Source organism: Carcharhinus amblyrhynchos, chromosome 11 (assembly GCF_965287045.1).
Source record: "Carcharhinus amblyrhynchos chromosome 11, sCarAmb.v2.hapA, whole genome shotgun sequence".
In the NCBI taxonomy this organism is placed as follows: Eukaryota; Metazoa; Chordata; class Chondrichthyes; order Carcharhiniformes; family Carcharhinidae; genus Carcharhinus; species Carcharhinus amblyrhynchos.
This window is the reverse complement of record NC_137334.1, coordinates 80,214,723-80,791,438: the sequence shown is the minus strand read 5'-3', so window position 1 is coordinate 80,791,438 and position 576,716 is coordinate 80,214,723. Positions and strand designations below refer to the sequence as shown.

The 576,716-nt window shown below is 42.0% G+C and overlaps 4 protein-coding genes, 3 non-coding genes and 1 pseudogene across 23 annotated transcripts; 3 read left to right on the top strand and 5 right to left on the bottom strand.

The window, feature by feature from the left end:
• Positions 1–104,791: 104,791 nt before the first annotated feature.
• On the bottom strand, positions 104,792–153,071 carry tfcp2l1 (transcription factor CP2-like 1). Of its 2 annotated transcripts, XM_080199473.1 has the most exons (15): positions 152,959–153,071; positions 144,507–144,658; positions 142,066–142,142; positions 140,133–140,238; positions 138,546–138,652; positions 136,639–136,791; positions 134,294–134,404; positions 129,345–129,433; positions 127,533–127,581; positions 125,654–125,747; positions 124,605–124,695; positions 122,365–122,471; positions 115,249–115,391; positions 107,310–107,361; positions 104,792–106,056 (listed from the first exon to the last, which is right to left on the bottom strand). In XM_080199473.1, the coding sequence occupies exons 1-15, from the start codon at positions 153,048–153,050 to the stop codon at positions 106,019–106,021; spliced, it is 1,461 nt and encodes a 486-aa protein (XP_080055599.1). In that variant the 5' UTR covers positions 153,051–153,071; the 3' UTR covers positions 104,792–106,018. The 2 variants fall into 2 exon arrangements, with proteins under 2 accessions (XP_080055599.1, XP_080055600.1); XM_080199474.1 differs by lacking the exon at positions 115,249–115,391.
• A 7,649-nt stretch (positions 153,072–160,720) lies between these two features.
• On the bottom strand, positions 160,721–418,830 carry clasp1a (cytoplasmic linker associated protein 1a). Of its 16 annotated transcripts, none has more exons than XM_080199457.1 (43): positions 418,740–418,830; positions 416,513–416,978; positions 351,875–351,953; positions 349,771–349,874; positions 349,293–349,384; positions 349,093–349,168; positions 347,613–347,710; positions 321,305–321,375; positions 284,137–284,283; positions 274,745–274,815; positions 272,509–272,601; positions 271,515–271,660; positions 269,025–269,160; positions 265,528–265,598; positions 262,427–262,486; positions 261,840–261,917; positions 258,267–258,434; positions 257,437–257,486; positions 255,019–255,195; positions 252,741–252,764; positions 244,350–244,457; positions 243,118–243,144; positions 242,222–242,389; positions 239,289–239,396; positions 232,418–232,459; positions 231,760–231,822; positions 228,058–228,161; positions 226,604–226,627; positions 224,139–224,383; positions 223,022–223,085; positions 218,993–219,156; positions 217,457–217,535; positions 216,194–216,337; positions 208,323–208,418; positions 204,657–204,800; positions 203,137–203,243; positions 192,844–192,994; positions 191,457–191,730; positions 179,448–179,638; positions 177,362–177,490; positions 170,822–171,028; positions 169,222–169,338; positions 160,721–165,790 (listed from the first exon to the last, which is right to left on the bottom strand). In XM_080199457.1, the coding sequence occupies exons 2-43, from the start codon at positions 416,705–416,707 to the stop codon at positions 165,704–165,706; spliced, it is 4,779 nt and encodes a 1,592-aa protein (XP_080055583.1). In that variant the 5' UTR covers positions 416,708–416,978; positions 418,740–418,830; the 3' UTR covers positions 160,721–165,703. The 16 variants fall into 16 exon arrangements, with proteins under 16 accessions (XP_080055583.1, XP_080055582.1, XP_080055584.1 ...); XM_080199456.1 differs by lacking the exon at positions 252,741–252,764 and adding an exon at positions 251,699–251,719 and having other exon boundaries at positions 232,418–232,462; XM_080199458.1 differs by lacking the exon at positions 252,741–252,764 and having other exon boundaries at positions 232,418–232,462.
• On the bottom strand, positions 190,622–190,814 carry LOC145350425 (U2 spliceosomal RNA). The gene has a single exon (XR_013888203.1). It is a non-coding gene; the product is annotated as a U2 spliceosomal RNA (small nuclear RNA).
• Positions 347,240–347,438, top strand: LOC145350412 (U2 spliceosomal RNA). The gene has a single exon (XR_013888194.1). It is a non-coding gene; the product is annotated as a U2 spliceosomal RNA (small nuclear RNA).
• Positions 353,340–353,466, top strand: LOC145350396 (U4atac minor spliceosomal RNA). Its single transcript, XR_013888184.1, has one exon. It is a non-coding gene; the product is annotated as a U4atac minor spliceosomal RNA (small nuclear RNA).
• Positions 418,831–447,717: 28,887 nt separating the features above from the next.
• On the bottom strand, positions 447,718–464,232 carry nifk (nucleolar protein interacting with the FHA domain of MKI67). Its single transcript, XM_080199455.1, has 6 exons — positions 463,989–464,232; positions 458,775–458,894; positions 455,246–455,354; positions 450,794–451,005; positions 449,815–449,880; positions 447,718–448,199 (listed from the first exon to the last, which is right to left on the bottom strand). Exons 1-6 carry the CDS (start codon positions 464,124–464,126, stop codon positions 447,981–447,983), a joined length of 864 nt encoding a protein of 287 aa, XP_080055581.1. The 5' UTR covers positions 464,127–464,232; the 3' UTR covers positions 447,718–447,980.
• On the top strand, positions 464,125–574,117 carry LOC145350218 (high affinity cGMP-specific 3',5'-cyclic phosphodiesterase 9A). The gene is made up of 14 exons (XM_080199280.1): positions 464,125–464,369; positions 483,677–483,774; positions 526,756–526,917; positions 528,440–528,588; positions 531,787–531,929; positions 533,931–533,990; positions 539,637–539,814; positions 543,947–544,069; positions 547,549–547,641; positions 549,925–549,992; positions 552,775–552,877; positions 561,215–561,319; positions 566,096–566,242; positions 573,938–574,117. The coding sequence occupies exons 1-14, from the start codon at positions 464,125–464,127 to the stop codon at positions 574,115–574,117; spliced, it is 1,854 nt and encodes a 617-aa protein (XP_080055406.1).
• On the bottom strand, positions 506,695–506,795 carry LOC145350442 (U2 spliceosomal RNA; annotated as a pseudogene).
• Positions 574,118–576,716: the final 2,599 nt, after the last annotated feature.

The following is a 576,716-nucleotide window of genomic DNA, read 5'->3' as shown; positions in this document are numbered from 1 at the left end:
GGGGCAATTCAGCACGGCCAATCAACCCAACCCGCGTGTCTTTGAATCACCCCTGACTGAAGTGAGAAGATGCCAAAGGGAAAATGTAGAGAGAAGAAATATGGAAAAGTGAAATCCACACCACCTTAGATATTTGTGAAGGGGTGATCTCAGCCTCTTTTCCTTTTGGCTGCCTGCTGCGATATATTGAAACAAGTTGTGTGGTTCAATCAATTGGCAAATACAAAGCCCCTCGAGATGATGTCAGGCCTTGCTGCTTCCACTGTGGAATCCCAGCAAGATTAAGCAGAAAAACCTTTCTCTCATTTCCTTCACACTGGAAGACTCCCAGTGCACATTCTTAACAGGAACTGAGCTGAAAAAGAATTAGAATCAGAGGGCTCAGATTTCACGGATTGTCAATTGTCGGAATTGTACATGTACATAAGGGGAGGGGAATCGAGCGTAGGTGTCTCTGTTGGGGGGGGAGGGGAAGGCAGGCAGGGTTGGGGATGGTTCCAGTGTACTCACTGCCATACTGAATGCGAATGGGTGAAATAATAAAGAAGCAATGGCTCCTCCTGAAGTCTTCTTACTCATCGCCTCTATCTGTTCACTATCGCAGGAGCAAGTACGAGCAGGTTCCTAAGGAGACTATCCATTACGTGCACAACATATTCCTGCATCAGCAATAGATTTCCCTAGCTGATAAGGGGAGCACCAGAAGGAGGCAAGATATTTAATCTTGAAGATAACTACATTACTGATGATTTTGTATCTCTCAGAGGCCACTGATAATCTCGGTGACACAGCATACCAAGGGAAGGCTCTTCATTGAAATGCAGCAATAGGCCGTTCCATCCTGAGGAGAATTAGGCAGTGCAACTGGATTACACCTTCTTTTTTACATGAAGAACTTTTTTACTTTGTAAACTCATGGAAATGTTGACATTTGTCAGTCATAACCAGCCAGCAAAATGTTAATGGTTTCCAAGTGGTGTTCTCACTGTCACGTCTGCGTGATCAGGGTACGGGAATAACTATTTCCAAACAGGGCAGATTCAGACCAGTTCAGACTAGAACTCTGGAATAACGTAGTCATCTTACTCAAAGCTAAGAAGAAAGTACTGCAGATTAGGCAGGAGTAAGCAGGAGCAAGTCAGAGGTTTGGAATTCTGCAGCAAGCATCTCACCTCCTGACCCCCAAAGTCTGCCCACTAGCCTCAAAACACAAGTTGGTGTTGCGATGGGATACTTCCCACTTGCCTAGATGCCTCCAACAACACTCAAGGACTATGACACCATTCAGGACAAAGCAGCCCGTTCAGAGTGTGCACTCCATCCACCGCCTTAATCATTCACTTCCTCCACCACTGGCACGCGGTGGTCACAGTATGTGCCATCTACAAGACAGATGGCAGAGACTTGCCAAAGCTCCTTCTTAGATGGCACCTTTCATATCTGTGACCTCCACTGCCTAGAAGGACAAGGGCAGCACACACCTGGAAGCAGCTTCACCAGGCAGCTTTTCTCCAAGTCACTCGCCATCCTGACTTGGGAATTATATCACCATTCCTTCACTGTCATTGGGTCAAAATCCTAAAACTCACTTAACAGTAGCGCTGTCACTGTACATAAACTACACAAATTACAAGAAGTCTGCTCACCACCCAAGGATATATAGAAATGGGCAATCAATGCTGGCCTTGCCAGAGGTGCCAAGATGCCATGAATGAATAACAAAAAACTCTTAATCATTCCTTTTAATATTACTTATTGAGTTATTCTTTATAGTGTCCCTTATTTTTCAAAACTGAATCTTTATTCTCAGATGAAAACTTTGTTTTTTTATTATTTAGAACTGAAGATTATTCATTAAAACTGGACATGCTAGCTGTATTTAACTGGTCACTATACTCCTCAGGGTAGAATAAAGCTCTACTCATCTATTGTAAAGACCGCAGTTTGTACAGTGAAAGCTGAGCAGACAACTGTTATCATGGTATCTTTATGATCATAGTCTGTCTCACATCAGTCCATGAAATATGTTAAACATAGCAGCAACACATTTCTGATCATCCGTGTTGCGCAATGACAGAGAAAGCTTTGTGTTTCTTTCTCACATTTTTTCCATCAAAGAAAAAAATGAGAGGGAGATTCAGCTTTGTGCTTCATTTCTGACCTATATATGACTTACTGACTGTCCTGAACTTTTCACTCCTGTGATTCATGGCAAATTGATTGTCTCTGATGCACGCACGTTTTAAAAATATTTAATCTGATGACTAATAAGCTACTAATAACAGCAAAGGACAGGGAACATGTGAAAGAGCAGGGGAATGGGATTGGAGTAGGTTGCTTCAGATGTGACCCAGCTTAATACTGGGTGTATGGGCCACATGGTGTCCTTTTGTGCACTGTTATGCTGCAATTCGAAGAACAATCAAAGTAGCATTGGTGTAGAAGGTCAGTCAGCCACTTTGTCCATAGCCTCTCTGAGGCAACACCTAAAAAAAAAACAGCTTGGCTGAAATCATTTGGAATTAAAATGCCAGAAAACAGAAATTTAGGCTATTTATTTAACCCTTGCAGCAGACCAACCCATCTGAATTTATTATTTTGTACAGTCTCTGCACAAATAATGAATACATTGAATGTTCTGAAGTTAACGTTCACAATTTACAATTTGCACCCAAATAAATCTCATGGCGTCCAGTAACGAACAGGCCCATCAACTCAACAATTTTAGCAATTTTTTTATGAAAGTGCCATTGGCTCAAGTTTTCTTCATGGCTGCCAGATTTCTGAGACCTTATCCCACCCTGCCCTGTAAAATGGGTTTGACGCCATCCTCCATCTTATTTGGTGCTTCATTTATTACAGTCCCCCTCAAAAGTCCAGCCTTTAATTTAAACGGGTGGAAAATCAGGTCAGTGTTACGGACATGAATTAATCTCCTCAGTGCCCGGATAATCCAACTGCGCCATGCAGAAGAACAGGGAAGTCTCTACCCTTGGATCACACTCCTGTTTTATTTTGCCAAGTCACACCATTACAGGGAAAAGAAACAGTGGGAAAGTGCTTGTTTAATATTTATTTTAATAAGTCTGTGCTGTATTACAATGATATAAAGGTTAATTATAAGTTTATAATGCATATCTTGTTACACAATAACTCTTGTTTATTGGATATTGAGTGTAGCAGTTAAGCAAAGTAGGTAATCCACAAAATATTGCAGATGCTGGAAATCTAAAATGAAAACAGAAAGGTATGGAAAAACTCGACAGGTTTTGGCAGCAACTCTGGCGAGAGAAACAGAGACTGGTGCAAGGTAGAAGCATTAACTCTGTTTCTCCTGCCACAGCTTCTGCCAGATCTGCTGAGTTTTTACAGCATTTTAATTTTTAAAAATAGGTGTTTCAACAAGAGAATTGAAAATAAGAATTATGGGAGGTTTGCTTCCGGGCCAAGTATCTGGGTTTAGACTTGCAAAGCTGTACTTCTCCTAAATGCAGACTGGTTATTTAATTAAACAAAGATTATCATTATCACGAAAAGGTGTAATATATAGATGAAACATTATCATCGACTTGTGAGTCAAATGTTTTTGGTTCTTGGGTAAGTTAAGTTTAAGTTTATTTATTAGTGTCACTAGTAGGTTTACATTAACACTGCAACGAAGTTACCGTGAAAATCCCCTAGTTGCCACACTCTGGCGCTTGTTTGGGTACACTGAGGGAGAATTTAGCATGGCCAATGCACCTAACCCGCACATTTTTGGACTGTGAGAGGAAAGCGAGGTACCCGGTGAAAACCCATGCAGACTCTCCACAGACCTCAGCTGGGAATAGTAACAGTAACTTTACTGAAGTGTTAATGTTAGCCTACTTGTGACAGTAATAAATGAACTCTAAACCTTATTGTGTTTTTCTGAACTCTGTCACACCAGTAATCTCCATTATTCACCCATGGTGGCCTTGTTTGCAATTGCTTGTAGCTTACAAATTCTGGAACATCCTCCCTAAACCTCTCTACCTCTCTTTATTCCATCATGATGCTTCTAAACGTTTCCCTCTTTATCCAAGCTTTTGCTTATCCTATCCTAATGTCCCTTTTTGAGTCTAACTTTGTCCTGATAAAACTTCGGGGAAGCGCCTTGAATTGTTTTGCTATGTTAAAGGTGCTATGAAAATGCAAGTTTGTGCTATTGTATTTGACCATCGGCAGCTTCAGAGTCACCAGTCGATCACATTTAGAATTTCTGTCGGGTCTCATCACAGTGGCCAGTGGTAACCACCAATGTTTCTTTGCTTTCCTTGGCTTCAATATACTTGAGGTACATGACATAAAGTTACGTGGGAAGCGGGAACTCTATTGACTTGGAGTTGATCGCTTTACACATGGGAAGGTTCTAAGCGATGGATGGTTGTGGAATTTACATGGAAGCAGAAGCCTGGAACTTCGAGATAACCGCTGAAAACTTTGGAAATGCACAGCTGGGTCAAGCCCTTCGCAAAAATGCTAACACGCAATTAGAGGTTCGTGCTCCAACGATGGTTCCCACCCCAAGGTTGACCTATCTCTTTTTGTTGTTGACTGCCTGACCTACTGTTAAAAGTCCCACCATTTTCTGTTTACATTGCTTGCAATTTATAGCCTCTCTCAACATTGCAGGATGGGGTTAATCAAGAAATTCCATTTGCCTGACAGCATCTCAATAACTGTACACTAGACAGCTTTTTAATTTCCTGAGCGTCAGACAAGGTTGTTGTATGGGTAAGCAGGGATGTCAATAGTTTCTTTTCTGTCTCTCTCTTCTTTCATGTGTGGACCCAACAGCTGTGGAAATCAGCGCAGGGTAGTTTTATTCCCAGCACACATGCACACACAGGACTTACGGATGCATCTGTGCAATTCCGTAATGTGGACGCAATTTCAGTAATAACTTGCCAAAGGAAATTGGATAAAATGCTTGCAGTTGGGTGTCAGAGGGGGTTGGGGGTGGGGGGAACAGCAAGGTTACAGGAAAGAGCAAGGGGTGTGAGCCAAATTGGATAGGTCTTTCAAAGGGCCAACATAGCAACAATGGGTTGATTGGCCTCAATCTGTGCTGTGCTTCTCCACAAATTCTGTGATTGTAGCTGGCTGCATGTTCCATAATGGCTTGAGCACAAATGTTAACTTGGAGCGTAGTGTTGAAAGCCACACAGACACGGGGGGAAGGTGCAGACTCCACACAGACAGTCACCCAAGCGGAGAATCAAACACATAGAATCCATAGATTCGCTGCAGTACAGAAGGAGGCCATTCAGCCCATCGAGCCCATACCGACCACAATCCCACCCAGAGCCTATTCCCATAACCCCACACATTTACCCTGATAATTCCCCTGATAGTAGGGTCAATTTAGCATGGCCAGTCAACCTAACCTGCACATCTTTGGACCATGGGAGGAAACCGGAGCACCCGGAGAATACCCACGCAGACACCGGGAGAATGTGCAAACCCCACATAGACAGTGACCCGAGGCCGGAATTGAACCCAGGTCTCTGGCACTGTGAGTTGGCAGTGCTAACCACTATGAGGGAAGTTTGCTGTTTATAACTTAACGGCCACTTTTCCTACATTACAGTAGTTCAGACATACTTCATTGGCTGGAGGTCATGAAAGGCGCCAGATGAATGCAATTTTTTTTGTGACTTGAGCAATGACGGTGGAAATGTACATGGGGACAAAAGTGTATATGTGGAGATGGGTGTTATAAAAGTTACCCAGTATGCTGTGTTTTTTATATACATTGAGTGGCAATCAGTAGACACTGCAGCCGAAACAAAAAGTTGCAGGGAAACAAGTGAGTCGTTTGAAAAGCTCATCAGTGCCACCTAGAGGGGAAGAATATTTGTTCAGGCTGATCGGCATTGATTAAACAGCATTTCAAAAGCATTTCTGTAAAGTTCCCTTTATATGTAGGATAGCCAAAATAACATATTTGGGAGCTTATGAACAGTTCCTGCCACCAATCCAATTAATACATTCAAAGATAGCGTGGAAATCAGACAGACATAGACACTGAATTTTTGAATTACAAAACATACTAAACCCTTCCTGTTCCCCTGCCAAATGTTTATTTAACAGACAGAAAGTAGCCCAGTATTTCATTTCCACTAAACATTATAACTTGGGCACATAATCCCCATCTCGGAATGATTTAATATGTTGTGATATACCCGCATTCCCATCTCTGATGATGCACACTTACACTGACTTTAAGATAATAATGAAGGCAGGCTCAGGCAATTCAGCCGCTCGAGTCTGCGCCGTTATTTAATAAGATTGTGGCTGATCTGATTGTGGCCTCGACCCCACTTTCCTGTCTGCCATCCCCCCAATAATCCTGGGCTCCCTTGCTGACCAAAAACCTGTCTAAGCTTGAATACATCCAATAAGCCAACCTCCACCCCACCCCACTCCGCCCCACGAGAGATTGTGGCCAGGATTCTCCCAAAACAAAACCAACTGACCAATGGGCGGGAAGCCAGGGGGAATTTCCCACCTGTTTTTAGGCGTACTTACCTGAATGAATCTCTGACACTCTGCGCTTCAGAAGGATTCACACTGAAAAGTGGGGGTGCCTCATCCTGCTCTAGTGTAGCGCTGCACAGACCACCCCCCCGCCCATCGATCCCACTCGCACAACACATTCACCAATCCCCCATTGCCCACCATACTTGTAATGTCCTCAAAGAATTCCACTAAATTAGTTAAACACGACATGCCCTTCATGAATCCATGCTCTGTCTTCCCAATGGGACAATTTCTATCCAGATGTTTCACTTTTTCTTCCTTGATGATAGATTCAAGCTTTTTCTCCACTACAGAATCTATGCTAACTGGTCTATAGTTACCCCCCTTCTGTCTACTTCCTTTTTTAAACAATGGCATCACATTTGCTGTTTTCCAATCTGCCAGAACTACCCCAGAGGCCAGCGAACTTTGATAAATTACCATGAGTTCATTTGCTATTTCCCCTGCCATCCCTTTTAGTACCCTGGGATGCATTCCATCAGGGCCAGGAGACTTGTCTACCTTTAGCCCCATTAGCTTACCCAACACTGCTTCTTTAGTGATAATGATAGTTTCTAAGTCCTCACCTGCCATCGCCTTCTTGTCATCAATTTTTGGCATGTTATTTGCATCTTCCACTGTGAAGACCGACACAAAATACTTGTTCAATGCCTCAGCTATTTCCTCATTGCCCATTCTTAAATACCCCTTCTCATCCTCTAAAGGACCAATGTTTATTTTAGCCACTCTTTTTCTTTTTATATATTTGCAGAAACATTTGCTATCTGTTTTTATATTCTGAGCTAGTTTACTCTCATAATCTGCCTTACTTTTCTTTATAGCTTTTCCACGGCTTTCCGTTGACCTTTAAAGATTTCCAAATTCTCTATTTTCCCACTAGTCTTTGCCACTTTGAATGCATTTAATTCTATTTGATGCCCTCCTTTATTTCCTTAGATATCTATGGCTGATTATCCCTTTTTCTACAATCCTTCTTTATCACTCGTATATACTTTAGCTGAGCACTGCGAAAAATCACTTTAAAAGTCCTCCACTGTTCCTCAATTGTCCCACCGTAAAGGTTTTGCTCCCAGTCTACCTTAGCCAACTCCTCTCTCATCCCGTTGTAGTCTCCTTTGTTTCAGCACAAGACACTGATATTGGATGAAATATGCAAGTCTCCTGTAAGAGGATGTGAACAATCTCCGATTGGTATTCCAGGATCCAGTGCAGATTGAAAATCTGGAGTTGTGTTCCACCACCGTTAGTTTATCACATTTTTAGCTCGGCTTTGTGAAATCACTGAAATTGTTTTGAGGCTTCATCACTGGTGCAGGGATTTGGGAAGAGAGTCAGGCTACATGTCAAATGTACAATGAATACATCCAACCCGTCTCCTCCCTCTCCCTCCCCTCCCCTCCTCTCTCCTTCCCCTCCCTTTCCCTCCTTCTTTACCTCTCCTCACATCTTACCTCCTTGTTTACAGAGACAACAGAACCATTAACTTAAAGTAAAACAATATTTTATTGATTGTTGTGTTAAAGAGAAAAGTATATTTTATTGCAAGAAATTTGAAAAGATGAGGCAATTAAACAAAATGTCATAGTTCAGCTACCAAAGTAAAATGTTTAGTTAAATATGAACATGATATAGAATAATAGAACATCTACAGTGCAGAAAGAGGCCATTCGACCCATTGAGTCTGCACCGACAACAATCCCACCCACTCCCTATTCCTGTAACTCCATGCACTTTCCCCTCCAATCCCTTGAACCAACTTATCCTGGGATACTAAAGAGTAATTTAGCATGGTCAATGCGCCTAACCTGGCATCTTTGGACTGTGGGAAGAAACCAAAGCACTTGAAGGAAACCCACGCAGACACAGGGAGAACGTGCAAACTCCACACAGACGGTGATCCAAGCCGGGAATTGAAGCTGGGTCCCTAGCACTGTGAGGCAACGGGGCTAACCACTGTGCCACTATCTCACTCCAAAGTTATCGGAAGTATCAAAGGGACCAAACATTATTTTTGTTAGTAAATGTTCTCCATTAACTTTTACAAAATGCTTTATTGAAATATTAAAACAAAACATTTAAATATGAAGTTATACAAATGTTTTTTTGAAAACATCAAAACACAACTGCTAAATGTGAGGTAATTATAAATGAAATAAACAAGGCTGGAGAATACTAATGATAAACACATGTTGGTTTAGATTTTCCATGGCCCAAAACATGAACTCTTTTTTGTTCAACTTCATGCAATAAGGAATCCAAATCACCATCCCAGAATTTCTGACCTCTCTTCTCCCCAATTACATTTTCAGTTTCTGTATTCTAAATTAAATAGTACAAACACTTGTAAGCACGCCAAACATAAAGTTATATAGTAACATCATGCCAATTTAAATAGTAGTTTCACAGATTTAAAACAAATAACAAAAGCCATGTTCACATATTATATAGTACTCATCTACAGTCATAAAAGTTAAATTATATCTTTCACTTTAAATGAGCCGATAAAAAGTAAAAGATTAACGGGTTAAAAAGAATTACAAAACAGAAATGAAAAAATAATCAATGTAACTTTACAATAACGGGGAATCCTTTTGATCTCTGCCTTCACTTTAAAACTGCTGTTTGAAAGCTGGACCCCGAAGGGTGTTCCCAGTCTGGCCCTGTCATAAGGGGGCAATGGCTAGAGTCCGCCTGCACCGAGCTGGGACCTGCAGACACTGTCCCACTGAAGGCTGAAAACTGCTGCTTCCATCAGGAGTTGGATCACGATTTTTCAACTCAAATGGTGGCACAGTGGTCAGCACTGCTGACTCACAGCGTCAGGGTCCCGGGTTTCATTCCCAGCTTGGGTCACTGTCTGTGTGGAGCCTGCACATTCTCCCCGTGTCTGCGTGGGTTTCCTCCAGGTGCTCAGGTTTCCTCCCACAATCTGAAGGAAGTGCTGGTTAGGTGCAGTGGTCCTGCTAAATTCTCCCTCAGTGTACCCGAACAGGCACTGGAGTGTGTCAACTAGGGAATTTTCACAGTAACTTCACTGCAGAGTTAATGTAAGCCTATTTCTAACTAATAAATAAACTTTAAGTGCATAGAGTTATAGAGGTTTACAGCATGGTAACAGGCCCGTCGGCCCAACTGTCCAAACCAACATTTTTTTCCACTAAGCTAATCCCAATTGCTTGTGTTTGGTCCATATCTCTCAATGCCCATTTTACTCATCTAACTGTCTAAATGCTTTTTAAAAGACAAAATTGTACCTCCCTCTACTACTACCTCTGGAAGCTCGTTCTAGACACACATCACCTTCTGTGTGAAAAAATTGCTCCCTGGACCTTTTTGAATCTCTCCCCTCTCAACTTAAACCTATGCCCTCTAGTTTTAGACTCCCCTACCTTTGGGAAAAGATAAAATTCAACATCAAAAATTCAACTATTTTTGGCAGCCGCTCATCAGAAAGAGCCTATGTTTTCATAATCCTTTTATCTAGTGATGGTGATTATTTTAAGTTCCTCCCTGCCTTTTGCCCCCTACATGTCTACTGTTCTCAGGACTTTTTTCAGCCTTTTACTCTGAAAATACATACAAAATACTTGTTCAAAGTCTCTGCCATTTCCTTATTTCCCATCATTAATTGTCCAGTCTGACCCTCTAAGGGGCGAATGCTTTTAGCCATTCTTTTCATCTGATAAACACATAGAAGGTTATATGTCTGCTTTATGTCTTCTTCTCATAATCCAATTTGTCACTCTTTATTACTCTTTTAGACAGCCTTTGCTGCTTTCTAAAATATTCCCAAACTTCATTGTACATAATTTCTCTCAATTCTGAGTGTCTTTAGAGAAGGAAACCTGTTATCCTTACTTGGTCTGGCCTACATGTGAATCCAGATCCACAGCAATGTTGCTGACTCTTAATTGCCCTCTGAAATGGCCTAACAGCGATTCAGTCAAAGGGCAATTAAGGATGGGCAGAGAGAGAGAGAGAGACAGAGTTTCAACTTGATTGGTTGGATTCAAAGCATTTACTGATGAATGGGTGATTAAGAACAAAAGAACATAAGAAATAGGAGCAGGAGTAGGCCATCTAGCCCTTCGAGCCTGCCCCGCCATTCAATAAGATCATGGCTGATCTGTCGTGGCTCAGTTCCACATTCTCACCCTCTCCCCATAACCCTTAATCCCCTCGCTTATCAAAAACTCATCAACCCACGTCTTAAAAATATTTAGCGAGGCAGCCTCCACCACCTCAACGGGCAGAGAATTCCAGAGATTCACCACCCTTTGAGTGAAGAAGTTCCTCCTTAACTCCGTTCTAAACCGACCCCCCTTTATCTTGAGGCTGTGCCCCCTAGTCCTACTGTCCTTTCTGAGTGGGAAGAGTCTCTCCACCTCTATCCTATCCATCCCATTCATCATCTTATATGTCTCAATGAGATCTCCCCTCATTCTTCTAAACTCTAATGAGTACAAGCCTAGTTTATTCAGCCTCTCCTCATAGCTCAACCCCCTCAACTCCGGCATCAGCCTAGTAAATCTCCTCTGCACTCCCTCCAAGGCCAAAATATCCTTGCGTAGGTGCGGCGACCAAAAAAGTTGGGAAATTGATGGAATCTGTCTTAGTTGTATGTGATATGTTCAACCACAGTTTGTCAATTCCCTCTTATCAACATTAAATGTTAGAGTATAAGATAGATACTGTAAATTGTTTTATCTTCCAATAAGCATCCACAGCCCTCTGGGTTAGAGAATTCCAAAGATTCATCACCCTCTGAGCGAAGAAATTCCTCCTCATGTCAATCTTAAATGGCCTTCCCTTATTCTGAGACTCAGCACCCTGCCCAGTCCCCGGGTTCTAGACTCACCAGTAAGAAGTCTTACAACACCAGGTTAAAGTCCAACAGGTTTATTTGGTAGCAAATGCCACTAGCTTTCAGAGCACTGCTCCTTTGTCAGGTCAGTGGGAGTTCTTTTCACAAACAGGGCATATAAAGATACAAACTCAGTTTACAGAATAATGGTTGGAATGTGAGTCTTTACAACTAATCAAGTCTTAAAGGCACAGACAATGTGAGCGGAGAGAGCATTAAGCACAGGTTAAAGAGATGGGTCTGGAGACAATCTTTAACCTGTACTTCATGCTCGCTCCACTCACATTGCCTGTACCTTTAAGACTTGACTAGCTGTAAAGGCTCGCATTCCAATCATTATTCTGTAAATTGAGTTTGTGTCCTTATATGCCCTGCTTGTGATCAGAACTCCCACTCGCCTGACAAAGGAGCAGTGCTCCGAAAGCTAGTGGTGTTTGCTATCAAATAAACCTGTTGCACTTTAACCTGGTGTTGTAAGACTTCTTATTGTGTTTACCCCAGTCCAACGCCGGCATCTTCACATCTAGACTCACCAGCCAGGGAAACATCCTATCTACACCTACCCTGTCAAGTAAGGAGTTTAAGTTTCAATGAGATCACCTCTCATTGCTTGAAATTCTCAAGTTACAGGCTCATTTTCCTCAATCTCTCCTCATAAAACAACCCCACTACTTCTGGGGTTAGCCTGGCGAACCTCTGCTGCACTCCCTCTACGTCAAGTATGTCCCGATAAGAAGATCAAAATTATTCACAATGCCCCTGGTGCAATCTTGCCAAGGCGCTATACAAATGCAGCAAGACACCTTTACTCCTGTACTCAAATCCCCTTTGTGATGAAGACCAACATACCATTCACCTTCCTAATTTCATGCTGCACCTACAGGCTAGCTTTTAGGGACTCACAAACAAGGACATTCTGGTTCTTTTGGACACTGGCATTTCCCAACCTCTTGCCATTTAAGAAGTATGCTGCCTTTGTGCTCCTGCTACTAAAGTAGATAACTTCGTACTGATTCACATTACATTCCATCAGCCTTGTTCTTATCCACTTACTTAGCCCAACCAAATCCTCTTTAAGCTTCCTTGCATCCTCCTCACAATTTACACTCCCAGCTAATTCACCAAAAGGATCTTTTGCTGTGGCGTCATTTATTAACCTTGTCTCATTACACATCCCCGGGTCTAAAATAGCCTATTCCCCGGTCGGTTCCAGAATGTACTGTTTAAAGAAACTGTCCCAAGCACACACTATGAATTCATCCTTCAAACATAATTTCATTGAAAATATGGAAATGAAACAGTAAACAATCCCCATTTGCTAAGACATTATTATCAACAAGGATTTGCTAAAATATATGAAATATTAGTGAATGTGGATTGTGTTGGATGGTAAGCTTTTCTCTGCTATATGTTTCGTGTCTTCCCCATAGCGGGAGCCCAGCTGCAAAAGACTTTTTCATTTTAAATTTGAAAAAATTGAAGACTGGCGTCTCAGCGTTAAAGCATCCTTTCCTTCAGGTAGCTGCCCTGGTATCCCACTGCCTCCCACTGGCCCTCCACTCGCCCAATGTGGTGAGTGTTATATCTGTGCATATGTTGTATGTTGGGGTTTGGGGTGGAGACAGCCCCTTTAAGTGTGCAGGTCAGGTGACCCCTGGGTAATTAGCTCCTCCCAGCTTGGGACGCTGTTAGACCCGAGTGTGAATCAGCATACAGCTTGAATAACAAACTCCCACTGTTCAATGTACCAAATCTACTTTGAGATTCTTTATGCAGCCTCAGTCCATAGAAACATAGAATCCCTACTGTGGAGAAGGAGGCCATTCAGCCCATCGAGTCTGAACTGACCACAATCCCATCAAGGCCCTATCCCAATAACCCCATGTATTTACCCTATTCGTCCCCCTGACACTGAGGGACAATTTAGCATGGCCAAGCATTAAGGACCCCGCGCACTCTGAACATTCTCTCTTCCACCTTCTTCCATCTGGAAAAAGATACAAAAGTCTGAGGTCATGTACCAACTGACTCGAGAGCAGCTTCTTCCCTGCCGCCATCGGACTTTTGAATGGACCTATCTTGCATTAAGTTGATCTTTCTCCCCACCCTACCTATGACTCAGTGGTTGGTAAGCTGATGGAGAAGATCCTGAGGGACAGGATTTATGAACATTTAGAGAGGTTCAGTATGCTCAGAAGTAGTCAGCATGGCTTTGTCAAAGGCAGATCGTGCCTTATGATCCTGGTTGAGTTCTTTGAAAATGTGACTAAACACATTGACAAAGGAAGAGCGGTAGATGCGGTTTATATGGACTTCAGCAAGGTGTTCGATAAGATCCCCCACGCAAGACTTCTTGAGAAAGTGAAAGGGCATCGGGTCTGAGGGGCTGTTGCCTTGTGGATCCAGAACTGGCTTGCCCACAGAAGGCAGAGAGTGGTTGTAGATGGGTCTTTTTCTGCATGGAGGTCGGTCACCAGTGGAATGCCCAGGGATCTGTTCTGGGACCCTTGCTGTTTGTAATTTTCATAAATGACTTGGATGAGGGAGTGGAGGGATGGTTTGGTAAGTTTGCCGATGACGCAAAGGTTAGTGGTGCTGTGGATAGTTTGGAGGGATGTCAGAAGTTGCAGCGTGACATAGATAGGATGCAAGACTGGGCGGAGAAGTGGCAGATGAACTTCAATGCGGATAAATGTGTAGTGGTCCATTTTGGCAGGTCAAATGTGATGAAGGAGTGTAATATCAAGGGTAAGGCTCTTAACAGTGTAAAGGATCAGAAAGACTTTGGGGTCTGGGTCCATAGGACTCTTAAATTGGCCGCGCAGGTAGAGGATGTGGTTAAGAAGGCGTATGGTGTACTAGCCTTCATCAATCGAGGGATTGAGTTTAGGAGTCGGGAGATAATGCTGCAGCTTTATAAGATCCTAATCAGACCCCACTTGGAGTACTGTGCTCAGTTCTGGTCACCTCATCACAGGAGGGATGTGGAAGCTATTGAAAGGGTGCAGAGGAGATTTACAAGGATGTTGCCTTGTTTGGGTGGCACGCCTTATGAGGGAGCTTGGTCTTTTCTCCTTGGAGAGACAAAGGATGAGAGGTGACCTGAGAGAGATGTATAAGATGTTGAGATGTATAGATCGGGTGGATTCTCAGAGGCTTTTTCCCAGGGCTGAAATGGTTGCTATGAGAGGACATAGGTTTAAGGTGCTGGGGAGTAGGTACAGAGGAGATGTCAGGGGTAATTTTTTCACTCAGAGGGTGGTGGGTGAGTGGAATCGGCTGCTGTCAGTGGTGGTGGAGGCAAATTCGATAGGGTCTTTTAAAAGACTTCTGGATGGGTACATGGGACTTAATAGGATTGAGGGTTATAGGTAAGCCTAGTAAGTAGGGATATGATCGGTGCAACTTGTGGGCCAAAGGGCCTGTTTGTGCTGTAGTTTTTCTATCTTTTATGTTCTATGACTGTAACACTACATTCTGCACTCATTTGTTTCCTTCTCTATGAACAGCATGCTTTGTCGGCATATCACTTTCTCTATGAACAGCATGCTTTGTTTGTATATCATGCAAGAAACAATACTTTTCATCGTATGCTAATACACGTGACAACAATAAATCAAGTCAAATCTTTGAACTACGGGAGGAAATCAGAGCATCCAGAGGAAACACATGCAGACACAGGGAGAACGTGCAAACCCCACAAAGGCAGTCCCTGGCGCCATGAGGCAGCAGTGCTAACCACTGTGCGACCGAGCCATCCCAATAGGGGCGTACTTAACAGTGGGGTGGCCTGCGCTTACCCTGTCCCACATAAAAAAATGCCACATTTTGATTTGGCCCCTATTTAGGTCCAAGATGTATAGACGTATGACTAATAGAAGCATTTAAATGAAACAATCTGTGCTTGTTTCTGAAAGCAGGCTGTTCCAGCACTTGGCTAGCCTCACGACAATCTCACTCAATATTATTACCAAGCAAGCCCTTTCGCAATTTGGTTTGAGGGGCATATACATTATTTATTATAGTTTCCTTTGTTCTTTACATAAAGGTTAGTTGCTTGTTTGTGTTTTTAAGCTGCCAATTCACTTCTTGCCTTTTTTTTTGGCCCATTTTCAGACAATTCTTTCTGCAACTCGATTCTGACTTCTGAGAATTTTTTTTTTTGCTGATGCTTCAGGCTGCTTTCTAAAAACTGTTCCACTGCAGTCATGGGTGGTCTGATTGGGCTGCCTTTGGGGCTGGAGGACAAGCAGCCAAGAAGACAGGAGAGAACAGGAGCAGCTGGAAGAGATAGGAGGAGGAAAGTACTGCACAGGATGCCGAACTCACAGCAAGTGTTTGGGGAAGGCTTCCCTTACCTCAGCCTCACTAAGCATTCCACAGTATACTTTGTCACCAAACTATACAACTCGTTGTGACCTCAACTGGAACTTTGAACCATGACCCGCCCACCACTACCTGTGGCCACCCAAAGGTCACTGTTTGGGTTTTGAAATCACATGTGTCTTTCCACTGCCATGTGGCTGTCTCTCTCTCTAGAGGCAGACATCTCTAGGTAGTTCAATAAAGGCTTACAATGATGAAGTGTTGAAGGAAACACAGCTGTCCCTAACCTTGAAATGCGATGTCAAGGAGTGGAAATAAAGTGGATTTTTGAATCCTGCAAAGAAGAAACTGAGGACCCAGGCACAAAGCAAAGTTCAAATCTGGTGAAGTAAATACTGGAGTGAAGGAATATTATCAAACTTTCCAGTCCCAGCTCCTGTAGAGATGCAAGGCAGGAGATATGTGGCAAAATTGGTAGCTTTTCCACTTGCAATGGCAAAACTATGAAGTTGCAACCGATCTACTTAACAAGTGTGAACCAATAAGCATAGCCATAGATAACACAACTGAGGGGAGACCGCTACAAAGTGTACACCACTCTGAATCTAACCAACAAACAAAGAAAGACGAGAGGTTTTCAAAGCCTTGAACAAATGCTTTGAACCCCTAGTGAATATCACATATGACTGCCACGTATTCAATATTAGAGCTCAAGGAGCTCAACCACAGATCACAAACCATAGTTGCAGTAACAACTTGCAAAATCATGTGAATTCAAACTGTTAAAAGATGACCCAACTAAAGATAGTTAATCGTTGGCATGTAAGACCCTTAGGTGAGAGCAAGTCTGCAGAAAGATAAGAGGCTGGCACTCAAAGTGATAGACGTGTGTTGAAATGTGGATGTTGTAAAATGTCAGCTGAAGCATGTATATTGTAGAGCAGATCAGGAGATACATTATGCTGAGAGGCAGGCTAGGCTGAAAGAGTAGAGCATTCACAGACAAAAGGCAGGGACGCAAATATTGGGAGGATGTCTTCAAAGGACCAGTGGGTTGCCAGTCTGGAGGGACTTAACCCCGTTGAAATTCCAAAGCCCCTGTCTCGCCGAACCTTCCTTTTTCAGGCTGGGTGGGACAGGAGCAGTGGAGCACGCTCACAGCTACACTGATGCAGAGTAACCACAGTGCAGAGAGGAAAGACAGCAGATAGTGTAAAGGAAGTTTTTAAAGAGGGAAGATAAGTTTGAAAGGTAATTAGGCATGGGCAGACCAGGCGAGGGGGTCAGGGTGTCAGACCAGGGAAGAGGTGGAGATTGGAGGGTGTCAGACCGGGGGAAGGAATGTTGGGTTAGGCTGGCCAAGTCGAGATGGTATGGGGTACTTTCGTTGATCTTTCTTAACTATCTCAATTTACCTTTGATTATTTATTTAAATATGTCTGGCATACTGCCAATTATGACATATATCAAACACTCTACACGCCTCCTCATCCCTATTTGACACGCCTCCTCCCACACCAAAAGCACGCCTGGTGGGAGCCAGTGGCGGGGGAGCGGGGAGGTGGGGGGAGTGAATTAGTTGCGTGGGGGTATTGTGGCGGGGGTCTCTGGGTTTAATGGTTGGATAGTTATTCTGAAATAGAAGTTTTTTTCCTTCTGACTTCTTCAGAGTAGCTATCAGAGTAAAACTGGCAGAACTATCCAGAGTTAACGATTTAAATTGCCTTAAATTGTCAGGTGAAAGGTACACAGCCCAATGCGATTGTCCAGGGGAAGTTAGCCTTTCTGGACAATGGTAAACCCTTACCTGGGATCCCCCAGTGCATCATTGGGGTAGCCCCAAATACAAGATAGAAAAGTCTTCAGGTAACAACTCATGATTGCTGTGATCTCTTGGAAGTTGCTTCATGATTGCCAGAGGGATATTTACCTCTCCAAATTCACCTTGGATTTATCTTTCTGCTGTTTTTTCCCTCTTGCAAGGGATTACATGATGAGGAGCTGGATTTTACCTGCTCCCACCAGGTGTGCTTTTGGTGTGGGGGGAGGCATGTAAAATAAGAGTGGGGGGGGGTGCGTGGGGCATTGGGCATGTCCCAAAATTGGCAGCACGCCTACCATATTTAAATAAATAATCATGGGTAAATTGAGCTGGTTAAGAAAGATCAATGAAGTTACAAGCAATTTCCAGTGAGTGCCCATGATGGCCAAACCTTTAGATAAGCCTCAATCACAGCTGGGTAATAACAGCTGGCTCCTCAGATTTAAAGTTTACAAACCCAGAATGACCTACCACCACCACCACTGCCCTTGAGAAGGTGGTGGGGAGCTGTCTTCAGTAACCACTGCAGTCGTGTGGTGTAGGCACACCTACAGTGCTGTTAGAGAGGGAGTTCCAGGATTTTGGCCCAATGACAATCCCGGAACAGCAATATAGTTCCAAGTCAGGTTAGTAATGATTAGATTCATACAATACCAAAGGAGGCCTTTCGGTCCATTGAGTCTGCACTGACCACAATCCCACCCAGACCCTATTCCCATAATCCCTTGCATTTGCCCTAGCTAGTCCCCCTGACACCGAGGGAGAATTTAGCGTGGCCAATACACCTGACCAGCACATCTTTGGACTGTGGGAGGAAACTGGAGCACCCGGAGGAAACCCACACAGACACGGGGAGAACATGCAGACTCCACACAGTGACCCAAGCCAGGAATTGAACCCAGGTCCCAGCACTGTGAGGCAGCAGTGCTAACCACTGTGCCACCGAGCCATCCAATTTGGAGGAGAAATTCCGAGTGGTGGTATACCAATGCTGTATATGTGGTGTCAGTCACTGTACGGCAGAACTGAGTCACCTGACTCAAGGGACCAATGAGAACCAAGAGTGTGTGATCACACCAGAGAGGGACCTCTCTCAGGCAGAATCTTCTGGAATCATGTTGTAAACATGTAGAACAGGGTTCTGCCCCAGCGCAGCCTTCTGAAATCTCCTGTCTCAAGTACTCTTATTAATAAATACCTTTTGTTTCTAACGAACACTTGACAATGCCACAACAGCCACAGCATAACATTTATCCTTCTAGATGGTAGCAGTCAGGGGTTTGATAGATACTGTCTCAGGAGTCTCCTGCAAGTGTTAAGATCCAGGTCAGAAACTCCAAGGCATCTTGTGCAGTTAACCCAGATCCTAAGTTTTACACTTGATTTTGACATTGGTGAACATAACGTGTTTCACTCACGGTATGATTCAAGTATCAAACAAAGTTTATTTAAGAACACAGTTAGAATACAACAAAAAGAATTAGCATTACTTTTACCAATTAGAAGTCTTAAACAAGACACAGTATAATTCTTAACAGCTAGCTAAAACTGTTGTTCCAATTTAAAACATTACCCCATAGACACAAACCCATCTTCAGAATTAGTTAGCCCTAAAACAAGCATGCTCACATGATACTAGATTTCCAGCGTTTTAACACTTATGGATAGAAATCCAAACAGCAGTTTTCTGAGAAGGGTATATCAACAAGACAGCCAAACAGAGAAGTGAACCTCGTCTCCAGCAGCTTCCAGTCTTCAGATTCCAGAGATAGAAAAGGCTACCTCTCTCTCTCTCTCTCTGCAGCTCCCAAAACAGCAAGACAGCTTTTTTTAAATCTCCAATTACAGAGATGGGGAAAAAAGACACTGCCCCCTCTCTCTCAATTCGAAACAGCATCAGAAACCAGCAACTAAGCTGGATTTCTCTGTGAATGCCGAGCTGTCCCCAATCACATGACCTGACCTGCCAATTATTCCAATCAAGCTCTACTTTGCAATCCCAGGGGAACACTAAAACTACAGAACACAGCATGACTTCAGATTAAAGCAAACATTGTATCAATTATACTTCTTCAGTAACAATAGAGGACACCAGCTGCAAACAAAATGACTCCAATAAAATGCCAGGGATGGATAGAAACATCCTGCAGAGAAACATAATTAAAATACATTTCTTAAGGGCACAGTATTGTCCCACATGAATCTTGCAGATTGTACATACTGATGCCATTGTGTGTCAGAGAGGAGGGAGTGAATATTTGTGCATGGGGGTGGGGTGGAGTGTGGTGTTGTCAATGAAATGGCTGCTTTGGCCTGGATGGTATTGAGTGCACTCATCCAGACAAACAGAGAGTATTCCGTCGCATGTGCCATGTAGATGGTGGACAGGCTTCAGGGGAATCAGGAGGTGAGTCACTCACCATAGGATTCCTAGCCTTTGACCTGCTGTTGTAGCCACAGCATTTATACGGCTAGTCCAGTTCAGTTTCTGGTTAATAGTAACCCCCAGGATGTTGACACTCTGAGATTCAGTGATAGTAATGCCACTGAATGTTAAAGGGCGATAGTTAGATTCTCTCTTGTTGGGGGTGGTCATTAACTGGCAATCGTGTGGCGTGAATGTTACTTGCCACTTGTCAGTCCAAGCCTGGATAGAGTCATGGTTAGGGGAATAACTCTCCATTAGTTAGAGCCATAACGAACACAAAGGAAAATGGCTGTGCCTGCTGGCAGACAATCATCTCAGCCCCAGGACATTGCTGCAGGAGTGCTTCGAAGTAGTGTCTTCAATTTTATCCATCTTCAGATCCTACATCAAAGATTTTCCATCCAGCACAACACCAGTTGTGGGAATATTTGCTAATAGTTGCATTGTGTTCTGTTTCATTCCCAATTAACTAGATAATGAAGCAGGCTGCTGCACTCTCCTGCAGCAAGATCTGGATAACATTCAGTCATGAGCTGGCAACTAACATTCATGCCACATGCCCCAAGCAATGACCGTCTCTAACAAAAGACAGTCCAACTACTTAAGCTGAATCTTATTTCTGAGTCCCCACCATTAACGTTCTATGGATCACCATTGCCCAGGACTAAATTGACAAACCACATAAGTACTTGTTACAAGGGCAGATCAGAGGCTGGAGATGCTGTGGTGAGTGACTCATCATCTAATCCCTAAGAACATGGGTGGGTGATGCAACATGCTGTGAGATGCTGGAGGCATGGCAGACCTTCAGGAATGAACGCCAATGTGTCTTGAAATGCAGACTGGCAGAGTTACATGGAAAGAGGTTTACATGTTTTGCCATGTGAACTAAAAACTAAGCAAACAATTGTTCCACTGCTGAGTTTGAGAGATGACTGCGATCTGGCCTAGCCCCAACACCATCATGGCCTCTGGCTCAGAGGGAATCAATTACCATCAGTATGGAGGTAGTCTGCACCTGTTTGTGCGCAACATGTGAAGCCTTATTCCTGTGAACAAAATATTCATGTGGTGGAATTTGGCATATTGGAGACAGTGGAGTTGATTTTTCTCTGTAGTTGTCATTGGCCTTATTGTTAAATTTCATTGGACAGCTTCCAGCATCAATTATATTGCATATAGGCAGTTCATTGTTTAAAGGGGCAGGAAAAGCAGGCGGCCTACCAGCCAAGAGAATATCATTGCACTTTCGATATGTGAAAACAATGTTGATGGCCATGGAACCCTGATTTTCAAATACTGCCATAGGGGCACTTATTGAATATCAATGCCAGGAGGGTGAGCTCCTGTTACCTGCAGAAAGCAGGTGGATGCCACACCAGGTTAGTCAGTAGACCTGTGCAGATAGCAGCTCAGTTAATGGGTTGAGTGCTCCAATGGCCAGTTAGTTCATTGAGAGTTGTCAACACATTGATTTGGTTGCATTGCATTTTGGTTGTTGAGCATATTTTCTTTTGACAATTATTCAAGGCTTAGTGCTGATCCCTAAGCAACAGCTCTCTTATTGTCTGTATATGGTTCAGGATGGGAGAAGTCTATATATTATCTAGCTCCATTACTGTGCAGCTCATTCCATTGACTTAATTTACTCACCAAAATGGCCGACTGTTAACCTTCTCCCCTTGTCCCCAAAATAGAAGAGTTCTTAACCAGCTTTCAATAAATTCAGAACAATTGTTTGTTTAAAACAAAACTTCTTTTAACAAGTTGGAAGTATTGTTTAACACAAGATTGCAAATGAGAAGTTGAATTATCTATTTCTTCCTAATGAATTCTCCCAACGCACACACATACACACGCGCACACACACACACACACACACACACACACACACAACAAAACAGTACAGCACAGTAACAGACCCTTCGGCTCATCACACTTGCACCAATCACATTGTCCTATCTAGACCAACTGCCTGTATCCCTCTGTTTCCTGCCTGTTCATGTGTCTATCCAGATAAGTCTTCAATGTTGCTAATGTGTCTGCCTCAACTACCTCACTTGGCAGTACATTCTATACCTCCACCACCCTCTGTGTAAAAAAACTTACCCCATACAGCTCAACCGAAACTTATTTCTGCCCTGGGAAAAAGCTTCCAACTGTTCACCTTATCTTTGCCCCTCTTAATTTTATAAACTTCTACCAGGTCGCCTCTCTTTCATAGCTATTGCCCTCCATACCAGGCAACATCCTGGTAGATCTTTTCTGTACTCCCTCCAAAGCCTCCACATCCTCCTGCTAGTGTGGTGACCAGATTGGACACAATATTCCAAATGTGGCCTAACCAACATTTTATACAACTGTAACATAATTTGCCAACTTTTATACTGGATATGCTGGCCAATTAAAGCAAGGATGTCATATGCTTTCTTTACCACCTTTTGCTGCCAGTTTTAAAGACCTGTGGACCTGTCCTTCCAGAACTCTCTGTGTGTCTGTTCCTGACGAATCTGCCATTTATTTTACAGCTCCCACCTGAATTGGATTTACCAAACTGCATCATCTTGCATTTGTCCAGATTAAATTCCATCTGCCATTTCTCTGCCCAATTTTCTAGCCTATCTATATCCTGCTATATTCTCTGACAATTCCCCATTATCCACAACTCTAGCAATCTTAGTATCATTTGCAAACTTGCTGATCAGACCAGCTACATTTTTCATTTATATATTTTACAAACAGCAGAGTTCTTAGCACTGGTCCCTGTGAAACACCACTAGTTATAGACCTCCATTCAGAAAAACGATACCTACCGCTGCCCTCTGTCTTCTATGGCCAAGCCATCTAGCGAGTTCACCCTTGATCCCATATGATTTAACCTTTTGCACCCTCCTGCCATGAAAGACCATGTCAAATGCTTTACTAAAGTCCATGTAGACAACATCCGCCATGCTGTATGTTGCTAGTAAGACCATTCAGTTCTAAATGTGTATAGAGCCTATCCCTAAAAAATCTTCTCCAATAATTTCACCATCACTGACATCAAGCTCACTGGCCTTCAATTACCAAGGTTATCCTTGCTACCCTTCTTAAATAACGGACAACATTGGCTATCCTCCAATCCTCTGGGACCTCACCTGTGGTCAACAAGGAAATAAAGATTTCTGTTAGAGGCCCAGCAATTTCATCTCTTGCCTCCCTAAGCAATCTCAACACACACACACACACACACACACACACACACTCAGACAAACAAAGGACAGAGTGTCTCTGCAGCGATGGACTTCAGAGGATGGACAGCATAAATAAAGAATAAAGTTCACTGAATCTCAATGGTGTTGACCTGGAGTTCTCCAAGTGAAGATCTAGGCATTCTCACCAACTGGTCTCAGTATTGCAGGTCCAAATGTGGACCAGTTACACTTAGATGAGGGTTCACTGGCTACAAGTTGATAGACACACACAATTTTCGGCAAGGTACAGATACAGAGAGAGAAACAGTTAGGGGAGCCTTCCTTCCTCAACAAAGATTGACTTCAAAAACAGCAGATTCAGTTTTTCTTCCTCTCTCCAGTGTGATTTCCAGTATGGAATTTTTCCATTGTGGCAAAACTGGATGTTTCCAGAGATTCTGCAAATCAAACAGATTTAATTGAAGTCACAAACCAGCAAATATTTATGACAAACATTCCTTCCAAGGAGTGGAAAATCCAGAAAACAACAACCCTGCAGCATTCCATGGGGAAGCAGACAGCCTTATTTCAGTCTATTGGTTAGTTACAGTCCAAATTATGGCATTGATACTTCTTTCAAAATTGATATTGGCAATGCTGTTGACATAGTAGCAAATGACCTCACCTAGCGTCAGCCAATAAGCCTTCATCCATCAGACATTAAGTCACAATATCTGGGTGACAAGTCCTTCCAATCTAAGGCAGGATTATTCTCCTGTTAGCTACAAGGAGTAACAGATCATTGATTCTCTCAATGCTATTCACAATTAACACTCATAAGAACATAAGAACTAGGAGCAGGAGTAGGCCATCTGGCCCCTCGAGCTTGCTCCGCCATTCAATAAGATCATGGCTGATCATTTTGTGGACTCAACATCCTTACTGAATGGTGATGTTGGCACGAATCTAGGAATCCTGGAAAGAAAACTCATTGATGGTCATTTGAATGAGTAACTAAGTGGGATTTTCCAGACACGCTCGCCCCAAGACTGAAAAATTCCTCCTGAGGTCAACAGACCTTGCTATGGTCCATCCCTCTCCCGTTCCAATTCCCATGGTGGACAGAATAGGAAAATTCACCCCTCTGTCTTTCTTGCAGCAATCTTCAAACTTGTATTTCAAGGCAGTGCAAGTTCAGCCTTCAGAGGCTGAAGGAGTTTATACAGTCAACAGCAAGTTCCTTTCTTTCACGAAACACTACCCACTAAACCCAGGCAGCGATTGAAGTTATGAATCGCTCAGTACTTCGCGAAGCAAAGCCAGAGGTGGAAGATACAGAAGGCACAGCAGCAGTTGGTGACCATTCTCATGAATACCTGCTGGACCTGAATTGACTTTTCCCAGAGAAAGATGAGAAAGAATCTCCTTAAAGATTTTTTTAAGTTTATTAATTAGTATCACAAGTAGGCTTACTTTAACACTGCAATGAAGTTAATGTGAAAATCCCCTAGTCACCACTCCCCAGTGCCTGCATGGGTACACTGAGAGAGAATTTAGCACAGCCAATGCATCTAACCAGCACATCTTTCTGACTGTGGGAGGAAACTGTGTACAGTTTTGGTCTCCTTACTTGAGAAAGGATATACTGGCACTGGAGGGAGTGCAGAGGAGATTCACGAGGTTGATTCCGGAGTTGAGAGGGTTGGCTTATGAGGAGAGACAGAGTAGACTGGGGCTATGCGCATTGGAATTCAGAAGAATGAGAGGAAATCTTATAGAAACATATAAGATTATGAAGAGAATAGATAAGATAAAAGCAGGAAGTTCTTTCCACTGGCGGGTGAAATAGAACTAGGTGGCATAGCCTCAAAATAAGGGGAAGCAGATTTAGGACTGAGTTGAGGAGGAACTTCTTCATACAAAGGGTTATGAATCTATGGAAATCCCTGCCCAGTGAAGCAGTTGAGGCTACCTCATTGAATGTTTTTAAGGCAAGGATAGATAAATTTTTGAACAGTAAAGGAATTAAAGGTTATGGTGAGCGGGTGACTAAGTGGATCTGAGTCCACAAAAAAATCAGCCATAATCTTATTGAATGCCAGAGCAGACTCAAGGGGCCAGGTGGCCTATTCCTGCTCCTAGTTCTTATGTAAACCAGAGCACCTGGAGGAAACCCATGCAGACACAGCGAGAATGTGCAAACTCTGCATAGACAGTGACCCAAGCCAGGAATCGAACCTGGGCCCCTGATTCTATGAGGCAGCAGTGCTAACCATTGTGTCACTGTGCAGTACTCAATGATCTCATAGAGGCTGAGGTCCCAGAGAATGATTCACCTTTCCTATTGATGGATACACCATATGAAATCTTTTCCCCCAGTTGTGCTTTTGTGGCTGAGTAACATTCAGATTTTAACTTTACTGAATCTACCAATGTTCCACCTACTTTATCCCCAGTTGTCCACAAAGAGCCTTCCACAGAGAATTTTCTGCTTGAATTCAAGTTAAGCTTCAACGGAGAATCAAAAAGCTTCCCAGCGTGAAAATTTTTAGGCACCCAGACAACAGTGAAAGACTTCTCTTCAGAGCTGGAGATCAGCACTGAAATTGTGGCAGAATCCTTCGCACTTCGGAAATCATACAGTGTACAAGAGGGCCTTTGGCCCATTGAGTCTGCACTGACACATTAGAAACATCTGAACTCCCACCTAATCCCATCTGCCAGCACCTGGCCCATAGCCCTGACTAAAGCTGCAGAACCCTGTTGCGCAAACTTGTTTCCCAGTTAAATTAATTTTCATTTTGTGGTTTACATTCACCTCAATGCAGAAGATGGTGCAGACTCTTCTCCATATTCTCAGCGATTCTTCCCCTTGCCCAGAGTGGAACAACCTCATACGGAGAGAAGTGTGGCTCTCTTGCCACTGACTACAGAAAGTAAAGTCATCTTATCTTCTTTTCCTGACAATCTTACAGGAAGTTGGTTGTTTTTTTTTTCCTTTGTTGCCTAAGTTCATTGAAAAGTCATCAATGTCTTTATATGGCAGGCACATTTTTAGAAGTGGTACTAATAAACATGTTTTAAGCAGATACCCTGTATGTCTACAGTCTGTCTAAGAACAAAGTCCCAAGTCTAGAATGCAAAACAGAAGGACCCAATCTCAGAAGTGAGAGACAGAAAAATTGCCAAATATAATTGTACCAAGGCAACTGGCAAGAGAACAGAGAACTGCATGATGTGCTGACACGCCAACTACAGATCAAGGGCGTGGAAGCTCTTACAGTTTTTTAAAAATATTCATTCAGAGGATGTGAGTGCCGCTGGCTGGACCTGCATTAGTTGGCCAACCCTTGCCCTTGAACCCAGTGTCTCACTCGGCCATTTTGGAGGGCATTTAAGAAGCAACCACATTTTGTGGATCTAGAGTCATATGTAGGCCAGACTGGGTATGTTTCCTTCCCTAAAGGATATTAACGTATCAAACTCAACATGATCCCTCAGGATGTGAAGTTAATTTGGATGAAAATGGGAAGGGAGGTAGATGGATACCAGCTCCAGTTTCAGCAACAGATCCAAGCCCCATTCAGGTCTGAGTCCTAGGGATCACAAGTTGATAACATTTGGGTTTTTGTGACAATCAACAATGGTTCTGTGGTCATCATTAGCTCTTTTAATTCCAGATTTTGATTGATTCAAGTTTTGGCATCTGCCTTGGAAGCATTCGAAGCCAGGTCCCCGGAGCATTACCCTGGATTATTAGTCCAATGAGAATATCACTATGCGAGTGCCTCCCCGATTCATGGAGACAGTGGTCGTGTTTGGAGGGCTCTCAATGATACCCTGTACTTGGCTGAACCCTACTATGTGTACAAACGTATGATGTCTGACAACACCAGGTTTTAAGTCCAACCAATTTATTTGATAGTAAACTCACAAGCTTTCAGGGTTTGCCCCTTCGTCAGGTGAATGGAGAGTTCTGGCCTCAGACAGAGCATATAACAGCACAGACAGTTTATATGCTGCTATATGCTCTGTCTGAGGCCAGAACTCTCCATTCACCTGACGAAGGGGCAAACCCCGAAAGCTTGTGAGTTTACTATCAAATAAATTGGTTGGACTTAAACCTGGTGTTGTCAGACTTCTTACTGTGTTTACCCCAGCCCAATGCCGGCATCTCCACATCACGTGTATGAACCCTAGAGCCTTATCCCATGGTTCCCTGTTGTCCACAAACGGCATTATGAACTTGTTACCAGTTTAATATAAACATCGGCCAGAATTGTACCATCCCGTCCACCACGGGATTGGGTGTGGAATTTTCAGTTTCAGGATGAGTGAGCCTGTAAACTCCTGCCCATAATCTGCAGATCGAATGATGTTTCTGATACTCCTTGGTGCGACCTGGCAGAAGCCAGAGTGTAAGAAGTTAATGGCCGTAGTAAATTTAACAGCAACAGGCAGAGCTGTGCTGCTGCTCCTCTTCCTCCCAGCAACAATATTCCCATTTTCAGAAATGGCCAATGTCTCTCTTCCCTCCACTTCTCGGCCTATTTAAAGTAAGTTAGCTACTATGGGCAAGAGCACAGCAATTCCATAACGAGTAAAATCCGCAGTGTCACAGCAAAATGTTTGTCAAATCATTTACTCGCTTGTGACAAGCAAGTGTCCATTTGAGTAGCACTGGAACTGGTCACTTCACCCCGTGTGCCACCTCACAATTTGTGGAATGTTTAGGGTGTAAAACACTAGCATTCAGATGTCCATTTTAATATACCAAGCTGACACACTCTGGTTTCAGGGCAAGTAAATGAATGCCCACCCAAGAATCACAATGGACGAGATGCTGCAATTTATGCTTTTCTACAATGTTTATCTGCCTAACACCCATTCATGCTAAAAAATGGGAAGGTAGGCAGATGGATATCAGCTCCAGTATCAGCAAGGGGCCTGAGCCCCATTCAGATCCGCGTCCAAGGTAGCGCGAGTTGATAGCAAACTTGGTGGTCCTAGCCATCTAAATTTATGTGCAATATTGAAGCATGTTCCTCTGTCAGCAACGAAACAGACCCTAGAGCAAGAGGGACATGCACATGCATGTGTCGTCCAGGTGGGTGGTTGGATTTATCCTTTGCATGTTGCTTCAGCAATCGTAACAGATTGCTGAACTAACTTGCCAAATAAGTTAGTTCCAGCGCCGAGGTCAGAGCTAATGAAATTAGTGAATATTAGAGCACTCTGCATTCAGTGCTGATCAACAAGACACAAGGGAAAAAGGGCAGATCTACAATAGTGAAAAATAATACAGGTAAAGACTTTTCTATTACAGATTTGAAGAAAGAATGAGAGACATACTTGCTCAATGAATAGTGTCAATTTGTCAGGGACAGGTTCCAAGAGAATTTGTGATGGACTCCAAGCTTCTAACATGCCCCATCATTGCAGACCGTGCAATCAATAAGGCTCACAGACTTCTAAACTATATTGCCAAGTTTATATTGGTGGGGGAGACAGTGGCCTAGTGGTAATCATAGAATCACTACCGTGCAGAAAGAGATCATTCAGCCCATCAAGTCTGCACCAACAGCAATCCCACACCCAATATTTACCCTGCCAATCCCCTTGGCACTAAGGGCAATTTAGCAAAGCCAATCAACCTAACCCGCACATCTTTGGGCAGTGGGAGGAAACTGGAGCACCTGGAGGAAACCCAAACAGACAGGGGGAGAACATGCAAACTCCATAGAGACAGTGACCCAAGGTCAGAATTGAACCTGGGTCCTTGGAACTGTGAGGCAACAGTGCCAACCACTCTGCCACCTTAAGTGCAGATGGAGGCCATTCAGTCATGTTATTAGACTAATAATTCAGATGCCCAAGCTAATGCTCTGGGGATATGGGTTCAAATCCCAGCTTGGCAGCCGGAGGAATTTAAATTCAATTAATAAAATGTGAAATGAAAAGCGAGTTACAGTAATAGTGAAGCTATCAACTGTTGCAATAACTCCACCTGGTTCTTCACCGTTAGTGAAGAAAATCTGCTGCCCTTACCTGGTCTGGACTGTTGCTGTGGAGCAGAAGTCTTAGCTGATCTCTGAAGTGGCCACGCAAGCTTCTCAGCTGAGGTGCAACTGAGGATGCGTAATAATGACTGGCCTTGCAACACTCGCATCGAATAAAGAAAATCAAACACTAGCTGAAACAAGTAACATGAGGAGGAACTAATGAGTTCCCTGTCAATGTGTTTTCAAAGCAAAAGGTTCAGGGGATAATCTCAACTCCCCCGGATATAAATGGTGCAATAATTAAAACAATGGGCCTCAATGTACTGAGGTTTCTCCTCAATAACAACTCCACGGTCAGGGAACATAGCTCTTCATTAGTTCGACTAACTCCACGCTCCGAACGTTGACCACCCACACAGGGTGATTCCCAACAGCTCACCACACACTTGAGGTCACTCGAGCCATTCCCTTAACGAGGCTATTCCCCAACACATATAACAATGGCCCTCAAGAATAGATAGGCACAGTTGAAAGAACGGAAAAAGTCAGAAGCAAAGAAATGGAAAATCTGCTAATAAAATCAGATGAAGTGAAGTGAGCAAAAAGGCTGGTGTGAGGCATAAACACCTGTAAACTGGGAAGAGTGCAGAAACGATTTACAAGAATGATACCAGGACGTGACGCAGAGATGCCACTCAACCGATCAATGGACAGTTCTCCGAAAGTACATTCTATCAAATGAACATGTTGTTCTTTAACCTGATGTTGTGACACTTCTTACTGGGACTTGATGGTTTGAGTTATAAGGAGATGCTGGAAAGGCTGGAACATTTTTTTCCCTGGAGCGTAAGGGACTTAGGGGTGATTTTACACATGTCTATAAAATAATGAGGAGCATAGATCAGCTAGATATTCAACATCTTTTCCCAAAGGTAGGGGAGTTTAAAACTAGAGAGCATAGGTTTAAGACGATAGGGGACAGATACAAAAGGGTCCAGAAGGGCAATTTGTTTGCACAGAGGGTGGTGAGTGTCAGGAATGAGCTACCTGAGGCAATAATTGAGCCAGGTGCAATGTTGTCTTTTAAAAAGCATTTAGACAATTATGTGGGTAAGGTGGGTATGGAGAGATATGGGCCAAACGCAGGCAACTGGGACTAGCTTAGTTGTTCAAAAAAGGGCGGCATGGACAAATTAGGCTGAATGGCCTGTTTCAGTATTGTAAACTTCTATGACTCTTTGATTCTATGACTGTAAATGCTTTGTAAAACTGCAGCCTAAACATCACTTGGCAATGTTCAGCCCTGCTCCCTGCAGGACATTGCTGGCTTTGAGTGTCACTTCACTCATCCGGAGAGGGCCCTACACCACCGGGGAACATCTCAGTTTCCAGCCAGTCTAGGAATGCCACGAAAGTGTCTCAGAACCTATCTTTACTGAGAGCTGCCTCCATCGAAGATGCCCACCAGCCCCCTTGGTAAGAAGAAGGATGTTCTCCCCAGTCAACCTGAAGGTGCTGTGGACAGGTCCTAACCCTGGACCATGGGCTCAGCCTGGCATAGGGCCATTGGCAGATTGGCACAGCCGCTCTCACTGCCACACTGGGCAGACTCAGGGCCTGGGAGTTACAAACCTCTCAGTCAGGGAGAAATCCACCCCAACAAACATGGGTGAACTTGTTTAGCAGACAGAGACTGACACGAAAATAACTCACAACATTCTTTTTTCAACGAGTGCTGCATTCTGTTAGTTTATTCTCTCACTTCTGTTAGCTGAGCACTCACTCCCTTTTAGTGTTACAACAGATTGGCACTCAGAGTGTAGCATCATGACAAGGGCTTAGTCACAAAAGCATGTTCAATCATTAACGCCCACTATCTATGTAGATTATTTGAAAATAGCTCTGCCCCTCGCTGCCACACTGCCCACATCAGTTGGGTCATCAGAAGTCACCAATGTAATGAAACAACTTTAATGAGTCCCAATTTCAGCAAAGGTTGACATGACAACTTGATAAAATTCAAAACCAGATGCAACCCAAAATGGCGGCGTGTGTCAGTAAAATGCATAGGCTGCAATTTTCCTTAACCCCGTACAGTATGTTCTGGCTACAGGCTATTTAGATAGAAGTACATTCAGCCATTTCGATTCCTGCAGTTAAATAGCTCACAAATCTGTGAAGAATGGCTAATTGTCTGTGGAGTTGAGGCGCGTAACTGGCAGTGGGTCCAATATAAGCGACCGCCTTTAGGAGAGGAGATATAAGGGTGGAAGTCATTGGGGATAAAGACAGATTTATGAAATGCTTTGACCTTCACAAAGTTCAGTTTATTGTCTTTGCTTATGATTGGTGGTCTTGAATTAGTATTTTTATATTACATTTCAATATCTTTTCTGCTATAAACCTCAAACACAGGTTTCTCATTCCCGGAATAATACCATTGACCTTATTAAACAGGCCTATTTTCTGGCCTATGGTGTTGGAAACCCCCCTGGGCAAATAGACCGTATCTTTCCCACACCTCTCAGCCCTCACCGATTTCCAGATTTTTTTTTACATTTCCAATCATGGATCATTGGAGCAGGATTTTGGGTGGAGACCCCAACATTGGTGTTAAACATGGGGTCACAAACCTCACAGTGTGGGGAAACCACAGTCTGGCTGTGATTTGCTTGAGTTGGCCGATTAGCAGGTAGACAACGAGCTTGTCTTCCAGCTTTGGGTGATCAGCGAGCTGCTCTGCTCTGGAAACTGGCAGGCCAAGAGGAGGCCCTCCAGCAGTGAAGAAGCAGCAGCCCTTAGTTCAATTAAAAGAGAGAGCGGGTGCGTCAATTTTGATGCCAGTTGGCTGGGAGGAGGGAAACTGGCTTGGTGGTATTATCACGAAACTATTAATCCAGAAACTCAGCTAATGTTCTGGCAATCCGGGTTGGAATCCCACCATGGCAGATGGTAGAATGCAATAAAAAATATCTGGAATTAAGAATCAACAAGAGGCTTACAAGAGGTTGCTGGAGGTCAGTCATCTTTGTTCCAATACATCAATGCATAAATTCCTCAGGATTGTGTCCTAGGCCCAACCATCTTCAGCAGCTTCATCAATGACCTTTTTTGCAATTATAACGCTGAGTGGATGCTCGCTAGTGATTGCGAAACATTCAACACCATTCACGACTCCTCAGATTCTGAAGCAGTCCATGTCCAAATGCAGTAAGACCTGGACAATATCCAGGCTTGGGCACGACAGAAGTGCCAGGCAATGGCTATCTCCAACAAGAGAGAATCTAACTATTGCCATTTGACAGTCAATGGCATTACCAACACTGAATCATCCATTATCTACACCCGGGAAATTAATATTGACCAGAGACTGAACTGGGTCAGCCATACAAATACTGTGCCTATAAGAGCATGGCCCCAAGGCTAGGAATATGATGGTGAGTAACTCACCTCCTGACTCCCTAACCCCGTCCACCATCTACAAAACACAAGTGTGGAATGTGACACAATAGTCTTTCCTTTCTTGGGTGAGTGCTGGTTTAATAACGCTCAAAAAGCACAACCCTATCCAGGACAATGCATGCCATTTGATTGGAACCCAATCCAGAAAGATTCAGTCTTTCCACCACCAGCACATCTACAAGATGCACTGCAGCAAATCCTCAGACAGCACCTTCCAAACCCATGGCCACTACCATCTAGAAGTCAAGGGCAACACACAAATGCAAACTTGTATTTAGCCTGCCAATCCCCTTGGCACTAAGGGGCAATTTAGCACGGCCAATCAACCTAACCGGCACACCTTTGGACTGTGGAAGGAAACTGGAGCACTCGGAGGAAACCCACACAGACAAAGGGAGCATGTGCAAACTCCATACAGACAGTGACCCAAGGCTGGAATTGAACCCAGGTCCCTGACGCTGTCAAGCAGCAGTGCTAACCACTGTGCCACTGTGCGGGTATTGGAGGCAGCATTACATCTTGCAATAATTTTCTCCCAGGCTGTCTGTACAGTACTTCTCTGAGGACTTAGACACCCGTGTAGTAAGGTCTATACTAGTGCATCAGGCAATTCAACAATTCATCTCCAATGTTCCAGTTTCACTACCAAACACTTCAATCACATCAGCATGCTAACTACAAGCCTGTTCCTGGTGCTGGTCCGCTTTGGAATGTTGTTGAAAACCTATAGCCTCCTCCAGCAACACTTGAAAACTCACTTATGCATGTAGGTCCATTCACAGGGGCAGCATGGCCATACAGTGGTTAGCGCTGCTGCCTCACAGCTCCAGGGATCTGGGCTCAATTCTGGCCTTGGGTGACTGTGCAGAGTTTGCACTTTCTCCCTGTGTCTGCGTGAGTTTCCTCCGGGTGCTCTGGTTTCCTCCCACAGTCCAAAGATGTTAGGTGGATTGGCCATGATAAATTGTCCTTTACTGTCCCAGGGTGTGTAGGTTAGCTGGATTAGCCATGGTAAACATGTGGGGTTGTGGGAATGGGGCAGGAGAGAGGGCCTGAATAAAGCACTCTGTCAAAGAGTCAGTGCAGACTCAATGGACCAAATGGCTTCTTTCGCACTGTAGGGATTCTATGACACTGCAAGTGAACCTATGAAATTAACTTGAGGACAAAAGACAGAAACAAGTATGCAGGCATATGTGTGCTGCTGGACTTTTCTCTTTCCACATTGTGTGGAAAGGGAACAGACTGGGAATAGAGGGATACAAACGAATGGTCTAGTTGGGCCAATGAGCGGCGCAGGCTTGGAGGGCCGAAGGGCCTGTTTCCTGTGCTGTATTGTTCTGTGCTCTTTGTCCTTTGTGTCCCTACATCATTAATGCCCCAGTCAAGTGTTTATTTCTTCTCATTTTCTCAGCATTTATTAACACTGAAGGCAATTTTTGTTGTCAGTTTTCTTAGCTTGGCAAGTCTATGATTGTGCAGGTTAATTGGGACATCTAAATCAATGTTATTTCTGGGTTCTTACCTGATCCACAGCCTCCCTGCGATCTTGTCAACATTGTCAGCTCCTAGAATGGATTAATTTTCAATAATTGACAGAACAAAGATCTATACAGCACAGGAACAGGCCCTTCAACCCTCCAAACTTACGCCGATGATGATCCCTGCCTAAACTAAAACCATACACACTTAAGGAGTCTGTATCCTTCCATTCCCATCCTATTCATGTATTTATCGAGATGCCCCTTAAATGTGTCTATTGTACTTGCTCGCACCACCTCCCTGGGCAATGAGTTCCAGACATTCACCACCCTCTGTGTGAAAAACTTGCCTCACACATCTCCCCACGCACTTTTCCCCACGCACTTTAAACATATATCCCCAAGTGCTTAAATTTTTTATCCTAGGAAAGAACGTCAGACTACCCACTCTGTCCATGCCACTCACAATCTTCTAAACCTCTATCAGATCGCCAGATAAGCCATATTTGTGCAGGTACCAATATCGACCTCTGGCATCACATTATCAGTAATAAGTGTCACAACACCAGGTGAAGGACCCACTCATCTGGTGAAGAAACAGTGTTCCGAAAGCTAGTGGCGTTTACTACCAAATAAACCTGTTGGACTTTAACCTGGTGTTGTGAAACTTCTTACCGTGTTTACCCCAGTCCAACGCCAGCATCTCCACCTCACCACATTATCAGACCAAACAACTGACTGCATTGTTATGAGCCTTGAGTGGTATCATGGATAGCCCAGGCAGCAACATACCTGCTTCTTCATAGACACCAGGATTTGTCTTTAATTGTGCATGTTGTTCAGTCATCCAAAGGGTCTGCTACAAGTGTCCGCCTAATTGAGCAGCACTTCACAATGTAAGTAGGGTTGCAGTTTGTCCTTGAGACAAAATAGTACATGGACTCCTGTGGCTTCAACCACCCGGGGAACAGAAAAAGATCACCAAGGCCAAATAATGAGCACGTTTCCTGCCAAATATATATCTCTAATCCCCTGCTATTTCTGCACTAATTGAAAAGATGGAATTTAAATATTATTACAAAAATTACATACATCTCCTCTTACTAACCTTCCGAGGTATGTTGCTTCTGAGGATGTATCAATTAAGCTCCAGCCTCCACATGCGCTTTTCACAAATTTTTGTTTCTGTTTTTTAAAAAGACATGTTATTCTCAAAGAAAAATCATCAGAGAATAATTTTCTCATAGCTTATGCCAACGGTTTAAAAGTGCAGATAATATAAACTTCATTTGCACAAAGCATCAACTTAGTGTGTCATCTAAGAACATAAGAACATAATAAGAACATAAGAAATAGGAGCAGGAGTAGGCCATCTGGCCCTTGGAGCCTGCCCCGCCATTCAATAAGATCATGGCTGATCTGTCGTGGCTCAGTTCCACTTTCCGGCCCTCTCCCCATAACCCTTAATCCCCTCTCTTATCAAAAACCCATCAACCCGCTTCTTGAAAATATTTAGCGAGGCAGCCTCCACCACTTCAACGGGTGGAGAATTCCAGAGATTCACCACCCTTTGAGTGAAGAAGTTCCTCCTCAACTCCGTTCTAAAACGCCCCCCCTTTATCTTGAGGCTGTGCCCCCTAGTCCTACTGTCTTTTTTGAGCGGGAAGAGTCTCTCCACCTCTATCCTATCCATCCCATTCATCATCTTATACGTCTCAATGAGATCTCCCCTCATTCTTCTAAACTCCAATGAGTACAAGGCTAGTTTATTCAGCCTCTCCTCATAGCTCAACCCCCTCAACTCCGGTATCAGCCTAGTAAACCTCCTCTGCACTCCCTCCAAGGCCAAAATATCTTTGCGCAGGTGCGGCACCCAAAACTGCACACAGTACTCCAGCTGCGGCCTCACCAATGCCCTATACAGCTGCAGCAAGACCTCCCTACTTTTATATTCAATCCCCTTCGCTATGAAGGCCAGCATCCCATTCACCTTCCTGACCACCTGCTGCACCTGCAAGCTGGGTTTTTGCGACTCATGCACAAGGACCCCGAGGTCCCTCTGCACCGTCTATTGTTAGTTCATCCTCCGCAAGGCTTCCCGGAAACCTGAGATCATCCAAAACTCTGGGTGGGATTTTCTGTACTCTTCCCCCACCATCCCTCCCTACACCCTCTGCCCACCGCCCCACCTGTTAGAATGCAACCGGTGGCAATCTTGCATTGGATGTACTGTGACCAATGATAGCAAGCTGTAAAGGTCAGCTGACCCAGTAAACCATGGAATCCATTACAGGATGATGTAATAGTCAGCTGACTAGCTGATTCGCTATAAATGAGAACCTCTTTGGAATTGTGGGGAGCTTGGAGTGGCCCAGGGCAAAGCCTCAAATCTGGAGTAATGAAGTTACCTTATTAAGCCCTTTCTTTAATTTATGAGTTGGAGTAAGTTTTATTATATTTTTATTGTCTGCATTTGAAGAGTTCCTTCTGAAGAAACACCATCCCCACCCCGTCCCCACCTCTGGAGTATTTTTCTGACAGTGTAGACAGACTGCCATTGGCTGCTGGTGGGATCTATCAGCCCTGCCAATGTCTACGACATTTTCCTTGGCTTTCTGGCCCCGCTGCTGGGAATCCCACCACAGGGAGGTTGGGGGAGAAGGGGGTGGTCTGTCTTTAGCAAGACTGGAAGATCCGGCTGGTGGGAGAGGCCAGAGAATCCCACTCTCTGTTGCCAGTTCCCTACCTGTTCATCCATCACCCCATGTGCCGGCTGGCCTACCTTAGCTCCCGGACAACAAGTTGAGAACGATCAGAGAAATCTTTTAAAGAGCTGGCACAGGCGGAATGGGCAGAATGGCCTCCTTCTGCACTGTATGATTCTATAACTCCTGATGAACAGAAGGTTAAAAGCACTTAATAACAGATTCGTCAAAATTCCCTTACAGAGGAAGAAAGTGGAGCACAGCAAAAGCTTGCTGATACAAACACTGTACTCAGTGATATGTGAAAAGAGTGCTGTGTCATATGGGCTGATTGTCAATTAACATGCACTGACTGTAAGCAAGAGTAGGCTTCTGAGCATTGGGACACACTTCTTGGCTGGGAGTTGCTGCACTGCACCAGGCAACAACTGGCCACCAGCTGCCACTCCAGGCCTGAATGTGTTGTTCCATGTCAAAAATTGATCTCGTCACATCCACAGTAGAAAAGGTCCATTGCCAAGAAGCTGGGCTTTCAATTAACCAGGAAACGGCGCTTCAAAGACAACTTTCCATCAAATGAATATTTATTTCAAAAAGTCTTACACAAAAGGACGGAACATAGAAGTGAGGAGGTACAGGAAAAAGATGGGCGTTTATATAGTGCGGGCAGCATGGTGGCACAGTGGTTAGCACTGCTGCCTCATAGCGCCAGGCTTGGGTCACTGTCTGTGAGGAGTTTGTACATTCTCCCCATGCCTGCATGGGTTTCCCTCGTGTGCTCCAAATTCCCCCCACAGTCCGTAAAACATGCGGGTTAGGAGCATAGGCCATGCTAAATTGCTCCTTAGTGTCAGAGGGACTAGCCTGGGTAAATGCAAGGGGTTGTGGGGAAAAGGGCCTGAGTAGGATTGCGGTCAGTGTAGACTCGATGGGCTGAGTAGCCTCCTTCTGCACTACAGGGATTCTTTGATTCTATGCTCCTTTCACGATCACAAGATGTTTCAAAGCAATTTACAGCCGATTAAGTAGTCCTTTATAAGTGTGCTCACTATTGTTAATGGAGGAAATGAGCTGCCAAACTGTTCCCGACAAACTCTCACAAACAGCAATGCAATAATGACCAGAGAATCTGTGATGTTGGCTACACGCTTCAGGGTAATTCAGAAAGAGTGGAACTAAAACCAATCCATTGCAATGAAAAAGGTGCAGGGATTTTAAAAGAAGGGAGGAGGAAATCACAAGGCAGGTGGCACAGTGGCACGGTTAGTAGCACTGCTGCTTGACGGCGCCAGGGGCCTGGGTTCAATTCCAGCCCCGGGTCACTGTCTGTGCGGAGTTTGCACATTCTCCCCATGTCTGCATGGGTTTCCCCTGGGTGCTCCAGTTTTCTCCCACAGTCCAAAGATGTGCTGGTTAGGTGGATTGATCATGATAAATTGACTCTGAGTATCCCAGGTTCTGTGGGTAAGGTGAATTAGGAGATTGGTAGAGGCTGGGCATCCTGGGTAAGGTGCTGGGTCGATGCAGGCATGATGGACCAAATTGCCTGCTTTTGCACCGTATGGAGTCTACTATAAGTTAAATGATTAGAACATTTGTTAAATGTAGAATTACGTATGGTTGTTAATGTGGTAGGGTTTTCTTGATGCTCGAATCCCTTTCTTACTGTGGCATTAGTCTGTGTCTATTTCTTAGTTAGGACAAAGAGCAGTTCAGAACGGGAACAGGCCCTTTGGCCCACCAAGCTGAATTGTGTTGTCCTATCTAGGCCTGTATCCCTCTATTCTCCACCTGTCCATGTGTCTATCCAGATAAGGCTTAAATGTTGCTAACATGTCTGCATCAACCAGGCATCACTTGGCAGTGCATTCCAGGCCCCCCATCACCCTCTGTGTAAAAAACGTCCCCCGCACATCTCCACTGAACCTTCCCCCCCCCTTACCTTGAACTTGTGCCCCCTTGTAATTGTCATTTCTGCCCTGGGAATATTTATTTATTTATTAGTGGCACAGGTAGGCTCACATTAACACTGCAATGGAGTTCCTGTGAAAATCCCACACTCCGGCGCCTGTTCGGGTACGCTGAGGGAAGGTTTAGCAAGGCCAAGCCACCCGACCAGCACGTCTTTCAGACCGTGGGAAGGAATGGGTGTTCTTTCACAGTATCTGGGCTGAACCCGGAGAGTAGGATCTCCCTGAAACTGAAGCGGCAGTCTAAAAGGTCGCTATAAAGCTCTGATGAAGCATTTGGGCAGGCACTCACAACACTTGAGCGAGACTCTTTCTGAAACATCCGAAATCAAAATGAATAGTGTCAAGTTGAAAGGGTCGCTGTGAGACAATCCCCAGCGCCAGGCAGGCAGGGGCGAGAGGATGCCGTCCTGCTTTCTAACAGCCTACACCTCTCACTTTTATCTGGGAATAACTGCCAGGAGACGGTGTGAAGGCAGAGTCGCTGTGTCAGATCTCTGGTGGATCTGTTCCACCCAGGAATGACCTTTTATTCTTCCCCCCCGTCTGTTATGGCGCACTGCTCCCATCATGCACAGAGCATGTCACTTCCCCTGAGCTAGCGTTTGCTTCTGCCATCTGCCATGATTTATCGAAAATGTGTAGTGATTTATGGGCCAATCATCTCACAATGAAGCCAGTTTCTTTTATTCACCTGGCCTCTGCCCTCTCCCTGTATAGTCCCAGGCAGGTTTAGAAAATATGTATTAATCATTCACTAAAACAATATTTAACAGTGTTTGACTGGTTGCTGGGGAATTTTGACCTTTACCGAACTAATTTTCAGCAGAAATACATGCTAATTATAATATAAAACAAATTGGCTGTTTGCTTAAAATGACAAGTAGCCACCAGAGAGGGAATCTGAGCGGGTCATTCTCCACTAAAGTGGCCCGCTACTGTCCATCTTACTGCTTCGGAAAATTAAATGATCACACCGACGTTTTGCCTTCACTCTGATTTTGAAACGCCGCAGGTCGGCAATCCAATATTCGTTCGAAGTTGTCACGCCGACATCATTCTTTCCACAGGAGAAATCAGGTCACGGGTCAGCAGATTTTGTGGGTTCCATGTGGACTGAACCTTGATCATAGAATCATAGAATCCCCCACAGCCTGAAAAATGTGCAGAAGGAGGCCATTCGGTCCATCGAGTCTGCACCGAACGCAATCCCGCCCAGGCCCTATCCCCATAACCCCATGTCTTTACCCTAGCTAGCCCCCCGACACTAACGGACAACTTAGCATAGCCAATTCACCACAATCTTTGGATTATGGGGGGAAACCGGAGCACCCGGAAGAAACCCATGCAGACACGGGGAGAATGTGCAAACTCCACACAGATAGTGACCCAAGCCAGGAGTCAATCCCTGGCACTGTGAGTCAGCAGTGCTAATTACTGTGCCATCATGCTGCAATCCAATATTTGGATTGGACAGGCCAGCCAATTAGTGCCCACCAACGTTCCATGAATCACAATTGAGAAAAATGATCATTTAATTATTTTAGAATAATTTTAGTTGATGAGTCCATGTCTGGCCAGAAAGCCCCAGAAAAGCCTGGTAAATGTTGCCCAGAGCACCAAGGAAGCTTGATAAACTTAGCCGAAACACCAAGAAACCTTCAACTCTCACAAGCCTGCGAAGGAAATTTAAAACCTTTTATCCAGCGGGTCTCACTGGCTTTCCATCTTCTATGCAGCGATCTTTACCATCACTGCGATAACGTAATAAAAGTAAAATAACGCAGGTGCTGAAAATCTGAAATAAAAACACAAAGTTCTGGAGAAACCCAACATTATCTGTGAAGAAAGAGAAGCAGAGGTGATGTTTCGCGTTCAACATCACTCCTTTTGGGAGCTGGAGTTCTGAAAAAGTCGAAGCTTAAAGTTTATTTATCAGTGTCACAAGTAAGGTTTGCATTAACACTGCAACAAAGTTACTGTGAAAATCCCCTAGTTGCCACACTCCGGTGCCTGTTCGGATACACTGAGGGAGAATTTAGCATGGCTAATGCACCTACCCAGCATGTCTTTTGGAGGAAACACGCACAGACCCGGGGAGAAAGCCCAGACTCCAGACAGACAGTGACCTAAGCTGGGAATTGAACCCGGGTTTCTGGCACTGTGAGGCAGCAGTGCTAACCACTGTGCCATAATTCATATTTGTTCAAAACGCTAATTCTGCTTGTTTCAGAGGGACCGGAGAGGAGATTCACCAGGATGCTGCCTGGGATAGATCATTTAAGTTATGAAGAGAGGTTGGATAGGCTTGGGCTGTTTTCGTTGGGACAGGGAAGACTGAGGGGTGACCTCTTCAAAATGTACTGGATTATGAGGGGCATGGACGGAATGGATAAAGAGCAGCTGTTCCCCTTAGCTGAAGTGTCGCTCACAAGGAGACGTAGGTTCAAGATGATGGGCAGGAAGTTTAGGGGGAATGTGAGGCAAACCCTTTTTACCCAGGCAGTGGTAGAGATGAGTTGCCTCACATCCTTTAAAAAAACACCTGGATTAGCACTTGGCAAGTCATAACATTCAAAGCTATGGTTTAAGTGCTGTTGAATGGGATTAGTTGGGAAGTCAGGTGTTTCTCACATGTCGGTGCAGTCTCAATGGGCCAAATGGCCTCACCTGTACTGTATGATTCTATGACTCTGTGAGTAGCTACCAGACTTGCTAAGTTTTTCCATCAATTTTGGTTCATAATTCACCACCTCACTGTCTCAATTCCCTGAAAGATTTTAAAGACCTCACATTGTGCATTACATACTTGAGGAATGAGCTCCTACCCTCTCGTGCATGTTTGTGGAATAGGCCTTTGATGTATCACTCCTGTGGTTATTGAGTTACAATCTGGTTAAGAACAAATAACCTTTTGTTTAAAGTATACAAAGTCTGAAGTCCCAGTTACCCACTCAGGGAATAAAGCCAGAAGATTCCATTGTTTTACACAAACAAAATAAATATTGCTGTACAACTTCAGAACAGTAAAACAATCGACAATATTTATTTTAATACACTCTAACATTTTAAATTTACATGGGGTAAATATGATTTAACAGGCAAACTGTTGGCCGCAGAACACTGTACTTTAAATGGCAGATGCAACCAAGACAGATTCCATGGATTTCTCATAACCCACCCAGATGTTAGTGACAACTGTAAGTCACAATCTCTCATTAAAATGTTGTCTCCCTCTAGAAGGATTTCAACTCCTCACATTTGAAGATTTAACCCCTGAATTCCCTCAAAATCCATTCAGACTCGGATTGCCCACCTCCCGACAGTTCAATCTCTTCTCCTGAGACTGCAGTCCTTCCAGCTCTATTCAAACACATACTTCTAGCTCTATTTCAGACATTTAGCTTCACAAAGCTGGCAGTGCCCCTGGGTTTCTCTGAAATCCAGTCTGGAAGTACAGAGCTATAAATCATTCCCAGGGCTCCTCTGAATCCTGACTGCCTGGCATGAAACCATGACCTTCTGCCCCCTTCTCAGCTCCTAGGTCTGACTCTGACTCTGTCTCTTAACTGAAGCATCTTAACTAGAACTAGAAGCATCTTTTATTATCCAGCTTCTTCTTCTGCTGCAGGACACTTGGATAAATTGAAAGCAATGAAACTTGTTAAGTTCTACCCATTTCCATAACTTCTTTGGGGTTAACTGAATGTTCTTAAACTAATTTAACTCTAAGTTCCAAATTGAAACATCTCTGTGGACTAGTACTTCTTTGCAAGCAGTGTCTCCAATTTCCATCTAAGTAAGTTCACCTTCTGTTTTATGGTTCCATCTCTTTCACTCTAAATCTCTTAACCAAAGATGCAGAACTTTCAGAACTGCCAATTTTTTTCAGTGCTCTGGCAATCGCTAAAGAGCCTTCACAGCCACAATCTTTACAGAACTAAACACAAGCTCTAAAATATTATTATGAACCATGGACCAGACATTTGTTTTGTTACTGGGGAAAAGCAAACAATTTCAATACATTAGAATCTCTTCAGTACAGAAAGAGGCCATTCGGCCCATCAAGTTTGCACGAACCACAACCCCACCCAGGCACTACCCCCATATCCCTACATATTTACCTACTAATCCCTCTTACCTATGCATCTCAGGACACTAAGGGCAATTTTAGCATAGCCAATCAAGCTAACCCACACATCTTTGGACTGTGAGAGGAAACCGGAGCATCCGGAGGAAACCCACACAGACACGAGGAGAATGTGCAAACTCCACACAGACAGTGACCCAAGCCAGGAATCGAACCCAAACTCCTGGAGCTGTGAAGCAGCAGTGCTAACCACTGGGCAACCGTGCCGGCCAAGGCACATGAAGGCATTGTAAAGGAACACAGGAATCAAAAATGGGAATTCACCTTGAGAAAGCAGAAGATGATCAGACCGCATAAGAAATTAATAAGTATCAATCAGGTCACCCCCTCATTCTTCAAAACTCTTGGGAATACAAACTCAGTCTCCTCAATCTCTCCTCATAAAACAAACCCACTGTCCCAGGGATTAACCTGGTGAGCTCCCATTACAGGGGAGGCAATGGCCTAGTGGTATTATCGCTAGGCTATAACCCAGAAGCTCATCTAATGTTCTGGGAGACCCAGGTTTGAATCCTGCCATGGTCGATGGTGGAATTTGAATTGAATAAAAAAAATTTGGAATTAAGAATCTACTGATGACTGTGAAACCATTTCAGAAAAACCCATTTGATCCACTAATATCCTTGAGGGAAGGAAATCTGCCTTGCCTGGTCTGGCCTACACGTGACTTCAGAGCCGCAGCAATGTGATTGACTCTCAACTGCCCTCTGAAATGGCCTAGGAAGCCACTCAGTTGTTCAAGAAGGCAGTTCACCACCATCTCTCGAGGGCCACCAGTGATGGGCAATAAATGATGGCCAACCAGCGATACCCATGTCCCACGAATGAGTAGAAAGCAGTCCCTGGACAATACTCCAGATGAGATCTCACCAAGGCTCTAAATAACTGCAGCAAGATATCTTTACTCCTGTACTCAAATCCCTTCACGATAAAAGCCAATGTGTTATTTGCCTTCCTAATTGTTTGCTGCACCTGCAGACTAGCTTTTAGAGACTATGAACAAGGACACATAGGTCATCTTCACAACTTACTTTCCCAGAGCTCTGTCTCTACCCATCGTGTCTCTCCCACAGCTCTGTCTTTATTCGCTCTGTCACTCCTCACTCTGTATCTCCCGTAGCTCTGTATCTTCCACAGTTCTGTCTCTCCCACAGTTCTGTCTCTCCCCACTCTGTATCTCCTTGCCCTGTATGGCACAATGGTTAACACTGCTGCCTCACAGCGCCAGGGATCTGGGTTACGTCTGTGCGGAATGTTCTCCTTGTGTCTGCATGGATTTCCTCTGGGTTATCTTGTTTCCTCCCACAAGTCCAAAAGAAGTGCTGTTAGGTGCACTGGCTGTTCTAAAGTCTCCCTCAGTGTACCAAACAGGCGCCAGAGTGGGGCGACTAGGGGATTTTCACAGTAACTTCATTGCAGTGTTAACGTAAGCCAATTTGTGCCTTTTCTGGGGGCGAGCAATGAGATTATTCATCCGTCCAAATGAGTACCAAACTGCTCTGATTAGGATTAACTTTGTGATGTTGACCTCTGCTGCTAGAAGCTGGATGGAGAAGTTTAATACAATGAATGCAGATTGGAGTCGATTTTTCTGCCATCCCAGCATTGAGAATTAGCAGGAAAGTCACTGCCCAGAACACTTAACGGACGCGTTGCTGTTAATACAGTTTGCCCACTATATTGATCGTTGGTTAGTATAAAGGGCAGTTTTGCTTTGGAAACTAATTAATTTATGCTTGTATGTAAGCAGTCAAAATATTTGCAGCATATTGAAACGGAAAGAGTGTATGAAGCAGCTGCTCTTATGGTTGGGGTTTGCCTGAAATATGCAGAGCTTAAATCAATACATACAGAGAACTCAGTAATTAAGGCAATCCTACCTTAATGAGGCTGAAGGGTTGATTGAAGCTGCTTTAAGACCCAACTTTCTTCAGAATAACTGCAGCATTTAAAATAATTTAAGCACTGCCTTTGCAAATGACAACTGGAGGATGGCTATCACTTGTTGGCCAGTGAAAATGGCTGGCTTTAATAACCACGAGGGGTAGAGTTCCTGCTTTGGGCGCAGTTGGTGATTGCAGTGACTGCAGTCTGGAACAATATCCTTGGCAACTCTACAGTCTTGTAGTTGCTGCATTCCAGCATCAGTCAGGAGAGCTTGAGGCTCAGAAATCCCTGAGTGAAGTTTAAGTGCCAGGAATGACAACTTCGCTTCTGGGGATCCGCTTTGGGCCTGTTGTCAGGAGGGTTCAAATATGTTGGCGCAAACCTAACAGCAGCCGTCCCCAGGTGTCAGAACATCTGGGATTAAGGGCGGCTGCAAAAAGAGACGCAGGTCCGACTCTGCCACTCTTCAGCGAGACAGTTTTCTGTCCCAAAAACCTCCCCCTATTCCCACCCCCACGCCCTACACGCCACCACCCACCGCGCCCCGCCTCCACCATTTCCCAACCCTTGCAGCTATGACATGATTAGCTGTCAAGTCAAAAGTCTGGAAACCAAGTCCCATAAAGACAGCTGACAGAGAGTTGGAGACTTTCTTCAATCGCGGCTTGATTTTAATCTTGATCTCTAGGTGGGCAGCACGGCGGCACAATGGTTAGCACTGCTGCCTTACAGCGTCAGGAACCTGGGTTTGATCCCCAGCTTGGATCACTGTCTGTGCAGAGTTTGCACATTCTCCCTGTGTCTGTGTGGGTTTCCTCCGGTTTCCTCCCGCAGTACAGAAGTGTGTGAGTTAGGTTGATTGGTGATGCTAAACTAACCCTTATTGTCAGGGGATTAGCAGGGTAAATGCGTGGGATTATGGAAATGGGGCCTGGGTGGGGTAGTGGTTGGTACAGACTCAATGGGCCGAATGGCCTCCTTCTGTACTGTCAGGATTCTATTCTATGATCTCAAACACTTCCAGCTATTGCTTAAATCCTATTTACCCTTGCTCCAGACACATCTTTTCTTTCCTAAGTTGTCCCTTTTGTCTCCGTCATCATTTTTTTTTTGCCACTTGATCTCTTCTGCCTTCCACCTATTACAGCTCTTCCCTTTTTTTCTCTTTTCTCCCCTCCCCCCTTTTTCCCTGCCTCTCTATCCAACCTTATCCAGTTCTGGTGAAACATCATCAAGCTGAAACATTTTCTCAGTTTGTCTCTCCACAGATGCCACCTGACCTGCTGAGTATTTCCAGCTATTTCTGGAAATGTCTGCAAAGTCAGGGAAAGGAACTGCAGCTGAATTTTATGGCCCCACCAGGGAGGGGGTGGGACTGGAAAAGGTGGCAAGCCATTCTAAAGTCCATTGATTTCGGCAGGAATGGAAAATCGTACTGGCAGAAACTTCCACCCAAGAGTTCCAAACAAACAGGGATAAATTCCTTCCGAGGAATTGTCATAATTCGATCCAACAGTAACTTGGTCATTTCTTATGCCAGAGAAACTTTTGGGTGGAGCTACAGGTGTCAGGGTTCTCAAATTCACAGAATGATATAACCTACGGAGCAGAAGGAGGTGATTTGTCCCACTGAGCCTGCACCGACGTCAATCCCACCCAGCTCCTATCCCTGTAACCCCATATACTTACCCTTCTAATCCCCATGACATTAAAGGGCAATTTAGCATGGCCCATCAACCTAATCCGCACATCTTTGGACTGCGGGAGGAAGCCAGAACACCCGGAGGAAATCCAGACAGACAGGGGGAGAACGTGTAGACTCCGCACAGACAGTCACCCGAGGACGGAATTGAACCCAGGTCCCTGGCGCTGGGAGGCAGCAGTGCTAACCACTGTGCCACCCCTAAATTTATCAATTTATGAAATTCTGGAAAAAGAAATGAATTGTTATCAACATCCCGCAAATTATTGAGAAACGACAATTCATGTTGAGTGAAATGTATTTCCTGGATATCAGGATGTAGTTTTAAACTATCCAGTGTGTGGGGAAAAGAAAGAGATACTGCCTCTTTAAATGTAAAGAACCATTCCACCAGCTACACGGAGAGGAAGATGTAAGTGCTTCCCCAGATGTCCAGACATATGGTCCAATCTCTGACTGCTGGCTACCACTTACATTCAGTGTCCTCTCAGAGCCCACCGGGGGCCGGTGTTAGCAGACAGCCTCTCCAGTTCTGCTTCATTAATCAAATCATTCTTTTACCCAAACCACTTAGCACTCAGTTAAGGATGCTGCTGCCAGGACAGCTTCCAGTGGAGGCTTCAACGAGTAGTTTGAACCTGAACTTGAAACTTGCTTAAAGAACAAATTCTCCTGTGTCTTAAAATCCAGTGACACAGCTGTGTATGTGTGTGTGTGCGATTTTAATCCTCGGTGTAAAACGGAATCCAACTTAACAGGTTGTTTGGAAATATCATACAGCTGTTTCAGTAATAAACCTCCATTTAAAACAGCCAGGTGTGCAATAAAGCTTTTATCCAGGAGATAGTGGTACAATTATGGAGGACAAGGCGACAAAAAAAAAATGATGGCGCAATTAGAGTGCAAATCAAGTGGGGGAATCGGATAGATGTTGGAATACTGTCATTCCACCTTGAGTTGTGGGAATTCCAACGCAGCCAAGATACAGAGAATGACATTCGCATTTTCCCCCAGAAGATCTTTGTAACTGTTACAAGGAACGAGTTCTTCCAATCCCAAATCCGTTCTCAAAGAATAACAAGCACCAAAGGCAGCCTGCCCGGAAATCAGGGAGACTATTTTTGGACCGTAAGCAATTTTTCAATTAACCTTATGCCAAGCCGGCCAAGCTTTGAAGCTTCTGGAGTCACACACTTCCCTGATGTTTGGTGGGGGAACTCGCTGTTGAGTGGCACTTCGCCGCATTGGACAGGAAGGGCCCCAAGTTCCAGACTTGGAGGTTAGAACATAGAACATTACAGCGCAGAACAGGCCCTTCGACCCACGATGTTGCGCCGACCAGTTACAAAACAATGACCCTCTAACCTAAACCAAACCCTTTCCATCCATAAACCTATCCACGGATCTCTTAAACGCCCCCAAACTAGGCGCATCTACAACTGCAGCAGGCAGGGCATTCCAATCCCTCACCACCCTCTGGGTAAAGAACCTACCCCTGACATCCATCCTATATCTAACACCCCTTAATTTAAAGCTATGCCCCCTCATGCTAGCTTTCTCCATCCGAGGAAAAAGGCTATCACTGTCCACCCTATCCAAACCTCTGATCATCTTATATGTTTCAATAAGGTCCCCTCGTAGCCGCCTTCTTTCTAACGAAAACAACCTCAAATCCCTCAGTCTCTCCTCATAGGACCTCCCCTCCATACCAGGCAACATCCTGGTTGTCTGAGAAACAATCTTAAAATAATTATCGGGCTTGACGGCATTCCTTGTGACAGACTATTCCAGTTTAACAGACCCAAGGAGGACAACGGGACACGAGTTTTAACAATGTAAATAGATTGGATGCTTGGCTGATATTTCCCAAGAGAAGGACGAGCTTTCTGAAATACATTTCTACCCGATATAGTCAGTACCGACTCTGTCCTCAAGAGGGAGCTGGATTCTTGACCGGCAGCGCAATCACATCATGTCGAAGATAAATGTCTGTGTCATTGGGTTCATGTGATCTCTTGCTTTGGTTTTGATTGCCTCAACTTGGAGCAAGAAGGTCATGTGACAAGCCAGTTAACCCTTTGAGTGTTTAAGAACTGGTTTCTCTGCAGACCAGAGAAGAAGCAAATGAACTGGTGATGGAGTGACACCCTGAGACCCACCTCCCCAGTCAGTCAACAACCCCCCTCCATCCAACAGGCAAGTTTTGAGCCCAGTCTTCTGATTTTAACGATCACTGGTGCCACAGGCAGAGATTTCTTTAAAGAACTCAATCCAGCTGTTTTTGCCTCCAGAACGGAAATATTGTCTGCCAACATCCTTAAATCTTTTCGATGCTGAACGCAGAAGAGCCAACAAGTTCAACTGAAAGCAACCAAGCTTCAAGAGCTGTATAACCTTTGTGTCTTGGTGTGCATGAGCTGTATAACCTTTAATATTACTGGATTTTAAATAGTTTCATCTAGTGTGCATGTATGTGCATGAGCATGTGTCCATACCTGTCTGCGCCTGTGTGCGTGTGTCTGTCTGTCTGCATATGTATCTGTGTGTGTGTCTGCATATGTATCTGTGTGTGTGTGTGTGTCTGCCTGTCTGTCTGCATATGTATCTGTGTGTGAGTCTGCATATGTATCTGTGTGTGTGTGTGTGTCTGCCTGTCTGTCTGCATATGTATCTGTGTGTGAGTCTGCATATGTATCTGTGTGTGTGTGTGTGTCTGCCTGTCTGTCTGCATATGTATCTGTGTGTGAGTCTGCATATGTATCTGTGTGTGTGTGTGTGTCTGCCTGTCTGTCTGCATATGTATCTGTGTGTGAGTCTGCATATGTATCTGTGTGTGTGTGTGTGTGTCTGTGTCTGTGTACATATGTGCCTGTGTGTGTGTGCAATGCCGTTAGGGAGGGAATTCCAGGATTTTGACCTAGCAACTGCATGGGAATGGCGATGTATTTCCAAGTAAGAAGTCCAACACCAGCATCTCCACATCATGATGTATTTCCAAGTCAGGGTGGTGTGTCTGTGTGGCTATGTGTCTGTGTGTGTGTGTGCGTATGTCTGTGTGGATATGTGTCTGTGCCTATCTGTGTGCAAACCTCAATTGCTAGGTCTCTGAAAATGCTAATGCAATTTTAAAATTTTAATTTCTTTATCCATTTCTTTACAGCTACGACATGGGTCAGTACACAGATAAGCATATTTGTTTGAAAGCTTGAAAGTAAATTTCCTCTATCTGTAATGTTCTTTTCCTAATATTTGATGCAAAATGGTTAAACATTTCCAGTTTTATCTGCATACTCTTCTCCATTCCCACCCCGCCCCCAACACTCCATGCAAGGTCACTGACAGGTTCATCCCTTGCAAACGTCACAGCAGGAAAATATTGCAATAGTTTGATCCATTGGCTCCAGTGATAGGTCCAAGTCTACTGTTTGTCTGTTATAACCACCCCAGTGAACTGGTTTTCATCCAATCAACCTACAAACTTGATGTCATGAATGTCTGACCTATGCCAAATAATAATTTTTAATCCCTTGGTTGGAAATACAAATGGAAAGTTTGAATGGACTTAAAAAAAAGGGACTTGAGCTCACAGCCCAGGATGGCTAACCCCAATTGTCATTTCTATACCCCATTGGAGTGGAGTCAGTCTGTCTGCAATCCATCAAGGGCTATGTCTTTAGGGGAGTCTGAACGACTCCATTTTCCTGTCTCTTGAGAAAGGCATATGTGAATATTGAACTGTTGGAGATGGGCCATTAGGAATCATAGCTTGGGCCCTGGTTGAGTTAGCTTTCACACATGAGCTAATAAAGTCGCTGGTGGAATACATGGACAATATCTTTTTTTTAAATCCCTCGGCAGTTGAGGAAGGAAGGTCACATGACAAACCACTCTTAAGCTGCTTGAGATACATGTATTCTCAGCAGAACTGAGATTAAGCAGCTTTGGGAGAGGATGAAATTGAGGTCTCTCCTGCCTCTCCAACTCTCCAACCACCTGCTAAGCTTCCGATCTTGTTCTTCTGACTGATTATCCAGTGATACCTGGCAGTAGCATCTCACAACTTCCTTTCTGTTTGAACAATTCACCCAAAAACATTACAACCCTAATATGTTATAAACTACAATCCAAATATATTATAAACTACTATCAAATACATTATAATTTCACAAAGATAAATTATTAAAACAATAAGCTTATATAAACGCAATGTCAGCAGCAAATATACCTTCCTTAATACAGCAGCAATGAGAATGGAGTCTATTGTAAGTTTTTTTAAATTCATTTGTGGGATATGGGCGTCACTGGTGGGCCAGCATTTACTGCCCATCCGTACTTGCCCTTGAGAAGGTGGTGGTGAGCTGTTGCCTTGAATCGCTGCAGTCCATCTGCTGTGAGTTGACCCGCAATGCCGTTAGGGAGGGAATTCCAGGATTTTGACCTAGCGACTGCGAAGGAATGGAGATGTATTTCCAAGTAAGAAGTCCAACGCCGGCATCTCCACATCATGATGTATTTTGAAGTCAAGGTAGTGAGTAGCTTGGAGGGGAACCTGCTGGTGTTCCCATGTGCCTGCTGCTCTTGTCCTTCTAGATGGAAGTAGACATGGGATTGGAAGGTGTTGTCTCAGGACCTTTGGTGAATAGTTGCAGCGTCCCTTCCAGGATTTTATCTTCTAGGATCATGCCTTCTGAGGTCACGTTTCTGGTGTTTTACTGTCTGGGGTTTTCCTACTAGGACACACGAGTCCCAACCATAATAATAGTTTACAAGTCCCAACTGGGACAACATTTTTGACACAAGTTCCAACGGGGACAATAGTTCCGGAGAACAATCAACTCAGTCATCAGTATCTTCAAATCAGAAACCATCATCTTCAGTCCAAAGCCAGTTGAGTCCAACCTACAGATGGGATACTTCTTTTCTTTTATGGGTGTGGACTCTAGTTTGGACAATTTATTCTTCCCCACTCTGTAATCTGTATTTGCATGTGGGTTTGTGAACTTCAAGTGGGTGTGTGGTTGTGTCTGCAAACATTGGTTTAAGTAAAATTAAGCGAAACGCTTTCTTTGCTAAACCGAAGAAAATTTCTTCCTACTGGTTATTTTATGATCACAGAGCACAAACATTTAAGTACTCATTGAATTGGCAAGCATATTCTTGTCAAACGAAAAAGCCTGTTGTAGTGGAGACAGAAAAGAGGTAAGTGATTTGACCTCTCCTCACATGGTCATATAGATGCTTTCGAAACCCTTGAGGATTTAAATTCAGAGGATTCTCAGGAAAACAAGTCAATGGTATAAATTAAAATATGTAGAAAATGATGTAATAATAAAAGATAAACTTAATCTTATGTGAAACCACCAAGATCAAGTTCTTAAACCACTGAACATGATGTGAATTCCCCTGAAAACCTTTGCCAAAATATTAATTATCATTCCCTATCAAAATAATTGTAACAGGCAACCCATTCTAAATACACTGGGATGGAATTTACTGCACAAATCTCGCCAGCAACTTCTACCGCAGACATAGGGGCTTGTAACCTGGACTACCATGTGCAGTTTTCATCTCCTTACCTAATGGAGAACATCTTTTCCCTAGGATCGTAGAAGGTTTACAGCACAGAAAGTGGCCACTTGGCCCATCATGTCTGTGCCAGCCAAAAAGCGAACCATCCAGCCTACTCCCACTTTCCAGTGTTTGATCTATAGTCCTGCAGGTCACGGCACTTGAGGTGCACACCCAGACATCTTTTAAATAAATTGAGGGCTTCTGCATCTTTTACCCTTTCAAGAGTGAGCTCCAGACACCTACAACCCTGCAGATGAGAAATAATTTCCTCATCTCCCCTCTTAATCATCTTAATTACTTTAAGTCTATGCTCCCTAGTGACTGATCCCTCTGCTAAAGTAAATGGGCCTTTCACATTCAGTCTATTCAGGCCCCTCACAATTCTGTACAATCTCAATCAAATTATTGGGTGGCACGGTAGCACAGTGGTTAGCACTGCTGCTTCACAGCTCCAGGGTCCTGGGTTCGATTTCCGGCTCGGGTCACCGTCTGTGTGGAGTTTGCACATTCTCCTCGTGTCTGCGTGGGTTTCCTCCGGGTACTCTGGTTTCTTCCCGCAGTCCAAAGATGTGCGGGTTAGGTTGATTGGCCATGCTAAAATTGCCCCTTAGTGTCCAGGGATGCGTAGGTTAGAGGGATTAGTGGGTATAATATGTAGGGATATGGGGGTAGGGCCTAGGTGGAATTGTGTTCGGTGCAGACTCAATGGGCCGAAGGGCCTCTCCCTGCACTGTAGGGTTCCATGATTCTAAATCTCCTCTCGGCCTCTTCTGTTCCAAGGGGATCAACTCCAATCTTTCCTCACGGCTGCACGTTTTGAGTCCCAAGAACAACCTTGTAAGTCTCCTTTATGTTCTTTCTAATGCAATCACATCCTTTCTGTAATGAGGTGACTAGGGCTGCATTCAGTTCTCATATTGTAGCCTTTCTCTCTTATATTCTATGTCTTGGCCAACGAAGGGAAGATTCCATACGCCCATTTAACTACCTTATTGACCAGCCCTGCTATCTTCAGGGATCTGTGGACATTCATTCCAAGGTCCCTCACTTCCTCTACGCCCCTCAGTGTCCTCCCATTTACTGTGTAATTCTTTGCCTTGTTTGACGTCCCCCAAATACATCATCTCACACTTCTCCAAGTTGAATTCTATTTGCCAATTTTTATCCTCCTTACCAAACCATTGATATCTTCCTGCAGTTTACAGTAATCCTCCTCGCCATCAACCATGCGACCAATTCTCAAACTTCTTGAACATTCTTCCTCCTAGATTTGGGTCTAAATCATTAATATACGCCACAGAAAGCACCGGACCCAGTACTGACCATTGGAAACTGTCCTCCAGTCACAAAAACACCCGTCAATAATTACCTTTTGTTTCCCGCCATTGAGCCAATTTTGTATCCAGCTCACTACAATCCCCTGGATCCCAAGGGCTTTGGCTGTTTTTTAGCCAGAAGACTTTTTAACTAGAGGAAGTGCAACATAGATTTGATAGGCTGGATCCTGGAATAAGACCAAGGCCGCTAAATATTTGGGCAGTAAGGGAATGACAGGATAGGGAGAAATTAGCCATGGTCTTGTGGAATGGTAGATCATGTTTGGGGCCAACACCAGCTCTTATTTCTTACATTCTTATGCCCTGTGCATTGCAAATCATGGCAGGTTTCTGGTAGGTTGGTGCTGCTCATTCATTAACTTTGCAAAATGGCATCTCACTCTAAACCTCCCAGCAATTTTTATGAAGTCATTGCATTTGTACATTAATTGCCTATTAAACTTGCCACAGAAATTTAAGTCTAGTAATTAGCAACATAAACATCCTTTTAACAATGTGATAATTGTTAATGACTGCTTCCCTTGCCCATAAAGTTAACCATTCTAAGTGTGCAGTCTCATTCCTTTTTGAGTTGTTACAGGTGATTTTCAAAACGATAAATTTTAAATTTCAAACTTATTCCCCCCCACTTCTTCTCCCTGCCTCTTTATTTCTCTAACCCTTAATCAAATCTCTTTTTCCCCCCCACCCTTTTTAATTTCTCTTTCTGCATTTGATTTGACACTCTGCGCTGGAGAGTTCATTTGACAATGCATTACAGGAATATATAGAAAAATGAGGTAGTTACAGTGCAGAAGGAGGCCACTCTGCCAGTCATTTCAGTGCTGGCCCTCTGCGAGAGCAGTTCAGTTAGTCCCACTCACTTACCTTTGCCCCATAATACTGTAACCATTTTTCTCTTTGGACAATTACCCTATTCCTTTCTGAAACCCGCAACTGAATCTGCCTCCAACGTGCTCTTAACTGGTGTATTCCAGATCCAAATCACCTATTGAATTCTAAATTTTTCCTCAAACTCAATGGACCAAATGGCCTACTGCTGTTCCTTTGTTTTATGGTCTCAACAGATGCATGGGAACACCACCACCTACAAGTTCCCCTCCAAGCCACTCACCATCCTGACTTGGATATATATTGCCATTCCTTTGCAGTCACTGGGTTAAAATCCTAGAATTCCCTCTCTAACAGCGTTGTGAATCAAGCCACATCACATGGACTGCAGCAATTCAACAACTGACCAATAAAAAGTAAAGTTTATTTTTTATGTAAGGCTTACATTAACACTGCAATGAAGTTACTGTGAAATTCCCACACTACGGCACCTGTTCAGGTCAATGAGCACGTCTTTCAGACTGTGGGAGGAAACCACAGCACCTGAAGGAAACCCATGCAGACACGGGGAGAACATGCAAACTCCACACAGACAGTGACCCAAGCTAGGAATTGAATCTGGGTCCCAGGCGCTGTGAGGCAGCAGTGCTAACCACTGTGCCACCATCTTCTCAAAGACAGCTAGGGATGGGCAATAAATGCTGGCCAGCTAGCGAAGCCCATGTCCAAAAATGAATCAAAAGAATGTCGCCTTTTGGCTTTTTGCTATTCACCTAAAATCCGTGTCCTCTGGTTCTTGACACTTCCACCAATAGGAACAGTTTCTTCCTATCTACCCTGACCAGACCTCCTGATTTTAAATGTCTCTCACAAATCTCATCTCAACCCCTTATTTAAGAAATCAGCCCCAGCTTTTCCAATTCATCCACATCCCACAATCTTTCCGGGAGCAGAGACAGGCAGACCTACAAGAGACACTCTGTACCCGGGCAGTTGATAAATACAGAGTCTGGCTCAGGGCCTTCACTTACCTTCTGGGAGAGGAGGCAGCCAGACCTGCGAGAGACATCCTGTACTGGGGCAGCAGACTGAGTTTGAAAAATAAATTCGGGGTGACATCACAGGAAAATGGTAAAATCATTGATTCATGAGAAGCTGCTGTTAAAAGTTGTGTTGAAATCATGTGAACTAGAAAAATGTTTCATTTTTTGGCTGTGATTTTGATTTGATTTATTATTGTCACATGTATTAATATACAGTGAAATGTATTGTTTCTTGCGTGCTGTGCAAAGCATACCATTCATAGAGAAGAAAAGAAGAAAGTGCAGAATGTAGTGTTACAGTCATAGCTAAGGTGTAGAGAAAAATCAGCTTAATGCAAGGTAAGTCCATTCAACAGTCTGACAGCAGCAGGGAAGAAGTTGTTCTTGAATCGGTTGGTACGTGACCTCAGAATTTTGTATCTTTTTCCCGATGGAAGAAAGTGGAAGATAGGATGTCCGGGATGCATGGGATCCTTAATTATGCTGGTGCTTTGCCAAGGCAGCAGGAAGTACAGACAGAGTCAATGGATGGGAGGCTGGTTTGCATAATGGATTGGGCTACATTCATGACCCTTTGTAGTTTTTTGTGGTCTTGGGCAGAGCAGGAGCCATACCAAGTTGTGATATAACCAGAGAGAATGCTTTCTATGGTACATCTATAAAAGTTGGTGACAGCCAAAGCTGACATGCCAGATTTCCTTAGTCTATAGTGTTGGCATGGGGGAATGGACCGGTTGTTGGTGATCTGGACACCTAAAAACTTGATGCTCTCAACCCTTTCCACTTCATCCCTATTAATGTAGACAGGGGAATGTTCTCCTTTACTCTTCCTGAAGTCGATGACAATCTCCTTTGTTTTGTTGACTTTGAGGGAGAGATTATTGTTGCAGCACCAGTTCACCAGATTCTCTATCTCATTCCTTACTCTGTCTCATCATTGTTTGAGATCCAGCCCAGTACGGTGGTGTCATCAGCAAACTTGAAAATCGAATTGGAGGGGAATTTGGCCACACAGTCTTAGGTGTTTAAAGAAGATAATGGGGGTTTGTGGGGCACCAGTGTTGAGGATAATTGTACCTATCCTTACTGATTGTGGTCTGTGAGTTAGGAAGTTCAGGATCCAGTTGCAGATGGAGGTGCCAAGACCCAGACCACGGAGTTTGGCGATGAGTTTTGTGGGAATAATAGTATTGAAGGCTGAGCTGTAGTCAATAAGTTGGAGTATGACATAGGTGTCTTTGTTATCTATGTGTTCCAGGGTTGAGTGCAGGGCCAGGGAGATGGCATCTGCTGTGGACCTGTTGCGATGATAGGCAAACTGTAGTGGATCCAGGTGATCCAGGAGGCTGAAACTGATTCATGCCATGACCAGCCTTTCAAAGCACTTTGTAATGATGTATGGAGTTATGAAGGAGTAGCTGAATTTCATAACAGAACACTAACCAGAACTAGGAAAGTAAAGTTAAATCAAGTTAATGTGAAATAATACAGTAAACAAAGATAAAGTTAGAGAGCAGAGTCAGGGAGATAAAAGAGTGCAAGAAAGAGTGAGACTGGAAGCGGAGCAGGGAGGATAAAAGGGCAAGACTGAGAGAGAGCCAGGAGGATGAAAGAGTGCGGGAAAGACGGCAGATTTTTGGAAATCCTGAGGCAACCCAGAGCAAGTGGAAACAGCAGACTGTGTGAGTACGGTAGGGTAAACATTTACTATCTGCAAGAGTTTGGTTTCCTCCCACAGTCCAAAGATGTGCAGGTTAGGTGGATTGGTCATGGTAAATTGTCTCTTAATATCCAAGGGTTAGGTGGATTGGTCATGGTAAATTGTCTCTTAATGTCCAAAGGTTAGGTGGATTGGTCATGGTAAATGTGTGAGGTTAACAGGATTGGGCCAAGGGGAGAATCTGGGTGAGATGCTGTTTCAGAGACACAAACAGGACTGGACAAAGTAGATGCAGGGAGATTGTTCCTGATGGCAAGGGAATCCAGAACCAGGGATCATGGAGTCAAAAAGGCATAGAGGTTTACAGCATGGAAACAGGCCCTTCGGTCCAACTTGTCCACACTGCCCTTTTTTTAACCACTAAACTAGTCCTAATTGCCTGCAGTTGGCCCATATCCCTCTATACACACCTTACCTATATAACTGTCTAATTGCTTTTTAAAGGACAAAATAGTACCCAGCTCTACTACTACCTCTGGCAGCTCATTCCAGACACTCAGTCTAAGGATGCATAGAAACATAGAAAGCAGGAGCAGGAGGAGACCATTTGGCCTTTTGAGCCTGCTCTGACATTCACTATGATCATCGCTGTTCATCCCACTCAATAGCCTGATCCCTCCTTCCCCCCATATCCTTTGATCCCCTTCACTCCAAGAACGATATCTAACTTCATTCTGAAAAGATACACTGTTTTGGCCTCAAATACTTACTGTAATAGTAAATTTCATTGGCTGGATGAAGAAATTTCTCCTCATCTCTGTCCTAAATAGTCTACTTTGTAGAACAGATTGTGACCCCTAGTCTAGACACCCTACCATCAGGAAGTGGGACATGAGGACACCCAGGTCTCATTGCACATTTTCCTTTTCATTTGTGGCTATTCAGATAGTAATCTGGGCTTCCCATGATTGCTACCAAGGTGGATAAGCTCACATTTATCCAAATTAAACTGTATCTGCCATTCACTTGCCCACTCACTCAACTTGGCAAGACACACTGAAGGATCTCTGCATCTTCCTCACAACTCACCCTCCCAACTCATCAGCAAATTAGGAATAATCCATTTAGGATTCAGATGGGGAGAAATTTGTTCATGCAGAGAGTGGTGAACCTGTGGAATTATCTACCACCGGAAGCAAATGGGGCCAAAACATTATGGGGACAACTCTCGCAGCCTGCTGCACCGGAAGATATCAAAAGGGGTTGTTTTACGGACTTCCCGCTGGGCATTACGGCCTCCGCAAGTCTCCGCGACTAAGATTTCCAGCCGGACATTGGCCTGGAGCTGAGTGCAATTTGGAAATCTTCATTTGCATTTCATTCATGGGCCCAGAACTGAATCTGGGACCTGCTAGCATCTCCCTACCCCCGTCTGGGGTGGTTCCCTCCAGCAGTGTTTACGACTGCTCCCTCTAACAGGGAACAGGCGCCAGAGCCCGTTGAAGAGAAGCGAAGCCATTGAGGTGCCCCCAGGAGGTCGGAATAAGGGGGCAGTTCCCCTTGGGCACCTTGGCACTGCTCACTGGGCATCAGGCACTGCCAAGGGGACATGGCCAATTGAGGGGGGCAATCAGTGATTTGGAGGACACCTGCTACCACTCGGCAATTGGGATCGCTAACAGGGGGAGAGAGGAGATCTTCGGGGCTGGTCATCTGGTTACGTGGGCGGGGAGGGGTGGAGGGGATTTGGGGGATCAGGGCTGTCCGGGGACAGGGATTGGGACTGTTCGGGGATGGGTATCGGGGCTGGCTGGGTGGGTGGGGGGGGGTCAGGGAAATTGGGGCTGGCCAGGGCCAGGGAACATAGGGGCTAGCCCGGTTTTGGGAGGGCAGTGATCGGGAGGTGGGGGAGGGGGTCGGAAGGCCAGTGACGGGGCTTACGAGACTGGCCAGCAATTGAATTGGACAGCAATGTGAGGCCAATTCGCATGCGCCAATCTCCACACTGATAGATCGGCGCATGCGCAGTGGCACGCTCAGCGCAATGCTGCCGGCTTCTCCAATGGGAATCGGCCCTGCCCCCATATTTCCAGAGTGAATCACTCTGAGCGATTCTGATACGCAATGTCGGAGGTTCATTCTGGAAATCGCGCTGATTTATTCCCAATATTTTGGGAGAATCCCGGCCTGTATGTTTTCAAGAAGGAATTAGATATAGCTCTTGGGGCTAAAGGGATCAAAGATTTAGGCGGAAAGCGGAAACAGGTTACTGAGTTGGAGGATCAGTCATGATCATGATGAATGGTGCAGCAAGCCTGAAAGACCAATTGACTTACTCCTGCTCCAATTTTCTATGTTTCTATCCTGGAATGATTTTCATAAATCTTTTCTGCACCCTTTCTAATGCCTTCACAACCTTCCAAAATGTGGTGCCCAGAATGAATAACTGTCATGTCATTTCAAGGACACTTTACAGTGTTAACTATATGGCCAAACATTTCTTGGTGAGGTTAATGGGTAATTAATGTGAAAATCCAGAAAGTGCTTTAAAAAAAATGGGTAGGCTCTGGACAAAGTGCTGCCTGGACAAGATAAATAGTAAAATATTCTGGAGTTCTGGAGATTTCCAGCTCATGTTGTACGTCTCATCCCTTGAACTTGCTAGCTGATTTGTGCATTTGTAACTGCATGCGTTATGAATATGTTCTTGCTTATTCAAGTAGATTTGGCCCATTGTAAATTATCTTTTATGCTAAAAATCCATTTTAATGAATACTTGGATCATCCAAAATCAGATGTTAGCCTTGGAGGTTATACCACATGAGATAAAAAGCAAGTCAGTACCACTTAGATGACGTAATGTACACTAATGTGGCAGGGTGAGGCATCAGCTATTTCTTACCATTGTATTATCAGCGTTCACTGCGTTTTGGTGTTTGTTAGCACCCCTGGAGTTTAAAAAAATGTTATTATTTCCTGCCAACTCATAAAGTAGGGGTGTGACCAGATCTATTTTCCATTTGGCATTCCTTCTGCAAATCCCCTGGACAGGAATTTAGGTTGAAAAAGAGGCAATTTGCATCCCCGTGATGAGATGGTTTTATTGTTGGCTGCAGAGCGAGTGATGGCTTTCAGCTCCACGATTGGATGGCTCGTCAGAAAAACCTTTTGTTTTGTTTTTAATAAGAGACGAGTTCTGCATCTAGGGTGGCACAGTAGCACATTGGTTAGCTTTGCTGCCCCACAGCGCCAGGAACCCGGATTCGATTCCCAGATTGGGTCACTGCCTCTGTGTAATTTGCACATTCTCCCCCTCTGGGTGCTCCAGTTTCTTCCCACATTCCAAAAATGTGCAGGTTAGGTGAATTGGCCATGCTAAATTGTCCCTCAGTGTCAGGGGAATGAGCTTGGGTAAATTCATAGAGTTATGGGGATAGGGCCTGGGTGGGATTGTGGTCAGTGTGCACTCGATGGGCTGAATGGCCTTCCTCTGCACTGTAGGATTCTATGAATCTATCTATCTTCTAACAATATGGAAATCTGCAATGCTGACAACAGTGGTGAACGTCTGAAGCACTCAGATTTCAGCATGCAATGCATTGTGCTGTAAATACCATCCAGCGGCAATACAGTGCTTAGCAGTGCTGCCTTACAGTGCCAGAAACCTGGGTTCAATTCCAGCCTTGGATGACTGTCTATTTCTGCGTGGGTTTCCTCCGGATGCTCCGATTTCCTCCCACACTCCAAAGGTGTGCAGGTTAGGTGGGTTGGCCGTGCTAAATTGTCCTTTAGTGTCCTAAAACACGTAGATTAGTGAGGTAAATATGTGGGGTTAAGGCAGGGGAGAGGGCCTGGGTAGGATACTCTGTCAGAGTGTCGGTGCGGACCCGATGGGCCGAATGGTCTCTTTCCACACTGTAGGGATTCTACGATGACGTTGTTCTCTGATAATTTTGATCTATTGAGTGGAACTGCAATCGTATTAAAATATTAATAAAATGATTAGATTTCAACCCACGATTCATAGCAAATATCGAAGCAATGGTGCGAGGCTTCTGTTCCTCTGAATCTCGCTTTAAAAGTAAATGATTACGAATGGTGAGGGAATGTTGGGAGAAAAAATAGACCAATCATCTTGCTTGATCAATATTGTACCATAAAAGGAGTGAGAAATGGAGTGCTGTTAAAGTTGGAAAAAATCCTTTTTAAGGTCATCGAAACCACTAAACAATCATAGAATCCCCATAGTGCAGAATGAAGCCATTCAGCCCATCAAGTCTGCACTGACTATCTGACAGCATCCCACTTTATCTCTGTAATCCACATAGCTACCCTGCTCACCTCCCTCATCCACATATCTTTTTTTTATTTATTAGTAACAAGTAGGCTTACATTCACACTGCAATGAAATTACAGTGAAAATCCCCTAGTCGCCACACTCTAGCACCTGTTCAGGTAACTTAGTACCTGAGGGATAACTTATGTATAGGGATAACTCCTTATGAGGGATAATTTAGTATAGCCAATGCACCTAACCTGCACATCTTTGGACAGTGGGAGGAAACCGGAGCACCCGGAGGAAACCCACGCAGACACAGGGGGAATGTGCAAACTCCACATAGACAGTGACCAACTCGGGAATCGAACCTGGGTCCCTGGTGCTGTGAGGCAGTGCTAAAGGGCAATTTAGCATTTAGTCAAGGTCGGTGCTGCCCTCGTGTATTTCTGTGTGAGTCCGGACAGTGGGTGTGCTGCATTTATCCAACACCGGTTCATGACCTCTTTCCAGGAAAGGTGACAGGGCGATGATTAAAAATGTGATTATTTTCTCCTCCTCACTGCCACTGCCAGCCCAGTGTTGCATCCATTCCCATAGCCCAGGGACAGAAAGTCAACTAAAAGTGGCCGGGTGACTGTGTCAATACTTATCAGCTGGGAAAGAGGGGGACCAAATCTGGGTGCAACTTGAGTGGCTGTGTACAATGAGCCATCCTTCCATCCAGCCCATTGCAAATGAACAATAGTGAGCCCACTTGTAACTCAAGAGAGGCAAACGGAGCTGAATTTATGTGTTGTTGAACTAACATTGAAATACTGCAATTCAGCACTTTTCAGTGCAGTTCATCATCCTGACTTCAGCCATTAGGCAACATCTCAATACCCCAGTGATCAGCAAGAAACTATTTTAACTTCAGACATCCTTAACACAATTCACTTCCACAGTACTTTACAGATACCTACTAGGTGTCCTCAAAATGTGACATGTGAACCAAAATTCTGTTTCGTGGGATCACAGAATCATAGAAACCCTACAGTGCAGAAAGAGGCCATTCAGTCCATCGAGGCCCTATCCCCATAATCCCACATATTTATCATTAATCCCTCTAACCTACACATCCCAGGACACTAAGGGGAAATTTAGTATGGCCAATGCATCTAACCAGCACATTTTTGGACAGTGGGTGGAAACCAGAGCGCCTGGAGGAAACCCACACAGACACAGGGAGAACGTGCAAATGCCACACAGACAGTGACCCAAGCCAGGAATCGAACACGGGTCTGTGGCATTGTGAGGCAACAGTACTAACCATTGTGCCACCGTTCAGCAGATTACAATCTAATTCCTTCATCACATTTGGAATGTTAACATTATCTAGAAGGAAATGGGAGCAGAGGTAAAGCGAAGTGGAGGTGAAAGAACAGATATGATTTTCATGGAACTGGGGAGACTCTGATTGTGGCCGGGACCTGATTCTAGGATTCCTAACCCCATCACCGACAGCAATTTTCACCAGTGCGGGTTAAGGGTATGTGCTGGTGTAGGCTGCAAGCCCAGAACCATTCAAAGGGTGGGCAATATATGCTGGCCCAGCCAGCAATGTCCACACCCTGTGAAATAACTGAAAAACAAAAACCCAGCACTTCTGACCTGACTGGCTGCTAAACCCCTGCAATTTTTGTGGAGTCAGTGTCAAGTGTCAAATCATTCCTGGTTCACAGTCTCTCAGTGATGTTGTGAACAGTAGACTGCACAAGGGAACCATTTGAAAGATACGTTCAAAAAATCTTATCATACACACCATCCCAAGCTACCCATCCCTCAAGGCTCTTCATACTTTCCATGTCAACCTATGGCACATCCATGCCCATTCACCCATGATGCAGTCTGTACAGGAGCAATGAACACTACAGCATCAATACAGTTTGTGAAAAGGCTTTGAAAATAAATATTCATTCATAACTTTTTGCTTTCTTTTAAAAGAAATCCTTAAACGATAGCACTATGAAATTATCAATAATTTAATGTATCAAAAGCTAAAACTGCAAGCACTGTAAATATCTTCAACTTGTGTGCAAATAAACATTGTGGAATTGACAGCATAGATCAGAGAGCAAGAGCTGTCAATCAAGCAACTGTTTCTCTGGTGCGCAGCTGTTCCAACAGACTAATGGATGTCTGGACATAACAACGCACTGTGCTGTAGTGTTCTATCTTCTATGTTCTATGGACTCTTAATGGAGTCTCATTGTGCATTCATGGCTACTTGAGGCCACGCTCCCAAGGACCTTCACAGTTTTTCTGAACTGTGGTGGTCAGAAATGGATGTAAGCCTCGAGCTGTGACCTAACCAAGCTTTATAAAGGTTCAGCATAACCTTTGTGCTTTCATACTCAATAATTCTATTTACAAAGTCCAAGATCCCATATGTTTTGCTGCTGAACAAGTCTTAACATAAGAACATAAGAACATAAGAAATAGGAGCAGGAGTAGGCCATCTAGCCCTTCGAGCCTGCCCCGCCATTCAATAAGATCATGGCTGATCTGTTGTGGCTCAGTTCCACTTTCCCGCCCTCTCCCCATAACCCTTAATCCCCTCTCTTATCAAGAACCCATCAACCCGCTTCTTAAAAATATTTAGCGAGGCAGCCTCCACCACTTCAACGGGCAGAGAATTCCAGAGATTCACCACCCTTTGAGTGAAGAAGTTCCTCCTCAACTCCGTTCTAAACCGCCTCCCCTTTATCTTGAGGCTGTGCCCCCTAGTCCTACTGTCTTTTTTGAGCAGGAAGAGTCTCTCCACCTCTATCCTATCCATCCCATTCATCATCTTATACGTCTCAATGAGATCTCCCCTCATTCTTCTAAACTCTAACGAGTACAAGCCTAGTTTATTCAGCCTCTCCTCATAGCTCAATCCCCTCAACTCCGGTATCAGCCTAGTAAACCTCCTCTGCACTCCCTCCAGGGCCAAAATATCCTTGCGCAGGTGCGGCGCCCAAAACTGCACACAGTACTCCAGCTGCGGCCTCACCAATGCCCTATACAGCTGCAGCAAGACCTCCCTACTTTTATATTCAATCCCCCTCGCTATGAAGGCCAGCATCCCATTCGCCTTCCTGACCACCTGCTGCACCTGCAAGCTGGGTTTGAGCTTGCCTGATTGGCCCTGGTAAGTAGAAAACTCCAGCCATCCCTGCAAGGGCACCTCATGTTTCCTTTACTGCCTCAGTAGCATTGCTGCCAAAGTTACACTGCCCTTGTTGCACTGATTGGGCCAGCAGAGTGAAAAATCTGCCCACTATCCTTAACTGGCCACTTCACCCAAATGCCAGCTCTTAATTGCCATCTCTTGGCAACAACCCAAGGGAAGTCCGATCTCCTGCCCGAGCATGCTGGCTACCTAGAAATCACCTTGTCATCTGGACGTCTACCCAACGAAGGTTGGGTTTCGCCACTTAGCACCCTGACTTGTAAACATGTCGCCACCATTCCTTCACTGGGTTAAAATCCTGGGACTCCCTCCCTAACAGCCCTATGGATGTACCTACATCACATGGACTGCAGCGGTTCAAGAAGGCAGCTCACCACCGCCTCCTCATGGACAATTAGAGATGCATCACAAACGTTAGCCCAGCCAGCCACACCACCATCCTGTGAAAGAATTTTAAAAAGTAATTACAACACAGAATGAGGCCAGAGGGCACAATAAGCTCAAATCATTTTGGCAGTGCGGAAGTGCGGGCTGATAACAGCGCAGTATGAGCAAGTGGCATCTGGAACTTTAATGAACAGTGGGAGCCACATTCTGTCTCCTTAAATGGATGAGAATTAAGGATTGAGAAAGAAGCAGAGGGAGATAGAGAAGGATTGTGGATTAGAATCAGACACGGTGCAACATGAGAAATAAAGAGAGGGAAAGAAAACTTGGCTTAAGGAGAAAAAGGGAGAGGAAACACAGAAAGAAAAGTAAATACTTTAAATTGATTTTTTTTAATGAAGTCTCGAGGATAAATAGATGAATGAGATGAAATAGTTTAAGTCTCTCCCTTTCTGGGTGAGGGGGATTAACTGGCATTGCATTGACAATTGCGATATTCAAAGATACTTTGTCATCACCAGCCCTGGGAGTGAAGTTTTATAGCCCCCTGGTGGCGGGAGCAGGACTGGAAAATACGGAAATCCCTTCCAAATCCAATTGACTCCAGGGGAAGCGGAAAGTTCTACCAGAGGGAGGGACGGTAATTATTCCGCCCGGTGTGCTGTTGGAGCAAATTCAGTAAGTACGGAAAAATAACGGGGAGCTGAAGGGCGAGACATCGAGGTTGTGCGAAACAAAATTTGCAGCAGCGTTAATTAACCAGCAAGTTCTGGAAATTCATAACTCACAACCTGTCGCTGCACCGAACGGGCATCCTGATATAAATAACTGTGTGCACTCTTAATAATCCACCAAGAAATGGTCCAGTGAATCGATGCTGGGTGTTTCTTACCTGCAGCTGAAAGTGAGAATCGCCTTAAAATTTTTAGAGTCCCCACCTAATCAACAGTTAAACTTCGAGTGACCTGTATTTACATTTGCTTAATAAAAATCTGCCTTAAAGTGAGACACATCTACCAAAGCAGTGTGCCGCCGTGTCACCATGGGCAGCACAGTGGTTAGCACTGCTGCCTCACAACACTAGGGACTTGAGTTCAATTCCTGGCTTGTGTGGAGTTTGCACATTCTCCCTGTGTCTGCGTGGGTTTCCTCCGGGTGTTCCAGGTTCTTCCCACAGTCCAGAGTTGTGCAGGATAGGTGGATTGGCCGTGCTGCATTGCTCCTTAGTATCAAGGGAATGAGGTAGGGTAAATATATGGGGTTACGGGGATAGGTTGGGATTGTGGTTAGTGCAGACTTGATGGGCAGAATGGCCTCCTTCTGCACTGTAGGATTCTTATGATCCTATAATATTGAGTGCATGGCATGGTACAAAACATCTTATTTACAACATATACTGCCGTGCCATCGCAGAACCCAAGAGCAGCAACAATAGAATCATAGAAACTTGCAACGCAGAAGGAGGACATTTGGCCTATCATATTTGTACTAGCTCTTTGAAAGACCCATCACAGTTCACCCAACATCTCCCTTTTTTGTCTTTTACCCTGTGAATTCTTCATTATCAACTGCTGCCCAGTTCGTTTTTAATAATTACTTATGGAATTAGTTTCTAGAACCTTCTCACATAGAATGTTTCAGATCCTGAAAACTCCCTGACTGATAAAGTTTCGCCTCATAGACCCTTTAGATCTTTAGCCAATCAGCTGTGATCTCTCTGGCTTTGAAACGTATAGACTTTTCCTATTGACTCCGTCAAACCCCTCCTCATAATCTTGAGTAACCTCCCAAATCATATCTCCCCCACGCCTTTCCTCACCTTACCTCTCACCCCCAAACTCTTGGGGACCTCCGTTGAGGTCCTCTCCCAAGAAATTTAGTACTATTTTTCCAACCTTTCTTTACAGTTGGAGTCCTTCATGCCAACAAACATCCTGGTAAACCTGCTGTATGGGTTTTGCCTCTGTCCTGAAGTGTGGCGTCCAGAATTGTTCACAAGTTTATAAGTTTATTTATTAGTGTCCCAAGTAGGCTTACATTAACACTGCAATGAAGTTACTGCAAAAATCCCCTAGTCCGCCACACTCCAGCATTTGTTTGGGTACACTGAGGGAGAATTTAGCACGGCCAGTGCACCTAACCAGCACGTCTTTCAGACTGAGAGAGGAAACCCATGCAGACACAGGGAGAATGTGCAGACTCCTCACAGACAGTGAACCAAGCCAGGAATTGAACCCGGGTTCCTGGCACTGTGAGGCAGTGATGCTAACTGCAGTGCCACCATGCTGCCCCACTGTGCCACCGTGTCAGCCCAACACTCCAGCTGAGACCTAAGCAATGATTCATAAAGCTCTAGTTTGATCTTGACGCTTCTACATACAATGCTTCCATTTAGAAACCCAGTACCTTGTGTGTTCTTTCAACCACTTATGAGCTCACCCTGCCACCTTGTGTAGAACAATACCACAGTCTATGTGCTTATTTACAATTTTCCAGGTATCTATAAGGATATCTAAAAACCCATCAACCCGCGTCTTAAAAATATTTAGCAAGGTAGCCTCTGCCCGTTGAAGTGGTGGAGGCTACCTCGCTAAATATTTTTAAGATGCGGGTTGATGGGTTTTTGATAAGTGAGGGGATTAAGGGTTATGGGGAGAGGGCGGGAATGTGGAACTGAGACACGACAGATCAGCCATGATCTTATTGAATGGCGGGGCAGGCTCGAAGGGCCAGATGGCCTACTCCTGCTCCTATTTCTTATGTTCTTATGTTCTTATATATATTTTATTGAATTCAAATTCCACCATCTGCTGTGGTGGGATTATTTGTCTACAGATAATTGGAGCGAAGAAAATTGAAGCTGCTCAAGAGGGCAAAATTAGAAGAGTGCAGATATCTCAGAGAAGATGGCAGAACCTTGGAGGGATCAGAAAACATGGATGAGAATTTTAAATTCAGGGCCTTGCTTGACCAGAAGCTAGTGTAGGCCTGCAAGCATGGGGGGTCAGTGAGAGCTAAATGGGACTTGTTGGGAGTAAGGACATGAGGAGCAGAGTTTGGAGTCAAGTCTAGAGTTAACAAATGGATGAATGAACATTTCAGCAGCACGTGAGAGCAGGGGGAAAGTCAGCAATGATATAGATTTGAACTCCCCCGTAGTTCGCTAGAGGAATTTTCTATTCATCAGGCATTGGATGTCGGACAAGCAGTCCGGAGATTCCAAAACGGCGGAGAGGTGGCGATGCGGTAGATCTGGGTGAGAACTTGCACTGTCTCTGGATGACGTACTTTCAGGTGAGTGAAATCAATCCTGTTACTTACCTGGCAGAAAGCTAACTGGAACTTGTCTTTCCAAACAGACAGTGAGACGCACCCCCAACATCAATGGGGTCTTTCTTGTCATGTGGGTGCCAGTGACCAGATTGCAATTTTAACTGGTGGGCTAGCTGAGCTGAGAAACCAATCTTGCTTTCCCTTGAGAGGCCACTAGGAGCAGGCATTTCTTTTCTGGGTCCCACAAGGAAACACCCCTTGTGATAGATTCCCTTTCCTGAATGCTAGTGAGGCTTGATCCTCTGGAAATAAGAGCAGGAAAAACCCTGAAATCTCATTTTTTGCCACTAGGTGGAGATAGATGACTTCCTTTGAAAAGAATTGTTGCTTTCAATTTAAACTTGAACTTCAATTTGGCTCAAGTATTGCCCATCTTACAAAGGGAGGCCAATAAAAGCGGCAATCATCTTGACCCTTTAAAGTGTCAAAAGCAGAAATCCCCTAGTCGCTACGTTCCAGCGCTTGTTCGGGTACACTGAGGGAAAATTTAGCATGGCCATTGCAGCTAACCAGCATGTCTTTCGGACTGTGGGAGGAAACCGGAGCACCCGGAGGAAACCTACGCAGACACAGGGAGAACTGCAGACTCCACACAAACTGTCACCCAAGCCAGGAATCAAATCCATGTCTCTGGCGCTGTGAGGCAGCAGTGCTAACCACTGTGCTGCCACACAATTGACTGGAATTTTAGCTTGCTGGTGTCATATCTCGGTCAGTGCATGTGCCACATGGGTAGGTGGCCACCCCTTTTTATCACTTTTCTCACACAAAGATGAACATAAGAACATAAGAACATAAGAAATAGGAGCAGGAGTTGGCCATCTAGCCCTTCGAGCCTGCCCCGCCATTCAATAAGATCATGGCTGATCTGTTGTGGCTCAGTTCCACTTTTCCGCCCTCTCCCCATAACCCTTAATCCCCTCTCTTATCAAGAACCCATCAACCCGCGTCTTAAAAATATTTAGCGAGGCAGCCTCCACCACTTCAACGGGCAGAGAATTCCAGAGATTCACCACCCTTTGAGTGAAGAAGTTCCTCCTCAACTCCGCTCTAAACCGCCCCCCTTTTATCTTGAGGCTGTGCCCCCTAGTCCTACTGTCTTTTTTGAGCGGGAAGAGTCTTTCCACCTCTATCCTATCCATCCCATTCATCATCTTATACGTCTCAATGAGATCTCCCCTCATTCTTCTAAACTCTAACGAGTACAAGCCCAGTTTATTCAGCCTCTCCTCATAGCTCAACCCCCTCAACTCCGGTATCAGCCTAGTAAACCTCCTCTGCACTCCCTCCAAGGCCAAAATATCTTTGCGCAGGTGCGGCGCCCAAAACTGCACACAGTACTCCAGCTGCGGCCTTACCAATGCCCTATACAGCTGCAGCAAGACCTCCCTACTTTTATATTCAATCCCCCTCGCTATGAAGGCCAGCATCCCATTCACCTTCCTGACCACCTGCTGCACCTGCAAGCTGGGTTTTTGCGACTCATGCACAAGGACCCCGAGGTCCCTCTGCACCGTCGCCTGCTGCAGTTTTTCGCCCCGTAAGTAATAGTCCTTCCTACCATTCTTCCTACCAAAGTGGACCACCTCACACTTGCCAACATTAAATTCCATTTGCCATTTCCTGGCCCATTTGCCCAGCCTATCTAGATCCTTCTGCAGACTCTCCACACCCTCTGCACAATTTGCCGTTCCCCCAATCTTGGTGTCATCAGCAAATTTTGACACCCTACACTCGGTTCCCTCCTCCAGATCATCTATATAAAGGATGGGATGAAAGGGGGCTGGAGCACTGTCTACATGAGTTAGGAGTTCACATTAATGTTTGCTGTTGCTTTAGTCTTGAGATTTCAGACCTTCTCCTCTGCTTTCTTCTGACACATTTGCTTTGCTAGCCTTGTTCTGGGGACTCTTTTTGTTTGGCCAACTCTGTTGGAACAGTTGCAGCCTTCAATGCGCGGAGCAATGCCATCTGTATTTCGCAGAATAGGATGGTGTACTCCACAGGGGGGCACATCTTCTGAGGAGGAAGAGAGGGGCCAAAGGGAGAGGAGGCCAGGGGTGTTAGACAGCCTCCATCAAAGAGAGCTGTGGGAAGGGGAGGCACAGGCACAGGAGGTGCAGGACCAGTAGGGAGAGCAAGGCGGATGGCACTGCAGTAGATGTCACTATCTGCTGCCAGAGTGTACAGGCAGTGATCCAGCTACCTCAACGTGTCCAAGGTCCAGTGCCACTGCCTCTCCAGGGATGCTATTATATCATTAGACAGCATGATTGAGCCAGAAATCACCTCCAGCTGAGTGGGTAGACACCCATTGCCATTGGCTTTGAAAGTCATAGCAGCTCTCAGTTGTCATGCAACTGGATCTTTCCAGGAGTCAGTGGGGGACCTATTGTGTGGAGTATCCCAATCAGCTGTCCATAACCACGTCAAGCTTGTAACTGACACTATGTTCAGACAAGTCCAGACATTCATTCATTACTGGATGGACCAAGGCAGTCAGGCTAAAAGTCTGAGGTCACGTACCAACCAACTCAAGAACAGCTTCTTCCCTGCTGCTGTCAGATTTCTGAATGGATTTACCTTACATTAAGTTGATCTTTCTCTACACCCTAGCTATGACTGTAACACTACATTCTGTACTCTCCCATTTTCTTCTCTATGAATGGTATGCTTTGCACAAAAAAAACAGTATTTTTCACTGTATGTTAATACATATGATAATAATAAATCAAATCAAATCAGATCAATGGGGCTTTGTAACATTTGCTGGCTTTCCCTGCATGGAGGGTACCATTGATTCACCTGGACATCAAGGCTGCAGTGGGTCACCTGGGTGCATCTGTGAACAGGAAGGGTTACCAACCCATGAAAGTGCTGATAGGAGTTTAAAGTTGACTTATTAGTATCACAAATAGGCTTATATTAACACCAATGAGATTACTGTGAAAATCCCCTAACTGTCACAATCCAGCATCTGTTTGGGTACACTGAGGGAGAATTTAGCATGGCCAATGCACTTAACCAGCACGTCTTTCAGACTGTAGGAGGAAACCAGAGCACCCGGAGGAAATCCACACAGATGTGGGGGGGGACCTGCAGACTCCACACCAACAGTAACCCAAGGCCGGGAATCGAACCCAGCTCTGTGGAGCTGTGAGATAGCAGTGCTAACCACTGCACCACCATGCCACCCCACAGGTTCTTCAAGTCTGTGCGAGGTACCCTGGCACTTCCCATAATGTGCACATTCTGCAAAACTCTCAGGTGCCAAAGCCATCTGTGGCTCCAGCTCAGTTGACAGTTGGTTGCTTAGTGACAAAGGATGTCCATTAATAATGCGGCTCATCAGCACCCTAGGACAGAGGCTGGAGACTGGTACGATCATGGTCACGCCTCCGTAAGGGTGGTGGTTGGGAGGATGTTGAAGATGAGGTTCCGATGATGTGACCATTCTGGGAGGGGGTCCCTATAATATTCTCCAATTCAAATGTCTCTTACTGTCCCGGTCTGCTGCACTCTGCCCAATATAACACTAACAAGGGGACCCACTCAAGAATGAGGATTCCGAGGCAGTTCCATATGCCTCAGAGGAAGCCTCAACAGATGGATTGAATGAGGAACCCAGGAAGGCAGAGGGTGAGGGTGAGGAAGCAGATGTGATGAACCTTCAGGAAGATAAGGACAGCAGGAAGGCCTTGATTCAATGCTCCTTCAGCTAAGCTGCCAAGACTAGCCTTCCATCGTTGGACAAGGGCACCACCTCCTTCACACACATTTCTGACGATACAATGCCACAACCCCAGTGTTGACCAATGGCACAAGTATAAATGCAGTTTGTAAATCTGAATCTTACACCCCTAAGCATTATGAAGAAATGGCCACCCTCCAAGACATCTCCACACCGTGCCATTCCAAATTGCTACTCACCCTTGCCCAGCAAAGATCAATAAACATTTTGCAGCACCCCATCCAGGTGTGATGGACAACATCATGCCCTCTGACACCAGGCTGCCACCTCTGACCAGGCCTTCTTTGACTGATATGGTGACCTCCTCCTGTCACCTGAGAATGTCCCACCTGGCACTCAGTACCTCCACCAATGTACGGAGGCACTTATCTGAAAAGTGGGCAACCGCCTCACTCATGCCCCCTGCCAGCAGCACTGCGCCAATGCCCAGTTGCATTTCACATTGGCCATTCCACATGAAATTGTGCCCGGGTTCCGATCGTGGTCAGATTTGGGAATGTGGGCCGGAGTTCTCCCATCCTGCCTGCCACTGGAATTAGAGTCATTCAGTCAGAATCCCACAGATGGTAGCTTCGCACCATTGCCTCCTCAACCAAGCACATACATCAAATGTTTGAGCCTGAGCAGGATTGCTATTGCAACAACACTTTTTGTCATCGGTAGGGTAAAACTAACCTGTTTCACGATGATCTAAACCCAGCTCATGTTAGTGGGTGAACAATCCAATGCTTGGTGACTTCTGCTTCACAATGATAGGAAGAGCTGATGTCGAAGGATCAAATAGCGATGTCGCAATGACTGCCACAAGCCAGTTATCCCTGTGGTAACTTTTCTGATACCTCTTGCTTCAAACTCAGAAGAATGGGCGCGTCACAGACGATATAAAACACCATTGATGGTCAGGTGGGAATTTCCAGCTTTTAGACCAGCACAGCTGGAGAATTCTGCCCCACACCCAAGCCCACCGATTCTGTGCGCACAACATGCGCACAATTCAGGCCACTGCCTCCGAGATTGCTAGCTGACAGCAACCAACAAAAACATGGGTGATCAAAAAGAAGAAGTTACTTAAAATGTGGAAATATTTGGAGCTGAGGATGTGAGGAATTATACTATACTCACAAATCCCATCAGGGAAATTTTCAAGAGATTCACAATTCCCCAGAGTCTGCATCCCACTATTAATTCCCATTTTGAGTTAGGTTTTGTAGGAATGGATTTACAAATGCATTAGGCCCGTGTGGTGTGATACCAGATCAATAGAGAGCTGACTATTCCTTTGATTAATCCACATGTCTAGGGAATGTCTACATCTATTTACCCAGCCCTCCAGCTGTTTCCTCTAATGATCAGGCATGTTGTGGATTGGCACTCACTTGCTGATGAGTTGAAATTGCCACAAACCCTGTTATAATTAAGACTTTTTGTTCTCTTAAGAATCGGATCAATGGATTTTTTTTTTCAACAAAACCTGCTTTTTTGACTCATGCTGATTGTGCCGTAATGAGCAGGGTGGTGTGACCATGAGTTTACTTATTAGTGTCACAGTGCTGTTACATTAACACTGCAATGAAGTTTCTATGAAAATCCCCTAGACACCACACTCCGGCGCCTGTGCAGGTACAACAAGGGAGAATTTAGCATGGCCAACGCACCTAACCAGCACGTCTTTCGGACACTGGGAGGAAACCCATGCAGACACGGGGAGAACGTGCAGACTCTGCACCGACAATCACCCAAGCGGGAATCCAACCCGGGTCCCTGGTGTGTGAGGCAGCAGCGCAGACTCCTTCTGCACTGCAGGGATTCTAAGCAGATTTGATCATAAGTTTCTAAAGGAAATAGAATCAATATTTGAAGGAGAACAAGTCACAGAGCGACAAGTCGCAGGGGATGGTGGGATGAAGCAGAGCAGTGGGGTGAGTTGGATAATTCTTTGAAAGAGGCAAGACAGACCAAACGGCCCCCTTCTGTATTGTAATAATCTGTGATTCTATGGGTGGAGTGGGTTTAGGTAGAAAATAAAGAAATAAGTCACACAGCATTCAGTTTATCGAAGGAAAAGATGGAAGTTTGGGAAGCTTAATTATAATCTGAGACTTGAGGGATTTTTTTTACTGTCACATTGTGGGAGTTAGACCACAAGACATATGAGCAGAATTAGGCCACTCGGCTCATCGAGCCTGCTCTGTCATTCGATCACGACTGATATTTTTGTCATCCCCATCCTCCTGCCTTTTCCCTATAACCCCTGATCCCCTTATTAATCAAGAACCTATCTATCTCCATCTTAAAGACACTCAATGATGTGGCCTCCACAGTCTTCTGCGGCAAAGAGTTCCACAGATTCACCACTCTGGCTGAAGAAATTTCTCCTCATCTCTGTTTTAAAGGATTGTCCCTTTATCCTGAAGTTATGCCCTTGAGTTCTACGTGGAAATATCTTCTCCACGTCCACTCTATCCAGACCTCGCAGTATCCTGTAAGTTTCAATAAGATCCCCCCTCATCCTTCTAAACTCCAGTGAGTACAGACCTAGAGTTTTCAACTGTTCCTCGTACGACAAGTTGCTTTTGGAAATCATAGTTTCATGAGACATTTAGACCAGTACAGTCCCCACGTCATGGCTCATTAATGCTCGTTTAATTGGCATACAAATGGGAAAAGAGTTGAAGATGAATTTCCGTGAGAGTAAGTAAGCTTTCCCCAAGGGGCATGGCGCTTTCCTTTCCAAGTATTTGTGCAATAATTAACTCAGAGATTAGTCATTTTTTTTAACATCTGACAATTATTTTCCACTCTGTTGAACAAATCATTAAATCCCATCAGGTATACTGATCCATGTTTTAATAAGGTTCTAATAATTGTATTACAGATACAGTGAATAGAAGTTAATGGTGACCATTCTCTCGTAATTCAAGTTACTCAGAACCGTCAGTGGTGGTGGAGGCGAACTCGCTGGGGTCTTTTAAAAGACTTCTGGATGAGTAAATGGAATTTAATGGGATTGGGGGTTATAGATAGGTCTATAGATTGGTAGGTGTTGATGTGATTGGCGCAACTCGTGGGCCGAAGGGCCTGTTTGTGCTGTAGTGTTCTATGTTCTATGTTAACCACAGAGAGTGAACCTGTAAATCTTTGGCAGAATGGAGCATGGCATGGTACATGACAATGATGGAACGTTCCTTAGCACCAGTCCAGAACTTAAACATTAATCGGTTGGGACAGGAGTGTGTTTTTGCTGAAGGGCTGGAAACTCAGCTGGCTTTTGTGGGTTACTAGTCCATCAGACAGCTGCTGGTTTTCCCAGGTTGTGCTTGCTTAGATTGAGGGCATCTCAACATAACTGCTAAGAGGCATCCATCTGCCTGCGGTGTCTTCCATCAATACCCGAGCAGCTGTATCTTGGTAGGCCACGGGTTACCAGACCACATAGCGCGTCATTCCACAAGTCAGGATTTAGGTCCACTGCAACGTTTCTCACTGTTCCATTTTAAAGTGGGAATACTCAGCAGGAGAGGGCATTGCAGAGGCGAGAAGTATCAATATTAGGAAATTATTTAAACTTCATTTCAGAGATTTGAACGTGTAATCTGGGTTGATATTTAAGTATCGTGCTCAGGAACTGCTACATTGTTGTCAATGCTGTCTTTCAGCTGAGATGCTATTCCGAAGCCCTGTCTACCTGAACGGATTGTTGTGCAAGTACTCAGAGAAATATTTCAAGGTTTCATTGGTGTCTCAGCCAATTTGAAGTTGCCTCCAGCTGTGACAAGCACTAAGTACTTTTCACTTTCTCTTTTGTGTAAAGATTGCAGTTAGGAACAAGGGGGTGCAAGGGATGCTTTCAAGCATAAAGGGAAAAGTAAATAAACACAGCTGACAGGAGGCTGAGTAGAAAACCATTAAGCTGCCTGGAGGACTCAGATGTCACCTCCTTCGGTGAGGATGGTGAAGGGAATGGAGATGACAAAGGTCATCTGAGGCCATTACAGGAGTACGACGTGGTGGACGGGCCTGTGTCAAACCGATAAGTGTCAAATTTCAGGCTGAGTAAACTGCTAAGACATTTCATTTCTTTTTTGCGTTTCTCTCCCTTGCTGGCTGGAAGCCCCCATGTCCTGTCTATGTAGAGTCTGCACGTTCTCCCCATGTCTGCATGGGTTTCCTTCGAGTGCTTCGGTTTCCACCCACGCTCTGAAAGGCGACCTGGTTAGATGTATTGGCCATGCTAAATTCTCCCTCAGTGTACCCACACAGGCGCAGGAGTGTGCTGACTAGAGCATTTTCACAGTAACTTCATTGCAGTGTTAATGTAAGCCTACTTGTGACTAATAAATAAAATTTACTTATTTTTATTCATTTATGGGACATGGGCATTGCTGACTGGCCAGCATTTATTGCCCATCCCTAATTGCCCGAGGGGAGTTGCGAGTCAACCGCATTGCTGTGGCTCTGGAGTCACATGTAGGCCAGACCAGGTAAGGACAACAGATTTCCTTCCCTAAAGGACATTAATGAATCAGATGGGTTTCTCCAACAATGGGCAATGGTTTCATGGCCATCAGTAGATTCTTAATTCCAGATATTTTTTATTGAATTCAAATTCCTCCACCAGAAGAGTAGCTGAGTTTCTGGGTTAATAGTCTAGCAATAATACCACTAGGCCATCACCTCCCCTTTTTATTTTGTTAAAGTTTATTACACTTTGCTCCAATGTACCTTGGTTGGTGATAGTTGATTTAAATTGCACCGCTTAACCCTGATGGCGGTTTGATCCTTTGCACGTGCCAAGAAAGCACAATGCAGAGTCCGGCTGCTAAATGCATGCAAAACCACCATACGGTACTCCATTCTCCATTCTCATTGGGATTATGTCCTTGCCCTCACAAGTTCCATGTGCATGGAAATTTGGAAGCAAAATTGAATTTGAACTCGGTAGAGATGCACTCATGTCACCCTCACAGCTTCTCCCAAGGGGTGGGGGGGGGAAGAGAGCTCTTTCAGCCAGAGCCATGGTTACATGGGAAGGAGCATCATGAGAACACCATTTGGCCCTGTCAGATCTCTCCACCACTTAGTTTGAACAAGAAAGGTCGTCTTCCTGTACCGCACTAATGGATTCCCCTGCAAATGAACAGGCACAGACTTTGGACGCTATTTTACGACCTTGCTTGGACGAGTCTCGCCTGCCCCGATTCCGGGCTGGGGGTGAGGCAGTAAAATTCCGCAATGGCTCTAAAGGCCTCCTCCTGGCACTATACTACTCTATAATTGTATGTTTAGGGGGTCTGACTCTGACTTTGCGCAAAAGTTTGATTTTAAAATTTATTTTCCCCAATTCTCTGTCTTGAACAGTTCCCTCTGTTGGGACAGCAGTTTCTCCGAGACTGCAAGTGAGAAAGTGAGGCAGAAGATCAGCCATGGATTGTACTGATTGGGAGAGCAGGCTTGAGGGGCTGTGCAGGCCACTCAAACCTGCTTCATCGTGTTTGTATTTCAAATACCCCAGGTGTCGGGCCTACTCCACGCCTGAGCTCAGAAAGCCTGGCTAGAATTTTCCTTGGCCCAAGTGGAGGTGGGAGAGCTGGGGAAGCAAGTAAGGAGCTGGATGGGGACGGGGGAAGGTCTTCTGGGCAGGCCAGGATATAGATCGGCTGCTCGCTCCTGAATTCTGGGACGGATTCTCCAGCCACGCTTGCCTGAAAATCGGAGATTCCCACCCGACTTAAATGGACCTCTACATGGGTCACCTCCCCCCACCTGCTAGAATTCCAGTGGCGGGAGAGATGGGAGAATTCTGGCCTCCAACTCCGAACTGGAAAGGAAATCTTCGGAAATCTTCAGAAATCTGCCTTGGTCCCTGAAAAAGGACAAGTGATTGGCTAATTTCAACTAGTTTCTGCCCAAGGATGAATAAATTACTTGCTTTTCGTGGCACTTGTCCTTGCAGCTTAATGCCCAGTGAACAGAACACCGTTTTAATGCTTCTGCTGCCTTTGCATGCTAATACTGTGTGCCCCAAGGCCTTGTTACTTATCCAATGCCACAAAGTGCCATTGCATGCCACAGAATCAATAGATATGAACTCATTTAGAATCAGTTAGCAGAATGTTGTTTTGCATCAGTTCAGTGGAAGGGCTTTCAGGAGGGCACAGTGCAACATGTGCGCCAAGGGCAGTTATTTTCCCTAGGGATTCAAAATTAAATCCTTGTTCCCATTAACCATCCCCCTCTGTTCTCAGCTGTATGATGTGAACTGAGGGTGGGAGCGCGTAGAAAGCTGCGGATGCTGCAATTGCCGGGTACTTGGTGAAGGGACGTTCCAAAGGTGCATGGGGTGGGTGGATTGGCTGTGCTAAATTATTCCTTAGTGTCAGGGAGATTAGCAGGCGAAATACATGGGGTTGCGGGACTGGGATCTGGGTGGGATTGTTGTCAGTGCAGGCTTGATGGACCGAATGGCCTCCTTCTGTACTGTTGGGCTTCTATGATTCGATGATCTATTCTATCATCTAAAAACAGCAGTCAGGATTTATCATAGAATCCTACAGTGCCAAAGGAGGCCATTCGGCCTATCACAATCCCACCCAGACCCCATCCCCACAATCCCATGCGTTTACCCTAGCTAGTCCTGTGACACTAAGGGGCAATTTAGCATGGCCAGTACACCTAACCCACACATCTTTGGACTGTGGGGGGAAATTGGAGCACCCAGAGGAAACCCATGCAGACCAGGGGAGAACATGCAAATTCCACACAGGCAGTGACCCAAGCTGGCAGTCGAACCCAGTCCCTGGCGCTATGAGGCAACAATGCTAACCACTGTGCCACCCCTCATTCCTGATCATTCCAGACCTCTGTTGTTCAGTTTTTCATGGGATGTGGGTGTTGCTAACAAAGCCTATATTTGTTGCCCATTCCCAATTGCCCTTGAACTGACAGCTTGGCTAGGCCATTTCAAAGAATATCTAACAGTCAACCACTTTGCTGTGGTTCTGGAGTCACATGTAGGCCAGACCAGGTAAGAATGGAAGATTTCCTTCCCTGAAGGACACAGGTGAACCAGATGGGTTTTTCCGACAGTCAACAATGGTTTCATGGTCACTAACTTTCAATTCCTGATTTATTAAATTCATCCACCAGCTGCCATGTTGGGATTTGAACCCATGACCCAGGGCATTACCCTGCTTCTCTAGATTACTAGTGAGATTACCACTGTGCCATCATCCCTCTGACTATTCCTGATGGGAATACAGTGAGGTTATTCATAAAGGTCTGCCTTCTCGTCTTTCCTTGCCCCTCACCTGAAATGTGGTGATCCTCAGGTTAAATCACCACCAGTCAGCTCTTTCTCTCTCAAAGGAGAGAACAGCCTGTGGTCATCTAGGACTTACTGTAACTCCCGAGAATTGCAGACACAACAGGTTATTTTTCCAACAGTAAAATCCAGGTCTGACTCCTAGCACGCTTGTCTTATATTTCTTCCATCATCATTTTGGGGCAGGTATCAACCCTCTTAAATTAAACACAACCTAGAAAAAATCCATAATACCATTTTTCAAAGCTTTATTGTCATCTGAGTTTTAAACATTGGTAATCCAAAGGGAAAAGATTATTAATGATGTTGTTGTACATTACAGGTGAAGGTGACCTTCTCCACACACAGTCTATTCCTGTTACTTCACTATATTTATCTGAATTAATCAGTCACAGATTGATGGTCCTACAGTGGCACTTCCACTGTAGACCCATCATCCCACCTCCTTCACCCCCAACCACTGATAATCTGGTAGTCAAGTTGGGGGGCGAATGGATGGCTGTTAGCAGGAGCGGAAGGAAAATAGGATGTAAAACCATAATGAATAAGTCACATTTCATTGAGCATTAGTATTTTGATAGCAAGTCGGGCAAAATGAAATTCCAGGTTCTTAAAAGCATTAATCTAGGGCAAGTAGGCAGTAAAAAAATAAAATGACTGGGTCAAGGTTACTGAAGGACAGATATACCAGGTTATCAAAATGTCCAAAGAAATGCAGCAATGCTTTGATAAGATCAGGTGGAAGAGTCTTCAGGGCGATGTTCATGGAGTAAGGACAAGATGAAGTTCTGACAGCAAATAATTACTTGAGAGAATGCTGAAAGTGTGGTAGACAGTTTTCCGACATTTAAGGGGAAGCTGATAATTTTGTTTAGACCAAAAAGTGATTGTAAGCTCCAAAAGGTGGAGGGTCATGGTATAGTTAACATTACAATTGGCCACATAGGTTCCAGTAATTCCGATAATCAGGTCTTCTTTATTTTGACTGTTGCTGAAGTAAAATAACTGCATTTTTCAAACCAGGAAAGCAATACAATTCACCAGACCGTGAGCAATTATATTCGATGTTATAAAATACATCCCGCCGCAAGGAAGTAAGTGGCCAGCTATATATGTCCAGGGAGCTTGGGCTATACAGAAGTGAATCAATATAACTTATGAGTTGGAAAATTGACCCTTAGTGTCGGGGGACTAGCAGGGGTAGATATGTGGGGTTACGGGGATAAGATCTGGATGGGATTGTGGTTGGTACAGACTCGATGGGCCAAATGGCCTCCTTCTGCCTATAGGGATTTTATGATTCTGTTGACTCCTTGGCTGTTGTCCGTGGCTTTTTTTTTACTGATCGGATTGATTTGATTGACAAACCAATTACTCATTTTTTAAAAAAAAGCAAAATATTACGGGTGCTGGAAATCAGAAAACAAAATGGAAAAGGCTGGAAAAGCTCAGCAGGCCTGATGGCAGCTGTAGAGAGAGAAAGAGAGTTAAGAGCCGGAATCCTCTGGCTGTCCACGTCAGCGGTATTCTCCAGTCCTGCCAATAGCACATCCTCTCCCGTGGGTTTTGCAGCAGAGTGGGGTGCCATCAGTGGGAAATCTCATTGACGTGGGTGGGACTCAGAGAATTGCGCTGCTAGCAAACAGCACACCATCGTCCACCTCTGGGAAACATGCGGCTGGAAGGCCGGAGAATCTTGCGCCCGTGTGACTCTCCTTCAGAGTCAATTATTCTAATTATTCTCTCGCTGGAAAAGTGTTGACAGCTGGGTGTGATTTCCATTAACCTTGCTATTTTGCAGTGGTACCTGTGTTTGAATTGGCTGTAATTCTGTTTTATGCATTGAGTTATTTGGAAAAGATTTAAGCAGATTATACAACAAAGTCAGTCGTGCTGTGAGGTGGTTTTGAAGTGAGCAGGCAGCTAAGTGAGTGCAAAGAATTTGACCTAAATAGGAGTTTGACATTGAATTACAATTGGCTCAAAAATAGATGTTTTGATACTTGAGTAATTTACAAGACTGGGCAGTATGGCAGCGCAGTTGTTAGCACTGCCACCTCACAGTGCTAGGGACCTGGGTTCAATCCTATCTTTGGGTCACTGTCTGTGTGGAGTCTGTATGTTCTCCCAGTGTCTGCATGCATTTCCTCCGGGTGTTCCAGTTTTTCCCACAGTCTGAAAGACAAGCTGGTTAGGTGCATTGGCCATGTTAAATTCTCCCTCAGTGTATCCGAACAGGAGCTGGAGTGTGGCAGCTAGGGGATTTTCACAGTAACTTCATTACAGTGTTAATGTAAGCCCACTTGTGACACTGATAAACAAACTTTTAATTTAACCCCTTCTTTACCAGGTTTTTTCTCTTTTCTCACATTTTTCCAAATCGCAAAACTAAACAGTTAAGAACCGGTGTTCTAATTTTCCCCTTTGGGATTTGAGAATGTCCACGTGTTGAACACCAGTGAGGTTCATAACACAGTGACTTCAGTTGGAAAGAACTCATTGGTTTTAACAAGGTTTGCAGTGTCCTGGGGTCATGAAGGGCACTATTTGAATGCAAGCTACTTATAATTTTCTGGTTCGTCATCTTTCGTTTGAAAGAAATTAATCCAGTGAAGGAAATCTTTTAAAACAGAAAGAAGGTGAACCAATCACATTTTTAAAAATATATATTTAATCTCCATTGTTCTTCTCTCAGTAACTCTGAATAGGTAGAACACATAGGAATTGAAGAGATTTTGGCTAGAATTCTCCAATGTCATATCTGATGGCCCAGCTTCTGCTGCCAGCCAGAATGGAGAATTTGGCACCAAGCCAAAACTCCATTTGCAGTAACCGGGCCAGAGAATCCCAACTGCGGAAAAAGTCAGAGAATCCCCATCTTTAGGTACTTCATTCTCTGGAACATGAAAACAATCTTCACCAGAGGTATGTCTTTCATGGCAATGTGATTAAAGGCATCTTTTTGGTCCCAGGGGACAATGTTCTCTGGTGCATTCTCCATGACACTGCCTCGACCAGAGTTAACTTGCCAACCAATCAGCACTCTCTTCTCCCACACTATCAATTGTTGCTCCCCTTGAAATTTGGTATTCTTGCATCTGTCCTGGTGAGAGCAAGATGAAAAGCTTTAACATCGTGCGCAGGGTTTTACGGCTGCACTCGTCCCAAAACCGTAAAATCTCCCCCAATGTCGGCACAGTAGCACAGTGGTTAGCACTGCTGCTTCACGACTCCAGGGACCTGGGCTCAATTCCTGGTTTGGGTCACTGTCTGTGTGGAGTTTGCACATTCTCCTTGTGTGTGTGTGTGTTTCCTCCGGGCGCTCCGGTTTCCTCCCACAGTCCAAAGATGTGCGGGTTTGGTTGATTGGCCATGCTAATAATTGCCCCTTAGAGTCGTGAGACGTGTAGGTCAGAGGGATTAGTAGGTAAATATGTAGGGATGTGGGGGTAGGGCCTGGGTGGTTTATGGTCGTTGCAGACTCGATGGGCTGAATGGCCTCCTTCTGCACTCTAGGGTTTCTATGATTCTATGAATGTCTACCAATCTTTCCATGGTCTACCCCTTTCCCTCTGTGATGGGTGGGGATGGTAGAATTCTGGCCCATGTCTCTTTTTCAGTAATACTCAAGTCCTGTACTGCCAAGCAGGTAAGTAAATCATAGAATGCCTACTGTGCAGCAGGAGGCCATTCAGCCCATCGAGCTTGCACCAGACCCTATGCCTGTAACCCCAGGTATTTATCCTGCCAACCCTCCTGACACTGAGGGGCAGTTTAGCACGGCCAATCAATCTAATCCGCACATCTTTGGAATGTGGTACACAACCGGGGCACCCAGAGGAAACCCACGCAGACACAGGGAGAATGTACAAAATCCACTCGATTACCCGAGGCTAGAATTGAACCCAGGTCTCTGTTGCCGTAAGTCAGCAGTGCGAAACACTGTGCCACCCTGCTGCCCATAAATGTATCACTCAGTAAGGACAAGCTGACCCCTTCAGTCTGCAAAAACTAACTGAAGTTAAGTAAACACTGGTTGGATTTATTCAAAGGTCAATGACTATTTGTCAGCAACTAATGTTCTAACTTTGGTTGTGGTTAATGTCAAATTGAAGTCTAGTCAGTTTCTCGCCATTTCTATTCTGGGTAGAGTTTGGTGTACATTCCAAAATACCTTCTTTGCTTCTTTATATTTAATTTTTTAATAACTACAACAGAAATTTGCAGTGTGATTTCTGGAATTTCCCCAGGGATCGATCAGCTTCTCTAACTTCCTCTGTGACAGAGGAACAGTGGAAGACCATAAGACGAAGGGGGTAGAAGAAGACCATTCGGCCCATTGAGTTTGCTGCTGCATTTAATGAGATCGTGACTGATCTGACATGATAATCCTCAGCTCCACTTTCTCCACATAACTCTTCATTTCCTATCTGATTAAAAACCTTGAACAAAAAATGCTGGAAAATCTCAGCAGGTCTGACAGCATCTGTGGGGAGAGAATAGAGCCAATGTTTTGAATTTAGATGACCCTTCGTCAGAGTATCAGAGCAAAACATTGGCTCTATTCCCTCCCCACAGATGCTGTTAGACCTGTTAAGATTTGCCAGCACTTTTTGTTGTCGTTTCCAATTCCAGCGTCCACCGTATTCTGCCAATAACTGATTAAAAAACTGCCTGTCTCAGCCTTGAACATAATTAACAAACCAGTCTCTATAGTTTTTTGCGGTGAAGAATTCCACAGATTCACTACACTCTGAGAGAAGAAATTCCTCCTTATTTCTGTCTTATCTCCATTGTCAGCCTGTGGAATGTGTTACCACAGAAAATAGTTGAGACCAAAACATTGGATGTTTTCAAGAAGGAATTGGCTCTAACACTGGGGGTGAAGAAGATCAGAGGAAATGGGGGAAGGCAGGATCAGGCTATTGAGTTGGATGATCAGCCTTTCCTTGCTTGCTCCAAAAACCAAATTCCAATTGAATCCAATACACGGTCCCCATAAGAAAGACAAACAAGAACCAAGCTGACAAGATGAGGCATTACACCCCATCTTGGGCTTGATCTAATTCATTATCTCAGCCAGAAGGCTGAGAGTCTAACTGGAAGAATAAGAAAATGCATCTGACTCTTAGTGCTGTTTCTTGCAGACTGAACAGAAGTCATAGGACTAATGCATCACCTTTTGCCAAGGTAGTAGTGACTAACAGCAGTCTAAGATGCACTCCTTTAAAGCTGTATATGCATCAGATCGCAATAAAGGGATTGCTAAAGGATTACCTATGAGATTTGAAAGGGAAAGGTCCTGTTACCTGCCTGAAGGTGTCTATATAATTGTTGGATTGAGTTGGGGAGTAAAATAGTTCATGCTGCCTTTTAAGGAATTAATTAATTCATAAGGTTATTATCCCTTGCTCATGTCCAAAAAAGTCACAACTAGTAAGTTTGAAACAAACCATGGCCTCTCATGCTTTTGTGGGCCCCTTAATTAAAAGAACGGAAAGGTAAGTTGGCACTTGCATGCCGTTAGGCATAGAACCATAGAATCCCTACAGTGCAGAAGGAGGCCAGTCGGCCCATTGAGTCTGCACCGACAACAAGCCCACCCAGGCCCTATCCCCCTAATCTTACATATTTACCCTGCTAATCCCCCCGACACTAAGTGGCAATTTGGCATGGCCAATCAACCTAACTCGCACAACTTTGGACTGTGGGGGAAAACTGGAGCACCCGGAGGAAAGCCATGCAGACCCATGGAGAATGTGCAAACTCCACACATACTGTCACCCGAGGCCAGAATCGAGCCTATGTCCCTGGCATAGTGAAGCAGCAGTGCTGAATGAAATTGGTTCCCAGTTAACTCTCCTGGTTATGTGAAAGTTAAATAAGTATGCAATCTTTCGCAACCTCAGGACATCCAAAAGTGCTTGACAGTTAATGAATTGCTTACTGAAGTGTGGTCACTGTTGTAGTATGGGAAATACAGCTGCCAATTTTGCAAACAGCCAGAACTCTCAAACAGCGATGAGCAGATAATCTGTGTTGCAGTGATGTTGGCTGAGGCATAAATGATGACCCCAGACCTCTGGAGAGAACTCCTCATTCTTTTTTAAATATTCTTGTTCAATTATTTATGCCAGGACAATAGTAAGGGTGAATCTCCAACAAATTCTCCCACTGAATGGTAAAATGTGAGTTTGCAACACTAATCTCTGCATGACTGGCTACTCGTTCCAAATCTGCCACGACGTCGAGGTCACCATGTCCCGATCACACACCTCCTGGTTTCTGACTGTAAGGCAAAACTGATTATGGTCAAAAAGAGCGCAACTGAGATGGAGTTAGAGGTAATGTGTCACGGCCCGTGAACTAATGAGCAACATTTTTCTGATGATGAAGGATAACCTACTCCAGGTAATTTAAATTAAGTTTACACTCCACACTGTGAATAACTTAAGTAGCATGAGTAAGAAATTTAGTGCAGAGTTATCAGAAATAACTGAAATAAGAATATACTGTAGTGGAGGAAAGCTATCTGACAAATGTATTTTCCTTGGATTTAAAGGAATATTTCACAATGGTTTTGATTTGATTTGACTTATTGTTATCATGTGTATTGTAAATGTGGACAGAGTCAACGGATGGGAGGTTGGGTTTGCGTGATGGATTGGGCTTCGTTCAAAACCCTTTGTAGTTTCTTGCAGTCTTGGTCAGTGCAGGAGTCATTCCAAGTTGTGATACAACTGGATATTCTGGAGGGTTTGAAAATAGATACGTCCCCTGGTCCGGATGGGATTTACCCCAGGATTCTCTGGGAGGCAAGAGAAGTGATTGCAGAGCCTCTGGCTCTGATCTTCCGGTCGCCGTTGGTCTCTGGTATAGTACCGGAAGATTGGAGGTTAGCGAATGTTGTCCCATTGTTTAAGAAGGGGAACAGAGACTTCCCCGGGAATTATAGACCGGTGAGTCTCACTTCTGTTGTGGGCAAGGTTTTAGAAAAAATTATTAGGGATAGGATTTATAGTTATTTGGAGAGTAATGAACTGATTGGAGATAGTCAGCATGGTTTTGTGGCGGGTAGGTCATGCCTTACTAACCTTATTGAGTTTTTTGAGAAAGTGACCAAAGAGGTGGATGGGGGTAAGGCAGTGGACGTGGTGTATATGGATTTTAGTAAGGCGTTTGATAAGGTTCACCATGATAGGCTTCTGCAGAAAATGCAGATGTATGGGATTGGGGGAGATCTAGGGAATTGGATCAGGAATTGGCTAGCGGATAGGAGACAGAGGGTGGTGGTTGATGGTAAATATTCATCATGGAGTTCGGTTACGAGTGGTGTGCCTCAGGGATCTGTTTTGGGGCCACTGCTGTTTGTAATTTTTATTAATGATCTGGATGAGGGTATAGTTGGGTGGATTAGTAAATTTGCTGATGACACCAAAGTCGGAGGTGTGGTAGATAGTGAGGAAGGGTGTCATAGTTTGCAGGAAGACTTAGACAGGTTGCAGAGCTGGGCCGAGAGGTGGCGGATGGAGTTTAATGTGGAGAAGTGTGAGGTAATTCACTTTGGTAGGAATAACAGATGTGTCGAGTATAGGGCTAACGGGAGGACTTTGAATAGTGTGGATGAGCGGAGGGATCTAGGTGTATGTGTACATAGATCCCTGAAAGTTGGGAATCAAGTAGATAAGGTTGTTAAGAAGGCATACAGTGTCTTGGCGTTTATTGGTAGGGGGATTGAATTTAGGAGTCGCAGCGTTATGTTGCAACTGTACACAACTCTGGTGCGGCCGCACTTGGAGTACTGTGTGCAGTTCTGGTCCCCACATTACAGGAAGGATGTGGAGGCTTTGGAGAGGGTGCAGAGGAGGTTTACCAGGATGTTGCCTGGTATGGAGGGGAGGTCCTATGAGGAGAGACTGAGGGATTTGGGGTTGTTTTCGCTAGAAAGAAGGCGGCTAAGAGGGGATCTTATTGAAACATATAAGATGATTAGAGGTTTAGATAGGGTGGATAGTGATAGCCTTTTTCCTCTGATGGAGAAATCTAGCACGAGGGGGCATGGCTTTAAATTAAGGGGGGGTAGTTATAGGACGGATGTCAGGGTTAGGTTCTTTACCCAGAGGGTGGTGAGGGATTGGAATGCCCTGCCTGCTACAGTTGTAAATGCGCCTAGTTTGGGGGCGTTTAAGAGATCCGTGGATAGGTTTATGGACGAAAAGGGATTGGTTTAGGTTAGTGGGTCATTGTTTTGTAACTGGTCGGCGCAACATCGTGGGCCGAAGGGCCTGTTCTGCACTGTAATGTTCTATGTTCTATGTTTTTTGTAACTGGAAAGGATGCTTTCCATGGTTCATCTGTAAAAATTGGTGAGAATTGTAATGGACATGCTGAATTTCCTTAACCTCCTGAGAAACTGGAGGCACTGGTGGGTTTTCTTAACTATGTGTGTATTGGGATGCAGTAAAAAGTATGGTTTCTTGTGCACTATACAGACAAAGCATACTGTTCATAGAGAAGGAAAAGAGAGGGTGCGAAATATAGTGTTACAGTCAGAGTTAGGGTGTAGAGAAAGTTCAACTTAATATATGGTAGACCCATTCCAAAGTCTGATGACAGCAGGTAAGAAGCTGTTCTTGAGTTGATTGGTACATGACCTCAGACTTTTGTATCTTTTTCCTAATGGAAGAAAGTAGAAGAGAATATGTCTGGTGTGCAAGGGTTCTTCGATTATGCGGCTGCTTTTCCAAGGCAGCGGGAAATGTAAACTGTGTCAATGTTTGGGAGGCTGGTTTGTGTGATAGAGTGAGCTTTGTTCACAACCCTTTGTAGTTTCTTGGGGTCTTGGTTAGAGCAAGAGCCATACCAAGTTGAGATACAACCAGAAAGAATGTTTTCTTGGGTCCATCTGTAAAAATTGGTGAAAATCATCATGGACATGCTGAATTTCTTTAGCCTCCTGAGAAAGTGGAGGTGTTGACATTCTCTCTTCCACCTTGTTCTTCCATTAGGAAAAAGATACAAAAGTCTGAGATCACGTACCAATCGACTCGAGAGCAACGTCTTCCTTGCTGCCATCAGACTTTTGAATGGGTCTTTCATGTATTGAATTGAACTTTCTCGACATTCTACCTATGACTGTAACACTATATTTACTGTAGCGTCAGGATGGAGGAACCAGGACAATTTGTTAGTGATCTGGACACCTAGAAACTTGAAGCTCTTGACCATTATCACGTCGTAGATGTAGACTATGGCATGTCCTCCACTACGCTTCCTGAAGTCAATGACAATCACCTCTGTGGATTTTCTTCAGGTACTCCGGTCAAGAGACAGTAGGTAGATTCTCTATTGTTGGACATGATCATTGGCTGGCATTTGTGTGGCATGAATGTTACTTGGCTCAGTCGATCAGTCAGGCAGCCCCTGGCAAGGAAGTCTTTGCTTAGGAGTGAAGTGGGAGGCTCTTACATCAGGAATGGCGCTCACTGCCAGTGTTCCCTCCATGTGGCACACGATGCCCAATCAGGGGTCCTCCCACTCCACCCCGAGCCCATAAGCCTGAAAAGTTCACTCTGTTTCTCTCGCTGTAGGCTCTGCCTGGTCTGCTGAGTATTTCCAGCATTTTCTGCTTTTGTTTTAAATTTCCAGCATTTCCAGTATTTTATGTAAACAAAAGGACATTCATATACATTAAATGTGTTTGCGAAAAGTGGCGACTTTCAGACGATGATCGTAGCAGAGGGCTGTTGCATACGCGTTCATAACAATAAGATTGAGCACCAAATTGTAGATCCTTCCAACTTAGGCCAGTGCCAGGTAAGATGCCTGTTCAACTATGTGATGGAATGAAAATTGGAGCTTCTGCTATCACTAGCCACAGTAACATTGTATGTAGTGTACTGGCACTGGAGGGGGTGCAGAGGAGATTCACTAGGTTGACTTTGGAGTTGAGAGGGTTGGCTTATGAGGAGAGACTGAGTAGACTGGGGCTAAACTCATTGGAATTCAGAAGAATGAGGGGAGATCTTATAGAAACATATAAGATTATGAAGGGAATGGATAAGATAGAAGCAGGGAAGTTGTTTCCACTGGTGGGTGAAACTAGAACTAGGGGGCGTAGCCTCAGAATAAGGGGGAGCAGATTTAGGACTGAGTTGAGGAGGAGCGTCTTCATACAAAGGGTTGTGAATCTGTGGAACTCCCTGCCCCGTGAAGCAGTTGAGGCTACCTCATTGAATGTTTTTAAGATAAGGATAGATAAATTTTAAACAATAAAGGAATTAAGGGTTATGGTGAGCGGTTGGGAAAGTGGAGCTGAGTCCATGAAAAGATCAGCCATGATCTTATTGAATGGCGGAGCAGGCTCGAGGGGCCAGATGGCCGACTCCTGCTTCTAGTCCTTACATTGCCACAGCAACTGGGATTCATTGGGGGCACTGGTTGGCTCACTTGAATGGACGGCTAGTTTGGATTAGATTGGTACCAACAGCACAGGATTCAGGACCTGCCTCCTTGCCTGACCTACGGTGAAGATCACAGCACTGTGGGTCAGTCCTGCCTTCGAGCACAGAACTGAAGAAGAAGATTGCATTACATATTAACCGAGAGATTTATAACTAAACAACATACATCTCCAAAGCAGGTTTCTCAGACTGGAATGATCACATTACCTATTAACACTGAGATTGAATATTAAACAAAATGTGCATAGTTGGGATAATTGTGTTCTGGTCTGAATGAAAGGCGGTGGGAGTTATTTTGATGAAAGGGTGAAAATAGCTGTAACTGTGCTTACAAAACAAATCCATTCTCCGTCCTCAACTGAGGCTAATTGTGGATTACTACGATTTGAATCTGACTAGAGGAACTCAAACAGACATCTGATGGTTTAGCACATTGATTAGAATTAGGATAGATGTTGGGGAACAACGGCACGGTAGCACAGTTGTTAGCACTGCTACTGCACAGCTCCAGGGTCCCGGGTTCAATTCCCGGCTCGGGTCACTGTCTGTGTGGAGTTTGCACATTCTCCTCGTGTCTGCGTGGGTTTCTTCCGGGTGCTCCGGTTTCCTCCCACAGTCCAAAGATGTGCGGGTTAGGTTGATTGGCCATGCTAAGAAATTGCCTCTTAGTGTCCTGGGATGCGTAGGTTAGCGGGATTAGTGTAGAGGATTAATGTAGGGATATGGGGGTAGGGCCTGGGTGGGATTGTGTTCGGTGCAGACTCAATGGGCCGAAGGGCCTCTTTCTGCGCTGTAGGGATTCTATGATACAACTTTCATGCAGATGTGTCTACTGAAGGTGTGGAGCACACAGGCTAATATACAATGGCAGGTCTCAAATCAGCTCTGATCAAATGATTGATTGATTTGATTTATTGTCACATGTGCTGGGATACACGCAGACACGAGGAGAATGTGCAAACTCCACACAGACAGTGACCCGAGCCGGGAATTGAACCCGGGACCCTGGAGCTGTGCAGTAGCAGTGCTAACAACTGTGCTACCGTGCCGTTGTTCCCCAACATCTATCCTAATTCTAATCAATGTGCTAAACCATCAGATGTCTGTTTGAGTTCCTCCAGCCAGATTCAAATCATAGTAATCCACAATTAGCCTCAGTTGAGGACGGAGACTGGATTTGTTTTGTAAGCACAGTTACAGCTAGTATAGTTTATTGTGTGATATTCAGGTAAAACCTACTGTTCACAAAGTACATAGGGGGGCATAGGGATAGGGGGCAGAATATAGTGTTGCAGTTACAGATAGGGTATGATAAGACCTTTCAAAAGTCTGATGGCAGCAGGGAAGAAACTGTTCTTGAGTTGATTGATACATGACCTCAGACTTTTTCCCACTGGAAGAGAGTATGCCTGGAGTGCATGGGTTCCTTGATTATGCTGACTGTTTTTCCGAGGCAGCAGGAAATGTAAGCCGGGTCAATGTTTGGGAGACTGGTTCGTGTGATAGAGTGGGCTTTGTTCACAACTCTTTGTAGTTTCTTGTGGTCTTGGTTGGAGCAGATGCCATACCAAGCTGTGATGCAACCAGAAAGAATGCTTTCTATGATGCATCTGTAAAAATTAGTCAGAATTGTAGTGGATGTGCTGAATTTCCTTAGCCTCCTGAGAAAGTGCAGGCGTTGGAGAGCCTTCTTAACTATAATGTCAGCATGGAGAAACCAGGACAGTTTGTTAGTGATCTCAGACTTTTCTGTATTTTTCATGATAGAAGAAGGTGGAAGAGAGTATGTATGGGGTTCATGGGGTCCTTGATAATGTTAGCTGCTTTTCCGAGGCAACAATACATGTAGACAACAATGGATGGGAGGGTTCACAGGTTCTCCGACAAAGGATTGGAAGTCCTGGTTCATGAAGTCCTGTAGAGGAGAGATATCCTGTGGATAGGGAGTGGGAATCCATGTCGCTCTCCTGTCCTTATCTGCTGCTGCTCCTCTTCCCATTGCCCCAACCGTCTATGGTGGGATTTACCATGTTGCAATGTTGGAGAATTACCATGTTGCAAAATACTGCAGCAAGTTAAGGAAACCAGCAAAAAGTCAATTAAAATAATAAAAAAAAAGTAGAATGAGAGAGTGAGCAAATTGGAAATATTAAAACAGAATGAAAGAGATTTGAAAAAATACAAAGAGGAAGACAATAGCTAACGTAATCTTTGGCTCCTTAGAAGCAGAGATAGGGAGATATTAACACAGGAATTAGACAAATATATTTTTGCCTGTCTTCACAGCAGAAGACGCAACTTACGTACTAGAAATAGACGGGGAACTATGGGCTAAAGAGGGTGAGGAAATTAATATAAGCAGAGGAAAAGTATTGAAGAAACTTAAGGGATTAAAATTTGGCAAATTGGTGTGTATTTTATATAGAAGATGCATTGCAGCAACTTGCCAAGCTTCCTTCAGCAACACCTTCTGTTGTCCAGGGTATTTCTAATACCCTGCGGACTCACTCAACCAGCACTGTGTATAATGGATTTCACTCAAAACACCTCTGCATACATCAGGCAGAAAGGACTACGCACATAAACTAATGGTAAATAATCAAGTCGCAACTTTATTCCAAACAGTAAAAGACTTCAGTTTTACAACTTTAACAATTCTCTTCTATCCTGTTAATCAATTGTTTAGAAATTTGTATATTACCGCGGATCCTCGTGATTCTGTCAATACATTGAACTCTCAAGTCTGTCTCTCTCTCTCTGGTCTGAAGACGAGCTGCTCTTGTCACTGCCGTGTCCTGATGTGCTTCTGAGGAAACTAGAAAGATGGTTTTCTTTTGAATGCTGCTGGCATAGGTTGCTTATACCTGTCTGGCTACCTTCCGGAATCTTCCGAGGATTTGGTCTATCAGTGTTTAGATCTGATTAGTTTCGTATCATTGTTGATGGGTTTCAATGGTGGACCCTTTGTGTGCTACATACCGAGAAGTCTAGTTTCAGCTTCTAATATGCTTTTGTTTTCCTGATACATGTCTGTTCCGTGTATATATTGGTGATTTGTTTCTCAGGAAATGTATAACTGTCAACGTGTCCTGGTGCATCTTTGGCTTTCAATTGTCTAAACTTAAATTTTCCAAAGGGCCTGTCTCCAGGCAGACTATTTTGATTGAGGTATTCCCAGCATACCTTGCTTTTAGGCCAATTTCTATGTCCATTTTTATCTCATCTCGCTGTGCTCATATTTCTGGCCTGATGGTTGTCTGCAGTTGGTTCCCTTTCAATGATTCTATTTTACTCAAGCAGTCACAGGCTGCTACACTTCCAAACCCATGGCACCTACCATCTAGAACAACAAGGGAAGTAGATACCTGGGAATACCACCACATGGAGGTTCTCCTCCTGATTTGGATATATATCGCTGTTGCTTCACTGTCACTGGGTCAAAACCCTGGAGCTAACTTCCTAACAGCACTGTGGATGTATCTACACTCCATTATAGCAATCGGAGAGACATAAAGCGCAGAAAAGGGCCCTTCAGCCCATTGAGTCTGCACCGACATTGGGCAGGATTTTACGTCCTTGCTTGGGCGAGACCGGAAATTCCCACCCAAGGTCAACAGAGATTTCCATTGTTGTGCTTTCGCCCACGTTAACTTCAGCTACTAGCGACACTAAAGGTGTGCAATTTCCATTTTTCTGCACTTGGCCCACATCATTGAATGTTATGAAATTTCCTCCTCTACCGGTCAGTGTATTCCAGCTTCCCCCACCCTCTGAATGAAAACATTTTTTTAAATCTTTTCTGAATCTCTTTCCCCTTACCCTAAAACTCTGTCCCCTCGTGATTGTCCCTTAAGGAGCGTTTCCTACTCACCCTGGCCATACCCTTCATGGACTGCAGTGGTTCAAAAAGGCGGCTTATCATCGCATTCTCTAGGGCAATTAGGGATGGGCAATAAATGGTGACCTTACCGGCAATGCTGATTTCTTATTAAAGAATTTGTAACAAGAGGAGGAGGCGATGACCTAGTGGTATTATCGTTAGACTATTAATCCAGAAACTCAGCTGATGTTCTAGGGGATCCGGGTTTGAATCTCGCCATGGCAGATGGTAGAATTTGAATTTAGTAAAAAAAATCATCTCTGGAATTAAGAACCTACTGGTGACCATGAAGCCATTGTCAATCATCAAAAAAACTCATCGGGTTCACTCATGCCCTTTAGGGAAGGAAATCTGCCATCCTTACCTGCTCTAACTGGACACGTGACTCCAGAGCCATAGCAACGTGATTGACCCTCAACTTCCCTCGGGCAACTAGGGATGGGCAATAAATGCTGGCCAGCGACACCCATGTCCCATGAATAAATAAAAATAGCCAATGAATCCTGAGAGAAGTTCCGGAATAACTGGTGCTCACATGTCAGTGAACTTTAACAACCTTTCTGAGAAATCCTCCTATGTGTCTCAAAGTTCCTCCGCAAACTCACAGCAAGAGTGAATGGTGAAAGCTCAGTGACACTATGGCACAGTGGTTAGCATTCCTATTTATTGACTACAGCTCGGACTTTAACACCATTATTCCCACAAGCCCGTCTCCAAACTCCGTGATCTGGACCTCGGCACCTCCCTCTGCGACTGGATTCTGAACTTCCTAACTCTCGGACCACAATCAGTAAGGATAGATGACAACGCCTCCTCCTCGATCATCCTCAACACCGGTGCCCCAAAAGGCTGTGTTCTCAGCCCCCTACTATACTCTTACACACCTATTACTGTGCAGCCAAATTCCCCTCCAATTCAATTTTCAAGTTTGCTGGTAACACCACTGTAGTGGGTCAGATCTCAAACAATGACAAGACAGAGTACAGGAATGAGATAAAGAATCTGGTGAACTGGTGTGGAAACAATAATCTCTCCCTCAATGTCAACAAAACAAAGGAAATTGTCTTTGACTTCAGGAAGCATAAAGGAGAACATGCCCCTCTCTAATCAACTGGAACTAAGTAGAAATGATCGAGAACTTCAAGTTTCTAGGTGTCCAGATCACCAACAAAATGTCTTGGTCCCCTCATGTCAACACTATAGCTAAGAAAGCCCACCAACACCTCTGCTTTCTCAGAAGACTAAAGAAATTTGGCATGTCAGCTATGACTGCCACCAACTTCTACAGATGCACCATAGAAAGCATTCTTTCTGGTTGTATCACAGCTTGAAATGGCTCCTGCTCTATCCAAGACTGCAAGGAATTACAGAAGGTCATGAATGTAGCTCCCATCCATCACACAAACCAGCCTCCCATCCATTGACTCTGTCTACACTTCCTGCTGCCTCAGCAAAGCAGCCAGGATAATTAAGGACCCTATGAACCCCAGAAGTTCTCTCCTCCACCTTCTTCCTTCAGGAAAAAGATACAGAAATCTGAGGTCACATACCAGCTGACTCAAGAACAGTTTCTTCCCTGTTGCCATCAGACTTTGGAATGGACTTACCTTGCATTAAGTTGATCTTTCTGTACACCTTAGCTATGACTGTAACACTACACTCTTGTACTCTCTCCTTTCCTTCTCTGTGAACGGCATTCTTTGTCTGTATGGCACGCAAGAAACAATACGTTTCACTGTATACTAATACATGTGACAATAATAAATCAAATCAAATCAGTGCTGCCTCACAGCGCCAGGGTAATGGGTTCGATTCCCAGCTTGGGTCACTGTCTGTGCAGAGTCTGCACATTCTCTCCATATCTATGTGGGTTTCCTCCCACAGGCTGAAACTCTTGGTTGGAGATTCATTTTCTTGGTCATTTTCTTAGTGATTAAGAAATGTACCATCTCCATTTGTGCTGCATCACCACCTGCTTTTGATGGTGTCCCTTGCACTCGGGAATATTTAAATACTTAGGCGATTTTGGTTTCCGTGGTGTCTTGCTCGGTGACACCACCTTGGATACATTCAATGACTGGTTTGTAGTTTTCATTGGCAGTAGACCACTGGTATTAGCTGAAGCAGACATTGACCCAGAAGGACTATTGTTCTCCTTTGCTTTCTGTCCTGCAATATGTAGGTTAGAGGGATTAGTCAGGTAAATGTATGGGGCTACAGGGAAAGGGCCTGGGGTGGGATTGTTGTCAGTGCAGACTCAGTGGGTCAAACCGCCTCTTTCTGCTCTGTAGGAATGCTATGTTTTTTTTATATCTGTTGTAGCATGCAAAACACTCACCTTCCTTTGCAATGCAGCGACATAAGGCTGGTTTGTTTGCTGTAAATGTTACAGGCCACTGTCAAACTTTGGAAGATTGGCTTTATCTGTGTTACCTCATATAATTGATCCATTTACCTGATCATCAGCACATGGCTGTTTATGGGACTTTGCTGTGAATGTTTCCTACATTTCAACAATTACATTTCAACAATAACACTTCAAAAGTGCATTATCTGTTGTTGAGGGATCCTGTGTGTGGTTTGTTTCATTTACGCAAAGACTTCATTTTAAGATATTGCTGCCTATGCAATTATGTTTAAATGTTAAGCTTAAAAAATTAACTAACACTTAACTACATTTTAAGACTCAGATGGCATGCTGGGTTAGCTAATTGACTGCATTTTTGAAAAGTACAATGCCAGCAAAACAGGTTTTTCATCTGCAAGGCTGGTTTCTCCAAAGTCAGAGACAGCATGTGCCAAACAATTTCGATAACAAGATTACGAATCACATATATTGTAGTTTCAGCTGTATGTTTTCAGTTCAATTCAGTTTTCTTTTTGAGTTAACAAAGAACAACGCAGCACGGGAAACAGGCCCTTCGGCCCAACAAGTCCGCGCTGCCGTTTTGACATTATGAGCCCCCTCTCCACCCATGACCCTTGTCTATGCTTATGGCATTCCACATTGAGGGAAGACTAATTTAGGGACAATTTGTTACACCAATCAGCCTATCTTTGGGGTGCGGGAGGAAACCGGAGCACCTGGAGAAAACCCACATAAGCATGGGGAGAATGCACAAACTCCCACAGACACTGGCCCAAATCCATGTATCTGCACAGGAAACAGTGATAGTCACTGAGTCGTCGTGTTGCCCAGCATCTGGCCCAGTTTAAGCGTACACCAACGACATGAAGTACTAGGCTATTCTCGAAACAACCAGGAGCAGCCCTCATACGACTGATCACGTATGTGCCCCTTGTTGGTTCTGTTTTGATAGTACAGGATTGGCAGAAAAAGCCAGTCTCTCTCTCTCTCTCCCTCTCCAGTTTTTCTCTTTCTTTTTACTTTTGTAATGATTTAACTTCAAATTCTGTTCAACAAAAGAAATTCATCATACCTGTGCTGTCTTTGTCTATTCTAAGGAATGAATAGACCCTACATCATAAAACATTTAGGTTGTTGTGAAAGGCATTAACTAAATGTGATTTCTTTCTTTTCCCCGCATAAATTCCAAAAGCAGAAGTCAATGTCCGCTTAAAAAAAAATAAAAGCACCACAGAAATATTGTTATAAAAAGTAATTTATTTATGTTTAGTTGACTAGAGTACAGCCCTGCAGGTACAGAACACATTCCATTTCAGGGCTGTAGTGTACAATAGCCAGTGCAAAAATTGCTTCTATGTAAAAGAAAAAGAATATTTTTCACCATTAGACCTCCCACTCATTAGAACCAACTTTGCTCATTTTATCCTCGGCAGTCCTGCGAGTTTATGTATTGATGTTTATGCTCAGCCAGTGACTAAAAGAACTCATAAAACCGGTCAAAGATTTTTTTTTAAAACAGTGTTAAGCTTCCCATTATTCAGACAGTATACAATGCACTACATTTCAGACACATAAAATAATACCACAGAGTTACAGAAAACATTACACCAATTCAAAAATAAACTCTAATTGAAAAATATGCTGGAAATCTGAAATGAAAACAGGAAATGCTAGAAATATTCAGCAGGTCCTGGCAATCCCTGGAGAGTGAAGGAGAGTTGGTGTTTCAGATGGATGACCTTCTGGTCATCGGTTTTGTGCAAGGGGTGGGGCAAATACGAAGGGAAGGTCCGTGATAGCTACATGGAAGATAACGGAGATTGAATGACAGAAGAGCTAGCCTTTCAGGATCAAAAAGGAATGGTGATGGGGCAAGAATAGAAACAAAAGATGTGCCTTGCATTGATGTTCCGTTGTCTAAAAGCAAAATTAAGAGAAAAAATTGAAACATGCTAACAGTAGGCAACAAAAGAGATTATGATTTGAAAATGTTGAAATCAGTGTTCAGGCCTTCCAGAGTCAATACTGAATTCAACAATTTCAAACCATAATCTCTGCCTTCGTTCCCTTTTCTTCTCTTTGCTTGTTAGGCTTTTTTCTTATTTGTTGCTTTCAGATAGCGACATGCCAGCCCTAGGACATCTTCTGTTTCTTTGATTCGCTTCTTGCCTCATTACCAATCCCTTTTAGCCCTCCTGGAGGACTAACTCTCTTTGTCTTCCATCTTCCCTTTGTCCACGTCCATACTCACCCTTTGCTCAGGATCTGTTACAATCGAAAGGTCATCCACCTGAAACACCAAGGCTGGAATTTTCCAGCCATTCAGGCCCTGCCACCGCTGCAAGTGAGGATGGAGAATTTGGTGCTCAGCCAAATCTTTGTTCACTGCGGTGGGACTGGAAAATCCCACTGGCGTGAACGGCTAGAAAATACCACCAAAACTCTGTTTCTCTCTCCACAATGCTGCCAGGACCTGCTGAATATTTCCAGCATTACCTGCTTTATTTTCAAAAAGAGATCCAGATCAATCGGATACAAAGGTGAAAATTAGCCTGAAATCACATTACATTCAATTCTTTCGATACAAAAGTTATGCCTCAAACTACAGCCATGCAGTGTTCGAAAATGCAGTGTTAATGACGACACACATTCATGGGTGAACAAAAATGCAAGTAAATGAAGTAAATCCTATGGCTTTACAGTCAATAGACCATTTACTGCAGAACAGTGTGTGATTCATTGTCAAGTGGGGCTTTGAAGTCCTTCAGTAGATTTGTGTTGGTTTCTCTGAACCTAATATTTATCATTCATATATAATATTTAAATTCTCATTGGTCAAATCTTCCATGCATGGACAAAGTTAATTTTCTCATCTCTCCAGGCAGGGGTCAGTAATCACAGCTCTGTCCCAATAGGCAAGTATATTCTAAAAAGGAATCTGCCATACCATCAAAATGGCTGAATTATAACCACTGAAGAGAACTGGTTTGTGTCGATCTCCAAACTCAAAGAGCTCTGCTACATCTACCAAACACAATAACCTGGTCTTGTGAGACTTCTTAAAGTCCAACAGGTTTATTTGGTAACAAAAGCCACTAGCTTTCGGGCCTCTGACCCTTCGTCAGGTGAGTGGAGAGTTCTGATCACAAACAGGGGATGTAAAGACACACACTCAGTTTACAGAATACTGATTAGAATGTGAGTTTTTACAGCTAATCAAGTCTTAAAGGTGCAGACAATGTGAGTGGAGATAGCATTAAGCATAGGTTAAAAAGATATGTATTGTCTCTAGACAGGACAGTGACAGGACAGTAAGTGAGATTTTGCAAGCCCATGGGGGTTACAAATAGTATCTAAAATCTCAGTTGAGGCCGTCCTCGTGTGTGGAACTTGACTATCAGTTTCTGCTCAGCGACTGTGCTGTCGTGTGTCGTGAAGGCTGCCTTGGAGAACACTTACCCGAAGATCAGAGGCTGAATGCCCATGACCGCTGAAGTGTTCGCCAATAGGAAGAGAACACTCTTGCCTGGTGATTGTCGAGCGGTGTTCATTCATCCATTGTTGTAGCGTCTGCATGGTCTCCCCAGTGTACCATGCCTCGGACATCCTTTCCTGCAGCGTACCAGGTAGACAATGTTGGCCGAATTGCAAGAGTATGTACCGTGTACCTGGCAGATGGTGTTCTCATGTGAGATGATGGCATCCGTGTCGATGATCCAGCATGTCTTGCAGAGGTTGCTGTGACAGGGTTGTGTGGTGTCGTTGTCACTGTTCTCCTGAAGGCTGCAGCCAGTGGTCTATTTGAGATTGTGTAGTTGTTTGAAGGCAAGAAATGGGGGTGTGGGGCTGGCCTTGGCGAGATGTTCGTCTTCATCAATGACATGTTGAAGACTCCACTCCGGGGAAGTACTGGATGACGAAGGGCACTCTGTCCAGTGTATCCCGTGTTTGTCTTCTGAAGAGTTTGGTGCTATTTTTGTCTGTGGCACATCAGAACTGCCAATCGATGAGTCAAGCGCCATATCCTGTTCTTATGAGGGCATCTTTCAGTGTCTGGCGGTGTCTATTGCAATCCTCCTCATCTGAGCAGATTCTGTGTATACAGAAGGCTTGTCTGTAGGGGATGGTTTCTTTAACGTGTTTAGGGGGGAAGCTGGAAAAGTGGAGCGTCGTGAGGTTATCTGTGGCCTTGCAGTACAGTGAGGTACTGAGGTGACCGTCCTTAATGGAGATGTATGTGTCCAAGAATGCAACCGATTCTGGAGAATAGTCCATGGTGAGTCTGATGGTGGGGTGGAACTTGTTGATGTCATCATATAGCTGTTTCAGTAATTGTTCACCATGAGTCCAAAGGAAGAAAATGTCATTGATGTATCTAGTGTATAGCATCGGTTGAAGGGCCTGTGCAGTGAAGAAGTCTTGTTTGAGCCTGTTCATGAGGATGCACAGGCTTGAACAAGACATTATGCACAGGCTGAAACAAGACTTCTTCACCGCACAGGATCTTCAACCAATGCTATATACTAGATACATCAATGACATTTTCTTCCTTTGGACTCATGGTGAACAATCACTGAAACAACTATATGATGATATCAACAAGTTCCATCCCACCATCAGACTCAGTGTGGACTACTCTCCAGAACTGGTTGCACTCTTGGACACGCATCTCCATTAGGTATGGTCACCTCAGCACCTCACTGTACCGCAAGCCCACAGATAACGTCACAATGCTCCACTTCTCCAGCTTCCATCCTAAACACATTAAAGAAACCATCCCCTACGAACAGGCCCTCCATATACACAAGATCTGCTCAGATGAGGAGGATCACAATAGACACTGCGAGATACTGAAAGATGCCCTCATAAGAACAAGATATGGCACTTGACTCATCGATCGATAGATCTGCGCGCCACAGCCAAAAATTGCACCAAACTCCTCAGAAGACAAACATGGGACACAGTGGACAGAGTACCCTTTGTCGTCCAGTACTTCCCCAGAGCAGAGAAGCTACGACATCTTCTCCAGAGTCTTCAACACGTCATTGATGAAGACGAACATCTCGCCAAGCCCATCCACACTTTCCCACTTCTTGCCTTCAAACAACCACACAACCTCAAATAGACCATTGGCCGTAGCAAACTACCCAGCCTTCAGGAGAATAATGACCACGACACCACACAACCCTGCCACAGCAACCTCTGCACAACATGCTGGATCATCGACACGGATGCCATCATCTCACGTGAGAACACCATCCACCAGGTATACAGTACATACTCTTGCAACTCGGCCAACGTTGTCTACCTGATACGTTGCAGGAAAGGATGTCCCGAGGCATGGTACGTTGGGGAGACCATGCAGACGCTACGACAACAGATGAATGAACACCGCTCGACAATCACCAGTCAAGAGTGTTCTCTTCCTATTGGTGAACACTTCAGCGGTCACGGGCATTCGGCCTCAGATCTTCGGGTAAGCGTTCTCCAAGGCAGCCTTCACGACACATGACAGCGCAGAGTCACTGAGCAGAAACCGATAGCCAAGTTCCGCCCACATGAGGACGGCCTCAACCGGGATCTTAGGTTCTTTGGGTAAGTAAGTTCGCTGATGACACTAAGGTCGGTGGTGTTGTGGATGGTTTGGAAGGATGGAAAAAGTTGCAGCAGGACATAAATAGGATGCAGGACTGGGCGGAGAAGTGGCAGATGGACTTCAACGCGGATAAATGTGTAGTCGTCCATTTTGGCAGAACCAACGGGATGAACGAGTACACTATCAAGGGCAGAAGTCTGAGTAGTGTTGAAGAGCAGAAGGATCTAGGGGTCCGGGTCCACAGGACTCTTAAATCGGCCTCGCAGGTGGAGGAGGTGGTCAAGAAGGCGTATGGTGTACTGGCCTTCATTAATCGAGGGATTGAGTTTAGGAGTCGGGAGGTAATGCTGCAACTTTATAAGACCCTTGCCAGGCCTCATTTAGAGTATTGTGCGCAGTTCTGGTCGCCTCACTATAGGAAAGATGTAGAAGCTATTGAGAGGGTACAGAGGAGATTTACAAGGATGTTGCCTGGACTGGGAGGCATGCCTTATGAAGTTAGGTTGAGGGAGCTGGGACTCTTTTCCCTGGAGAGACGAAAGTTGAGAGGCGACCTGATAGAAGTTTACAAAATGTTGAGAGGAATAGATAGGGTGGATTCTCAGAGGCTATTTCCCCAGGTTGAAATGGTTGCTACGAGAGGACACAGATTTAAGGTGCAAGGAGGGAAGTTCAGAAGTGATGTTAGGGGTAAGTTTTTCACTCAGAGGGTGGTGAGTGAATGGAATCGGCTGCCGTCAGTGGTGGTGGAGGCGAACTCGCTGGGGTCTTTTAAAAGACTTCTGGATGAGTATATGGGGTTTAATGAGATTGAGGGTTATAGATAGGTCTGTAGGTTGGTAGGTGTTGATGTGATCGGCGCAACTCGTGGGCCGAAGGGCCTGTTTTGCTGTAGTGTTCTATGTTCTATGTTCACGTCACACAATTTGTAACCCCCCCATGACTTGCCTGGGCTTGCAAAACCTCACTTACTGTCCTGTCTGGAGATTACACATATCTCTTACTTGATTAGCTGTAAAAAAAACTCACATTCTAATCAGTATTCTGTAAACTGAGTGTGTGTCTTTACATCCCCTGATTGTGATCAGAACTCTCCACTCACCTGACAAAGGGTCAGAGGCCCGAAAGCTAGTGGCTTTTGTTACCAAATAAACCTGTTGGACTTTAACCTGGTGTTGTGAGATTTCTTATTGTGTTTACCCCAGTCCAACGCCAGTATCTCCACATCACATCTGCTGAACCCAATCCTTAAATCAGCAAGTTCAACATTCTACCTTTTAGCAAGATTTTATGGCCTTGCTGGTCACAAAACTGTAAAAATCTGCCTGAGATCAGCGGACTTTTCCATGTTGCGCTCTCTGATTGCTATGGTGAGCAGGCTGGTAACGTTCCAGCCTTTATGTCAAACCGGGTAATGTTGCAAAGTAGTTCTGAGAAAGTAAGGGTTATGAAGCTCCAGAAGTCAGGGAAATTCAGGTGATTTGGAGCCTAATTTATGTCTTCATTTCATTTGTGTGGGAGACCAGACTGATCAGAAGCTTCAGAGATTCAACTTAGCCCATCTAAAGGTTGGTAACCAAGCAAATGCAGTCAAGGCAGTCAGCAAGGGCAGCCTGGTGGCACAGTGGTTAGCAGTGCTGCCTCACAACGCCAGAGGCCCGGGTTCAATTCCAGCCTCGGGTTAGTGCCTGTGGGGAGTTTACATTTTCCCCCCATGTCTGAGTGGGTTTCCTCCACATGCTCCAGTTTCCTCCAAAGATGTGCAGGTTAGGTGGATTGGCCGTGCTAAATTGACCCTAATGGCAGGGGGATTAGCACGGTAAATGTGTGAGATTACAGGAATAGAGCCTGGATGGGATTGTGGTCGGTACAGACTCGGTGGGCCGAATGGCCTCCTTCTGTACTGTAGGGATTTTATGATTTTAGTTTAGAAAGCTGCCCCACATTCAATTTGTCAGTTTTACTCCTATAACAAAGTGCCTTGGAATGAAAGAAAGGATTGGCCTCCTCAATTTTCCCAATTCTCCTGTCCAGCTTTTCTACATCACAAGTCCATCGTTGTAGTCAGATGAACATGCGAATTAGGAGCAGGAGAGTAGGCCACTCAGCCCCTCCAACCTGTTCTGTCGTTCAACAAGGTCACGGTTGATCTGACCATAACCTGAACCCTGTATTCCTGCCCATCCCCTGATAACCCCTTCACCCTCTTGTTAATCAACATTGGCACACCTCTGCTCACCTGCCAGAAGCCCCAGACAAGACATGTGAGCACATCACCTGGCTGATGTCTCACTTCAAGGAACGATGAGTTGGAGACGGCTAGAGGGTACGGAAGTATAACTGAATTGGAGGACTAGTGTGTGGTCATCCCTCTGTGCATTGCAATTTTTAAAAATACATGTTTCTATTCATCTTAATGACTGCAGCAGAATTTCCAGCTAAGGCTGTGGGCTCAATATGTGCCAGCTTATTAGGCCTATTTCTTTTGAACAAAAATGCAAAAACAATGTCCCTTCCCACCACCCCCCCACGTACACAGAAGTGATTTACCAATTGAATAGCATTTGTGTAAACATTAACATTTTGGAGTTAAAACACACTGTAAAAGCTGTTCATAAAGTACAATTAATTAAGAAAGTCACCATCCTATGGAGTGAAAATATCTACGACATCTAGCAAGTCCTAGATAGTCACTAATGCCCCAGTTGCAGTCAATAGCCTGTCTTTGCATAATGCATAACGTCACGCATCTGTTTGTTAGCGCGTGCAAAAAAATCCAAATTGGAACTAGCTTCAAACATCGAGCAGAAAATAGGCCAGGAATGGGCACGCATTAATCAGGCTTATTTACTTATTTACCCTCCCCCCTCCTCTAATAGCGGTGTAGATGTACCTCCGCCACAAGTGCTCCAGCTATTCAAGAAGGCTTGCTGCCACCTTCTTAAGGGCAATGAGGAATGGGCAATAAATGCTAACTTTGCCAGCTACGTTCATGACCCATGAAAACATTTTGAAAAAACAGTCATATTTTTCCAACCTTTAAAATATTGTCCCCTTTCTTTCCCATCATTAAAAATATAGAGCGGAATTGTACAGCTCTGTCTTGGCATGGGGTTGGGGTTGGGGCGGGCTGGGGTGGGGGGAAGATACGGCGAGCCAAAGGTCCATTGACTTCATCAGGACAGATAATTCCCACCAGCAGTTGTGGGGGGGGGGGGGGGGGGGGGGTCATAAAATGTTGTCCATGTGGGTCACAAAATTTGCCCATAGGCTACATATTTTTATTTTATTTTTAAGTGATTCCTTTTATTGAGTAGAAAAATCTAATGGAGGACAAACCTAAAAATGCTCTTGAACATGAACTCATCAGATTTATTAAGGAGAATAATACATTCTTCATCCATTTGAAAATTGATGTGGGCAAAAGTTTGCAGCCTAACTGTTTCTCCTATTCTCGCCACTTCATTCCCCACTGCAACACCATGCGTAGAAAATGGATTATGAATTGTTAGACAGCGACCATTTGCTTCAATCTGGAAAATATTCATGAGCGCAGGCTTCAGAAAAGGACAAGGATTGTCAGGAATATCTTGATGAATGGGTGCTGGAACAGGCAGATGTGCCCGGAGTAAGGAAATATTGGACATTTGCTCAACCCCTTAAACCAAGGCACAGTCTGGATATCCTAGAACACAGTACTTCAGAGTTAGATAGGAGCTACTACCACAAGCTAATCTTGCAGTGCTACATTCACAGTATGCAACTTTTAGACATTTACGATCCTTTCAAACAATCAAAAGTACAAATGCAAACAAAAATGGGAATTAGATGGGAATAGAGGGATATGGTCCCCGGAAGAGTGGGGGGTTTTAGTTCAGATGGGCAGCGTGCTCAGTGCAGGCTTGGAGGGCCGAAGGGCCTGTTCCTGTGCTGTAATTTTCTTTGTTCAAAGTAGTTAATTAACAGGGCTACTGAATAAGCCAAATTCCATTTCAATTGCACGGGAAGTTAGCAGTTAGTTTTTGGAATGACTTCAACGGTTTTTATTTTGCCTGAATGTCATTAAATAAGAAATAGTAACAAATGCAAGGAAAAGGTGAGCATTAAGCAGCTCCCCAGAGCACCTCTAAAAGAGCCAAGGAAAATGGTATTGCATTTGGTGCAGAATAAAGCAAAGCATGTTTCTATGTTTGCCTTGTCTAGACCACAATAGCTCCTACTCAGCAATTGGGCAAAAAGAAATGAAGGCAATAGGATTCCTCCCTCCTGTGTCCCCAAAAATAATATTCACTCTGGTAAAGAAAAGGTTCTCTGAGGAACTTTAGAAAAAGGTTGCTCATCTTCTGCCTGGTTTGCAGATAGTTGTCCGCATCCAATAGCAATGTTCAAACAAGATGCAAACAAGCAATCTTCTGCCTTGTGGTCGGGGAACCAGGTCCAACTTTTCATCATTTTAAGATTATGTTGTACCCATCGTTTCTCTCAGCTGCAAAGAATATGAAGGGATTTTAAGTTTCAATCACATTGAAGAAGGAGACCTTAGATTGTCAGGAAGGAGTACATTCGACGATCCTTCAATATCTGAGTGGGAGGACGGGGTGTGGGAGGAATGTCACTTGACTGCTAATCCAGAGGCCAAGCTAATAGTTAAGTTATAGTTTATTTGTTAGTCACAAGGCTTACATGAACACTGCAATGAAGTTACCAGCTCAGGTATACTTCATTAAGAGATTGAAGAGGAAGGATGCTCTCTGGGTCAACAGCATCAAAATCAAACAGAGATTTTCCAGCCCCTCCATCCCCGCAACCCATGGTGGGTTTTCCAGGAGTGGAGGTGGGTCGCCATTGACCACATGTTTCCCCAGCAGCGTGGCCAGCATGCAATGCAAGATGATCCCACCAGTGGCCAATGGCGAGCCACTTCCAACGCTGGAAGACCCAACACCAGTGGGGGAGGGGAATCCTGGCCCTACTCTACCATTTCACCTCATTGGCACACAGAGGAAATCTTCCCACCTCATTGGTGAAGCAAACAGAAAGTAAGAACACTCCATCATCCACCAAAGAACACATATCGGGATCTGAGCACTGCAAAGTAGGTCTCTGGAACTTTCTAATAGAGATGGATTACCCTAAATTAGCACACAGAAAATAATGAACCAGTTATAATGGAAACTAAACTCTTTGATGTCTTTGAACCAAAGAGCTTTGCGTAGAGCCCTTGTTTATAGTTGACAAACACTGGACAAACCAATGTCATTGCAGGAGAATATTGTCACTGTTCACAGAATGTGGGCATCACTGGTCAGGCCAGCTTTCATTGCCCACGAGAACTGACTGTGAACCAGCTTCTGAAATATAATGGTGTGGCTTTCAGAAGGCAATTCAGTAACAACCACATTGCTGTGGCTCCAGACAATCACAAAGGTCAGACCAGGGAAGGACAGTGGATGTTCTGCTGTACCAGGTGGGCTGTTGGTCACCATATACTAGCTTTTTATTCCAGATTTATTGAATTTATTGAACTGAACTGCTAAGGGAAGGTTCGAACTCGTGTGTCCAGATTATTAGTTCAAGGCTGTCCCTGCATCATATCCATTATGTTACCATGCCCAAACCTGCTTCAATTTGGTGTTGCAAGAGTCAACATTTCCAAGAACATGCCCAAGCACTAAAAGGATCAATAATGTTCTATGCAAGGATCAGTTGTCAATCCATAAAACAGTGAGTAAATCTTACCTTTCAAGGTGCAGATGATAAAGCAAGCCTCATCGTGGAAATTTTTAACCATCTAGAAACAAAAACAGCACATTAGTCTGGGTTATAAAGGGCAACACTCCCATTAGTTCTTCAATGATATGTATGTTTGCCAATAACAGCATTTCAATTAAGGAAACAATCAATATACTGACAATATAATTGCCTTTGTAATGATTCTTATTCAAGCTGTATTCCTGAGCCAGATTTGACATTGTGTTGGTTCTAGATCAGTAACGGTGGCAAAACTACTGCTGGGATCTGACACAAGTATATTTTTAATACATGGACTGAATCTGCAGATTAGCTAGATCTCCACGTTAAATGGTTCAGAGAAGGGATGCCAGGTAAAATCACAAAATATACACATATATTTTATCCATTTGTGGGACATGGGCATCACCGGCTGGCCAGCATGTATTGCCCATCCCTAGTTGCCCAAGGGCAGTTGAGTGTCAACCACATTGCTGTAGCTCTGGAGTTACACATAGGTCAGACCAGATAAGAATGGCAGATTTCCTTCCCTAAAGGACATTAGTGAATGAGTTGGGTTTTTCAGACAATCGACAATGATTTCACGCTCATCAGTAGACTCTTAATTCTAGATGGGTTTTGTTGAATTCAAATTCCACCGTCTGCCATGGCGAGATTTGAACCCGGTCCCCAGAGCATTAGCTGAATTTCTGGATTAATAGTCTAGCAATAACACCACTAGGCCAGCACCTCTTCACAGGCAAGTTACATAGTACATTTTTGAAATCGAAAGCCTTGCTTTGTGTTGGAAGTTGAATGGGAATAAAAAGATCCCTGCACACATCAACAAGCTAGACACAGGCTAATTACACAAGAGTGAAACTTACCTGCAACTTTCCACTAGTTCTAGTGAGGAAAAGTCCTGGTTGGTGCAGTGAAGAGCCATAAAGAGTAGAAGCCGTTTATGCAGAGTTACCTGCTCTTAACTGGGCAAGAGATGGGTCCCAGTGCTCTTTGAGCTGGGCAGGAGGGAAGGGATTAATGAAGAGAAGAGAGAGAGATAGAGAGAAAAAAAAAATAGCCAGTATTCCCACTTTTACCACTAATCATAAGTCCTTCTGGAACGAATGCCTGTGGATACCATGACAGAGCAGGATTTCCCAGCCTTACTCGCCCCCAAAAACTGAAGAATCCCGCCCGAGGTAAACGGATCTTTCCATGGTCCACCCCTTGCCCGCTCTGATTCCCGTGGCAGATGTGACGGTAAAATTCCAGCCAATGGAAATGAAGAGTTGTCAAATAGATTCAAATTAGCCCCATGCTGCGGATTGAAAGTACTATTTTCAAACCAGTAACTTTAGCCAATGGATTTTTCTCGTGGTCTTTCAACAAGATACATAAATATTTAATTTCACAATTTTCCTCCTTTCCCAGTACAGTCTGACTTGCTGTGCCTGTGTATTAGGATACAAGGGCCGGAATTTTACCGGCACACCCACCCCTTGCAGAATGGCATTATTCGTTGGCCTTGGATGAGACCTTACAAACCACAGACGAAGCAGTAAAATTCCAGCATGGTAGTTGATCCAGTGAAATTTGTACTGCTGACTTGTAATTTACACTGGGTTGGGGGAAGCGAGGGGACGGACGGTGGGCTGGGGTGCGGTGTTGGTTGCATGAGAGGGGGTTAGGAATGGGGGGAGGGGATGAAGGGAAATGCCTGTCTGGGTTTAAAGGACTGCAGCAGCCCTTTAAATGGGCCAGAGTACATTCAGTGGGAAGAGGGTGCAGATGAAATTTTACAATGCCACCCTTGGAAAGGCAGTGATCATCACATGCTAAACGTGGACCTATCTGAAGGCCAGAGGAAGCAGTTGCCATTCATAACAAAATGGCAGGTTCCAGGATGTTCTGGCCATGTGTGGTTCAAGACCAGGAATCCCCAGCCAAAGTCAACGCACCTTGGGTAGGCCCAGCACAGTAACTCTTACAGAGAAGTCAAGGGCATGTGCAAGATGTGGGTTCATCTTCTCTACATCTTGCTATTGCAACTCCTGCCGCTTCTCTTTAACTCAGTCCAAAGCACTCTCTAGCCTCACTGTGTCTCCAAATCAATCGCAGCAAGATGAAATAGAGGTGAGGAAAGAAGAATCATGTCCCCTTTAAATGATGGGCCTTTTATACCACACATGCCAGATTCACTCTAAGCCCAATGACGCTTGTTCAAGGATGAGACACTGCACTGGAATCAGAGAGCGTAGAGGCATAAGCAATGGAAAAGTCTGACAAGCTCTCAAGAGGTCTGCCCTTCAACGCCAAAGGGTGTAATGAAATGCAACACCGTCTCTATGCCACTGTTGCAGCAGTCCCTTTGGCTCAATTTACCAAAATTCACTGGACTCTGGGATGGTTCCCGCAGATTGGAAAACACCAAATGTGACGCCACTGTTTAAAAAAGGAGATAGACAAAAGGCAGGTAATTATAGGCCAGTCAGCTTAACTTCTATAGTAGGAAAAATGCTTGAATCTATCATCAAGGAAGAAATTTTGAGACACCTGGATATAAATTGTCCCATTGATAAGACGCAGCATGGGTTCATGAAGGGCAGGCCATGTTTGACTAATTTGGTGGAATTCTTTGAGAACATTACATGTGCAGTGGACAATGGGGAACCTGTGGATGTGGTATATCTAGATTTCCAGAAGGCATTTGACAAGATGCCACACCAAAGACTGCTACATAAGGTAAAGGTGCACAATGTTACAGGTAGTGTATTAGCATGGATAGAGGATTGGTTAACTAACAGAAAGCAAGGAGTGAGGGTAAATGGGTGTTTTTCTGGTTGGCGATCAGTAACTAATGGTGTGCCTCAGGGATCAGTGTTGGGACCGCAATTGTTTATGATTTACATAGATGATTTGGAGTCGGGGACCAAGTGTAGTGTGTCAAAATTCGTAGACAACACTAAGGTGGGTGGAAGAGTAAAATGTACAGAGGACGCTGAAAGTCTGCAAAGGGATATAGACAATCCCTTTGGTAAATGTGAGGTCATCCATTTTGGTAGGAATAACAGGAAAATGGGCTCTTATTTAAATGGCAAAAAATTGCAACATGCTGCTGTGCAGAGGGACCTGGGTGTCCTTGTGCAGGAATCTCAAGGCGTTGGTTTGCAGGTACAGCAGGTAATTAAGAAGGCAAATGGAATTTTGTCCTTCATTGCTAGAAGGGTGGAGTTCAAAAACAGTGAGATTATGTTGCAGCTATATAAGGTGCTGGTGAGGCCACACCTGGAGTATTGTGTATAGTTTTGGTCTCCTTACTTGAGGAAGGACATACTGGCACTGGAGGGGAAGATTCGCTAGTTTGATTCCAGAGTTGAGAGGGTTGGCTTATGAGGAGAGATTGAGTAGACTGGGGCTATATTCATTGGAATTCAGAAGGATGAGGGGAGATCTTATCGAAACATACAAGATTATAAAGGGAATAGATAAGATAGAAGCAGGGAAGTTGTTTCCACTGGCGGGTGAAACTAGAACTAGGGGACATAGCCTCAAAATAAGGGGAAGCAGATTTAGGACTGAGTTGAAGAGAAACTTCATCACACAAAAGGTTGTGAATCTGTGGAAGCCCCTGCCCAGTGATGCAGTTGAAGCTATCTCATTGAATGTTTTTAAGGCAAGGATAGATAGATTTTTGAACAGTAAAGGAATTAAGGGTTATGGTGAGCAGGCGGTTGAGTGAAGTTGAGTCCACAAAAAGATCAGCAATGATCTTACTGAATGGTGGAGCAGGCTACAGGGGCCAGATGACCTACTCCTGCTCTTAGTTCTTATGTTCTCAACAAGTTGTTACATTTGGCACATCTTCATCAATCACAAGGACCAGTCAGTACCCCCACAATAAAAGCAAATAACAAAGGTAAAAGACCAAAGAACAGTACAGCAAAGGATCAGGCCCTTCAGCCCGCCAAGCCAGCGCCCACACATGATACCTTTCTAAACTAAACACCTTTCACCTCTGTGTGGTCTCCATCCCTCTATTCCCTGCTTCTTCATGTATCTGTCAGATGCCACTTAAATGTTGCTACTGCATCCGCTTCTACCACGTCCTCAGGCAGGACATTCCACAGGTGCGTAAAAACTATGTCTCTTGCATCTCCTTTAAACTTTCCCCCTTTTACCTTAAACCTAGTAATTGACATTTAAGTAACAAAAAAGTTTTGAAGTTCTTGAGGGGTGGACCAGAGAGTGCTGTTTTCTGATGTCCAAACTGTTGGGGCTAAGACAGTATGGGCAAAAAGATTGACATATTAGACTCCTGCAATTAAAGACATCATGATAGTTGGTGTAACAACAAATCTTCATTTATGAGGTGGATATTCAATGAAAGAAATCCATTGCTATTAAGAACCTAAATGGTGTTCACAATTACCATCTCTGTAGTATATGGCCCTCTGAAAATACTGCTGTGAATCATTCTGAAATTAATGGGGAATACAATTGTCACAGAATGATTGGGAATTTTTATGTAATGTAGATCATTTCGGCCGATCATTTCAACACTATGCCCACCAGCACATCCAACAGAAATTCCAATGGATGCAAACAGGGTAGAGAGTTTTGGCGGAACTGAGTCCAGTCCCAAAATCCTATGAACCACAAGTAAATAAATCTACAAGCAGCCTTAGATTGAACAAAAGGTGTAGGAAATCTCACAGACAACTAATCTCAATAAGCAAACTTGTGAATGCAGGTTCCACATTAGTGCAACTGCAGCTAAGTGTTGGAACAAGATATCATTGCTGCTTAATTTGTCTACTTCCTGTACCCAGCCCCGTATCTAGCGGGAGGTTCTGATAGTCAGAAATTACTGGAGAACCAGTTCCTATCCAAAATACACACCCAGTTTCCACAGAAGTCCTGAGAAAGGTCTGTGCATTATTCATCATTGGTTAACTGCAGAGCTCTTACTAGGCAACACAACAATACAGCAAGGAAACTACATCCATTAAGTCAACTATCTGAATGCCATCAAGAGCAAACTGCAAGCCACTTCCACAGGTTAGGAAAAGGAAAAATCTATATATAAAATTTGAACTTTTAGGTAATCAATGCTATGTAATCATTTCAAGGTTACAATTGTTGCATGCAAATATGATTCGTGCTTAAAGGATTTTGCTTTTGGGATTTGGGTAGATGCAATGAAATTTTCAAACTCTGTATAAAGATTCACCTCCATACAGACAGTGACCTGAGGCCGGAATGGAACCCAAGTCCCTTGCGCTGCGAGGCAGCAGTGTTAACCACTATACTGCCATGCTGCACGTATTGTTAAACAAAACCTCAAATTTGGGTTCTGCTCTTGGTCTAAAAACATTGGTAGAATTCGCCAGGTATTGACTGCCTCACACAAAATGTATCATTAGGAATCAAATATATTCTAATGCATAGGCACGGTTTCAAAGTTTTGCCTCACATTATGGGGGAGGCCTATACAGCAAGTGTTCCAGCTGTTTCTACATTGGTGCAAAAGGTTCACCCCATTCAAATGTTAAAAAAAATAAAAATCCATTTAGTTGTCTAGTTGCCTTGGGCAGAGGGTTGGGACTGGGGAATCCCAGTTTTAAGTAACTAAAACTTAGGTCTTGTAAGTCAGACAGCAAGGTCCTGCTATAGAGATCAGTAGCGAGCAATGTTGTTCCTATCCTCCAAAGAAATCCCGGCAGGTCTGCTACCGTTTGTCGGGAGTTGACACCACAAATATGGGTCTTAATGCGGCAGTTTACACCCATACATAAATTCACAGTTGTATTCATTTGTGAAAAAGATTAAGGTTGGTTAATGGGAGATGAGTTGGGCTAAACAGCAATAAATCTAAACTCAATCCATATGGTGTGATATTGTCCACGTACAGCATGCAGTTATTGCCTAAAAGCTCAGCTTATTTCTCTATTTTGAATCAGGCTGGTTGAGGCATGAAATAAATTCATCCTTAGCATTTCTCATTACTCTTTCTATTGCCTTAACTGAGTTTGTGTAAGATTGGAACCAAGAACTGAGCAATAGATAAGTCCATATACAACTGGTGTATCTTATTTTTGAAAACACACATTAGGATATACTTTGCAAATCCAAATTCAAGTGCTTTGAAAGCTTAGTCATGGCCCAAATCAATTCCAGCCTCCCAGATTACATGAATCCACCACAGTTTGCCTACCACTGCAACAGGTCCACAGCAGACGCCATTTCCCTGGCCTGCACTCAACCCTGGATAATAAGGACACCTATGTCAGACTCCTATTTATTGACTATAGCTCAGCCTTCAACACTATTATTCCCATGAAACTCATCTGCAAACTCCGTGGCCTGGACCTCGGCACCTCCCTCTGCGACTGGATCCTGAACTTCCTAACTCACAGACCTCAATCAGTAAGGGTAGGCAACAACACCTCCTCCATGATCATCCTCAACACCAGTGCTCCACAAGGGCTGTGTCCATCATGCAAACCAGCCTCCCATCCATTGACTCTGTCTACACTTCCTGCTGCCTTGGCAAAGCAGCCAGCATAATTAAGGACCCCAATCACTCTGGACATTTTCTCTTCCACCTTCTTCCTTCAGAAAAAAGATACAAAAGTCTAAGGTCATGTACCAACCAATTCAAGAACAGCTTCTTCCCTGCTGCTGTCAGATTTTTGAATGGTCTTACCTCGCATTAAGTTCTCTACACCCTAGCTATGACTGTAACATTACACTCTGCACTCTGTCATTTCCTTCTCAATGAATGATATATTTTGTGTGTGTAGCGCACAAGAAACAATACTTTTCACTGTATATTAACGTGTAAGAATAATAAATCACATCAAATCAAAATCTAAGCGATGGAATTTTCTTCAACTCCATGAGAAACACGAAACAGTGCTTCCAATCCAAACCGGTAAAGCATTTCACCGCGGTGACCAGTTAACAGGTTCCATTAATGTACTGTTTTCTACCACATGTAGTTTAACACCACAATGGACTTTTTTCACAACATAATAAATCCCTCATGAATGGCTAGATATAAGGAATAGATGGGTGTAAATTACTGTATTCTATAAAGAACTCAGATTTCCTCCATAAATATATCAAACTGTCAAACCAAAGTATTCACCTCAATAAATCCCTGTTAATACTTGAAGCATATTTCATCCAATTTCACAATCATGTGACTTACAAGATGTTGTGAAAAGTAAGTTTATATTGAGGTTCTGGAAATTTCCATTTGATAATCTAGTAGGCCTCATCTTAATTCCACTATGAATCAAAGGTCACGAGACAAGTTTTTTTCAATCGTTGGAACGTGTGGTTGAAGAATCACCTCATATAGAACATCACTATCATTATGAGGAAGAAGACACAAGGCTACTGAAGCAAATGATTAGATGATGCAAAGTTTGAATTTTTAAAAATCCTGCAAATTAGACACGGAACGAAAGGTGAGAGCAAATTCCACAAGGTTCAGCCCACAAGTAGGAGGGAAGAAGGGAAAGCAGGAGGGGAGGGAGGAAGGGAAAGAAGAGGAGGAGAGGAAGGGAGAAAAGCAGATGGGGAGGGAGGAAAGCATGAGGGGAGGAACGAAGGAAAGCAGGGAGGAATGGAGGAAGGAAGAAAGGAATTATAGAATAACTAAAGAACAAAGGAAGAGAAGGCAAAAGGAAAGAAAAAAGTATGCAAAGAACACGTTCTTCCAATCTCCTACTCAGAGGTGCAAATGCTAGAAGAAATATATTGGTCAGTGAAGAGCTAAAGCATGGAATTCACAAACTCCCGTCCAAATTGATTCCATTCAGGAGCATTCAAACCCCAAAAGAAGATTCCAGAAAAAGCAAAACTGTTGCAAAGGAAAGGTCAAAAATCGACCATCATCTCAGCTGCCATCTGCGCATGGACCTCTCTTGGATCTCACCTCATCACTGACAAGCACGTGGATCCCACTGGGTCCCTGTCTGTAGATCTGGTTAATCTGCTGCGGAGAAATGCTGTACAGATTTGCTATTTTCTCAGTTAATTCTATCGCTGTCAGCTCTTCCAAAAAGATTGCATGGTATACTGGAGGAAACCGGGAAAAAGAATTTCATCACATAAAAAAAACAGTTCAAATAAGAAACACATTAAATACTTGGAAATGTTTTCTCCTCTGCGCCCACTTCTCCCGATAATGCTGACTCATGTTGACGCAGGACACCGTGCTTGTGGGGAGACCTCCATGGAAGAGGGCCATTCGGCCCACCATGCCTATGCCAGGTCTCAGCAAGTGTAGATCAGCTAGCCGTACTCCCCACCCTCACCCCTGCACGTCAGATCTGCAGATCTGTTCCCCTTTCAGATAATTATCCAATTCCCTTCTGAAAGATTCCATTGAATCTGGCTCCACCACTCTCTCAGGCAGTGCTTTCCAGATCATAACCACTTGCTGTGTAAAAATGGTTCTCTGCATTACTGTTGGTGGTTCTGCCATTCATCTTAAATTGATGTCCTCTGGTTCACACCCCTTTTACCCCTGGTAAAAGTTCCGCCTCTACCTAATCTGACTTGACTTCTGATTTTAAACACCTCCATCGAATTTCCTTTCCATCTCCTCTTCTCCAAGAAGAGCAACCCCACCTTCTTCAATCTTCTTCCCTCATCCCCAAAATCATTCTCAGAAATCACATCCCTCCCAAAAGGTGGTGCCCGGAATCGGACACAGTACTCCAGCTGAGTCTGAACCAGTGTGTTATAAAAGGTTCATCTAAACTTCCTTGCCATTGTACTCGATGCCTCTATTTATGAAGCTCTGGATCTTGTTTGCCTTTAGGACCACTTTTTGGACTGGATTCAATTCCTGGATTGGGTTACTTTCGCAACCTGCCTGCCACCTCCAACAGTTTTTGTACATATATCCCCAGGTGTCTCTGTTTTTGTACACATTCTACCGAAATGTATCATTTCACACTTCACCTGCTGCACATCTATCCATACCATCAGCCCGAGGCCCTCGAATATTTCAAAGTAAATTCCTCTAATTGAATGAACCATCCTATTGCTTATACCATATACCATGGTGGCACAGTAGTTAGCACTGCTCCCTCATAGCCTCCTGCTTGGGTCACCCTCTGTGTGCGGATTCTCCATGTTTTCCCCATGTCTGCGTGCATTTCCTCCGGTTTCCTCCCACAGTCTGAAAGATGGCCATGCTAAATTCTCCCTCAGGTGTACCCGAACAGGCACCAGAGTGTGGCAGCTAGGGGACTTTCACAGTAACTTCATTGTAGTATTAATGTAAGCCCACTTGTGACACCAATGAATAAATTTAAACTTACCGACATCTTATACAGTATAGAACAGTGCATTCAGCCCATCATATCTGTATCATCCCTTTGAAAGCTAACCAATTAGTCCGAATGCCTTGCTCTTTCCCCATAGCTTTTTCAAATATATATCAAATTCCCTTCTGAAAATTACTATTGAGTCAGTTTCCATCACCCAGTTTAGTAGTGCATTCCAAGTTAGAACAGCTCACTGAACAATAAGATCTCTTTATTACCTTCCTTGAAGCAGCTTTTCCATACTTGCTCTATCAGGATTCTTCATAGCTTTGAAGCTTCTATTAAATTTCCCTTTAACCTTCTCTGCTCTAAGGAGGACAATCCCAGCCTCCTGTATTTTTCAATAGAGCTGAAGCTGTGATTTCAGGCTAGCAAATCTCCTCTGCTTCCATCAGCAAGACCTTAACATCTCCCTAAGGTTTTTAGAATCATAGAACCTCACTGGTGCAAAAGGAGGCTATTCAGGCCCTATTCCCATTATCCTGTTTATTTACCTTACTAATCTCCCTGACATTAGGGGTCAATTTAGCATGGCCAATCCACCAAATCTGCACATCTTTGGGCTGTGGGAGGAAACCGGAGCAATCAGAGGAAACCTACATAGACACAGAGAGAACATGCAAACTCCACACAGTTTGGTACCTAGAACTGGATACAATATTCCACCTGCGCCCTATTCACTGATTCATTAAAAAAATTAGCATTACTCCCTCGCTTTGTGGATTCCATAATGTTGTACTTTTTAAGTATCCTTCGCCTGCTGTTGTACCAGCTGAAGAATATTGTGTGTGTTTGAACCCCTCCCCTGGTCTCTCTGTTCTTCCATCCCGATTTAATTTGCACTCACCTTGAAATGGTACCATTTACTTCATGCTGCCTATCCTCATTCTCTCTTTCAAAATGCATCACTTTGCAATTCACTTCATTAAATCTCATCTGCATCTGGATGTCCATTTCAATGGTCTGTCTACAATCTTCCTGAAGTCTGCTATGAATGATACTCCTCACTGGTCACGACATTTCTGAGTTTAGTGCCATCTGCGAATTTTGAAATGATGCCTTTTCTATCCAATCCAGACCGTATATGCAGTGGTTGCAGTAAACTCCTGGGAGTCACCACTGTGTATGCCCCTCAAGTCTGAGAGATAATCATTTACCACTATTCTAATTCTGACACTTGGGCAATTTTGTATCCACGCTACCATTACCTCTTTAACCTCAAACTTCAAACTTGTCCCAAACAAACCTGTTATATGGCACCTTATCAAATATCATCTGAAAATCTAGACATCCATCATAGAGTCGTAGAGGTTAACAGCATGGAAACCGACTCCTTAGCCCAATTTGTCCATGCCGCCTTCTTTTTAACCACTAAGCTAGTCCCAATTGCCTGCATTTGGCCCATATCTCTCTATACCCATCTTACCCATGTAACTGTCTGAATGCTTTTTAAAAGACAAAATTGTACCTACCTCTACTACTGCCTCTGGCAGCTCATTCCAGACACTCACCACCCTCTGTGTGAAAAAGTTGCCCCTCTGGATGCTTTGTATCTCTCCCTCCTCACCTCAAACCTATGCCCTCTAGTTTTAGACGCCCCTACCTTTGGGAAACAATATTAACTATGTAGCTGATCTGTGCCCCTTATTATTTTATAGACTTCTATAAGATCACCCCAAAGCCTCCTACGTTCCAGAGAAATAAAGTCCCAGTCTATCGAGCCTCTCTTTATAACTCAAACCATCAAGTCCCGGTAGCATCCCAGTAAACCTTTTCTTCACTCTTGCTACTTTAATAATATCCTTATATGGATATTATCCATCAAATATACTAACCTCATCAATCCTCCCATTTACTTCATAAGTACATACAAACTAGAAGCAGGAATAGGCCATCTGGCCCCTCGAGCTTGCTCCGCCATTCAATAAGATCGTTGCTGGACTCAGCTCCACTCACCACCACACCCACCACCCCACACCATAACCCTTAATTCTTTTGCTGTTCAAAAATTTATCTATCTTTGCCTTAAAAACATTCAGCGAGGTAGCTTCAACTGCTTCACTGGATAGGGAATTCCACAGACTCACAGCCCTTTGAGTGAAGAAGTCCCCCCCTCAACTCAGTCCTAAATCTGCTCCCCCCTTATTTGGAGGCAATGATCCCTAATTCAAGTTTCACCTGCCAGTGGAAACAATGTCCCTGCATCTAATCTATTCCCTCCATAAATGTATATGTTTCCATAAGATCCCCCGTCGTTCTTCTAAATTCCAATGAGTATAGCCCCAGTTTACTCAGTCTCTCCTCACAGGCCAACCCTCTCAACTCAAAGAGCTCAGCTTGCTAGATATGATTTGCCTTTAACCAATCCAAGAATATTTATTAATCTGTGTTTATCTCCAAGTGACAATCAACTTTACCTGGATTATGGACTTCAAAAGGGTTGGATTTTCATGCCTCCATCCACATCAGAACGGAGACATGTAAGATTTGATTGTGGCAGAGGGGTCCTGATTCCAGAATTCTTACCCCTACTGCAGTTGTGTGGGATTTTTAACGATGCATGTTAGAGGTGTGGATAACGAGCCTGCAATATCACCCCAGTGAAAGCCACTGACAGGGTGGGCATTTTAGGGTTGGCCATGAGCCACAGCGTCAGGTCAGGGATGGCAGGACTGAGGTATCAGGAGAGCATGACTAGGTTAGGATTGTTTTTGCTAGAATTCAGGCAAACGAGGGGGAATCTCAGAGATTTATAGAATTCTAACAGGACTAGACAGGGTAGATGCAAGGAGGCAATTCCCAATGTTGGGGAAGTCCAGAACCAGGGGGTCATAGTCTGAGGATTCAGGGTAAACTATTTAGGATGGTGATGAGGAGACATTTCTTCACCCAATAAGTGGTGAGCCTGTGGAATTTATTACCACAGGAAGTAGTTGATGCCAAAACATTGAATGTATTCAAGAGGTGAATATAGCACTTGAGGCAAATGGGATCAAAGGTTATGGGGAAAAAGCAGAATTAGGCTATTGAGTTGGAGGATTAGCCATAATCATGATGAATGGTGGAGCAGGCTCGAAGGGCCAAATGGCCTCCTTCTGCTCCTATCTTCTATGTTGCTATGCTTCTATTTGGTAGGACATGTAGATCGTGGCATCTCGAGATTCATGAACCATGGTGGCAGCCTCAGTTTAGAGTCGGAAAACTTTAGATAGTTGAGTTTAAAAGGTGTTGACCACTTTGTGTGTCATAAAGTAATGGTGTATGGTTAGTATAGTAGAGTAATTAATGATAGGGTTTAATTAGGAACAGGTAAATGATCATTAAATTGACCATCATTGTGAAAATGTTCCATTGCATTTGAATATTTTATCCTGTGGCCCCAATGCCTCAGGAATCTGAAGGCTTCCCTCCTGCACTATTTCTCCAGTCACGTATTAAGCTGCTTGATCTTATTGTTCCCATTTGCACCAGCACACACCACTGGACGTAATTCAGACATCCCACCTTTGAGGTCCTCCTCCTCAGCTCCAGAAACTGAGCTGGAGTTTCCGGATCTCAGGATCTCAACAGCTTTATTCTATTATTCAGTCCAACATAGACTACAACCTCTGACTGCTCCCCACAGAATCTTCTGCACCCATTTAAAGAACAAAGTACAGCACAGGAGTAGACCCTTTGGCTCTCCAAACCTGTGCCGATCATGATGCCCTAACTGAACTAAAGAAAAAAGCCCTGCCCTTGGTCCGTATCCCTCTATCCCCTCCCTAATCATGTACCCATCCAGGTGCCTCTTAAATATTGCTAATGTGCCTGCTTCCACCACCACCTCTGGCAGCGTGTTCTAGGCATCCACACTCTCTGTGTGAAAATATTGCCCCGCACATCTGCCTTAAACTTACCCCTTCTCACCTTGAACCTGTGCTCCCTTGTAACTGACACTTCCACCCTTGGCAAAGGCCTCTGACTATCCATCCTGCCTATGCCTCTTATAATTTTGTAAACCTCTATCAGGTCTCCCTCAGCGTCCGTCTTTCCAGTGAAAACAATCCTAGTTTATTCAACCTTTCCTCATAACCAACAATCTTGAGACCAGGCAACTTTCTGGTGAAACTTCTTTGCACTCTCTCCAAAGCTTGTATGTCCTTCTGGTAGTGTGGTGACCAGAACTGCACGTAATACTCCAAATACGGTCTCAGCAAGGTTTCATTCAGCTGCAATGTGATTTCCCAACTCTTGTACTCAGTGCCCCGGCTGATGAAGGCAAGCATGCCACATGCCTTCTTAATCCTCTTGGCCACCTGTGTTGCCAATTTTAGGGAATTGTGAACCTGCACACCCAGATCACTCTGTCTATTAATGTTCCTAAGGGTTCTGCCATTTACAGTATAATTCACACCTAAATTTGATCCTCCAAAACGCATCACCTCGCATTTGTCTGGATTGAACTCCATCTGCCATTTCTGTGCCCAAGTCTCCAATCTATGTATCCTGTTGTATTTTCTGACAATCCCAGGCACGATCAGCAACTCCACCAGTCTTTGTGACATCCTGTTCCTTACTTCACAACCCTTGATCCTTTTAATGCAATGGATGTTTAATCAGCTCTTATTTAAAAGTGGTGCATTAATACTTTTGCCTGTAGCATATCCCACAAATCGACAGCGAGAAAATGTTTCCAAATCCCTAGTCTTCTTTAAGAAGTGCTGATCTGATGCTTGTCCTCAAACTGCAATTAAAGCCTGAGTTACAGATACTGCTCACACTCACTTTCCATCTTTGACGCCTAAATTTTGTCCCCTTCCCAGTTTTACTAAAGGATTCTTTGAGCCTCTTGTCACAAATCAGAGGCTGAGCCCCGGGCATCATTTCACTCTTCCGAACTCGCCAATCTAAGGTTTTTTTGCTGGAACATTAATGCCCAAAGTAAAAGCATCGGAAAATACTCTATGACCTTACTAAGGTGTTCTACAGAGTTAATAATTCATTTTAACTTGTAACTAAATGTCTTTGAGACACATTCCAGCTGCTTGTTTCTCCATTATGATCAGTAATCACCACCCCCCCTTCCCCCAAATAACTTTGCATTGACTGGATAGCTTCACTATAGTCATTAAACACGATCCTTCCTCCTTGCTAAACGGTCACCCATACATTCTGCACACGTGGCTGCTTTTCTTAAGTATCTTAATTTCACCTATCTACGCTAGAGCGTTTTGGGCCATTCGCTAACCCATTCACTTAATTGGTGACCATCGCTCCGAATGTCTTCAGTATCCTTTTATGTCGTCAATATCCTGTTCGTCAGTTACAGTTTAATACAGCTGAGCAATTTTATGAATATTCTAATCCCAACGAAAGCCTTCAGTGCTGGAGTTGTTCCATCCTGCGACACTACTGAGACTCTCCCTCACGTGAGAAAACAGTTATCGCAGCAGTTGCTGAATCGCTGCCATTGTAGAAACAAACTAACGTCCGCAAAACGTGCATAGATGGGTCCATTCTCTTCTCTTTCACATGCTTGGGAACTAAAGTAAATCCCTAAATCTCGAAAGCAAGACCATTTGGCTTTGCTGTGCTGTCACGCAATGGAGCTGGGGGAGTGCAGTTCGGGGAAGAAAAGTTTATTATTATATGAAATATCTAACCTCCTTCTGGGTCTATCAGGCTCTCACATAGGTTCATTCCTCCTTAAGCACAACCGTAACAGAACTCACCACATGAACTGCCAATCACTCCAATTCTTTCTTGTTTGTGTTGATGTGTCTCCTGATTCTGTCCAGGCTCCTGACACACATAAACAGCCAGCTTTGGGTGCACATTTCTGTGGGTATGAGTACCAGAAGTATCATTGTTAATTTCACTATTCTAAAACCAAAGTTAACTTCATATTGCAATATTAAGGATAGATAACAACAATAGGCATATCTTAACATCTTGAATTTTATTTATTAGCGTCACACATAGGCTGACATTAACACTGCAGTGAAGTTACTGTGAAAATCCCCTAGCTGCCACACTCCGGCACCTGTGCGGGTACACTAAAGGGAGAATTTAGCATGGTCAATGCACCTAACCACCACATCTTTCAGACTGCAGGAGGAAACTGGAGCATCCCAGAGGAAACCCACACAGACACAGGAGAATGTGCACAGACAATGAGCCAAGCCAGGACTTGAACTCGGGTTCCTGGCGCTGTGAGGCAGCAGTGCTCACTTCTGTGCCACTGTGCCACCCTCTATCTAAAAATAGGAAGAATGTTTCACATTTGAATGAACAAGGATGTCAGTGCGTGCAAAATAATTTATGTTAAAGTAGCACTGCACAACATTTTAACTGTTCAAACTCTGCTTTACTTCAACTACAACTGACAAGAAACATGTTGTGGAGCCAGGTCAGACCTGGGAATAGGAAAACACTAGATACTGTGTCATTATCCTCCAGCTCTACATCCTCCACCCCCACGTCCTCCATCCCCACATCCTCCACCCCCGCGTCCCCCACCCCCGCGTCCCCCGCCCCCGCGTCCCCCGCCCCCGCGTCCCCCGCCCCCGCGTCCCCCACCCCCGCGTCCCCCACCCCCGCGTCCCCCACCCCCGCGTCCCCCACCCCCGCGTCCCCCACCCCCGCATCCTCCAACCCCGCATCCTGCCCCCCAGTTGAAGAAAAGGCTTCCTCGATTCAGCATAAGTGCAACATCATAAAATTTAAGAAATCATTCATTTGGCTTAAACTGGCAAATAGATTTCACTTGAAGGGTTTCATCAATTATACTCCATTTCCAGTATCTTGGTGTAATGCCAATGTTCTCTGGCACTCAGCAGTGGTATACAAAGAACAAAGACATGAAGAAAACAACCAATGAAAGACTGAGGGGTGATCTTACCGCCTCATCACGCTGGTCCATTGGAGTGGTGAGCCGGTAAAATTGGGCAAGAGACAAAAAACTGGGTTCGCGCCCAGTTTCCCACCTCTCGTGACATTGTGGGCACCGCTCAGCCAGCAGAATCAGCCTTACACCTGGGAAGGGTGCAAGACTGGTTTAAATATTTATAAGATCATCTCAATATCATTAGTAAGACCCAAACATAACCGTCCAAGCACCAATCAAGGGGGAGGGGGTGGGGGAAGGCAGGGATGTGGATCATTTGGCAGGTGAGGCTTGTGATGTCCAGGAGGTTTGGGAAGTGACATCCCACAGTACACTGGGAGATTGGACACATGCACAATAGCGCCCCTGCAGCTCAGCAGCCGGCTTCCCGGTGTGAATAGGCTCCGACAACTCCCCTTACTGGCAAGAATCGCATTTTACCTTTTTTACTAAGTTCCACGCGATAGCATCTGGAAACTCACCCTAAGAATGGGTGCGATTCTCTCCTCTTTTTAAGCTTGTTCAACAGCTCAAATCTTTTTTGGAAAGATCACCCCTGAATGTTGTGAGAGCATTTGGTAAATGGTGGAAAGTGAGTCCATCCATAATTAGCCATGGGTCCCAAAGGGCCACTGGCATCTCCAGCTGTTAGAGATAAACAAGTGGTTCCACTTTGAAAGGCAACGAACTACATTCAGCATGCTGGACCCACAATTTCTCCTGCTGATCACGGGCATCTTGGAAGGATGCACCTGGGTTATCAACTTGTTTGGCTGGGTTAGGAACCCTCCCTTCCTGGCCTAAAGAACTGGAGTAAGGCTTAGACCTAGGGTTTCTGGCTCAGAGGCAAGAGACACTATCTACTGAGCTACCAGACCTCTGGGAAGTGACAGGGTCTTTGTAATGAAGTTATTGAAAGCAGTGTGTACAAATTGGGACAGAAGAAAGGGGATGGTGATAATGCAATTCAAAGGGAAAGCCGCCTGCAATGAAGGACTCTAGTTCTAAGCTTCAGTGAGACTTGCTTGAATAACAGGGTTTACAAGGGAGAGAGAAGGTTATGGGGCAGTGGTCCACGTAACTCACCTTCCTTTGATTGCATTAAAAAGTCTGATTCCATCTGCGGGGCCACAGATCTGGATCAAGTCTTCTTTAGACATTTTCAACAAGTCTGCACCTGAGGAATTCATTAGAACATGCATGTAAGCATGCAAACAGCCAAGAAGATAAAGGCATGTTATGTGTGGTGGAAGTCTGTCCCTGGAAGTAAAGGCAAGTTCATGTAAGTTTAATTGAATGGACCACACAAAAGTATTGGAATAACTCGGATCTTATGCAACTGTTTAACTTTCAGTAACGTGGACAGCTATTTCAGGAAGCCCATCCATAACGCTGTTGTTTCCATGTAATAGACTTTCCATAAACTTCCATCAGAGTCACACAAGAGCTTCTGTATAGAGCATAGAAGTGTACAGAGTATAGCGTTTTAAAAGATGGGCTCAATATTGTAGCAAAAATCTACATAATAGCAGAATATTTTTCTAAAATTAAAAAACTTAAAATTACAAAAGATATTCTAATGCCTGTTTCAGCTGCGCCATGTGATGATATCTCCCACCCTAATAGATACAGGGAAGACAGAAAGCACATCTATCCATTTCTCTCTTACCCATCCAAATTAATTGTAGAATTAAATCTGGGTTTACGTTGCAAGCAACGAGATGCTGAGTGTTAAAGGTATCGTCGTTTGGCTTATTTTTAATGTATTTTTTTCACGGGATGTAGGTGTCACTGGCTGGACCAGCATTTGTTGTCCATCCCTAATTACCCGTGAAATGAATGACATGTTTGTCCATTCCAGGGTCAACTACATTGTGTGGGATTGGAATCATATGTATTATAGAAGCATCGAATGCCTACAGTGCAGAAGAATGTCATTTGGCCCATTGAGTCTGCACTGACAATAATCCTATCCCCGTTACTCCACATATTTACCCTGCTAATCCACCTAAGATGCATAGGGCCTGGGTGGGATTGTGGTCAGTGCTGACTTGATGGGCCGAATGGCCTCCTGCACTGCAGGTTTCTATGATTCTATGATAATTCTAGATTTGTGAAAATAAAACATAGCTCACCTGAAAAGTTGAAGAATAGCTGGCAGAACGCTGAGAAGCGGTTTCTGTGCAGCCACTGCTGCGCATCCTGGCTGGAGGTTGTGGGCAACAAGTACTGTATTGTAAATAGGATAAGACATCTCCCATTAAAAACAACAACAACCTATATTTATATAGCAGCTTTAACATAAGATATCCCAAGGTGCTTCCAGTGGTTTTATAACCCAAAATACAACACCAAGCCACACAAGGAGATATTGGTCCACATCTTCTAGTGTCCAGATCATCAGAGACTGGACATACCCCACATGATACACCCTCAGAGGTCCCAATGCACTGACTCTGGAAATTTTATGGGAAGTTTAAACTTCCAGTGGGAAATTCCTGTTTCCTGGGATCCACCAAAAGCGTCCCCAACACCCGACTTAGAGCCAGAGACCTTAGACAGTTCCAACTTACTTAGCTGAATAGTTACCCAGGAAATGTTAGACAGGAGTACTGTAGTCTAAGTCTGGGCTAACCCTAGACACTGAGCCCACATTCAGTCACACTGACTCCCCTCCTGGAATACCACTGACTACTGGCGAACACTTACTAGAATAGGGCAGCTAGTGCCACAGGAAGAGGGCTCGGCTTGTCTTTCCCCAGTGGTCTATGAAGAAGCAATTGGATTGAAGGTCTGCTCCACATTTCTCAAGGAGCCAGAATCAGAGTCCCAGCCAGAAGTGCGGAGCTCTGATGCGTTACAATAAAGTAGGAATGCAACGGCAATCTGATGCTACTTGTCCCTCCACAGTGGTTTTAGAAACTTAGAGACCTAGAAGATCAGAGCAGGAGGAGGCCATTTGGCCCTTCGAGCCTGCTTTGCCATTCATCATGGCTGATCGTCCAACTCAATAGCCTAACCCTGCTTTCTCCCCATAACCTTTGATCCCATGCGCCCCAAGTGCACTATCTAGCTGCCTCTTGAATACATTCAATGTTTTGAGCATTAGGCCAGTTAATCAAAAGCTTGCACAAAGAGGTAGGTTTTAAGAAGCGTCTTAAAGCAGGAGAAGCGGAGAGGTGAAGAAAAGGAATTCCAGAGCTTAGGGCCTACAGGCAAATGAAGATTGGATGATTAAGATCAGGGATGATTAGAAGAGGGATGCTTAAGATCATAGAATCCCTACTGTGCAGAAGGAGGCCATTCAGCCCATCAGATCTGTGCTGACCACAATCCCACCCAGGCCCTATTCCCATAACGCTACATATTTACCCTGTTAATCCCGTAATACTAGGGTCAATTTAGCATGGTCAGTCAACCTAACCAGCACATCTTTGGACTGTGGGAGAAAACCAGAACACCCAGAGAAAACCCACGCACACATATGCAAATTCCACACAGACAGTGACTCAAGCTGGGAATCGAACCCGGGTCTCTGGCGCTGTGAGGCAGCAGTGCTAACCGCAATGCTATCATGCCATCCCAAGATGCCAGGATTAGAGGGGCATAGATGTTTCTGAGTATTGTTGGGCTGGCGGAGAATTACAGGGAGGGATGGGGACATGGAAAGATTTAAAAACAAGGGTGAGAATTTTAGAATTAAGGCATTGCTTGACTGGGAGTCAGCATGGGCCATTGAACACAGGGGTGAGAGGTAAAGAGAGCTTGGTGCAGGGTAGGACACAGGCAGACTAGTTTTGCATTGTGGAAGTCAAGTTTCCCTCAGTGTACCCGAACAGGTGCCGGAGTATGGTGATGAGGGGATTTTCACAGCAACTTCATTGCAGTGTTAATGTAAGCCTACTTGTGACACTAATAAATAAACTTTAAACTTAAGTAAATGAATAGCAAATTGGAATGTCCTTTAAAAAAAAGAGAAAAGCAAGGTATTATCATTACTTCATGAGTACTTACATCAGCGCTCAGAGACAGCAACTCCTCTTGGCTTGTTGGTGACCAGTTTCTGAAGTTGCACATAACCAGAAGAAAAGTTTGTGAGTGATGATATAGTGACGTTAATACGCAGTAGACAAGCAAATAATACAAAGAGTGTGACTAAAGAGCTTTAAGACCCAGGATCTAAATGTCCCATGTGTTAATCCAAACTGAAACACAAGAATCCAGGGAATATTTGTAAGAGGCTCAAAGATACGGTCCAATGGAGATCAACCACATTGCTAACACAAATCCATCACTGATTCATTAAATACTAAACTAACTTCTAAGCAGACGTGCTCCCTTGGTGATATAGTGTGGTGCTGAAATATTGGGCCCGTCAAGTTAGGTTTAATTCCCAGTCTGTGCTATAACAGCTGTTCTCAGACAGAATGGCACGAGACTTGTGACAATGCTGGACACAGCATAATTGGATGCTTTGGAGGAGTGAGGCAATTGGTCAGCATCTTAGCTCCTGATCCACTGTCTCCCTCCCTAACAGCGCCGTAGATGTACTTATACCTCGGGGACTGCAACTGTTCAAGAAGGTGGTTCACCACCACTTCCCAAGGGCAATTCGGGATGGGCAATAAATGCTGGCCTAGCCAGCGACACCCACAACCCTTGACTAAATTGAAATAGACTGCAGGTACAAGGTGAGGACACAATCTGACCCGTGGTGCCCTTCATTACATGAAATATCTTGTCTAAAGTCACTGTCTGGATTCTAATGGTCAATGCAGCAATGTTCTGGAACTGCATTTACAGCAAAAAGCTCAGGGTTAAAGGTTTAGGGTTTCTCATTTAAAACTGTCCAGTAAATTGCACCTATGTGTAGTCTACTGATGTTGCCTAAACTATCTTTAGACATAGAAACACCACCACCCCCCCCCCCCCCCCCCCACCAACCCCACCCTCCCCAAACCCACAAGCAGTGTCTTTTGCTCAGTCAGGAAGACAAATTTAGTCTAGACTCTGGGCAGGATTCTCTGGCTGTGCTCGCCCCAAGACCAGAAAATCCCACCCCGAGGTCAATGGACCTTTGCATTGTTCCCCCCACCCTCTCACCCTCCCACACCAACCCCCCCCCACATCCCCCACTCCAGCCCCCCCACAACCCCCACCCCAAACCCCCCACGTCCCCCACCCCCATCTCCCCACCCCTCCACTCCATCCCCCCACACCCCCCTCACCCCACTCCCATCCCTCCACCCCATCCACCCACCCACCTCCCCCCACCAACCCTCCATCCCATCCCCTCACCACCCCACCCCCCCATGCCGCACCCCACCACCCTCCATACAATTCCCGTGACGGGTGGGATAGGGAAATTCCACCCTCTTTCTCTACTCCCACCTGAACCAAAAGACTGCCATCCCGTAACATAATAATTAAGCAAAGCAGGGACCTCAAGTTCAAACCACAGTTACAAAGGCAAAAATTGAAGTGATTCTGAGGCCCTCAAATTTTTGCCAGATGTATACAATGGTTATGCGCACTGACCTGAACAGGTGCCGGAGTGTGGCGACTATGGGAATTTCACAGCAACTTCATTGCAGTATTAATGTAAGCCTTACTTGTGACTAATAAATAAATTTTACTTTTTTTACTTTCTTCCTTGTAGCCGCACACAGCAACTCGTTCACTTTGAGCCAAATTATTGAAATTAGGACATTGATTGCTTAAACAAACAAAGACAAAGTTTGGTTTTCAGTTCTGGCATCCCAAACCTACAGTCGCTCAGGGCCAAGGCAGTGACAAAGGGGATTTTGTAGAGAATGTGGTACATACCCTTCACTGACACTAAGGCTGACAGGCAAGCTGTGGTAACCTATGCAGGGAGAACTACTAACGTATGAGGCATCGGGCCATGGACAGCACTGCAAAGAAGAATGAGGAGTATAGTTCAGTTGGCATCTCTCAACATTCAGCATTGCATTAATATTCTCTTATTAAAATGAAAAAGAAGATGATAGCTGTTCCTCTGGTCGGTCACGTGTAGGAAGTGATGAATAAATGCTGCAGTATTTTTGTGTACCAAGCAAAAGTTCAAAGTTATAAACCATCAAAAAGAATAGCGGAGCTAAGCAATTTAAGGGTTTTTTTTATTCATTCATGGGACATGGGCATCGCTGGCTGGCCAGCGTTTATTGCCCATCCCTTGTTGCCCGAGGGCAGTTGAGAGTCAACCACATTGCCTTGGCTCTGGAATCACATGTAGACCAGATCAGGTAAGGACAGTAGATTTTCTTTCCTAAAGGACATTAGTGAGCCAGATGGGTTTTTCCGACAATGGTTTCATGGTCATCCATAGATTCTTAATTCCAGATATTTTTTATGGAATTCTTTATGGTTTGGGTGGACAAACCAATGTCGGAGGACAGTTTGACAATGACGCAAAACAAATAAACATTGTACAGGATCCCAGAGTTCTGACAGTGTCAGAATATGAATGCAACAGTATCAGGCTAAGTTTATATAAAGATATTAATCCAGCTAAAGCTGAGAATATTGTACCATTTTGGGTGCAGCACTTCAGGAAGGATATTAAGTTTTGGAATAATAAGTGGCAAGTAACATTTGTGCCATGCAGGTGCCAGGCAATAACCACCTCCAACAAGTCAGAATCTAACCATCTCCCCTTGGCATTGAATAGGATGACCATCATTGAATTTCCCCACCATCCAATGGTCCAAAAATGTGCGGATTAGATAGAGTGGCCATGCTAAAATTACCCCTTAGTGTGAGGGAGACTAGCTAGGGTAAATGCATGGGGTGATGGGTATCGGGCCTGGATGGGATTGTAATCAGTGCAGACTCGATGGACCAAATGGCCTCCTTCTGCATTGTAGGATTCTATGATTGTATAACATTCTGGGGGATGGTTATCATTGAGCAAATATTTCATTGGACCAAGCCTGAAGGTTATTCATGTTGGATGCAGACCAACTCAAGATCTGAGGCATGCAAATGGTGCTGAACATTGTGCAACCATCAGCAAACAACCCCATGTCTGACTGTATGGTGGAGGGCAGGTCACTGATAAAACAGCTGAAGATGGTTGGGTCAAGAGCATGACTCTGCTGATCTCCTGGCATGATTTTATTTTATGAATGTTTAATATTTTGTATCCTGATACGGTTTTGTGAATAATAGTCATATTGAGTCATATAAACAGAAGATGATGCACTGTTTGGGCTAATAACTGTCCTATGACCTCTACTCTGTTAAATTCATTGGAAAAATATGGATAATATATCAAACGTATGTTGTTACTATTATCGTTGCTACAATTATTGCTGCTTCATATTTTTTTAAATCATTCTCTGCTCTCCCTAAAGCATTTTAAACTTATAAATCCTTGTGCTAAATATTTGTAGGGTTTCATTGTTCTGTTTAACTCTTAAATTTTAAACGCGCTTATTCCACAATCCAAAGATGTGTAGGTTAGGTGGATTGGCCGTGCTAAATTGTCCTTTAGTGTCAGGGGGACTAGCTAGAATAAATGCATGGGGTTACAGGGATAGAGCCTGAGTGGGATTGTGGTCAGTTCAGACTTGAATGGTCTCCTTCTGCACTGTAGGATCCTATGATTCTATGTCCTGGGGTTGAGATGACTGAGCTCTAACAACCATCTTCCTTTGTGGGAGGCATGACCCAGGGAAGAATTTTCTCCTAATTGATTTCAATGTTCCTTAGGCTGTTTGATGCCACAGTCACAGATACTCATTCACACCTCACCTTGATTTGGTTAACAAGGGGAAATTATTTATGCAGACGGCAAGTTAATAACTAGGGTGCATAAACTTATTGCTATAACATCATAAGAAATAGAAGCAGGAGTAGCCCATTCAGTCCACCAAACCTGCTCCACCACTGATTACTATTGTAACAGATCTCATTGCCCACTGTCCTGGCTGTCCCCCTTAATTCTTGACTCTCCTCGTTGATTCAATCACCCAGCCTCCACTGCTCTCTATGAAAGCAAAGTTCAAATAACAGTCACCCTCCCAGAAAAGAAATTCTTTCCCATCCCCATCTTGAATGGGGTGACCCCTTATCTTAAAACACTTTGGGTCGGATGTTCCTGCCACATTCTCCCCCAAAGCCGAAAAATCCCACCTGAGGTCAATGGACTTTCCCATGGTCCGCCTTCTATTATTTCCATGGTGGAAAAATTCACCCCCCCCCCACCCCACCCCCATTTTAATCTAGTCCTATGTTTCCCCACCAGGAAAACATCTCCACATCTACCCAGCTGAGCCCCTCTGCATTCTTTAGGTTTCAATGAGATCACTTCTCATTCTTTTAAACTCCAATGAGTAAAGGCCCAACTTGTCCAACCTTTCCTCATAAGGAAACCCCTTCATCCCTGGAATCAGCCTTGAAAGAAGGGCAGAGGTCAAGACCAGGTGAGGATGGTAGATTTCCTTCCCTAAAGGGACATGATTGAAAAGCTGGGCTTTTACGACAATCAGTGAACATTTCATGGTCACCATTACTGCAGCCAGCTTTATATTCCAGATTTATTCACCAAATTTAAATTCCACCAGTTGCCCATGGTGGGATCTGAACCTGTGTCCCCAGTGCATTAAGCCTCTGGGTTACTAGTCCAGTGACATTACCACAACACCACCACCACCCCCTAGTTAATTTTTGCTTGTGTTACATTGTGAGGTTAATGTTGATTAGGCCGTTGGGAGTGTGCTGACTGGTCACATGGGAACTTCCCAACATGCATCTGAACAGGCAGACGGCACATCAGCTTAATCTCACCTGGAAGATGATCTGTTATAACACTCCCTCGACACTGCATTGCAGAACAAGCCAAGGTTACTGCATGGTTTACAATATTTGCGTCCGTGCTTCCCAACTACGCTTTGTCTCCCGCTACGCTTTCTCTCCCATTCATGATAATGTTTCGAGCTGGGAAGTGTGGTTTGTCCGGTGCCTGGAACTCCACACTTCTACTTCAGAGGCCACACTTTCAACAACTGAGTCAAGTTGACACTCAGATCAGTACATTAAAATAATTTGTGCACCAGAAATGTATTAGATAGCACCTCGATGGTGCAAGATTGATTTTGAATAAATTTTATTTTCAGGTGTTAATAAAAGTAAAACAAATAAAAAGAAACTTCTAATGCTAAAGCAAGATTTGTTCTTGGAAGTCAAAGCATTGCAGTGAAACACTTTAAGTAAAAGTTTGTTAGGATCAGTGCAAGAGCTAAACATTATAGGTGCTGGAATCTGTATTCGGAACAGAAACTGTTGGACATACTCAAACGGTCTGCCAGTATCTGTGGAGAGACGGGAAAAAAAAAGTCTCATGTTCCAAGGCGATAACCTCAGCTCAGAACAAATGCCACCCCCAACTCAGTTTCTCTCCTCACAGATACTACATGACCTGCTGAATAAACTTTAATGTTTCCTCCCTTCATCCCATTTCCGAGGAAAGGTATTACAAACCAGATGAAGAATTTCACCTCTCTGTGTGTCTGCTGTGTTCTATATAGCGACAAGTATTACTGCTTAAAGATGGGATGGCACGCTGGCACAGTGGTTAGCACTGCTGCTTTACAGCGCCAGGATTTGATTCCCTCTCACTGTCGGCGCAGAATCTGCACATTCTCCCCGTATCTGCGTGGGTTTCCTCCAGGCGCTCTGGTTTCCTCCCACAGTCCAAAGGTGTGTGGGTTAGGTTGATTGGCCATGCTAAATTGACTCTTAGTATCAGGGGAATTAGCAGGGTAAGTATGTGGGATTACAAGGATAGGGTTTGGACATGCTAGTGGTCAGTGCAGACTCGATGGGCTGAATGCCCTCCTTCTGTACTGTAGGGATTCTATTTGAAATGATTACAATATGTGCAATCTCGCCCAGTTTGGCAATTTCGCAAAATTGATTTTTCATTGGAAGACACCAACATCAAATGATTACGAGGTCGTCACCCACGGGTCTACAATAAAGCTATAATTCATTCTTATCCAGGCCAAATACGGGACGGAAGATCTGAGAGAAAGAAAGGACCAACTCCAGCAGCAATTAGCCACTTCCATTGCAGCTCCATCACTTCATCATACATGTGAGGGAAACGTGTATTCTGCTTTACAGGTCTTTACTATTAATCATATTTAAAAGAAAATGCCTCGATGAGTAATTTGATGTTGGTGAGATGGTTTTCCCACAGATTGCTGTCCTTGTTTGTAGAAATAATGCCAAGTTAACTTCCCAGAGAGAAAACAAGTGCACAGATTCAAGAAACATACTTGCCTTTCTGCCAGCACTGAAAACAGCCAGAACAGAGATTATCAATAATCATTGTATCACGTCAACAGCAGAAAAGTGTCAATTTGATTTGAAGTTTAGTACAACGTAAATTTAGTTATAAATTACTCCCCAGTGCAAGAGTGTTGGCAGGATAATCCCTAGGGCAGCACAGTGGCACAGTGGTTAGCACTGCTGCCTCACAGAGCCAGAGACCCAGGTTTGATTTCCAGCTTGGGTCACTATCGGTCCGGAGTCTGCACATTCTCCTCAAGTCTGCAAGGGTTTCCTCCGGGTACTCCGGTTTCCTCCCACAGTCCGAAAGACGTACTGATTAGATGCATTGGCCATGCAAAATTCTCCCTCTGTGTACCTGAACAGGTGTCAGAGTGTGGTGACTAGGGGATTTTCACAGTAACTTCACTGCAATCAGTGTTAACGTCAGCCTACTTGTGACAATAAGAAAACTTTACCTCGGTGAGGATTGTTGTATCGTACGAATGTTGGTATTTTTCTCTTTCTTGGACTGTTCGCTTTTCTATCTTTTCCCGATCAGTTTTCTGCTTCCGATCAGCTCCCTTAGGCTTTAAGAACAGAGACTCGTCACAACCACACTCAATTGTAACAGGAGTCCAGGAGCGAGTCAAACCTCCTGGCTTTACAACACACCAAACAAACATCAGAACAAACAAGAGCTTCCACTCAGCAGAACCATACAAAACGCTCTCCAACCAATTCAGTATTATTCCAGAAACATTATGCTGTAAAGTGTATTCAATGTGGAATTAAACCTGGTTCTGGAGAGAGAGAAAAGGGTAAGGAATGTGATGAGTTAAGATGGATCATAGAGCTGGGTTGACCCAGTGATAGAAACATAGAGTGGAATTCTCCCATCGTTCCTTGGGTTCAATGCCAGGTGGCTGGGGGAAATAGTAAGAGATAGAATTTGGCAGGGATCCAAAAACTCATTTCACACTGACGTGAATTGCCCACGGAGTTGCCCCATGGTGCCTGCCATGGCGAATGGAGGCTGGCATGAAACTGATTTGCCCCCTGCCAATGGGATGCTGATGAAGGCCTGACTGGAATCTTCTCCCTACTCCCGATTTGTCAACAGCTACAGTGGGAAAACACATCATTTCAGAGCACATCTGGAACAACATGGCGTGTAGAAGTCGGGATTCATCCGAATAATGCCTGGGGCTGCTTCTGGATTTCAGGATGGAGGCCACCAGCACCTCTGGACTCCAGAACACCATAGCAGTGGGTAGGGATGGGGGGGAGCATCTATCATATGGGTCTTCCAGATCAGTGTCACCGGGTAGTGGCAGTGTCCAGCCTGAGTGTTCTTGTAGCTCCAGCTTCTTTCTTCAATGGTGGCGCAGTGCTGTTGGGCACCTTTTCAATATGGCACCTGGATATGATGGCGGGATCAAGCCATCATTCTAGCCCAGCCACAGAATTCAACACAAATAATCCAAGTGCGTGATTAATGAGGTCGGGGCAGAGGATATGGCGTGTTTTCCCATTGGCCTCCACAGTGGGAAACACTCCATGTTCCAGACCTGCCACAGGACTTAGACCCAGTTGGGAAAATTCCACACCAAGAAACATAGAAAACAGGAGCAGGAGTGGGCCCATTTGGCCCTTCGAGCCTGCTCCACCATTCAATATGATCATGGCTAATCCTCTGTCTCAACATCATATTTCTGCACTCTCCCCATATCCCTTGATGCCTTTTCTAATACAAATTCTTATGATCTTGAATAACACATATTTAAACTTTTGAAGCAAGTCTTTTTTCCAAGAGATTTAATATGACTGATAGTGCTCATTCTGACAATCTTGGTACAATTCACCAGCCAAGAAGTGAATCAGCTGCTGAGGAATTATGTTTTTTTTGGGGGGTGGGGAGGGGTTGGAACAGAGGGGTCTAGTATCTCATCTCTATTCAGCATGGCAGAGATTGGAGCTTACTATCACTGTGGCTTGGATTCATACTGAGGGGCTGGTTAACCCAGACCGTGAGATGGTTACGAATAATGCCAATAGTGTGGGTTTGGCTTCCATTCTTGCTGAGGTAGACTTGGGGAGGAACTTCTTCACTCAAAGGGTGGTGAATCTCTGGAATTCTCTGCCCGCTGAAGTGGTGGAGGCTGCCTCGCTAAATATTTTTAAGACGCGGGTTGATGGGTTTTTGATAAGAGAGGGGATTAAGGGTTATGGGGAGAGGGCGGGAAAGTGGAACTGAGCCACGACAGATCAGCCATGATCTTATTGAATGGCGGGGCAGGCTCGAAGGGCTAGATGGCCTACTCCTGCTCCTATTTCTTATGTTCTTATTATGTTCTTATATCAGCATTGGCAAATCTGCCCAGTAAGAAGTCTTATGACACCAGGTTAAAGTTCAACAGGTTTATTTGGAATCGCGAGCTTTCAGAGCACTGCTCCTTCATCAGGTGAGTGGAGTACATCAGATGAAGGAGCAGTGCTCCGAAAGCTCGTGATTTCAAATAAACCTGTTGGACTTTAACCTGGTGGCTTTTTACTGTGTCCACCCTAGTCCAAAACCAGCATCTCCACATCAAACCTGCCAAGGAAATGGCTCAGGCTGAAGTATCAGTAGACAGTGGGCCAGGGAGCTGAGCACAGTGCCGCACACACTGAGGCACACCAGCATTGATATGAGCACTGACAGCGCAAACAAATCTTTTGTGAAGAGTTGTTCAAAAATGAGTTTGTCTTCAACTAATCATCAATCGCCTTCAATATTTATCATTAGCCCCCCCATGCCCTCAATAAGTGACTGAGCTCATACCTTGAACACTTTAATCTGACAACTTGCAGAATGTAGGTGCTCTGTATATTCAGCATTCTCATTCTGTCTGAATGTGTCAATCTGAATTCTGAATGGAACTCCCTTCTCCCCACCGTGTTTCTTGGGGGTGAACTCAGTACTGATACAATGAACCTAAAAAAAAAGAACAAAGAAAATTACAGCACAGGAACAGCCCCTTTGACCCTCCAAGCCTGCACTGACCATGCTGCCCAACTGAATGAATTAAAACGCCTACCCTTCCAGGGATCATATCCCTCTATTCCTATCCTATTCATGTATTTGTCCCAATGTCCCTTACAAGTCACCATCGTATCTGCTTCCACTATCTCCCCCGGCAGCGAGTTCCAAGCACCCACCACCCTCTGTGTAAAAAAAAACTTGCCTCATACATCTCCTTTAAACCTTGCCCCTCGCACCCTAAACCTATGCCCCCTAGTAATTAAATCTTCCACCCTGGGAAAAAGCTTCTGACTATCCATTCTGTCCACACCTCTCATAATCTTGTAGGCTTCTATCAGGTCTCCCCTCAACCACTGTCATTCCAGTGAGAAAAACCAAGTTTCTCCAACCTCTTCTCATAGCTAACATCCTCCATACCAGGCAACATCCTGGTAAATCTTTTCTGTACCCTATTCACAGAGTAATCATGAGTGAGGCTACCTCTTAGATGCTGCGTTCAGGTTGTCTACTTTCAGACACTTACTACACTAGCAGAACTCAGGGCAATGTGATGAGAATGAATCTGAAACTCTTGGCCAAGTCATGAGCAGAGTTTCAGAACTAGCCTTTCACTCAAAGAGGAAGAGACAATGGACAGAAGAAATGTTTCTATTTCATCTTGGATGTAGGTATCACTGGCTGGGCAGCATTTATTATCCATCCCTAATTGGACTCAAGAAGGGGGTGGTGAATCACCCTCTTGAACCTCTGCATTCATGTGATGTAGGTACATTCACAGTACAAGGGAGCTCCAGGATTTTAACCCAGTGACAGTGAAGGAATGGCAATAAAGTTCCAAGTCAGGATGGGGTGAAGCTTAAAGGAGAACTTGCAAGTCGTAATACTCCCATCCACCTTCCGTCCTTTGCCTTCTACAGATTCTGTGCTTAGAAGCTGCTGTCTGAGGAACCTTGGTGAGTTCCTGTAGTGCATCGTGTAGGTGGTACACATTGCTGCTACTCTGCATCGGTAGGTGGAAGGGATGAACGATTAAATGGTGGAAGGGATGCCAAACCATTTTCCTGGATGGCATCGACCTTCTTAAGTGTTGCTGGAGCTGCACTCGCCCAGGCAAATGGAGAGGATTCCATCACACTCCTGACTTGTGTTTTGTAGATGGTGGACTGGCTTTGGGGAGACAGGAGGTGAGTTACTCACTGCAGTATTCCCAATCTCTGAACAGCTCTTTAGCCACAGTATTTACAGGGCTGGTCCAGTTCATTTACTGATCAAAGGTAACCCCTAGGATATTGATGGTGGGGGGATACAGCTATGGTAATGCTGTTGAATGTCAAGGAGAGGTGGTTATACTCTCTCTTTTTGGAGATGGTCACTGAAGGTTACTTGCCAGTTATCAGCAGATGCCTGAACATGGTCCAGGTCTCGCTGCAGGCAGATACAGACTGCTTCATTATCTGAGGAGACATGAATGCAACTGAACATGGTCCAGGATTTTATAACAAACAGTACAAGGTGAGATGTTAATTGTGTTAACTAGTGAGCTGAATGGGCCTGTAAGTTCAGAACTCAAAAAGACACAGGCATCAAATTAATAAGCTTAAAGAAAGACAAAAATTCTCAGCTGCTCCTGCTTCTGCTGGCTGCCCACTTTGCACTTTCTTGGAGAATATGATAACAGCAGCGTAGCACCGGGATAGCGACCTTACCTGAACAAAAACAGAAGTCCGCTTGGCAGGATCCCAAAGAAATTCAATTGTGTTTAGCTGTGTCGGATTTGCTCGAGGATCCACGATACCAACTGATAGAGGTAAGTCTGTGAAAAGTTACATTTTATCACCATTTTGAAGAGGATTTTCTTGGCAGTGAGACACAGGATGTGCTTCTTCCTGTCCCACACCATGCTAAATTCAAATTGCACGCACACAAAACATTCATGCAGGGAGCAGCTAAGATTTAGCATGACTAATCCTCAATCAGGTACTAAGGTGGAATAACAATCTCTAAGAAATTTTAACTGCTAATTAGCTACCTGTATCAGGTACATTTCCAAAGTCGTTAACAAAGCCCACTCTTGAAACGTGTACACGTTGGTGTTGTGATATCTTACTAGTTAAACTGTTAATACAGGTATAGTTGAATGGGTTGGCAGTCACAGTTCCAAAGCTCCAAAGATAGGTGTTTGTGTGTGTGCATGTGTGACAAATTTAATTAAACTGAAGACAGTTTGTAAGATTAAAAACATCAGAAGGATGTAGCATGAAAGCAAGTGTTTTGAAGTTGGGATGTGCAAAGCCAAGATGGGACATCGCTGAGCAGCAAGAGTAGACACTTGCATTAGAAAATAAGGGGTTAAATTGAAATTTAGCTGTTATATTTCAAAAGGACAATTTTACAACTGGCAAAAATCATAGACAAGTAAAGGAAAGTATTAAGCTAATTTTTACCAAAAGATGTAACCACAAAACAACACAAAGTAATGTTATATTCTGGTAAGGGGACTCCCAAAGATACCGAAGTGCAATAGATTTAAACATGAAAGGGAACAAATATATTTAAAGAGAGATTTGAAGAATTGTGAAGAGGACCGGGCAGAAGATCCTGAAGTATGCACTGTGCTTAGAGAAAGCTGTGAAAGAAGCACAGTGATCCCTAGCCACCCTCGCAGAGAAAACCGTTTTGTCTGTAAGGTTTTGCTACAACTCTCAGACTTCCATTATCGAGTCACAGTGAGATGCCCTGTGAAATACCTCCTCAAGAACCGAAGTGAATACCTGGTGGTAATTTTACTGGGATCTTTAACAATTCATTGGGATCATTGCTTGAAAAGAGGTGTTTAGCTCTGAGTTGAACTATGTGGAAATATTTTGGGAAATGTTTATAGAATGGCTTTTGAATCATAGAATCCGTACATTATAGAAGGCCATTTGGCCCATCAAATCTGCACCGACCACAATCCCACTGAGGCTCTATCCCCATAATCCCATACATTTACCCTGCTACTCCCCCAATACTAAGGACAATTTACTATGGCCAGTCAATCTCATCCACGCATCTTAACAGTGAAAATATAATCTTGCGTGTAACCATTTTCTTTTCTTTCTGTTAATATTTTAATGTTTAAAATATTCAAAAGCTGTTTTGCAATTCTTGCTCCTGACTTCAGTGCACATGTTTCCTCGTAAGAAAATGCAAATTGTTGTGATAGCTTGTCCAAGTTTCCCTTTTGGGGTTTGGGCAGCCTGGCAAATACCAGCTGCCGTATCGCGAGACAACCTAACAAAGAATCTGCTCACCCATGTCCAGAATGCGGTCTCCCGGCCTACTCCATCTCCAGCCCTCCAGCTGCTGGTGTTCCATGTACTGTAAACGACGATCGTGAAAAACCACACGGATAATGCTCTGCAAGACAATCCACAATTAACCGGCAGAGAATTGAGAAATCCGCAGCATTGCTGTGCACATAAATATCCAACAAAATAGAGAACGCACAGAAACTGCTGTCAGGGGTTTGGAATTATGGGCAGGATTTTTTGGATGGCAGGGTTTCTCGTCGCAGTACTCGAAGGGTCAGTGGGAAACCCATTCCCATTGACCACAGCAGCTCCTCAGCTAATAAATGATCCAAGGAATGTTAATTGACTGGATATGGAGTTTCTGCCCTTCACTGAGGCAGAAATCCCGCCTCCGGGAACTGCTGGCCAATCAGATTGACTGGCAGCTCCCTAGTCCCAGCAGCGCCAGTGGCAGTAGTGGCCAGGACTGGAAGTACAAGCAGGTCACCAGCTTCTAAATCCTGGAGTCCAGGATCCAGCAAGCACACAGTGGAGAAGGGAAGTTGTAGCTCAGAGGGATAGGAAGAGGGTACTGAGTTTCTTGTGGCAGAGGGCACCAGGCATGGGAGCATCCACGGGGACTATGATTTCCCACATGAGTTCCATGAGGGGGTCTCTAATTGATCTCCCTGTGGGGCTCATTGAATTCAAGTTCCTCCGGTAACAAGCCTGCCCATGTGGAACTTGTCACTTAAGCCCTTTATGTAGACATCAGAAAGGGTTTGCAAAACTGTTGTTCCTGTCGGGACTTATGTATGTACGCCACGGATCAGTGGCTTTACTTTGTGTTTCATGATAAATATTGTTCCTTTCCAGTCAGGCTTCCTGAGTGATTACAGAGACCCTCATATAAAGGTGGAGTTAAATCCAGTAAGCAGATTACTGCAGGATACTCACTTGTTAACACTGGGTATGAACTTCCAGATGAAGAATGCTTTGCGATAACAACACATCCACAAGGCGCCCCCTTCCCCACTGCACCAAAGTAGGGTGACCTGGCAGGTTCTTTCCCAGGCTCCGAACCCCTCCCTCCAGCCCTAACACTGAGACTTGCAGAAAGTACCCCTTAAGTGGCCAATAATTGGCTGCCGAAGGGCCCCAGTTGCAACTGGCCGTCGGTCTTGTTCACTTCATGTAAAGTTGCAGACAGGTCGGGTCGGTGGCTGGAAGACTACCCAGGGAATTCTTATGAAGTCGGATAGTCAGATGCTCTTTCCTAAGGTAGAAAAATCACGTACTGGGGAACGTGGGTTTAAGGTGCGTGAGGCGACGTTTAGAGGAAGTGTGCAAGGCAAGTGTTTTTTTTTACACAGAAGGTGATGAATGTCTGGAACGCGCTGTCCAAGGATGTGGTGGGAGCAGGTACAACAGCAGCACTTCAGGGGCAAAGAGATGAATACGTGAATAGGTTGGGAATGGAAGGATACGGACTCTGTAAATGCAAACAGTTTAGTTTAGGTAGGGATTATGTTCGGTGCAGGCTTGGAGGGCCAAAGGGCCTGTTCCCGTGCTGTATTTTTCTTTGGATTCGATAGCCTCCCCATTTGCAAACCCACTGGCAGGAAACAATGAAAATCTGTCCTGTAATCTCAACATTTTTACAAGCACAGATAACTCATATACGTATGTACTTTTTGCTGGAATTCTCCGACTTAAGTTTAATAAAATCACGAACCGGAAACAGAGTGATTTAGAAGTGACATTCCCTGGACCGTTCCTGCATCTCATCGCCATGGTGATCTTGTGCAATGCTTTATCTCTGCCAGGGACAGGGGGTCAGACAGCATGCTTTAGGATCTCTTGACAGTTCACCATCTCCATGGCAACACACACCTGGAGGATCTGCGCTCTCTCCAGATGTGAAATGGATGCCTCTCATCCCGCAAACTCTTACCTTTACATATTTGTCAACTACTTCCTGACCATCTCCCAGTTTTCTGTTGTCAAACATACGGATTTCATAAGATTGACCTAATTGATGAAGAAAAACAAAATGTCGGCAGGTTTAGTTAGAAATGGCGAGATTCAAGTTACACGATAATTCAAATTATTTATAGAATCATCGAATCCCAACAGTGCAGAAGGAGGCCATTCGGCCCACTGACAACAATCCCACCCAGGCTCGATCGCTGCAACCCCACAAATTTATCTTGCTATTTCTCTGACACCCAGCATTAATTTAGCATGGCCAATCAACCTAACCTGCGCATCTTTGGACAGCGGGAGCAAAACGGAGCATCCAGAGGAAACCCACACAGATACAGGAAGAATGTGCAAATTCCAAACAGACCGTGGCCCAAGCCAGGAATCGAACCCGGGTCCTTGGCGCCGTGAGGCAGCAGTGTTAACCTCCGTGCCATCCAACATTTAAACACTAAATTACTTTTCTACGTCACTCAATTCAAATTGCTGCATTATTCAATTTTATTAGCTGCAGAGGCCAAGTGATAAGGATTTATCCAGGTTGCTCATTTGCACTTTTAGATCAGAAATCTTGGATTGGTTTCGACTGTGTGGAACAGATAGGTGGCACTGTGGGTAGCACGGCTACCTCACAGCACGAGGGTCTTGGGTTTGATTTGTGGCTCCGTTCACTGTCTGTGTGGAGTTTGAACATTCTCCCCATGTCTGCATGGGTTTCCTCCAGGTGTTTCGGTTTCCTCCCATAGTCTGGAAGGTGTGCGAGTTCGGTGGATTGGACATGCTAAATTGCCCAATAGTGTCAGGGGGATGAGCGAGGGTAAATGCATGAGATTATGGGGAAAGAGTCTGGATGGGATTGTGGTCATTTCAGACTCAATGGGCCAAATAGTCTCCTTCTGCACTGTAGGGATTCTGTGTGTTCTAGATTTCACATTTATCAATGTTTATTTTGAGGTGGGATTCAGTCAGTCTTCTCCCTCTGTCTCTCAAAACAGTATTTCAGACATTCCAATAGATAGATATATTGTTATCCAAAAATGTCCCCTCATCTGGAGGTTCATATCCAGTGTTAACACGAGCCATCCTGCAGTAATTTGCTTACTGGATTCAGCTCAGCTCTTATGCTGTGTTGTCTAGAGTGCTCTCCAACACTGTAGATATTGCCTCACAGACTCGAAGAGTACAGCACACTTTTTAACTTCACTCACACCAGGCAAAATTATTTTAGATGAAGTATATGTTTTATGTAGGTGCGTACTCAGAAAACATATTTAATCAATTAACTTTTATAAGAATGCATTTGGTTCAAACTGAATGGGTCTTGGAATCAGAAGTTTGAATTCTATAAATAGAGTTTTGTTTTATGTCTCCTTGTTAATTCTATGTTCACTTCTGACAGGACTGGCTACTCCAAAAAATTGTGTTTGTTTTAAAATCTCAAACCTCCAGCTCTTAATCCAGTAGATCAGAATTCAACAGAATTCTGTAAATTTCTTGAATTGGACGCTCTCAGCTAAACTCAATATTACCCCAGTATAGACACAGCCAATTATCAAAAGAAGACAGATACCAGGATGGCAATGGACAACATAGTGACAAATGGGAACATTCCACATAGCTGTTCGAAACATGCAAATTTTCATCATGGCTAGACTAAATCATAAATGGTACACTTGGTTAGGCCGTATTTGGAATACTGCATGCAGTTCTGGTCATCACTCTACTGAAGGACATGAAAGCTTTGGAGAGAGTGCAAAGAAGGTTCATCAAGATGTTGCCTGGCCTCGAGGGTGTTGGCTATGAGGAGAGATTGAATAAACGAGGATTGTTTTCACTGGGGAAGACAGAGGCTGAGGGGAAACCTGATGGAGGTCTACAAATTTATGAGAGGCACAGATCAGGGTGGATAGTCAAAGGCTTTTTCCCAGGGTGGAAGTGTCAATTACAAAAGGAGCACAGGCTCAAGATGAGCCTGGTTTTATCTCAGTCGGGCAGCATGGTCAGTGCAGGCTTGGAGGGCCGAAGGGCCTCTTCCTGTGCTGCAATTTTCTTTGTTCTTTGACCATACTAAATTTTCCCTCAATGTACCTGAACAAGTGCCGGAATGTGGCGACGAGGGGATTTTCACAGTGAATTCATTGCACTGTTAATGTAAGCCTACTCATGACACTAATAAATAAACTTTAAACTTCAAACTATAGGAACAGGGCGATCATGGAGGGAAAACAGATCAGCTCCTCTCCCATTCAATCCTAGGGAATAAGGAACACCGTCACGGAGATATCCGCAAGCTTAGCATTCCTGCAACAACAGAAAAAAAAAACCCAGTGAAAGAGAGTCAGATTCGGAAGGAGAAATGAGGGAATAACGGAGAGGGGAAAATAAACAAAAGGCAACTCTCAACTTTGATACCTTGGTTGAGATAAGTCAGTGTTTCTTCGTGGAGTTTGACAGCAGGAGATGTGGCTGCACAGAGCACATACTGGAACGGCAGCAGCTTGGCACCACTTCCTGGAACGAGGTTTGATTCCTCATGTTTAAGGACTGGAAATGTCAGAACATCACTGAAATGGAACAACAGACATTCATCAGCTGTAGAAAGCTCGATCTAAACTCACGGCGCACAAATCTTTATATTGCGGTCAACAAAAGGAGAAAGGCAAACATCACCAGGATGACAATAAGGACCATTTTACACTTTAGTGTCATCACTGGTACAGTGGGAGTGGACTGATTTCCATTGCTCATGGGCCTCGCTGGCTGGTCAGCATTTATTGCCCATCCCTAGTTGCCCTTTCAGAGGGCAGTTGAGTTTCAACCAAATTGCTGCGTCTCTGGATCTCACATGTAACCACAGTGTGGAGATGCTGGCGTTGGACTGGGGTAACTTTGGGACCATGCCTGCATGCCCTCTCTCCACTCACATTGTCTGTACCTTTAAGACTTGATTACCTGTAAAGACTTGTATTCCAACCATTATCTTGTAAGTTGAGTTGTGTCTGTATATGCCCGGTTTGTGAACACAAGTCCTCACTCAGCTGATGGAGGAGCAGCACTCCGAAAGCTTCTGTTGCCAAATAAACCTGTTGGACTTTAGTCTTGTCTCACATGTAGGCCAGACCAGGTAAGAACAACAGATTTCCTTCTCTAAAGGACATTAATGAACCAGATGGGTTTTTCTGACAATCGACAATGGTTTCATCAGTAGATTCTTAATTCCAGATATTTTTATTGAATTCAAATTCCACTATCTGCCATGGTGGGATTCGAACCCGGGTCCCCAGGACATTAGTTGAGTTTTTGGATTAATAGTCTAGTGATAATCCCACTAGGCCATGATCTCCCCTTGTCAAGACGAACTTAAGGGTTTGCTGAAGGTTGGGTACCTCAAAATGTATTAACTCAGTAATAAATCTCAAATCCAAACACTCATTCACTTAGTATTATTTTGCTAACACTTAAATTCAGCCTTAATTTACTATCACCGCTGAGATGTTGGCCTGATTTTTTTGGCTGTCGGGCATATATATTCAATGGAAGTGGGCATAAAACACGCTTCCACCTATGATCGGGCCCAGGGTGTGATTTCACCTTGGCTGGACAACTATCAGCCAGCCAGTGTGAAACGTACACTCAGAGTGGGATTTTCTGGCTGCTCTTTTCCCAATTCCATCCAAGGTCATCGGATTTCGGCATGGTCCCTATCCCACCTTCTACGATGCCCATGGCGGGTGGCACAGAAAAATACCAGCCTGAATGCCAGACAGGATGGGACGCTGGATGCTGAGGGAAGTGATGATACAGGCTGTCCGAAGCTGACACCTGCCTCAGAGAGTTGCAGTATTGTTCCGATAACCTTTGCACCAAGAAAATGCTGCAAACTCTCACTAGCATGATGCTGCCTCATAGCGCCAGGGATCGGGGTTCGATTCCTGACTTGTGTGACTGTCTGTGTGGAGTTTGTACATTCTCTGCGTGGATCGAAAGATGTGCAGGTTAGGTGGATTGGCTATGCTAAATTTTGCCCCTTAGTTGTGGGTTAGGAGGATTAGTGGAGTAAATACACGGGTTACGGGGCTTGGGCCTGGGTAAGGTGCTCTGTCGGAGGGTCGGTGGAGACTCTGAGCCAAATGGCCTCTTTCTGCATTGTAGGAATTCTATGATTAGCACATTGTTGTTTGTGGGAGCTTACTGGATATAAATTGACTGCTATTTTTCCCACAATAGCGATCGCACTTCAAAAGCATTTAATTGGCATCATGAAAGAAGCTATGTAAATGCAAGTCTTTGTTGTTACCAGTCATCACAGTGTTGAGCCCAGGCTTTAGAAAGTGACCTCTTTGCTGTTTTTCTGAGATCATTCTGCAGTTAAAACTCCCAGTGGGTGGATTGACATCTTGTGATATCACAGCTATTAATGATTCACCTACATTTGCTGAACTATTTCACGGTCAGGGCATTATCCAAACTCTGGAGTCATTGTAAAATCTGAAATTGTGAGCCCTCCACACCCCCCAAGTGTGTAAAACCCTTTTTCTCTTCCTTTGTGATGTCTCATGTGTGAATGCTTTACATTCCACCCGGAATCACTGGGCAGAACTCCAGCACACGGGATGGGAAAGTCCTTCTTCCCAGCTCGGAGAAAAAGTCATCCAGGCTCGAAACATTGGCTCTATTCTCCCTCCATAGAGGCTGTCAGATCTGCTGAGGTTTTCCAGCATTTTCAATTTTTATTGTGGGAAAGTCCTTGAAACTGACCTCCAAAGATGAGTGGGTTAGGTAGGGCGGCCGTGATAAATTGCCCCTTAGTGTCAGGGGAACTAGGAGATGGGGGGTTACAGGGATAGGACCTGGGTTGGATTGTTGTCAGTGCAGGCTCGATGGGCCAAATGATTTCTTCTGCACTACCCTGATCCTGGGGTCAGGATCCCTTGGGACCTAACCCTCTTCTGGCTTTCCCAGGTGCAGGTTGCTTCTCCAGTAAGAAAGCAATTGAGAGCAACTAAGAGCCTTTCTAATCATGGAATCCTTCTTCTGTAGCAAAGCACGTGATCCACACAGTGTCTGCAACCCATCTGGCTGGAGAATGGTGAGTGGACAAGGGAGAAAGACTCACCACAGAGTGAAACTGACCTGTGTGGACAGTATCAAGGTGAAAATGGCAGACCTTGTGGGGAGGCAATGGTCTAGTGGTATTTATCTCTAAACAATTAATCCAGAAACTCAGCTAATGTTCTGGGGACCCGGGTTCGAACCCCACCAAAGCCACTCTGTGAGACACGTCTGGATTTATTGGCTCAGCTGGCCCTCCTTTCCATGTATTATAAAGACCCTTGTCGTGGATCACGCTGAGAGGGGATAAATGTTGTAGATGAACTCCAAAGCTCTGTAAGGACTTTGATGGAGCCACATGTAGACAGTGGTGACATCGCCCTTTAGGTCCACACATTCTTACATTGACTGACTGTTCCCATCATATCGGGATGCCAGGCCCTTCCCACTTCACACCCCACCCTGACCCCACTCCATACCCCCCATTCACCACTGACTCATCCCCGAGCCATCACACAAGCTGCCATTCCCCTGCTCTCCTCCCCTGTGCCCCAGAGTTCAATAAGGAAAACTAAGACCTCAGACACAAATGCACAAAGCCAGAAGTTACACCTTTTTAAACAAATGTGAACCTAGGGCTCCACAGGATTCTCCGCTGACTTGATCATGAAGATCGGATGCATTACAAAAGATTTGAATTTTTTTTATTCGTTTGTGGGACACAGGAATCGCTGGCTGGCCAGCATTTATTGAACTTTCCTAGTTGCCCTTGGAGAGCAAATGAGAGGCAACCACATTGCTGTGGCTCTGGAATCACAAGTAGGCCAGACCAGGTAAGGATGGCAGATTTCCTTCCCTAAAGGACAGTAGTGAATCAGATAGGTTTTCCTGACTATCAATAACGGTGTTATGGTAGATTCTTAATTCCCAATTTTTTTGTTGAATTCAAATCCCACCATCTGCTATGGTGGGATCCAAACCCAAATCCCCAGAGTATTCACGAAGTTTCAGGATTAATAGTCTGGTGATAATACTACTCAGTCATTGTCTCCTCATATTCATGGCAATGCAAACATATTACAAGCAGGGACCAGCCACATACAGCATGAGACCTGACTCTCCGCAAACGCACCACTCAATTAATCTCTAAACTTTAACCTGCCATCAAGAAAATTTGAGCTGCCACCTAATTAAAGTCATTCCCCACGGCGGTTAGGATTATATTCACTGGAGTTTAGAAGAGTGAGAAGCGATCTCACAGAAACTTATAAAATTCTAACAGGGTTAGACAGAGTAGATTCAGAAAGAATGCTCCCAAGGGTGGGGCAATCCAGAACCAGGGGTCACAGTTTGAGGATAAGGGGTAGAAAAGGTTTTAGGACTGAGGTGAGGAGAAATTTCTTCACCCACTGAATGTAGTTGAAGCCAAACCATTGTCTGATTTCGAGAAACAATTAGATATAGATCTTGGGGCTGGAGGAATCAAGGGATATGGGAGGAAGGATTGGGGGGGGGGGGGGGGCGGAAATCAGGATATTGAATTCAACGATCATCCATGATCAAAATGAATGTTGGAGCAGGCTTGAAGAGCTGAACAGCCTGCTTCTAGTTTCCATGTTTCTATCCTGCCCATTGCAAGCTCCATAAAATTACCCGACTCCCCCTCCCCCAATATTTGCTCTGGTGGGTAAAGGCGTAATTACAGGCCGCAATATAAGATAATCACAAAGCAATTCAATTAGGGAATTCAGAAGAAGCCTTTCCTTCTTTATTCTTTCATGTCGGGGGGAGTGCGGAGGGACGGGGGGGGGGAGATTTTTAGGGACAGTCACCCTGATCACCTCCCTGGGTCTAATGTATAAAGGGCAGGACATTTTAATGAGGTTCTCAAATACACCTAAACCTCCAGAAACAAAATTCATTTCTTTTTTCTGTTACTCATAAATCTGGCCACAAATCAGGAAGGAACATTTTGGGAAATCCTTCACTGGTGTGGGTGTATCCCTCTCCACGGCTCACTGCAGTACAATGCAAAGTTGAAGTATTCAATATTTGGAAGGTGCCGCTCAATGCCAAATAAATTCAGAGGAACACGAGGTGGTTAATTATTAATTCCTGCCTTGCAAACATCCAGCTGCCTTATTTCCACGTGTCTTAATGTGTCCAGAGGGTGCAGCATTAAGCTGTCTCTTCAGAAACCTATTCTCCCTACAGCCCTGCTGCATCTGAATCAATCTCAATCCTGGAATTAAATACAAATTGGTTTTCTGTTGTTGCAAAACCTGAAGGAACAGTCTGGGAATGTCTTGTTGCTGCAACCTTTATCATTGAGCTTGGCTGTAATCCTATGAAGTATTATATGTAAGTGTTATTTAGCATTCACAAGGCAATGTCAGGGGGTTCAATGATCCAGGTAAAGTCACATAGTGACAATTAAACAAAAACCAATCACTTCCTATCACTGCAGGAAATTATGACTTTAAACAGGACAAAAATGTAATCTGAGAATGCAACAAACAGAAAGTCTTCTCCAGGGTCTGAGAGCAAAGGCAAATATTGCATAAAATCTCAAGATCATTGAGGGTGAGAAAGGTAATTTGTCTATCTTAACTCACTGTAAGAGAGGTTTAGGATAACCTGGGACTAAAAAGGTTAATAGATCAAGATGGACTAATTTAGTGTGAATATAGTATAAAATAAGTACAAAGTACCTGGGGTTACAAAGGTACATTTTGTAGAGAAATACATATAACTACTGTTAGAGAACTTAAACATGTGTTTTTGGAAAACATACTATATTCCGTATCAAAAGCATATACCTTGGCTAATGACATTCTAGGGCGTGCTGGGATACAGCTGAGTGAGAAAAACCACATTCCTTGAAAACAGTACAGCTACTGAGCAAAACCTCTTATCAGTGTAGGTCCCAGATAATTCGAGCAATCCCAGACAATCAGATGAATAGAGCAATACCACCTCTCGATAAAGAATTGTGAGGAGACAGTGAAAATGAACTTTTGAATTCTATGGACCTACGTATTGGGGTTACTAGGAGACAGTGTGAAAAAACTTTCAGACTTTACGAAATCATGCATTCTCATGCTGCCAGAGAGTAAAATGTTATTGGCCAAGGTAAATGCTCATACTAAAATGATTGGCTAGGGTGAACAGAGTAGAGAGGCAATTGATTTTTGAAAATTTCCTGAATGTACTACTGATAACAATGCAATTTAGGATAATTGGAGCTGCCCCAAATTGTTCTCCTACATGCGTGGAACTAGGCTTGGACAATAAAGCACGTCTTCAGCCAGAATTACTGTCCCTGAGAGTCTTTTATACTAGGTCTCCCAAAAAGCTCATATGCTCAGCCATCTAGCAAAATCTAGCAACCCAGGACACAGTAAAAGGAGATGTAGTCTGAATACAGTGCTACAAAAAATGATCTAATGTAAATTATACTGATCCTAACTTGCATCAAATCTTGTTCAATCATCCCCCCTCAACATGCTGACCCATGCTGGTTCCTGATTAAGCTCTGACGAAGGGTCATCCTGGCTTGAAAACATTGGCTCTATTCTCTCTCCACAGATGCGATCAGACCTGCTGAAATTTTCCAGCCTTTTCTGATTTAATTGCTTGCTTGTGGTGACTGTGGCTTCTGTTGACATGGACCTGAAGTCTGGAATTCCCTCCAGAACCACCCCGTCTCTCTAACTCTCTCTCCTCTCTTAAAATGCCCCTTAAACATCTATCTCTTTGACCAAGCTTTTGTTTCCGTCTAAATGTCTCCTTTAGTAGCTGTCAGATTTTGTTTGATGATGCTTCTGTGAAATACTTTGCAATGTTTTACCACGTTTCACATACTGCACAAACACAGGTTGCTGCAATAGATTTCAGTTGCAAGACAAATGTGACATGCTGAACTCTATCAAGGATAGAACAAGGTTGGCAAACATGCCCTTTTGTGGTGAAATGGATTAGATTGCTGGATCCTGGTTTAGCAGCTTTGTTCCATTATTCTATTATCCATACATCCTTAGCACGTACAAAATGAGATAATTCCGCTGCGCACTGACCACACACTCATCTGAACACATTCCATGGTTTTACTGATTTTTAACCTTATGCTACCATCCATCACTTCAGCTAAGCGTAGCTGATGCAAAAACTGATACTTTCACAAAACTAAATCCTCTTCAGAGTGGCTATAAGCACTGATTTGAACATTACAATTTGTTGGAATAATGACAAGTTCTGACAGAAACCCACTGACCCAAAGTAAGAACGTAAGAACAATAAGGACTAACAGCAGTAGACGACCATCTGGTCCCTCAAGCTTGCTGCATCATTCTTAAAATAGTGCAGATTGGAAGAAGCCAGTTTAATGGCACTCGAGTTAAATGGCATGTTGGATATTGTGTTCAGTTCTGAATGCCGAGAAACAAGAGAGACTTTCAAAGGCAGGAAGCAACGCTGAGAAAAAAAAATCCCTGGAGTTGATCTTCAGCTGATCTGAGGCCATTCGGCCCTGACAGCAGGGTTTACTCCATGCTATCTCATGGAATTTTAAGACAGTTAGGAGTATAGATGTTTTGTACTGCACGTAAACCAATGATGCGTATAAAATCTCATCAATTATTCACGCATATTAGATTGAAACACCTTCAATATACGGTTTAAAGTTTATTTATTAGTGTCACAAATAGGTGAACCGAGTCTGACCTGAGCCTTTGTGCAGCCTACAGTAAACCCCTGTCTTTCTCACCAGCTCCGTTAGAAAAAAGCAGCCTGTTAATATATAATTGCCTAAAAATGTACATTCAATACTTCCCTCAGCCGGTGAGAAAGCACAGAGGGAAGCTCTTGGTCAGTACCTAACAAGAGCAAACACGGGATTTTAAAACAGCCACCCTCCAGGAACAGTTTACGTAGTTAATTTCTTTGACATTGGCGGAAAGCAGAATCGATCAGGTTCCAGCAAATATTTGAACAAGATGTGCTCTGCAGTTGGACAGAGGGTAATTATAGGGTAAAAGCAAATTACTGCAGATGCTGGAACCTGAAACCAAAAGAGAAAACGCTGGAAAATCTCAGCAGGCCTGGCAGCATCTGTAAGGAGAGAAAAGAGCTGATGTTTCGAGTCCAGATGATCCTTTGTCAAAGCTAAAAAGGCACAGAAAGTGGGAGATATTTATACTGCAAGGGGGCGATCCTTTCTCAACTCCCAGTTTTACCACAACCTAAAGTCCTCATTTGATATTTGGACAGCCTAATTTTCAAAATCTGAGGTTTTTATATAAGGACATTGCCTGTTTAATTTTACAAAAGAAAGTAAGCCACAAGGTGGAAACTAACTAAAGACATAGTGACCACTGAAAACAAATTGGTTTCGTAAGAGGCCATTGGGTCCATCGCGTCTGTGCTAATTGAAGGAGCAATCCCATTAATTCCACTCCCTCCTGCTTTGGTTCCAGAACACTTTTTTTCACATCTCAAGTGTTTAACTTTTTAAAAAATGTATTCCTTTTTCGGAGTTACAAAGGCAATGAGCAGAATGGACAAGACAAGCTCTAATCCATCCCTTTGCTTCTCAGGAAAAAAATTCAAACTTTTGGAACCGACAAAACAGACATCCAAGATCCAAAAACAGGTACTTTGTACCTGATTTCAAGTTTAACTGAAATTAATCCACAATTTGCAGGCACAAACACACAATATACATCACACGGATATCCTTTTAAATCAGACTAAGTCCTCCTGGACCGGGAATCAACCCTTCCTCGGGATTTCTTTAACCTGAGCACTCACTTACCGAAGGTAACTGCTTGCCGTGTGCTGCTGCTGCTGTTGCTGTTGGTGCGGGAAGTGGTGGAAATGTTCCGGCTGTTTGTGCCAAAACAGCATTGTGCAGCTGGCTGAGTTTGTCGGCAGGGAAATGTGTGAGAATCCAACCTGACGCTTTGCTAAATCCCCACCCAACTCCGCCTCCCAAACTTCCCCAGCCTCTTTCATTCGCCCGGAGACGCCAAAGGTTCAAGTCACTTTCTGACAGTCCTGACCGCCCTCTTGCAGGTTAGCATCACCTCACACCTTTAGAACATCTCCTCCCGGCGCTGAGACCACCGGCTCCCATCTTTAGGTCATCAGTTCCCAGCACTGAGACCATCACTTCCCATCTTTAGACCACTGGCTGCCGGCACTAAGACCATCACCTGAATATCAAGAAACCTGTACTTTGGGGTACAGTTCTGGACACCAAAGGATATTATTAAAATAGAAAGAGTGCAGACAAGATTTACCAGGATGCCATGATGGCTTGAGTTATAAGGAGAGGCTGGGGATAGACTGGGACTTTTTCCTCTGGAGCGTTGGAGGCTAAAGGGTGACCTTATAAAGGTCTATAAAATAATGAGGGGTGTAGGTCAGCTACATAGTCAATATCCTTTCCCAAAGATAGGGGAGTCTATAACTTCAGGGAATAGGTTTAAGGTGAGGGGAGGGATACAAAATGGTCCAGAGGGGCAATTTTGTTTCACACAGAGGGTGGTGAGTGTCTGGTACAAGCTGCCAGAGGCAGTAGTAGAGACTGGTAAATTTTATCTCTTAAAAAGCGTTTAGACAGTTACATGAGTAAGATGAATGTAGAGGGAAATGGGCCAAATGCAGGCCATTGAGACTAGCTTAGTCGTTATGATAAAGGGGCAATGTGGACAAGTTGGGCTGGAGGGCCTGTTTCCATGCTGTAAACCTCTATCTTCTCCCAGCATCGAGAAAAATACCTGATGTGTCGGCCCACACCCAAATATTCACACCTCCTCCTTCTGTTACCAACTGACACTAAATGCTCTGTTTTTGTCTTTGACAGAGTACTTTACCCAGGTCCACCCGGCTGTCCTATCCCCAGGACTGCACACATTTACCATCCATCTAATCCCCCAAACCTACACATCTTTGGACACTAAGGGGCAATTTTACCATGGTCAGTCCACCTACCCTGCACATTTTTGGACTGTGGGAATAAACCCACGCAGATACAGGGAGACTGACTGTGTGGAGTCTGCACAGTCACCTAAGGCTTGAAGGCAGAAAAAAGCCATAAAGATGGGTACCTGGCATAAAAATAGCTGTCCGGCCCATAAGGGGTTAAGAGGCATTAAACCTGCACTGACTTCCAGCACAGACACTGACTTTCAAACACAGACAATCACTTAAAATTGAAACCACAGGACAGACAGTTAATTGAATTAAAACAGGGAACAAACGCTTCCGGAAGCCAGACACCTTAAAAGAGATAAAGATAGTCCTGGGATAATGGGGGTCTGATAGGGAGATTAAGAGAAACACAAAGGAACCATGTACTACAAGAATAGAATAAATTATGTCATTGATAGAGAGGAAATGTACCCATTCATGGAACAATGTGATATTGAAACAATAATGGCTGTACCTGTCCATAATAATGAGCTAAGAAATGTTGTACCCATTTGACTATAACGATGTGATAATCGTGTCCGGTCCACCTATTGTGTAAAGGGTATAAGAGGTGGACTGCTTCTATTGTTTCATCGAGAGAAGGTAGCTGTGCAGTAGTGTGAGGTGCTGGTGCCTTCTCTCCATGAAGCTTCGTTAAATAAAACTGTATTGCTGTTCCTCTAGTCTGACTCCGAAGTGGTAATTTTTTCCCACAACAGACTGAAATTGAACCCAGGTCTCTGGCGCTGAGGCAGCAAGGCTAACCACTGTGCCGCCCCAGTTTAATTAAAAGGTTACTTAAAAAGGTGCTCACATAATTGGACAATTTTTTAAAAAATCTGAGTGATGGATCATCTACCCAACTTTAAAATCAGCACTGTAAAGCGAAATCCTTAGTCTCCCTATCTCTGCAATATCCTCCTACTTTCCAATTCTCCAAGAAATCCTCATACTCTAATATTGCCTGTCACTAATGGCTGTGCATCAGGTGGCTTGACTCCAAGCACTGATATTCCCTCCCTACACATCATCACCTCTCTACCAAGATTGGTGGAACGGCAAATTGCGCGGAGGGTGGGGAGAGTCTACAGAAGGATCTAGATAGGCTGGGCGAATGGGCCAGGAACTGGCAAATGGAATTTAATGTTGGCAAGTGCGAGGTGGTCCACTTTGGTAGGAATAATGGTAGGAAGGATTATTACTTACGTGGCGAAAAACTGCAGCAGGCGACGGTGCAGAGGGACCTCAGGGTCCTTGTGCATGAGTCGCAAAAACCCAGCTTGCAGGTGCAGCAGGTGGTCAGGAAGGCTAATGGGATGCTGGCCTTCATAGCGAGGGGGATTGAATATAAAAGTAGGGAGGTCTTGCTGCAGCTGTATAGGGCACTGGTGAGGCCGCAACTGGAGTAGTGTGTGCAGTTTTGGGCGCCGTACTTACGCAAGGATATTTTGGCCTTGGAGGGAGTGCAGAGGAGGTTTACTAGGCTGATGCCGGAGTTGAGGGGGTTGAGCTATGAGGAGAGGCTGAATAAACTAGGCTTGTACTCGTTAGAGTTTAGAAGAATGAGGGGAGATCTCATTGAGACATATATGATGATGAATGGGATGGATAGGATAGAGGTGGCGAGACTCTTCCCGCTTAGAAAGGACAGTAGGACTAGGGGGCACAGCCTCAAGATAAAGTGGGGGTGGTTTAGAACGGAGTTGAGGAAGAACTTCTTCACTCAAAGGGTGGTGAATCTCTGGAATTCTCTGCCCGTTGAAGTGGTGGAGGCTGCCTCGCTAAATATTTAAGACGTGGGTTGATGGGTTTTTGATAAGAGAGGGGATTAAGGGTTATGGGGAGAGGGCGGGAATGTGGAACTGAGCCACGACAGATCAGCCATGATCTTATTGAATGGCGGGGCAGGCTCGAAGGGCTAGATGGCCTACTCCTGCTCCTATTTCTTATGTTCTAACCTACAAAGCTTTTGGTCATCTGACCCAACATCTCCCTATGTAGCTCCTGGGAAACTTTGGGCTGTTTTATAGTGTCAAAAGCACTAAATAAATACAAGTTGTTGTTGTTGTTATGGTGAAAATGAGTAAAGAAGGTACAATAGAAAATACTGTTCAAGGTGATACACATGATACCCACTTGGTAACATACACACATCAAGCCTTGAATAGCACACATTGGTTCACATCCACTCCAGCTAACTTTTGTCAATTCCGAGTCCACACTTTATAAAATATTTCATGATCACCAGGTAACCGGAGATATTTTATAGGCTATGGACTAGAAATTTAGGGTTAAGGTGATGCCGGAAGGGCGGGCTCTGAATGAAACTGGCCCAACTAAATTTCAATGAATAATGCAAACACATGCACAAAGTGATCCTCCAATATCTAAAACTTTTTTTTTTGCTCAATATTGCAAGGCAAGTGAGCTGGACATTCCGGTTTCACTGAGCAGGAATGTGGTCTGAAAGATACCCTTATCCACATTAAACCGGTCTCGGAATGAAAACATTTATCAGAGAATTTCTTTCATCAATCGTTCATGGGACCTGAGCAATGCTGGCACAGTCAGCATTCATTGCCCATTACTAATTGTCCTTGAAAAGTTGATAGTCAGTCACCTTCTTGAAACGTCACAGTCCACATAGTGTAGTTACAGCCACAGTACCATCAGGAAGTGAGTTTCAGGATTCCAATCCAGTGACAGTGAAGGAAGGGTGGTTCCAGATCAGAATTAGTGTGTGAATTGGAGGTGAATGTGCTGGAATTGGTCAAAACAACCTTCCGGCAGCATGCTCAACGTGGAGTTATTGTAATTGTAAACTGTAATTGTAAGCGTTGTAAGGCACGACTGATTTCTCCATATTGGATTGAAAAGATCTCTTTTTCACTTTTGTTACATTTGATTTCATTTATTATTGTCACATGTATTGGGATAAAAAGTGAAAAGTATGGTTTCTTCTGCCCTATACAGATCAAAATATTCACAGAATCCTTACAGTGTAGGAGGCCATTCAGCCATTGAATCTGCACCGACCACAGTCACAGCCAGGCCCTGTTCCCATAATATCATAGAATCCCTACAATGCAGAAGGAGGCCATTCGGCCCTTTGAGCCTGCACCAACAACATTCCCACCCTATGCCCCACTCCCACAAAGCCACACATTTATCCTGCTAATCCCTCTAACCTACACAGCCCAGGGCATTAAGGGGCAATTTAGCCAATCGACCTAACCTGCACATCTCTGGACCTGGTCTATTCCCATATCCATTCAATGAATCTATCCAACCTCAACTGGATTATTGAGAACAATCTCTGCCTCAGCACCACCCTGGGAGAGTGAATTGTATAGCTTCACAATTCTCTAAGAAGTTTCTTCTGTCCTTTGTGCCAAACCATGTGCATTTAATCTTGTATCTCTGGCCTCTCACCTATTAGGAAAGTCTATCTATGCTGTGCCAGCCTTTAATGATGTTTAGCAACTCCATCATATTTCCTTAGATAGCATATTACAAGCTCTCAACTTCCAGCATCCTGAAAGGATAAATGCAGCTGATACCTGGGAACACTATCCTGACTTGGAACTAGGTCACTGTTCTTTCCCAGTCGCTGGATCAAAAGCCAGGAACTCCCTCCCTAACAGCACTCTGGGTGTATCTACATGGACTGCAGTGGTTCAAGAAGGCAACTCACCACCATCGTCACAAAGGTAATTACGTATGGGCAATAAATAATCCCACATTTACCTTCTCATGCCCCTGACACTAGGGTCAATTTATCATGGCCAATCAACATAAACCCACACATTTCTGGACTGTGGGAGGAAACCATAGCATCCAGAGGAAACCCACCCAGACTCATAAGAACACAAGAATGAGGAGCAGCAGTAGGCCCTTCGAGCCTGCCCCACCATTCAATAAGATCATGGCTGATCTGAAGTGGATCAGTTCCACTTTCCCACCTGCTCTCCATAACCCTTAATTCCCTTGTCTATCAAATATCTATCTACCCATGACTTAAACATATTCAACAAGGTAGCCTCCACCACTTCAATGGGCAGAGAATTCCAGAGATTCGCCACCCTTTGAGTGAAGAAGTTCCTCCTCAACTCTGTTCTAAACTGCTCCCCACCCCCCCCACCCCGCCCTTATTTTGACGCTGTGCTCGGGAGAACGCACAGACTCCACACAATAGCCTGAGGCTGCAATTGAACCCAGGTCTCTGGCACTGTGAGGCAGCAGTGCTAACCACAGTGCTGCCCCAGAGGCAGATTGCTCAGAGTTCATGAGGGAGAAGGAGAGAGTGAAGAACATAGAGAAAAAAAATATGGCTCAAGTTTCTAAAAACAATGCATTATACTCAGGTACATTCACCGCTTAAGTATTTTGACGTCAGCACTTATACACTGATTTCTGCAATTACGCAGCACTTGCCTTCATCATAAGATATTCAACTGAGTTTTGAAGCCAATTCTACATTACTAAAATGTCTTTTTTTGGTATTCTGAAAAGTTGTTCCTAACAAAAACGTATGTTTACATAGCATTTTTAAATGTATTTGAGGTTGCTATAAAACAAAAATTTGACTGTCACTAACGGAAATAATAGTACAGATGAAGAAATATTTGGCTTTAAAGAGAATCTCAAAGGACAAAAGAGGGGTAGGTTGATGGGGTGTTCAGATTTAAGAGCCACGACATCAGAAGGCACAGCCATCAATAGTGGAGCAATTAAGATCAAGAGGTAGAAATCAGAAGATAACATGGGCTGTCGTGTTGGAAGAGATTACAGAAAAAGGGATGGGTGGGCAAAGCCCACAAAAGGGTTTGAAAACATAGATGGAATTCTTAAATCGAGGCACTGCTCAACTGAAAGCCAATGAAGGTCAGTAAGCACAGAGGATGACACGCAAATAGGTTTTGGTACATGCATGGAAACAGGCAGCAAAGCTGCAGCCTCATGGAAGGTGGAGGGTGGGAAGCCATCCAGAAGAAGTTGTGATAGTCTAAAAGGTAAGGTACTGAAGAAGATTTCAGCAGCAGATGAGCTGAGGGTTGGTTAGAATTGGGCAGCGTTGCTTAGCTGAAAATAGCCAAAGACTTAATGATGATATATGGATACGTTGCTGGGAGTTAATCTTGGAGTGAAATATGACCCCCAGGTTTGTGAATGGTCTTGTTAAAATTTATTGGTCACGAGTAAGGCTTACATTAACATTGCAATTAAGTTACTGTGAAATTCAGCACCTATTCGGGTCAATGCACCTAACTACCATGTCTTTCAGACTGTGGGAGGAAACCCACAGAGATACAGGGAGAACATGCAAACTCTACACAGTGACCCAATCCAGAAATCAAACACTGGTACTGTGAGGCAGCAGTGCTAACCACTGTGCCACACTATGTCTTGTTCAACCAGGTACCAAAGAGGGGTGGATTCCTTGACGAGGAAACAGAATTCATCACAGGGACCAAAGGCAACAGTTTCATTCTTACAATTATTGTATTGGAAGGAATTTCTGCTTATCCAGCACTAGATGATATACAAACCGGCAATTTAGAGACACTGGATGGGTAGAGGTAGAGCTGTGTTTTAGTATTTGTGATAATGCCCTGTTTTCAGATGATGTGCGGGAGGTAGGGGGGGTGATAGAAGGGAGTACATAGTACACAAAGTCTACGTAGGAGTTGGAAAATAAGCCACTGTATGCAATTCATCTCAAATCAGACTCGTGTAGTCCCACCAATCTGGATGAGACTGGGGACTGTTGGGAGGAGGATAGCTGGTTCAATCTTGTCAATGGCTACAAATAAATCAAAAAGGACAAAAAAATAAGACCATGAAAAATAGAAGCAGAATTAGGCCATTCAGTCCATCAAATTTGCTCCACCATTCAATCATGGCTGCTAACTTTTCAATTCCTTTCTTCCACCTTTTCTTCGCAACCTTTGATCCCCTTACCAATGAAGAACCTATCTCTGTCTTAAATATACTCAATGACATGGCCTCCACTGCTGTCTGTGGCAATGAATTCCATAGACTCATCACCTTCTGGCTGAAATTCCTCATCTAAGTTCTAAAGGGGTGTCCCTTTATTCTGAGGCTGTACCCTCAGATTCTAGTCTCACCTACTAATGGAAACATCTTCCCCACATCCATTCTATCCAGGCCATTCAGCATTCTGTAAGTTTCAATGAGATAATAATAGCTTGCCTTTGTCACAACATAGGATCTCATTTGGTGACTTTGATAATGAACCACTGCAGTTATGTGGTATGCACCTAATTTGAAGAATTGAAACTTCCAAGAAAAACATGCATCAATTTGGGAGGAGTCAACCCCTTAAAGGACTTTGAGGAGGAAGGGGCAGTTGGAGATGGGATAGTAACTTGCAAGGGGTCAACTATTATGTTTTTGAGAGGGATGAAGAGGGCAGATTTGAAGGGAGTAGGGTGCGGGAGATGTTATTTGAGGTGAGAGAATTGTTAAAAGTCTTAGCTTCCATCGGAGCCAGGAAGAGGAGTTGAACTGATCAATCGTTTCATGAACGACAGCGGCTAAGGTTGAGGCTTTTCCCCAAAGAAACTGAGTTCTTCAAAATCTTCTTTGAATCTTTATTCTTTATTCCCTGTACAAGTGCCTAAATGAAATATTGATTTCAAGGTGCATTTTTCATGAACAAATAAAAAGACTTAACAGTTATCAAACTCTTCATGTAGGGTTTTATTCTACAGCAAACTTAAAAGTTTTACTTTGTTGCTTTCTTAAGCAAATTCTATCAACAGGTGAAAGTTAACAAAACCCATGTAAGTTATCTGTACAGTTGCCATAATACACACAGATGAAACAAATAATATATAAATACCGATATGGATATTATATGACAAAGCAAGGAAAAAAAAGGTACATGCGCAGTGAATACTCTGCTAGGAACCATTCTGATGATTGATGTGTCTCCAACATTTTCATTTTAAACTAGTTTAGCAAAGTTCTGGTATAGTCTATAAAACTTGGCTTCCATCCCTCATTAAACAGTAAGCTTGATTATATATCAAGGGAAGGGCATTCTTGTGACAGTAATGTACATTACCTATCCACAGTCTCTGTAAGCTGTTAGTATGCTATCATAAAACAGAGGACAAAAAAATTCTTGACTTCTGTTTTGTTTCTGCAGTTAGTTGAAGTTGGAAGGCGAGCACACATAGTGTACCTTTAAAAAAGCCACATGCCTCAAAACAGAACACTACCATAGGACTAAACAAGTAAAAACACTAGGACTGTATTTAATTCCGGTCGTCCATGCCTAGACCATTCGTGCAGCCGATGGATGAACGGCAAAGGAGATACTGCTGCAACATGCAGGCTAACTGCTGAGGTGTAAAAGTTTCAGCAACAACAGTAACGAAAAAAAAACTTTTTGTTCATAACTCAAACATGGCAAATTAGATTGTAATATTTCAGGAAAATAACCATTGTGAACATTAGTTGAGGTTATTCCCATCACATCCAATAGTTCAAGAAATCACAACAGCAGCAATCCTTTCCTTTTCACAGAAACACAAAAGAAATCACACCATTCACTCTGGTACCTGCCTATCGCACAAAACAAACATCAGAGGGAATAAAAGAAGGCCTACTACTATCGCTTGCAGCTGAATGAATTTGGAGGATTGGTAAGCGGGCGTGGGGTGTGTGGAGAGATGGTGCAAGGGAAGCTGAGGTGGGGGAGAACTACATTGTGCACCAACCAAATATCTGTTAAGCAAACAATTCTGTTTCAGGTTATATAATAATTAACCTTAGAACAGCATTATAAACATTGTAATGATGTACATACCTTAAACACAAAAGTTGTGAGGCTAAACCATATCCAACAGGTACTGAAAATGGTTGCCATTTTGAGTTACATTTGATCAGTCTATGGGTCATAAGGGACATCTTATTTTCAAAATCAGAATGTGTCAGTGTTAAATATTGTGTATCTACCTGTCTGCCACCACGTGAATGGGCAATTTCTGCCTTTGCTAAAGTCACATTTTAGAAACATGATTCATTAAATATTAAGCAATCTAAACTTAACAATAAAAAAGTTGCTGGACATATCCAAAGTACTTCAAATTTCCTCCTCCAAATGGGATGTTTTGGTCCCAATATTGCAGGTGTGAATTTAAAAAAACACTTGAATCCAAGTATGAGTGTACATTTGATGCAAAACTTTGTTGCATTGCTAGTGTTTTAAGAGGGTATTTTCAATTTTGTACACCTTTTTTACAATTAGATAAAAGTTGTTCTGAAAGATTAATTGCATTGTAAAGAATAGAATACAAAACTCCACAATTTGAAGGCATAAAGAAATTGAAAACTGAATCATGGAAGCACTTTCTCACCAGCTACAAAGTTACTTAGTATGTCATTTAAATCTGATGTCAGCTACAGTTCTTGGTTCACTTCAAAAGGTGAAAAGAACCATATTCACATTTCAAACTACTGTTTCATAAAATAAAAATGAAAATATGAAGCAATTTTTCATGTATTACAGTACAACCAGGTCTTTAATTTCAAGAAAAATAACTAAAAACGTTTAGATTGTTTCAATCTTGTAATGGTACAGAAATAAAATACAGTACTAAAGAAATTAAAAGAATCATGATGAACACTTTACATCAAAATATCCAACAGTTTTCCAATGTCGATACTCGAGGACGAACCAGTGAATTTATGACTACGTGACTTTGGCCAAACCTAATCAGGAAATAATATATTATAGAAGACCCGAATTTACATTGTTGAGTTTCTGCTGTTGCACTTCCCTTAGCTAACGCTGCTAATACTTATGCCATAATGAACACATGAAAGGCAAGCAATAATATCTGGATCACCCACTTGTAAGTTGAGTCAAGATTTTTTAAAAATCAAAATTATCCTCTACTTACTACAGAGTAAAATATATCAAGTAAAATCACAAGGACAATTATCCCCTAAGAACATCAGGGCAAACGTATGCAACCTTTCGCATATTTACGATTGCTCCCCCAGGTGACCAACTTTAGTCTTTTGCCAGAAGAGTTGGGTGGGCGGATGGGGAAAGAGGAGGCGGAACTCAATGTGTTACAAGCAATTGTTTCTTGGGATTGGAGGGAGCTGGAATTCCGACTAATACCAATGCCAAGAATTTTTAAAACTGAAAACACACTGCACATCTAAGCACCACATCCATTGTCAAAAAATCCTGTGCAAAACCTACAAAGTTTCAGACATGTTGGAGATGTTGCGACACAAATGAAGGTTAGAACATGAAGAATAATGATTATTCCATGAAAGGAAACAATTGTACAATTTATAAAAATAGCAGTGCTCGCATGCAGATTTGAGTACAGCTTTACTGCGAAGCTGTATTATTTCCCTAAAAGCTAGTTCCCTTAAGTCAGAAGTATTTCAGTCATACGGTTGGCTGACTATATTTCCATGTACTCCATAGTATGTTGGCCCATCTTGTCTGGTAGCCATCGAAAAACAAGCAATTAACCGATGGGTCAAATGCTTCTTGCTTACAAGAATGCCAAGGACTTTATTCCCAAGAAGAAATCTGGCTTTTACTCAGTTTAAAAAAAAAAATACGCCAGAATGGATTATAGTCCAGGGGTAGCCATAACATCATGGGCATTTCTTTGTTCCAGGATTTTGAGAGAAAGGATATTTACCTAGAAAATGACGTGGAAATAGGCATGGTCCCTGACGAAGGAAGATTCTTGGTCACTCTGATTCTTCCAATGTTTTTTGCCCCTTTTGTTGCTGTAACAAGGCTGACATTAAGAAATTCTGTCCCTGTTGTAAGAGGATCTACAGCTTTTTAGACAGGGATCCAGTACCAGACCTTTCAGCCTGAGCCATCATTTTTGGTTGGCATCCTTCCTTCAGATTTGCCAGAATTCAGAAGCTGCTGAATTAGATGGCAAGACAGACTGAATGGTGGGAAACAGCAGTACCCGCTCCCTCCCTCCCCACCACCTACCCCCAACCACCCCTGTAACATTCAGAATCTTAAATTCAGAACTAATGTGCGAGACAACTGAAGCAGAAATCTTTCGCAGCAACAGTCCAAAAACAGACATGGAACAGAAAAAAAAAATACAAAAAGAACAGTGCAAAAACTATCAGTGAAAATGGAATAATCAAAATCAAAGGTGGTCACCAGGGAGATACAGATAGGGAAGATTGTTGGTTTTCAGGTCTTTTGAGTGGGTAAGTGCTCCTTACTGCACAGTTCACAAAACATTTGGAGCGTAAGAATAATTGCTGATTGGCGATCTGTACAGAACCTGTGGATTTATTTCCACCACAGCATAATGTAAAATCATGATGTGACAAATCATCTTCGGTGAATCGTAATTCAGGCAGCCAAAGTTGAAATGAAAACCTGAATTGCAATGTCTAACTTGGCATGATCATTTCAGCTTTTCTTCCTGACTTCACTCTAATACATTCAGAGGAATGGTAACATAGGCCTGCTAAATTACACATTAGATCTCAACTTGCATTTAAATATAGAAATACAGCAGTTTGTACATTCCATCACATAAAACCTAATGTTATGAGTTAAATGGGTGTTTCCAAAACTCCAACGATGGTGGGCTCCCAAAGAACTGCAAGTTCAGGTACTGTTCTCAGCTGATCTCAGGTGCCCTATTTAGATAAGTTTTCTCAGTTCTTGCTAAGGCAAGGTTAGGGACACCCATTTCAAAGGCAGAGATACATTACAGGCTTTTTCCTGCATTTCCAAGTAGTAGAAGAGTAATATCCAAGAATGGGGAAGGGAGGAGAGAGAGAGAGAGAGAGAGAGAGAAATGGAACTGATGGAGCAAAACAAAAAATTACAATATCTTAAAGAAAACAGGTCTATAACACAGTAGCTCTTGCATTTTTATCAAACTGCAGTGTTACAGGCTCCCACAAAGCAGGATCATGCCTTTTTAGTTATGCCATGCAAATCTTCAAATGGTAGATGGCACATATCTGACAATGCAATTTAAAAATCAAGTGTGAAAGACTGGCAGTACTTGTAAAAATTTGCTTTCATCTTCTGTAGTTGTAAAAGTCCAGTCCAGTGAGACATCATTTGGCCTGCAATGAGCTTGACAAGTCTAAACAAGTAGCTGCTAAGAAATAGTATGACAAGATCATATCTATTGAAATTTAACAGCAATTTGTTTATGCATAATACTTAAAATTACAACATCATATGGAACAATACTCTGATACCAAGTATGTGGGTCATACACTTTATGTTTAAAGATGTCAATAATCTAACCCAGAATCAGTGCTACTTCACTTGATGTCACCACTGGACAGTCAAAGACTCACTACAGGCCTTCTTTTATCCATATGTCACATGTTAAAACAGGCATCACATTATGATTAAGTAACAGCTGTAAGATTAAAGCTAAGCAACTGCATATATTACTTAAGAACAAACACTGATGTGCAGCAATTTTTCACTCCAAGGGCACGTGGATTTCAAAATTTGAGCAGAAAGGTCTCTGAAGAGGCACGGCTTCATCCGTCTAAAGAAACATGACTGCCATCCGTTAACTATGACTTGACACATCTGACGATGAGCTACTGTTGCTGTTTGTCGTCTGCGCCCTCTTTATATACAAATTTAATAATTTCATCTGCAAGAGAGAGTCAGATATTTTATGTGGCTTCATAAGAAATGCACTGCATGCAAGTATTTAAGTATCAATCATTTAAGTAAATAGTAGTAATCTGGAGACTTGAAACAAATTCTAGGACAACAGCAGGGGGAATTTAAATTCAATTAATAAATCTAGACGAAAGTGCCTGTCTCACAAAAAATAATTAAACTATTTATATTTATTTGTGTGACAAATCAGCTTACATTAACACTGCAATGAAGTTACAGTGAAAGTCTCCTAGTCGCCACACTCTGGTGCTTGTTCAAATACACTGAGGAAGAATTTAGTACATAAACAGCACATCTTTCATACTGTGGGAAACCAGAACACCCGGAGGAAACCTAAGCGGACATGGGGAGCACAGACAGCGACCCAAGCCAGGAACTGAACTCAAGTCCTGGTGCTTTGAGGCAGCAGTTCTAACCACTATGCCACCGTGCTGCCCATGGTATATGGTGTAAGCAACAGGATGGTTCATTCACTTAGAAACAATGAGGAATTTACTTTGAAATATTAGAGGGCCTCAGGTTGGTGGAATGGGTAGATATGCAGCAGGTGAAATTTAACATACAGAAGGGTGAAATGATACATTTCAGTAGGAAGTATACAGGAGCAGAGAGACCTGGGGATATATGCACAAAAACCATTGGTGGTGGCAGGCAGGTTGCGAAAAGTGGTCCAAAAGGCAAACAGGATCCTGAGCTTCATAGAGGCAACAAGTACAAAGGCAAGGAGGTTACGATGAATCTTTTATAACACACTGGCTCACCTACTAATTGTTAGAAGGTAGAACTAATTTATATTCCATCAAAGGATAACACATTGTTACAAGGCAGTAACGTCCCTGATAAATTCTGGCAAGATCCTCAAAAGCAATCCTTCTACATTCTAGATCAGGACTGTCAAGCTCGAAACAAGCAGCTGCTTATTCACTAACATAGCAAGATCTTCCTCATACTTTAGATATATCCTATTCTCCACTCAAAATTGTGATGAAAATAATGTATCTTTAAGACTGGTTTTGCAGTAAGCCGTGCAAGTTTATCCTTTAACTCCAAGCTTAAACTGCAGCAGGCGACGGTGCAGAGGGACCTCAGGGTCCTTGTGCACGAGTCGCAAAAACCCAGCTAGCAGGTGGTCAGGAAGGCGAATGGGATGCTGGCCTTCATAGCGAGGGGGATTGAATATAAAAGTAGGGAGGTCTTGCTGCGGCTGTATAGGGCACTGGTGAGGCCGCAGCCGGAGTACTGTGTGCAGTTTTGGGCGCCGTACTTACGCAAGGATATTTTGGCCTTGGAGGGAGTGCAGAGGAGGTTTACTAGGCTGATGCCGGAGTTGAGGGAGTTGAGCTATGAGGAGAGGCTGAATAAACTAGGCTTGTACTCGTTAGAGTTTAGAAGAATGAGGGGAGATCTCATTGAGACGTATAAGATGATGAATGGGATGGATAGGATAGAGGTGGAGAGACTCTTCCCGCTTAGAAAGGACAGTAGGACTAGGGGGCACAGCCTCAAGATAAAGGGGGGGTGGTTTAGAACGGAGTTGAGGAAGAACTTCTTCACTCAAAGGGTGGTGAATCTCTGGAATTCTCTGCCCGTTGAAGTGGTGGAGGCTACCTTGCTAAATATTTTTAAAACGCGGGTTGATGGGTTTTTGATAAGAGAAGGGATTAAGGGTTATGGGGAGAGGGCGGGAATGAACTGAGCCATGACAGATCAGCCATGATCTTATTGAATGGCGGGGCAGGCTCGAAGGGCCAGATGGCCTACTCCTGCTCCTATTTCTTATGTTCTTATGCACAGAAATTATTCTGGTTTAGAATTACTCACCTATCTTTTGATGAATTTGTAAGCAGAAGCTAAATTGTTACAACAATGGTAATTTCTGCACAGTATAAAGCTCTAAGCATTTAGAATCACACAAAGAATCTGAAGCAGAAGAGGGCAGATTTGTATGCACCCTCACTCCTTATCATAAAGTGGGGTGTGGATCCTGATGTCCCAGTGAATGGGGCGTTGGCAAAACTCAGGCTTTCTGCCAGTAGTGAAGGCGATTGGGATTCACCTAACCCGGGAGGGAACCTGTAAATGTAAACTGGCAGCCCATTCAGCGATTTTCCACCATACAATTGCCTTCCCAGTGGGCAATGTACCAGGTGAGCTTTGGTGCTGGTAATGGATAGTATTGTCGTGGCAATGTTGGACCCTGAGGGAGTGGGGAGGGTGGCTCAAGGAGGTCCAATGGCTATGTGCTCTCTATCACTGCCAGGTTGCAGAGGAAGGGTCTCCCAAGGGCTTGGGTTGGGGTCAAAATGTTGATCTTGGTACTGTCCCATGGGATGGGGGTCCAGTTGCTGGATTGCCCCTTTTCGCCCTGACAGACAACCCCTGGCTCCCTGGCATGGCGATTTCACGCAGCTCTCTGCTCAACATTTTCATTCCTACCTGTCATCTGGTGACTTTAATCTCCATGCCGCCTGGACGCCTGACAGCCTTTTAAATCACAACAACACTCCAGAGTTCCCTCTCTCTCTCTTTCAGAAACTACAGGTGTGAACGGACCCCTTTGAAGTCCTCAGAGAGGAAATGTCACTTTCATTGGCAGAGGGATTCCTTTCTTCACTGCTAGTCATTCAATCCCATTTCTATTTCAGTCTCTGAGACTTCCTAAAAGCTCAGTCTTTGAAATACCTTCCAACCATTTGAAAATCATTGTTTCCATTCAACTTCCCCATTCCCCAAACTTAAACCAGTCTAGGGAGTCCAACTGCAGCACTAACTCTTGCTTCAACTGGAAATCAACTTGGGGAATGCCAGTTCATGAGGTTGCTCACAAAATACTACTTGTGGCCAAATTAGTACAAGATTTTCAATAGGAAATTTTATTGCACTTAGTATTTTTCTGTGTATTTTTCCATTTAAAAAAACCTAAAGCTTTGCAAGTATAATATGCAGTATTATCCTTTTTGTTTATCCTTTCATGGAATGTGGGTGTCATTGGCAAGAACATTTCAGAGGACAGTTAAGAGTCAACCACATTACTGTGGGTCTGGAGTCACATGTAGGCCAGACCAGATAAGGATGGCAGATAGTAAAACAAATTTTTTTTTACGACAATCAATAATAGTTTCTTAGCCACCATTGCTCAAACCAACTTACAATTCCAGATTTTATTAATCTGGTGGGACATGAACCCATGTCCCCAGACATTAGCTCTGGATTATTAGTGCAGTTCATCACCAATTCCCCATAAGACAGATTCCGAGCACATTTCTAGACTTTCCTTGCTTATTTTAATACCAGACTTTCACATTTTTAATATTAAGCCTGTGATCCAAACTTGCAGTCAAAGAAAGGCTAGGAAAAACAACATTGGAGTGTACAAGAATTTGATGCGCATGTACCTACCTTACTTCCTGTGAGCTGAGCAAGGTAAGGTTTCAGCTCTTCTCCAATTACAGAATAAATTGCCACCAAGCAAAACACGCTTGCTTTACGCACACTGCTTTCTGTGTTGTCATACCCCTGTGACAAAATCAACGATTCATAAAACAGTAACTAAAAAGCACTGGAAGCGTACATAATTCTGACCAAATGCATTTCATACAATTATAGAGAATATTATACAACACGAGGCGGCCACTTAGTCCATTGTGCTTCTGTTGGCTTTGGAGAGGAGTGATATTTAGTTCCATACTTCCTGTCAATGACATGCTGTTGAAGTATAGTCATTGTTGTAATGCAAGAACAGTGGCACAGAGCAATGTCCCATAAACGACAGGTGAAACGGCCAGGTAGTCTTTTCTGTGATATTGACTGAGGGACCCAGGGTGCTGGGGACCTGAAATATTAACCCTGTTTTTCTCTCCAGAGTTGCTGGAGATCTGATGAGTTTACGCAGCATTTTCTGTTTTGATTAATGCTGGGGATAAGTCTCCTGTTCTGCTTCAAAGTACTATCATGGAATCTTTTAAGTTCACATGAGACTGCAAACTCAACCTCCTATTGTCTCTTCTGAAAACTAGCGCTGCTGACAATGCAGCACTTCTAGTACTACAGTTGATGTCTGTTTTGATTTTTGTGCTCAAATCCTTAAGTGGTACTTGAATTACAACCTTCTGACTTAAGAGGGGAGAGTTCCACCAATTGAGCCATGGGTGATGCCAAAAATAAATTACTGTGAACGAGCAACACAAAATTTTTGCTTGCTGAAATCTGAGCTAAAATGTCTGTGTATTTGATAACTCAAACTTATGCACATGTCTCTCGCATTTGAGGTGAGCCTAATGGATTAGAGTAATTGATGCTGCTCAAGCATACTGTTAAAAGTTTTAAGAAGACACTGATGAAGTGCAAGTATATGCACAGAAAGAAAGAAACTCCTCGCCAAAATGAACACAGCAAGGGTCTTCAGAAGCACCTCACTGGCTGAGGGGCAATGGACACAAGGGAAGGCCCATGGAATTTCACTGAGACTTGAGGCCATGTTTCCAGTAAAGTTACATCATAATCAACACAATGAAATGTGTTCAGACCACTATGAAAAATGCGAAACAGTACAAATGTAATGCACTCATGTGGCACTGAAGCATTAGAAAATTACGTGGATCATGCCATCACGTCTTATTTGATACAAATCATTGGATATAGTAACGCATATTTGATTTATACTGTGCACCTTAAAATATTCATTAGCTTTTGTTTACTATTTGACATAGGTTAGCTTGAGAGTTGGTAAATTAATCCCAGCCTTGAAGGCAAATCAAATATCTAAAGCTTTCATTGAGGCAAACTTCCTGTTTTATCATTCATGCTGGCTTCTACTCCATCCTTCGCGGTGTTGCCATTCCGGTATGGATTTTCCTGCCCACAGGCTCAATGTCTATTTGCGAAACAAGTGCCCAAAGGAATCAGTACCACTTATTTCCAGTGATGTTATCAGGTTTCTCACTGAAGAGCGAATTAAATAATAGAGGTAAACTATTTTACGTATTTAAGCTGTAAGCACCTGAAGCAATCCTGGGATGATGTCTGGGAGAAGCTGATGAAGAGACTCCTTGGAGATCCTCTCAGTCACCTTTGTTTGCATTTTAATGGCAGCGAGGTTGATGGGGTAGTCAGCTGTCTGGATGATTGGGCAGAGCACTTTGATGCACTGTTCAGGATGAATGGAGCTTGCCAAAGTGGAAGCAGCTTCTTCTGCAGCCCTTACCACCTTAAAGAAGCAATAGACATATTTATTAGTAAATAGCAGAGGCACTTAGAAAAAAAAATACACCCACACTTTCTATGCGTTGTAGGTTTGACAAAGGGTCATCAGGACTCAAAACATCAGCTCTTTTCTCTGGTGAGATTTTCCAGCATTTTCTCTTTTGGCCAAATGACGACCTCCCGTGCTGCAGACTGATATTATCCTTTACAGTTTTACACTACATATTAATTACTTCCTTATCAGAAATCTGATGTCCCATTAGAATATTTCCTGCACCATGAAGATCCAGATCATGTTGAAGGGCCAGGCGCTATAGCACTGCACGGCAGAAGTGGTGAAGTACAACCATCCACTAGTGTCAATGGATCACCTGAGAAGAGGAGATCTGAAATAACAGATTAGTGTGAAATCGCAGTTCAGCTATACCTCAGTAAATGTGGCTTAGTATCAAATTTTGTTTGACTACACTTCTACAAAGGGGTGGATGCAGAAATAAATGCAAGTTGCTGTTGCTGACTTGCATGGTTATATTTATGTATTTGTTGGAGCACAAAGTTACCTCCAAGGCCTTTCTTATCATGCATTTACTAACAAAGCATTTTTTCAGGGTGCCTGGTAATTAGCAGTGCATCTTTCCTTCTGAGGAGGAACCAGGAGGACAGCTGAAACACTTCATGGATGTTCTCAAAACATCACTGAAGAAGTCAAACAGTCTCATGGCAGGCTCTATCTTGTGTCCATCCACAACGGTGAAGGCTCATTCAGAGAAGACACTCAACAGATTGAGACACAATCAGGAATGGGCAGAGGTACAGTCGACATGTGTGCGCGCATGGGGAGCGGCAGGATAGCACAGACCTCCGTACAACCTGTCGACCATCCATGTAACAGATTCTGCAGTTCACACATTGGATTCATTAGCCATTTCAGAACCAGTAGAAGCAAGTCATCCTTGATCCCAGGGAACTGCCTAATCTCCAAGAATCACGGTCAGTCTCAAGATGTTTTTTCCACTTGTAGCACAATAGTTATCCATTCATTTTGACTGGATTTATACCAACATAACTGGAAAACCTAAGCAACTATTGAGTTAATTTAATGTATTACGACCACTGACAAACAATGATTGGGTTTTGGCTGCAATGGGGCCAAAGCCCATAGTTCAGGTCCCCAGATTGTCATTATTACAATCACAGGAGATGCAATAATAATTCATTTCAAAGAGTAGTGTGCAATGCTCGCTTGGAAATGTGTCGGGCAGAGTTCATTAAATATGAGTCATATAATCACAGGCGTTCAGGGAACATTTTTTTTTAAAACAAGGTCATGTGGATGGCAGACAACGAGGACAAACCAGATCAATACTGGTTCAAGGCAGAAATAAACAGTCATGCAAGAATTACATTCAAACATTAAACAACAGATAAACCTATATGTACTGGAAAATTTTAAAAAAAGAGAACTTTTCCTTCGTTGTAAGCTAAAGTCCCATGTAAAAAATAAAAGTTCCCCAGGCGTAATTGCAGATTATAAATATAACCAGTGCTTGGTTGAAAAGAATAAAGCAAAAAACTAAACTTGCTTGTGACCTTCAGATAAACTGATAGACAAAGTCTGCATCTGTTACACAACAATGATAATAAAGCATTAAGTTCACTGGAATGAATGATATGCAGTGTTTTCACGTTTCCCTATCAGCATTTTAATTTCCAGATGGTGACAAAAAGTAATTCTGAAAACTAACAATATTGCAATGTTATATTTGAACCTTAGTGTACTTTGCTTTACTGTACACAAGATTTGACACCACCCGGTTTAGCAGGTTCATCTTTGCGTAGAAATTGAAATGATCATGCTTCATTAACTAATCTGATCATGGGCCCATATGTAATTTATTTTTTTAAATGCATGCAGCTTCCACATCAAAAGAAAAATGCAAGTTGCATTGTCATTTTGGATGCAATCAGATGTTGAAGGACTTCAGGGTAGCGATGGTTTAATTTTAGCCCCATTTCAGAACTATAATAGGCAATACAGTTAGCCTTATAGACGGGACACAGTCTGTCCTTCAGAAGCCAAATTAATTTAGAAGCATAACTATCATAGCACATACCCATACAGATTGACCTGCTTTCTCTAATGGATTATCGTCTGGCAATATATTTGAATAGTAGCTACAGTATTAAACATTGGTCAAGACATTAGATACAGTACAAGACTATCAACTTTAAATATCTAACTTCAATTTACCTTCAAGCAAAATAAAATTCCACAAAACATTTATTGCGATAGTAAAATATCATGTTAATGCCTTTTTAAACATTAAAAAATAAGGAGTAGACCCGTAGTTAGCAGTACGTTTTTTTGTGAATCCTGTAGAATGCAGTCTCAGCAGGACAGACTGAGCTACTTTAAACTAGTTTGGCAGGAGGATGGGAATCAAAGCAAAGGTGAATAAATGAAGGGGAACTAGAGAGTAGGGCTGGTAAGACTCAGAGAAAGAGCTAGCAGGGTGTGGTTGCTTATCACAGAGGATCTGATGGACTGTTTCAATGTGATAAGTGTAACAGGTAAGGCAGAGGAACTTGGATCAGTACTTGGAACGGTGATGTTGTTCTCATTGTATGGAGTTTGCACATTCTCCTCGTGTCTGCGTGCGTTTCCTCCAGGTGCTCTGGTTTCCTCTCACAGTCCAAAGATATGCGGATTAGGTCAATTGGCCATGCTAAGAAATTGCCCCTTAATGTCCAGGGATGCGTAGGTTAGAGGGATTAGTGGGTATAATAAATGGGGGTAGGGCCTGGGAGGGATTGTGTTCGGTGCAGACTCGATGGGCTGAAGGGCCTCTTTCTGCACTGTAGGGTTCTATGAATCTATGATTCATTAGAGGCTTGGTTAAGGGAAGGACAAGACTGGCAGCTTAATGTTCCAGGGTACAGATGTTTCAGGCGAGATGGAGGGGAATGTAAAACAGGTGGGGAAGTTGCACTACTGGTCAAGGAGAATATTGCAGCTGTATCCAGAGCATTTAGGAGGGCTCCCTGAAACAGTATATAGATAGTCCAAATAGGGAAGGGCTGTACTGGACTTGGTATTGGTCGATATTTCAGTGGGGGAGCAGTTCAGGGACAATTCAGTAAGCTTTAAGGTACTGATGGGTAAAGGGAAATGTAGTCCTTAAATGAAGGTGCTAAACTGGGGGAAGGCTAATTACAATAGTATTAGGCAGAAACTGAAGAACGTAGATTGGGGGCAGGTGTTTGAGGGCAAATCAACATCTGGCATGTGGGAGGTTTTCAAGTGCAAATTGATAGGAATTCAGGACCGTCACACTCCTGTAAGGATGAAGGATAAGTGTGGCAAGTTTTGGGAACCCTGGATAACGAGAGATATCGTGACTCTAGTCAAAGAGAAAAAGGGAGCATCTGATAAGGCTAGGAGGCTGGAAATACACAAAGCAAGCATGGAATACAAGTAGAAAGAAACTGAAGCAAGGAGTGAGGAGGACTAAAAGGGGTCACAAAAAGTCATTGGCCAGCAGGATTAAGGAAAATCCCAAAGCTTTTTATACTTATATAAAGGGCAAGAGGGTAGCCAGGGAGAGGATTAGCCCACTCAAGGACAGTTGAGGGAACCTATGCATGGAGCCAGAGGAAATGGGCAAAGTATTAAATGAATACTTGGCGTCAGTGTTCAGAAAAGAGAAGGGTTTGGTGGATGATGAGTCTGGGGAAGGGAGTGTTGATAGCTTGGCTCATGTCGAGATCAAAAAGGTGGTGGTATTGGGGCTCTTGAGAAACATTAGGGAGACAAGTCCCCAGGGCCTTATGGGATATACCCCAGAATATCGAGAGAGGTAAGGGAGGAAATTGCTGGGGCCTGGAAGAGTTCAGAACTCCCACTCACCTGACGAAGGAGCAGCACCCCGAAAGTTAGTGGCATTTGCTACCAAATAAACCTGTTGGACTTTAACCTGGTGTTGAGAGACTTCTTACAGAGGAGGTCCCAGAGGACTGGTGAATAATCAATGTTCTTCCTTTGTTTAAGAAGGGTAGCAAGGATAATCAAGGTAATTAGAGGCTGATGAGCCTTACGTCAGTGGTAAGGAAATTATTAAAGAGGATTGTTTGAAACAGGATTTACTCTCACTTGGAAATAAGTGGATGTATTAGCGAAAGGCAACATGGTTTTGAGAAGGGGAGGTCATGTCTCTAACTTCATAGAATCATAGAATCCTCTGGTGCAGAAAGAGACCATTTGGCCCATCGAGTCTGCACCGACCACAATCCCCCCAGGCTTTATCCTCACATCCCTACATATTTTACCCGCTAATCTCTCTAACCTTCGCAGCTCAGGACACTAAGGGGCAATTTTAGCATGGCCAATCAACCTAACCCGCACATATTTGGACTATGGGAGGAAACCAGAGCACCTGGAGGAAACCCACACAGACATGTGGAGAATGTGCAAACTCCACACATTTCAGTGACTCAAGCCAGGAATCGAACCCAGGTCCCTGGAGCTGTGAAGCAGCAGTGCTAACCACTCTGCGACTGTGACGAAGATCTTGAGAGTAGGGCAATGGATGTTGTCTATATGGACTTCAGTAAGGCCTTTTTACAAGGTCCTTCATAGCAGACTGGTAGAGAAGGTGAATTTGCATGGGATCAGAGGTGTGCTGGTGAAATGGATACAAAACTGGCTGGGTCATAGAAGATAGAGAGTAGTAGTGGAAGGGTGCGTTTCTGAATGGAGGGCTGTGACAAGTAGCCTTCCTCAGGGATCAGTGATGGGACTTTTGCTGTTTGTAACATAAATGATTTGGAGGAAAACATAACTGGTTTGATTAGTAAGTTTGCAGACGACAAAGGTAGGTGAAATTGCGGATAGCAACGAGGACTGTCAAGAGGATACAGCAGGATATGGATCAGTTGGAGACTTGGGCGGAGAGATGGCAGATGGAATTTAATCCGGACAAATGTGAGGTAATGCATTTCAAAAGGTCTAATACAGATGGGAAATACACAGTAAATGGCAGAACCCTTAAGAGCATTGATAGGCAGAGGGATGTGTGTGTACAGGTCATGGCAAGTGGCAACGCAGGTGGAGAAGATAGAGTAGTCAAGAACGCAGACAGCATGCTTGCCTTCATCGGCTGAGGTATTGAGTTTAAAAATTGGCAAGTCATGTTGCAGTTTTATAGAACCTTAGTTAGGCTGCATTTGGAATATAGTTTTCAATTCTGGTCACCACAATACCAGACGGATGTGGAAGCTTTGGAGAAGGTACAGAAAAGATTTACCAGGATGTTGTCTGGTATGGAGGGCATTAGCTAAGAGGAGAGGTTGGAGAAATTTGGTTTGTTCTAATTGGAACGATGGAGGTTAAGGGGCGACTTGATAGAAGTCTACAAGATTATGAGGGGCATGGACAGAGTGGATAGTCAGAAGCTTTTTCTCAGGGTGCAAGAGTCAATTACTAGGGGCACAGGTTTAAGATGCAAGGGACAAGGTTTAAAGGGGATGCACAAGGCAAGTTTTTTTTTATACATAGGTGTTGGGTGCCTGGAACTCTCTGCCGGGGAGGAAGTGGAAGTAGATACGATAGTGACTTTTAAGGGACATCTGGACAAATACACGAATAGGAAGGGAACAAAGAGATATGGTCCCCAGAAGGGTAAGGTCAAATCAGGCAGCATGGTCTGCGCAGGCTTGGAGGGGTGAAGGGCCTGTTCCTGTGCTGTAATTTTCTTTGCTCTATTTGGAGATCAGCAGTCGAATTGGAGTGGCTTAAGAGTTGACATTTTTCATAAGTGAGATGGGTTTACTGGGATTTTGTGACTCTCAATGGTCACTGTCATCCAAATGAGATGCTAGGAAACTTGGATTTGCTTGGTCGCATCCATCACTGAATGTGCTTTGAGGTGTGTTCGACTAGTTTGCCTGTTAAATTCATATTGGAGAGTTGAGAAACAGTGCGTACTGCTGTCACAACACCCCGATGGTGAAGAGGAATGGATGGTCTTCCCTTTTACTTAGGCTGTTACAATACCTCTAGTATCATTTTGCTCAAACTTCTATGACAATATGACCTGAGACAACCAATTCAATTCCCACTGAAAATATATTACATTGAAAAAAGATGCATGAAATGTCATCAATCAGTAATTTCTTAATTTGTCAGATACCAAACGGTACCTCACTAATTGACTGAAATGTGTTTAATTTGCTGAAGGATGTTTAATATCAATTTGAAAAACAAATTAAATGAAAATTAATTGGAAGGAACTTATAGATAAGAATTTAAGTTACTGAGTAATACTGAAACTTAACTCACCTCTTTGTGGGAATCTTTGTGTGCTTCTAGTGTTTTCATTATGGTTAGTTCTGCGTAATTTTTAAACCTTGCTGGTTGATTGCGCAGAATTTCTCGTAGAACTCTTAAGGCTAATGCTCTAATGGAGTGCTGGGGGTGGGGATGAGAGGAATTGATTTGTAAATACATTTATGAATTGTTATATTTTCATATAATTCTTTTCCAGAGAATGAGTCACAATTCAAGTCAACATTTACGGTCACCAACACCACCATGCAACGTTCACAAGAGGTCAAAGAATAATCTTCTGAAACTTGTATCTGGCAGGGATGTCAGGGATTAACACACTTAGGAAATTTTCTCCTTGTGGGCAGTTGTAGTTTTATTACATGTTTGCTAACTGTAAATGCATGAGCACTCAAAAGTAACATTTTCTTTGTAATAGACTACCTGCACATCAAGTCACAAACTGGATTTATAGCTTTCTACACCATGAACAATGTGCATCCCATTCCAAAAAGGGCTTATAACGAGGTCAGATCTAATTATTTCATGCGATACACTAACATTAAGTTTCTGTTTAAGCCACGTTGTGAATGGATTAGCCATCACAATAAATTTAAATCTTATGAAAATGATCCTCAAGGTCAGTGTCACCCCTCTTGTCCTGTTTAATACCCTTCTGACTTGTTTTAATCACTTGCTCTGTGTTTCAAATTGCTTGAATAGGTGCAGAACTGTTAACACTGAAAATGTCAAAATATTCAAAATTTCCATAATCATGCTTCTAATTGATTTTCCTTTTTCCTCACCTGAGGATTCTACTCCTACCCACCCCACTTGGTTGACAGAGTCCATGATCCACTTCATGCACTTCTCCTTTCACCCCTTGTTCTCCCCATGCTAGGGTTCCACTTGTCCTCACCTTCCACCCAACCGACTGCCATATTCAATAGATCATCCTCTGCCATTTCTCCCACTTCCAGCATGATGCTATCTTCCTCTTCCCTTCCCTGTTATCATTTCCAAAAACCTTGTGATACCCTTGTCCATTCCCCAGTCATCGTCAACACCCTCTCCCCTTCACACATGCAAGTGAAGGAATTCCTCCTTCCTTCTTACTATCCCAGGTCCCAAACACACATTCTAGATCAAAGAGCAATTTACTTGCACTTCTTTCAATTTAATATTCTGTATTCATCGCTCAAGATGTAGTCCATTCTGCATCGAGTACACGGAGGAGATCAAATGCAGATTGGGTGGTCATTTTGCAGAATATGACCCCAAGCTTGCAGTAATCTCCCATTTTAACTATCCACATTCCTTCCATTCTGATCTTTGTCCTCTGACTCCTAAACTGTTCCGAAAAAGTTCAACGTAAGCTAGAGGAACCGCACTTCAACTTTCCACAGGGCATTTTCCAGACTCGACATTGAGTTCTACAATTTTAGATGGCAACCTGTGATATTTCCTTTTGATTTGCGAGTTTTGGTCTTTCTCTTGTTTCACTCTGTTTCCTTTCAGGCAACAGATATCCTTGACCCTGCCATTCACACCTTCTCTCAATATGTTTTGTTTTCTTTCCTTGTCCACATTATCTCTCCCTTTGGCATTGCACCATTAACAAAATGGTCATTTAATCACTACTGCCTTCCACTTTGTTAGAAGAGATACCCATACCCCAAGATTTCACTAGCTTAAATCTCTAACTTATCCTAATTCTGATAAAAGTTCATCCATTTGCAACATGCACTTGGTTTCTTTCTCCACAGACATGCTACGTATTTCCAGCATCTTCTATTTTTGTTTTGTAGCATCTGGAGTATTTCACTTCAGTATTTTACGTTATTTGTCTGTAGTCCATCTTGAACTGACCCGAGGTTAAACAACTTGGATGTCCTGGAGAAACATTTTATCCACAAGCTCAAGGGACTCCATATTAAATAAAACAGGTTGGCTGGTTTAGTCCAGCAAACTGGAAGTCTCACTTATTTTGAACAAGCTACACAGTTGTTTTCTGAACTCAATCTGATGTTGTAAAATACCATTTCGCTCCTTAGGAGAAGGCAGGGTTTTCACCCACCATGGGGTGTGAAGAATTACTTACATCCTTGTCCCCTAGAGTTTCTAGAAGCAAAAGCAGAATAGTCTTGAAGTGCTCATCCCACACCCCCAGAGTGTCCTCTCTGGTTATTTTTAAGAGTTCCAGCAGTGCTGCCTTCCTCTCTTCAACTCGCTCATTGTGGTTGGAAAGTTCTTTCAGAAGGTCAGCAACCAAATCTGAATGGTCAATGGGAACTGCAAGGGGCAAAAAAAAAGGAAAAAATATCATTCCTGACATCTGCCAAAAGTGTCCGTGCCATTTGGTCAAAAAAGTTGTAGTACATGAGAATTACATTACTACTGAACTGCACCTTTCGCTTGACTAGCCAGTTAAAGGATATGACACCAGACAGCCGTACTCCCAGCACAGATTTTAGTACAGCATTAATATCCAAGCTTCAATTTTTTTAAGTGTTACAGATTTTTCCAACCAAAATATATAATTCAAGAATTTTTAATAAAATGAAAATACCTTTACCTTACACAGGATTAAAGATAGATAGGCCCCAAGTTTGAAATGTAACTCTAGCAAAATAAATTTTCAACTTTCATCTTCACAGTGATCTCGCAAAAGCACATGGAAGCTTTTCTGCAAGACAATGGCTATCCCGATTGGATCACTGTTTGCTGTGTATTGTGCAAACTTGCAAGTGGGCCAAAAAACACCACTTTTGGTCCTGAAATTAATCTGGAAAGGCAAAGTATCTCAAAAGTTTGAACAGTAGATTAAGCAAGCTGGTTCATGTTGCTCCCATGCAGTGGTTACTCAAGCGGTATTTTCCACTGTCTGGAACTGCCTGCAGTTCAAAACAATATTCTGCCGATCCCACAACTGAGTAATGTCATGTATGAATTTCAGAACTGTTTTGAAGCCAGATATATTGGCCATTATATTCCAGTGATTGGCTGATCCAATCAAATGGCATGTACCTTTGGTTGTTCGCAATAGGCAGAGTACAGATCGTACTCAAGCAGCTCAAGCTTGAAAAATCCAAATCAAAACATTTACTGCTAGATGTAATTTTGCAATTGGGAAGTACTGGCTGAACAATCTTGAGTGTACTAGTATTTGTACTGACAATTTAACATAATCAGTAGAGCTTGTAACATGGCTTGTGACAAGACAGACACATTCATAATCAGAGGCTTATTCTTTACAAATACGTCTCAGCTTTTCACCTTTTTTTAAAAAGGTTCTCCAGGAGCTTGGGGAGCCTATAGTTTCTGTTGCTTTCTCTACAGCAATGCCTTGGCCAGAGTCAATTTGCCCACTAATCAACACCCTTTTCTCCTGTCATATAAATTGCAATAGTTTGAAATTTGGCATGTATCTGTCCTGATGAGTAAAACATGAAAGGTTTCAGCAACTCGTCTCTCTCTCCCACTCATAATATCGAGGGGGGACAGGACTGACACTGGCTGCAGTGCCCCTGACAATTGAATAGCATGCAGACATTCCGCAGTTAAAGCTTACAATAACAGCCACTTGAGTGAAGTAGTGAAATACAACCAGGGACTGTATCTCAAGAATGCAATAACTTCAGGAAGAGAAGGAACAAAGATTGATGGGAGAGGAGTGAGAACGAAAATAATAAATAGTAGAGGAAAGTCGAGGACAAAAATAGCTATTGAAATCTAATCCTCCAGTACCTTAAAAATGACCTCAGCATATCTCTGCAGCTTGAATGACCCAAATATTTTTGTGGCTACTATTCTGCTGGCAAATCATTCCAACTCACAAAATTCTATGTGATATTTATTTTTCATAGTTCCCATTTATTTCCTCCTGGTCTTACTTTAAGAGTTTACTTCAAAATAGTAATCCAAGCTTACTTCTAAAAATTTAAATATTGTACTTTGACAAGGTCTCTCCTTAGTTATTTTTGTTCTAATTGGAAATCTTAAACTTTTCTATTTCTCATAATTCTTCCAGAATACACATTTGGAATAATTAGTTGGGTCAGAAGTGGGGTGTTCGCTGATGCCTAAACAATGTTCAGACTGCCTGTCCATCATCTACAATGCGCAAGTCAAGAATGTAACTGAATACTCTCCATTTACCCGGATAAGTAGAAGTCCAACAATAATCGAGAAGCTTGCCACAACGCAGAACAAAGCAGCCCCGCTTGATTGCTATGCCTTCCACAAATATTCAATTCCCCCCCACCACCAAACAGTGGCAAACATGGTTACCATCTACAAGATGCACTGCAGGAACTCACCAAGGTTCCTTAGGCAGCACCTCCCAAACCCATGACCCCTACCATACAGAAAGACAAGAGTAGCAGATACCGCGGAAAACCACCACCTGGAGGTTCACCTCCAAATCACTCACCATCCTTCTTGAAAATATATCACTATTTCTTCACTATCAGTAGGGCAAAATCCTGGAACTCCCTCCCTAACAGCATTCCTGTGCACCTGCACCTCAGAAACATTTAGCGGTTTCAAGGCAGCAGCTCACCACCACCTTCTCAAAGGCAACGTGGAACGGGCAATAAATATTGGTCTAACCAGCAATAACCACATCCCATAATGAGTTAAAAAAAATAGTCTTGTTGCTTTTCTTGATCCCTCCAGTAGTAACATTTATGGTGCATGCATAGCTGGTCTGTGCTCATGTGACAAAACATGATACAATAAATATGTTTGTGCAATGCCCCATAAAGTACCAACATAATTCATATGGAATTGTATTTTTTGACATTTGATTAGATTTTAAATTAATTCAAAACATCTTCTAGACAGATTAATCTTTCTGCTATTAATCATGTATATTTCTCTAGCTCTCTGCATTTACTTTCAATCACTGTTCATTTATGGCCCGTTTTTCAATTTAGTAACTTTACATTCATTACTGCAGAATTTTAGTTTTATATTTAATTGCTGAACCAATCTGAATTCTTCTGAAAATCTCAGCTGCACCTCGTCTCTAATACTCTCCCCTGTATTAGTCTTGTCAGCATTGATGGATTTACACATTATTTGGGGTAAACAGACCACTTGTATAGGTTACAAACAGTGGTCAAAACATTGGATCAACCAGACCCAGTTAACACCTTCCTCAAGCTAGTACAAATGCTGCACACGTTCCCATCTTAACATAACAGTCCCTCTTCTGGTCCCAAATCTGACACTGCTACAGAATCAGAGTGCAGAATAGGCCTTGGTAAAATTTCATCATATCCTGAATACCTCTGCTCATCCATTGTTCCCTGGGTTTGTTATTCCTTTATGTTACTCTAGAGAGAACATATTGCGTTTATATCCTCCCCATTTCCTTTTTAAACACCCCTATTGCTCTTCTGTAGATTTCCCCAAAAGTAGCTTTTTGCAGTCTACCAAATCCTGCCTTGTTGTACTAATACACTCTTACCCAATTCAAATTTTTTTGGTAACTTGTCTACTTCTTTGTCCATAATAAGCTTAAATTGTATCATGTCATGGTTGCTATAAATGCGATCCCACCACCACCTCAACGGTTCCAGAATTAGGTCCAGCATTGCAACATCTTTCGTTGAGCCCTCTATATATTGATCTAAAAGGTTCTACTGTATACATCTCAAGAAATCCACTCCATCCAAGCCCTTAATACTATGTGTGCACCCCAATTAATATTGGGAAAGTTGAAATCACCAAATATAATTAACTTATTGCTAAACCTGTGGCTTTGATTCAATTCGAGGTTTTTTTTTGTATGGAAATCTACCAATTTCCTCCTTAATATCCAAACAAAACAACATATACTGCAACCCTTAAAAGCAAACATGCTGAGAGACAAAATCTTATAACAAAACTGCCAGCAGTTGTATGATATTTTTCATGGAATGCGGGTGTCATTGGTAAGGCTAGCATTAGTTGTATATCTCTGCTTATCCTTGAACTGAGTGGTTTGCTAGAAGCAGTTAAGGGTTAACCACACTTCCATGGATCTGGAGTCATATGTAGAGCAAATCAGGCAAGGACAGCAGATTTCCTTCCATAAAGGGCATGAGTAAACCAGGTAGATTTTCATGACAAGATCGCTATTATTGAGACTGGCTTTACATTTTAATCTACTGAATGAATTTAAATTCCAATAGATGCCACAATGGGATCTGAACCTTTAGTCTGAGCATCTGGACTACTACTCCAATAGCTTCACCACTACTCCACATCCCCTCCATGTATTTAGAAAGATACTATTTACATAAACAGATATATGTTTCCAGTTTATATATCAGCACAGATTTCCATTATGTTATTTATACTAATCTAAATGTTGTGCAACAACTTTTGCAGGTGTATGGGGAAAAAGGGAGGGGAATGGCACTAAGTTATAATGCTCATTTGGAAAGCTGCAGCTGACACAATGGACTGAATTCTTCACAATAACAATGCTGTGATTTTAGCTTTCACTCTCACTCCAGAGACTTGAACATATAATCTGGACTGACAGCATTGAGCTCACGCTACATTATATTGCCTTCTGGATGTTAAGCAGAGCGCCCGATCCCATCTGCCTCTTGGGTGGACTCAAAAGATCCCACAACATGTTTCAAAGATCAGAAAGGATGTTAACTCATTATTTGGTCAGACATTAACACTTAACAAACAACATTTAAAAATTTAATTGTTCATTCGTCTGTTGCTTGTGGGATTATAAGGTCTGTAAACTGGCTGCTCCATTTCTCACATTACACTGAAGTGCTACCACACAGCACCTCACCTCAGTCAATAACCATACATATGTATGTATGTATACAAATTAGGGAGTGGGAATATGTCATTTGGCTCCTCAATCTTGTTCTCCTACTTGATAAGGTCATAGCTGCTCTGACTGTGGCCTCAATTCTACTTTCCCATCTATCCACTATAACCTTTGGCTCCCTTGTCAATCAAGAATCTAATCTACACAACATTTTAAAGTATTCAATGACCCTGCCTCCACTGCTCTCTGGGAAAAGTCCACTGACTTCTTAATTGGAGACACCTTGCTTTCAAACTGTGTTCTCTAATCCTAGTTTTCCCAATCCATTCAGCATCCACCCTGTCACTATTGTGGGTTAGCAGTCATGTCTTCACTTACCCAAAGCTGCACAGTTTGCACTGACATCAGAATTGAACAAGAAGGTCATACGTTACTCAAGCTCGAAAACGATACAGTCAAATTGGTTACCCTGAACACCTTATTTTACGTGACCCATTTAATGTAGTTAAACTTCTTTGGAAATTCACCCACAGCAATTTGCTTTTAATCTTTGGAAGTTTTACAGGTGCAATATGAATAAAAGCATTTTTGACAATTCTGAATGATCTGAATTCTAGGTCAGGATATTTATTCTGCTACTTGTGTACCCAAACTAGCTGGGTTATCTTTTGGAATGGATCTGGGTTTTTATCCCACATATCTCTCCAGCTAAGTAAATTTAACAGTTAATGACTACTCAAATAGCCTTCCAGACAGGATACCACCTTCAAAAGCAAAGGCCACTTCTCAACTGAGTATCAGAAATCCAATTCCACAGCATCCTGGAGCACACAACCAAGAATAAACCCTTCTGTACTTACAGGATAGTTTTTAAAGTAAGGAAAGTTGTGCTGTGTTTTACTTGCCGATTCTGTAGACATCTTTAGAAGAGCATACCTGGAAAATAAAAATCTGGGACAAGTTTCCTGCTCTGCTCCACCGCACCCCCCCTCCCAAGAAATATGAACAGAAATGCCTCCAAACGAGCACAGGATATTTATTAAGTATAATTACAGGTTATTACACACATTAACCTACCAAGCATCTCACAAGTACTATTGCAATCTATATAAAGCAGCATTTTCCAATCAATGCACTTGCATACCAGACAGTCCTACAGGTTCGTCTGATGAGCTGGAATTCAAGCTTGTGATTGACACAAGACAGAATACCAATTCCACTGGAATTTGTTCATGCAAATTTACAATTTCTATGACTAAAGCAAAAGCAACCCAGGCAGTAATCATGTACTGTTTTAGTTTTGCAAAGGAGAGTGCTACGCATTACCACAAAGTACAATTCCAAAAAGAGGAAACATTCTCCACGCAGCACTGCAACAAGATGCCATCATTCCTAGGTAGTTCTGGTCCTATCATGACACTGAAAGCACTTATTGACTCTGGGCGGAGGTCTGTGCTTGCCACTGATCTCATTCAAAAGAGCATAAGAAATAGGAGCAGGAGTAGGCCATCTAGCCCTTCAAGCCTGCCCCGCCATTCAATAAGATCATTGCTGATCTGAAGTGGATCAGTTCCACCTTCCCGCTTTCTCCCCATAACCCTTAATTCCTCTGTCTATCAGAAACCCATCTACCCGTGACTTAAATATATTCAACGAGGCAGAGAATTCCAGAGATTCACCACCCTTTGAGTGAAGAAGTTCCTCCTCAACTCTGTTCTAAACTGTCCCCCCCCCCCCCTTTATTTTGAGGCTGTGCCCTCTAGTTCTGCTATCTTTTCTAAGCAGGAAGAATCTCTCTACCTCTAACCTATCTAGCTTCATTATCTTCAAGTCTCTATAAGATCCCCCCCTCGCAGCCTTCTAAACTCCAACGAGTACAGACCCAGTCTATTTAGTCTCTCTTCATAGGCCAATCCCCTCATCTCCGGTATCAGCCTAGTGAACCTTCTCTGCACTCCCTCCAAGGCCAATATATCCTTTTGCAAACGCGGGGACCAAAACTGCACATAGTACTCCAGCTGCAGCCTCACCAGTGCCCTGTACAGTTGCAGCAAGACCTCCCTGCTTTTATATTCTATCCCCCTCGCTATAAAGGCCAACATTCCATTCGCCTTCTTGATCACCTGCTGCACCTGCAGACTGGGTTTTTGTGATTCGTGCACAAGGACCCCCAGGTCCCTCTGCACAGTGGCATGCTGCAGCTTTTCACCCTTTAAATAATAATCCCTCCTACTATTATTTCTACCAAAGTGGATAACCTCACATTTGCTAACGTTATACTCCATCTGCCAGGTCCTCGCCCAGTCACTGAGCCTATCCAGATCTCTCTGCAGACTTTCCGCGCCCTCCACGCATTTCGCTTTTCCACTCATCTTCGTGTCATCAGCAAATTTTGTTACCCTACACTCAGCCCCCTCCTCCAGATCGTCTATGTAAATGGTAAACAGTTGAGGCCCCAGCACCGATCCCCGCAGCACTCCACTAGTCACCAACTGCCAACCAGAAAAGCACCCATTGATTCCAACTCTCTGCTTCCTGTTAGACAACCAATCCTCAATCCACATTAACACCTTACCCCCAACTCCATGCACCCTAACCTTTTGCAGCCATCTTTTGTGAGGCACCTTATCAAACGCCTTCTGGAAATCTAAAAACACCACATCCACCAGTTCCCCTCTGTCCACTGCACTAGTCACATCCTCATAGAAATCCAATAAATTCATTAAACACAACTTCCCCTTCATGAATCCGTGCTGCATCTGCTTGATCAAACCATTCTTTTCTAGGTGTCTTGCTATTTCTTCTTTGATAATGGACTCTAGCACATTTCCAACTAAGGATGTTACGCTAACCGGCCTATAATTCCCTACCTTTTGTCTTTTTGGTCCCATGTGGAAGTTACACATTCCATTGAAGGAATGTAGTGTTCATTCTCTGGATGCCTGCAAAAAGTCTCAACAGCACGTGTTGCACCCTAACAATTCACTCAAACTCAATACTGCAATTAATTATTGCTCCAACTGCTCTGATGCAGTCAGTACTTAAATTGCTTTTAAAAAATTAATCTCTAATCTACAAATCTGGGAAAGGGATCAGACATGCAAAGCTTTAGTGAAGCTAACTTGTTGACCTTAAAGCAGGTGTTACCTGAGCTAGACAGATTTAATCTGATGAGACACGATTAACAACGTAACAGCAACTTTAGCCACAAAGGGAACAGTGGGCTCCTGCTAGATAAGGCTCCAATACTGACGTTCCAATGGCTTTAACTGGACATTCAAGATCAACTGTCACCTCCAAGGTCCTTAAAGGTCCTTTCTATGATATCTCTCCAGCCTGCAAACAATAGACTCAATAAGTAATCCAATTAACCTTTATTTAAACCAGAGCTGGATTAAATCCAAGGTGTGGTCATGTAGCTCATGGGTTCAGTTTTTTTAAATTCAGGCCACAAGGTGCCAATTAAATGCAACATTAGCAGATTTTCCAAAAGCTTGATAGTATTTGTTAATTTCATCCATGACCACAACATGCCACAAGTATTCTTCCTAAGAAAGTGAAGAACCATTGTTAAAATTTTATTACATGAGCCTTCAATACATATTAACAACAATGCCATTTCAAAGAATGACCTTAAGACCACCTGATACTAATCAGATCCTCTGTAGATTGTGACCTTGATGTGGAGGAGAGGCTTGTGCAATACCTCGAGCGATACCATCAGGTGCTCCTTGCTCCCAGCGTGGTGGGGAAGGTGCCAGATAAAGTGAGGTCCAAAGTCCTCAAAGGCAGAACATGCAAAAGACAACAATGCACCTCACTGGGTATGAAGGCAGGTGCAGTGACAAGGTGGTACCAATCATCGTGGTTCATTCAACACATCACCAAAATCTGACCACCAACCTATCAAGACCGTGTGGGCAATGATAGTGCCTAAGAACTCCACATCAAACAAAATTGCATGCAGGTTTCTAACAGACTCCATTTACCAAGTCCTGCAGCAATGAAGAATTGATGAAAAAGATGGGGCTGAGCACTTGGGAGCTCTAGTCAGGAATCTGCATGCAGGTGACAGATGCATGGAGATCATTGGACACATGTGAAAGGACAGAGGCGTCTTTGGGCAGCAGCATCTGTGACTGAGCAGTCCTTTTCAGCATATCCTCTACTTAATTGAAATGGAATAGGGGCTAAAGAAGGTGCCCTAAAATTAGGCTATCCTACTTTCTCCTGGCTAAGGAATCACACTCAGTGGGATCATCCATCATAGGGGGGTTTGGAATGCAAGGTTCCAAGTTGCAATATTTAAGATTTTCTTTCTACCTCATGGGATGTCTTTTCCCATGTGTCCAAGACCTGTAGATCAAGAAGCAACTGGTTCAATCCAAGACGACCCATGGCAGAAACATGCAACCTTAGTCATCCTTGAATCGAGGGGCAGGTAACCATAGTGATCACAATTTCTTTTGAAGTGTTTTAGTTCTCCAGAATCCCATTTCTTAGCTAAAAACCGCAAATGCATTCTGGAAGACTTAGAGAGTACTTCAAATAAAATTCCATTCCAAAGTCTCCGAAGAGCTCTGAAGCAAGTTGTCAGCTTTAGCACTATTCTCAATTACTTGCCACAGTTTTAATGAATTCATTGTAAAACTAACTATACCCGGCACCATGCATTGTGCACAGTTCTCCCAATGAACTGATTCATTGCATCTCATCTGCGCACTTCATGGTTTTCCAATACATCCAACGATCCCCACACTATAGCTTATTGGGTCAGTTGCCAACTCAGTGTAACATTCTCTTCAGATCTCAAGTAGCTTTGCACATGGGAACATCAAGGAATCATAAATCAAATCATTCAACACATCAAGGCTGTTTGTTCCACAGATCATGTACAACGTGTTCCATTGTAGATGCCACCAACCTCATTCCTTGATCAGATGTTTTCCTACACACATTTTCATTGTTGTCACAGCTCAGGAATCATCATATTCCACACAACATTTAATCAACTAACAGTACATAACGTCATTAACCCTATCCTGCAACCAAATTTTTGAAAGATTATGATCAACACAGCTTTAGCTACGAGTCATATATCCACTGTTCTGTGGGAAAAAATATTGCAACTTCAAGTCTTGCTCTAGGCATATTATCTGAAGGCCATAAAAGAAATTAAGCTTTCAAAAGGCTTAAATAAGCAAGTAATTGCATCATTACTTGATCGAGCAAATGTTGCAAACAATTAGTGTGCATTTATTAGCACATAGTGCACTCACTCAAAAGTCATTGTAGCACTCAATACATAACAGAATTTATTCATGTATTGAACATTACCAGTGAAGAATTAAATGCACCCAGAGTTCCCACCAACGAACTAACTTGTTAGAAAATGAATAGGGCCACTCAATGCCTCACCTGATTAAAACAGGAGGGAACTGAGCTATACAAACTATGAAACACCAGCTTTGGCCTCACCGGTCTTATCCAGAGCAGCCACAGAGGTGCCCAAGGAAGTGGGAGAGAGAAATTTAGATAGGTTCATGCTTCTGATTGTTGTCCATTGCTGGTAGAATGCAGGTGGATGTCGGGTGACAGCAAGATTGACTCAGTAATAACACACCATTAATCGTCTACCTTCACCCATGAAGAATGGACACTTTGGCAAGGTATGACAGGACACTCTGCACTTGTGGAACTGTATCCTAACATGCTATCAACATTTCAAGGAGCGATGAAAGAAGGGTTAGAAAAATAGCTGGAAAGGAGGGCTAAAAATAGTTTAATTTGTGGACTACTGCAATCTTCTGTACTAGACCCCAGTCCACCAATATTAATATGAAATCATATTTTTGCTTAATTAGAATTACAGAATACTATCTAATGTAATCAGAACTCATCTCACATTAAAGCAAAGGTCTTGGAACAGAATGTTATGCGTGAATCTGCCTTATTTTCAAATTGAAGTGTATAACATCACATTTATACCACTGATTTGGTCATTTATACTTTAGAATTGTTCATTCAGAGCCTGTCAAAACCAAGCAGATTTGTTTCCTGACTACATGCATCTTCTCCAGATGGTCTAAAAGTCCAATTTAAAATCCGCTGCAAAGCACTGTGAGCTAAATCTCTTATCGGGGCAAATATCTGTCCAATCAGTTTATGTTGTGCTTAAACCAGTTCTCTCATAGTATGTCCGTATCCACAAATACAGTTCAAGGTAACCGAATGCGTACTGATGCACCATTAAGTAGACCCCCTGATTGGGAAAGTAACTTTTCACGTGCAATGTACATAACAGCTAGAGGGGAATGCAAATCACTTTCCAAGAGAGGCAAGTCATTCAAATCTAGGAGCAACTTTAACTCTGCAAATCTCTTAATATTATGCTGCTTTTTTTTGTTTATATCCAATTCAGAGTCTCAGTAAGTGAGATATTCCAGATCCAAGCTGACATGACAAGCTCACCACTTCCTGTCTTGGGCTTGATCTACAAGATCCAAACCGATTGGAGCAGGCACTGCGTCTTCTCCAAGGCTCAATCTCATTTGCATCTTAGCCAAAAGATGCCACTTTTAAAAATTGCTTCACATGAAGCCACAACATAACCGTATGACTCCAACCAAGCACAGCACGTCGATACTACACTTGATCTTAGCCAAAAGGCTGAGAAGCAATGCTGCTTTGGCTTAAACGTAAACAATGAAAGCAGAGCTCTGACTGATTGAACATGTTGTGGATATGCCGGCGTTGGACTGGGGTAAACACAGTAAAAAGTCTGACAACATCAGGTTTAAGGCCAACCAATTTATTTGATAGTAAACTCACAAGCTTTCGAGGTTAAGCTCTTCTTCAGGTGAATGGAGAGTTCTGGCCTCAGACAGAGCATATAAAGCACTGTGCTTTATATGAGTTTACTATCAAATAAATCGGGTGGACTTAAACCTGGTGTTGTCAGACTTTTTACTGATTGAACATGAGGCAGGCGCAGGTAAACTATCTTGTACAGGTTATTTTGCTTTACTATTTCAATTACACCCAAACCAACTTCAGGTCCATTTTTTGGCCGATGTTGATCAACATTAATTGAACAGATTACTATTAGCTCAATGACAGAGCACTTTGTAAGATATTGCTCCACTGTTACTTATTTACACTAACAAGTTGTTTGTATGTTATTTCAGAGAAACAGTCATATCATTTTGCGCAAAATGATTGTTAATTGACATTAAATGAATTGCTTATCTGCACCATACCATCTAATCAAGTCATACTACATGAAGCCAAAATTATTTAAGATATATTGTACAAGAAGCTCACCATCACGGAATTGTTCCATATCATCATCAAACATAGCTTCTTTGAGGGCTGTCTTGTCAAACATATTGATTGTATCCGAATAATTATATGGATTGTATTCCCTAGTCCGAGGTCCAGAGAAAGAGCGTGGTGGCGGAGTGTTAAGCAAAGACGTTTTGTTATCAAGAGCAGTTCTTCCTCCTTCCATAGGTTCACCTCCTCCACGAATGTCAGAGGACGGTGATGCAATTCCACCATCCCTTGATACCTTTAACAAATGGTATACAAAGAATTCCTAAAAATCCAAGAGACAATTTAACACTTCATAAAAGTACAGCTCACAAAGAGCAGGATAAGAACCAGATTATCTCAATCTTCCAAAATTTTGCATTTTGGTTTGAGAGTTTTATTTAAAATCAAAACAAGCATATGCATTTTAAAGAGCTTGAAGCTAGGGTTTCAACAACTTGGATGTAAGGGCTTCCAGTGCATTCAGTTTGAAGCAACACTACTTAATTGCAGAATCACGGGATCTTTATTAATTTGCTGCTAGTTTACATCAATGGTTATCTTCAGGAGGTACACAAAATATGCTAAATGGCCATCATAATTATGTGGCATTATACTGAAAAATAACATTCAACATAGAGATAGCATGTTATTTCTTTCAGAGTTGGGAAGCCATTGACATTATCACCTAAAACAAATAGCAGGAACATATCAATTCAAATCTTATGGAGAGAAGTAGTAAATTAGCAATGACTGCCTCTTACAATCACAGTGGAAACACAAGAAATTCTTAGCAGTAGACAAAAGGGCTTAAAAAAAAAATCACTTATAATAAACAAAAAGACCAAAAATTCATCCCAATACACACCAAACCATTTTCTACTATCCTTCACATGCTTTAAAATCTGACAAACCAGATTTCCCAGTATTTAATGGTGCTCAACGTGTACTATTTGTGTCCCGTGTTAATCAGGATGGAATCTTTCATTTATGATTGCATCCATTGCTGCAAAGATTTGCTAACAAAACTTTGCAGCAAATTACTCCATTAGCGTCATGCTTAATAGTCGGCGCTACTGGCAGGGTAAGGTCAGCAAACAGGAAAAAGATAAAGTGATATTAAAAGGGACCATCCATTCTTTATCAAAAAACCTATACGACAGGCCAAGGGTACTGCGTTGATGGAATTCCTGACTTCCCCAGGACACTAAGTGAAAGTATATAAATTTAAAATTAATTTATTACTGTCACAAGAAGGCTTGCCTTAACACTGCAATGAATGTTCCTGTGCCGCGGCAAAAATAAATAGATGTCATTATTCTGCCCCAGTACCCTTATTAAGCCAATTGCATGCATAACCAAGGAGTAACTCATGACAAATTTGGAAGTGGGTACTTACACCATCACAGTCCTTCTTTCCATCCCTTTTAATTGGTTCATTCAAATCTTCTTGACTGCGGAAACTAAAGTTCTGGATGGCTTGTGTGACCCCACGAAGAGAGCTATAAATTTCTTCGGAGTTAAGGTTTTCTGTGTCATAGTCCAACATGCTATAAACAAAATAGCCAGTGAGTAATCCAAAGCACATAGTATATTCTGAGTTTATAACTGAAATACTTCAAATATGGTAACACAGAATCATAGAATGATACAGCACAGAAGGGGACCATTCAGCCCATCGTGCTTGTGCCGGCATGTGACATTGCATTCAATTATTCAAGATAAGAGTAATTGTTGAATTACAGTAAAATGGTTTGCTGCTGATCAGTTACCCCACCGCTAATAAAAATGTTCAGCTGTGATGACGCATTCAAAATTGTGATGGCTCACATTCATGATTAAGTACAAAGCTGTAATTAGTTGAAAGAAAGATGAAGATTAATTTTTTTAAAATGGCAATGAAGTACAGCAAACAAAAGTTATAGCCACTCAAAACATACAACAAACCATGCTGAAGCCCAAAATAAGAGTTGCCTGATGACATAAGGCATTTTGAACAGACGTGGATAGGGGGTTAGTTACCTGGGCGAGTAAGAACGCCGGAAGGTCTTGTGGGTAGGAACTGTGGGGATGGAGTGAGGTTGAGAAGGGGTGGGGGGATGCTTTGACAGCCCATCTGCACTCCAACCCCAGTATCGACTGCAGTCACAGTGTGGTCAGAGAAAGAGAAAGAACGAGAAAGGCAAAAAAGAGAAAGAAAACCATATTCCGAGTGGCTTTTGGTCATGCTTTACTGAAGAAAAATTTCAAAACATTAATAGAAGCAGAATAGCAAACAGAGAACACCTCATCCAAGCAAGCAGCAGCAGATTTACTCCACTCTAGCCAATACCATACAAACATACAAGGGCAACAGAGACTGGCATAACATAAATAACATTTCAGACTGTCAGTGTGCAAGTGCAAGTGAGGTTTTACAAATTTTTTCATCTCATGGGTTTTCGCATCAAACGATTTTCATAGCCTTTATTGCATTCATTTTTTTCTCAAATTATAGAAATCACACTGAATAGTATTACAGAAGGAACCCAGGCATTTTATTTTTTAAAAAACGTATTTCACAAACTCTGCTGCAGTGGTGCAAACTAGCACTAAAGCAAATTTCAGGGAGCATTTTGAGCCAGGATATTTCTTCACTCAAGTTTCAGAAATAGAGACCGTAAGTCTGTCAATCGTGGAAAATGGTTACAGCAGTGAGGGAGGCCATTTAGCTTGTGTTTTCTGTGCTGGCCCCCTGAAGGAGCACTCCCTTACCCTGTAAATCTTCCCTTTTCGTGGGCAAATTAAACAACATCCAGGTCCCCACATTAAATTTCAGCTGCCAATTGTCCACCTAAAGGGATCTGTTCAGCAGCCATGAAGGAGAACTAACAATCACTGTACTCCTGGCCATGGTGGGATTCAACTCCATGCTTAACTACATCCTGAACTTTAACCAAACTTCAGAGAACACTACCCATTCCACCAATCTGTTCAACCAATTGTATACTTGAACCAGGAACCGAACAAATCGCAGCCTGGGCTTGGATAGAAGTGACATTTTGGTACATAACTGTCAGATTGGTCCACTGCCTTGTCTGCAACTGATTACAGATCATTCTCTTGAATCAAAAACAATTTTCAATTATGTTCCTAAACCCTTCTGCCCACCTGTTTTGTCAGATTTATTTTTATTACCTTCCTAAGAAGCCCTTCATTTTTTACTTAAGATTTCAAATGCCCCATCCACACCTTGGGCACCCCACTCAATATTGCACCAACTAATTCATCCCATTGTTTTGCTGTAGAGGACTGCATTCTTCAATACTCCAAGAAAGCAACAAGAATTTGTCCTTAAACATCAATAAATTCCATCCTTTCAGTCTGAAATGCATCCTCTTCCATGTTTAGTGGATGCTGAATCCAGAGTTGTTGGATATACTTTTACTTTTGAAAAAAAATTCTCACATATAACCAACAGCATCTTTTAACTTTTTGACTGACTTCACTATCTTTGAGAGTCCCATCATAAATATTCAAATTCCAGAATTATCTCTGGGAATAGAATTGCTGATTAGTTCAGACACAAAATCCACAAACTACCTCAAACACATTTGTTTTGTGTCCAACCATGTCAACTTTCCTCATTATAACTGGTCAAGATGTACCTTCACATAGGTCAGCACATTTGTATACTCCAGGATCTTATGTGACACAGACGCAGCAGTCTGAGTACACGCACAATCATGAACTAAATGTTTTTGGTGGAAAACTGCAGTAGATGCTGGAACCAAATCAGGTGTGGGGCAATTTGGCCCATTATGCTTCTGCCAGTTTTCTACATGAATCAAGATATAGTCCCAATACCCAGCTCCTTGTGAATTCCTTGCTCTCATGTTCATGGAATAGTCTTTCCCTACACATTATTAGGGCTCTTAATTTTGAAATCTTCTTGCAACTCCCTTAGTCTTCTCTGATCCTGTGGAAACAGCTCCAGTATCTTTAGAGTCTCATAATTATAGCTCCCCATCCCTGACTTCATTCTGGTGAATATGTGCTGTATATATCCTATAGTTTTAAACCTTATCTATAATATATTGCCCAAAATGGTCTGTAGTATTTTACCAATGGCTTAATCAGCTGTGTGAAAAAATTTATTACTCACTTTTGTATTCTATGCCCCTCTTACAAAACTAATGGCCTTTTGTGTGGCCTTATTTGCTTTAAATTACATTGAGGGATGTTGATACTTGAACATCTAAGTATCTCTATTAATCCACATCTTACAGGCTTTTCCATTATGGGCATAATGTCATTACACCTGGTGTCCAATGTTACCAAAACTATGACTTTGATATACCATCAAGGAACTGGTTAATGCTTTGGAAACTAACTTGGAATAGGACCCTTGACTTTTGGATGAATTAAAACCAAGGGGCAAAATAAAATGTTCGATGTTCTCTCAACTCAATACATTGCAAAGTAAATGTCAGAAAATGTTATTTAACACTACATTTGGCAAAATAATGGAAAACAGACCTATTGCAAATTAAGTATTGTTGATCATAAACAATTACTTGGTAGTGCAGAATTTTAATGTTTCTAAAAAGAGAAATTTGCCGAAGCTTTTACCTTGCACTCATTCTATCCTGAAACGATTAAATTATTCGAAGTTTAGTCCCCGATTGCATTTCAGTACATTGCTCAGATGGCTGTTTGATTGGATTAGCTAATCAATGGGTCATATGGCACATGTACCTGGTATTGCACAGGCACTGAAATTCATGCAAGCTGATGCTCAATTATACGGTAGACAAAACACTTTTTGAAATGATGGCAGGATCCTGTTTGTGGAAAATAACATTTGTGTAGCTACTGCATAGTAGCAGCAAGAACTGACTTGCTTAACCTGTTGATCAAACTTTTTGAGATAATTTGCCTGTCCAGGCTAACTTAAGAACATAAGAAACAGGAGCAGGAGTAGGCCAACTAGCCCTTCGAGCCTGCCCCGCCATTCAATAAGATCATGGCTGATCTGTCGTGGCTCAGTTCCACATTCCCGCCCTCTCCCCATAACCCTTAATCCCCTCTCTCATCAAAAACCCATCAACCCGCGTCTTAAAAATATTTAGCGAGGCAGCCTCCACCACTTCAACAGGCAGAGAATTCCAGAGATTCACCACCCTTTGAGTGAAGAAGTTCTTCCTCAACTCTGTTCTAAACCGCCCCCCCTTTATCTTGAGGCTGTGCCCCCTAGTTCTACTATCCTTTCTGAGCGGGAAGAGTCTCTCCACCTCTATCCTATCCATCCCATTCATCATCTTATACGTCTCAATGAGATCTCCCCTCATTCTTCTAAACTCTAACGAATACAAGCCTAATCTATTCAGCCTCTCCTCATTGTTCAACCCCCTCAACTCTGGAATCAGCCTAGTAAACCTCCTCTGCACTCCCTCCAAGGCCAAAATATCCTTGCACAAGTACGGCGCCCAAAACTGCACACAGTACTCCAGCTGCAGCCTCACCAACGCCCCATACAGCCGCAGCAAGACCTCCCTACTTTTATATTCAATCCCCCTCGCGATGAAAGCCAGCATCCCATTCGCCTTCCTGACCACCTGCTGCACCTGCAAGCTGGGTTTTTGCGACTCATGCACAAGGACCCCGAGGTCCCTCTGCACCGTCGCCTGCTGCAGTTTTTCGCCACGTAAGTAATAATCCTTCCTACCATTATTCCTACCAAAGTGGACCACCTCGCACTTACCAACATTAAATTCCATTTGCCATTTCCTGGCCCATTCGCCCAGCCTATCTAGATCCTTCTGTAGACTCTCCCCACCCTCCGCACAATTTGCCTTTCCACCAATTTTGGTGTCATCAGCAAATTTCGACACCCTACACTCGGTTCCCTCCTCCAGATCATCTATATAAATGGTAAATAGCTGAGGCCCCAGCACCGACCCCTGGGGCACTCCACTAGTCACCATCCGCCAATCCGAATAGCACCCATTGACCCCCACTCTCGGCCTCCTATTTGACATGATGTGGGTATGCCGGCGTTGGACTGGCATAAACACAGTAAAAAGTCTGACAACACCAGGTTTTAGTCCAACCTATTTATTTGATAATATACTCACAAGCTTTCGGGTTAGTCCCTTCGTCAGGTGAATGGAGAGTTCACCTGACGAAGGGGCTAACCCGAAAGCTTGTGAGTATATTATCAAATAAATAGGTTGGACTAAAACCTGGTGTTGTCAGACTTTTTACTCCTATTTGACAACCAGTCCTCTATCCATGCTAACACCCTACCCCCAACTCCATGCCCCCTGACCTTCTGTAATAACCTCTTGTGAGGCACCTTGTCAAACGCCTTCTGAAAATCCAGGAAGACCACATCCACCGGCTCTCCTCTATCCACCACCCTCGACACATCCTCATAGAACTCCAGTAAATTTGTCAGACACGACTTCCCTTTTAGGAAACCGTGCTGCGTCTGCTCTATCAAGCAGTTCCCCTCAAAATGCCTCACTATTTCCTCCTTGATGACGGATTCTAACATTTTACCTACAACAGACGTTAAACTAACAGGCCTATAATTCCCCGCCTTTTGCCTGGCACCCTTCTTAAACAACGGCGTAACATTAGCCGTTTTCCAATCTTCCGGCACTTCCCCGGAATCCAGCGACGTCTGGAAAATAACCACCAAGGCATCCACTATCACCTCCGCCATTTCTTTCAGGACCCTCGGATGCATTCCATCCGGTCCTGGGGACTTGTCCACAATCAGCCCCTCCAGTCTGTCGAACTTAAGGTAGACTGACACTTGTCAAGTCTGAAGGTGACCCCATGTGTGATACACTGATCAATGATTTGATCAGAGTAATCAATCTTCCTGTAGGCTGTCCCATAATACCAGGTACTTGGGCCATACGTGCCAGCAATTGACTGATTGAATCAAACAACATGCTCCTTCGGCCGTTTGTGATAGGCAGAGTCTGGATCACACTCAACCAACCCAACTTGGCAAAACCCAAAACAAATTATTCACCATTAGATGTGATTTTGCGATTGGACAGCTAAACAATCCCCAAGTGAGCTATCTCTGGACTAAATGACAACATAAAATACTATGTTAAGCTCGTAACATGGCTCATTTACACTTGCTAGAAGCGACATACATTCACACAGGGGTCCATTACCTGCAAACATGAGATACAGGTTCAAGCCTTGTGCTATTTTGAATTAAGAGTGTGGGGAAACTATAGTTCCTTGTTGCTTTTAGCTTGGCAATATTGCAACAAATCTGAATAAACTTGTCGAGCAATTAACATTCTGTTCTCCTATATAGATTGTTATGTTCATTTGAAATTTGGCATTCGTGCAATTGTCCTCATAAGTGTAAGACAAAAAGCTTTGGTAATACACGTGTCCTTTCAGATTATTGATCATACTTAATTTTGAATTTTTAGACTTCAGAATCATGTGAGAACCAGTAGAATTAACTTGTCCATCTCTTTATGCAAGAGTCATCGATGTTGGAATAAACAATTTAATCTTTGGCCCCTATTTCGCACAATCTGAAGGAGAACATTACTAAGTTGTGTAGGATAAAGAGAGACATTTACATTTGGAGGATACAGAGTGAAATTTTCACATCACTATTATCCCACTTGGATGGGGATCAAATAATTAACGATGTGAAAATATCATTCTGTTCTTCATGTAATAGGATATTATTAGACTTTAAATATTCTAAATCTTTGAAAAATCCAACTATGCAATATAACTAGAGTTCATTTAGAAGAATGGTATGTGCGGAATTCATTTTATGGAGTACAAAATAGTTCTCTGATCCATTCAGCATTTGAAGTTTTATTGTGGTAACACTCTGGTCTAGTCAGAATATTGCTGGTTCAGTCCCACTCCAGGACTTGATCACAATTTGATCAGTCACTAAAATATGTGATGGAGTGCTACATTGTTGGGGATGCTATTTTTCAGCTGGATGCTATCCTGAGGCTTTATTGCCTGTTAAGGCAGATGTAAAAAATTTCATGACAAGGGATTCTCAGTGTCTAGGCCAACATTCACTACTAAACTGTTACCAAAGAAGAATAACTGATCATGATTTTGGATTTATGCCGTGTAAATTGGTTGCACTGACTACTTTTAATCCAGCAGTGAATAAAGCTCAGATAAATATTCATTGGCTGCGAATCATCTTGATTATCTTGCATTTATATCATTTCTTTAACCTTTAAATCATGCCAGAGAATTGGATAATTCTTTAGCTTTTTTTTAAGCGCAGTGGGATGGGAGAATTGCCCCCAAATTCTTCCTTAGTCAACACTCATCTATTTAGCTGCTGTGGCCCTGTAGGGCTAAATGTTTAATAAAGCTCCAGTTCATATGGGCAGAAGTACATTTGGAAATTAATATAGAAGACTACAATAAGTCAGTAAACTCTGTCTATAAAATTTTATACAGTACAAACAAATTCCCAACAAATGAAAGCATTAAACAAATGGGCTGGTAGTGCAGCAGAGTTCTCATAAATAAAACAATCAGCTAAATTCCTGAACTGGGCACCTTTGATTATCCGGCATATTGACATGTTTGGCTACATTACAACTTTGGGTCACTGCATGGCCAAGTCTTGGGAAGGCTTTCCATATTCAAACTTGTCCCTTTTTAGCACTAATGATAAATTTATACTTGTAAGCAGTCCATAACCTGTAAGTGACCCATCCTTGTTTATATCTCCTGAGTACAGGACTGTGCCTCCTAAAGGAATTCTATCTGACAATTTGTAAATCCATTTGAGTTAATTTGAGTGATCATTACCACCTCCATTTTAAAAACAGAAAGGATTAAAAATCATACAAGTTTAAAAATCACATAAGCTGCAGGCTGAACCTCAGTCACACAGGGAAAGCTACATGCAAACAATTACAGTAAGCTCAGATAAAGGTCAAGGATTATCTAATTGAATGATGTGCAGCTGCAGTTCTCATGGGCAAACAGGAACAAGGAACAATGGAAAGGGAGTTGAGTTATCATTGGTCAACGAGACCAATTTCTTGGTGGTATAACATAGTTTTAATTGGACATTGTACCCTTATGTATGCATGATGTAGCCCGAACTCTGATTGGATAGAGATAACTCCTATACATCTATTGGTATATGCTAACTACTTGTAATTGAATCTGAGACTTTAATTGCCTTTGTATCTCTGAATTTTTCACTCTGAATGGACTTTCAGAGTCCTATAGCTGGCTATAGTTTAATAAATCATTTTGACCCCATTGTTACTTTGTTTGGCTATGAGGAATGATGGTTTCTTGTTGTATTTAAAAACTATCATTACAGCCTCTAACAAAAACCATTGATGAAATTCTGCTAAAACAGCTGATAGACTGCTAATCTAATCTATTATATTGCCATATACCTGTATATTTATTACATTTACATGCATAAAACTCAAAGTTCAACCTTGGAGGGACGCAAATATTATTCTGTGAATAATCCCTAGTGCAAATCTGCATTATAATTTGGGGTGTCTCTGTTCGCGATCCCATCAGGATCTCCACACTTCAAGATGATTCAATTGTCAGGATCGGTTCAGCCCTGAACAGAGATTCAAATCTCACAACCAATTCATTACCAAAATCATCCATTTCCGTCCTTACTTCATCATCACAAACTCCTGTTCACAACACTGTCACCTCCATCCAGCCTTCGACCCTCCATCACTGTATTGTCACTGGACTGGTAATCCAGAGACTCAGGGTAATTGCTCTGGATACCTGGCTTCAATAAAAATCTGGGATTAAAAGTCTAAAGACCATAGAACCATTGTTGGTTGTCATTACAAATAAACCTGATTCATAATGTCCTTGTGTGGTCTGGCTTGTATGATAATCCAGACCTGCAGCAAGGTGGTTGATTCTTAAAAAAATCCCTCTGAAGTGGCCTAGCAAGCCTCTCGGTTCAAGGGCAATTGAGAATAGGCAACAAATGTTGGCCAGCCAGACATCCACATCCCATGAATGAATATAAAAATCTGCTGGTGGCTTCCCAAGCATACACAGCTACCAAACGCCCTCAACTATGATGCCTTAAACTGCATCTCATCTCATGTAATTCTCCCCTACTTTACCTAACTTCATCAACTTCCATGCATTGATATCTAGTATCAAAATCGTTAACATTAAACATTAGAGGTAATTAAGATCTGATAAATACTTCAGAAAAATGTGACTAAAGGCCTTTACTGTCCACGTTCTAGCACATATGCATACTTGGGCACTGTTATGAGAAGCCTAACATTTATGTACAAAAATAGACAAGCAACCAATTCACAACAACTACATCCCTTTTATGTACAAAAAAAATCAGACACTTTCACCATACAACGTCAGTTACATTCACCATGAACATAAACCACTGCAGTTATCAGCAGATACATTTTTCATTTATTTACCACTAGTTGCACAAGGTTGAGAGGAACACCACACTTGTGGTAAACCCCTCAATGGCTTACAGTAATTTTTCAGTGACCAATAATAATTTTTAAGATGAAGTGTTCCATTTTGTTATTGGGTTTCTATTAATACAGAGGTTCCTCAAACTAGCAGTATTACATTGCAAACAAGAGTTAATAATGCTAATTTATCCAAGAACCATGCTTTTAAAATGTGAAATAAGCCAGAAATACTTATGTTAATAGCATTAAGACAATAGTGTGTATCAGCATATCTGTTTATGTTTTCCCAAAAACAAACAAACAATACAATGTAATGAAAAAAAAAGCTTGTGTGAGAACAATGAAACAGGAATTAAAATGCCATTTTAGTGAGTGCAGTTTGAAATGGCATAATGGTGTGGCAGTTTCATGCACGCGATGTGTTACGAAAAGAAAGAGTTTGATTGAGGGGAGAGAGATACCCTGTATTATTTTGGTGTATACCTTTGCTGCATGACCTTTTCAGGATGTTTTGGAGCTTGATAAGTTCCTGAAAACATCCAGCTCCAAGGAATCTGTTTAAAGTCATCACATTTCCCATAGAAAAAATGGTTCCTTAAAGTGCATTTTTGTCAAGAAACCTGGATTCTTCATTTTTTAAAAATGTGTTCATTTTATTCAACATTATTGGGTTGCAACAATAGCATTTACGTCATATATCACAGAAATTACATCTCGGGTCCGGCGAAATCTCCAGTATCATAGGATAATATGTTATGAAGTATCTGGACTGAATCATAAAGGAAGAACAAGATATAGGATCTGGTACATGGTAATAGGTTTGCATAAATTAATTCCTTATGTGAAACTTCTAGGGTGTTTTTTTCCCTTCCATTATAAGAGTGGGCAGTAGGAAATGAGAAAAAGATGGGACTTGGACACAAAATTTACTGTCATAAATTATCCTCATGGGATGGATCTTAACATTCGTTGCAGGACACCACATGTAGCTGCTATTCAAAAATTGACAAGGCAAGGGAACAGCAGATGGAATAAAAATGAAATGGAAAAAAAAGGCTTGAAAAAGTTATGACTCCTTATGCATTTTGAAGGTTGTAAAGATAAGGAACTTCCAGCAAATGGATGGGATTTTAATTATTATTTTCATAATAGATTTCACTCAGGAACTTGATATACATCACAAACTTGCTATGGATAAGTAAAAAAAAGAATTAATAATTTATTACCTTGGGGAAAGACCACCTTGCGAGCAATTTGTGGGAGAGGTAAGAGGGCTCGTTCGGCTGCTGGAGTGCCGTGAAGGTGTGCGTCCCATTGTGTTGCTAGGTGAACTCTGCAGCAAGAACAGAAAATAAAATGAGCTGTGAATCATTATAAACTTCCACTGATGTCAGCTAGAATTACTGGAACATGAGCAACACTGTCATACATTACAATTGAATCACTCATGTAATTAATCACAAGAGTCTTCAGATCAAAATATCAGAACCAAACCAAGTAGGAGAGGAAAGTTAGAAATGATGTCAACTGCCAATTTCAATTTTTAGACTGCAACTTTAATCTTGCGATCGCATTAGAGGTTGATTATAAAATGAGCAAAAATGCAGCTTCAAAACATAGAAACAGCAGTCGCTTATTTTGATCATCAACGTGTTCATGGCTGCTCTGTGACCCAATTCCAATCTCTGACCCCCTTAACACTGGTGATAGATTTTTCAGAACTCTATAAATCTCAGATTTAAAATAAATAATTAATCCAACAGCCACTGGGAGAAGGAAGTTCACAACTTTTACCATCCTTGTATGCAAAAATGTATCCTTACTTCACTCCTGAAGGACCTGGTTCTAACCTTAATGCCCCACAGTTCTGGATCCACCCCCCAAGAACAGCAGAAACAGTTGATCTCTATCTGTTCCCCTTAATGTCTTAAAAATTTCAATCAAATCACTTCTTAACCTTCTAAATTCCACCACCTACAACTCTTTGTCCAAGTGCTCCTCATAATTTAATCCTTGGAGTTAAGGTATCATTCCAGTAAATCAGTATTGCACCTCCTCCGAAATAAATATTTTCTTTCTATGGCAGTGCACACGACTGAATATTGTCCAACATATGTAGTTGTGGGTTAAAATACACTCTATTTCTATCATCGTACACAGCATGATTGCAAGGGAAGAGATATGTAGATTGCCGAAACAAATATCTTACTTATATCTAGATATTTGACAGTAAGAAATCTAATAGGATATTAGAATCACAAATTTCTTTTCCACTTCCATTTCTAAATTCTAAGTATCATAATGCAAATTATGGAGGTATTTATTCCAACTGGAAATTGCAATTGTGCTATTTGCCCAGCTCACAAAATAAGACTGCTCTATTTTCTTTTTAATTTGTTCCCATGCTATGCGCAACACAGACAGATTGTGTTCACTTGGTATCCCTAGGTGCCCAGAAGTATTCAAAGTTAACTATGCAGTATGGGATTGCCGTAACATGTATGCCAGGCTAGGTACTGTCAGGACATTAGTGAACCAGGTTGCTTTTTATAACAATATAGCAGTTTTCCTTCATTAGTTACTAAATTAATCAATTGACTTACTGAATTTAATTCCTCAACTTGCCATGTTGGAATTTTAACTCACGGCATCCAAGTTGCTAAACAGTACCATGACCATAATACTTCATAACTGGCTATTTTTAACTATTGAATTATTGCATTAAAAAGCGGTAGAAGCGAAGTACCACACTAGTGTTGCTAGAGTTCTTCAAGTGATTGTGAAGGAGCTTGGTGGCACCATCTTGGAATGTTTTTGGCAAGGCACCAAGTAACATTGTGAACTCAGGAGTATTCAGCTCAAACAGAGAAATCAGCACAACCTGCGCAGCCTGGAGGAAACAGAAAGAAGTACTGGTTAAAAACAAAAGGAAACTACAATGAAAGAATTCTGCTCATTCCTATTAACCCAAGAGCACCATCTAAACAGTCCCATTCGAAATCAGATACCCAATGGGAACCTTGAATAGCCTTTGCTACATTTGAAGATTATTGGCTTCTCTTTACACAGATGCAGCATTATGTTCTGGTCACTGCATCTAGGCTCAGCATTTCAAAATAGACATGATCATATATTATGGACCCTGCATCTGCGCTCTGCATTTCAAAGGGGCATGCAACATTTGCGTTACAAGCCAGAAACTACTGACATCAACTATAGAGCAGACTGCAACATTGCCATTTTTACAGTTTAACCTGTTTAATTTTTTCGTAAAGAGTTCAGCACTCGGGTTTGCACCATACAGCTTAAACTGATATAGCATTACTGAAATCAATCACAATAGACACGTAGTCTGCTGTCATTTTCTGATACAAAGATTGTTCTAAGCAGTTACCATTTTTAAACCTCTATTCCCAGCAGCACAGTGACATTTAGACAGCCAATAATCTTTTTTAAAAAATATAACATTCCTCTTACTAATTTGTATTTCACATTAAACTATCAGAATTTGCTATTTTCTGTGAGCTTTTTTTGTCACAGCGTTTGGTATTGGAAAGGACAAGCAAAAGAAAATGGTAAAACAAATTCATTGAACACTTGCAGAATTTTCAATAGAAATAGCATTCTACAACTTGAACTTGCAGCTTTTCCTTATGCCAAAGAATATCATGGGTGTATAATAAATCCTGGCAGAACATGCTATGCATATACAAATCACAGCCCAGAAGATCATCAGGTGATTTGTGCCTATTTTGGCTTTTAAAAGAGCTATCCAATTAGTCACACCCTTGTGCTTGTTCACCATAGCTTTGTAATTTTTTTCATATAAGGTATTAAACTAATTCCCTTTAGAAATCATTACTGAATAGGAAGCAAAGATAGGGCCCATCAGAGATGTACATGATAACTTATGTGTTCAGAAGAAAATGGGCAGGATTCTCAATGACATTTTGTTTTTACTGAGATGGGTGATTCAGACAAGTGATGTGAAAAGTATTAGACACAATAAGTATAATGGAAGAGGAAAGTACTGGGCATCTTTGAAGATGAATAGTGCACCAGGGGCAAATGGATTGTATCCCAGGCTGTTGAAGGAAACCTGATAGGAAATGGCAGGTACTCTGGATGATTTTCTAATCCTCGCTAAATGCAGGTGAGGTACCAGAGGATTGGAGGTTTGCAAATGTTGCACCATTATTTATAAAGGATGCAAGGGATGGCTCAAAAAACTAGAGGCCTGTCAGTCTGATTTTAGTGATGGGCATATTATTGGAAACAATTGAGAGAGGATAAACTTAGAAAGGAATAACAGCATGGCTTTGTTAGGGGAAATTGCATCTTTCCAACTTTTATTTTTGAGGAAGTAACAAGGAGGATTGATGAGGGTAGTGCAGTGGATATTGTCTACATGGATTTCAGTAAGATATCTGACAAGGTCCCACATGGCAGACCGGTCAGAAAAGTGAGAACTCCTGGGACACAGGAATAAGTGGCAGACTGGATCCAAAATTGGCTCAGTGGTAGGAAACAACAAGTATAATGGTCTATGGGTGTTTTTGTGAATGGAAAACAGTTTCCACTGGTGTTCCACAGAGCTCAGTGCTGGGGCCCTTGCTGTTTATATTAATGATTTAGACTTAAATGTAGGTGGGGTGATGGGGAAATTTGCAGATGGCATAAAAATTGGCCACATAGTTGATAATGAAGAGGATAGCTGTCGATTCCAGAATGATATCAATGGTTTGGTTGAGTGGGTGGAGATGTGGCAAACGGAATTCAATTTGGAAAACTGAGGTAATTCATTTGGGGAGGGAAAGAAAAGCAAGGGAATATTCTATAAATGGGAAGATATTGAGAGGGATTGAGGAAGTGACATACCTTGCAGTTCACGTCCACAGGTCCTTGAAGGTGACAGGACAGGTGGACAAGGTGGTCAAGAAAGCATCTGAAATGCTTTCTTTTATTGGATGAGGTATCAAACACAAAAGCAGGGATGTAATGATGGAACAGTACAAATAGCTGGTTAGGCCATAACTGGAGTTGTGTACATAGCTCTGGTCACTGCAATTGCTTCAGGAGAATGAAGAGACAATTCACAAGAACGGTGCCAGGGCTTGAAAGCTGCAGCTATAAAGAGAGATTGATAGGCTACAGTTGTTCTCCTTACAGCAGAGCAGCCCAATGAGTAACCTAATTGAGATGTACAAAATTATGAGGGGCCTAGACAGGAAAGTCTCATTTCCCCTAGCTGAAGGGTCAATTATCAGAAGGTTTAAGGTGATTATATAAGGATTAGATGAGAGATGAGAAAAAAACCTTTTCACCTAGAGGATGGTGGGTGTCTGGAGTTCATTGCTCAAGTTGGTGGTTGAGGCTGAAATGCTGAACTAATTTAAAAAGGTACCTGGATCTACATCTGAAGTGCTGTAACCTACAAAGCTATAGACCAGGTGCTGGAAAGTGGAATCAAAATAAGCAGTTTTTTTTTCAAAACTTTTTTTTGGCTGGCTGAGTGATTTGTTTCTACAGCGTAACACCCTGAATGGCCAACACTCTCACTTCCCTCCAGAACAACCACTCACCAATATGCTGTGCTTTCTGCCCCTCCTTCAATTTCATATCCATGCAGCCATTTCTTCTCTAACCCCTTGACCTTCAATTTTGTTAACAAGTTTATTAATGGCAGTTCATCGAATGTTGGATGCCTCATCATTCAAGAGAGCAACAACTTTTAAATGTTCAATTAGCTCGTGACCTGTGTACGTCAGGGTAACTATTCCAATTTTAAGTAACCAGAATAATAAATATATGTCGTGCAAGTGCATAAATCTGCTGGGAATGCGCTGGAATAAAAAGTTAATATTCTTGTTAGAATTAATACACAGTGGTGCATCCAATTAACATGGGCAAGGTTATAAGTTCAGATCTACTACACAGTCATATTAGCCCCAAATTCTTTTACATTTAGGTAACAATTAACTACAAGTGGATTTACTACAGGCTTGCTAGCATCAATCCAATTTGCACTGATATCAAAGAATACATTTCAAGTTTCAAATAAACATATATTTAAAGAACTGTGTTAATGTACTTTTAGATACATTAGTTAACAGATGAGCATGCATTCCAACACTACAAGCAGCAGTCCTCATGTCAGGGCCAATGCTGTTTGTTACTTATTAACACTGCAAAGAAAAGGCAAACCTTATTCCCAGAGTCCACCACCTACGTGCTGTATAATTATGGGAAGACAACCGCCATTGGCAATACAGTAGAGTGAACAAACACATGGTTGTTACACAGAAACAGAAATCAGTCAGGCCAAGACCCTTGTGCAGCCAAGTTAAAAAAAAGAGCCAATGATACAGGGAAAAAAAGCAACTTGAGATTAGTAGGTGCAACATTTTTCTACCTGTTTACACTTTTCTTCCAGGCCAATTTCACCAGGCCCAGAGGTACTCGAACAGGACCTGGCCAACACCTCATCACTCAACCAACTATGCACAGTCTGGGTTTGACAGGTGGGAAGGGTATTAGAAAAATTTCAGTACACAATAAACAGCAGTTGCATGATTAACAAACTTATATAAAGCTTACAAGCCACAACAGAAAGTGACTAGTTGTGTTTGCAACAGAGAGATGCTGGCTTTTGCATTAATTAAGACTGTAACCTTACAGAGCTGCCAATTGTGATTTTCTTTGCCCCCTATACATATTAAAAAGCTAATCATTTACTTGATTGTGGGAAAAAATTAAGTTCCTGTCTCAAAAGACAAAAGAATGCCACAATCTTGTTGCCCATCAGTGCAGAACAGCCTAATGCGAGTACAAAATAAATAGTTACGAGCATGCTTTACAACTCTCAGTTGCAACACTCACAGATGGCCTGGATCCTACAATAGCTAAAATTTTGCATTTCTGAAATCGTCTTCTCCGAATCTGGCAAAACGTTATGGGTTCAATATTACACAATGAATGTACCAACAGTAGAATGGCATTATAAGCAATATATCAAACCAAATGATACCTTTTCCTTGAACCTATAAGGAATTTAAAACACATTAAAACTATTGCATTGCTTTGGACAAGAGACTTTGGAATGTTGAATAGAAGTTATGGACTCATAACTCATGGAACATTCAAGTGGTGAACTAAAGACTATGCAAGTGGCATATCCATCTTAAACAAAATGAACATAGCTCATACAAGATGGTTCAAATGGTCTCCTTCTGTGCTGTACCATTCTATTTGTTGAACTTACAGTTCCCAAACACATTTCCACATACTTGGAATGGAACGAAAAGGTACGATATGGGGCACAAATCTGAAACAGCTATACCATGACCTGGGGGTTTTAAACTTCTATTAAATTCTATTATATTTAGACTTCTATTGTATTACGTCAACTGAACAATTGCTACACACATTTTGTTGTCAGATATGGTGTAGCTCACTGATTTGGAGGCTGGAACATGATTGACTTTAGCAACTGCTGTGGCCTTACATTGGGTTAATCTGTGGAATGATAAGCAATTTGCTTTCGTTAAAAAAATGAACACTTTTCCTGTGGCAACTTTCCTTCTGACTGAAAAGAGATTACTGTCGAATAAGCTCTTCGCAGTAAAGAAATACATTAGCAACATGGGTGCTCAAGTTGTAACTCCAGAAATAGGCCATCAGACCATATCATAATCTCTTTTGCTAATAATTTACATATTTTGATTTTTTTGCAGAACATGTCCTAAAGTATTTCCACAGTACAGGTTCACATTTTAAATAAAGCCTTTTGATGAAACAACGCATCCTGAAAGTGTTAAATGCATTTTACGTTGAGAAGCAATTTTTGAAAGTGGCACTTTGAAAAGAATGTCCATAGAATCCTACAGTGCAGGAGGCGGCCATTCAGCCCATCAAGTCTGCACCAACCACAATCCTACCCAGACCCTCTTACACTAGGGTCAAGTTAGTACAAATAATCAACCTGACCTGCAAATCTTTGCACTGTGGATGGGAACCAGGGCACCCGGAGGAAACCCACGCAGACAAGGGAGAATATGCAAACTCCAGGCAGACAGTGACGCGAGGCCAGGATTGAACCCGGATCCCTAGTGCTGTGAGGCAGCAGTGCTAACCACTGTGCCACCGTGCCATCCCAAACAGACACCACCACGGTGATGTCATGAAACTTGACAGGTTCTTGTTGGGGGATTGAACCCTGGTTGCCCGTTTGACAGGTGGGGATACAAACCTCGACATCAATGAGGAAGCTCATTATGGAACAAGGAAGTTCCATAAGCACAACCTCCTCTTTTGGCCGTTTTGAAAAATGTATAGATGGAACGTTACCTTTTGCCAAAAAATGAAAAAAAAACAAAGAATTCCTTCATGCAATATGAATGAGTCACATTTCTGGAAGTTGACGTCCTCTGCTGTCTTTAGATAGAGGAATAATGCAGCACAGTCACTAACTCAACTGACAGATGCATAGTAACTAACTGCACTGATTGCTATGATGAGATAAATTGGACAACATCTAGCATGCACACATGCAGTAAAAACAAACAAACCTGGAAACTACTATCAGAGAGACCCAGCTCCTCACAGGATTGTGCTGTTATTGACTCAATCAAATCAATGTAATAGGGTGAATTTAGTGTACCTGATCACTAGTTCCGCACTAAACAGCTGAAAATGTTAATGCTGGTACATTTAGGAGCCAGGAGATTTTAAACATCATGGTGGGAAGCTGGTCAGGAACAGGTAAACTCAGGCACGAGTCAATCAAGTTGGTGGGCCAAATGGGCACGCTGCAGGAAATCTGGCCAACGGCAGGGAAAGTTTAAAGCTTGCATGTCAATTGACTCTCTCGGCCGTGTTATTATGTTTCAAGTTCCAACTAGCCTCCTTGGATTAAGTTGGCTATACACCAAAATTCCAACCTCAGCTCAGATCATCACAAAAGGATTTTGAGATATACCACAGATGACTCGTGGAGGGTGTTGCACTGAAACAAACACTGGGAGAGTTTTCCCAAAAAAAAAATGACAGTTGGTGTGATCTTATAACTTCGTCCTGTCCAACTTTTGGGGAAGTGAGGTAGCAGGGTCGGGCAGATGGTCCTACTGGCAGGGCTTTAATTCTGTACCTTCCATTCCAAAAATCTTAGTTTCTCTTTTCCCCTTAAAAAAAATTTGAAACCCCCCACCAAATGCTCGAATAAGCCCCTGATCATTCCCATAACCGCTATCTTCATGGCTCAACATGTATCTATTTTCTCTCAAATGTGAAGGATCTTGCAATGCTTTTTGCAATAAAAACACGTAACCGCAACTTGACATTGCTGGAGTAGTGAACCCAAAATGTTAAGAAGGGTGTTATTCAGAAAAAGGTATAGTTCAATAAGTTCATGATATTCAGAATTTAGTGCTGCAGGGACTTGCAGTAAACATGGCTGTGAAATGAGCTGCAGAAAGCAGTGTTCTCAAGCAATTCATAAATCATGTTGCTGTACACCCTCTTCATACAAACTAAAATTACCTGATAAATGTTAAAGTTTGAAAAGTAAGTATTACAGTTAATACTATTTGCATGACACAAATGCTTAAAAGATTTTAAAATGGCAAATGTTACTTGGCCTATATAAACTTAACCCCCACCACTGAAATACAAGTGATTATTTCACTGCAAGTAGTATGTCTGGAAAGAAGAACAGGTTTCCAGTGTCATTGCACAATATCATGGGGCCATTTACAATGACTGAACAAGTCAAAAGTTAATTTTATGACATAGCACTGTGATTTTCCTGATACTGTGTAAGTTACACATTATTGAAGGGCCCATCAGTATTGAGTAAAATGCAGATAAAGGGGCAGGGCTACTGAAACAAATGAGTGTGCTAGCTCAGTGGATGGGGTAGTCAGAAATTCCACTCCTGCAAATTAGCCAGGGCATTTCCTTCCAAAACTGAATAATTGGCCTCAAGCATTGAAGACAAAATTTGGGCATTTTTATAGACGGCCTTTAATTTGAACCTCAGAAAAATGAGCCTTTTTTTATCCACTTAAAACCTGAAACATTTTAAAAGCAATGGATATAAAAATAAAATTTATTTAGAAGGGCATAGTCAATATAATTTTCAGAACAGTGCAACCTATTGTGGGGGGATTGATAAATAGCTTAGCTTACTTTGTTTTACTCATGTCTTATCCAACAGTGCAAAAGATGACAGGCATGACAAAACTGACATACAAATTAATGTACCTCCAGGAATTGGTACAGTTGCAAGATTTTAATATGCATTGAGTATTATATATTAAAGCTCCAGTCAACTTTCCATTATAAATTCCTAGGCCTTGTAAGCTTGTGCTATAATGACATACTGAGATAAACTTATATTGGCAGCCCTGAATAGAAACGTGGACAGAGGAATTTAGAATGCTAATACAAGGACAGAATGCATAATTTTAGTAAGGACTGAGTTACAGCCGCATATCCTGGTCCAATTATCTGCACCTCCTGATTTCTACTCTCACTTTATCTAAAGCCACATTTGGTCTGGATGCCATGGGCAATGTCATGAGATTGCACATGGTATCACAATGCAGGCCAAATGTGGGCATTTGGGACTAACTTAGGGATTAAAAAAGGGGTGGCATGGACAAGTTGGGCCAAAGGACCTGTTTCCATGCTAAACCTCTATGACTCTATGATTGCCGAGTGTACTGGTATATTTGCACATACGTTTTTATGAATATGTCATCAAGTGTTCAGTTACAGTTCTTAAGGAACAGTGTGTTAAGTCACAGTGAATAAGTAAATCTTCCATCGAATACATGTTAAAACTCATACACAAAGCAATCTAACGTAATAAGGGGACTATTAAGTAGAAGGCTTAATTTTTCTCACTTTTAGCACATAATTGTATCAAAATCCTTTTACGCAAATGCTCATGATTTCTCTACTGCAAAGGGAAGGTATACTATGAACCTGCATACTTCTGGGATACAAGGAAATTCTGATTCCCTGGACGAGCCTTAGCTTAAATTCACAATAATAGAGAAGGGAAGTACCATGTCACAGAGGAACAGAAAATTGGACCTTCCTGAAGGGAAATCTGAACCAGATCAAGATAGATTAACTCAATGGCTTCTGTACTAATATGTTAATACTCATTATACCTTTCGCAAAGCGGATCCTTGAATTAAAATGTAAAATTAAAAACTATAATTTTCACAATGGCAGTCATAACATTTTGCAGCATAACAGTGCTTCTTGTTCCATTTCCACTGCATGCCTAAATTTTAAGTTTAAAAATGAATTTTTCAAAATATCCTTATGGATTCCAATTCTATTAATATTCCAGATAGGACATTCCATATCCTAAACAACCTTCTGTGTAAACGAACACTATCATTCATTCCATTTAATCTTTTCATAATTTTACATTTATGCCTGTAGTTAATAGTTTAGCAAAAATCAGTGGAAATAGTTTTTACTTCAGCAATATCTCTTAATTTTGAATATGTCCATCAGATTTCCTCTTAATCTGCTTTGTTTTGATTAAAATAGTTACGACTAGACAAATTTAACCTTCTTATTCCTGAAATTTTAACAAATTTCTTGTATAACACATATGGCATAAGAAATAAGAACATAAGAAATAGGAGCAGAAGTAGGCCATCTAGCCCTTCGAGCCTGCCCCGCCATTCAATAAGATCATGGCTGATCTGTCGCTGCTCAGTTCCACTTTCCCGCTTTCTCCCCATAACCCCCAATCCCCTCTCTTATCAAAAACCCATCAACCCGCGTCTTAAAAATATTTAGCAAGGCAGCCTCCACCACTTCAACGGGCAATGGCTGTGACACGCTTCCTGAAGTAAAACTGAACACAGTTTCCCTGTATTACTTTCCACAGATGTTCCCAGATCTGCTGAGTTTTTCCAGCGTATTCTGTTTTTATTCCATTTTATTTCTAGCGTCAATGTTTTGCTTATATCATAAAATGAGGGGTTAATTTAAAGTAGAATAAACCAGAATGCGAATGCACAAATTGCCCTTTATTTTTTGTAAGTTTAGAAAATGAAATGAAGATTGGATTATTGATACTGAAAGCAGAAATATTAAACAAACATTACTTTTTCATGTTTTAAAGAACTAGGGACTTTCTCCGCAAATAAATTTTTTAGGAGTGGAAAGGTCATTCAGCTGTAATAACGGCTTAGCAAATATTATAAACCTAGTTACACGTCATTAAGGTGGTGTAAGGAGAAAACAACATAAAATGGAAGTTCACATCTGTTTAGTGATGGGTGAAGATTACATAAGAACATAAGAACATAAGAAATAGGAACAGGAGTAGGCCATCTAGCCCTTCGAGCCTGCCCCGCCATTCAATAAGATCATGGCTGATCTGTCGTGGCTCAGTTCCACTTTCCCGCCCTCTCCCCATAACCCTTAATCCCTTCTCTTATCAAAAACCCATCAACCCTCTTCTTAAAAATATTTAGCGAGGCAGCCTCCACCACTTCAACGGGCAGAGAATTCCAGAGATTCACCACCCTTTGAGTGAAGAAGTTCCTCCTCAACTCCGTTCTAAACCGCCTCCCCTTTATCTTGAGGCTGTGCCCCCTAGTCCTACTGTCTTTTGGACTTCAAACATATATTTGTGGAGAATAAGGAAATCACAAACAGCAACTTCTGATTTCGGCACTGCATGCATGCAGACACCATGGGCGGGATTTTCCAGCCACTCTCACCCCAAGGGCCAAAAATCCCACCCGAGTTCAATGGACCTTTGCATGGTCTGTGTCCCACTTGCTGTGATTCCTTAAACAGGCAGGATGGGAAAATTCTGCCCCATATATTTCCACTAGTTTCAGATATCGATGCCAAACGCTGATAGTTTTTCCATTAGTACAACCACAAAATCTGGGCTTATTTTCCAACTACAGCTTAACCAATAAGTTAAAATCTTTACTTCCATCCTGCAGAAATAAATTTCAACATTTAGGAACCTGTATGCATGCAATTTACAGCTTTAAATTAAACCCTTATTTTACAATACAGGCAAAACATTGATGATTTTAGAAATCTGGAATAAAAACAGAACATGCTGGAAAAACTCAGCAGGCCTGGGAACATCTGTAGAAAAAGAAACAGAGTGAGTGTTGAGTCTGTATTATCTCCTTTAGACCTGATAAGGAGAGTCATTTTCACTCAAACACTAACTATTTCTGGAATTCTTCTATATTATGGCAAACTACAGCATCATTATCAAAAATCTAGAGGGGGTAAAAGTACCAAGTACTGAAAAATGGGTTAAGTTCATGAAAAGACAGTTTAATATTCTTTTGCAATGGTTTTCCATTGACTATTTTAGAAATGATCAAAATGCTACTTTACATAATGAAATAAACTTTGGATTATGAAGTTTAGTTTATTCTATCTAAATGAGCTGATCTGATTTTCATTACCGAGGTACATACAAGAACAAGTCCGTGAGACGACAGGCTTTACTGATCTGATCATTATTTAGAAGAAACAAGAATGATCTACAGCTATCAATTTATGATTAACTGACATCTGATTTTACCTGAGTAAATGTAACGGCCTTGAGCAAGTTAAAATCTATGCCATAACCTTGGCTGCAATAGCTAAGATGTAGACACATTTAGCCACAGAAGACAAACAATCCCTTTCCACTTCTTTCAACTTAGTCCCAACATAGATAAATTACTGACTTACATCCTATTCTGAAATGTCACGTACACCTCAACACGAAACACTCCTATGAACAAACAAGTCACTACAGCCAGAATAAGGTTGCACAAAGACAACTGGGACACAGGAACAGAAGTAGGCCATTCAGCCCCATGAATCAGTTTCACCATTCATTTAGATCATAGTTAATCGGTATTCCTAATTTCATGTGTCTGTCTTGGCACCGTATTCCCTAACCTAACTAGCAAAAATCTATCGATCCCAAATCCAAAATGATTAATTTATGATTGGTCTTAACACGGTTTACTGGTCTTTAAAATTAATTTTTATGGTCACTATGCAGCAAGGAATAAACACAGCAAAGATTAAAATACCAAGGTTCGCAGACCGGATTCAAACAAAATTATTTTGTAGTGAATTACACTGCTGTCTTGAGATTCACATACAACCATAACATCAAAATAATGAATGGGAAATCATAGAATCATAAAGCACAGGAGGAGGCCATTCAGTCCACTCTACTTGAGTTCATAAATAAATTCTAAGTTATCTTAAATTACCTACCTTTCTCACATCAGAGCTCTTTGGTTCAGTTGTCCAGGTTATGATTCGGGAAACAGCAAGGCGGGTCTCACTGGAATTAACAAAATCGGCTGGGTCCATCTGTCTTGCCAGTCTCTCAATGTACTTCAAGATTGCAACTTTAACCTTCAAATAAAAGTATGTGAACAAAATAAAGTAGGCACGAAACATGCTTGATTGAACACAATTAGTAGAGCCAAAAAGAAAGGAATCATTTAAAAAAATTCACCTCAAAGATCGAATACAAACAACATTTAATTTAGTTTTGAATAACGTGCTATAGATATAATTTTTTTTTAAAACTATGCTTGAGTCACTAGCCTGAACAGAGTTAAACATTGGATAGAATAAGCCATATACATTTGCCCTGGGCTCAACAGAATAACTCTGATACAACAATCATAGAATCCCTACGGTGCGGGAGGTGGCCACTCAGCCCATCGAGCAAGCGCCAACAACAATCCCACCCAGGCCCTATTCCCGTAACCCCATGTATTTACCCTGCTAGTCCTCCTGACAAAAGGGGAGGATTTAGCATGGCCATTCAACCTAACCCACCCATCTTTGGAGTGTGGGAGGAACTGGAGTACCCAGGGGAAATCCAGGCAGACACAGGACAAATGTCACGACAGTCACCCGAAGCTCGAATTGAATCCGGGTCTCTGGCGCTATGTGCTGCCCCGTACCTTATAAATGCAAGTTCAACCAATCGATTTATTTCTGTTACGGCATCATGAAAGGTCTGTACACAAATCTACTTAGCTATATTTAATTATTCCCTCTCCTTCACATGCTGTACCATTTCCATCTCAAGAGGCTGCTCTAGATGTCTATCAATATAATGACAAAGAAGTAGACACAAGAGTACAAGTAGAGCAGAGAATATTTTACATCACAATAAAGGAGCAACTCTAAATGGAAGTTTTATTTCTCATTTCAAACTTCAGCCATCAAAACCTCTTATTTTCTGCCAAACATCAGTCTGTGATCCAGACAGAATTTGGCAGGAAATGGTATCCTCACTACACAGTAAGGGCCAAAATGTCAAAATTACCCAACTGTGCAAGCAGCATATTTCATAGATCTGAACTGGATCATCTCAATCCTCTCTTTTGAGCCAGTTCAGAATTAATTGCTGTTAAATCTCAAGCTATTATAGGCTCATTGTTTTAAAGTTTCAAGTAACTAATTCAAATCATTTTTCCAGAATATGTCAAGTGTAGGACTGGATATTTTAATACCAACCTTGAGGTTCGGTGTTTGTGTTTGATCCACAATGAAACGCATAAGAATATTGAATTGCTGATCAAATGGGAAGGACTCTCTACAAGCAGAAAAGGGAGTTAGTGTTTCAGAGTTCACAGTTTTATCTTTTGTGATTCGCTAGCATTTATAATGTTGAAATGCTTCCTGATGTAATATTCTATGAAAGTACTGACAAGAACTAAAATGCATCATCATCACACCTTTTTGCCTTCCATTACCATCGTTGTCATTTAATCACTTGCTCTCCACCTCAAAGACCTTCCATTTTGTCTTTTTTTTGCCTCACCCCCACTCTCCTTTGGGGGTGAGGGCTAGGATGTCTAACACTTGTGGAGAACTGGGCCAATGTTCCAGCGAATGAAGATGGGCCTTCCAATCTGCCCCAACCTCAATTCCTGCCTCAGGAGGGAAAGGTTCCAATTTCAGCCCCATCCCTACCATTCTGCCATAAACCAATGGGGTTGGGGGGAGGAGGATGTCAACTGATTTTCCAGTATACTGAATAGACTCTATGATCTCCACAGGAAGCAATATCAAAACAGCAGAAAATCTTCTAATTCATGATTTTCTCCTCAAAAGGGGAAAACCTGGCCCTTAAGATTTTGTTGCGATGAAGGAAATGCAGCAGCCAATTTCCTCAGAACAAGTTCCATGACTAGCAATCTGTTAATGACTAGATATCTATCATTAGTGATGTTGATGAAGGGGTGCATTTTGGCAAGGCCAGTAGGGATAGCTCCCCTACTCTACCTCAACATTATGACCATGACCTTTCTTGATGCATAGCTATGATTGAAACTTGGGAGTAAAGGCACATTTTCATGATTTGGAAACATTGTGAACTGAGGAAGATTGCAATAAACTTCAAGAGGACATAGACAAGGTGAAAGGGTAGACAAGTGCCAGATGAAATTTAACGCAGAGTTAAGTATGGTCAGGAGAATGAGGGGAGGCAAGCTAAAAGTGAGGGGCATAATTCTAACAGTGCAGGAGCAGAGGGATGCGGGGGAAACCCTCCAGGTTTCCTGCTAACATGCGCGCTTAGTCCTAATTTGGGAGAATTGCAGCCTACGTTTTCATGAGAATCCCAGTATGGATTGTAAACTTCAAAGACATGTTTTTCTCAATAGTCATCGAGTTAGATGACATCTGGAAATAGGACAGATGGAGAGAATGTAACTGATTTTACCAACCAGTTGTATTTGAAAGCAGTTCAAGAAACACAAGAATATAGCTGTTTGACCAGCAGTGCAAGACTCTGGAGCATCTGGCAAATGAGCTCATCATTTTGGGACCCTGAAAATTTCAGGAAACAGGTCCCACAGTTGGGAAGTCAGACAACCAAGGCAGTGCATCCATTAAGTAAGGTATTTGTTAAGGCAAGATGAAATAAGAATCTTCAGAAACCAGAAAGTTGAATGTCATGAGAAATTAGGCTTTTTGAAATGCAACCAAGTGGATCACAAAGCAAATGAATGTTAGGAGAATGAACAACTGCCTGATCTCTAGTCTGACCTGGTGACATCTAGTGCCTTCTGAACCTTGGCCTGTACAGAACCGAGCAAATCAGCACCCATCTTCTTTAAAAGCTGAGTTAGGAGCACAAACAGCCAATCCTGCAGGTCTTCCTTATGGATAATGATGAAATCTACTAAAGTTTCCAAAAACATGCTGAATACCTACAATAAAAAGAAAAATGTATTAGGATGTTTGTTGGTATTTGGGAGCAATGACATTGCCATGCATCAAGAAAGCATTATAACCAAAACAGTCTGTATGTAGAAACAACCTGGCAACCTTCCAAAAATTAATTTGTAATTAATGACAAATGTAGTTAAGAAAGAATGATTTATTTTGATGTAGTAGTAAAGCAGATGCAAGATGGCTGGATATAAAATTGAAGTACTCTATTCTGTGCTAATATTATCCATTAGCCACATGAACTTGAAGTAAAAACCTTCTTAAAACGTGATGCGATATCTATTAGTTACGGTTCACAGTGAATACTGTACTTAAGGGGACAGATCTTTTCATTTGAAATTTTCTTTTAATTTTTCACATTTTTAAAGAATCAGTTATTGGACCTTTCAATATATAAAATAAAAATTGCCTCCACCTGGTGAAAGTCAACATTGTTAATTGTCTGGGAATAAACAGCAAGAAATACCTCACATTGCCTTATTACTACCACTGGGCTCCAAATATTTCAAAACTAGTACAATATCAATGTTGCACTTAGAATCCAATTAAACAAAAATCTGGCAATGCCTCCTAAATTTCAGCTGATGTTCCTAATATTCAGAAAAATAATCTGAAGTGGACCAACACTTAATGGCAGTAGATAGGCACCCTGTTGTTACAAACTGATCATGTGTTTTAGAATATACCTTTAGTTTTCTGAACATACCTTACAGGTTCTAGGTTTAAAAGGTCAAAATAGAGAGCTCAAAATAGCAGGTAGGCTTACTTAGCTAAAAAAACTGAGAGGTGTGTGCCAGAATTGTACCACCTCTCCCGCCCGAGGCTCATAAGATTCCACCCAAGGCCAACGGAGAATGCCGTTCTGCGAGCCTGCAGTAAAATTCCGGCAGTGATGTCTGCAATGTTTGCAACGAAATGTGGTCCAGAGAAATGTTTTTTGTTTCAGCGACAGAGCTAAATTAATTTGAAAACATTCAGGCAAACCCGAAACTCAAATAAACCCTGAAACATGCATTTGCATGTACTGGAAGCCAGTTATATTAACACACAAGGCCTGTTCTTTGCAGACAACAAGAACTTGTGCACATGCCACATCTGTTTCATTACCAGAGCTATGCCATGACCAATCAGGACATGCAGCTTGGTTTAAATTTCAAACAATACTTGGCAGTTATCTGTCAGTCACCATCAACTGGTGCATTCTCTTAGCAATGCTTTTAACAATCAGAGTCCATTTGCCTTCAGCATTCTCTTCTCATATGTGATTTTCCCCTTGTACTGGTATCCGTGCAAAGTGTCCTGATAAGTGCAAAATGAAAAGCTTCAACATCAAGTTCTGTACTACCAAATGACTGTATGTAAACCCTTAAGTGTTGAAAATCCATCTACTTCATCAGATGGAAAACAAAATTGTAAATAAGGGATAATGAATTTAAAAGGTTGGTTAGAGGACAACTGAGATTAGATTGCATCATCATGGAGATGGATAGAGTTTAAGAAGGTTCTTTGGTTCCAGTATATCCGAGTGCTTGTTAGAAAAGTTAGCTGCACTTTGGACCGGAGGCGGTTTGCAATTGGCTGAAAAAAGATTGCTAATGTAAATGACAAATAGATAGGTCCTCACTGTTGTAAAGCACTAATTTCAGCATTGACTGTGCAGAAGGCAAATGAAACTTAATCTCACTTTGCATCCTGAGGGAACAGAAGTTGGAATATTGTCTAATTTGAAGCTAGTAGAAGAATCTAATGGAAGTACAAGCCCAAACTCTCTCCTCATATGTCAACCCTTTCATCCCTGGAATCAATGTGGTAAACCTCCTCTGAACTGCCTCCAATGCCACCACATCCTTCCTCAAATAAAAGGAGACCAAAACTGGACACAATACTCCAGGTATGGTCTTACCAACCCCTATATAACCTTTATACTAACACCCAATACTAACTTTTAAGTGGGCCTCACAGTGTCTTACTGCAAAAGAAAGTGATCAACTAAAGCAGCTTGGATGTACTGAAAAAGTGACCAGAACTGAGCTATTCCAAATCAAGAGATGGTAAATGAGAAATTTTATCTTGGAGAATAGAGAATACTGGAGAAGAATTAAAGGTCATCTCCAGAGGACTGTGGCATGCCTATGGGTGATCCCCACAGAAAAGAAAAAGGAACATAGGAATTAGGAGCAGAAGTAGGCAAGTTCAGCCCATTCGAGCCCACTCCACCGTTCAATCAGATCATGGCTGATCTCTCCCTGGTTTCAAATCCACCTCCCCACCTGTTCCCCATATCCCTCTTTTCATTAGAAAACATTCATCTCCCTCTTGAAACAATTCAACAATTCAGACTCCACCACGCTATGGGGCAGTGAGTTCCATAAATTCACCACCTTCTGAGAAGTAGTTCCTCCCCATCTCTGTTTTAAATCTACCGCCTCGCAACCTATACCTGTGATCTCTTATTCTAGATTCCGCACAAGAGGGAACAATTGGTCTACGTTTACCTTATCAATCCCTTTAACAATTTAATCTATCTCGATCTGACACCCCCCCCCCCTTACTTCTAAACTCCAGTGAATAAAAGCCCAAACTGTTTAATTTCTCCTCATACGTCAACTCCTTCATCTGGAGAATCTTCTCTGAACTGCCTCAAATAGGGCATCCAAAACTGGATGCAATACTCCAGATGTGGTCTTACCAACACCCTATACAACACTCCAGATGTGGTCTTACCAACACCCTATACAACCTTTATACCAACACCTTATACTAGCTTTTAAGATTGATAATGTTTTATAAGAGAATTCTTGGAGGAAGACATAAACCTGAGCGAATAACAAATGTAGTTTGTTAAGCCACATTATTAAATTTAAAATATTTATTTTAATTCATTATTTTATGTACAATAGTTTATTTTGCTAAAAAGTGAAATCATGTGGCGCAGTTCCATTGGTTAAAATGAGGCATTTTTTTCAATGTCAACAATCCTTAACTAGATTGTAAATTATAAATTTGCACTTATCGCAGCAACTAATTGATATTTATTATTCTTCAATCAGATTTTAAACTAACTTTTCCTCAGAAAATGAAAAGGTACTTCAAGGGTCCTGTTATATGTTAGTTTGTGATAAGCAGTAAAAGCAACACTTACTCTCTGTTGTGAGTTCCAACAAAGGACAGGACATGCAAGAAAACAAACCATTGATTAATGCATTAGATTTAAAAGCAACTGTGCTTCGCAATGGTTACTGATGTTCATTAATCATTTCATAATACACAGGCTTTTAGATAAAGCTGTGCAAATTACAAACAATTTCTCACATCCGCCAGTTCTGTCTGCATGCCAAAATACACATTCCAGTATATCTTTCAAATCATTTATTGTGCTTTAATTTTCTAGAACTAAAAAATGTAACAATCACTTTTGCAGAATATTTTTAAAATAGTGTGTGTAAACTGCACCAACATTCGATAAATGGGCTGTCTTTTGAACTTGGGTCTAAGCAAAATCCTTTCAGGAAATTGGATGTTAAATTTAAAAAATCTGCTTCATAATTATAATTCTACTTGCTGCAAGCAACACACATGTTATAACTGTAAAGGGATTACTGAATAAATACTTCCAAAGTTGAATCATTATTTGAAAATATGCAAGTTGATTTTTTTTAAAAAGAACAATAATCTTTTTAAACATTGCATCCAAATGTCCTGTATTGCCACAAGTGAGGAAATTAAAAAAAAGCATATTATGCTCCATTTATAAAAACATTGCATGCATTCACACAAAACACAAAGCTGATTACATGTACATGCAAGAAGCTGGTTGCAAAAACTTGCTTTCGTAGAAGTTACCTTGCTATGAGGATCTGCAAACATACGAGTGAAGATCTCACATAATCTTTTCAATTCAACACGGCTGTAAAGTAAATGAAGAAAAATGTGCAGATCAAGAGTTTATTAAAAGCTTTATATTAAGTCATATTAGGTCATGCAAGATGCTTGGAAACCTCTTTTTTTCCCTAGAGATACAAATAACAGCATTGGAAACAAGAAATAAAATTCTGCCCTTTATTAAAAATTTTTAATACATTTGAACAGAATAATTTTGATTTTCTGTTGTCATTTTAAAAGACCTTCAGGTATTTAATGAACAATTGCTCACTTCTATAAAATTTTCTTTAATTGGGAAATTTCATACGAAAGTCACAATAACAATTACATATAACTTATTTATTGGGAGACAGTGGCATAGTGGTAACATCACTGACTAGTAATCCAGAGGTCTGGGCTATTGTTCTGGAGACAAATGTTGAAATACCACCAAGGCAGCTAATGGAATTTAAATTAAACTAATAATCTGGAACTGAGTCTCTGTCATCAAGATATGAAACCATTGTTGATTGTTGTTAAAACAAAACTGGTTCACTAATGCCCTTTAGGGAGGGAAATCCACCATCTTTACTTGATCTGGCCTACTTCAGAACCACAGCAAAGTGGTTGACTCTTAACTGCTCTCTGAAATGATGGGACAAGCCACTCCGTTCAAGGGCAATTAGGGGTGGGCAACAAATGTTGCTCTCAGAGATACCCTCATCGCATGGAAGAATAAAAAAATTCAAGAAATTGTATTTCAAAGTTTATGGGCAAATTAACTCAGATTTTACTCAACAACTCTGCGCTAAATGTTGCTTTGATGGATTGAAACACTCACCTAGATTTCCTGATTCTACTAACAGTACTAATCCATTTCAAGTTAAAGAAAACAGTAATGCTGACTGGAAAATCCCAAACTTGAATCAGTCTAACTTACACCACCTTCATATTCAGATAAATAAAAAGACTTCCTAAAAATGCTAAGTTATTACAGTGATGGATTCTAACATACCCAGGTTATTAAAATAATCAAGTGGTTTAAGAAACTGAGTTGAAAAGATCCTACAACATGATAATATCTTTTACAGAACCTTACCTTAAAGTCCTCTGACTTTTTAATAGATTTTGAAGGCCGACAAGTCCTTCTTTCCTCTCGGACCAATTTGAGCTTGCACAGTGGTTTAGAACCTCGGCCACATCCTCTGTCTGGCGCAAGTAGTGTGGAATGCCTCCATTCCTGGAGCCATAAGACCGCTCTGAACAAGCACTAGATGCATCGCTGTTTGCATCATCATCAGAGTACATTCCATATGGCTCATATCGCCTTCTGACAGGCTTTTTCTAAAAGTAAAAATAAGCAATGTTTTATTCATCTCCTATATATCTCATACACAAAAACAAAACATACCCTGTATGCTAACTTCTTGCGTTCCTTGTACAAGGACACGCAATCTCTCTGAACATCCACACAATTTTTCATCTTCCAAAAAAAATGTTTTAATTCTTTGACCGAAGTGATTAACTTCACACTTCATTACATTATATTCCTTTTCATCTCATTAATCTGTTGATATCTCTTTGGAACCTTTTCTTTCCCTCCCCACGACAACTTTCCAACTAGTTGTACGTCATCAGCAACCTTAATACATTGCTCACTGTCTCTTCATCCAAATTAATATAAATTATAAATAATTGAGGACCCAGCACTGATCCTTGGGGCGCTCCATTATTCACTGGCTCCCAACCTGAAAGTGCTCTGTTTCTACCCACTCTTTGCTTCCCATCTATCCATGCTGGTATATTATCCCCGACTCCATGAATCCTTATCTTATGCCAACTGGCACTGTCAGATGGGCAATGCCCAGCTATGTCCCTGACCACCAGGGACTATTCTTATTAAACTCTGTCCCACATCTTTAGATTGTCCTAATGCCTTGACTTCTGTGTTTGGATTTCTCTTGAACTCGAACCCCCACTAGCTTGAAGCCTTGTTCACAGACACTGGTCTCAGCCCATTTTAACTGAAGCCCATCCCAACAGAATAGCTCATTCTTCCCTGAGCAATAACATCAGTGCTCATGAATCAAAATCCTTCTTCCCACACCAACCACGCGTTTACTTTTCTAATCCACCTGACCCTACGCTAATTTATACATGGCTCAGGGAACAACCCAGAGATGATTATCTTTGATATTCTGTGATTTAATTCAGCTCCTCAGTTCAAGTTCTCTTAGCAGAATATCATTCCTGGTTCTGTGCCTTTGGTTCTACAGTCACTCATTGCATTCACCTTATGGTCATTCACCTCATCTACATAGGCAGTTAGCACTCCATTAGACAAAGTCAGGGGCTGAAGCTTTTCCAACTCCACATGGTGAATGTGCATAACTGCCTAACTTCTAGTCACATCCTCCTGTCCCTGACCATTTACAAACCCTAAAGTTTGGCCTAGCCGAAGGGGTATGACAACCTTCTGGAAGCACGCAGCTAACTCTTCCCCTTCCTGATGTCTTGCAATGCCTCCAGCTCAATGACTCTGAGTCAAAGTTCTTCTGTTTTCTTCGTACTACAAAATATAGCGAGTCATAAATTGACCTGCTTGAATGTATATCTTTAAATACTAGTACTTGTTTTGGGGACAGGGGATGTTTTCCTGCCAGAACCCATTGGGAGCCACTTTAGCCTAACCGACCCAGTGAGCAACCATCCAGAACAGATCCACTGACCATTTTACACCCTGTCTGGTTTTACTGACCACTGACATCAAAAATCAGGCAGGGTATAATAACAAACACCAAATCCATCCTATTGACTCCCCACCAGATGAGTTAGGTTAAAATGAACCCCATTCTTTTTGGCTATTAAATTAATCCATCATTTGCATTATTTTTAAAATAATTAGTATCATGCTATAATGCATAAAACAACAGATCTTTAGAGATAATAGTGTGGAATGTGTCTCCTTGTGTTCTCATTAAGGTTATGAGCATTTGTGCTGAAGATTGAACAGGAGATTACCAACCCAGGAACAGTTTTCTGCTTTGGGTCCAGATCTACTGAAGACCAGCAAAAAGTAGAACAGCAGAAGCTGGAAATCTTAACAAGAGATCAACAAAATGCTGGAAATAAGCAGCACCTGTGGGACACAGGCAAAATAACAATTCACGTGTGCACCCTTCTTCAAAATAGCTTTTAAAGATTCTGACTAGGCTGCTGTGTTTTTCCAGTATTTTCTATTTCTGCTTCACCAAGGACTGGGTTGAGATTAGCCAAGCTAACTTCCAATTAGATGCTAATTGTCAACAGATGAAAGTTTCACCACCCCAGTCTAGTTGTCGTGCATCTAATATAGACCTCATGAATACTCCAGTAGCATTGAGGCTTCAATGCTCTGTAATATGACAACAAACAATAATAAAGCCCAAGACATCCACAGCTCTATATACAATGTACCTCTGATCTGTTATTTGTATGCATTTGGTCTAACATGCTGAAGAATAAAAACAGCAAAGCAACAACAGAATGATTGGTGAAGAAAACAGGATCAAAAAGCACTACTACCTTAGTCCTGGAGTCTCCTAATAGCTGATTGCAGGAAAACAATTTTGAGGGGAAAAAGTACAAAGAATCATGTCAAAAGGAGAATAATTGAATATATTCATTGCAGAACGATGAATTAATTAAAGCAAATTAAACATAACAGCAAAAGCATTTGAAAGATGATTCTGAGATGCTTACTTTCAGAAATGTTTAAATAAATGGATGCAAGAAAAGTACCAAAATCCTGCTACCATACCAAGAAATGACATGAATATAAGAACATAAGAAATAGGAGCAGGAGTAGGCCATCTAGCCCTTCGAGCCTGCCCCGCCATTCAATAAGATCATGGCTGATCTGTCGTGGCTCAGTTCCACTTTCCCGCCCTCTCCCCATAACCCTTAATCCCCTCTCTTATCAAGAGCCCATCAACCCGCTTCTTAAAAATATTTAGCGAGGCAGCCTCCACCCTTCAACGAATATGGTAGAGGATGGCCAACGTTCATCGTGCCTTTGTGCAGGTCAATGACAGAATAATTACATTTGTTTCTTCTCTGACAAGGTAATCTTGTACTCTATGAACGTGTATAAATTGTAGCAACTACAGAATCAGGATTCATCCCAAAGCAGTAGCCTAATCGTATCTCTATTTAATGCCATCAACATTAGAAACTGATGCCACATACTTTAATTTTGTTTCATTTAAATTGCATGGGGGTGGAGAGAGTGAGGATCCCTAGATTCCCCATCATGGCCTCAAGTTCTAAGATGTGGAGACGCAGAGCGAGGAAGAGAAGAGCAAGATCACCACATGGGATAAGGAAAGAGAGCAAGGTGGAATTGAGAGGAAAGGATGAGAAGTGAGCAAGGAGGAAGAGCGGTAAGACAGCAAGATAAGAGTGGAAACAAGAGAAAAGAGAATTAGGAATCCAATTCCTGCCACAGCAAGGCAATGTTATGAAAAAAAAGCAACTGCTAACTCCAAGAACAGCAAGGCACTGCACCCAACATCTGAATTGTGAAAAAAAGAGAATCTACAGGAATGTTATCTCTAGAAAAAAATGAAAAATTATTTACACTCACTTGACGATGATGTGCTTTACTACTGAATAAGATTCGCATGAATGAGGGCAAACTTGGACATGTTACTGGATGGTAGCCATTATATATGGATTTATAATGCCACAAGCAGATAAGAATCTTAGGAAAGACTGGTTGTTGATAGAGACTGTGAGCTGGTACTGTACCAATATTGTAACAAGTGCAAAACTGTCCCAAACACAATTAAGTCACAAATTCCATCATTCAGCAACATAACACGGTCAAGAAAACACAACTCTATGTAACAATAATCTGATAAAAGTATTGGAATGATGAACAGTTAAAGAAAACAAACAGTAATCGCATTTCAAAAAAGGTACAGTTTTTTAAGGCTAGACTTCTATTTCAGGTCTGCAACTACTCAATTATTTATTACCAAGGCATCTGCAACTGCAGCCTCCACCTCTGTGCTTGTATTGAGAACCCTCATGGCATTAACTGTGGGTGGCAACCGACCAGCTTGTCCAAGCCCATATCGATCTAATAAAAGTCAAAATATAAAGGGTCATTAAAAAGGAATTTTGTTTCTAAAATTATACCAGCTTGGGCCAACAAGATGATTCGCGACAGATAGCTTTGACTATGCTATTTAAAGTTGCAACACAACACATGCTACCTTAAAATCAGAAATTATTTCTTACCCCACTATCACCCAAACGAGCTTCAGCAATCACGAAATTAAAACAGCCATGAAAGTTTGGCCAATGATCCTGGAGAATGTTGAATTTTATTTCTAATAACATATTGGAATCATTTTCAAATAGGAGGAAATAAATATTTGGTTTGAATGCATTTGGCACTAACATTTGTAATATTTGCACTAGGTTATTGAGGGTTTCATTTCAATCCGAGTATGCAAAAAAGGGATAACTGCTGGACTCAGTAGGGTCTGTGTGGGAAAGCTGCTTAAAAATATATTTAACATAAAGGCTTGGATGAAGGGCAGTGTTCTATGGTGAGTCAGAAAATAGTAATATGTAAACTTATATATTTATTAGTGTGACAAGTTGGCTTGCATTAGCACTGCAATAAAGAAGTTACTTAGAAAATCCCCTAGTCATCACACATTGACACCTATTTGGGTGCACTGAGGGAGAATTTAGCATGGCCAATGCACCTAATCAGCATGTTTTTTGGATTGTAGGAGGAAACCGGAGCACCCAGAAGAAAACCACACAGACATGGGGAGCACATGCAGACTGTGCACAGTGATTCCCAAGCTGGGAATCAAACCCCTGTCCTTGGTGCTGTGAGGCAGCAGTGCTAACTACTGTGTTATTGCGCCATCCTATATTTGTAGAAAGTAATTATTTTAATTGTTGTGAATTTAACTACATCCTCAAACTCTATGAGACTGAACATGTCTTTCTATACAAAGTTCGCCCATTAAGTCACATTATGCCTGGATTCACCCAAGGCTCAGTGCCAGGGACCCAAGGGAACTTGGGTCCCTGGCATTGGGAGGCAGCGGTGCTAACCGTTATGCCACTGTTTCAAATGACAGGGGATTGAGCAACAATAGGCAAGTTGAAAACAGAAGAAATTTGTTGTCTATATATCAAAAGCATCTATCTGTGCAACACCACTGAGGACATTTGGATCTTTCACAGAATTCTACAGTGCAAAAAGGAGGCCATTTGGCCCATCAAGTCTGCACCAACCACAATCCCACCCAGGCCCTATCTCCATAACCCCATGTTTTTACTCTAGCTAGTGCCCCTGACACCAAGGAGCAATTTAGCATGGCCAATTCACCTAACCTGCACATCTCTGGATTGTGGGAGGAAACTGGAGCATCTGGAGGAAACTCACTCAGACTCAGGGAGAATGTGCAAACTCCACACAAGCCAGGAATTGAACTTGGGTCCCTGGCACTGTAGGACAGCAGTGCAAACCACCGTGCCACCATGCTTTTGACTTTTTCAATGTATTTGCTGAAAGAAACTGAAACTCAAAATACATCTTTAAATGCTAATTAGATTGCTTGAGCATCCGAAAAAGAGGGCTGATCGCAAATGATCAAACTTGATTTTTAAAATTTGAGCTGAACCTGGTCTATGATCAACTGATATGTATTGAAGAAACATTTTATTACAGAAGGCCCAATCCTTTCATGCAGGCAGATGGGCAGGATAGCTCCACGACTGGAGTGTAGTGTAGGCATTAAATTCAGTAGCCGTGACCATGAGCAGCATCACTGGCATTAATCAATTACCTGCATTCGTAATAAAAGTTGTGTGGATTCCAACAGCAATACTGCCAACAAATACACATTCAGAAATATTGATATTGGAAGCCATTCAAGTATTTGAGCTCTTAGAAGAATGACTGCTGCTCATCACTTAACTTTATTGGAATATCCAGGGTCAAATCACCTCTTGTACATGACAGAGGTTGAAAAATGCACCACCATGTGCAAATTAGGGGCACTCAAGCTGGGATGGTATGGGAAGGCAGGGAAAGAAAGGGCAGAAGGAAAAAAGACAGCACTTATCGGCCACTGAGGGTAATGTCTCACTCAATCATCTGTGCAAATTCAGAACTCTAACAAAAGCCAGATTACATTGAGAGTGTGTTACAAAAGTTGCACACAATCACTGTCAGCACTGCAATCTTGTTGTATTTATCATTATAGCAAGGGATAGTATTTTTCCATTAATTTATTACATAATAGAGTGGATCTGCATTTAATACAATTCTGTCTTATTTTGCTGCAGAAAGGATTCTGGAGCATGGGTTTTATTACCTTAAAAGGAAAATGAACTGATATCCTGCAAAAATTATTCATTTTGCTTTGAATGTCATGATCAAGCTGACAACATGTTACAGGTGGTGCAGCATAATTCAAATCCATAATCCAGACAAAAGAATTAGTACAAACGTGGACGAAGAATGGAGGCAGCAAAGAATGGAGGTGATAGAAGTAAAAAGATTATACATGGCTCTCAGGATAATCCAGATTTGATGGTCCAATTAGCTTTCACACACCAGATGATCCCTGTTTTTAAAGTACCCAATTATTACTGGTTTAATGAGCTTTTAGCTGTTAACTATTTCAAGGAAATTATGAATTTTGAGATAGATTTTCAATTTGCTATCCAGACATTAAATTGGTTTTATGGATTATAGAAACCACACATTTCTCGTATCCAGTTTTACACCAGTAAGAAGTTGAAAATTTACCACATGAAGCTGTGCATTGACATATTTGTAATGAACTGGATATTAAACCTATGCTGACCAATAAGCTTAGAATCTAACTGCTAAATTATCCAAAAGCATTCCTGGTTGAAATGATTGGTATTAATGTATAAAAGGTAGAAAACCTGTTGTTAGTAATTTTTCAGGACATCAACATGACTAAATACAAACGAAATAGAAAAAACATTTTTGCTAATCTACCTTAATAATCAACCTATTGTCAATTTCACAATTGCAATAAAGCTATACTTCCACTTTGCATTTATGACAAAAAGTGGGCTTGTTGATGGCAGCTGCTTCACAGTACTTAATAAATATTTTATACAGTCTGTGACCCAACTCACATCCTCGATTTCAACAACGGATATCTGCCTGAAAATTAAAACAATCAATCCTTGCAAGGATAAAAATAAAGACAGTTGGCATAAAGTAACATAAATTAGTCATGACTACCACAGTACAATATGAAATGCCATATTTCACCAGGAAATATTAATGGTGGAACTGAAAGAATGAAAACTGTGCACACTACGACAAAAAAAGCTCCATGAAGTCTACAACTTGGCAACCATAATTGTCATCTTTCCCAGAGAGCACAAACACTTTTCTTCGGTTCACACTCCACTCAAAACCATATTGGATGATCATAACTTTACTTCTTAGATGTTTGTGTGACTGTAAAGATTACAATACTTTTGTTCCAACTTTTTTCATTACAGTTTTGTAAAAACAACAATTATGATTGCTCCTTATATGTATGCAACGTAAAATGACCATTTGAAAAAAAGAATCGCCTGCAGTTAGAAAACCCCAATGACAATGGGAAGAGGAAAAAAATGGGGAAATTAGAACAAGCATGCAAACAGCACTTGTTCACCTGGCTGCCCAATAGAATCAGCAGTGGAGAGTGCGCTGGTAGACCTTGAGTGTCGACGAGAAGCTGGAAGCAAATGAAGGGGGAACACCCTGAGTTAACACATTTCCACATATCACTTTCAGCTACACAGGTGCCAATGCTATTTGGCAGTGAGAAAAAAAGAATTCAAGCCTTTTAAAAAAAACAAATCCAACAAAAAGGTGCTTCAGGTTGCTTTCAATAGAGAAAAATGTTTTGAGTTAAATAAATTTGAAACTTTTTCCTTTTAGACCACGAATACTTAACAGATATATAGTGTGAACCATGCCCTCGGGAAATAAATTGTTTTCAATTAAGATGACATTTTAAAAGTAATTAAATATCTTTCATGCCTTCGCTTTGCCAAAAGCAACATACTCTTTGATGGAATGAAGTTAAAAGGTTTGTTGCAAATTTAGCTCATGGTGCATTATGAAGCTGGATACCAAACACATTCAATGAAGTAGAACAATGCTGCGTGCAGATGATGCTTGCACTTCAAAGGGCATATATACGTTCCAAGTGGAGTGATATTAGTTAATTCATACACAGGTCAAACTTAGTTCCATTTGTTTTGAAAGAAAATCAATGCCACATACAGAAGAAGAACTCTAAAGTAATAGTAATTGAAGTTACGTACATGTCACAAGGGCTTTAACCCATTTACAGCCAGGAATTTTTCCTACTTGTAAAAGAATGTATACTTGAAATAAATTGTTGAGATTTTTAAAAAAATAAATGACAACAAAATTTGAAGATGAATAAATTCCTGAAATTTCAAAGGGAAACAGCATTACATTTACATGTATGATTTAAATTCAGGATAACAAATTAGAACTGGTAATCAAATCTACTTGTACATCTCAAAGAAACTGATCCAAAACATAAAAACACAGCCACGTGACTTTTATAAAATGTTCAACTGCAAAATGCAGGTTAAACTGCTTTTCATTGTCATGTTCTTTCAGAATTTTGAATCTTTCATGCAAGTTTTATTTCACAGTATTCTAAAGCTGATTTCTTACTTAACACATTGCAACAGCACCTGGTATTACATTAGTCACTTTTACAATTAACTTTATTGGGATGTTCATTCATGCATGAGTCTCATACAGCTCTGGAGTAAACTTGCCAAATTCACCAAGACCAACCATCTGGCAATAAAAGAAAACCACACTTACCAGGGTTTGGCTTTAAAATTTCCAGCAAGTCCATTCTAAAGTTTAACTGCTAACAATAAAGCTACTTCACAGCCCCCTTCGCCCAACAAGTCACCAAGGCCAATACTATGTAAATGCAAATAAAATCAAAACAGTTCAAAGCTACATGGAAATTTGGAGCAGTCTGCTATTGAGGAGAATGTTAAGTTTCTCACATTATTACAAGGTCCTCATTATCAAATACAAGACTCAGTTAGGCCCTGCAAGTCATTTCTGAAATTTAACAACATAGCTTATAATTTATCAGAGTGCTACATAGAACCCTACAGTGTAGGGGCCATTCAGCCCATCGAGTTGGCATCAACTCTTCAACAAGAGCATCCCGTCTAGATCCTATTCCCGTAACTCCAAGTACTTATCCTGTTAATCCCCCTAAATTACGCATCTCGGAACACAAAGGGGTAATTTAGCATGTCCAATCTGACTAACCTGCACATCTTTGGACTGTGGGAGGAAGCCCATGCAGACACAGGGAGAATGTGCAAACTCCTCACAGTCATCCAAGGCTGGAATTGTTGTGAGGCACCAATGCTAATCACTGGGAAACTGGGAAAGTACCAACAGATTTAAGAACAACTTTTTCCTTGCTGCCGTCAGACTTTTGAATGGAACCACCATTTCTCCACAAATTAGCTGTGACTGTAACACTATATTCTGCACTGTCTCCTTTCCTTAACTGTTTTACTCCTGGTCTCATAAGTCATTAATGAAGCAACTGAAAATGGTTAAGCCAAGGACTCTGTCATGAAGAACTCCTGCAGTGACAGCTTTAAACATAGGTATGATTCCCTTTGACCTCCACTGAATTCCACTGTCTTTGTTCTATTAGATCACCTTGATGCCATGTTTAGTCAATTGCTGTGCTAATGCCAATGCCAGCTTCTCTCATTTCCTTTGGTGTATAGCTCTTGCCTCCATGTTTGGGTCAAAGCTGCAATGAGATATGAAGCCAAGTAGCGCGAAACTGAGCAACTAGATATGAATGAGGAGACACTGCTTCATGGCATTACTGATGATTCCTGCTTCAACTTTTAACCTTAAATAAACGATTGATAGCCAACTGACAGAACAATTCTTGAAAGGATTTGTGCTTTCTTTAGAATAAGACATGGAAAATCTTCCACATTGGTAAATAAATGCTGTTTTGAAATATCTTAGCCAGCTCTACTGTTTAGGTCTTCAAAAATTTCATTTGTCAGAGTCCATAATCTTTGTTGCGTTCAGTCAATTATTAATGTCATGGGATGAGAAGATAATTGGCAGGACTCTTCAAATTTAAATTTGTACTTTGCCATGCTGGTATTTCAATTTCTGGGTTGCTGGTCCTGTACTATAAACAAAATGTTTAAATGTAAATTTACAGTCAGGCAAAACAAAGGTGTGATATTCTACAATTTTCATAGAGAGGGGTATAGGCTATTTGGCCTGACCAGTTCAGGTTGCAGTGTACCCACGTGCATTAGCAGATCTTAATCACATTTACTCAATGCATCTCCAAATCCCTTCAACTCCTTTTTCTTTATTCACCTATGCAATTTAATCTTTTCATCATTTATGCTGCAACCACTAACTCAAGAACAGCCTCATAACTTTCTGAAGTTTCGCCTGCCCTATGCTTTAAACCTCTTGCATTTAATCTTGTATCTATGGCTGCTAAGTTCTTGACACCCGAGAAGTGTCTGCTTCTGTCTACTTTGTCCCAGCTCATCTTAATTTTATTATTTCTGTTGTTTCATCCCATTAGCTGCATTGTCATTAAAATCGCCTGAGCCAACTGAGCTTTTAAATGTGCTGTCTTGCAACATTGAGTTCTGACGCGCTGTTGACTTTTACAACATACGTCCCTTGAAAATGCAATGTTACGTTATTGATGCTTACAGCTATGCAATTGACAAGTTTATGCATATATAGTATATAGGACAGTATGCATATATAATAAACTTCAAAAGATTATGGCTTATGATTCTTTGGAAAGTATATTTACACATTAGTCAAACCTGGCTTTACCATTATGAATGTACTGATTATTCAAATTCCGATCTCTTACATACGTATCAAACATTGAATCTCCAACGCTTGTTGTGCCACAATCTTTTCAGATAAGAGAACTGTCAGATCATTACCAATATGTTACTAACTACTGATTAATCTTCATATGTAAACAAAAATCACAAAGTAGTTTTTATTCTAAAGCAAACTTGCCAAATTGTCTAGTAGTGAAAGTTCTGAACTGCAAGAAACAGAACCGCTAGTTATAATATGCATAAAAGCAAATTACTGCAGATGTTGGAATCTGAGATCAAAAGAGAAAACACTGGAAAATCTCAGCAAGTCTGGCAGCATCTGTAAGGAGAGAAAAGAGCTGACGTTTGAGTCCAGATGACCCTTCAGAATCTGTATCCTCCTACTTTACTGTAGCAATCAGCAAAACATGTAGATATGAAAACAAAATCAACGTGATACTACACTTAATAATGCATCTCCACTAACCAGGCTTTAAAAGATATTTAATCCCGTTTATTCCACCAACTTGATCTTCAGAAATAACTTGTGATTACAAAGTTAAGTTCAGATAAGGAAGGCTGTTTGCTCCATCCATCGACAAAAATCACTGGAGAACTTCAGAATTTTTTAGATGACTCTAGTAACTTAAGACGGCAATATATAAAAGATACGATTTCTCTATCTAGCTTATCCCTTCCCAGAAATCTACAGCACCTCAAACAAAGCAGCTAACTGCCTCTTGAATGGTGGCGATTTTTGCATTTACTACTCAATCTTGAATTTGTTCCAGGTCTTTTTTTATTCTTTCATGGGACATGTGTCACTAGCAAGACCACCTTTTACTGCTCATTCTCCAACTGCCCTTGAACAGAGTAGCCTGCTCAGAGAGACATTAAAAATGCTGTGGGTCTGGAGTCACATGTAGCCAGGCAGGATTAGAGTGGCAGATCTCCTTCCCTAAAGGGCATTAGTGAATCAATTGGGTTTTTACGACAATTGATGATTTGCGACTGACTAGATTTTATAATTAATTGAACTTAAATTCCACCAGCTGCTGTGCTGTAACCTGAACCATTGTCTTGAGCATTGGGCCTCTGGATTGCTAGCCTAGTGACATTATCAATACATCACTGAGTCCTGAATAACCATGTCCTATATGAATAAGTGCATATTGATGTTATCCCCAATTTTCCTTTCATTACTTCACACTAATGTGCTTTTCTTAAAAAAAAAGAACAAATTTACATCTATGCCCATGGTGCTATTTAAATTAAACTTGGATCATGGTTTAATTAGATATTGGACTCTGGATTTAGGTTTACTATTCCAAATTACATTACCTTTTTAAGGTTTGGCTCATCTTTCCCCAACTTTTAAAGCTGAAGAATTTCTTCATAAGTCAATCTATTGACAAGAAGAATCAGGATCATGGCACAACTGTGCACAGCCTCAAGGACTTATGACATTTCAATTACATTTTAATGACAGGAATCCAGAGTCGAGAACAAAGACGTGATGAATGCTCAGACTACTATCACTTATAGCCCTCTTTGGTGTCTTCCTCAACTATTTTTACACAATTCACCAAATAAGCATAACTGTATTTTCCTTCAAATTAGCTTCCCTCTTTAGATTTGAGAGTTTTGAATGTTTACACATTCTGCTCTCTATAATTCTAATGATGAACACGAACTGGTTACTCGAGACAATGTATAAAATACTGGTGAGTGGAGCATATAAACTAAGAGGCATAAGATTATAAATATCTGTCCTGTTCAAAACTGCTTCAGCACTAATAAAGACGACAGAGGGCCCAATTTTACCATCAAGTCATGCCCCATTTTGGCCGCGAAAACTTGGTAAAATCGGGCGTGAGCCGAGTAACACGATCCATGCCCTTTCCCCCTTTACCAATGGCTGAAAATGGTCACTTTCCGGACCATGCCTGGAATGGGAGTGAAGCTGATTTAAATGCATTTGCATATCCAGATTCGGTGTGAACAGACATGGTCCACAAAGATCCGATTCGGGTGCTCCAGCTTCTGAGAAGTTAAGTTTAGAGCTTCTGGTGGCTTTATGACTCAGATCGATGATTTCAAGGTGAGTGGGTGGGTGGGGGTCAGGGGGTGCGCCTGTCAGATGGTTCTGTGGTTGGTAGGGGAGGGAGGGAGGCATGTCAGATGGCTCCCTGGTTGGGGTGGGGGGAAGCAGGTCAGATGACTGTCTGGTAGGGCGGAGGAGAAGGGGGAGAAAAGCAAGTCAGATGACTCCCTTTTTTTTGGGGGGGGAGATGGGTCAGGTGCTCTCTGGTTGTTGGGGGGGTGGGGTGGAAGGGGAAGCAGATCAGATGGTTCTCTGGTGGGGAAGGGGGAGGAAAATGTGTGTCAGATGGCTCTCCAGTGAGGGGCAGGGGAAGATAATCCACTGCCATCTGCATGCGATCCATGGTTGGGGAGGGGGTGGTGAGATAAGGGGGTCAGTTATGGTTGGGGTGGGACAATTCTGCAGGGCTCAGAGGGAGGCATTATCCAGCCCGGGAGCGATGTGACAGGAAAACGTTTTTATTTCTTTTTGACTGCGCATGCACAGTTGAAGGCTCCGATTGGAGCTGCAGTGTTTCAGCCGCTTTAAGCCCCACCCACAGGCTTCTGCAGAACGATTCAGAATCACTGATTTTGTTTTTCAGGCAGAGTGCGTATGGGGGCACCAGAGAACAGGTCTAAAAGTTGGATCCGAAACACTCCCAGATTCAAGTCTGCCTAGCACTTCAAATCAAAATGGTAAAATCAGGTCCAGTACATTCAATTCCTTGAACTTTGATTGACGTGTTCTCTCTTCCAGGGCAACACTTTACTTTGCTTCTTTACTTAATCCTGTAATTTCCAATTCCACACAAAATTGGGCTTTTCCAAATGACATCAATAAACCAGGTTTAACAGGTGTTAGGAGGTAAAGATCTTACACTCTCAGACATCCTCCTGATTAATTTCTAAAATTTTTAAAACTTGACAAAAGCTTTAAAAAGGCTGAAGCAATGTTCAGCTGTGACCTTGAACAAAAGAAACTTTCTAGCAGCATCAGAGAAGCTGACAACTCGTTATCTCTGAAGAGACACTAATGGTTCTGTGGGCTGCAGGAAGCAAATTCAACCGGATTCATACAAAGACATTTCAAAGCATTTCATAAATCAGATCTGACCACCGAAGTCTACTAGAGCAAAGGGTGCTACAACCTCCTCTCAAATTTTTAATGGCTGGAACATTACCAGTCTCAGGAACCTGAACAAAGGAATACAGGCCCTTTGTCAAAGGCAAAATGGAGAGATGGAGTCTTGTGATACGACAGGATTACTTCACAACTGAGTTGGAAAATTAAAACAACTTTTCTTTTCTTTGCAGAGAGGTGGTGAGCAGAAATCAGGGTTGTTTAAACTCCTTTCTATCAGAGATAAAGATATACAATCATTCAGACCCCTGTAAAATTAAAATGTGCACAGATTCAGGAGAAGCACTAAATTAAGGAAATGTCTAATTTGCTCTCCCTGCAATGAACTGTATGGCAGACAAAGATAACTCTAACTTTACCATATCCTTTTAATGTAACATTAATAAACTAAAATGACTAGGTGCTATTCTCAATCACTACCTGGATACAATGCCTGTCAAGTCTGCGTTAAATTCAGGACTTCACAATCAGAACAGTAAAGCAAAATGACTGACAGCAAAACTGTATGATTACTTTTCACACTGAAGATCTGATGGCCTTAGTATGCTTTGAAAAAAAAAGGGTAATTTCCACCCTTTCCAATATGTTACACGATAGGATTTATTTGATGACTGGCAGACAGCTTCATGTGATCAATGGAAGACCAAATTATAATTCAATTGTAACAGATATTAACATCTTAAGCAATATTTAAGCACACTTTCACAAGATAGTTTTCCATTTCTAAGGCTTTGGAAATGACAAACCGTAATTATCTATAAACTGAATTACTGGGGTCTGAGGTGTAGAAAAGTAGCAAAAAATATTCACTCAACTATGCAGCAATAAACTCCAATTACGTTGGCAGAAGCAACACTATTACAGCTTGCTTACCAGCAGAGGGAGCAGCATGCAAAAGGACAGGGAATAAATAGAAGGGGCAAAATTGAAAGAAAATATAAAGAACAAAAAATCCCCAAACAAAATAAAAAAGCAAGACTATTGCCTCCAGGCAGTAACCTCAATAGGTCAAAAGGCAAGGCAAAGCTAGCCAGAATGGCTCTTATGCCTGTCAGTACTCACCAAGCGGCGCAAAGCCCCTAACAGGGCTTGTATCGCGACTGCTCTCACGGCTCGTATCGCGGCTGCATCCCTGACTCATGCTTGGTCGAGGGATACGGCTGCTCCGTGCTAGCATGAGTTGAGAAGAGTGGTAAAATTGTGAAGTTCAGTGCGGTGATATAATAAAGATTCCACAATATTTGTACCGTTAGCATCAAACTAAAGATTTTTTTTAAAAACACAAACAAGCATACATATCAAACTGTATTAAAGGATCAGTTTAGAAGAAAACAATAATGAAATATTATAGTTTTACTTCAATTTAAGAGAGAAATTTTGGTGGCAGAAACATAGGAAATAGGAGCAGGAGTAAATCATTCAGCCTCTGTTCCACCTTTCAACTATTTCATGGTTGATCTTCTAATGTTGACATGCTTTCTAAAATTTCTGCTGTTTGTACAAAGGTTTAGTATTTATTTATAGATTGTGTTAGTAAGCAAATTAAATTACAATACTTTAAAATTCACAGAAATCCCTGAAGCAAGTTCTAAAGATAATCAATGGAAAATGAAGTAGCATTGTGAAATGGCAGAAAACAAGTTTCCAACTAAGGTTACACAACATAGGGAGGTACTAAACTGATCAGCTGCCTTCATGTGAGGACAGGAGGAGCAGAAACAAAAAAAATATAAATCAAGCACTGTTCTGTTAAAGTTAAGGTTTATTTATTTCTCACAAGCAGGCTTACATTAACATCACAATGAAGTTACTGTGAAAATCCCCTAGTCGCCACATTCCAGCACCTGTTTGGGTACACTGAGGGAGAATTTAGCATGGCCAATGCACCTAATCAGCACGTCTTTTGGACTGTGGGAGCACCCAGAGGAAACCCACACAGACACAGGGAGAACGTGCAGACACTACACAGTGACCCAAGCTGGGAATTGAACACAGGTCTCTGGAGCTATGCGGCTGCAATGCTAACCACTGTACCACCGTGTCGCCCATGTTTGGGGGTGTGCCAGGTGGGCGAGGGCCAGCGATTTCAGATTGTGAAGGACCAAACATACAACAATTAGTCGGACAAGAAGACGATTTGCCTCCTCTCAGCTGCATTGTGCTGAAAATGGTAAATGAAAGTGAGAAAACTCTGAGCTTTTGTTTTCAATGGATAGTATAGTGTCACCGGCCAAAATAAATCACCCAACATACGAGCTCTGAAAATAAACCAGAAAATGTCTCAAAACAACATGGTTCTTCCAAGAATGATCTTTTGTCACTAATTTGGATACAGTTGGCTTACTTAAACACTAAAATCAGTATCCCATACACAAAAGAAACACATTCAGGAGCACCAAGCTTCAAACCCCATGCTAGGTAAGTGAACATAGAATAGGCAAGAATCCTGGTGCTATCATCAGTCTTAGTAATAATAATAATAAATTGCCAGGACTCCCATCCCAAGTTGCGAGGCCATAGATAGGTAGAAAGCATGCATAAGCTAACTTGTGTGGTTGCCTGTGACACTGCAATTATATAACCCAACAACTTTACTAGTGTACATATTCTAAATATTTTGGAATGGTACAGGAGAGTTGCTAATACCAGTGGAATAATTCCCCAGTCTGAATTAAAACTTTTTTCAAAGGGGACAAAAGAAAATTCAGCTAAAAATATGAAAAAAAAGATTAAAGTAACTAATTTACACATAGCGCTAACTAAATTATACAACTGTTGCATTTTCCTTAAAATCTCTTGGTTTGAGTAAATTTAGATATTAGAAAAATAGATTTTTAAAGTTATTTGCTTAAGTTTCCATTTCCAAACATGCTGACTTGTACACAGAAAATCAAATGAAATTATGTAAATTAGGGAACATTGAGAGAATTATTTCATATCATACATTTTAATACCAGACTACAGAATGGCCACCTATAATTTATTGATTACTTGTTGATGAAGGCAAACTACCAATACTGATGAATCTATGAACGTGACAACAGTTTTGCTATAATGACCATTTTTGCATTAATGAGAAGGGAAGGAAGACTTCACTTCAAGGTTAATCAATAAAAAACCTAGTTACAGTGCTTCTTTAAAAGAACAAAGAAGTCCGACTGTAATCTTGCTTCACTTTCTAGACATTTTAAGGAGAAATTAGCATTGTGTCAATTTTTTTCCTATATATTTCAGCTTGTGTGCAAAATCTGTTAATTAGATTCAACATAACTGGCACAGAGAGAGAGAGAGAGAGCGCGCACGAGGAAACATTTCAATTGTTGGTATTTAAGTATGTTTCAGTCGTTACAACTGTCTCTGCAGCAGTTTTGACAACGTTGAATTTACAGGGTAATTTTCCTTATATAAAGCACAGTGTTGCATGATCTACAGAATAATTGCAACCAATTATGTGTTATAATAAATGACTGGGAGAGATTCAGCCAAATATGCAATCTGAACTCTACATAGGAGACCCTGTTGACATTGGTCAAAAGTAAAAATAAATTATTTTTTGCCTTAAAGATTTTTATTTGCTTATACATTTCAGATGCTTACACACCCACAATAGTCAATTTGTAGTGCTGCACATAAGGATTCAAGGCCAAGTATAGTCTTCAGGTTAAGCACCATGGGGAATAATCAGAGTGCACAAATATAATTCAGTCCCCAGTTTAAAGTCACGCATTGTTCATTCATTATAAATTCCTACATCAGTATTAATTGGGAAAATTGTCCGTATAAACTTGTTATGCAGTAATTATGACTTCCTGCCTATGATGGTGCTACAGTACTTTCACAGGGAGGGGGCAGGAAGCAGAATAGTGGAAGTGTAATTACAACATGTCATTTTTATTCCTGTACTGACAGCAGTATATCTTCCAGACACAATTAAGCAACAAGTTCAGTTTGGAAGGCACATAATAAACATCTGTGGCTGGATAATTAAGTCTTACCCAAGCCCAATCTGTTGGGGCTGGCTTCCCTACTGCACCCCTGACTGCGAGGAATTTTGCTGCGTTTCTCGGATGTTTGAGGTACCACAGATACCCTCTGAGGCCCACCGCTCATGCCGGAATATGTGCTACCAAGGAGTTTTCCAGGTGAACTGGATCTGCTTCCAGCTGCAAGAATAAGCAACGAGAGAGAGTTAAAAATATAACATCTATAGAGGAAAAACTAAGTTGCAGCGTGACAGTGTTAGAGGTCATTATCAGGAATCAAAATGAAGGCAATTAAAGAATTCATTACTTTGGAATAAATAGAACTGGTAGCTCATAAAATTAGCTTTTTAAAAATATTAAATTAGCAAAATTTGCATATTATCCAGTATTACTGTGAAACCTGTAAAACACTGCATTGTGCTGATAACTTGTACGATTAAATGTTGACATGCCCATTGATTCACTATGGTCGGGATAGCGGCACAATTTGAGTGTAAGCAGCTTATCGAAAATAAAATTACAAAATCATAATCGATATTAAATTTCTAAATTGAATACCTTCAGTGCTTAGCCATTGCACACATTTTAAATGCTAAAAGTACTGTGGTTCCAAATCAAGAAAATAAGAGAAACAGAAGTACAACTGTGGTTTACAGGGGTGAAAAAAAAATCAATGGCCAGAATCCTCTAGCGGTTCATACCTTGCCACCGCAGATGGAGAATTTAAGCGCTCAGCCAAATCTCCATTCACTGCAGTGGGACCAGAGAATCCCACCGGTGTGAATGGCTGAAGAATTCTGCCCATTGTCTTTGCAAGGAAACATTGCACATGTTAATATGAGCCAGTTACAATAAGTATTTATTTTTCAGCAGATTAATTTGCTCTCATAGGTGAAGAAAAACCTTACCGCCTGCAGGATTAGCTGATCTGGATCCTGTGCATGGAAGCAGGTAAAAGGGACAGGTGCAAGTTCAATGGAAGGAATAACAAAATGCAAAGACTACAAGAAATGTCATGGTCATCATTTTGGGCTAAGCTTTTAAAAAGGTGTTTGAAAACATTTAGGTGTTGGAGATAACATTTTAGGTTTGTTTCAGTGTTAACCACAATACTGTTTCATCAACACGTTTGTACAAATACCAACATAGAAAAGTAGAGGCAAAATTGCCACACTGGTTGAGCAGTCAATCAGGAAATGAATTACCATATTAAGTCATGCACGAGAATTGACATTTAACTTGTACTTATTTATTTCTCTCTATATATTTTGTAATGTCACCTTGTTGATTCAATTTACCATGATTGAGGTTAAATGTTGTATCTTGTCTTTTTGCATTCGTGTATGGAAATTAGCTCTTTGCATGCACAAAGCAATCAATTAAGTGTTATGTCTAGCTTTTAATAATTGCTTAACACTTTTTTTAAAAAGATGTAGATGTAGTTGGAAATGGGAATTTCAAATGAACATCCATACACAAATATACTTGAAGAAATAAATTGAAAAACAAATGTAAACATCCTGGAGGACAAAAATAAATCTGTTGATAGCAGCAACAGCACACAAAGTTTAATTACAATTGTACGGCACACTTCCATTCCTGTCTGCTTCTCTGAAATCATAAAAATAAATAGCTGGAAAGTGAAAATTTCCTTAAAAGCTTTGGAAAGCAACATATTGTGGGCAAATAGGCGGTTCGTCAAATTATAATATCTATATGCACCAGAAAGTCAGAAAACAGATTCAATCCCAATTCTAAAACTGCTAATCTGCGTACATTAAAAAAGGAGGAATCAAAGAGATAAATAGTTTCTCAGACAAAGAGAATCAGCAAGGAAACCTTTGTTGGGCCACTGCTAACGGACTGTAAGGCTTACAATAAGGGAGTCATGAAAATTGGCCTGGAAAGCTGATGTCACATCTGCCATCTATGTAGCAAAATTGCAAAGTTAAACACAACCAATTAATTCTTCTGATGCAGATGCAACTATTTAAAAAGCACATAATGCCCAAAAATGGTGAGAATTGGTTAGAATTAAACTTAATACTTTAATAGCAACAGACAAAATTTAAAGTTCCTAGTACTTAGACATACTACAATTTGCAAAATTTACTTGGAAGTATTAATTTGTTTCACTTACGTTGGGACTGAGATACTACTTTAGCTCGGCTACGGCCTCTGGTATCAGAGGGTGTACTGGCTACACTGGTGGCACTTCCAGCACTCTGGCGTCTAGAGCGCACTCGACCTGTGCACGTACACAAATATACTCAGTAAGAGAACAAGAAATAAAAAGAAATTCACAACAACTGAGCCATTAGATTGCATTCTTATCATTTATGTACCCTTTATGCACTTTGACATATTAGAAATAGTTCACAATCTGTACTGTTGGAGATACAACATCAGTTATAAGAAATAGGACAGCTCTAAAAAAAAAACTGGAGTATTGAGTTATCAAAGTTAGAATGCTCAATGGTTATCTTAGCCTTTGACAAAGAATGCCAACGTAGTTAAATCAGAGGCAACAAAACATGATCAGCCCAAAGTGGTATTTTGCCCTTACGCAAACATCCAAAATGTGCAGTTTTGCACTGTATTTGAATATATTTGCTTGGCTGAGATCATAGATACAGATGGAAGCAGATTTCCAATGCACTTTAAATCAACAGAAAATAGACTAAAAAAGAGGTAAGCAGCAGCAATACATCTGTAGAAGTGAAGAAAATGTATCAACCTAATTCAGATTACAGTGTGTTTGAATAAAATCAGGACTGGTTTTTAAATATAATGAATTAGCTCCATTAACCAACAGCATTCCTGCTGTAAATCCAATGTCATGGACTTCACTCCAAAGCTACTAAATTTACAATAGATTGCAATACAAGAAGAAAAAAAAAGAACTTGCAGGATGTGCAACAGGGATTGATTACACATAAGAACACAAGTATTTTGAGCGAGAGGAACACACTGGATATGTCAAAGTAAAATGACTGACAATTTTACATTATTCAGATTTGAATTGATTTGTGATGGGAGGTTTGCTTAAACAATAATATCGCAGACAACCGTGAAATAAGGTTCACATTTCCACGAAATACTTTCATTCAATAAATCAGAAATAATTTAGCTTGTCTAGCAAATATGTAGCTGACTGCACCAAGTGGATGACACTGGTCATCAATACAACCTTAACCACTAGATGGTGCAACCGTATACCCTATCCTTCCTACTGCTAGGGAAGGTTGAACAAAGACTCAGATTCTACAGTCAATGGCAAAGCAGCAGGGTACACTGTTCACTGCATTTTAAATTACATTCTACTTTTTCATAGGCTGCAGCAGGAACTTGGTCTCCCAATTTCAGCAGGCTATGACTGAAGAGTGGGCAGGGTGCAATTTCTATGAAGTCACTCCCCATTTGACATTTGAGTGCTGAATGCACGTCACTCGAGGACTACCTTCTGCTCAATAACAGATCAGCACTTTTAAGTGTTAATGTGTTTTTAAACATTTTGCTCATTCAACTTTTAATTTAAGCTTTCCAACAGCACCCCTGGCTCAACTGAGCCTATTCAGTTGATGTGCAGTATTCAGATTTGAACATAGTTGGCTACCAACTTATTGCGGTTCCACTGTGGCCCTAAGAAGCAATGAACATCTTAGCGTTTGCTGCGATTGGAATCACAAGAACTGGAGCATTAGGAACAATAAAGTGCCAATTTCAGGATAACAGTGGGAAATCCCTCTAAGAATCCACATGACAAGGCAAACACACTTCAGAAGTCCATTGCAATGCACAGTTTATCACTAGAGAAACAAAAGTAACCCAGTATCAACCCTGGTCAGAAAAATATCTCTTTCTTTTGAAGGAAGGAATCTAAATACCCATTTTTATCATTTCCACCAATATCCTGATTGATGAAACTAATACATTTCCCGACATTTAACCTGCATTCTTTGCCTATGTATTTTATAGACATGGTGGGGGGGGTCCACAATCTTACCAAAAAATATTCAAAGTTCCAAATGAATGTGAAAACGGGAGAGTTTCTGATCCATTTTGGGTGAGTCCAAATCTGCGATCTTATGCACTTACAGTAAAGAAAGCTCATCAGAATGAGTTTCTCACCCGCATGGGGAGGGGGCAGGGCTTAAAATTGCCCAAATGCTGGCTGAGAGCAGCAGAGGTGCCATTGCACAAGTGCAGGTCTCTACCTGTCACTTGGCTGGAGCCTCTGCTGCTCTCAGCCAGCCTCTATGGCATAACAGGGAGCAAACCCCTTCCCAGATGAGCCTGCAGTCTATTGTGATTGGCCCTTTGCCGCCTCCCCCCCCCACCAAACCAGACCCATCTACTCCATGACCCCGCCCCACCATCCAATCGACCACATAAGTCCCCCCTTTTCCCCCACTGGACCAATTCCATCCATCCACCCTCCCAATTGCCAGCCCCGCCTCCCCACAATGATCAGCCCCACGACCCGCCGTCAATGGCCAGTTCCAATCGCCTGCCTTTCTCCTCTACCAATTGCAACTGCAGAGTGTGCAGTGCCACTTCCCACAGCACTGCCCAAGGGGCACCCCTCTCGCCCCAGACCTCCCCAGGTATCTATGACCGTAACACTACATTCTGCATCCTCTCCTTTCCTTCTCTATGTATGCTTTGTCTGTATAGCACGCAAAAAACAATACTTTTCACTGTATACTAATACATGTGACAATAATAAATCAAATCACAACTGGAGCAGCTGTGATTCTTGCCAAAGAGAACATCACCCAGCAAGACCAGAGGCAAGTGAGCAAATTAGATTTAAATTTCATTTATATAATTTATTCAGCCCCACACTGGAAATGGGTGCGAGGCTGACCTTGCCAGATATCCGGTGCCAGTATGATTGCGAAAAGCGAGAAAATTGGACATGCACCTGATTTCTTGGCTCACGCATGATCTTACCAGTTTGCTCTGCCCAACAGCTGTCCCCCACACCCCCCCCCCACCCCCAATATAATGTGGGGCCCAAAACATGGCAGCATTTCAAATGTTATATTTAAATTGTGTAAGCCCTTTCGAATAGACTTATCTGTCAACTTAATTTTTCTCCATTTACCCAATCTCTGATCCAGCCAGAATCTTTACTACTGGCAGGATAAAGGAACAAATGATTTCAGGCCAGCAAGAGTTCAGCAATTGGGGAGTGAAGTCAGACACTCCAACATTGTTATCTAATATAACTCTCAAAACTTGTCACATTTAACATGTTTGGCTTGGAGTGAACCATCTCCATTATGTGGAGTACCTTGCACATTTTATCCTAATCGGATTTGAGAATTTTCAAATTTCTATGGTGTGATACGTAACTCACCTTTGTAAAGGTCCCTGACCATAATTTGATAAAACAAATTATGTATTTCTTTCAGAAAGCTGATTTAGTCCTAGCTAGAGCCATTCAACAAGTATAAATTTGCAGTTCCATAAAAAAAAGCTCCAATTTCAACATAAATAAAACGCCTACATACTACAGGTGATCACTGTAGTGAAACTGTAAAATAAAAAATATGGGAGAAGTCCCATCTGCAATGTTAAACTTGACTGTTCCAAGTGGATTTCTGTATAATTTTTGAGTGCATTGACATATTGTCACAAATAGAGCAGGAGGTCATTACAGGAATACAGAGCAGTGAGGCAATGACAAGATATGGAAAAAAGCATTTTTCAATTGAGACATTGTTGTACTAAGAGCCACACAAGTCAGAAAGCAAAGGGCTAATAGGATACAGTCAATATAGATTTATTTCTTCCTTCTGTTACCATCCAGAGCATTAAAAGTTGCCAGGTACCCCATCTAGATTGTTGACAGTAAAATTATAGGCAGAGATATGTAATGTTCAACAGAAATCTGAGATGCTGGCTTTCTGCCACTGATTGAAGCAAGAAGCAAAGGAGGAATGGTTTGTGATTGTATATTCAGAAAGTAATGAACAATGGTTTTCAGCAGGCAAAAAGAAAATCCCAATTTAATGTTTTGAGAAAACAATTCATTAGAATTCCACACTGTCATTCCTGTTTCATGACCAGCTCAGACTGACAGAATGGAAGCCTACAATTTTTGTGACAGCTGTAAGAATCAAATTAAATTAGTTTGGTCAGTCAAGAGGGTTCCTAGAGGGCACCAGTCAATGGTGAAAACTAAACACACAGCTAACTGACAGTCGGGCACAAAGGGATCACAAGGATGACAGTTTTGGAAAATGGAAATGTCACATTGCTGACATTTAATCCAAAGGTTGGGTTAAGGCATATAGTGCAAAAGGGTTATCCTGCAGCTAAAGTGACTAGGAATGCTTGGCACAGGACCTACTTTACTAAGCACACCCCATTATTAATATTGCACCAATGTCACAGTACAACAGAAATTGGTGCCACGGTCTGTTTTCAGCATTATTCCAAAAATCATGTAGCCTTTAAGTACATGCACCAAAAAAGTTAAGACATCATGGTTTAGAAAATTCTCATATCTTCTTCCTTCTAACATTTTATGCAAGGGAAAGTTGTTTCAAGTAATACAATTAGGTTACATTTCAGCTTCATTTGAAGCAATTTTTTAAAGCGGCATCTCGGCCATTTGGCTAAGATGCAAATAAGATCAAGCCCTGGAGGAGGAGCTACACCTACTCCAGTCAGCTTGGATCATGTAGATCAAGCCCAAGACAGGAGGTGAGAGCCCTGTCTTGTCAGCTTGGATCGGGAATGTCCCAACTTGTTGGGACTCTGAATTGGGTTTAATTTGACTTGATTGGATTGGAATAAAGTTTAAAAAAAAATACAATCACTAAAGATGCATAATCAGCAACTCAATTTGCAAATCAACCACTGCTAGCAAAAAAAAAATGGCATTAGTAGAAGCAAATGGAAGTCCACCTGCCACAGAAAAAAATGCTCCTCCTGTTCAAGATTGTTCTACCCATTCCCTGGTTAACAAATAACTGTTTTCTTCACACTCCTTGTCCTCAACTCTCATTATTTGATCAATTTTAGTGCCTGATAATTTTGTCTTCTTTTTCTTCTCACTGATTTCTAATAGTCACTTCCTGGTTTTTTTGTCCCAACTCTCTATGTTGCGAGCCTGAAAATCATCTCCCTCACAATAAAGTCACTGGTGTGTGCAAACTGAGATAACAAGAAGCTGGGAAAAGGGCACGGTAAAGAATTGGCCACAAACGTTAATAAAGCAATAAATAATAAAGATAAACAATTGCAATTACGAAAATAAATAGAAAAGCAAGTATACTTGATGAATAAAAAAATTGACAATTAAGAACAATGGCAAAAGAACAGTCACAAAAAAATGGCCAACAAAATACCTGGACTTGTAAATTATTCTATTTTTGAAGGCCAACAACAAAATGGCTAATGGGTTCAAATACCTATTAACAATGGAGGGAAAACTAGTGAAACATTATTGCTACCAAATATACAACAAAAACAATCAAATTCACAGCAACAAGTCAATAGAAAAGAACTCTTCAACTATTTACCCAACCAATCACACTGCCATGAGGAAAGGCAAAAAAAAAGAGATTGATAATGCACATCTGAGAATATCTTCCTGCTATATGGATGAGTGCATTCAGAGCAGAGATGCAAATTCACACTGGTCTAGGGCTGCAATCCCTGTGTTGATACGTCAGAATAAGCTATCCTGGAATTTTCAAGAGAAATCTCAAGCTCAACAAGTCTGCTTTAAAGTGAACTATTTATTTTTACTTCTTTTTCTCATTAATGATAGCAAATAGGAATACTGATGAATTGAAAGGAAAATTGAAAGGGAAAAAGAAACATCAAAAACCAATCTATGTCAGTCACTGATCTGCCTTACAACAATTAATATTAAACACCCAAATTTCACATCAGTTGCTAACTGAGTCAGAGATGCAGAAGAGTTTCAAGATAAATGTTCATACATGTTATTTATTAGTGTCACAAGTAGATTTATATTAACACTACAATGAAATTACTGTGAAAATCCCCAGGTCGCCACACTGACACCTGTTCAGGGAGACGGAGGGAGAATTTAGCGTGGCCAATGCACCTAACCAGCACGTTATTTGGACTGTGGAAACAAACCAGAGCATCTGGTGAAAACCCATGCAGACATGGGGAGAACATGCAGACTCTGCACAGACAATGACCCAAGCTGGGAATCGAATCCGGGTCCTAGGTGCTGTGAGGCAGCAGTGCTAATGACTGCGTCATTGCTTAAGATTAAACCACAAGAGTAGAGAAGGCGGGTTGTGAAGAAGTGTCCAATGCCAATTGCTATTTAGTGATATCTGCGATTCAAATATGCAGATCGCAGGATAAAAAAGAAACAAAAACTCATTCAGCCAGCTCAACAAGTCTGAGCTGGACAGGTGGAGAGAGAATTCTCACCAAAGATGTTTTTTTCTCTAGGATTCCATATATGGTCATGTGACCAAGGTACCAGTGGTCTATATAGATAAAATAATATTTCAGCATAATAAAGAAAACAAAAGGGGGGCAAAACAAAGGCCACAAGAGATAGCTTGTGTGGAAATGAAAATATCACATTGGTAAAACAGGGTGCACTTGTGACGCTAGAGCCAAGGTACAATGTCCTCAGTACAAGCATTTCTCCAACATGTAGGAACAGGCTGTTGTCACAATTATAGCAATAGTATCCAACCGTTCCAATTTAAGAACTCTTAATTTGCGTTATCTGTTGTATTTCTGTCTATACGTTTGAAGATTTGCCAGCAGCAATTACAAAATTATTTTTCAAAACTGAATCATAAATATTGCTAATGGCTTATACAGTTTGAGATTCTGTTATGCCAAAACATTCTCAATGCATAATTATTAATATTTCTATAGAAAGTCATGGTACACACAGAGCAGAAGAGTCAGTCACATTTAACGCTAATATTATACTAAGTGAGCAAAACAAGGAGCAAATACACAACTTTCCACAATGGAGTGCGAGGGATTGCTGCTATATGTTATCAAAATACTTAATTGGAAAATAATCACCTTATTAGAGTTCCTTTTCAGCTTTTTTTTTTAATTTAAAACTTATATTGACAACCACTTTGTAACTACATGCACCAAACAAACTGCCAAATACTGCACAGAACTGAAGCTTGAGCATAATGAGGCCAACAACTAATAGTTACATATGAGAAGCACAAACTTTCATTACCAGTCACATCACACAGTCCACCAATAATAGTACAACTCCCCATTTGTCTTTGCATAATTAAACACACCACAAATAATACACAGCCACAGCGGGTCAGAAATTAATTTTGCTGTAAATTATGTCAATTAACATAAATTTGCTCTCAATCTCTCAACAGATGGACATTGTGCATAGGCCCCAAATACACAAGTTTAGCACACAGAATGGGATGCCCCTTTTCCACAGCCTAAACTCACAAAAAAAGCACACAGCCTGCACAACTCTCTTACCATCCTTCTTTGTAGAAACCCCTTAAGATGAAGTAAACAATTGAAGTTGTCAGTTCTGTCACCTTGGAAAATAAGTCACTATTGCAAAATTGAACAGTACAGAAGAAACACAATACAACAAAACAAAGAAAACAATGAAATAACTCAACAGACATGGTCAGAAATCTGGTCTTAAAACTATATCAATTTTATATTATCTAAAATCTGATTTCTTGAACAAATACCACAGTTAATAGCAGAAATCAAGAACACTTTTTTTTGCCTAACTTGTCCTATGCATTTATTTATTCAAAAAATAAGCTAAAAAAAGGGCCCTTGTGACTACTTAAGTTAGAACGTATTCAAATTAAGTGAGTTTAACGAGACCTCCAACTTGACTGAAATATCTGGACTTTTGGTATAACACGGATTTCACCACTGTCCTTGTGCAGTGAGTGCACACTCACGTTTGTTCATTTCCTTTTTTAACCAGGGCATGATAAAATTTAACAATAAATTTAAAAGATTGGAATCAACTTTGATGCTGGAAAGATTCCAGATCCATCTTGTCCCTAATTAATTTGTTGGTGCCAATTTGCATGTAGACCTCTCTCAGCAACATAAACAATTATTATTCTGCAGGTAAGCGAGAATTTAAATCTGGGCTGACTCAAAAGATGGCATCTCGATCTCTGGAAAACTATTTTGTTATCATTGATTACACTGACCAAAGTGTTTCTTTGAAGGGTCCAAATATTGCAGTATGAACTCAAAAAACCCAGATTGTAGATATAATGTACTGACGGTTAACACTGCCATGTTAAATATAGCTGAGGAAATATATATATATTATATGTGTATATATATATATATTTTTTTTACATGTACATATATATATATATATATATATTTATATATACAGTGCATCACCATGCAACACGTCATGCGAGGTACCAGTTATGGTCACAGATGGAAACCACTGAAAGAAGAGTGTTGTCACAGATACCAGCCAAAATACACAAGATGGGGACAGACAGCTGGTAACAGAAAACAAGCTGCTTACCCTCAGCTTTAGTGGATGTGCCATCTTTCAGCAAAAGAAGACAGGGAAGGGAGGACAGGGAAATGTTAGTAAGATTAGCAAAGATGGGCTCACTAGTTTTAACCCATAGTAAACAAAAGAATCCTGTGGGGCTGTAACACTTCGCTAAAGCTATGAAAGGCATAAAATATGGGCACTAATAGCAAAAGAAAAAGGAACCAAATCAGAAAATTATTTTCCGCTAATCAGGTGAAATAAAATCAACATTCTGTATTTTTAACAGTGATATTGCATAGTTATCAGGATAATATAATTCCATTACCACTCTGCTTGAAAGCAGGTCCATGGCCCATTGTCTGCTGATGCTCTATCCTGAGCAGTTTTTAAATGATGGTCTCCCACAGAAGCGGGGCAAGGAGACAAGTCCCAAGTTTACCTCAGCCACAATGGGAATTGAACCCTTAGCTGTTGAAATTATTCTGAACCACAAGCCAGCCACCTAGTCAACTGAGCTCATCAGTACCCTAATTATATAATATTTTGCTTCATTGAAAATTCAAGAAACTTAAAAGAGATCCAAGTCTTCTTTGGCAGAAATTAGCTTTCAATCGAGTTATTTTACTGAAGATGATAAAACTTAAATATTATAGGCTTAGGTTCTATTTCATAAACTTAGAACATTCCTTTTCTAAATGGCACTGAATGATCTGTCATCATATTATAGTGCGAACAATTACTTTTGCCTTTTTTTAAGAAAGGGATTGGAGTTTTAAAGTAAAGGAGTCTTGCTGCAATCATACAAGGCTTTTTCAAGGCCACAATTGGAGTAGTGTATATAGTTTTGGTTTCCTTACTTAAGAAAGGATGTACTCATCTCAGAGGGGAAACAACAATGGTTCACTAGACTGATTCCTGGGATGAGGGATTGTTCTGAGGAGTGATCAAGTAAAGTAGGCCTATACACACTACTGTTAAGAAGAATGAGGAGGTGATCTCAGTAAAACATGAAAAATTCTTGATGGGTTTGACGGTGTGGATGCTGGGAGGATGTTTTCCCTCACTGGGAAGTCGAGAACACAGGGTCATAGTCTCAGAAAAGGGGCCAGCTGTTTAGGCTAGGTGTTAAAATATTTCTTCATTCAGGAGGTTGTGAATCTTTGGAATTCTCTATCTCAGAAGGCTATAGATGCTCATTGAGTGCAAATACAAAGCAGCATCAATAAATTGTGCGCGACAAGGAATCAAGGAAGAGGATAATTGAGTTGGAGTGGAGTTGAGTAGTAAATGACCGATAATCGAATCAATAGCAGAGCAGGCTCAAGGGCCAAATGGCCCATTCCAGTTCCTATTTCTTAAAAGGTTCCCAACCCATATTCCACTATAAAAGCATTTGAATTTTGATTCATTTAGAATATTCTATTGCCACATAATATTTTTTCAGAGCGGGTTCTACATGCAGCTTTACAGCCCTTTACATCCATTTAATGCCTTTCGTATAGTCTTATAATTTTGGAGAAGCTCCAAATTGTTGCTCGTGGCAAAACCCTAAAAAATCTGAGTTTTTTTTAATACATTAGCATCCATTTTTGGCTCAGAGCTAGGTGCCCACAAAAATATGCTCCATGGTTTTGATATTATGCTAAACTTTGTTCTTTTGACACAACCCAAAAGATACTTTGATTTCAAAATTTCTTTAAAACAAATCCAAATTTTCTCTGGTAGTTAAGCATAACACAAATAACTTGATCTGTAATGAGATATCACTTGCTGTTGATAACCTGTTGAAAACCTATCCCCTTCTCAGTAACCATATCACAAATCTTTGCCAAGTTTTATATACCTACTTTGTTTACTCTGAAACAATGGACCATTCCTGGCTGTTTCAGCAACTGATACTACACCAAAATAGAGGGCTGTTTGGCTGTGGTATTCCCTTGTCCAGGAAGCACAGGAGACTGGGTCACTGAAATTATTCAAGGCTGAATTAAATAGAGTCAAGCATTATGGGGACGCAGAGGAAGTGGAGTTGAGAATACAATCAGATCAGCTAAATGGCAGAGCAGGCTCCAAAGGTCAAATGGACTACTCTTGTTTCTGAGTCTTATGTCCCAATATATGTTCCTCAAAAAATCCCAGAAAAGGTGTCAACATTCCTAATTTAGATTTTGAACGCCCATTTCAACTTCAAGGTGGAAAATTTTGTTCAAAGCATTTGAAAATTATGGTTGATCTGTAAGGATGATCCTATTTTGGAATTCTGGTATATTAGAAGATCAAAGGAATAAGTTTTGGTCTTTACCTAAAGAAGCGTAGGACCCTGGAGGTAGAGCGGCCGCTGAGCTGAAATGTCCAGGTGTATTACTTGGGGTGGCAGTCAAGCGCGACTTTGCATTCGCAGCTGCATTCACATCGATATCACTGCGAGAGCGCTGCAGAGCTCCAGTGTTAGACACAGACTTCGCACTGACTGTCGAAGCTTTTGCACCAGAAATGGAGGGGGGGAAAAATATATTAAACGTTGAGCAGTAAATCTCAAATGCAAATCGCAACAGTAACAAAATTGAAAAATTTATCCTAGAAAAGTGTGAATAATAACAAAACGCAAGCTATTTACTGCATTAATGCAAATGATTTTATTAGTTTGTCTTTTTGGCCTTAATGTCTCTGGGTGATTTATGGACAGAAGGCTGAATTGGAGTCAGCCCCTGCTACAGAACATCTATTGACATCAACTGCAAATTAAAAGACCTAACAAACGCCTCAAAAGACTAGATTCCCACAAGATACGTTTTCATGTGTCTAAATCTTGGTCTGTTTGATCTCAACCCTCCAAGATACCAACCATAACATCCCATTACATAATCAAACTGCTTTTTAAAATGAATTATGCTTCAACCTCATCCCTGGCAATGCATGTCAGTTGTTAATCAAATTCTCTGTCTGTAAAGAAATACTACCTGGCACTTGTCAACAACCTTGAAATGGCCACCACTGTCTCTCTGCCCAAGTGTATCCTGTTGCTTGTTTATTTTCTCTACATGATTAAGTACTTTAAATGCCTCAGGTATCTTTCATCGAGGTTGAAAAATATGTCATCTGTCCATTCATCATTCATTCATTGTCCAATGATAAACACCATTTCTCTCTTCTGCATTGTTCTTTCCATGTTGCAGCAACTAGGAATGAATATCATACTATAGCTGCAACTTGAGCAGTGTGCTATTTAGCGTAAACTCTCAATTAGATTAACTGATCAAAATATTTCAGCATCATGTTCATTTTTTATTTTCACCTTGTAAGTCATCCATTGGTCATGATGCAGCGGTTAGCATTCTCATCTTAAATCAGAAGGTTGTAGGTTCAAGACGCATTGAAAAGATTTAACACAAAACCTAGGCTGATACTGTCATGCACACTGCACTGAGGTAGTGCTGCACTGTCAGGTGTTCTGCCTTTTGGATACTGGGTTAAACCAAATATCCACAGTAAAACAAACCCAAAGATCTCTCAACACTACTTTAAAGCACATATCCCCAACCTGGATTGCTGAACATTTTAGCTCAACAAGTTCACACCTTGCAGCTGCACTTTCTTTATGCTAATCTTCACTTCCTCCTCTTTAACCAGTTTTTAATACACAATCAGATTGTACTTCAATACCCAGTGAGTTTAGTTTGTAAAGCAAGTTCTCACAAAGATTTTGTGTCAAATACATGATATCAAAGGATTTTTTTTTAAGAATATAGAAAATCACCAACATTCTCAATTTTTGTGTAATCATTTACACCTCTGAAACAGTAAATAGTTAGAATAGAGGATGCCTTTCCTTACCAACATGCAAGTGTCAAGACAAAAACATGCCAACAACACCAGTACAAGTTAATGATATGGAAATTAGGATGGAGAACATATTCTATAAACAAGTTAAGCTTTGGCATTATTGAAGCATTAGAAACTGGGTGAAGTGAATACTACTATACTGTAATTTCAGTCACAAAAGAAAAAGGGGAGTGGACATCCAGCTTTCACAGAAGGATTAGGAGAAGGTACCAAACAGCGAGCAGGATATATAAACCCTTGGGCTTTGGGCAGAAGGTTGCAAGGATCAGAACAGATTGGCTGACAATTATGGTGGAAAAATAAAAGAAAAAATATACATATAAACTTAGAGGCTGTAGGAAATAACAAAGTTGAACAATGAGTTGCAACAAGGCCAGAGAAAGTTTTGGGAGTGAGGTGAAGGATTTCATATCTGTTGGAGGATCGGAAACCAATGCAGATCAGTGATGTTGAGAAAGATTTGGGTGTGTAGGGCTCAGGATCCAGGCAGCGAAGTTGCAGAGCAGCTGGAGAAGAGATGGAGGTTTGTAGGCTTCCAGGAAGAACAAGGGCAGTAATCAAATTAGACAGCAATGAAAATATGAATGGTACGAGTGGGATTACAAATGAGAACAGAGATGGAAAATGCTATAGAGATACAAGTAAGCAGTTTCGGTACTAGTTTTGATAATGGATGATACATGGATTTTCAAATGCAAATAGGAACTTGGCAAGCTAGAAAATCCAGAAGGGGTTTAGTATTGGTTTGGGGATGAGAAGGAAATGAAGATCATCTTTTTGGGAGTGGGGGTTTGGAAGAACAGCTCAGTTGCTTTATTTACTGTGCAGATTATTTTAAGCTGGTTACTGATGAAACAATAACAAAGATACCTCTTACCTCGTGATACAGTGCTTCCAGTAGGACTGCGCTTTGTAGACAGGGGGCGACTAGAAAGAGAAAGAAATATATACAACCAAATTTTATCAAGTCAGTAAATAAAATGTACATTCATACATATACAAAATATGTGTGAACCCTGGCTCAAGAAGCGCAGACTTAAAATTCCACTTTGAGGCACAGATTCTGAGTTAACAATCTACAGGTCGAGCATCATCCTTTTCCCATAAATCTGAAAACCAAACTCATCCAAAAACCACACTTGTTTGTAACCCAACTGACATGAACCTCACTGACTGCAAGTTCCAGACACAAATCTTGCCAACCACACCCAACCTTTTGGGCAGGAAGCCTAGTTGTTTGTCTGCACTGTTAACATTGCAATTTTTGTCTGTATTTTTCAGCTTGCAAACCCTCTCCTACAGGCAGATTGGTGCCATAGGTGTGAACTCTTACTTTAGCTACCCTATATTTATTAAATAGTGATGCATCTTGCTTTTCTAGCCATTGTACCTACATAGGACTGTAGCCAGCTTAGGCTTCGACCACTGCAATGCAAGTAGGTATAGGTCTATACGTGGTAACCAAAAACCAAAATTACTTGAAATTCAAAATGCAATCAGCCCAAGAGTTTCAGATAAAGGATACTCAACCTGTATCATGTTACTTTTACATAATAATATAAATCTTGTACTTTTAGATTAAAACAATAAATCCACATTGGTACCCAATAACCAATCAGAACAATTGAATTAGAGGAATTGTAGGCATGGCTATTATACTGCAGAGTTTGTTTTAAACTTAGAATTGAAGTACACTCTTGTTCTTACTTTAGGCTTTCTTGTGAACTGGATGATGAACGATCAGACTGTGGCAAGGAAACAATGCTGTCTGAATTTTTCAAATGGGACTGTAGAGGTTTCTGGTAGGCAGGTTCCAACGAGTTAAACAAAATTTCAGCTTCTCTACTAAAGTGACTGTGAAAACCCCAATACACTCTAAAAAAAATGAAAACAGATGAAAACTGAATCAGCACATGCTGCAATAAAAACAGAAAATGCTGAAAATACTCTGCAGGGCAGCCAGCATCTGCGGAGACAGAAACAGAGTTAACATTTCATGTCAAAGGAACTAGGAAAAGTTAGAAATGTAATAGGTTTGGAGCAAGGGGTTGGTGGAAGGAAGGTTTGTGACAGGGTTGGAAGACAGAAGAGATTGAATGTCAAAAGTCAGTGTTACGTTGCCATCAAGGAATGGGGCAAGTACATAAGATAACATAAGATGCACCCACAGCAATGTGTGTGTTACAGTCTGAAAGCAAAATAAGAAAATCCAAAAACATACAAACAAACGGTGGCAAAATGCAGAAATAATTTATGGTTTGCAATTGTAGAACTAAACATGGGGAATCCAGAAGGCTATAAAATTGAGGCACATGCTGCTGTCCATCTACAAATTGCAATGCTAATTACATGTCAAGTGAAACATCAAACTAGCAAAACCTCAGATGGCAATGAAGTTGTTGACCAAAAAGCTGCTGTCGCAGGAATGGTTGGTTTGACAAAAAACTTTTCCTACAACTGAGCCTCTAATGCCTCTAGCACCTCCACTTTCTCAAAAGACTAAGGAAATTGCACGTCAGCTACGACTCTCACCAACTTTTACAGATGCACCATAAAAACCATTCTCTCTGGTTGTATCAGAGCTTGGTATGGCTCCTGTTCTGCCCAAGACTGCAAGGAACTACAAAAGGTCGTGAATGTAGCCCAATCCATCATGCAAACCAGCCTTCCATCCAATGACTGTCTACACTTCCCGCTGCCTCAGCAAAACAGCCAGCTTAATTAGTGACCCCATGAACCCCAGACATTCTCTCTTCCGCCTTCTTCTGTCGGGAAAAAGATACAGAAGTCTGAGGTCACGTACCAACCGACTCAAGAATAGCTTCTTCCCTGCTGCTGTCAAACTTTTGAATGGACTTGCCTTGCATTAAGTTGATCTTTCTCGACACCCTAGCTACGACTGTAACACTACATTCTGCACTCTCTCGTTTCCTTCTCTATGATCAGTATGCTTTGTCTGTATAAGAAACAATACTTATAAACTATGTTAATACATGTGACAATAATAAATCAAATCAAATTTTTAAAAAAAAATCAGAATTCTGGCTCTTTGACAAATTAAAAACAAATACTACAGGAAATGTCAATATGTTTCCTCTTGGCATGTTAAGATGCACAACCACACCTGTTGTTAACCAAATGACAAGCATCCAAGTTGCCTGTGCTGACAAAAACACTTCACTGCACAAAATATAGGCTTTTCAACAAAGGAAAACGAGGAACCTTTAGCAAAGCAGTCATTGAGAAAACTCCTGCAGATTCCCACAGCTAACTACCATCAAAATGCTGGAAGTAGGAAGATAAAAAGTGCTCTTCTCTCTTGGCTGGGTGGTGCATGACACCAAAAGGAAAGAGGAAAAATACATTTTTAAAAACTGAGCAATAACAGGGGAAAGGTATCATAAGTTTGACAGACGATCTATATTGCAATCAATGCCATTTACCGCTTTTCCCAATTTCAAAGCAATACAAGTATTCCTTCACTAAGAACATGCAAAATATTAAACTGCAACTTAAACAATTCTTGCTCTTCCTCTGCATAACCCACACTCAACCTGTCCAAGTCCATGAAATAGGTCTATGTATTAGTCAAAGCCACTCAGCAACGTAGATCACTGAAAGAAATGAAAACGTGTGTCCTGATGTTGCATTCCAAAAGGTCATCCCTACCAACCGCCAACCAAATTTTCACTGGTTTAAATTTACTCTGTGGAAACTAGGGAACAGTAAATTTATACTAAAAATCTTCATTAAAAAGGCAAGAACAGATGTGTATGCAACCTGAGCAGCAGCCTAGCATTGTACTAAGTAATAATGAATAGTCACTGAGAGGCCTCATCATTCTCAAGCCTTTTTCCACTTTTGAATATTTAAATGAAGCAATTTTCCTTACTGGGAAATACTTTCATTTTCCCTCTCTTTTTAAAAAGGGTCATGAAATGTGCACAGATCTTAATTGTATCCATTTGCTGGATCCTTGTTCAGTACAACTTCCTTTCTTCTACTTTGTTCAAGCAAAAGCCTGCTTATCAAGTTCATCACTGGACTGGTCCTTTTCCCACCAATGTTTACACATGTCCTATTACAGGAAGGGTGGCTGGACAGGGATCTGAAATAAGAACCTCTTGATTATCCCCTAACTGATTTATGGGTCGAAACCAACTGCAGCAGTTACCAAAGTAGAGGTCAGCTCAGCATAAAACAGGATCAAGCACGGTAATATTCTTGTTAATTTAGTTCAACCGTTTGCTGCCTTCACCAGTTGAACCACTACAGAGTACACCCAAAACTGGCTGCACTGCATACAACCATGAGGATGCAATGCATTAACTCAATAAAGTCACCATAGTCCCAGATGACCAAAGACTGGTGCCAATTTAACCCGAAGATCACCGCATCTCAGGCAAGGGGCAAGGTTGAGAAAGCAGGCCCTCATGAATAACTTCAGCTGGAGTGGGAACTGAACCACACTGTTGGTGTTACTCTGCATCACTAACCAGCTGTCTGAGCTAAACCAACCCTCAGTAATTGAATTACATTACTTCACCAGCACCTCCAGCCCCATGACCCAAATATGATAAACAGAAAAAGGGTATAGAAATGTTACAGGAATATTATCACCTCTAGGTTTTCCCACAAATCGTACAGTATCCCAACAATCATTTCTCACCATTCCTTCATAGTCACTGGGTCAGATTCACAAATTATTACGTAGTATCACTAAGGGAGCTCTTTGCCAAGAAGAGGCCACCAACATCACTGAGAAACCAGGGAACAGGAATAAATTCAGACTTGCCAGTGTTGAATACATCCCAGGAACAAACTTTATCCAACACAATTAATAAAAATAATTGGCATTAAGAAACAGATATGAGAAAAATTGCCTTTGATCTTCAAAGGGAAAAGGCAATAGAAGGTTTTAATTAGGACACGCCTTACTGACAGAATAAAATGCATGCAATTCTTATCATGTCTTTTATTTCTAATGTGCAAGCTGTGCCAAATTTTGAGCAGTTTGCACTGACAATTGGCTTTGCAGGGTTGACTCAGTCACTGTCCTATATCCAGGGATTAAAAATATGCATCATAAATAAAGGCAGGACAACATTCCAAAAAAGTAAAATAAATGATCAATTGGAATTAAAGAAAGAATGAATGGCCAACATTGTTGTCAATCATCATTTAACAGTTTCATGACTGGATTCAACAGGATAATGACATGCAGATCAAAATCTATTTTGGAGACATGACAGTAATGCCGGATACCAAAGAACAACTTACTTTCGAGCCTCAAGTCTAGCCTCTGAATCTGCGTCATGGATTCCCTTCTTTATCGTTTCAGCCAGAAGGGCTACATGTCTAACAAGAGAAGATAACGTTATCATGACTGGAGTCTCATCTTTCCTACTTTTTATAGACAGAAATTTCATCCAGGACAACCACTATTACATTTATGCACAATGAGCAGTATAATCCCTCCCAACTTCAGTTTCGAGTCACACTGCCTTTTTAAACAGAAAGGGGAAATTAAGCCTCCGAATGCATTTTCAAAGGCTTTTCCTCCATTACTATGGAAACAGCACTGCTACCACATTCAATGCTCTTGCAAATCGTCTTATTTAAATTTTTTAAATCCCCAAATTCCTCACTATTCTGAGGAATATATTTATTCAATAACATATTTATCTGACCATAAGTACTTACAAGTGCAATCATGATCAATGTCTCTCCCTTATTTAATTTCAGATACCATTTGCTTTGCTGTATGATGCAGTTCAAAAGGTTGTTTCCTTTTTAAACTACACTTAATGCAACCATAAAAACATCCAGATTATGCAGTTGAAAGGGCTCCTTGGTTGGTTACTTACTTTTCTAGTGAGTGTGTTTGCCATTCCAGTAACAGTCGATCCAAAAATTCAAATGAACGCCTGTCAAAAAAATTGTTCCATTTTATTGATCAAAGCATCTTGTTATCTGTAATAAAGCACTATATCAAAAGTCATCAAAATTGGGAATATACACATGCATCTTTTATTATATCGTTGCATTTCAAAAATGATAAGATTTACCATAGATTATGTCTCAAGGAGATTGTTTAGAGTTTGGGAATAGGAGCACCACGCACACATTTCACACATATAGCAAATCCAGCATTTGCAACTTCAAATCTGCTCTACAAATGAATCAATTCTAATGAATTTTGCAACTAATGTTGCTCTACTAAACAACATTAGTCGCAAAATAACTGGATCAATTCAGAGGGGAAAATCTAATTAATTGTTTATGTAGCATTTGGAAAATTCTAGTGAAAATGTGGGAACTTCTCAATAAAGAAAAAAGCAAGATTTCCATTTTTATAGTGCTTTGCAGGATGCTGCAAAGTGCTTTACAGTCAATTAAGTACTTTTGACATATAGTCACTTCTGTGATATAGGAAACATGACAACCAGTTTCCCTACAAGAAGCTATCACTAACACCTGTGATAACAACCAGATCAAATTTTTTTGCGATACTGCAAAGGGATAAATATTGATCAGAAGAATATTTTTGCCCATGCACAAGGCCGGGATGAAGTCTCAGAACACCACATGTTCCTCGAGTCTTCTCACATGCCAGATGATATTGGAAAGGGTGCAGAGGAATCAAAGAGTGATTCCCGCTTTGAACTCTTTTTAATATAACGGTGGCAGTGGATTGGGAGGTTTGCATGGAAGAATTTTCCAGGTTTTTTTTCTACTTGTCCTGTGTTTTGAAATCTGATTTTCTACCTCTCCCATGCATGGCGTCCGGGTACAGAGTATGCGATGCATAACTGACAGACAGGATGATGGAACAATGTGTTTTTTTCCTGTCATTTTCTAACTGACGTGACATGGTTATGTTTGAATCTAACTGAATTCTGAAAATTTCTTCCTTTTTTAAAAAAATTAGATTTAAAAAAAAGATTTTTTTAAAAATCTATTCTTGCCAGTTGAGCAACATATCAGCTGTTGGCACATTTGAGGGACGAAATCATTATGCACATGACCTGACACTTGTACAAAAAAGTAAACTCTATTTTTAAGCCGCGCTGTTTAAGCCTCCCCTTCACTGGCCTCCTGAATCAAACAGCCAATGTTACAACAATATGAACTGGCATGAAACACTCTGCAAAACTAAACTCAGAAGTGAAAAAGATTTGATTCAAGCCATCATTTTAGTTCTTCAGATATCAGGTGAGAAGGTTAAAATTGAAAAATTATTAGGGGAGATACTTCTCACATCAACAACTTGTGCAGAAATGGCAGAATTTATAGTTCCATATTCACTATTACAAGAGAAAACAAATATTGACATAGGAAATTTTTCCCACTGTCAAGTATGCCATGGCAACTTGGGCCATAACTTCCTCAGAGTGGCAATCAGCGTCAGATTGGCACTCTGTACCCACTTCCTGTTCCAAATTTTTTCCACGCCTGCCTTGTCCAACCTTTGACTCAGGCTGGGCAGTGCAGGTATCCACGAAGCCCAGCGTTGAAGTCCAAAAGAGATGGAGTGAAGGCAGATATCCTCCCTTTTTTGGGGTGATGGGAGAAGAGGAGTGTGGGTGGGAGAGTCCCCTGTGGCATCAGGAGCGTGGGGAGATGCCATGTGGTGATCAGTCTGAGTATCTATAATAATTACACTGAAATTAGAGGTTTTATTTCTTCTGACTTTTTCCAAAGTAACTTTTGGTGCAACATTAGCAGAGTCCGAAGTTAATTTAAATTGCTTTGTCAGATGGTTCCTCGTGCAGCACAATTGCCCAGGGCAAGTTAACGGTCTGTGTTGCAAATCCTTTCCTGGGAATATCCAAAAGAGAGCCCCAGCACATCACTGGGGGTACCCCCAAATCCAACGCTGGGAGCCTGGAAGTTACGACCCAATATGTTAACAACATAATTTAACAAAAAGTGCAAAATTTAACCAATTTTCTTCATGAACAACAGGATTAGATAGGTCTGCATTAGATGCTTACCATTTATTTTTGTACAATGTATGACATTTCCCTAACAAATAAACACCAGTTTCATAAATATTTTAGACTTAAATTGAAGATGACCGTTTATGTAGAAAAAGATTAATATTCCTAATTAACATTAACAACAAATCATGATGGTTATGCATCTGAATCTACTAACAGGATCAAATAAAGTACACAAAGGGGAAAATCATTCACATGAACGTGGGTTTGAAGAGAAATGTAATTTGTAAAATATGAATATTGCACATGTTTTTTATTTGTAGCTTTTATCAGAACATTGAGCTCAAATTTAATAAGTTTAATAAAGAATTAATCACTTTCAATCAAAAGTACTTACACTAATGTTACCAAAAACAAGAACTGATCAACTTCTTTCAACTCAAAAAGCAAGACAAAAATCCAAATTTTCAGCTTCAGAAAGTAATTTAGATATTCAAGTGCAATTCTGAACTTTGTAATTAATTACAAACTGCCAGCCAGGAAGGCTGTTGATCCTTACTCAACACAATGGCGGCCAACCCACGTTAGGCTTGGACAACTGCTTTTCTGCTTGGAATACAGACACTTGGTGTAATTTCACCCTTGGAAGCCAAGCCAAGCTCAGATATTTTTAATCTACATATGTTCTTCTGGCAAATACGTAAGATGGGCCAAGCAATTGGATTTCTGTTCAGAACAGACTGAATTAGGAGCAACTGGCATGGAGACTGGGATAGCAGTAGCCTAGAATTGTTGTACAATTGCAGGAGGATTGTGTGGCTGCTGAAGACCTGGAACAAGTATCTAGGGGAAGTTCACCTTCACAACTGGTGCCTTCCCACGGAAATTAGCACATGAGACCATACCACAAATTTAACTCCTCTACCTTTCATCCCAAAGGATGGGTCCAACAATGTTTGATTTTCTACTGCATCAATATCACAAGAAAGCAGTTACTATACAACATATTGCTGTTTCAAACCTACCTTCGAACTGCCACAGACTTTGATGCACAGTTGCTTGAGATAATGGGTATTAATCTATGGAAGTGTGTATGCTGAAAAATACACATTTTTTAAGATTAGATCCAAAACACAGTAAGCAATATCATTTCTCAGTGGTTACTGGGACATGAGTATTCATGACATGTGGCTGAGCCTAGCTTCTCTTGATCAAAATGGTTCCCATTTTAAGTTCTAAGAGTTTAAAGCTATTGTTCACATTGTAACAACAGCACACAAACTTGACACTGCTGATATAAAATTGTAATGCAACTATAATTCCATTTTCTGATTTTCAAAAGGCATGCAGAAGCTAGATTCCAGGTGTATCATTTTCTTGCAGTCTTCAGGACCCCAACATCAGGTTCAAATGGTTGGATAGGGTGGGGGTTCTAACATTGTGGATGAGCTGCCACAATGTTAGAAACTCACTCATGCTTTCCTCCAAATTGTCCAATTAATGCCCAAAGGGTGGGCTCATTGTCCAATTAAAGACAGTGCATGGGCTCTCAAAGCAGAAGGGCTGAAACAGGGTTCTCCCGATTGAAAGCAGCAGCAATAAGTCAAGGTAGGTGAGAGAGGGAGAGGCCACTACAAAATGGACTCTGCAACTTTTTCCAAACTTGAAATAAAAAACGCTTTGAGCTGATTTGCCATTGAGGTGGCTGAGGAGAACTCCACAGGATGCCCTGTGGCTGCTGCAGAACCCAGGCAAGTTGGTCCCGGGCTTTTCTGCTGGGATGCCTTCTCCAAATGGCTAAATCATCCCCCCTGCTATCTTTATAATGCTACTAACCAACTGTGGGAACATGGAGGCCAACTGAAAAATCCCAGTTAACCTCCAATAGCAGCAGGCCTTTAGCAATTCAACTGGCTACCTGCCCATCAACCATCAACTGCTCACCCCCTCCCACACGTACCCACCTCTGGGAAATGCCCACAGGTGGAATGGAGACCCAGTGCTGGTGTAATATTCCGCACCCACTCACCTCCAATCCCACCTCTTGTAGGGAGCTAAAAATACAGGCTCAGGTAAAGTTACTTGAAGGCTTCAACTTTAACCTAGCACCTACCTCTTTGTAGGCCTCACCCGTTTGCTAATTGAAATGAGATTGACCACCATTTCACCTTCCTTCCTGATCAGGAACAAGCAACAAAAACTTTATAAAAAATTAACAGGGCCTTCTTAAAAAGAAATAAGCATGGCTACTACTGTAACTGCCCATCACATCTTCACTGACATGCAGCATGTCTTATACCAAACCTGGCTTATGCCAAATGGTATCAGCATTCATTGGCCATCATTTTTTTTAAATTAATGCAATAATACTTAAATTTGGCCCAATAACATTTGTAATTAATATTCTCTGGACTATGGCCTCCCATCTCAAATGAAAATAGGTTCAACCCAATTCCCCTTCTGCTCCCCAAGTTAATATCTTTTTTCCCCAAATTCATTAAATTTATTGGTAAGGAATGATTCCTGCAGGGTTCAATTGGTTTTGCAAAATATTGCAAAATTTTTAAGCAAGTTTTTTTTTGTTAGTGTCACAAGTAGGCTTACATTAACACCGCAATGAAGTTACTGTGAAAATCCCCTAATTGCCATTCTCTGGTGCCTGTTCGGGTACACTGAGGAAGAATTCAGCATGGCCAATGCACCTAACCAGCACGTCTTTTGCACTGTGGGAGGAAAGCGGAGCACCTGGAGGAAACCCACGCAGATATGGGGAAAACACGCAGATTCCTCACAGATTGTAATCCAAGCTGGAAACAGAACCCAAGTCCCTGACTTGTGAGGCAGCAATGCTAACCAGTATGCCACCATTCCACAATTTGCCATTCTTGATATGTTAGCAAAATGCTTTTGAGAGCTGATCAATATAGAATATAAAAGTAGGGAGGTCTTGCTGCAACTGTACAGGGTACTGGTGAGGCCGCAGCTGGAGTACTGTGTGCAGTTTTGGTCGCCACACTTGCGCAAGGATATATTGGCCTTGGAGGGAGTGCAGAGGAGGTTCACTAGGCTGATATTGGAGATGAGGGGGTTGGCCTATGAAGAGAGACTAAACAGACTGGGTCTGTACTTGTTGGAGTCTTATAGAGACGTATAAGATAATGAAAAGGACGGATAGGGTAGAGGTAGAGAGATTCTTCCCGCTTAGAAAGGATAGCAGGACTAGAGGGCACAGTCTCAAGATGGGGGGGGGGGGGGGGGAAGAGAGAGCAGTTTAGATCAGAGCTGAGGAGGAACTTCTTCACTCAAAGGGTGGTGAATCTCTGGAATTCTCTGCCCGTTGAAGTGGCGGAGGTTACCTCGCTAAATATATTTAAGTCACGGGTACATAGGTTTCTGATAGACAAGGGAATTAAGGGTTATGGGGAGAAAGCGGGAAAGTGGAACTGATCCACTTCAGATCAGCCATGATCTTACTGATAGGCGGGGCAGGCTTGAAGGGCTAGATGGCCTACTCCTGTTCCCATTTCTTATGTTCTTATGATCAACTCAGTGTTCTGTTCGAAGAACGTGGACCACAATAGTAGCTGAGCTTGGGGCAGAAAGGCACAGGATCTCTAACTTGGGAGACCAGAAGTCGGAACTAGAATCTGCTGCTCACTTTTGTTGAATCAGTTATCAAGGGAGTATTCTGACGCCCATCTTTATTTGAATTCTTTACAATAGGTCAGTATTTCGGGCAGGTGAATAATATTCACCTGCCCGAAATGCTGACTTATTGTAAAGAATTCAATTAAAGATGGGCGTCAGGATGCTCCCTTGATAACTGATTCAAAGGTGAGCAGCAGGTTCAAGATCCGACTTCTGGTCTCCCAAGTTAGGGAACCCTGTGCCTTTCCAACCCAAGGTCAGCTACTATTGTCACAATGTTAAATAGCACATCTAGCACCAAGCAATTTTAAATGGCTTGGAAAGAATTTCAATACTTCCTAATTTGACTATTAACAAAAAGCTACCTACTGTTGAATAATTTAGAACTCAGCTGCTTATGCAAAAATAAAATCGGGAAATTTGTTTTTTCTTCCCCCCAAACTGGCTAAAAGCAACCAAAGATTTGAGAGAATAAGAGCACTCACTGTATTAGTTTGAGAGAAATGAACCCTAGTTTGAAAGAAATTAACCGTAGGTAGTAACTAAGCAACTACAACGACAAAGCAGAAAGACCCAAGCCCACAAGAATGAATGGGTGTAATTCATAAATTGTGTGAACAAAATACTGACCTATCATACAGAAAAGTAGGAATTGTTTCAAAAGAAATGCAAACACAATGAAAAGTTTTCAGTGTAATTCGGAATGGCGAGAAATGGAGTTTTGCTCCCAAAATCTTTGGGGTTGGGGAAGGGCAAATTGCTGTTTTTAACCAAAAAGACACTTCAGCTGCTGGAAAGAGTACATTTTTTTTAAAAAAAGGACAAAAAAAATCAAATAATGATACAAAAGGTGGTGCAGATTTTGTCTACTTACTCGAATAATTAATCTTATAGCTGCTATACCAGACGTGGCTATTACTTTGGCACTATTAGGAACAAGGTTGAATAGTGTTGGCATAATGGCTTCTGCACCATGATCAAAACGATTTCCCAGAACAGATGAGAGATGCCTAGAAAAAAGGTAGAATAGTAGGCTTTAGGCTCAAACACCCGAAGAGATTTTAAGCAACAGGTCTCCAGCTATGAATAAAAATCAAAGTTCCAATAAAAATGCAGCATTTGAAACTAATTTTATTTTTATAAAGCTATTTCTGTAACAGCACGGCTTTACAAACAGATCTCTAGTGTTGTATTTCAGAAGCCTATATCATTAATGTCTGCATATAATTTTATTGTAACATATTTATATACAATGGCTCTTTCAACTATTGTTGTGCTTTTAAGCACATCAACGTACTTGCAGATGGACACACTGAAAATGGATACTGAGAACTAACCCATTCTTCCTCAAATAATGCCTTGGGATCTTTCACATTCATTTGCAGGGACAGGCAGGACCGTGGCTTACTCGGTTGTTGCATTACGGTGTCAGTCTAGATTATGTAGTCAGGTCTCATGCAAGCAGTGTTTGAACTCATGACCTTCTGACTTAAAGCTGAGAGTACTATCAGCACTACTGAGGATGGCGCATTATACCAGTCAGAAGGTATTTGTAGCTATTCAAGTGATAAAGTTTACAAGAAACCTTCCATTTGAAAAAGAACCACCTAAGCAATTTTATTTCATGGATCAATCTTCATCGCAATCAATCAGTCATCACAAACACTGACAGTATTCCTGATTCCCTGGCAATTCCGGAAAGCTTGCACTTCTTCATAAGCACCAGTGTTCATTAGAGGAAGGATGTCAATCCCACAAGAAAGAATAACAGGCTCAATTATACCATCACGAACCACAATGTTTCTAGCGGGCTCGGTCGGGAGAATCGTGTCATCTACCTTTATCCGGGATTTGCAAGCACGTGCACTGTCCGGAGAGCAGTCGGAGTCCAGACCACACTGGAAACCAGCAGGAAGACAGGCAAGTCATTTTAATCTTTTCTCAATGTACTTTAAATACATTTTGCATGTCATTATTGGGAACTTGCTGGTCCCGATAGAATCTCTGCCCTGTCAGGAGTACTTCATTCCTGTGGGGTTTAAAGCGGGGAAGGAGTGGGCTGGACTCTGGGGGGGGGGGGGGGGGTCTGGGCATCGCAGGGGTCCAGGCTGGCCAGCAAACAGGGAGACTGACAGATCAGGGCCACTACGCATGCACAGAGTTCCAGAGCTGTCAGGCTCCAGTGCAAATAGCAACCCCCTGGATTTTTCATGATATTCCCGGCTGTGACCTCTGGAGTGCATAGAGTGGGGAGATTCGAGTGTGAAGCTGCACTGAAAAAAAAGTCGTGATCCAGAACAGTTTTCCCACCAATTCAGCACTTTTGGGAGAATCACTCCCAACAATTCAGGATACACGACGCAAAGCAAAAAGGAGGCACCAAGAAGGGAGGCTGGCTAGTTCGCAGTTTTGTCAAATTTGGGTCAAGGGAACAGGGCAAGGGTGAAGGCAAGGCAAGGCTTCTCCTGCTTGAGGTGATTACAGAGCTGGATGCGAGACAGAAGCAGCAGAGGCAATTGAATGGATACTGTTTGTTAGTGACAGAGTTAATCGAGTAGCAGTACAAGGTTAGCTCGAAGTCTATCTCTCTGGTATCATGTACAATGGAGGGCAAAAGACAAACTGGGAATTTGAAACTGCTATTCTAGATGATCTGAGATTGGAGCAAGTGAGTGAGCTTTTTTTTCATTGTCATGGGCAAACAATTGAGTTAGAAAGCGGTCAGGAGAGGAATGCTGAGGGGTACAAAGCAATGTTCGGAAACGACCTTGTTATTGTTCAAGACTACATAAATATAGAGACCTCAGTAGATGGCCAAGTTGAGTGTTGCCCAAAATAGCAAAGCTTTTAGATAGTTGATGAATTCAGAGGATGGAAAATAAGAGAAGCCAAGATGGAAAGGGAAATACATAAATTATGAAGTTTCACTTAATACAAAGACTGAGGTAACACATGAGAAGGATGGAAGACACAGTAAGAAGTCTCACAACACCAAATTAAATCCAACCAGTTTATTTGATAGTAATCCCACAAGCTTTCAGAAATGGTGATTCCTTCGTCAGGTGTGTGGAAGGTTCTACTATCAAATAAACTGGTTGGATTTAACCTGGCGTTGTGAGACTTCTTACTGTGTTTACCCCAGTCCAATGCCGCATCTCTACACAAGGATGGAAGAGGCAGAGGAAACTCATGATGAGAAATAAAACATGGTTTGCAAATCTACTCATTTCCAACTTGATTGCACAAAGCAGATCCCCAAAAAGTAAATAAACAGCAATTAAAATTCAGATTACATGATCACCTGCCAAATCTGCACTATTTATTGCAGTTGGCAAGGTTCGATCGTATTAATTTCATTACTTACCCCAATGTTATACAAGCTTCACGGACAACTTGAGAGCGCAGGTCTTTTGCTGATAATTTGAATGCTCCGTCTAAAAGTCGTAGATGTTGAAAGAAACATTCATATTCTGCTGCTCCGCCTATCAGTAAGGACCTAATCTTTTTAAGCTGTCAACAAGAAAAGTTGTTTTACCTGCAAGTTATCAGCCTATTATGAAGTGAAAATAAACAGAGGAAAATTTGGAATGGGAGCTCTCTTAACCCTGGTTTCTAACCTTTCCACATGGGTATATGAATAGGCAACCCCGACTCGGCTGTTCACATGAGCCTCAAGAAAAATTCTGCCAAACTATTTGCAGCTAAATGTGAGACCATTTATCCATCCCTGTACCAACATAATTTAACAACACTCATTTGTCTACCACAGAAACAGGCACAGTCTCTCTCCGGCAGTGAATTAAAAGTGATTGATAAAGTGCTTTTAACCTCCCAGCTTGTAGTGTGCAAGTACTTCAATCGGATTGGCTGCGTATCTGTTAAAAACAGCACTGCTGCATGCCAACAGATTTACTTGACTGGATGCCAGATTAAAACTGCTGTCACTAAAAGGGAATACCACACAACAGTGAATACTGGATCTTGCTGGTCAGCTTTCTTCAAAGTCAGCAGCTTCATTGCTTCGCTACTGACTAAAAAGATCTGACCCAGTCTTTATAAGGGGGTACAAAAACAGAAAAGAAACCAAAGCAAATCCTCATTTTCAGTTATATCAAAGTAGATGATGAATTCTCCACCAGTGACTGACAGTTTTATATTATTGCATAACTGTATTAAAACGTGAACACAAGTTCCTTTTTAATTAAGTAACATTCTTAAGTGTTAAAAAACATTATTCAATGCCAATTCCACATAAGTTTTGAAAGTTCAAAAACTTTTTTTTAAAACAAAAAGCTTTCACAAACTTTGAGTACATTCACAGCAAGAAGGCATCAGATTTGAAGGTTCAAAACACTTACAGCGTTTACTCGCTGCTCCCAGTCATGCTTATCATCTGATAAAACTTCTCTAATTTTGTTGATGGATTCTTCGAGGTCTCTGTTGGAATAAATCTAATAACAAAATAAATTGCAGTTATTAAGCTTTTCGTCAATTTTTAGTCTTCTTAGAAAAATAATTGCTCCTTGTTTCATTATGTTCAATCATTAAAAATAAACAAAAACTGAACTGTACTGCAAGAACATGTGATTGAAATACTATTTAAGAGTATAACTGCATTTGTGATCATGAAACAAAAAAGACTATGACTGCTGTTTCAAGTGAACCTTCAAGTTGCCCTCAAACCATACATTGCATGATTAGTGCTGGATGAAGAAATGAATTTGAAAATACCAAATAACTTTCAATGTTGATCAGTGAAACTATTGTTGTTTCTTTTATTCATGGGATGAGTGGCACAATCAAGGCCAGTGTTTATTGCATATTCCCAATTGCCTTCAAGAAGTTGATGGTGAGCCACCTTGAATTGTTACAGTCCGCCTGGTGCAGATACACCCAGTGCTGTTGGTTGATGCTTGAAAAATAGACATAATGGGTAGCAGTTGGTCAGATAAATTTGTCCTGCTTTTTGTAGACAGGGCACATTTGAACAATTTTCAAGTAGATTCCAGTGTTATAGCTGTGCTGGAACAGTTTGGCTAAGGGTATAGCATTATAGATTATAACAGATGTCATATAATGTCACATCTTGACTCAGAAAAGCTGAATTGCTTCATGGAATAGAAGAAAAGAGGTCTTGTTGCATTGAATAGCGTCATGGTGGACCACAGAGCACAGGGTAGAGTTTCTAGGCTCTGAGATTGTAAAATCCTACCCAAGGCCAACGGAGATTTCCGTTCTGGTAACCTTGCCCGCCCCAGAATCAAGGCAGGCAAGGTGGTAGGTTTTCGGCTTTTGTCTCCTTACCCAAGGAAGAATATTAAGGGATTCTAATGAAGGCTTATCAGCTGGGATGGCAGAATTGTTCTAAAAGGATAGATTGAGGGGACTAGGCCTTCAGAGTTTAGAAAATTAGAGGTGATTGCTTTAAAGTGACAAAATTCTTACAGTAATCAACAGGATAGCAGCAGGAAGGATATGTTCCCCATCTTAGAGCTGAGAACCAGAACACTAAGAAGTGGGTCATTTAAGACTAAGACAAGGAGATATTCCTTCACTGAGAGTAGTGAATCTTCGAAATTCTTTACTACAGACAGAGGCTTGGTCATTTGAGTATATTCAAGACAGGGATCAACAGACTTGATATCAAATGATTTGGGGATTGTGCAGGAAAATGGTGTCGAGGTAGATATCAGCCATGATCTAGTCGAATGGTGGAGCAGACTCTAGGGGCCAAACAATCATCTCCCGCTTTTATTTTCTATGAATGCAACCTATGAGGAGGACATGGTCAAAATGACTTGTTATTGAAGGACAAGGGATAACACATCATAGTTCAGTGCATTTTATATAGGATATAGGAGGAATGTCCAAGGTAGATTCTTTACTCAGAGTGGTTTGGGGTGTGGAATAGACTGCCTGCTGTGACAGTGGAGTCAGACACTTTAGGAACTTTCAAGCAGTTATTGGATAGGCACATGGAGCACTCCAGAATTATAAGGAGGGGATAGCTTGATTTTGGGATTGGACATAGCTTGACACAACATTGAGGGCTGAAGGGCCCGTACTGTGCTGTAATGTTCTACGTTTCCATGTTTCTATTTTAACTTGAAGATCTGTGTAAATAGTATGTAACATGGAAGACCAAAGATAATTCATTTCAGCCAAGTTCCTAATTTTACATTAACCTGGATTAAGCATGACTAAATTTAGCTTTCAACATAAACCAAGCGTTTAATCTTTAGGATAGATTGCACTGTCGCTTAAATATAGAAGTTGGTTTGTCATGATGGTTGCTTAAGGTCACATGCAAAACGAATTCCAACTGACTCAATAAACAAACTATGATCATGGTTTTAGCTGATATACTCTGTTAGTATGGATTCAGATAGTGCCAGTCACTTCCAACCTTAAATCTACATTAGGAAGTATTCCAGATCACGCATTATAGCGAACTAGATTCCTTTCAACAGCACAATTAACATTCATCTAAATCTTCCAAATAACAGATTTTTGGTTCTCATAGAACAGAGCTATGTAGGCAACTGAGGATGAAGAACAGAATCAGAGAGAGAGCAAAAGCAGATTTAAGATTACCTGCACTGTTGGAACTTCCTCATATGCACGGATAAAATCATCCTCATCGACAGCACCTGCACCATCTTTGACTGTGAAAAATAAGGAGCAAATTGATAAATGAAAGTTGCAATTGACCAAATAGAGTTTTGTTTGATCTGTTAATTTTGGAAAAGATGTTTCATTTTTCAGGTACAGCGTGAAATGGAACACTTGTCTCACATACCTAAACATTCTAACCAATTGTTTAAGCTACGATCTCACAAACGCATCTAACATAGCACTATGGGATTCAGCTTCCATTTTCTATACAAGTCTCTTCACATAAGAATGCTGTATTAGTCCAATTATTAACCAACTTTAGTTATCTAGATGTTCAAACTAATTTCACAAAAAAGACCCTTGCAACCAACAAAGGATGAAATCTGGTCTGGAACCAAGGATTCCAGGGTCAGGGCCTGAGCCACTGAATCATTCATTCTCCACAATTAAAAAACTGAAATCTATAATGCAATGCAATGATCTTCTACAAAAGCAAGTACATTGTAGATTGTTAGCTGACAACAGAAAGTCTATATTTCAACTGAATCTGAAGCAAGTTTGTCAAAACAAGAACAGTTTTACAACCAGAAGGGAAAGGTAGTTGCAACTCATTCATCAGTACCTCTGCTATGTCCTCAGCCTCCACATGCAGTCCACTTTTTAATCAACTTTGAAGGATAAACAGCCTATCAATTACCTCCTCCTTATCAATTTTAAATCCTTTGACAAGTGCCAATTCACTACCTCTTTCACCATGGCCTGGATAGCAACTTCTTTCTTAGTAGAGACAGATGCAGACTATTCAATACTTAATGGCTCAAGCTTTCTGGGGCCTTCCCTTTTTGGTCCCGAATCAGCCCTACTCCTTCCACCATCCTTTCATTATTTATATGCTGACAGACTTTCGGATTCATTTTTATGTTGATTGCCAGTCTCTTTTCATATATCTTCTTCACTTCTCTTATTTGCTCATCACCTCCTCTTTGAATTGGCACACGGTAAATAAGCACTTGCATTTTGGCGTGAAACTAAGGTTATTATGTAGGCATGAGCACAGACTTGATTCCAGTGGGCTGGGTAGGAAGGCTAGAACGGTAGAACAGTTGATGAATAGTGGCAGTTTTAAGGTGATATTCAATTCCTTCCACTCCACTAGTCACCAACCTCCAATCCGAATAGCACCCATTGACCCCCACTCTCTGCCTCCTATTTGACAACCAATCCTCTATCCACGCTAACACCCTACCCCCAACTCCATGTCCCCTGACCTTCTGCAATAACCTCTTGTGCCCCAGGGGTCGGTGCTGGGGCCTCAGCTATTTACCATTTATATAGATGATCTGGAGGAGGGAACCGAGTGTAGGGTGTCGAAATTTGCTGATGACACCAAGATTGGTGGAACGGCAAATTGTGCAGAGGGTGTGGAGAGAAGGATCTAGATAGGCTGGGCGAATGGGCCAGGAAATGGCAAATGGCAAATGGAATTTAATGTTGGCAAGTGCGAGGTGGTCCACTTTGGTAGGAATAATGGTAGGAAGGATTATTACTTACGTGGCGAAAAACTGCAGCAGGCGACGGTGCAGAGGGACCTCGGGGTCCTTGTGCATGAGTCGTAAAAACCCAGCTTGCAGGTGCAGCAGGTGGTCAGGAAGGCTAATGGGATGCTGGCCTTCATAGCGAGGGGGATTGAATATAAAAGTAGGGAGGTCTTGCTGCGGCTGTATAGGGCATTGGTGAGGCCGCAGCTGGAGTAGCGTGTGCAGTTTTGGGTGCCGTACTTACGCAAGGATATTTTGGCCTTGGAGGGAGTGCAGAGGAGGTTTACTAGGCTGATGCCAGAGTTGAGGGGGTTGAGCTATGAGGAGAGGCTGAATAAATTAGGCTTGTACTCGTTAGAGTTTAGAAGAATGAGGGGAGATCTCATTGAGACGTATAAGATGATGAATGGGATGGATAGGATAGAGGTGGAGAGACTCTTCCCGCTCAGAAAGGATAGTAGGACTAGGGGGCACAGCCTCAAGATAAAGGGGGGGCGGTTTAGAACGGAGTTGAGGAGGAACTTCTTCACCCAAAGGGTGTGAATCTCTGGAATTCTCTGCCCGTTGAAGTGGTGGAGGCTACCTCGCTAAATATTTTTAAGACGCGGGTTGATGGGTTTTTGATGAGAGAGGGGATTAAGGGTTATGGGGAGAGGGCGGGAATGTGGAACTGAGCCACGACAGATCAGCCATGATCTTATTGAATGGCGGGGCAGGCTCGAAGGGCTAGATGGCCTACTCCTGCTCCTATTTCTTATGTTCTTACATTCCAGAGGGGAAGAAAGATAATAAGAGGGGGAAAAAGCATCCATGGCTAAGCAAGGAAATTGAACACAAAAACTAAGGCATACCATAACACAAAGGTCAGTGGCAGGCTGGAAGATTGTTTAAAGATCAATAAAGGGTGACAAAAAAAGTAACAAAAAGAGCAGAGGTAAGTTAAGAAAATTAGCACAAAATATAGCAAAAGCTTTTGTAAGTATAAGAAAGAGAGAGTAACTAAGTGAACGTTGGCCCTTTAGGAGGATGAGACCGGAGAGTTAAAAATGTGGAACACAGAAATGGTGAAGTGATTAAAATCAATATTTTGCCTCAGTTTTCACAGTGGAAGGCAAAAGTAACAGATAAAGCACAGGAAATAGAAAGGGAGCAGTGCAGAACAATCATCGTCACTAGGAAAATAGTACTCAACAAACTATTGGGAGTGAAGGCAGACAAGTTCCCAGGGCCTGATGATCTACATGCTCAGGTATTAAAGGAAATACAGTGGAGATGGTATTGGTTATAATATTCCAAAATTCCCTGAATGCGAGAAAGGTTCCAGTGGGTTGGAAAAATGCTAATGTGACAACCTTATTCTAAAAGGGAGGTACAAAGCAGGAACTGTAGACCAGTTAGTTAACGTCTGTCATTGGGAAACTGTCAGAATCCATTATTATGGATTTGGAAAAGTCAAAACACAATCCATTAGAATCAGCTTGATTTTATGAAGAGTAAATCATATCTGATGAATATGCTAGAGTTCTTTGAAGATACAATAAGCCAGGTAGATAATGAGTAACATGTAAATGTAGTATATCTGGACTTCAGGAAGGCATTTGATAAGGTGTCACACAGAAGGTTAATGCACAAGATCACATGGGTTTGGGGGAATTTATTAGCTTGGATAGGAGACTAGCTAACTGACAGAAGATCAGGATAAATGGGTCATTTTCTAGTTGGCAATATATAACTAGTGGAGTGCCACAGGGATCTGTCCTCAGACTCCAGCTATTTACAATCCATATTACTGTCTTGAATGCAGGGATTGAAGATACAAAAGCCAACTTTGCAGACTACACTAAAATGGGTGGGATGGTAAATTGCAATGAGTAAATAAGAAATTTACAAATGGACACAGATAGGTTAGGTGAGCAGGCCAAAAATGTGGAAAATGAAGTTTAAGCATGAGGTTATCTATTTTGGTTGGAAAAATGGAAAGACAAATTATCTAAATAGGGAGACACTTCGAGATATTTTGGTGCAGAGGAATCTAGGTGTCCTCGTGCACGAGTCACAGAAAATTGATATTCAGGTACAGCAGGTAATGAGGAAAGCAAATGGAATTTTGGCATTTTATAAAGGAATAGAATATAAAAGTAAGTAAGTGGTGCTGCAACTATAAAAGGCCATGGTGAGACCACACCTGGAGGGCTATGTACAGATTTGGTCCCCTATTGGAGGAAGGACGTAGGGACATTAGAGGCAGTTCAGTGGCGGTTCACTAGATTATGGAGAGATGTGGGGTTTGTCTTATGACGAAAGATTGAGCAATTTAGGCCTATATTCTCTAGGGTTTAGAAAAATGAAGAGATTTAATTGACATCTACATGGCATTGACAAAGTAGACATAATGATGCTTCTGCGTGTGGGGCAATCTAGAATAAGAGGTCACAAAAATGAAGAGAAACTACTTCTGGCAAAAGGTAGTGAATTTGTGGAATCACTACCCCAGAGTGTGGTGGATGTCAGGACATTTGAGTAAATTTGTGGAGATAGATTTTTAATTTGTAATGGGTTGAAAAGTTATGGAGAACAGGCAAGAAATTAGAGTTAAAGCTGAAGCAAGATCAGCCATGATCATATTAAATGGTGGGACAGTCTTGAGAGGCTGAATTGCCTACTCCTGCTCCTAGTTTTATGAACTTCTGCATTCAGCCTGGTTCTCAATTACATTTATCCGGCAGCTGTCACAAGTGTACTTTTTCTTAAGATTAACTTCTATCCCATTCATTATCCAGGGAGCTCTGGATTTGTTTACCCTCCATGGGGATGTACCTCAACTGTGCCTGCACTCTCTCCCTTCTTTGAGCATAGAACATAGAACTGTACAGGCCCTTTGACCCTTGATGTTGTGCCGAGCTATGTCCAAACCCAAGATCAGGCTATCCCACTCCCTTTCATTCTGGTGTGTTCCATGTGCCTATCCAATAACTGCTTGAAAGTTCCTAAAGTGTCCAACTCCACTATCACAACAGGCAGTGAATTCCAAGCCCAGCCGTTCCGAGTAAAAAATCTCTCAGACATCCCTCCTATATCTCCCACTATAAACCTTATATTATGCCCCCCTAGTAACAGCTACATCCATCTGAGGAAATAGTCTCTGAAGCTACATCCACCAGAGGAAATAGTCTCTGATGAGGTTAAGTCATTGTTCTGCTACCATTTATGCTAGCCTTTGATTCCAGTTTATTCAGCCCAGATTTATTCTTAGTCCACTGAAGTTGGCTTTCTCCCAGTTATTATTCTAAACTGTTTCTGTCCTTTTCCATAGCCAACCTAAAATTTATGATACAACGATCACTGTCCCCCGCCACTCCTCCCCCAAATGCTTTCCTGCTACTACGTAATCCATTTGGTCCACCTCATTCCCAAGAATCAGGTCCAGCAGTGCCTCCTGTCTATTCTTCCCCTTACATTACTATCCTGGTCTATCTTCAGACAATTTACATACCCAATTTACTCGATAATTACTGCACCTCTCTAATTCTCTTGCAAATTTCTTCCTCTACATCCTTTCCAGTAGTTGGAGAGCTATAGACTATACTGAGCAACGTGAGTGAACCAATTGTTCTTTCATCTCTAGCCAAATAGATTATGTCTTTGACTCCTCTCTCCAGCACTGCAATGCTCTTAATCCACACTCTTTTCTTCCTTTCTTATCTTTCCTGAACACCTCACCTCCAGAATATTTAACCAGTGCTCCTCATCTCTGTGCCAAGTCTCTGTCATATTTCCACATGGCAATCCTGTACCTGTAACTCACCAAATCTTATAAACTGCACTAATATTTTCTCTGATATTCCTTCCAGCATTATCATTACTGGGAGGAGCTTGTTATCAATCATTCAGAATGGTGACAACTTGTCCACCAAGGTGCATCACAGCTACAACATCTTAAGTGATGAGCCAGAGAGGCGGCAAAGATGAGAAAAAAAGGAAGAAAATCCCTCACTCTGGATTCTACTAGCTCATGGGCACATCTTACCACATGTGCCCAAAGGTCTGTGGGTCAAAAATCTGTCAGTCAAATGAAAACTCAAGGGCAAAAGCTCATGCCCCAGAGTAGACATCATCCTCAAATGGAGGGACAACAGAAATGATTTTGACAGACATTAGCCTACTTGAATGGGGAAGAATCCATCAACTCTTGAATTCTATTGTCAAATTCATAATGTGTCACGTATCTGAATGCAAGAGACAATTCTTCACACTAGCGTCCAAACCAAGCCCAGTGTTTGAAGCTTTTACCCACTGCATTGTGGAAAATCCAGCTTCAAGCAAGACTTTTCTCAACTACTGGGGTCACATTATTGGTGATTACATATCCAGAAAGAATTACATCACTTGAGCTAGTCGTGTATATGTACAAGATTTAACTTCATTTTGTCTGCCGGTTAATAATTATTGATGAATCAACATCACTAAAGCAGCTTAACTGGTCTTTGTGGGATCTTATTATGCACAAATAGCTGCTCAATCACTCATTACAACAGACACTGTATTCAAAGTCATTCGTTGCCTGTAAGTGCTCTAGATTGTCCTGGGCTGTAAAAGGCATAATATGAATGTAATTTGGTTCCATACTTCATGAAAAATGAGCTATAACTTTGTCAAAATTATAGAACAAAACCACAACATGATTATGGTTGGCTTGTGCTTGATTAGTTCCTCCCCTGTATGCCATTTTGCACATGGCCAGAGCTCCCATTTGGTTATTCAGTTTACAAACAAAGAACAACCCAGCACCCTAACAAAGCCATGTTGCGTATCCCCAATCAGACCGCAACGCTCCAAATGCTCATACATCCTACCCCTAAGTACTTTTTCCATTAATTTCCCTACCACCGATGTCAAACTCACCGGCCTATAATTTCCAGGGTTATCCCTGCTACCTTTTTTGAACAGCGGTACCACATTTCCATACCCCCACAACTCTCTGCGTAAAGAACCTTCCTCTCATATCCAAATTATACCTCTCCCCCCTCACCCTTAAATCATGTCCTCTTGTATTTGTAACCAATCTAGGGAGCAGTCTCTCACTATTGACTCTGTCTATTCTCTTCAGTATCTTATATACCTTTATCATGTCCCCCCTCAATCTCCGTCTTTCCAAGGAGAACAGTCCCAGTTTCTCCAACCTTTCCTCGTAACCCATTTAATTTAATTAAAATGGGTTTAGAAAAGAAAGGAAGGATTAGATAGGCTAGGGAGGATAAGCATCACAATCTCAAAGTACATAAGCTCAGAACTAGCTTGTTTGTTAGAAAATGGTTTCTTTCCCTTGGAGAACCATGGACATACAGAACACAACTAATGGCTCATGACTGAACGTTAATTAAGTGAATATCTTCAAACATAACTAGGCCCATCTCCCACTAGGGCAGATGCCACACTGCACAAAAAGGTAGCATATTCTATGACGGTATAAATTCAGGGCTGGAGTGGTGTGTGTTTATATTCATGTTACACAAAGCATTTCAGGCTGGATGAACCAGAGGGTTTGTTTTTAAGCCTTCTCCAATTTGCCTCACTTAATCTTAAAACTATTCCACAACAATGAGAGCAAATAAAATTACATAATTTTAGACTGTGATGTCCATTAAAGCTCTTAAGTATCAGAACTATTTTTCCAACACATCAATTACCTGTTCTATATATTGTGGGGAAACTGAAGTAAAGAATATCTACAAAGATACCCAAATCATCATCATCGTCATCTTACCCTAGCCTTACTACATGCTTGTTAGCAGTGAGGCTGAATATAAAGAACTGCGGTTTTAAAATTAACATCTTTATCAAACATTAAAAATAGGATTTTATTTTGCCAGGCCATAATATTTCCTGCTTAACAAGTGCTTCAATTTGACATCCTTATCTACTTTTAACTGATGTGAAGTTGGAGGGCAAGAGCAGAAATTACACAACGAAAGACAGAACTAAATGATAGAGAGTGTCCATGTAGATTATGGTATAGGATCAAGAGCAATAGAATTGGTCATACTGTTAGTGGTACACAACAGATTGGCAGAGAGCAAAAAAGACATGAGAGAGATTAGATAGTGTTTTGGTTAGGTCACTAGCTGGTTTTCAAATCCCACCATGACCTTGCAATCCCCAAGTATCTGTGCTTTTCTAATTCTCTTGAGAATTCCATTTTTAATTGTTCCTGCATTCAGTTTTGTAGGTCCCAAGCTCTGGAAATCTCTTCTTACACCTCCCTACTTTGCAACATTCCTTAAAATCTTATTTCTTTAACCATGATTTTGGTCATCTGACCAAATGTCTTCTAAAATGATTTGGTTTTAAAATGCTCTTATGAAGCACCTTGGGATGTTTTGTTAGGCGCTATTTAAGTTATTATAATCCACCAAATCAACTCAAATACAAAAATAATAAAAGCTCCTGCTTTCCCCCAGTTTAACTCCTATACCACCATTTTGCACGCGTAGAGGACTACCAAGCCTTGTTCTTCTCAATCTGCTCCTACGTGTTCTGAATATACACTGAAGAGAAAAGATTAACTCTTATATAGCATCTTATGACCATTCCCAGAAATGTCTTGAAGGGCGTATCAAGTTCCCGTGAGATTTGCAAAAGCAGTTTGAATTCCAACTAATCAGAAACTCCAACGTAATACTAGCTTTACTTCAACTAAGATGTTAAACCAAATCATTGTCTGTTACAATGGCTCAGGAATAATAACTACTGCATGAATGTGCAAAGCAGGAGGTTTTTCACACATTCTGGGCAACAGATATCTGACAATTGTTCATCACTTGCTACACACAAAATGGGCGATTATATTGCTTACATAACAGTCAGTACATGTCCGGGTCCTCTGCCAATAAGAGATATAGTTTGGGCTATATCCATAACTAACCTTCTTTATGTAGAGGCTCACACACGCAATTAATTTTATAGTGCTAATTTCAAACTCAATTATGTAGCAGTCTTATTTGCTTTTCCAAGTGAAGTTAAAAAAAAGTTACAAGTTAGTCAAAATTAATATACCATCAAAAGCTTTAACTCCTATGCTTGAGTTTTCTGATGGCAGACATTTTGTTTTAAATAATATTTGTACTCGAGAAGTTTAATGGTACAGATTTTACGAACCTAACTAATGTCAAAATGGTTGGTATCTTTAATGCTTTTCACTATCAGAAATTTAGAGTATCTTACATTTGATGAAAATATATCCACTATTACTGCTTCTATAGCATTCTCAACATATTATCCCCGTTGCAAAAGATAGAATCTGCAATAAATATCAGAACAATATCCACCACATCCAAAATTTCCGCTCCTCTTTAAAGGACATCACCTCTTTTGGGAATAGAAAAAGCAGGATAAAAATAAGAGCATCAGGTTTCATGAAATATAATCTGTGGAAAAAAGTGGTAGTACAAAACATATTGTTCATGCAATTGTTCAAATTCTGTGTAAAAAGAAAACAATAAAGTTTAGGTTTAATTCTAAACTGGATTTTCACTGATACTGCTGGCCACAAGTTTCTGAAGTATAGAAACACCCCCCACAGAATGAGATTATACAGCTGGATCATAAAAGATTATGAATATAGGAATAAGGTGAATAAATGCAGCGTAAACCTCGACATGGGCTGATTGGGAGGAAGGGCCCAGTTCTGTGTTCTAAGTCTATCCATCTCTGTATTTGAAGAGGGGGGGGGGAAGAGAGAGAGAGAGAGAGAGAGCGCGCGCGAGAGAGTCCACAGAACAAATTATGTACAAAACATACGGCAAATCAGATACTGGATGGATCATTTATAGTCACCTGTTCCAGTCCTCACGCCAACTGCAGACGATCCTGGTCTACGACTGGTACCAATTGGACGCCGTGAACTGGGAGCTTTTGAAGATGTGGAGCTAGCAGAAGATGGTCTGTTTCCATCCACAGAATCTTCATCATCAAAATTTTTATCTGGATAAAAAATAAAAAAATTCCCTCAATCAGCATTCTAAAATATGCTTCAATATAAAGCCATCATCCCTAGGTGCTAATTAATGGAGTCAATTTCATCACATATTACTACACTATTATCTGGTGACCCTATTTCTTTTCAAAATGACATGTGAAACACCCCAGAGAAGATTGCATATTTCTGAGATTTCCTCCATTACATACCTCTATTCTTTTTAGCACATTGTACTTAGTGTATTTTAGGTACACATATACTCTGCTAAAATATACAACATTCACTTACAGGCACAAATTTTTTTGCAGATTAGTCTTCTCATCATCCCTCCCTTTACATTCGCAATCACCACCTCTGCTTCAACAGATTCTATTTGCAATCAATCCAGACAATGATCAATCATGCTCTCACGTGCTGAGGCTAAGCACATTCTGTCCGCTGAGCCTTGATACAGATATACCTCAACATATTCATTGCTAGTTATGCGCCCCAAGTCCACACAAAATATTCAAGATGATTTAATATCTGAAGGTTGAAATATTGTAACTTTGTTTCAGTCTTTAAAGGCAAAGGCACAATCGAAAGAAAAAGGTGAAGCAAAAGGCAATCCCTACTGCTATCAAAACCCACTGCTAGAGTCTGCCTCGAGCATCTCATGGGAGGCGTTAGGAACACTGCTCGAACAGCTGTCATCAATTTCCTTTGACAAATAAAATGTCGGCTTCATTATCTATTCCAAACTCCACTGACCTCAATATTAAACAGCTGCACACTCAAAATCAGTATAGTTTATGGATTACTTTTCACTGATTTACTGTTTCAGAGGATTTTTTTTGGAAGGATGTTCACGGATTAAGGCATACAAGTATTATTTTGTTAAACACACATTTGGCCAGACACCCCAAGGAACTGTAGCAGGAATCAAAACACCAGCATGAATAGTGAACAACTCACAAGATGCATTTTCAATCTGATGTCAAGAAACCTCTTTACATCAGAACAGACACACCACATACATAAGTTAAACTTGTGTAATCAGTCACATTTTTAAACCAATGTGATTTTGCATCCCTGTGGCAAGTACATCATTATAAGCTTAGGTTCCCAGTAATACATTGTTCCGAAACTTGGAGGAGGTCCAATGGGTTTGATAGTAGGGAATTTATCTTTGCATAAGAAAGGACTTCTCATGTGACACCTCAAAATGTGGATTCATAATAAAAATAATCAGCAACCAAATCTCAATTCCAAAATCAAACAACTGGAAAAACATGACTTTGCTGAAAGACAATTTTGCCCATTAAATGCACTCCTCACTTAGAATAATCTTTTCCATATTTGTTTTTCTGAAGGTACAGCAAATGTAAGCTTAACTCCAAGTTAGTGAAAAATCCCCAGGATGTTTATCCATCCCTAAATCTCAGCTGTTTAGCTTTCACCTGGTCTCCAAAATGTCACGCATTTCAAAATGTAATGGAATTATTGCATCCCATGAAATGTTGATATCAAAGCCTACACTATTCACCATAAACATCAATCTCATATCACACAGATGATTAAGTAAGACACTCCTGCATCTGTAGTGAAGTTACACCGTTGGACAACAGTTCGTTTTGCATCAATTGTTACAGGAAAATACTTGCTTCCGTCCCAGCATATGGCAACTTTTAAAGAAAGCAAACATATAAAATCAAGCTCTAACAATGAAGTGGCACTGGAATTAACACTAAAGATGTGAGTATGTGAGGAACCCAGCTATTATTTTACACTATTATAGCTACAGATTGTCATCATATCCACATTTTCACTCACTCAAACACAAGATGGATTCACTCAGTAGTTTTGTAGGAAAATGCACAGCCAATATGATATTGGGTTATACAGACCCATAAAGCTCGAAGTTTGATCTGTGCCGACTTACGTATCAGTAAAGAAGTTGGTTAGAGCATTACAATTCTGGTGTTGAGGTGTATGTGTGGGGTTGGGGGAGAAGAGAGGGAGAGAGAGGGCAGACAGGGGACTGGGGGTGAAATCATTATTCCAATCACAAACAAATAATCATAGTCGAATGCTTCAATTTGATAGGGTCCAGCTGTGACACCACTAGTGAAAAGCTGGGAGCTGTTCACTATCTGCTGACACAGGAAGGATGACCTCATGAGCAACCTATAAGAAGGTTGCAGTAGTATTAGTCATATACCCTGAGGATGATAGGGGAGGGAGGTAGGTGACAAAGTGAGAAGAAAAAACTGAGTGAGTCAGGCTTTATTACGGTAGGTAGCCACAATTCAGATATTAAATCAACAGCAATAGAATTACAGCATTCATTCATGAATTAAGCATGTAAAAAAATGAATGTTTATAATGAAATGACATTATGTACTAAATCGTTAAACTTAGTGTGGCAAAGTCCATAACTGAAAGTAAATTATTTGGTTTTAAAGCATTTTTGGATTTATACTACTTAAATGAAAATTGGTATTTTTCACCATTTTGTTTTATGATCTTAAGCTCCTGAAAGAAAAATCATGTTCACATGCTAGAGAAACATATTAACTGAACATAATTTGTTCTGCGTGCCAACAGAAAACTCAACAATGGAAGAAAGGACAGTGGTAACTGGCCAAAACTAATGGTTTTAGTGACACAAGTTCAAATCCATCATGGGAGCTGATGGAATCTGGAACTGAAAGCCAGTTTCAGTAAGAATGAGCATTAAACTACCACTGATTGTTGTTAAAAACCCCATCTGGTTCATTAACATCCTTTAGGAAAGGAAATCTGCCATTCTTATCTTGGTAGCCTGCACATGATTTCAGATCCACAGCACGTGGTTGACTCTTAGCTGCTCTCTTAAAAGACCCAGCAAGCCATTCTATTCAAGGGAAGTTAGGGATGGACAACAAGTTCTGGTCTTGTCAGCAACAGCCACATTCCATGAAAGAATAAAGACAATAATTTGCAACTATGGTACCTCATATGAAGAATTTCTTCCTTTCTTCTGGCAATTCTTGATTTGGATAAAGTCAATTGGCTGCACTCATTTAATATTTGGCTAAAGAAAAACCAATTCTTAAAAATTGAAGTTAAGAAATTGACTGGGATTAAGAAGTAAAAAGTGAAGGAATAAAAAAGTAAATTTAAAAAAGGAACAAAAGGAAAATCAAAAGGGTGATGGAAATTAAAGTAGTTAAAAGGAAAAAAGGTGCAACATAATTGTCAACTAACACACCAAAACCTTATAGTCCACATGCGATGACATTCAATTGTTAACAGTCTCTCAGTTGAGAAGTTCCTTCAAAATTCTGGCACCAAAGACGCTCCAACAGCAGCATTCTCTCTCAAGTCAACATGCCCAGTATAGGGGCACTGATCACTCAAAACTAGCTCTTCTGAAGGGCAACTAGGAATGGGCAATAACTGCTGGTGCAGCTCGGTGGCACGGTGGTGAGCATTGCTGCCTTACAGCACCAAGGACTTGGGTTCGATTCCAGCCTTGGATAACCGTGTGTGGTGTTTGCACGTTCTCCCCTTGTCTGAATAGATGTCCTGTGGATGCTAACGTTTTCTCCCAGTCCCAAAATTTGTAGGTTAGGTGGATTGACCATGCTAAATTGCCCATGTGTCTCAAGGTGCATACGTTAGGGGTATTAGCAGGGTAAATACGTAGGGTTACAGGGATAGGCCTCATTAAAGATGCTCCGTTGGAGGGTTACTGCAGAAAGAACAGGCTGAATAGCCTCTTGGACTATAGGACTTCTATGATTCTGGCCGGCAGTGCCCACATCCCATAAATGAATTAAAAACAGCTCTGCTAAGTGAAACACATCTGATATCAGACTGCTGAAGCAACTGTTCTATTGGAATTTGGTCAGAGTGCCTAGGGGATTGCAGAAACACTTCAAGACATCCTCAAAACATCCTTGAAGAAATCATACATCCCTAACAACTCATGGGAGTCTTGGCTTGTAACAGTCCAAAACGTAGAAGGATCATCTGGTAAGGCACCCAACATGTCAAGATTCTTCATCGGGAGCAAGCAGAGACAAAGATGGAGAGATTGCACAACCCTTCAAATGCCTCACCTTCAACTACCACCTGTCCTGCATGTTTCAGATTCTGCCAATCATGCACTGGACTTACAAACCCGAGTGGAGGCAAGTCACCCATGATCCTGAGTGACTGCCAGAGGAGGATACACACAATGGCAAATAAACCTGTCAATTATTGTTGCAGGTTAGTGCAATCCTTCTGGTCAAAACAGACAATAAAACTCTTCGAGTGGTATTGTCTTTACTGTCAAAACATACCAAATTAGCTTTAAAAACATATTTAATGTCGAATATCAAAGTTGAACATTTACCGAATTTATTTTTGATGAATAGAGCCAGCATATTTCTTACCTCCAAACCTTTCACTTAGAAGAATGTGCACGGCCATTTTAAACCGAATCTGGTTGGATATCCTATGCCACAACATTGTCTTGATATTGTACTTTTAGTCAAAGCAAAAATGGCTGAGGATGAGCAATATCATTTTAAAAAGTGCTCCATTTTTAGACAGACTGTATGACTACCTGCCTTTCCTGGTGCTTAAAATACATGGCGTCCAAGCCTTAAGATTCAACTCCCACTCCAAATACTTGTGTATAAGTTCTAGGTCGACACTCCAGTGCATTACTGAGCAAGTGCTGCACTGTCCAAGCTGCCATTATTCAATGAGCCATTAAACCAAAATTCACGTCATTCCTTGCAGTGGATGGATTTAAAAGATGCATCTGGCATCTATTTGAAGAGCAGCAGGGGCATTTTCCTCCAGGGTTCCAGTCAAAATTTATCCCAGAGTCATTATGAAAGCAAACATCATTTTATGTTAAAAGCAAATTATGGCAGATGCTGGAATCTGAAACAAAAACAGAAAGTGCTAGAAAATTGCAAGCAGTTCTGATTGTATCTGTGAAGAGAGAATAGAGCTAATGGGCTCTCAAAGAGTCATCTAGACTTAATTCTCTCTTCACAGATGCTGTTAGATCTATTGAGATTTTCCAGCATTTTTTGTTTTTGTGTCACTTTAGGGTGTTGTTTAATGAATTAGCTGCTGTATTTCCTTAGAGAACAAAGAACAAAGAAAATTATAGCACAGGAATACGCCCTTCGGCCCTCCAAACCTGCACTGACCATGCTGCCTGACTGAACTAAAGCCCCCCAGCCTTCCAGGGACCATATCCCTCTATTCCCATCCTATTCATGAATTTTGCAGGGCGCCCCTTAAAAGTCACCATCATATCTGCTTCCGCAACCTCCTGTGGCAGCAAGTTCCAGGCATACACCACACACTGTGTAAAAACTTGCCTCATGTATCTTTAAACCTTGCCCTTTGCACCTTAAACCCATGCCCCAAGTACATGACAAGAAGCTAGATTCCTACAGTCATGAAAAGATGCTTAGCAACTTTTTTTGGTAAACTCAAGTATTAATGGAAATATATAGAATCATAAAAATCATATCTCAAAGCAATTATGAGATAGAGACAACAAAACTTTGCAGAAGAGCCACTTAGCAGGTGTAACGACAATTCAGGAAGTGGGCACTGAGAATGGAAATTCCCAAAACCTTGTGAACTTTGGCTTTACTGAACTGTAGAATGTGTTTGAATTTAAAAAAAAAATCAATTGATAAAATCTGAATTGACTAAGTAGCAGAACCGAGTGAGGCTCTCTCCTCCAGGAAGCATTGTGCTGGTTGAGTCGGGGGACATTTACGTTGGATCTATCATAGCGTAAAATGATAATGAGGGTTGCTAGAACACAAGCAGCCTAATTTCCAAATTCACTGGTGTTGAGAGATCATGGACAGATCCTTAAAAGCAGTAACTACAACTCAACTTCAACTAGGAAATCCATAAGTAATGTGTCAAAATAAAGTTTAAAGTTTAATTATCAGTGTCACAAGTAGGCTTCCATTAATACTGCAATGAAAATCACTTAGTTACCACACTGGCACCTTTTTGGGTACACCAGGAGACAATGGCCACATCTTTGGACTGTGGGAGGAAACCGGAACACCTGGAGGAAACACATGCAGACACTGGGAGAAGATGCAAATTCCACACAATGATTCAAGACAGGTATCGAACTCAGGTCCCTGGCACTGTGAGGTGGCAGTGCTAACCACTCTGCCATTGTGTGTTCTCCTAGATTCTCCAATAAATGTAAAACAATATTTGACTTACAGTTGCACCATTCAATTCACATATCAGTGTTATAGGATGTCTTGCAGAGTTTGAATTCCAATTTAAATCAAAAGATAAATTTTCATTCATGTGTAGAAAGTTTTTGTTAATTTATTGCAAGATTGTCTATAAATGCTTTGTGCATGTATTTACATTTTTGTAATAAATATTAAAGATACTGCCCTGTTTTTACAAATAGCTAATCTGCCATGACTTGCATATCATTTACAGATGTTATGAGCTATAGGGAAAAATATACTGAAACTAATCAGCTACAAATTTCAAGCTAAATACTTTCAAGTTATTAATTAACACTGTTCAATCTAGATTACATCTTTTGAAGTTCATTTTAGATTCAAGAGTGAAGGAACAAAACAGCTGACAGTAATAATGTTCTTGCCACTAGGTATCTATAGCACGCTGGTACATAGGATACGATAAAAGACACAGCAGTATACTAATAATAAAAAGAGTGACATGTCATCAATACTGCAGCAACTTCTACATTAGTTCAATGGGTGACAAATTTCAACATCATAAATCCTTTCTATTGCAAATAATTGGAAAATCTAAAAGTTAACAACAAAACTCCCAAGACCTGGTCGTAAATTATGCATACTATATTTTTTATATTGAATTCAACTGTCAGATGGAGCTTCAGTCAACTTAAACTGAAAAGGACAAAATATCACATCTATTACAGCTTATGCTTGATTCTTAATTTTGCAAATATAAGCACAGTAAGTAGTCTCATAACACCAGGTTAAAGTCCAACAGGTTTATTCGGTAGTAAACGTCACTAGCTTTCGGAACGCTGTATTCTATTTTACAGGATACAGAATATTCTGTAAACTGTGTGCCTTTATATGCCCTGTTTGTGATCAGAACTCCCCACTTACCTGATGAAGGAACAGCGTTCCGAAAGCTAGTGGCATTTACTACCAAGTAAACCTGTTGGACTTTAACCTGATGTTGTGAGACTTCCTACTGTGTTTACCCCAGTCCAACACCGGCATCTCCACATGACTACCATTGAATGTATAAGTGACAGGATAAGATGGTACGGCAGTCCAGTAATCAGTTTACAGAAATGGATTCATAAAGCATCATTTTATGCAAATTTGCCTGTAACCTTCCAGCTCCCCAACAGCAGATTTGAAGGGTACCTCAAAGATGCACAGGGGAATCCCTCTAGGGAGTTTCCTTGTTAAGGGCTTACCTGGCCCTGGAAATTCCCAGTAAGGGCAATTGTCTGGAAGGGCTAACTTTCCCTGGACAATTACCCAGCACTGGGAACCGTCTGACAAAGCGATTAAAATCGCATCTACCAGTTTTAAATTCAGTTACTCTGAAAAAGCTAGAAGAAATAAAAATGCTTCTAACTTCAGCGCAACGATCTTAAAGACAAAGATGGAACATCATATGGGACAACTTCACAGGGAAAGCACACTGCTGACTGATCCTACCCTTGATATCCAACTCTACAAGTATCACCATCCTCAATGATGGGGAAGCCCAGCACATCGCTGCAAAAGATAAGGCTACATTTGCAATAATCTTTTGAGTCCTCATGAACGGAACACTCTGCTTCCTCCGGAGGTCCCCAGCATCAAAAATGCCAATATTCAGTCAATCTGCTTCACTCCATGCGATATCACAAAATAGTTGAAGACAATGCAATAAAGCTAAAGGAGGCCGACAATATTCCAGCATAGTACAAAAGACTTTCCGGAACTTTCCAAGCCTCTGGCCAAGCTGTTCCTGTGCAGCTACAACAATGGCATCTATCCAGCAATATTGAAAATTCCCCAGGTATGCCCTGTACACAAAGCAGGACAAATCCAACCCGGCCAATTATAGCCCCATCAGTCTACTCTCGCTTATCAGCAAATGATAGCAGTGCTATTAAGCAGTATTGGCTTAGCAATAACCTGTTCACAGATGTTCAGTTTATGTTCCAAACTAACTCGAGCTTCTGACTTCAATAGAGCCTTAGCTCAAAAATGGACAAAAAGTCAGAGGGGAGGAGTGTGAGACTGTTCATGACATCAAGGCAGTATTTGACAAGTGTGGCATCAAGGAACCTGAGTAAAACTGGAGTCAATGGGAATCGGGTGGGGGGACATTTATTACAATAAAATGATGTTGAAAAATGTATATTACTATTATATCGCCTGTAGTATTAAAGCTGTATGATTCAGTAAAATATTGCATCTCAAGTTTTAATGACTCAAAACAGCCTATAACTTGTGGCAAGTTTGGTAGACATGATCATTCAATGTTTCAATAACAGCAACGTACAACAACCTAAGATGCTTCTTTATAGGAGCACAAGACAAAATATGACACCAAACTATAGGGAAAATTAGGTTAGATGCCAGGAAATCCATATGAAAAGTGAGCCAATATTTATTAAATGCACCAGAGACTGCAAACATCAACCAAGCTCAAAATGCTGTCATTAAAAATGACACAGATGTTTTAAAACATTTGTCATGCAGCACTTTATTTCAGAGTGTTACCCAAATCTTAAAACATAATTTCATTATCACAATAAAAGGTTAGTGAACTACCTTTGGTACTTAAAATACCAGTAATGAAGTAATTTAAAGCACTTTCACATGGTCCAGAACTAAAACTAAACAGTGATTTTAAAGTGTATTATCACAAGATACAAATGTGTTCCATTACTTAAGCTATGAATCAAATATAATTTAATGCTTTTAGCCTTCCCAGCTGCAGATGTTTTGTACCAGTGGTAGCAGGTATTATGGCAATAACACACAATGTGGAATCATTGCAATATAGTCACAGTGCAACATTCCCAACCGTATGCTTTGTTTGAGCACGTACAAAAAGTCAGCCACTTCCCTACCCGCAGCTGCACTCTATGTGATTATGAAATCTAAATCAAGGTCAAGTTGGATGTAATTTTATTTTCATTTTTTAAATTTACTATCTTTTGTCTTTGTGTGGTCACAGTAGGTTGACATTTCGCATACAGCAGCAGCCACCAGGCTATCAACTGTTCATCTACCAACATAGACATCAATATTAATACTGAAGGGTGTTCCAGCCAAAGCTGATCCTGACTTTCATCAAATACCTTACAACATGCATCTTCCAGATGCCAAGAACTTATGATCAAAAGTGGGAACTCTAGGTGACATTTCCCGACCCAGCCCTGGAAATACCAATGCCAAGATGGAGAATTCATCTTGGGCTTCCCTGAAAATTGGGTCGCTAACTAAAAAATAGAGTACAATTACACAGCTCAAGAATATATAGACAGTAAAACAAGTTGACAACTGTAGGTGATCCAAACTTCGCTGACAAACCATAAGATACGAGCTGTTATTTCTAGTTAGTCACTCTTATAAATCTTGCTGTTATTCCTGGCCTTGCCTGATTTCAGCTACGTCAAAGGGAATTTGCCTCAGCCAGCACATCAATAGTCAGTCACCAATGGATGAAAGGGTCATTTTTATGTGTCACTTGCCTTTCAATAAAGGTTTACACAATTCAAACAAACAAGATTGCCATGGGCACAGCTTACAATGCAAAGTTCATTATGAGAAAGTTGCAATATCTGACAACAAGCATCTAAAGTGGAGCATCTGTACCCATTATCTGCAAACAGCACTTTAGAAGTGTGGCCTGATAAAAGGCGGCAAGCAACATGGATGACTATACAGCATGCTGCGCCACATTCTCTCAAGCAAGGTCAAATCAAAAGTTCAGGCATCTGCCAGTTAAATCAAATCAGTAAGTGCAACATATGAAACATTTAATCAGCTGAACCAAAAAGATAGTTCCACTGCGATACCAGTCAAAGCTCTGTGCAGGAAAAATTCTACTATTTCATTGTTGACAGATTACCAGAGGGGTTTTACCCAATTGTAGAGCTGCCCAAATTTAAAAATCATCGTGAATTATTCTGCCGCAGGCTATTCGCAGTTTATAGTGCGCTTCAAACCGGTTTTCTTTTATGTCTTACATCCTAGTAAAGGATTTCTAATGAACAAGTTGCTCGTCTTTCCTTCCACCTTATCTTTCTGAATTTGCATTGTGGCCCATCCAGGTAATCAGAATTCAGAACAAAGAAAGGAAGCACTAAAGATTCAACATCATAGAAGAATCACAGAATCTCTACAATACAGGAGGTGGCTATGCAGCCCAAATTCTTCAGAAGCAATGGTGACAACATGGAAAATGCAGGGTGAAGAACACGAGAAAGAATTGATGCAGCAAGTTGTGTCTTTATAGAGGTGCAGGGGTGGCAGCCACATGGCGTTTAACAAAACAAAGACTATATATTGAATTGAGACTTAGTCCTTCAGCATTTTAAATAATTAGCAGGTGCATTTTAAATAACCCAAATTCTGTTATTCATATTTCATTAAGATTGACAATTAACTCTTGTAGACATGAAATTGGAAGGCTAACAATGTTATCTGGTTTACATAACTGTATCACAAGGGTCCAAGCATGAAAGTGATTCCTCGTCAAGTCAGCACATCTCCACTCACAATGAATCTTAGGAAGTTTTAATCTACACCAGGAATTTCTCATACTGGCTTTCCTACCTTGTGAACTAGTTGTGGGGCATTTTCTCAAAGGCCATGCTCAAATTTAAATTTCTGTTCACACTTTCTCAAAAAAGTTCCAGTAAATTTGTTAGACCAGACAAATCCTGGCAGATTGCCTCTCAATAGATCATCCAACACAAAGGGGTATTGATAGACAAGATGAATGGACAAAATGGTGGCAGATGGGTTTCAATGCAAGCAAACGTGAGGTTATCCATTTTGGACCGTGAAAGGACAGGTCAGGATACTTTCTAGATGGCATGAAGTTAAGTACAGTGGATGTCGAAAGAGACACAGATCTTTAAAATGCCACAAACAGGTGCAGAAGATGGCCTTTATATCTGGAGGACCGGAGCGCAAGGGTGTAGAGGTTATGCTGCAACTATATAAAACCCTGGTTAGACTCCACTTCGAGTACTGTAAGCAAATTTGGGCACCACACCTTCGGAAGGATATACAGGACATAGAGGAAGTACAATATAGGTTTATAAGAACAATAGCAAGATTTCAGGGGATTCAGTGATCAGCCATGATCAAAATGAATGGTGCAGTAGGCTCAAAGCTTATTCCTCTTCTGAATTCTACGTTTCTAACTTTCTTCCGCCAACACTAGATCAGTTATTTTTAAAACAGAGTTGATAAATTTTTGTTAAGTGATCTGGGCAAAATGCTGGTATATTACTATATAGCTGTAATATTGCTTTAAAATTGAAGTTGGGAGGTTGGGATCCTAAATTATTCAGTCCTACCCTAGGGCTATCGAGATACTACATGGAAAGATTAGCCAAGAGTTCGGCCTTTTTAAATTTCGCCATGCTGACATGCATAATACAAGAACTGTCCTGTGGTCCATGGAGTACCATCTCTGCTTTGTAGTCTGGCAGTTAATCGTATCCGATTATTACAAATAGTTTATTTTGCTTTTAGCTGAACGTGAGCCAGAAAATGGATATAACGAGTGAGTATACGTTAAAGAAAACTGCCCCGTAAAGTGACAAGAGGCCATAAGTTTCTTTATGCAGGGATAAAATTAGTAACTTGAACTAAGTTCATGTCAGACATTACAATGACACTATGCCCAAGTTCATGGTAGCTGATAACTTGCATTTGTATAATACCCTTAATGTGGTAGTAACTTCCAAGACTCTTTACAGGAATGCTGTCCAACAGAATTTGGCACCCAGCCACAGAGCAATATTACAACAGATGGACAAAAGCTCAACTAAAGGGAGAGGTTTTAGAAATCTCGTAAAAGGGGAAGTGATGGACAGCAAAAGGTGCTGGGGGAATGGGGGAGAATTCCAGAGCTTTGACATCCGAGGGCGTATTACTATAAGGATGAGAATTTTAAAATCAAAACAGTGCCATTTGAAAGTACTGGAAAATGGGAACACTATGTGAATTACAATATAGGCAGCAGAGTTTAGGATGAGCTCAAGTTTAGAGGGTGGATGATGTTTGCAGGAGGGGGTGGGGCACCAGTCAGCCGCAAGCACCAGAACAGAGGGTCTGGAGGTAATGTCAAGGCATGGAGCAGAAAGGCACTGCGCACAAAACAATGAATTCACAGAACTATAAAAAGCCATTTTATATCTGCTATAAAAGTACGCTAGTGACACCGCTGGCTGATAAATTAAGATAATCCTATCCTCCTCCAGCAATGAAGAAAAGCAAAATAGGAATTAATAATGGAAGGGACTATGATGCATCTAGTTTGTCTTCTACCAACTTAGATGCCACATGATTCTATGATAATGGACTTACCTATTCCTAAAATATATTTCTATGATTGATAAAAACTATTACCCACTAATTTAAAACAGACCCAGACATGAAGCAAAAAAACTCCCTGGTGATTAAATACTTTTTGAAGCTTCAACGTTGAGTTAGACAGATTTTGATTGACAAAGGAGGCAAAGGTTATGGGGGTCAGGCAGGAAAGTGGAGTTAAGGCCACAATCAGGTCAGCAATCATCTTTTTGAATGGTGAAGCAGGCTCAAGGGACCAGATGGCCTTCTGTTCTTCCTATTTCTCATGATCTTATGATTCCAAGGTCACCAGTTTCCACCTAAGATTCCACACTTGCCAAGTGTCATAGCATCAAATTATTAATTTACTATATCTCAATGTTTTCTGAAATAAATCATCTATATTGGATTGAAACAAGATGCTCTGTCTGCCCATGGAGCATGTTTCATAATTTGCTGCTTACATTAAAATTAAGCAAAACAATTTTGGATTTACCATCAAGCTCGTGCCCTTTTTCCTCTGGTTCTACTGTCCTGAAACAGCTCATCATAATCAGCGTTATTTACTTTCAAATGCAATTATATCACAAACACTTCACCAATAAGAGGCAAGTTAACCTTCATAATTCAATCTTCCTATCCTCTCCATCATACTGGTTAGTAGTTTCACTAGCTGCAATGTCCTTCCTGGTACTGAGATAACAAGACCAGTACTGAACATTCTAACTGTAGTAGCACCAATGTTTTATAATGTTTTGGATTACCTAATAAATCTGACTCAAGATTAAACTTCAACACACCCCAACATCTGATCTGTTTTACTCAACAATGCTGAAAATTGTAATGCTAACTTAAAATTTGTTGGCAATCAAAATCCCCCACCATTTTGCATCAATGGTATTATCTTACCATTTTTGTAACAATTCTTTCCTGAATCTTTGACAACTTTATTTAGTTGACAAAAATGTCATGAGTTGTTTGATTACTATCTAGTCACCTTAATTAGGCTTGGCTATGATGCACCACATCCAAAAATCCCACTCATACTCAAGTACCACACATCAAAAATGATCAGCTTGGTATTATAGGGCACCTGGTAACAAAAGAAAAGAACTGTTTTACGGGGGCCATTGCATTTTAAAGAAAAAGGATCAGACAACAAGAATTGTTGAAACAAAAACATGTTTTCTTTAATGCAGATGATACTAGTCCATCATATTTATTCTGCAAACATGCTCACTAGTTAGTAACTAGCTGGCGACTAGTTGGTAACACTGCAGAAAATTACTATTATTTTGATTAATTTGTGATAGCAGCATCAATACACTTCATAAAAAAGGTGTATCAAAATCACCTGTTCCAATTCCACACCAGCTTTATGTTATAGATTATTTACCATTATGGTCCTTGGCCAGACCCTGGGATACGGGGAAACATCCAGTTAGAGAGTAGTACCATTTAGTTTAGGGAACAATACACTTTTGTTTAAAGTTTCAGAGTCAAGACACTTACTAAGTGAATAAAAGCCACAAGATTTCACAGGCTTTGAATAAAACTTCTGATCTTTTTACAGAAGATCAGAAGTTCAAGTTTACCCCAATTTAGAATACACTGAAGCTTCACATTGTGAGCACAATCCTAGATCTTCAGCCATACCAAACAGATCACCACTGGTCTAAAGGGGTAGATTTGTCCCAACAGCCCACAGGATGTGGTCAAACCTCGGCAGCCTTCTTGGATCATCAGGGCTTCTCATGTCCATTTCACTCAAAAATCTACTGCTCTTGCTTGGATTCGAGACCTCTGACCCCTGGTTTTGTCCCTTATTTTGGGTGACATTTTAGGACCTCTCCCTGTCCTCCTCCCATGTCCAACTCCCTGAGAAACCAACATGATGATGGTGCTCTGTCTCAGAATATCTGACCAACCTTTTTGCATTATTGTGTTTTTCTTCTGCGCAAGGCCGATCCCTGGCCTGAACAGCAGGAAAGAAATTCAACTGCACGTGTGCAGCCTTTACCTGGCCAGCGCATGTGCAGGAGACCAGAGTTCCTGATCAACAAGCTAGAGATATGTAGATGAGTTTCTTAACAAAGCAGAAAGACAAGGTTCTATAACAACTTTTATTGCATGGGATTGTTTTACTAAAAAAATCTGAAATCATGGTTCTTTGGAATTATGTTTCTTTACAAGTTTCATTAAGAAATCCCTGCAAATTGTATTAAGATTTATGGGACATTTGGAGTGATTCAATGCTAAGATAGCATCTTTATTTCAAGACCAAAACTTGATATATCCTCTTTTCATTTTTCAATATTTTATATCAGACCAGAAAGTCATTGATGGACACATTTGGTGCTTTGAAAAATCACTCGTCTTATTGTGTACAAGGAATATTTAATACCCAGAATTTAAAATCGGAACAAAAAGGAAATTACCTTAAGATTAATTGCACAGTTATTGCACTGTAGCAACTGAAAGTAGGTAATGAGGTGCTTCTAGCCACTTATGAAATTTTAAGACTATATGTTTTCAAACTAAAATTATTACTCATTGTTACTGCAAAGCAAAGGGCAGAACCTAACTAATGGATATTTATTCAATAATTTCACTACTGAGAATCAGACCAATCCACTGTATTCAGTACTAACCAAAGAAATAACTTGCATGTTCTACAAGCTCATCAACAGAAAATCCAGAATAATGAGGTTTAATAAAAATTCACACAACAATTTATGATCTGCAATGCACTGCAAAAAAAGAGTGATGGATTTAATAGTGATTTTCAAAAGGGAATTGGGTTGGTATTAGTGAAAGAATGGACAGGACTATTGGAAAAGGGCAAGAGGGAGTGGGACTAATTGGTAAACTCAGTACAAGCACAATCGGCTAAACGCACTCCTGTGATGTATCATTTTCTGATTTCTATTTTGAAGTTATTTCATGCATTAATAATTTAAAGAACTACAGAATCAGGTAGCAAAGGAATCAAAACAGCGAAGTTAAATCTCTAAAGTATTGCAGATTGATCTCAGGAAAGGGAGAGACCAAAGAAAGAAAATGATGAATAAGTTCAATTTATAAATAATCCAATAGTTTCAATAGGCAAAATGTAAGTTTTCTGGACTATATCCTGCTGTCAAAATTTATTTACAGCATCAAAGTAACACAATCTGATTTAGCATTCAAATTTTTCCTCTTGTAAAGCGTGCATCAATATTGCTTTACACTGCAAGTGCGCAAGAAAACAGGCACAAATTGCCCTTGAGTGACAACTGGAATCACTGGTCCTGCCCAAGGCTGACTGAGGATTATGTGAATAGCACGTTTATAGTGGTGGTCATACTGCAGCTAACTAATACACAGGCAGAAACAGAAAGGGAGACCACAAGAGTACCCAAGACAAACAGGTAGGTAGTGCAAGAATCCTCCTAGGCTCTCATACTCTAAAACATTTTCCATTTTGGGTACTGGTGAGTGAGATAGTTCCTCAGAGGACTGCAACAAGAGCAAGGTCATGGCACCATGGGTGGCTCAGCAGCACAGGAGTGGAGGGGAAAGATTGGCAGTGCTATATTGGGAAGGGATTTCATTGTTAGGGGAGCAAGCAGGTGTCACTGTGGACATGGTTCCAGGATGTCGCCTCTCTGGTGTCAGGGTCAAGGACATTACAGAGTGGCTGTAGGAAATTTCTTGGGGGAAGATGAACAGCCAAAGGCCAATGACAGTTAGGAAAAAGGGATGAGGTCCTGAAAGCAGCTTTTATTGAGTTTGGGGTGGAATTTAACATAAGAACATAAGAACATAAGAAATAGGAGCAGGAGTAGGCCATCTGGCCCTTCGAGCCTGCCCCGCCATTCAATAAGATCATGGCTGATCTGTCGTGGCTCAGTTCCACTTTCCCGCCCTCTCCCCATAACCCTTAATCCCCTCTCTTATCAAAAACCCATCAACCCGCTTCTTAAAAATATTTAGCGAGGCAGCCTCCACCACTTCAACGGGCAGAGAATTCCAGAGATTCACCACCCTTTGAGTGAAGAAGTTCCTCCTCAACTCCGTTCTGAACCGCCCCCCCTTTATCTTGAGGCTGTGCCCCCTAGTCCTACTGTCTTTTTTGAGCGGGAAGAGTCTTTCCACCTCTATCCTATCCATCCCATTCATCATCTTATACGTCTCAATGAGATCTCCCCTCATTCTTCTAAACTCTAACGAGTACAAGCCTAGTTTATTCAGCCTCTCCTCATAGCTCAACCCCCTCAACTCCGGTATCAGCCTAGTAAACCTCCTCTGCACTCCCTCCAGGGCCAAAATATCCTTGCGCAGGTGCGGCGCCCAAAACTGCACACAGTACTCCAGCTGCGGCCTCACCAATGCCCTATACAGCTGCAGCAAGACCTCCCTACTTTTATATTCAATCCCCCTCGCTATGAAGGCCAGCATCCCATTCGCCTTCCTGACCACCTGCTGCACCTGCAGGCTGGGTTTTTGCGACTCATGCACAAGGACCCCGAGGTCCCTCTGCACCGTCGCCTGCTGCAGTTTTTCGCCCCGTAAGTAATAGTCCTTCCTACCATTCTTCCTACCAAAGTGGACCACCTCACACTTGCCAACATTCGCCAATTCTTCTCTCATCCTACCATACTCCCCTCTATTCAAACAAAGGACGCGTGTCCGGGAACCCACTTTCTCCTCCTCCATCTGCAACAGAAACTCCACCATACAATGATCACTCTCTCCAAGAGGATCCTTCACCTCAAGGTCCCTAATTCTACCCGCCTCATTACATAGCACCAGATCCAAGATAGCTCGCTCCCTCGTCGGCTCCAACACACACTGTTCCAGGAAACTATCCCGGCAGCATTCCAAGAACTCCTCCTCGAGCCCACCTCGTCCAACATGGGTCGACCAATCAATATGCAGATTGAAATCCCCCATAACTACTGCCGTCCCATTCCTGCACGCCGCACTTATTTGCGCGTTAACAGCCCGCCCCACCTCCAGATCATTATTCGGGGGCCTATAGACGACACCCACCAGCGTCTTCCTCCCTTTGCTGCTCCTAATCTCCACCCACAACGATTCCACTTTCTGCTCTTTGGCTCCGATATCATCCCTTGCTACCACCTTGATGCTGTCCTTAATCAGCAGAGCTACGCCACCCCCTCTTTCCTCCTGCCTATCCTTCCTAAACACTTGATAGCCCTGTACATTCATCTCCCAGTCCCTGTCACCTTGCAGCCACGTCTCTGTAATGGCCACCAGATCGTATCCATTTGTGTCGATCTGCGCCACCAGCTCATCCACTTTATTCCGAATGCTTCGTGCATTCAGATAAAGCGCTTTCATCCCAGCCTTCTTCTGGACCCTATTTGCCGTAACGCCACCACTTGGGACATCCTCAGCCTCCTCCCTTACCTGTACCCTATCCTTAACTGTAGACCTCCTAACATCACCTACCCTCGCACCCTCCCCCCCCCTAATTAGTTTAAAGCCCTGTCTACAGTCCTCTTTACTCGATTCGCCAGCACTCTGGTCCCAGCACGATTCAGACCAACCCCATCCCGCCCGAACAAGTCTCACCTACCCCAATACTGGTGCCAATGCCCCATAAATTCGATCCCATTCCTCCCACACCAATCTCTGAGCCACCCATTCACTTCCTTTATCCTGTCAACCCTACACCCGTCTGCACTCGGTTCAGGCAGTAGCCCAGAGAAGACCACCTTGTCGGTTCTACTTTTTAATTCCATTCCCAGCTTCTCATACTCCCTCCCCAGATCCTCAGTCCGCACTTTGCCTACGTCGCTGGCACCCACATGTACCACCACAACTGGGTTCTCACCCTCCCACTCCAGATTCCTCTGCAGCCCAGCTGCGACATCCTGTACCCGAGCACCAGGCAGACAACACACCCTTCTGTGCACTTTGTCATTGTGACAAAGGACAGTGTCAATACCCTTCACCCCACTATCTCCAATCACTACTACGTTCCTTTTCCCCTTCTCTTTGCCTATGTCCTGCTGCATCACTGTACCGTGTGCAGTTTGCTCACCAACCTCACCTGCCTCGTCCTCTTCCAGACTGGAAGCAAGAACCTCAAACCTGTTATGCAGATTAAGAGGCTGAGGCCTCCGCTCCTCACCCCCCTTCCTCCTCCCAGCAGCCCCCTTTTGTTCCTGACCCTTAGATTTAGACAGTCTAGGGGGGGTGGATGTCACTTGCACCCCATTGACAATGACACCCTCTCTCCCCCTGATGAGCCTCAGTGTCTGTAGCTCAGAGGCCAGCTCATCCACCTTGAGCTGGAGCTCCTCCAGCAACCTGCACTTACTGCAGACATGGCCACTGGGAAGGACCCTGGGGTCCACCAGTTCCCACATCATACAGGAACCGCACATCACATGCCCCTCCATTATTCAATATAATTTGTTTTGGGAAAAAAATTTTTCCTTGTTTTTTGCTGTAGTAGTTTTGAAAAAAAAAAATTTTTTTTTTTCCTTGTTCTTTCAACCTGGCCTTTTTACCTTCCAGCCCTTTTTGATATTAAGCCCTAATAGCTCACTCTGCTTCCCTCTCACTCCGCTGCCCGCTCCGACGCTGCCCGCTATCTACACCAGGCCTCCTTTTAAACTTGGCGCTGATTTAAAGCTGATGGGCCACAACTGCCTGATAATCACTCCCTCACAATTCTTAAAGCAGTAAATACAATAAGTAAATGCTTTAAACAGTTCTACAAAGAACAAAGTGCTTTAAACTTATTTTAAACAGGTTTTTAACAGGTAAAGTCTTAGCTTTCTCTCTGATGCTCCTTCCTCGTCTGCTCCAGCAAACAATGTAAGGCTTCACCGTGTGGACACTTTGATAATTAGAAGCAGGACCTCATAATTACTCATAGTGCCATGTGCTAGCAAGCATAAGAATAGGAAGATTGAGCAGTTCAATGTGTGCCTGTGGAAATGGAGTAGGAGGAAGGTCTTTAGATTTCTGAAGCATTGGGATCTGAATGGATTACACCTCATGGGACTGTGATCACAGGGAGATTTGCTAGTGCTGATGGGGGACTTTAAAACTAGATTGGCAGTGAAAGTGAAGAAATATTAACTAATAAAGAGAATATATCAGAAAACAGTATCAGGATAAACAGAATACTTGGAGAGTTTGACAGAATTAGAATACACAATAGTAAGTCATTGAATGGAATCAGAGTGGGGGGCAGGGGGAGCCAAAAATCAAGGTTAATGTGCATATATGTAAATGCACAGAGAACGTGGTTAATAAGATTGGTAAACTGCAGGCACAGGTTGACACATTGAATTGCGATATTATTGTTATAATAGGGGCCTAGTTCAAACGGCAGGACTGGGCATAAAATATTCCTGTGTACAGGCTATTTAGGGGAGACGTGAAAGGAAGACAAGTGTGGAATGGCAGTATTGCTTAAAGATGGCACTACGGGCACACATGAGAAAGCAGACCGAGAGGGGTCAAGCTCAGAATCTTTCTAGCTAATGGTAAGGAATGAAAAAGTATAACAACATTTGGCAGTGTAATATATACCCAACTGACTCGTGGAACAAATTTACAAATAAATTACAGAGGTATAAGAATTAGAGTGTGATTATAATGCAGGACTTCAATTATCCAAATATAATTGGGGTAGGGATCAGGACAAGGGACACAGGTTCTTGAGCTGTGTTCAAGATAATCTTTTGCAGTAGTAAAACAAGAGGACAGGCTTGGTCCTGGGAATAAGTGGATCAAATATCAGAGGAAGAGTCTTCACTATATATCCCAGAAATAGCTGTAAATCAGGAAACGGAAGGGAGCGGGGAAAGAACTCAAAAAATTCGACCTCCAGGAAGATGTATTGAGAAAATTGTTAGGGGTATAGGCTAACAAATCTCCAGGTCTGGATGAGCTTCATCCTAGGGTCTTGAAGGAAGTAGCCAGTGAGATAGTAAATGCATGGGTTTTCATTTTCCTAAACTCCCTACATTTAGGGAGGGAGTTAGATTGGAAGATAGCAAATGTAACTCCTTTCTGCAAAAAGGAGAGACAAAGTAGGAAACTGCAGCCCAGTTAGTCTGACATCTGTCACAAGACAAACTGTTAGAAGCACAGTCAGGAAAAATTCAAGGCAGAGTCAACATGGTTTTCCAAAAGGGAAATTATGTTTAAGCAACTTATTGAAGTCCTCTGAAGTAGCACTATAGCATTGCACTGTGATTATTTAGATTTTGAGAAGGCACATCAAATGTTATAATGGAAATAAAAGCTCATGGATGTGGCGGGTAGCATATTGGCATAGGTTGAAGGTCACCTTGCTAGCAGGAAACAGTCAGCGATGGCCTAGTGGTATTATCACAAGGCTATTAATCCAGAAACTGAGCTAATGTTCTGGGGATCTGGATTCAAATCCTGCCACAGCAGGTGGTGGAATTTGAATTCAATAAAAAATATCTGGAACTAAGAATCTACTGATGATCATGAAACCATTGTCGATAGTCAGAAAAATCCATCTGATTCACAAACGTCCTTTTGGGAAGGAAATTTGCCGTCCTTGTGTGGTCTGGCCTACACGTGACTTCAGAACCACAGCAATGCGGTTGACTCTCAACTGCCCTCGGGCAACTGGGGATGGGCAATAAATGCTGACCAGCGAGTGACGCCCATATGCCACAAATGAATTTTAAAAAGTGGTGTGCTACAGGGGTCAGTGCTGGGGCCTTAACATTTTATAATTTATATAAATTACTTGGAAATAATTGACAAATTTCTGACGACGCAAAGACAGCACAGGTAAATTATGAAGAGGATGCAAGTAGGCTACAAAGGAACATAATTATGAAAGCAAAATACTGTGCATGCTGGAAATCTGAAATAAAAACAGAAAATACGTTAAAAAAACTCAGTAGGTCTGGTAGCATCTGTAGAGAGAGAAACAAGAATTAACGTTTCCATTCCGTATGATTTTTCTTCAGAGTGAAAGGAACATGGACAGGTTAAGCATGTAGACAAAGTTCTGGCAAATGGTATATGATGTGGGTAAATGCGAAAGAGTCCATTTTGGCTGGAAGAATAAAAAGCTATCGAGATGGCAAGAGATTGCCGAATTTGATTATTTTTTTAATGGCAGAGCTGCATACATTCTTGATCAAAGGAGATGGACAGTTATTAGTCTAGAGGTGGTTATCAGTGCAGAGGCCATAGTTACATCAGGCATAATCTTACTGAATGGAAATACAGGCTTTCAAGGGCTGAGTCCCATGCACCTGCTTGTAATGTGGATGTACTTAGAGGACAGCGGCCATTGTATCATATAGTTTAGGTTGACCATGGGAAAAGAACAATCCATAATTAATTGGGAAAAAGCCAACTTCGATGGGATGAGAATGCAGCTAAGTCAAATGAGTTGGAATGAAACGCTGGAGGAAAAGATAGTGGCTAAATTAGTCGTTCAAGGAAAGTACTGTAGGCAATGTCAAGGTATATGCCCTTGAAGGGGACAGGTAGGACAAATTCATCCAGAACACCCTGGATGACAAGAGATAGATGATGAAAAGGAAGAAGCGCGTATATGACATGTCAGATAGAAAATACAATGGAGCATCAGGCTGACTATAGAAGGACCATAGGGGAAATGCAAAAAATTATAAAAGGAGATAACATGAAAATAAAGTGACAACTACTATAAATGGGAGTCCCACGGTCATCTACAAGCATATGTATAACAGAAGGGTGGAAAAAGGGTGGGGCTCAGAGATAAAAAGAGGACTTGCATATAGGGGCTGAGGAAATAGCAGAAGTATTAAAGGAATAAAGGAAAAGGGGAGTTAGAAGGGCAAAAAGGGGGCATGGAAGGATGAAGGAAAATCCAAAGGCATTTTACTCTTATATTAGGAACAAGGGGGTGGTTAGAGGGAAAATAGGTCCTCTTAAGGACAAAGGAGGGGAACCATGCATTCAGTCTGAGGGAATGGGGGAGATCTTGAATACTTTGCGTCAGTATTCACGAAGGAGAGGGGTTTGGTGTCTTGTAATGTCTTGGAGGGAGCTGTAGACCAGCTGACGGAAATATCCATTACGAGGGAGGAAGTGTTAGGGTTTTTAGGTAGCATAAAAACTGATAAAGCTCCGGGGCCTGATGGCATTTATCCCAGGCTGCTTAGGGAGGTGAAAGATGAAATTGCTGGGCCTCTGACGCAAATCTTTGTCTCTTCTTTGGACACAGGTGAGGTCCCAGAGGACTGGAGGATAGCTAATGTGGTACCGCTGTTTAAAAAAGGGCAATAGGGATAACCCTAGTAATTATAGGCCAGTGAGTTTGACATCGACGGTAGGAAAGTGTTGGAAAAAATTCTTAGGGATAGGATGTATAAGCATCTGGAGCGTTGCGATCTGATTAGGGATACACAGCATGGCTTTGTTCAGGGAGGTCTTGCCTTACGAATCTGGTAGAATTTTTTGAGGAGGTGACAAAAACGGTTCACGATGGACGAGCCGTTGATGTCGTCTATATGGATTTCAGTAAGGCGTTTGACAAAGTCCCTCACGGTAGGCTGGTAGAAAAGGTTAAGGCTCATGGGATACAGGGACAGGTATCTAGACGGATTGAAAACTGGCTAGGCAACAGAAGACAGAGTAGTGGTAGAAGGGTCCTTTTCTAGCTGGAGGTCTGTCACCAGTGGTGTGCCACAGGGCTCAGTACTGGGACCTCTTCTCTTCGTAATATATATAAATGACTTGGAAGAGGGCGTATGTGGTGTGATCAGCAAGTTTGCAGATGACACCAAGATGGCAGGATTGGCAGATAGCGAGGAGGATTGTCAGATGACACAGCAGGATATAGATAGGTTGATATATTGGGCAGATAGAATTTAATCCTGATAAATGCGAGGTGATGCATTTTGGAAGGAATAATGCAGGGAGGTGTTACATGATAAAGGGTAGACCAATCAGAGTATAGAAATGCAGCGGGACCTGGGAGTGCAGGTGCACAAGTCTCCAAAGGTGGCAACCCAGGTGGAGAAGGTTGCGAAGAAAGCTTACGGAATGCTAGCCTTTATAGGAAGGGGTACAGAGTATAAGAGTGGCATCTAATGCAGTTGTACAGAACGTTGGTTAGACCGCATTTGGAGTACTGCGTCCAGTTCTGGTCACCTTACTACCGGAAGGACGTGGAGACCCTGGCAAGCGTGCAGAGGAAGTTTACCAGGATGCTGCCTGGTATGGAAGGACTGGGTTATGAGGAAAGATTGGGTAAACTGAGGCTCTTTTCCTTAGAAAGACAGAGATTAAGGGGGGGGGATCTGATAGAGGTGTACAAAATAATGAAGGGTATAGATAGAGTAAACAGTGGCAGGCTTTTTCCTAGATTGGAGACAAATATCACGAGGGGTCACAAGTTAAGGGTGAGGGGGGAGAAGTATAATTTGGATACTAGAGGGAGGTTTTTCACACAGAGGGTCGTGGGGGTATGGAATGCACTACCAAGTAAGGTGGTGGAGGCAGGCACGCTGGACTTGTTTAAGGTTTACTTAGATAGGCACATGAGTGAAACCGGGATGGAGGGTTATAGGAGACGGTTTTAAACAAGCGACAGAGCTTCAGGACGTTACTGGAAATCTAATGCTACATGTGTTGATGTTTTGTCTCTTTTACTCCGCAGGTGTGTCGGTCTACCTTGTTGTCTAACGAGGGGCATGCACACTGTGGGTCGTGCGTGGGCTGCTCTTGGATGTTGCGAGAGTGGCCTAGTACTTCGCGTTGTGTGTGTGCTTAAAACTGGACCAGCAGATGGGCACCACAACAGCTCAGTGACTATCACTGCTAGCTGTGCAGATACATGGATTTGGGCCGGTGTCTGTGGGAGTTTGCGCATTCTCCCTGTGGTTGCGTGGGTTTCCTCCGGGTGCTCTGGTTTCTTCCCACACCCCAAAGATGTGCTCTTAGGCTGATTTGGTGTAATAAATTGTCCCTAAATTATTCACCCCTGAATCTGGTTTCCAATGGGGGTACCATATGCATACACACAGGTCAAGACAGGTGTAGGAAAATGCTTTGTTAAGATGGCGGCGCGGGCTCGTTGGGCTGAAGGGCCTGTTTCCCGTGCTGTGCTGTTCTCTGTTCTTTAATATTTTGCATCTGCTTTTGCAAAGTAAGAAGATGCTACCCAGACAAAAGGAGAGGCAATTGGTGTATAAGACTTCACAGTGGAGAAGGAAGAGACATTAGAAAGGCTATTTCTACTTAAAATAGATAAGGTACCAGGATCAGGTGAGGTGCATCCAGGAGTACTGAGGGAAGAGAGAGTGCAAATTGCAGATGCACTTGTGATCATTTTCCAAACTTCCTCAGACATAGTCATAGTGCCAGAGGACTAGAGAATTACAGACATAACACTTGTTCAAAAAGAGATGAAAGGATAAAGCTGGCAACTGCTGATCAGTCACTTTGACTTCTGTGGTAGGGAAACCTCTGGAACTACAGTTAGGGACAAAATCAGTTATTTAGACAAGTGCAGGATAATTAAGGAAAGCCATCATGGATTCACTAAGGTAAATTCGTATTCAAATAACTTGGAAGTTTTTTTGAAGGGGTAACAGGGAAGATTGACAAGAGCAACACTGTTGATGTGGTGCATATGGATTTTCAAAAGACACTAGATACCATGTCACTTGTCAGCAAAATTCTAGCTAATGCAATAAAAAGAAAATAAGCACTGGGATAAGAAATTGACTGAATTTGTAGGAAACCAAGTGCACTGTGCTAAATGGTTGCTTCTTAGATGGGAGGAAGGTTTGTAATGGAGTTCCCCAGGGGTCAGTGTTAGGCCCTTTCCCAGATATACATTATTGATCTGCAGCGTTCCGAGCATGGCCTCAAAATTTACAAATGATACAGAAATTGGAAACATTGCCAACTGATGACGATAGAGTCCTAAAAGAACGTAGATATGTTGGTGGATTGGTAGAAAATGACAGATTAGGTTCAATGCAGAGAAGTGTGAGGTGATTCATTTTGGCATGAAGAATATGGAGACACCGTATAAAGAGAGGAACTCTGAAGTGCAGGAACAGAGGGACTGAGTGTATATGTCTATAAGATAATGAGGGGCATAGATAAGGTAGATAGTCAACATATTTTCCCAAAGGTAGGGGAGTCTAAAACTAGAGGGTTAAGTTTAAAGTGAGAGAGGAGGAATACAAAAGGGTCCAAAGGGGCAATTTTTTCTAAACAGAGTGGTGAGCTTCTGGAATGAGCTGCCAGAGGTATTAGTAGGAGCAGGTACAATTTTGCCCCTTTAAAAAGCATTTAGACAGTTAGATGGGTATAGGGGGATAGGGACCAAATGTGGGTAAATGGGAATAGCTTAATGGTAAAAACTGGGCAGCATGGATAGGTTGGGCTGAAGGGCCTGTTTCCATGTTGTAAACCTTTATCTATTTGCCTACATCAATCATTGAAGATGGCAAGATGCATTAAAAAAAACATACAGGACGTTAGTCTTTATCAATAGGATAAAGACTACAAGAGTAAGGAAGTCATATTACACTTGTATAGGGCACTAGTAAAACCTCACTTGGATTACTGTGCTCAGTTTTGGGTGCCATACTTGGAGAAAGATGTGAAGATGTTGGAAAGAATACAAAGGAAATTCTCAAGAATGATTCCAGGGATAAGGGACTGTAGTTATGAGGATAGATTGGAAAGGTTAGGTCTGCTTTTCTTGGGCAAGAAAAAGGCCAAGGGGTGACTTGATAGAGGTATTCAAGACCCCGTGGGATATGGACATGGCAAATAGTGAGAAACAGTGCCCACTCAAGAGAACACCAAGAAACAAAGTCACAGGTGCAAAATATTTGGCAAGGGATGCGTGGATAACGTTTTCAAAAACATTTTCACCCAGGGGTGGTTGGAGGCTGGAATGAGAGGTCGATGGAGGCAGGTTCGATCGAGGTGTTTGAAAGGGAATTGGATTGCTACCTGAAAATAAGGAACGTGGCAAGTTATGGAGGATAAGACAAAGAAGTGGGGCTAGGAAGAATACTCTTTCAGAGAGCCGGTGAAAACTTGATAGGCCAAATAGCCCCCGGAACTGTAAAGATTCTGAAAGAGTTGGAGTTGGTAGCTTAGAAATGTAATTTGGAGTGTGGATTGAAAACAATGTGGAAAGTGTTCCCAATACTTAATTGCTTGGCAATTTCTGTTCATACTTCTTCACTGAAAGGGTGGTGAGTCTCTGGAATTCTCTGCCCATTGAAGTGGTGGAAGCTACCTCACTGAATATATTTAAGTCACGGGTAGATAGGTTTCTGATAATCAAGGGAATTGAGGGTTATGGGGAGAAAAAGCGGGAAAGTGGAACTGATCCACTTCAGATCAGCCATGATCTTGTTGAATGGTGGGGCAGGCTCGAAGGGCTAGATGGCCTTCTCCTGTTCCTATTTCTTATGTTCTTAGAAACCATACATATTAGAAGTGCAAAGGGCGTTATAGTCAGGCAAACACTGTTGAAACAGTGCTGCTCTCACACACCGATAAATAAAGCAGATGGCAATTTCAAAGGCAGCTGAAATTTAAATCTATGCCTGCTGCTGCCATATTAAATGTCAGTTCAACAAGCACATTAAGATTGCCAACCCCAGCTCTCCCAGATAATGAGGACACAATTGTAAGTGATAGGCAGGCAAACAGACAGATCTCAATTTTATCCTCATTCTAATTTTCTACAAGCAACATAACAGCAAAGCAAGTGGAATGGAGATTGTTTTGTAATTGGTTAACAATTACACATTTATATAAAGCCAACATGCAAAACTTGCAAATTTTATAAGCATGAATTTTAAACTTTTGTTTTAAAACAATGCATAACATTGAGCACAAATTGAACCCATAAATTCCATACTTACAAGAACACAGCCATTATAGAACCAGTGCAAAGGGGCCCTTTAAAATCTTCACTACAAACAAGTTCGTAGTACAACACCCAATCTCAACAAGGCATGGTAATCTGGCCGGTAAAGGGCAACAAGGTAGTATGTACAATGTAGAAGGTGACCCAATAAGTAAACAAAGTAATTAAATCCATGAGATGAAAGGTTCCACATATTATTAAAATATTCTACGCATTCTACAAGGAACCTAGAAAGGAGCTTATTCATATTGTTGAGGATCAATACCTAAAGAAATGGTCCCTGTAAATTACCATCTAATAAAGTGTATCGCATAAAGTCTTACTGAAACAAGTAAATTTACAATCTGCAAATATTGCCTTTTTCCTGAAAACAGGCAATATATGGAATTTCGTGAAGCATGTGGCTCATTGTGCTGGAAATCCTCTGAAGCCAGAAGGAATTAAATGGAAACTTAACAGTATTACACACCACTGTACCCATGAATACTGCCAGCTATTAACAAATCCTGCAGAACACGATTACTACATTACAAAAACACAATATTTATCACAATCAATACACAAGAGGAAATGTTCAACTCAAATCCTGTCATTTGCATTTTGAAAGATTTGTGGACTAGTTCAGATCTGTTATGAAAAATCAGATTTTAAAATCCATCTCCCAACAGTCTCAAATGCCAAAATAGGAACTCAAGGGTAAACCTTTTCTCCCACAGCTGTAAATGCCAAGTACCATATCTGTTAATTGTTCCACTAATGCTTGAATTTATTTACGTACAAGATTCCCAATGCTTTCATTTCACTGGCATGTCTTTTTGATTCTTTTAAATACTAAACTTCATCACATCAATTACTGCTGGTATATTGTGCATTTGGCTTTAAACTTATGAATTTCAGTTTGCATCTTACCTTCACCAGTAGTCATATTCAACGGCAATCTGCACACACACAACTGCTCAGTGTTTGTTCTCGAATCAGAGAATTCAGTCTCAACAGGGTAAAATTCAACCAACACCCCCCTTCACCACTCAGACTAGATATACCACCTGCCAATCAACTGCAAAGCCAAAGCCTCCAGCTCCCTCTCCCTGCCTTCAGATTAAGGGAGTAAGGGCTAATATTCCCCAGTGAAAATTCCTTCCTGCACATTAACCTGGCTCCCTAGATTTCTTTCAATCTTTTATTTGATGATTTAGAATAGTAATAAAACTTGGCTGTCCCAGATCTTGTATTTACTGTTTAAAAGCTCCTACTAATCATCCACACTAAAAAATGTGTTGCTTGTCCCCATCATGGAATAGCAATAATAATCAAATCACATCATTTTTCATACCAACTCAAAAGTAGTCTAGCCTCTCACCCATGTGTATCCAAATTCAATTCCCTAGTTTCATTTACTTTGATTGGCAGATATGTTTGCTTCCTAGCATGTTGCCAAGAGTGACTGCATACAAGCACAATAGACTTAACATAATTGTACATCACCAGAGAGGAAATGTTTGACTAAAGATATCAGCTGATCCTTAATTACACTTACATGCTGGAAAAAGAATCTCCCTCTTAGGGGTGCAAAGAAAGCCTGCAATTAACAGAAAGCAGAGGCTCAAAAATGTAATTCTATATCCCCTCAGTCAAATTTAAAATCATAATCTACAGTTTAAGAGTTACTGATCACAAAGCATGAAATTAGATGAGATGAGATGCAGAATCGTTATGGAAAAGGGAAACTTAGCCTCTAAGCTGAGCTGTTCAAGAGTACTTGAACAGAGAGTATGACAGTCACCAAACAACTAGAACATTTCTAAATGTGAACATGTCAAATTTGTGTTTTCCAATAGCCACAGAAAACCATTCAACATCTGGAGAGGATTTGAAACAGTAAACGGACATCAAGTTGAATGTCTTTACTCTTAGAAGCATTGTAGCATTTTCTACATTTTTGGAGAGCTAACATTGTTGTCCTCCTAAGCTGTGCATTCATTATCAGAATAATGTAGTGACTTTATTGGAAATAAATAGGAATAATTTTATTCCTAACATGTATAATTCTGCTATCTGTATCACTTCTTGCAGGAGCTATATATATTTTATATCCTGTTAAAATTCTAAACAAAACCTCAATGTCAACTAACAATTCCCAGCTCAGATAGCTGATTTTGTATTTGTCATTATGAATTCCTAGGTCCACATTTAACATTTCTATGCAGACTGATGATGCATTTTATTTACATAAAGACATCACCCTATAATTGTGCAATTTACTAACTAGGTGACATTTACCCAGCATATCATTTCAAAATTTCTTTCTGGAATTTAAATATCTTTAATATTCAAAATGAGGGTTTAAACAAAAGTTAATTTAAAAACTCATCCATTATTTAGTGTACTTGGATCAATTCAGCCAAACAAAAAGCCTAGACTTGGATTTAATATCTTTGACTAGATCTGATATCTGATAGGTATATCTGGGTTACAACATCTGAGCAGTACAGTGCATTAATTACTCTGGATGCAATCAGTAACAATCAAGAGTATTGAACACATTTTTTTTGCAGCTTTTAGCAATATCTGCCAGTTGGTTGGCACAATTATTTAAAAAACAGCTAAAGGGCAAATTTCAAAGGCTTTCCTGTTGATTGAACATACTGAAATTTTAAGGAGGCTGGACATATAGTAATGGAAGAGTGCAAAAGCAGGCGAGATTGAGCACAGGAGACTATTTGATGGTTTTGTTAATTGAATTTTGAAAGCAAACAGACTGAGGTAACAGGAGGTTGAAAGATAATGGGTGAGGGAGAAAGGAGAGATATAGATGGAGATTGAGGGGATCTTTCACTCTGGCCAGAATGTCTTGGAAGGAGCAAGTACTACCTTCACATCAATACCATCATCTTCCTTTCCACTTTCCTTTCTGCATTCCAAAGGGATTGTTCCCTCAGCAACACCCTAGTTTATTCTTTCATCATCCACTCCTTTCCATTGGATCTTTCCTACGCAATTGTTGGAAATGCAACATGTGCAATATTACCTCAGCCCTTCCCACCATCCAGAGTCTGAAACATTCTTCCCAGGTCAAATAGTGACTTTCAAATTTGGTATATTGCATTTGCTGCAGTCTCCTCAATATTGAGGAGAACAAATGCAGATCTGATGATTCATTTGCTGAACACCATGCTCAGTCAAAAAAACGTGACCCTGAGTTTCTGGCCATTTGCCACTTGAATTGGACTTCAACGCGGATAAATGTGTAGTCGTCCATTTTGGCAGAACCAACGGGATGAACGAGTACACTATCAAGGGCAGAAGTCTGAGTAGTGTTGAGGAGCAGAAGGATCTTGGGGTCCGGGTCCACAGGACTCTTAAATCGGCCTCGCAGGTGGAGGAGGTGGTCAAGAAGGCGTATGGTGTACTGGCCTTCATTAATCGAGGGATTGAGTTTAGGAGTCGGGAGGTAATGCTGGAACTTTATAAGACCCTTGTCAGGCCTCATTTAGAGTATTGTGCGCAGTTCTGGTCGCCTCACTATAGGAAAGATGTAGAAGCTATTGAAAGGGTACAGAGGAGATTTACAAGGATGTTGCCTGGACTGGGAGGCATGCCTTATGAAGTTAGGTTGAGGGAGCTGGGACTCTTTTCCCTGGAGAGACGAAGGTTGAGAGGCGACCTGATAGAAGTTTACAAAATGTTGAGAGGAATAGATAGGGTGGACTCTCAGAGGCTATTTCCCCGGGTTGAAATGGTCGCTACGAGAGGACACAGATTTAAGGTGCGGGGAGGGAGGTTCAGAAGTGATGTTAGGGGTAAGTTTTTCACTCAGAGGGTGGTGAGTGAATGGAATCGGCTGCCGTCAGTGGTGGTGGAGGCGAACTCGCTGGGGTCTTTTAAAAGACTTCTGGATGAGTATATGGGGTTTAATGAGATTGAGGGTTATAGATAGGTCTGTAGGTTGGTAAGTGATGATGTGATCGGCGCAACTTGTGGGCCGAAGGGCCTGTTTGTGCTGTAGTGTTCTATGTTCTATGTTCTATGAATTGTCTGCCCCACTCTAACCTCTGATATGCTAATGAAACCCAATGGAACCTTGAGGAATGGCACATAGACATAGAAACTAGAAGTAGGAGTACGCCATTCGGCTCTTCCAGCCTGCTCTGCCATTCATTTTGATCATGGCTGATCACTGAATCACGGAGGAGGACGTGAATAATTTGCCGGGTGTTAGCGATGGAAAGGTGGTAGGACTGGAGGGTCTTAATGACATTACTGTTACTAGAGAGGTGGTGCGCGACAGACTGGAGGGGCTGATTGTGGACAAGTCCCCAGGACCGGATGGAATGCATCCGAGGGTTCTGAAAGAAATGGCGGAGGTTATAGTGGATGCCTTGGTGGTTATTTTCCAGACGTCGCTGGATTCCGGGGAAGTGCCGGAAGATTGGAAAACGGCTAATGTTACGCCGTTGTTTAAGAAGGGTGCCAGGCAAAAGGCGGGGAATTATAGGCCGGTTAGTTTAACGTCTGTGGTAGGTAAAATGTTAGAATCCGTCATTAAGGAGGAAATTGCGAGGCAACTTGAAGGGAATTGCTTGATAGGGCAGACGCAACACGGTTTCATTAAAGGGAAGTCGTGTCTGACAAATTTACTGGAGTTCTATGAGGATGTGTCTAGGGCAGTGGATAGAGGAGAGCCGGTGGATGTGGTCTTTCTGGATTTTCAGAAGGCGTTTGACAAGGTACCTCACAAGAGGTTATTGCAGAAGGTCAGGGGACATGGAGTTGGGGGTAGGGTGTTAGCGTGGATAGAGGATTGGTTGTCAAATAGGAGGCAGAGAGTGGGGGTCAATGGGTGCTATTCGGATTGGCGGTTGGTGACTAGTGGGGTGCCCCAGGGGTCGGTGCTGGGGCCTCAGCTATTTACCATTTATATAGATGATCTGGAGGAGGGAACCGAGTGCAGGGTGTCGAAATTTGCTGATGACACCAAGATTGGGGGAAAGGCAAATTGTGCGGAGGGTGTGGAGAGTCTGCAGAAGGATCTAGATAGGCTGGGCGAATGGGCCAGGAAATGGCAAATGGAATTTAATGTTGGCAAGTGTGAGGTGGTCCACTTTGGTAGGAAGAATGGTAGGAAGGACTATTACTTACGTGGCGAAAAACTGCAGCAGGCGACGGTGCAGAGGGACCTCGGGGTCCTTGTGCATGAGTCGCAAAAACCCAGCTTGCAGGTGCAGCAGGTGGTCAGGAAGGCGAATGGGATGCTGGCCTTCATAGCGAGGGGGATTGAATATAAAAGTAGGGAGGTCTTGCTGCAGCTGTACAGGGCATTGGTGAGGCCGCAGCTGGAGTACTGTGTGCAGTTTTGGGCGCCGCACCTGCGCAAGGATATTTTGGCCCTGGAGGGAGTGCAGAGGAGGTTTACTAGGCTGATACCGGAGTTGGGGGGATTGAGCTATGAGGAGAGGCTGAATAAACTAGGCTTGTACTCGTTAGAGTTTAGAAGAATGAGGGGAGATCTCATTGAGACGTATATGATGATGAATGGGATGGATAGGATAGAGGTGGAGAGACTCTTCCCGCTCAAAAAAGACACTAGGACTAGGGGGCACAGCCTCAAGATAAAGGGGAGGCGGTTTAGAACGGAGTTGAGGAGGAACTTCTTCACTCAAAGGGTGGTGAATCTCTGGAATTCTCTGCCCGTTGAAGTGGTGGAGGCTGCCTTGCTAAATATTTTTAAGAAGCGGGTTGATGGGTTCTTGATAAGAGAGGGGATTAAGGGTTATGGGGAGAGGGCGGGAAAGTGGAACTGAGCCACAACAGATCAGCCATGATCTTATTGAATGGCGGGGCAGGCTCGAAGGGCTAGATGGCCTACTCCTGCTCCTATTTCTTATGTTCTTATGTTCTTATGAATACAATATCCTACTCTCCCCCTTACCCCATTTGGAACTTGCCCGTGTGTGAGCATCTGCATGGCAGATGCAGTAGAACGTGGATAAATGTGAAGTTATCCACTTTGGTAGCAATAATAGAATGACAGATTATTACTTGAATGGGCATAAACTGCTACAGGTGGATACTCAACGAGGCCTTGGAGTCCTCGTGCATCAGTCGCTGAAAATAAGCACGCAGATACACCAGACAGTAAAGAAGGCAAATGGTATGTTGGTCTTCATAGCAAGAGGATTTGAGTATAGGGTTAGGGATGTTTTGCCGCAATTGTATAGGGAGTTGGTGAGGCCATATCTGAGTATTGTGCAGTTTTGGTGTCCTTATCTGAGAAATGATGTCCTTGCTATAGGGGGATTACAGTGAAGATTTACCAGGCTGATTCCTGGGAAGACAGGTCTGTCATATATGAGGAGAGACTAAATTGGTTTGAATTATATCCACTGGGGTTTAAAGACTGGGAGGGGAGCTCCTAGAAACTTACAAAATTCTAACAGAGTTGAACAAGATGGATTCAGAAAGAATGTTCCTAATGGTAAGGAATCCAGAACTAGGGGTCATAGTTTGATGATAAGAGATAAACCTTTTAGAACTGAGGTAAGATGAAATTTCTTCACCCTGAGGAGGATGGTGAATGTGTAGATTTCACTACCACAGAATGTAGTTGAGGCCAAAACATTGTGTGATTTCAAGAAGAAATTAGATGTAGTTCTTGGCGCTAAGGGATCAAGAGATATTTGGTGGTTGGGGGGGGGGGCAGGGAAGAATCCGTACATTGAATCTGATGATCAGCCATGATCAAAATGAATGGTGGAGTAGGCGCGAAGAGCCAAATGGCCTTCTCTTGCTTCTAGTTTCTATGGTTTCCAGGGAAATAGCCACAGGAGATTCTTGCACTGCTTGCCTTGCTCCCTTGCTCTACCTGATGGTCACCCATTCCTTTCCTGTCTGTGGATCTGAGCTTGCAGTGTGACCACCTCTCTACAAGCGCTTCCCATGATATTTCCACCTTGTGGTACTCCACAGAATCCCTAGCCGCTGCTCCAGCTCCAATATTTTGGGTTTCCAGGAGCTGCTGCTGGAGACACTTCCTGCACATATGCTGGTCCTGGGCATTGGAAACATTCCCGGCCTCCCACATGGAGCACAAAGAGCAGACCACAGCTTGGAGCTCTACTGTCATGTCTTACTTCTTTAAAATTAAACTTTTGAAAGATGTTTTGTTTCAGATTATATTCAGTTCTCTAGGGTCCTTCTTTCCTGCTTCTTGTTTCTACGAAATATAATCAAAATTATAGCAAATTATAAACCACAACAATCACCTCTGAGTTTAAGTGACAAAATTATTAAATACTTACTTAACCTTTCTACATACCAAATCAGCTCTTTCCCTCGTGTCCTCTACAACTGTAAGCAGTGCAAGGCTACACCTTGCTTGTCCTCCTTACAATGAATTTTTTTTGACACTGGTTCTTGTCCTACCCACTTTAGTCAGGATGACTATGACAACTTCTCCCAGAATGCTCCTTGGTGCAATCTCTGTACTGATGTTCTTCTCCTGTTTGTCCCTGGAGGGGTCCTTCCTCCACTCACTATACAGTCCGGATGACTGAAGCAACTTCTTCCAGAATGCTCCTCAGTGAAGTCTCTCTGCCATCTTTGCTGGCTTCTCTATTTTCAATTAGGCACCTTATATATAGCTTTTCAATTTCAGATCCTGCAAGTTCTGCTGTTACCATTCACAGCTATGACAGATCTGTCGTTTTTCTCTTTCTTTATGCTATTACCATCATCTCTCCAGCGTGGCTTGGTGTCAAATTTTGTTTAACATTCCTGACAAACACTTCAGGAGGTTTATTACTTTAAAGTGCAAGTTGTTGGCAACGACTAATGCCATGCCCTTCTGCTGCTTGTAGAGGCAGCATAGTGGCTAACACTGCTGCCTCAACGCCAGGGACCCAATTTCGATTCCTGGCTTAGGTCACTACCTGTGTGGAGTTTGCATGTTCTCCCCATGTCTGTGTCGGTTTCTTCCGGTGCTCCAGTTTCCTCCCACCGTCTGAAAGATGTGCTGTGGATTGGCTATGCTAAATTCTCTGTGTAGCCGAACAGGTGCTGGAGAACGGCGCAATATTTTCACAGCAACTTCATTGCAGTGTTAATGTAAGCCTACTTGTGACACTAATAAATAAACTATGGGTCTCAGAAAAATTATTTTTCTTACTGATTGTGTACAAAAATACAGCATCATCCAAATCCCATAAACAAATTTGCAAAACTGTCTCTTCATTCAGAAGACTCATTTTTACACTTACTAGTAAGAACACTGCTGTGATATAACAGCAGAAGGTCCTAAGATCAAGTGATAAAAGCATAAGTTCATACGTTTACAATATGAGGTCCTACAAGCCGTGCAAGAAAATATAAAATAGCAAATGTGTAACAGTATTACATTCACCTGTAATCATTCAGATCAAAGCCAGATATGGTAGTCATTATTTTTAAAAATCAAACAGTAATAAATATTCTTCTTGTATAACATCTTTCTTTCCACCCTGCCTCTTAATTTTTAAACAGTTGACTGTATGCATTTTTCTAAATAAAGTATTAACTATTTTTCCAAAAATATAAAATTTGATTCACTCATGATCCATCTAATCAAGCATTCGAAGATCGAATACTGTTAAAACACAAGCCTGAAACTTTTGAATTCAGAATTGCTTGCTTCCATTGCTGAAAACAAAATTAGATCATTGCAAAGGAAAAAATATAATCAAATCAGTCATCTGTAAGCTCATCATGATTCCTTAATATCCCCAATTTCAAACAGCTAGGAAATGCGTCCGGGCAAAGAGATCTATGTTCTGGGTGCCTATGTTCATGAATTCCAGAACATGAAGATGCAGCATGCAATAAAGGCAAATGGGATGTTGGCATTTATTACAAAGGGGCTGGAGTATAAAAGTAGAGAGTGTTGTTGCAGTTGTAGAGGGCATTGGAGAGACCACATCTGGAGTATTGTGCCCAGTTTTGGTCTTCTAATTTCAGGAAGGATGTGGTGACATTTGGAGGCTGTCAAGCAGAGGTTCACAAGGTTGGTTCTGGGGATGATGTATGAAGAGAGGTTAAATAGTTTTGAGCTTATACTTGCTGGAGTTTAGAAGAATGAGAGGAGATCTGATCTAGGTATATAATATTTTGAAAGGAATGGATAAAGTAAACATAAACCAAATGTTTCCTCTTACGGGGCAACCTAAAACAAGAGGTCACAGGTACAAGTTGAGAGGCATAGATTTAACACTGAGATGAGGAGGAATTACTTCTTGCAGAGGGTGGTGAATTTTTGGAACACACTGCCCTATAGTGTAGGGGAGTCTGAATCATTAAGTGATTTCAAGGAGACGATGGACATATTTCTAATTTCTAAAAAATGGAATAACAGGTGGGGAGGTGGATTTGAGTCTAGGAAGAGATTAGCCATGATCTGATTGAATGGTGGAGCAAGCTCAAACGGTTGAATTTGCTTACTTCTGATCCTAATCTGATCCATTACTTCTGTGTCCTATGTTTCTTTGTAAAATAAGAGCCCAGATTACTCACCAGCTGTGGAAGGCTGAATCATATTTCCTGATTTTTGAACTTCATCAAATTTTGCAAAAATTACATTCAACCTGTTTAAAGAAAACAAATAATGCATTATGAACATGTGAATCAGGACATACATGTTCAAAATCTGTAAGTGATCATTTTACACAGTGAAACGGCACTTTGGAACATATCAACAAGATCCTTGAATTCAACAAGAGTGCCACAAGAACACTGTCAAGCATGCTTTACTTTGATAAGTAGATACTAAATTTCAAAATTTTAGTAGTTAAATATTATCATTCACATGAAATAAAAATGTAGATGTGGAAAGAAAACCAACAAAAATGTTACAACTAGACTGTCAATTTGTGTCCAACCATCTTTGTTAAATAATGATATTCATACCAAAGATTCAAATAATATTGAGTTCCCTTCATGGTACTCAAAGGCATGAAGTTCTTTCTCCCCCCACTGACATTTTTGAATTTTTGGAACAAGCAGTTAGTCTCTTGAATTTAATTGCTATTAATTTATTTTGCACTTTTTTTTTTAAACATCTTATCCCTCAACCTATAGGAACAGCAGTAATCAGTCCTTCAAGCCTGCTCTACCGTTCAATATGATGGCTAATCATCCAATTCAGTAATCTATTCCTGCTTTTCCCCCATATTCTTTGATCCCTTTAGCCCTAGCTATAATGAACTCCTTCTTGAAAACAAATGTTTTGGCCTCAAATACTTTCTATGGTAGATAATTCCTTCAGGCTCTGGGTGAAGACATTTCCTCATCTCAGTCCTAAATGATCTACCCCCTATCTGGTCTGCCCTTGGTCAGGTAGGGATCAACCTTCAGACATATTCCAGCAACATCATACCATTACTTGGAGTATTAGAAGTGGGGTTGCATATAAACAGCCAAGAAACAAGAGCACAGCTCCTGGTGGCAAAAGGTCTAGTTTAGTAGGGCATGTCTGGCTCTGGAAAATTCAGTTGAACTGGAATGAAATGAAGCACACAAAAGTGAGGGGATGCCATTCAGAAATATCCTGAAGTTATCAAAGACAAACTGGGGAACATTGCGGTGCACCACAATTTTGTTCATTAATCTTCACTTTTCAAACCAAGGATAGTGCCTTATGCCATGAAAGGTAATGTGGAGGAAGAGTCGGAGCCACTGCAAAGACTGGGGATCATTGACCCCATTGCGTTTTCACATTGTGCAGCTCCAATTATTCCTGTTCTAATATGCCCAAGTGAGGAATAGAAACTTACTGTTAATCAGATTTCTAAGCTGGACGCTTACCACCGCCATAAGCAGATGATCTGTTTTCAACCCTTTCAAAACTGGACATGATCCAAGCATATCAACATCAACAACTCTTGCTAGAGGAAGATTTGAAGCAATAAGTGATGAACAAAATGGGTAAAAAGTTGTTCAAGTATAATAGTTTAGGTTTTTTGCAGATCCTACAGTCTGGCAATCTTCCAAAGGACAATGGACAACCTGTTACAAGATAATACTCATGTTGCAGTCTACTTGGGTGGCATTTTAATTCCAGGTAAGACAGAGAAACACCTCAACAACCTGGACAAAGTTTTAAAAACATTTTGAGAGGCGTCTAAAGAGGAGCAAGTACATTTTTCAGGAACCAAATGTGGAGTTTCTAGGCTACAAAATCATTGCACAAGACTAGTCTTCTATGGATGGGAAAGCTTGTGTGGTTAAGAAAGCACACCAGGTTAAAGTCCGACAGGTTTATTTGGTAGCAAAAGCCACTAGCTTTCAGAGCACTGCTCCTTTGAAGGTTTTGCTACCAAATAAACTCGTCAGACTAGTGTTATGAGACTTCTTACTGTGTTCACCCCAGTCCAACGCCAGCATCTCCACATCATGGTTAGAAAGCATCAGGAATGCAGCTGAGCTCAGCTCATTTGTTGGTCTGATAAACTACTGTGGAAAATTTTTGCCAAAGCTGTCTGCAGTGCAAGCTCCACTGTACCTCCTTATGCACAAAAGAAACCAAATGGCAGTCTGCACAAAAGATGGCTTTCAAAAGATGTGAACACACTGCTATAAATCGACAAACGTCCTCTGGCACGGTGGTTGGCGCTGCTGCCTCACTGTGCTAGAGACCAGAGTTCCATGCCAGCCTTGGTGTCCGTGTGGAGTTTGCACATTCTCCCAGTTTCTGTGTGGGTTTCGTCTGCATGCTCCAGTTTCCTCCCAGTCCCAAGGTGTGTGGGTTGGGGGGATTAGCAGGGTAAATACTAGAACTGGGGGATAGCATGGAGCTGATCTGTTTCTTCACTTGTTCCCGATTCACTGCCATATGGGCTTTTTGCAGAAGCAAAAACCCAGTCACCTTGTCACTCTCTGCACCAAAGCTTGTCCTGTGGTCAGGTTTCCACAAAAAAAAACTTTAAGTCGGCTTTTGGGTGGCCTTTCCATTCAGGCATTCTCTGCTTTTGCACCAGAGCCCAGGGCATGCCATATGTTATTGTGCTTAGCCTCTATCTTGGCCATCCTTCAGTCATGCATCTCAACCATTCCTGCATTCCAGAACCTGCAGTTCTGCCCACAATATGGCCCAGGGCAGAAGGCAACAGTGTCCCATTCTCTCTCAAAGGCAATTCTTTATACAAAAATTTTGATGTAATGCATCCAGGAACCTGTACAGCACATATGGAAGTATCTCACCCTTGAGAGGATCAGAAGCTCAGTTTAACTTTATTTATCGCATTGCTATTGTGTGACCCTGTTGTGTAAACTAGCTGGAAATGTTCCTACCTTCCAGCAATAACTTTGGTTATACAGCACTAAGGGATGTTCCCAAAGTCTTGAAAGGTACTATACAAAATGTTCTTTCTTCTCTAACAAGGACAATTTACAAAGTTCTTTCTTGGAAGCATAAACATTTTCAATACTGACGACAAAGTCAATTTTCTCATTTCCTAATAATCTTTTATTGGATTCTTAAACTGAGCAATTCAATTATTTAAGCCTCAAAATCTTCAATTTTATTCAAAAGTACAGTAGTATCAAGTTCTTAGTGGGGCTTTTAATTGGACAGAACCTAAAGCTTTAACTAGGAGACGCAGCTATTATATTAAATCAACCTTAAACTTTTTTTTTTATTTCCCCCATTCAAGCTTTGTGTGGGTTTCTTCAGTATGAAATCAGGCTGAGCCAAGGGGCAGAACCTGGAACGTATGGTAAGAACATATTTTTTGCATTCTCAAATTTTGTGAACATTTTCTTGATCCTGCTGCCCCAGTGGTCAGCTCTAACAGCTTTGTCAACCTACCAAAGCCCAGTAATTAAATATTATGATCTTGTTTGCCAAACTATGCTTCCGCTTGGACTCAATACAACAATACAGAATTGATGGACAGTTGTTCAGTTTAGTTCACAATCTGGCCTCTACAAAATGTGCAGAGATGCAGCCAGGCTGTCAGTCCTTTATAAGATCATAGCTGGGAGCAACAGACAGGAGCTGTCAACACATATTGCCAATCGCTATATTGACTTCAGGAACATACGAGCTGCTACAGCTGCACTTCAACATTCCTCATCAACCCAGTGAGTCTACATGGAGGAGCAACAGCAAAGCTTCATATCTGGTTTCTGCCAAGGAACTGGTGGCATTAGCAGTGCAATTGTTTTAAACTCTTATTCCTTACTTGTGTGTGTTTTTCTGGATACAAACCAAACTGGGTATGCATTATTGAACTACTATAGTGGATTAGAAATAAAACAGAAAATGCTGGAAATGGTCAGCAGGTCTGATAACAACTGGGTAGAAAGAAAAAGTTGACTTTTCACATTGATTACCCTTGCTCCGCAGATGCTGTACGACCTAAACATTCCTAGAATTTTCTGTTTTCATTACATGTTCCTGTAAGTTGCATTTTTGCACAAAAATCAAAAGAAAGCACAAGAAACAGCTAACAAAATCAAGAATGCAAGTGGCTAATCAATGGAAACAAGTGTTATTTGAAACATGTAAAGTAATTAATCTCAAAGTAAATTGAACTTTATAGTGTTGGTTTAGCATATCCATTAATTTGGGTTTGGCTAATTTACATAGTGCACAGGAATGTGTGCAAAGATCATTATAAAGGGACTCCATCTGGACTGTACGTTTGAGGTCAAAAAACAGTCTGCCTTCTATATCATTTCACAACATTGCACCTTACTCAATAAATATCAGCCAAAGAACATAATTAGCTATCAACTTTCAAGACACAAAAAAGCCCCACCACTGTTTTCTTGGGCTGGATAGCCAATTTATCAGCTTAGCGATATCACTGTTAACAAAGTCCACTTCTATTTACAACAAATCGGGACAAAATATAATCTGCTGGTTTTTGGACAGGTTCATCTCGAGCAGCTCTGTGACACAGGGCTCTGTTCTATGGGCTGTTCCCAAGGATGCACACCAAGACAAACATCCACTACAACTGCGGGATCAGCTCTGTGAAAGACACTTTTCGGTCTTCCAGTGGAAAGAGCTGTCGTTGACCGAGTGTTGCAGACTGGCACATTCCAAGCCCAAGACTCTGCGCTGAAGGATGCACTAATGCTCAGGGCAGCTGCCACACAGGCACAAAGGGGAAATTTATGGTCTATGACCTTTCATCCATTGTGTATCAAGGGGAATTGTAAGGAACCCCTGGGGCTGTATGACTCACATCGAACACACAGGGCAAATGGCACATGCATCACCTCAGAGTGCAACTTAATCTATATAGACAACTGTGATAACCTACACGAGGACAATGGGGAAATCACCGATTAATCTCCCTGTGGAGCTTGTTGAGTACGAGTTCCCCTGGTAACAAAGCAGTGGCCTACCAGTCTGAACTTTTATAAGGCAGGCCCAGATTGGACCTGCTTAACTCGAGTCCCAGGCAGGGACTAGCGTGTACACACCACTGTAGTAGTTTTACTTTGCATTCTCTAATAAACTATGTTCCTTTCCTGTTAGGCTTCTGGAATCATTACAACTGATATCATTGCATCATTTGTAATGGCCATTTTAAAATGTCTGTAATGTTCTTCTGATTGTAATAAAGCCCCGCAGAGCAACATGGTCTATGTAGAAAACCTGAATATCAGTGTATTGTGATGGCTAGGCTTTTAATGTCCTTTCAGATATTTTACAAATAAAATATATATTTTAGCAAAACAAAACTTCATGATTAGCAGTCTAAAGATAGCTTGATAATCAGAATCCTTATACTGCAGAAGGCGGCCATTTGACCCATCGAGTCTGCAACAATAACAATCCCACTTAGTTCCTATCCCCATAATCCCACAAATTTATTCCACTACTCTCTCTAACCTGCGCACTCCAGACGCTAAGGGGCAATTTAGAATGGCCAACGCACCTAACCCGCACATCATTGGACGGTGGGAGGAAACCTGAGCACCCAAAGGAAACCCACGCAGACACGGAAGAATATGCAAACTTCTCACAGACAGTGACCCAAGCTAGAATCGAACCTGGGTCCCTGGAGCTGTGAGGCAGCAGTGCTAACTACCGTGCCACCCCACTGTGGTCTGACGTTGTGAAGATCAGCAAAATATTTTATGCCAGGTTCCATGACTTGAAGTTTATTGACAGCACAACATCCCAGTCCTTCCTGTCCTCTATCAAAAGTTGTCTTAGAAGACAGTATGTGGGAGTCAGGACAAACTGCAAACTCTGGATGAGCCAAGAGTCGTTCGAGAAGAGTAAACTCCCAGAAGAGACAGCTTACCAGCTCAGTTATATCTGGTTCTGTGGGTCTGGATCATCTGAAATCTGATGGAAGTGCACGAGAATACATCAGGCCCGTAGCGTGTCAGAATCCATGAGGAAAGGGACCATTACCCTCAACAAGTGGGAGGTGTTTAGGGCAGGAATTAGTAATTGACAACACATTGCAGATTGGGTAGAAATTCCTGTTTCATTGGCCTTGACCGAACCTGCTGCATGATGGCTGTGCTCTCCAAAAAAAACGGGTTTGGGAAGGGAATGTGCAATTGTATACAAATGCGCTACACAAACATTAATAGTTCAGTTTCAACCAATGGGTGGGAAACAAAAAGTTTTCCGATCAGGCACGGCAATAGTCTCCCCTCTGTCCTGTTCTTACGTTGCATAGAACCTTTTGCTGAGTCCATCCGGAAGGATTTAGGCATAAGAGGAGTGAGAATCTAAGGCAGCAGAGACACTCAGGTCAACATCTGCCCCTACAAGTAGAAGGTCGCCATCTTCTACTTTGATCCACTGTCAGTGTGTACATTGATGAGCATCTGCAACCCGTTTGAAATGGCCTTGAAAGCCAAAGTAAATTCCACCCAAAGCTTTGCCATCTGAGCCAATTTATCATTGGTCAGAGCAACAGAACCAACATTGCCCTCATCACAATGGCCACCTGTGTGTGCAACTACATCAAGCAGTGGGTAGATCAGTAGTATGTAAATTGAAAGTGTCACTGTGTGTTGAGGTTCTCCATCCCCGGTGTTACAAACGATGGGTCTAGCCATGTTGCTGCAGAATGCTCCAAAAGTTGGACCACGTCATATCATCTAATGTTGTGATAAAAGTTTATGTGGAAAGATACCTTTGTCACAAATCCATTAGACAGTGGTCCGCATTTAATGTTGAAGGGGCATTTGGGAAAAGGAGGCTGCAGATCCCATTAGATAGTTCCAAATTGACTGTCAAAGTCTCATCACCAAACTTTCAAAACAAGCACCAATACTTAGTCTGGCTGGTGAGAAAGCCCCTCTCAGCCAGTCCCTTTCTGCATGACTGCAGTTTTGTACCCCTGCAACAATTCTCTTCTAGGTGGCTGTGGTGAGGAAGGGACTGTTGCTTACTTCCTTGTGGAAAGTGCCTTTTCAAGGTCTGGAGAGACATGCAGTAGCTTTTGGTTGAGGTTCATCCAAAGCAGCTCAGAGAAGGATGATTCTAAAGGACTTTTCCCAGGGGGAGACACCAAGATAAACTTCAACGACAGCTGGAGCATCATTAACTTGGTGAAAGGTGCTCTTTGGTTTGCTCACAACATGGTCTTCTAGAACAGAGTTGTCCTAGACTGTTGCAGATTGACACATTTTAGGACAATGAGTGGAAGAATACACTAAGCCTTGTGGCAGTGGTGCAATGACCTAAGATCATTGTCTAAAGTATTTTAACCACAGTACCTGTGGAGATTACCTGCATCCACTACAGTTTGTGTATCATCACAACAGGTTCACAGCAGATGTCATCTCCCTGGCTCTACATGCAACACCGGAATACCTAGACAACAAGGACTAGTCAGACTCGTATGGATCAGCTTCCACCACCATTATCCCAAAAGAACTCACCTCCAAACTCTTGTGGACTAGGGCTCGGCTCCTCTCTCTGCGACTGGATCTTAGACTCCCTAACCCACCGACCGCAATCAGTAAGGATAGGCAACGGCATCACCTCCATGATTATCCTCAACACTGGTACCCTTTAGCCTATTACTATACTCCATACAGACTTATGACTACATGGCCCAAGTTCCGCTCCAACTTCATTTTCAAGTTTGCTGATGACACTGTCGTAGGTCGGATCTCAAACAATGATGAGACAAAGTACAAGAAAGAGATAGAGAATCTGGTGGACTGGCGCGATGACAATGATCTCTCCCTCAATGATCAGCAAAACAAAGGAGATAGTCATCGACTTCAGGAAATGTAGTGGAGGATATGCCCGTCTACATCAATGGTGAAGATGTAGAAATGATTAAGTGCTTCAAGTTTCTAAGTGTGCAGATCATCAACAACCTATCTGGTCCATCTACGCTGACACTATAGTTAGGGAAACTCACCAATGCTTCTACTTTCCTCGGAGGCTCAGAAAATTCGGCTTGTCCACTAGAACTCTCACCAATTTTTACAGATGCACCATAGAAAGCATCCTTTCTGGATGTATCACAACTTCCTGCTCTGACCAAGACCATAAGAAACTACAGTCCATCACACAAACCAGCCTCCCATCCATTGACTGTCTACACTTCCCACTGCCTCAGAAAATCAGCCACACACTCCAGACATACTCTCTTCCATCTTCTTCCTTCAGGAAACAGATACAAAAGTCTGAGAACACGTACCAACCAACTGAAGAACAGCTTTTTTCCTGCTGTCATCTGGCTTTTGAATGGATCTACCATATATTAAGTTGATCTTTCTTTACACCCTAATTATGACTGAAACACTATATTCTGCACTCTTTCCTTCTCTATGTACTCTATGAATGGCATGTTGTGTCTGTACAGTGTGCAAAAAACAATACTCTTCACTGTATCCCAATACATGACAGTAATAAATCAAGTCAAACTGAATTGGATGAGAAACATAAATATTGTGGCTACCAGAGCAAGTCAACGGCAAGGGAATTTGCAGCAAGTAACTCATCTCCTGACTTCCCAAAGTTTGTCCAGAATCTAGAAGGCACGTGTCAGATGTGTAATGGAAGACTCTCCACTTGCCTGGATGAAGGTACCTCACAAGAGGTTATTGCAGAAGGTAAGGGGGCATGGAGTTGGGAGTAGGGTGTTAGCGTGGATAGAGGATTGGTTGTCAAATAGGAGGCAGAGAGTGGGGGTTAATGGGTGCTATTCGGATTGGCGGTTGGTGACTAGTGGAGTGCCCCAGGGGTCGGTGCTGGGGCCTCAGCTATTTACCATTTATATAGATGATCTAGAGGAGGGAACCGAGTGTATGGTGTCGAAATTTGCTGATGACACCAAGATTGGTGGAACGGCAAATTGCGCGGAGGGTGTGGAGAGTCTGCAGAAGGATCTAGATAGGCTGGGCAAATGGGCCAGGAACTGGCAAATGGAATTTAATGTTGGCAAGTGCGAGGTGGTCCACTTTGGTAGGAATAATGGTAGGAAGGACTATTACTTACGTGGCAAAAAACTGCAGCAGGCGACGGTGCAGAGGGACCTTGGGATCCTTGTGCATGAGTCGCAAAAACCCAGCCTGCAGGTGCAGCAGGTGGTCAGGAAGGCTAATGGGATGCTGGCCTTCATAGCGAGGGGGATTACATATAAAAGTAGGGAGGTCTTGCTGCAGCTGTATAGGGCACTGGTGAGGCCGCAGCTGGAGTACTGTGTGCAGTTTTGGTCGCCGCACTTACGCAAGGATATTTTGGCCTTGGAGGGAGTGCAGAGGAGGTTTACTAGGCTGATGCCGGAGTTGAGGGGGTTGAGCTATGAGGAGAGGCTGAATAAACTAGGCTTGTACTCGTTAGAGTTTAGAAGAATGAGGGGAGATCTCATTGAGACATATAAGATGATGAATGGGATGGATAGGATAGAGGTGGAGAGACTCTTCCCGCTCAGAAAGGACAGTAGGACTAGGGGGCACAGCCTCAAGGTAAAGGGGGAGGCGGTTTAGAAAGGAGTTGAGGAGCAACTTCTTCACTCAAAGGGTGGTGAATCTCTGGAATTCTCTGCCCGTTGAAGTGGTGGAGGCTGCCTCGCTCAATATTTTTAAGATGTGGGTTGATGGGTTTTTGATAAGCGAGGGGATTAAGGGTTATGGGGAGAGGGCGGGAAAGTGGAACTGAGCCATGACAGATCAGCCACGATCTTACTGAATGGCGGGGCAGGCTCGAAGGGTTAGATGGCCTACTCCTGCTCCTATTTCTTATGTTCTTATGTTATGACTACACTTCTACAAACACTCAAGTAACTCTACACCATCCACGATGAAGCAGCCTGCTTGACTGCTGCCCCTTCCACAAACATTCAATCCCTCAAATAACCAAAAAGTGGCCACCATGTGTACCATCTTTAAGATACACTGCAGGTATTCACCAAGGTTCCTTTGTCAGCATCTTCCAAACCCACAATCACTATCATCTAAAAAGGACACTGGCAGCAGGTACCTTGGAACACCATTACCTAAAAGCTTCCCTCCAAGTCACACACCATCCTGACTTGGAAATGTATGACCGTTCCTTCAGCATCACTGGATCAAAATCCTGGAACTCCCTCCCTATCAGCATGGTGGGTGTACCTACACCTCTGGGATTGCAGCCATTCAAGAAGGCAGCTCACCATTACCTTCTCAATGGCAACTATGGATGGACGATAAATGCTGGTCCAGTCAGCAATACCTACATCCCATAAAATGAATGAAAATATCAAGAATATTAAAATTTCAGTAAGAACATGTGGTGAGTAGGAATGTCGAATTGTGTCGTATTTTGTAATATTTCAATTTAAAATGTTTTGCGCAAGTTGTATGCCTGCTTTGCAATGTATTGCAAATATCAAGAGTATTGTAAATTTAGAGGCATCGAGGAGAGGAACACACCATATGCAGACAAATCGCATCTTATGACTCTTTCAAGTTGAAATGGTTTATTATGTACTTTTTACAAATTTTAATGAACAAAGAACATTTTTGAAGAAACTCACTGAAGCCAGTGAGTTTATTACATTATTTTAAAGCAGTTTTTTATTTATACTCAACGTACAACTAAAAAGTGACAGATTTAACTGATCTTTGGCCCAGTTTAAGCTGCATAGCTAACCAATAAGAGGGACACAAAAAAGGAAATACACCAACAGTTTAAGGCACAAGATAAGTACAAATAACCGTTGGCTACTTTCAAGAACCACAGAAATTGAAGAGCTATGATCGAGTTGTATAGTGTAGAAGAACCATTAATAGTAGCATGGAAAATTAATCCAACATGTAACAAACAACTAGACAACAAAATATTTAACTTGGCAAGCTGGTGCATTAAAGACAGGGTTAGAAAATAGCACGATTATTTCAACTAACCAATTTGGAATTTTGAACTGTTTTCTGCAGGCTGGCACACACTTTGCAAGTGGTTAAATAGAATGCATGCCTTTGTAAAGGTAGATGCAACGTAGGTCATACATAGCTGTCAACCTCTACACATTTGGGTGATAGGTGCTTGGTAGCTAATCACGGAGGACTGGGAGCAGTTGTCACAAAGGCACAAAAGTTGTCATTCATAAGGGTGATTAATAACACTGAACTACAGCTGAACCAGTCACAAGCACCTTTGATTAATTGCTGCCAAATTAAAAACACATTTAGGGAATAAATCCCAGTGAAGAGGCCCCTAAACCTCCTGTCTACAACCTCAATTTTGATAAATTAACAGCTGACATTAGCAAATGGCACCTGTCCTACCTTTTGAAGTTCAATCAGAAAACCATGAAATATAAGAAAGGTCTTCCAGAGCTTAAAGTTCAACAAATTAAAAAAAAACTATGCTCCTTGACACTTCCAAGAGATGTCAGACACTAGTCCAAATGCATGCCTCATGAAGCTCTTCAACTTTTGTTTTCTAGTCAAAGGTTAAAAACTGTTTTGAATAGTTTATACACATTGTGCAAGGTTTATAGAATTACTCACTCTTTGCAGGAAGTCTTTCAGTCCACTGTGCCTGTGCCAGCTCTCCGCAACCCCAACACACCTGTGCCACTCCTTTGCATTTATCCCATAACCCTGAAAATCTTTCCTCTTCAGATAGTGATCCAATTCTGTCAAAAGCTATGATTGAATCTGCCTCCACCCAACTCTCAGGCAGTACACACCAGATCCCAATCATGCAGCTTGTGCATAAATGAAGCTTTTCCTCATTGCGTTCTTCTCCTATTGCCAATCTCCTAAAATCAGTGTCTTCTGGTTCTCAAACCTTCCATCAATGGGAACGGTTTCTCCCCATCTGTTTTGCCCAGACACCTCACTATTCAAATTTACTTTCAAACTGCCCAAAACGGGACATGATACTTTATGAACCAGTGTTTTAGGCATGTTCATTAAAACTTTCTTGCTTTTGAATTCTTTGCAGTAATTTTTAAAGCCAAGGTCCTGTCTGTTTTTATTCAACACTCTCAACTTGTTCTGCCAAATTCAATTTCTGCACATATTTGATTGATTGTCGCATGTATTGATATACAGTAAAGTATTGTTTCTTACATGCTATACAGATAAGTGTACAGTTCTTAGAGTGTACATAGGGGAGAAGGAAAGGAGAGGGTGCAGAATATAGTGTCACAGTCATAGCTAAAGTGTAGAGAAAGATCAACTTAATACAAAGGCAAGTCCATTCAAAAGTCTGATGGCAGCAAGGGAGAAGCTATTGAGTCAGTTGGTGCGTGGTCTCAGACTTTTGTTTCTTTTCCCTGGTGGAAAGAGTACGTCCGGGGTGCACGGGATCCTTGATTATGCTGGCTGCTTTTCCAAGGCAGCAGGAAGTATGAACAGAGTCAATAGATGAAAGACTGGTTTCCGAGATGGACCTGTGTAGTTTCTTGCTGTCTTGGTCAGAGCAGGAGCCAGAAAAGCTGTGATACATCCGGAAAAGCATGTTTTCTATGGCGCATCTGCACAACCACCAGGTTCCTCTATTCTTGCACACCTTTTAGAAATGTACCTTTTATTTTACATGGTTTCTCTCCACTATTCTTACCAAAATGAATTGCTTCATACTCTTCCCTGCATTAAATTTAATCTGCCACTTGTTTACTTGTATAAATTCCTTTCCGAATAAAGTGATCCTAATCCAGTGAATCCATGTTAAGTGTCAACTCATCCAGCAGATGCAGTAAACAAAATTTACTCAAAAATCATTCATGCAATTCCCACATTGACCAAGTACAGGGACATACTGAATTGAAAATGGTAGCAAACACGAAGCAGCTAGATTGAAAATGAACACAATAGCTTTCTTTTTCTTTAAAACAGAATAGCAATGTTCATTACTCTCTTTTCAATCAGACACGGAATGCAATGCCCTTGTGCATTCAAACCAAATACAGAATTATTAAAGCTTCCTAAAAGGATTAAATTAGCTCTCCCCGTTCAGAATTACTAATTATTACCCCATCAATGAACAGTGCTGACAGAACAGCTCTGAAGGTCTTGTCTGCTTTTTGACAGAAAAACTCAAGGCTTTCCCTTCAATTAACATTATCATTCATAAGATTACCCCAACTTACACTACACGTCATATTTTTGTATTTTGACCAGTACAATTATCTTTTCATCCAAAAATTTAAAACGTATCCTTGAAAGAAAATAAATGCCATGTGGTAAGTTTACAACGAACAGTGATCTCTGCATTCAACTGAAGAGGAATGAACTACAGTTATCCCATTTATGATATCTGAATTTTCTTCAAATAAAAATAATTTGATAATAGAACATAGAACATTACAGCGCAGAACAGGCCCTTCGGCCCACGATGTTGCGCCGACCAGTTAAAAAAAAACAACAATGACCCACTAACCTAAACCAATCCCTTTTCGTCCATAATGGATTTTGTCACCAGCTTTTCCTCCTTCTACACATAGTAATACAAAATGTTGATTCGAAACTCCACACTAACAAATGCAATTATTTTGTCACACTTGAACAAAATCACCAGACTTTACTATTTCCTAAATGCATAAATTATATTAAACCAAACCTTGTGATTAATAATACCAAATACTCAAATTTTGGGAAGAGGAAAAATTTACAGTGATGCAATGAGAAGGGGAGCTAGTGCAAAGGTGCAATTAACGCACATTATTGGGCCAAATCAGGGTCCTTACGACTGTTGAAACGTATTCAATCCCAACTCTGGCTATCGTAAACGTCTCGACAAATAAATTATCCAAACGTGACAAATTAATTCTCACCAAGATTCATTCCTATCAAAAGCAACTGTGCAGCCTCTCATCGAAATATTTATATTCAACTCAGCTGACTGGCGTCACAAGATGCACCAAAAGCACTGTGAACATTTTTTAAAACTCAAAATATTTTTCAGTTTTACAACCTGCACTTCATTATTTTGGTCAGCTTGCAGGTTCATTAAAATATATACTGAAGAACTTCACACCATGAATACAAATCTATTAGAGGTGCATCTTGCGTTTATTCAAGAGTCTGCAGACTACAGTTCAGATCAAACCTGCTCTAAAAAGCTGCACTGCCAACCATGGCAAGTCTGTACCACAAACACCAGCTCTACAATGACAAAAATCCTCCATTATGCCTTTGTTTATTAGACATTTTGATTAACAATAATGTACAATGTCACCCAGCAATCCAGCAGCTGCAACAGGTCCAGGCAAATTCCTCTTACAAGATTTGTTTACAGGTATCAAAGGACAGGATGTCTTAGTCTGAATTATAAATTCGATTACACCAAATTAGCTGAGCTAATTGAAAACTTGTGTTCTATTTTAGTCTCACAGGTGGAAAACCCAGCACGAAGTGAAATACTAAACTTCAGTGAAGCCAAGGACTCATAAATCCAAGATCAAACATCTCAAAACAAACAAGTTAGTTCCAATTCATCCAAACATCAGTCTCATCATTCTATTTGCAGCAATGCACTTTATTTATCCATTAGTTATTGACTAACAAAATTTACAGAAGGGATAAGACTCTGCAAGTGAAGACAAATGGAATGCTTTCAGTAATTAAATGGTGTATGTCATAGTGTCAAAATGTAGCTGTACTAATCTGAACTGTAATTGCACAGAAGATATGGTGCGAAATATGTACCAATGATCTAACGTGCAGTAAATTTAGGTTGAAATAGAAATTACAATGTTTAAATATTTAGAATGTTAAGGATATTGTAAATACAAACTATATCCAATATAATTGGGGAACTCGGTCACTTGATCCAGTTTTTTTTAAATATATAAATTGAGATTTTCATCCAAAATCAGTAACTTATCATTCACTGCTGAATCAGGAATCAATCAAGACACAAGTTCCAAGTTACTGGGGACCACATCAAGACAAAACTAGAAGAAGCCGCAACTTCAATAAGGGTTGAGACATTCAGGTCCGGCTTAATTTAATTCAACAACTTTCTTCAAAAAAAATTCAACTTCTTTCTCACATGCTATCCTCATTACCCAATTAAACTCTTAATTAGATTCAATAACAAGTGTTTCTTTGATGCAAACATGTATGCATGTGTAGAATAAAGCTTACTCCATCATCCAGTTATCTCCAATCGTTTGCAGATGTGATCAATTTTAACACAAACCAAATTAAAAGAAAAACTTTATCCAACTGTCCTTCAGCGATGCATCTGGCCAAACGCTTGCCTAAGAAAGAAGGTTGAGTTCACAGCCATCTCAAAAACCTACTGAAAATAGTGTGCTGCTTTAATGAAATTGAACTGGCCCCTTTTTACTTGCTCCAACTGTGGGCATCAACAAGCTGATTTCACTATTTGAAGAGAGTTGAAGTAACTAAACTAAAGTAACCAACTAAAGCTCAACACAAATAAGTTAATTGATCTGTGCTATTTGGAGAATCTGGTGGTCAGTGGGCAGGATCTACAATATATAGCAACAGCCATCATGGCCCATCTTATGTGAAGCACTAGAGTTTTTTCTTATGAAATTCACCACGTTAATACAAATATTTATTGTCATCACAATGAAAGATGGCAGTGTCAGATAATGGAACGCTGCATTTATTGCGCACACGTCATCATCAGGCACTGGCAAGTACAGCAGAACCAAGCTTCCATCAGCTGCACAATCATAAAGTATGTTAAACCTCATGAGGTCATCCATCTTAACTGCAATACCAATTTAACCTTTATATTATTCACTCAAATCATTCAGCCTCTGGAGGAATAGTAATAGTGTCAATTAAATCTAAATATTGGAAAATATGGTTATACCATACCACCAAGGTTGCCAAAAGCCACTCCTTTAAATCCAAGAACATGGAAACTTTAACCCCAGTCTCTGATGGATTCAAACTCAAATCCCTAAACTGAGAAGCACACTGTGCATTCATTCCCATTAATATATAATCTGTTCATAAAACCCAATGATTTCCATTTTCAATACAACCTATGGAACAGACGGGTAGGTGGGGAGAGAGAGAACCTGGAAATGCTGACGTTTTACAAGACGAAGTTCAAGATTGCAAATGTAACATGGCAATTACAGTGATTAGATAATTCAGAGTAATGATTTCATGCACAAATGTGGGGAGTAACCCAGAAAGAATAAACTGTGTGTCGTAGAATCATAGAATCCCTGCAGTGCAGAAAGAGGTTATTTGGCTCATCTGCACTGACAGCAATCCCAACCAAGCTCCATCCCTGTAGCCCTACGTATTTACCCTGCTAATCTACATGACACCAAGAAGTAATTGAGCATGACCAATCAACCTGACCTGTACATCTTTGGACTGTGGTAGGAAACTGGAGCACCCAGAGGAAACCCACAGACACAGGGAGAACGTGCAAACTCCACAGACAGTCACCCGAGTCCTTGATGCTGTGAGGCAGCAGTACTAACCGCTGTGCCACCGTGTCATCTACTGATAAATTTGTTAAATATGGTAAGAGCCACTTTGCATGCTCTGGATGTTTTCTACACTGCAAACACAGCAGATGTGACAAGTTTGTATTAAAGTATTGGAAACGCCGAAACTCTTCATAGTAACAGTAAGTTTGGTCTAATTTTGCAATGAAAACTGTACACATGAAAATGCTCATTCATGGGTGGGCAACTGGTTGACTTAAGTAAAAATCTACCAAGGACAAATCAGTCAGATTTCTCAGAAACAGATTTTCAGCTTTCATCCTCTCCGCCTCCTAAGAAGAATAACACCAAGGCCAAAGCCAAGCGATCCTTAAATGGGCTGTCAACTGATTAATGTCAAAATATGATTAAGTAACCATTTAAATATAATGGAGCAACTCTTTAAAAACAAATCACTCAAGTTTAATAACTTAACCAAGTTAAATGCTACGATAAATATTAGAACTGCTGAACTGTGAAACTATGCCTGTGTACAAAACAGCAGCATTGTGTGTAAAAGATAAAGAAAATGCTGCTCCAGGTGAAACCATCTAAAATAAGCAGTTATATTAAGAATCTGCAGAAATAGTTAAAGATAGCTGCAGATGTAATCATGGGCTTAGTTGATTGTATTATAACACCTGGAGAAAAACAACTCCGTGTCGCACTTATCTAAATTACACAAACAGCTCAGCCAAGCTTATCGCAAAATAGGGGTTTAAAGGGTGCAGTAGACCAAAAGATATAAACAGCAGTTTGAAAGACCTGACCAGAATAGCAGAAATGAACAACTTGGAGGGGGGGGAGGGAGAGAGAGAGAGAGAGAGAGAGAGAGAGAGAGAGAGAGAGAAGGAGAGAGGGAGGGGAGAGAGAGGGAGGGAGGGAGGGAGGGGAGAGAGAGGGAGGGAGGGGAGAGAGGAGAGAGAGGGAGGGAGGGGGGGGAGGGGGAGAGAGAGAGAGAGAGAGAGAGAGAGAGAGGAGAGGGAGGGAGAGGGAGGGAGGGAGAGAGAGAGAGAGAGGGAGAGAGAGAGGGATATAAGACCAGAAATGAACTATGCTACTATTGAAAGCTCAAGCCAGAGGATATAAATTTCTTCATACGTACTGAAGTTTCTCATTAAACCACTCTGCACCCATATTGGTATTCTGGAGCCAAATCATGAAGGATAAACCAGGATTATCAGGAAACACGGCATTAGTTAACTTGTTCTCTCAGTAAACCTTATCAAGCATTTCTATCAATCAGTCACCGATATATGGGTTTAGTAACTGATGCTCGTCAAGTCATTCAGATAGATGGCTTATCCCAGCTCTTGAACTGGGCATGTGCAGTAAAGCACCTTCTAAATTTTCATCCAGTTGCCCCAGCTGGAAAACAAAGATTGACTCGTGGATTTTTCTTCAAATAAAATACACAAATGGCAAACAAAGTCAAATTGCAATATATGAATGCAAACAGTCAAAACCTTATTAATTCCCAAGGTTCTCCAGTTTGTGTTGCAAACTATATTGGTACTGCAAACTTTGGCTAAAATTAGAAAGGTACAATTTGTGAATCATTCTTAGTGCACTTAGGAGTCACATAGAATCCAGCCTAGGTCATTTTACTGGATCGAATATCTTATATTTCAGACAAGTCTCATTCACTTGGGGCCAAAAAGTAAAATCATATATGGGAGAACCCTTATTTTTAAGCTGTATCCCCTGATCTAGATGCCAACATTTATTGCCCATCCCCATTACCCTTGAGGTGATTGTGTGTTCCCACAACACAATTGCAGTGGTTCAAGAAGGCAGCACACAAAGTGCTGTTATCCTTTCTCAAGGAAGGAGATCAAAACTTAGTGCTCTAGATGAGGTCTCCCCAATGCCCTGTACATTGGTAGCAATACCTCCCCCATACTCCAATCTTCTTGCAATAAAGGACACCATTCAATTTGCCTTCCTAATTACCCCTGTACCTGCACGCTAACCTTTTGAGATTTATGTACAGGGACACCTAGATCCCTCTGTACCGCAGCATTCTGTGGTCTTTCTCCATTTAAATAATGTTCTGCTTTTCCTACCAAAGTGGACAACCTCACATTTTCCTACATTATACTCCGTTTGCCAAATTTCTGCCCACTCACTCTGTTTGTAGACTATTCTCCCCACAACTTGCTTTCTCATCTATCTTTGTCCCATCTGTAAATTTTATCGTTTGCTGCTATCAAGTTTTCCCAACTCTCTGGCCTACCACTAATCTTCACAGCATTGTGCATTTCTTTTCAATTTACAATTTTTAACTTCCTTGATTAGCGGTGCACCCTTCTCAGAATATTTGAGTGGCATACATCTTTCGAGAGTTATGAAATATCTCTCTAAATTTCTGCCAATGTTTCTGTACCATCTTGCATTTAATTTTTCATTCCATTTCTGCCTTTAACAGTTGTTTTATCTTGTAATCATCTTTATTTAGATTTAAAACACTTGTTTCAGACCCACACATCTCACCCTCAAATGGAATGTTGCTTTTTACCAACATCTGATCACTCTTCATCCTTTATAATAAAGATCATTAATTAATCCTGCCTCATTACACATTACCCAGTCTAAAATAAAATAACCTTGGTTGGTTCTAGTGTATATTATTCTAAAAAATGTTCCTGAATATATCTTTGCCAATCAGATTTGCCCAATGCGTATTGTTTCTTGATTTACACGTGGACCTACAGTGTAGCTCCTGTCAGGAGGCTGATTCATTATTCCCATTAATGACTTAACTACTTTGCTATTTCCTATATCCTCCCAAACTGATTCTGCATCTTGATCCTCTGAACCAAGATAATTTCTCACTTGTATACTGAACATATCCTTGATTAACAGAGCCACTCCCAGCTCATTTTCTTCTCTTCTTCCTATCTTTCTGAAATGTCAAATATCCTTGAATATCTAGGTGCCAGCCATGGACACTTTGCAAACATGTCAATTATCATCACTATTAATTTAATTTGTGTTATCAATTCATCCCATTATGAATGATCCACATATTTCCCACTCTGAACTTATTTGCTGGTGTACTCTTATGTTTGCACGCTCCCTTCCTGTGGTCATTAGCTCTATTGTTACCCTGCACTATTGCCTTGTCCTTTCTTTACCTTTGCAAATCTACCCTCATGTGATGCATCCTACACATTCTACACCCCCTAATAGGTTTGAAGCCCTCTTTAGCTCTAAATTATACATTTCTTCAGGACACTAGTTTAGGTAAAGACTTTCCCAAAGGTCCAGTTCCCTCTTTCCCCAGTACTGGTGTCAGTAATGATGTACTCAGCCCGAATCACCCTATTTTATCTGTTCCAGTTAAATTTTTAAAAATGGAAAAAAAGGATTGCAATTTCACAATCCTTGCTGGAAAGTTCAGGAGCAGAGATTGGCAAAGATAAGACCACCTATACTGCCATCCAAGGATCACAATCTACTAATGTACATCATCTGACCACACAAGAGTAATAAGGAATAGACGAATTACAAAAGAGCTGCTGATGCCTAGATGGACACTGCTTTTCTGAAAGGGAAATTAAAAGAAACAAACTGCAAGTCCTATCAAGCGAAAGTATTTTGCTCTGCATTAAAAATCCCCCTCATACCATCGAAATGCCATTATGAAAAAAAAACACTGGTATCTTTCAAAGAGGTGATATTATCATGAAAGGAAATGAATTGGTTAGGCTGATTTATCACTCGCAATAAAACCGATTCTAACAGAAATGAAGTGATTACTCTGAATACCTTTTGAACCGGACTAAACAAATTAATCACAGTTCGACAGCAAAAACTGCACTAACTAAATGAGGGACAAAAAGAATGGCTGGGAGTCTGTATATTTCAGCATTTAATAAAAAGGTCATAACCCGCAAAGATTATTTGCGATGAAAGTCAGACAAAGAAGCTATTTAACAGCAAGTTCCAGCAATGATGTTCAACATTAGTGATTACGTGAATCCATTAATTGCAGAATGAACTTCTGGCACTTGTAATGATAATTAGTCGCAACCTATTATCAAGGACCAAATTCTAAAAAGCAGGTGCAAGCACCTCATTAATTTGGGTGCAATCCATTTCATCTGACCCAGTGATGATTTAATTCCAAGTACATTTCAAACAGTGCTGCAAATTGAAATAGTATTGCGATTTCTTTCATCATCCATAGACAGAATATAGAACCAGTCTACAGGATTGGATGTTACATGCATGAAGCCTGCGCTGCTGGAGCCAAGACATTTTGTGAAAGGCAAAAAAAAATCAAGTCTGAATAGTTGGGATAAAAGCTAAGTAATGCAAATGCTGTAAATAAGTAAATGAAAACAAAAAAGTGCTGGAAAAAAAAACTTAGGACTGGGCAACCTTAGTGGACAGGAAAGAGTCATACCGGACTCTTCCTGTAAGACCTGAATTTTTCCAGCACTGTGAATAGTTGGGAGGTGATATTTTAGATTTTTCACAGTTGGTTAAAAAAAAAATCAGCATTAAGACTTTTATTTTTATAAACAGTACGAATAAAATCACAAGAGTAATGACAGTCAACAAATACATGGATCAAAAGTTCAAAACTAATTCCTAAGTAAGCCAGACGGTGTGTGTGAGAAAGGCAAATTTCCAGATACTTGCAAGTTTAAAAGGCTTTTATGCCAATTTCCTCTACCAACAAAAGCATGACAAAACAAATCAGGAAGATCTTTTAACTGCAAACCTGTTATATCCAATTTCCAGATAACAGGGTAGCCAAGCCTTCAGCAAGAATGCATTAAGCCCAAATTAAACCAACATTTAAAAAGGAAAGTCTTCGTGATGGACAATTTTCAGAAACTGGCCAAACTCCATGTACTAACATTCCAATGGACTTTGATAGCTTGACAGACAAAACTGAATGAGGTTTTCAGTAGGATCATAGAATGTTTTTTATTTCAAAAATATACTTTATTCATAAAAAAACTCAAATAAACTATTGCAAAACGACAGATCCAAGAATTACAAAGAGTGCAAAATAGGAATCATTTTTCCAGTACAATACTATGCTTATTTACACAACATTACATTCATTACATAAAAAACTATATACATGCCTCAGATTTTACTGTGTGCTGTTATTTTTCAGATTGGCACACAGTAGCGCAGGCCAAGGGTATTCTGCAGTTCCCAGACCCTCAGTCTGCCTTGATTGAAAGGCTTTACACAGTGGCCTTTCCCCATTGTGCCTTCGCAACGGCTGCCCCAAGCTTGAGCATGTCCCTCAGCACATAGTCCTGGACCTTGGAACGTGCCAGTCTGCAACACTTAATCGAGGGCAATTCTTTCAACTGGAAGGTCAGCAAGTTTCGGGCGGACCAAAGTGCGTCCTTCACCGAGTTGATAACCCTCCAGCAGCAGTTGAAATTTATCTTGGTGTGCGTCCCCAGGAACAGCCCACAGAGCACAGAGTCCTGCGTCACCGAACCAATTGGGACAAACTTCAACAAATACCACTGCATCTCACTGCAGGCCTTCTTTGCAAAGGCACATTCCACAAGGAGATGTGCGACCGTCTCATCACCTCCGCAGCCACTTTGCAAGCAGCGTGCGGTGATGTTGAGACCTCGCGCATGCACAAAAGGATCTGATGGGGACTGCTCTTCTCACCACCAGCCAAGCCAGGTCTGAAAGAGGTTTACAGCATGAAAACAGGCCCTTTTGCCCAACTTGTCCATGCCATTTTTTTTAAACCTTTAAGCTAATCCCAATTGCCCACATTTGGCCTATATCCGTCTATACCCATGTAACTGTCTAAATGCTATTTAAAAGACAAAACTGTCCCTGCCTCTACTCCTATCTCTGGCAGCTTGTCCCAGACACTCACCACCCTCTGTGTGAAAAAACTGCTCCTCTGGACATTTTTGTATCTCTCCCCCGTCACCTTAAACCTTTTGATGAACATTATTCGCTCACTTTTTTTCCAACACTCCCTCTTTACTTCTAATGGATTCTTTGGATCACAGGGAAAAAGTTACATCCAAAGAACACATCCTAACACAAACCTGGACTCCATCAGCTGCCTTGATGATAATCGCAGGCTAAATCCAGAGGTGACAAAACCTTCATGTCCTGTTCAACTTTCTCCCCTGTATCCGATCCTTCCGCTGTCCAAAGATCTTGCATTGCCTGCTGTGAAGGCCCAGTCCACAGTTTTACCACCTAACCATCTCTTCATTGAGCCTCAAGCATAGTGGTATTGTCACTGAATTAGTAGTCCAAACACCCAAGCATTGTTCGAAGAACCTGCGTTCAGATCTCTCCACAGCAGAGGATGGAATTTAAATTCGATAAATGACCACAAAACCATTGTTAATTGTCGTAAAAACTCATCTGGCTCACTAATGTCCCTGGCAAAGGAAATCTGCCGTTCTTTCCTGGTCTGGCCTACACGTGACTCCAGATCTATCGCAATGTGGTTGACTCTGAAATGAAATCACAAAATCCTTCCAGTGCAGAGAGACGCCATTCAGCCCATCAAGTCTGCACCAACTCTCCAAAAGAGCATCCCACTCTGGCCCTCCCCTCCACCCTATCCTGCACATTTAACATGGCCAATCCATTTAACCTACACATCTTTGGTCTGTGGGGAGAAACTGGAGCACTCAGAGGAAACCCACGTAGACATGGAAAGAATGTGCAAACTCCACACAGTCACCTGAGGGGTCTTGGTACTTGTTTGAGAGTTCTGGTGATGAGGCATTCTGCTAGATGACATTGACAGTCTGCTCAGGGAACCATCCAACAAGATCCACCATCTCCTTTTCTCTCAGGGCCTCAACGACATTACGTGCTGACCACTGCTTGACCGCCATGTGGTCAAAGGTGTGTTTGCGGAAAAATTTCTCCACGAAGGACAGGTGCTGCAGTATGGTCCAACTATTTGGAGTGTTTCTGGCGTGTGGCCAGACCCATCCTCTAAAACACTTGGCACAGGTAGAACCTCAAAAAGTTGTGGCACTTGCTGTTAGTGTACCAAGGATCTACACACAGCTTGATGCAGCCGCACACAAAAGCCATCAGGACAAGGGCAGTGTTGGGAACGTTTTTCCCTCCGTTCTTTGGAGATTTGTGCATTGCTTCCCTCCAGACAGGATCCATCTTCGATCTCCCAGATAAATTTGAAGATGATCTGGGTCACTGCTGCTGTGCAGGATTTGGGGACAGGCCACACCTGCACCACGTACAACAACACAGACAGTACCTCGCATCAGATCACCAGGTTTTTTCCAGTGATAGAGAAAGTGCGTTGCTCCCACAAGTCCAATTTTTGCCTGGCTTTGGTGATGCGTTCTTCCCAGTTTTTGGCGCATGCCCCTGCCACTTGAAACCATATCCCTTGCACCTTAGTCTGCCCTGACGGTGAAGGGGTCAAAGGATCTGTCAGCCCAGTTCCCAAAGAACATGGTCTCACTCTTGCCCTGCTTAACTTTGGCTCCTGAGGCCAGCTCAAACTGCTCACAGACTTGGAGGAGCCTGCGAACAGACGAGGGGTCTGAGCAGAAGACAGCCACATCATCCATGTACATCGAGGCTTTGACCTGCGTGCCTCCACTGCCTGGGATTCTAACCCCTTTGATGCCTGGGTCACTGCTGAGGGCCTCAGCAAAGGGTTCAATGCAACATACAAACAGGACGGAGGAGGGAGAGCGGCCCTGCCCAAGTCCAGGCCTGATCTGAAACCTGATTCCCACCCGTTAATTGAAACTGCACTACTGATGTCTGCATAGAGCAGTCGGATCCAATTGCGGATTCCCTCTCCAAAGCCGATTTTGGAGATCACATCCATCATGTAGCTGTGCGATCTGTCAAACACCTTCTCCTGGTCTAGGCTGATGACTCACAACACCAGGTTAAAGTTTATTTGATAGTAATCCCACAAGCTATCAAATAAACTGGCTGGACTTTAACCTGGTGTTGGGGGACTTCTTACTGTGTTTACCCAAGTCCAACACCAGCATCTCTACATCTAGGCTGATGAGACAGGTATCCACCTGCCTGTCCTGCACATAGGCAATCATATTCCTGAGTAGCGCAAGGCTATCAGGGATCTTCCTGCCGGATACAGCACAGGTTTGGTCAGGATGGATCAGTGACCCCAGAGCAGACCTGACCCGGTTGGCAATGACCTTGGCCAGAATTTTATAGTCCACGTTCAATAGTGAAGTGGGTCGCCAATTTCTAATTTCTTCCCTTTCCCCCTTCTGTTTGTAGATGAGGGTAATGATGCCTCTCCTCATGGATTCTAACATGCTGCCTTCCAGAAGCATACTCTCATATTTCCAGGAGGTCTGGGCCCATCAAGTCCCACATCGCTGAGTAAAACTCAGCCAGTAAGCCGTCGCTTCCGGGAGTTTTACCACTCTGAAAGGGCTCGACGGCCCTTGTCAGCTCATCCAAAGATAATGTTCTATCCAGGCTCTCCCGCTTGCCGTCATCTAAGACCTGTGTGATAGACGACAAGAAAGACTGGGAGGCCATGCTGTCTGTTGGTTTCAGGTCATACAGTCCAGTATAGAAGGATTTGCAAATCCTCAGAATGTCAGACTGCGATGACCTTACAAAGCCAAAGCCAATCTTCTTCCTTCAGGCTGCTGATCAGAGATTTCTCTGTGCACCTTCTGGAAGGAGGAATCATAGAATTCCTTCATTACAGAAGGAGGTCATTCAGGTCACTGAGACTGCACCAATAACAATCCCAACTAGGTCCTATCCCCGTACTCCACATTTTTACCCTGATAGACCCCAACAGTAAGTGGCAATTTAGCATGGCACATGTCTTTGGAGTGAGGGAGTAAATCTGAGCACCTGAAGGAAACCCATGCAGACACGGAGAATGTACAAACCCCACACAGACAGACAGTCACCCAAGGCCAGAACTGAACCTTGATGCTGTGAGGCAGCAGTGCTAACCACAATGCCAACATGCTGCCCTATATCCGAGTCAAGAGAAAGTTAATGAAACAATCAGACCACACTATGGGTTTGCATCTACAAACTGAAGAATTAGAAATAATGCATAGGGACTTGGGATGGCTGTATGGGAGTGTGCTCCACATTTCATGAAAACACTAATCACAGAATTTTACGAGAGCAAAACCTACTGAATATCATAAACAGTGTCTTCTCCATTGAAACTATCTTCATACATTAATAAACTATTCATATAATTAGTAGAATATGTAAGGCAGCACTGAACAGGAGGGTCTCTTTGCTCCCCCTTCAGCTGTATCCAATCAAAAGTTAAATTGGTCCAAAGTCCCTGCAAGAGAGATATTACAGATCCAAGCTGACAAGTTAGGCTCCCTTTCCCTGTCTTGGGCTCGATCAACAAGATCCAAGCTGATAGCAGCAGGCATTACATCCCCTCCAGGGCTTGGTCCGAGCTTCATCTTAGCCAAAAGGCCTAGAAGGCATTTTTAAAAATTGCTTCAAAATAAGTCTGTGTAATCTCATTCTCTTCTATTAAGTATAGAATCAGTAAAAGTACACTTGATTTTAGCCCGAAAGGCCGAAAAGGATTAGCTATTGTAACTTAATTAGACTAGCTTCTCGGCCTTTTGGCTAAGATCAAGTGTAGTATCGACATGCTGCGCTTGGTTGAAGTCATTAGGTTACATTTTAGTTTCATTTGAAGCAATTTTTAAAAGCAGCATCTCAGCCTTTTGGCTAAGATGCAAATGAGATCAAGCCTTGGAAGAAGAGCGATGCTTATTCCAATCAGCTTGGATCATGTAGATCAAGCCCAAGATGGGAGGCAAGAACCCTGTCTTGTCAGCTTGGATCAGGAATGTCTCAACTTGTTGAGGCTCTGAATGGGACTTGATTGGGTTGAATTGGAATAAATAACAAAAAAAACTTAATTAGACTAACAGCAAGACGGGCACTTGGGTCTAATAGTTGACTCATTTTCTTACCTTGATTGTGGTAACCCCTTTTTATGAAGATCTGCTCGGACTCTCTCTCCTACGTGCTTGTATATTTCCACTAAACTATTTATTGCTGCATCTCGAACCTGATGAGTTAAAAACAATTGAAGTACAATTAGAAAAATTACAATGCAATTACAATCCAAAGGAAGGCTATCTGATTTAAATTTAAGCATAATTTGTTATAACCAACATTATAACTGACAAAGTTTTCAGTGTGTTTATTTGGACAGCAATTCTGGGGTCATGTAGATTGACATTCACCACAGTTGCTGCCCTGAAGGTTGGAAGTCTGATTGCTCTGGAAGTCAGATGTTGAGTATATTCAATTAATAGATTTTTGGACTCTTAGGGATCCAATGGATTAGAGATCAGGCAGGAAAATGAAATTAAGAGTGAAGATCATACATGATCTTATCAAATGCAATACATTAGCTTTTGCTGCACAATATTTTTATTGCATATAAGACATCAATTTAAATAAAGAAACCTAGGTTGTATAGTATATCATAACAGCCAGTGGATCAGATGTCTTTCTTGCACTGGGCATTCTGTCTCCAACTGAATTTCTTCTCCATCCAGACAAATAGAAAGTGACTATTTTGCTGTTTGTTAATGGGGAAGTAAATTTATCTAATAGTCCTTCACACAATAACCAAAGCAAGTTCCAGATTGTAAATGCAGAATTATTCCATCATCCTATAGATGGCAGTGTGCTGTATCTGTAATATCACCATTAACCAACAGATGGCTCTGTCAAAACAAACAGTGCGACTCACAGAAACGGAATTGGTTCATCTACGTAAATTAGCACAGACCATAAGAGCGCAAGACATAGGAACAGAAGTAAACCATTCGAGTCTGCTCCACCATTCAATGAGATCATGACTGAAAAGGTGATAATCTTCAACTCCATTCTCTCATCTTATCCCCATAACCTTCAATTCCCTTCATGATTCCAAAAGGCATGCTGGTTGGGTGTATTGGCCGTGCTAAAATTCTCCCTCAGTATACCCAAACAGGTATCAGAGTGTGGAGACTAGGGGATTTTCACAGTAACTTCATTGTAGTGTTAATGTAAGCCTATTTGTGACACTAAAAATTAAAAATCTATCTCAGCCTTGAACATACTTAATGACCCAGCTGCTTATTCCAAACTCCAACGAGTACACGCCCAGCCAACCCAACTTCTCCTCAGAAGGAAATCCGTCCATACCCAGGATCAACCTATTGAAGATTCTCTGGAACTAATTAATTTAACTTTCATTATTCATTGTCAACCAAGGAGGAATTGATGTCAATGCCCATGTTCAGCTATTTTGCCTGACTCTTTACACAGCCAATATAATGCATACCGTAACTTTTGACAACTAGGTTTTCCTATTCCCCAGATTAGCAACCACACATCAGGGACCAAAGTCAGGCACAAAGTGAAATTATTATGTTTTTTAGCAAGTTGACTACTTACCTGACTGTTTGGATCTCCTAATAAATTACAGATATGGGGTACAATTTTGCTTAGAGTTAAACTGTGAGCTCCATAACTGGAAAAGAAGAAAAAAGTTTTTTAAATTTTGCATTTTCAGAACACCATTTCTCACTACCAAAATTTTTTTAAAAAAATCAAGAACTTCAGAAAAGTTTTAAAACCAGTTTCTTTAAACTTACGTATTTAATGTGCTAATAAGGCAAAGACAAATCCCTTCTCTGGTCCGAAAATTCTTGTGTTTAAATCCTCCTAGCATTCGTTCCCAAACATACTGTGGGAAAAGGACAACAATTTTCCATTAAGAATTCCATTATTAACTTGCTAAAGTAAGATAGCCATACATGCTCTATATTCAGACTGGCCATAACAGTTCAAAACAGACACTGAACACATGTTATATCCACATTAAGCACATTAGTTTTTCCTCATGGTTTGCTTCAATACATATCTACCTGAAGAAAACTACGCTATTAAAATTAATACTGTGGACAATTAGCAAAAAAAAAATTCCCTGATTCTCAATTAATCAAATATGAAATAGATTAAATATCAACAGGACTCATTAGCCAGAGCCAGGGCAGTCTTTAAGGGAAAAAAACGTGGTGGCGTCAATTTATTACTGCAGGGGGAAAGGTTTTCCTGGTCCTGAGTAGGTACCTGTGGAGTAGCAGCCAGTTCCATGATCTTTAGCAGGAGAATCTGATCTTGTTCTCGCACTGGGTCCTTAGCATCCCCTAGCCTGTCCAGTAGGCTTGGTAAGACTGTAGTGAATCATAAAGAAATAAATACTTTTAAAGAATTGATTCAAACACAGACATACTGTACCTTTAAGGAATGTATTTGTGTCATGTGTCTTGTGGAAAACATGTTTAAAATTCAACACTGGTTTACGGTGCTGATCAGTCTGCTAGGCAGCCCACATGCTGAGAATGCAGAAGCATAACTGATCCTAGATATTGGGGTGTTTATTTTTTGGGTTGCCCCCTGAGTTTTCAGAGTAGGGTTCAGAGATTGACAGGACAGAGTCACATGAACGTAAAGCAGGCAGTTTTCTGGTTGAGTCCGCAAGGAGCAGGAGCTCTTCACTCTCTCTCTCTCTCTCTCTCTCTCTCTCGAGATTATAGTTTGAAAACTATTGGAAAATAGGTATCTCTTTCCAGAGGTGTTCAGGGGGCTGGAAGCTTTCAAGTGTTCTGGAGACTAGCAGACAACATACCAACACACAAGACTATTGTTTGCTAACTGATTTTGAAGAGGAGTTTGAGTCTACAAGGAATATTGCTCAAGTTGGAACTAATAGAGATATTCTAACAGTTAAGAATTGTCATGTTAAGTAATAAAATTGGTACATAAGAACATAAGAAATAGGAGCAGGAGTAGGCCAACTAGCCCTTCGAGCCTGACCCGCCATTCAATAAGATCATGGCTGATCTGTCGTGGCTCAGTTCCACATTCCCGCCCTCTCCCCATAACCCTTAATCCCCTCTCTCATCAAAAACCCATCAACCCGCGTCTTAAAAACATTTAGCGAGGCAGCCTCCACCACTTCAACGGGCAGAGAATTCCAGAGATTCACCACCCTTTGAGTGAAGAAGTTCCTCCTCAACTCTGTTCTAAACCGCCCCCCCTTTATCTTGAGGCTATGCCCCCTAGTCCTACTATCCTTTCTGAGCGGGAAGAGTCTCTCCACCTCTAGCCTATCCATCCCATTCATCATCTTATACGTCTCAATGAGATCTCCCCTCATTCTTCTAAACTCTAACGAGTACAAGCCTAATCTATTCAGCCTCTCCTCATAGCTCAACCCCCTCAACAAGTTGCACTAACCCTTTTTGTTGTAGTTTAAACTGTATTGTTGAAATAAATTGTTTTGATAATAGCTTCCTAGTGTGTCAATGGAATCGTACCTGACATGAAAGGCCTTGTTACACTAATGTCAAAAATAAAATACAGTTGGGGTCTAGTTTAACTTTAGGGACTTAGAGATTCTGATCTGGTCCCATATATTTCTTTTTTAAAAGTTGCTTATAAAATTTAAAAACAGATTGTGGTGTAAGTGATGGTGTTATCTTGTGTTAAAGTTACAGGCAGATGTTCTGGAATCTTATTTGATGTGAAACAACTGTTCGGTTCTGAACACCATAATTATAAAGTCTTGTATTTGCTGAACAATAAGATGCACCAAGATTTTAAAAGCAAATATTTAGCCATAACCCTCATATCATAAGATGCACAGTAATTTTAGGCAATGTTTTTTTCCAGAGGGGTTTTTGTTCCAACAAGTACCATAGTTTTGTTGAATGTCTTATTGATAAGCAAAACAAGTGCAATTATCGAATTAAAAAGTGTATTCATATTAACACATACACATTCAAACACTGTAAAAAGGGAAACATGCATTTATAGCATCTTTCACTGCCTCAGCATGCCCCAAAGCACTTTTAGCCAATTAAGTATGTCTGAAGTGTAGTTACTGTTGGAACATAGAGAAACGTGGCTGGCAATTTTTACACAGCATGGTCACACACACTTTAAAATCAGACAATATTTTTATAATTTAGCTGTGAAGTTGAATAAGGGATAATTACTGGCCAGAACACCTGAGAGAACAGTGCCTTTAAATGGTGCCATGTGCTCTTTTAAATCGACTTGAGGGGAAAGATATATCCAAAAGCAGCTACTGCACAGCCTTGAAAAACAATTAGCCATTCCATTTGTTTCACTGATTTTGAAATAATTGAAAATCAAAAATAAAACATACCTGTACCAATGTGCGTTTTAAAATGATCTTGAAGACGTGTAATGAGGGTGGATAAAATTTCTATACCAAACAAAGCAACCTGTAAAAACAAAATGTAGTATGTATTATTAAAACTGCTAAATTATAGAATTATAAGCTACAGAAACGAAAGGATATCCACATTTAGTGACTTTAATAAGGAATGTCATAAGTTGTTTCAACAAAGCAGTACCAAAAACAGGCACAGAAGCAGGGAGGAAGAGATTAGAATGGAGGTAACCAAATGCTTGACGAAAGACAAATGCATCCCTAAAAGTATCTGTGAATTCAAAAAAGTTTACCTATTTGTCACAAGTAAGGCTTACATTAACACTGCAATGAAGTTACTGCAAAATTTCCCTAGTCGCCACACTCCTGCGCCTATTTGGGTCAATGCACCTAACCAGCACATCCTTCAGACTGTGGGAGGAAACCAGAGCACCTGGAAGAAACCCATGCAGACACGGAGAGAATGTGCAGACTCTGCACAGACAGTGGCCCAAGCCCCTGATGTGTGAAGCAGCAGTGCTAACCACAGTGCTGTCCATATTAAATTATATCACATCAAATGGAGGGGGAATAACAAGACAAAGCAATGTACTGACCAGAAAAGGGCATTGCATAGCTATCAGGTTGTTTTTCTATTTTAAAAAGTATCAAAAAACAACCTATCAAACTGGAATTTTAGCCCCAACACATTGATATTGGACTATGAGTTTGTGTCCACAATTTACATTGAAAATTCTAATAATTCATCCATTGGCTTTAGGAAGAATGGGAAAAAACGTCACCGCCAAGGGAAGTCATAAAACCCAAGTTTAGTATTAACACCATCTAGCATACTACTTCCAAACATTAGATTTTCCAATATTAAATGTCTTTTACTCAGTTACACTTTTTTTAAAACAGCTTTTGCTCTGCTTAGTAGTACAATATTCTGGGTTGAACAAAACAGGAGCCTACTTCTTGAACTGCACAGATAAAATCTTTTCCACCACACATGGAGGCAGACACAGAGAGAGAACAGTTTGCGGAGGGAGTGGAATTTAAGCATTAATGGAGACAGAAGCAGCAAACTGCCCTGACAGGTAAAAATGTTCTGTACTGGAGAAAATAATTGTAAATGGAGGGATGATCATTGCAAATCTGCACATATTGTTTAATATATTGGTGCACTACACCCAACAATTGCTAACCTCAGTTATACATTGCAATTCCCAAGTATAAGCAGTTGGTGGCAGTGCAAAGTATTATGGGTAATTACAATAACTATTTTATCCTCAAGAATGTTCATTTACTGAGATTTAAACATTATTAAACTTTTATAATGCAATTACCAAACATGATCACAAATCTGAAAACAAGGGAAGGAAAGACACAAAATGGTCACCCTCAGTTAGAAGTGGTACGGTTTCCCCTACCTTCTCTACTCACTAAATTTTCATTAACTGTCCTTATCTTGGGGTTGCGTGGCTGTTCAATGAACGTACGGTGAGAACAGCACTGCTAACACCATTACAACACTTGTGCATCACCTAGGCTTCTGCCTAGGCTATGGTGCAATTTTTGGAACTCTTTTGAGATATAATTCATAATGAATGTTAGTAGTACTTTGTGTTTTTATTGTGAGTGTGTTTGAAGGCTTCAGGTTATCATATCTGCATCTTACTCAGGCCCCCATATATCTCATTGCTACTCTACCTCCTACCTTAAAGACCAGTGCTCCAAAAGAGCATACTAAATAAACCTGTTGGACATTACCTGGTGTTGAGACTTCTTACTGTGTCCATCTAATTTGCACATCTTTGGATTGTGGGAAGCATGCAGAATACCCAGAGGCAACTTGCATGCATATGGGGAGCATGTGGCATTTCTGGCTATGAGGCTGAAGTGCTTGGCCAGCATGCCACCCTTAGCATTTCATATTTTGTTATATTGTGACCTGCTCTGACCACACAATGTTACTATTTTTCATGATGTTAGTATCTGCAGCACTTTGGCAAATATATTTTGGGTCAATGAATGTAACAAAGAGTTCCTAATGTTCTCAACATTTTTCTTGGATCTGCCTGCCAACAAAGGCCATGTCGGAGTAGCTGATGCAGAACAGTGCGTGTCAGGCTTTTCCCTTGAAAGAAGAGTACTAGGTCTCACGTGATTTATCTCCTTTCTTGCTGGTAATTACAAGCGTCACATTCCTGAATTCCCAAAACATGTAGGATGACCAGATTCCAACTCCCAGGTGGCCAACATTCCATGAGGTCAAAAAAATTTCAAAGACACTCTGAAGCTCTTCCTGAAGTACACCAGCACCGACATTAATGAAAGAGGATCTCGCCACCAATCATTCAAAGTGGTGAGGATGTGTCCATCAAGCTGCATCACATTTTAAGTCACAACCTGTTAATGAGCAAGCAGCACAGGAGGAAAGAAAGTAAATCCTGCGCTCTAAATCCCATCGCCTCATGGGATGCCCTGCCAGTGAGCTTTTGGAGCATTACTCCTGCATCAGATGAGTGGCCCAAGGAGCAGCGCTCTGCAAGCTCATGATTCCAAATAAACCTGTTGGACTTTAACCTGGTGTTGTATGACTTCTTACTGCGCTCACCCCAGTCCAATGCTGGCATCTTCACCTCATAATTCTAAGTAGAAGTCATCTTAAATTGAAGGACAATCAATGATGACTAATATTTGCAGCATTTTCAAATTGAATCTAATGCAAGGAAAAACTCCAATTTTGTGATATATGTACGTATCTCAAAATCAATTCCTTTGAATCCAAGCCCCAGTTTGATTCGGATGGAGTTTAATCTCTCCTGTATAGCCATTTCTTCTTCCAAAATTGGAAGTAATATCACATTGCTTGATGTCCTACCCCATGCTATTCAAATTTCTCTGCTCATCATGATCATCATAGAATCACTACAGTGCAGAAGGAAACCAGTTAGCCCATTAAGTCTGCACTGACATCAATCCCACCCAGCTGCAAGAATTGACCCTGTTAGTTCCCCAAACACAAAGTGACAATTTAGTATGGCCGATCAATTTAAACTTTGGCACATAGTATCATAGGTATTCCTGGCGTACTGGCCTTAAGGTCATCTTTTCTAGATTTCATGTTAGCTTAATCATTGTTTATGCAGGACTACTTCAGTCCTACCATTTATTTGACCCAAGGACTAAGAGCAGTCTCCCAGCCCTCAGTGCAGATGCACACTCTTATGGTGTTTAACCTGGTATTGCACACAATTCTGGACTCAAGTCATACATAAATTATCTCCTATAATGACACATCATTGATGTGAAGATTGCAGCTTTCCCTACATGCTCCCCCATCCCTCCCATTTCTCACAAGACTACTGAGGAGCAGGCTTTCAGAGAAGATCTAAGATCAATTAACCGATTGTAAAAGACAGATGGATTAATACAGTGGACTGAGGACCATATGCAGCCCATCTGGGCTTGGTGTGCAGCCCACAAGACATTTTGTCCACGCACAAGGTCGCCACATTCTGCTGGCTTCCATTAGTGTAGCTTTTATCTGCCAGTATAACTGAAGCGATGTGCATAAATCAAGGACACAAAGTGCAATCATGATTGTGAGGGGCATGTCCTCCCTCTGCATTCAATCAAGTATCAATATTTCTTTTTGGTTTTACCATTTGAAATCCATGTGTTTTATTAATACATTAAGCATTTTATTTAAGGGTCACATTTGGTGAACATGCCTGATTTTAATCAAGTGCCCCACCGAAATGAAGGATGGCCATTCACTCGCCGAGGTTCCCATCACTGGGTTAATATCTGTTAAAAAACAGGATTTAAGGTGGTAGAAATATTAACGACTGCTTACTTTTTCAACGAGGTAAATGGCAATGCAGTGGTGCAGTGGTTAGCACTGCTGCCTCACAGAGCCAGGGATCCAGGTTCAATTCAACTTTGGGTGACTGCCTGTACGGAGACTGCACACACTCATGAATGAGTGGATTTCCTCTGGATGCTCCAGTTTCCTCCCACAGTCTCAAGATTTGCAGGTTAGGTGGATTGGCTAAATTGCCCCTTAGTGACCAAAGATCGTAGGTTAGGGAGATTCGTGAGAAATACATGGGGTTACAGGGAAAGAGCGAGAGGGATGGGTCACGGTGAGATGCTCTGTCAGAGTCAGCGCAAATTCAATGGGCCGAACAGCCTCTTTTTGCAGTATAGTTAATCATAGAGTAGCTGTTAACTGATGGGTAGAGTAAGACCACAGAAAGGACAAAACAAAATCATAAAATGAACATGCATGTAAGGCCAGATATCAGTTAATCTTCTTATTCAGAAATAAAGGTATATTGGGAAGTGAAGACCATAAAACACAGGAACAGAATTAGGCCACTTGGATCATCAAGTCTGCTCCGCCGTTCAATCATGGCTGATATTTTTCTCAAGTGAAGGTTGTGTAGCCTCAAGCATGTACTGTAAATGCACTCCTGGCCACACTGCACCTTCTCCCACCATTAACTGGAACTCATACCCAACACTGTTGCCTGTATTTTAACTCGCACCAAGTCCTATTCGTCCATTATGTCTGCTAGATGACTGGCTCCTCGTCATGCAACGTCTTCATTTTAAATTCTTGCCCATGTTAGCAAATCCTTCCACAGCATCTCCCCTCATTTCTGCAACTCCCCTGCCATAAAACCATTGGCGATTCCACAAATTTTGGGTTTTCACACATCCTAACTGCACTATTTTTGGCAACTGTGCCTTCAATTAGACCACAAGATATAGGAGCAGAATTAGGTCATTCGGCCTGTCGAGTTTTTCCACCATTCAATCATGGCTCATAGGTTCTTGATAGGGGATCAAAGGTTGTGGCATGGGGTTGGGAAACCTATCTCTGTCTTAAATGCACTCAGTAACCTGACCTCCACAGTCTTCAGTTGCAATGAATTCCATAGGTTCACCACACTCTGGTTGAAGGAATTCCTCCTCATCTCACTTCTAAACAGTTGCTCTTTAGTCAGGTGTGCCCTCCAGTCCTAGTCTCTCCTACTAATGGAAACAGGCTCCTGGAATTCCCTCCCCAAGCCACCTTTTTTCCCTTAATACTCTCCTTAGAGTCTGTCTTTGACAAGCTTTTGGTCAACCGTCCTAAAATTTCCTTGTGGTCTGGCGTCAAATTCTGTCGGATGCAAGTCCTCTGAATCTGTTTGGGAACTTGTTGCTTTTAGAAGGCACATTTAAGATAAGCAGTAGTAGACTAAAAAGAGGAAGGGCAGATTGAAGCAAGAAACTTCAGTTTTGAGTTCCAGGAGAAAAATGAGCTTTTGCTACAACACAGAGTTGCTGATAAAGAGGAACGTGAACAGTGTTTGAACAAGAATGCTGAATGAACTACTGATTTGAGTTTTGTTGAAAACAAGCCAGAAACTAAAGGGAACAGAAACACTCCTATTCCCAAAACACTGCTAAATGAAAATGTACTAAATGTAAATCACTTTTCCATAAGAAAACATGCAGACCTTTTGATATTAAAACCTATAGGTTACCTTGAACCTAACTGGCCCAAAAGTCCTTTTACTAAGTTCCCTCCCTGAACTTTCCATTTGCCACCTCCCACCCTGACTCTTCCATCAACTCCACTTCACTGTCTCACTCTCTTGCCACTCACATTTGCCATTTCCTGCACCTCTCTCATTCACTCCTGCACACTCACTACCCATCTCACTCCATCACTGAGTGAGGTGATGAGCAGGAAGCAATAAGGGTTTGGGATAGGGAAGCAACAAGCAGTAAGGTCAGGGAGGGAAGTACAGTGTGGTGGGAGAGAGAAGTTGCAAGATGACGGTTGTGTTGCTAGTGAGGCAGCAAAAGTGAGCATGTGGGATGGGGCGAGGAAAGTGGCGAGTGGAAGGAGGGAGAGGCAGTGGCAGCGAATGAAGGCAAGTGTGTTTTGAGCATGCATAGTGACCACACTAAAATGAAAATGAAAATGAATTTGGGAAACCTCACTAATTTACAAACCATGATGTAACAGAAATGAGCTATTAGAATACACAGGGATGCCTGTAGTGGCTTTCCCATATGTAATAAAACATCCCAAGCGGGTGTACATGACTCAGTCTCAAACAAGGGGTAGCTGGGGAAGGGAATTTGTTGCACAGGCCAAAAAAGATCTTCCAATTTTACTTGATAGGAAATGAATGCTCACCTAGAGTAACCTGAAATTTAGAGAGGAAGGGGCAAGAGAGGTGGTGGCAAGTTGGGTAGAAACTGACACTTTTCCATTTGATATTGCCAATGGACAATATGTAGATGAGAAATAGAAAGGGGGCTAAGGATAGATCCTTGGGAACACTGGAGATAAGAGGTGTGATAACAAGAACAGAAGTCATCGCAGGTGATTTCCTATCCTAGACTGGGTGGAAAGGTATGCAAACCAGGCAAATGCAGTCCCACCCAGCTGGTAATGCTGAAGACGTGTTGGAAGAAGACAGTAAATTGCGCCAAGGTTGCAGGTAGGTTGAAAAAGGAATATTTACTATTGTCATACAATGTCACTTCTGCCTTTAAGAGGAACTATATTGGCAACAGCAGTGGCAAAAACCTAAATTGAGGCATTCAAACATCCAGAAGTGCACATATTGGGGAGGTGACAAACGGCCTTTAGAGGGGAAAGGGAGATTGGTTGATTTATTGAGAAGGGAGGTGACAGCAGCTTTGAAGGAGAAGGCAACACTACCTGACCAGAGAGAACCATTAAAACTTCAGCCATCATGGAAACCAAGGAGGGAAATTGGTGGTCAGCAGTTTAGTGGGAATAGGCTCAAAAGGAGCAGGAGCTGGCTCAAAAGGAGCAGGAGCTGGCTCAAAAGGACAAAATAAGTTCAGAGGTACTGAAATGGAAAGAGAAGAGAAAACCAGAATATTTCAGGGCCAGGGTAGCTCATCAGATGGTCTTAAGCTAGTGACAAAAAACCCAAAGTTTTTCATGCTTGTTGGAAGTGAGAGTACAGGACTGAGAAGTTTTGAAGATGATTTGCAATAGAGTGATCTTTGCATTCCGGAATGATCCTGGAGTACTGTGCAGTTTTGGTAGACAAGAATAATAACCCCCAATGGTGCTTCTAATGTTGGCAAGTGTGAGGTGGTCCACTTTGGCAGGAAGAATGGTAGGAAGGACTATTACTTACGGGGCGAAAAACTGCAGCAGGCGACGGTGCAGAGGGGCCTCGGGGTCCTTGTGCATGAGTCGCAAAAACCCAGCTTGCAGGTGTAGCAGGTGGTCAGGAAGGCGAATGGGATGCTGGCCTTCATAGCGAGGGGGATTGAATATAAAAGTAGGGAGGTCTTGCTGCAGCTGTATAGGGCATTGGTGAGGCCGCAGCTGGAGTACTGTGTGCAGTTTTGGGCGCCGCACCTGCGCAAAGATATTTTGGCCTTGGAGGGAGTGCAGAGGAGGTTTACTAGGCTGATACCGGAGTTGAGGGGGTTGAGCTATGAGGAGAGGCTGAATAAACTGGGCTTGTACTTGTTAGAGTTTAGAAGAATGAGGGGAGATCTCATTGAGACGTATAAGATGATGAATGGGATGGATAGGATAGAGGTGGAGAGACTCTTCCCGCTCAAAAAAGACAGTAGGACTAGGGGGCACAGCCTCAAGATAAAAGGGGGGCGGTTTAGAACGGAGTTGAGGAGGAACTTCTTCACTCAAAGGGTGGTGAATCTCTGGAATTCTCTGCCCGTTGAAGTGGTGGAGGCTGCCTCGCTAAATATTTTTAAGACGCGGGTTGATGGGTTTTTGATAAGAGAGGGGATTAAGGGTTATGGGGAGAAAGCGGGAAAGTGGAACTGAGCAGCGACAGATCAGCCATGATTTTACTGAATGGCAGGGCAGGCTCGAAGGGCTGGATGGCCTACTCCTGCTCCTATTTCTTATGTTCTTATGTTCGTATGGTCAGTGAATGGCCAAATCAGTCAGTCAATCATCATAGTCATTGAAGTCGCCATCCCATAGACTTAAAGGAGCAGAGATTAGGTATATGCCAGCGCCAGGGTGAGACAGAAACAGCTTTATGGGGAAGTGAGACAAAAGTGGGAGTGAGGGCTTTGTTGAGCACATTGGTAGCTGCAGAAATGCTGTGGTGAATGAGGGCTAAGGGCTACAGTCAGGATAGTTTTAAGTGAATTGAGGGATTGAGTTTAGGAGTCGGGAGGTAATGCTGCAACTTTATAAGTCTCTTGTCAGGCCCCACTTGAAGTACTGTGCACAGTTCTGGTCACCTCACTATAGGAAGCACGTAGAAGCTATTGAAAGGGTACAGAGGAGATTTACAAGGATGTTGCCTGGATTGGGAGGCATGCCTTATGAAGATAGGTTGAGGGAGCTGGGACTCTTCTCCCTGGAGAGACGAAGGTTGAGAGGCGACCTGATAGAGGTTTATAAAATGTTGAGGGGAATAGATAGGGTGGATTCTCAGAGGCTATTTCCCCGGGTTGAAATGGTCACTATGAGAGGACACAGATTTAAGGTGCAGGGAAGCAAGTACAGAGGTGATGTTAGGGGTAAGTTTTTCACTCAGAGGGTGGTGAGTGAATGGAATCGGCTGCCGTCAGTGGAGGCGAACTCGCTGGGGTCTTTTAAAAGACTTCTGTATGAGTATATGGGATTTAATGGGATTGGGGGTTATAGATAGGTCTATGGATTGGTAGGTATTGATGTGATCGGCGCAACTTGTGGGCCGAAGGGCCTGTTTGTGCTGTAGTGTTCTATGTTCTACGAAGTGGGAGGGTTCTCTTTCCACTTGAGGCAGACACAGAAGTTAGTAGTTTTAGGTTTAAAGTAAAGTAAACACCTTAAACAGAGTGCAGAAGTGGAAAGTTTGGTGAGTGCTGACATTGTGATATATATCCACAAGGGAGGTTGTGTTTCAGTTATGTAGGGCATTAGTGAGCCCATGCCTGGAGTACTTATTCAAGGAAAGATGTAAATGCATGGAAGCATTTCAGAGAAGGTATACCAAATTAGTAACCTGAATGAGTGGATTGCCTTACAAGAAAGGCTAGATAAACTAGGTTTGTACCTGGAGTTTAGAAGAGCAAGAGGCAACTTTATTGAAACATACAAAAGATCTTGAAGGAGCTTGACAGGTTGGATGTAGAAAGCACGTTTCTTCCTGTAGCAGATCTGGGGACCACTTTAAAAAAAAATCATCCATTTGAGACAATTAAAACTTTTTTCTTGGAAGGGTGTAAGACCTTTGAATTTTCTTCCATAAAAAGTGGTTGAGGCGTCTTTGAATATCTTTAAGGCAGAAATGGATAGATTCTTTACAAACAAGGTGGTGAATGGTTAGCGGTCATAAGCAGGAATGTGAAGTTGAGGTTTAAAAATTAGATCAGCCAAGATTTTATTTAATGAGAGAGCAGGCTCAAAGCTGAATGACCTACTCCTGCTATGTATGCAAGTAATCAGTAAATGAATCTCTAACTGAAAATGTACTTCAACATTTTGATCATTTTAAAATTTAAACTGCAAGTTGACTCACGGAAACTACCCATCAGTGACAGTTACTTGTCAATCAGCTGGAACGGGACAGAGGTCCAGTGTATCACTGGAAAGTAATCTACAGACCCTGACTAATAATCTGGGAACAAGAGTTCATATATCATCCTGACAGTTGTTGGAATTGAAATTTAAATTAACCCAAGTCTGGTATTAAAAGCTTAGACAGCTACAGGAAAGTTGAAGAATAAAACTCAATCTTGCATTAATAAAGGCACCAAAGGCAAAAGTGCACACTGCCCAGTTTACTGTTCAAAGCCCTCCTTGCTAACATTTTAGGCTCTGTTCCAAAACCAGGAGAGCTGGTCCACAAATAATCAAGTAACAACCTGACATGTGAATCACACTTTACAGCCAACGTCCAAGACAACTCCATCACCATCTCTGGGTAAAGCCTGTTCAACGGACAGGACAGGCCCACTAGAAGGGGCACACAATGGCATAAGTCAGGAGGGAGCTGCTCTGGGAGTCTCAAGGCATCAGGTCAAATCCGGGTATGGAAACAGCCTGCTGCAAACTCCTGGAAGACACAAATGTAGCATGGGCACAGAATGTACTCTGGATGAGGGATTCCAATCAGTGGTACTACTACAACAGGGTGCTCTTTGGCTATATCCAATAACTTCAGCTGCTTCTTGAAGACTGCTACTTATGATGGCCGGAATCTGAGAGGGGAGCCAATTTGGAAAATCCACTCATCACTTCAGCTTCAGCCTTGTCTTTTACACTGATGCACAAAGCTCCCCCTTCATCATGAAGGGGAATGTTATTGCAGCCTCCTCTTCCAGTTAGTTAACTGTCCGCCACCATTCGTGACTGGGTGTGCTAAGATCAGAGCTCCGATCAGATCCATCGGTTATGAGATTAACTAGCTTTGTCCATACAGCGTTGCTCTGCTGTTTAGCATCATCGTCTGTGTTGCAGTTTCACCAGGTAGGTATCTCATTTTTAGTTCTGCCTGGTGGTGCTACTGGTGTGTTCTCTTACACTCCTCATTGAACCAGGGTTGTCCCCCTGACTCAAGAATAGGGATATGCCAGGCCCTGACATGATAGGTCATGTTGAATGCATTTCAACTGAAGTTTTGGGGGAGGTGACTGAAGTTGCTGGCAAAGAATGTCGATAGATGTTATTTATATTGGCTTCCAAAAGGCATCCAATTTTTTAAAAATCCAGGTAAAATCAAAAAAAGGCTGTTAACTGAAGTTGAAGCTCATGGAATTAAAGGCAAATTACTGACATAATTAGGAGATTTGCAGAGTGGCAAGAGACAAGAGTACAGATAATGGTCAGGTACTCCAAGCAGTAGAATGTGACAAGTGGCATTCCACAAAGTTAAGACATGTTAAGACATCAACTAAGCTAATGAAAAATATGGTGAATAGATATGTGACACCAAGCAAATGGAAACATAAAAAGGACAACAGGATATTATCCAAACTAAGTGAATATGCCACTATTGCAAAGGAATTTGAACATAGACAAAGCTGAAGTCATTCACTTTGGACCTGTAATGTTCTAGCTATGTTAAAGGTTGCAGATTTTAAACAAAGGAGAAAAAGAGGCTTACACATATGGATTCAAACTAACATCCAAGAGATTTATTGAAAGAGGTTCTTTGCACTGCACAGAACAGAAACTGTAACCAAAATAGTAGCCTGTGAAGCACCCTGATGACATCACCATCATATCAAGTGATCAGTTCTTAAAGCAATTACTTAAATATATAACAGGATCAAAAAAACAGAACAAGGTACAACTAAATGGTGACAAGCTTGAAACAGTTGAGGGTCTTTACGTATTGAATATTTTCTGTAACTGCTCATGCCACTTTAATCAAAGACTAATGACAATCTGGCCCTTTATATCAAGCAGACAGGACTACAAAAAGTTATAAGTCACACTACAGTTATATAAGCCCTAGGCAGGCATAAGAACATAAGAAATAGGAGCAGGAGTAGGCCATCTAGCCCCTCGAGCCTGCCCCGCCACTCAGTAAGATCATGGCTGATCTGTCGTGTCTCAGTTCCACACTCCCACCCTCTCCCCATAACCCTTAATCCTTATCAAAAACCTATCAGCCCGTGTCTTAAAAATATTTAAGAGGCAGCCTCCACCACTTCAACAGGGCAGAGAATTCCAGAGATTCACCACCCTTTGAGTGAAGAAGTTCCTCCTCAACTCCGTTCTAAACCACCCCCCCCTTTATCTTGAGGCTGTGCCCTCTAGTCCTACTGTCCTTTCTGAGCAGGAAGAGCCTCTCCACCTCTATCCTATCCATACCATTCATCATCTTATATGTCTCAATGAGATCACCCCTCATTCTTCTAAACTCTAACGAGTACAAGCCTAGTTTATTCAGCCTCTCCTCATAGCTCAACCCCCTCAACTCCGGCATCAGCCTAGTAAACCTCCTCTGCACTACCTCCAAGGCCAAAATATCCTTGCGTAAGTGCGGCGACCAAAACTGCACACAGTACTCCAGCTGTGGCCTCACCAGTGCCCTATACAGCTGCAGCAAGACCTCCCTACTTTTATATGTAATCCCCCTCGCTATGAAGGCCAGCATCCCATTCGCCTTCCTGACCACCTGCTGCACCTGTAGGCTGGGTTTTTGCGACTCATGCACAAGGACCCCGAGGTCCCTCTGCACCGTCACATGCTGCAGCTTTTCGCCACATAAGTAATTGTCCTTCCTACCATTATTCCTACCAAAGTGGACAACTTCACATTTGCCAACATTAAATTCCATTTGCCAGTTCCTGGCCCATTCGCCCAGCCTATCTAGATCCTTCTGCAGACTCTCCACACCCTCCGCACAATTTGCCGTTCCACCAATCTTGGTGTCATCAGCAAATTTCGACACCATACACCTCGGTTCCCTCCTATCATCTATATAAATGGTAAATAGCTGAGGCCCCAGCACCGACCCCTGGGGCACTCCACTAGTCACCAACCGCCAATCCGAATAGCACCCATTGACCCCCACTCTCTGCCTATTTGACAGCCAATCCTCTATCCACGCTAACACCCTACCCCCAACTCCATGCCCCCTGACCTTCTGTAATAACCTCTTGTGAGGCACCTTGTCAAATGCCTTCTGAAAATCAAGAAAGACCACATCCACCGGCTCTCCTCTATCCACCACCCTAGACACATCCTCATAGAACTCCAATAAATTCGTCAGACACGACTTCCCCTTAATGAAATCGTGCTGCGTCTGCTCTATCAAACAATTCTCCTCAAGACGCCTCGCTATTTTCTCCTTGATCACGGATTCTAACATTTTACCTACAACAGACGTTAAACTAACCGGCCTATAATTCCCTGACGGCAGTGGAAGTATTGCAAGCAGTCCTGCACACCATAAACTAGGAAAGATGTATTGGCCTTGGGAGAGAGTACAAACATAAATTTCCAATAACGTTACTTGGACTTAAATTACAAGGAGAGATTACACAACTCAGGTTGTATCTTTGAATTTTAATGAAATAATGAGTGATCCAATTGAGGTTTCCAGGATATCAAAGGGAACAGATAGGGTAGAAAGCAACAAACTATGTTTGCTGTTCAGGGAATTTAAGACTTGCGAACATAGCCTAAAACTCTGAGCCAGGCATTTCAACAATGAAATTAGGAAACACTTTCAAATACAAAGGGGCGAGAGAAGATTGAAACTCTTCTGGAAATAACAAGCAAAACCAGATTAATTGTTAATTTTAAATTAAAGATGGATAGATTATTAAGCAAAGATATTGAGAGAAATATACTGGATAAATGGAAATAGCTTAAGAGGCTAAATGTCCTAGCTCAGTCCCTTTGTTCTTAAAGGTACAGAGCTATGGGGAGCAAGCGTAGCTTTCATCTTGTTGTTGGTCAAAAATTATGAGTGGTAAAGCTTTCTATCCTTCATCCTTGGGTCCTCTACTAACATTCGTTTCATCCTTTGCTCATATGTTCCGGGCCTGCAATCCAATCTCCACCAGTGTTCTTTTTCTTTAGATATAGCTTACTAATATTTCACATTCTAGACAAGAGAAGCAACCAGCTAACTCTTAGGACCAGTGGATTCCTAACCAGATGCTGCACCTGGACCATCTTCCAGACCCAAGAGCTGCTGAGTCTGTTGACTAAGGTAGTTTCAAGCATTAACACCTACCCAAAGTCTAGTCATTTTTTTTCTTTTCTTTGGCAATCAATTAAAATTAAGGGAGGTGACGTTTATTCCAGTCTTAAAAGGGATGTACAAACTCAGAGCAGCTGCTACTTGTTTAGGTAGTTCTTTCACGTACCCAAGTACAATGAACTCAAATTAACTTAGGGACAAATTAAGAGGGGCAGCCCCCAAAAAAGGAAGAGGGGATGGCCCAAACAGAAACCAAAGTCCAAAGGAAACTTAAAACATTAAGTCAAAATGTGATTGTAAGGGTCTATAACACACACCAGCCCCTGCGGTGCCCAGTAGGCACAGAAGATGTCAACTGCGCCCGTAGACACCGCATGCTCCCTCTCCAGGGACACCTGGCCGCGAACGTAGCTGCAGTAGAGGGGCAGGCAGTCGGGATGGACGGCCCCGATCGCCTGCTGCCTGGACCTATTGATGGTGTGTCTCGCCAGGCCCAGGAGCAGGTTCACAAGGAGGTCGGCGTCCCGATACACCCCTCTCCACACCGGGTGCCCATAAATCAGGAGCATGGGACTGAAGTGCAAACAAAACATCAGTAAAAGGTGTTTGAGAAAACCAAAAAGGGTGTGCAATCTATAACAGAATGTAGACATGGTCCACGGACTCCGAGGCCACAGAAAGGGTAGTCTCGGGAGCCCGTATACCGGAAAAACCTACGGTTGTACGGCACCGCTGCATGCAGCAACCTCCACCCCAGGTCCCCGAGGTAATTGGGGGGAGATCCTTCCATAGAGGGACCTCCATCAGGGTCCTCCACCACCCGGCGGCAACAAGGCCCGCCAAGGTGTATCCGGGCAGCAGGCGAGGACGCGCTAGTGGAAGGTGTGCAACAGCAGCCCGTACAGGAAACGCCTCCGCGTAGCTTGCTTAAACTGGTTTTCAGAAGTTTGAATCGGTTTTTGTTCAAACAAAATAGGGCTTTTGCAGTGCTACTTGGTCTGGCCCAAGTGTTGCTTTGAGCACAGTCACAGAGTTTGGTGAATTAGGTGCTCCTTTCTTTTTCAGCCCGCAAATAGTTGGCTCTTACTTTGGGACAGGAGAAGATGATTGGTGAGTAAGTGCTAAGTTATTCTAATTGTAATAAATAGTTTTTAGAGTTATGGTATAGCAGACCAGCTTGGCCGAGTGAAATGTACATCTTGCAGTTTGTGGAAAGTCACGGACACGCTGTCCTAGATGAATGCATCTGTTGGAAATGTCATCACTGGGGAAGCTCAAGCTCCAGGTTTTGGAACTGAAGCAACAGCTGGAATCACTGTGTACATCTTCAAAGGCAGAGAAATACATGGATAGCAAATCTAGTGAGGTGGTCACATCACAGGCAAGAAGTGTGCAGGCAGAGAGGGAATGGGTTACCACCAAGTTGGGTCATCAAGGCTGAGACAGACAAGATTTTTAAAATTGGTAAGAGAATCAAGAGTTATAGGGCTATGGAAAGAAAGCAGAGTCAAGGGTTATCTTTTCAGATCAGCCATGATGGGGTGGCACTGTGGCTAGCACTGCTGCCTCTCATCGCCATGCTGGGTTCGATTCTAGCCTTAGATGCCTGTAGGGAGTCTGCATGTTCTCCCAGTGTCTGCTGGGTTTTGTCCGGCTGTTCTGGTTTCCTCCCACAGTCAGGTATGCAGGTTCGGTGGATTGACATGCCAAATTGCCCCTTAGTGTCCAAAGATGTGTGGAATAGTAAGGTTAACATGTGGAATTACTGGGAAACTGCAGGGGAATGGTGCTTGGGGTAAGATACTTTGTTGGAGGATAGGTGAAGACTCCAACGGCCAAATAGCCTCCTGCACTGTCAAGGCTCTCAGAAATAATGATAGAGTAGGCTCTTTGGCCGAATGGCCTGCTTCTGCTTTACATCTTATGGTCTTATGCAATGCCGCTGTGCTGATAAGGGATGAGATCAGCACATTAGTAGGGAAGGATTGCAGATGGGAAGAACAAAATGTGCAATCTGTTTGGGTGGAGCTAAGAAACAGCAAGGGACAACAGACATTGGCAGGAATTGCTTTTAGGCTAAACAGCAGTGGTAGTATGGGGCATGGTATTAATCAAAAGATTAATGAAGAATGTAGTGTGAAAAACAGTAATCAAAAGGTGACACATGCTGCATATAGACTGGGTAAATCTAATGTTCTGCAGGAGAAGCTTCTGAGGTGTTAGGGATAGTTTTTTTTGAAAGCAGTATGTAGAGGAACCAACTAGAGAATAGGCTATTTTACTTCTAGTATCATACAATGCAAAAGGGCTAATTAATAATCTTTTGTAAAAAGAATCTTTAGAGATAAGTGGCCAAAAATGAGACAGAATCTTACATTGCTCAAAGGTGCTTTAGTTCAATCTGAAGCCAATGTCACAAATGTGAAGGAAATTATGAAGCTCTGAAGCACAAAATGGTTGAAGTGAATTGGCAAACTATATAAGATATGATGGTACCAAGACGCTGATAAAGGAGAATAGAATAGAATACAAGTACATTGAAGACTAACATGCTGGTGCAGCATGCAATTAGGAAGGCAAATTGTATGATAGCCTTTGTCACAAGAGGAGTGAAGTCTTGCTTCAACAGAACATTGGTTCGACCACATCTGTAGTAGTGTGCAGTTCTGGCCTTTTTAACTTCGGAAGGATATTATTACCATAGAGGAAGTGCAGCAAAGGTTCATGAGACTTGTTCCCAGGATAGCAGATCTATCCTCCTCTCCTATGAGAGGAGGGTGGGAAAACTGGTCTGTATGCTCAAGAGTTTTGAGGAATGAGAAGTGATCTCATTGAAACCTATAAAATACTTAAAGGTGTAGACTCGGTAAATGCAGGCAAGATGTTTGCCCTGGATGAGAGCCCAGAACTAGGAGTCACTTTAGGACTAAGGTGAGGAGAATATTTTTTTAAAACTCAAAAGGATTGTAAATCTTTGGCATTTTGTACTCCAGAGGGCTGTGGAAGTTTAGTCACCGAGTATGTTTAAAGCAGAGACAGATTTCTGAATACCAAACAAAGAAATATGGAGATGGTGTGGAAAAAAAAAGCATTGAAGCAAGGCTATGATTGCACTAAATGGCAGAGCGGCCTACTCCTGCTCCTCTGTTTCTACCTCCAGCAACACTACAGAAGGCTGGTACGGAACTGACACTTGATAACTTCCGAGTTTCCTTCTCTCCTTTCCCTGTTGTGACATACTTAGCTCAGTAAGCCAATTAGTAATTCAACCTATGAAGCACAACCAGTGTACAACCACACTGACATAATTATAGTGCACTATACAAGCCATGAAATTAAAATCAATTTCAGAGAAAAATCTTTCACTCAAGTACAGCAATATCATAATTAGGAATTGACCATGGGGTATAGAATATAAGAGCTGGAGTCTAATGTTGCTGTTGTACAGAACGTTGGATAGGCCGCATTTGGAGTACTGCGTCCAGTTCTGGTCGCCTTACTACTGGAAGGACGTGGAGACTCTGGAGAGAGTGCAGAGGAGCTTTACCAGGATGTTGCCTGGTATGGAAGCACTGGGGTATGAGGAAAGATTGAAGAAATTGGGGCTCTTTTCCCTTGAAAGACGCCGACTGAGGGGGGGATCTAATAGAGGTATATAAGATTATGAAGGGTATAGATAGAGTAAACAGAGGTAAGCTATTTCCTATAATAGAGACACATAGGACAAGGGGCCATGGACTTAAGGTGAGGGGGGAGAGGTACAACACAGATATTAGAGGGAGGTTTTTCACACAGAGGGTAGTGGGGGTATGGAATGCTCTGCCAAGTAAGGTGGCGGAGGCAAACACGCTAGAGTCCTTTAAGAGTAACTTAGACAGGCACATGACTGAGTTGGAGATGGGTGGATATAGGAGATCCTTTTAAATAAGGGTCATTAGCATTGGGGCGTCCCTGGTAATGTAAATGGGTATAGTATGATAATAATGTTTTTCTCTTTTCATTCACAGGTTTTAAGTCGGTCCACCTCGTGTCCAACAAGGGGCATACACGCGATGGATCGTACTGGGGCTGCTCTTGGTTGTTCGAGATTGGCCTAGTGCTTCATGTTAGTGTGTGCCTAAACCGGACAAGATACTGGGCAAGACGACAGCTCAGTGACTATCGCTGATTGCTGTGCAGACACATGGTTTTGGGCCAGTGTCTGTAGGAGTTTGCGCATTCTCCCCGTGCTTGCGTGGGTTTTCTCCAGGTGCTCCGGTTTCCTCCCACACCCCAAAGATGTGCTGTTAGACTGATTGGCAGGAATAAATTGTCCCTAAATCAGTTTCACTCAATCTGGATGGCCATAAAACATTAGACAGGGGTCGTGGGTAGAGAGGTGGACTGGTGGTGTTGAGATGGCGGCACGGGCTCGTTGGGCCAAAGGGCCTGTTTCCCGGGCTGATTTTGTTCTTTGTTCTTTGACCCATCCACCATTCAATAAAATTGCGCCTGATCTTTATATACATGCTTGCTATATAAAAATAAAATTATAACAAAATGGGCATCTGGTTTGTTGATGGCTTTTGGGAAGCTCTGCCTAATGTTCAGTAAAGTGATAATACTATGGCTTGCACCAACAGAATTCTCTTTAATACAAGATTAACACTACATAAACCAATTTCAACCAGCACCACTAAAGTTGGCATGGCCCTTCATCCATAAATCTAGGCTGGATGTGAATCAATGTTAACAGAAGTTAATTAGTTACCTGATGCTTCAAGGTGATAAAATCATTCATAGAAAAGTAGCATAGAGGCTACCCATATCATCTTCATTAGCTACAACAAGTTACTACCTTGGTAGTGAATAGTATATGGTCACTGACAGGTGAAAAAATATATATTTGTTTATAGTGACATTTGCCAGTTTGCTTCAAATGATTACTAGAAAGAGAATTATTTATCCCTTTTTGGTGTTTCATTGTTGCCAAGTCAGTGCAAATATCTGTGTGATGGTAATCCGTGGGGAGTCTATGGTGTGTTTGTGTAGTGATGTATCTGTAATGGACTGGTAATTCAGAAGCCCCATGCCCTGCAGACATGGGTTCCAATCCCAGCACGGCAGTTGGTGGAATTTACATTTGATTAATAAATCTAAAATTAAAAGCTGGTCTCAATAATGGTGGTGACCATGAAACCATGGTCAATTATCATGAAAACCAATTTGGTTCACTAAAGTCCTTTAGGGAAGGAAACGTGACATCCTTGCATGGTCTGGCTGACACGCAACTCTGGGCCCTCAGCAATATAGCAGATTCTTCAATGCCCTCTGAAAAGGCCTTGCAAGCCACACAATTCAGAGGCAATTAGGTGGACAACATATACCGGTCTTGCTAGCTACACCAACATCCCATGAAAGATTTGCCAAACATCTTTCAGGGGAAGTAAATCGTTCAAATCTCTCAGGTCTGAGCCACTATTCAATTAGATCATACTTGATATCCTTTACCCATCAAAATATCATTCAATCTTACAAACATAGCATATCTTTGGCAGGCTGTGTTAAAAAACAAATACTTTCCAGTATCTGGTCAGCTGCAAAGGCACAATCTACTTGTAATCAACCACTTCAAGATGCCATTCTGAATAAATCCGAGACTGTTGAAATTGCCCTGTGTAGAGACAGGGATGCTTCTATTGCAGCTTCCGAAAATCCAGGCAGGCAGAAACTTGCTTCACTGATATAACAGATACACCAAGCAACTTAGCATGCCAGTACCAAAACAAGCCTACTCCATATCGAATGGTCACACAGTTGGCAGCTGTCTCTTCTGGCAATGTTGAAGGCTTTCTGCCGTATAACTTCTCTCTTCAACCTGTTGTCCGTAGCACCTTGATAGGACAATGTGCTTAAAAATAAAGTGCTTTAAAGGTTTTATTAATTTCCAAAATGAGATGCATGTCAAATGGCGGCTGTTAACCCGAGCCTCGTCCCGGGAAAAAGACCCAAAGCTGCAAACACGAGGCCCGTGGATTACTATTAAAGATTTCCAGCAGCTGCAGTGTTTTGATTTTGTTTAGTTGAAAGCGTTACTCATGGAACCGAGTCTAGAAACAAATGGACCATTTAAAACGGTGTTTCAAGTAAGGAAAAGGTAGTTCTGTCAGGCATTTTCATTAAATTTCATTTAGAAAATTTTCAAATTAAAAAAAGGATATTGCAATGAATGCTTGAAGATGCCAAGCTTCATTCTTCCACTATCAATAACAGCAACAATGGTAACACCCCACACAGTGTATCTAAATTTTGATTAAAGAAATTGAGCTATTTTTAATTTGTATCCAATTCAAAATCAGACTTTGGGGGGAGGAAGAAATTACAAGACTGCCTACAGTTGTACCAGACAGTTGTAACATTATATATACCCTACAGAAAAAGAGTAGCAACTTCCCTTCTAAGCACTTGCAAGAACTTATAAACTGTTATAACACAAGTCTGGACTGTTTTGAATGTAATAGAATCGCTCACGAATCAATTTTGCCAAATTTGAATCAAATTTCAGAGACCATTTTCAGATAGGCTGGAGAAGAAGAAAAATCGGCATCACCAACATGCTCATAATCCTCACTATTTTCTTCATTTAATGCTAGCTTACTTGGTTCAAAGTTTGACAGAAATTCAGGTGATCAAACAAACAATGATTAAAAATAGACCGAGAAACGATCAGACCCAATTTCTAAAGTTACTCCAACCATCTACAGTTCTGGTCAGCTGTTGTTTCAGTAGTCCAAATTTCTTCTCTTTACTGACCATGGTATAGCAGTTCGCAAAACTGCCAAGTCACAATATGCCAACAAGATTTGTGCTGCTCAACAAAGCTATTGAGCTATCATTGTTCGTTTCATTAGCAACCTTTTTCTCACCAAAACTTCCAAGAGACGTTTCAAACAAAACTCTCCAATGGCCATCAGTTGAACCTTCGTAATGGGATTCTTTTGAAGACAGATAAGTTCCAAATTAGATACGATGAGAAACATAATGAATGTCGTGAGGTCAGTTGCCATAATTTACATGCTTCTAAACTGAGCTCCAAATTCTACATCAAGAATAAACCTCCTAAATTATTGGGCGGGGCAGAGCATAAAAGTTGGCATATGATGTTGCAGCTATATAGAATGTTGGTTAGGCAGCACTTGGAATACTGCATCCAGTTCTGATCGCCACACTACCAGAAGGACGTGGAGACTTTGGAGAGAGTACAGAAAGCTTTAGTAGAATGTTGCCAGGTATGGAGGGTCTTAGCTATGAGGAGAGATTGGGTAAACTGGGTTTGTTCTCTCTGGAAAGGAGGAGGATGAGGGGTGACCTAATATGGGTGTATAAAATTAAGAAGCGCATAGATAGGGTGAACAGTGGGAATTTTCCCAGGTCGGAGGTGACGAATACAAGGGGTCACAAGTTCAAGGTGAGGGGGGCAAGGTTCAACACAGATGTCAGGGGAACGTATTTTACACAAGGGCCTGGAACGCACTGCCAAGCAAGGTGGTTGAGGCGGACACACTGGGATCACTTAAGACTCATCTAGATAGCCACATGAACAGACTGGGAATAGAGGGGTACAAACAAATGGTCTAGTTGGGCTCATGAACAGCACAGGCTTGGAGGGCCAAAAGGGCCTGTTCCTGCGCTGTACTGTTCTAAATTGTAAATCCCAGAAGTTATCCAACATTGCTCCAAATTGAAAAGATAAAAGTTATTTCTCTAGGGAAATGACAAATAATTTCCAATCATCTTGACTGAGTTATCAAACAGATGAACTTTCACAGGTTCATCCATATCAGTGCAAAGAAACCTGATTGGTTTCCCACTGATGCACCGACAGAAGTTTACAGAAAAGTCACACTTCATCAGAATTCTAAAGAATGACGCCACGTTGACAAAAGCTATTCATTTATTATCTCAGAGGTGACGTTATTAGATCATAGGACATAGAAGATCACAGTGCAGTACAGGCCCTTCGGCCCTCGATGTTGCGCCGACCAGTGGAACCAATCTAATGGCCCTCTAACCTGAACTATTCCAATGTTATCCATATGCCTATCAACTGACCATTTGAACGCCCTTAAAGTTGGCGAGTCCACAACTGCTGCAGGCAGGGCATTCCACACTCTCACTACCCTCCAAGTAAAGAACCGACCTCTGACATCCGTCCTATAACTATCACCCCTTAATTTAAAGCTATGTCCCTTCGTGTTAGCTATCACCATCCGAGGAAAAAGGCTCTCACTATCCACCCTATCTAACCCTCTGATCATCTTGTATGCCTCAATTAGGTCACCACTTAACCTTCTTCTTTCTAACGAAAATAACCTCAAGTCCCTCAGCCTTTCCTCATAAGACCTTCCCACCATACCAGGGCATCATCCTGGTAAACCTCCTCTGCACCCTTTCCAATGCCTCCACATCCTTCTTCTCACGCGGCGACCAGAACTGTACACAATACTCCAAGTGCGGTCGCACCAGAGTTTTTCCAATAATTTTGTGATGAATTGTGGCATGAATATTTTTCCAATAAAATCTATTCTACAGTTCCAGAGATGCCCGCATGTGCCTTTGAGCAATTTACAACTTATCCAATGGCACGAATTTTAGAAAAACACGCATTACTTCTGAAGTTATTCTCCTTATACCTTTCAGCAAAAAATCTTGCTGTTCTACGTTCACTTTGCTGATGCTGCCCCTGCTACATCATATTCTCTATGCTATACCAGTGTGACTTTAACTGTGTGCAGATCAGTGCTAAGTTCATACTTTGAGCTCAAATTGCAGATCTCTGCTTTCCCGGTTATTTGATTCCTTTTACATAAAAACAACAGCTGCCATTCGTTTAAAAAGACTGTACCATAATAACCTCTTCCAACTAATCGAGGAGTGAAAAGAAGTGAAACACGGCTAACACAAAACAAAGAATACGCAAAGTAGAGAAGAAAAGTGCAAGGGAAGGAGGAGGATGATGTTTAATCCCCTAACGTTTAGCATATTATGTTCAAGTAAATTAAATCATTAACTGGATAAAATGGGGAAAAAACATTCAAGAGTATAAATCAGTTGGGTCTGATATGATTAGAAAGAAACAGTGGCCACTGTAAATTTTATTTACCATCTACAAGGCTACTCTGTTATGCACAAGTCTTAGCCAAGGCTTGACAACGTTCCAAGTAGACCACAGCCATTTCAGTTATTCTGTCATCGAGGCACCATCCAACCAGTTGAGACGATAGAGTGAATGAACCTCATTATTTATTTTCTGCATGCGCCATCAATTTTTTCCAACAGCTGGTTGCTGGCACCGGGTTCCACTGAAAGCATTACCAGCAGATTCTTCCTCCTACAGATACAAATGGCTTTTTTCCCCTCCAGTATTTCAAACTTAAATGACAGTTCGAAGGGATAGATTAATTTAAATAACTGTAACATGCAGGATAAGTTAGTTTTGGATACAATCAGATACCATGGTGATGGGCAAAAGCTTACACAGGCTGCAAATAGCAGACGGTCTCACACAATAATGGAGACACGCCATTTGTCACTTTGGCAAGTTGTAGAAAGGACAAATAAATGTGTAAACAGTTGACTGCAAAAACTATTAGAAGACAACTATAAAAACAACCTGTTTAAAATAGCATTTATTGCTCTGCAATTTTGAGGGTAGGGGGAGGAAGCAAAACTTGTTTTGCAGAAATGTATATTCTACCTGGATTTCAAATTACTAGTGCAGGTATTTGCTGCTCTTCCTTTCTCCCTCATTGACCAACAAGAACCACCAAGAGAATATTAGAAGACAGAACATAGCAGTTTCTACGTGATCAAAGAAAATGCCTCGAGTACTGAGCAATTGTCGTTATCACTAGTGTTCCACAGCTCAATGTCTCAGTGTAAATCCAGATACAATAATGTCTACTGACCACAGGGAAATGGCATCAGACAGATAACAGACTTGTCAAAAATGCTGCAGATATGCTCTCATCCTGCAGACAGCTGAAAATGATAGAGCAAACATGCAGGGGATCACTTATTTTACACACTGTCACTTCTAGTTATGTGGCCACTTGTATTTTTCTACCACTTCCAAGATTTAGTCAAGACAAAAAAAAACAGAAGAATAGATTACTAATTCAAATAGCAGGAATCACAAAGTACTCAAATGTGCTCACAGGCTTGTCAATGATACATCAAACGTCACATACACTTACTATCAGGACTGCTGCCCATTATCTTCTGCTTACATGATGATTTTTGCCAATAGTTTGACAACACATGACAAGAGAACAATTGTAAACATTGAAATATTCCCTTTGTAACACAGACAAACATTTTCTTTTTAGGAAATACAATTTTAGTCCAATTATTATTTCAGCATCCAAAAAGCATTTCTCAAAACTAAAACTTGTCAGTGAAGTTGCGCACACATCAATACATGCCACAAACTGAATGTTGATCCCAATGCTACGCAGATCAAGTCTCTTGCCTTCAATCACTCCTGTACCAGAGGTGGCGTGGTCGCAATGTCATTGAATTGGCAATCCAGAAGCCCAAGCTAATGCTCTGGGGACAAGGGTTCTAATCCCACAGTGACAGCTGGTGAAATTTAAATTCAATTTACAATTGAAAATAAATGTTCTCAATAATGGTGACCACCACTGCCTGCAGTTGTAAAAATCCCATCTGAGTCATTAATGTCCTGAGGGAGGGAAATTGTTTCCTGGTCTAACATACAAACACAGATCATCTAGATCTACAGCAATAGATTTTTCGCTGAAATGCAAGTCACTCAACTGTACCAAGCCTCTAGAGAAAAAATAAGGAATGAAACCAAACAGTCTGGCATCAACCTAGGCACCGGAAACAACTATGTCACATACAGCCCTGCCAATTCCTTCCTACTAATCTCAGGAGGTCTTGTATCAAAATTGGGAAAAATGTCACAGATAAGTCAAGCAACAGGCTGACGGTCATTTTCACAGAATTATACCAGTGTGGGGAACTTCAATGTCCATCACTAAGAGTGGCTCAGTTACACCATTACTGACCAAACCCAAAGGGCACAGCTGCTAAGCTGGGTCAACAGCAGGTGTGGAGGGAAATACAGAGGGAAAGACCTACTTTACCTAGTCCTCACCAATCTTGCACTTGCATCTGCCCATTACCGCATTATGTGGGTATGCCAGCGTTGGACTGGCGTAAACACAGTAAAAGACTCATTACCGCATTGACAGGAATGCCCACTATGCAATTCTTATGGAGACAAAGATCCTCCTTCACACTGATGATAGTGCCATACAATACAATGGAAAGTATCATGCAAAAATAGAATAGATTTTGAACAAATTGAGCAATTTTGAATCGCTCATTCCTGAGGCACTAATGGGCCATCAGCAGCAGCAGAACTACATTCAAGCACAATCTGTAACCTCATGGCCCAGTGTATCCTCACTCTGCCATTACTTTCAAATCAGGGAATCAACTCTGTTTTTAAGATTTTTTATTAATGTCATAAGTAGGCTCACATAACACTGCAATGAAGTATATGTGAAAATCCCCTTGTCGCCACACTCCAACGCCTGTTCAAGTACACCAAGGGAGAATTTAGCATAGCCACTACAACTAACCAGCAGACTTGTGGGAGGAAACCAGATGACCCAGAGGAAAACCATGCAGATACAAGGAGAATGTGCAGATTCCACACAGACAGTGACCCAAGCTGGGAATGGAACCCAAGTCCCGGGTGCTGTGAGGCAGCACTGCTACCCACTGTGCCACCAATGGTTCAATGAAGAGAGCAGGAGGGCATGCCAGGGGATAAATCAGGTACCTAAAATGAGCTGAAAACTAAGTTGAGCCACAACATAGGACATTGCAACAGTGGAAGCAGCATACAACAGGCAGAGCTAGGTGGTCCTTTAACCAATAATTCAGATCTAAGCCCTGCATTCTTGTCACATCCAGTCGTGAACAGTGGTTTCAACTAAACGGCTCCGCAAATATCCCCATCCTCAATGATGGGCGAGCTCAGCACACCATTTCAAAAGCTGAAGCATTTGCAACCACCTTCGTTCAGAAGTGCCAGGCAGATAAGAACATAAGAAATAGGAGCAGGAGTAGGCCATCTAGCCCTTCGAGCCTGCCCCGCCATTCAATAAGATCATGGCTGATCTGTCGTGGCTCAGTTCCACATTCCCGCCCTCTCCCCATAACCCTTAATCCCCTTGCCTATCAAAAACCTATCAAACCACGTCTTAAAAATATTTAGCGAGGCAGCCTCCACCACCTCAACGGGCAGAGAATTCCAGAGATTCACCACCCTTTGAGTGAAGAAGTTCCTCCTCAACTCCGTTCTAAACCGCCCCCCTTTATCTTGAGGCTGTGCCCCCTAGTCCTACTGTCCTTTCTGAGCGGGAAGAGTCTCTCCACCTCTATCCTATCCATCCCATTCATCACATGATCCATCATAGCCTACTCCTGAGGCCCCCAGCATTACAGAGGCTAATCTTCAGCTGATTCAATTAACTTCAGTTGAAGTCATTGGACACTGCAAAGGCTATGGGCCCTGACAACATTCCAGCAATAGTACAGAGTTCATCTGCTCCAGAACTAGTTGCTCCCTTAGCCAAGCCACAACACTGGCATCTTCCCAGCAATGTGGAAAATTGCCCAGGCATGTCCTGTCAACAAAAGCAGAACAAATTCCAACCTGGCCTATTACCTCCCTATCAGTCTACTCTCGATCATCAGTAAAGGGACAGTGCTAACAAGCAGCATTTACTCAGCAGAAACCTGCTCAGACTCAGTTTGGATTCCAACAGGGCTAATCAGCTTCTGACCTCATTACAGTCTTGGTCAAACATGGACAAAAGAGCTGATCATAGAATCCCTACAGTGCAGAAGGCTATTCGGCCCATCAAGACTGCACCGATCACAATCCCACTCAGGCCCTATTCACACAACTTCATGCATTTATCCTCACTAGCCCCCAACACTAAGGGACAATTTAGCATGGCCAGTCCACCTAACCTGCACATCTTTGGGCGGTGGAAGAAAACTGGAGCACCTGAAGGAAACCCACACAGACACAGCAAGAATGTGCAAACTCCACACAGCAATCCAAGTGGGAATTGAACCCCATCACCCAGACCTCCAGAGATTAAGTGAGAATGACAGCCCTTGACATCTAGTCAACGTGTGAGCAAGTATACCCTCAAGGTGTCCTAGCAAAACTGGAGACAGTCGGGATTAGGGGTTGGAGTTGGTTGCAAGATTTGTCGTCTGAGCCCAGAACATCACAGCACGAGTTCCTCAGGATAGTCTCCCAAGCCCAACTATCTTCATCTATATCATCAATTATCTTCCTTCCATAATATGGTCAGAAGTGGGAATGTTCATCTTGTCCAGCACCACTCAACATCTCAGATACTGAAGCAGTCTGAATCGAGAACAAAGGCCTCAATGATGTCCAGGCTTGGGCTGATAATGTGAATATCACTTGCCACTTAAGTAAATATCAGGCAATTGCCATCTCCAATTCAAAAAAAAGAGCCCAACCATCTCCCCATGACATTCAGTGGCATCACCATTGGTGAATCCCTAGTGTCAATATCTTGGGGGACATAGCAATGTTGATGCCATTGAATATCAAGGCGAGATGGTTGGATTTGGTCTTGTTGGAGATGGGTGAAAATCCTGGTTTTCACTTCCTAACAGCACTGTGGGATTATCTGCATCACAGGGATAGCAGGTAGCAAGAAGGTGGCAATAAATTCCGGCTTAGTCAGCAATGTCCATCCTCCATGAAACATAAATAAAAAGAACAAGGACATAGGGAGCAGTTAAGCAAGGCTTTTAGGTAAAAACATATCAAAAGACTGCATCAATGCTCTGGTACTTAGCCTCAGACAAATTTTCCCACATAGATCATATTAGAAGAAAAAAAAAGTATAAAAAAGGGACTTAAAATAAAAGTCCAGGAAGGGAAAACTAGATAATGTTTTCATTTATACTATCTATTCCCATGACAACCAAATATTCCCAGCTGCACTTTGTATGGTAATTATCCAATCCCTACAAACACAAAGCTCACTACCGGAAACAGAACTTCCCCACTTCAGTTTATACAGACATTTTGAATAGGATTTTATTATTTGGAAGCCCTTTGGAAGCAGCAAAGCCTCTCGAGTACAGGGAACTATGATAGTTGAAAACTAGTAGAGGTCAAGTTAAAAACCAGACACATTTAGGCAAAACAAAGTTGGCATATTAAACAAATGGAAGAACTATCAAAAGGAGCTGAGGCCCTGAAAAACAGTTAACAGAATCAGAGACTTTGCAACAAGATTCAATTTCAATGCATTGGGAATGTGGGAAGAAGGAAAGCCCATGTTGGACAGCGTTTCTGAAGTCTTCAGATGCCGAAACAGAAAAATTCAGTACTATTGGCCAAACCACAATATTAGTAATAATAGACCAACAAGATTTTGACGAGGAAAAAGGTTAGAAGGTGATGAGGAGGTAAGAGTCAATATTACGTGGCAATGAGATACTGCATACTAGATCATAGGTTCCCTTTTTTTTTGAGATAACTTATCAAGGTAACTTGAAGTGGACTAGGCATTTTTCAGGTCAGAGAGTTGTGGCCTTTGGCGCAATATATAGTAAGCAAAGATCTGATTTGGGTAACCATTATCCTACAGGATAGCTTTCATGCTCCTACTACTACTGCTGGGAAACAGAGGTAGTTTACATGATGTCTATTTGTATTGTTAAAGTTTCGAAGTAAGACATAGATTTAAGTGGGTTTAATTTAATGTTTTATGTAAGAAAGGGTACAACACTGGTTAGTTTCATGTTAAATAAAGGCATTTTCATGTATAGAGGGGTTTGGTTTCTGTTCAAACCATGTCTCTATTGTGCTGAGAGAGTTTACTACACAAATTGGGGAAAGAATGAGATGTTGCTTAGCAACTAAGGGCCATTTTAAGGGATAAGACTTTTTGAATGTTCAGCTGATCCAGTAGGTGGTGTAGGAAGCCAGAAATGGAACAGCTCTCAGCTCTGCTAGAAGTGGGAAAATCATACAATGGAGTAATTTGCATGAAAGCAAGCTCTACAGGAACTAAATTACAGTTGGTTCTGGAAACCAGATAATGGAAAAGCTACAGGAACAGTCATTGGAGTAGGGTGCTGTTCAGTAACATCGGGCCTAGGAAGAAAACAGCTGATGACATTGGTAAGAAAAGCCACATATCTAAAGCAACCCTAAGTTTAGCGTCCACTTTTCCAGCCTCTATATTTGTGTAGAAGTTTGGAATCATGTGGCACTTCAAGGCGAAGGAATAATGAAAGGAGTTGGAAAACCTGGAGGTGGATCCTTGATGACAACAGCTGACAAAGCAGATTAAGTGTTTTTTTTGACAGTGGAATTCAAACGTGTGAAAATCATCTGGGTTGGGGGTGGCTCTGAGGAGAAATCCACAGAACATTGACTGAATGGTATCTGTGGTGTCGTCTGACTACAGTTACCCTGTTGTGTTACATAGACCATTTTTACTGAGAACATAGCACAAGGCATATTTTATACACTGTGCTATCCTTTAAAATCTGTGAATATTTATTAAGTGGAAATGAAGGCATACTGTATTGTGGTCACACTTATGTTTAATAATTATTTTTAAAGCTAACTGGTAGCCCTGTGACTCTGTTCTTCCATGTTTTCTAAAGAAATAAAAGTTACAGTCTGAGTCAAGGTTCCACTTTGGATCTTCTTATCCAGTTATAACCACAGCTGGGATAGTAACACTTTGCAACAGAAACGCAAGTGGTATTTTCCATTAACAGGTTGCTGCTGTTAAGCCAAAAGACATTCTGCCTACCATACAAATGAGTAACGTGCTGATGGAACACCATGTAGGTAGCTGTACATCCCAACAACTGGAGCATCACATTATCCCTTTAGCTGTTTGCAATATTCAACCAGCCTATACTTGCAAAACCAGAAAAAAAAAATTGAATGTTAGACGTAATTCAATGTTTAGACAGTTCCAATTTAAGGTCAGTTTCATGACTTCGCTTACACTTGCTACAAGCCATTGTATTCATGACGCAAAACAGGGAAACAGTTCCCTGTGCATTCTCCATGGCAATGACTATACTATTAATTGTCTTTGTGCAGCCTCCCACTTCAGTTGCATGCATGACTTTAAGTTTCCTGAAGAAAAACATGTTGTCGAAACTTTTTCTCCTACACTCCTTGGGACAAATGCAGAAATGCCAAATTACAAAAGGGAGCAATGACTTTGGCCTTGCCAATCAAACAACACACTCTTCTCACGCAGTACAAATTGTTGCTCCCTTTGTAATTTGGCATTCTTGCGTTTGTCCTGATGAGTGTAGGAGAAAAAGTTGACATCCTGTCTTTTTCAGGAAATTTAGAAAGTCATAAATGCAACTGAAATGGGAGGCTGCACAAGGACAATAACAGTGTAGTCAAATACATAAGGGATAAGACTGTCAATGAGGAAATGGAATCAAAAATTTACAGTGCAGAAACAGGCCACTTGGCCCATTGTGTCTGTGCCAGCCTAAAAACAAGCCACCCAGCCTAATCTCACTTTCCAGCATTTGGCCCACTGCCTTGTAGGTTACGATATTTTAGGTGCAGAGACATCTTTCATCAGTTGAAATGTTTCTGCCTGTACTACCCTTTCAACAAGCAAATTCCAAATCCCTACCAACATCTAGATAAAACCCTTTTTGCACAACCCTCCACCAATTCTCCTACTCATTATTTTAAATCTACTATCCCTAGTCACTGATGTAAATAGGCCCAGCCCATCCACTTCATCAAGGCCCCTCACATTTTTGTGCATCTCAAATCTGACCCTCGCCTGCAAGCAAAACAGCCCCTCGTCTCTCTAATCCTTCCCCACTGCTGCAATTTTTCAGTCTTGGCAAAACTTTGGTTTGCTAAATTGAAGCATAAAAGATCTCAGGGGCCTTGACAGGGTGTATATGGAAAGGATGTTTCCTCTTGTTGGAGAATGTAGAATTAGGGGATCACTGTTTAAACATAAGGGGTCACCGATTTAGCATACAGATAGATTCTCTGGAACTCTCTCCCTCAAAAATGCAGTAGAAACAGAATCTGAATATTTTTAAGGCAAAGACAGATTCTTGAAAAGCTAGGGGGTGAAAGGTTATCGAAGGTGGGCAGGAATGTAGGGTTGAGTTACAATAGATCAACCACACTCTTATCGAGCAGCAAAACAAGCTCACAGGCAGATTGGCTGATCCCTGCTCCTAATTCATACGTTCATATGTAAACCTCTGCCGTACCCTTTCTAGCACAATTACATCATTTTTGTAATCAAGTGACCAGGACAGCACATAGTGCTCAAGTTGTGGCCCTAACTATTGTTTTATATAGTTCAAGCATAACCTCCTTCCTAGTGTCATTGTTTATACCTCAACTACCATTAAAGGATTCCATACACCTCACTGACCAGTCCTGGCTGTACCTTCACTTCTTCCAAACATCCTAGCATCTTTCAAATTATTGTGTATTCCTTGGCTTGTTTGAACTCTCTAACTGACAGATGATTTACTGAAGTGTTTAAGAGGATTTTCAAACAGGTGCAACACAGGCAACAATAGTAGGGGAAAAGCTGCCAACGGACACAGAGGAAGTTTTCGAAATATGCCAGATCGTTTAATGATTGCAGTTTCCATAAACTTAAAAATACCAATGCAAGCACAAAGGGGAAGTGGATAGAAAATTAAGTTTGTAGGAAATCAGTGTTCTTAGGGAAAGGGCGAAATTTACAAAATCTTTTGATAATAGAAAAGTGTATTCAGAATAAAAGGTTACAGGATCTGGGGTACATTTTAGGGATGCCCATTTCATGGAGGATGGAAGGAAGGAAAAGGTACATTCAAATTCTTCGCAGAATCCAGAGCAGACAATTTAACAAATCTGGGGGAATAAAAATCGTCAATAAAAATGCAACTGGGGGAAGCTCTTAGCTAACAGAGTTGAGGAGTAACACATGAAGATGGTACTTAGAATTCCACACTTCTCAACGTTACTCAAAAGATACTATAATAATTACAGCCCTTCCTTGAGGCTCTGTAACTACAAAGCTGAAAAAATGTTTTTTAAAAAAGCTTCCACTGGTGACTTCTGGGCCAATCCACATTCAATAACTTGCTCTGAAAACTCTGCTCACATTTTGACAGCTGTGATAAATTCCATCATGAAACAAAAGCAAAAGCCAATTTGCTCCACCTCCCAACGTTAACAAAAAAAATTCCAGGATTCAAATCTTCAAAAATGATCAGCTCTTCCTTCGGTCATACCCCTTTTTAAAAAAAAAAATTGGGATGTGGGCAGCATTGGTTAGACCAGCATTTATTGCCCATCCTTTGAGTAGATTGCTAGGCCATTAAGAAGGCAATTTAAGTGTCAACCACATGGTTGTAGATGAAGAGTCACAGGGAGGCCACACCAGGTAAGGACAGCAGATTTCCTTCTCTGAAAGACATTAGAATAATAGAATCCATGCAGTAGGAAGCCAATCAGCCATTGAACCTGCACTGACAATAATCCCACCCACCTAACATAAGAAATAGGAGCAGGAGGAGGCCATTTAGCCCTTCGAGCCTGCCCCGCCATTCAATAAGATCATGGCTGATCTGTCGTGGCTCAGTTCCACTTTCCCACCCTCTCCCCATAACCCTTAATCCCCTTGCCTATCAAAAACTTATCAACCCGCGTCTTAAATATATTTAGCGAGGCAGCCTCCACCACTTCAACGGGCAGAGAATTCCAGAGATTCACCACCCTTCGAGTGAAGAAGTTCCTCCTCAACTCTGTTCTAAACCACCCCCCCCTTTATCTTGAGGCTGTGCCCTCTAGTCCTACTGTCCTTTCTGAGCAGAAAGAGTCTCTCCACCTCTATCCTATCCATCCCATTCATCATCTTATATGTCTCAATGAGATCTCCCCTCATTCTTCCAAACTCTAACGAGTACAAGCCTAGTTTATTCAGCCTCTCCTCATAGTTCAACCCCCTCAACTCCAGTATCAGCCTAGTAAACCTCCTCTGCACTCCCTCCAAGGCCAAAATATCCTTGCGTAAGTGTGGCGACCAAAACTGCACAGTTTAGCTATCCCCATAGCTCAAGTATTTACTCTGCTAATTCCCCCCGATACTAAGGAGCAATTTAGCAAAGCCAATCAACTTAATCTGCACATCTCTGGATTGTGGGAGGAAACTGGAGCAACATGGGGAGAATGTGCAAACTCCACACAGACAGTGACCAAAGGCCAAAATTGAACCTGGTCCCTGGCGCTGAGAGACAGAGTCAGAGGTTTACAGCATGGAAACAGGTCCTTCAGCCCAACTTGTCCATGCTGCCCCTTTTTAAGCCAGTCTCAATTGCCCACATTTGGCCCTTATCCTTTATACCCATCTTACCCATGTAAATACAGAGTCATAGCAGTGCTAACCACTGTGCCACCCTATTAGTGAATCGAATGGGTTTTTACAACAACTGACAATAGTTTCATGGCCATCATTCAACTTTTAATTCCTGTTATGGTGGGATTCAAACCCTGACTCCCAAAGCATTACATAAGAACATAAGAACATAAGAAATAGGAGCAGGAGTAGGCCATCTGGCCCTTCGAGCCTGCCCCGCCATTCAATAAGATCATGGCTGATCTGTCGTGGCTGATCTGTCGTGGCTCAGTTCCACTTTCCCGCCCTCTCCCCATAACCCTTAATCCCCTCTCTTATCAAAAACCCATCAACCCGCTTCTTAAAAATATTTAGCGAGGCAGCCTCCACCACTTCAACGGGCAGAGAATTCCAGAGATTCACCACCCTTTGAGTGAAGAAGTTCCTCCTCAACTCCGTTCTGAACCGCCCCCCCTTTATCTTGAGGCTGTGCCCCCTAGTCCTACTGTCTTTTTTGAGCGGGAAGAGTCTTTCCACCTCTATCCTATCCATCCCATTCATCATCTTATACGTCTCAATGAGATCTCCCCTCATTCTTCTAAACTCTAACGAGTACAAGCCTAGTTTATTCAGCCTCTCCTCATAGCTCAACCCCCTCAACTCCGGTATCAGCCTAGTAAACCTCCTCTGCACTCCCTCCAAGGCCAAAATATCCTTGCGCAATTACCCTGGGTCTCTGGATTATTAGTCCAGTGACAATACCACCAAGCCATTGCCTTCCATGAACCAAGTTTCACTTAAATCCATCCATTTATCTGTAGATAAAATAACTGATGCAAAAATGTTACTTCCAGCCACCTACAGGGCAGTGATAGTAAAAAGGTAAGCTTCCTCTGCTAGCAACAAGGATACTACAACAGAGTTTTGGTAAGACAGCCGAAAAAGCAGTTGTCCAAGGTAAGGAAGACATCAACTAATCTAAAATTGGTAATTAATTATGTTGACAAAGTTACAAACAGATGACATTTCATCTGAAGCATTCAGACCCATCAATTTCTTTAGGTACAATAAACCAAATTTTAAAATCCACAATGTACTACTCAGCCAAGCTATAAAATGAAAGGTAGCACAGGGAAATTAGATTAGCAGGAATCAACCAGAGCCAAGTGTTGAGTGGCATAGACAAAAAAGTCAAAAATCCACATTTTGGATTCAAGAAAGCAAAGAATCCTTAAATGCCACACCTTTTGATTGACGTTGTGCCAAAAAGACAAGACTAGTGGTTTTGTTTGACCGTGGAAGTTGTTCCACAGCATCCTGCAATAAGACACATGAGCTACGAATCAAAGACAGTTAGAAATTTCAGATTACCTCAGAAAGATACAGCACATTTTCCATCAGGACCAACTGACAAGCCGAAAGGTGATTCAATCTTTTTGCTGTTATTAGAAAAAAATTAGCAGAATTTTCAGCTTCCAAGTTTGAATTTTAGATTCAAGCAACAGCTGATAGTATGCACATAAACAACAAAAGCGCAGCAAAACTCAGAAGCTAAAATGGGTAAGGTTCAGAAGCAGAAGTCCAGGAACATTTTGGCTCAATGCTGCCTCAGCTGGGACCTATTTTCCTACATTCTTTCTAGCCTTCCAGAAAGGAACAGATATTCCAAAGCAAAAGTGTTGATAGCTGTGTTCATTGGCTTTAAGCACACTCAAAATTGGGTTAATAATGAAAAGACTTTGAAATAGATCACCTTCAATATGATTATACGTAAAGCCTGCAGATCTTTGATCCACTTTATTACTTATTGTATTTTCTTTTAAACCCATGAAGTCAATGCATCTGAAGTTACCAAAATACTCAAAGATCAAAAGGCAGCTTAATAAAGAGGTTTACTGACAATAATGGGTTACATTAAGGTAAACTGTGATCTAAGTGACAAACTTAAGGCACTCAAAAAATTAAATAGAAGTTTGAAGAAACATCTTCATAGAGAAATGGCAGAATTTTCTGCTGGTATAAACTATTGCTGGAAACCAATAAAATCTTGAGAATTATTTGCTTGAAGATGAAACACAGTGTACAGAAAACATTAGGATGAAATGGGAAATGTGGGGGGTGAGATTAAAGTAAGTGCCTCACACAAGGGGAAAAGACACTGTAATATTCTATTATCCTCTGGTGTAGCCCAGGTTTTAGTCTTGACGTTTGAAGCAAAATATCAAAACAAAAGGCCGTAAAACAAAGCCCCCGCCAGCTTGAAACAAATGCATCAAATTAGAAGCATTCATACGTTCGGCATTATAGATGGACTAATGTAATTTGTCGCACGTTTCTGAAATTTGTATATTCTTCCAGGAGAATGTTTTTAAAAACGTAATAGTGAATAGAATTCAATGTGGGAAAACATCACTTTGAGTTAAAGACTAATAGATTGGAGTACTAGTATTTTCTACTTGGCAAAAATTTGGGAATCGCGAATGAGGGGGAGGAACCTGAGCACAGAAAATCCCCAAAAGCTAAAGAATAGGTGTAAAAACAAATTCTAAAGTGGAATGGAATGTTTTTGTATTCCAGCCATCTTGAAATAAAGGAATTAAAGTTACTTTGCAGTTGTACAGAGCTTTGGTCAGACCTATCTGGAGTGCTCGATTCTGGGCACTGCACCACAGGAAGGATACAGTGACCTCAAGAGTGGGAGCAGAACACAGATACATATCAAGACTGATATGGAGGCTACATGGGGTAAATTCTGAGAGTAACCTATATAAACCTATATAAACTAGCTTCCTAATCCCCTGAATGCCCAATATTAAAGGGTAATCTAATAGCTATTGAAGGTGATCAGAGGAGTTGAATGGATATATAGAGAAAATCTTATTCTGCAATGGAAGGGTAAGGGGTGGGAGGTTATCTAGAAATCAGTCATTCAGGGCTAACAAAGAAAAAGATTTGCATATACATAGCATCTTTCACAACCATCTAATGTTCCAAAACATCTCATAACCAATTAAGCAGTGTTACTATTATTGTAATTTAGGAAAGCACTTCTTCACAGAAAATAGTAACGGAAATGGATCCCCCTATCCTCAAAAGCTGTTACAGCTTTTAAATTGACAATGAATAGATTGATGGACCCAAGACAGGTAGATGGAATTAAGGTAAAATCAACCAGAAGAGTCTTGAGAAGCTGAATGGTCTACTCTCATTCCTCTCTTTCAATAACTTAATTCACTATTTTTATCAAAATAATTCTTTTAGGGTAGGTACTCCTCAAATCACATAACCCCTAATTATTTGGAAAATAAATCAATTCCAAATTAAGCAAAAACCTGGATCTTCTCAGCTTCATATGAAAGAATCATAATAAATGTGGAGAGTGGGAGGCAGCAAAAAAAATTACAAGTTACCAGTCAACTTTAGTCATAAAACAAATGCTGAGTAGAAATTTAGGCCCAACCATCCTCAGCTACTTCCATGACAACAGGACAGATGTGGGGCTGTTTGCTGCTGACTGCAGTGTTCAGTATCATTCACGACTCCTCAGATACTGAAGTAGTCCAAGACAATATTCAGGCTTGGACTGATAAGTGGCAAGTAACAAGTGCCAGGCAATAACTATCTCAAATAGATCAGAATCCCACCGTCACCGTTCAATGGCATTATTACCACTGAAAACCACACCATCATCCCAGAAACTTAGCTTGACTATATAATTCAGTAACTAGGAGAGCAGGTTAAAAGGCCGGGAACTCTGCAGTGAGTAACTCATTTCTTGATATCACAAAGACTACCCAACATCTACAAGGCATAAGTCAGGAATCTGATGAAATACTCTCAATTTCCTTGGATAATTGCAGCTCCAACAACATCCATGAAGCTCAACAAAATTCAGGACAAAGTAGCCCAGTTATTCAGCGCCACTTAAACAGCCACTGTTCACCACCAATGCAATGTGCACCATCTACAAGAAATGTGCTACAGCAATTCTATCACCCAGAAAGGCTGCAGATGCATGGGAACACCACCAAGTTCAACTCCAAATCACACACCAAGCTAACTTGGGAGGAGATATACAATTGCTTCTTCACAGTTGTGCTTTCAAAAACCTGGAGTTCCCTCTCTATGAAGCAGATTAATAGCACACGTTCAGGAAGGCAGCTCACCAACACCTTAGAAGGTGATGAGGGATGTATTGCTGGCCTACCAACAATGCTTTCATCACATGAAATAAAAAAAATTAAAAAAGTACTGTTACATATTATTGTTTTCACTGCTGCCATATTCTCAGCATACCACATCTTGTAACTTGACTTCTAGCATTAAGCTTCTATGACAATACCACCAATATGCAACAGGTAATAATTCAATTAACTTCACACTGTTACCAAGCTCATGTAGCAGAACAGCTCAACATTTACTTTATTTTTTTTGGAGAAGATACAAAATTGGATCAACGTAGCATGCTTCCCTTTCCTCCCCCATTAACGTGCCCACCTCCATACAATATTTTCCAGCTGAAGGGTGACTAAGTAGACTTACCCTAAACAAGACAATGGTAATTGGTAAAACATGAAAATTATTTAAAATGAACAATTGCCCTTGCACACGTTTCATTAAAATAAAACAGATCAACCCTGAGTGGTGCAGATAATTTGCAGCTTCTGGAACTCATCCCATTTTAGGTCATACCATCTGCTTAAAAAAAAAATCCTGCAGATACAATATCATTGCCAAAACTCACTACTCGGATATGTGCCTTTGCATTCTTGGATGAAATGCCAGGTGACATTCCTTCCCTATATGCTAGGCTCCAATTATAAGCTTGCTTTGCAAGAAAATTACAGATAAAAAATACTTGCACTAAATTATTGCCTTGATATATGCATTACTGCATGTTAGTAATATTTGCTTTTTGTGCAATAAAGATAAGTTAAAACATATTTAAAATAGCTAAAAGTGATTGTGCTTTGCAAAGAATACTCAAGATAAAGGATGTGAATGTCAGCTAATATGTCAAACATCTCAAACTTAAATATATCAACATGGAATGTAAATAATACCTATTCCAATAACAAATTTAATTCTATTCTCTTTGCAGTTTCTCTCACGTCATCTTGGAATTCAACTTAAATTTCCTTGCTCAAATATTGTATTTGGTATTGGCTCCCTTATTTAAAAGGAAGGATTGGAGGCAGTTCAGAGGTGGTTTACCAGACTGATACCTGGAATGAGCTGTGACTTATGAGGATAGGTTAGAAAGTCTGGGCTTTGTTTTCACGGGAGTTTAGAAGAGTGAGGGGTGACTTGATTGATTGAAGTATACAAGATCCCGAAAGGTATTGAGAAGGTGAACTTGGAACGTTTCCTCTTATGGGCAAGTCCTGAACTAGGGAGCACTGTTTTAAAATTTTAGGACGGAGATGAGAGACTTTGGAACACACTGCCTCAGAAGGAGATGGAGGCAAAGTCACTGAATTTTTTTTAAAGGAGGAGGCAAACTGATTCTCTTGCCCAACATGAATCAAAAGTTATCAGTGGTAGATAGAGAATGAAGAACTTGAAACAGATCAGCCATGATCTTGTTGAACGGTGGAGCAGGCTCGAAGGGGAAAATGGTCTACTAGTGCTCCTATTTCATATGTTTGTATGCTGATAATTGTAGAAACAATGCACAATTAAAATCAAAGATAGCAGGCAGGATAAAGACAAATCTACAAAGTACTTACAGCACAGAAACAAGTCATTCAGCTCAACAGTCTGTGCTGGTGTTTACGCTCCAAGCAAAACTCATACCATCCTTTAATCAAACCCCATCGATACATCCTTCATTCCTTTCTCCCTCGCGTGCTTCCCTAGCTTTTCCGAAAACACATTTCTGCTATTCAACTCTCGTACTTCACATTCTTACCACTCAGAAAATAAGTTGGATTTATTAACAATTATCTGATCCATGTGGCCCCTATTTCTTGTCTACCCACATTGGGAACATCTTTTCTAAATCTATGCTACCAAATCCTTTTGTAATCTTCCAAGTCAGTTTGCCCCTCAAGTCTAGACAGAAATCCCTGCCTATCATAGGTTACAGCTGACAAGTGAAATCGTACAAAAACGAGAGTTTAATGACAAGGAACCATTTTTGCCAGCCTTTCCTTGTCACCATCTCAGTTATTGAACATCCTGCTTGCACAAGGCTTCAGACTCCTGTTCCGCATGACTATTTCCAGCTTGTGCACATCTCTATTTGTTGGTTGTCACCCACTATAGTAATCTATAACGTTACATTACTTATCGGATAGCAGATTTTAAAAAAAAAATCGACAATGAAAACGTTTTGCCAATTCTGAAGAACATTTAGCAGCTTCTTTCCCCCAAAACAATTCAAAATTGAATATTGGAAAATAGCTTGTTCCAGTTCACATTAGTTGGAATCCAAATGCAAGACAACTGTTATTCTGAACTATGAGTAGGAGTAGTCAGTTTGAAAGGAAGAAAGTGAAGCACCATGCAGCAGCATGGTTTCCAGGAGAGTTACAATTCCTCTCAATAAAAATGCTCATAATGTCAAATGCATTAGTATACCTTAGTGGGGCATGGGGTGGAAAGACAAGGCACATGATGCTGCAGTTTAGTGAATGTGCACAATAATTAAAAGATGCAGGGAATAAACATGACTGCATGGTGGCAAAGTTGCCTCACTGCCAGGAATCCAGGTTCAATTCTGGCCTCATCACAGTCTGCGTGGAGTTTGCACATTCTCCCCGTGTCTGTGTAGGTTTCCTCCAGTTGCTCCAGTTTCCTCCCAAAGATGTTCACGTTAGGTTGATTGGCCATGATAAATTGCTCCTTGGTGTTAAGGGGATCAGCAGGGTCGATGGGCCAACTGGCCTCCTTCTGCACTGTAGGGAATCTATGATTCACTTTGATAAGGTAAATAGAAGCCATTGGACAGGCAGCTCCCCACAGCAAAACAAAAATCAGCAGATTGAACATAGAACATTACAGCACATGAACAGGCTCTTCAGCCCACAATCTTACATTGAGCATGATGCCAAATTAAACTAATCCCTTCTGCCTGCCCTTGGTCCATATCCCTCCATTCCTTGCATATTCACGTGTCTAACAGCTCCTTAAACGCCCCTATTGTATCCACCTCCACTACCATCCCAGCAGCGCATTCCAAACATCTACCACTATGTAAAAGACTTGCTCCTCACATCATCTTTGAACTTGCCCTTTCTCACCTTAAGCACATGCCACCTGCTGTTTGGCATTTCTTGCTTGGAGTACATAAATCCAAGCAGCCTTTTAACCAGGTAAGCCCTCAAACAGATGCTCGAATGTTTACTGGATCAAGCAATCGTACTTTTCACCTGCTACTCTGAACCAGCCAAAGTTACAATTATAATGCACTGAAAAATGTTGAAACATTTAAAATTCTTACTAAATATTCAAATCTAAATATTAATACTTTCATATCCACCAATGGAAATTTAAACATGTGCATTAGGATTTTAAATCTTCTGATAATTCCAGATACCATTTTAAGAAATCAAATTTAGCTTATTTGTAATTCAGTCTGGGCTGAATTCTCAAATCACAATTTTGTTCAGTTATCACACTACTATATCTGTTAATTGCACAGTTTTTCTATTCATAATAGCAATCCAGTTCCACCTTCAATACCTCAAACTTACTGCCACCACCTTCTCAAGAAGTTCATTCTTAACATCAGATCCAGGCTTTTGGAAACGGCTCAATTTTTACTTCTTAATGATGTCAGTAAAAACCAAAGTTCATAGGGAGTAAAAAGATATCAGAATAGTACCTCAAGGACAAAATGAGTACTTAAGCAAGTGGCCCCTAGAAATAATGGGTGCATCAGTGGTCATTTTCTCAAATTCTATACACTGTCAAACAGCTCCTACAGATTGGAGGGCAACTAATGTAACCCCACTAATTAAAAAGGGATATACAGAGAAAAGAGGCAATTATAGACCAGTCAGCCTGACATTGGTAGTGAGGAGAATTTCATAGCAGAGCACTTGGAAAAGAGTGGCAGGATTGGACAGAATTACCATGGATTTACAAAAGGAAAATTATGCTTGACAAATCTACAGGAATTTTGAGGATGTAACTAGGAGAGTTGATGAGAGGAAGCCAATGGATGTGGTTTATTTAGACTTTTAACAAGGTACTACATAAGAGATTAGCGTGTAAAATCAAAGGGGGTGGGATTGTGAGTAGTGTATTGAGGTGGATAAAAACTGATTGGTAGACCAGAAACAAAAAAGTTCATTTTCCAAACAGCTGGCAGTGGGGGTACCATAGGGATCATTGCTAGGATCCCAGCTATTTACAGCACATATTAATGATGAGAGAACTAATTGTAATATCTCAATTTGCAAATGACAAAGCTGGATGGGAGGGTGAACTGTGAGGAGGAAGTAGAGATGGTTCAGTGAGATGTGGACCAGCTGAGTGAATGGGGAAATGCATGGCAGATGCAGTAGTGTGGATAAAATGTGAGGTTATGCACTTTAGCAACAAAAAGCAAAAGACAGATTATTATTTGAATGGCTATAGATGGAGGGAGGGGAATGTGCAACAAGATCTGGGAGTGCTCGTATACCATTCACTGAAGCATGCAGCGGTAAAGAATGGAAATGTTGGCCTCCATAGCTACAGGATTCAAGCACAGAAGTAGGAATGTCTTGCTGCAGTTCTACAGGACTTTGGTGAGGCCATGTCTTGAATATCGCATGCTGCTTTGGTCTCCTGATCAGAGGAAAGATGTTCTTACTATAGAGGGAGTGCAACGCAGGTTTACCAGATTGATTTTTGGGATGACGGGATGGACATTTGCGGGGAGATCAAGTCGGTTAGGATTATAATCGCTGGAGTTAGATATCGCTGTTGGGGCAAAGGGGATGAAATGATATTGGCATGGGGTAGTGGGCTTTAATTTAAATCGTACAAATTTCTTCCCTTACCACCCATCCATAAACAGAAAGCTGTTTTGGATTTTTGATTGTGCGTTTTCCCCAACCCTTCGGTTGATCCAATTTTCTATTAACAAGGCGTTAGTACGGAAGTTCAGTATTTCAGCAGAAAACAATGCTGGCAGGAAGCCAGGTATTCAAAAACTTGGACAAAGCCCTATTACTGCTGCTGTCTGCTAGATGATAAATGGCAAATCTGTCATTCTTTCAGTTGCACAAGGCTTGAACAGCTTGAGGAGGGCGTCATGTGACATGGCTCCCACTTCTCTACCTTAGTTGGGCAAAGGATGGATATTCCTTGTCTAGATTCTTGAGATGGTTAATGCTTCATCCATTAATAACTTCAAAGAGATTTCAGGGTCCTCTGAACTCACAGATGGATTATCTCAGTTGGCCACAGCCTGGCCTTAGAAAAGTAAGTGTTTTTCTACAACTCTATAGGATTGGATCTCTGCAAGAGGGACAAACCAGCCTTCTATCCATAGACTGTCTACACTTCCCGCTGCCTCGACAAAGCAGCCACATAATTAAGGACCCCACGGACATTCCTCTCTTCCTTTGGAAGAAACAAAAGTCTGAGGTCACGTACTAACCGACTCAAGAACACCTGCTTCCGTGCTGCCATCAGACTTTTGAATGGACCTACCCTACATTAAGTTGATCTTTCTCTACACCCTAGCTATAACTGTAACACTACGTTCTACACTCTCCCCTTTCCTTCTCCTTGTTTTGTCTGTATAGCATGCAAGAAACAATACCTTTTCACTGTATGTTAGTACACTTGACAAGAAATCAAATCATTTGCGCACCTTTAAAGATAATGACATTGCTGCTGCCTGAAGACCAGAAATTCCTTTTGAGAGAGTCATAACCAGTCGTAGCTTACGTCAGTTTAACACTTCTGTGCAATTTTTAAAAATTTGAATAGTTACCCAGGATGATATAAAAATAGTGAACTCTTAGCTCCCTGAAACCATAATAAGAACATTTGTTTGGCATTTGTTAATGAGATTTTCCAAATTCTTCAAATATGACATGGAAAAAATGAACTCAACCTTTTCAAACTAGGAAAAATTGACATGAGTCCACAAAACCACATTAAACACATAATCACAGTGTGTGTGCATTGAATACATGATAGCCTCTTGCTAGGTTTTACTCTGTTGGCTCCTTAAAATGTTTAAGCAAGATGAATGGCAAGTACCTCCAATTTTAAATCTACTGTAATTCTGAAACTAGTGGATTATATCTGAAAATCATTTTTAAAAATGCAGGTCTACCATTGCATCATAAAAAAAGATGTGGTTACACTGAGATCCACCAGCATGTTTTTCCTTGATTTGGCTGAATGCAAAACTTCAAGGAGTTTCTAAAAGCAACACAATAGATCTGTTGTTAGCAGTGTCATCTAGGTCATCAGTTTTAGTCAGCCCAAACAACTCAGCATGCAGCTTTCAGCCAAATGCACCAGGCTGATGATAAATGTGCAGCACTAAACAAACTGCTCTATTCAGACATTAACTTCTAATATTTAATTTTCTGGGTTTGTTCTACCATCATTATAGGGATTCTGCTAGAAAAGCAAGTGAGTAACTACATCACAACCATGGGAAAAGTCAAATACCTAAGTTAATATAGAGTTACATCACACCTCAAAACAACAAATGCTAAGCTTTGTGTAGCAGATTTTAATTTCAAGTTCTCAACAAGATGCACCACCCACTTAGACATTCACTTGCTCCCATGCCTCAATACCTTAAAACACAGAATTCTCATACAAATGTGCAATCTTCCAGTCTCACCCTTTCTATAAATTCCCTCTGATGCTGCAATTTGGTTGCATGCATGGCCTCCAATGCTGCACCCTTCTCTTTGCCTATCATTGGCGGACATTTTTCAGCTGTTCAAGTCCCTTGCGACACTCTCAAGACATTGCATGACATTCTCCCCTTTGCATTCTACTCAAGATGCCCCCTTTTGGCTTAGTATTTTTTGGTACTATTCTTCTTCCTTTAAAGCACGACACAAGTGAAAGTGCTCATGGCTCTAACACAAAACACAATATCAACTGCTGCAGCACACGTGTTGAGGATATTTGTCGCAATCGAGCTTCAAATATAAAACTGACTTTTATAAATTGCAAGTATAATTCAATTATACACATCTGGAAAGTAGCAATAAATTTGCACCGCATAAATAACCGCCGAACTAAATGGCAGTCAGTCACAAGTAGGCTTACATTAAAACTGCAATGGAATTACTGTGAAAATCCCCGAGTCGTCACACGCTCAGGTACACTGGAGGGAGAATTTAGCATGGCCATTGCACCTAACCAGCATGTCTTTTGGACTGTGGGAGGAAACACATGCAGACATGGGGAGAACATGCAAACTCCACACAGACAATGATCCAAGCTGGGAATTAAACTCAGGTTCCTGGCACTGTGAGGCAGCAGTACCAAACAAACACTGTCACTCTGTTGCCCTCTTAAATGGCTAATGCATAGTTTGGACAATGTTTGTATTTATCCAAAAATGACAGCTTCAATTACCAGTTTAAATGACTAGAAATTTATAAAACCAAACAGCATTGCCAAATTTGGCATAATCAAAATCTCAAAATATTTGAAAATAAAATATTTCTCAATTATATGTAATTTTATTTGAAGATTTTGAAAAGCAGACAAATATTACAATGTTGTAAATGGTCAAAAGTTGTGTCTGATCTTAAGCAAGAGACTGTCTTACCTCTAACAATTCTACACTAGGATTTTAAAATCTGAATATTATGAGCTTCATTTTTTTGTTGAAGTATATTTTGACTCAGTCAGGCAACTGTTTGGAACATTGGAAATATTTTTCAGATTCAATCTACTTGGCAACGAAACAAAATACCATGACTACACATGTTGATCTGGCAGTCTATAATAACCTAGTAAATGTCTCATTAGTGAAACCTCAGTTAAAACAGAGCTTGACAACCAACTTTTGTTTTCCTAGTGACATCAATGCATCCCTTTGTGTTCTAAATTACAAATAACTGCCTGCATTAAAACTTTAGCAGGCTCCAAAGATATCCTTTCAAAAGGATAGTAGACAAATGACGGTTCTGAACATTAAACGTAGGTCTTTGTAACATAGAAACTAGAAACAGGAGTTGGCAACCTATGAACCCGCTCGGCCATTCATTTTCATGGCTGATCAAATTCAATATCCTGATCCCACCTTCCCCCTCACCACATATCCCTTGAACCCCAAGAGCTATGTCTAATTTCTTCTTGAAATCAGGCAACGTTTTGGCCTCAATTACTTTCTGTGGCAGTGAATTCCACACATTCACCATCCTCTCAGCGAAGAAACGTCTCATCTCAGTCCTACCCCTGATCCTCACGCCAAGATCTCTAGTTCTGAACTCCCCCACAATCAGCAACATTCTTTCCAAATCTATCTTGTCAGAATTCTAAGTTTCTGAGATCGCTTCTCGCTCTTCTAAACTCCAATGAACACAATCCAAAGCAACTTAGTCTCTCCTCGTATGCCATCCCAGAAAAGGCCTGGTTTAAAGTATAGTCCTTTATTTTGACTGTTTCTTCCATGTCTTTTAAGAGACATCTTTTGTCCCTATAGCCACCTCCAAGCTTTGGGATGTAGCTCATCATGTCCAGGGGATTTATCAACCTTCAATCCAATTAATTTTAAGCACCAGCTCTTTATTAATACTAATTTCTTTCATTTCCACAAGTCCCTTGGTTCCCTCGTATTTCTGGGAGATCTTCCTCCATGAAAACAGACAAAGTAATTGCTTCATTTCTCTGCTTTTTCCCTTATTCTCCACTATAAATTCTCATCTCTGCCTTTAATGGACCCACATTTGACCTTGTTAATCTTTTCCTTTTCACATATTTATAGAAGCTGTTTTTCACTTGCATGCATTCATATGCTCTTTTCCCTTCATCAGTTTCTTTCTTCTTTTTTTGGATTATAAATTGTTTGGGTCCAAAAATATTTTACTCCACTTCCTGGATGCCAGCTCAAGTGCAGCTGAGTGGTGCATACTCTGTTTTCATCTTTATTTCAAACAGGAAAAAAGCAAGCCAAGGACTTTGGTTCTTGCTTTATTACTCGAGGGACAGAATGGAAAAGTGGGGAAGATATGCTAAACCTGTATGGAACCTTGGTTAGGCCACATTTAACAGTAATGCACGCAGTACTGATCGCAATGCTTTAAAATGATATAGAAGCACTGGAGAGGATGCAGAGAAAATTTACAAGGATGATACCAGCAATGCCTGGATATACATTTAAATCTCTTTTCTCTTGAAAAGGCAGCTGTGGGGCAATCTAACAAAGATGGCCTTTAAAACAAAGTGGATAGAGAGAAATGTTTTATCTTGTAAAGAAGAACATAACTGGAGGTCATTAATACTGAACAGTCAGCAAGAATTCAGGAGAAACCGCGTCACCCAAAGAATGATGAGAGTCTGGAACACACAAAGGGAGTGGTTGAACCAACAATACAGATGCATTTAAGGGGAAACTAGACAAACATTTGAGAGGCAAGGGAACAGATAGGTTATGACAATAGATTTACACAAGGGAAGATCGGAGAAGACTCGAGTGGATCATAAACATCAATTGGGTCAAATGTCCTGTTCTTGTACCATAGATCCCAAGTAATACAATGTAAATTTCAAATCCAAACTTTTGTCAAAAAAAATGCCAAAACTTCAAGTCACACCCTCTACTACTAATGAAAGCAGAGTATTCATCTTGTCCCCAATAGCCAAAATTCAATTGAAACCCTTTTGCCCTATTTCATGTCTCACCATCTTAAAAAGTTTCATTATGTTGTGGCAGCTGTGGCTCAGTTGCCTCTGACTCAAGGTTGTAGATTCAAGTCCCAGAGGTTTGAGCACCAAAGTCTAAGTTGACATTGAGGGAGTGCTGCACTGTCAAAGATGTCATATTTCAATTGAGATGTTAAAAACTAGTGAACATAAATGACCCCATGACACCAATTCAAAAAGCAGGGAGTTATCCCTGCCACCCTGGCCAATATTTCTCCCTCAACTGAACACAAGAAGAGATTAACTGATCATTATTACACTGATGTTTGTGGGAGAGTGCAGGGAATATAGTGACTTTCATGTTTCCTACAGTGACAACACTTAAAGACCATTTCATTGGCGCCAAAGAATTTGGGAAGTCTCAAGTTGTTAAAGGCATTATATAATTTCAAGTAAGAGAGACTGCTTCAACTAGACATTTTTCAGCCGTACTGCAGCCCAACTCAGTCATCCAACTTCTGAGATGCATAATTACACAGCAAGCAAAAAGAATAATCTCGGCATCCAGTATCCACAGTACATTCATTTAAACGGAAGTCATAAAATTTGCTTACATCTCATCAGAAAGGACAATGCATTCAATATTTGTATGATCTAATCACATAAATATTAAATGAAGTTCATTAAATCACAAGTAAGGCTTACATTAACACTGCAATGAAGTTACTGTGAAATTCCCCAAGTCGCCACAGTCTAGCACCTGTTTGGGTCAATTCACCAAACCAGCACATCTTTCAGACTATGGGAGGAAACTGGAGCACCCAAGGAAGCCCATGCAAACATGGGGAGAACATACAGACTCCACATAGACAGTGACCCAAGCCAGGAATCGCACCCAGGTCCCTGGCGCTGTGAGGCAGCAGTGCTAACCACTGTGCCACCGTGCTGCCTAATTAGGTGGTAATAATTCAGTTTTATGTGATAGCTGCACTTCCAGCTACGAAGCACCCAATCAGCATCTTGCATCCCTAGTTCTTACAGCTGTATAGAAAAATTCAATATTTAACTTAAAATAGGCAAGAGATATGCCAATGTTTGAGCATGAGGCAAAAGCAATTACAGTGCTGAGCAACTTCAAGACAAAGATTTGATGATACAATATCAATTTGACAGAAGTCTTAGCTTTGGATTTCATTCAACGAGGGTCTGAAAATGAGCAGCACAGGTAAACAACTTCATCTTCATTAGTCAAGGAGGAAACTACAGAAACTTTGAGATGTTGCATTGTGATGCATTTTCAACAAATTCAACATATGGACTTTATTGTAAAACAAGGCTTGCTGAGAGCATTGACTATCAATTGCACAAGCAGATTAACTATGGAACACTGCTACAAGCTTTATTTTAAACAAAGAGAGAGACAACAATCATGGTTGCTGCATTTAGCTAGCCTAACTGATCAGAAATATGGTTATGAAGTTGTTTAATTATTATACTGCACTAACCAAGGTAATTAAATACTATAATCAACAGCTTTTGTTGATGATTGTAATTGCCCATGCAATCATACCTGTCTCCTGAAAGGGTATAAACTCAGTATTGGAAAGATGAATAACTTCATGTAACAAATTTACAGCAATGTTTTCTTTTTTGTTTTAACTAATGCTAACCTTTTCAAAATGCAGTTGATTTATGAAAACTATCAGGAAGATGTTGGCATTGTACATTTAACCTGCTCTTCTCAAGGAAGAGATAGAAATAAATATTCATACCCAATGAAAACAAACTTCATCTAAACTCAACCATAGCCAAAATTATATTCCTTTCTCCTTCTGCTTTCTTCAAATCTGTTTTAAGTTTATTTATCTGTGTCACAAGTAGGCTTACATTAACACTGCAATGAAGTGAAAATCGCCTTGGCACCTGTTCCAGTACATGGAGAGAATTTAGCATGACCAATGCACCTAACCAGCATGTCTTTTGGACTGAGAGAAACTAGAGCACTGGAGGAAACCTACACGGACACAGAGTGTGTCTAGACTCCACAATGACCCAAGTTAGGAATCAAGCCCAGGTCCCTGGTGCTTGAGGCAGCAATGCTAACCACCATGCCGCCCAGACTGTACTTACTACCAATGAGATAGAGGAAAAAGAGAACCTTCATACAGCAATTCAAGGAGGAGCACTAATCTTAACAGAATACATTTGACATACCAAAATGGATCTATTTTGATATTTATGAAAAGCTATGGGTTAGGTAAATTCAAGGTATTTTAAAATAAAAATCAAGCAGTCACACTGATGTTAAAATGGCAGCAAAATTCTCTTAACAGTCCACAAGGAAATAGTACATGCAGGCAACTAGGAATGCATCATGTACCTGCATTCTTGGTCAGAAAATGTTTCCTGGCTTAGTGAAGACACAAAGGTATCATGTCAGTTGAATAAATAAATATTCCAGCCAAAAACGCAAAGGAATAAATTTAGATCGCAATGAGACAACTAAAACCTTTGTAAACTAACTGCCGCACATCCTAAAGCTATGGCATGTTGGTGACTATGCTGCTTACATCAGAACTAGCTGAAACAGCGAAAAAAAACTGTGTTCAGCATAGTCAGTGACCTAATTTTACACCTAATTCAGTCAACTACTATTCCATATCATGAAGACGCATTTCATCCATAGCTGCTAATCTTAGTAAAATATGAGCGTTACTGTAGTGTCATAAAGAATGTTAGTTTGAAACAGAAGCTTGTTTGACTATTGAGATTATCAATCTCTTGAAGCAGAAGTTGGAGAGACATAACATTTTTTCAAAAGAAGTCAAGCTTTTAGGATGTGTTGTGGGTACTTCTTCAGTGCTAGAGAAATACGAGTGATGCCTTGACAAAATCCTCTCAAGCCAAAAAGGTAATCCAACAGCTGAAGCCTCTCCCAAGCCAACATGCCCAGCATCAAGGCACTAATCATTCAGGAAGAGCTCCACTGGGCAGGACATACAGTCCAGATGCTGAACAACAGACCCTTGAAGCAATTGCTCTACTCAGAACTCATTCACGGCAGCAGACTTCCAGGAAGACAGAGGAAACACTTTAGGGATGTCTTCAGAGAATCCTTGAAGGAAGCAAAGGTGCCTGCTGACTCATGGGAGACCTTGGTTCATAACTGACCAAAAAGCAGAAGGCTCACGAGGAAGTCACCAGCACATTAAGAGACTTCATCCAGAATGTGCAGAAGCATGATTGAGGTATTGCAGAGAGGACACAAACTTTCAACAAGTCATCTATCCAACCCTTCAAGCATCAGTTACACCATGTGACAGAGTCTGCATAACATGATTGGACTTATCAGTCATTGCAGAACTTATCAAACTGAAGTGAAAGCAAACCATCAATTCTGAGGGGCTGCCTCAAAGAGACCGTGGGTAGAAGTAGCGCAGTATTATGCGCAACATAATCTAACCTCAAATGTTGATTTTGCTGCAAAAAGTAAGGTTTTCAAAGAGACAGATAAAATAAACATTTTCTACATTCTTGTGCTCTAAAATAATTGATGGTCTCACTCCACCACTTCCATTATTATGCCAGCAGAAACAATTATCTTTTGGTATATTCACAATGTGTCTAGATCCAAGGGCTGAATTTTCCCAGAGAGGTCAGAGGTCAGAAATACACATTCCCCTCAACTTTACAGGTCATTGATTAGCTGCCACATGAACGCCATGCAGTTGAACATGGGCAGCTGCCCCCAAGAGCTACCAACTCAAACAGCTGACAGCTCAGTAGTGCTATGAGCAAAAGTAGCAGGCAGGGGTCCCTATAGGATACGGCAGGTAGGCTAAAAAATTAACAAAAAAAAACTTAAAAATTAAGAAGTCTGAGTAAATCACTGAGGCAACAGAGGTTGCCTTCCCTGACCACAGACCTCACTTTGGGCTGCTGAGAGGCTGCTAGTGTTAAGTTTGTGGTCATAAGAATGATGATTTAAAGAGCTATCCCTCTTTAAGCTTTCATGTTTATTTGATTGATACTGTTACATTGGTCCGTGCTCACAATTTTTCTCATGTTCCATCTTAGCTCTAAAGTCCTGCAACCTCAAACTTCATAATTTGTCTTCCCTAACCAAATAAGTAACAGAAACAGAAGGGAAGAAGTGCATCTCAGTACAAATCATGAATTACTGTTGCAGTTAATGGAATATAAATTCTAGTTGGAGTATTTACAGTTACAGCTTTAACTGAAATATCTAACTGAGCCAATTTAAAGTCAGATTTTGTTCATCCCTTTAAGAATCATGTTTTCTTGTTCTGTCAAGTGATTCAGGACTGTATGTAAAAGAAGTTAGACAAAGAACATAGTGGTGGGCGCATGATAGCATTTATGACCTCAAATATCGGAGAGAAAGCTAAACCATTCAAACGGTGTATGTGTTTTTGCAATGCAATGAGTAATAGGGAATCTGGTTGGATAGTTTTGATTTTTTTTGACCACTGGCATGACAGCACCAATGTACGCTGATCACAATCCATCATTAGTAATTCAGTCAGCTTTTGCAGCAAGGAACCCACTTGTGTGGCATCTAACAGCAGAAACCACCACAGTTGCTGTTTCCATTGAAAGGTATTGGTAGGTTTCATTTAACCATCAACTGTGTTGATCAACCCACCTCCAAAACAAAAAAAAATTACACTTGAGCCAATTTAGGGAACCAAAAATAAGATTTTACATCCTTCAATGCAAGTGCTTATATTTATGAGAAGCTTACTCAGAATATTTGTACAAATTAACGTACAATAAGTCAGTAATCATTTGTTGAAAAATGGTTTGACTCAGTTTTAAGCACTGACAACTCTGGATCACAGTTTGAAGCCATTCTTAGACTGTGGTGTACAATGGCAACACTACTGTACAGGTAAAAATGCAATACTATACAATGTTTGAAAGATGACATCCCGATCCTCCTTGCAATAGGAAGATGGCAAACGTGGAATTCTGGAATAATAACTGAGATTAGCAGAATTAATGGGCAACGTTCCCTCTAATTTTGCTTGGTTGTGCGCAGTATTTACCAGATCACTAAGCACCCAAAGAGCTCAGAAGGAAGAGTGCTAAAAGCATTTTCCATCTAAATCTATATACATTATATTATGGTATGGTTTCTCAGTGCTAAAAAATTTTACAATCTCCAGAGTTGAATATTCTAGTGTTGTCTTGGCAGCTCCACAAAATTCAGTTCATCCAAAACTCTGCTGCCCATATCCAAGCTTGCCAAAACCCACTCACCTGTCACTTCTGCATTTGCTACCTACCATACAATTTTAAAATTTTCACTGTTATGCTCAAATCTCTCATGCTTCCTCATCTCTTAACCTCCTCCAGCCCCGCAATAAAGGTCTCTGTACACCTCCAATTCTGGCCTCTTGCACACCCTAGATTTCCTTCATTCACCACTGGCAGCAGTGCCTTCAGTCGTCTAGACCCCAAGTTCTAGGATCCCTTTCCAAAATCTAGCCACCTCTCTATCTCTTTTAAGTTGCTCCTGAGACATTTGAGAGCCTTTGGCCATCTGTTCTATTGTCTGCTTGTTTGTGTCGGTGTCGTGCTTTATCTGATAATGCTCTCAAAAGGTTCTTGGAGCATTTTGCTACATTAAAAGCACTATGTAAGAAAAGGCTATTGCAAGATTTTCTTTAGACATATAATTATATTATGCAGATGGGAACAGTGCAACAAATCAAATTCATTTTTTAAAATCACATTGGTCCTATGCTATACAAATAGGAGGTTTTGAATAACATGCACCAGAGTATGAGAATACATGGTGTGTATTTGAACAGCTAAATTGTGGTTTTTAAAAACTGTTATTTTTTGTAGGTTTGTACAAGCAACATGGTCTCAACTGAACTTAAACAATTGGTACTCAGTATTCTGTAGCAATGTGAGAAATCACTAGTTCACACTCACCAGTTCCAATCTTGGATTTGCTACCAGGAAACAAAGTGTAGACTACACATTTCCCCCCACAGATAAAACAGCAGATGGATTACCCCAAGATATTTTCACACCAGCTGTTCTGAAGTATGCAAGAGCAATTTTTTTTAAACTTTTGATAAAACATAGGCACATATTACAATTCAACTCTCAATCAGAATATGTAATTTCCATAACGAATGTCTGCATATATGGTGAAGAAATGCTAAAATTATTAGGTCTATTCTTCCATGAAATTAATGAATAAAAACCAGGAACTTTACAGCACAAAGCTATCTCAAGCAAGTTCTAGGTGCAAATGTTTGAATGTTTGATTTGATTTGTTACATGTATTATACAGTGAAAAGTATTGTCTCTTGCACACTATACAGCCAAAGCATTTCGTACATAGGGAAGGAAACAAGAATGTAGTGTTGCAGTCATAGCTAGGCTGTAGAAAAGATCAACTAAATGCAAGGTAGGTCCATTCAAATGTCTGATGGCAGCAGGGAAGAAGCTGCTGTCGAGTTGATTGGTACACGTCCTCAGACTTTTGTATCTTTTGTCCCCCCCCCAGATGGGGGAAGAGTACGTCCAGGGCACATTGGGTCCTTGATTATTCTGGCTGCTTTTCCGAACCAGTGCAAAGTGTAAACAGTGTCAATAGATTCGAGTGATGGACTGAGCTTCGTTCACGACTTTTTGTAGTTTGTGGTCTTGAATAGAGCAAGAGCCGTACCAAGCTGTGATACAATTGGAAAGAATGCTTTAGAGGCGCGGGTGGGCTCTTATCTATAGCGTCCTCAGAGGGATCAGGACAGATTAGTGGTGAGCTAGACATTGAAAAACTTCAAGCTCTCAACCATTTCTACTTCACTCCCATCGACGTAGACAGGGGCAAGTCCTCCACTGAGCTTCCTGATGTCGATGACCATCTCCTTCAATTTGTTGATAGTGAGGGAGAGATTATTGTTGCCACACCAGTTCACTGGGTTCTCTCTTTCCTGTACTGCGTCTCGTCATTGTTTGAGAACCGACCCACAACGGTGGTGTCATCAGCAAACCTGAAAATCGAGTTGGAGGGGAATTTGGCCACACAGGCAGGAGGTGTATAAGGAGTAGGAAACAGCCTTGTGGAGCAGCGTTGAGGGTTATCCTTATTGACTGCGGTCTGTGGGTTAGGAAGTCTAGGATCCAGTAGCAGCAGGAGGAACTGAACCCCAGGCCAAAGTTGGAGGATGAGTCACATGTTTAACACCATTAGTCCTATAAGAACATAAGAACTAGGAGCAGGAGTAGGTCACCTGGCCCCTCGAGTCTGCCCTGCCATTCAATAAGATCATGGCTGATCTTTTTGTGGACTCAGCTCCACTTACCCGCACGCTCACCATAACCCTTAATTCCTTTACTATTCAAAAATGTACCTATCCTTGCTTTAAGAACATTCAATGAGGTAGCCTCAACTGCTTCACTGGGCAGGGAATTCCATAGATTCACAACCCTTTGTGTGAAGAAGTTCCTCCTCAACTCAGTCCTAAATCTGCTTCCCCTTATTTTGAGGCCATGTCCCCTAGTTCTATTTCACCCGCCAGTGGAAACAACTTCCCTGCTTCTATCTTATCTATTCCCTTCATAATCTTGTGTTTCTGTAAGATCTCCTCTCATTCTTCTGAATTCCAATGAATATAGCCCAGTCTACTCAGTCGCTCCTCATAAGCCAACCCTCTCAACTCTGGAATCAACCTGGTGAATTTTCCCTTCCAGTGCCAGTATATCCTTTCTCAAGTAAGGAGACCAAAACTATACACAATACTCCAGGTGTGGCCTCACCAGCACCTTGTATAGCCGCAACATGACCTCATTGTTTTTAAACTCCATCCCTTCAGCAAAAGACAAAATTCTATTTGTCTTCTTAATTACCTGCTGCACCTGCAAACCAACTCCCTGTGATTCTTGCACAAGGACACCCAGGTCCCTCTGCATAGCAGCATGCTGCAGTTTTTTTACCATTTAAATAATAGTCCATTTTTCTGTTAATCCTACCAAAATGGATGACCTCACATTTACCAACATTATACTCCATCTGCCAGACTCTTGCCCATTCACTTAGATTATCTATATCCCTTTGCAACTTTCAGTGTCCTCTGTGCACTGTGCTGCCATTCATCTTGCCGTTATCTGCAAATTTTGACAAACTACACTTGGTCCCCAACTGGGAATCATCTATGTAAATCATAAACAATTGCGGTCCCAACACTGATCCCTGAGGCATACCACTAGTCACCAATTGCCAACCAGAAAAGCACCCATTTACCCCCACTCTTTGCTTTTAGCTAACCAATCCTCTATCCATGGTAATACATTACCCGTAACACCGTGCACCTTTATCTTATACAGCAGTCTTTAGTGCGGCACCTTGTCAAATGCCTTCTGGAAATCCAGATACACCACATCCACAGGTTCCCCATTGTCCACTGCATATGTAATGTTCTCAAAGAATTCCAATAAATTAGTCAAACATGGCCTTCCCTTCATGAACAATGGGACATTTTCTATCCAGATGTCTGGCTACTTCTTCCTTGAATGATAGATTCAAGCATTAAAGCTGAGCTGTCGTCTATGAATAGGAGTCTGACTAGGTGCCTTTGTTATCTAGATGCTCCAGGATTGAGTGTAGGGCCAGGGAGGTGGCGTCTGCTGTGGTGATAGATGAACTATGGATCCAGGCAGTCCGGGAAGCAGGAATTGGATTTGTACCATGACTAACTTTTCAAAGCACTTCATAATGATAGATATCAGAGCCGATAGTCATTAAGGCATGCTGCCTGGCTTTTCTTTGGTACCAGGATGGGTGGTCATCTTCCTGAAGCGTAGGGACCTCAGATTGTTATAAAAAGGTTGAAGATGTCTGCGAATACTCCCAGCAGCTGGTCCGCGCAGAATCTGAGTGCTCATCCAGGCACCCCACTTGGGCCAGTTGGTTTTCATGGGTTGACTTTTGAGAAGGCTGCTCTGACATTGGCAATGGCGACTTTGGATACAGGTTTGTCCAAGGCTTCCTGGATGGAGGGCATATGCTCGCTGACCTTGTGCTCAAATAGGCATAGAATGCATTGAACTCATCAGGGAGAGGTGCATTGGAGCTGCCAAATTTATCTGCCTTCATCTTGTAGCCTGTTATGTCTTGCAGACCTTGCCATTGTCAGCAGGAGTGTGTGTGGCTAGCCTGGGGTTCTAGCTTAATCCAGTACTATCTTTTGGCATCTTTGATGGCTCTCTGTAATTATATCTGGCTTTCTTATATAGGCCAGGGTCACCTGAAATGAGCGCTTCAGACCTGGACTTTAGCAGGCAGTGGATATCCCTGTTCATTCATGGTTTCCAGTTGGGAAACATGGAGATTTGCTTACCTTTTGTCAATGCATAAATTCAGCAGCTTTAGAAAATCTAATCCCTCACATGCAATTAAAAGTCTCCAATTAAAATATTACACACAGAATAGGTGCAGTGCACTGACAAACTATTGGGGAACTGGGTGTGACCTGACATGCCCTTTCCCTCAGCAATGTAAAATTAAAGGGAGTGCCAACCTCAAACTATTCATATCTGCTCTGGTAAAGAACTAAGAACAGCCAACGTGTTTTATATGCTAATGAAGAACATAGAAAAAAGGGAAAATGAGAAAATGTGAAATTGCTCTTAATCTGGTTTATTCAGTCAGTAGCTAATTTGCACTGATTAGAATGGTCTAGGTTAGCTGAGTTTGCTGATCATAGTCAGGCAGACAGCAAGGCTCAACAACTGGCCTCCAGAGACTGACATCTCGGTTTGGGGGGAGTGGAGAGGGAGAAGAGTGGCTAGGCATTCTTACATATCATTATTTATCAAGAGACTCTGGAAATTAGTCTGTTTGGACATCAAATGTTGATGGAGGCAGGTTGTCTGCCAAAACTCACCATCAAGGCTCCTGTATGACACTAGTGTTAAAGGTACCAAAAGTCTTTGTCCTCTCATTAAATTAAAACAGCTAAACATAAGGAAATGCTGAAAGAAAGAAACCAATAAACATAAATCTTATCCTCAAAACAAAAAGTATTTATTTTACAAAAGCTCCAAAAATAAATTGCATTTAATTTTAGTTCTTGCATGTTTCTAGGGAGGAGAACCTGTTTCCCACTGTTGTGTCTTGTTTATCCTTTAACCCCACTTACTCAAAAATAATTAAAAACTTGCTATTACCCTGTGAATGTGAAAAATCATTGATGGTCAGGTCCCTTGAGTTAATGTTACTGAAGATTCAACCAACTTTTTACCTAGTTTTCAGTCTAAGCCAAATTAAGAGGGGAGAATGTTCAAGATGACTGATCACTGCAGCTGGCCATTTATGTTCAGACCATCCTTCAGAAAATCTTGCAGAAAGTGCAAGGGTGGATGGCTGTATAAGAGGGGTAATTTTAAAAGTTAGGAGAACAATTGCAAACATGATCTGAAGAAATTCAAACAATGGCCTTCAACTCGTACAGATTTTAAAATATTCCACCTCCAGCCTTAAAACAAAAACATATTTTCCCCCATTGGCTTCCATTAGCAAGATAACTCCCATGATAATGTTCATCTCTTTTCAAAATATCACAACTTCAACATTAGATTCCACAGTGAGTATATCCTGGAATTATATTGTAGGGGATTAAAACAGACAAAGATCTTCATTACACTAAGATGTTATTAAGACATTTTACAGAAAGTAAGAATATTTACTATTTGGAACTAAGGAATAAGTCAATACCTAGTTCTGTTTAAACAATTTAAAAAAAGTCAGTTTTGTTATCTTCTGTAGGTTCATGATAGTGTATAATTCCACCAACACCACAGACTGTGCTCCACCAACCATTCTCTATGCATGAGGCTAAATAGTAAATATTGAAAGGCTATTTACCCAGAGGGCTTCACATGCAAGTTCAACTATTCTCCACACAATGACCTTCACTCAACATTCACACTCCTGCTCTTTGCAGCAGGAGTCAACGAACTGCAGTCAGGAGCAGAAACATTCCCAATTTTCTCCTCCTTAATCCCAATTAAGAAACGTTAACTCAGCATGGAGCCAGATGTGAAATTTATCCATGACTCAATATCACATTTACTAGATACATTTCTCAAAATTAAATACATCATGATCAACAGCTTGCATTTATGTAGCACCTTTCACACAGAAAAACATCCCAAGATGCATAGCAGATTACAAACAGACAAATATGACACTAAGCCAAAGGATGAGATCAGTGAGTGAGACCAAAAATTCGATTAAAGGCATAGCAATTGAGAATATTAAAGGGAGAGAGATGTGGGAAATCAGAAATAATCTGAAGATTTTGTAGGGCCAGAGAAGGTTAAAAATAGACAAAGGCCAAGACATAAAGGAACTTGCATGGATGCAAATCTTAAAAAAAATATAAAACATCGAGGTGATGGGTAAATACAATAGGTAATGTGTGGAGTTTATCATAATCTAAAGTTCGTGGTGGCAGTGATTGCTGGGGTCAACCAGGAATACAAAGGAATAGTTAAAGTCTGTGAATGTCAAAAGCATAAATGGGAGCTTCAGTTGCAGACTGATTGAGAAAGAGGCAATGGTAGGCAATATTAGATACGGAAGTGGACATTCTTTACGATGAAACAGACATAGAGTCAGGAGTCAGCTCAAGGTCAAACAGGACACCAAGTTGCAAATAGTCTTCTTCAACCAGAGTTATCAAGCACAGAAATGTAATTAGAACATAGAACATAGAACTTTACAGCGCAGAACAGGCCCTTCGGCCCACGATGTTGCGCCGACCAGTTTTTTTTAAAAAAAACACTGACCCACTAATCTAAACCAATCCCTTTTCGTCCATAAACCTATCCACAGATCTCTTAAACGCCCCCAAACTAGGCGCATTTACAACCGCAGCAGGCAGGGCATTCCAATCCCTCACCACCCTCTGGGTAAAGAACCTACCCCTGACATCCGTCCTATAACTATCCCCCCTTAATTTAAAGCCATGCCCCCTCGTGCTAGCTTTCTCCATCCGAGGAAAAAGGCTATCACTATCCACCCTATCTAAACCTCTAATCATCTTATATGTTTCAATAAGATCCCCTCTTAGCCTCCTTCTTTCCAGCGAAAACAACCCCAAATCCCTCAGTCTCTCCTCATAGGACCTCCCCTCCATACCAGGCAACATCCTGGTAAACCTCCTCTGCACCCTCTCCAAAGCCTCCACGTCCTTCCTGTAGTGTGGGGACCAGAACTGCACACAGTACTCCAAGTGCGGCCGCACCAGAGTTGTGTACAGTTGCAACATGACGCTGCGACTCCTAAATTCAATCCCCCTACCAATAAACGCCAAGACACTGTATGCCTTCTTAACAACCTTATCTACTTGATTCCCAACTTTCAGGGATCTATGTACACATACACCTAGATCCCTCTGCTCCTCCACACTATTCAAAGTCCTCCCGTTAGCCCTATACTCAACACATCTGTTACTCCTACCGAAATGAATTACCTCACACTTCTCTGCATTAAACTCCATCCGCCACCTCGCGGCCCATCTCTGCAATTGGAGATGAAGATAGGGAATTTATAAGGGGGCTGAATATTATTGCATCAGCCTTGCTAATATTAGCAAGGGGAACATACAGACCATCCAAGATTGGATGTTGGACAAACTGTTCAGCAATGCAAAGTCAGTGATGATCCATATGCATCTCAGAGTCATGCAGTACATTTGGATTATAGCAGATTTACAGAGTTACAACATCTTTACAGTACAGAGACCATTTACCCCATCAAGTCTGCACTAGCTCTCTGCAGGAGCATTCTACCTCATCTCACTCCCCTTCCTCATCCTGGTAACCTTGCACATTCTTACTTTTCAGACAACAATCCAATACCCTTTCGAACACCTCATTCAAACCTGCCTCCACCACCCTCAGCAATTTTGTCCCAGAGTTTCCTTACATCAGTTATGTACCTTTAGCCAATTATTTTGAATCTGATCTCTGTGCTTCTCGATACTTGAATGGGAACAGTTCCTATTTACCCTGTCTATACCCCACAGGATCTTGAATACATCTATCAAGTCTCCTCAGCCTTTTCTCCAAGGGAAAAGAAAGAGAAAAAAGGTACCTGCTTGAAACAGGAATTATAGGAATAATTGAAATATGTAGTACAAATGACAGGGTGATATTCTGGTCAGAAACATGCATCTAGACTGTATGCCAGAGGGATAATGCATTGGTAAGCAGCCATGAAAGAAAATCTTTGGCAATTAAAATTTCATTCTGACACACTCCCTTAATAGTTCTGAAGGAATCATACCAAACCACTGTGCTCAAACAGACAATTACAGACAAGGCAAATGTTGAGTGACCCAGGTCGCCTCAAGTGATTCTCAGGTAGGAAAGATAAAAATCTTAGCCAGACTCCCCAAAGCTGTTTGCTACCATTTAATCCCTCTGCTAAAGTGCACAGGATTTGTAAAACAAGAGTTTATCTGGGAAAGCATTATGCTCAAAATTGCCTACTGTCACTGTCCTTGCACACAATGAATAGTCAATTTGCAGAGTTGCAGACTGCAAATATTGCCTGGGAAATTCTAATATATCAAGTGTACTTCAAAAACAGGGAACTGAAAGAATAAAATGGTTTATGGAAGCACACAACTTCCAATGTTTTACACGTATGTGAAAATTAAATTGGAAGAAGCATAATTCAGCTGTAGGACAAGCCTTCAAGAAAAATACTGGAAATTGAAAATAAAAACAGAAAGTGCTAGAAATACTCAGCAGGTCTGGCAACACCTGTGAAAAGAGAAACAGAGTTAACATTGGAGTTGAATATGACTTCCTCAGAGCAGAAGGAGGGTTGAAATGTGATAAAACCCTGGAAAAGCAAGGGGAGACATGGGAAAAATTAAATGAGAAAGATGCAATGGAATAAAAGGCAAAGGAAATGGCAACGGTTGTAGGAAAGACTATAAGCATTTGTCCAGGAGGGGCAAAAAAGTCAGGATAATGAACCGCTCTGTCCAAAAGCAAAAACAAGATTCAAATCAGCACATGACAACAAAAAAAAAATCAGAATGAGGGACAGAGTTTATAGTCCAAAATTGTTGAACTTAATGTTGAGTCAGTAGGTTGTAAAGCAGCTAACTGGAAAACAAGGAGCCATTTCTCAAACTTGAATTAAGTTGAACATGGCAGCTGGCCGAGATCAGAAATGTGAGGACTAGATTAACGAGGTGAATTAAAATGGCAAACAATCAGAAGCTCAGAGTGGTCTGAGTGACGGTGTTCCTTAAAGCAGTCACCCAGTTTGTGTTTAGTCTCTCCAATGTGGAGGAAACCACTAAGAAATCTTTTGGAACATTCACTGGATTCTACATGCAAGTGTGACCTTTTGGAACCCTGTTATTGTGTAGTGATACTTTCACAATAGGTTCTGATATAATGAAGAATAAGTCTGGAATTTCATGTCCTCTGCATGCATAGCTCCCTACTTGGGTCATAGAATTACATTTATGTTCCTACTTAAGGAGCTTAATTATTCTGTGTTGCCTGACAACTGCTAAAGAAAGGCTGTTATTTCTATTGAACAGAAAAGTTCAAGTCTCTTTACATGAACTTCATATTGGAAATGTTTCATAAAAATACCAATGCATGCCCCAAAGATACTAATCAAACTCCACTTGGGCAAACAAGGCACGTGGAGAAAAATTTAAATTTGTATGTCAGGCGTTTGGGAACAAACCAATGTCAAAGTGTAAGTGGAGCAGGATCTGGGCAGCAGATTTTTTGGATGAACTGAGCTTTACAGCACAAAGGTGGAAAGCCAATTGGACATTGAGGTAGCCTAGTTTGTAGGTGACACAGAACTGGAGGACAGAAAGCCAATTAAATCATTGACAGTTATGGCTGGTTGCAAATACATAGTACTCAAATTGCTAAAGTTGAGAAATTTATCTATTGGCAAATGTATCCTTTCCGATAAATATGATGGACAAATTTCTTATGGTTAAGAGAAAGATTCTAAAACTCAATTAACTGTTCTGTTTGATTGGATTTTTATTTTTAAAAAAAGTGAATTCAGTTGGCCCCATGTCTCACCAACTGGTCAATAGTGACGAAGGTGTTTCCACATTGGGGTAGTCAATTGCAGTGAAGGAATAAGGCTACTGCAACTGCCCTCCAAGCTGTGGGATAGCAAACATGAAATGCATAAGCACGCAAATTCCCAGTCAAAATCTCTGTAGTGACCCCAGCTGGAAGTACACAGACACTGGGTAGGATGGCAGCACTGGGATGAGCAGCCTTCATGAAGAGTTGTCACATGGGTAAAGATAAGCAAATTAAAATAAAAATTGAAAATGTAACATTTAACTTTGATGGAAATGTGCACACATTTACTCACTGGAATACAATTATATGCTGCTCACAGATGCTGAACATCTAATTTACCACTCAAACCATCTTAGTTACTTTAGGCAGCTGTAGATACAAACATCCATGCATACAGAGACACACTCAGGACCTTGATTCAGAGCCCCAAATACTACATTAGGAGATTGGTCTGGGATTTGAGAGCTGAATACTTTCCATTTGTAGTATTCAGCTGACTTAGTTCACATTGAAGAAACATCAGTTACATTAATTGCATGCAGAAATTAGACAATTCTCCAAAACAAGCAGCAAAATTCATTGCCTCAAGTGATCACAAGAACAAGAGATCAGGGTAGATCATACAGGCCATTGGGCCTGCTCCACTATTCAAAATCACAGTTGAACGTCAACATCAGCATCATGTTCTCATTTATCTCTGTATTTATCTCTTAGTGTCCAAATATCTATCAATCTCAATCTCAAATATAGTCACTGAGCATCTACAGCTCCGTAGAGAAGTTTTACAACCCGCTGCATGAAGTAGTCTCTCATCACAGTCCTAAACGGCCAATCCCTTATATCTTCCCATCATCTGCCGCATCAAGCCCCTTAAAAAAAGATATACTTCAGAGATCATCACTCGTCCTTCTAAACTCTGAGGAATATAAGCCTTGTCTGCTCAAACGCTCCTCTTGGGCAATCTCCTTACCCAGAAATTAACCTTGAACATTTCTTGCACCCTCTAAGCCAAGTATAAAGCGAGACAGCTTGTCAGGAACAACAGCCTTCACTGCTAACACAAAGGTGGCTTCAAAATATTATCAAATTTGGAAATCACTTAACCACAACAAATAAACAATGTCTCGAAAATTTACCATGACAAAATTATATTACTGCTTATGATCATTTCACTACAAAGTCCTTGGTACAAAGTTATTAAACCAGATATGATGAATAAGTTCTTTAGGAGGTACAGAAAAGGAGACAAAACAATACTCAGCTTTAGAGCACTTAACTATCATGACAGTCCTCAGGGATTGCAGTCATTTTCATGAGAACAAAGGCTTTCAGAATATAACTGAGGATTTGATAAATGATGGGAGTAGTTTCTAGATTCCTTCCAATTGGATTGCTTATTTGAGATGGATAGAGTTGGGAAAACTGATTAGAAAGCATACAGTGTGTATGGATTTCCTGCAGGTCATCAAAATGGAGCAGGATAAGTTCCAAGAACAGGACATTCCAGTGTTTTTAGTTTAGCCACTCATTTTTCCTAACAACGTTCAATATTTACTTTTGCAATGAAAACTGAAATTATTAACAATGATTACATTTGGAACAGTAACAAACTGGTTTTTGTGCAGTGCCACACTTTTTTTTCCTCCCTTGGACAATGGTGCAGACTAACGAGAAGATTTTGCAGGCTAATTAATAATTGCATTGAACCACTCCTGCCAGGGCCAACAAGTCCTGGGATTGGGATTTGAACCCCAGGGCCTTCGAACACAGAGGCAAGAGTGCCACCAACCGAGCCACTGAAGCTCCCAAAGAATTGGTTATTGAATCAGAGAAATAGGCCACAAAGACAAATGCTTTTACATTCATTCACAGGATGTGGGCCCCACTGACAAAGCCAGCATTTATTGCCCATTCCTAATTGCCTTCTAGAAAGTGATGGCATTAAGTGACTGCCCTGAGGGGCTATTTCAGGGGGCAATTAAAAGTGCTGTGGGTCTGAAGTCACATATAGGCCAGACTAGGTAAGGACAGCAGTTTTCTCCCAATAGACTGGAAAGAACCAATTAGATTTTTACGACAATTCAGAAAGTTTTACGCTCACCATTACTGGGACTAGTTTTTTTTAAAACTCCGGATGTATTTAATTAGTTAGACTTAAATCTCCCAACTGACATGGTGAGATTTGAATTCACCTCTTCTGATTATCAGTCCAGGTGTCTAGATTACAAATTCAAATTTCAAACTATCACAACAATTTGTACGACAGGAGAATTTTTTTTTGGTTACGCAGGAGCTTGGAGCCTATAGTTCTGTTTGTTGTTTTCTCTATGACAACAACTGGGTCGAGTAATTGACCTGCCAACCAATCTCCTGCAATATAAATTGTTGTGATCATTTGGAATTTGGCACTCTTGCATTTGCCCTGATAAGTGCATGACACAAAGTTTCAGCAATGTATATCTCGCTTCAGAAAAATCTCTTGTTAGGAAGAGCTAGTTATGTCTGGATATTACAACTGTTCAACCCAAACATACCTTGAAGTTACTGGAATTTACCCAACCAGCAGCAAGGCCATCAACCATTCGATCAAGCATTGATTGGTCCTGTTCCAGATCATGGGACTTCTGGCGATCTGTGATGTACTCCATCAGCTCCTGAGCAATTTGCAGGCGACGTCCCATGTCCTTCTGCAACACTTGTGCCAAGAAATATTCCATGCAGGGCTCCATGTTTGCAGTACAGCCGCAGCAGAAACAAGGGCACTAGGTCTGGAAAACTATTTTATATTTATCCTAGAGGTCGCTGATCCGCTGGCTGAAGGTTACTGAGCAGCTCTGGTGAACAGACACGATCTGGGGAACGACAACAATGCACCATGTGTGTTTTTCGGGAGCAGCTGGATGGAGAGGGGAGCGTTAAAAATCCTAATAAGATAGCAGCAGAGCAGGAACGCTGGGGAGTGTAACAAAGGAGAGCCTCATAATTCAATAGTCAGAAATCCTAAAAAAAACAATTACAAGCTTCAGGTATCGGACATTTGGAACAAAAAAAATTAACAAGCAAAATGAAAAATTGCTTTGTGTTATATTAATCGATTGTTCGGCTCCACAAGGCCCAGTAGACTACAGTCCTGACAGATTTAGCACAGTATTTTTTAAGCATTGCAATACGCTTTACCCAACGGTGGTGTCGGTCTGCAATTAAGGCAGACACACAGCAAGGACTAATGCAGCAGAATGGACGAGACTACCATTAAAAGGTGTCTCTTTTTGTGTCGTTTACAGGCTTTTTAAGCCGCTGCCTCCACCTCGGATCCTCTCTTTTTTTGCAGGATAATGGATCATTTCCTGCACATGCGCAACATTCCTCCCCTTAAACTTCCTGCCAAATTCAGATCCCACCGACGGAAATTGAAATCAGTCCCCCCACCCCCTCCCCCTCTCCCTCCAGTCCCCACCATTAACCTGAATATAATGCAGTCAATCCACCCCCACACTGCCCTCCCTAGGAATAGTGCAGGCAGGAGACTGGTCTGTCTGTGAACTAAAACTCGGCCTAAATAAACCTTCCTGGCTTTTTTCTCTCTGTTCCTGCTGCTGCTGCTGCTGCTGCTGCTGGGGGGGGGGGGGGGGGGGAGGAGTGTTAATTCAAACAAACAAGCAGGTTTTCGCACCCAACAAATGAACCCAATTGACAGCTGGTCAAGAGAGTAATGTTTTGTGTGGGAGTGGGGGGGTGGGTGTGTGGGAGTGGGGGGATGGGTGTGTGGGAGTGGGGGGGTGGGGGTGTGGGAGTGGGGGGGTGGGGGTGTGGGTGTGTGGGGGTGGGTGGGTGTGTGTGTGGGGGGGGGGTGGGTGGGTGTGTGTGTGTGGGGGGGTGGGTGGGTGGGGAGGGCAGCACCCCGGCTGATGGGGGGGGGGGGGAGGGGGTCAGCACCCCGGCTGATTGGGGGGGGGGGGAGGGGGTCAGCACCCTGGCTGATGGGGGGGGAGGGGGAAAGCACCCTGGCTGATGGGGGGGGGGGGGGTCAGCACCCTGGCTGATGGGGGGGGGGGGGGTCAGCACCCTGGCTGATGGGGGGGGGGGGGGGGGGTCAGCACCCTGGCTGATGGGGGGGGGGGGTCAGCACCCTGGCTGATGGGGGGGGGGGGGTCAGCACCCTGGCTGATGGGGGGGGGGGGGTCAGCACCCTGGCTGATGGGGGGGGGGGGTCAGCACCCTGGCTGATGGGGGGGGGGGGGTCAGCACCCTGGCTGATGGGGGGGGGCAGCACCCTGGCTGATGGGGGGGGGCAGCACCCTGGCTGATGGGGGGGGGGGAATCAGCACCCTGAATGATTGGGGGTTGGGGGGTGGAGTCAGTACCCTGGATGATTTGTCAATGATGTGCAATGTGGATTCCTGTTGTGATGCTGCTTATGGGCGGCCGGGGGGGGGGGGGGGGGAGTGGTTTCGGCACTACCTCCCCCCCCCCGGTGTGTTCGTTATAAAAAGCCCACCTCCCGAAACAGCCCTCCACCCCGATAAAATGGATCAGTTATCGCTATCAGCGCCATCCTGAGCGGGCGCCAGGCCTCCGGCAGCAGGCCCCGAGCCCGCCCACCCACTGCCCTCTCGCCGTGAATCTTTATATTTAATACCCCTCCAGCCCCCATTTTATTTTCTTGCCGCTGCTTCCCCCCCCACACACACACACACACACATTTTCCCTTTCTCCACCGGCCCCCGCCGCTTTCACATCCCTCTCCCAAATCCCAAGTACCGTTTGTGTTATTTTCATCGGCACCGAGCGGTGCGGCCTTTCTCTCTTTTTCTCTCTCTCTCTCTCCCCTCAGCACCGACTCTCTGAGCGGCCCCTTCCCCCAGCCCCCTCCATAAGGCGCCACCGCCGCCTGCCGCCGCCGCCGCGCTTCTCCCTGGGCCCTGCGTGCCCGTGCCCGGGGTGGTGCGTGTACCCCGTGCCCGTGCCCGCTCCCTGTGCGAGCGCGATCCCGCCGCCGCGCTTCGCTCTCGTGCCCGGGGCTGTGCGTGCGTGCGCGCACGCGCGCACTTACTCCATACAAGGAATGAATGAATGAGTGAGCGAGGGCATTGCCCTGGACTCTTCTTTCCACAGTAAGAAGTCTCACCGCACCAGGTTAAAATCCAACGAGGTTTATTTGGAACCACCAGCTTTCAGAGCGCTGCTCCTTCATCAGGTGAGTGGGGAGTTAGATTGCACAAACAGAGCACAATCTACAAGGGTTGGAATCAGAGTCTTAGCAGGTATTCAAGTCTTAAAGGTACAGACAATCTGAGTGGAGAGAGGTTTAATCACAGGTTAAAGAGGTGTGAATTGTCTCAAGCCAGGACAGGTGGTGAGATTTTGCAAGCCCAGGCAAGTTGTGGGGGTTACAGGTAGTGTGACATGAACCCAAGGCTTTTCGGCCTTTTGGCTAAGATCAGGTGTAGTATCGACATGCTGCACTTGGTTGAAGTCATTGGGTTATATTTCAGCTTCATTTGAAGCAATTTTTTAAAGCGACATCTCGGCCTTTTGGCTAAGATGCAAATAAGATCAAGCCTTGGAGGAGGAGCTACACCTACTCCAATCAGCTTGGATCATGTAGATCAAGCCCAAGACAGGTGGTGAGAGCCCTGTCTTGTCAGCTTGGATCGGGCATGTCCCAACTTGTTGGGACTCTGAATTGGCTGTGATTAGACTTGATTGGTTTGGAATAAAGTAAACAAAAAAAAGCCATGAACCCAAGATCCCGACTGAGGCTGTCCTTGTGCATGCAGAAGTTGGCTATCAATTTCGGCTTGGAGATTCTGCATTGTCATGTGTCTTGAAGGCCGCCTTGGAGAACGCTCATCTGAAGATCTGAGACTGAATGCTGTTGATTGCTGAAGTGTTCCCTGACAGGAATGGTAGGCATGTCGAGGTGATTGTCAAGGTTTGATTTCCAAAGACCAGACCCTCCATAACCCTCACCCCCACCCCGCTCTGCCTTTTTTTTTTAAGTAAGAAGTCTCACAATACCAGGTTAAAGTCCAACAGCTTTATTCGGTATCATGAGCTTTTGGAGCGCTGTTCCTTCATCAGATGAGCCAGTCACCTGAGGAAGGAGCAGCACTCTGAAAGTTTGTGATTCCAAATAAATCTGTTCGACTTTAACCTGGTGCTGTGAGACTTCTTACTGTGCCCACTCCTGTCCAATATTGGCATCTCTGCATCATTTATTTTTTTAAACTTGTATAATAGTTCCAGGAGTCAGCTCCAACTCAATTTTCAAGTTTGCTGATGACACCACCATAGTGGGTCAGATCTCAAACAAGGATGACATGAGACGGGGTACAGGAAAGAGGTAGAGAATCTGATGCAAAAACAGAAAATGCTAGAAAGCCTCAACAGGTCTGACACCATCTGTGGGGAGAGAATACAGCCAATGTTTTGAGTCTAGATGATTTGAATTATTATTGTCACATGTATTGATATACAGTGAAAAGTATTGTTTCTTGCATACTGTACATAGAGAAGGAAAGAAGAGAGTGCAGAATGTAGTGTTACAATCGTAACTAAAGTGTAGACAAAGATCAACTTAGCACAAGGTAAGTCCATTCAAACATATGACGGCTGCAGGGAAGAAGCTGTTCTTGAATCGGTTGATATGTGACCTCAGACTTTATCTTTTTTCTGGCGGAAGAGAGTATATCCAGAGAGATGACCCTTTGTCAGAGCTTATTGTCGTCACATTTATTCACCAGATTCTTTCAGGTCAAAGCAAAATACTGCGGTAATGCTGAAATCTACTCCAGCTCTGACGAAGGGTCATCTAGATTTGAAACGTTGGCTCTATTCTCTCCCCACAGATGCTATCGGACCTGCTGAAACTTTCCAGTATTTTTGTTTTTGCACAGATTCCAGCATCCACAGTATTTTGCTTTAATCTTAGAGAATCTGATGAACTAGTGCGACGACAATAATCTCTCCCGCAATGTCAGTGAAACAAAGGAACTAGTCATTGACTTCAGGAAGCATAATGGGGGACATGCCCCTATCTACATCAAGGGGGATCAAGTGAAAGTGGTCAAGAGCTTTGTGTTTCAAGGTATCCAGATTACCAACACTAACTATAGTTAAGAAAACCCACCAACACCTCTAATTTCTCAGGAGGCTAAGGAAATTTGGCATGTCTGCTAGGCAACACGTAAGAACTAGGAACTTAAAAAAGAACTAGGAACTGGAGTACTGTGTGCAGTTTTGGGCGCCGCACCTGCGCAAGGATATTTTGGCCCTGGAGGGAGTGCAGAGGAGGTTTACTAGGCTGATACCGGAGTTGAGGGGATTGAGCTATGAGGAGAGGCTGAATAAACTAGGCTTGTACTCGTTAGAGTTTAGAAGAATGAGGGGAGATCTCATTGAGACGTATAAGATGATGAATGGGATGGATAGGATAGAGGTGGAGAGACTCTTCCCGCTCAAAAAAGACAGTACGACTAGGGGGCACAGCCTCAAGATAAAGGGGAGGCGGTTTAGAACGGAGTTGAGGAGGAACTTCTTCACTCAAAGGGTGGTGAATCTCTGGAATTCTCTGCCCGTTGAAGTGGTGGAGGCTGCCTCGCTAAATATTTTTAAGAAGCGGGTTGATGGGTTCTTGATAAGAGAGGGGATTAAGGGTTCTGGGGAGAGGGCGGGAAAGTGGAACTGAGCCACAACAGATCAGCCATGATCTTATTGAATGGCGGGGCAGGCTCGAAGGGCTAGATGGCCTACTCCTGCTCCTATTTCTTATGTTCTTATGTTCTTATGGAGTGGATTATTTGACCCTTTGATCCTCCACCATTCAATAAGATCATAAAATCCCTACAGTGCAGAAAGAGGCCATTTGGCCATGGAGTCTGCACCAACCACAATCCAACACAGGCCCTATCCCCATAATCCCATGCATTTACCCTAGCCAATCCCCCTGACACTAAGGAGCAATTTAGCATAGTCAGTCCACCTAACCTGCACATCTTTGGACTGAGCGAGGAGACCGGAGCACTCAGAAGAAATCCACGCAGACATGGGGGAATATGCAAACTCCACACAGACAATGACGTGAACCAGAGTGCAGAATATCCGGTGCAACTGGCATTTATCTCTGATGTGTGCAGTCGTAATACAATACCACACACACATACATATATGATTATATCTAATATCTTATATACACACACACGGGTAACAGTGAATACAGTAAAATTAAAGGAAAACAATGGAAATACATAGTTAAAGAAAAAGATCCACTCTACTAATAAAATTGATGTAAAAATGTCATCTTCCTCAGTCCACCCCCATGAATCTCTCTGTTCCAATCATAGTTCTTTTCCATCTACTTTTAAATTCCCTTCCCTGTCAAACATATCTGTTCTTGCATTTGGGCACAGATTAAATTCTGATTTGGTCTCGCGTAGCTCATTCTGTGGTGAAAATATTTGCATTGGAAAAATTCAGTGTATGCATGGATGCACGCATGGCGTGTGAGTGCAGCAGCCTGCTTTCAATGATCCAGCCTTACATAATTAATTTTATCAAAGAAAGGCAAAAATATTTGTCTAGATATACAATATGTACAACAACATACAAACTAAATGAAAACCAGAACTTGTGTTTCCATTTATAATGTTAAGTTTAAGTTTATTTATTAATTTCACAAGTAAGCTTATAATGAAGCCACGGTGAAAATCCCACAGTTACCACACTCTGGCGCCTGTTCAGGTACACTGAGGGAAATCAGCATAGCCAATTCACCTAACCAGCACGTCTTTCGGACTTTGGGAGGAAACTGGAGCACCTGGAGGAAACCCATGCAAATACAGGGAGAATGTGCGAACTCCGCAGACAGTGACCCAAGCTAGGAATCAAAGCTAGGTCCATGGCGCTGTGAAGCACCAGTGCTAACCACTGTGCCACCATGCCATCCAAAGCATTATTTGTTTAAAGTGGTTGCATCTCTTCAGGTGTAACATCACATGAGCTTTAATGATGTAAGCAGAGCTTTTTTTAAGTTTTTAAAGAAGTCGGCCATTTAGCCCATTGAATCTGCTTTCCCAATCAATGAGATGACTGACCTGATATTCATCCTCAACTCCATTTTCTTGCCTTAAAAGTTTGAAGTTTTAATACTTCACACAGACAGTCACCCAAGGCCAGAATTGAACATGGATCCCTGGGCACTGTAAGGCAGCAGTGCTAACCATTGTACCAGCGTGTCACTTGTTGATACATTACAAAGAAGAAATTTTTTGACTGGATTCAAAGAAAATGAAACCCAGCAGTTTGGATTGAAAACTCAATCAAAGGCAAGGAAAAGAATCCCTGCTGCACTACAAAAAGGTTTAGAAGAAATAGAACCCATGAGTAAGCAAGAAACAAAGGTTAAACTACTCAGGAGAAAGGGAAAGTTCCAGGAAAAGGGAAACTGTGGCATTGTTAGCTAAGTTACTCTCTTGCATTGTATGAAGATGAGTGGGAAAACTGAAGTAAGTATAAAACCCAGGAGCCGGTAACCAAAAATGGGGAGAAGAAGTGAATGTATTTTTTTTATTCATACATGGGACATGCCTCCAGATGGTGACTCCAGATACATGTTCATCCAAGGTTTCCAGGGACATGGGCGTCACTGGCTGGCCAGCATTTATTACCCAGCCCTAGTTGCCCAAGGGCAGTTGAGAGTCAACCACATTGCTGTGGCTCTGGAGTCACATGTAGGCCAGACCAGGTAAGGATGGCAGATTTTCTTCCCTGAAGGATATTAGTGAACCAGATGGGTTTTTCCAACAATCAACAAAGGTTTCATGGTCATCAGTAGATTCTTAATTCCAGATTTTTTCTTATTGAATTCAAATCCTACCAGTTGCCATGGTGGAACTCAAACCTTGGTCCCCAGGAGTTGAGTGTCTGGATTAATAGTCCGCGATAATACCACTAGGCCATCGCCTTCTTTGATGAGGATTGTGAGACTTGGAACTCATACAAAGAAAGATTCGAATATTATCTCTGAACAAATCGAGTACTGGATGACCTAAATGTTGTAACATTTCTCAATTTAAACAGATGCAAAGCTTTTACATTGCTGCAAAGTTTAGTCCATGCAGAAAAGCCAGGAGTTAAAACCAACAACAAAATGACAAAAATTTTAGAGGAGTATTTCTCTCCTAAACCACTCGTTATTGCAGGAAGAATTAGCTTCCACTGCCAAGCCAGGAGGAAGGCTAAAGTATTTCACAGTTCATGCTGACCTTACAAAAACAAAATAAATATTGCAAATTTGATGTGACACTTGATGATACTTTTCACAATCAATTGATATGTGGACTCTGGTATAAGGCTATTCTAAAAAAGCTGTTTATGGAAAGAAAACTGACCCTGAAATCAGCAGTGGATATTGCAGTGTCAGTGGTGTTGGCTGTGAGAGTGGCTTCGCAGATACGAGTCAGGGCATAGATCTACCAAATGGATAAAAATAAGTCTGTAAAACAACAGACATGTCACTGATGTGGACTAATTGGACACTCAATGGAGGAATGCTAGAGTAGGGGAAACAAGTGGAAGAATTATGGTACAAAGAACGATATTGCCAAAGCATACTGGACACAGTAAACTTCCTCTACACCAAAAATGTGAAATAAAAAGAAAACACCCCAAGTCTGCAGGAAAAAAAATCTGCTGGATGTCAGGTGAAGATGAAGACCCATTAGAATACAATGTGTCAAAACAAGTTCAAGAGTTGATACCATGTTGGTACATGGCAATTCATAATGTTTTTGGATATTCCAGAAGCATGGAAGTGGATACTGGGGCTGTGGTGTTATTGATATCTGAAACAACCTATAAGAAAATGTTCAAGCACTTATCAAAGAAACCATCAAATATAATCCTAAAGACATACACAGAAAAGGTAATTCCATTACAAGGATACATTAATGTAGAAGTGAAAATAAAGGAACAAAAAGTGGAGTTGTCGCTTCATGTTGTTTGTAGAAACATTCCTGCTTGATTCAGTAGAGCACGGTTTGGGAAAATCAAACTTAAGTGGAGAATTGAAAATCAACTGGTCGATAGCAAGATTGACATGCAGCATATTCTGCAAAAGTTCAGAAGTGTGTTTGAAAACTCACTGAGCTCAATGACAGCAGTTGAAGTCCAACACAATACTAAGCCAGACTTTATGCCAAAATGTCTAAAAGCCAGAACAGTACCAGATGCCATCAGACCAAAAATGGAAGAAGAACTAGAAAGAAAAGGCCAAACAGAAGTCATTGAACCAGCTACCACAAGTGATTGGGCTACACGAATTGTGCCTGTACTAAAACCTGATGGCTCAGTAAGGATATGTGGAGATTTCAAGATGACAATTAACCTGCTATTGTACACTGAGCAATATCCACTGCCGTTGATTAATGACTCACTTGCTAGACTACCTGGAGCCAGAAATTCAGTGAAATAGTAATATCACAAGCATACTTCAACAATGATGGAAACTGACACTGAAATAGTTTCGCATGATGAATTACCAACAGAAGAAAAAGAGGACACTTTAAAGGTGTGGAGTAGCCAAATTCCAAAGCGTTCAGTAAAACCCAAAAGAAATAGATATCCACCTCAGAGACTGTCTTATTAATTGCAGATATGGGAAATAAGAGTACAAAGTAATATATCTACTGTTTAATTGGATCTTTTGCTAAAACGTTGGGAAAAATTGTCATTTGGGAACTAAAGAAGTAAAGGGGATGGATGTGAATGGATGTATTTAAAGTGATTGCATCTCTCGTAGTATCTCTCATGATCTCTCATGTGATCTTTAGTGACATAGGCCAAAATCGGGGTGGGCGAGGCTCGCAGAACAGCATTCTCCATCGGCCTCAGATAGGATCTGAAGAGCCTCGGGCAGGCAAGGTCGTAAAATACCAGCCATTAGCAGGGAGACTTGCAGACTTTTGTAGTTCTTTCATCTTAGGCGTGAAATTAACAACACCTTTTTTAATAAACCTGTGTCATGTTTTACTACAACACATTAGTGTGACACCTCATTACTTTCCTCCTTTGTAGCTATGGTCAATATGTAACAATAAGCAATCAAGTCTTTTGGACTAATAAAAAGCTGATTCAACCAGAATTGTGAACTGGGAATGTTTGTCTAAAGCCTAAATCTATTTGTCGCATCAACAAGCGATTGTCGTGCTGGCAAACCATTGCAAAGTCTATGTCTCTGTAACCCCATTTAATAATCATGTTTTCTTACAGTAGCACGCATACCAAAGATCTGAATCCCCCACTTGTTTATTTCCCAGGTACTTTTGAAATTTGCAACTTTATAACACACAATGTGCCCATGAATGCAAAGATGTGTAAAAAGAAAACAAAAACTGTTACTGTAGTGCAACAGCTTAAACAATCATCTTTCAAAAGAAGTACCAACAAACTGATTTGCCAGTTATAATGTTCTTGGTATTGTCTGAACAATAGAGAGCATTCATTGAGTATGCCAAGGTATGTACGTAAAACACATATTTTATTGGAACGCATACTCTGGGTACATCTTTCACGAGGCTATATAAAAGAGAACACATTGTGTAATGTTACCTTACGTCCTGTGATGACGTATCCAAGTAGCACATTAAAGTTAGAATGACTCTACATCTCACCCCTACCTCTGATTCCCAAATCTATATTGCTGAGATAAAACAAGCTACAACTTTTAACTTGTTGCAGTCCTTAATCTTATTTCTTTCTCTTAAATCCTCATCTTTTCTCCTTTTTTCTGATAAGGTCAACCACTGTGGTGGTTCCAAAAGTCTACCAGAATAGATCCTCTTTTTCTTTAGCTGGAACTGGGAGTACTCTCTCAGACTCTGCTGGACAGGAGGGAATTGATAGATAACTCAGATTCAGCAGTCGTATTGTCGTCTGGATTGGTGGATAAATGCAACACCTCTGGCCATTTAGATTGGGTGGATGACTCCTTCCACAGGGCAGGGATTTGCTCTGTATGGCAAACAGTACACACATGTTCTGTTTCATCATATTGTGATCTGTTTGAGTGAGGTCAGATCATGTATATGGTCCTCAACCACTTGTCCATAATAAAGCTTTGTTTCAATTCAAACTGGCTCTCCTGGTTGTTGGTCTGGTAAGTTGTCCATCAGCTTGACCAAGTCATCAAATAGTACTTGCCGTGTGTGTGTGTGTGTGTGTGTGTGTTTCTGTGTACCTGGGATGAAGAGCGATTGAAGACTCTGGGTCTGCTTCCACTGGTACGAAAAACTAGTAAGAAGTCTCACAACACCAGGTTAAAACTAGAATCAGAGGGCACAGCCTCAGACTAAAGGGACAATCCTTTAAAACGAGCTGAATGTCTAACTTTATTTGCCTTGGATTCATTTAGTGAGTAAGATTGTGCTTACCCCAGTCCAATGCTGGCATCTCCACATCATGTTCACTCAGTGAAACAGCTATATAACATTGCTGGTGCCACATCAGCAGCTGTTCCCATTACTGAAGTGAGGATAATAATATTAATAGCTCTGTTTGATTTTTTTAGGCAAAGGAACTTAGTGTTCCTCACAGCATGAGATCGACAGGTGGTAGCAGACGATCTATGGGGTATTCATGTATGGACAAGAAGGTGGAAAATCTCAGGAGGTCAGGCAGCATCTGTGGAGAGAAACATTTCAGGTCAATGACCCCTTTCATTAATTCAGAACATTGTCTGGGGTTCTAAATTGCTCATGTTTGAGCAGGAGGCCTGTATTGTACCAGCTTGCACGGACAAATTCAGAAATCACTTCACACTCAGAGTGCCGATCTGGCTTCCAAAGTGGCTTTATTTAACACTGGTGGACAGAAAGCTTCTGTTTCAATCCCAGCGCTTTCCCCAAAGAGTCAGTGGAAAGGTCTCAGCATTTATACCTTTGTTGAAAGATATATTCACACAGTTCAATTTAGCTGGATGTTACCCAGACAAAGATAATCATTACCGTATTGTTTCTTAAATTGCAAAGACATTGATATCCATTTCCATATAATAACCTGTTACCATCTTCATTCATGAAACCAGCCAGAAACATTGAAATATATTTGCATACATTTAGACCAGTGGGGTGCCTTGATGGGTGAGCCCTTGTTTATCTCATTGTGTGATTGGCTTGTCAATGTGTCTTTGTGTGTGTGCTAATGTTTTTAAACAGGTGGGCTGGCTCAGACTTCACAATGTAATGATGTGGAAATGCCAGCGTTGGATTGGGGTAAACACAGTGAGAAGTCTCACAACACCAGGTTAAAGTTCAACAAGTTTATTTGATAGCATGAGCTTTTGCAAAATCTCACTAATTGTCCTGGCTGGAGACAATGCACACCTCTTTAATCAGTGCTTGGCCCTCTCTCTACTCACATTGTCTGTACCTTTAAGATTACCTGTAAAGACTCGCATTCCAACCATTATCTTGTAAACTGAGTTTGTGTCTTTATATGCCTTGTTTGTGAACACAAGTCCTCACTCACCTGATGAAGGAACTTGAGGGTCCAAAAGCTAGTGCCGCCAAATAAACCTGTGAGACTTCTTACTGTTCATAATGTAAGACAGGACAGTCTGTGGTGTCAGCTTTTAAGCTCAGTCAGTAGTCTCACAGCACCAGGTTAAAGTCCAACAGGTTTATTTGGTAGCATGAGCTTTCGGAGCACTGCTCATTCATCAAGTGAATGATCTGACAGCTTTTAGGCTGTAAGATATTTTAAACTTGTTTTGTCACAAAATGGATCCTGAGTGCCATCTCATGTATCCTAGCTAAGGGGGCAGATTTGTTCTCCCCCACATCAACCACTGCTGTCCTTACTTGTGAGAGCTCCTTCAACTGGAACTGTCTGATTGTGGCTGTCAACTGAACACTAGGCTTGGCAATCAAACAGCTTTTGAATGACTATACAGGATTGTCAGATGTCCTGCCTTTCAGATGACACATGGATGAAGGAGCGAGCAGAGCTAAAAATATCTGTGGAGGAATCATATCCCAGTCTGAAATAGAAGAAATGAGAAAAAATGGAAAAATCAGAAAATAATTACATGATCAGACAAAAAAGTTAGAGGTAGCATTCAAAAAATGCTCTTGCTGACTCCCCAGAGGTGCCTGGAAATATAGTAGTGAGTACCTGGTCGTGCAGTCCAAGAAAACCTCATGCTTAATATCATTAATAGCTTTGGGTGAAGATTGGGCTGTCATAGAGTCATAGAGGTTTACAGCATGGAAACAGGCCCTTTGGCCCAACTTGTCCATGCCGCCCTTTTTTTAAAGCCCCAAGCTAATCCCAATTGCTCAATACCCATCGTACCCATGTAACTGCCTAAATGCTTTTTAAAAGACAAAATTGTACCACCTCTACTACTACCTCTGGCAGCTTGTTCCAGACACTCACCACCCTCTGTGTGAAAAAATTGCCCCTCTAGACACTTTTGTATCTCTCCCCTCTCACCTTAAACCTATGCCCTCTAGTTTTAGACTCCCCTACCTTTGGGAAAAGATATTGATTATCTAGCTGATCTATGCCCCTCATTATTTAATGGACCTCTATATGATCACCCCTCAGCCTCCTACGCTCCAGAGAAAAAAGTCCCAATCTATTCAGCCTCTTCTTATAACTCAATCCATCAAGTCCCAGTTGCATCCTAGTAAATCTTTTCTGCACTCTTTCTAGTTTAATAATATCCTTTCTATAATAGAGTGACCAGAATTACACACAGTATCCCAAGTGTGGCCTTACCAATGTATTGGTAACTTCAACAAGACATTCCGACTCCTGTATTCAATTTTCTGACCGATGGAACCAAGCATGCCGAATGCCTTCTTCACTACTCCTTGCCTCCACTTTCAAGGATCTGTAAGTTTTTGATAAGAGAGGGGATTAAGGGTTATGGGGAGAGGGCGGGAAAGTGGAACTGAGCCACGACAGATCAGCCATGATCTTATTGAATGGCGGGGCAGGCTCGAAGGGCTAGATGGCCTACTCCTGCTCCTATTTCTTATGTTCTTATGTTCTTATGTAAACATGTACCCCTAGATCTTTGTTCTGTAACTCTCCCCAACGCCCTACCATTAACTGCCTCAGTCCTGCCCTTATTCAATCTACCAAACTGCATCATCTCACTGGATCCAATTCCTGATTTTTCTGAACAGAAAGGCTTCTGGCTGTCAAAATTCTGACAACAATAGTTTACTGGACAAGGTATTGGATGATTCCTTACGCACTCAAGGTAGATATTTGAATAAAATTGGTTTAAAAAGGAAACAAAAACAGATTATTTGTTTGAACTTGGAACGGTGGCACGGTGGCACGTTCGGTAGCACTGCTGCCTCACAGTGCCAGGGACCCAGGTTCAATTCCCAGCTTGGGTCACTGCGTGGAGTTTGCACGTTCTTTGATTTTGATTTATTATTGTCACATGTATTGGTATACAGTGAAAAGTATTGTTTCTTGTGCTCTATACAGACAAAACATACTGTTCATGGAGAAGAAAAGAAGAGAGTGCAGAATGTAGTGTTACAGTCATAGCTAGGGTGTAGAGAAAGATCAGGTGGGTCCATTCAAAAGTCTGACAGCAGCAGGAAAGAAACTGTTCTTGAGTCAGTTGGTATGTGTCCTCAGACATTTGTATCTTTTTTCCGACGGAAGAAGGTGGAAGAGAGAATGTCCACGGTGCATCGAGTCCTTAATTATGCTTTGCCGAGGCAACAGGAAGTGTAGACAGAGTCAATAGATCAGAGGCTGGTTTCTGTGATGGATTGGGCTACATTCACAACCTTTTTTAGTTTCTTGCAAGAGCCACACCAAGCTGTGGTACAACCAGGAAGAATACTTTCTATGATGCACAGGTTTCCTCCAGGTACTCCAGTTTCCTCCCACAGTCTGAAAGACGTGCATTGGGCATGCTAAATTCTTCCTCAGTGTACCTGGACAGGTGCCGGAGTGTGGCAGGTAGGAGATTTTCACAGTAACTTCATTTCAGTGTTAATATAAGGCTACTTGTGACACCAATAAATAAACTTTATTGCTCACATGAATCATTTAAAGTTTATTTATGTCATGTCACAAGTATGCCTACCTTAACGCTGCAATGAACTTACTGTAAAAATCTCCCAGTCATCACAGACTGGCATCTGTTGAAGTACACTGAGGAAGAATTTAGCCTGGCCAATGCACTTAACCAGCATTTCGTTTGGAGTGTGGGAAGAAACTGGAGCACCTGGAGAAAACTCATGCAGACACGAGGAGAATGTACTGACTCCACACGGACAATGACCAAAGCCAGGAATTGAACCTGGTTTCCTGGTGCTGTGAGGTAGCAGGGCTAACCACTGTGCCACTATGCTGCCCTGAGAACCTCAGACTTTCATTTTCTTACCTCTCACTAAACAAGGAGTATTTCTGAGGTAGATGAATTACATCAAGTGCTACGAATATTTGGAACATGTTTTCCTCGCTCCTAACGCAATATTTTAACAAACCATCTCCGTGCTGGTGGAAGAACCATCTTTGTGCTGTTAAATCTGCTGAAGCATGCAATGAAAAAGAGACAGAGGAAAGGTTTGCTTTGTGAGTTCATCTTCACACGATTGGATTCATAATAGCTTCTGTTAACTTTGGACAGTCGGATTGACAGGAAGGATAAAATTACATTTTTGCAAACAGCTGTGAGCCTAATTGAAATTTTCACAAAGCCTCTGGCTAGGCTTCTTAATGGTTATCTATTATTTTATCTTAAATTCATTTTTTATTCCTCTTTGGGGAATAGTTAATCTGTTAGAAAGCCAAATGAGTGCTGATAGTGTCATAGTTGGCTATTTAATGATCCCCATAGAGACCAATAACCTATAAAAAATATTGAACTCCCAGTGTTCAACAGGATTTCAACTTTTAAGACTTTGATTGTAACAACAAACTAAAAAAAATGACTAAACAATTCCTAGCAGGCAACTAATACTTAAAGGAAAAAAAACTTATTGTTTCACTATAAGAATTTCTCTCCATATACCAGTGTGTAAATATTAGTTCTCAATACCATTGTGGTTTTCGATTGTAACTATAGAATAACTGTAAGGTGTGGGATTAAGCAACACAAAGCATGAACAAAAGAAAAGATTGGAGAATAACCCCATGAAAAATCCATATACACTACAACACACTTTCCACAGGATTATAGTCTTTATAAGAAATGCTCCACGGTCACTCATAGCTTCCAATGAGCTCATGACCTCCTACTTCGCCTATTCATAATGCCGCGTGACCATTGAAAGATATTTCTGTCAGTTTTTGGGGAAATAATGAATCAACTACCAGCATTAAAACTAGTGATTTTTCCTTCTGACCTCAATAATCTTATACACCTCAATCATGTTCCACCCTCAGCCTTTTCAATCCAAGTCTATCCACTCTCTCCTTATGACTTAAATGCTCCATCCCAGGCAACATCCTGGTGAATGTCCTCTGCACCACTTCTAGTGCAATCACAGTCTCCCTATAGTGAGGTGACCACAACTGCACACAATACTCCAGCTGTGGCTTAACCAACATTCTGTACAGCTCCAACATTACTTTCTAGCTCATATACTCTTTACTATGGCTGATAAAAGCAAGTGTCCCTTATGCCTTCTTAACTACCCTATTCACCTGTGCTGCCATCTCCAGGGATCTATGATTAAGTCCCCAAGATCCATCCGTTCCTCTGAGCTTCCTAGTGTCCTGCCATTGATTAAATATTCCTTTGTCTTGTTACTTCTTCCAATGTGCATCACCTCAAACTTATCAGGGTTAAATATCATTTGCCATTGCTCTGCCTATCTGACCAACTCATCTGTATCTTCCTGTAACCTTTGACCTTCTTCTTCACTATTAACCACCCTACCAATCTTGGTGTCATCTGCAAACTTGCTTCTCATTCGCACCACGTTACCATTTATATTATTTATGTATATAACAAACAATAAGGTTCCAGTTCTGAACATTCTAGTATGTCATGAGGTCAGGAGCTGAGTTGCCCTGGCTGAACCCTAACTGAGCATCAGCGAACAGGTTATTGCTGAGCAGGTGCTGCTTGACAGCACTGTTGATGACCCCTTCCAACACTTTACTGATAATAAAGAATAGACTGATGGGGTGGTAATTGGCCTAGGGCACAGCCTCAAGATAAAGGGGAGGCGGTTTAGAACGGAGTTGAGGAGGAACTTCTTCACTCAAAGGGTGGTGAATCTCTGGAATTCTCTGCCTGTTGAAGTGGTGGAGGCTGCCTCGCTAAATATTTTTAAGAAGCGGGTTGATGGGTTCTTGATAAGAGAGGGGATTAAGGGTTATGGGGAGAGGGCGGGAAAGTGGAACTGAGCCACAACAGATCAGCCATGATCTTATTGAATGGCGGGGCAGGCTCGAAGGGCTAGATGGCCTACTCCTGCTCCTATTTCTTATGTTCTTATGTTCTTATTTGTCCTGCTTTTTGTATACGACACACATGGGCAATTTTTGACATCACTGGTTAGATGCCAGCATTATAGCTGTACAGGATTAGCTTGGCTAGGACCATTGCAAATTCTGGAGCATGTCTTGAGTAATATTGTCAGAATATTGTCAGGGCCCATTGCCTTTGCGGTATCCAATACATTCAGCCATTTTGTGGGATCACATGGAGTGTATTGAATCAGCTGAAGACTGGCATCTATAATGCTGGGGATCTCCAGAAGAGGCTGAGATGGATCACCCACTCAGCACTTCTGCCTGTAGAATGTAGCAAATCCTCAGCCTTATCTTTTGCACTGATGTGCTGGACTCGCTTTCGTGTGCAACAGGGCATGTCCGGCCAGGATATCCACTAAGATCCAGCAACTTACATTTGTATAGCACCTTAAACATAAAAAAAATTCTGCAGGTGCTTCAAGACGTGTAGGTTAGGTGGATTGGGCAAGCTAAATTGCCCTTAGTGTCAGGGGACTAGCAGAGTAAATGCATGAGATGGGGGGGGGGGCGCGGCGCCTGGCTGGGAGTGTGGTCGGTGCAGATTCACTGGGCTGAATGGCCTCCTTCTGCACTGCAGGGACTCTATGATTTTATGATAGACCAGACAAAAACAGATGCTGAGACAAAGAAGCTATTAGATAGCCTGATCTAAATCTTGGTCAAATGCATGGGTTTTAAGGAGAGCCTTTTTAATATATTGAGCATTATTCTGAACAGATTAAAACAAATTGCCTTCTACAAACATACTCATGTCACAAGTGGCCCACTGACAAAGGGAAGACAAAGAGCAATAGTGTTAAGGAGCAATATGAAGTTGATGATGCCATAAATTTAGGTTGAAAATTTCACAATGATTGGGTTCAGAATATAATACTGTCACGCTGATGGAGTAAAATAAAATAGAATCTGATTTTGATTTAATTTATTATTGTCATATATTAACATACAGTGAAAAGTATTGTTTCTTGCACACTATACAGACAAAACATACATTCATAGAGAAGGAAATGAGAAAGTGCAGAATGTAATGTTACAGTCATAGCTAGGGTGTCGAGAAAGATCAACTTAATGCAAGGTAAGTCCATTCAAAAATCTGACAGCAGCATGGAAGAAGCTGTTTTTGAGTCGGTTGGTACATCACCTCAGATTTTTGTGTCTTTCTCCCAATGGAAGAAGGTGGAAGGGAGAATGTCGGGGGTGCATGGGATCCTTAATTATGCTGGCTGCTTTGCTGAGGCGGCGGAACGTGTAGACAGAGTCAATGGATAGGAGGCTGGTTTGCATGATGGATTGGGCTACATTCATGACCTTTTGTAGTTCCATGCGGTCTTGGGCAGAGCAGGAGTCATACCAAGCTGTGATGCAACCAGAAAGAATGCTTTACATGGCGCATCTGTAAGAGTTGGTGAGAGTCGTAGCTGACATACTAAATTTCCTTAGTCTTCTGAGAAAGTAGAGGCATTGATGGGCTTTCTTAACTATAGTGTTGGCAGGTGATCTGGATACATAAAAACTTGAAGCTCTCGCCCCTTTCTACTTCGTCCCCATTGATGTAGACAGGGGCATATTCTCCTTTACGCTTCCTGAATTCAATAACAATCTCCTTTGTTTTGTTGACATTGAAGGAGAGATTATTGTTGCTGCACCAGTTCACCAGATTCTCTATCTCACTTCTTTACTCTAGCTCGTCATTGTTTGAGACCTGATCCCCTACGGTGGTGTCGTCAGCAAACTTGAAAACTTTCTTAATTATTTACTTTGGACTCATTTCTCACTTCTAAACTGTCTGAATGGCCCAATGATGTGCAGGTTTGGGTGGATTAGCCATGCTAATTTGCCCCTTAGGGTCTGGGGGATTGCAGGGTCCCGGGTTCAATTCCGGTCTGGGGGCTGGGTGGAGTTTGCAAATTCCCCGTGCCTGCATGGGTTTCCTCTGGGTGCTCTGGTTTCCTCCCACAGATATGCAAGTCAGGTTGATTGGCCATGCTAAATTGTCCCTTAGTATCAGGGATTTAGCAGAGTAAATGCATGGAATAATGGGGATAGGGCCTGGGTGGGATTGGCATGGGTGTAGTCTCAATGGGCTGAATGGCCTCTGTCAGTTCTGTAGCAGTGGGAATGTCGTTGGCAAAGGCTTGATGGGCTGAATGGCCTCCTCCTGTACTCTAGGGATTCTATGAATATATATACACATATTTTACCATTTTTCCTTGCCTTTTAGTGACCAATAAACTCACTCAATCTTTAACTCAAGAAAGGCTGGTTACATTGGTTCCATTTAGCATAACTATTTGGTCTGGAAAAAGGAACCAGTGACAAGGAACCTTTTATAGATTAAATTTTGTTGCTACCAGCAGTGGGGTTGAATATAGCCAGGGAGCCAGTTCATTCCTCCACACGTGCGTGTGTAACAATCTGGGAGTATCGTTACCAGACAGTGACAAATCAAGAAGTCTCACCCAAAGCAACAACGATAGGGAACCTCACCTGGGGGTGGTTATAACAATAGAAACTATTAACTTGAGGAAGCAATGCTTTTAAACTGGGCCAAAGAAATAGCAAGTTAATGGGTAAGTGACATTAATATCCTCTTATACATATGTTGGTAGGGTTTTAGTGAAAACTCATTAACGTATCACTGCTACTCTCATCCGTGGAAAAATATATGAAAAGGTCAAAGGGTAAGAAAATTCTAAAACATTGAATATTTAAAAAGAATCTGATTCTTAAAAGTTGGTGTTAATATCAGTTTAGGAAAGACATTACATAGAACCGCTACAGAACTGACAGAGGCCATTCAGCCCATTGAGACCACGCCCATGCCAATCCCACCCAGGCCCTATCCCCATTATTCCATGTATTTACTCTGCTAAATCCCTGATACTAAGAGACAATTTAGCATGGCCAATCAACCTGACTTGCATATCTGTGGGAGGAAACCAGAGCACCCAGAGGAAACCCATGCAGACACGGGGAATTTGCAAACTCCTACCCAGCCCCCAGACCGGAATTGAACCCGGGACCCTTGCGCTGTGAGACAGCAGTGCAAATCACTGTGACACCATGCCATTCCACGCATGTTATGAGCAAATATTGCTGCATACACTATGCGTAAGAATTTTGATTTTATCTGATTTGATTTATTGTCACGTATTAACATATAGTGAAAAGTTTTGTTTCTCGTGCGCTATATTGGCGAAACATACCATTCATAGAGAAGGAAACAAGACAGTGCGAAATGTAATGTTGTGGTCATAGCTGGGGTGTAGAGAAAGATCAACTTAATGCAAGGTAAGCCCATTTAGAAGTCTGACAGCAGCAGGGAAGAAGCTGTTCTCGAATTGGTTGATATGTGACCTCAGACTTTTGTATCTTTTTCCCAACGTAAGAAGGTGGAAGAGAGAACGTCCGGGGTGTGTAGGGTCCTTAATTATGCTGGCTGCTTTGCCGAGACAACTGGAAAGTTAGACAGAGTCAACAGATGCGAGGCTGGTTTGCATGATGGCTTGGGCTACATTCATGATCTTTTGCCCAAGCCATGCCAAGCTGTGAGAAAACCAGAAAGAACGCTATATGTGCATGAACTTGCATTGGCCCTGAATTTATGGCACTTGATGTTTGGATCTTCAATTTATATTCCTCTATCACAAATCATTCTTTGGTGAGAAAGGTAGGAAAGCAATCTGCTATTGGGTTTTCTCTTTGTTATTGGCGTTGGGTAACTCTGAATGACCCAGGTCGCTTCCCTATTCAACCATTCTGTAGCAGTATCATGAAACCTAACTCATAACCATTAACATGGTTGCAGTTCTTTTTAAACAATCACATTGTGTGCATAAGCGCTAAACAAATGTCCGATATTGTACACGTGACAGCACTTCCCCTTCAAACAATGGAAAAGAATGACATTTTGTCATGAAAAAAATGCGGTTTTAGAATGCAGTAAAAAAGACAAATAGTAGCATTTACATTTCAGGCACATACAGAAAGCAGTATGTACATATTTTAAGGTATGTTCTGCGCAAGCCTCAACCGTTCCAGGTTTGCAGCATTTTTGCAGAGTTCAAAAAACGCAAGTACAGTGTTTACACGGACAACCTTACATTCATTTGTTTTAAAAACACAGGAATTGTTTTGCTGGGAAAGATGTGTAATTGGCAATGTCAGTGAGGAAACACACACTGCTGAAAGCCCCTGGAGAAGGGTATGTTCAGTGCCTACCAACTAAGTGAATAAATCTGCCTTTGAGAAGATGCTGAAATATGGCATTTCTAATCTGGCAGCGGGAGCCTCAAAGCAGACCCCGCCCACGTCCACTATTATTGTGTCTTAACACCGAGCATGATAATGGATTCTATTTATACTCGTGATATTTCAAAACAATTCCGTGTTTGGGATCTCAAAATTTTAATCAAAGAACTGTTCTCCTGCATAATTGTTTTGTAAACCTATATGTTTCGTATTTACTTTGATTTACTCGACAATTGAAAAAAAAATTAACAAGGGGCCATGTATGCTGTTCCATTTTACATTATCATGCTGAAAAGAGCCAAAATAAAAGCAAACCACTCCTAACATTGATTTTGTGGGTGGTGAGCACTGCTGCCTCACCACACCAGGTACCCTGATTCAACTCTGGCCTCTGGTCAGTGAGGAGTTTGCACATTCTCCGTGTGTCAGCGTGGGTTTCCTCTGGATTCCCTGGTTTTCTTCCACAGTCCAAAGATGTGCAGGTTAGGTGGATTGGCAATGCTAAATAGCCCCTTGGTGTTCCAAGATGACTGGGTTAGCTGGATTAACCATGTTAAATGTATGGGGTTACAGGGATAGGCAGGGGAGAGAGCCTGGGTAAGATAATCTGTGAGAGTCGGTGCAGACTCAATGGCCAAATGCTCTCTTCTGCATTGTAGGGATCCTATGATCCTCATGAAAGAGCAATGAAAAGCTAAAATACAAGGGGAAAGAGGAGAACAATGTAATTAGAGGATTAAAAATGATCCAACTATCCCAATATTTTAGCCAGCTTCCCATCTTGCACACTCCATAAACTTGATCTCCTCCAAAACCCAGCTGCCCATATCCTAACCTGCACCAAGACTCACTCATGCATGATTCTGGTACTTGCTGATTTACATTGGTGTCTGCACTGGCAACACCTCCATTTTAAAATTCTCATCCTTCTTTTCAAATCTGCCTCTGCCTTCTGCTGCCTGAACTGTAAACCTCTGCTCCTCAACCCTTTTCTCCTCAATAAACATCTCTTTGACCAAGCTTTTGGTCAGCTGTCCTATGATCCCCTTACGTGGCTTGGTGTCGAATTTGTTTGATAATTGCCTCTGTGACGTCTTAGAATGTTTCATTACATTACAGATGCTATATAAATGCATGTTGTGGTTGTTGTTCACATCTTGTGGAAACATTTGCAGTCCAAACTTGCTGAAAAATACAGGTTAAACAAGGGTGGGCAAAATGTTACCCCTTATACATTGAGATTTCCTGAGCTTTGTGTGCAATATTCTCTATCCCATGGTGAACGGGCATAAAACTGGAGTATAGACAACATCTTAGATTCTTCATGTTTTTGGTACTGTACCCAGACATGATCCGAACAATTGCTTTTTGTTTGTCTGTAAAGTACAATTATAACTAGCTCAACAAAGGCAGGATATAGGCTGACTGGAACAACCAGTTTGGAATGTCTGACCTCACGTCTGCCCGGAATCAGGAATTTCTGGGCAATCTCACAGCATTAAGTCAAAACCATCATGAAAGCTCCAAATTAAGGCAAGGTTGTCAGATGAATTTAACGTAACTACTCCAAATTAAAAGACTTAAAAATCTACTTGCATATTCTGATTGGTTTGAAAAATGCAGAGATTGAAGCCAGCTGGCAAACATTGGGTGAAGCAAAATAATCAGAAAATCACCATCAGCTCATTAAATACTAATTGGTCTTTAGCAGTCATCCTAATCTTTTCTCAACCTCAAGTCAGGCAATGCACTTTATCCAGAAAAATACAAGAAAATGCGTGCAAATAAACACATATCTCTGTAATATCTACCAACATCATTAAAGCCTTTTGCATTCAGCACACACTTCCTTTGAGTTGCTTATTCCCTGTCACACTTTATTGGTTGGCTCAATGGAGACAAGCAACAAATCAGAATTTAACAGCTTGGAAATGCGCAACAAAGTGGCTTAAAAAGTGCCAGTGAGAAACTCTAAGAGATACATCAAACAATCCCAAAAGGCAGCAGCAAAAAAAAGATATATTCCAATGGAGTCACTCAAATGCTTACTTGTCCTTTGTGTCCAATTAACAGGGCCTCATGTAGATTTAGAATGCTTCAGCATTAACTTTCACAGTTTCATGCCTTGTGAAAGACAACTTGACACAGCTAGAGATTGAGGTGAACTGTTAGTTGCCATCTTTTGCTTCCATTCCACTTGGTCATGCTGCTTGTAGCCATTCTTCAAGCTCTGTTCATCTATAACCTTCTTTCCTTTATTTATTAATAGGCTTACAATAACACCGTAGTGAAGTTACTGTGAAAATCCCCTAGTCGCCACACTCCAGCATCTGTTTGGGTACACTGAGGGAGAATTTAGCATGGCCAGTGGGAAACCAGAACACCTGGAGGAAACCCACACAGACACAGGGAGAATGTGCAGACTCCGTACAATCACCCAAACTGGGAATTGAACCCCGGGTCCTTGGTGCTGAGAGGCACCAGTGCTAACCACTGTGCCACCCCAACATTCCATGGTGTGACGTTAGTGTACCTTTTAAGAAATTTTATTTTAAATCATGTTCTCTGTAGTTAACATCTTAAAGATTGATGCCATTGACACCAGGTTGTCCTTTTAATGCTCCTTCAGTGGTTTAAATGGTGTTTGTTTATTTTTACTTTGGGAATTAGTTTTATGACTCAATATTTTCAGCAGGAAGAATGTTTGCTGGTCAGGTGACAGGAGCTCTTTCATTTTCAGTTCTGAGCTGCAGGTTTTACTTTTAACATAAGAACATAAGAACATAAGAAATAGGAGCAGGAGTAGGCCATCTAGCCCTTCGAGCCTGCCCCGCCATTCAATAAGATCATGGCTGATCTGTTGTGGCTCAGTTCCACTTTCCCGCCCTCTCCCCATAACCCTTAATCCCCTCTCTTATCAAGAACCCATCAACCCGCTTCTTAAAAATATTTAGCGAGGCAGCCTCCACCACTTCAACGGGCAGAGAATTCCAGAGATTCACCACCCTTTGAGTGAAGAAGTTCCTCCTCAACTCCGTTCTAAACCGCCTCCCCTTTATCTTGAGGCTGTGCCCCCTAGTCCTACTGTCTTTTTTGAGCAGGAAGAGTCTCTCCACCTCTATCCTATCCATCCCATTCATCATCTTATACGTCTCAATGAGATCTCCCCTCATTCTTCTAAACTCTAACGAGTACAAGCCTAGTTTATTCAGCCTCTCCTCATAGCTCAATCCCCTCAACTCCGGTATAGAAGGGACATCAAGCTGGAAAGTCTCTCTCTACCTGGTTTTGGGAAACTCTGCTGGTTGGTTGAAAGCCTTCCTGAAGTCGAAACCTCTTGGTGGCTTGACTGGAGTCTCTCCGTGGTCCTCTGGGAAGCTGATCTGACTTCAAACTGCTCTGATTGTATCGTAAGGACATAAGAACTAGGAGCAGGAGTAGGCCATCTGGCCCCTCAAGCCTGCTCCGCCATTCAATAAGATCACGGCTGATCTTTTCGTGGACTTAGCTACACTTACCCACCCGCTCACCATAAGCTTAATTCCTTTACTGTTAAAAAATTTATCTATCCTTGCCTTAAAAACATTCAATGAGGTAGTCTCAACTGCTTCACTGGGCAGGAAATTCCACAGATTCACAACCCTTTGTGTGACCCTTGCAGTTGTAAATGCGCCTAGTTTGGGGGCGTTTAAGAGATCCGTGGATTAAGAGATCCGTGGATAGGTTTATGGATGGTAAGGGTTTGGTTTAGGTTAGAGGGTCATTGTTTTTTAACTGGTTGGCGCAACATCGTGGGCCGAAGGGCCTGTTCTGCGCTGTAATGTTCTATGTTCTATGAAGAAGTTCCTCCTTAACTCAGTCTGAAATCTGCTTCCCCTTATTTTGAGGCTATGCCCCCAATTCGAGTTTCACCTGCCAGTGGAAACATCTTCCCTGCTTCTATCTTATCTATTCTATTCATAATCTTATGTTTCCACAAAATCTCCCCTCATTCTTCTGAATTCCAATGAGTTTAGCCCCAGTCTACTCAGTCCCTCCTCATAAGCCAACCCTCTGAACTCCAGAATCAACCTAGTGAATCTCCTCTGCATCCCCTCCTGTGCCAGTATATCCTTTCTCAAGTAAGATCAAAACCGTACACAGTACTCCAAGTGTGGCCTCACCAGCACCTTACATAGCTGCAACATAACCTCACTGTTTTTAAATTCCATCCCTCTAGCAATGAAGGACAAAATTCCATTTGCCTTCTTAATTACCTGCCGCACCTACAAACCAACACGCAATTCTTTGCCCAGGTCCCTCTGCACAGCAGCATGTTGCAATTGTTTACCATTTAAATAATAGTCCATTTTGCTGTTATTTCTACCAAAATGGAATCAAGAGAACTGCAGCATTCAACCAAAGGATTCAGTTCCAGTATCACATGCATTAGTCTTTGCCGTGTTAAACCTGAAGAAAGGTCTTGTTTATGGGATTGGTTTGATTTGGAGTACCTTAAGATAGGTGTTAAAGGTTATACATGATTGTGATTGTTTTGTTTGTAATTGATAAGTTATTGCTAACATTCTTAGCAATTTTGTCTGACAAATTTACTTGAGTTCTATGAGGATGTGTCCAGGGCGGTGGATAGAGGAGAGCCGGTGGATGTGGTCTTTCTTGATTTTCAGAAGACGTTTGACAAAGTACCTCACGAGGTTATTGCAGAAGGTCAGGGGACATGGAGTTGGGGGTAGGGTGTTAGCATGGATAGAGGACTGGTTGTCAAATAGGAGGCAGAGAGTGGGGGTCAATGGGTGCTATTCGGATTGGTGGTTGGTGACTAGTGGAGTGCCTCAGGGGTCGGTGCTGGGGCCTCAGCTATTTACCATTTATATAGATGATCTGGAGGAGGGAACTGAGTGTATGGTGTCAAAATTTGCTGATGACACCAAGATTGGTGGAAAGGCAAATTGTGCAAAGGGTGTGGAGAGTCTGCAGAAGGATCTAGATAGGCTGGGCGAATGGGCCAGGAAATGGCAAATGGAATTTAATGTTCGCAAGTGTGAGGTGGTCCACTTTGGTAGGAATAATATTAGGAAGGATTATTACTTATGTGGAGAAAAACTGCAGCAGGCGACGGTGCAGAGGGACCTCGGGGTCCTTGTGCATGAGTCGCAAAAACCCAGCTTGCAGGTGCAGCAGGTGGTCAGGAAGGCGAATGGGATGCTGGCCTTCATAGCGAGGGGGATTGAATATAAAAGTAGGGAGGTCTTGCTGCGGCTATATAGGGCATTGGTGAGGCCGCAGCTGGAGTACTGTGTGCAGTTTTGGGCGCCGTACTTACGCAAGGATATTTTGGCCTTGGAGGGAGTGCAGAGGCTGATGCCGGAGTTGAGGGGGTTGAGCTATGAGGAGAGGCTGAATAAATTAGGCTTGTACTCGTTAGAGTTTAGAAGAATGAGGGGAGATCTCATTGAGACATATAAGATGATGAATGGGATGGATAGGATAGAGGTGGAGAGACTCTTCCCACTCAGAAAGGACAGTAGGACTAGGGGGCACAGCCTCAAAATAAAGGGGGGGGCGGTTTAGAACGGAGTTGAGGAGGAACTTCTTCACTCAAAGGGTGGTGAATCTCTGGAATTCTCTGCCCGTTGAAGTGGTGGAGGCTACCTCGCTAAATGTTTTTAAGACGCGGGTTGATGGGTTTTTGATAAGAGAGGGGATTAAGGGTTATGGGGAGAGGGCAGGAATGTGGAGCTGAGCCACAACAGATCAGCCATGATCTTATTGAATGGCGGGGCAGGCTCGAGGGGCCAGATGGCCTACTCCTGCTCCTATTTCTTATGTTCTTAGAAGGAAGTCTCACACCACCAGGTTAAAGTCCAATAGGTTTATTTGGAATCTCAAACTTTCGAACCACTGCTCCTTCATCAGGTGAAGCAGCAGCATTGATGAAGGAGCAACACTCCGAAAACTTGTGATTCCAAATAAACCTGTTGGACTTTAACCTGGCACTGAGATTTCTTATTGTGCCAACCCCCGCACCTCCACATCATAATATTCTTACCATACATGTTAACTATATTCTTAATTAAACTTTGTTTGATAGAAGCTCTCTGGTGGGTCATTTGAATCATACTTGAGATGAAACACGTCTTTTGCTTATCTGAGCCACATTCAAGGTGCATAACTTATGATCCAAGTGGGCTCCATAAAACACGTCAACGTTTCTGACCTGAACCATTATAGTGGCCCTTCCCAATACCTCGCACTCATATGTTGCCTCAACTTCTATTTGCCTCTCAGATCCTTGAGTAAATGATCCCCACTGTGCTGTGGTCATCAGCACCCAGACTATCATTTCCTAAATCCTGCCCCAATCCAGGAATGCATAACCCGCCCCTGTCCCTCCCCCCATACCACCTAGATAGAACTGAGTTGATCAATCAGATTCTGGAACCCTCTCATGCTGCAAAACATCAGGCTGATCCTTCCCAAATATCCAACATCACAAATCCCTCTTTCTGGTTCTCCCATATCCTTATCCCGTTTCCAGGATGCTCATGCTGCACACTCAGGTTTCAGAACCATCTTCCCAACACTGCTTACCTCCAAGACTCCATGCTCTCCAGTAATGCTGTGCATGGTTCCAGCAACCTATCCCCCATCAAATTATAATCAGTAGCATTATTGCTCTTATTTTCTGCAGCTTCTGAAAGTTAATTAAAGTGAGACATAAAATAAGCTATATTTCAACATTTACTGATCTATGTCAAACAAAAAAGTAGGGAATTTGATCAGAAAATATAGAATCATAGAAACCCTACAGGGCAGAAGGAGGCTATTCTACCCATGCAGCACCAATAATCCCACTTAGGTCCTATCTCCGTAATCCCATTTATTTACCCTGCTAATTCCGACACTAAGGGGCAATTTATCATGGCCAATCAACCTCACCTGCACATCTTTGGACTGTGGTAAAAAACCACAGTACCTGGAGGAAACCCACACAGATACAGGGAGAATGTGCAAAATCCTCACAATCACTCGAGCTGGGAATTGAACCTGGGTCCTTGTCTCTGTGAAGCAGCAGTGCTAACCACTGTACCACCTGTAAACAGTGGTGCCCAACTTGGGGAACCTAGGACTCAAATTAGGAATCTCAAGCTCTACTGACTGAGCTAGTCAGGCAAATGACACGTGAGAAAATTCTCTGCAGTAAAACCCCAAATGGGGCATTTAACCACAAAATCAGTAGCCCTCACAATATATTTTGTTATGCAGCATAACTTTTTTTAAAAGAAATATTTATTTTCGATATGCTGAGCAGCATCACGAGAGATTGATATTTTAACTTGCATTGACACACAAACACAATACCAGATAAAACTTGACACACCTTTATGTTGCATTTATTACTGGATGAGTAGATTATATCATGTATCACCTAGTATTTTGTGACCTACTTTATCTTTGGATGAACAGGAAATATCAGATTGTAGCAGAATGATCCTCAATTTACAAACATCTTGACAAAGGGGAGGCAATGGCCTAATGGTATTATTGCTAGACTATTAATCCAGAAACTCAACTAATGTTCTGGTGAATCCATAATCAAATCCTGCCATGGCAGAAAAATATCTGGAATAAAGAATCTACTTATGACAGATTGTTGGAAAAACCCACCTGGTTCACTAATGTCCTCCAGGGAAGGAAATCTGCTGTTCTTACCAGGTCTGGTCTACATGTGACTCCAGAGCCACAGCAATGTGGTTGACTCTCAACTGTCCTCGGGTAACTAGGGATGGGCAATAAATGCTGTAAGTCTCATGACACCAGGTTAAAGGCCAACAGGTTTATTTGACAGTAAATGCCACTAGCTTTGAGCGCTGCTCCTTCGTCAGGTGAGCGGCAGTTTTGTTCACAAACAGGGTACATAAAGACACAAACTCAATTTACAGAATAATAATTAGAATGTGAGTCTTTACAGCTAATCGCAGGGACCAGACGCTATGACAACAGATGAAGGAACACCACTCGACAATCACCAGGCAAGATTTTTCTCTTCCTGTTGGGGAACATTTCAGCGGTCACGGGCATTGACCTCTGATCTTTGGGTAAGCGTTCTCCAAGGCGGCCTTCACGACACATTGCAGTGCAGGTTCGCTCAGCAGAGACTAATAGCCAAGTTCTGCACATGAGGACGGCCTCAACCGGGATCTTGGGTTCATGTCACAGTGCCTGTAACCCCCACGACTTGCCTGGACTGCAAAATCTCACTAACTGTCCTGTCTGTGGAGACAATACACATCTCTTTAACCTGTGCTTAATGCTTGCTTCACTCACATTGTCTGTATCTTTAAGATTTGATTGGCTGTAAAGACTCACATTCCAATTATTATTCTGTATATTGAGTTTGCATCTTTAAATGCCCTGTTTGTGAACAGAACTCCCACTCACCTGACGAAGCTGCAGCTCTCAGAAAGTGAGTGGCGTTTGCTACCAAATAAGCCTGTTGGACTTTAACCTGGTGTCGTGAGACTTCTTTCTTTGTTTACCCCAGTCCAATGCCGGCATTTCCACATCGCTGGCCAGCCAGCGATATCCTGAATGAATTTTTAAAAAAATTATAGACACCCACATTTTGAGTAAAAATCCAGAAGACTACACACCACGGGCAGGATTCTCTGATTCAATCTGTATCCACTCTGCTGCCGCCGTGAACAGAGAATCTGGCGCTCAGCCAAAACTTCCATTCACTGCAGTGTCCCTGGAGAATTCCAGCCGTGGACAAGGTCAAAGGTCTTCAGTGCGTGTCTCCTGCATATAATGCTGAACTGTGCATGCAAATTCAACTTAATAGCTAAATATCAACTGTGCATTGTTCTTAAAAAATACATTTCCCATTTCAGAAACACGATGTAGGAGCAGCGCTTCGAAAGCTTATGATTCCAAATAAACCCGTTGGGCTTTAACCTGGTGTTGTGAGACTTCTTATAATGAAAAAGATGACACATTGAAACTGAATTTCACATCATGGAAGGCACGAAATCTTAAAAGCTAAAAGACATGTTTTATTTTGCCCAAACCTTACCTCTTTGTCTAGTAGGTGATGACTGAGTGAAATTCAGCCTAAAAGTATATTTAGCTTCAGGCATGTTGAATTTTCTTCTTCCAGTCCCTGTCATTTGCACAACACTACAGTGCCTACAAAGGGTCATCTGGACTTAAAATGTCAGCTCTTACAGATGTTGCCAGACCTGCTCAGATTTTCTAGCATTTTCTCTTTTGACCACAGAGCCTACAACTGACTTTCTGAAATATGTTAAACCCCAAAAGTAATAAGGCAATTTTCATATCTAAATATGACTGGTGTAGCTGTTCAAGTGGCCAATTACAAAATTACATGACAAATTGAAGTATGGGTGGCACATTTTGAGTGCTACAAAGTCTGATTAATGTATTAATCACTGAGGTGTAACCAGGGTGCGGATTATAAGCATGTAGTTAGAATTTCTAATCTAAAATACAAAAGTGTCTAATGACTAAATCTGCTGTACATGACAATTTTAAATTGAGATCTTTGCTATGCCAAAGATTCTGTACATACCAAGATTTTCTCCCCCGATATTCAGGCTCAGAAAGGAAAATACAGATAAAAATTTATTTCTCTCTCTTTTCACAAACCTTGTCTACACTGACATATTGCCTCTTCTGTATTCTGACAAAGGGCTACACCTGAAGTGCTATGTGATCTTTTCCATTCATATGCTGATTGACTTGCTGCATACTTGCAAACTCTTTGTATTCCATATGTCTTTTACTGACACTAACTAATCCTTTTAGTATTCATCACACAAGTCTATAATTTAAAAAGAAACACAACGCATAATTTTTTATAATGTCTAGTTTGGGCAATAAGCTTATATTTAAACCTGTTGAAATTAACCCTGATTAAAAATAATTTTCGCTAGAATACCATACCTTCAAATCAGTATTTTTTGAATTTATTATTACACCAAAGTATTAAGCTTTCTGAATTTTGTTTTTTTAGAGTTGGGGGAGATACAAGATTAAATATTGACAAAACTGCCTGTGGAATTGCAGAACATGTCACTTTTTATACATGAAGACAGATTATTAGGACACCTTAGCACTCTCCACAACAGAGCAGATTGGCAGTTTCTAATTCTCTGCAAAGGCAACAGTGTGTGTTTTTGGATTCCTCATTTACAAATTCTTCGTACTTCATTTGGCAGGAACTTTTCTTTTTCTCTTCCTCACTTTGTTTGTTTTTTGCGCTTTTTCACATGAAGAAGCAGTTGATTTGGTTTTCTTTTTGGTTTTCTTTTTGGCAGTCCTCTCAGCAGGCTTTGCTTTGAATGTGATTTCATTGTCGGTGTCATCAAGGAACTTTAAAGACTGTCGTCGGTTTAGAACTGTAGGTGTGCATTCTAGAGTTACGTCCTAAGGAAAATGGTTATAGTTACAAACGAAGTATGTACTTTAGCACCAGATTCAAAATACTTTGCACCCAGCACACTGGGACAAAGATTCCCAGGATTACAATTTCACTGTTAAATAAGCAAAATCATTCCTGGAGAGACCAGAGAACGTAGGATTGTTCTTCTTGCGTCAGATAAGGTTAAGGGGAGAATTAATGGAGGTTTTCAAATTTAAGAAGGATTCGATCAAATATATAAGGGAAAGTAGTTTCTACTGGTGTAATGGTCAGTAATTAGTGAAAACAGATTTTGAATCTTTGCCAAAAGAGCCAGAAGAGAGACAGAGGATTTTTATCCACATCCTTCCCCCCCTCCCCGCCAACGCCTGGTAATCCACTGCAGGTAAGGTTGGTGGAAAAGGAGTTCAGAGTAACTATGGCTAAAAAGTAAAGAATGGGATTAATTAATTGGATAGCTATCTCAGGTGGGCTGACAAGGCATACTATGCTACTCTGTTGCAAGATTTTATGTTTTGCTCTCCAAATAGCCAATGAGTATCTTGAAATGGGCCAGAGCACATGTACCCAAGGTGATGGTAGAAGCATTACTAATTAACCTTAGTGCTCAAATTAAGAATGGAAAAGAAGATTAGCTTTGTTCCTATTCCTGATGTCCATTTAGTAACATATGTGCTTCTCTGGAGGTTGGGCAAGTTCATGAGTGGCCCTGCTGCTCTTTGGTTTCACTGCAGCAATCCCAGAAGCTTAAAAGGGTGTCAGAAGGATACTATTTCAGACTCCAAGTTCAGCAGTTGGATCCTGGGTTAAGGAAAGGAGGTGCAAGTCAGGAGCTGCATTCCCTTTTTAGGTGCAGGCTTTGCTTGCTGCCTGTCCGTTTCTTTCCAATAGCCGATTAAAGTTTTAAGAAGTTTATTTATTAGTGTCACAAGTAGGCTTACATTAACACTGCAATGAAGTTACTGTGAAAATCCCCAAGTCACCACACTCCGGTACCTGTTTGGGTACACAGAGAGAATTTAGCATGACCAATGCACCTAACTAATAAGCACATCTTTTGGACTGTGGGAGGAAACTGGAGGACCCAGTGTAAACCCACACAAACACGGGGAGAACGTACAGACTTCGCACAGACAGTGACCTAAACCGGGAATCGAACCTGGGTCCCTGGTGCTGTGAGGCAGCACTGCTAACCATGTTGCCCTATAAGCTGAATGTTTGAGTTGGATTTGGAGATCAGAGTGGTTTCCGTTTGAAACACTTAGCTGCGATTCTATGTTAAAAGAACACTGAGGATACCAATCCCAAATTTGTCAACTGGATTGACACAGGTGGTTTAGAAACACACCACGTTGTTTTGCAGCCTTTAGGGGGATACTGGCGGAGTACGCACATCACTTAGTGGACGTCAGGTTCTGGGATCCTTTTGTTCCAACAGAAGCAATATAATCACTGCTCCTGTTGACTTATATGATAATGGAAGTCTTTAATCTAATATAGCTATCTAATTTCAATCGTAAAGAAACAACTATTGTACAAAATTCAAAGGTAAATATAGAACAACAAACAGCAAGCTAATTCCAGTAACCAACTAGTTCCCGGATAAGCATTTCAACTTACCTGACTGTTTACTGTATCATTCATTTCTGTAGACAGTTGCTTTTTCTTTTGAGGCAGCACTGCAGCCTAAAGGATAATAAATAATAAACCCTTTCACAATCAATCTCCTAAACTAAATATTACTCTATAGATCAACAATATTGCCCTTGAAAGCTGCAAAGCTGCTATTTTTTAAAATCAAGTATTTTTATTTAGAGATCTTGACATTGAAGATCTTAATTTATATATGCTGAGATCACTATGTTCTGATTATTTATTCAAAGTTTATATTAAAAGAAAATCTTCCTCTCGAAAATCATGCAGATCCTCAATTTCCTAGCCCGTCTCCACCTCATATTATATTAGATCTGTCCAAAGAAACAACATTATAGTCTTAACAAGTTTATTTATTAGTGACACAAGTAGGCTTATATTAACACTGCAATGAAGCTACTGTTAAAATCACCTAGTCGTTACACTCCAGCATGTGTTTGGGTACACTGAGGGAGAATTTAGCGTGGCCAATACACGTAACCAGCATATCTTTCAGACTGTGGGAGTAAACTGGAGCACCGAGAGGAAACCCATGCAGACACGGGGAGAAGTTGCAAATTCTGCACAGACTCAAGCCGGGAATTGAACCCAGGTCCCTGCTGCTATGAGGCAGCTGTGTTAACCAGTACTGAAAAATGAGAACAACCCACTGTCTAAAATGGGTTTATAATTGATGCATTGCATCGTGCTAAGGAGCTGCCACACAAGAGAAATGCCCATTCCCAAAACCAACTGAGTTTAACGGATAAGTGAATAACAAAGGACAAAAAAGAGAGGGCACTGTGATGAGCGGATCACCAGCTGCCACTTGCTAAAGTTAAAGGAACTAAAAAAATTAAAATCACAACAGTAAAATCTTGCAGTCAACGATCTGCCTATTGTGTTAATCAAGGAATATAGGATTTGACAATTACAGAAAACTGTAATTACTGTAAAGAAAACTTACAAAACCAGGAAAGTCATAGTCAATGCCTTTCTCAGCAAGTCTTTTTCGTAACCGCCCTTCTTTTGCAAGGAGTCTCTGTGACATCACACTTAGTTCTTCCTGGGTTCGTTTCTTGTTGTGACGAGTAACAGCCGGGTAGGTAGGCTTCTTAAAAATTCTATCACTACCTTTAAACAGCTGTGCGTGTACTTTTTCTGGTGGAATAAGCTGACCTGAAAGAAATGAATACTAAATGCATTGACTACATTTTTGTGCACGTCAATCTTGACAACTTGCATTTCTGCAGCATTTCAACATGGAAAAACGTGCCAAGCAACACAGGGACAGAATCAGAAATGAAATAACGTACTCTTTACAAAATAACAAACAACTTCCTGCCCAGTTGCAAGGACAGGCATATGTGAGCTGTTTCAGAAGCTCATGCCAATGTGGATTGAAGATAGATGAATGGAACATGTAGGAACGACCGCCACCTTGACCCACCACAGTTCTGCTTTCTTAGTCTGGGATGGAGGAAAGTTTAAAAAAAACATTCACCAACTACCTCTGCAAATTAACTGCACGAGGAAATGATACACAGGCACGATTCTTCCACATCAACTGAAAGGAGATCAAGGCTTTTTTTTTAAGGCGAGGTGGCAGTGATGATGATAGAACGTAAGAACTAGGAGCAGGACATCTGGCCCCTCGAGCCTGCTCTGCCATTCAGTAAGATGCCAGTATTTAAGTAGGAACTGCCAGCAATACCAGTTAAAATAAGGACCAGTTTGGTTAGTCAATGATTTGGCGGCAATAAGAGTTGAGGGATTAGGAGGTGGCCTCATGGACAAGTTGAGGGAGAAGAATGGAGAGAGCCAGAGGAAAATCAGGAGAGGAAAGAGACAAAAGGTGCGAGTTCAGGATAGGAATGGACCTTAAAGAGAAGCTCGGTTTGGTGAGCCAGGGGATGGTTGGAAGGCATCAGAACAGATGGTTTCAATCATAGCGACAAAGAGTTGTTCCAAAGAAGAGATTTGTTTCATGATGTGGAGTTGCTGGCATTGGACTGGGGTAGTTACAGTAAGAAGTCTCACAACACCAGGTTAAAGTCTAACAGGTTTATTTGGTAGCACAAGCTTTCAGAGCGCTGCCCCTTCATCAGGTGAGTGCAAAATTTGGTTCACAAACAGGGCACATACAATCATAAACTCAATTACAAGACAATGGTTGGAATGCGAGTCTTAACCAGTAATCAAGTTTTTACAGGTGCAGACAATGTGAGTGGAGATAGGGTTAAGCACAGGTTAAAGGGGTGTGTATTGTCTCCAGACAGGACAGTAAGCAAGATTTTGCAAGTCCAGGTGAGTCGTGGGGGTTACAGATAGTGTGACATGAACCTAAGATCCCGGTTGAGGCTATCCTCATGGGTGCAGAACTTGGCCATCAGTTTCTGCTCAGGAATTCTGATTTGTCATGTGTCATGAAAGCCGCCTTGGAGAACAAGTAGGACTACAACTGGCCTTGATGATCAAGGCTAATGGAGTAGGTGGGTTACAGTTTTTGTTCCTAATTTAGTGGCCCATTAAAAGCACTTGGACTAAATATACTGTATCTGGAGTCAGACAGGGCTGCCCTCTCTCCTCCGTCCTTTTTGTGTGTTGTATTGAACCCTTTGCCGAGGCCCTCAGAAGCGACCCAGACATCAAAGGGGTGACAATCCCAGGCAGCGGAGGCACGCAGGTCAAAGCCTCGCTGTACATGGATGACGTGGCTGTCTTCTGCTCGGACCCCTCATCTGTTCGCAGACTCCTCCAGGTCTGCGAGCAGTTCGAGCTGGCCTCGGGAGCCAAAGTCAACCAGGGCAAAATGCTTGAATCCGTCATCAAAGAAGAAATAGCGAGGCACCTTGAGAAGAATTGTTTGAAAGAGCAGACACAGCATGGATTCGTTAAGGGGAAGTTGTGTTTGACGAATTTATTGGAATTCTATGAGGGTGTGACTAGTGCGGTAGACAGAGGGGAACCGGTGGATGTGGTGTTTCTCGATTTTCAGAAGGCATAAGAACATAAGAAATAGGAGCAGGAGTAGGCCATCTAGCCCTTTGAGCCTGCCCCGCCATTCAATAAGATCATGGCTGATCTGTCGTGTCTCAGTTCCACCTTCCTGCCCTCTCCCCATAACCCTTAATCCCCTTGCCTATCAAAAACCTATCAACCCGCGTCTTAAATATATTTAGCAAGGCAGCCTCCACCACTTCAACGGGCAGAGAATTCCAGAGATTCACCACCCTTTGAGTGAAGAAGTTCCTCCTCAACTCCGTTCTAAACCGCCTCCCCTTTATCTTGAGGCTGTGCCCTCTAGTCCTACTGTCCTTTCTGAGCGGGAAGAGCCTCTCCACCTCTATCCTATCCATCAAGGTGCTGCACAAAAGGTTGCTTCAGAAGGTTAGGGGGCATGGAGTTGGGGGTAAGGTGTTAACGTGGATAGAGGATTGGTTGTCTAATAGGAGGCAGAGAGTTGGTATCAATGGGTGCTTTCTGATTGGCGGTTGGTGACTAGTGGAGTGCCGCAGGGATCGGTGCTGGGGCCTCAACTATTTACCATTTATAGAGATGATCTGGAGGAGGGGGCTGAGCATAGGGTGTCGAAATTTGCTGATGACACAAAGATAAGTGGAAAAGCAAATTGTGCGGAGGGTGTGGAAACTCTACAAAGGGATCTAGATAGGCTAAGCGAGCGGGCGAGGGCCTGGCAGATGGAGTACAATGTTAGCAAGTGTGAGGTTATCCACTTTGGCAGGAATAATAGTAGGAGGGATTACTATTTAAAGGGCGAAAAGCTGCAGCATGCTACGGTGCAGAGGGACCTGGGGGTCCTTGTGCATGAGTCGCAAAAAGCCAGTCTGCAGGTGCAGCAGGTGATCAGGAAGGCAAATGGGATGCTGGCCTTTATAGCGAGGGGGATAGAATATAAAAGCAGGGAGGTCTTGCTGCAACTGTACAGGGCACTGGTGAGGCCGCAGCTGGAGTACCGTGTGTAGTTTTGGTCGCCGCACTTGCGCAAGGATATTTTGGAAGGAGTGCAGAGGAGGTTCACTAGGCTGATACCGGAGATGAGGGGGTTGAACTATGAAGAGAGGCTGAATAGACTGGGTTTGTACTCGGAGTTTAGAAGGATGAGGGGGGATCTTATAGAGACGTATGAGATAATGAAGGGGATGGATAGGGTAGAGGTAGAGAGATTCTTCCCACTCAGAAAGGACAGCAGGACTAGAGGGCACAGCCTCAAGATAAGGGGGGGGGGGGGGGGGGGGTGCAGTTTAGAACGGAGTTGGGGAGGTACTTCTTCACTCAAAGGGTGGTGAATCTCTGGAATTCTCTGCCTGTTGAAGTGGTGGAGGCTACCTCGCTAAATATATTTAAGACACGGGGTAGATAGGATTTTGGTAGGCAAGGGAATTAAGGGTTATGGGGAAAGTGGAACTGAGCCACTTCAGATCAGCCATGATCTTATTGAATGGCGGGGCAGGCTCGAAGGGCTAGATGGCCTACTCCTGCTCCTATTTCTTATGTTCTTAAGATCGAGGCCATGTTCTTTGGGAACTGGGCCGACAAATCCTTTGTCTCCTTCACCGTCAGGGCAGATTTCCTGAAGGTGCTGGGGATATGGTTTGGAGCGGCAGGGGCACGCACCAAAAACTGGGATGAGCGCATCGCGAAAGCCAGGCAGAAACTGGGCTTGTGGGAGCTACGCTCCCTCTCCATGACAGGAAAAAACCTGGTGATCCAGTGCGAGGTGCTGTCTGTGTTGTTGTACATGGCGCAGGTGTGGCCTATCCCCAAATCCTGCGCTGCAGCAGTGACGCGGGCCATCTTCAAGTTTATCTGGAGATCAAAGATGGATCGCATCCGGAGGGAAGCGATGCACAAATCTCCAGAGAATGGAGGGAAAAACGTTCCCAACGCCGCCCTCATCCTGATGCCACCTTTGTGTGCGGCTGCATCAAGCTGTGCATAGATCCTCAGTACACTAACAGCAAGTGCCACTACTTTTTGAGGTTCTACCTGTCCCGAGTGTTGCGAAGGATGGGTCTGGCCACACTGCCGTGGAACGCTCCGAGTAGTTGGACCATACCGCAGCACCTGTCCTTCACGGAGAAATTTTTCTGCAAACACACCTTTGACCACATGGCGATTAAGCAGTGGTCAGCGCGTAATGTCCTTGGGGCCCTGGGAAAAAAGGAGATGGCGGATCCTGTTGAATGGTTCCCTGAGCAAACTGTCAGTGTCATCTGGCAGAACGTCTCATCACCAGAACTGACAAACATAAGAACATAAGAAATAGGAGCAGGAGTAGGCCATCTAGCCCTTCAAGCCTGCCCCGCCATTCAACAAGATCATGGCTGATCTGAAGTGGGGTCCACTTTGAAGAATGTGTGCATTAATTTTGAATTATTTAGTGTCAAATACTTACATTTTAGGAGTCTTTCACCAAATAAGTAGTTGTTCATAGTGTCTGCAACAATTTTGGCAACTTCGTCACATTTAAACTCCACAAAAGCATATCCTTTGCTTTGTCCAGTCTAAAGTACAAAATAAAATGCATCACATTAAATAGCGCTCTAATCACATCTTCAAGCATATCATCTACGGTAAGAATTAGAAACTGTATCAATGTAAGTTGCTAGGTTGAAAATTGACAGTTTATTCTTTTTTTTAAATTATTCGTTCATGAGACATGGGCTTCACTGGCTGGCCAGCATTTATTGCCCATTCCCTTGTTCAGAAGGCAACTGAGGGTCAACCACTTTGCTATGGCTTTGGAGTCACATGTAGGCCAGACCAGGTGAAGATGGCAGATTCAGTTCCCTAAAGGCCATTCGTGAACCAGATTTGTTTTTCTAACAATGGTTTCATGGTCATGAGCAGATTCTTAATTTCAGGTATTTTGTTTACTGAATTCAAATTCCACCAACTGCCTTGACAGGATTCGAACCCGGGTCCCCAGAACATTAGCTGAGTTTCTGGATAATACCACTAGACCATTGCATTCCCTCAATTATTCAATGAATAATTTCAAACTCTCTTCACATTCAAAAAATTTCAAACCTGGGAAAAAGATCATCTTTCTTAAAAAAGGTAATCTTTTGTAAATCCTACATTCAACCATTCACTGGCTCACAATATCCACCTGATCAACTACTTGTTAGTAGATGACTCTCAATATCATTCTATAAATGGAAGAACGCATCTCGAGTCAACTTTCTTTTGTGAGGTATTGTTCTTAAGCCAAGTGATGCAAATGTAACGAATAAAGAAATAACACACTCCTGGAAATTTGCATCTAAAGCCTTTAAAGTTCCAGCAGTTAGAGAAAAGATTAAACAGAATAAAAACAGAATAAAAAATTACCGTTTAAAGTCCTGATATCAACAATTGTAAAATATTTTGTTTCAGACTTTTCAAACTAATCACTGACATAAGAAATAAAAAGTTTTAAGCTTTTTAAAAAAAGTTTAAGTTCTTCTTCACTTTCACTTAACCACTTACCCCAGTTCAGGGTAGTGGTGAGCTGGAGCCTATCCTGACAAGACACTGGGCGTTAGGCTAGTCCATCGCAGAGCGCAGACAAACTGAGGGACAATTTACTGTGGCCAAATGACCTAACATGTACATTTTTGGACAGTGGAAGGAAACCTAAGCATGCGGTGAAAACCCACGCGGACATGGGAGAAAGTGCAATCTCCGCAGAGACAGACAGTGACCCAAGACTGGAGTCAAACCTGGGTCCTTGGAGCTTTGCGCCAGCCGTGCTAATCGCTGCGCCATCGTGCCGCCCAAGTTTAAATTCTACAAGACTGAATATTGAAGTGCATTTACGAGGATAGAAATGCTGCCATCTGCTGTTTTGGTCAAACTTCTGCATGTACACTTTACCCATCATCAGCCATAAAGAAAAAAATGAATCAATTTGGCTTTCCAAATGGAATGCTTTATTTTGCGACTTGATTGTAAGGGAACTGGAATTGACAGCAAATCAACTTGGTTAATGCACTGAGATTATCAAAGGGTAACAACAGGTAAAGTCCTTTTTGTAGATTCAAAACCTGATGGGAAGTTTTAATGATAAAGAAAAAATATATAACATAAAACAAAATTGTAAATGGAGTGGACTTAAACTAGTATGGTAGCATGAGGGGCAACTGAAGCCCATTAACATGTATGGAATATTGTACATTGGAATGAGGGGTCTGGGAGGACACAATGGAACGAAATGCATGTTTACTCGAGGTAACAATGAATGAACAGGTAGTGTAGGGAAGACTGTAAAGAGGAATGACTGCACTGAAGCACACATTTAGTATGAGTGACAATGACTAGTTTCATCACTTTGCTGATGATTGAGAGTATACAGATAGGACAGCTGGATTGAATTTTCCTTGTCTTTTGTGGACTGGTTATACATGGGTAATTTTTTTTTTTACAATCGGCTACATGCTGGTGTTGCAGCTGGATTGGGAATGAAGTGAACTAATTCAGCAGCCTGGGTCTTAACATAAGAACATAAGAAATAGGAGGAGTAGGCCATCTAGCCCTTCGAGCCTGCCCCGCCATTCAATAAGATCATGGCTGATCTGTCGCTGCTCAGTTCCACTTTCCCGCCCTCTCCCCATAACCCTTAATCCCCTCTCTTATCAAAAACCCATCAACCCGCGTCTTAAAAATATTTAGCGAGGCAGCCTCCACCACTTCAACGGGCAGAGAATTCCAGAGATTCACCACCCTTTGAGTGAAGAAGTTCCTCCTCAACTCCGTTCTAAACCGCCCCCCTTTTATCTTGAGGCTGTGCCCCCTAGTCCTACTGTCTTTTTTGAGCGGGAAGAGTCTCTCCACCTTTATCCTATCCATCCCATTCATCATCTTATACGTCTCAATGAGATCTCCCCTCATTCTTCTAAACTCTAACGAGTACAAGCCCAGTTTATTCAGCCTCTCCTCATAGCTCAACCCCCTCAACTCTGGTATCAGCCTAGTAAACCTCCTCTGCACTCCCTCCAAGGCCAAAATATCTTTGCGCAGGTGCGGTGCCCAAAACTGCACACAGTACTCCAGCTGCGGCCTCACCAATGCCCTATACAGCTGCAGCAAGACCTCCCTACTTTTATATTCAATCCCCCTCGCTATGAAGGCCAGCATCCCATTCGCCTTCCTGACCACCCGCTGCACCTGCAAGCTGGGTTTTTGCGACTCATGCACAAGGACCCAGAGGTCCCTCTGCACCGTCGCCTGCTGCAGTTTTTCGCCAGGTAAGTAATAGTCCTTCCTACCAAAGTGGACCACCTCACACTTGCCAACATTAAATTCCATTTGCCATTTCCTGGCCCATTCACCCAGCCTATCTAGATCCTTCTGCAGACTCTCCACACCCTCCGCACAATTTGCCGTTCCCCCAATATGCTGTAACTGGGCAATGCTAAACCAGAGACTGAAGTTGGACCCTCTTCTTCATTAAGGATGGATCAAAGAGAAAGTAATAACAGTGCTTCTCTACCTTGACAAAATATCCAAAACTAACCCCTCCAAGCCAATCGCCATTCTCAGTTGGAAATTTATCCTTCACTGTCACTGGGTCAAAGTCCTGGAACTTCCTCCTAAACAACATGAGAGTATTCACATCACATGGACTGCGGTGGTTCAAGAACGCAGCTCACCCCCACCATCTTCTCAAGGGCAATTAGGGATGGGCAATAAATACTGGCCTAGCCAGTGACACCCAGGTTGCCTGAATAAATATAATAAATGACATAAGTAGCAATTTGATTGGACAAACTTCCAGTTCCTTGGTGATATTTGCTTATAGATGATCTAAAGGCCACTCATTTTGAAACAGTGTTATGATTCATTCATGATCCTCACAAATAGAATCTGATAAAACATGGATCTAATTATTACAGAATTTTATGCTTTGATGCGATATTATTACCACTGTACATACTCATTACCTTTTTGCTGCGTGAAAGTCGAACTCTTAAAACTTCTCCAAATTGGGAGAAGTATTTCTTAATCTGAGGTTCAAAGAATCCATTGGGAATGTGGCCCAAGTAAATTACACCTGGTGTCAGCTTTCGAAGAGATGAAAAGAAAGATAAAAGAGAGATTTTTAAAAACTTGATTTAAGTCCACACAGCATCCACATTTACTTCCAGGACATTCTGATGCATACTAACATATAGAATAAATTCATACATGGTACAATATGCAGCCTTAGTAAGTTTCCACCAAATTTATTGTTAATTGCATTAAAGAAATGCTAGCAACCGCAGGAGAATGGAAACAATCCAGCCGGGTCCATTAATAATCCATTGGCCAGACGGTGCGCACACAGGGTAACGGAAATGGTGTGGAAAATTATAAGAGTAGCTTCAATGTCTCCTTACCATTTAGAGAAAATTAAACTATTTGAAACATTCAAATAAATTTAAGACATTTGTATTTTCCTCCATTCAGGGGAATAGGAACTGCTCCCCCTACACCTTCCATCCATTTTGAAGTAGTGTATTGATAGCAGAAGTTAGGACGTCATTAATCCTAGACACTGGGGATCGCAAATGCCAAAGGAAGTCTAACTGAAAATTAGGTTCCAAAAACACTCCTTTCAGATTTGGCAATGTCACCTAGACATAGTCTTTCATTAAACCTGGTTACCTCACACATACTATGATCTGTGAATCCAGATTGTTTTCACAACACTTCAGGCAGCTTGATTACTCTATTTGCAATTCTAAAGTGTTGACCATAATGAATGAAGGGAAGGAACTACATAAGATTACCAGCATAGTACACTTTGTGGTAGCGTTCTGAACCCTGAATTTAGAGATAAAATTTAAAGTTTATTCATTAGTGTCACTAGTAAGCTTACATTAACGTTGCAATTGAGTTACTAGTGGGTTTAAGCTCATTTTCTATGCTGACAATCTGGGATATGCCGTATTTTTTAGTGCCAAGGAAAAAGTTCGCATCCACGTGTACTGTGATTGCCGTCAAAGACTCTCAATATCATTATCTGGAGAGCTTTCCTTGTATTGTGGTCAATATTCCTCACTCAGTCAAAAGAACAGAAACATATGGACTGTTTACCTTAGTTTTTGTGAGATTACATCGATTACAAATGACAGAAATGATATTTCAATGCAATATATGTAAAGTCCTTTTGGATAATTCAGAGGCTGAAAGCAATGTTGAACTCCATATTTTTTATCCATGAGTCCCAAATTCATTCCATCACAACCACTTTAGAGCTCTAACAATTCCCAGCTGCACTCCTACATTAGCTCCTCTGCTGCTAAACCCTTACAGAGTCATAGAGGTTTACAGCATGGAAATGGGCCCTTTGGCCCAACTTGTCTGTGCTGCCCTTTTTTTTAAAACCCCTAAGCTAATCCCAATTGCCCGCATTTGGCCCATATCCCACTGTACCCATCGTACCCATGTAATTATCTAAATACTTTTTAAAAGACAAAAAATTGTATCCACCACTGCTTCTACTCTGGCAGCTTGTTCCAGAAACTCACCACCCACTGTGTCAAAAAATTGCCCCTCTGGATACCGTTGTATCTCTCCCCTCACTTTAAACCAATGCCCTCCGCTACCTTTGGGAAAAGGTACTGACTATCTAGCTGATCTGTGCCCCTCATTATTTTATACACTTCTTCAACATCACCCCTCAGCCTCCTGCGCTCGAGAAAAAAGTGCCAGTCTATCCAGCCTCTCCTTATAACTCAATCCATCAAGTTCCGGTAGCATCCTAGTAAATCTTTTCTGCACTCTTTCTAGTTTAATAATATCCTTTCAATAATAGGGTGACCAGAACTGCATACAGTATTCCAAGTGTGAAGTTGTCCACTTTGGTAGGAAGGACTATTACTTACATGGCGAAAAACTGCAACATGCGACGGTGCAGAGGGACCTCGGGGTCCTTGTGCATGAGTCGCAAAAACCCAGCCTGCAGGTGCAGCAGGTGGTCAGGAAGGCGAATGGGATGCTGGCCTTCATAGCGAGTGGGATTGAATATAAAAGTAGGGAGGTCTTGCTGCAACTGTACAGGGCACTGGTGAGGCCGCAGCTGGAGTACTGTGTGCAGTTTTGGTCGCCGCACTTACGCAAGGATATTTTGGCCTTGGAGGGAGCGCAGAGGAGGTTTACTAGGCTGATACCGGAGTTGAGGGGGTTGAACTATGAGGAGAGGCTGAATAAGCTAGGCTTGTACTCGTTACAGTTTAGAAGAATGAGGGGAGATCTCATTGAGACATATAAGATGATGAATGGGATGGATAGGATAGAGGTGGAGAGGCTCTTCCTGCTCAGAAAGGACAGGAGGACTAGAGGGCACAGCCTCAAGATAAAGGGGGGGTGGTTTAGAACGGAGTTGAGGAGGAACTTCTTCACTCAAAGGGTGGTGAATCTCTGGAATTCTCTGCCCGTTGAAGTGGTGGAGGCTGCCTCGCTAAATATATTTAAGACGCGGGTTGATAGGTTTTTGATAGGCGAGGGGATTAAGGGTTATGGGGAGAGGGTGGGAAGGTGGAACTGAGACACGACAGATCAGCCATGATCTTATTGAATGGCGGGGCAGGCTCGAAGGGCTAGATGGCCTACTCCTGCTCCTATTTCTTATGTTCAATGTCTTGAACAACTTCAACAAGACATCTGAACTCTTGTATTCAATGTTCTGACTGATGAAACCAAGTATGCCGAATGCCTTCTTCACTACTCTGTCCATCTGTGACTCCACTTTCAAGGAGCTATGAACACGTAGGTCTAGATCTCTTTGGTCTGTAACTCTTCCCAATGCCTTACCATTAACTGAGTAAGTCCTCGTCCTGCTTCCCCTCCCCCACCCCACACACACATATTTCATAAACGGAAACTTGTCTCTATTTTAGTACCAAGTGCAGCCTGAGTTTATCTGTATCACCTCCATGTTCCAGATTATCTAGACATCCCATGTCTTTACCTTGCAGTCCTTTCTAACCCTACCCAAATATTGCCTTATCATAAATCACTCTCTCCCTTCCTTTGCCCACCTTCAGATGCTGGGGCCTTCTGCCTGGGATTCTCTGCCAACGTCTTCCTTCAAAACCCTTCTAACTGACCAAACATATTGTCATTCTCTTGATTATTCCCTTCTTACCTCAGTGTATATTTCCCTTTTGTTTATTTTCAAAACGTCATGGGATGTTACTTTACAATACAGGGAAAGCTATCACTAAAAGCAAATTGTTACTGTGGTTTTCAGATTCCAAAAGAAAATGTAAAATTGGATGCTGCACTTGTAGCATTTGGAAACTGCATTTTCAATTCCACAGTGGGAAACACAACATTTACTAAATCAAAAACACTACTATAACGTAGTCCAGTGAATCTGACGCAGCTCATGAAACATAACAGCTAAACATCACACCAATCTTTAAAAAAATCATGCATTTAGTGACATCTTTCATAATCACTGGATATCTCAAAGTATTTTTGAAGTGCACTTGCTGTTACAATGTAGCAGCCAGTCTGCTCATTATCCTCCCACATGCCGCAAGATTACTGCCAACGGATAATCTATTTTTTGTAATGCTGGTTGGAGCACCTGCTCTTCTCTGAAATGGTGTCTTGGGAAACTTTTACATCCACCTGACAGAAAAATTAGGGTCGCCAATTAGCAGTTTCATCTGAAAGACAATGCAGCACTTTTAATGTCACCCTTGATTTCTGCACTCGAGTCGTGGGGTAAAACTTCAGCCCACAACCCTGGGTAACAAGGACAGCATGCAACCCTCTGAACCACAGCTTGACAATTAACATTCGGAAAATGCCTACAGGAGTGCCTGCAGTTACCGTTTGTAATTTAAGGATGGCACAGTGGTTAGCACTACTGCCTCATAGCACCAGGGACCAGGATTCAATTGCAGCCTGGGATGACTGTGTACAGTTTGCAAGTTCTCCCTGTGAATTTCCTCTGGGTGCTCCGGTTTCCTTCCACAGTCCAAAATTGTGCAGATTAGGTTGATTGGCCCTGCTAAATTCTCCCTTAGTGTCAGAGAGATTGGCATGGTAAATATGTAAGGTTATGGGAATAGGGTCTGAGTGGGATTGTTGTTAGTACAGGCTCGATGGGCCAAATGGCCTCCTTCCACACTGTGGTTAGCACTATTGCCTCACAGCACCAGGGACGTGGGTTCGATTCCTGGCTTGGATCACTGTCTGTGCAGAGTCTGCACGTTCTCCCTGCGTCTGCATGGGTTTCCTCCCACAGTCCGGAAGACCTGTTGGTTAGATGATTGGCCATGCTAAACTCTTCCTCAGTGTACCCAAACAGGTACCAGAGTGTAGCGGCTAGGAGATTTACACAGTAACTTCACTGCAATGTTAATGTAAGCCTACTTGTGACACTAATAGATAAATTTTAAACTTTGACTGGCCTTGCTAAATTGCCTCTTAGTGTCAGGGGACTGACAAGGTGACGGGGATAAGGCCTGGGTAGGATTGTTGTCAGTGAAGGGCTGATGGGCCTCAATCTACAATGTAGCAACTCTCTGAAAAGGTCAATTATTTAGGATGGGATGGCAAATTGCCATTTGAATAGAATAGAATCCCTACGGTGCAGGGGACCATTTGGCCCATCGATTCTGCACTGACCACAATCCCACCCAGGCCCTATTCATGTAACCCCACATATTTACCCTGCTAATCCCCCTGATACAAGGGTCAAGTTAGTATAGTCAATCAACGTAACCTGCACATCTTTGGATTGTGGGAGGAAACCACAGCAACGAAGGAAACCCACGCAGACACGGGGAGAATGTGCGAACTCCACACAGACAGTGACCCAAACCGGGAATTGAACCCGGGTCTCTGGCACAAAACAGCAATAAAGCAGTGCTAACCACTGTACCAGCGTGCTTTAAGACAGAGAACACAGGTAGAGAAAAAGGCAAGCAAGCATCGCCGTGCAGGAAAAAAGTTGGTACTCGAAAAGAAAAGCTGCTGAAACGCATGCACGAGAGAGATCAGGCTGCGACGGTGGGGTGGGTGTTGGACTGATGAAGCTATGCAGCAGGGAGATGCACTGCCAGGGGTTTGATTGACAGCTGAGCCCAGAGCGCGTGCTGCCCGGACAGACAGAGGGGATGCACGCGCACCTCAGCCTCCCCTCCCCCACTCCTCACCTTCTCCCGGGGCGGCTGCTGCCGTTGCTGCTTCTTCATCCCCTGTACCTTCCGCTGGAACTCCTTCTGCAGTTTGGGGTCGAGCGATATCGACTGCTGCCCACGGCCGCTCGGCCCCTTGCGCTTCGCCTCGGTCATGGTCCCGAGTCCGCCCGAAGAGAGAAAAGAGAAACTTCCCCGACCGCGGGACTCCAAGCGGCGACTCCTCCTGGTAACCACGGGGCGAGAGAGAAAGACAAAGAGCTTCTCAATCCGGCTCCCCGGCAAGAGTGTCCAATTCATCATCACGTTCGCCATCCTCCCTGGCACCGCGCCCCCTACTGCCCTGGAGGAACTCCCGCTCACCGCTGCGTGGTTGAGGACGGGAAAAGACAGCAAAAAGTACGTGGCTTCCCAAACTATTTTCCCAAGTGGCCCTATCTTAAAACTTGAAAATTAGTCCCACAAAAATAAAACAGCAATAAAACAATACAGTCTGAAAGCATTCCAAAAGACATATTGGTTAGGTGCATTGGCTATGCCAAATTCTCCCTCAAGTGTACACAGACAGGTGTCTGAGTGTGGTGGTTAGGGGATGTTCACAGTACCTTCATTGTGGTGTTAATGGAAGCCTACTTGTGACACTAATAAATAAACATTAAGCTTTAACATTCAATGTAGAATTGTTGAAATTTGCATATTAAGGATAATCATATGTGCAATAATTCTTCAGAGGCTGGTATCCCTTCACCAGATTCCCTTTATTTACAAACTCAGTTCCTCTCCTAAGAGTGCTTCAGGTACAACGTCAAACCAGAGTATCAGTAACCTTGACACTATATATACAGTAAGAAGTCTCACAACACCGGTGAGCAGTGGCGGATTAACCATTAGGCTGAGTAGGCATAAACATAGGAGCCTGGAAGGGTGGGGGGCTGGAGAGCAAAGAAAATTGGTTTAACACTTTTAAGGGTGAATAAATTTTCATAGCTATACCTTGTGGGTGAATTAATATAACAAATACCTATAAATAGAGGAGCTTCAATCTGTTGATTTACATGCTGTTATCAACACCTTTGTAGACCAAAAAACATGAAAGCTTTTAAAGTACAAATGTAAAGAAAATGAAAAATAAATGAAGAAAAGGGCTTTAATTGATTCATATAACTTTATGATATTATACATTAGTACATTATACGTAGTACAATGAAATAAGTTGTCTAATGTCACTTAAAGTCACTTTATTCTATTCAAAGTAGGATGGGGCAGGGGCCAAGGGGCAAGGTCAGGGGGCCTTACTAAAACTCAGCCTAGGGGTCTGGGTGGTAGTTAATCCACCGCTGCTGGTGAGTCACTTGATGAAGGTGCAGCACTCTGAAAGCACATGATTCTGAATAAACCTGTTGGACTTTAACCTGGTGTTGTGAGATTTATATGTGTCCATCCTAGACCAACACCGGCATCTCCACATTATATACATATATACATGAGGCTCATTGATTGAGCAGGCAATCATTGCCTCAATCAAGGAGCTCATTCACCAGCAGGCCCACCTCATGGACCTCATTGAAGACATTGCAACATGCATCAATTTACATTACTTTGTAAAAAGGTTATTATCTTACAAGTACTCTCCAGTCTGTAATTACATCTGAGTTTGTCTAGTTCATGGACCGTGGCCAGGAAGCAATAAATACTTTTACAGGAAACAGGGTCTTTTTCCAGTTGGCAGGATGCAATTTGTGATGTTTCACAGGGATTAATGCTGGGGCCTCAACTTTTTTACAATTTATATAGTGACACGATTTTTCAGAGCTTTCTTGGCCAGATGAAGCATCAGATCAAACCTGGGATGATGTGTAACGCCTTGGCCTATCAGCTTGGATCTTGGAAAAGTGGTGCTGCCCCAAAGGAAAACTCCTGGAGGCCAGTGTGTTCTCAGTGCCACAAAATAGGCCATTTCAGAGAAAACATTGTTTTCACTGTAAAGACGGAGGCTGAGGGGAGAACAGATAGAGGTCTACAAAATTATGTGAGGCATAGACAGGGTGGATAGTCAGAGGCTTTTTCCCAGGGTGGAAGTGTCAACTACAAGGGGATACTTGTTCAAGGTGAGGGGGAAAGTTTAAGGGAAATGTGTGGGGGAAATTTTTCACACAGAGAGTGTTGGGTATCTGGAACACGCTGCCAGAGGTGGTGGTGGAAGCACGTACATTAGCAACATTTAAGAGGTATCTGGATGGGTACATGAATAGGGAGGGAATACAGGGAAAGAAACTGAGTAAGGGCAAAAGGTCTTTTTGAGTTTAGTTAGGGCATCATGATCGGCACGGGCTTGGCGGGCTGAAGAACCTATTCCTGTGCTGTACTTTTCTTTGTTCTTTGTTCTTTTGTTTGATCAACCCCAGATGAGATGCAGTGCCTCATATTGTCAGCTTGGATCCTGTTTGTCCCTCTCACGGGGACCATGATTTGGATTCAATCTGAATTTTGTTTTTTTGGGGAACAGAGTATATGGATGCTAAATTTGCTGATGATATAAAGATAGGTAGGAAAGTAAGTTGTGACAAGGACATAAGGAGGGTATGAAGGGACATTGATAGGTTAAGTGAGTGGACAAAGATCTGGAAAATGGAGTATAATGTAGGAAAATGAAATTGTCCATTTTGGCAGGTAAAACAAAAAGGAAAAATATTATTTAATTAGTGAGAGATTGCAGAACTCTCAGATTCTGCAGGATCTGGGCGTCCAACATATAAATCACAAAAGGCTAACATGCAGGTACAGCAAGTAATTTGGAAAGCAAATAGAAATTATCATTTATTGTGAAGGGAATTGAATGTAAAATTAGGGACGTTATGCTTCAGTAATAAAACCAGAAAGTGCTGTTTAAGCTCAGTAGATCTGTGGAGAGAGAAATATACAGTTGATGTTTTGAGTCCATATGACACTTCTGCAGAAACATTATATGGACTTGAAATGTTAACTACTTTTCTCTTCACAGATGCTGAAGACCTGCTGGGTGGGATTTTAAGACTGTGCTCACCCCAAGACCAGATAATCATACCCGAGGTTGAAGAATCTTTGCATGGTCCTCTTCCGCCCATTATAATTCCTGTGGTAGACAGGACGGGAACATCTCTGTCTCGATTTCCAGCATCCACAATATGTTGCTTTTATGTGACAGGTTACACTTCAGTTGTACAGGACATTGGTGGGACCACATCTGGATTTTAATGTACAGTATTGGTCTCTTTATTTAAGGTCATGTGTAAATGCATTAGAAACAGTTGAGAAGATTTATTGTTCTAATAACAGGAATGCATGAGTCTTATAAGAAAAGATTGGACGGCTCAGCTTATATCTGCTGGAGTTTAGAAGAGTAATTCATAATAGGTGAGAGAAATTTCAAGTAACCAGGGATTTAAATTAGTAATAAAATACAAACAGTAAGTGAAATGATTACAAGTTAACAGGGGAACAATCTACACGAGGACACATATAAACACAGTAAGAGATTTAACTAAGTATGAGATTTGAACAAGTATTTCTGATTTAATTTTGGGTCTTTAAAAATGCATTTTAGCTATTAATAAATCTGTACACTTTAGCCAAAAGCAGGCTGCTGCAAAGTCTAATTTGGTAAGAGGCATATTGAGATGAACCACATTTTTAGAACAATTAAACTACAGAATGTGTAACTTCTTATCAACAGCAGTTATTAGGAGAAAGTTCCTCTCAGCCCCATTATGAATAGGGTAGTTCATCTTGACCAGATAAAACAGGTCTTCTTTATGAATAGAGTTGTTCATTGTCCAGATAAGGTAGACTTATGAGGTCAAAAGGTAAAATGCAATTGGCCAAAGTATATGACAGGTATTAATTGTAAATTGATTTGTATTGAAAATGACTGGTTCATGACTAACAGGAAATAGGAAAAGCAAACTTGTGAAATGTATAATTGATCTGCCCAATGCATTGTAAACTCAGAATTACATTGGAATGTCTAAGGCCTTCTCAGGTAGAAAGGCATTGGACAGCTCAAAGCTCATTTTCCCATCAATTGTTGGGAGTAAAGATAAGTCTTTAACTGAGACACTGACTTCTGTGAGTCTTTGTACTGGCTGAAGTTTTTGGCAATATCTAGCCTCCAGAGAAACCTACAACAGAGGTGAGTTGATTGGAATAACATCCTGAAGGTTTTTGACAGGGTAGATGTGGAGAGGATGTTTCCTTTTGTCAGAGAATCTAGAACAAGGGATCACTGTTAAAAATAAGAGTTATCATTTAAGACAGAGATGAGATGATTTTGTTTTCCTCTCAGAGGGTAGTAGGTTAGAAACATAGAACCCTACAGTGCAGAAAGAGGCCCTTCGGCCCGTCGACTCTGCACCGACCACAATCCCACCCAACCCCTACCTCCACATATTTTACCTGCTAATATCTCTAACCTACACATCCCAGGACAGTAAGGGGCAATTTTAGCATGGCCAATCAATCTAACCTGCACATCTTTGGACTGTGGGAGGAAACCGGAGCACCCGGAGGAAACCCACGCAGACACGAGGAGAATGTACAAATTCCACACAGACAGTGACCCGAGCCGGGAATCGAACCCAGGTCCCTGGAGCTGTGAAGCAGCAGTGCTAACCACTGTGCTACTGATTGGGTAGTGGAAGCAGAGTTTTTTAAAATATTTTCAAGGCAGAGATAGATAGATTCTTGATAAGCAAGAAGGTGCAAGGTTAGCTGGGATAGTTGAGAGGTCACAGTCACATCAATCGTGATCTTATTGAATGGCTGAGCAAGTTCAAAGGGCCGAGTGATCTACTCCTGCTCCTAACTCGTGTGTTCATATGTTGAAATTTGCATTCAGTATTACCGATCTTTAGCAAGTTCACACTAAAGGTCACCGTGATTTTAATATGAAGTCAGTCAGATAAACTTCTAATTTACTACTGATGATTTCAACTGACACAAGAGAATATTTATAGTCCCAGAGATTGCAGTTTGATTGTGCACACAATGCAGCTTGAAATTAAAATGAATGTAATTCACCAGGTAATTAATTAACTGAATGTAGAGTTATGGTGCACACAACCCAGGGAAATGAAAAGTGCAGTACTTCTGAACAGACAAAGAAAGCATCCTTTCTGGATGTATCACAGCTTGATATGGCTCCTGCTCTGACCAAAACTGCAAGAAACTACAAAGGATCGTGAATGTAGCTCAGTCCATCAAGCAAATCAGCCTCCCATCCATTGACTCTGTCTACATTTGCTGATGCCTCAGAAAAGCAGCCAGCATAATCAAGGGCCCCACGCACCCTGGACGTGCTCTCTTCCAACTTCTTCCATTGGGGAAAAGATACAAATGACTGAGGTCACGTACCAACTGACTCAAGAATGGCTTCTTCCCTGCTGTCAAGAGACTTTGGAATGGACCTAGCTTATATTAAATTGCCCTTTCTCTACAATGTATCTATGTAACACTACATTCTGCACCCTCTCCTTTCCCTCTCTATGTACAGTATGTTTTGTTTGTGTAGTGTGCAAGAGCCAATACTGTTCACTGTATACTAATACATGTGACAATAATAAATCAAATCAAATCAAAACGTGACATGGCATGCAACAGTTACCACTGTTGTTTAAGCTAAGGTCTCCATATTCCCTAGTAATATCCCTTCTCCCTGACCCATCACCCCACGCACACTGTAATTAGCGCCTTTCACGCTCCCCCCCCACACAAGTGTATATACACACACACACACACACACACACACACACGGGTCAGCAATCTAGAAGTAGCCAGTAGGGAGGAGCAGCAGCTCTGACAGTTGGATCCTCAGATTGAATCTGAGCCAATGTGTAACTGCAACCCTGCAGGCAGGAGTTTTAAATGGACTGGAGAAGAAGAATAAAGACTGAGAATGAGACATGAACAGAATCAGGGCACTGGTGATGTGAGGTGCAGTCTTAGAAGAGGGGGATTTGGTGATTCCAAATGCTGTTTCTGCAAACCCAGTTGGTGTTGTGACCCACAATTTGGGAACTCTAGTTACAGCTGGAGTAAGCCATTTGATTTGATTTATTATTGTCACATGTATTAGCATACAGTGAAAGGTATTGTTTCTTGCGCGCTATACAAAGCACACCGTTCATAGAGAAGGAAACGAGAGAGTACAGAATGTAGTGTATAGCTAGGATGTAGAGAAAGATCAACTTAATGCAAGGAAAGTCCATTCAAAAGTCTGACAACAGCAAGGAAGAAGCTGTTCTTGAGTTCGTTGGTATGTGACCTCAGACTTTTGTGTCTTTTTCCCAAAGGAAGAAGGAGAAGAGAGAATGTCCGGGGTGTGTGGGGTCCTTGATTATGCTGGTTGCTTTACCAGTGTGTAGACAGAGTCAATGGATGGGAGACTGGCTTCCATTTGGCTCCTGTGGCTTGGACTACCATTCATTAATCTCATTGCTGATTTTGACCTCAATCTCAACTTCCCACACTATCCCTCTATCTCTTAATTATCTTAGTATGAATTCATCTGTTCACCCCTGTCTGGAACATAAAAAGTGGAAAATTTAAAAAAATGATGTGTTTCTCAATATAAACCACTTACGGCAGGGACATCATTTTAGTTCCCTAATAATTTTAGCAGCAAGCACCTTGCCTAGGCACATGTAAAACAGGTAAATGTACTTAACATATTTGTAACAAATATCTAATCCTGCTCAGTAACTAAGAAAGTGAAGTACACACAACCATCATAAAATGTTTGGACGTTCTGCTTATTCCACTTTACCAATAAATACACAAAAATGTTATAAGTACACACTCAAATTGAGTATGAGCTTACCTTCCCATCAACAGGCTATATTACATATTTTAGTTATTAATCAGAAATGGAATTTTCTGTATCGAGATTCCCAAATTGCAACATGCCTAATGTATTGGATAAATGTTACTGCATTTAGTGTGCAATCCTATGATATTTTTCATATAGTGTGTTAGAAAATGTTATACTTGTGCAAGTCAGTTCCATGAATCAGTGAGCACTCATCAATCAATTAGATGTGGACTACACTACATGGCCAACACTACTTGGAATCTGTTGTGTCCAGGAACAATCTTCCCCCATTCCTAGTCAACTTTGTCTTGGCAATGTTTAAAGTTTATTTATCAGTGTCACAAGCAGGCTTACATTAACATTGCAATGAAGTTACTGTGAAAATCCCCTAATTGTCACACTCCGGCATCTGTTTGGGTACACTGAGAGAGAATTTAGCATGGCCAATGTACCTAACCAGCCTTTCGAACTGTGGGAGGAAATCGGAGCACCCAGAGGAAACCCATGCAGACATGGGGAGAACATGCAAATTCCACATACACAGTGACCCAAGTTGGGAATCGAATCCAGGCCCCTGGCACTGTGAGGCAGCATTGCTAACCACTGTGCCACCATGTCATGCATCCCATGGCTGAATTCTGAAATATTTAGTATGGAACAGGGTTCAAGTCCTGTCCTGTCACAATGCTCAGTGCAAATTTTCAAGTGAATCTGGAAGGCCTGATTTTCTGACAATTTTTAAAATGTAAGTATTTGCAGAATGTTACCTGTCCAAAATAGGAACTGTATTCACTTTAATATGCTGGCAACTTGTTTCAAAATTTCCTTAAATGTTGGGGGTGGGGGGAGGAGGGACGGTAAGAAATTAATCTACTGGCAATGCAGTATCTTTTATTAATTGCAACTCTGCTTTTTAAAATGGGAAGCATCAATAAATGCACTAGGTGACGCTGTGCAAACACATTCGATAGAAAATCAGAGCACAAGAATTAAATGAAGCAGTATTAGCATCAAACATTGAACAATCATTGAGAAAATAGATTTTTAAAAATCTTCGGTCTTAATTAAAACAATGAGCCGTTCAATGAACAGAAAAAGTAATCTTCCTCAGCTATCATTTGAGTCACTTTTTCAAGTCTCAAGTTTTCCTCCGAACTCCGATTTCAGCTCCAGAAATTTACAGACAGACGCTGAGCTCGCATTTGCAGCGCTGTTGCTTCAGAAACTTTCTGTCACACATTACAGAGTCCACGGAAAGTCAGAGTCAAGTACGTGTTAACTTTTCTGCCTCCTTTCCGACTTGGCGTCGTTTGGATTTCACCAGGGAGTCCCATCAGCGGTCAGCCGAGGAGACTCTGAAGCAAGGTGCTGTATGTCCCCTCAAATGGACATGGGGGAAATTCCAAGAATGCAGCTTTGCGAGGAAGGCTTGGGAAGAAAACTGGGCTGCCAGCAGTAGAGAGAGAGAGAGAAACAAGGACAAATCGCGCCCTGTTTTTACAATCAACATTTCTATTTAAAAAAAAACACCGCATTAGCCTATCACAGGACACATTCGTATGGAGCAAGAGCTCCAACATAGGTCAGTTAGGCCGAATGGTTTGTGCTGTATATTCTAGTCATTTGTCAAAATGCCTCGACAAATTATGAAATTTTGCGAAAGATTTTATAATAAATACCCTTCCTGATATGTTGAAGCATTGTATCGAGCCTAATTAAAATTGCATGGTGCATATTTTACTTGTATCAGTAAATGATGAGATATTTTAATCGGATTTCTAAACCTGTTCGTTATTAGGTAGAGGAGAAATGGAACCGACTGGTTGATTGGATGTAGGAATGAGGATTAGAACACACTGTTCAATGTCATAAAGGTTGGGACAATGCTTTAGAATCTGTTATTTGTTATTGTGAGTGGTGTTGCTTTATTATTAGGAATTGTTAAGGACCAGTTCAGAAACTCCAAAGTATTGTATGAAGTTAGCCTCAAACCCAATTTTTACATTTGGTGTTGTTATTAGGGTGAGCGTAAGGTATTTCACTCCAGGTGTAATTCCAGTCACCCACTAGGAAGCTCTTTTCAAAACAAACTTTATTTAAGAACAGTTAGAGCACAACAAAAAGATCACACCAAGACAAATATTAACTGCTGCTGGAGGGTCATCAGCTTGGTGAAGGGTGCTCTTTGGTCTGCCCGGAACTTGCTGATCTTCCAGTGTAAAGATTTTTACTTGACTGAGTGTTGCCGACCGGCACATTTCAAGGTCAAGGACTACATGCTGAGGGACATACTCAAAGTTGGGGCAGCCACTGCAAAGGCACAATGGGGAAAGGTCACTGTTTAAAGCCTTCAACCAAGACAGACCAAGGGGCCAGTAACTATAAAAACCCCTCAGACTGCCTAACTGTGTGCAACTCTGTAAAAACAGCACACAGTGAAATGTGAGGAATGTATACAGTCCGTCGAAGAACTGAAATGTAATGTATTTAATGTCTTGGAATTGAGCACTGTAAAATATTGAAGTTAAGGAATTTGTAAATATGACTGTTTTTGCACTGTTTTAATGATTGGAAATGTTGTTTCAGTAATGGTTTATTTCAGAGTTGTATAAGGCCGGAATCGAACCCGGGTCCATGGTGCTGTGAGGCAGGTGTGCCACTGTGCTGCCCGACCTTGGTTGACTGTCTGTGTGGAGTTTGTACATTCTCCTCTGGGTGCTCCGGTTTCCTCCCACATTCTAAAGATGTGCAGGTTAGGTGCATTGTCTGTGCCAAATTGACCCTCAGTGTCAGGGGGATCAGCAGGGTAAATATGTTGGTTCCACGTATAGGGCCTGGGTGGGATTGATGTTGATGCAGGTTCAATGGGTTGAATGGTCTCATTCTGCATTGTGGGGATTCTGTGTTCTGTGACTGATTTCAAATTCCTGGCCAAGTTTTAATCGTGTTTAATCTTTTGTTTGCTTCTTCCTGATGTCTCTTCTTATGAGCTTGGTTCCTGGGTATTCCACACTGCCATTCTGAATAAGTTCTTTGTGTTAGCAGAGCTAAACGCCAAAAGTTCCTTGGTAACCAGCCAATGAATTGATCAGAAAACCCCAATTGCATTGTTCAATTAGGCCAATCAATTAAAGCCAGACTAGTGTTATTGGTCACTCCAGACCCCATAATATTTAGGCAAGTGCATATTATTTACATTCCAACGCTCAGATAAGAAACACGGGCTCCAAACATCAGTAATGCGGTGTCTGCGGGTGCAGTTGACACCTTCCGCGCTGGTTGGGCACCGCAGGGGCTGGGGTGCATTATCGACCCTAACAATCACATTTTAATTTGATGTTTTCCAGTTTCCTTTGTACTTTGATTTTGTTTGGGCTGCTCCCCCTCCTTTTGGGGAGCTGTCCCTTTTACTTTGTCCTAATTTAACTCGAGTTTGTTTATTTGGTTTGACCTTAAAAGAGGCCAAACATCAGTAAAGAACTCCTCCCTGCCAAGGGCAAGTTGTTACATCTGACATCTTGTGTCCTCTAATAAGTTCCAGGCCATTGGCCACAAGAAATCCAGCATAATGAAAAAACAACTTTAACCAAAAGTCAGGTTTGCTTGATTGAAAATCTTTCAGCATATAAATCTCTGCAGACCATTCAGCCACATGTGAGACTGTCTCAGAGAAGTTATCTCTTGGATATAACCATGCGTGTATAGAGCTCCCTCTGCCAGTGAAATTCCAGGTGGCTTGTGTACACTATAGATGTTGGCAGCTTAAAGAAGAACAAACTGAATCAGTGGATGTGGCCTACTGTCACTCACATCACAATATAGGACAAAGTATAAAATAAAAAATATTGGGGGCTTGTGATAAAGTGACAGTAATAATCATGGGTGATTTTACTTTACATATAAACTGGAAAAATCAAATTGGGAGTAATAGCCTGGAAGAGGAGTTCACAGATTGATTTTGTTAGGAGCACAACTGGTGTTAAATGTGAGGGTATTTCAACTCCCAGAATGGAAACTTGGAATGCCTGCTTTCAACTGTACTCTGCAGTGTGGCATAATGTGAGGATATAATTCTTAGAGTGAAGGGCAAGACTGGCAGAAGTAGGGAACCCTGGATAACTCAGGGTATTGAGGCCCTGGTCAAGAAGAAGAAAGAGGCACATGACATGCATAGGCAGCTGGGATTAAGTGAATCCCTTGAGGAGTATATGGGGTTTTAGGAGTAAAGAGAGAAATCAGAAGGGCAAAAAAGGGCACGAGATTGTTTTGGCAGGTAAGACAAAGGAGAATCTAAAGAGCTTCTACAAATAAATAAAGGGCAAAAAAGTAACAAGGGAGAGAGTAGGGCCTCTTAAGGGTCAACAATGTCATCTATGTGCGGATCCATAAGAGATGGGTGAGATCCTAAATAAATATTTCTCATCAGTATTTACTGTTAAGAAAAGCATGGATGTTAGGGAACTTGGGGAAATAAATAGTGCTGTCTTGAGGAGTGCACATATTGCAGGGAAAGAGGTGCTGGAAGTCTTAAAGTGCATCAAGGTAGGTAAATCCCTGGGACCTGATGAAGTGTATCCCAGGACATTGTGGGAGGTTAGGGAGGAGATTGCAGGTCCCCTAGCTGAGTTACTTATATCATCGATAGTCACAGGTGAGATGCCTGAAGATTGGAGAGTGGCAAATGTTGTGCCTTTGTTTAAAAAGGGCTGCAGGCAAAAGCCTGGGAACTACAGGCCAGTGAGCCTCACATCTGTGGTAGGTAAGTTGTTGGAAGGTATTTTGAGAGACAGGATCTACAGGCATTGAGAGATCCAAGGATTTATTAGGGGCAGTCAGCATGGCTTTGTGAGTGGCAAATCGTGTCATACGAATTTGAGTTTTATGAAGAGGTAACTAAGAAGGTAGATGAGGGCAGCATGGTTGATGTTGTCTACGTGGACTTTAGCAAGGCCTTTGACAAGGTGCCGCATGGTAGTTGTTGCATAAGGTTAAATCTCACAGTATCCAAGGTGAGGTATCTAAATGGATACAAAATTGGCTTCTTGACAGAAGACAGAGGGTGGTTGTAGAGAGTTGTTTTTCAAAGTGGAGGCCTATGAGAAGCAGTATGCCTCAGGGGTCAGTATTGGGTCCACTGTTATTTGTCATTTATATTAATGATTTTGATGAGAATGCAGGGGGCATGGTTTGTAAGTTTGCAGATGACACCAAGATTGGTGGCATGGTGGACATTGAAGAAAGTTATGTCGGATTGCAACAGGATCTTGGTCAGTTGGGCCAGTGGGCTGACAAATGGCAGGTGGAGTTTAATTTAGACAAATGCAAGCTGATGCATTTTGGTAGATTGAGCCAGGGCAGGACTTACTCACTTAATGTTAGGGCACTGGGGAGAGTTATGGAACAAAGAAATCTAGAGGTATATGTTCATAGCTCCTTAAAAGTGAAGCCACAGGTGGATAGAGTGGTGAAGAAGGCATTTGGCATGCTTGGTTTCATTGATCAGAACATTGAATACAGGAGTTGGGACGTCTTGTTGAAGTGTGCAAGACATGGATAAGGCCACACTTGGAATGCTGTGTACAGTTCTGGTCATCCTATTATAGAAAGGATATTATTAATCTAGAAAGAGTGCAGAAAAGATTTACTAGGATGCTACCTGGACTTGATGGTTTGAGTTATAAGGAGAGGCTTGATAGACAGGGACTTTTTTCTCTGGAGTGTAGGAGGCTGAGGGGTAATCTTATAGAGGTCTATGAAATAACGAGGGGCACAGGTCAGCTAGATAGTCAATATCTTTTCCCAAATGTAGGGGAATCTAAAACTAGAGGTCATAGGTTTAAAGAGAGAGGGGAGAGATACAAAAGTGTCCAGAGGGATAATTTTTTCACACAGAGGGTGGTGAGTGTCTGGAACAAGCTGCCAGAGGTAGTAAATAGAGGCAGGTACAATTTTGTCTTTTGAAAAGCATTTAGACAGTTACATGGATAAGATGGGTATAGAGGGATATGGATCAAATGCAGGCAATTGCGATTAGCTTAGGTTTTAAAGAAAAAGGTGGCATGGACAATTTTTGCTGAAAGGTCTGTTTTCATGCTGTAAACCTCTATGACTCTATAAAGATGTGGAAAGTTGTGAAGGATATCCCAAATGGTTTTGTGACGATTTTAAACAAAATAAGTATTTATTAAACAGTAAAACACAACAGGAAAATCAACTTGAAATACACTTAGCTATATTAATAACCATACTCAGTATCTTGAAAGTTGCCTGGTTCCAAATCCCTTTATTTTCCTAATCTTAGAGCTTAATCCTTTCCAAAGAACAGCCCATAGGTTTCTAAATTATAAGCCAAATCCAGCAAAAGTTACCACACCAGACACTATAAAGTTTGGGGTTGCAACCAGCCTAGGATGGAGACAACTAGCTTCTCAAACAGGTTTTCTCTAAGCACTGAAAAGAGCTGATGTTTCAAGTCCAGATGACCCTTTGTCGACAAAGGGTCATCTGGACTCAAAGTGTCAGCTCTTTTCTGTCCTTACAGATGCTGCCAGGCCTGCTGAGATTTTCCAGTGTTTTCTCTTTTGGTTTCAGATGCCAGCATCCACAGTAATTTGCTTTTATTCCTCTAAGCACTGCTTGTTGGGAGTGGATACAGCTGGCTGCTGCAGATTGTGGTTTCAAAACAGCTCTCTTGTATAGTGTGAATTTGCCTTTAATAATGAAATATTTTTCTCCTTTGATCTTCCCTTATCTAAACAAAACTGATAAGGAATTACTCTTAATCACTTTTATTCTGAATTCATCTTTTTGATTGTAATTGTGAAATACAATCCCTTCTTCCCACTTGAACTTATTTCATCTTTACTATATCTTTGACACACTTCTCCATTGTTGCCAACTTGCTTTAGGTAAACATCTGTTTAGAGTCATAGAGTCAGAGAGGTTTACAGCATGGAACCAGACCCTTTGGATCAATTTGTCCATGCTTCCCCTTTTTTAAAAAAACACTAAGCTAATCCCAATTGCCTGCATTTGGCCCATATCCCTCTATACGCTTTGTACCCATGTAGCTGTCTAAATGCTTTTTAAAAGACAAAATTGTACCCATCTCTATTACTACCTCTGGCAGCTTATACCAGACACTTACATCCCTCTGTGTGAAAAAAATTCCCCTCTGGACACTTTTGTATCTTTCCCCTCTCACCTTAAACCTGTGCCCTCTAGTTTTAGACTCCCCTACCTTTGGGAAAAGATATTGACTGTCTAGCTGATCTATGCCCCTCATTATTTTATCAACTACTATAAGATCGCCCCTCAGCCTCCTATGCTCTCGAGAAAAAAGTCCCAGTGTATCCAACCTTTCCTTATAAATCAATCCATTAATTCTCAATAGCATCCTAGTAAATCTTTTTTGCACTCTTTCTAGATTAAATATATCCCTTCTATAATAGGGTGACCAGAGTTGCACACAGCATTCCAAGTGTGGCCTTAGCAATGTGTTATGCAACTTCAACAAGATACCCAACTCCTGTATTCAATGTTCTGACCGATGAAACCAAGCACGCCAAATGCCTTATTCTGTTTGTAGTGTTGCTAGGCTAATCAGTATATTAAAAACCTTAGTTCCATCAACTCAGCTAATCTGTCTTTCTACAGTTTCCATTTTAAAAGCACTTTGTTCTTCTTTAAGCATGCAACCACTGGAACAGCTTCCCATTGATTGGCTTCCTTATTTTTCATTTTATCACAATGTCCTAATGCTTTTGGGATAGTTTCTGGAGCAGCATAACCAGGGAGCAGATTATATTAGACTTAGTATTGTATAATGTGACAGGATTAATTGATGATCTCATGTTAAAGGCTCCATTAGGTAGCAGTGACCTCAATATTATTAAATTTCACATCCAGTTTGAAAGGGAGAAGAGTGGGTATAAGACTAGTATTGTAAACTTAAATAAGGCAACCATGTGGGCACTGTCATGTTCTGAGTTATAGAGTCATAGAGTGATAGAGGTTTACAGCATGGAAACAGGCCCTTTGGCCCAACTTGTCTAGGCCGCCTCTTTTTTTAAACCCCGCAGCTACTCCCAATTGTCCGCATCCCTCTATACCCATCATATCCATGTAACTTTCCAAATGCTTTTAAAAGATAAAATTGTACCTGCCCCAATACTACCTCTGTAAGTTTGTTCCAGGCACTCATCACCCTGTGTGAAAAAATTGCCCCTCTGGACACTTTTGCACCTCTCCCCTCTCACTTTAAACCTATGCCTGCTAGTTTTAGCCTCCCCTCCCTTTGGGAAAAGATATTGACGATCTAGCTGATTTGTGTCCCTCAATATTTTACAGACCTCTGTAAGATCAACCCTCAGCCTCTTACGCTTCAGAGAAAAAAGTCCCAGTTTATCCAGCATCTCCTTATAACTCAAACCATCAAATCCTGGTAGCATCCTAATAAATCTTTTCTGTACTCTTTCTCGTTTAACAATATCCTTTCTATAATAGGGTGACCAGAACTGTACACAGTATTCCAAGTGTGGCCTTACCAACATCTTGTACAACTTCAACAAGACGTACCAACTCCTGTATTCAGTGTTCTGATTGATGAAACCAAGTATGCTGAATGCTTTCTTTATCTCTCTGTCCACCTGTGACTCCACTTTCAAGGAGCTATGAACATGTGCCCCCAGATCTCTTTGTTCTGTAACTCTCCCCAATGCCCTTCCATTAAGTGAGTTAGTCCTGCCCTGTTACTATTGGATAGGAACATCAAAAACTGGCTCAAAAGGCCATAACCTTTATCTTTTTAGAAAACATGGATGAATAGAGTCACAGGATTGCTGATTAACATTTAGTAACAAAAAAATTATTAAATATAAAAAAATGACTGATACAAAACACCTTCACTCCCACTTATCTTCACAAATGTGCACAGAGTTTAAGGATAACACAGCCTACAAAATACATCTTATATTGTAATGGTCTAATTAAACACACTATTACTGTAACCCAACAGGCCAACTATGGTCAGGCAACACCCCATGCTGAAACCCAGTGGCACATTTCATCTGTGCATTTCTCTTCAAGTGCACCCAGATAACTCTTATGCCATGAGCCAACTGATCTCAGTGGATTCTGTCTTCCACATGAGTGTTTTCAAATTCCACTCTTCAAAAGGCATATCTGGGAATCTTCTTTCAAACAATGCTTCCCCTTAGCTGTTCCCAGCAAAGATCCAGCACTGACAGGATTTCCAACTCTCCTTTCAGTGTTTGTCTTGAATAACCATGTGATTTCAGACTCATGCACTGTCTGTCACAGAACCAATCATTAACTGATTCACAATTACTTTAACTTTTATTTCACAGGCTGTAGTAAGATAAGGAATAAATAAGCTTCACCAGGTCTGCCCCTTTCAGCCCTGTCTTTAACTTCAATGAATGTTACACTGTTTCAATTCATTGTTCCTTTAACTTCAGTTTTCTGGAACCAGAAAGATACCATGAAGATACAGCTTGAATACTGTGTGCAGTTTTAGTTTCTATATTCAGAGAAGGATGTAAGTGCATTGAAGGCAGTTCAGAGGAGATTGATTCCTGGAATGAGCAGATTGTTTTATGAGGAAAGGCTAGACAAACTGGGCTTGTTTACACTGGAGCTTAGGAGAGTGAGGGCAACTTGATTGAAATTACAAGATCCTGAACAGCCATAACAAGGCGGACATGGAAAAGATGTTTCCTTTTGTGGGTGAGTTCAGAACAGTGGAGCACTATTTTAAAATTAAGGGTTGCCCTTTTAGTTCAGGGATGTGGAGAAATATTTTCTCTCAGGAGCCTGTGGAACTTTGAAACTCTGCCTCAGAAGGTGGTGGAGGCAGGATCATTGAATATTTTTAAGGAGAAAGTAGATAGATTCTTATTAGGCAAGGAAATCAAAGGTTATTGGGGTAAATAGGAATGTGAAATTCGAAACACCAAAAGATCAACTATGATGTTATTGAATGGTGGAGCAGGCTTGAGGGGCTAAATGGTCTAATTCTGCTCCTTTTCATATGTTTCTATGTGCATTTATAAATCTCAACCTGAATCTAAATGTTCAAATTTGATAAGGCTTCTTGGATCATTATACTATTAGATGATTAGCTATTTGGTGAGCCCTGAATATTTGTTGGCGTTGGAGGTTTATGTGAGTTAAATGTGTTGAGTGAATCGGTTTTCTGCTTTTATTTTGTGTAAGTGGCTAACTTTTAATGTGTGTTGGATAAGTTATAAATGAATACAAGGCAAGAGAATTTGCAATAAATGGTTGGATCCTGTGAAGTATAGAGGAACAGAGGGATCTTGCAGTGTATGCTCACAGATGGCTGGGGGGTAGGAGAACAGATAATTAAGATGATGACCATCATCCTGGTACCAAAGAAAAGCCAGGCAGCATCTGGTGGCTTTGACATCCATCATTACGAAGTGCTTCGAAAGATTAGTCATGGCATGAATCAATTCCGGCCTCCCAGATTGCTTGGATCCACTACAATCTGCCTACCGCTGCAACAGATCCACAGCAGACACCATCTCCCTGGCCCTGTACTCAACCCTGGAATACCTATATAACAAAGACACCTATGCCAGAATCCTATTTATCGACTATAGCTCAACCTTCAACACCATTATTCCTATGAAACTCATCTCCAAACTTCACAGCCTGGGGCTTGGCTCCTCCCTCTGCGACTGGAGAAATTCCTAACCCACAAATCGCAATCAATAAGGATAGGCAACAACACCTTCTCTACAACGATCCTCAACATCCGGTGTCCTTAGCCCCTTACTGTACTGCTTATACATCTACGACTGTGTGGGCAAATTCCCCATCAACTCAATTTTCAAGTTTGCTGATGACATCACCGTAGTTAGTCAGATCTCAAACAATGACGAGACGGAATACAGGAATGAAATAGAGAATGTGTTGAACTGATGCGACAACAGTAATCTCTCCCACAATGCTAACAAAATGAAGGAAACTGTCATTAGGAGGTGTAAAGGAGAACATGCACCTGTCTACATCAACAGAGATGAAGCAGAAATGGTTGAGAGCTTCAAGCTTCTAGGTGTCCAAATCACCAACAACCTGCCCTGGTCCCCTCAAGCCGACACTACAGTTAAGAAAACACACCAATGCCTATACTTTCTCAGAAGACTAAGGAATTTTGGCAAGTCTGCTACGACTCTTACCAACATTTACAGATGCACCGTAAAAAGCATTCTTTCATTGTATCACAGCTTGGTATGGCTCCTGCTCTGAGCAAGACTGCAAGGAACTACAAAAGGCCACGAACAAAGCCCAGTCCATCACTTAAATGTGCCTCCCACCCATTGACTCTGTCTACACTTCCCACTGCCTTTCAAAAGCAGCCAGCATAATTAAGGACACCATTCACCCTGGACATTCTCAATTCCCCCTTTTTCCATGTGAAAAAACACAAAAGTCTGAGGACACGTATCATTTGACTCAAGACAGCTTCTTCCCTGCTGCCATCAGACTTTTGAATGGATCTACCTCACACTAAGTTGATCTTTCTCCACACTGTAGCTATGATGTAACATTATATTTTGCACTCTGTCCTTTCCTTCTCTATGTATGGTATGCTTAACTGTATAGCACGCAAGAAACAATACTTTTCACTGTATACAAATACACCTGACAATAATAAATCAAATCAAAATAAAATCAAATCAAGAAAACATACTTTCTTTTCTTGGTTGAAGTCTAGAATGTCACATCAGGGAGGTTATACTCAGACTGCTTATAACACTGATTAGACTTCAGTTAGACTGACTGACTGTGTTTGTGTGTAAGGTGCACTGTGTGAGTGACTGTGTTTCTGTGTCAGATGTACTATGTGAATGACTGTGTGTTGTATTCTGAGCGTCTGTATTTGTGTGTGTTGTACTGTGAGTATGTATGTTGTATTGTTTCTGTGTTTGTGTGTGCTTTATTGAATGACTGTGCTAGATTGTGTGTCTGTGTGTTGTATTGTGTCTGTTGTGTTGATTGTGTGTCTGTGTGTGTTGTATTGTGAGTGTGTATGTGTTGTATTGTGAGTATCTATGTCTGTGTGTTGTATTGTGAGTGCCTGTGTTTATGTGTGTTGTATTGTGAGTGTCTGTGTGTGTTGCATTGCAGTGTCTGTCTGTGTATGTTGTATTGTGAGTGTCTGTGTATGTTGTCTTGTGAGTGTGTGTTGTATTGTGAATGTGTGTCTGTATGTGTTGTATTGTGTCTATGTGTGTTGTATTGTGTGTCTGTGTGTTGTATTGTGAGTGTCTGTGTTTCTGTGTGTTGTATTGTGAGTGTCTGTGTCTGTGTGTGTTGTATTGTGTCTGTGTATGTTGTCTTGTGAGTGTCTGTGTGTTGTATTGTGAATGTGTGTCTGTATGTGTTGTATTGTGTCTATGTGTGTTGTATTGTGAGTGTCTGTGTTTCTGTGTGTTGTATTGTGAGTGTCTGTGTCTGTGTGTTGTATTGTGAGTGTCTGTGTCTATGTGTTGTATTGAGTGTCTGTGTGTGTTGTATTGTAAGTGTTTGTGTGTATTGCATTGTGTGTCTGTGTGTTGGATTGTGAGTGACTGTGTTGTGTGTTAAATGTATTTCCTGCCTTCTCTCTCTCTCTCTCTGTATCACATGCTCCGCATTCAGTGTTTAAACCCTATTCTGTATTGCTTGTGTTGGTGACACACACAGCACTCTCTGCCCGCTGAGCGCACCCCTCATTCCGCATTCACACACAGGTCCACATTGCCAGCCAGCAGCGGGAGCGTACAGTCGCAGTGTCGTCCACTTCTGATCTGAGACCCTTTTCCTTTCTCAGGCTGACAATGAGCACCACCAAGATTATTTACTTCGTCGTGGATGGCAGACCTGAACAGGCGGAGTTCCCGGGCGACTGTCCAGCCCAAGATGTGAAAGGTAGGGAAAGTTTAACTGGGTTGAAATGCAACCTGATGAATTCGGTCTTTGTGCAGTGTGGGAATCCCCACGGTTGGTGTTAGCAGTGGACTCAGCTAATGAAATGGACAATAATGGTTATCACCTTTGGAAGAGTTCCGCTGATCAGATGTCAAGTATTAAGCACACTTCAGTAAATTCTATAATTGACGCTCTCGCATTTGTACAGCAGCTTACGGGGAGTGTAGGCAGTGATTGAGAGAAAAGACCTCTCTTTTCCTCCTCATCGTTTCTTTCACTGATAGAAGTTGCAGTGATTTTATTTAAATGGAATTTCGAGACTTGTTAATAAGTAAAGAAGCTCAGCTGGTTATCTTAGCAGAGTTGCGAACAGCCGGGATAAACACTGTGCAAAATATGACTTAAAGTTGATTTAAAGTGAAAACCCTGTCAGATAAAAGTGTTCGATAAGCCTTGCATACAAGGATGCGGTCCAGTGGCAGAAGTCAGTTTGAAGCGAACTAACCATCGTCCCAAAGAAGAGGATGAACTGTTGTTGAACTCTCCTCCCCCCCACCCCCTACACCCCCATAAACGTTTGCCTGGCAATCTTGCATTCTTAAAGTTACAAAGCCAGGGTGGGATGGGTAAATCCATCTCCTTGCTTGCTTCAGACACCAGATTCAAATTCCAATTGAATCCAATTCATGGTCCCCACAAGAGGGACAAACAAGATCCAAGCTGACAAGATAAGGCATTGCACCCCATCTTGGGCTTGATACGATGCTTCAGTCAGTCATAGATTCTGATTTATAATGACTTTGGGAAGACACGTTGTACCTGTGTGATGAGGGGACTTAACACTAGTACATTTAAATGGAGTATTTTACCAAGCACAGTCCTTGTTTTGAAGAATTTGCTTTCTTTATTGACAATAACTTTATTTGTAAAAGATCAGGATTGGGAAGGTGAGATGTGGGCTAGAATTTTACCGGCACGTCCACCCCGATTCCAGGGGTGGGCAAGGCTCGGAGAACCCCATTCTCCGTTGGCCTCGGGTGGGATTGTACAAACCTCGGGTGGACGTGCTGATAAAATTCTGCCCTTGGTGTAAAAAAATGTGGGGGTTGCAGTGGCAATTCCCTTTACGTCCCATGTGTTGCCCAGCTTAATTAATAAAGGCCATTACAATTTGTGGAGATGCCAGCGTTGGACTGGGGTAAACACAGTAAGAAGTCTCACAACACCAGGTTAAAGTTCAACAGGTTTATTTGATAGCAAAAGCCACTAGCTTTCGGAGCGCTGCTCCTTCGTCAAGTAAGCGGGAATTCTGTTTACAAACAGGGCGTATAAAGACACAAACTCAATTTACAAAATAATGGTTGGAATGTGAGTCTTTATAGGAAATCAAGTCTTGAAAGCACAGATAATGTGAGTGGAGAGAGGGTTAAGCTAGCAGACTTAACTAGGCAACTAGGGGACGCAGGGGAGCAGACACAGTCACAATTGAGACTTGATTACCCATAAAGACTTGCATTCCAACCATTATTTTGTAAATTGAGTTTGTATCTTTATATGCCCTGTTTGTGAGCAGAACTCCCGCTTACCTGACGAAGGAGCAGCACTCCAAAAGCTAATGGCTTTTGCTACGAAGTAAACCTGTTGGACTTTAACCTAGTGTTGTGAGACTTCCTACTCTATTACAGTTTGACCAGAGGGTGCACAGGAGAAATTGTTGCCTTGTTTCAGAATTAAAATCTCATACAGTACAGTCATCGGTTGCACCTTAAACTCAAAATTCTCCAGAGACAAAGACCCATGAATCAGAGACAGACAATGCACATGCTTACGTCTGTTTTCCATGGAACAGATCGCTAGTCTGAAGCCAAAGATTATAGTGTGAAGGCCATTCCTCTGCATCAAGCATTGCTGACTGGGAAGCTCTCCCACTCTTGCCACCTGCCAAAGGCATGTGGGAGGAATTTGCAGGTTGAAAATCCAGCTGTTTGGCCATGTTATGAGCACACCTTTCACATCAAGACCTGAAGTGGGACTTGAACACAAAACGTATGGCTCAGCGACGGGGATGCTATCCATAAACCTCCCAATTGCATCTTCCACACTAATTAATCTCAACAATAAGGCAAAGATTAAAACAGCACACTTAATAGTTTATTCAGTATTATATGTTGTCAAGTCTGAAACAAATACAAATACATGAAAAACATCATTATTTTGTTGTGATAAGACAGATTGTATGTTGACTTCAGGAAAGCTAATATAGACAGATTACATAGGAATTGTGAGATTAAAGACGACCAAAGTCCATCCAGTTTAACTTTTGCCATCCTGTTAGTCACATAATACAATGATAATAGAGTTGTTGACTAATCATCACAGTCAATCTCGATCAATTAGTTGACAGCAGAGCCAGAGAGAATGGAGGAAAACCCCAATGATGAACAGGTTTGTGATTCATTGTCCCCAAGTCACCTATTTCAAGTCACCAAAGTCAGGGGACATGGAGTTGGGGGTAGGGTGTTAGCGTGGATAGAGGATTGGTTGTCAAATAGGAGGCAGAGAGTGGGGGTCAACGGGTGCTATTCGGATAGGCGGTTGGTGACTAGTGGAGTGCCCCAGGGGTCGATGCTGGGGCCTCAGCTATTTACCATTTATATAGATGATCTGGAGGAGGGAACCGAGTGTATGGTGTCGAAATTTGCTGATGACACCAAGATTGGTGGAACGGCAAATTGCGCGGAGAGTGTGGAGAGTCTACAGAAGGATCTAGATAGGCTGGGCGAATGGGCCAGGAACTGGCAAATGGAATTTAATGTTGGCAAGTGCGAGGTGGTCCACTTTGGTAGGAATAATGGTAGGAAGGATTATTACTTACGTGGCGAAAAACTGCAGCAGGCGACGGTGCAGAGGGACCTCGGGGTCCTTGTGCATGAGTCACAAAAACCCAGCTTGCAGGTGCAGCAGGTGGTCAGGAAGGCGAATGGGATGCTGGCCTTCATAGCGAGGGGGATTGAATATAAAAGTAGGGAGATCTTGCTGCAGCTATATAGGGCATTGGTGAGGCCGCAGCTGGAGTACTGTGTGCAGTTTTGGGCGCCGTACTTACGCAAGGATATTTTGGCCTTGGAGGGAGTGCAGAGGAGGTTTACTAGGCTGATGCCGGAGTTGAGGGGGTTGAGCTATGAGGAGAGGCTGAATAAACTAGGCTTGTACTCGTTAGAGTTTAGAAGAATGAGGGGAGATCTCATTGAGACGTTTAAGATGATGAATGGGATGGATAGGATAGAGGTGGAGAGACTCTTTCCACTTAGAAAGGACCGTAGGACTAGGGGGCACAGCCTCAAGATAAAGGGGGGGCGGTTTAGAACAGAGTTGAGGAAGAACTTCTTCACTCAAAGGGTGGTGAATCTCTGGAATTCTCTGCCCGTTGAAGTGGTGGAGGCTACCTCGCTAAATATTTTTAAGACGCGGGTTGATGGGTTTTTGATAAGCGAGGGGATTAAGGGTTATGGGGAGAGGGCGGGAAAGTGGAACTGAGCCACGACAGATCAGCCATGATCTTATTGAATGGCGGGGCAGGCTCGAAGGGCTAGATGGCCTACTCCTGCTCCTATTTCTTATGTTCTTATGTATTTCTCCTCGATACTAACCATGTCTTTTCTCAAACTACTCACATCGATGTGAGGATGCAAGCTAATCCTGCCCTCCCCTGCACCCGAGGTAGTTGTTTGAGGTATGGCTTAATAGTACAAGTTTTAAAAGTTGAAAAGTAACACCAATGTGTTTGATACTTCAGTATGGAGAATAAGCCATTGCATGTCTTTCATTACTTTTCTTTATACAAAGGCAGCACTTTTAGAATTGTTCTTTATTTGTTTTCTTTCATGGGATGTGGCCATCACTGGCAAGGCCAACGTTTGTTGCCCATCCCTAATTGCCCCTGAGCTGAATAGTTTGCTAGGTATGGCTCACCACAACAGCTGATAGATTTTTACTACAACTGACAAATCTGGAATATAAAGCTAGTTTCAGTAATGGTGTCCGTGACAACTATTACCAATTATTATACAAACTCACTTGGTTCACTAATGCCCTTTCAGGAAGGACATCAGCCACACTTACCTGCTGTGGTATCCATGTGACTCCAGAACCACAGCAATGTGGTTGACTCTTAACTTCTTTCAGGGGCAATTAGGGAGGGACAACATCCCTGCCAGGAATGCTCACACCCCATCAACAAAGAAAAAGATCGGAAGAGAGCATGTTCACCGATGTTCAGCATCATTTCTAAAAAATTAATTCATTGGACATGGAAGTTGCTGGCTGGCCAGCATCTATTGTCTGCCCCTAGTTGCCTTTGGAGGGCAGTTAAGAGTCAACCACATTGCTGTGGTTCTGGAGTCAAATGTTGGCCAATCCGGGTAAGGACAGCAGATTTCCTTCCTTAAAGATCATTCATGAATGAGATGGATTTTTCTGACAATCAATGATTGTTTCATGGTCATCAGTAGATTCTTAATTCCAAATTTTTTTTTCATTGAAGTTAAATTCCACCGTGGGCCTTGGCAGGATTTTAACCTAGGTCACCAAAACATTAGCTGAGTTTCTGGATTAATAATCTAACGATAATACCAGTAAGCCATCACCTCCCCATTTGTGACTCCTCAGATATTGAGGCAGTGTGTGCCAATATGCAGCAACACCTGGACAACATACAGGCTTGGGCTGTTAAGTGATAAATCACATTTATGCTGCACTAGTGCCTGGCAATTCATATCTCCAAAGGAGCATAACTAACTATCTCCCCTTGACATTCAATGGCATTTATCATTGCTTAATTAAAATAGTAACTAAGTAACAAGTACTCCAAAATTAATGGGATAGAGAAATGATGAAGAGATCAACAAAACTGTAACCTATTGAAGAACCAATGATAAATGCTGTTACCATAAAAAATCAATTCAAATCAGTTCAGCAAATAGTCTGTGTTGAAGTGGCCAGCTATGAAGTGGGCATGTGTAGAAGTGTGAGGGAGACGGTCACGGCCAGCAATTAGATCAGAATGGAGAAATTTGGACCAGATTTGAGAGAAGCTTAAGCTGGGAAGCACGAGGGACGGTGACAGGGAGTGCTACTGGAGCAGTTAAGATACAATGATTGATGAGCCAATGATGAGATTCAGTAAATGAAACAAGATTGACAGGTGAAGTCAGTGAACAGAAAAGTCTGTGGTTGAAAATTAAGAGGGATGAATCTGACTTGTTCCTGAAACTAGTAACATTAGCTTTACGGTAATTAAGAATAAGCATTGTTGCTCAGCTGTGCATAAAATGGAATATCCCACAGTTGAACCCTGGATTATGATAACTGACCATGCCCTGGGTGGTAAAAAGGGTTCTAGAATACTGTTACTTTTTGGTCCTTTTGGGTTGAAGCTTATTTTTATTTGTTCGTTCAAGGGATGTGGGCGTTGCTGGCTGGGCCAGCATTTATTGCCCACCCGTGAGGGCATTCAAGAGTCAACCACATTGCTATGGTCTGGAGTCACATGGAGGCCAGACCAGGTTAGGATGGCCGGATTCCTTCCCGAAAGGACATTAGTGAACCAGATGTGTTTTTACGACAGCTGACAATGGTTTCGTGGTCATTATTAGACTTTCAATTCCAGATTTTTATTCAATTCAAAATTCACCAACTGCTGTGGTAGGATTCAAACCAGGGTCTGCAGAGAATTGCCCTGGATCTCTGGATTACTAATCCAGTGTAATACCAATACACCACAGCCTCCCCCTTGGGATACCTCAGAGATATTCCATTACATTAAAGATCATTGATGATTAGGAAGGAGAAATTTGGCCCTATTTTCCTCTCTTGTTTTCCATTTGATAACCTCTGAAGTTTGAAGTTAGCATGAATCTCAATTATGGGCAGCATGGTGACATAGTGGTTAGCACTGCTGACTCAGAGCCAGGATCCCTGGTTCAATTCCAGTCTCGGGTCACTATCTGTGTGGAGTTTGCACATTCTCCCCGTGTCTGCAGGGTTTCCTCCGAGTATTCCGGTTTCCTCCCGCCATCCAAAGATGCGCAAGTTAGGTGGATCGGCCTTGCTTAATTGCCCCTTAGTGTCAGGGAGACTAGCTAGGGTAAATGCATGAGGTTATGGGGATAGAGCCTGGGTGGGATTGTGGTCGGTGCAGACTCGATGGGCCGAATGGCATCCTCCTGCCATGTAGGATTGTATGATTCTATGAATTCCCATGTCAAAAGGATGATGGAAACTGCTTGTGAATGCTTATGCATGAAAAATAGTGTGAGGGTGTATGGTTCCTGTACTTCAGCTATAGGTCAAAATAATCAGCAGAGATAGAGAGGGGAGAAAATCGTTGAGGCAGGCAATCTTTGAAAAAGAATTCAGTGACAGAAACATTTGTTCATTCTGACATACTTAACTACTCAATAATCATTTTGTCAAGTTGAATGATATATGTTGAATTAAATCTTATTAGCATAGGGCTCAAGTCAGGCATTAGGAGGAATCATAAGTGTTAGCTGTCCAATTGTAAAGTGAAAAGACTGTGATCTTGATTTTTCAAAAATGCTCACCAATTCCCCCTGACATTACACATGATAAGGCGGTGAATGTGGTCACCTATTTTCCTGTCTCTGATTTCTTTGTCTTGCTTATTTCTCTTTGTCCTGTCTGTTCTGTTTCTCCTCTGCACGTCTCTCCTTTAACACTTTCCTTTCTGCTTCTACTCTTCTACTTCACATTCTGTCTTTCTTTTTAGTTAGGAGTTGGCTGGTGATAATTAAGGCAGGGAAAAGAGTCCTTGATAGTTACAGGTTAGATTTTGAGGTGGGTGATGAGGGAAGCTATGCTGCTCAGCGGAACCCTTTTTTAAATCTCCTTCCCCAATCACTCAAGCAACCCCTCCATCCCCATCTTTTGTCCTCCAACAAGCCGTTTCCCTTTCCTACCTCATGCTTAAAAATGTCCCTACTTCCTCCTCTTTGAATAACTTGCTCTGCACCTGTATCCTATTGTCTCCTTTGCTATACTGTCTCTCATCTCACTCATAACTGTTAATGCACCCCCATTCACCTTCTATAGCTGGATAAGAGCCAGAAGTCTCCTCTGCCCCAATTAGTTTCCTTCCCCTCTCATATGCTGCAGATGTTGTAAACCTAAACTGAAAAGAGAAAAATGCTGGGAGTACTCCATCTGCCTGCGTCTCTCGAGAGAAATAAAATGAATGTTTCAGGTCAAGATGACCTTTAATCAGAACTGAAGAAAGGTGAAAATGAAATAGGTCTGCAGCTGGTACATGAAGGATTTGTTGATGGGATGAGATGAAGTAAGGTCTGGGGAAGGTATACACAGCATAAACACCAGCAGCAGATCAAATAGCCTGTTTCTGTGCTGTAACTTCTATTGAAATGTGACTTTTTATTTTATGAAACTAAACAACAGGCCTTGGTACACTCACAATTTTAAAAAGCTCCATACTTAATGACTTCATTAAGCTTTGGCATGTATCTGCCATTCTCCTTCAACATGCACTGTGCCAGGATAACTTGCCTGCACCTAATACAAAGGACTCAGTGAAAGGCTCAGACATTAGAAACCTTTGACTTCCCCCAGATGAGAGACAATCGGACAATTATGTCCATAAGAACATTAAAGGGCTAACAGAATGTGAAACCACACACTTTCATCAAAATATAGGACTTTTTAGACCTTTCACCCTGCTTCTGACGCACACCCTTACTGACTTTTACACAGTTATGCAAACACTATTTACAGTAAATGCCTCCCAGTTCTGTTTGAAGACATCTTGGAGGCATCTTTGTGACATTATTTGCTTTTCTGTCAGTATGGGCTTGAGGCAGCATCCTGACAAGGGGTCATAAGAACATAAGAAATAGGAGCAGGAGTAGGCCATCTAGCCCTTCGAGCCTGCCCCACCATGCAATAAGATCACGGCTGATCTGAAGTGGATCAGTTCTACTTATCCACCTGCTCCCCATAACCCTTAATTCCCTTATCAATCAGAAGGGTCAAGGTAATACAATCCCCTATAGTGCTCTGTTTCTCTCTCATTGTTGCAAGAAATAGCACAGCTAAACACATCCTGGGGGGTGCAGTTAATGAGCCCAAGGGGTAGAAGTGGGTGCTTGACTATGGAATTCAGGTGAGGAGAAGTAAGTGGCAGTGACAGAGAACACAGGAACAAAAGAAACAGAAGCAGGAGTAGGTCACTGGGCCTGTTAAGCTTGCCCCACCATTCTACATGATCATGCCTGATTTATGCTGGCCTCAACGCCTTTGCTGTGCCATTACCTATATTCCTCTATTCCTCAATCTATCAAATATTTATCTGCCTCCTCTTTAAATACTTCTAATGATCCAGCCTCCATTATCCTTTGGGGTAGCAATTCACCACCTTCTGCAAGAAGAAACTTCTACACTCTTCTGTTTTAAATGACTGACGAGGATTAGGGACATGCTGCTTGTCAGCAGTAGGGCAGCACAGTGGCACAGTGATTAGCACTGTTGCTCATAGCGCCAGGGACCGATGTTCAATTCCAGGCTTGGGTCACTGTCTGTGCGGAATCTGCACATTCTCCTCATGCCTGCATGGGTTTCCTCTGGGCACTCTGGTTTCCACCCAGAGTCCAAATGACGTGCTGGTTAGTAGATGTACTATGCTAAATTCTCCCTCAGTGTACCTGAATAGGCGCTGGAGTGTGGCAGCTAGGGGATTCTCACAGTAACTTCACTGCAGTGTTAATGTATGCCCACTTGTGACAATAATAAATAATCTTAACTTCCTGTATTTCAGGAAACACAATGACATTGGGCTCCTGTGTCATGCTTCTGATGCTATTCAGTAGGAAGGGTGACGAAATATGCTGAGTGCTGCAGCAGTTGGGCATCTCCTACATTTAGGTGTAATCCTTAGCTCAGTGATAGCAGACTTACCTGGTAGCTCTTGTAGACTTATCTGGGCAGCACAGTGGCGCAGTGGTTAGCACTGCTGTCTCACAGCACCATAGACCTGGGTTCAATTCTTGGCTGACTGCCCGTGTGGAGTTTGTACATTCTCTCTGTGTCTACTTGGGTTTCCTCCAGGGTCTCCGGTTTCATCCCAAGATGTGCAGGTTAGAGGGTGTGGCTATGCTGAGTTGCTCCTTCATGTTCCAAAATGTGTAGGTTAGGGGGATTAGCCATACTAGGGTTAAGGTAAGGTGCTCTGTCAGAGAGTTGGTGCAGACTCAATGGGCTGAGTGGCCTCCTTCTGCAGTGTAAGGATTGTAGTCAGAAAGTCATGGATTCAAGTACCACTAGGAACAAAAACATGTCTTTGAGGTTTGACTCTTCATACTGAGCAAGTACTGCACTGCTGGAGGTTTGTTGAAATGAATGTTGAATTGTAGACTCTGTACAGACCTTGCTGTTTTAAGGATGTTCTTGTCCTACAGAACTTTGCAGGGTAATTTTGTATGATTAATTTCCTTGTAACTATAGAAACAATAGGAATCATTTTTAACTTCTCCAGAAGTAACCCAGCAAAACAAATCTGGTGTACAATTTATGCGAGTTTCATCTCCTTGAATAAACACTCTAATTAATTCTGAAGCAAGAACAGAAAATGATGGAAAATCTCAGCAGGTCTGACGGCATCTTTGGAGAGAGGATAGAGCCAATGTTTCGAATCTGGATGACCCTTCGTCAGAACTCTAATTAATTCTGGTGTTTTTTCTCATTTAACAAACATTCTCTTCAAATTTGATCAGGAGAATGCATGGAACATCATTTATACGTTAGCTGGAAAGGTACATTATTATTCTTGACATTGACTGAAACATAGATAAAGTATTTAAATAAATGTTTGGAACAATTGCTGTGAAATTTAATCCATTGGCTGAAAAGTAGAGATATTAAAAAAGAAATTCAGATTGTTTTCCTTTGATCCTTTGAATTGAGATGTGAACCAGTTTTTCCTTAATATCTGTTTACATAACAAGCAGAAGAGCCTTCACCAAGATATCAGTTAAGTGAACAGACCTGTTAATGGTTTTATTGGTATGCTGGATGCAATGCATAAGTTGGCTCCTCAGAATGAATAGAAGTCCAGCCCAAGAGAAAACAATACGAGGGAGTGTTCAGAGAATCCCTACAGTGCAGAAGGAGGCTGTTCAGCCCATCGAGTCTGCACCGACAACAATCCCACCCAGGTCCAACAATCCTACCCAGTGGTTGTCAGCTGAGATTGGGTGGAAGCACTTGTTACCGGGTCCCATGCAGCAGAGTTATCTGACTGCTGTTGACTTTACAGTACCTATACAATTGAGAGAGAATTTGTGATTAATGTGAATTTCTGGCAAGTTTTATGCCTTTAAATAACTTGTACTGGATTTTATTGTGTTTTGATTTCATGTCTCACTTTTCATGGAAAGATTTTTTTTTGGTTTTACATTTAGACATTTAAATGTAAAATTGCAAAATAATTCATGCCTAATCCCTCTCATTTGAGTAAAGCTTAGAAAATATGAATTTCGCTCACCCCGAAACCGGAAAACCTGCCCAACGACAATGGACCTTACCACGGTCCAGCCCTCTCCTGCTCCAATTCCCGTAGTGGACGGGATAGTAAAATTTGCCTTCAAGAGTCTTTGAATATCAGAAGGCTTACAGTGACAACTTGCCTTTAGATTATGCCTTTAACATATTGAAACATCCCAAGATGCTGCATATGAGTGTTCTCAAACACAATTTGACAGCAAGCAACTTAAGTAAATCTTACAGTAAATGACTAAACTCATGGCCAGAGATAGGATTCAAGGAGTGTCTTAAAGGAGGAAAGAGAGGTAGGGAAACAAAGAGATGTAGAGAGGTTATTCCAGTGCATAAGACCTAGGTAGTTGAGAGCAGGATTCTCAAGAGGCCAGAATTGGAGGAGCATAGATATCTCAGAGAGGTGTAGGCCTGGAGGCGATTACAGTTTAGAAGTAGCAAACAATGAGGCCATGGAGGGATATAAAAACAAGGATTAGAATTTTAAAATTAAGGTGATACTTAGTTGGGAGCTGATATAGAATGAGCACTGAGGTGATGGGTTTCCATGAAGCATGTAAGAATATCCTCAAAGCAACACTGAAGAGGTCAAGCATCGCTGCAGATTCATGGGAGTCTGTAACCTCTGACTAACCAACACAGAGAAGTATCATTTGAGACAGCGCCAAAACACCAAACGACTTCATTGAGAACGTGAAGAGACAAAGTTGAGATATTGGAGAGCGCGCACAAGCCTCCAAGCCATTCCCAACTCTTCAAGTCCTGCATGTGGCAGAGTCTGCAGTTTTTCCAATTAACTTCTCAGCCATCTCAAGCCCATTGAAACTGGAATGAAAGCAAATTATTCTACATCTTGAGGGATTGTCAATGAAGTAAGAAGAAGATGGGTTTCCACTCTCTATCATGTAATAGAATAGTTTTAATTATGCTATGAATAATATTCATGAGGCCGAATACTCTATTAGTTCAAATAGAGTCAACCTCCTACTGGAACACATGAACGATGATAGAGAGGAAAATATCCTCTGGTTCATCAACCCTCAAAATTGTGCATCACGATATACACATGTGTCACCCCACCAAAAATCATGTGATCTTTTGGGATGGATAAAATGCCGTTTAAAAATTCAAGCCAATTTGAGAGGAAGATATCTGGTGAAAAAAAATCCAATGTCTTGAAAATTATACCAATCTGTTTCAATGAGGTCATTTTTGAATGAGGAAAGTTGAATTTCTAATTTCTAACCAGTCTTCAGCACATTTTTCATTTATTATTTTATTCTCAGAGTTATGAGGAAAATGCAGAGAATGGCACAAAGTCATAATGCTCATTGGGAGAGCTGGTGGGGGGATGATGGGTCGAATGGCCTCCTTCTGCACCGTAAGAATTCTGTGATTCATACAGTTTATATATTTCTGAGTAAGAACAGTTGTCCTTCCAGCCTATCATGTAGACTTTAGAGAATTGGTTAGCTCAGTTGGCTAAATGGCCGGCTAGAATAGCTTGTGTCCTTGCCTTGTCCTTGAAATATCATGGAATAAGCCAACTTTGGGCAATGATAATGTTGCATAGAGAGAGAGTTTTGGTTTGAGGAAAGGGGCTTCCAGCATCTTAGAGTACCTTACAGCAAATTCACTGTCCCACTCTTTGAAAATTAAGGTGACACTTAATTGGGAGCTGATATAGAATGAGCACTGAGGTGATGAGTTTCCATGAAGCATGTAAGAAAAAAAATGTCCTCAAAGCAACCCTGAAGAGGTCAAGCATCGCTGCAGATTCATGGGAGTCTGTAACCTCTAACCAGCCAACACAGAGAAGTGTCATTTGAGACAGCACCAAAACCTCAAACTGCTTCATTGAGAACATAAAGAGGCAAAGCTGAGATATTGGAGAGAGTGCACAAGCCTCCAAGCCATTCCCGACTCTTCAAGTCCTGCATGTGGGCAATGGCCCACTTTGTGTCAATGTGGAAGTAGATTCATTATGATCTAGCTCCAGCAAAACAAAATACCGTAGATTGTGGCATATAAGGTGACCCTTTTTGTTTTGCATTGAATTTCCAATGTGTAAGTTGACTCATTTTTCTGTTAAGAAATGTTCTACTCACATTAGAAGTTGTCTTCAATTTTGTGATTTGGAAATGCAAGTTTTAGTCAACTTATAAATTGGTGCATGAGTTCAAGCAGGACCATGTTGCCAGGAAGATGTGTGAGAGTTAAGATATGCCTACACTGAGCATGGTGAGAAGAATGAATAAAGAAGATGGTTTCAATTTGAAAGTTGCAATATCTGCTGACTCGTCAAATAACTGTGCTGCAGTGAGGGAATTCGATGTCAGGTTAAAAAACTGGTGCAAGAATGGAAGCAAAAGTAATCCGTCCTGAAGAAGATGCCCAAGACTGATTGCTGAGCCATCAGAATCCAGGCTTTAGCCTGACCTTGAGAAGCATGTATTGGAATGGGTCCTTGAGAATTTTCAGAATGTTTATGTTGTCACCAGAGATGAAATATATATACACACACATGTGTATATATGCACTCATATGTATATATAAGCGGACCGAATCTAACCCTCAGTCCAGTAATATATTCAGAGAGCAGCTGGTTGGCATGGTGGTACAGTGGTCAGCACTGCTGCCTCACAGAGCCAGGGTCCCAGGTTCAATTCAGGCCTCGGGTCACTGTCTGTGGTGGAGTTTGCACATTCTCCCCCTGTCTGTGTGGGTTTCCTCTAGGTGCTCTGATTGCCTCGCACACTCCAAAAATGTGTGGGTTAGGTTGATTGGCCATGCTGAATTGATCCTCGTGTCAGGGGATTAGCAGGTACATGGGGGTAAGGGAATAGGCCTGGGTGGGATTGTGGTCGGTACGGACTTGATGGGCCGAATGGCCTCCTTTTGTACTGTAGAGGTACTATGATTCTATGATTTATGGAATAATATCTAGTGTTGAGGCAGAAAGCTAACATTGATCAGAGACTACCAAAAGACCTTGATGCCAAAATTACAAAGGTTCAGCATTCATTGTCAAATGATAGCAAAAACGTGAGTATCGATTATGTCACATCAGCAGCGTGAATGAAATTTCGATATGCCCCACAGCTGAACTGTGGAGCAGAAAGGTTCAAAAACAGTTCTAGTGTAAACCACAGAAAGTAAACGAGATTTGCAGTGGTTAGCCTGCATGGTCAACAGCTGGAAATTAAAGCCAATTGTAATTTTCAAATGTTAAATTTTGCCGAACATCCCTGCAAGAGTTTTTGTGCACATCCATGATGATAACTCAGTGTGGAGTGAAGCTGTGGATAATGTGTGCAATAGGTGCCTGATGACCTATGCCAAGAGTGCAGCTTATTTGTGCGTGGGGCACACTCAGATTCAATATAACATTGAGATCAAGGGGCACCTGTGAAGAAACAACCCCCATAGTGGAGTTATACCAGGGGATTTTACCATCTGCAGTTCAACCTTTGAATATGGATTTTTTTAACTCTGTTGCTACGTCTTTTAGGATCCTACGATATAAGCTATCAGACCTGGGGACTTACCTATCTTTAACCCCATCAGTTTGTGTAATACAACTTTGAGTGATACTAATAGTAATTCCCCCTCCATATTCTTTAGTTTCAATGGAAAGTTTTAAGTGTCTTCCACCATGAAAATGGATGCAAAATATTTGGTAAACTCCACTACTGTTTCCTCATTCTGCATGACTATCTTCTCACATTTATTTTCTCAGGGGCCTTCATTCATTTTGACCCCTTTCTTCCTTTTTATATATCTAAAGAAGCTCTTACTGTCAGTTTTTATATTCCTCACTAGTTTGCCCTGGTAGTTTATTTTCTCTTTCTCTCTTTTCATTATCTTTTTATCCTTTGCTGGATTCTGAATTTATCCCAGTCTTTGGGGCTATATTTTCTTTGAACTTAGTACTCTCCTTAACTTCCTTGTTTAGCCACAGCCAGAAATGCAGACATTCTATCAACATCTATTGAGAGAGCAGGCTGTTCACATTTCAGACTATCACTCTCCTCTGGAATGAATCATAGAATTCCTACAGTGTAGAAAGAAGGCATTCGGCCCATTGAGTCTGCACCAACCACCCGACAGAGCATCCCACCCCCTCCAACCCCACACAATGGATTGAGCATTGTTGCACTGGGACCTTTGCTACACTTTCAAATTAGAAATTGCCGAAGTGACATGGACTCCACCTAAAAATCGACAGACAGAAAGTGAATAGACCATGAAGGTGAAAATGGTAAAAAGCAGATTCATATGACAGACAGACTCATGATCCAAGAGGGCTCACAGACAAGTGGCAATGAAACCAGCCCTCGACTGTTGAGTTCAGTTCAGTTTTTCTATGGATACAGTCAGTTTCAAATACAACGCTGCAGATTAATTGAAACAATAAGCTTTTTAGATTGCAGCTAGCCTCTTATGCAAAAGAACCTCTGACTCTATTACTTCTATTGCCACTTACATTTCCAAAAACGCAATTATAAATACATCTGCAATAGGCAGCCATGCATAATGCTATGATTTATGGCTGTGATCGGAGAGGAAAAGTCAATCTAATTGCTATGGCATTATGTTTTATGTTTAATTTATTATTAAAATAACATCAGTTCAACTCTATTTACCTCGACAAGAGTTATGAGTTATGTAAGTGGGTTAGAGAGGCAATTAGAAACATTTTTGCAGAGAGGAGAGATTCAGATATATGAAGCAAATGTGAATGGGTTGTGTTTATGTAGAATGGGATACAGAAACCCCTGGGATTTTGAAGACTATTAAAACAAAGTAGACTAGTTTAGAATAGGGATCACAATGTGCTTTATTTATACCATAAGGAATCACAATCATGCAAAGGTATTGAATGCGTAGACTCATATATTGGTAGAGAATTTTGAACAAATATTGTAGATTTAAAATGTATTTTTAAATGTCTCGTAAGCTTTGGCCAAGATGCAGCCTGCCCCAAAACATAACGGAAAATGAGTAGAACTAGACAGGTCACATTCTTTGGAAACAATAAGATATAGAATATATTCACTATTATTAATAAGAGACCTTGCAGCAGCAAGATATCAAAGTTTTAAAATGAATAGAGGCATTTAGCTTGTGGTTGCAGTGAATAGATGTATTCAATTTTTACTGACAAGGGATAGCCAGCAGGCAAGGTGAAATGACTGCTTCTTTGCACCTATGGTTTGCAGGTGGTGAGGGCAATCCTTGAACCCATTGGATTTGCATAAGTAAGGTTGCTAGGCGATAGGGGGACGAACTTCCGGGTCCAGTTGACCAATCAATTCGCAATTCTGATAGAAAGTAGAATGCGATTGGCCAAGGTAAATAATGTAATTGGATCATCCCGTTTGAATGACAGGTTGGGGGGGGAGAAATGAATCTTCGAAAAGGTATATCTGTTTTCCACATGCGCTGTAATGTCAGAGAGAAGTTTGAATCTGCCAGCTGTCTCTCTCCCAATGCGTATTGGTCAAATAAAGAACGTCTTTAACTGCATACTGTCTTTCGCGAGTCTTTGTCTCAGCTCAATACATGACACCAGAGGGAAGCACCCAGGCAAATCCCCTTACAGTTTAGAACCTGGCTGATGTTAAACGCAAAGGTATCCCAAAACCAAGAAGGGTACCTCGGAACACTGGTTCTTAGTGGAATATATTTCCAATGTGGTGTAATGTGAGAGAAGATATGTGAATCAGTGAGGAAGAATTGAGTGTTGCTGTGATCAATTATAAAAGAATATTTATTATCTTAAAAGAAAACACACAAGAAAGACTGTAATACACAACAACATTACACCTAATTACACTAATGGCTGTACGCACACTGTATCTCATGAAGTTATTTCTTGTTCCTACCTTTTGCTAAGCTCTGAGAAATGCCTTTTTTTTCCCAAGCAACATCCAATATTATGCAAGTCTATGGGCTAAACCCAGCAGACAGTTAACCATTCCCACAGATTATTTTCCAGGTTGGGAAATCTATTTAGTGTAGAGATTCTTCTCTGTTTGAGTTTTGAGTTTAAGCAGCTGCCTTTCAGTGAGGTTTCAGGAGGTCCTACTTTCTGCTGCTGTGTGTGGTTATGATAGTAACTTCTTCTCTACCCTTTTCTCCAGTTATCTTGCCATGGATATATCACTTTTTCCCTTTGATGTTACCGACCCTGTGGACCGGGGCTTTAGCACGTTACTTCCAATTCCCTTATCTCTCCACCTGAATTCACCTCTTTCATTCACCATTGTTTCTCCCTGGTCACTACGGTAATCACTAATTCACACCTGAAAAACACCCTTGAGCCAACTGTACTTATCAGTTCCTCCTTTATCCCTTTTCTTTGTCTTATTTTTATCCCAATTTCATTTTTTAATCCTGATTTCCCTCAATTCTTAACAATAAGGTTCATCTATCAAAAAGGGACAGATTTGTTTTCTCTTGCGCACTCCTCCTGTTCCTCATGGTTTAATTGGAAGGACAATAAATTAGTTGTCCAAATAAGTGATTAATGTATTGCCATGGCCTGTGTACACAACCTGAAGGTAATTTAGAATTCCATTACTTAATTTCTTTAAAGCTGCATAAACAAAAATTGAACTTCCTCAACAAAAAATAGATATAATTGATATCAAGATTATTTCTATGTTGTCATATCATTAATATACAATCAAAATAATGGAAAATAACTCATAGAAATTAATTTTTAGTTCATTGTAGTTCAGTATGTGAGTGAATCCCGAGCAAACTAATGTCGTAGTGCCCCATTACCTCCACGCGCAGTTACCTATTCGGGTCCCCTTTACTTGTTCTATTCCTGTACCAATTAAAAAGAAAAATAGCGCTTACCTAATCACTCTTGAACCAAGCCACTTGAGATAATGTATTCCGGTCAAAGTACATTCTCATGGAGACAAAAAGTAGGACAATTGAAGTAAGAGCTCCTTGAATGATGGAAGACAGAGAGAGAGAGAGAGAAAGATGAAAACGGCGTGTATGACAGGCTGATAACATACGTGAAAATCAGGGTGAATATAACATGTTCGAAGAGGAAGTGAAAATGGATATAAGCAAGACAGAGAGTATGGGAACAGGGTTGAGCTATGAGGAGAGGCTGAATAAACTGGGCTTGTACTCGTTAGAGTTTAGAAGAATGAGGGGAGATGTCATTGAGACGTATAAGATGATGAATGGGATGGATAGGATAGAGGTGGAGAGACTCTTCCCGCTCAAAAAAGACAGTAGGACTAGGGGGCACAGCCTCAAGATAAAAGGGGGGCGGTTTAGAACGGAGTTGAGGAGGAACTTCTTCACTCAAAGGGTGGTGAATCTCTGGAATTCTCTGCCCATTGAAGTGGTGGAGGCTGCCTCGCTAAATATTTTTAAGACGTGGGTTGATGGGTTTTTGATAAGAGAGGGGATTAAGGGTTATGGGGAGAGGGCGGGAAAGTGGAACTGAGCCACGACAGATCAGCCATGATCTTATTGAATGGCGGGGCAGGCTCGAAGGGCTAGATGGCCTACTCCTGCTCCTATTTCTTATGTCCTTATGTTCTTAAAATAAACAGGAGTCCGAATGTCTTGTTTAAACATTCAAATAGTTAAGAGGATGGATGGGCTGATTAGGGATCAAAATATAATCTATTCATAGGGGCAGAAGATGTAACTGAGGTACTAAATTAAGCCTTACATCTTTTTTTAACCAAGGAAAAGATGCTGCCAAAGTCACAGCAAAGGATAAGGTAGTCCAGATGTTGGATAGGCTAAAAATTGATAAAGAAGAGGTATTGAAAAGACCGACTAGCTTAAGGTTAATAAATGAATAGGGCCAGCTGGGTGCTAAGGAATCTGCAGGTAGAAATTCGTACTGGTCATAAACTTCCAATTTTCCTTAGATTTGATTTGTTATTGTCACATGTATTATTATACAATGAAAAGTATTGTTTCTTATGCACTATACAGACAAAGCGTACTGTTCATAGAAAAGGAAAGGAGAGAGTGCAGAATGTAGTGTTACAGTCATAGCTAGATATGGGGTGGTGCTAGAGGATTGGAGAATTGCAAATGTAGTGCAGTTGTTTAAAAAGGATAAATCCAGCATCAACCGGCTAGTCAGTTTAACCTTGGTGGTGATAAAGCTTTCAGAAAGAATGAGCTCCATCCCAGAACAACATTAACAGTCATTTGGATGAGTGTAGATTTATTGAGAAAAGCCAGCACAAATTAAGGCAAGTCACTTTTAACCAACTTGACTGAATTCTTTGATGAGATCACAGAAAGTGTTGATGAGCATAATGCCAATGATACTGGATGGAATTTTCCCATCTTGCCTGCCACGGGAATTGTAGTGGGCAGCACAGGACTTTGCAAAGGTATGTCTACCTTGGGTGGGAAATCCTGCCGGTGGTGTTCATGGTTTTCCAAAGTACAAAGTCTGATGTGGATGTGTTTACCCCAGTCCAACGCCGGCACATCCACATCATTTCCAAAGTACCGCATAATAGGCTTGCCAGCAACGTTGAAACCCATGGAACAAGGGGACACGGGCAGCATGGGTACAGAGTTGATTGAGTGACATGAAACAGAGAGTTGTGGTAAATGGCTATTTTCCTGACTGGAGGAAAGTACAAATTGGAGTTTCCCAGAGATCAGTATTAGTACCACAGTTTCTCTTGATCTATGTTAATGACCCAGGCCTGGGTTTATAGAGCACAATTACAACATTTAAAGATGGCACAAACCTCTCAAACATAGGCCCATATTTTCAGACTTTCTGATGGCTGGAGGCTGGACATACCCTGGAGGATGCACTATGGGGTCCCTCAGAAATCTCAAGGACTCCACAGGAATTGACCAGGAAGCTTCAACTTCCAATCTATAATATCCCTGATACCCTGGTCCTTCTATAAAGGTCTCCAACTCTGACTGTAGACTGAATATAGACTGCTATATTCTGATTAACAAATGTACCTGAACAGACAGGTGCTACATGTCAGTAAGCATTAAGTACTTAAGAAGTTTCACTCTCCTCATTCCTGGGATGAAGGGTTTATCTTATGAGGAAAAGTTGAAAAGGTTAGGCCTATATCTGTTGGAGTTTTGAAGAATGAGATGTTGAAGTGCACAAGAGCCTGAGGGGGCTTGATAGGGTGGATGCTGAGAGGATGTTTCCTCTTGCAAGGGAAGACTACAACTCAAAGACATGGTTAAGAATAAGAAGTCTCAATTTTTAAGCCTTAAACAAGGAGAATTTTTATTCTCTCAGAGGGTCATTAGAGTGTGGAGCTCTCTTCCCCAGAAGATAGAGAAGGCTAAGTCCTTACGTATATTCAAGGCTGAGTTCAATAGATTTTTGTTAGATAGGAAGTCAGGGACTATGCGGGGCAGACAGGAAATTGAAACTGAGACCACAGCCAGATCAACTATTGAATAGTGGAGCAGGCTCAAAGGGGAAAATGGCCCATTCCTGCTCCTGTGTCTGATGTTCCTAGAAACTGCATGATAAACTAATCATATTGACTAAACATTCTAAACTCTCATATAATACAACTGGATAATTCATGCGAACTGTACACTGAACATGCAAACAAATCCCAAACTTGGATGCACAGGAACTGCACATTCAGGAGTTTGGTTCCAACGCATTTGAAGACGATGGAAATGATATCAAGGCTCATTACCTGGATCTCAATCTGCGGTAAGGTATTAAAAACATTTACTCTCATATGACTTGTGCTACAGATACACAGAATGTTAAGTTTGTGTTTGATGCAGTAGCAGATATCATCATCAAAGAAAATCTGAAGGGCTGTGGTCTCCATCCATTTCTCCTTCCTGACAATCTCTGCAGTTAAGTCACACCAATCATATCAATAATTATGAAGATGCGGATATTACATCTTGCATTTAAACAGCAATTCTGTGTTGGACAGTATGGAGACTATTCATCAGAGACATCATGGGGAACAATTTTTTCCTGGTGGTGAGAAAGAGTATTGCAAGGCAAAGTTTATAGCTAGTTACAAAACACATAGCATGGTGAGTTGTGTGGTGGCGTAAGAAATCTTGTAATCACAGAAAGCCTACGGTGCAGAAGGAGCTCACTTGGCCCATCCAGCCTGAACTGGCAAGATTTCCACCCAGGCCCTACCCCCTAACTCCACATTTTTACCCTGCTAATCCCCCTGACACTAAGGGACAATGTAGCATGGCCAATCAGCCTAACCCACACATCTTTGTAGTGTGGGGGGAAATTGGAGCACCAGAGGAAACCCACGCAGACATCGGGAAAACATACAAATACTACATCGGCAGTCGCCCAAGGCTGGAATTGAATCCAGGTGCCTGGTACTGTGAGGCAGCACTGCTAACCACTGTGTTACCTTCCCGCCCCAAAATTAAGTATTGAGTATTTAATAATTATGCATATAAATATGTAATGTAGGCTTTGTTCTTTCGGCTTTCAAATATTCTCATAACTGGAATGCTCACCTGAGTAGTTTATATTGCATGGCAACTATCTCAATAATGTGCAAATTTTTCATCTCCTCCCTCAACAGAAAGCAGAGACCTTGTTGTGCTGTCTCTCAAACTGAGCACTGGATTGGTCCCAATTGTGAAACAAGTGATGCATTGTGTCTGTAGCAGCACTGAGGTAACATGGTATAAATGGCTGAATATGAATGCTTCAGTCGTGAGAAAGACGACCATCTCCTATTTACTAAAAACTTTGTGATATTTGTTGCAAATTGGCTAAGCTGCCAATTGGACTTTGTTTAAACAAAATGTTTTGTGTGATTATTACAAAGAGGCTTGCATTTATGAGAAGATTAATAACCTTAACATTTTTACCTTGAAATTACTTAAGGCTGGTCACAGTATTTGAGAAATCTTGGGGAGAGGGTGGTGCAAGGACAAGGAAAAGCAATATTTATAGATTAAATACATTTGAATAACAAACACGATATACAGACCATTTGAATTGGGTCCCTCCAGAAGGACTCAGCAATATATTTTGTTCTACTTCTGCATGATTATTTTCAAGAGTCTAAATATACCCACGATAAGTAAATACAACAAATAGAACAATAAATAGCTTTAACAGGCTTGTTCATCTCAGCTTGTAATGCTGTGTTCCGCCTTTTAAATGCAGATGAATTGACTCAATTGTTTAACTGAGCCATGCAGAACAGAGATCTGAGGGCTGATTGTTTGGGTTACGCTGAGTTGTCAGATGTTGGTGTACACTCTTGGTTGTCAAATGCAGACAGAACCAGAGTTTGGCAGCGCGTCCCTTCATAGCCCACCTACATCATAGGGCCGATTGTCACCTTACTGTTTCCCCTTTTATCGCTGTAACCAGGGTAGTGCTGAGATGAACATTTGGGAAAGAAATACCAGTTTACAGATGGAGGCCTGTCTGTTTTGACTTTCAGGAGAAGTTTGAATTAGGAGACCAGAGCTTTTGTCAGAATTAGGCTGAGATTCAATACGGTGAAACAACGCAGTTCAGGCTTCAGTATCTTTTTTATTTCAGTCAGCGCTACAACCATTATTTTCTCAATCTGTCCACAAAGTGTCAAAGTTAATGGGTGGGGGCACTCCCAGAACAATTTTAAGGGAGCCTCACCTATTCTTGCTTAAAACAGTGCAATATTACGAGACTTTACAGTGATTTTTGCAAGTTGTTTTTCTAATTGTCTGCATCGTTATTACAGTTTGTGCCACCTCCTGTTTTTGTGTTCTCTCTCTGACAGTTTCAGCTAAAAGAAAATGGGGATGGGGAGGCTGTGGCTTGTTGAATACTTCTTGAGACGTACAAGGCACATTAACCTATTGTGTCTACAGAGAGGAAGAAGCAGCAGCTGCAGGCAAGAGAGGAAAGTCATTGAGGAGGCAATAGCAGCATCTAAGTGTTTGAATACAAAAAGAAGGAGGGATAGTGGGATCCCATTGTGTAGGGAGGAGGAAAGATGTGAAAAGTCATCTTATTTTTGCAATCTTTTCTGTGCTGTTGACATTTACCAGTCTGGACATGTCTTCATACTGCTGCTGGCTAATTTTCTAAGCAGTGTCTTTGTTTATAGGTCTTTTATAATCAAAGAATTTTTTTTTGTTTTTATTCCAACTCAATCCAATTAAATCCAATTCAGAGTCCCAACAAGTTGGGACATTCCTGATCCAAGCTGACAAGAGAGGGCTCTCACCTCCTGTCTTGGGCTTGATCTACATGATCCAAACGGATTGGAGTAGGTATAGCTCCTTCTCGAAGGCTTGATCTCATTTACATCTTAGCCAAAAGGCCGAGATGCTGCTTTAAAAAATTGCTTCGAATGAAGCTAAAATGTAACCTAATGACTTCAACCAAGTGCAGCATGTTGATACTACACTTGATCTTAGCCAAAAGGCCGAGAAGCGTTGCACAAGGATACGAAGGGTGTGGGTCATCTTGCTTTATAATTGGAGAAAGTAGCAGAAAGGCACCCGGTTTTTATGGATATGTGCACTGGCAAAGGAGGGAAGGGAAAATTTGGCAGATCCAGTTTTACATTTACTCAGAGTGAAGACACTGCAGGAAACAGTTTTCCTGACCTCTTGCCTCTGGCTGCTTGCCTTCCAGACTACACTTAGAATCCCTCATGCCTGCAGTGGCTTGGACCTGTGTGCCTCTGCCATGTGTTCTTCTTGCCTTTTGGTTCCTAGTTATTAATAATAATCACACTCTGCACAGTGGTTAGCACTGCTGCCTCACAGTGCCAGGGGCACAGTTTTGATTCCCGGCTTGGGTGACTGTCTGTGCAGAGTCTGCACATTCTCCCCAGGGATTCTGGTTTCCTCCCACAGTCCGAAAGACGTGCTGGTTAGATGGAGTGGCAGGGTTAAATTGTGTATGTGTGTGGATATGCATGTGCGTGGATATGCATGTGCATGTGTACCTTATGATGGACTGGTGTCTCTGCCTAACACATAAGAACATAAGAAGTAGGAGCAGGAGTAGGCCATCTAGCCCTTGAAGCCTACCCCGCCATTTAATAAGATCATGGCTGATCTGAAGTGGCTCAGTTCCACTTTCCCGCTTTCTCCCCATAACCATTAATTTCCTTGCCTACCAAAAACCTATCTACCCGTGTCTTAAATATATTTAGCGAGGTAGCCTCCACCACTTCAACGGGCAGAGAATTCCAGAGATTCACCACCCTTTGAAGAAGTTCCCCCTCAACTCTGTTCTAAACTGCACCCCCCCTTATCTTGAGGCTGTGCCCTCTAGTCCTGCTGTCCTTTCTGAATGGGAAAAATCTCTCTACCTCTACCCTATCCATCCCTTTCATTATCTTATGCGTCACTATAAGATCCCCCCCATCCTTCTAAACTCCAACGAGTACAGACCCAGTCTATTTAGTCTCTTTTCATAGTCTAACCCCCTCATCTCTGTTATCAGCCTAGTGAACCTCCTCTGCACTCCCTCCAAGGCCAAAATATCCTTGCGCAAGTGCGGCGACCAAAACTGCACACAGTACTCCAGCTGCGGCCTCACCAGTGCCCTGTACAGTTGCAGCAAGACCTCCCTGCTTTTATATTCTATCCCCCTCGCTATAAAGGTCAGCATCCCATTCGCCTTCTTGATCACCTTGCTGCACCTGCGGACTGGGTTTTTGCAACTCATGCACAAGGACCTCCAGGTCCCTCTGCACTGTAGCATGCTGCAGCTTTTCGCCCTTCAAATAGCACTCCCTCCTACTATTATTCCTGCCAAAGTGGATAACCTCACACTTGCTAACATTGTACTCCATCTGCCAGGTCCTTGCCCACTCGCTCAGCCTATCTAGATTCCACTGCAGACTTTCCACACCCTCCGCACAATTTGCTTTTCTACTCATCTTCGTGTCATCAGCAAATTTCGTCACCCTACACTCAGCCCCCTCCTCCAGATCATCTATATAAATGGTAAATAGCTGAGGCCCCAGCACCGATCCCTGCGGCGCTCCACTAGTCACCAACCGCCAATCAGAATAGCACCCATTGATACCAACTCTCTGCCTCCTATTAGACAACGAATCCTCTATCCATGCTAACACCTTACTCCCAACTCCATGCCCCCTAACCCTCTGAAGCAACCTTTTGTGTGGGACCTTACCAAATGCCTTTCGAAAATCGAGAAACACTACATCCACCGGTTCCCCTCTATCTACCGCATTAGTCACATCCTCATAGAAATCTAATAAATTCGTCAAACACGACTTCCCCTTAACAAATCTGTGCTGCGTCTGCTCTATCAAACAATTCTTCTCAAGGTGCCTCGCTATTTCTTCTTTGATGACGGATTCAAGCATTTTTCCAACACCCAATATCCATCGGGATAGGCTCCAACTCCCCGTAAAGTGAATTATTTCCTACCTATTTATGGATATTTACGGATATTGCAACAATAGATAACACCTGCAAAGGAAACCCAGGTAATCCAAAGGCAATGGGAAAAGGGTGATGACGAGGTGTCACTGGTCTGTGCTTTATCACCACTATTTTGTGTCTGAAAATACGTTCCCCAATGTAAATACAAAAATATCAACCTTTATCAGTCCATGGATGAACTGCACCTGTAACCAAGCACACAGGAGAGAAAGAGCTCACATTACTGATCAAAACACAAAAGACTTGTGTGATCATGGAGAAATACGTTTGAAAAATTGTTAATTTTATTATTTTCAAATGAATTATGGTTTCAGTTTCCACAATTTAAATACAAATTGATATGACAGTCAAGTAAAAAGAAATATTTGTACTACTTTGAAAAAATATATTTTATTTTACCTTGTGTGCCTGTTTGCGTGAATGGAAAAGATCCCCTGAATATTCACGCTCTCATCGACATTTATCTTTCAATTAACAGTATCAAAAACAGACTGGTCATTCATCTGAACTTTTGTTCGCTGGATCTTGCCATCCATATATTCCAACAAAGTAAGACCAGTGGTGACACTTCTAAACTAATTATTTGGCTATGAGATGTTTCGGGATGTCCTGGAAATATGGAAAGTGATATATAAATGCTAGTTCTTGTAATTTTATTTTCCTTTAATGAAATGGAGGTTGATATTGTATAAAATCAGTAGTGATGCAACTAAAACGTGGAAGTCAGAAATAAGAACAGATAATGATGGAAAAACATTCTAATGAAGTGATTATGCACAAAACATCCACTGTCCGTTCTTCTCCCAGATGCTCATAAACCATTTACAATACTGTGATTTTTATCAAGGATATTGACAGTGTGACCTTTGTAAGCAAGTGTGGATGGGAGGATCAATTTGCTCAAAACTTCCTCCCACCCTTTCTGCCATTGTAACTCTGGTGGAAATTCTTCAAAAGCTTCACTCACACGTAAGAGATGGGTGTTCCATCAAAGTCACAGTGGAGGAGCAGAAGGACCTCTTAAAAAAATTGTCTTTCTTGTCTTCCAAAGTCACAATGCCTTATTTTAAAAGGTCATGTTGCTGTAGTCTCAGATGACCATAGGCTGCTGTCTTTGAGGGGGAGAGGGGGTGATTCAATCTGATAATCAGGCAAGCTTTCCATGGATAACCTCAGCCATTATGGGAATTGAACCTGTGTTGTTAGTGTCGTGCTGCATCACGAACCAACCATTCAGCCAACTGAGCTAACAGACTCCCAAAATATATATGTACATACACTACGCTTCACTGAGCTCATTAGAAAACCTGAGGCTAATACTGTTAGGTTCCTTTGACAGCAAATATCATCTGTCCAGATCTGAGACAGTTTCACAAAAGCATCTGCTCATGGCATTTACATTCGATTGTCTAATTGCTGGTTGTAGACATCATGCAGACAATTCCACACTTTGCAAGAAGATTACACCATGCTTCTGTTCGGCGCGTCAGCAATTTGCATTCTCTGGTGACATCGAATGAAGTGAATCTGGATAGATTCCAAGAATGTTTATTGTTCTTCAACAGATATTGTTTTTTTAAAAGTGGAGAGATAAAATTGCTTTTGCTATCAAATACTGACATTGTTCATTCTGGGATTCAATTTGTGGTGAGCTCTGTGTGCAGTGGTAATATTCCAGAAATTCCCATGTGCTGTAAAATATTTAATCAAAGTCACCAACAACTTTGGTTCCACAGATAATACCAGTCCTGCTGAGTTTTCCCAGCATTTTCTGTTGCTGTTACAGATTTGAAGCATCTTTGTTAAAATATTGTATGCAAATTTAATGAGAGCACATTGACTAATATGTTGAAAGTCACGCACAGAAAACAATTGTCACATTTTTCTCACAATTACAATAAAAATCTCATATTATAGCTCGCTCCAGCCTCAGTTATTGCTGTGAAATGTACTTCCTTTCCACTTATTTTCACTGCTCCTTGGCAAAGAAGTGAAAATAAATCAAGTTTATTTATTTATTAGTGTCACAAGTAGGCTTACATTAACACTGCAATTAAGTTACAGTGAACATCAGCTACACTAAGCTTGACAGTATTTGTAAGTCTCTATGCACTGGTGTTGAATTAATTGGCTGAGTTACTAGACTATCCAATGTATTATGTCTGATCTGATCATTTCAATAGTGCAACCAGGTTCAGAAACCAGAACATCTGAAACCTTAATTAGTTTTCAGTTAATTAGTGGCTTATGGTTGACTGTCTGGGCTTTAACATAGGATGAATGAAGGGTCCCAAGGAATTGATAAAGAGAGGGATGTTTGAGGAGAGGAAAATGCAGTTATATCAACGTAATGTAAATTGGAGAGAAGTTACAGAAAAATAATATCTTACAGAATGGATGTACCTCTGATGAAAAATGCCAGTAGCGCTATCATGTTATGATTTATTTTTATCACTTATGCATCAAGTGTGCATTAAATTTAAAATGGCACAGTTTAAAGATTAAAAGTACTAGATGGAGAATCAGAACAGGGATGTACTCCCATTTCTGACAAATACCTTGCTTGGATCACTGTTAGGAGTGGCATGATGGCACAGTGGTTAGCACTGCTGCCTCACAGTGCCAGGGACCCTGGTTCGATTCCCGGCTTGGGTCACTGTGTGGAGTTTGTATGCTCTCCCTGTCTCTGTGTGGGTTTCCTCCGGGTGCTTCAGTTTCGTCCCACAGTCCAAAGATGTGCAAGTTAGGTGAATGCTAAATTCTCCCTCAATGTACCCGAACAGGCGCTGGAGTGTGGCGACTGGGGGATTTTCACAATACCTTCATCGCGGTGTGAACGCAAGCCTACTTGTGGCTAATAAATAAATCAACTTTATTGTCTGTGTGGAGTTTGTATGTTCTCCCTGTGTCTGTGTGCGTTTCCTTCGGGTGCTCCAGTTTCTTTCCATAATTCAAAGATATGCAGGTTAGGTGGATTGGCCATGATAAATTGTCCATTAATGTCAGGGTAAATATATGGCGTTATAGGGATAGGGCCTGGGTGGGATTGTTGTCAGTGCAGGCTGAATGGGCCAAATGGGCTCCTTTTTGCACTATTGGGATTCCATGATTCTATATCCAATGTGCAAAATTCTGCATTGGAATTGTTAACCTAGTAAAACTATCCACTGGCTTGCTTCAGATTTCAATGTATGAGCTGATTTTTTTTTCATGGGATGCGGATGTTGTTAGCAAGATCAGCATTTGTTCTCCATATCTAATGGCCTTATTAGGCCATTTCAGAGTTAAGGTCTGGGGTCACATATAGGCCAGACCAGATGGCAATGTTCCTTCCCAAAAGACATTGGTGAACCAGATGGGTTTTTACACAATAGATGACACCTTTGCCGGCACTAGTTTTGTATTCCAGAATTGAATTTAAATTCCATCAGCTGCCTGGGTAGAACTTGAACCTATGCCCCCAGAGCTTTAGCCTGAACCATTAGATCACTAGTTCCAGTACATTACCAGTACACTACCATCTTCCCCAAAAACAGTCCATAACCAAATGTTTCATGAAACATGAATTGCCTGAGGGTGATCTGATGGTATTGAATTTATAGACATTCCCTGGATTAAAACCCCGATGTACAATTAAATTAGCATACTGCGAATGTAGTGTGATTGCTCAGAGATTGATAAATTATGTAAGCACATCTAGCAACATTGATGGCATTTGACATTATATTATTTAAAGGCATTCTGTTGTTTCACTTTTTGATATGAAATGATCACTTTTGCCCCATTGAAGTGAATTATTTAAAAATGATGGAAAAAACAAACACATTCTGGCAGATATAGGCATTATTTTTATTTTTTATCAAATTCTTTTGAAGCTAAACTATAGAACTCAAGGATGCCTGCAATCTTGAGGTCACCAGTGACTGTTCGAAGCTACCGTGATTGACTCTCAATATAATCTTATTCTTTACCCCAGGCTGAATTCAATCTACCATGTTGGTGACCATGATACACTTTAACATGTTATTGCTTGATTAGAATGCCAATCAGGATAATCTTGGAAGAAAGTCAAGTTGATTTGGGTAACCCTTGTCATTGTGTAGCCGTTTGGAACAAACTCTTCCCACTCTTTTAGGGGTTACACTTATTCTGAATTTTACTGTCTTTGTGGAGTTTGCGTGTTCTCCCTGTGTCTGCGTGGGTTCAATGCAGAATTTTGCACATTGGATATAGAATCATGTTCTAGAGCTTTAACTGCTGCATCTATGAGAACATTCCTTAATTAGTTTGATGGAGAATTAATATGCCCTCTCACTTGTCACCTGTCTTTCATACGAATGGAATAGGGAACTTAAAAAACTGGAAAAACACATATCTCCAAATACAGCACAGAAATGTATCTTCTCTGAATGTGCATATGTTCTTTGTTTGTTGGTCATTTGAGTTTCTCCTAAATGGCAAGGCTATGTTTATTTGTGCCACAACACCAGCTATTTCTCACTTGCATCTCTGTCAGACTGCCAGCTGCTTGCATGAAAACAAGTTGGCTTGACAGAGACTAACAATAAAGTTCAAGTTATCCATTTTTAGGTCTGTGCAGCCCTTAAGCAACTGCAGGTACTTGCATCAAATCTTCCTATTATTTTCAATTGTTTCCTCTGTATAACTTGCTTCTAACGAATCAATGAATGAAAATGCTATATCATCAGGAAATTTCAATAAATGAGATTCCCAAATTGCAATAAATTCAGAGAAGAGCAGATTGTAATATCTAATTTAAGCATACTTTTTGGAAAGAACTAATTTAAAAAAATCAAGAAACCTCATTATCCAACATGGAATTTTGGATTGAGAGTCCCTTTATCAGCTCATTGAGCTAACAAGGTATATTATGTTGGTGGAGGCCATGATGTGGAGATGCCAGTGTTGGACTGGGATGGGCACAGTGAAAAGTTCACAACACCAGGTTAAAGTCCAACAGGTTTATTTAGTATCACGAGCTTTCGGAGCGGTGCTCCTTCACTCACTTGATAAAGGAGCAGCGCTCTGAATGCTCGTGACACCAAATAAACCTGTTGGACATTGACCTGGTGTTGTGAGATGTCTTACTAAGGTATATTAAGGGCTTGTTTCACAAAGGCAGAACATAAATTGAAAACATGATGTGGAGATGTTGATATGTTCTATATTTACAGATAGTTCTATGGCTTGGTAGGTATGGATGTGATTGGTGCAACTTGTGGGCCGAAGGGCCTGTTTGTGCTGTAGTGTTCTATATGTTCTATATATGTTGGACTGGGGTGGGCACAGTGAGAAGTCTCCCAACATCAGGTTAAAGTCCAGCAGGTTTATTTGGAATCAACAGCTTGAAGGAGCAGCTCTCTGGAAGCTCCTGATACCAAATAAACCTGTTGGACTTTAACCTGGTGTTGTGAGACTTCTTAAATGGAAAAGGTTCACTTTCATGATTTGTGTGACTATTGTCATGTGCACAATGTCTTTTATTGCTCTGCGGTGTGTGTGGCTGGGAGGAACAAGGGCACAAGGATGATTTAAAACCAGCCTGTTTTCTTTGAAACATGGACACCAAAGATGAGAAAAAAATGGAAGAGATATTTCTTTCAATAAGCATGCTGAACTATTAGATGGTTCATCATGATGCTGAGGTAAAGAAATGTTTACATGCAGTGCTCTGATGAAAAAAAAATTTCATCAAGAATCTCAACATAAATGTTTACATAGGAAAATGTGTATAATAAACTCTGATAGAAGTTTTACAGGAAGTACCATTTCCAAACAGGAAGTGTATGCCAGAAAATTGTTCACTAATAAAGCTGACAATCTTTACTTCATTTGGCCATGTGTAATCTTCTGGTGAGCTGGGGAGTAAAAAACATGAGATCGTTGTTGGATGGAAACAGTCTCCGTTTTAAAGTCATGTCCATTTTCTTAATTTTCATTGATATTTGTAGTTAAATGACAGGACCTGCAAAATTCCAGGAAATAGAGTTGGTTAGAGCAAAGTGTATTTGTAATATAGCATGATGAAATGGTAGATATAAAACTGAGACTGCAGTGCCACTACTGGCAGGAGGATGTAATAACAGTGTGGCAAGGTTGCATAAATAAATCAATTATATTCTTAGGTTTAGGAATTTATCATGGAAGAATTGCCACAAAGTTTTGACAAAAATGTAGTTGCAAGAAAGAAAGGCAGGACGCATTTGGAGATATAGCATCCCCTAATATGTTATTAAGAGGTAGGTTTGCTGGCTGCTGTCTTTCCTTTGCCCCTCATGTGCAATCAGACATGCAGATAGAAAAAATAATGTTGCCTGGGTAGAAAGTGCTGCCCTGGTAATCAGTCCTACTGAGATTGTTATATTGCCTTACAAAAAAGGCTTTCTTATTAGGTCAGCAATAGCTAATTAAAATCTATACTAATTAGTGCTGAGAGACTGATGAAAAGGCTCACAGCACATTGAATGACAAGGCGAACAGCAGATTCAATATCAGAAGTGGATATCTACAGTAAAAAGGTCTAGGACTAACAGAGAAATGAGGCCTGGCTAAACCAGCTGCAAAGGGCTGTTTTGTGCTCCAACAGCTTCACAACAGGGGAACACAGTGACTCAAACTTGTATTGTTGCAGGAGAACAGATGAACCTGACAATGAAACATAGAAAACCAATGGGCCACTTGCTGATTTATTTTTAAAACTTCTTATCCACTTCAAGGTTCCTGAACCATGTATTATTGTTCGGCTGAATGATAACTGTGGTTGTAATGAGAAAAATTAAAAAAAAAATGTCTTTCCATGATGGAGGCTCTGAAGAATTTTGTTCTGAATTTTATAAGAGCCTTTGTGTGGGTTTAACTGAATAAAAAGAATAGTTTAAAATGTTTGGAGGGTCTCCTGTGTTCACTTTTGATGAAAATGTGATGGTTGCTTCGGGAGATCCACATTCTGTGACTGAAAGTATGCATTAACCTTGGCAATCTGGTCGTGTCATGATTCTGTCATTAACTTAGGAAGTAGAGAGTTCATATGGAAATCAGGTAGTTTTGTTGTTGGTGGCTTTGTGCAATTCTCAAAACTCTCAATCTTCTCTGGATCGTCTGTCTGTATTAACGTTGATTAATTCTAGCTTGCTTTTAATGTCAGACCAATTTTTCTTTGTCTCTTTGCTGGTTATTTGTCTCATCTTCTCTCATAAGTTCACAAGATAGAGGAACAGAATTAGGCCATTCGACCCATCGAGTCTGCTCCGCCATCTGATCGTGGCTGATATGCTCCTCATCCCCATTTTCCCACCTTCTCCCCATAACCCTTCAACCTACTACCAATTCAAAATCTGTCCAACTCCTCCTTAAATTTACTCACTGTCCCAAAATCCACTGCAATTTGGGATAGTGAATGCCATAGATTCACAACCCTTTGGGAGAAGTAGTTTCTCCTCAACTTTGTTTTAAATTTGCTATCCCTTATCCTAAGTCCTAGAATGTCCCATCAGCGGAAGCATCCGCTCCATGTCTACTTTATCCATACCTTTTATCATCTTGTATACCTCGATTTTATCTCCCCTCATTTTTCTAAATTCCAGACAGTGTAGGCCTAAATGGTTCAATCTCTCTTCACGCAAAAAAACCGTCATCTCTGGAATCAATCCAGTGAACCTCGTCTGAACTGCCTCCAATGCCACTACATCTTTCCTCAAATAAGGGTATCAAAACTGTGTACAGTGCTCCAGGTGTGGACTCACCAATGCCTTGTATAGTTGCAACAATACATAAGAACATAAGAACATAAGAAGTAGGAGCAGGAGTAGGCCATCTGGCCCTTCGAGCCTGCCCCGCCATTCAATAAGATCATGGCTGATCTGTCGTGGCTCAGTTCCACTTTCCGGCCCTCTCCCCATAACCCTTAATCCCCTCTCTTATCAAAAACCCATCAACCCGCTTCTTGAAAATATTTAGCGAGGCAGCCTCCACCACTTCAATGGGTAGAGAATTCCAGAGATTCACCACCCTTTGAGTGAAGAAGTTCCTCCTCAACTCCGTTCTAAAACGCCCCCCCTTTATCTTGAGGCTGTGCCCCCTAGTCCTACTGTCTTTTTTCAGTGGGAAGAGTCTCTCCACCTCTATCCTATCCATCCCATTCATCATCTTATACGTCTCAATGAGATCTCCCCTCATTCTTCTAAACTCCAACGAGTACAAGCCTAGTTTATTCAGCCTCTCCTCTTAGTTCAACCCCCTCAACTCCGGTATCAGCCTAGTAAACCTCCTCTGCACTCCCTCCAAGGCCAAAATATCTTTGCGCAGGTGCGGCGCCCAAAACTGCACGCAGTACTCCAGCTGCGGCCTCACCAATGCCCTATACAGCTGCAGCAAGACCTCCCTACTTTTATATTCAATCCCCTTCGCTATGAAGGCCAGCATCCCATTCGCCTTCCTGACCACCTGCTGCACCTGCAAGCTGGGTTTTTGCGACTCATGCACAAGGACCCCGAGGTCCCTCTGCACCGTCGCCTGCTGCAGTTTTTCGCCCCGTAAGTAATAGTCCTTCCTACCATTCTTCCTACCAAAGTGGACCACCTCACACTTGCCAACATTAAATTCCATTTTACCTTTATATTCTATTCCTTTAGCTATAAATGTCAACATTCCATTCTTTATTATCTGCTGTATCTACAAGCTAGCTTACTGTGACTCATGAACAAGGACACCCAGATCCCTCTGCACCGGAGCACCCCAAAGTCTCACCCATTTAGATAATAAGTTGCTTTCCCATTTTTCTGACCAAGATGTATGACCTCATACTTATCCATCTGTTAAACTCCATCTGCCACATTTTGGTCCACTCTCCTAACCTATCTGTATCCATTTGTAAGATTCTTATTTCCTTATTGCAACTTACAGTCCCCCCAATTTTTGTGTCATCTGCAAATTTGACTGTAGAGCCTCCTATCTCTGTAGCCAAGGCATTAATATAGATTGCAAATAGCTGGGGCCCAAGGACTGAACGCTGTGGCACCCCACGAGTTACTTCCAGTCATCCAGAAAAAAACCCATTTATCCTGACTCTCTGTCTTCTGTCCATCAGCTAGTCACCTATCCACACAAATACATTACACCTAATCGCATGTGATCGAACCTTGCGAATTAATCTTTTGTGCAGCACCTTATCAAATGCCTTCCAGAAGTCCAGATAAACCAAATCTACAGGATCCCCATTATCCACTTTGCTTGTTACATCCTTAAAGAACCCTAGCAAATTAGTCAAACATGATTTACCTTTCATAAAACCAGACTAATTCTGATGGATAGCGTTTTGACTTTCCAAAAACCCTGATATTGCTTCCTTGATAATTGATTCTCCTTATGATCAGCATATTCATTCTCTAGAGATTTTGGGATGAATGTTGATACATTTTGGCACAGTGAACTGTTATAATCTTGAATGCATTGCATTGAAAGTGTGATAGAATTAGGCTCAACAGCAACTTTCAAAAAGGAATTGGATATATACTTGAAACTGAAATAGTAGCAGGGTGGGAGTTGGGTTAATTGGACTGCTTTATGACATGATGGAACAAATGGACTCCTTCTATGCTGCAAGATTCAATACTTCTTGTTTGATCAGAGATTGATTTGCGTATTTCTGGTCAGGTGTTCATGACAGCAGAAGGGAAATTGTGGTAAAGCAGTTCAAAACATTGTTAATCTACTGGTGGTGGGTGATAGGTGCCTGGAAGTCACTGCCAGGGGAGGTAGTGGAAGCAGATACGATAGTGACTTTTAAGGGCTGTCTTGACAAATACATGAATAGGATGGGAATAGAGGGATAATGTCTCCGGAAAGGTAGGGAGTTTTAGTTCAGATGGGCAATATAATCGGTGCAGGCTTGGAGGGTCGAATGGCCTGTTCCTGTGCTGTAATTTTCTTTGTTCTATCACCATTGTTACAATCTGGCAATCTCAATCAGGAAGCCAATTTCACTGTGAGAGTGGAAAGTCTCACATTGGTTTAAGTAGAAACATCTCATGTAGAAAGCCTAAGATATGCTGGCTGACTACGATGAAGGGCAGTGAAAATACTTATGTCAGGTTTTTCTGGTAAGTCTTAATTTTGCTGTGCACAAATAATCACCAGGAGACATAAACTGAAAAAAAAAGACAGGCTGCCAAAGCTTTGTGTTTCAAGTTTAGTACTATCATTTAAAACTTCTTCACTCAAAGGATGGTGAATCTCTGGAATTCTCTGCCAGTTGAAGTGGCGGAGGCTACCTCACTAAATATATTTAAGTCACGGGTAGATAGGTTTTTGATAGACAAGGGAATTAAGGGTTACGGGGAGAGAGCGGGAAAGTGGAACTGATCCACTTCAGATCAGCCATGATCTTATTGAATGGCGGGGCAGGCTCGAAGGGCTAGATGGCCTACTCCTGCTCCTATTTCTTATGTTCTTATGTTCTAAAACATAAACTAAAAAATTATATATACTTTACAAAGTAGTCAACAAAATACTTAACTCAGGTTCTACCTCAGTAACATAGTTACTACTTTGGCTTCATATTGGTGGCATGGTGGCACAGTGGTTAGTACTGCTGCCTCACAGTGCCAGGAACCCAGGTTCAATTCCAGCCTTGGGTGATTGTGTGTATGGAGTTTGCACATTCTTCCCATGTCTGTGTGGGTTTCCTCCGGGTTCTCCAAAGATGTGTGGGCTAGGTTGACTGGCCATGCTAAATTGCCCCTTTGTGTCCCAAGAGTAGTGGGATTAGCAGGGTAACTGTGTGGGGCTATGGGGATAGGATCTGGATAATATGCTTTATTAGAAACTTGGTGCAGAGACGATGTCCTCCTGAAATGTAGAGATTCTATGATATAAGGTTTGTAATTACAAGTTATGGGGGCGATTCTCCCTGCCTGCTCGAATAGCGCAGTGGGCCGGGAGATATCAGCAGGGGGCCCTGTGGTGGGGCTTGCGATCGTCCAGCCAATTGTGAGTCTCCCAGGCAATGTTTTTGAACGTAGTAAGCCCTTTGCCGGAAACGAGTGCCATGCTGATTACCTTATTGATATTTCAATGTGATTAGTAAGCCTGGGATAGTAGTCTCGGACTCGCTAGTGTCTTCCCCCACCCCCACCGGTTGAGGCTCCCACCACAATGGGGACCAGGTGTGATCACCCAGCTGGTGGGGTCAGAGGCCATTGAGGTGCCCCCCAGTAGAGGTGTGGGGGGGGGGGTTCACCTTGGGCAGTGCCTGCCTGGTGTTGGTGGGGGGGGGGAGCGGGTAGATCCTGCAGTGCACTCTGCAATGGGATCAATGGGAGAGAGAGAGAGAGAGGAAGCAATTGGAGCTGCACATGGCAGGGAGATTGGGGTTGCAAATGGGGTGATTGAGCCTGCACACGGGGGTGGGAGATCAGGGCTGCAACTGGTGTGGGGGGGGGTGGTTTCAGGGCTGTACATGATGGGGTGATTGGGGCTGCACACGGGGGTGGAAGATCGGGGCTGCGCATAAGGGTGGAGATCGGGGCTGCGCATAAAGGTGGAGATCGGGGCTGCGTGTGGCGGGGGGAGAATGAGGCTGCGCGTGGCGGGGGGAGAATGAGGTTACACGTGGCGGGGGGGATTGAGGTTACACATGGCGGGGGGGATTGAGGTTACACATGGCGGGGGGAGAATGAGGTTACGCGTGGCGGGGGGAGAATGAGGTTACACGTGGCGGGGGGGATTGAGGTTACACATGGCGGGGGGGATTGAGGTTACACGTGGCGGGGGGGATTGAGGTTACACATGGCGGGGGGGATTGAGGTTACACGTGGCGGGGGGGATTGAGGTTACACGTGGCGGGGGGGATTGAGGTTACACGTGGCGGGGGGGATTGAGGTTACACGTGGCGGGGGGGATTGAGGTTACACGTGGCGGGGGGGATTGAGGTTACACGTGGCGGGGGGGATTGAGGTTACACGTGGCGGGGGGGATTGAGGTTACACGTGGCGGGGGGGATTGAGGTTACACATGGTGGGGGTGGTCGGGGCTGCACAAGCCGGGGGAAATCAAAGTTGTACATGGTGCGGGGGGGGGGGGGATAAGAACATAAGAAATAGGAGCAGGAGTAGGCCATCTAGCCCTTCGAGCCTGCCCCGCCATTCAATAAGATCATGGCTGATCTGTCGTGGCTCAGTTCCACTTTCCCGCCCTCTCCCCATAACCTTTAATCCCCTCTCTTATCAAAACCCATCAACCCGCGTCTTAAAAATATTTAGCAAGGCAGCCTCCACCACTTCAACGGGCAGAGAATTCCAGAGATTCACCACCCTTTGAATGAAGAAGTTCCTCCTCAACTCCGTTCTAAACCGCCTCCCCTTTATCTTGAGGCTGTGCCCCCTAGTCCTACTGTCCTTTCTGAGTGGGAAGAGTCTCTCCACCTCTATCCTATCCATCCCATTCATCATCTTATATGTCTCAATGAGATCTCCCCTCATTCTTCTAAACTCTAACGAGTACAAGCCTAGTTTATTCAGCCTCTCCTCATAGCTCAACCCCCTCAACTCCGGTATCAGCCTAGTAAACCTCCTCTGCACTCCCTCCAAGGCCAAAATATCCTTGCGTAAGTACGGCGACCAAAACTGCACACAGTACTCCAGCTGCGGCCTCACCAATGCCCTATACAGCTGCAGCAAGACCTCCCTACTTTTATATTCAATCCCCTTCGCTATGAAGGCCAGCATCCCATTCGCCTTCCTGACCACCTGCTGCACTTGCAGGCTGGGTTTTTGCGACTCATGCACAAGGACCCCGAGGTCCCTCTGCACCGTCGCCTGCTGCAGTTTTTCGCCCTGTAAGTAATAGTCCTTCCTACCATTATTCCTACCAAAGTGGACCACCTCGCACTTGCCAACATTAAATTCCATTTGCCATTTCCTGGCCCATTCGCCCAGCCTATCTAGATCCTTCTGCAGACTCTCCACACCCTCTGCACAATTTGTCATTCCCCCAATCTTGGTGTCATCAGCAAATTTTGACACCCTACACTCGGTTCCCTCCTCCAGATCATCTATATAAATGGTAAATAGCTGAGGCCCCAGCACCGACCCCTGGGGCACTCCACTAGTCACCAACCACCAATCCGAATAGCACCCATTAACCCCCACTCTCTGATCGGGACTGCACATGGCGGGGAGATCAGGATTGCACATGGTGGGGGAGTTCGGGGTTGCACATGGCTGGGAGATTGGGGCTGCATGTGGTGGGGGGGAGATTGAGGTTGTACAGGGTGGGGGAGGATTGGGGTTGCACATGGCTGGGAGATTGGAGCTGCACGTGGTGGGGGGGGGGAGATCGGGGTTATACATGGTGGGGGGGATTTCAGTGCTGCACATGATGGGGGGGGTTGGTGCTGCACATGGGGAGGGGAGATTGGGGCTGGCTGTCAGGGATTGGCGATTGGGGCTGGCTGGGGTTGGGTATTTGGGAGTCCAGGCCAGTGATCGGCAGGGGGTGGGGTTGGGTGGCCAGTGATCAGTTGGGGTGGGTTTGGGGAGGCCGGTGATGTGGGTGGGGGGGGTGGTGGTGGGCCTGTGTGCATGCGCAGTGGTCCACTTAGCACTATGGTGCTTGCCCCTTGGGTGGAATGAAGCCCCACTCCCTGCTCACTAGCATGGTGCACAGAGTGTCAGAGATTCATTTACATTGGTACAACCAAAACACTGGTGGGAAGATCTCATGCTTTCCTGCCTTTTGGGTACCTAGTTGATTTTTGGGAAAATTCCAGCCTATAATTTATCTCATTGACATTGGCTGAAAGAACAATTCATAATGACCACATTCACATCATTAAAGAGAAGTTGTGGCCTATTTTGAATATTTTTTATTTATAACCCAGCCACACAATCCCATGGTGGTTTCTAAACCACGAGCTAACTAAGGCATGGTGGAGAGATGTGGCTGATTCTTTCGACATGGCTGCTTCACCCTGAAGTAGATTCTCTGTGTCATTGTAATTGGTTTCTGATCTGCAGGCCTTTGTCTGAACCTTGAGCATTGTGTTTGAGCTTTAGTTGCCCTTGAACTTTATAGCAGAGCAGTGGAAGGCAAGGCTATAATTATGTCTGGTTTCCAGGAACACACAATGCAAATAGAAAATAATGCTACTTACCACCCACCACCATCTCGCCCCCACCACCCCCACCTCCGTGGTTAAAAAGTCTGCATCAATTTGTAAGATAATTATGGGTGAGGAAGGCTCATCTCAATTAATCCACCTGAATAACCTGAACAACCTCCCACCATAGCATCTAGTGATTTCTTAAGTAATTCCAAGGTTTTTCTCTCCACCACGCAAATAGGGCTAAGGATCTGACTATTTTATTATAGTGCAGCATTGGTATATGGAGGAACTCAAGTTGGTCTCTGTGGCGATTTCATTATCAAACAGAGTGGCACGGTGGCACAGTGGTTAGCACTGTTGGCCTCACATGCCAGGGACCCAGGTTCAGTTCTGGCCTTGGATGACTGTCTGTGTCTCCCTGTGCCTGTGTAGGTTTCCTCCAGGTGCTCTGGTTTCCTCCCGTACCCCAAAGATGTGCAGGTTAGATTGAGTGGCCATGCTAAATTGCCCCTCAGTGTCAGGGGGATTAGCAGGGTGAACATGTTGGGGTTACGGGGATAGGACCTGGTGAGATTGATGGGCTGAGTGGCCTCCTCCCGCACTGTAGAGATTTTATGATTTCAAATGAAATAGTTTAACCTTTTGCAATGAAGCCAGAGATAGTAAATTTCACCAGTTCTGAGATCTGTTCAAATTACAGTTCTATTCTAGTCATGAAAACAATCAGTGAAATATCAAAACCCTGATGGTGTCAAAGGACTGAATTGTGTAGATGAACACAGCAACATAGGACAGGAGTAGGCCTTTCAGTCCCTCAAGCCTGTTCTGCTATTTAACTGGATCATGGCTGACCTCTTGCCTCAGTGCCATCTCCTTGCACTATCCCCATATCCCTTGATGTCACTGGCATCTAAAAATCTCTTAACCTCAGCTTTGAACCTATTCAAATCTGGACTCTTTATTCCTGATGGGAGGTGAATGAGGGGGATCTTATTCAAGTATACAAATCACTAAGTAAATGAAAAAGATAAATCAGGGGCACAATTTAAGTTAAGCCCTGACTCCTGACTTGTTAAGACAAGTGTTTATTGAAATGATAGAAGCCATGTCTTAAACAAATGTAAGGTTGAACTATTTCTTCCAAAGAGTGATGAATTTTGTAGAAAAGAGAGACATGTTACTGAAGCTTTTCATCTTGCACTCAACAGGACCAAGGTAATGGTAGACTGATTAAAATCGCCAATGAGCAAGGAGCTAGAATTGGAGGGTTGTAGAGCAGGAGGAAGGTTAGAGAGATAGGGGAGGATTAGGAGTGAGAGCACAGAGAAATCTGTAAACAAGGATAAGAATGTTAAAATCAGGGTTTTGCCAGAACAGGAGCCAAAGTAGGTCAATGCGTGCAGGCATTATGGGGGGAATTTTCTCGTGCCCCTGCTACGGGAAGCGTACCAGGAGAAGGTTGGACCACACAATGGTCCTTTGATCTTGGGCGGGATTTTCTGGCTTTTGGGCAAGCACGGCTAAAAACTCCTGCCCTATGTTTGCTTGTTAGAATCTGGGCAAGAGATTTAGATGAACTCACTCAATGGACTGAATACTACAGGCCTGCGCTGATGGCGGCTTCAGCCCCCAGAGATCCTTCTCAAGACTGGGCCCACCATTGGAGTGTGCCTGACAAAATGCTGGAATTTTGCAGGAACTAATGGCAAGAGTGGGTGCTGGAGGGCAGGATACCCAGTCTAGGGAGCAGCAGGCAGTGACCTGAAGCTCTTTAAGGGGTTCCGTGGCACAGGACAGTGTCAAGTGGCACATCATGTGATCCTTCAAGAGCAGCAACTGTGTATTGTGAAGAAATTTGATCTTTGTAGTCTATAGCCAGGTAAGTCTGTTTTCATTTGGTATACGAACGTTACACTTTGGAACGTTACTGAATTTCATGATCAGAAGTTTCACATTATTGCTTAAAGTTTCATAGTGTCTGAAGACTTCATTCAAGCACATCTCCTTAATGAGGTTGGTATGACCTGAAGGTTTGTGAATGAACACAAAACTCACATTGCCTCATGCATTCATATTCTTGTTGCTAACCGTGGCTATGTGACTTGTGTCTGAAGGAAGAGATAGGAAATTAAGTGGTGAGGGAGGGCTGGAGGAATAGTGTAAACATGTGGGTAGATGGAGAATTTTGGATGTACAGGCTTCGGACTTGCTCATTGCAACTACAAGGTGGAGGCACAATATTTCATGCAACGCCTGATGTCCCATTAGCAAGAGGATCTACATAAGCTTTTGGCATATTAAGGTGTCTCTGGTGTCACAGCCATCCCCATGATCCAGCCAGGGGCATTCGCAACAGCACTGCCTTGTTCCCTCACCTCATCATCGCCACTGAAAAGGTTTGGAAGTTGAGAATTCCTGACAGCATGTCACTATTGCTCGGATACCTGGCGCACATGAGCATGACCTGTTGTTTGTGTTTGCACACCAGCTGCATGCTGATAAAGTGGAATCCCTTTCCGGTTATGAATGTGCAGTGTTGACCTACACGGGCCTTGTTGGCTATGTATGTGCAGCCAATGGCTCCCTGCACCCTGGGCAAACTAGCAGTGGTAGCAAATCCCTGAGCTCTCTCATTCTGTCTTTGAGGCTATCTTGAGTTAATGAAATGTAATAGCTGGCCTTCTAGAACATTGCATCAAGCTGTGTATGGATGCAATGCTATGCAGCCAGCTGTGTTATCCCAGTCAGGTGTCCAAAGGCTACCTGGGTAGAACTTGCAGCAAAGACATTCAGTAGCACTGTCACCTTTAAGACAACATGCCTTGGGTAGCCCCTTTGGTGGATTTATCTGATTTCTCCTGAGAGCATCACAAAGTGATAGAACAGTTGGAATTCTCAGTTGTCTTGCACTAAGTCTCACTCAGGTGCAGGTAGCTGAATTGCTGCCTGTATATCCTAGACAGCATAATGTCTTTTGCATCTGGGTTTTCAGGCTTATTGGGGACTGGTGCTGCTCTCTCCCCATCCTGTGGACCAACAGCCTACTGGGCCTCCCTCTGACCCCTGAGTTCTTTCATTCTTCTGGTCCTCCTTTCTCTCCTCCTCATTGGAGTTTATGACTGGGATTTTACGACCCTGCTTAGGTCACGCTCGTAAGATCCCACCTGAGACCAACGGAGAATTCTGTTATGCGAGCCTCACCCGTCCCGATTCCAGGGTGGGCATGCCAGTAAAATTCTGGCCTATGTCTTCAATGGAGACTACAATCCTGTCTCTGAGAGAGTGTTCAGCCCTCAGTGCTGAGTTGCAGACAGGAGAACATTCGCTGACCTATCAAAGGCACCCTCTGAAATGAGAAGAGAGTCCTACTCAGGAGAAAATATCCAAAAGGTAAATATACCCCCCGCAAAAAGAGCAGTGCCTGCAGCCAATGGATTTTGATCTGTGAAAGTTCAGACTCTGATCTCAGCTGCAGGTAAAAAAACACCAAAACAAACATGCCCTTAAAAAAAACAAGTTCCCCACCTGATGTAAGACTCACCTTCAAGGCATATTATTGCCTTCCGGCCATATTATTCCAGTCAGATAACTTGTTAAATGCCTTAATTGTCATTTAAATGAACAATTAAATAATGTGGACATGTTCCTGACTTTTTGACCAGTTCATATACGGCATTATTGTCAATCAGCGTGATGGCATCATGAAAAATACCCCAGTGTCAACACACCTTGTAATATGAACTGCAAAGCAGGAAATGCTCCCAATTGCAGAGTGCATTACTTCTATGTAAACTATGCATTGACAGTGAAGTTGTTTTAGCCATATCTGTTCTTTTGTTTTCTTTCAGAAGTTTTCCGAGCTGCTGCTGAGGCAGGTCCCTACGACATTCTGAAACTGTACAACACAAAAGGCAATATTATAAACATTTCCCCAAAGTTGGAGTCTAATACTCGGCAGACACAGTACAAACTGGAGGTTGTTGCTGCTGATTGTAAAGCCAATTCCTTGGGTAAGAGGCAGTTCCAGCATCATATAATAAATCTAGCATTGCAGAATGTACAGAGTAACTAAACCACAACACAGTATAGATAGCAGAGTAACTGAACATGACACAGTTTGGATAGTACAAAGTAACTCAGTACCACACAGTACAGGTAGTGCAGAGTAACTGAACATGACACAATATGGATCATTCAGAGTAACTCAACATGACACGGTATGGATAATGCAGAGTAACTCAACACACAGCACAGTATGGATAGTGCAGAGTAAGTCAATATCACAGTACGGATAGTGCAGAATAACTCAACATGACCCAGTATGAATAGTGTAGCATGATTCAACATGGCACAGTATGGATAGTGCAGAGTAACTCAACACGGCACAGAATGGATAGTGCAGCATGACTCAAAATGACACAGTGTGGATCATTCAGAGTAACTCATCATGACAAAGTACAAATAGTGCACAGTAACTCAACATGACACAGTATGAATAATATAGAGTAACTCAACACAGTGCAGTATGAATAATATAGAGTAACTCAACACAGCGCAGTATGGATAGTGCAGAGTAAGTCAACATCACACAGTATGGATAGAGCAGAATAACTCAACATCACACAGTATGGATAGTGCAGAATGACTCAACACGGCACAGTACGGATAGTGCAGAGTAACTCAACACGGCACAGTACGGATAGTGCAGAGTAGCTCAGGAATGAAATTAGGAAACACAAGTCTACGTGGAATTCAGCTATGATCTCATTGAATGGCAAAAGAGGCTGAAGGAACCAACTGGCCTTCTCCTGCTTTTCATTTGTTCCCCTGTCCCTATGAGATCAGGAGGAAGCACTTGTCTACCTCAGTGGAAATTTCCTGATTGAACTTTTCTGCATTGGCAACAGGTCAGTAAATTAATCTTACTCTTCGCTTACAGGTTCTGGATTGGCAGCAGCATTGGGATTTGATCTTCTGGCCATGGAGAAAAGGTGTGTCAAACTTTTCTTTTGAAACACTATATACTATATATATATATTTCAATATTATGCCAGTGTATCTTTCCTTCTGTTAAAATAGCACAATAATTTTAGCCAAAAGCATTGTTATGGAAAATAGGAATGGAAAATTACAGAAAGAAAAAAGCCACCTAAAAAGTGTAATAAAAACAAGGAACACTGGAAGTACTCAGCTGGTCTGTCAGCAGCTGTGAGGAGAAAACAGTATTAAAATGTTTCGGGTCAAAGACTTTCTTTGGTACATTGACGTGCTCTGTTTCCCTCTTTGCAGCCACTTCCTGACCAGCTGAGTATTTTCAGTGTTATTATATCAGATTTCCAGCATCCGTAGTATTTTATATTAGAATTAAATGTGTATTCTCTTACATTTTTGAAAGGAAACTTCAAACGTTCGTTGCAGAAACAACCTACCTTCAGACCTCCTGTGGGATGGCTGGGGAGCCTGCATTCCTTTGCAGGAGCTGTGATTGCAGACAAGCCTGGGGTCCTGTCTGGGAGGAAATGACAGTGCAAGCAACTAGGCAACAACGTTTAAATCTATATCAAATTATTGTTCGTAGGTTACAGGCACTGGAGAAGAAAATCCTGGTTGAGTCTGCAGATATGCCATCCATCGTGTATGAGATGAGAAGTCGGGTGGAGTCATTTCGGGAGAAACTGGAGGTTAGATTACGCGCTTTTATTCATGATTAATGTCCGCACGCTGAGCATTTGTGTGTTTTTATTGAACATTTTCCATGGCTCTACATTGTGGCAAATATCGCAACTCAATTACGCACAAAATTGGGGAGAGAAAAACTGTTAATGTTTACTCTGGTTAAATTTGGAAGTTATGCTAATTCTTAAATAAGCGAAAGCATCCTAGACTTCGGAACCAGATTCCTGAGGGAAAGGAAGAGTTTCATTATTACAATGCAAAATGAATAATAAAATAATTTTATTTGCTTAGCCACTCTATCCTTTTCTCAGTCTTAACTCGTGTTTGACAAGAGGTAAACAATGGAATGCAAACATGATTTTTAAAAATTCTTTATTCCAATTCAATCCAATCAAATCAAATCAAATCCAATTCAGAGCCTCAACAAGTTGGGACATTCCCGATCCAAGCTGACAAAACAGGGCTCTCACCTCCTGTCTTGGGCTTGATCTACATGATCCAAATGGATTGGAGTAGGTATAGCTCCTTCTCGAAGGCTTGATCTCATTTGCATTTTAGCCAAAAGGCCGAGATGCTGCTTTAAAAAATTGCTTCAAATGAAGCTAAAACGTAACCTAATGACTTCAGCCAGGTGCAGCATGTCAATACTACACCTGATCTTAGCCAGGAATGCAAACATGATTGCCAATGCAGAAATGTAAGAAGTCACACGATAGCGATGGAAGTGTTTCTAAACCATTTGGATCATTACCGTTAACACATTACAGTGCAGCATGCCAAATCTTTCAAAGGAAATGGCTGAGGAACACCAAACGGTTTTGTGATTTCACTCCGGGAAACCTTCAGCCCATTCAAATGCTCCAATTGTTTTTACCTTATCAGCAAGAAAAATGGGGAGTGGGGGGGTGGTGGAATGAAGTCATGGAAGCTAATCCTGGTACACTGTGCATGTGCCAATGGCAGCAGATACCCAGATGCCCGCGAATCCCGCATTGGAGACGTGCGATGCATAGTAATCTTTCTAAGTCACGCTCCTACAGTGCAATTGGGAGCCCGATTTTGAGTTACCTGGGTGCTGTGTGGATTCCTTGTCTGTTGGCAAATGTGCATGGGGTGGGCAAGTGGGCATCCCTCACTCCTCCCCCATGGCAAGTGGCTCTTCTAGTGCTCCTGGTGGGGCCATGGAGAGCAGCTGCACTCTCTGCAGCCCCTTCATGGAGACCTTTGGAAACGTGCAGTTCTGATCTCCAGCCTCAATCCACTTTGGCCCTCCTGATTGCGGTTCTTTTGCCTTGCTTTCTGCAAGCGTTCTTGATATCCAGCCTACCCTACCGCTCAGCTCCCCTGATCTTCAGGACTCCTTTTCCAGCCTTACCGAGATCAAGTCTTCTCCTCATCCTTCCCAAGCAGCCCCCACTCCCCCTCTCCACCACCCCAACACTGAACCTGCTGCCCCTCATTCTCGACCCTCTCCCAGAGGGCCAAGCTGTCCACTTGGCTGTCAAAATAAGCTGCTATTAAAATGTAGACACTAATTTCTGATGGTCACAAATGTAGACACATTTCTGGTGATACAGTTCAATGTAAAATCAGGAGATAATATCTGAGTTGCCCTGCTCTAGCAGGTGAGTCAGTGAGATAGCTCATATCTCACTGAGAGACTCACCTATGAAAAGTGTAAAGCTATGGTATTTATATTATAGATGCTTAGTAAATTCAGCATGTTAACTTTGGGTTTCTTTGTAACAATGCAAATGCATTTTAAACGGTACAGTGAGTATTAATATGGTCCAAACAACCTCTTGAACATTGCAAAATTAAGTTTTTCATGCGTGAAGACTCACTTCTTCAAGTTTTAATCATTGCTGGGAGAATTTAAAAAATTGAAAAAATTAAAAACTTTTTCTTTCTGTCTTTTTTATATCTTCCATCTGTCTTTCCCTCTGTTTATACTGTTTTCTGTACATGATATGACATCAAATTAACTATTCTATTGACTGGCTCACACTTGGCACATCTCATTAAGAATCCTCCAATCTCATTACTTCAGAAGATATACTGTTGCTTGCCACATTCACACAGGTTCCTGAACCATTGGAGAGGGCTACACACTGAAATAGTTTTCTAATATGACATGCTTCATTTCAAAAGCTCGTATCTTGATCAGTTGGGCCAGTGGGCTGATGAGTAACAGGATTTTAATTTAGATAAATGCGAGGTGATGCATTATAGATCGAATCAGAGCAGGACGTATTCAGTTAATGGGGAGAGTTAAAGAACAAAGAGATCTAGGGGTGCAGGGTCATAGCTCCTTGGAAGTGGAGCCACAGTGGACAGAGTGGTGAAGAAGGCATTCAGCATGCTTGGTTTCATTGGTCAGAACATTGAATACAGAAGTTGGGATGTCTTGTCGAAGTTGTACAAAACATTAGTAAGGCCACAGTTGGAGTACTGTGTACAATTCTGGCCATCCTATTATAGAAAGCATATTATTAAACTGGAAAGAATGCAGAAAAAAATTACTAGGATGTTACTGGGACTTGATGGTTTGAGTTACAAGGAGAGGCTGAATAGACTGGGACTTTTTTCCCTAGTGCATAGGAAGCTTAGGGGATGATCCTATAGAGGTCTATAAAATAATTAGGGGCATAGATTAGCTAGTAAACATCTTTTCGCAAAGGTAGGAGAGTCTAAAACTAGAGGGCATAGGTTTGAAGTGAGAAGAGAGAGATACAAAAGGGTCAGGAGGCAATTTTTTCACACAGAGGGTGATGAATGTCTGGAACAAGCTGCCAGAGGTAATAGTAGAGGCAGGTACAATTTTGTCTTTTAAAAAGCATTTAGATAGTTACATGGGTAAGATTGGTGTAGAGGGATATGGGTAAAACGTGGGTAATTGGGACTAGCTTAGTGGTTAAGAAAAAAAGTGGAACTGACCCATTTCAGATCAGCCATGATCTTATTGAATGGTGGGGCAGGCTCGAAGGGCTAGATGGCCTACTCCTGCTCCTATTTCTTATGTTCTTATGTTCTTAAAAGGGCGGCATGGACAAGTTGAAGAGCTACAGATCTAAATTCTATGCTGTAAACCTCTATGACTCATAGTAAGTCTGTAGGCAAGTGTAAGTATAATGAATGGCTGGCATTGTTTGCAAATACCAGCTCTCTGTTTCATCCTTATTAAAACATGTTAATGTTCACAGAGTGTCGAACACCTCAGCTGGCTGGGACTATTTAAAGAGCTGACAGAGGGGACAAACAAACCTTCACCATTCTATCATAAACGTTCATTGAGAAAAACTAAAGAAGAGTGCCAGCAAGTAATGGAAAATTACTTGCAGATGAGGTAATGTGCATTCCATGAAACACATTGTAATTAAACCATTTACCAACTAATTTCTCTTCTACATATTTAACCATGTCATCATGAAGAAATGAGTAAAGCTGGCAGAAGTGAAAATGAAAATAAGTTATAAAAAGATAGTGCATGAGAAAAGGCTGGCAGCTTAGGGAATCTAACTCTAGTATTGTCGAATTCTGCCTTCAGGAAGAAGGTGAAGGCATTAGAGAAGGTGTGGAAGGGACTTACAAGACTGGTTCCAAGGCTGAGGGACTTCAGTTATGTGGATGAATTTCAGAAGCTGTTCTCCTTAGAGAAGATAGCGTTGAGATGTGATTTGATAGGAGTATTCAAAATGGAATTGGATGGTTATCTGAAAAAAAAGAATGTGCAAAGTTACGTGGATAAGGCAGGGGAGTGGGTCTGGGTAGAATGCTCTTTCAAAGAGCATTGCAGACTGAATGGGCCGAATGGACCCCTTCTGCACTGTAACGATTCTAAGATTCTGTGAGGTGTTCAAACTCATGAAGGGTCTTGCAAGAGTGGATAGAGAGAAATTATCCCAATAGAGAAAGATATTGAGGACCAATGATTTAAGGTGATTGGCAAAAGGACCAAAGACAACTTAAGGATTTATTTGTAGCAAGTGGATTGGGATCTGGAAAGCACTGTCTGAGAGTGTGGCCAAGGCAGATTCAATTGTGGCTTTCAGAAAGGAATTGCCTAAATTACTCTTGTGGACATCCATCACAGACCAGACAGGTTGGATTTCCTCTTTCTGGGAAATAAACAGTCTACAGGGCTGATTGTGTTGGTGAAAATAGATTTGAGTCCTGATATGATGCTAACAATTGATGAGGAAGAGGCTACAAATGTCAAAAGAACTTTTGACTGATCAAGTGTTCTCTCTGTCATAGGTCAGAGTTTTGTCTGTTTCTGCAGCTAATTATTCATAGAACAAGTCTCTAGTCTGTTGCCAGAGGCTTATAGATTGAGGGACACAGCATATCAAGAACACCCATAATCACACACATCTTAAGACACAGAGGAGCAATTTAGCATGGCCAATCCACATAACATGCACATCTTTGGACTGTGGGAGGAAACTGGAGCATCTGGAGGAAACCCACACAGACATAGGGAGAATGTGCAAACTCCACACAGACAGACACCCAAGGCCAGATTTAAAGCTGGGTCCTTGGCACTGAAGCAGCAGTGTTAACCATTGTGCCACCGTGCTGCCTGATCAAATGACCAAGGCATCCCCAAGCTTGTTGCAAGCATTGAATTAGTTTGAAGTGCAATTACTATAGTTATGCAGGCAAACTCCGCAGCCATTATTTGTTCAGCAAGCTCTGGCAAACATCAGACAAGATAATGAATAATCTCGGTGGGTTACTGGCTGCGTTACAGTTTTTTTTTGCTGTCTTCTGAATAGGATCGTGAGATTTTTTCATCCATCTGAACAGGCAGCTGAGGCTTAATGTAATGTCTCATCGAAAAGATTTAGCCTCTGTTATTGCAACACTTGTTCAGTATTTTACTGGAGTTTAGATTAATCCTAACCATACCTGAACAGGAAAAATGCTTTTCTTTTAAGTACAAAAAATAGACAGAACAAACATTGGTAACTATTCTGGATTATGTTCAGTGGAATTGTTAATTCCAGGCATTTTTGCTGCTGTACATGCGACGTGACTGTGATTTGAATCAGATCGATTTAACTCAGCTGGAGATTTCCTTGGCATTTGTTGTAACTGTGAAGGGAGCAAAAGACTGAGCCAACTCTGTAATCCTTGCGTCGAGGAAAAGGCCTTCTGCTTAGCTAAGAGGATTTGATTACCTTATCTCTGAAAACAGAAACAGAGTCTTGCAGAGTGATAGAGGCTTGTTTAATGCTGAGGAACCAACTAAAAATGATTTTGCTGGAAAAAGAAAGAAACCAGTTCTTAATTGAAGAAAAAATTAGATCTTTATTAAAATATCGCTCATTCCTTTTCAATGCAGCAATCTAGAGGTCACAGAGGAAGTCCGACAGTATCTGAAGACACCAACCTTCGATAACTGGTATGCAAGCCTTTGCTTTTTGCCGCAGCAGCTTTTTATCAGTATGAATTAAATTGTACAATTCAACTGAATGACAAATATGAGACCATTATTTGTCAAATTGGAAGCCCATTTGTGTTTCTGAATTATTAATTGAGGCCTGGTCAATGTGCGCACTCCATGATGTCATGGGGTGAATCTTCTCAGATTTTAAATGCATTATACATTAATCCTGAATATTGGTACACTTTGAACAATATACCGTGCTAATTCCTGTGAACTGTTGTTTATAAGTTGATAAAATAGTGATGTTTACATACATCAGCCCTTTCATTCCAATTTAATTGTGGGAGGTGTTCCCTCTGCCAGCATACTGACATGCAGCTTCTCCCACGACTAGATGGTGTTGCTCACCATGTTCCCTCTTGCAGTGCGATCCACTAAATCCAGCACACTTTCTATGTCCCTCCCCAACTTCTTCCTTACATCCACACAACTTACACTTAATCTCTGAATTTAGTATCAACTGAAAACCTATTCCTTCCACCAAGTCATGATGAAAAACTGAGCTCTCAGTGCAGAAACTTGGGGAATACCACTTGTTTCATCCTGCCAATCCGAGAACAAACCATATACCCCTACCTACTCTGTGTTTCCTACTTCCCACCCAATTACAAAACCCACATCATGGAGCTAACTCCAATTTCATGTGCTCTCATTTCTGTTAATAATCTCTGGTGTGCAACCTTACCAAAAGCATTCTGGAAATCCACATAGGATACACCCATAGATACTCCTCTTTCCACCACACCAGTTTGAGTTTGGGTCAACTGGTTTAATGTGAGGACAGACATTGCTCAAAAGTGTTTGATTTATCCATGATAAATGTATCCATGTGTTTGATACACCCTTACAGCACCAGGGACCCCGGGTTCAATTCCGGCCTTGGGGTGTGTGTGGAGTTTGCACATTCTCCCTGTGACTGCATGCATTTTCTCCGGGTGCTCCGGTTTCCCCCCACAGTCCAAAGATATGTGGGTCAGGGTGATTGGTCGTGCTAAATTGCCTCTTGGTGTCAGGGAGATTAAATACATGGGGTTATGGGGATAGGGCCTGGGTGGGATGGTTGTCAGTGCAGGCTCGATGGGCCAAATGGCCTTCTCCTGCACTGTAGGGATGCTATTCTATGATAATGAAAATCACAAAATACAAAAAGAAATGAACTTATTTTCCTCGCGGTGTTATTGCCATGACTTAGTCAGCACCTGATTTGAATTAAAGGTGCTAGTTAAGTGTGTTCTGAACATTGGTACATTATCCCAATGTGTGCTGATTTCAATATTAGAACTTCTAATGAGGCAACGCTTACACCTGCCACTTTACTGTGAAAATTATGTGGTCCTTAGAAGGTCAGGAGATATTTGAAGTGCTTGTTTGAGCATGCCTGGTTAAATAATGCTGTTTTTTTTGTGAAATCTGCTATTGATGTGCAAATATTTCGAGGTTTAACATGAGTTGAAAGAGAATATACCGATGCTCCCAGGGTGCACATGGCCTCCTTAAATTGATGAGCACCATTGCAAATAGGAGGGAGCCAATTATTAGTAAATAATCATTGTTATTAAATTGGATTGGGGTCCCAGGACAGCAAATTCAGCGTGTTGTCACCTGCAATTGTCTCCCAAAATTGCGACTGGTCTTCCTGTACTTGCCAACAAAAGAGAGCCCAGACATTTGGGAGGGTTTGTCCAGTGCTCACAGTAAAATAATGGCAGCATTACTCAGCTTGCAGTAATGCTCGACACTGTGGGAAAAGTTGCCAGTTTTGGGCAAACTTAACCGCCTTTGCTATTATTACTTTGAGCTGAAATTTGTGAAACTGGATTAGTGACGATAAAAGGCTTTAGTAGCTCCTGTTATGGTGTGGAGATGCTGGTGTTGGATGGGGGCTGGGCACAGTAAAAAAATCTCACAACCCCAGGTTAAAATCCAATAGGTTTATTTGGAATCGCAAGCTTTTGGAGCTCAGGCCCAGCATCAGGTGACTCACCTGATGAAGGAGCAGCGCTCCAAAGAAGCTCGTGATACCAGATCAACCTGTTGGACTTTAACCTGGTGTTGTGAGACTTCTTATTGAACTCCTGTGGTAGTAACATAAGCCAAAATTGCCAATTCTTGAGGTATCACCACCCTCGCCCCACCTCCACCACTCCCCTCCCCACCATCCCTTCCACCCATCCCCCACACCTATAGATATCAAATGAACTTGTACCTGAAGGATGCCATTGTGGTGCTGTTCACTGTCACTGGTCGCGCAAAACAGATTATAGTGTAGGTCGGCACTTCAGTCTCAGCCTCTTGGATGACCAGAGGTGACTCGTACACTGTTACTGCAGGATCTACTGATTCTCTTGATGTGGTGGGTTGTTAGTCATGTGCATCCTATGCTCTTTGCCCTCTCTCCATGCTGCTGTGTCATATGGCTAATGGTTAGAAACTGTACAGTTCACACCTACGTAACGATCAGGAGCAAGAGTAGGCATCTCAACCCCTCGAGCCTGCTCCACCATTCAATACAGTCATGGCTGATCTCATGTCAGCCTCATCTCCACTTTCCTGCTCACTCCCCATAACCCTTCTCACACCAATAATTAGAAATCTGTCTCCTCCGTAAACTTGTTTAGTGTTCCGGCGTCCACTGCACTCTGAGAGTAGAGAATACCACAGTTTCACGACTCTTTGAATGAAGTAATTTCTCTTAATTTTTGTTTTAAATTTGCCACCCTGAGCCTAAAACTATGGCCTCTTGTTCTAGAATGTCCAACTTGGGTAAACATCTGGTTTACATCTACCCTGTCAATCACCTTTAGCATCATTTATACCTCAATTAGTTCTTCTCTCATTCTTCAAAACTCCAACAAGTATTGACCTAAACCGTGCAATCTCTCTTCACCTGAACCTGCCACTTCAACCTTAGCCTTTGTTGAAATCATAGACTGAAGTTATAACTTGGAGTTAAATACTCCTTATTGCTCACCCTATTTTATTCTTTTATTCGGACCACCTGGCATTGACCTAGACACCGGAAAAGACAATGGCAAAACAAACAGCCCTGTCGACCCTGCAAAGTTCTCCTTACTAACGCCTGGGAGCTAGTGCCAAAATTGGGAGAGCTGTCTCACAGACTAGTCAAGCAACAGCCTGACATTCTCACTGAATCATACCTTATAGATAACACCCCAAACACCATTATTACCATCCCATTGGTGGGACAGAGGTGGAGGCACAGTCAGGAGAGAGTTGCTCTGGGAGTCCTCAACATCAACTTTGGACCCCATGAAGTCTCATGGTTTCAGGTTACACATGGATGAGGAAACATCTTACTGGTTACCACACACCGTCCTCCTTCAGCTGATGAATCAGCACCCCTCCATTTGAACAACACTTAGAGGGAGCACTGAGGGTGGCAAGAGTGCAAAATGTACTCTGGGTGGGGGATTTCAATGTCCCCCACCAAGAGTGGATCGGCAATAGCACTGCTGAACAAGCTGGTTGGGTCCTAAAGAATATAAATGCTAGACTGGATCTGCAGAAAACGGAGAAGGAGCAAGCAAGAGGAAATAATAGTTGACCTCATCCTTACCAATCTGCCGGCTGCAGGTGCATCGTCTATGACAGTACTGGTGAGAATGGCCACCATCCTTGTGGAGACGAAGTCCTGCCTTCACACTGAGAATAACCTCCATTGTTTTGTACAAAGAACAAAGAAAATTACAGCACAGGAACAGGCCCTTTAGCCCTCCAAGCCTGTACCAACCCATGCTGTTGTGTGTCACTATCACCATCCTAAATGGCATAGACTTCGAACAGATCTAGCAACTCAAGACTGGGCGTCCATGAGGTGCAGTGGGCCATCAACAGCAGTGGAACTGTACTTCAGCACAATCTGCAACCTCATGGCCCAGCGTATCCCCCCACTATTACCATCAAGCCAAGGGATCAGCCCTGGTTCAATAAAGAGGGCAGGGAGGGGAACATGCCAGGAGCAGCGCCAGGCATACCTAAAAACATTAGTGTACTCTGCCGGCTTTTTACCTCTGTTCACACGCATGATTCTCTCTGTGAAATGAGTAAACAGAGGGAAGCATTGATCTTTGTGAGGAATGTAGAACAATGGGAAAAGAAGAGGGGATTGGGACCAACTGTATATCTCCCAAAGAGCCAGCCTCTTTCTGCGTTGTCCGATTCTATGTTCTAAATGGATAGGGAATAATTTACAAAATGAGTGGAAAATGTATTTTTGTACTTATGTCTGGTAAAGACCATGGTGATACATAATTAATTTTGAGTGGGAATGTAAATATGTAAATCAGCGAGGTTGGCTGTTTATTCTCATGACTTTGTTTGCTATTTAGCTATAATGCAGTTAATTATGCCTGTTTTTTAAAGTCATCAAATTGGATGAAAGCAGTTAGGTCTTATTATCATTCGTATGACTGTTCCTAGGCAATGGCCACAATGAGCATGTATTCTGAAAGGATAATACATTCTAGGTAGCACCAGCTTTTGACAGTGAACTGTTGCGATTGCAAAGTGATCAAAGCCATGTGTAGGAGTCTTTTTCTTCATATTTATAAGGCCTGCCCATGGAGAGCATAGGAAATCAGGTGAAGTTACGAGTAATTCCATTTGCAGGGCTCTCAGCCAGCAGTGGCCTGTCTGAAGTGTTGAACAATAAAAGCCCACGGTCGCAATAATGCCAGACAATGCCAATAATTGCTAATAAGTTTTCAAAGTGAATCTTAATGCTGGGCGCATTTGGACATTTTGTCCCTAGCTTTGTTTGTTTTTGCCCCCCCTCATTCCCTTCTATTGTGCTCCCTTACAGACTAATGAATTTCATTTTTCCCTTGAAGAACAAGGGCAGTGAAGTGAGCAGTGATGTTATTGGCAATACAATAATACCTGTCGTTACATTGTGTTTCACGGACAGACTTTAATGAGAGATTCAAATGGAGCTTGTGTGAAATGTAATCCTTTTCTGATCATTCCAATCTGATCTCACATCTCTCGTGCCTTCTTTTTCTGAATATCACAGAATCACTGCTTCTTTGAGGTTCATTGGAACCCCCCTCAACACTGCTTAACTTGCGGAACATTAAATTAAATGTTTCGAGATGAGAGATTCCCCCTTCCTTGTTTTCAAAACATTTACATTTGGGAGACAGTTCTGCCCACATGCACATGTCTCCAGAACAACCGTCTCCTGGGGGAACTGCTGTTACGGTTCTAGTTTAAAGTCCAACAGGTTTATTTGGCAGCACAAGCTTTTGCAATCTTGCTCTTTCTTCAGGTGAATCTCGCTCCTTCTTCAGGCGACTCGCCTGAAGAAGGAGCGAGACTCCAAAAGCTTGTGCTGCCAGATAAACCTGTTGCACTTTAACCTGATGTTGTGAGACTTCTTACTGTGCTTACCCCAGTCCAATGCCAACATCTCCACATCATGGTTACAGGTCTAGCCAGGCAATATAAATTTTGTTTTGGAAGAGCTGGAGCCTGAATTTGAGTGCATAAGTCTTAGATTGGTAGCTGAATACAAATGCACTCCAAGTGTTTCTTTTTATTGGTATTGATTTGGTGATAACTTCATTACTCTTCTCATATCAGGCAATGGGAAGATGCAGAAATTATGGTGCTCCTGCAACTGATGTACGTAGACCTGGACTTTATGAGCAAATTCAACATTGAAATGGAGGTGCTGCAACAGTTCCTGTTTGAGGTGTATCGACATTACAACAACATTCCTTTCCATAACTTCAAGCATTGCTTCTGTGTCACTCAGATGGTAAGATAACTCAATTGCAGATGCAAAGGACACAAATTTAATCAAGCTTGCTGGTTGGAAACTGACAAGATTGAATGTCTCCACGCTGGCAATCACCTGAGGCTGGAATCGAACCTGGGCCCCTGGCGCTTTGAGGCAGCAATGCTAACCTCAGTGCCACCATGCCGATTCCTCGGCCGTGGGATGAGTGAGCCATGAAAATTGGCATTGACTCTCTTGGAGCCTGAATATCCCACAATGGGGATGGGGGGGGTGGTGAGAGGAAAATTCCCTCTGATGGGGTGTGCATACGCCACATGGAAAGCAACAACTCAGCACAATAAATGCCGGATAGCTGGTGATGCTAATATCCTGAGAAGAAATTAAAAATTACTTTAAATGACTCTAAATTCAGTTTGAGCCAGTCAATTACAGCAGAATAGGGCAAACTTCTGAGGCTTCAACAGACTGTTGGGCACAGAACTTGTATAACAGGGGCAGATCGAAGTAGTCAGTTGAAGCCAATTAAAAAAATATAAGCAAGCGCATTAAATCAGTCAGTTAACGGATGGCTCATTGCCAAACAATGCTAATCCTCTTTGTGATGCTGGACAATGCCTTATTCTAGTCACAGATCGATTATGATCACTAAGACAACTCAATTGTGCTGATTTGTGGAAAGTTTTTAGGTTCAGGCTGATGCAAATAAGGTTGTGTGGAGATTTGAATGGAACTTCACCCTTGCAAAAACCAAACTGCATCCAGTTTATTCTGGACTCAATTTGCAGATTGTACACATTGCACATCCTAACATTGAAGGTTATAGACCAAGTGCTGGTAAATGGGATTAGGTGGGAGTTCAGTTGTTTCTCGTGTGTCGGTGCAGCACTCGATGGGCCAAAGGGCCTCTTCTGCATTCTATGATTCTATTATTCTAACCCCTGTTAGAAGCTCCATGCTGATGTATTCACGCATTGAACAACCAGGAGATACTTCTTTTAAAAACCCCAGTCTGACTTTAAAGTTAAAAGTTTATTTATTAGGCACAAGTAGGTTTACACTAACACTGCAATGAAGTTACTGTGAAAATCCCCTAGTTGACATACTTTGGTGCCTGTTGGGGTACACAACTCAAGGAGAATTTAGCATTGTCGAATGCATCTAATCAGCACATCTTTCAGACTGTGAGGGGAAACTGGAGCACCCGGAGGAAACCCACACAGACATGGGTAGAATGTGCAGACTCTGCACAGACTGTGATCCAAACTGGGAATTGAACCTAGGTCCCTGGCGCTGTGAGGCAGCAGTGCTGAAAGAGCATCCCATTCAAGCTCTCCTCTCCACCCTATCCTTGTAACCCCATGCATTTACCATGACTAATCCACCTAACTCACACATCTTTGGACACTAAGGGGCAATTTAGCCATGGCCAATTCGCCTAACCTGTATATCTTTGGAGTGTGGGAGGAAACCGGAGCACCCGGAGGAAACCCAACAGAAAATAAAATATATACTGATTGTGCTGCTTCCTATTGGCTAACTGTGAGGTTTTGCCTGATAAATATGCTGGGGTCCCAGTTACCAATCCTGTCTTCAAAGTTGCCTTCAGATTAATATCTGGACCATTGACTTCACTAGATTTAAACTGAGCACTTAGACTGGGTTAAAAAAAGCATATGGCAATCACCAAGTGCATCATTAAAAGATATGAGATAAAATCTGACACTGCATGATAAATGTAATAGGAAATTACATTTTAAAGATTAATAATACATGTGGATATCTAGTACATTCTAATCAGCAGCACTGACTAATTTCAAGAGCATTGAGAAAATAGTAGCAGTTTAGGTGAGATTCAAAACTTTTTTAAAATCTAAGCTTTTCATATATTGTGGACCACATGGTCATGTGCTAGAAAGAAGTGGGTTCAAAAGGGGTCACCTGTTGGGAGTGCAGGTGTTTTCTCCAGACAACACAGCATGTAAGAGTTGCTCAGTGTTATTTTTTATTTATTAATGTTACAAGTAGGCGGACATTAACACTATAATGAAAATCCCCTAGTTGCCACACTCCGGTGCCTGTTCAGGTACACTGAGGGAGAATTTAGCATAGCCAATGCACCTAACTGGTCTTTCAGACTGTGGGAGGAAACTGAGCACCTGGCAGAAACCCATGAAGACATGGGGAGAATGTGCAGACTCCGCACAGAGTTCCCCAAGCTGCGAATCAAACCCAAGCCCCATCATGTCTCTCTGAAAGAGCATCCCAAACAGGCCCTCCACTCCATCCTATCCTCATAACCCCATGCGTTCACCATGACTAATCCACCTAACTTAGATATCTTTGGACTCTAAAGGGCAACTTATCATGGCCAACCTGCACATTTTTGGACTGTGGGCAGAAACTGGAGCACCCAAAAGAAACCCGTGCAGACTCTCACAGACAGTGACCTGACTGGAGTTGAACCCATGTCCCTGGTGTTGTGAGGCAGCAGTGCTAACCACTGTGCCACTATGCTGCCCTCATTGTAATGAATTATTGTAATTTATTGTAATCACTAAACCTCCATTGTTGTTAGTCCCTGATCACCAGTTATTGCAGCCCAATATTTTTGCACAGTCATAGATGTTTACAGCAAGGAAACAGGCCCTTTGGCTCAACTTGTCCATGTCGCCCTTTTTCAAACCACTAAGCTAGTCCCAATTGCCCATGTTTGGTCCATATCCCTCTACACCCAACCTACCCATCTAATTGTCTCAATGCTTTTTAAAAGACAAAATTGTACCCGCCTCTACTACTCCCTCTGGCAGTTTGTTCCAGACACTCACCACCCTCTGTGTGAAAAAATTGCCCCCCTGGACCCTTTTGTATCTCTCCCCTCTCACCTTAAAGCTCTGCCCTCCAGTTTTAGACTCACCTATCTTTGGGAAAAAGTATTGACTATCTAGCTGATCTATGCCCCTCATGATTTTATACACCTCTATAAGATCCCCCCTCAGCCTTCTAAACTCTAACGAGTACAGACCCAGTCTATTCAATCTCTCTTCATAAGCTAACCCCCTCATCTCCTCTGCAAACCCTATGAGATCTCCGCTGGCAGTGAGGTCTTCCAGCAGTGCATGGAGCAACTCTTCACAGGACAATCCTGTGAAATCATTGTCAATGATGTCCTGGTCTGGGATCAGACAATGATACATGTCTTTGTTCAGTTCTTGACAGAATCAGGACCATACAGTTGAAGCTCAAACTTAATAATGCACATTCAGGGTCAACCAGGTTCCTTATGTGAGACTCTTGCCCACAGCCAGACAAGAGAACAGATGTCTATTGTGGATTTTTTCAAATTTCATACTGTCTTTAACATTTTTAGTTAATCACGGATGTGGATCCTTCCCTTGGAAGCTCTTTTCTCATTGGAATGTGTCTATTCTGTGTATTCTAAAATACCCTTTCAAAGCTCCGCCTGATTTTACTGGCACAGCCGCTCAAGGCTCAGCAGATCACACCCGAGATCAATGGGGAATGCCAATCCGCGAGCCTCGCCTGCCCCGATTTCAGAGCGGTCGTGCCAGAAAAATCAGGACCAATATCTCTATGGCTCAATCCCTTAATCTCATTTGCCAGTTCACTTTAACTAGCTTTGCTTTCACACCCTCATAATTATCCCAATTTAAGCTTAAAATACAAGTCTTGGACACGCTCTTCTCTCCCTCAAACTGAATAATGTAGAGTTCAATATATTATGATTGCTGCCACCTAGGGATGCCACATAACTCTCGCCACACAACACTGGCTGTAGAATTCCCAGCCTCTGACCTGGCCTTGAAACCACAGTGTTTATAAGGCAGGTCTAGTTCAGTTTCTGGTCAGTGGTAACCCCAGGATGTTGATAGTGGGAGATTCAGCAATGGTAATGCTGTTGAATGTCAAGTAGAGATGGTTAGATTCTCTGTTGTTGGAGTTGACCACTGTTGGGCACTTGCGTGGCATGAATATGATTTAACACTTATCAACCTAAGTCAGAGTGTTGTCCCGATCTTGCTGCATATGGACCCAGACTGCAGCATTGCTTTTAACAGGAAGAGAGTTTAGGAAAGTTGAAACACAATGTACAGGGATTCTTTCTCAGTGCATCTTATTTCGTTTTGTACAGATGTATGGGCTCATCTGGTTAACAGACCTTCAAAACAAAATGGAGGATATTGATATCCTCACCATGCTGACCTCAGCAATATGCCATGATCTGGATCATCCAGGCTACAACAATGCATATCAGGTACAGTATCCATTGGACATGTGTCAACAGTGTTTCACATTCACTTATACTATTTATATATGCAGTTATTGTCTTCTTAATTATATTCATAGTAGTAATGGGAGAAGGCTGTTAATGCATGTGTTGTTAAAACATTTAACTCCTTTTGTTGCTTCCACATCACAGACTGTTTTCCTTTTTGCAAGCATGTCATCCTCACACTACGTCGAAATATGTGACTGGCTTCTTAGTGAGGAAACACCACCCCATCAAAATGTTCAGAAGAACCATAGCATTCCTATAGTGCAGAAAGAGGCCAGCCGGCCTACTGAGTCTGCACCAACTCTCGGAAAGAACATCCCACCAGGCCCTCCCATCTACTCTATTCCTGTAAACCCGTGCACTTAGCATGGCCAATCCACCTAATCTACACATTTTCTTTATTCATTTATGGCATGTGGGTGTAGCTGGCTGGGCCAACATTTATTGCCCGCCCCTAACTACCTTCCATTTCAGAGGCAACCATATCGCTCTGGGTCTGAAGTCACTTATAAGCCAGAGCAAGTGAGGACGGCAGATTTCCTTCTCTAAAGGACATTAATGAACCAGATGGGTTTTTACAACAATTGACAATGTTTTCACTGTCATCATGAGAATTTTAATTCCAGATTTTTTACTGAATTCAAATTTCATCCATCTGCCGTGGTGGGGTTTGTCCCTGGGTCCCCAGAGCGTTAATCTGGGTGTCTGGATGACTAGTCCAGTGACAAAACCACTGCGTTCCCTTTGGAGTGTGGGAGGAAACTGGAGCACCCAGAGGAAACCCACACAGACATGGAGACAATGTGCAAACTTCACACAGACGATCACTCAAAGCTGGAATTGAACCTGGGTCCCTGGTGCTGTGAGGCAGCAGTGCCAACCACTGTGCCACTATGCCGGAGTGGTAATTGGTGTGGTAAAAGTGAACCTTAATCTAATATATCACCTTTATTGAAAAGCTTTATTTGTAGCCTGTTGTCTTCACTGCCATACCCATGCTGAGTGAGAAACAAGTCTAGTTCCCCCTTGCTGTGCCAAAGTTGCTAATAGGACAATAAGATCCAGGCAGGTAAATAAATTCTGTTTCGTCCTCTCCTCAGATTTTTCCATTCACCGTTTCCACACAGGAGGATCAGTTATTCCTGGAAGATGAGAGTGAACCTGATCTCCTCACCTCAATGTTAACAATTATGGTTTTATATGACCTGACAGAAATTTAATTGACCTGTAACCCAAGGGCAGCTTTTTGATGAGTTGAGAAATTCCTAAACTGTATAGACCTCTCACCTGCCCTAGAATTTAGCTTTCCATGTTATCAGGCTGGCACAGTGGTTAGTGGATGGCACTGTGGTTAGCACTACTGCCTCACAGCACCAGGGACCTGGATTCGATTCCCGTCTTGGATCACTGTCTGCGTGGAGTTTGCGCATTCTCCCCGTGTCTGCGTAGGTTTCCTCCAGGTACTCTGGTTTCTTCCCACGGTTCAAAAATATGCTGGCTAGGTGCGTTGGCCATGCTAAATTCTCTCTCAGTGTACTGAACAGGTGCCAGAGTGTGGTAACTAAGAGATTTTCACATTAACTTCATTACAGTGTGAATGTAAACCTGCTTGTCACTAATAAATAACATTTTTTTTAAAACTTTAGGGGAAAGGTTCACCTGAAATACATGGGGGGTGCGGGGGAACCTTCCAAAAAAAATGACTGTATGATAGTATTATTTCCGCGAGAAACATGCCAGTTTTCTCTCTGGATCTTACAACACTCTGCCTAAAGAAGTCAAGAGAAAGAGTTTCACACCATCATGGTGGGGGGGTGGGGGAGGGGGTGCAGGGGGATGCTGGGTTCTCAACATGCCAGCAAAACCTGGTTGCATTGAGACTGGGCTGCCATCTTTAGACAGCACCTAATGATAACAGTAACAAACAGCTCCCCCCCCCCCCCCGCCCCCCCCAGCACCCTCCCCAGTCCACCATGAAGATCTCTGGAGCTCCCTGGGGTTCCCCTCCTAACCAGAGTCAGTACCCACCTAACAGCCATCACTCTTGCTCCCCCTTCCACTTCTGGCCCACAACCAAATCTAAATGACTGTCTTAATGCTGAATATATCAAGGTTACTAGTGTAACCATTTGAGTCCACTGATTGGGTCCACTATCTCTTATGTTCATTAGATATCCGAATCTGACAGTCCTAGGAGGAAGGTGCATCTATCTTGTTGGCAGTATTGTGTGAATAGATTTCTGAGTTGTAGATAATTTGAGTTGTGCAGATTTGAGATGGTCTGCTGCCCCTAATGCACTCAATTGACGAGTATAATGCATCCCAGAAGTGGTTTTGATTACCGCCAATGCTAAACTTGTGACTTGTAATTGGATGTCAAGACCTGAACTGTCCTTGAAGCAAAGTGGAGTAAATTTACCTCTTTTGGCCAACTATACCAGCAAACAAATCTACTGCACACCAACATAATAGCAATGGTGTGAATGCGCACTAATTTTTAATGGAAATATTTCCTAATCATTGATTTTAATAAAAATGACCTTTCAATTTGGATGATCCAGATTTTAGACTATTGGCTTCTAAATCTTCAATCTAAATTTAACCAAATGCTCATCTCAATAGTCCTTTGCTTCAGCAGAACTGTAAAATCCAGTTGATATCAAGTGACTGAGAAATTGAGACACGACTCTTATGAACACATTTAAATTTAATGTATAGAACCTGCTTGTTGTAGAACTGGAGCTATAAGAGTTTTAAGTTTGGCAAGGGAAGTGATGGCCTAGTGGTATTATCGCTAGACTATTAATCCAGAAATTTACCTCATATTCTGAGGACCTGCATTCGAATCCTGCCACGGCAGATGGTGAAATTTGAATTCAATAAGAAAAATCTGGAATTAAGAATCTACCGATGACCATGAAACCCTCACTGATTGTTGTTAAAAACCCATCTGGTCCATCCATGTCCTTTAGGGAAGGAAATCTGCTGTCCTTACCTGGCCTGGCCAATATATAACTCCAGAGCCACAGCAATGTGGTTGACTCTCAATCGCTCTCCAAGGGCAACTAGAATGGGTAATGAATGCAGGTCAGCCAGTGATACCTATGTCTCATGAATGAATAAAAAAGTAATTCATTAATTATTGCACCAGGACCTCAAAGCCTTTCGGTGTTAAGATGTCATTGCAAAATAATAGACATATCATTAATAAGATGGTGTTCCTTAGTTAATACACATGTGACATGTGTAGTGTCTGATCTTTATCAAAACTGTAGTGTCTTGGAGTATCACGGTTACTTTTGAAATCTTTAAGCTAGAGATCTGAAGTTGGCAACGTGAGGTTGTGATTGAGATTAATGTGTCCTACTGATCAAACTGCCCTCTCTCTTTAAACCAGAAGTTAGTGCCCTAGTAAGTTTTGTGTAAAATCAAACACATGCTTGTTTACTTTCCTTCAGATCAACGCTCGCACAGAGCTGGCACTGAGATACAACGATATCTCTCCATTGGAGAACCATCATTGCTCCGTGGCATTTAAGATCTTGGAAAAGGTAATTTTCCAATAAACACTCAGAAAGTCATTGGTTAGAAGGAGTCAATTTATATTTATTTAGCACATTAAGTTACTTATTTGAGGACATTATTTTCCACTTGCAAATAGATTCCTCTAAAAATTTAAAGGATAATTTAAAATGGGTAATTATGGCCACAGATTGGTTGTTGGTGACTTCCAGCAGACGCCAAAGCTCTGCAGAAAGCCTGTTGACCCAAAGCCGGGAGGAGTAGTGGTAAATGTAAAATACTACAGATGCTGGAAATCTGAAATAAAAACAGAAAATGCTGTAAAAACTCGACAGGGCTGGCAGCATCTGTGAGTTAAACAGAATTAATGTTTAGGGTCCATATGGCCCTTCCACAGAAAGAGAGTCATGCAGACTCGAAACATTAGCACTATTTCTATCTCCAGGACATAGGGTGGTGGTAGTTGGTTAATGACAATGAGGTATTTCAATGCTTTAATGTCATAACGGCAAGTGCAGCCAGTATAATTTCAGTCTCACTGCTTTTATCAGCATGGTTCCTTTCACAAAGGTTTTTTCCACTTCAGCTGTGAAATGCAGTACCTAGTAAGCATCTAACAAAACCCCATCATTACATTTGTCTCCACTTGCCATTCAACACAGAACCCTGTGGCTTGTACCTATATGCCTTGTGGCTCCCTGAACTCCAGCGAAAGTTGGTGTTATTTTAATTCCACATAGCTGTGCATTATCTTAGAGTAGCTTGTGTAGAACTGTCTACAGTTCTGGTCACCCTATTATAGAAAAGCTATTATTAAACTAGAAAGAGTGCAGAAAAGATTTACTAGGATGCTACTGGGACTTGATGGTTTGAGTTATAAGGAGAGGCTGGATAGACTTGGACTTTTTTCCCTGGAGCTGAGGGGTGATCTTATAGAGCTCTATAAAATAATGAGGGGCTTAGATCAGCTAGATGGTCAATACCTTTTCCCAAAGGTAGGGGGCTCTAAAATTAGAGGGCACAGGTTTAAGGTGAGAGAGGAGAGATACAAAAGGGTCCAGAGTGGCAATTTTTTCACACAGAGGGTGGTGAGTGCCTGGAACAAGCTGCCAGAGGTAATGGTAGAGGTGGGTACAATTTTGTCTTTTAAAAGCATTTAGACAGTTACATGGGTAAGATGGGTATAGAGGGAAATGGGCCAAATGGGGGCAATTGGGACTCACTTTGGAGTTTTAAAAAAAGGGCGGCATGGACAAGTTGGGCCAAAGGGCCTGTTTCCATGCTCTAAACCTCTATGACTCTCTGAGTCTAGCATTCGGCCAGTTGGAAGGGAATAAGGAAACACTTGTTCCGCGCAAAGCTGGAATTCAGTGGTATGAAAGAGTGTGGATTCTGGACCAATTGCAATTCTCAAGGCAGATAAATAGATGTTTATTAGGTAAGGGACAGCAGAGATAAGTACGGATTAGCTATTATCTAACTGAATCACGGAACACGCTTACGGCTTTGAACGACTTTCCCCTGATTGCTTTTGTACACCTGGGCTCTGTAAATGCTGGAATGCAACTTTCTGGTGACAACATCTGACTACTTTTTGGATGTCAAAAAACAAATTTGCTGTCGTGAGCTCGTAACAATCGTTCTTCCAAAAAGATTTTCCTGGTAATATGTAGTGTTAAATATTTTATAAATATTAATTTTAAAAAAAGCACCATTACACTGTGCCTTTCTCTCTAATTTTTCCATCAGACATGGATCATCCCTTACACCCATTCAAAATGGTCTTTGAGTGTATTAATCTAAATATCTTTGCTTGCATGAAATTATGGCTTGAAATGTACAAGGGATGCAGCTGGCTGGAAAAATATGGACAACAAAAGTGAACACAAAGCATGGCAAAGGCCAACTTATCCAATTTTTGGATTCCTCAGCAGGTCATCACAATCTTTACCTGATTAGGTATTTATTTGTAAATATATTTCCTGGACTTTTCCAATTTTTCTGGAAATATATTTATGTAAAATATTTGCTGTGATGCGTATCTGATTAGATACACAAGTAAATCACAACTGAAGGATCGTATTCTATGATTTCATATATTTGAATTCATGTTTGGGGATTATATTCCATGATCCATCTATTTTTACTTGTAGTTTGAGAATCTCAGCCTGCAATTCCATCCATTTTTCATGAAGGCTACAAATCAGTGGCTTTGCTTCTATTTGTTTTGCGGTATTATTACGGCAATGTTTCTTGGTTATAATTGATAATTGGGCCTTAGTGAAATGTTCTTTTATTCCCGGCATCCGCAGTCTGAAAACAACATATTCCGAAATTTGACAACAGAGCAGTTTAAGCGGATTCGGGAAGGAATGATAAAGTGAGTACCGCGATTTTCCCCGGGAGATTACTTTCCAATACTTCGCGTGAATTATTCATAACGTGAGCATTGGGTGGCTCCAGGGCTCTTTGCTGATGCAAAGGATTACCAACCAGTTGAGCAACTTGGCAAATGTGAAGAATATTATTTTACAATCAAAGCACAAGAAGCCTGAACATCACCAAGTGCAGTTATATCCTTTTGCAAGGCGGCTGAGTTCTGCATAGGAAATGGCTGAATGACATTTCACTTTCAGTTTGAATGCCATTGAACACAACTAAAATACATCTTTTTAAAAACAGCTCCCTCGACGGACATCAACTGCATTCCAGTGCATGTTGGCAGTGTGCTATTTAATATAGTAAACTCAAAGTTATAGATTGCAGAATCATTTGTTACACCAGTTAGTTATTTTATGTTCAGGATAAAATGATAAAGCTCTGTGAACTTTAAAGCAAGCCCTAAGGCGGACTTAAAGTAAAGTTCAATTTTATTTATTGGTCACAAGTAAGGCTTACACTAACACCACAATGAAATCCTCCTAGTCGCCATAGTCCAGCGCCTGTTTGGGTCAATGCACCTGACCAGCACATCTTTCAGAATGTGGGAGGAAACCGGAGCACCCAGAGGAAACCCATGCAGACATGGGGAGAATGTGCAGACTCTGTACAGTGACCCAAGGTGGGAATGCGAACCCGGGTCCCTGGCGTTGTGAAGCTGCAGTGCTAACCACTGTGCTGCCCCACTCTTGTGCTGTTTGGGGTGTGTTGAGAGAAGAAAATGTTTGTGTCAGAGCATTACTGAAATGAGAATCAATTAAGTCTATTGTACTAAATCCCTGTAAAATTGTCTGTGTTGATGCAGTGGGCATTTGTAACAATATTAATGTGCAAGACCATGCAAAAGATGCACTTTGGGTGATGGTGAAAAACAGAAGAGCAATTAACTGCAGGCATTATAATGATTTATGATGTGGAATCATAGCAATAGATTGTGGCCTTTTTCTCCAGAGTGTTTGACATCACTTGGGCTTAATATTGAAAGGAACATCTGGTAGAGATTGAACATCCCTCATAGATTAAACGGAATGTTCTTCTCCTTCATTTCAAACACCATCCCCCTGCAACCTAGTTTGTATGGCGGGCGTTTAAATAGCCACATCACCAGAAAATACTGAAGGAAAATATTGGCAACAAAAGAAAATCCCGAAAGGAGGCTTGCTTGGACAGCGAAGGACGTGGATTCCCATTGCACCCCATTCCACAGGGAAAGAAACATTCCTTGGTCTTTGTGATATAATGTAGTCTCTCTGAGCTGGTATTACAGTTTTATTTTAGCCCTGAAATTACTTGTTGGGAAATTCAGAATGCTGCAAATTAGAGGAGGTGCTGGCACAGTGGTATTGTCACTGGACTAGCTAATCCAGAGAGCCAGGGTAATGTTTTGGGGTCCGAGGTTCAAATCCCACCTTGGCAGATGGTGAAATTTGAATTCAATAAAAATCTGGAATTAAAAGTCTAATGTATGACTGTCATAAAAGTCCACTTGGTTCACTAATGCCCTTTAGGGAAGGAAATCTGCTGTCTTTACTTGGTCTGTCCTATATGTGACTCCAGATCCACAGCAATGTGGTTGACTCTTAAACACCCTCTGAAATGGCTGAGCAAGCCACTCAGTTCCTGGGGCATTTAGGGATGGGCAATAAATGCTGGCCCAGCATCTCATGAATGATTAATTTTTAAAAAGGTGTGTGCTGTCCTGTGCCGATTTCTTCCTCCCCACTTTCCCTGCTGTGCCCTGCAATGCTCCACGCTGTATATGGATTCTGAGCGCATTTATCTCCATCTCATCATTCTACTAGATTTTTGAATTGCTCCATCGTATCAGATGAATATAGATGATATTATTTCCAAGTCCTTTCTAAGGACTTAGTTACATGTTTCTTTTCCACATTTTTCATCCTGTTCTTTAACTTTGTTCACTGCGATTTGATTTGTGGTATGTCAGCCCTAATGTGTAACTAAGTCAGATATTTTGCCTCATTCCCCCTCTGTTGTTTATTGTGCTGTCAACAAATTTGGACAAATGCAGATAAAATGCTTCCAATTTGGAAATAAATAATTATTGCTCAAAAGGGAGGAAATCTGTCCTATAAACCAATGGGGCTTTCATGAAAAAGTAATCCAAACAAACGGTTAGTAACTGCACCGTGCTAAGCGGCAAGGTGGTTAGCACCGCTTTCTCATAGCACCAGGGACCTGGCTTCAATACCCAGCTTGGGTCACTTTCTGTGTGGAGTTTGCACATTCTCCCCGTGTCTGCATGTGTTTCCTTCAGGTGCTCCGATTTCCTCCCACAGTCCAAGGATGTGCGGGTTAGGTGGATTGGCCATGCTAAATTGCCCCTTCGTGTCAGGGGGACTAGCTAGGGTAAATGTATGGGATCACGGGAATAGGGCCTGGGTGGGATTGTGGTCAGTGCAGACTTGATGGGCCGAATGGCTTCCTTCCGCGCTGTAGGGATTCTATGATTCTATGAGCCTCCCGTCAGTCTCTGCTGACGTACTGACATGAGAAACACACTTTGAACACAATGAGTAATGTGCTGGGGTTGTGGGGTGACAGAGGAGGAACATTGTCTGCTCCCATCACATCATCAGAAAATAACATGCAACTCATTTTGCAGTTTCTTGCTGCATTCATAAAACTGACTCCAGGGTACATTGCTGAGAGGGAGAAACAACTGCAGGTCCTGAACTGACGTCAATTTTTTCTATCTTTAGGTGCGTTCTTGCCACAGACATGGCTCGTCACAATGAGATTCTGAATCAATTCCGGTCCATTGTGCCTGTGTTTGACTTTAACAATAAAAACCACAAGGATGTTGTGAGTACAGGTTTTTCATCTGCACTGTTAGAATGGCTGGTTGTTCTTGTGCATGACCAAAATGAAAGAGACATTTGGGGCTGGTGGCATTATTATCTTTATTACGAGGGCTGGAGATCTGCTGCCCTTGTACAATGTAATGGAGACAACAGGAAACTGGAACATTAGTCAACTGTATGGCATGTGTGTAAAAATCTGAAAGTTTCTCAGCTTTTCTGAAAAGAGCAAGAAGTCTCACAACATCAGGTTAAAGTCCAACAGGTTTATTTTGAATCACCAGCTTTCGGAGCACTGCCCCTTCATCAGATGAGTCTCACGAGCTTTTGGAGTGCTGCTCCTTTCTCAGGTGAGACTCATCTCATGAAGGAGCAGCGCTCCAAAAGCTCGTGATTCCAAATAAACCTGTTGGACTTTAACCTAATGTTGTGAGACTTCTTACTGTGCCCACCCCAGTCCAACGCTGGCATCTCCACATCATTTGGAAGGAGACGTTCTTGCCATCTAAATGAATAAAAAAGCCATAATTAGCCAAGACAATGGAACAAAATTATGTTTAATTGACAAATATTTAGCAATAAAACTCTCTCCATTGTCTTCAGGCCTTCATGTCTTCATTGTCTACAGGAATAGTGCCAGAAGACTGGAGGATAGCGAATGTTGTCCCCTTGTCAAAGAAGGGGAGTAGAGACAACCCTGGTAATTATAGACCAGTGAGCCTTACTTCTGTTGTGGGCAAAGTTTTGGAAGGGATTATAAGAGATAGGATTTATAATCATCTAGAAAGAAATAATTTGATTAGGGATAGTCAACACGGTTTTGTGAAGGGTAGGTCGTTCCTCACAAACCTTATTGAGTTCTTTGAGAAGGTGACCAAAGAGGTGGATAAGGGTAAGGCAGTTGATGTGATGTATATGGATTTCAGTAAAGCGTTTGATAAGGTTCCCCATGGTAAGCTATTGAAGAATGTACGGAGGCATGGGATTGAGGGTGTTTTAATGGTTTGGATCAGAAATTTGGCTAGCTGTAAGAAGACAGCGGGTGGTGGTTGATGGGAAATGTTCATTCTGGAGTTCAGTTTCTAGTGATGAGGCCACTGTGTTTGTCAATTTTATAAATGACCTGGATGAGGGCGTAGAAGAATGGGTTAGTAAATTTGCAGATGACATTAAAGTCGGTGGAGTAGTGGACAGCGCGGAAGGATGTTGCAGGTTACAGAGGGATGTAGATAAGCTGCAGAGCTAGGCTGAGAGGTGACAAATGGAGTTTAATGTGGAAAAGTGTGAAGTGATTCACTTTGGAAGGAGTATCAGGAATACAAAGTACTGGGCTAATGGTAAGATACTTGGTCGTGTGGGTGAGCAGACAGATCTCAGTGTCCATGTGCATAGATCCCTGAAAGTTGGCACCCGGGTTGATAGGGTTGTTAAGAAGGCGTATGGTGTGTTAGCTTTTATTAGTAGAGAGATTGAGTTTTGGAGCCATGAGGTCATTTTGCAGTGTACAAAACTCTGGTGCGGCCACACTTGGAGTATTGCGTATAGTTTTGATTGCTGCATTATAGAAAGGATGTGGAAGCATTGGAAAGGGTGCAGAGGAGATTTACCAGGATGTTGCCTGATATGGTCGGATGGTGTTATGAGGAAAAGCTGAGGGACTTGAGTCTGTTTTTGTGAGGGAGAAGAAGGTTAAGAGGTGACTTAATATAGGCATACAGATGATCAGAGGATTAGACAGTGTGGACAGTGAGAGCCTTTTTCCTCGGATGGTGATGGCTAGCACGAGGGAACATAGCTTTAAACTGAGGGTTGATGGATATAGGACAGATGTCAGAGGTAGGTTCTTTACTTAGAGAGTAGTAAGGGCGTGGAATGCCCTGCCTGCAGCAGTAGTGGACTCGCCAACATTAATGGCATTTAAATGGTCGTTTGATAAACATATGGATGATATTGGAATAGTGTAAGTTAGATGGGCTTTAGATGGGTTTCACAGGTCGACGCAGCATCAGGGCCAAAAGGCCTATACTGCACTGTTCTATGTTCAATGTTCTATCTTCATGAACACATGAGAATCGATACATTTCAGTACAGGAGGAGACCATTTGCCCCTTTTTATTGAATTGAAGCTCCCTCAGGATGCTAATTCCACACAATACAATTTTCCAACTTTTAAAAGCACCTGTATGCAAACTTCATTGTCCCTGGAGATATTAAAACTTAATGGCCATTCCATGTTACATCTGGAACACGCACATTGCAGCATCACTGTGTGTATCTGGAATAGACAGTGAAGGGGAGGCCTCAATAAAAGATGTCACTTATGCCTCTTGTCCTCTGCCCTCTGTATCACCTTTGACCTCCCCATGTCTTGTGCCTTCATGCCCGAATATCTAGTATAACTCTAGTCACCTTGAAAAATTGACTCCTCCCTGATTGCTGTGCTCCAAAATGTAGTGCTGGATGTTTCATTGCAAGTGTATTATTCAGATGCGCTGCCTCAAGTTACCCAGCAAGATCAGCCACATTTTGGACATGAGCAGCACTGCCAGACTACCATTAGACTGTATTTTCAGCCCCTACTTGAGGTAGAACATTCTCCACTCCGATAATGCATGATAAACTTGGTTAAAGTTTATTTATTAGTCACAAGTAAGGCTTACATTAACACTGTAAAGAAATTACTGTGAAATTCCCCTAGTCACCACACAACGCCGCCTGTTCGAGTCAATGCACCTAACCAGCACTGTTGGAGGAAACCGGAGTACCTGAAGGAAATCCACACAGAATGTGCAGGCTCCCCATAGACAGTGACCCAGCCAGGGGTGAATTTTCCTGCACAGGAACAAAGAAGTCAGGTTGCAATTGTACAAAGCTTTGGTGGACTGCACTTTGAATATTGTGTGCAGTTTTGGTCTTTATATTTAAGGAAGGATGGGTGCCAGTAGGTTCACTAAATTGGTCCTTGGAATTAGAAGCTAGTCATATATATGACAGGGTGAGTAAATTAGGCCTACATTTTCTGGCATTTAGAAGAATGGGCGGTGATCTCATTGAAGACTTAGAAAGGGAATTGACAGGGTCAACACTGAGCAGCTAACACTAGGTGAAGAACCTAGAACATAGGCATAGTCTCAGGATAAGGGGGAGATCACTGAGATGAGGAGAAATCCCTTCACTTAAAGGGCTGTGAATCTTTGGAATTATCTATCACAGGCATTTGTGGATGCTCCATTGTTAAATGTACTTGAGGCTGAGATAGGCTGATTTGTGGTCTGGGGATATGTGCAAGAGAGTGAAAGTAAGTGGAAATGAGTAAAAGATCAGCAATGATTGTATTGAATGGTGGAGCAGGCTTGAGGAGCCATTGAGTCTATTCCTACTTCTTAAGTACTTATCTTCCTATTTCCTCACCTTGCTTATCTTCTACCCATAAGAACATAAGAACATAAGAAATAGGAGCAGGAGTAGGCCATCTAGCCCTTCGAGCCTGCCCCGCCATTCAATAAGATCATGGCTGATCTGTCGTGGCTCAGTTCCACTTTCCCGCCCTCTCCCCATTATTTGAAGGAGAGGAGGATAAGTAAAGAATGAGTGAGCATGACCCCTTGAGATGGAAGAATTGAGAAGGGTGAGGAAGTTGTTGGCTGTTGACAGTGATAACAGATGGCTATTGGTTTGGTATGTAACCTGCAATGTTCACCTCACCACCTCCCAGGGCTAGAGTGGAATTGTAGCTTGTTTCTCATAGGGTGACGTGGGATCACTGATTCATTAGTGTCACAAGTAAGCTTACATTAACACTGCAATGAAGTTACTGTGAAAATCCCCTGGTTGCCATACTCTGGCACCTGTTTGGGTACACTGAGGGAAAATTTAGCATGGCAAACCAGCATGTCTTTTGGACTGTTGAAGGAAACCGGAGCACCTGGAGGAAACCCATGCAGACACAGGGAGAGCACGCAGACTCCAAATAGACAGTGAACCAAGCCGGGAATCAAACCTGGGTCCCTGGCACTGTGAAGCAGCAGTGCTAACCATTGTGTCACTGTGCCACCCATATTCTGATATGTGCCCCCTCTATTTCTCTTCCTCTCAAGGCTGAGCAAATGAGGTTCAAGTTAGTGTTTGAGGACATTTCCCAGTAATGGTGAGGTAAATAATATAATAAACCTGTTGGTAGCATGTTGTTGAAGTGGAGGAAAGAATTCCAATTATTTATATTAAGGAGTTTTACAGTATATTTTGTTAAATAGGGAGTGAGTGAAATCCTGAAACAGTGCAATTGAAAGCTTAACTTGCACATCTGTTGATTTCAGAGGGTGAATAATATGTAGGTATCAAAGGAGAAAAATGGACAGAAATTACCCTAACACTTTAACTGCTCTGAACTGCCACTGCTGAAGCTGTTCGGATAACAGAGCTTGCACACAGTGCCCCTGTATCTTCATTCTCCATAGCTGTTTCAGATTTCTTTCTGTGGACACTCAGCAGCCATTCTCTCCCTCTCTCTACTCATCCAACAGTCTCTGAAGGTGTTCCTCATTTAAATGTTGCCCTTTTCTCCGCATCCTTCAAATTCCCTGACCCTTTTCTGCAATGTCGCATGAACCCTCTATTATAGCAATGTACTGATCGACGGAGGTTTGCAAAATCTTCACTGCTTAACTGCAGCACCCCCAACCTGCTGTTGACAGCTTCAGCCATTCCCATGTATTTAAATGCTGAACTGGGAATTTCCAAGTGTGCTTTCCCACTTTCCTTCGGTGGTGTGCTGTTGGGTCACATGTAAATTCCATTCACCCAGTACCAGTGGGTAGGCAAATGACCTGACCTTCACCTTACATGGTAGGGGTGGCATTTCATCTTGTTGGAAGGCCTACTCTAGCCATGCACCAACAAACAAATGACCCAGGGAGTCAATGAATTCAATTGGTATACATTTAAAATGCTATACGTAAGAACACCTCACATATCTACTGCTTTGTGGGATGTAGAGTTCTTACATTCTGATCCAGCTTGAGCCTCAAGCTTGTCATCTCATGCTTCATGGCCTAAGATAGTTCAAAATCATTTTTTCTTCAACATTTATGGAATAATTGAATCATAGAATCCTTACAGTGCAGAAAGAGGCCATTCAGTTCATCGTGTCTGTACCGACCACAATCCCACCCAGGCCCTATCCCCATAACCCCATGCATTTACCCTGCTAGTCCCCCGACATTTAGCATGGCCAATCATAGAATCCCTACAGAGCAGAAGGAGGCCAATCAGCCCATTGCATCTGTACTGACCACAATCACACACAAATCCTATTCCCAAACCCCAAGCATTTAACCTGCTAACCCCCCTGACACTAAGGGGCAATTTAGCATGGCCAATCAACCTAACTTGCACGTCTTTGGAGGAAACTGGAGCACCCAGAAGAAACCCATGCAGGCACGGGGAGAATGTGCAAACTCCAGACAGGCAGTCACTTGAGGCCGGAATTGAACCTGGGTTCGTGGTGCTGTGAGGCAGCAGTGCTAACTACTATGTCACCATGCACGGCATGGATAATGTTGGAAAGACTGCATTTATTGCGCCTGCTGAATTGCCCTGAGTCAGTACAGGCCTCTGATCCACCCTACCCATGTCACTCATGTTCAAGACTTGGATCGTGGTCCTTGTCTGTTTGCAATGCTCGAAAGAAAATTTGTGACAGGAGCAACTTTTCATAAGTTAGTGGTAGAAAGATTTGGAGTTATTCTGGTTGCTCCAATATATCAATGTCCATTTGAAGATATGGCACTCAAGCATTCATGAATTATTCTAAATATAACCGCACAAATGAGCTGCACAACGTCACTGTAATACGTTTCAGTTCCGATTGAGCTTGTGTTCACAACGTACCCTAAAAACTGATTAGCCATCTTGGCAACACCGACACATTTATCTTTAATTTATCGGTTTTAAATCTCTCTGCCTTTCCCTAAATAGCTGATTAGTTTTTACAGATTTACTGAATAAAATGTTGCTTTGTGGCAGCATGTCTCCACAATACGGGCAGCACGGTGGCACAGCGGTTAGCACTGCTGCCTCACAATGCCAGGTTCCCGGGTTCAATTCCGGCCCTGGGTGACTGTGTGGCTATTGCACGTTCTCCCTGTGTCTGCGTGGGCTTCCTCCAGGTGCTGCGACAGTCCAAAGATGTGCAGATTATGTGGATCGGCCATGCTAAATTGCCCCTTAGTGTCCAAAAGTGCGTAGGTTAGGAGGACTTGCAGGAGAAATATGTGGGGTTACAGGGATAGGGTGCGATAATCTGTCAGAGAGTCAGTGTAGATTTGATGGGCCAAATAGCCTCCTGCACTGTGGGGATTCTATGATGTGTTGCAAAGACATCTATTTCGTGTCAGTTTTCTTTTCACAGCTTCTGCCTTGTGCAATATGTGTGGCAAATAGGAAGAGACAAAAGAATTAGTGTGGAGTAGGTACTGGGAGAAGCGGACAATATTGATTTAGTAATTTGTTCAGGTTTCTTCATGTTTCATTTCCATCAGCTACAGTAACACACAGCTGAACTGATGTCACCCATTTTAAAGCTATCAGTCAAAGGCAAAATTATGCCCAAGCAGTGTGCGTGTGAGGGTAGACGATGAAAGTCAGAGCTTCACTCTTTAGTTTTAGTATATTTCTGAGTGTCACAAGTAGGCTTACATTAACACTGCAGTGAAGTTACTGTGAAAATCCCCTAGTAACCACACTCCAGTGCCTATTCGGGTACACTGAGGGAGAATTTTAGCATGGCCAGTGCACGTAACAAGCACATTTTTCGGGCTGTGGAAACCCACGCAGATGTGGGGAGAACGTACAGACTCTGCACAGACAGTGACGCTAGCTGGCAATCGAACCGAGGTCCCTGGCGCTGAGGCAGCAGTGCTAACCACTGTACCATCATGCTGCCCGTATTAACCTGCTTTTCGTGACGCAGCAGAGGATTGTAGATGTAGAGGAGTATATGACTGATTTAACATAAAAACAAAAGAAATCGAAGCAGGCATAGGCCACGTCCCACCATTCAATACGGTCATGGCTGATCTATGCCAGCCTCAGCTCCTTTTCTGGGCCATTTCCCCATAGCCCTCTGCTCCTTGATCTCTCAAATATTTATTCACCTCCACTTTAAACGTCTCTAATGATCCAGCTTCCCTTTAGGGCAGAGAATTCCAGAGATTCACCACCCTCTGTGAGAAAAATTTTCTATGCACATCAGTTTTAAATGACCAGCCCTCTATCTTGTAACAATGCCCTCTTGTTCAAGACTCTCCCAGTAGCGAAAACATCTCATCATCTACGCTGTCAAGCCCACTAGGGATCTTATATGTTTGAGTAAGGTCGTCCCTCACTCTTCTAAACTCCAAGGAATACAGACCCAGACTATTTCGTCTCTCTGGAAAGGACAACCCTGTCATCCCAGGAATCAGCCTGGTAAATCCAAAGGTTAAGGGAGCTCTTAGAGTGGCATGGTGGCACAGTGGTTAGCACTACTGCTTCACAACACCAGAGACCCGTGTTCAATTCTGGCCTTGGTTCACTGTCTATGTGGAGTTTGCACATTCTCCCTGATTCTGCATGGGTTTCCTCCCGACTCTCTGGTTTCCTCCCACACGCCAAAGAGGTTAAGTTGATTGACCATGCTAAATTGACCCTTAGTGTCAGGGGGATGAGTGGGTTAATATGTGGGGTTATGGGTATAGAGCTTGGGTGGGATTGTTGTTGGTGCAGGCTTGATGGGCTGAATGGCCTCCTTCTGTAGTGATTCAATAATTTATTTCACAGTTAACTTACGTGATTCTTCGAAGGTGCAAAGACCCCAGATTGGTGAATTGAGATTGGAGTACTAAACCTGACTCATCCTTTTCTTTAATATCCTTTCCCATCACTTCAGTCAAAACATCTTTCCCTGCTCGGTGCTTTGGGATTGTGGATGTATTCAACTCTTGTACTGAACTTAGGGTCTTTTCTGTTTAATATAAACATTAAATGGCAATTTAGTGTAAAATGACTCCAAAAGAAATAAATCGAACCGATGCAAAATTAGAAAGATAAAACCTTTATTGATATTTTGAATATTCCAGATCTTTAAGACACTCAAATGTAAATGATGTACACAATTATATGGGAGTGCACGTTCTCATTTGCCCACCATATTTTAGAAGAATGTACTGTTGTGCATGTGTTCATGGGGAATTCATTTAAGAGCCTCATAGCAATGATTAAATAGATGATTAGTCTCAATATTTCCACTAGGGTTGCAGTAGACAAAGTCAGTTCAGATTTCTTCATTACTGCTTCTTTACAGCTTACAATGATTATAATAAAAGTTAGTGACATTTCCAATGAAGCTCGACCAATGGATGTAGCGGAGCCATGGCTGGACTGCTTACTGCAGGAATTTTTCAACCAGGTACCCTCAAATATTAAACACAATGAAAACATTTTGCTTAGAGATGTTAATGCTGACATTCTTAAACGGAAATGGAGTTGTGGGATGGATGCTGAGATTTCTGGCAAACTGTTTTACCAGCATTGTAGGATGTTCAGGCCACTTTTGCTGAAAGGTTAAAGGATATTAGCAATTGTGTAAGGGCGATTTTCCTGCATTCAGTTTCCAGGAAAGCAGAAGATGTTCCAAGAACTCTGCTACCCGCAAATAGAATAATTCTTTTCTCCATCTTCTCAAGTACCTTTACATGTGAAAGGTCCATAGAGCAAAGCTTTGGAGGATCAGGGCCAAAAGAACTTGTCTATTCTGGATCAAGTCCAACCTAAGAGACAGCCCTTTACCTTGTAACAATGTCCTCTTGTTCGAAGTTCTCCCAGTCGCGAAAACATCTCATCATCTACGCTGTCAAGCCCACTAGGGATCTTATATGTTTGAATAAGGTCGTCCCTCACTCTTCTAAACTCCAAGGAGAATAGTGAAGAAATTTCTTCTCATCTCCGTCTTAAATAGCCTACCCTGTATCCTGAGACTGTAACCCCGCCTTGTCTAGAATAACTATTCTCCATCAATTCGGCAAACGATACTACAGATGTGGTCTCACCAATATCCTTTGGATAATAATCTTTGTCTCTTCTTTGGACACAGGTGAGGTCCCAGAGGATTGGCGCATTGCAAATGTAGTACCGTTGTTTAAGAAGGGTCAGAGGGATAACCCAGGGAATTATAGGCCGGTGAGCTTGACTTCAGTTATAGGCAAGCTAATGGAGAGGATCCTCAAGGATAGGATGTATGAACATCTGGAGCGCTGCAATCTGATCAGGGATACGCAGCATGGCTTCGTTACAGGGAGGTCGTGCCTTACGAATCTAGTGGAATTTTTTGAAGAGGTGACAAAAACGGTTGACGAAGGACAAGCCGTTGATGTCGTCTATATGGATTTCAGTAAGGCGTTTGACAAGGTCCCTCATGGTAGGCTGATAGAAAAGGTGAAGGCTCATGGGATACAAGGCCAGGTATGTAGATGGGTGGAGAACTGGCTTGGGAGGAGGAGACAGCGAGTAGTAGTGGATGGCTCCTTTTCCAATTGGAGGTCTGTCACCAGTGGTGTGCCGCAGGGCTCGGTACTAGGACCTCTTCTATTTGTGGTATATATTAATGACTTGGAAGAGGGGGTAGGTGGTGTGATCAGCAAATTTGCTGATGACACTAAGATGGTTGGATTGGCGGGTACTGAGGAGCAGTGCCTGGCAATGCAACAGGACATAGACAGGCTGGTAGATTGGGCAGATAGATGGCAAATGGAATTTAATCCGGAGAAATGCGAGGTGATGCACTTTGGCCGGAATAATGTGGAGGGGAGTTATACGATAAAAGGTAGAACTATCCGGAGTATAGATACGCAGAGAGACCTGGGGGTGCAAGTGCACAAGTCCCTGAAGGTGTCGGTGCAGGTGCAGAATGTGATGAGGAAAGCGTATGGTATGTTAGCCTTCATAGGAAGAGGTATAGAATATAAGAGTAGGAGTCTGATGTTGCAGTTGTATAGAATGTTGGTTAGGCCTCACTTGGAGTACTGCGTCCAGTTCTGGTCGCCGTACTACCGGAAGGATGTAGAGATCCTGGAGAGAGTGCAGAGGAGATTTACCAGGATGCTGCCTGGTATGGAAGGGCTGGCTTACGAGGAAAGATTGAATGAACTTGGGCTGTTTTCCCTTGAGAGACGTCGGCTGAGGGGGGATCTAATAGAGGTTTATAAGATTATGAAGGGGATAGATAGAGTAAATGGTGGTAAGCTTTTTCCGCTATTAGAAATGGATAGAACGAGGGGTCACGAGCTTAGGGTGAGGGGGGCTAGGTATAAGACAAATATTAGAGGGCAGTTTTTCACGCAAAGGGTAGTGGGGGTGTGGAATGCACTGCCGAGTAAGGTGGTGGAAGCAGGCACGCTAGGGTTGTTTAAGAGTCACTTAGACAGCCACATGAGCGGGCTACATATAGGGGGATATAGCAGGCCTTACTAAACATTGTAGGCTTGGGAATATGTTTTGCCTTAGGGATGTTACAGTCTTTGCCTGTTTAATAATGAATTTTTTGTCTCCACAGGCATTTAAGTCCAGCAAGGGGCATGCATGCGGCAGGTTGTAGTGGGCTGCTCTTGGACGTTGCTTCGGGAGTTGCCTATTGCTTCATGTCGTTGGTGTGCTTAAACTGGACCATCTCGAGGGCAACATGACAGCTCAGAGACTATCTCTGTTGCTGTGCGGACACATGGATTTGGGCCTGTGTCTGTGGGAGTTTGCACGTTCTCCCCGTGGTTGTGTGGGTTTCCTCCGGGTGCTCCGGTTTCCTCCCACATCCCCAAAGATGTGCTTTTAGGCTGATTGATTGGGTACTAAATTGTCCCTAAATTGGACCTCCCTGATCCTCGCACATTAGGCGTAGACTAAAATCATGAATAGGACACTGAGACAGTGGGACGGCGGCGCGGGCTCGTTGGGCCGAAGGGCCTGTTTCCCGTGCTGTGTTGTTCTTTGTTCTTTGTTCTTAATAACTGCCCTAATTTTGTAATCAGTTCTTCTCACAATAAATGACAACATTCTATTTGCTTTGCTAATTACTTGCTGTACCAGCATACTAGCTTTTTATGATTCATACATTTGGACAGCCATGACCGTATTGAATGGTGGGACAGGCTTGAAGGGCCTGGTGGCCTATGCCTGCTTCGATTTCTTTTGTTTTTATGTTAAATCAGTCATATACTCCTCTACATCTACAATCCTCTGCTACGTCTCTAAAAGCAGGTTAATACGGGGGGCATGATGGTACAGTGGTTAGCACTGCTGCCTCAGCGCCAGGGACCTCGGTTCGATTGCCAGCTAGCGTCACTGTCTGTGCAGAGTTTGTACGTTCTCCCCACATCTGCGTGGGTTTCCACAGCCCAAAAAATGTGCTTGTTACGTACACTGGCCATGCTAAAATTCTCCCTCAGTGTACCAGTATTGGCACTGGAGTGTGGTTACTAGGGGATTTTCACAGTAACTTCACTGCAGTGTTAATGTAAGCCTACTTGTGACACTCAGAAATATACTAAAACTAAAGAGTGAAGCTCTGACTTTCATCATTCTCAGAGTTCTACCATTTCTCATCATTTGGATAATAAGCTTCTTTATTCTTCCTCCCAAAATGGACAATTTTAACTCTATGTGCTTGTTAAAACAAAAATCAACACTGAATGAGAATTGTGTGCAAGTATAGGCATAAAATACCTTTTATAGAATCCTACAGTGCAGAAGGAGGCCATGCAGCTCATCAAGTCTGCATTGACCACAATTCCACCCAGGCCCTATCTCCATAACCCCATGCATGTACCCTAGCTAGTCCTCCCGACATTAAGCGGCAACTTAGAACATAGAACACTACAGCACAAACAGGCCCTTTGGCCCACAAGTTGCGCCAATTACATCTACACCTACCAAGCCATAGAACTATCTATAACTCCCAATCCCATTATATCCCATACACTCATCCAGAAGTCTTTTAAAAGACCCCAGTGAGTTCGCCTCTACCACCACCGACGGCAGCCAATTCCACTCACTCACCACCCTCTGACTGAAAAACTTATCCCTAACATGTCCTCTGTACTTGCTTCCCAGCACCTTAAACCTGTGTCCTCTCGTAGCGACCATTTCAGCCCTGGGAAATAGCCTCCGAGAATCCACCCTATCTATTCCTCTCAACATTTTATAAACCTCTATCAGGTCGCCTCTCAACCTTCTTTTCTCCAGGGAGAAGAGCCCTAACTCCCTCAACCTATCTTCATAAGGCATGCCTCCCAATCCAGGCAACATCCTTGTAAATCTCCTCTGCACCCTCTCAATAGCTTCCACATCCTTCCTGTAGTGAGGCGACCAGAACTGCACACAGTACTCCAAGTGGGGCCTGACAAGGGTCTTATAAAGTTGCAGCATTACCTCCCGACTCCTAAACATAATCCTTTGATTAATGAAGGCCAGTACACCATACGCCTTCTTGACAACATCCTCCACCTGCGAGGCTTATTTAAGAGTCCTATGGACCCGGACCCCAAGATCTTTCTGCTCTTCAACACAGCTAAGACTCCTACCCATGATATTGTACTCCTTCATCCCATTGGTCCTGCCAAAATGGACCACTACGCATTTATCTGCGTTGAAGTCCATCTGCCACTTCTCCGCCCAGTCTTACATCCTATATATGTCACGCTGCAACTTCTGACATCCCTCCAGACTATCCACAACACCACCAACCTTTGTATCGTCGGCGAACTTACTAACCCATCCCTCCACTTCCTCATCCAGATCATTTATGAAAATGACAAACAGCAAGGGTCCTAGAACAGATCCCTGGGGCACTCCACTGGTGACCAACCTCCATGCAGAAAAAGATCCATCCACAACCACTCTCTGCGTTGTTAGCATGGCCAATCCATGTAAACCGCACATCTTTGGACTGTAGGAAGAAACGGGAGCACCCGGAGGAAACCCACGCAGAGAATGTTCCAACTCCACACAGGCAGTGAACCCAGCTGGGAATCAAACCCGGGTCCCTGGTGCTATGAGGCAGCAATGCTAATCACGGTGCCACCGTGTTGCCCCAGGAAGATGCATGGCCAGATTAAATTTTTATGATGAAAGTGCTGAGAATTAGTGAAAAATTCTGCATTCTGATCTGCTGCACATGTTCAATATTTTGCTGCAGAGTGATATGGAGAAACTAGAGGGGTTACCAGTGTCTCCCTTCATGGACAGGGACAAAGTGACAAAGCCATCATCCCAAACAGGTTTCATCCGCTTTGTGCTGCTGCCATTGTTTATTGAACTTGCAAACCTATTCCCCAATTTGGAGGTGAGTCATTAATCTTTCCAGCTGTTTCTTCAAAGTAGACATCGCAATGTTACACAGCTTATCCACAGACACTTCTTTTTAGCAATTATGACCTGCCTATTTTATCTATTGGTCATACAGAGAAGGTTCCACAGGAATAATTGCCATAAGTTAGAAATCCAGCTTATGCACTAAAGCATCAAATGATAAATTATAACTTTATACAGTATTAAAATGATTTGCTATCCAGTACTTGGAGTTTTTCTCTTGGAGATTTGAAACTGAGGGAGAGACAATCTAAAATTGAAAATTTGGGTTGCATAGCATACAGCTGCCTCCCCTTTGACTTAATTTCTCCTTTCCTGCTCCCACCACGTTTACCAATGACCCTTCATCATATGCAACTTGTAGGAGAGGCTCAGGGTTGGCAAGTTTCTCTCCAGTCCATCCATATTGCTGCCACTTCCCTGAATCACTATGGAGCCTGGATGAGTGCATCACCATCAATACTCTAGAAGCTAAGTACCATCTAGGACAAAGCAGCCCACATAAGTGGCATCCCATTGGCAAATTTAAAGATTCAGTCCCTCCACCACTGATGTACTGTGGCAACTGGCATGTACCATTTACAAGATGCATTGCAGCAACTTGCCAAGGTACTTTGACAGTACCTTCCAAATCTGTGACCTCTATCCCCTACAAGGACAAGAGCAGCATGTGCATGGGAACACCATCAGCTTCAACTTCCCTTCCAAGCCGCACACCATCCTGATTTGGAGCTATATCAGTGTTCCTTCACTGTCGCTGAGTCAGAATCCTGGAAAGTCCTTCTTAACAGCACTGTGAGTGTACCTACAATATATTGACTGCAACTGTTTAAGAAGGTGGCTTGTCATTACATTTTCAAGGACAATTGGGCTGGACAATAAATGCCAGCAATGGCCACATTTATTGAACGAATAAGTTTTTAAAAGTAGACCCTAATAAGTGATAGTAACATCTTGAGACCCTTGCTCGGGTCCTGTAATCCTTGGGTCTTTGCCAAAGGCATACAAAGTCACAACTTTCTGCTGTCTTCAGGGTGCTTCTACTCCTTTAAGTTAATTTGTACCTCTGGGGGAACTGTTAGCAGCAACCCCATTGCTATTTCTGGTCAGGTTGATAGAAGGTTTCCTTCCTGGAGGCCGATAATGCATTGAAAATAACCTACAAGGAAATGGGATGGCATTGGAGTGGAGTTAGAGAGAAATCCCAGCACACCCCACCATTACACCATTCCCAGAAGGAAACCCCAGCTCCTGGTATTTCTGGGATATGCACCAAATGACGAGTGTCCTCAATTAGAAGATACACAGTTCCCACTATTGCACCTGAGAACTTTTCAATAAAGGAAGTTATAGGATGGCACAATGACACAGTGGATTAGCACTGCTGCCTCACAGCTCCAAGGACCTGGAGTTGAATCCTGGCTTGGGTCACTGTCTGTGTGGAGTTTGCACGTTCTTCCCATGTCTGCGTGGGTTTCCTCCACGTGCTGCAGTTTCCTCCCACAGTCCAAAAGATGTGTGGGTTAGGTTGATTGGCCATGCTAAATTTCCCCTTAGTGTTCCAGGATGTTAGAAGGATTAGTGGGGTAAATGTGTGGGTTTGTGGGGATAGGGCCAAGGATGGGATTGTTGTTGGTGTAGACTTGTTGGGTCGAACGGCTTCCTTATGCACAGTAGGGATTCCATCATTCTATGATTATCTGCATGCAGATATTCCAGTTGGGCATAGATCTGACTGGAAGTAAACTCATTCACACTTGCCTGCCTTGTAACACAGAATCACAGAATCCCTACAATGCAGAAGGAGGCCATTTATATCATCGAGTGTGCATCAACCACAATCCCACCCAGGCCCCATTCCCGTAACCCCACATATTTACCCTGCTAATCCCCTGACACCAGGGTCAATTTAGGCACGGCCAATCCACCTAAACTGCACATCTTTGGACTGTGGGAGGAAACCGGAGCACTTGGAGGAAACCCACACAGACATGGGGAAAATGTGCAAGCTCCACACAGACAGTGATCAAGGCCAGAATTGAACCCGGTCCCTGACGCTGTGAGGCATGGGTGCTCATCACTGTGCCACCGTGCTGCCCATGTAGTTTGCTGAAATTCTGGAGTCAGCCAATGTGAAGTACTCTTGATAAACTCCAAGTGTAGAAAACATTTGTGATGAGCTTCCCTGTGGGAGGTTGAGCAGCATGCGCTGTTACAGAAGGACACAAAATAAAACTTAAATGTCAACATGTCACCCATTAGCCTTTTTCCTTTGATGGTGATGGCTAACACGAGGGGACATAGCTTTAGATTAAGGGGTGGTAATTATAGGACGGATGTCAGAGGTAAGTTCTTTACTCAGAGGGTAGTAAGGGCGTGGAATGCCCTGCCTGCAGCAGTTGTGGACTCGCCAACTTTAAGGGTGTTCAAATGGTCAGTGGATAGGCATATGGATAACATGGGAATAGTTTAGGTTAGAGGGTCATTAGATTGGTTCCACTGGTCGGCGCAACATCGAGGGCCAAAGAGCCTGTACTGCGCTGTAATGTTCTATGTTCTATTAGTTGCTGTGATGATATTTGTTTCATTCATTCAAGAGGTGTGGATTGCATTAGTTAGGCTAGCGTTTATTGTCCATCCTTGTGCCCTTGAGAAGGTGATATGAGCTGCCTTTTTGAACTGTTGCAGTCCATGAGGCATAGGTACATCCACAGTGTTGACAGGGAGGGAGTTTCAAGGTTTTGACTTAACAACAATGAAGGAATGGTGATATATTTCCAAGTCAGGATGTGGAATGGCTTGCAGGGGAACTTCCAAGTGATGGTGTTCTCAGCTCAATTCTAAAAAGGCTTTACCCACTTTAACACCCTCCTATTCTGCTACTGTTTCAGCAGCTGGAAGAAGCACTTACTTGCATTTGGTTGGGAATAAGCAAATTCAGTTAGGATGATAGAAAATCTGTGGCTCAGAAGGAGGCCATTCAGCCTATCATGTCTGTGCAAGGTGAAAGATGTTATCAGTTCTAACCCCACCTTCCAGTTCTTGGTCAATAGTTCTGTCGGTAAAAATACCTCAAGTGCAAATCCAAGTATTTTTAAAATGTGAGCAGGGTTTCTAGCTCTCTTTTTTTAGGCCGTAACTTTCAGATCTCCATCACCTCCCAGCAAAAAAAAAAGGCCCTCACGGGTGCCCTCTAACCCTTCTATCAATGACTTTTAAATCTATGTCCAGGTCCGTCCTATCACTCCTTCCAAGTGTTTCCTCAGCCCCTTTTGTTCCAAAGAAAATATTCAATTTTTCCTCATAACTTATGTTCGCAACTCCTATTGATATGCTCGTAAATTCTCTTGGTGTCCTCTCCAGTGCAATTACACCTTTGCTGTGTGGCAGTGACTAGAATTGCACTCAGTACTCTAGTTGCTGTCTGACTAGTGTTTTATATGGTTTTGGCTAAAACCCCCTGCTCTCACAATATAGCTTGCAGCTAATAATAAAAGGATCCCAAATGTTTTCTTTTAAACCACTTGATTTACCAGTCTTGTCGCCTTGAGGGATCAGTTGATGTGCAAATACATGAAGCATTTTTTTCTTTAAATTCTGCATCAGAAAAATATATCCTCCTCCTCTGACTTTCAAGTCTGTTTCACTCGGCTAATGTCAACTATAGGATTCTCAACAAAAGATTTTGTGGGAAATCCTGCACACTACCAGTCATATTAGGACCTGGCAGATGATCAAGAGGGGTCTAAACAGAAATATTTGGTACCAGTTGGACAATTCTATCTATTATGATTTGTCAGATTGGACGTCTCTTGATTGGCATTCATCAACAATGGATAATGATTCATGAGACTTCTGCGTGGGTGACACTCAAGTGTCATCAGCTGAGTCTTGCTGTACTGAAGTGGTGCAGTTCAAGAATAATAGACATCTAGAGAGAGAAGAAATGGTTTCAATTACAAGTTGCTTCACTGTGGTGTAATGAATTGTCAGCATTTTCTCCTAGATGATATTATTTGACACTGAAAGCACTCCTCTCAATACTTTCTTTCTTCTCAAGTGTTTGATGATCCCAGTTGATGTCATAATTGGATGGGAGATATCAGAATGGAACCATGGAGTGCCTACAGTACAGAAGGAGGCCAATCAGCCCATCGAGTCTGCACTGACTCTCTGAAAGAGCATGTTAACCAACTCTATCCTCATCAACCTGTGCATTTACCATGGCTAATCCATCTAACCTACACACCTTTGGACATTAAGGGGCAATTTAGCATGGCCAATCCACATAACCTGCCCATCTTTGGACTCTGGGAGGAAACTGGAGCATCCAAAAGAAAACAGACACCAAAGGCTGTGAGGCAGCTTAAAGAACTGTAACTTTCATTTTCTTCATGGGGGAACAGAATTACAGGACCACTAATTAGTTTTAATAAGAAAAAAACAATTTTTAAACATGAAAAATTGGATTATTATACAACACTCCTTTATTCCCTCTTAGTTTAAGAAATACACACGGATGTTAAGATTAATGCAGATTACAAAGTATATCTTAAGCTACAACAGTTTCAGGAGCAAAAAGTCCCTTTAACCACACAAGATAGCTGTGGTTAAATACACTCTCCACTCTGAACCTCAGGTGAATGTCTGTGGATTTCTCACAGAATCCCCTCAGATGGTTGCCACATGAGAGTTTCCAAAAACATGCCTCAAAATATTCTCCCATTGTAATGCTTTCCCTTGGTGGTTTGCATTCTGAAATCCAGCCCAGGAATTTCAAATGCAATGTTTAAACAAAACTTCTACTCTTTTTTTAACGGTGAATCCAGTACAGGATTTACACCAACCCCATTAGAGTTTAGTTCCCTTGACTGCTGTACAAACTGTTCACCGTTGCCTAAACACTCGACTCCCAGATTCTTATTAAGGTGACACCAAATGCTTCATTTACCTCTGACATCTGCTGTCCCATATTAAATTTTGTTACTGCAAGTGTTTCTTTAACTGTTGTTCTTCCTTGAATTCTTCTGAATAAAATCTTGGTCTCTTAACTCTAGTCATCTTAGACAGTCTTTCTGTCCCCAATCCCTGTTTATCTGGATTATATCTTGTTCCTGAGGAAGCTTGCATCTTTGTAAATCCCTTATCTTGTCCATTTTCTTCTAGCAGGGTTGGGTGCTGTTCACTCCCCAGTGTCCTGCCTCCTCTGGACAGTGGCTTGTTGCTAAGCAACAACTTGTTTCTATTCACTCTCTAAGCAGAATAGAAATACAGTTGGAACTGAAACCAACCCCCACATATGCAAACACCTTTGTCCAGCATGAATCTAACAATGAGTTTTATCATTCCAGGCACAGAACATGAAATAAACACATATAATTTTACACCTTGGTAATGTTTACCAATACAATTATAAATCCATTAAATCAAAGACAAAGACAAAGAACAACCCAGCACGGGAAACAGGCCCTTCGGCCCAACGAGCCCGCGCCGCCGCATCGCCCTACACCTATTCTACCCTGCATGTCTACGAATGGGACCCTACTCAGTCAGATTCAGGGAAGAAATAGTGTCAATTTGGTGGAAACCAATTAGCCTAAGAGCACATCTTTGGGGTGTGGGAGGAAACCGGAGCGCCCGGAGGAAACCCACGCAACCACAGGGAGAATGCGCAAACTCCCACAGACACAGGCCCAAATCCATGTATCTGCACAGCTAGCAGTGCTAGTCACTGAGCTGTTGTGGAGCCCGTCTATCGGTCCAGGATCAAGCACACACACCGACATGAAGTACTAGGCCACTCCTGGACTTCCAAGAGCAGCCCACGCACAACCCGCCGTGTGCATGCCCCTCGCTTGACACGAGGTGGACCTCCACCTGTGGAATAAAGACAAAACATATTAGTTATACAGCCTGCCCTTCCGGTGTCTCCCGAGGTTTAACCCTATTTAATAGCCCCTACCATATCCCTCCATTCCCGTTTCACTCATATGCCTATCTAACTGCATCTTAAACGAGTCCAACGTGCCTGCCTCCACCACCCTACTCGGTAGCGCATTCCAGACCCCCACAACTCTCTGTGTAAAGAACCTTCCTCTTACCTCCAAATTATACCTCCCCCCCTCACCCTTAAGTGATGACCTCTTGTGTTCGTACCCAGTCTAGGGAGCAGTCTCTCACTATTAACTCTATCTATTCCCTTCAGTATCTTATATACCTCTATCATGTCCCCTCTCAATCTCCTTCTTTCCAAGGAGAATAGCCCCAGTCTCTTCAGTCTCTCCTCGTAACCCAGTCCCCCCATGCCAGGCAACATCCTGGTAAACCTCCTCTGCACCCTTTCCAGAGACTCCACGTCCTTCCGGTAATAAGGTGACCAGAACTGGACGCAGTACTCCAAATGCGGTCTAACCAACGTTCTGTATAACTGAAGCATTAGACGGCAGCTTTTATACTCTAAGCCCCTTCCTATAAAGGCTAACATCCCATAAGCCTTCCTAACAACGTTCTCCACTTGTGACACAACCTTCATGGATTTGTGGACCTGCACTCCCAGGTCCCTCTGTACGTCTATACTCCTAATCGGCCTACCTTTTATCACATAGCTCCTCTCTGCATTATTCCTTCCAAAATGCATCACCTTGCATTTGTCAGGATTAAATGCCATCTGCCACCTATCTGCCCACTGCACCAACCTATCTATATCCTGTTGTATCACCTGACAATCCAGTTCTGTACCCGCCAACCCTGCCATCTTGGTGTCATCAGCAAACTTGCTGATCACACCACCTACTCCCTCTTCTAAGTCATTTATGTAGACTACAAAGAGGAGAGGTCCCAGTACCGAGCCCTGCGGCACACCACTGGTCACTGGCCTCCAGCCCGACAAGGTACCCTCCACAACTACCCTCTGTCTCCTATTTCCCAACCAGTTCTCAATCCACCTAACTACCTGGCCTCGTATCCCATGCGCCCTAACCTTTTCTACCAGATCAGCCTTTATTTTCCTAATAAGTGAGTTAAGGTAAAAAGATGCCCTGGAATATTTTGGCATTGCTGAGAATGTACAGGATCATTGACTTCTCCAATACAGCCCACTTTACCACCCACTTTACTTGTGCGGCAAAGTATTATTCAATACTTTACTTTTGTATTTTTGTGCGGTAAAATGTGAATTATTGAAAAGTTTGCATTTAGTAAGGCATGATTGTTGTACTCGTTCATAGGATTGGGAATCACTGGCAAAGTCAACATTTATTACCCAACCCATTTGCCCTTGGGAAGAACACCTTGAAAAGGTGACCCACCTTGTTGAACCAGTGCACTCAATCTGTTACTATTAATGGTGTTGTTAGTAACACAACGAGGTGTGAAACACATTAGAAGATGGCTTGATTAAGAGCAGTGTGTGTGAGCCATGTGAATCCTCCTAGCTTCTCCTTAAAACACTGATAAATGCATTTCATTCAAAGCAGATTATCTTATTAATAATATCCATGACTTAATGAATGCCTTCCTGTGCACAGTGGTGTCACTGCGGGGATAAAGGATGATCTTTATGACATTTTAAAATGGTCTTAGAAGGCAGTTATCTGAACCTACTTGGAATTGTATTGAAATTTCTCATGTTAAGTACCAGCAGTTTTAAAAGTGATGTTTGTTTTTGTAGCAACACATCATTGACCCTGTGCGAAAGGCTCTAGATTACTACACAGAGATGGAAAAAGCCTTAGAAAAGGAGAAACTGAATCGTACTGGAAGCTCGCAGAGTGACAAGATAGTGAAACCCTTGGAGCAACAGAAAGAAAGCAAACAGATGGGAAGCAAACTGAGCCAAAGAAAACTGTGAAGAGTGTTCAGCTGAAAGTCAATAGAACTGGCATCTCAAAGAAAACAAAAGCATTATGATCTTTGCAGAAAATTGAGAACAAGTCAGGATTTTGGGTTGGAAATAATCTCAAGGAGAAATCATTGACTGATATATTCATTCATGAGACTGGACTTTGTAGTGAATGGATTTTGTTTGTCACTAACCTCAAAGAACACTGCCTACAACAACTTAGCTATCTCTCTGGCATGGTTTCCCCTTTCTTGGTGTTAGTTTGAGTCTGCCAAGATTTCAAGGTGTCTAGCCGTAGCAATATTGGCAATAATGGGAAGCAGCCAATCATGATGAAATATTCTCACGGACTGTAAACCAGGAACTAAAATGAATTGATTAGCCTTTGCTTTTTATAAATTTTATAGAGAGCAAAATGAATTTTGGGATATCCACATTAGAAACTTAAATATCATAAAGGAATTTTTTTATTATGTTACAAAGCATTAAGGGATGGAAAGTTTTGATATTAAAAAGAGTAAAATTAGTTTTCCAGGGCCAGAGAGGTTCTTCAACAACAGTTACAACTTAGTAAATCATTAAAAGTCTAGTTACACCTCCATAGCAAGGTATAGCTTTGTAGGAGGTTTTTAACAGTGATATTACAGCATAAAATGGGACATTTTCATCAGTTCAGTGATTTCTAATTGTTTGCATTTTGAAGAGACTTCAATAGCACACCACATGGAAAAGTATAGAATTACTGACAGCAACTTTGGAATTTTCCTGTTTAATTGCAACTGTGCAAATTCCAGAGGCTGTCAGTTTCCGTGGAGTAATGGTGGTGAGTACTCAGAGTTCCACCATCATTATGACTGTAAAATCTGGGCCATTAATAATGCAGTGCAATGAGCAGAAAATATCAGTGCTAGATGAAAACGCATCTACCTGCCCTTTCTATTTTTGTCTGTCTCTTGGAAAACATCCTAATAACAGCCTGGCTATTTATCAAGTGATCTCATGCATTACGTTGGGGACCTCCTCTTGAAAAGAAGGTGGGGGAAAAGATCACGTACTTTACTCTTGCCCATGAAAAGACATTGATACTTTTACCTGGACTAATAAACAGTGTAGATACCAAAAATAAAGAAGTGAGAATAGACCAATACAAAAATAAACTTGCAGTACAGTGACTAACTACCGCAATACCGGACGGCACAGTGTCACAGTGGTTAGCACTTCTGCCTTAAAGCACCACGGACAAGGATTCAATTCCCAGCTTGGGTCACTGTCCGGAGTTTGCATGTCCTCCCCGTATCTGCGTGGGTTTCCTCCCAAGGTCCAAAAAACGTGCTGGTTAGGTGCATTGCCATCAGTGTACCCAATCAGTTGCCAGAGTGTGGCGACTAGGGAATTTTCACAGTAACTTCATTGCAGTGTTAATGTAAGCTGACTTGTGACACTAATAAAAATGTGAAAAAGTTTACCGAGATTTTCGCTCTGCTACTTTGAGCACTGAAGGGTCAATATTTGAATGTATTTTCTCGTATGCCATGCAGACTTTCAGATAGATTTATTTGGGCTGAAACAGGTTAGCCTGTTTCACACAAGACTGTTTTTGAGCAACAGAGCACTCATGTTGCGTAGACACAGTGCTCACTGTGGCTTTTCTATTGATGCATTGTAGTTAAAGCTGGTGGGAATGATACTCTACTGTAGTGAGGCAATGCTGTATTTTTCATTCTTGTAGGTTGGCAACCGACTTTGACATGTTTTGTATGATTCCATTTTCATTGAATGCAAGGGCAGAACACTTGGAGTTTTTTTTTAATCAATATGTGTAAAACGGAATGAACAATGACGAAAGGATATCTCTTTCAAAATGATTCAAAATAGTAATATCTACTGAACTGTACATGCTTTTTAATCGATTTGCATGGATTTTATCAGTTCCCAAACAGATCTGTGCAGTTATTCAAGATTTCATGTTGCTACTGCCTCAATAGAAAAGCAAGTTGGGGCCCAGAATTCTGATTTTGGGGATGCAGGGAGGGACAAAAGTGGTGTGGTTCCAATGTCGGTGGCACAGTAGTTAGCACTGCCGCCTCACAATGCCAGGATTGCCGGCTTGGGTCACTGTGTGTGCTAAGGCTGCAAGTTCTCCCTGTGTCTGCATGGGTTTCCTCCGTGTGCTCCGGTTTCCTCCGAGAGTCCGAAAGATGTGCTGGTTAGGTGCATTGCTACATTCTCCCTCACCGTACCCAAACAGGCGCCAGAGTGTGGCGACTAGGGGATTTTCACAGTAACTTCGTTGCAGTGTTAATGCAAGCCTACTTGTGGTACTAATAAATGAAAAAAAAACAGGGAAGTAGAATAGTGACCGTGAGCCCAGTGAGGCAGACTTACCCCTATTCTAAAACACACGTTAAATGACTATCGAGTTGATGGCTGGCTAAAGATGCACTTGCTTTGCTCCTGATCACCATCACCACACCCCTCCCACCTTTCACCCTCCCTGCCCCCTCTAAAACATGAATAAGCTTGGCAAATTTTTGCTTCATCACCAACTAATTTTCACTGGCTATTCTTCTTGGGTCTTAAAATTTGTCCTTAGGTTTTAACCCGCAGC

What these genes read in the sequence shown, in the direction of transcription:
- clasp1a (XM_080199457.1), bottom strand. Translation starts at nt 416,707, where the DNA reads ATGGAGCCCTGCATGGAATATTTCTTGGCACAAGTGTTGCAGAAGGAC. An exon ending in GGTTAAAGCCCTTGTGACAT is followed by an intron (nt 231,823 to 232,417) that starts GTACGTAACTTC and finishes ATTTGCTTCCAG; the next exon opens with CTTCTCGTCGACACTCAAGG. An exon ending in CTGCAGTTGCAGATGCCTTG is followed by an intron (nt 226,628 to 228,057) that starts GTAATAAATAAT and finishes TCCTGCAATCAG; the next exon opens with CTATTAGGAGACTCCAGGAC.
- nifk (XM_080199455.1), bottom strand. Translation starts at nt 464,126, where the DNA reads ATGACCGAGGCGAAGCGCAAGGGGCCGAGCGGCCGTGGGCAGCAGTCG. An exon ending in GACTTTCACGCAGCAAAAAG is followed by an intron (nt 455,355 to 458,774) that starts GTAATGAGTATG and finishes TTTGTACTTTAG; the next exon opens with ACTGGACAAAGCAAAGGATA. An exon ending in ATGATACAGTAAACAGTCAG is followed by an intron (nt 448,200 to 449,814) that starts GTAAGTTGAAAT and finishes CATTTTCCTTAG; the next exon opens with GACGTAACTCTAGAATGCAC.
- tfcp2l1 (XM_080199473.1), bottom strand. Translation starts at nt 153,050, where the DNA reads ATGCTGTTTTGGCACAAACAGCCGGAACATTTCCACCACTTCCCGCAC. An exon ending in AGCCTTAGTGTCAGTGAAGG is followed by an intron (nt 127,582 to 129,344) that starts GTATGTACCACA and finishes GTGCAACTTCAG; the next exon opens with AAACTGGTCACCAACAAGCC. An exon ending in AGTGATTGGCAGTTCATGTG is followed by an intron (nt 115,392 to 122,364) that starts GTGAGTTCTGTT and finishes GGTTTCCTCCAG; the next exon opens with TATACCATGCAATCTTTTTG.
- LOC145350218 (XM_080199280.1), top strand. Translation starts at nt 464,125, where the DNA reads ATGGTCCCGAGTCCGCCCGAAGAGAGAAAAGAGAAACTTCCCCGACCG. An exon ending in CATTTAAGATCTTGGAAAAG is followed by an intron (nt 547,642 to 549,924) that starts GTAATTTTCCAA and finishes CGGCATCCGCAG; the next exon opens with TCTGAAAACAACATATTCCG. An exon ending in ATTCGGGAAGGAATGATAAA is followed by an intron (nt 549,993 to 552,774) that starts GTGAGTACCGCG and finishes TTCTATCTTTAG; the next exon opens with GTGCGTTCTTGCCACAGACA.